This window comes from Plectrocnemia conspersa, unplaced genomic scaffold (assembly GCF_051122295.1).
Source record: "Plectrocnemia conspersa isolate PC_06_02 unplaced genomic scaffold, ASM5112229v1 ptg000004l, whole genome shotgun sequence".
NCBI lineage: Eukaryota > Metazoa > Arthropoda > Insecta > Trichoptera > Polycentropodidae > Plectrocnemia > Plectrocnemia conspersa.
In genome coordinates this window covers 7,245,334-7,697,582 of record NW_028277168.1, presented here as the reverse complement: position 1 = coordinate 7,697,582, position 452,249 = coordinate 7,245,334, and the positions used below count along the sequence as shown (strand labels likewise).

Genomic DNA, 452,249 nt, shown 5'->3' with positions numbered 1-452,249 from the left:
TCTATGGAACTTAAAATTTAAATACTTTAAATAAGTGAGAGTATCAATAACTCAATAAACAGCAAAAGCAGATTCTGTTTTTGTTTATATAATTAAAAAAATATTAATTCGGAATTGTTTTAATTTTTTATGACACAAACTTTCTAAAGATAATTGTTTTAGTTAATTCTCTATTGACATACTACAAAATTTTTATTCAACAGTAAAAATGTGAAGCATTATGCTCATTTGAATTGTTTAAGCTTGTCCGACTTATATTTGTAGAGCATAAGTGGGGGTTGATTTAGTTGGCTACCCTGGAGCTACGCGGTACATTGCCAAAACTATCTAGTACGCGACGGTTGGACGTACTGATTGGATTTGTAATACATTTTTGTATAATGTAACATATGAATCTAAATAAATATTCTGAAATGGCTAACCTACATTTTATAACCTATCCGTCACCAAACATACACTAAACAATCCAGAATCTAGAACATCATCTAGCAAATGATAAATACATTGGCAAAAAAAAGTATGATATGGATTTTTTAAATTATTATTAACAGGGTGCGGCGGAGAAACGGGTGATTATAAAAATCGATATTTCCAGACATTGTTAGAATAGGTGGTAATTTGAAAACATATACTATGTTGTCAACAAGACTAACGCGTTTGTGCGGTTAAGTCGTATTATAAAAATTACGACTGTATCGTAACCACTCAATGGTTAAATCGCCGCCATTTCATCAACACCAACCGTTATAATTCAGTACCATCTGGTCTAAAATTAAAATTTACACCAATAAATTTTAATCTTCAGTATATTTATATTTGTTAAATAAAGCTAATAAATGAGGCATTGAGCTTTCATAATCATACATGTTTTATTTTATATTATACATGCAGTATAAATAGTAATAACTGTCTACAATATTTTTTTAAAGCTACAGTAACTGAACATTTTTGATGTCATTATTCTACATTAGGTTATAATATATATAAAAAGTCGTCGACAAATTTGCAAATATTTTTATCGTTTTTAAAAACATAAATTTCACTGCTTCTTATCTGGAAAATGTTTATTATGTAGCAAAAATAATTAATACACGTATCGTATATAAAGTTTTACTGTGTTTTAGAAAAGGAAAAGCTTCAAAGAATATATTTATCTAGTATGTAACAAAAACCATAAATATAAAACTCGTTAAAAAAAGTTTAATAAACTAAATTGTTTCACTTTATATATATATAGCTAAGCAAAATATGGACCAAAAGAGTCATTATTATATTGAGCTTGGGAAGCTAGTCTTAATCCAGGTTTGGGTAAATTCATCAGTGGTTAACTACAACTATAGTGAATAACAGCAAATTAAACAAGATATATTACGAATGACTTAAATCCCGGAAAGCTACTTTTAGTACTAGAAACAAGCTTGAATAATGCGTTAGATATAGCTACTTCAGAGTAATTTATAGAAGGATTAATTTTGGGTTACTGTTTGGTTAATGTAAGCTTTTACAAGCCATTGTATTTGCCATACTTTTTATGTGAAAAAGTATAAGAAATATTATATTTTATATAATTTTTAATATCCTTAAAAAAGTTTTTGTAATTAATAAAACGATTAAGGCTTATATCATTTAGCTTCATACTTTGACACCAATGATTAAATTCGAGAGGAAAATGAGGGATTCAAATACACAGAATAAGAGTTTGATACCGCGGTTGAAGATGTAAATACAGGCCTTTAAGTGTCAATAAAGCCTAAATCTCGTTCAAAATTCTCAAGAGCACTAATTATTAAATTAAAATTTTAGGTACTCATGACTCGCAAAATGGCCATCATTATTTTTTACAAATTTAGGAGAATAAAGTATTGTACAAAAGATTGTTTCTGAAGAGACATCACATTATTACTTAATAAACATTAAACTTATGTATTTATAAAATTATTTATAAAGTATAAGCATGTAGTATAATTTATATTCAAGCGAATGTAAATTATGCTACAATATATACCATAAAATATTAAAAAATATTAAGAAAGGCAGGTGATAGTAAAAAGTATATTATATAAAAAAACAAACAAATATTATTTTTTTATTATTAAGAGTTTCATTTTCTTTGTACAAAATATAGAATCCCTATATTTCTGATTTTTTTTTATAAAAAAATTAAAAGAAATATATGTTGCAATATTCAGAAAAATATTTATAATAGCATTTACATTCTTTAACATATGTTTAGTTATATTTACAGAATCAAATATTAAAGATAAAGATCTGTATGATTTTTATATATATTCTTGCTAAGCATATATTTTTAATTGAGCTTGAATTTTAAAATTACTTTATCATAGAAATATTTTTTAAGGCCTGTAATTTAATAATAATACTATAAGTGAATACATTGTATTATATATACATATGTGGTCATTCATAGGTGCAGCTTTATTGACTCACTAGTAATTACAATTTTTAATCATAATTAAAAGAGTGATGTTTTTTTGTGGTATAATTATTTTCAACATAGTATTGCCAATTAAATTATCTTTTAGAACATACAGAATGCAACTAAACAAAGGATATTATTTGGAGTAAAAAGCGGTCTAGAATCCTTTGAATATTGATACAATATATTCAAATTCATACGGATATTTAATTAACTGTTTTATATGATTTGTTTGAGTCAGTTAAGTCAAGTCGGTGGTTATCTCAAGTGCTGAAATGGACTCCAGCTCCTGGTTGGCTACTTGACTATGAATTGGTTCTAAACTGTTGATTGAAATGTCAAAACCCGAATTGCGAATCTCAAGATTACGTAATGATCAAAGGTCAAAAGCGAATGAATATATTGAGGTGGTGGGTGGGCTTTTATTTTGAATTCTCCGATTGAAAGGGACGCTTCTGAAATTTGATTCGGGTTCTCGGGATTTAAGTAAGATGTGTTTTAAATGCCTGTTATTGAAGTTTTGTATCTGCCGATCACTTTTAGGTTCTCACTTGTTTATTTATGCCCGTGGAATGCGATTAAAATTTATCCTATTGAATATTGCACATGAAAATAAAACGTATTTTTTTTGTAAAAATATTTTATCGAGTGCTGTTAAATTATTATCTTTACAATAAGGATACTGCGTTTCATAAGCACCACCTCGGGTACATCATTGAGAATTTATATGATTAATCAACCTGGTCATGTCGCACAGCACCCAGGTTAATTAGTATTCGAACCCTCACAACGACGCACGGTCATTACTGGTAGGCCGTGTCATCGTCGTCCCTTTCTTGCCTACAGCACGAGTTTAATTAAGGGCCGGTTGTCTTCCTCAGAGCAAGTTGGGGGAAGGATTAACAAAGGCAATGAGCCAGCCCTAATCTGCGCCGACGTCGTTTTCATTAGTAAACGCCTTTTCGCCTTTTGTTTCCGACGCCGTGTAATTTTGCACAACGAACACAATTACTTTGAAAGATTGTAGGCCGGCTGATATTTTTTTTGTTCTCCGATAGCCGACTGCCTATTAACTAAAAGCATATTCTTGTTGCCGGACAAAGGTTAGATAAATTTATTTGTATTCGATTGTGTGATTTCCTACGTTAGATGGGGTTTTAGCTGGACTGTTTGTGGGTTATGGGTAATAGCTTTATATGCCATTACTTTGTTTATTACCATTTGCTCAATTTTATTTTTATTATTATCAAATTACCGACCCAAAAAATAATTAAATGGGTACGTTGTCGAACTGAAAACATTTTTTAAAAGTAGTTAAGAGGTCCTTTACAAACGAGAGCCTGTGTTGTTCCCGCAAAACAAAGTAATAAAGAAAAAAATATCACATGAACAGTCGCAATATTTTTCGATTTTTATTCAATTATTAAATCTAAAAATGTTTTGTAAATAATAAATAACATTTGATATTAAAAATCAAAAAAGCAAAATTTACAAACTTGAATGCATATTAAATAATGGTCTACTAAAATTTTGAATAAAAATGATGAATGTGATCAGCAAAATTATATATTATGATAATTTTCGACACTAGATAACTCAATTCTATAGATAATCTAAATCTCAGTAAAGAGAAAGAATCTGCAGCATATCCAATGCATCAATTTAAAATTATCAGCAAAAATAACTTTTAAATTTGGCACTATCGTATTTATCTCATTATTAAATAAAGAGAAGAGCAGAAGACCCAGGCTATTCTTTACACAATCAGCCGTCATAGATTAAGAATTTTTCGTGATCGCTCAAATGATTAATAACACAAATAACCAAGGTTTAATCATATTTTTATTTATAACCCATGACAAACATTGTCAAATACTTTTTTAAAACATGTATATACGACATCTTCTTGTATTTACGCATCAAGAAATTTTGTAACCGTTTAGGTAAAAGATAGAAGGTTAGTAACAGCGAAACGTGCGACTAAGCCACATATTGTCGTTATTATTGTAATCCGAAACTCTGTATCAATAACGTCCCTTGAGGGTGCTTTAAGCTCGTTAGTGTCAAGAAATGTCGTCATTGTTTTGGTGAAAGACGTGAACAGGCATAGTAAAAAGCATGTCGATTAAAAATTGTAGTGATGAAAGACTAAACTATGAATAAATATTTCGAATTACTTAGCAGGGGATAAAAACACTGGTCTATGTTTATTGATGCATTATTTGTTACTCTTTCTATGAATAAAAATGGGTGATATTTGCGCATTTTTAAAGAGTAGAGAATTAAAAATACGCTTAAAAAGAGCAGTAAGACTGATTTTGCAAATCTTAAAAATAAAATGTAAAAGCAAAGTAAGCCCAATAAAACGTCCACTGCAACTTATATTCTCTACAATAATCTAAGGTGTAATCATCGAGGTGCAAAATGTTACCATGATTTTTTAACTAGCTGCGACATTACTATCTACTTCACTAAGCATAGATATGAATCAGTATATTGAACATATACATATTTGTGATTAATTTCGATAGATTTCTTCTACCCTCATTAACACTTATTAGCACCTTATTAGTATTGCATTTTTTGTTAACTAACCTATTGTGTTATTTTATGGAGTAACAGTTTTAAAGAAAAATTAAAAAAAATCGCACTTTAACCAGGCGCGTACGGTGAGATACATTCCCTTTCGCTCGCTCGCGTTTTAAGTGACGAGAGTGAGTGAGAGATAAAGGCGTGCGTTACATGTGTTCCACATGCCCACTAATTTGAACACTTGAAAGAGAATGTATCTCACCGTATGCGCCTGGTTTTATTATATAATAATGTGATTCTATGCGGAGCCATATGTTTAAAAGATTATGAATAAAAGGTGTTTATGTTATGGCAATTGATGATTGTTGCGTGGTTATTGTGCAATTGTTGGGTGTTCCTACATAATGATTTTTAGCTTTCTAGAGTTGAATTACCAAATATTTTTTAAATTTTTACTTGCGGTTCACTAGTTAAATTAAAAGTGGTCTACAAGTTCACTCTCGCAAACCTATGGCACTATTTATCATTATCAACATTAAGCATTATGTTTTTTCTATGTTCTGCATTCCTCAAGAAATGAGAATTTTTTTTTCACTTTTATCCTTTTTTTAGAGAATTCTCAAAAAAATAATAATATATAAAAATGATAAATATGTGATTATAATAATACAGTAGATATATTAATATTATTGATGACCGGTAAGAGAACAAACTTCAATAGCATGATGATTTGTTATAATGGAAATTTGAGGGATTGCTCTAATACGATTAATTACAAAGGAATTTCGGGTTTCTATATTTGTATTCGAATCGTATAGAAAATTGCTAATAACATCTGTCGGTATTTCAAAAATTTCATATTTGAAAGAGAATAAAAAACCTCTTTGGATTATTGAAGAAATTAAATATATGTTCGGTGACAAGTAAGTTATATAACGTAACTTTGTGGAAAGTCCATAAATATTTTTGTAATCTATCGATTCCCACGTAAAGCGATTTTTTCTTATCAGATTATAAATGTAGTGTACAATTTTATACCATACAAATACTTCCGAACTATATTAAAAGCTACTAAAAAGCATGCATATTTTTAAACATCTGGCATGGACCCTTCCTTTTTTATGCAGCGGTAAAAAAAATCAATGATTGTAAAATATTTAAAAATATTCGTAAAAATTTAATTTTTTAACAAAAAATGAGAGTGTCATATTTCTCGAAAAATTCTCGAGAAAAACAATAATCATGTATTGCTTTCATGCGCTTTTTTATTTTATTTTTATTTTTTATACATATATGATATTCTCTATGAGCTGAAGTAGCTCATATATATATTTTTTACCTAAAATGTACGACAAATTTTATTTATATCTTTATACCAAATATGTGAGATTTTTATACCTAAGATGTACGACATACCTCTATTTAAATTAATCATCACGATATTTATCCGTAAAAGTAGGAAAATTTAGAAAGACCTAATTTGTGATGATCGATCGGAATTATAATAATATAACAATCATTAATTCCGATCTTCCAGATAAGATAGAAATTGAAAATCACAAAGGTAAATATATGATTTGAACCCAGATCTTTGTTGTATTGGTCATCGATTATATCAGGTAATAATATTAATGTTTAGGGTATATAGAAATGCTACCGGAGTATTTTGGCATGATAACAAATAGTGATATTTAATACGAAAAATAGAGATAATTTAGACCATCTTGAAATTGTACGAAGCTGTGGGTATGTATTTATTTATTTCGTAAACAGCTTGACGCCAATGTGCCCAGCACATAAACAATAACTTATAACGACCATAAAATATATATATTATTATTAAATAAATATTACATATACATATATACAATAGTAAGAAAACGAAATAATATAACAAATTAAAAATCGATGTCAATAAGTGAATTTCAAGAGCTTCTAAGAAAAACTTGAAATGAAAATATACATATTTCTTCAGATACTAATATAAAATGAATTTTCTTTGTATCTGTTCTAATAATATGAAATATTTCATCGTACTGGGATTCCATGTTACTGATCCATATTCTAATATGCTAAGCAGCAATGTGTTGTATAAAGCTTGACTACATTGTTGAGATGCCTCACATTTCGTATCACAAGGCCCAGCATTTTCGATGTTTTATAAAAATATTGAAACGTGAGAAATACAATTTAAATCTTCATTAAATAGAGTGCAAAAGTCTTCTGACGAATATCTTATTCGGAGAGATTTCTTTATAGATCGTATTATTTAATATATTAGAAATAATAATATTCGGTGAAAATAAACAGATACATCCGTGCCATTAGATATATTTCCTTATTTTTTGTATTATATTTTTATATGAATCAAAGCAAAATACATTGAAAATACGATAGTAAACTTCGATCCAGTTTCCATAAGAAATCGCATTAGATTTCACGTTCAACTTGAACCTGCCCTTAGTCTACCCGGAATGCGATAAAACTTTTAAGCTCCGACGATTTCTTAACTAGCGCGAATAATATCATTTCGCATGTAGGGTTTTCAATTTCACACTTCTTAAATTTCAATTTTTTCCCTGTCAACGAACCAGCCCCTCGCGTACCTTGGCACAATAGCTCTAGCTATAATATAACCCCCTGGTTCCTAGCTATGTGTGTTCTATTTCGTTTTTTATCGCCGGTCTCCGAGTTGCTAACACGCCACCGCGCTCTTTATTGGCGAAGATAGGTAGAATTTACACTTTATCTCGACTGTAGATACACTTTGCCTCCGTTTTTATCGCTTAAGTTACAATATTCGGAGCAGGGAAGTGTTATTAATATTTAAAAAAATAAATATGGGGCGTATAAAAGACACAGTTGATATCTCATGAATTTTAATGGTGAAGTCTAATTTAAAAGAAGCAATCTATTTTAAAATTTAAAATTGTTATGGTGGCCAAATGGAGATATCTTTTGTTAAATTATTATATGATGTCACTACCTTCAAATTACTTGACCTAAAGATCAGTTCGTCAGGCGTGAAAACTCATTTTCAGAACGATAAGATACTTCTAGTAGAGTATCGCAAAAATTCAATCTATTATTCTTTAATGCCATAGAGATGATAATGAGTCATTTCTTTTTAACACTTTTAGAAATTGCTCATATTTGACAACCTTTCTGTGCTCGAGCAGCTCCAAATGTGGGCCACAGAAGACGTTAATTTTTTTCGTTCGCGTTTACTGTTCTTGCCTGTAAAGGCAATGACTTATTTTTTGAGCCGTTGTACACATAATATTTCTTTAAGAAAAATGTTAAATTTGCATTCATTAGTAAGACAAGCAAGCATAACTGTAGTATATATTAATGGTTCACCCTGTGTATTTATGTATAAGATGTCCGGTTTACCCTAGCTTGTGTGCAGATCATTTCCCCGGAAAGTTCTTTTTTATGCGTCAAAGTTTCAATATGTACGCGAATATGCAAATGGATAAAAATCTGCAATGTAAATCACTCGTTAGCCTTGAATATATTAAAGCAATGCATGAAAAATCCATATCTTGGATTTTAACGACCCGAGAAAGACGTAGAGCGAAAAATCGAGAACACTTGAGCAATCAGAACCATCGATATATGAATAAAGCTCGTTTGTTACGTATTAGTTAACAATGTTTGACTCATAAATTGTAAATTTGACATTGAAGTCTGCGCATCTTGTATTATACTACAAATGTTTAAGTTAACTGACAAAGCAAATTAATTTATAAAAAGCTTGCTATATATTTGATTTTGCAGATATAAGATTTGATTCGAGGCGATTTCGCTTGAATGAACCGAAAAATAAATGATCATATTTATTTTGTATACGCAAAGTTGTTTTGCTTACAAATTTAACATATGTATGTACAAGAAAAAAATATGCGTGTAATGCAAAATAACAAAAGTATTAGGTTGATTTATTTTATAAATATTTTTTTAAATAGTTTTTTTTTTATATATATGTTTATTACAAAGTTTAAAATACATGAAACTTCTTAACCATTTTATAGTTTACGAGAGAAAATTAAAAAGGCGTATAAGACTAATAGTAATTAAAAACATAAGTTGAATTAAAGAAAAAAAAACAAAAATACGGAGGAACATAAAAAAGCATTATTTAATTATTTTAATTATTAAGCTTAAGAATATTTGTAACTAATATTTGGAAGTCCTAGAGATACCAGAAAAATTAAATTATGCCTCTAAAACAATGTGTTTATTTTTAAATTTAGGTTTGATCTTGTCGTAGTCATCAGTTCTGGATATTAATGGGTTAATGATATGACTATGGTATGATTATGGAAATGCTATCGAATATGATGTTTTTTAAGCTAAGTAAAAAAAGTGTGTAATATATAATTTTTATCGCTCTATTTTGATTGAAAAACTCTATACTGTAAATAATTTTCCCTCTTATTAATGCGCTTTTTCTGTTAAATAAGCGTTTAAGGGCTGCAATGGCGGCAAGCTCTTTGATACTAAGTACTACTATATGTGTAGTTAATATTTTGCAATATGTTTTATTAATTTGATAATATTTCTACTAATATTCATTTTTGTATGTCTATTCAAACTGTCATTTATTCAGTTGACGACCAATGGTCATTACATTTTTAAATACTACAAAAGTATTGAATACATATACGAAGAAACCATAAAAAAATAAAAACCTACAGTGTAATCGATTTTTATGTAATATTTTTAATATCTTATGCTCCACAGGAATATTGCACACATCTGGTTTCTATATTGAGCTATATTATAAAAATATTATTCAAATAATTCACAGGAGTTAAAGTAAATGGCAACTTGGCAACAAATACAATAATAAATAGTGGAGTACGACGGTAAAAATACCGTTTGCCGACATGTCAAATATACAAAAAGTAAAGCGCTTTGCGAAACCATTTAAAAATTTACTGTCCTTTAATAAAAAAAATGCTTTAAAGCTAATGTGCTGCGTGTTGTTTTGTGAAGTAAATATTTCTATAAATAGTAGATGCTTAATAATCATAGAGTATAAACGGACAGTATAAACTAATACAAGTTATTCGAAAAATTTACTTGAATCTCGCATCTTTGAAAGATCTGCAATGACACAAAAAATATGTTATTAAGCAAGTTCTTAAAAATGAATGACATATAGAGAGAGTTATTTATTTAATTTAAAAAATATGTAACCAGAGCTAAAAGCCACAAAATTATTGTAATCTTGAAGTTTCTGTACTAAATATGTAAGTGATTTTGAATACATATGTATTTTTATGTAAATTTGGAAATTTTCAGGTAATTTTAAGTATTATTTAAAAAATATAATTTCAATCAATCGTAAGTTTTATTATATAATCAGATTTCTTAAAGGGTCGTTTATAGATAAAATGTTTATTTGAAAAAAAAAAAAATGGAATATACATATATTGTAAAAAACTTCAAAGATTTACATTTTTTGCGTCTTTTTTTGATGTCATATAATATTTAATTATCGAAATCAGAATCTAAACATCAAGTTTAGTGTTCATATTCACTGCGAATAAAAGTTTGATATATTTTAAATGGCATAGTTAGTGAAATTATATTTATATTAGTAAAAATATAACTTCAGTGTAACAGTTGCGATACGCTGTTCTAACCCAAACATAAACAAATTAACCAAACTAATGAAATTTCAAATATAATACTAATATTAGATTAGGTTTGCGTTTGCATAGCAAATGGACGTTTCAAAATTGTGTTTCATAAGCATTTTATAATTTAACTAGCATTTATACTAATATAAATATAATTCACTAGTAAAAATATAATTTCCCGAAATCACATTCGAATACATTTTGATCAATGAACATAAATTTTACTAGCGAAAAAATAATTTAAATATAAATTATTTTTTCGCTGGTAAAATTTATGTTGACTTATGAAAATTATGCGCTTACGGTGAGTTACACTCCCTTTCGCTCGCTCGCGTATTAAGTGACGAAGGTGAGTGAGAGCGTGCATTACATGCGTTCCGCACGCCCACTTCTTCTCACTCCCTCTCGTCACTCAACACGCGAGCGAGCGAAAGAAAACGTATCTCACCGTACGTGCCTGGTGAAAATGTATTCGGATGTGATTTTACTGTATATTTATTCTAATGAAACTATTTTGATCATTTTTACTATATAATTTTTCATACGTGAAGCGACACCTTTTTGAGCATATTTTCTAAATATGTTTTTACTGATACATGAACACACATATTATTCTATGAAATTTTTGATCGGATCACAATAACTTTTAGCTGTAATTGCTTAAATAAATTTCAAAAGCTTACGCTTTGTAGTATATTACTATTCCATGTTGATCTAATGTTTTTTTTCTGCACATTATTGCAAACTATCCATTTCCTATTTTCACTAACCAATCAATGCATAAAATACTCGTATTTTTATCTTGCGCTCAAAGGAACGCGTTGGAACATGATAAATTCAATTTGCAGCCGGAAATTGATGAGAAACCCAAACGGACCTTAAAACTAACACACGTGATGGTATATTGGCTCACATATTGAACGTGACATTTGTGGTGTATTAATATGGGTCATCATTAGTTTTTATCAGACATGAATTTTGATAAACATTTTAGTTGCATCTTAACCTTATACGTTAAAAATGTTTGTAATAATCGAGTTATTGAATTTTGGCAAAGTTCTCTTTTGGTCTAAATTAAATAAACAGAAAAAAATCATTTATATTCAATGGAATAGTTAAAGCTACATATGTTATTCTTTTTTTCCCTTTGTTTTTGTTAGCGTTATAGAAATACGTAAAAACTTATATATCAACATATTATAACTATAATAGCAGGATAAAATTTATCGAGCGGAAATTTTAATGGGTGTGTACATATGTACAATAATCTGAGGCTCAGCTTTGGTACGTAAAATATTAACATTTTTCGTTAGTTGTTTTTATTTTTTTATTAAAAGTAATCTCAAATACGCTATTTGATGTGCAAATACCCAGTTATATTTTTTTTCGTTTGAAGGATACATCGCTCCCAATTACCGAGGTTATATTTTTTAAAATCCGACCGCAGGATACGGCTGAATAATTGATCCGAGGGGTGGCCAAACTTTTTTCGTGATTTCGTTCGGGCATAACTCATGATTAATGCACATTTCGAAAACTCGCATATTTCACCCGTTTAACGCCGACTCGGAAACAAATAAGCGAAAAGGGGCGCTCAATGTTATGTGTAACTTTTTCGCTTATCGCCCTGGCCGAAATTAATGGCGGGCACTTTATGCCCATCGGCGTTCTGTCGTGATTTGGTCGTAATGGCGGCCGGCGTTTATGTACCGGAAGCGGCACTAAACGGGAAAAATCTTGTAACGGTATTACCAGAGCGATATCGAAGAAAATTGTTTTTTATCGGCCAGGCGATAAAAGTGCAGAGAATGTTGAGAAAGGCGCAAAACGACCCTCCTCAGGTGCTGTAAGAGAAATTGTATAATATAAGAAGATTTTTAGCTTAGAACCATTAAACTTATGAAACCGAATCAATTCTACGCAATTTTATTGATCATATTTGTGTAAAGTTATACATTAAAAGAAAAAGTTATAAATCACGGCAAAGTTTAAGTATTCTCTAGTTATTTTTAAGGGTAAGAGCTTTAAGATATATTTTTTATTATATTTTTTTTGTTTAAGGCTAATTGTATTTTTACAATGCTTAAATGCAAATGTAACTTTAATATTAATATACAAACTGTTCATAAAATATATAAGCACTTCTTCAAATGTATGTTATATTTAAGTGTAAATCCATGAAGGTGCAATATATATTTAGTAACATTTTGGGTAAAAATAATAATAATAATGTAAAGAGATAAATCGAGTCATTATAAACATATTTTAAGAAATTGTAATATAGTCAATAATATACAAACTTCTCTTACTTAATCCATTTATAAACTATAGGTGATCTTACATAATTGATAAATAGAAAGCGACTATCGAACAAAAGTGTTCTGCTAAACAAAAACGCGAGAAAAATCATCATTTTAGATCAACATACATTCCCCATGCAGATGTTTGAAAACCATCTAGTGCTAATTTCCGTAAGAAAAGCTATGTACGCCCTTACTACTTTTTTGTGTTAATGATCCTATACACACGCCTAGAAAACAATTGGCGTTGTTTTATGCTCTTTTGTCGATATTCAGGAAGCGACCACAATAGTTTTGTTTATAAAAGTTCACTCAGAAGACATACTATTGCTTCATTAAATGGGTTGTACATTAGAAAACGGTGTTTAACTGTATAAACTTGGGTCTAACTATGTCTTTTTCCCTTCATATAAGCCAGTGGCGTAGCTAAAAAAATTTATTCGCATGCAAAAGTTACTAAACGCCATACTATTTTTTGTTACAATAATGAAATTTTAAATTGATTTATTTTTATTAAATCATCCGTTGTAACATGGCAGGCATAAGCCCAATGTGTTACAACGGGTAAATCAGTAAGTCAATCAGACATAATGCATACATACGAGTAAATATTAACCACCAGACAGAAAGTCCGGGATTTAGTGACATTTATAATAATAATTATAAATTATTATTTGTAATATAATCTATAAAAAATAGATGTTACTACAGGTGAGGCCGGTTTTTAATAAAAGCATATTTTTTTAAATAAAAATTCGAGTGCTGCTGCCCAGGCTCGAACCCGCAACCTCAGATTTATTAGTCTGAGACGTTACTGACTACGCTATTCCGTCCTTGTTGTAAAACTTGACGCAAGACTGAATGGATTATCTTAAGTTATTAATATATACGTATTTGCCGATTCTCTTGGGTCCCCTCGATCACAAAGGCCCTCATGCCTTACCTGCCCCCGCGGCACTGATCTAAACTTCGTCCAATAAATTGTACAAAATACTGTGTGATTGAGAGAACTATTCGACTAAGATTTCGAAACATACAATCGATGCCTCGGAGATCAAAGACTAAAGAGACTTGTTACTTCTGAACATCAAACCTACAAAACTTTTTTACTCTACCGCAAAATGTGATCATCCTGTACCCTCAATCAACACTATCAGCTGATACCGATATATTTTTATATTTGTGCAATAAAACTATTTCGAACAGCTCTAGCTTGCTAAATAAGGCATACAACTCGGGATACAAAACCCGAAAAGACAATACACAGTTAAGGTGCTGTAAAATGAATCGAGACGTTTCAATCCCCATTATTATACCAATGTCATTAGTGACAGTTAGATAGACGAATAAATTATTTATGACAATTGAGCTATTATAGCTGACTACTCCGAAAGATAACTATAGTTTAAGTTGAATAATTTTGTACGATAGAGCAGCTGTGTAAGTTACCAATTAACATCAGAAAGGTTCGAATTTCATATGAACCTCATTGTGTCTGAAAGATGAGAATTAGTGATTAGCATAATTTGAATTTTGATCGATCCAAGAGATTCATATAATATTAATTAATTAAAATCAAACTAATATGTGTACATAAATATATAATAGTAGAAAAAATTCTAATAAATTAAATAAAAAATAAAATGTAAATATATAATAAAATCAAATATTTAATAAAAAAAAAATTAACTTGAAATATTATAGTCAAAACTGCTAAAGATTAAACGTATATTTTTTCATTGTGCGACAATAATTTGAGTTAATTAATTATAATGCTTATAATCGACAAAGAAAATCGTCGTTATTGATGCGCATGAAAAAAACTCCTTCGCAAGAACAGACAAAACTATTATTTATGGTCTATGAGACATTAGGGCTGACCACCCCTAAGAAGCACTGTCGCTACAATAACACAATCCAGCATGATCAATGGTAAAAGCTGATGACTAGCTGATGACTCTGGGTTCGAATTCTACCAGAACCGCAATATATTTTTTTCTTTTTATTCTGTCTGTAAATTTTCAATAAATTCACAGTTTAATTCATATATGGCATAATAATAATTTAGAGAAAAAGGATAAATAAAGGTCGTTAATATAAAAAATATGTATTACAGTGTATAGATGCAATTTTGGATATCTCCTTCGAGTTAATTAGTCAAAATAAACCCGAGTGCTATTCGTTGAAGATGCTAAAGAATACTTTGTACTTGAACTGATGGAGCAACATTAAAAAATAAAAGCTTTAAAATTTGACGAAAGCATTAAGTCGCAGAGATGCTATGAAAATTTTTGTCGAAATGTAAAATTTATATAACAATAGTTTTTTATCATAAAAAAATCGTTAAAATAAATGTTTTGTAGCGTCAATATTTAAAAAAAATTAAAAATGAAATATTTTCACCCCAAGTATTTTATGAAAATAATTTTATTTGAAGCATTTATTTTAATAAAAATAAAAATGTATGTTAAGGAAAATTTCTAATCCCTAGAGAATTAATGAATTATCATAGTCAAATTTTCGATTCCCGGAGCTCAGAAAGTACTGGAAATTTTTATCCCAAGTGGTTAGGATTATCTCGGATTTATATAAATGTTGTTAAATTTTTAATGTAAGTAAAATGCGAGGCCCTATTGAAACAGAATTAAAGATACAGTTAAAATAAATGTCCGATGTTATTTTTTCTAACAATAATGTTTATGCATATTTACAGATACGAGTTGTTAAATATATAACTTTTCAGAATTATTAATCCCATATATTAAACAATTTTACTCAAATGGTTGTTTATGGCCTATTCTTGTCCTAGAATGGTTTCATCTTCATGAAAACATACATGTCGGCCTCTTTGTTACCATTGAATATTCTCATATCATACGTCCAATAAATTACTTCAGCAATAATGCTCTTTTCGAAAAGCTAAGCTATCAATAAATACCAGTATATAATATGTATGTGACTTGAATGTGGTACTCGTATAAAGAAATTATTAATAAAAGCATATCCAAGCTTGATTTTCTTAAAATCTAATCAAGTAATATTTGACATGGAAAGGCAATCGAAGCTTTTACGTCTGGTATGGATGGACATAAATCAATAATAATATTTGAGGTATAGCTACGACTTAATGGCTTATTTTATAACGCAAGAAGAATCTGTTGTTCGAATCTAAGTAAGAATAATAACATAGCAACATCGTAAAACTTTTAACATTTTCTTATACGAGTAGAAACTTTGCAACTCGACGGGGCGTAGAAGACAAATTCGCCCTTGTAAGAAAGCCAAGGATCCAGTCCTTTGTCTAAGAGGAGATTAAGCAAGATTAAACGACATTTCAGTAAATGTTAAGGCGATATCGGCTTATGTGAGAATTGTTAAATGTACATATAATATTCACTCAGAGCTTCATTGTTAAAATTGTACCAATTCCAAATAATTATACCTGTTCGTCATCGATCATATCACACGCTTTAATGTGTAACGGAAATTCCAACAGTTTCCGTTAATAGAAAGGTTCGACCCAAAGACCTTTCCAAATGCGGATTATGTCTCAAACAGCTTGTTTAAAGTACGTGGAGCATAGAGAGGATATTCATTATTGTGTTGAAGCGAATGGTACCCTCATTAAAAGCTTATTTTAATCTCACCTTCAAGGACGAACGTGTCTTATAGTTGGCAATGAATCAAACTATTATATAAAAATTTCGGCTTTCAATGTTTTATTTTCACACAAAAAATAAAAATAAATGAAATGGGTGGCATCGTAATGTTATTAAATAAAGTAATGAAACTCGGCTTTAAGAAAAGCTTTCAATAAAATAAATCTTAATCTAGCTTTTCAATGGCTTATTTCAGCAAAAAAATGTTTTTATGGGATGTGGGATAAGTAAACATACGTATGATGTGGATTACTTTTCTATTTGCTACATACAAATATTATTAATTAAATAAGAAAAAAGCGTTATATTCATAAATAACAGAAAAAACGTTGTATTTCCAATCTATATAACATATTGCTCAATAATGAATTTAATAAGTCTTAAATATATTTTATAATACATTTCATATATTGTCATTCGTTCAATTAATTTCCTATAATACAATTTTATTTTACGCCTCTGTAGTGTCTAAACTATAAAAATAGATTGTTTCTAGTTTATCGCTTCGATTAAATCTGAAAATTTAATAACACAGCGACCCAGATACATAAGACGACGAAGCCAGTTCGTTTTTATTCACATACTATAGTGGATACCATATAAAAACGTTTACTCTGATGAAATATACGATATATGGATGCTCGGTAAAAAATAAAGTAGTTTCTCGATATTAAAAAAAAATATGGAAAAACCTATCGCTAGTTAGACGCCAGTCTAGAAGCGAAGCTTCGGTGCTAGTGTTTCTACGTTCGTACCAAATGACGCGAACGTAGAAATGATGAAAATTTAACGTGTTCATTCGATCGTGGTATATAAATTGGTGATCTAAATTCATTTGACCTGCTTTTGAGGGTGAATCAAGTAATAAATCAGCAAACATTGCCATTTAATGAACGAATGAAAATCCTTTTACATGTACTTTCGTAAGCATTTTTGTAAAATAAAAATGCTTATTTTGATTGAAAAATAATTAATACATATTTTATTAAATAAAATTATATAAATTAATTTAATAAAAAAATATTATTTTTATTTGCTTAGTAGTATTATAACGTGTTTTTATCTTTAAGGTTAAAATAATATTATGCAATCTATAATAGATGTGAGAGAAGTAGATTTATTCAAATCTGTAATCATTGCATGGAAATGGAATGAATGGTAGCTTTTGTGCTTATAAGTTGTTCATTGACTGCTCAACCGGGCATTCGTTCCTAGCAATATTCCCTTCAACGCATTTTATAATAAAGTAGCTACATCGATAGCATCTAAAATTAAAGGTTTTACTAAATCTAATCCCATTTGATAAGATACTTGGCACTTAGCAATTCTGTTCGAATTTATATATGATAGTTTAATCATATTAGATTCACTTATATTTAAATTATTCCTAATTGAAATACAATAGATTCATGTTGCTTAAAGAGATTAGTGTCTTTGTTTGCCAATCCAGGATGAAATACGAACATGTGTTTTTTTAAATACTGAAGGTTTCATCGACATTTTTAAGAAAATTCGACGATAATTGACGCATTTGGGAAGGAATGCTCCATCACGTATGATATTTGTAAATCCATATTTTATAAAAGCAGAATTATATATTAAAAGAAATGAAAAACAAATTTTAGTTAAGAAGAAAATAATCCACACAAATTATAATTACATAAAGTCAAACCAATCTCCTTTGGTTTCGTTCCAATAAGACTGCCACTTTTTAATAATGTAAAAGAAGAAGATGTATGTGCAGATGCATTAGAGCAGTTTTATTGGATTTCAAGAGAGCTTTCGAAACAATACACAAAAGAATAGTGTTTTAAATATAAGAAACTAGGGAATATCGGTAAAGGTGAAATACTTTTAAGGTGGTTTAATAATTATTTAAAAGAAAGAAAGCAAAAAGTTACAATAAATTATTCGTATTACAAAGAAAAAATAATATCTTATGGTGTACTAATTGAGACCATTGCTGTTTATATTAAAATTAATATAATAAAGATGTTGTATATAATTGTAATAATGAATTAAGTATAATAGAAATATGTAAGCTTAAAAAATAATGTACTTAAACTAAATGTATGTTTATTAATTATAAAAATATATAAGATAATATTATAAACATAATTACAGATAACTCTATTTTATAAATAACTGCTAATATAAAATATTTAGCAGTAATTGTAGATACAAAAATAAACTTTAAGGAACATTGTAACGACATATTAAAAAAAATAGGTATATTATCAAATTAAGTATAAACACAAAAAAATTACAACAGTATTATAAAACCCTAAATTAATTATTATGCAACAATATTAGATATGTTTTATAAATAAAATAAAATGATGTTGCAAAAATTACAAGTTAAATGTTCAAGAAATATTGAAGATAAATGTTATAGTATTTATATATAAGTTAGAAAATAATATATTACTTGAGTACTTTAATAAGTATTTAATAATAAATAAAGATTGATTTAATACTAGAGATAGAAACAAATTAGGGATAGTTAAGTATATGAAAATGAGTACGGCCAGGGGAATTATGTACGGAGGTGTGAATTTGTATAATATTATTTATAGCACCATCCGCAAAAATAAAAATGTAGCGGGTTTCCTAAATAGAATATTAAAACAACTTTGTGCATTAAAAAATAAATATTTTTATTTTCTGTTTATGTTTATATTATGTATTATATATAGGTTTAGTTCAAATTTGTTAAGAGTAAAAATGAGCCATATTAGCTAAATAAATTAATAAAATAAATAATAAGACATCCGTTAAATGAATAATTAAATACACAACTAATCAGACCATTCTAACTAATAATGGATCTTCGAAACAATGCTGCATACAAAAACATATATATGTAAATGTAATGCAGCTTTAATAACCAATTCCGAGGCACAGCTGCAACATTTTCCCCCAACCTCATTTCTGAAAATTGCGATAAGTAGCTGGGAGATTCCATAGCAACCGTTTTCACACGTGATTTTAAATAATTGGTGTTATTAAAATTGTTTTATATAATATCAAGAAACAGCAAAATATATTTAATTGTCTAGATCCGTTTCACATAATAAACAATAGCAATAAACAATGGTTTAAAATAACATGAATCGTAAATTTAACGACCTTATAAAAGCAGAATTATTAAACAAAAAAAAACAACTGACGATACATTATGGAAATAAATTTAAAAAATCGTCTATGAACAAATTGCAAAATAATGTAAGCATACGAGAAAATGATGAGGATCGGTCCATCACCTGAATACATTACAAGCGAACGTTTAACATTTTTCGGTACAGTTACGAATATGTTCACGCAACAGGTAAACGATCGAAACGTGCTTTGAATACGATAAATTCTTATTCCATAAGTGAAAAATAATATATTTATTTTTAATATAATCTAGCTTAAAAGACACTGTTTTTAATAACGCCTTCCAGTGTGTTAAGGGTGGCAGCAGAAACGCGAATTGCCGGAAAATTTACGACACTCTTCTAACAAAAGCCAGGCTCCGTGCACCTTTACGTAATGGGGCACACTGTGACGTCACACGAAAGGTACGACAGTAATAAAAGTGGCAGTAACACATTCGCATCATCGCTCGAGAGCGCCGAAAACTGCTCTAATATTTTATACCGTGTCGTAAATTAAAGATATGTACGATAAATTCCAGCTGTTGTGGGGCTTAAGAGATACTCTCCTTTTGAACGATACATCGCAGACGATGAGTACTTTCAGTCAGGCGCTAAATGGAACAAGCACTTTTTTGTGGCGTGTATGTAGTCATTTGCTTCGAGATACGAGCATTATTTGTCAAGGGTGCAAGAGACTGGTGAATAAAGAGCTAATTTCTGAACAAAGTTTAAATTATTTAACTTGATTACATCATTGTAAATATATTTAGATCCTATATATAAATGAAAAAATATTCTATAAATTATATCTAGCGATATAAATTCTATTATGAAGCATTCCCAAGAGTAAGAGATTTTCATGACATGAAAATTAATGAAAATTTTATCTTGATATTTAGATCTAGAATCCATGCCTTTTTCAAATCGTTTGCATTTTTATCCCCCGTTTTCATTGGCATTTGTGTTGACGCGCAAAATACCTTATCTATCGTTGTTTCGTTCTAGCGAGTCAAAAAATCAATTCGTTACTTTGTGCCATATTGAAAAAATATACAATGAATTATTTTATTAGGATCTTGTATGTACATATGTATATTGTAAGAGTAACTCATCGCATTATATTATATTTACATTCAAATTGATAATGGAATTCTAGTGAAGTATGTTTCTCTATGGTAAATTTGTTTGGAATTCCCGATACAGTTGCTACATACAAATATTTATTCCCACGAGTATGTGTACATATGAAGCATTTTGAATGCCAAATTGAAATCGTTTGATATTTTTTTCTCAGAAATAAATTGGGTAGTACGTATTATTGATATAAAATCAATTCCAATGATAAACGTACGTTTACTTTATGCTACTTGATAATAATAGGATTTTTATGTTATATGATTATTTATTAACTAAAAAAAATCTATATTTAGTACGTAAAATATAAAATATGGTAGTAATTAAAAAACAGGCATAATATAAGACAATGTAGTGTGTAAAAATAGTATGAATGTACCTAAGATACATCGACTATGTTCAGCCTTGCTAAAATGAAAGAGTGGAAATTCTGGAAAAAATCATGACAAGAATATACATATTAAAAAAGTAAAAACCGACCTCAAATAATGAATCTGAACTAAACTACCGTTGTTTGAGATGTATATATTGATGTATTTCAGATATAAGTTCCTTCAGCACAGAAATAAAAGGAGCGGAACATTGCCTTCAAAAGCATTTTCACAATAAACATTATTATTCAAAGGAACAGATTGTAGTTTTTTGACGCGACTCCGTTTGTCTTATTTTTTTGGCAAAATTTAGATCGAATACTTTGCTGCAAAAATTAGTAAAAAGAAAAGAATAGAACAATATGTGCTTTTTATTATTGACTAGCATTACCAACTATAAAATAATATTAAATATACATCAGCTGTAACTAATATATATAGTAAGAGAGCACAATTAGCTGATTGAAATTCATAGATTGTAAATATTGAAAAAATCTTTCTATTTAATGAAAAAATCCGTACCTTTAAAATGTTATTTTTTACCATAAATAACATTAAATAAAACTATCCAAGGTGCATATTATAATTAAAAATTATTTTGAAATTTATTATTTAAGCAAAATATAATATATTATATAAAATATTTTTTAGCAAAGCTCTCAACCAGATCTTACGAACAGAATATCAACATATAATATAAGATAAATATTTGTAGATTTTCATGTACATACAAATATATTTTTGCTCTTTTAAGTATTAAATTAGTAAGTCAACAAATATTAAAATTTTAATTGCTAATTATTATAAAATATGTAATTGTCATGTATTGATTTAGTGACTGTTATAGTGAAATAATAAAACATAATAAATATTATAAGCAATAGCAAGATTTATTTATTTTTCAGCATTATACCGAAAGCAATATCTATTTTTATCTAGCTCGTAAAATTGCGTTATTGCGATATCAAAAGAAAAATGCATTATTCATTGGTCTTTTGTACGTAGATATCGTTGGGTAATAACCTTTGAAAGGCATAGGCATATTTATATCATTCGTTCAGAGCATAATGCACGCGAGTGCAATTAATTTTGTAGCAATGCACAAACGCCGAGCAGTTATATTAATGGATTCCGGATCAGATTGAAATTCCAAAAGGGTAAACCTCTTTTCCGACTGGGTTAAGGTTATAATGGATTCTTTTTAAGACCGTGATTTTCCTTGTAAAATGTCTGTGTTCTTTCAGTTTAATATTCAACCTGCATTTATGCATAATATAAGCAATTTGATGCTCTATTTATTTTTAATTTGGCTGTGAATAATTTAAACGTACTGGAACGGGAAACTTTTTTGTTATAGTACGTATTTTTTCATAGTGCGGAGAAGTAACGATCGGGTCGGGAATTTCAATAGTTGCAATGCGGTAAAGAGGTAAACAAAACTATTTTTTGGCGAATGGGATTTGGCTTAAAAGTTTTGGCTGACGTGCTTTGTATTCTACTGAATAATGTATCGAACAAACCACAAATTGTTTGAGTTTGGATTCAAAAGAAAATACAATTAATATAAACTTTTAAATATACAGAATGGCTCGAAAATATTTTTTAATTTGCTTAGTGTGAACATTTAAAAGTTTATCAATATTCATTTCGTGCTTTTTTCATAGAGATTTAGAGCTTCGCTGTACGTCTTCTGTGTAAAGCGTTTTAGAATATAAGATGAGTTTTATGTATTATTAGAAGGACTATATCATCTTTACATCCTTATTTGCTGTTTAATTTTTAAAATACCTCCCTAATAAAAATATGTCAAAAAATATAAGCGATCGACGGAAGTCTAACGAGTCGAGTTAGTAAAAAAGGAAAAAGATGTTGACGATGTATTATTATTTTTTTCATCTAAAAGGAGTTGATAAAGTAGAAACTATCAATCCTTTACACTAGCGTATCAAAACTGGGGTTATAGGAAATCTCAAGGGGCCACCACACTGTCAAAATAAAATAAAGTAAAAAATTAGAAAACAATAAAAAATCAACATCCGATTGTAACTCATAAATACATTTATGTAAAATAATAGTGTTTTAGAAAAACATCTAAAACATTATTTATTTTTTTAATTGAGTTATAATAACAAATTATGGATTTGTGACTTTTTTCATCTAAAAGGCTAAAAATTTATGTAAAATCAGGTAACTTTTTAAAAAAATTTTATACGGCTCAAAACTCAATCACAGATTTTTAGCATCCTACGGTAATCTTAAGCTTTAAAGCACCATTCAAAGGTTCAGAAAAATTTTAATTTTCAATAAAAACTTAATTATAATTTTGTAATAATTCAGAAAATGAGGAAGTGCTAATAAATTGAGAAAATAAACACAAAATAGATATAAGCATTTTTTTTAAATTGTCTTTTGTAACCTAAAAAACGTGAACCCAATGCTTGCAAATAACAATTTGAGTCTGCTGCTGGGGCTCGAACATGTAACCAGTATGTTGCTAGTCTAAGACTTTACAGACTACGCTATTTTGAGCCTAAAAACTAATATAAGCTTAGATTTTTTTTATTATTTTTGATATTAAACTTGCTATAAAGTTGTGGTGAATCAGAAAATAAGAAGATTTCTGTAGTTAAAAAATTGTAAAAATGAACACATTTTTTTATTTTTCACATAAAACAGACTATATATCTTTAAAAAAATTGTTCACGTATTTTCAGATATATCAGATATATTCAGTGCTATTTCAGATACTTCATATATATCAGATATATAAGATATATTAAGATATATTCAGTGATAAATCAGAAAAAGAAAAGAATTCTAAAACTAAAAATTTGTATAAACCCAAGATTTTTTTTATTAAAAACAAGCTTTAAATTTATAAAAATTCGAATAAGTTAAATTTTTTAAGGTCTTGATAAGTATTTTAAGAGCAAAAAAATTAATAGATTATTCATAAAGTTAAAAATAATTCTAATTTTTCACAAATCCTTCAAAAATATATTTTTACTATTGTACGACTTTAGTGTTACATTTTTAAAAAAGCTACTATAAAAATCCAACAATGACAATTTACCTTATTTTGAAAATCTGGTCTGATGATGTATGATTCTTCAAAATTTAAGTTAAGAGCTTAACGTGACTTCCCATTACAAGCTCACAAAAAATGAAACTATCCATATATTTCCAATATCTTTCGGAGATCTTAGACTTATACTTAATACAAAACTGTATTTAAAATAGTTATTCAAAAGAAGGCTCTTTTCTCTTTCTAAAAGGTAAATATAATACTAAAAATATAAGTCATCTGTAAAATCAATTTAATAAAATAATGATTTTTTCATAAATTATTAAGACCAAAAGCATAAAGATGATTTTAGATTTGATAAGTAGAAAAGTAATATTTTTTATTTTAAATTTTAGTTTTGTATTTCAAATTTCAAATCATTGGCATCTAGTATTTTTTTATGCACGTAGAAAAAATACGTATGAAAGTAAAGGCGTTTAGTTTAAACTAGCGATATGACGCTAAAATTTTCCATCAGACGCAATTAATGCCTTTAAAATAGATGTTAAATATAAGTAATATATGGTAGATTAATTACAGCCAAAATTGAGTTAATAGATATATATTTCTACTAGTGAAAATATAGTTTAATTGATAGGCGCAAATATGCTGCTCTAAAATGTCTATTAAGCTCAATTTGATAGTTGCGAAACGTCCGTTTGCTGTTCAAACCCAATTCTAAAACTAATTATAGTTTTAGAACTTTCATTAGGTCAAATCCAAAATACAAACTAAACCAACTTATCAGGGCAAAATATGCAGAAGAATAAGTACAGACAGACATCTCATCTCATATAATGCTCCACAGTTTGTCTGCGTTTCGATATTACACTATGTTTTAAAAATATAATCTTTACCGATATTGCTATAGACTTTTAATATAATAGGGCTGATCAAAGTATATTCAAACCGAATTTTGGTCAATAGGAGAGCGCAAAAACAATTATCACAGCAGTGTGAACGCTCGTTACCGAGCGTTCACACTGCGACGGCGCCGACACGATTTTATTGCTTTTGACGTGAATTTTTATCTTCTGAGAAGGGATAATTGATTTTTGCGCTCTTCTATTGGGCAAAATTTGGTTTAGATGTGCCTTATTGGATTCTCAATCATAATATTATTATGAAAAGTTTTAATATAAACGATTGATAATCGAGCGTTTTTATTGCTTTTGACCTGGACTGGAAATTCACTAAATGGCAACACTGAGCATATAAAAAACACGAATAATATGTCTAATTAAAATATTTCGAGTAAAATATGATTTCAGAAAATATGTCGCAACGGTGACTAATTTGTATATTTATTTGTAGCATAGAAAGGGTTGACTCGTACTTATTATTATTTATTCTAGAAGTTATATTAAGATGTTAAAAATGATATAAAATGACATTTTTGTCATGTGGCTCGGATTCATTGTTTTGCTCTCACGATGTCCCCTTTTATTTATTTTCTTACAAATTTTTTAAGTCGGATGAAGAAAAGTTTTAACAAATATAAGAGAAAATTTCTAGACTTTCTTTGAAGTGAGTAAAAGTTCGCTTTTCTAATGTAATTGAAACTAATAGAGACTTCGTAGAAAAATATATGAATGTTTAATGCTATGAGTTAATTAAGTTATATAAAATAGTTAAAGTTGCGCATATATAAACGCACCTGGCTCAAGTACATTATAATGTAATTAATGATTGTGTAGCTAGTAGACATTATTTTCTTGAAGTTGCTAGTCATGCTGTAATTAGTCCGCCATATATTATTTATAATATAATTTATTATAGGCGCGTGTTATTCGCTTCTCATTTTAATCATATCCGTAAGTTTTTTGTATAATAATTAATAAACCACTACTAGAACTATCGAAAGCTCATCATGTTATTTGTGGGTATGTTTTACTAATGATACTGCTAATCATATTTATACATTTTCCGTATCATATATAACATTAGTTTATTAAATAATCATTGCTGCATACTTAATATTATAGAAAGTAAATATATTAATATAATATATGAAGGATATTTTTTCATATTAAATTTTTAAATATGGCAGTTTTAAAAATATATTCTAAAAAATATTATTTACAATTTTTATTAATGCATTATCGTACTATATCAAAAGTAAAAATAATTATATTTTTTTGTAGCACAAATGGTGCATAAGATATGAGCATCTAGACATTCGCTGTTTTTAGTGCTTTGTATAATTTATACGTAAAAAATTAATATCTTTTGCATTGCATAGCTTTCACCAGATTATTTTTTCATTACACCCGATTTCATTTGTAAACGAAAAATTAATTACCCCGCAATGAAAACATTTTGCTTTGCCTCAAATGGCAATTAACTAGTTGCAACGACCCGCATCATGATTAATATCCCAGAACACCCCGGGAGTGGATGCCGGCGTTGGTACAAAGTTGGTACAAAATTACATTCGAAACACTCTGTACTCGTTGTGCTTCTGTGTGAGAAATGTATGTGCTTATTCAGCACAAACGCCGTCAGTTGTCTGTTGGGGTTTAGCGGTGCCAGCAACGCTGAATCAATTAACTACTTTTTAACCGACAGTGGTTTGCAAACAATGGCAATGTAAAAAATATTTGTAAGATCGTTGAAAAGTCAAATGCAACTGATGGAAGTAAGTTAAAACAAATTTAGTAGCTTAATTGTATTATTTTGATAAGACTTAATGCAAATTATTACAATTTTATTTGATTACTGATTAGTTGGTTGATTTAAAATTTAGCTTAGAAGTCATGTAAAATAGTATGTATAATAAATAAAAAATATACCATTAGCAATCATATAAAGCAATAACCCTTTTTTATATGTTCTATTCATAGATTAAGTAGCATGTAACCAGTTAGAATATGATAAAAATATGCATGCGGTTCGTATAACAATTAATCATAATAGATACAAACAGTTGTACATTTTCAAAGAAAAATCTGAAAATAAATATTTAATTTTAATTTAAATAATTAATACAAGATTTTCAGAAATTTTAATTAAGAAATTAATTATAACACTTTTTTTAATTTTCCCTGCTCTACTCTCAATTATGTATATATACTGTATAACTAGTTAAGATTTCATAACAAACTAGCATATTTCTTAAACTGTTTCAAATTAAACCTTACGTTGAAAAAGTTCTTTCAATGGACTTTTAAGCTTGTGCTGTACAACTAAGGAGAGAGATACAAGATAAAAAAATCAGTTAATTCTGATGCTCAGCATAGAAATATTTATGTACTTTTGATGAAAAAATTTAATCGTTACTGACAATTTTTTTATAAATATTGCATGAGTGAGTATAATATGCATTACTTTTTTTTAGTAAATTATCATCACTAAATATCAAAAGTTATAAGAAATATTATGAGTTTGTAAATTAACTAAAGCCTTACAATTCAATACCCCTAAAGAAAGGTTACATTTAACTTTAACTTATACATTGAATTTTGAGCAATTTTTTAATGCCTTTATATTTTATTATTAATATAAAACCATTAGAACTCCTAATTATATCATAATAATAGTAAAATACCGGTATTTTCCTTGCATTGTAAATCGTTTTGTGAATGTTATTACTATAGTTAGAAATTCAGTATTGTGTTCTGACCTAATTTGATTATATAAACGATAATTTACATACATAAGCGAATAATTTCGTCTGAATTTCATGTCGTTTCACTTTTTTTATTTAATCTACAATATAATGTTCTATAGTGGTTGCATCTATGTACTGCTTTGAATTGTATAAAATACATTATGTAAAATATTACATGTCAATATTACAATATCTGTACAATAATATATATTTTTCATTATTAGTTTTAAAATGCAGTACACTCTCGATTATCTGGGCTAATAAAAGGGAAGAAAAGCACGGAAATTGAAAAATACTGATAATCTAAGGTATCAATTTTTATTTGGTTTTAAAATATGAATAATTTATTTACAAAATAGATTATTATTATTTTTATTTCATTAGAGAATCTGGGATTTTTGTTTGCTTTTAAGAACCTCTTAATAATTGTTGAATATATGTAAGTATGATTTTTTTAAGAGCTATTGTATCATTATATTCGAATTATCTTTGCTCGATGTAGTCCAGCAAAGTTTCAACAGAAATCAGTGCTGTCTTTTGATTAATGTAATTGTTAGTGTCTTTTTCACTTATATACAATAGAAACGATAAAAACATCACTCAAGCATTAAAAACCTAGATAATTCGAATCGCGATCAAACCACTCCTAGATGTTTTCCAAAACGATATTTATAGCATCAGATATTTTTTTTCTCAGCAAAAATTTGAGAAGAACATAATGTTTAATTTTTCAAGAAGAACAGAAGTTAAATTAAACTTGTCTATTAAAATTACGGCTTTCTGTAACACTTTAATTTTTAAAAATCTTTCACTTCATTTTTTCACTTCAAGATTTCTATATCCATCCATGCTACTTTTTGGTTATAATAATCAACAGTTATTATTTATATTTCCTTTCAGTCCTTTTTTATTTTTTTTTTAAATTATTTCAAGCATGGATAATCCGCATAAATAATTGAAAATACAAATCTAAAGTATCAAAAATAGCTATTTAAGAATAAAAAAAATTGTATAATTTTCATATATAACTACAGACTTCATTAAGTATTATGGCAATACTGTAAAAATTAGAATGAATTGGTAGAAATTATTTGTTAAAAATATTTGCGAGCAGAACGCAGACGCACGTGACGATCGGAGATTATGACAAATCAGGAATTTTTCAAGAAGGATTGATCTATGTTTTCATTTGTTCAAAATGTTCATTAGAGTGACCTCTAAATTATAAAAAATTGTGTAGGTGGTTGAGGTCTTGATAACTGCATTATTTAGAAAAGAAAGTTTATGCCCTGTATCATTCACGGAATTAATAGTTATCTGTGCACCAACGATTGCTTTACCTTGACATAAGCCATCATGATCGATGCGGCTGGGGCATGACTTAAGTTTAGGTATACGATTGGAAGGGTTTCAAGAGTATTGTCGAGTCTTGTACAGTAGTTAGGCGCCAGAACTATTCCCCAACAGACACTAAAACAATCGACTATGAAATTAATTATTTAACAACCGTATTTTTTCCCATAATGATACTGGACTTACTCCATGGATTATTAAATTAATCAAAATAATAAATAAAATTAGAAAGCAGTGGAAAAAATAAATTTCTCCAATTAAAAACTTTAAGGACTCGTGTACCAGTCTTAAAAGAACATTGTTTTGTGGCCATGAACTCATGCATGAGTCCTGCGTCATGTGTTTCCTTTTATTAAAATATTTTTTACGAAATATGTGAACCATAATTATTTATTTTATCCAAAAAATATTATTTTATGTTACACTCCTTGAACAGAAATAGATTTTAGGGTCAAAACTGTTTGACTAAATAAACATAAAATCAATGCAATCAAAAGAAATCGAAACATATGCGGTTGCTAGTACATCAATTAACAAAGTTTTTCAATCAGAATTTCTGTTTATTATTGCAAAATAAAACGTTAAATGAAATAACACAGTAATCAAAGAACTTACTTACTGCCGTCATTAAATTAAATATATGAAAAAAACATATTATTGAGCTCAAAAAATCTCTGAGTAATAAAATCATTAAGGAATCAACATATATATTTTTCCTTCCTAATATATTGTGTAAATTGAAAATGGTTGTTATAGTTACAAACCACTTATATGTAATTTAATAATATGTATGTATAAATGCTTCTATACATTTTTGTATAAACGCTTTATAAAAAATATCTATTAATAATATAATATAATTTGCACTCACCAAATTTTTCGGCGTCCATTTTCTGCGTACAACTGTCACGGACACATTTATTATCATCACTACACTTACACACCACACTATATCGCTATTTATATTTATTTTTATTATTTACACTATTCACATTTTTTGATACGTATAAAAACACTCGTCAATATGAAGAGGAATTTCACAACTGCTGCACATGTATGCTGTATCTATCCTTATTCCATGTGCAGAAAACACACGACATTTTCTTGGCTGATGATTTTTTAGCTTATCCGAAAGCCTTTCTAGTAGATGTGATAGAAACTGGCGAAATGTCTTCAGAATCTATAGATTTCACTGAATTGTGCATCTATCCCTTTAATTTTGATGTTACGATTAAAATTTTGATAGTCACGGAACGAATTAAACAACGCGCACTGAAAAAATAACAAACGATCACTTTTGTTTATTCCATTGTTTTTCGAAATATTAGGTATTCACTTAACATGTTTAAATTTAAAAACATATTAATGAAGCAAAACGTTGTTGCCCACTTTCGTAGCCGTTAGGGCCAAACTATTGACAATCTTGGCAATGTGACGCAGCGGTTGAGCGTGGCGCCGTCATTCTAAACAAGTATTAAAAATCATTATAAAAAATATTGTTCATATTCTGTAAAATGTTAAACACGTTATGGTTGCCTCGTACATATAAAATAAACGTTATATAAAAATTATAATATCAATCTGTCAGTGATTTTTGCCATTGCAGTTCATTGAGCAGTGCCTTATAGTTAGGAATTTGATAGTAAATTTGATAGTAAAAAATGATTTACAAAAGTATGTGGAACGGAAAAATGATTTTTTATTATATGCTGCTTTTTATAAGAATGGCAACTTTTTTCTGTCAACTGTATTCTAGAAGAAGAATCAAATCATTATCTTCGTTACAAAGAAGGCTATTACGGTAATGTCGTTTCATGACAGATAACCTCTTCATCCATGGGTTAAATTAAAAATGTAACATTAGATGGTAAAAATTTTGCAACCATAAGGCCATCGCCCGTTTTCAATATGCTTTCATTTGCAATCCCTTACTTTTCAAAAAATATCTCACTTCTGGAACCCATTTAGTTTTGAACCAATCTTCAAAGACCTTTTTCTGCTTCTTTCTGGTTGTGATAATCAACAGGAATATTCCATATTTCTGTTCTCTTAACCCTTAAATGCATAATGTTTCCAAATTTCAAAATAAAAATATTTTTTGTACTAAAATTATGCTGAAAATGACGGCAAAAATAATTAAAAAAGTTTCTGGATGGTTTATGCATTTATTTTTATAAATTATTTAAACAGAGAAATAAAATATAACCATTAAATTTGAGAAATAATGATATAGACACGTTAAACTCTTGTGGCTGCTTTACTGAACCAGAAGTAAAAATAAGTGTTTTTTGGCTTCTAACGGTCGCCTCGGTCGATTCGGCGTAGCTTCACTTGGCGTGCGTTCGGCTAAGCTCGTTGTTCCAAGTCGGAAGCGAAGTGATAGTTCCGTCTGTCAAGTTGTGGAGGATATGGATATATATATACCTTCAAGTAGGGCTTTTTTAATACAAAAAAGTGCTGGAACTCACTTGTCAAGCATTTTACTAAAAAAATTATATTAAATATCATTTAAATTAAATTTTAAGCAGCTTCTTCTATGCCACGAAGCGCATAAAAAATTAAACAAAATTTATATGATAGATTTATTTATTTCAAAATTTATTGATACGAGAATAATGCTCAAAATGCATTCAAATCGAATTTTGGTCAATAGGAGGGCGCAAAAAACAATTATCGCTTCTCAGAAGTAAAAAATTCACGTCAAAAGCAATAAAATCGTGTAGGCGTCGTCGCAGTGGGAACGCTCGGCTACGAGCGCCGACACGATTTTATTGCTTTTGACGTGAATTTTTTACTTCTGAGAAGTGATACTTGTTTTTTGCGCTCTTCTATTGGTCAAAATTCGGTTTAGTTCATTTGATTCTCACTCGTTGAAAATCATAATATTGTAAAAAAATCGTTAATTAAATTGTAGCTCCTTATCTTTCCATATTTTGCATCCATAGCTTCTTCTCATACCAATATTGCCATATTTTCTGTTTTTTTTTGACTTGCAGTTAAGAAGTAATTGGAATTTTCTTTCATTTTTAAACTTTTACACTAAAAAATAATAAACAAAAATAATGATGTCATATTTACGTAAAAATAAAAAAAATAAATATTACGCAGATTATCAATGTTTTTAAGCATTCAAAATACTGTAAAAAATTGCTGGAACACCGTTCCACCGCGTTACATGACAAAAATGCCCAGCCCTTAAGTGAAGGATGAAAGTTCAACATTTTATTATTTGATTCTTTGTCTTATGCCCCATTACAATTGATTTTTGTTAATGTTAAATACATATCATATGTTAATTTTAAAGCGGTACACTTAGCAACTTTGTTGCCATCTTTTTTAATGATAAATTTATAGATTCTGTGGTTGATACTATAATAGTTTGGTGAAGGAATTTGGGTATTTTTTGTTAAAGTATGGTCCAACGGTTTTTTATTATTTTATTTTTTTATTTCAAATCTGACCATCATTACATGCCAGGCTTTCCACTATTTCATGATGATAGTGTATTTGCTTTAATATGCTTTTTTTATTATTATGCCAATAATTTAAGAGACACCTCTATTATTAAAACATAAGACCACACCACATTTTTCACACATTGTTTGTGAAATTCCATTGCATTTCGGCATTTTGCATCTGTTCCTCTTGATCAATATGGTCTAGTATCTTAAACTGCATGTTTTGTTTATTTTATGCAACTATAACAAAAAATATAAATTAAAAATAAATAATCAATGATAGACAACATTTTTGAAGTATATAAATGTATTTTATATCCACTAGCACCAATGAAAACAAATGTTGAAATTCCCAAAAATGTGACACATCTGCACTTAACGATTTTTTTAAACGGCATTATTTGGAATAATTTGAAAACACAATGGCTCGGTGTTTGTTACACATATGTAACACTATGCAATCGAGTTCCTTTATTAAACGTAGACTGACTTATAAGCGCTTAAATAAATTGTTGCAGATTTGCAACACAATGACCTTGCTTTTTTCGCTTTTTCAATCATCTTTAGACAGAAAACATGAAAGCTTATTACGATAAAATAAACTCGGACCTCTAATGGACTACGTGGGGACGTATTGTCGTAAATTACCACCGCTGATGTTACGTGACGCATAGGTGTTAACTTTAATTAATTAAATAAAGAGCGATACTCACCTGCGCAAAGGTAGGCCATGTCTATTTTTAGCCGACGCCAGTCGTAATTAGGTCAGGAGTGCAATTGCTGTATGTGTAGTACATATGCATGTACACAACAATGGACTATTCCATGGGCGCAGATGATAAAACTATCGGTCGTAGAAATTAGTTTAGAAAATATTAAATTGTCGACCATTAAACATAAGCGTTTCATATGATGTCGGAACTACATATAATGTCGGAGATTTGCATAATAAAATCCATTAGGGATAGTGCTTTTTTGATAAAGGATGAAAGTTACAATGAAATTCTAAACGAGCTATACAAAAGATGCTATTCAACATTGTTTATACAACGCTTTCAAAATAAGAATTCTGTGAAGGAAAGGCTTTCATACTAATGGTTGAGGGAAAAATTGAGAAGCGCAGAATGAACGCTATTTTTCAACGTGATTTATTTTATTAAATATAAATGAAAAGCTTCAGTATTTGTAAATTATCCCGCTGTTAAAAATTTGCGTTTTTATAAAGTTAATTCTAGATTAAAAGCGAGACTCGCGTTACGTGAAAAGGGTGAAGTTGTAAAATGAAAATTCAACACGTACATTATAAAGATGTATTTGTTTTAATAACCAACAAACGTTTTAACAAAAGTCAAAATAATAAATGGTAACTTATCATAGCTATCACAATATTTACACTATAGCTATAGAAGTGATGAAATAATTATATAATAACTAATCAATTAACTATAAAATCATTATTGAATGGCAGTATTTAATGGTGTTTTATAACATTTAATATATAATAATTAATTGCTTATTAGTACAGTAGTGCGAGAAAATATTTACAAATAGGAATAAGAATAAAAATTATTTAATACTTGAGTAAATATTGTTAGTACTTATTAAATGTTTAAGGTACAGGCACAGAATAGAATATTATAAATTTGAAGAGGATAAGGTAGATTATCTATATTGAAGAAATGTGCATATGTTTTTAATCACAATTATGGAGCGTATAATTAAATATTTTATATATAAGATGACTATTGAGAATAAGAAGAGACTAAATATATATTTTAAAAGTGTAGTAAAATTCAACTATGTATATATTATACAAACTTGATCCTGCAGATAAAGATACTGTATACAGTGGTAATCAATATTTGGTCTCCTATTATTCTCAGCCAATCGCCATTTTTTTTATACATATTTTTATTATTTTAATAAACATAATTTGAGCAATCTAACGACAGGAGCTTCAAACGCCAATGATACTGCATATGAAACTATATAGCTTATCACGGTGATTCCCAAAAATACAGTCAACTGCAAAATAATTATAAAATAAATGCATATAATATTTATTTATTTATTATATAGTAAATACTCACCATCATTACGTTGTGAAGATGGAATGGACCATCTAGCATAAAAGCGACTATCATCATCAAAGTTGGATGTACTAAGTATGCGCAATATGTTAATCGGCTTAACGGTAAAATACCACGGTAGCTAAGCAGTTTGTTCAATAGTCTTCCCTGAGGAGATACGCAGAATATCACAATCCAGGCAATCGATAATCCCCAAGCTGTAAAGTTTTCATAATATAATATAATATAGAACAGATATGTCAAGCTCTTTGCCATTCGTCTTGCGTTCGACACGTCTGTTACAATATATTTTTTTTGTTAAATTTTACCGGTGTGTCCGATGCTGACATAAAAAGCTGTTGGCCATAGTTCCAAATAGCCATAGTCCATCATTCCGTAAATGAGAGAGCTCACCATGGCCATGGATATGATCCAAAATATCGTTGACATCCAGATAGACATATTGACGCGACCTTTTCTTTTGTGTATAAACCACCCGGTTATCATTCCTAGTCAATTATATAAAAGTTGTAATACACAGATTGATTCATTAAACATATTAGTTAAAGAAATAGTATACATCTTAATGTCTACACAGTTATTTTAATACTTTAAGAAATATTTAAAATAAATTTTATATAATTTAAATGGTATAAATAAGGTTGTACAAATAACAGATGTTGCAAAAACGAAAAAATCGGGTAGCAGATGTCGCATCATGAGATGTAAAGCCTTCACGTCAAATCCATTAAGCATTGTTCCATGGCAGTTAGCTTTTTACAAGCAGGCGTGTTTTTCCATTAAAAAAATGCGTATATAGCACGAAGTTGAACGTCAATAAACGTCAAACGTACATTTTGTTAGGAACTGAAAAATTCCTGTCTGCGAAAAATCAATACAATTACCCATTAGATATGGTCCTAATCTTGTCCACGGCTTATCGTATAGTTGATCGAACATCTCAAAAGGCTGCTGCACTTTCGCTCTATAATCATTAGCTATCGATATGTATCCGCTGATTAGCCAAGAGCTGCTCATCAAAACAAACACTGCTATAGCTGATACTTTAAAATGCCTGTAAGATAAAATAAAGTTTTAACGTTCGATCTTTACAAGTGCTTTCTCCCCTTTTAAAAGCGTTTCATGGATTAAAACAGGTGTTAATCCAATGGGACAGTATTAAGGGCGTAGGAAGCAGAGCAAAGATTAAACTCTTAACTAAGATTAAAATATTTTTCGCAAGTCTTTTTAACCGCATGATTTCGTGCGTTGTTTGCGGCAACGATAATTTTACCTTTTCACGTTTTTATTTTTGCAAAGTTAATTAAGTCTGTAAAATATGTTTTTTGAGCAATATATTTAATCTTTACGACTCTTTTTGAATAATAAGGCGCACTCTACAGGATGTGCTTAGAATTTCTGAAGAAAAGGTTTACTTATAAAATAAAAAATATTTTATAAGGAACAAATAATTAATCTAGATATTAAATTGAAAAAAGTTCAATTATAACTAACAGTTTTTTATTATTGATATTTATAAATATTATAATTAAGTTTGCTTAACAAATTATTATGAAAATATAACAAATAATGACTAAAGCATATTTTTTGAGGATTTAAGATTGTAAATATAATATTTAATATAGTATACATTATTTATCCAAATCAATGTATAGCTTTTTCAATATTTTTTTTAATAGATATAACAATAATAAAAAATCATGAAACAGTATATCTTCATCTAATGTTCATCTAAGTATTATATACATATGTATGTATACTAATAATGAAACAAATCAATAAATCCGTATGACTAAATTCTGGAATACAATTATAAAATATGTGATTATATAATACTTATTTTATTGATACATAGATGCTTTACATTTATGAATATATACATTGTGGTAAATGGACATAGCTAATATTGATTCTAGACGGCATATATGTATTATGATTAGGCCCTGATTGATTGTGTCAGTCCGTTAATTCGTATTTATTGCCACTACTGGCATATCTTATAAAATAATTTGATAGTATTCTAAATTGTTCCAAGAAGTAATAATTATGCGTATCTATATTTAGTTTTAATTTATGATCTATAAAAATAAAAAATATTTGCACTATTTGATTATTATAAAAATTAAGTAGTTTCTTGTTCGCGTTGTAACATAATATCGCAAAAAAGAGCAAATATCTCAAATTAAGACAATAAATTTTAAAATCCATGCAAATACACTATCATCATGAAATAGTGGGAAAGCCTGGCAAGTAATGATGGTCAGATCTGTAATAAAAAAATAAAATAAAAAAAACCGCTGGACCATACTTTAACAAAAAATATCCAGATTCCTTCACCAAACTAATATCAACCACAGAATCTATAAATTTATCATTGAAGAAGATGGCATCAAATTTGCTAAGTGTACCGCTTTAAAATTAACATATGATATGTATTTAACATTAACAAAAATCAATTGTAAGCATAAGGCAAAGAATCAAATAAACAAATGTTGGACTTTCCTCCTTCACTTAAGGGTAGGGTTTTTTATGTCATGTAACGCGGTGGAACGGCGTTCCGGCGCCTTTTTTTTACAGTATTTTGAATGCTTAAAAAACATTGAAAATCTGTGTAAAATTAATTTTTTTATTTTTACGTAAATGTGACATCATTATTTTTATTTTTTTATTATTTTTTAGTGTAAAAGTTTAAAAATAAAAGGAAATTCCGATTACTTTTTAACCGCAGGTCCCACTAAAAAAAGTTCAAAACAATAACAGAAACGACGACAAAAAATATGGAAATATTGGTATGATAAGAAGCTATGGATGCAAAATATGGAAAGATAAGGAGCTACAATTTAATTAACGATTTTTTTACAATATTATCATTTTCAACGAGTGAGAATCAAATGAACTAAGCCGAATTTTAACCAATAGAAGAGCGCAAAAAACAATTATCACTTCTCAGAAGTCAAAAATTTACGTCAAAAGCAATAAAATCGTGTCGTGATTTTATTGCTTTTGACGTGAATTTTTGACTTCTGAGAAGCGATAATTGTTTTTTGCGCCCTCCTTTTGACCAAAATTCGATTTGAATAAATTTAGAGCAATATTCTCATATCAATAAATTTTGAAATAAATAAATTTTGTTTAATTTTTTATGCGCTTCGTGGCATAGGGAAAGTTGCTTTAAATTTAATTTAAATGATATTTAATATAATTTTATTTAGTAAAATACTTGACAATGAGTGAGTTCCGGCACTTTTTTTGTTTTAAAAAAGCTCTGCTTGAGGGTATATATATATCCATATCATCCACAAACTTGACAGACGGAATTATCACTTCGCTTCCGACTTGGGACAACGAGCTTAGCCGAACGCACGCCAAGTGAAGCTAGGCCGAATCGACCGAGACGACTGTCAGAAGCCCAAAAACAGCTATTTTTACTTCTGGTTCAGTAAAGCAGCCACATTTAATTTTAATTTTTAATATTTCTCAAATTTAGTGGTTATATTATATTTCTCTGCTTAATTGATTTATAAAAATAAATACGTAAACCATCCAGATACCGTTTAACACTATATTTATATAAAGAATGTGCATGACATGACTTTAAAAGAATCTCGTAAGATTTATTGTAAATAAATTTACGTATTACATATTTTTTTCCTAGATTCATAAAGTAAAAAGGCGTTTTCATAGATAGAAAAAATATACGTAAATCTACAAAGTCAAATTATATTTACAATGCCTGCACTACACTCTCTGAAAGTTGTCCGAACCGAAGTTACAACTGAAGTCGGCAGAGACCTACGACTTTGAGTAAGCGATCACACTGCCGCAAATTTCATATGCCGTCCGAACGGCGGCTTTTGTCACGTACAGCTGGCATATTTGCGCGTGATCGAAAAATGTGCCAAATAATTGTAATTTTTAAATTGTCATATTATTAAAATTACGCTACTGATAATTATAAAAGCTTATGTGGGCACTCACCAATACAATATCAATGAAAACTTTTCGGTCGTAAATATTCAATTAACGCAAAATCTTTGTCGGCTTTTGCAAAGTGCCATAAGGCATAAAAATGATACTTCAGAATACGAACACCACATCTGTGACTATCCTAGAACTTGTCGCCGTTAATTCTAAATAAGAATTTTTCTATGGTGTGACATTTATATAAAACGATCTAAGAAAATACGTAAGGATATTGAAAAAGATTTTTTTTAACAAAATTAAGTACCACTAATTATTTTTTAATTATTTAATTTTATATGAAAAAAATATAATAACGATATCTGTTAGAAGAATATATTATCAAAAATATAATTAATCCCTTTGGTGCCCTAAAATATTCAAAGATGTCAGTAAGAGTCTGTTGAAGTCCCCGATAAGCATGTGGTATTATATATTGACCACGTGACCACGATGCAGCGCTTGACATGCGTGTTGACCATAGGACGCCTACGCGCATACTAAAATTGAACCAAGTTACTCGTTCTATCTCAGTTTGTAAAAAAACATATCATTATATCTTTCACTCTCGTCACTTAGCACGCGAGAGACTGAAAGAGGAAGTATCTCACCGCTCGCGCTCGAAAGAGCAACTCTGATTTCGGTCCGTTTGCCGACAATGTTCGGAAGCGCTCGAAGCTGGCCAAGTCGACACATTTACTCATTTTTAACAACTTCATCTTATATCATAATTATCATAGCTTACCTTTTATATATAAGCAGTAGAATAACTCCAACTACATAAAACTGAGTATCAGTCGCCAAGTACCACGTCCATGGCATGCACATTTCCACGTTCGGGAAGAAGTTATTGATGAAAAGAATGTTTCGCCACCAATTTTTGACACAGTTGACATGGTCGTACAAGGAGTGATCAAATACAGAATTATTCTCTGCCACTTTAGCCGCCAATCCGTTGAATCCAATGACGAACAAATAAGCCGGTGTGAGGCGGATCACTCTGTATAAGAGCATCATGATGAACTTGCTGCAGTTGTCTTTGATTTCGTTTTTGCAAGTTTGCCGAACGAATGTCGTGCCTGTATTTTGAACTTGACCTCCAGCGGGTTGTGGTTGTTGTTGTTGGCCGTTGAGATTGGTTGGTTGAGATTGAGGAGATGTCGGATTAGTGAAAGCATACTGATCCATTTGACTTTTAGACATTTTGTTTCCATTCGGTGTCGATTGCTCTATAGTAGTGCTCTTTTTTTTGTCCAGTGACTTTAAAAACATAAACGTCAACAAAAATCCACTGAAATAATAAAAAAGTTAAAAATATTTAAGAACCGCCGCAGTTAAGCGGTGAGCAAATGCGCACAATTTTAATTATATTTATGCGGAAAAACGTAATATTTTACAATTTTCACTAACATACCTTATGAAAAAGAAAGTATCAACAGAGTACGAAGCGTTTCCGACGGTCTGGTAAAAAAAATATTTTTCAGTTATAATTCTCAGCGTTTTATTGTCGGCAACAGCGAACAGTTGCATGTAAGTGTGCACCATTATGACCCATAGTAGAGATAAAAATCTGAAAGCGGATTAAAAATGTTATGAGATTTTTTTTTTAAATTATTACGAGTATAGTATCATATAAAAAAATGTATTAAAAACCTCAAACCGTGTAAGCATGTTATCGAGTCTTGTGTTGAATCTTCTACTTTCATAATTTTACTCGTGTTTGATAATGTTGAAAATGATAATAACATTTGTGAGAATATCCCTGAAAATAAATATATATTTAAAATACAAAGTTATGTTCCAGATCTATTAATTTTTAATGTATTATACAGTATTATGATATTTTCATTAACGTTTTAGTCAAATTATTATGAAATCATCCGAATAAATATTTTTTCTAATGGGCAAAATATAGTGAAATGATAAGCTGCTCTAAAGTGTCTATAAAACACAACACTAATCCAGCTTGACCTAATGAAAGTCTTAAACTAACTATAGTTTTTGAACTTGCGTCAGGTAAGTATATGTACTGATAGATAGAAGTAACCGCAAAGGTTTTTGACCTTCTTGTGAACTAGATAATCATAGAAAATTTGCTCGTAAGGTCATCGAAATGTAACTGTACACTGCCTTTCATTTTATTACCAATATAAGCGCAATTTTTAATCTGATTGATCAAAATTATTCCATATATAAAATATATGCATAAAATTATCATAACAAAATACAATACAATATGCAACAAAATAAATAAATTTTCAATGGGAAACACGAATCTGTAACTGTGGTAATGATTATTTAGCACATAACGAAGATAAAGAATTACTGGTTGAAAACTCGTTATTTTTAGGATTAAAGAAACACAAATGACATTGAAGAATATTAATTATATATTGACATATTGGTCCATCGCGGTAAAGATTTTCAGCATTTATAATACATCTCCAAATAGTGATCCAAATTCATTCTTGGAATTCATAAATAATATCTCAGAATGAAGTTCTGGAATTTTAATTAGAACAAATGTGAGGATTTTTATACTACAAAAAAATTAAAATAAGCAAATATATTTGGTTTACGACAATGTGTGAATAGAAAGTTAAAACAAATCCATGAATTACTGATCATTTTATTATATATATTTATATAGAAAAACATAATGTAATTACGGTGAAAAAATAAGATAATTAAAAAATATATATTACAAAATTAGGAATAGAATTACAAAAGTGTGACTAGAATGTAGGTAACATGGATGTTAATATGATATGGAACAATATTCATAAGAATATGGATAGTGATAATAAAGTAAATATAAATTTAAAGCAGAATATCGATTTAACCCAAAACTGTTTTTTATTGATGACGTTAAAAATGCTTTAAAGAGAAGAGACGAATTATATAAAATATTTCAAAGGTTAAAAGCAAAACGAGGAGAATATAAAATTTTAAGTGAAAAATAAAAAACATAGCAACAACGTAGAAATATGCAGTCAAATCATCAAGAACTAAAAAAAAGTCGATAGATGAAATAAAAAATGACCCAAATATATGTGGAAAGCAATAAAAAAAATGTATTCCTACTCAGAGAAACGATATATTAAATATATAAGATGGTAGAAAGAATAAATACATACAACATTAATTTAATAAATTAGTATATTGTAATAATGAATCATTTAATATAAGTCTTGGAAAATTTAAATCAGTATCTTTAGAAGAAATTCAAAATATAATTGCCAAATTAAAAATAAGGAACCTGTACTGATGCACTGGATGTAAACATAATTACAGAAACATGGGAAATATTAGAAAGGAAATTACATTATTTATTAAATAAAGCACTATCTGAAGAAGAAATACCCGATAAATTGCTAATATTATACCTATACCTAAAATAAAAATAGGTAACAAGGTTGAGGAAATGAGACCAATTAACATATTGCCTTATATGGAAAAAGTAATGGACGAAGAAGTAATCAAACAATTAAAGGATTTCATTTTTTCTCAAAACATGTAAAAAAAAAATATATAAAAAAAAGTTTTTTGCTTTAAAACAAGTTCTATATTGAGTCGATCGATTTTTATAAGATTTGAAATTTTCTTAAGACTGTTAATTCAATTGTTTTATTGATTATAACATTAATTTTTGTTATGAAATAAAACTTCCAAGAACCCTTATAATATTTGCTAAGAAAATAAAATATGTCATTTTTTTGCAAAATGGAAGCAAATTTAAAAACTTAAAATATCATTACTTCGTCGGATATAATCCTACAGAAACGTGTGTCTCATAAAAAACGTTCAGAAGCTAAATCTGCACTATTATAAAATATAAAAAAAATAGATTTTTGCTTTTAAACGAGTTTTATATTAAGTTGATAATACCCCATACAAACATTTATGAGACTTGCAATTTTCTTAAGGTTGGTAATTTCTTGAATTTTTGTTAGAAAATAAAACTCTCAATAACCCTTATATTATTTTCTAAAAAAGAAAATATGTCATAAAAATAGTTTTTTGCTTCAAAACAAGTTTTGTATTAAGTCGATCGGACCTCCATACAAACTTTTATGATTTGCGATTTTCTTAAGGCTGTTAATTGCTTTGTTTTATTGACTTGAATTTTTGTTATAAAATAGAACTCCTAATAATCCTTATAATATTTGCTAAAATATTTTAAGGATATATAGAATTTATAAAAAATTAAATATGTTCATTGAAACCACGAAATCTTTCTAATTTATATGTTAAATAAATATTAAAAAATTGAATTTATTTATGCAGCACCATGTATTAGCTAAAAATAAACACGACGACAAACATTTAAGAATTAAAATAAAAGCACAATGACGTATGTATACTGAAACGAGTGAAAGGCGTTTTCTTTTCATATATTCTTCACCAAACATCCACAATGAAAATAAAGTAAATACGATATATCGTAGGCGCACGAGTTTCCAGGGAACCCTTTTTCATATTACACGGATGCTGGAGGCATACACAATAAGTCCGCCATCAAATATTTATCTGTAATACTGCATACGGCGAAACAAATTACCTTTTTTCATCTCCTTATGATTTCCCACGTCGCTGTTGGACGGAGGATTATTGTTCAATAAATTGCCACCTATTGTTGATTCCCCATTTTGCGCCGTTGTGCCATTGGATTTAGTGGACGAAGTATTGGTTCCATTGCCGTTTTCGTAGATTGGTGCTCCATTTCCGTTGTTGGCGTTATTCCCACCGAGATTAGTGTAATTATTGTTTTGGTATTCGATCTCGACGTCTTCGTTTTTGGCCGTTTGCTTATTGTTCCGGCAGTATTTTAGATAGTATTCGTAGACGGAGGCGAAGAGCATCAGTAAGCCGACAAATATTCCCACACCTCTGAAACATCCAAAAGATTACAACCTAAAGATTGCGTAACTTTATATCAATAGCTAGAACAATTATTGATGGTATGCTAGGGCAATCTTAGATGGGTTAGAAAAGAAAGTTAATACAAATTAGTAAGGTAAAACATTGGTATAAAATTTACTGTTTAATTTTTATCAAACCACATGCGCCTGATTCGTATTTACGTTCTTAATTTATCGTGTTATTGGGGGGTCTACTGTATATAATATTGGACTGTATATAATATTATGCAAACTTATTATTTCTTTTAACTTATTTGTTTTTATTGATATATTTAATCGGATTTTCTGCAGCGATTTCAATTACGTTTTTCACTACTTTGACTCGTTTGAGTAGGGGTAATTCAATGTCTCCGAACGAGACAAATGGGATAGTGTCACACGAGACGTATCTGCTTCTCGGTGGGTCATGAACACCGCCAAGATTAAGGAGTGATTGATGGAGAGTATCGCGAATGGAAGCAAACCAACCGATATATAGGTGTTTGTGGTTGCCGAAGTATAATATTATACCCTGTTGAACTACCGCAAATCTACATTGCTAATGTGATCGTTTCCATCTTCGATGGGTACTTCCATAATACTGGATAAACTAGTTAAGATTTACATATAGGTGTATTTTTGACCGTTAACTCTCTTTAACTCTCAATAAATTCTAAAGACCCTAAAATATATATTTCTTCGAATATCGTATATTATATAGGAAGCATATTTTATATTTGATTTAGTACGTACCCGACAATGAAAAATTCTATGTCATTCCATAAATCGTAAGAGCCAGGCACAGTTCTAACGAACAAAACTTTGGCTTGAATTACGCCTTCGTCGCCATTAGTGATGTTGGCGCCGTGGTCATTCATCACTGTGTTTTTGTCTTCAATTTTTATCTCGTTCAAGTCGTTTCTTAAAATTGCTGAAATGTCTTCTCGAGAGCAAGCAGTTGGAAGGCACTCGCCCAAGTACATTATCCTATTCTGAAAAAATCTCGAAATAATATTATTGATGCATGAAAATGTACATACAAGGGGAGGTAGATAAGTTCGCAACATATAATTAAAATAAAATATGTTCTATGCTTACATATATTTCATCTCATCACATCTCTAAATTTGGTTTTTTAATTCCCATCGTGTCTGTTAGATCAGAACTAGTGATTATTATGTATTTATAATTTTAATCGACACAGATTAGGTTTTACTAGATTTTCCTAATCTCACGGTGGAATACCGTGATAAATAATTAAAATAAAACTGAGCTAGGTTGTGTATAGTGATATTTTAATTATAAATAATTATAAAATATATGTGACTGAGATACAGACTTTAGTTTTGCGTCTCACTACTTTCTTAGGGTGCACCGACTATTGATCCCCCAAAGTTTCTTCAAGTATTTATATTCGTAAATACCAGCAACCGTGAAGGTTATAAATATATTATGCTATATTTAAATATAGTGACAGTAAGTCTATAAAAATATTTCTCTTGTATAAAATTACGTATATATAATATTTACATATTAATAAATGTTTTTATATTAACAAACCGTTAAAGAAAATATAAATTTTGTAAATAAATACACATATTTTCATACAAAAGCTACACGTGTAAATAATTAATTTGTATCTATATGTAAGTAAACAAATAAATTTCACAAATTTATAAATAAATAAAAAAATAAACAACACAGCAAACGTTTCAATATATTGTAAAAATATATTATAATAAATAAAAAAAAATTAATCAATGTACAATTAAATAAGGAGCTAAATATATATGTGATAAATATTATACTAATTATAAGCAAATTAATTTAAAATAAATGACATATTAATGAACTGCCTGGCGATAAAACGTCAAAGACTAGAGGTTCTAAAACTACGGCTATATATATAAAAGCAGATCATATAAAATTACTATTAGTTTATATTGATTTGGGCAAGTTTTATAGTACAAAAAAGATAATTCATTCATATAATATTTGTGATGAAAATATATTTATATTTTAGGTAAATTATCTATTCATTACAAGGATTATGAAATTACTTTTAAAACTTTTATTTATATATATTTTTAAATAGTAAAATATAATCTCTAATGCGCATTCAAATAAAAGTTATTGCCAGGAAATATTATTATTAGCTATTAAGATTTAAATTTGTGAAGATTATAAAAAAATATTGTTACTTTCTAATATTTTTAGAAAATTTATCATTAACCAGAAAACCAGATTTTTTACTTTATAACAATTTAGTTGATAATTTTGAATATAAATTATAACTACAATATGTAGGATTAAATTAATTTATAATTTTAATAACGATAAGTAATATTTTTATGAAATAATTTGGATTTTATATGTCTATAGATACGTCTTTTTATATAATAATTTAATTTATTGGGGACCCGACAAAGCCGCGCCGGACAATCCTACGCCGACTAAGCCGCCCCGACATAGCCGCGCAAGACAATCCCGCGCAATACAAACTCGACATTGCCGCGACGATAAAGCCGCGCCGACATTACCGCGCAAATCAAAATTATAAAATTGAATAAAATGAAAGAAAATGATTTTTTTTAATTCTAATTATTTTGTTTTGTGGACAGCTCTATCACTAGTGATTCGCTTTTTGAACAGTAAGTCATAGATTGGATGATGCTGGACAGTTACAAAATATACCGAAATGAAAATAAATCAATACAATATGATTAAAAAAAGGTTAGGTTGTTTGGTTCTACAGTGAAAGTCGGCGCGAGCGGTAGCGAGACGCCTCCCTTTTCCTATATATATATATATTTGTAATTATTAATAAATAAAAACCATGTTATAAAATTAATTTTGTTTTGACTTTGCGCGGCTATGACGCGGGATTGTCCTACGCGGCTTTGTCGGGGTGCCAATATATTTTTATTTTACATTAATTTTCTAATAATTATCATTTTATTTACATATGTATATATTTTTTTTATCAATTAAACTTTGATTTAATTTAATTTTTATTTTTTATAATACATTTTTACAATTTTTTTTCAATACGAAATCTTGAAACGTTTACTTTGATGTTTATTTATTTATTTATAAATTTTCATTAACGGTTTGTAAATATGCATAAAACATTCCTAATTATTTATAATGTAATTTTGTCGAAAGCAATATTTAAAAAAAAATGCTCTCACCCTATTTAAATATAATATCATATATTTATAACCTTCATGATGCTGATATTTACAATAATAATAAATACTCGAAGAAACTTTGGGGGAGCAATTGTCAGGGGGATCAACTGACGGGGAATCAATCGTCACCGAACTTTTCTTTAATAGTTGTTGATTTTTTCATTGTAACTAGTGTTTCTCATGTATATTTCTCAATAAATGAAAAATTTATTTAAGTTCTCGAAATTTCTTGAGAAATGATGTATTTAAAATATTGCAGTATATATATGTAATTATAATATTTTATATGAAAAAAACATTTTCCAGATTTCATTTACAACAATTTGGTTCATAATTTAACAAAACATACACTAATTCAAAGAACGGTAAAACATTATTATAATAAGAATAAATTTAAAATTCTCATATAAAAAATAATTGTCATGATATTTAATCACATATTTATGACATTTCACACATTTATATAAAAACATAGACTCTTGTTTCATTTAGCCGGCGAACGAATTTTTGTCAAAGATTTAATAATATTGTCTTTTCTAAGGCATTCTTAATTTTTTTATTGACCGACAATGTCCGAGGACGCCAAAATGAAATGTTTGCTTATCGTCATTCCTATAATCGGTCATAAAACTTATATTATTAAACAACAACGTAAGTCAATATAAACTTAATCACATACCTGAATTTTTTAAACAAGTATCAAATACGTTAAGCCACAAGTATCGTACATATGTACAGTAATAATTTTTATATTTGGGTAACACATATTTTTTAAATGTCTTATTGAGACATTTCCGTCAGAAAATAAAAGAAAACACCACTTTTTTTAACATAAAGTTATGTAGCATCTTTGTATAGCAATTTTCCAACTTTATACTTTTTTATTTTATATTGCCAATAACAGGACTTCCATGGAATGATCAATTAAAAAAAACTGTTGCTGAAAAGTCATTGCCACAATTATTGAAAGATATATTCAATGACTCTTGAATGATGTGTTTGATTGCTGATTTTTAGATAATCACTCTGATAATTAATTTAAAATCATAACTATTAAACTTTTACGAGTTACACTTGAGTTGCAATGCGAACTTATCGACCTTCTTTCGTATATTTTAAACGAGAGATTCGGAATGCCACTTGCGTAGTTTGCGTATAATTTTTATTATGCTCCAAGTGTCGAAAAAGGTACGAAAAATCGCGATAAGGAAATGCAAGATTGAGGAAAAAAATCAGGAAATCTTTATTCAGGGTCACGAATGCGAAGATAGTTCGATTTGCATGATCCCAGTAGGGCGGATTTCCCGTTAAAGATTCGTCCCGAGCAATATAAATATACGGAATCGTGTCGAGGATTTTATTCGCCCTGGGCAAACTAGTACTACATATGTATTTAGGGTATCGCATCTATTTGCATTCAACGATGTGAAAAAATGCGAAATTTAAAATATGAAAGTCAAAAAATAAATTCATAATAAAATGCCGTTTATTCAACATACTATTTAGTCGCTACCCTAAAACAATTATTTTAAATCAGAAAGTTTTTGAATAACTATCTATTCATAGAATGTCTCATTTGTATGCTCAACTTGAAACCAGGATCTAAATAGTTGAGCCTAAAGTGTTCTAAACACAAAGGAAAATTTACGCTGATTTATGTTTCGGTATATCTAGATAGACAGATAGGTATTACATATTATTTATACGTCACCATCTCTCGATCTATTTTTTATTTATTATTTTATTAAGCACTGGTTCTTTGCGAATTTCCCATAATATATATTCACTCTCGACGTGATTTAACGTCCCATTAAGCGGGCTCATGTAAAACCTCGCGTTATTTATAATATAATAAAATTGCTTTTAAATATATGCGGTAGAACGATAGGAATTTATCAAAGACCCTTTGCTATTGCTACTATAGCAGTATAGTATCGACGTAGAAATTTCAAATTAAACCAGATCCGCGGGATTCAGATACTAAATCAAATAGATTAAAATCCAATTTTAACTTGGTCGCCTGTTAGCTTAACTCGATTTAATTTTGAAAGTAAGAAATGTAAACAGTATACTTGGGAAGTCCATAATTTTCGTCTTTTCATACAAGAATATATAATTATAAAAATTATTTTAATATTATATTAATTAGCATAATTAATTATAGAAGTGGTAAATTTCCGTCACGAGCGTAATATAAACCTAAAATTTTTCCTGTTAATTAAAAGTCCGGTCGCTACTAAATATTCAACAACTAATTGTCTAATGTACATAATTACTTAGCAGTTTTTAATTAAATAAGATGTCTCTAAATACACATTTCTTATATATTTTCCTCTTATAATCCTGCGATGAAGGCAACGAAAAACTACAACTATACACTATGTATAAATATGCTTTTTGGTGTACTATAAATCAGGTCTTCTTAAAAGTAGTAATATTATTGTGGGGGCCCTGAATATTAAACAAAGGTTCATATATGCAAATGAGACTAAAGATAGAAGTATTTCACAAAGAGTTTAAAAATGATAATCGATAAATGTTACAGAAACAAAATAAAAGTTTAACAAATTGTTCATCTGGTGCAAGGGATAATTGACCTCAACACGTGCTTACTGTTCTTAACAGGACTGAAAAAGTATTCTCACAAAAATATAGCTTTGAAATTAGTTTGATTTTATTTTCCCAGGATATTAGGATAATATAGGTTTTGACAACATAGTTACATCATATGACAAATGACTTTTTCCCCACTATGATTAAGTGGGTAGAAATAGTAATTTTCCATTAAATGATTAATATTTAAGAAGTGCACTTTTTTTACATTTTGATAATAAGTAGGAGCTAACAACCTTAAAAGTTGACATTAGCAGTACATAAAAAATAAATATAAAAATCATATAATCTATAGATAATCGTATTTATAATAATTTTTTATTAACTCAATTTTTTAACATGAATAAAAAATATTAAAATTGTTTTAATTTAAATTATTGCTATTTTATTAAATAAATATGGACCTACATTTTAATTTTTTGATTATTTTAGAATAAATTTTAAAATACGAAAAAAGCTTTATATAATACATGTATGTGTATGTACTATATTATTGACTTGCTAATTTTAATATTTGTTTCAAGTATGGTAAAAAATGTTTCTGTAAGCAAAAGATCTTTGACCATATAATGATGATGTGTGCAAAATTTTCGTATATTTGATCCTTGCGAACCCTAGGAGTAAATCTCCTCACAACGTTGCGTGTCAATCAGACGTCGGATTAGTGAACCGTCTTGAGAATTTCCCGACAGTGGGGCACAAAAGGCTTACAAGATTGGTATTAGATGCTTGACAATATTTGAATACCTCAAGCATTAGACGACGGTGTAGTATTACGTAATATTCATGAAAAGTTGCGGCTTTTTTATTATTAATTACATCAGACATCTTTCTAGTCGCTTCCCTTCGCACGTTTAATTGTTTCTCCTTTGTGTTTTAATTAATGTAGCGTGTTTATGAAAAAAATATAATTAAGCGTCACTATTGTCTTCTTATCTCGCGTTCTCATGTTTATTTATGTATACCAATATCAAATTTTTATTAGGTAAAGGTCTTAGGTTGTAATATGTTCACTATAGACACGAAGGAAACGAAAGGCGTCAAGAAGAGTGACAGTATTGAACCCATATTAGGATATGAAAGACGAAAGAAGGAATTTTGAAGGAAAGTGCCGCCGCACCACTAGAGCTTATGTTGTGTAATTTATGTTTACTTATAAAGTCTCGTGTCCCAAACACAAAGGAAACACGTTCTGGCTTTATATAAACAGTTGCGTTTATATAGGCCACGTCACCGTGTCGCCGACACTGCGATTTATATCAAAAGCACAAGTTGTGTAATGGTGTGAAAATTTGTTATGTAAGTAAGAGTGCGTGGTTAAGTGCAAAGGATTTGAATGGCTTATATGCTTGAGCGTTAAAATTTTTGAGTATTTTCAACGAGAAGTGCAGTGGTAGTCAAAGTGACGAAATACTGTTGCAAAATGCCAAAAGCGTTAAGCTGCCTATTCGGTTAAGCATATGTATTGAATGTAACGATTATCTAAAAACGGGTTTAATTGCAGTTGAACTGCTCGTGAGCTGAATAATGCTACAAATGTAGGCACCGTTAAAGATGTTCTTGAAATTCAAGATTGAAATCATTGAGTTTTGAGCTAGTCTGCTAAGAATGATAAATTTAATTACCATTCATTGTTTGTTAATTGTGAGTATCTATCATCTCTATCAGAGAGAAAACTTTGTATGTCTTCTAATAACTCTAAAAACCTCACAATGAACATTAGAGTGCAACAAAAGTTCCTTATCATTATATTTATTTCATAATCTAAATAGGCGCCTCGTCAGGAATTGTCTATAGAGCACCGCCTGTCGTAATCGAAAATTTTGTTTCTATAATAAGGTGGCAATTATACACAGATTTAGCTGCTGCAGTAATATTGTATTGATGATTTATGAAGTTTACATGGTTATAAGACAGACGACGCGTCCGAATGCGCGGAAGATTGCCAGTCGAGGGAACTGTCACGCCAGTGCTACTCAAGTGCCGGCCAGTTTTGGCCATAACAAATCTAAATCAGCCCCCATATTAAAAACTGTAAATATATTTGTTTCACTTTTCGGTTGTCTATCATATTTTTTATTAAAAATCTGACCATCATGACTTGACAGGTTTACCTAATGTGTCATAATGGTTATTATAAAAATAAAATTAAGCACTTAATTTGTTTATTTAAAAAAAACAGTTATGATGCACTCTTAAAATAGTTGAGCACCATCCGACATGAATTTTTCCAGCTCCTCATAACTCGCCGAAAACATCCTTGTGTTTGGCAAGTTTGTTAAACAGTTGGACGGCTCACACAAGAGCGCTGACGTACTGGTAACAACGGCCAAGAATAAGGGACGCGATCGCGACCCTCCGGGGGCACTTAAAGTCGCTGAGATACCGCCCCTTAACAAATGTAAAAGTTGCTGTATTGAGTTGACGTTACGCCAAGCTCCCGACGCTCCTAGCAAAAAGTCAATTGGATACAAACATTGATTTGATCGGTACTTTTTTTTGCAAAGATATTTTAAAAATTTGAATTTTTATTAAAAACAAGGAGTACTTCGCTTTACTCGGATTCCAGACAATTAAGCCATATACAGAACGCGAATCGCTAATGAATTATTGAAGTGTCACGCGCTCCGCATAACAAAACCGAGCATTCTTGACGCCTTACCACAAATTTTTTATTCCTGCTCGAACGTAACTATAATTTTTTATGCTTAAAACGGCTCCACCTGAACATACTTTCACAGGCAGTTATACTTGCAAGTAGCGTCAAATCTGAATGCAAGTAGCTTTCAATCTTGTAAGACCGAACAAAGATCACTTTTTTTTCACTTTTACTTATCACTCGATTCTATCAATTCTACTCCTTTATAAAAATTAGAGCAAATGAACATTTTTTTTAATAAGAAAAGATTCACATTTTAATAAAATAAATGGAAACGTGAATTGTTGGACAGCCCCAACGGTAAAATTAAAAGTATGTACGACTTGCGATGAATTTATTAAGAAGTTTATTGTTATCCTAGAGCTTATACAAGCACCCGAGCCAATAATATATTTGGGCAGATTAGGACTGGCTGAAAATGCACGTTTTATAAATATAATACAAAAGAATGCGATTCTGTTGCCGATACAAAATAAAGCGTTGTCCATAAGAGTGACGATAAAATCGGTGAAATGTGTTTTGCAGGTACACAAATTACAAGTGCCCAGTGACAGCGTTGCTAAATCAACAGATTTAAATATATTATCATCACAAAGCATTTTAAAATGAAAATTAAAAGGTAATATCATTCAAAATACTTCACTAAAACTTATTTTTTAATATTATTTGAGTCGATGAGAAATTTGAACCTAGATATTTCAGGTAATAGTCACTGATTTATACTAGTGATTTATATGGTATTTTGACGTGGGACACATGAGAGTTTAGTCAAATTCGAACTAAGCAAAACTACGTCGAGTATCAACTAAGAGATCTAAGAACACCAAGGAACCTTTTTATACTTCATGTCAAGTCCAAAATCCAAGAGTTCTATCTGATCTTCGAAGATGATTAGGAGACTACGTGACATATACAAGAATACCACGTACCTACATTAGGCATGTACGGTGTAGGGATTCTGTGTCGAGACAAACCGGGAATTTATTCCCGAGAATTCAAAGATTTTTTGCTGTCTCGAGTCCCGGGAATTTAAAAATTAATAACCCGGGACTCGAGACTTTCCGAAGTGCAATTTTACAAAAATATGTAAAGAGTGAATTTGATGTCGAGCTTAATTTATGTCTCGATATGAAGACAAGGTGGAATTCCTTATTACCCATGATCTCGAGATTTTGAAAGTTACGAAATTGCATTAGAAAATCATTAATTGATCTTGGCATCGGCCAAATTTGGAATGACTCGAACATTCACGTATTGGAAAATATTTGTGAAGTACTCACTCCTATTAAACTGGCAGTTAAAGCTCTAAGTCGCCGAGATGCCACTTTATTAACTTCCGAAATTATTGTTAATTTCCTTTAAAAAAAAATATTTGAAATCAACACAACTCTGTCGCACGAACCACCAAAATATTTCAACGACTAGAAATAAAAAATTCAACTTTAAAAAGGAGTTTCAGATATAAGATTCAACTATCAAGCGAACTCCGAATCTAGAGCTTTTATTCAAATCATTGCTTACAATTAAGCCAACATCTACAGAAAGCGAGAGAGTTTTTTCTACATCTGGAATATTTGCCACAAAAACCAGGAAGAGGCTATGTGATTCATCATTAAACGCCTTGGTGTTTTTAAAAACATATTTTTCTTTACAAAAGTAAAGGTTTTAACTTAATATTGATATAAATATTTCGATTAAAAAATTGTAATAAATTAAATTTAAATAAATATCGAATAAAGTGTTTTTAAATTGTTTCAATAAATTTTCACCTATCCTACCTATAACACAAATAATATTAGTTAATAATAATAAATTAAAAAAAGTTAATAATAATAAGTTAATTAAAGTTAATAATAACAAGTTCATTTTTTAACATAATTTTTTTTCATGATTATACGAAAAATAATCAAAGTCTCGAGTCCCGGGAATCGAAAAAACCCGAGACTTCAGAATCCCTAGTACGGTGAGATACATTATTAAATATAATTTCACGAACTGTTTCAGCAAAATCATAAATCCTAAAAATATAAATTATAAAATTATTTATTTTTTCGCTAGTAAAATTTATGTTGACTAATGAAAATCAGGCGCGTACGGTGAGACAAGAGAGATAAGGGCGTGTGTTACATGCGTTCCGCACGTCCACTGCTTCTCACTCACTCTTGTCACTTACCACATGAGCGAGCGAAAGGGAATGTATTACACCGTACGCGCCTGATCTACACTATTGTACAAATCGTACGTGATTTCAAAATTGTTACAAAAATCATAACAATTTATAAAATAATAACTTTATATAAAAAAAAATTACGTGCTACCGCAAGGCTTGCAGTCTTAAAAAAGGTATGTTAAAATATGATAAATTAAAAAATTACGTAATTTATGGAATCGATCATTTTCTATTTTTGTTTCAGAAAAATAAGACACATAACATTAACTTAATTTAATTTTTAGTTTGATCAAATAGATACCCGAAGTGTATCTGAAGCTAAATTTCAATTTAAAAAACAATTTGTAAAATAAAATTTCGTGCTTTTTAATTAAACTTATTTTCAGGTAAATCATCTAAAAAAATATTAATTGCACCTTTTTAAAATAGGTATATTGAATTTTTTTTACGGACTTACGTGGACTGAATATTAAACAAGCACAATTAATTTTGAAACACAGGTGTTAATTATTAACTAATTTTTAAACCTCAACTTGTAATATATAATAAAAGAAGCTTTCATGCATTTTTAACGCTACGTTAAAAATAAATGGTATATTGAAAAGCAACTTTTCTGCACTATCACGTTTCAATATTAAAATAAGTTTTTTGCCCACCCTTACTTTGTGCTATTTTGCTTCTTATATTATCCTAAAAGTTAACAATTAGCCTATTCATTAATATTACAGTAAAGTCTTATTCCAGTCACGTTTGAGCTAATTAACAATTAGAATCCTGCATAATCAAATTCTTAAATCAAATATGATAATATAACTTAATTAAACATCATCATTGTCGCATTTATTGCCGCAATTTAAGCTACACTATCATCTTTCCACACACGTACCATTGTTAATGGAGAGATGCTATGTACATATATTATTAGTATCAGAAGAAAACACCGTATCTTACGGAACAATTACGCATGAACTATTCGCATACCTTTGTGCGTGTATAATAATTGTTTTCTGCGTATTGTGTAATTGCGTATTTTACGCTCCTATAATCACAATAGAAGCGTCAAAAAGGCATTGTGCGGTTGTTCTAAATGTAATTGCCACGACCCCTCATGAATAGCAATTAGATTGTTGTTAAAATTAATAACATATTTGTGTTTGAAATTATAGAATTAAAGTAAAATTGGATTATGTGGAAAACCGAGCGAGCAGATAATTGGCAAGTGGTCCGTAGGATAAAGTGGCTTTATTAAAAAATTTCATTATTTTAATTGCATTAAAGCATAGTGTAGAACATGAGAGAGACAAGAAGCGAGCGTACCTCTGAAGTGAATTTTTCAATTTTCACTAATAACCTAGCGACGAAGAACGTGATGGGGTAGGGCGGTAAATTTTCCGTTTTTTCTTCTGCGTTGTATTCCAGCTGCATTTCCCAACACAGTTTTGCAGATCCGAGCCAGTAGTCGTTGCCAAAGAAGAATTCTCCGTTGTAGTGCCCCGATGCGTCAGACACTAAAATATTTTTTAATTATAATTATTAGTATTTAAATACATTGGTAGATTAGACAATATAAATAAATTCTTTCAAAGGTTTTAAAATATGTTTTTTAACAAGAAAATATGACATGTGATGACAGTGATTGTGACAGTTAATGAATTGTACCCATTTCTATCCAGGTCGACTAGTATTGTATTATTCTTAACGAACTACAGAAGCAAACAATGGTTATCACCACATACATACACTGAGATGTTTATCGATTGATAGTTTTACAACTTCAGATCTTCAGTATGAATTTGGGAAATTAAAAGTGAAATAAGTATGCTTAAAAAAATACAAGAACTGTTGTTTATTTTCAAATTTTCATCGAAAACAAATACTTTACCTGATGTATAGAAAATTACGAAAGTGACTCTAAAACATAAAAAAGGAATTAAAGCAACGATAAAGAATTATGTCTATGGTTTTGGTAAAAATATATTTGGTACAAATAAATTTATTTCAGCTGGTATGCTTAAAAAATACAGAGACTTACCGCACATTTGCTTTTGTTTATTTTCAACCCATTGTCGAAATAAATACCTCGATGTATTAAAAATTACGTGAGTGACTTCCATACATAAAAAATAAATTAAAGCAAGGATACAGAATTATGTTTATTAATCAATAACTTTTAATGTGGTTTTAGGAAATTGAAAACAAAAAACACAGAAAATAATCATATATTTTCTGTTGTTTGTTTTAAACATCGAGAGCTATTCTTTTTATCATAATTCATAATTGAGAAAAAGATGGTAGGGTTTACGATTGATTGATAAATATAAAAATATAGTTATTAATTTCTATAAATTTGATCAAAATATATACAGGAGTTATGATAAGTATATTGATCGTGGGCTTTAGAACTATTGATAGGGGCGTAAAACCAAATATTTTATTTCTTTCTTAATTATGAATAATGATAAAATGTATAGTTCTTGAACTGACTGTGTTAATGCAAATATAAATCGATTATTTACCGGATTCAGGCAATAAATCGTTTTATATTTATGGATATGCATTATTTATTTTATTAAATCTTCTATTGTAAGCTGACAGGCGTAAGCCCAATACGTTACAATGGGGGTAAATTTGTATCAACTGCGTAAGTAAATCAGATATAATCAAACTATGAACTTATTTAAACAAGTTTTTATGAAAAATAAATATGTATAATATATTAATGTTATGTAAGAATTTCATGAGAAATTATATTAGATTTGATTAGAAATTAGTGATATTGAGAATATATTCTACCAATACAATAAAATCAAGTCGTACACGAGACAGATAACACAACAAACATGATTTATAGGATTGCCATAAGCCCGCTATATATTGTTCAATTATTTATTTCTGAGCCTTCAATTTTCTTAACAGGAAAAAATAACAAGGTTGAAAAAACGATTCTATTTACAGCTCAAAAATATTATAATCTAGTTTGATTGTAATTAAACAATATGAAAATATCTTTCTTAGAATCTTATTGATTTACTATAAGTAATATTTTAAAAATAATATTAATTTTCTAATTCATATCGTTTATTATCTAGTTTTTTTTTTGACAAAAATGGCAAAATAATAAGGCAAAATGTACGACAAAAGTGTTTCATTGAAAAATACTAATGACTATTATTTTTTGCAATACATATAAACTTACCTTTTTAATGCATTTTATTTAATTTCTTTCATAATTTTAAAAAAACTGCAAGGTGCAGTATACAATATTAAAGATCCTGAAAAATCTTACGTCTTAACAACAATTATTTTGAAAAAAAACTTATTAATTAGTAAAGATAAGTTATGTGGAAGAAAATCCATTTACTGATGATGAGTTTATTGAAGTATGTTTTGAAAATGTAGCAGAAATAATCTGTCTTAAAAACAAACAAATACTTCTAAGTATTATTTCATTGCTTTGGTTGAAAGCACTGATGTTACAGATATTTTATAAAGATTAAGTTTTTATACACATTTGTGTGGAGAAAAAAGGGATCATTAGCAAGATTTAGCTTAACCATCACAGTTTCATATAGTCACTGATGTTTGGACAAACAAAATATTAAAAAAACTAGCTCTTTTATCATATGACTTTGAGATAATGTTTCATAATCTCAGTATATTTGCTATTCTATTCTTAGTTGACATCGACACATTGCCGGATACGGCCCGCGAAGCATTTTAGAAATTACAATAATGTATGTATAATTAAGAATTTTTGTGATCGTGTCCTGTCAAAATGTTGCTTACGTCATAAAACAGCGGCTACAAGAAAGTATTTACAAATTGAATGACTATTCAGAAAAGGTTGACTCACATTCTAGGTAGGTACTGCCGAAACAATACAATATTTTCGTCGCCAACCAGACAAACATGTTTTTTGTCACATCTGCACAGTTTCTTTCTTCGTTTATTGGTTGGTTCGTTAATTTTGTCAAGTTAACACGTATTATATTAAAATTTAGATCTATTTAGAAAAATAATTGCTTTTGTTTTATTTTTTTAAAATTAATAATAATAATAAAAGATTGAATTATTATAAATATTTAAAAAAATACACCTAAAATGAACAAGAGAAGAAAAGTCGGTCAGAAGAATCGTGTTTTTATCGAAGAATGGAGGAATGTTGATATCCGCAAGGATACCAACACCAGGCTTATCATGGAGTTTGTGAAGGAGCTCTCCACAAGATTTCACAAGACCCTGCCGACGATCTCGAACGATACGATCAGGAACCTGAGCAGCAGAGACGATCCGTACGGATACCCTCACCCGAGAGACATCCTCAAATACAATCCACCATAAAACAGCACAAATACCATCCATAATTTTTTTTCTCTTAAATTATTCATACACACTTAAGTAATTGACATGAAGGCTGAAAGGCCGGATTAATCCTACTTTTTAATTTTTCAGACACATACACCACCGATTGTGAACGACGCGCTACGCGCAGATCACAAATCATCATGGAAAACAAATACTTTTTTTTACTTAATTAAACAATAAAGGTATTTGTCTTATTTGACACGAAAGTATTGCAGTGTTAAAATAATAATATATTAAAAGACATTTCAATTCCAAACATAATGGATATAACTCAGAATTGACATCGGAAGCTGCAGATAAACTAAGCTACAATTTATTGTCACGACAAAATACATTTCCGCGGATGACTAAGGAACAAGAAGATGCCACAAAAGTGAGTTATTTAATTGTTCATATAATTACAAAGAATAATAAAACATGAAGGACCAGAACTATGAAGGACCAGACAATTGCAAATTATATATTTAACTGCCTAATCAAATATAAATTACCATGGAAAAAAATTCGTGAGTGTGACTACTGATGGAGCACCAAGTTTAACTGGCAAAAATCAGGAGTTCTGATGAAAATAAAGGACAAGATTAGCGAGCAATGCAGTGATAAGGTACTAATTACAATTAATTGTATTTTACATCAACAAGCGTTGTGCAAAAACGTACTACAGGTTGATCACGTCACACCTTGTATTGTTAAATTAGTTCATTTTAATCGATCAAGCGGTCTGAATCATAGACAATTCATTAGTTTTCTTCATGATCTTGGTTCCAAATATTCAGATGTCCTTTACCACCGAAAAATTCATTGGTTAAGTTTGAGAAAAGTTCTTTGACGGATATGGGAATTGAAAAATGATTTAATTATATTTTTAAAAATGAAACACATATCAGATTTTTCCAAATTTAAAAACCATAACTGGCTTTGTTATTTTGCCTTTGCTTTGGACATAATCACGCATTTAAATGTCCTTAACGAGTCTTTGCAGGGCAAAACTAAATATCCATATAATTTATTATTGAACGTAAAGGAATTCAGTATGTTTTGAGAAAATATTTTGTTTTAAATTTCATTCGCCTCGATAAATTTAGGAAATTTTAATATTCTTCAAAATTATTCTGGATTAAAAAATATTTTTTTATTAAAATATAATTTATCGCAAAATAAAAAAAACTGTAAATATAAAAAAATGGGATACTTCATGAGAATTACTTAATGTTTTTGGTTTAATGAAAAATTAATGTTAATATAATTTTTTCGTTAAATTATATTATGATTTTAACAATTGTATGTGTTGTTCTACTCATTAATATGTATATTGATCATTTTCTTCCACTATTTATGTTTTCCACAATATGAAAATCGTACGTTAAAAAAAGTACGTTATAAATTTATTTCTAGTCATTTTTTGGTTTAATGAAAAATTAAACTTATCGAAAAGTTTTCAGTTGCATTTTATTTTATTTGGAATTGTAATATTGAAGTATTTTAAAAAAAAATAATCTTGTTGTTTTATGTTATAGTATTTTGTATAATGTAATTTTTAATTCATCTTTATGTTTTATGTTACATGAGAAACGTATATATTGATAAATATCCGATGAATCTTTATTGTGCAATAAATACAAATTTTAGTTTAAAAATAACTTGACTAAAATAACTAGGCACTTTTAATGTGGCATGCGGCCAAATTTTTATCCTCAAATGTGGCCCAGTAGCCAAAATATTTGCCCACCCCTGATATAAGAAATAGTGTAGTCCGTAACGTCTCAGACTAGTAACTCTGAGGTTGCGGGTTCGAGCTCCGGCAGCGGCATTCGAATTTTTATTTATAAAAATGCGCTATTAATAAAAAAACCCTGCCCCAGCTGCAGTGACATATATTGATTATACAAATTGTATAACATACATTAATTTATAATTAATACTATAGATATCACAGATTCCCAGACGTTCAGTCTGGTGGTTAATATTTACTTTTAGGTATTCATTATGTCTGATTGACTCACTCAGTTTATACAGATTTTACCGTTGTAACACATTGGGCTTACGCCTGTTAGGTTTCAATTAAAGATTTGTTTTTTTCTAAATCAGATATGTAATTTTAAGAATTATTTATTTAAGTGTTTTATTAGACATATATAAATTCATACCTGTTTATAATTAATTTTATTCCTTATGAAGCATACAAAAGTCAAATTAAAACAAAAATTGTAGACGAGCATCTTTAAAATCACTTTTCATCGCTATATCTGTTATTAAACCGGATATTTATGCACTGATATAAAAAATGAGCTCAGTGCAGTGGCGTAGCCAGGATTTTGTCAGGGGGAGAGGTGTTTGTCAAAAAAAAGGCAAGATTATCTTTGTAATTTATATTTAATTAATATAAAATCATCAACTGCGCTCCGCCAAGGGGGGGGGGGCAGACCCCCGGACCCCCCTCCTTCGTTATGCCACTGGCTCAGTGTTCACAATAAAAATAATATGTTTTTTTGCATGAAAAATAAAGTTGTAAGCGAACCATTAGTAAAATGGCTTCTATTGTAGTAAAAAATAAATATTAAATTTTAAAGGCAATTTTTTGTCGGGAGATGCCACCCAGAAAATTCAAAAGTGTGAATACCTCTTCTTTAAATGGTTTTTATAGATATTATTTTATTGCTGTGCAGCATGGACCAGTAGACATGTAACTATATTATAGTAGTCAAAGGGCTAGAGAGTCGCGATTGCATTCCTAATTCTGAACTTTGCGTCTAGAACGCTAGCGCTCGAAAATGCTTCCTCATGAGTCACCCAGCTTTTTAACGAGCAAGGATATTTTTACATTTATGTGAATGGTGCATATCTCTTTTACATATGCATCTTTTTAAGTTAATGTTACAATGACTATGTTTACCAGTGAAGTTATATTTTCACTAGTAAAAACATAATTTTATTTACATATCCGGTTAAAATGTATCAAGCAATTAATATACAATTTCATTGCTCAGTATCATTAAAACTGTATTTGTTCACAAACTTATTTCAATATAATAAGATATTTACAGAATTGTGACATTACATCGTTCGGTAATATATTATTTAAAATAAATTAAATCATACTCTAAAGTAACATAAGCAAATAAAGTAATCGAAAATTCAAAAACTATAGTTAGTCTTAGAACTTTCATTAGGGAAAGTTGGGTTTAATTAATTTTCTTAGGTTAGATTTGGGTTTGAAAAGCAAATGGACGTTTCGCAACTGTCAAATTGAGTTTCATAGTCATTTAAGAGCAGCATATATTTCCACTAGCATGTTTTTAATAAGAATAATAATTATTATCATTTAATTTTTCAATATATAATCAATAATAAATGGATTTTATAACATATTTGCCACTTATATATACAATAAATAAGAATGCCTATATTGATTTTTTAATCTTAATTTCTCTCTTAAATAAACGTGTTTATCGGGTGTATACATTTCGGGTGGCCTTTATAAACAATACCACTGTGGTGCTTCTAATGACAAAAAAAAAACACAAAAAACGCTTATAGTATTGACGAGTATAAAATGTTATTTATTCATAAAAATGTTTAAAAATTTTTGTTTACGGTTAAGTTTGTCACTGTTTATGTCTTGCTCTTGGGTGTTTTATTATGACGATTTTTCTCAAAGGGTTGTTCATTATGCTTTCTTGCTTAACCCACGCTTTCTAATGATAATTATGTGGTATACTCTACAGATGCAAAGCCTCTTGTACTGTGTTTAATAGTTACAATTTGACTTAAGATTACTTTATAAAACATTCTCTAAAGATTTTTTATTTTATGGTAAATGCAAAGCTCTAGTTTTTCTTTAAATAAAAGTAAATATTTTGTACAGATTGTTTTAAGAACCTTATTTTTTGAATAATTAAATTATTTAATTAAATAAAAAAAAATCTCTAGAAGACATAATCGTATCAAAAATGCGATTTAATTCTTTAAAATGATTTCTGAAATATTTATTCGTATATTTTTTATTTATTATATAGCAAAATCCTATGATTATTGATTTTTATAATTATAATTTTTCTTTTGTAAAAAATCTTTGCTTATTCTCTAACATAGTAATTTATTCATATATTATAGTATATTTAATTTAATTTAATCAGAATTCATTCTAACATTTTTTTTAATATTCGATTCAGTATAATAAATAAATATAATTTATGAAACAGTATTCTTAGGAACTATACAAATGCTTGGAAATAATTTGTCTTCATAGGTTCCTATAAAGCTCAAAATCTTGCGATAAAATTTCTAATCAAGCCTTACATATTCCAATTAAGATTATTAGCTATATACGCACAATGCGTCATTCATTACTCATTCCTTCCTTCATAATTTAATTTAAAGTAATTTAGTGTCGCTGAGTTATCAACCCTGTCACTCGAATATATTATGTAAGTATTCAGCTGAATTTCAGCTTGCTACGTTCATATCAATAGGTGATTAGTACACCATTGTGAATTTGCATGTCTCAATTTTCTTAAGCCGCACCGTTCACCATCTTCCGGCAATTTATTCGCTTTTACGAAACCTTTAAAGCTTAAATTTCAAACAAGAAACATATATTGCTACGTGTATAATTTGCAATTTACAAGCTTATTTAATATAGCATAAATGCCAAATGGCGACTATTACTTATGGTTTCTTGCGCACGACGCGTCTATATTTACAATGCCTGTAATTAAATCCCTTCCTCTTAATTAAAGCATTAATTTTTCGAGACGCTTCAAAATTCTCCATAATGAAACGAGGAAAATCATATTCGAGAGCACCCTAATTAAATCTGCAAAATTAATAACCGAGTGACCCCAAGTTGCGAGTGGTTAAAAAATGAATTAATTAATGAATAAGAAAAAACTTCCATCCAGGACTAGTCACGATCTGAGAGCTTTCGTTTTCCCTTTCGCAATTCAACGATCGTTCTCTTCGGTATCCCAATATTTCAATAAGATAAGAAGGACCCTATTCATTGTGCTCGCAGGCCTGGAGGATGAGACCCTTTTTCGCGATCGGAAAAAGGAAAGCTCTACCCTTTTTGGATAATCTCGTAGCCCAGTGCTTTGAAAAAACTAATATTACGTATATTATTTAAAAGTGAATCGGATCAGATGATTTTTCACGTAGACCTATTGTATCTGTGCTAGCTTATAGATGGGTTTCAATTTTGATATCGATATTGATTTGTATATTACATTTAAATTGAAATTATTTAATTTCTGTTCATTTTAATAAAAATATGAATTTTAATTCGATTCGCACTTTTCAACCTCATTAAGTTTTCATTGTATAAAATATATTGTAAATTATTATACAATAATATACTTTAAACTTTACCAAAGTAAACGAATTCATTTTGTTTCGAGTGTTTTACTTATTTAAAAAGTTACATTTTCTTTAAGATAAATTATTTTAAAAGTTGTTATTTTAGAATAAGGACTTTAGTTACTTGACTTTTTAATTAAACAAAGTCAAAATTTACTTTTCTCCTTAATGGGGTTGAGATGGTTTATTTGATTATTTAAGAAACGAATTTGTTAGGGGTACAATATTCTTGAATATATTTTTATGTCATGAATATTTATTATATTCTGCTTTAGGTTTTATAAATATTTATACAATTCTATATCTCTATATACAATTCATATATATATTACTTCTCTTATCGTGTAAGATTTTCTGAAATTGCTGCAATTAAAGTAAGTATATAATTGAAGCAATTTACAATTAGAGAAAATCTCTTGAAGGAAATTCGCCTTATTTTAAATGGAGTAAATTTATTAAATTTTTAACTAAACGTTAATATTTAAATACTTTTCAGGACTCATGAATTATTATATATTACATATTAAAATTTAAGTAATTTAATATAAATTTCCATTTTTATTTATATCCAATTATATAAATTTAAAATTTATAAATACAAGGGTCTAAAATTATATTACGATAAATTAATTATAAACGCTGTTTAACAGATTTATACTTTTATTTATCACTCGATCTATAAAAAAATCTAAAATAATGTTTTAATTTATTTTGTATTGATTATATTGACAGATAGACAATAATATTTTTTTTAAGTAGCATATTTATAATAAATTATATATAAATATTATATAAATTCAATTTTATAGTCCTTTGAATAATTTTAAATAATCAATTTATTTAGAAAATAGATAATAAAGGATAAAAATGATACTATTTTTAACTGTCATCAGATAAATGATCATCCAATTCAACTCAGATTAAACTAATTTATATGTAAAACTATGTACTGATTTTTAATTAGCCATTAGTCAAAATTTAAGAAATGATACAACAATTCTTATTTATTGTTCGAGGATGTAATTAATTATTCTAAAATATTGATCTAGTTTATATTAGATTATATATGTTATTATACTTACTTTTAGCAGCCCATTGTCTGTCATCTCTCAAAGCCCTTAAATATTCTCCAACTTGCTTTGAACAGTCTGAAGACACGTTTGCGTATAAATCTTCTTTCCATCTATAGTGATTATTGATCTCTATTAACTTTTTATAGTTCGTAAGATTTTGAACTCCATTCAGCGACACTTTAATATCTTCCAGCACATTTACACTCGATTGACAGTCCACCAAGTTTATCGTCACCAAAAATATTAAAACACACGCGTACGACACCATTGTAACGTTCGACGGTTTGTTTATCATTTTACTACTATTTTAAGCACATATTACACCGTAGAACCTGTAAATTCGAACACGTTACATATACTTACTAATTCCAGGAAGTGTGAGATAATTAATAGAATCCGAAAATGTGGGCTTGAACAGTCACGTTAAAACTTTCACTTGGTATTTATTTCTTTCCGCATACTATTCGTGGTATATGCTATTTGTTTTTATACATCTTACTTTATTATCAACAAATTGAATGGCAACGTTAACTTTGTCAACAATGTCAATTTTGAAAGTGGTTCTAATACGATCTATAAAGTCAACGATCTTGGACGGTTGACAATTTATCACTAATTACGTAACTGCAAGGCCATTAATCGAACGAGTGATTCAAGGATTTTCAAAGGGTCCTAAAATCACTGGGTGCTACTGAACTTTTGAATTAAATAGTATATTGCTTCACATATCATATGCGCTCTATTGAGCTACATTTGCATTTTAAATGAAGTATATGTATTAATATTACACATGTAGTTGCGCATTTGCCTTTAATGCGGAATCGCTTCAAATCGACCATTAGCTGCTTATTTAATATTTATTAACGGTAATGTTCCTAACAGAATTAATACAATTTTAATTAGATTAAAAAGTTTTTATAATTATTATAATAAATACTTTATCATAATTTATGATACTAAAAACGTAACGGAATTATGTTTGGTATTGTATTATATATGAGCAAATAAAAATGACAGAAATGACGGTACTCCGTTGATATGAATCGTTAACGTTTATATAAAAAGGTTTTACACCTGGCGAAGAGTCTGAAGAGCCTAGTTTTTGGGTGCCACTCAGTGGCGTAGCTATGGTGGGGCGGAGGGGGCGGGCACTTGCTTGGGGGCGGCATATTCGCGATGGGATCGTCTAGTGTGGTTCTTAATACTGAATGCACTACAACATATATAAATCCACGAATAACAAGAGCTTAATAATAACCAATTTATTATTTTAAGAAATGCTGATTTTATGACCCTGCAAAAATTGTATGGGGGGGGGGCGGCAATTTTAAGAATCGCTCTGGGCGGCACATACCCTAGCTACGCCACTGGTGCCATTTAATTATTAATGTATTTTTCAAAGTATATTTAAATACCACATAAAAAATCATGGTCTGAATATTTAGCTTAATTAACATTATAAAAAGCAAGAATTTTTTTCAAAATGTAACTGCCGAAATTCCAGAAATTACTCATTTTTAATGTTAATATTAGAGATATGGACTTTCTTAATGTCTGAAATAAAATCTTGTATCTCATTAAAATTATTTCTAGTAATGTTGAAAAGTACAATAACAATGGTCAATGATTTATTATAATTTTTTAAGCATACTAGTAACACATTGCTGACAACAGCAACTAGATGAGTATTTTTTGCGGCAGGAATAACTAAAATGAATCTTCGTACTTATTTAAAGTTCAAGACATTTAATACTATAGTATTTAGAAAATTAAAATTATTAGTGTTGATAAATTATATTGTTACCATAAGTATGTATTTATTTTTTTAGCTATATTTTTCGGTTCTTTGTAACTTTGCGAATATATTCAAATATTCGAATATTTTATCGTTAACTATTCGATATACGAATATTTTAAAACTATAGTTAGAAAACTTCACTAATAACCTACACTCTTGCCTGTCACGATTTTTTATTCTTTCAGGGCATCATGACATATTAGAAAAACCTATCTAGTTATGATGAGCAGATTTGTAATAAATAAATATTTTTTTTCCCAGTTTTTCCAAGTCCTCTATATATATTTATTTTCTTATTATGATTTTAAAGATCTTGTGTATTAATATTGTAATTTATTTCCTTCACTTTGAGTGATAACTTACGTCTCACAAGCGCTGACTTCTTACATGAAGCTTTTATCTTCAGAAGTCTACTGCAGCTATGATAACAACTAATTTCGGCGAAGTCTTAAATTTTTACTTTTATTTAATAATTTGGCATTAATATTCAGAAAGGCTAGAATGCATTTATTTTTAAAATGAGCTCTCTTGCGTAAGAAGTTGTTTTTTTAAACTATATTCTGATTGCGATTCAGGTTTTTTCTGCTATAGGATCAATTAACAATTTAAATAGGGCACCACCTTGCCTTACCCTACAATTATTCTCAAATGACCATGGACTGAAATTTGCGTTGGATGTAAGTCGAGCCTTGTATTTTTTTTTGGGATTTACAGTTGTAACATACATACTTATATTTTCAGTTTGCTCATATATAATCAATGGCTTGTTTAAAAGCAATACATAAATGGTATAATTTTAAATCATATCCATGCTATTTTTACAGCAGAGTTGCATCATGTGTAAGCGGTCAGAATCTATTAAACACATATTCCATAATAGCTCTCAGATACTTTTTATTTATTTTTAATATCTTGTCCAAACATCTAATTTTTTATTATTAATATATCCTAATGCCTGCACTACACTCTCTGAAAGTTGGCCAAGGTTGGCCAAGGTCGACTTGGCCAGCTTCGAGCGCTTCCGAACATTGTCGGCAAACGGACCGGAGTCAAAGGAACCGAAATTGGAGCTGCTCTTTCGAGCGCGAGCGGTGAGATACTTCCCCTTTCGCTCTCTCGCGTGTTAAGTGACGACAGTGAGAGAGATAATGATATGGTTTTTCGCAAACTGAGATAGAACGATTAACTTGGTTCAATTTCAGTATGCGCATAGGTGTCCTATGGTTAACACGCATGTCGAGCGCTGTATTGTGGTCACGTGACCAATTTATAATATTACATGCTTATCGGGGACTTTGAATATTTTAGGGCACCAAAAGGGATTAATTATATTTTTGATAGTATGTTCTTCTAACATATATCGTTATTATATTTTTTTTCATATAAAATTAAATAATTAAAAAATAATTAGTGGTATTTGATTTTGTTATAAAAAATCGTTTCGAATATCCTTATGTATTTTCCTAGATCGGTTTATATAAATGTCACACCATAACGAATTCTTATTTAGAATCGATGGCGACAAATTCTAGGATAGTCACAGATGTAGTGTTTGTATTCTGAAGTATCATTTTTATGCCTTATGGCATTTTGCGAAAGCCGATAAAGATTTTCGTGAATTTAATATTTACGACCGAAAAGTTTTTACTGATATTGTATTGGTGAGTGCCCACACAAACTTTTATAATTATCAGTAGCGTAATTTTAATATTATGACAATTTAAAAATTGCGATTATTTGACACATTTTTCGATCGCGCGCAAATATGCCAGCTGTACGTGACAGAAGCCGCCGTCCGGACGGCATATGAAATTTGCTGTAGTGTGGTCGCTTACTCGAAGTCGTAGGTCTCGGCCGACTTCAGTTGTAACTTCGGTTTGGACAACTCCCAGAGAGTATAGTGCAGTTAGTTATTTTTATTGTTCAAAATTACTATTAGCAATTAGATAATAAATTGATAAAGTTTTCTCTAAAAATTATTTCCACTTCGTTAAAATATATTTATTTTCGACTAAAATGTTCTTTTAAACTATTTTAAGCATTTAAGGTGAAACATAGTTTCTCTTAAAATATTCTCATGTGCTTAGGTGCCTATTTGTTAATATTTGGCTCAAGCTAACAAAACTTTCATTAGGACGCACACTTAATGTAAAAAAAATATTATTGTAAAATGCTAATGATTATTAGTTCCACATTTATGCAAATTCCTATTTACCATACAGCATGGATAGTTGATATTAATTCTAGACATAGTAACATATTTACATGCCTACCACTCGTTAGTTATTCTGTTGGATTTGGCGACATGTGAGCATATGAAGCTTCCGTTCCTTTCATTACATATTCCGTTTACCCTGTTTTTTGCAATAATTAAAAATAAATTACTCCTCGAAAACACTGACAAGTATGTTAATTGCCAAAATTATGAATTTCAAATGAAAAGACAATTATATTTGCGTGCAAAACGCAGTGCGTCTACGCGTTTCGACAAATATTTTGTAATGTCACATTGACTTAAGAAAGTGAATTATTTCACGAGTTTATAACCAGTATAACGCAGTTGCAATATGCGGCTCGTAATAGAAATCGCAATCACGCAACGCAACCAATGCAATATTTTTTATGCAACTTTCATTGGTAAATTGCCCAATGCACTTCCGATTGTTATTTAAAGATGATGCGGTTCATCTGAGCGCATCACGTCATACGTGTATAATAAACAAATTGTAAAAACTGTAAATTAAGTTATCTTATTTTCTTTAGCAAATTAAATTAGATTGGCCGTCTAGATAAAAAATAAAGCTTAAAGAGGTCGAGTGTCAAAATGAATATTTTAAAAGCTTCAACGTGAATCAGATACCATAAATTTATTATTATAAAAAGCTTAAAATTTGCTGAAATAAGTTAAATTCGTATCAAGCTTTACATTTAAATACAATATCGTTTATATTAGGTTTACACAAATACTTTACTTAGGAAGCAGTCAACAAGCGATCGATTACTTTTCCGGAGAAATATTCGGTTAGATTAAAAATCCGTATTGATATGATTGTCAAATTATACATATAAAAAGAAAATTTAAGTTATTTTTAAAGTAGTATAAATGCATTTATTCATACATTGATAAATTTAAGGGTTTGCATTTGAATCAATCTAAAAATGAAACGTTTTTAAAACTATAAATTCGGTAAATTTTATAGTGAAATAATAATGATAAATTTTCAATTTCTTCAATTAATGATTTAATGGAGTCTCGAGAGTCCTTAGAATTCGTCGAGCCATTAATTAATCTTTAAATAAGTTCTTTTCCTATATTACACATTTTTGCTTTTGAAGAATAACTAGAGAAATCATTATTTTTTTTGGCTGATTTTGGATTGTTCAAATATTTAATTAATGACATCGATGTATGGTTTATTCGATTGTGTAATTTCTCTTTAATTGCCCGTTGAAATTTCGAGCTTAGCTCAGAATTGATATTTTCCCATTGTTTTACAAAAAAATTTAAAGACCCTTTGGCTGTCAATAATAATCATGAGACAACTGTCAATAACAGCTACTTTACAAAAAACAATATAAAAAATAGCCCTTAATCATTGTTCATTCTGTCAATTTCTATGCGTAATTTATTCTTATCAAAGCGGGTTTTTGGATCACCATAGCTAAAATATAACCGCCGGCCGGTTGGAGTAATAGAATATCTTAAAAAAGTGTTGGTCATTCAAATATTTTTTATCTTCCAGGAAAGTATGCTTTTTTTCAAACATCTGGCACAAACACCTTCAGAATGTTTTTTTATATATTTTATTATTTAAGCTTTGCTTTATTTTATAAGGCAAGTTCAAAATTTGTAAATATATTTTTGACATTCCTAGACTCCAATTAAAACCTTCCAAGAAGTATGTATATTAGGCATGAACCTGCCTTTTACTTATGCAGGGTTATAAAAAAGGCAGTTGTTGTAAAGCTTTTAAAAATATTCGTGCAAATTTAATTTAAATAAAAAAAATAATTATAAAATTTCTCTGAGAAATGTGATTTTTAACATTTTCGCATTATCAAAAAATAAAAATAATTTCTTCCTACCAGAGCGGGTACTTTGATCACCAATGCATAGATAAAACCGCCGGCCGGTTAGAGTAATAGAAAATCGCAAAAAAAATGTTGGTCATTCAAATATCTTCTGAGACTGTATGCATATTAGGCATGAAATCGCCTTTATTTATGCAGCGTTATAAAAGAGCAGTGGTTGTAAAGCTTTTAAAAATATTAATACAAATTTAATTGTATATAATAAAAAATGCTTTATAAAATTTTTAGAAAAATCAAATTAATTCTTGATTTGACATTTTTTTCGAGAAATAATTCTTGAGAAAAAAATTATGCGTAACGTCACAGTGGAATGTGAAGAAATAGGAGCACTACATATGGTCATATCTTGCAACTTCTTAATTAGCGCACACTATGACATTTTTAGGAGTTTGATAATTCAAAATCTATTCCTAGCTACGCGAAATTCTGGTCTAAGGATTAAATGTTCTATAAGAAATAAATAGAAAATACCTAATTTATGTATTATATTACATATGAAACAGTTTATTTTTTTCAAGTTGAATAGCATTTTAATTACATAATATTAAATATTGATAGTGTTAATTTAATTAAGCCTTGTAGACGATTTAAAGATAATAATTATTTATTTATCTACGTTTACTAATAATTAATAAGTATCTATAATATTACTATTAAATAGTATATGTATATTTATAATATTATGTTATACAGAATTATAATATTATAAATTTATCTCCTCGTTTAAATTAATTATATATTTTGCAATAAAGTGGTTTATGTTAAATACATTAAAAAGTCAAAGGCATATAAAATTACTTGAAAGCAACGTTGTAAAACTGTAATATTTAAACAATGAAACTTTATGAGTAAAACTTATTTATTCCCTTATTTGAGGCAGTTACTTTACGAATAAAAGTTTACAAGATGATATTTTTTTATACTTTCTTGATATAATTATATTGTACGAAGGGTCTGACCCAAATATATATGCGTGACCTCGATACAGCTTTGGTCTCAAATCTGGACGATTTATAAAGAGAAAAAACTGCAATAAAACGCATACTGGTGAGACCAGACTGTTCGGTGATGAGAGCGAAAGTTTACATCGAGGTCGTTGAGATAACTTCTCGAATATGCAATAATTGTATAACGACTTATTGCGAGCCTGTCTGTTTGACTAACATGTACTAAAGTACGAATATTCATTGAGCAATTTTTTTATTTATTTTCTATGAGAAATGCTTTTTTTATACGATATATAGTTAAATATCTAATTAGTTTAAATAATGGTTGCAATTAGTGATCCAGTTATTTATATAGAAATAGGCATTCAGATGATAAACTGCAGTTAACTCATACCATTTCCACTATATTTCTTATGTAACGCTAATCCAAGCGTGATCGGAATATTTCCCTAAACAGATTGAATGCTCGACTTGTTATATTGTACGATAAGTTGCATTATGTAATATAAAATAGTTTATACTTTATAATACTGAATTAAATTATACAATTCTTATTATTATATAATATACGAATGATAAGAACATATTTTATTGAAGTCAAACGCGATCGATACGAAACTCATAACGCAAACAATACACAAGAGTCCCGCAAGGAACGTAGACATTTTTTTTTATTAAATCAAGACTTTTATGGCTCCCCGGAGTATTTTAAATTCGGTACTTGGAGATGCTCAGATATAAGCCCTTGGCCATAGAGTTTCTAACAAGATTTTGTCGAGATATCCGATCCGTCGTTATTTAGACATTTTCGCAGCTGCTCAAAGCGCCACTTGGGACAAAAAGCTCACATAATGAGAGAATTGATCTTCACTGGAGATTTCATTAAAACAAAATCGCATATCAACATTAATATAAATGTATACAGAATATAAACGAAAGTCTTTTGATCAAATTCATTTTTGATATCTATAATTATTATTTTATATAACGATTAACTTTTAGTAAAAATGTTATACACAATTGAAAAACTATATCACAATTTAAAGTATTCACTTTGCTATGTTATAATATGTTCGTTGATTTTTTTTTAAACACGCACTTATTGCACTGAAACTTGGTATATCACTACAGCTGTGGTGTTATCACTACCAGGCAATGAACAGAACTGAGTATCGAGTAAAGCAGCCGGTTGAGGTGTTCATTGATGATGGGAAACGAACCCAGCATTGGCGTATGACAGGTTGCAAGACCACCTACCACTCGACGCATGCAACTGAATGCAATTGCATTGCGATCACGTAACCAATAGACTGACATTTTTGAGTGAAAACCGGTTAGCGATAACAATTGTAGAGTTTCCGAGGATAATGCATACTCAAAAACCATTCGTTAGAGAATGAAGTTCTGGTAATCTAATATTCTGCAAAAAGATTACTATATCTAGTTGATTTATTTATAATTTTTGAATGCATATCTTTATTTTATCAATATATTAAAATTGAATGGCTAAGACTTTTTATAATAAACATTCCATTATAAAGATCTAATCTGTGTAGATCGATCGGAAAGATAAATATATATTACTCAATAATTTTGATCTCACAGACACGATAGAAATTTAAATATCCTAGGGTTCTTACTTGCCTGAAACCTTAATTTTTCAGATCAATTGTGTTAAAGTTTATTAATACTTTTTAACTAAACTGTTCTGAGAATCGTTTTTAGTTTACATACTTGTGATATTTGTTGATGTGTTCTTTTTTTGTCTATTATGCTTTTATATCATTTACATCCCAAGAAAAAAAATGCATTTATTAAAAAAATTAAAATGACACACTGAATAAAATAAGTAAACAGCTGCGTAAATCCATTTCAAGGTTAGAATCATTTATATGCTTTGAAGTTTCTGTTCTGTATTCTGGCCAGTAAATTAAAAACGCATTTTTTTAGAATGGTTTGATGTTGGTTGAATTATTTATAAAATAATAATGCAAAATATTTACTACAAATTTGTAATCTGGAAGTCTTGGGCTTTGTAGTAAGCGCGTGAAGATCTTTGTTTAGTTTGAGGTATAACACTAATGGATAAACTTGAAATATATGCAACGTTTTTTGCACATTAGAATCGAAAATTATTGAAGAATATTTTTTGCATTTTCAAAGTAGATTAAAAAATAAAATGTTTCATGTGTTATTCGAACCCAGAACTAACTTGTTGCTATGTCTTCTATTGGTAATGAATATAAAAAAAACTTTCAGTTAAATTAAACTACTTTCATGTACAGTTTATTCTCCAGTGGATTAGACATTGAAGTAATTATAATACAGTACCTTATAATTCTGTCAAGTATATACAAATTTTGGATCATACTTTAAAGATGCATTCACAAGTTCCTATTTAATAGAACCACATTTTTTAACCCTTTGCTTGCCAAAATCTGATATATCTGCTTATGATATTTTGCTAAGAATAAAATTTAAATTTGTAATAAAATTTGCATATTTTATTAATTATTCCGGTTTAGTAAGCAACATGTAATTAAAAGTTATAACACAAAAACTTTATTCCTAATGATTTAATATTATTAGGCAGCAGCGTCGTACGTGTTAATAAAGTAATAAATTATTATCGGAACTCACTATATACTCTCAGAAAATTATGAAACTTTTCGATGTAAATTTTACTGAATCATAAAAATCTTAAAATTTTGGTTCTGAGAAACCCTTTTCATCCATCAGTCTCAGGAGATACTAATAGATTCAAGTCATATGTAGTTTAATTTGTCGCCGAGAAAGAACAGTTCACCAATTAATGGGCCTACCCCTCGGGTCTGACGCCGTGGCTTTGCCCTTGGCTTATCGGGCCTTCACATAAGCTGCCGTAGATATCCCAACATCAAGGATTTGCCTTTGGCTTAATATAAAAAAGCCTCCTTAGAGGGCCAGCTTGAAGACAGCGTCATTTTGTCGTCCAAGAACAGATGAGATCAGAGCGCGAAATTATTTTAAATGAATAAATTTTATATATCTAATACAATCTATCTTTAAAAAACAATTTCAATGTAAATTTTGCATTTAGCGAAAGCAATTCGATTCTGCAAATACTTGAAGTTGAATTTGAGGTAAATTTGCTAATCGATAATAGATTTGAAGTGTTTGTAACTATATTTATTATTTTGATTTGTACTTTGTACAAAGAACGCATTAGTATATTTGCACACATATTTATAAAAAGCAGTAATAATTTTAACTGCTAAAAATTAATGCAAATTAAATAACTGTTGATATTATTATTACTATTAACTTGAAAGTATTTTATATTATCATTATTATTGTTCTGAAAAATATTTGCAATAAAAAACCAATATATACAAGAGCTCAAGATCAGTCACATACACATACGCGAGTAAAAACAACTTTCAGCTTGTCCAACCATGCACTCTTGTTGCACTAGAAACAAGAAATGCTCAAGAAAGTTTCGCAGAAGATTGCTTAATGTCGATGTCTCATCACAAGTATCTTTATTTAATTCCCAACCACACCCAACTACACATTGTATCTATAGTTTCCGTCTAATCCAACTTTTTTCCTACATCGCCGTCATTGTCTCAAACCATAAAATGCACTTTTATTCGCAATTTTATGACCACGCTGCTGGGTGCATTGGTGAAAGTGCTGGAGATCTCACGTAACTGGATTCTGTTGAATAACACATCGTAATACATCGTGACACATAGGAAATGGCATTATGTATATTTTCGGATCAAAGAATACAATTTTTAATAAAATGCTATATCACAAAGGGTTTCAAAATGAACTATTACTCTCGTCTGCCCCAACGTTCGCTCAATGATGATGAGAGTGAAATTTTACTCTCGCAAAAAGTATTTCAAATATGCAAATAGGTTTTTGGAATGGAAACTAAATGCCACTTTATCTCCTCAACTAGAACTGGAAGTGTAATTTACAAAGTGTCTTTGTACAAGATGATAAATCTGTCGTCGTGTATATATTTATTCTTGAGTTCTTTGTTGTTGGATATATTTCGCATAAATTTATTTGTTGTATTAAATGTTTCCATTAGACACAATATGATAAGTAGTACTAATCTTGTCATTATTTTAAAAGTTAAAATTAAGTAAAAAATATATGTTTTATATAATATATTGGGTTAGCAAATGGTTCTCATAAATTTCTAGTGAAATAATGATGAAATTTGATTAAGCCATTATACAATACATAGATGCCAATCGTATTTAATTCAAGATAACTAATCACAATTTCTTGAAAGTAATTTCTCACTATATTGTTACACAATTATGTTTAAATTAAAAGCCAGTTGAATAAATTGGATCTTATAAAATTAACAATATATATAGCAACAATGTATTATAATATCAATATTATATTTTCCAAGTAAAACTTATTTTTTTTATCACATAATTCCATATTAAAAATTATACTTGCTTGAAATTTTATAGGTTTTTATGGTTTTGGATTAATTAAATATTTAGAAAACATTCTCATTCTTCTCGTTTATAATATGTGGCAAAAAATTAGGTATAAATAAATTAAAAAAATATTATAGGTCGATTATTGCATCTTTTCGGATTTAGGTTTAAGACAGTGAATCTGTCGTATATATATATCTATTTTATTGCATAAGTATTTATGTATATTGATATATTGATTGAGTGGCGTTGTCAAATGCGTATAGTTGAAATAAACTTGTAATATGTGTCTTAGTATTCATGTAAAAATACAAGGCTTATTTAAACCAATGAGGCCGTTTGGTCAAACTCCGCTTCTCTAATGTACGCCCTAATGAAGCGTATGTATTTCTCTATTTTATCATCCATAAACGAATCTATTGCGTTGACTTCACAGTGTCTTAACGAATACAATACATTGTTAAGTTGTGACAAATTTATGATTTTAGAAAATCGGGTCTTTAAATTCTTAAGTGTTATTATATGGCGATTTATCTTAAGGGTTTAATTAAATAACGTCTTTGTTTTGTGGCGGACTACACAAAGGCCCTCGTTTGTGGTGGATCTTATTCTTGAAACTCGCGTTAATTACTCTGACCAAAAGTGATTATTCATCAATAAGCATAAACTAGACAATAGTGGAATCGCACAAAGGCCCTCGTTACGACTATAAAAAATGGTTCCTACATAAATAACTCGCAAAGATTCTTCGGTGCATTTAATGAATATTTCTTTGTTAACAAGCGGTTACGGGAAGCAATCTATCTCCGGAAGGCAAATAGCACGGTAAGGCCACAACATTCCCGTTGCGCAATTCGACCTTGGAGATACCCATCAAACAAATGTCACTTTCTAAAGGCGTATACTTACTTTGTTGTTGTTCTATTGATCTCTGAACTATGGATTATATTTATATATGTGAATTAGATTAGGTACATACATTTTTATGTTTAGGTAGGCACATCTGCATCTTACCTGGAACAGTTCACAAAGTATAGAAGCTGATAGTAAACTAACTATTGATATCATCGTACATAGAAACGTATCAGTAGCAAAAAATATTATTTCTATGCTTGTCAATGATGTTTTTTATTAGTCTGTAGAAAATCGCGTTATTATGTTCATTCCCAATAAGGCCCAATTATTTTTTAATACTAATTACAAAATTTCCTCATTCCGTACATGACACGTGTGCACCATACGCTAATTAATTACTCCGCAATTATATCATCAATAAACTGAAATGCATACGCATGGCTTATCAAACGTGAATCGCGTGCGTTTCTTTTTTCTTTTTCATCAACCATTAAACATCTCCAAATGCGGCCCTTGCGCAACTGTTTATATGTTTTTGCGTTCGCGTCGCGAAATTAGCGAACCGAGTCGAAAATTTCGCAACTCGAGTTGTTAAAGAACCACGCAAACTACAATGGCTGGGTTTTGACGATGATAAAAAAGTGCGCAATTTGAGCCGATGCTTCGTGTTGCAATAGCAAACATCCTTATGCATATCATGTCTGTTATAACACAGATAGCTCTGCACTTCCTCACCATGTCCTCGGCAAATTTAGGTGTAAAAGTTGCACAGATCTAATGCTTTGTTGAGCAAGACTAAAGTAGTGACTTTGGTACTGATCTATGATGTGTGATAAAAAAATAACAATAATTTATATCTTTTTTGTCATGCCATTTTCTAAGTAAATAAATCTAAGAACGTGACAAAATACGTATAATTCTAGACATTAAAACACAATGTACGCGTGATTTATTTAACTTAACAATACAGTCGATTGCAGTCTGATTTCAATTGTGGTTTTACACTTTATCAGTATAATGGGAACATAGGCATGCTATTGCGCATACTAGCATATATTCCATTAATTATACCATATTTGCGTTAACACAGTCAGTTCGAGAGCTATCCATTTAATCTTTATTCATAATTGAGAAAGAGATGGCAAGTTTGGGTTTACGCCCCAACTATTAGCTCTAAAGCACTCAATACGTTCGATATACTCATCATTATATACTCGTCGAAATGAAAATCATTGAGAATTTAGAATGTCAAGTTATTAAGTACTCACATATCAATCGGCTTTTGTGAATTATTGTTAGTGTATCTGCAGAATCAACTGATTGAAAAATGGTAGACGCAGCGGTTGACCAAATATAATTGTTGCTAAGGAAAAAATATTGTTCGTTAAAAAATATAGCAATTGAGGATATTTAATTAGGTGGGCATTAGTCCCAGAATAGTTTGGAGTTAAAAAAAGTTTTTGCTCATTATGTGCCGCGATCAAATAGGGACATTTTTGTGTTAAAAACGCTATAACAAACTTTGATCAATTAGCTTTGGAAAATCTGTAATTGGAACTACTACTGCAGAGCCAAGATTTTTTTGTTGTGTAACGAACTGAAAGAAGCGATTAATGAATGGATTTACAGTACTTTGTAAAAGTTCTTCGAAGAAAGTCTAAAAAAGATTAATTGTCGTTATAAAAAGTACAAATCCTTAAATGGGATCGCGTTGCAAAAAATATATATATATATAAATAAAAAATATACAATTAAAGTTTTGAAAGCTTAAAAAATGCTTTATTTTATTGTCTATTTTTCTTCTCTATTGACTTATCAGATGTTTTAATCGGATTACATATCCATTACAATGGTTATATTTTAAATCAATATAAATATAGAAAATATTTTAAAGTGACTTTTAATATCATAATTTTTAGTGTCAAACTTTTTTTATTTATTCGAAATATTAAAATAAAATTGTATGTATGTTTACAAACTATTCTGTTTTGATAATATAGAACTGTAGTTGTGATATAAAAATGAACGTTGCTATTGCAACGCGTTTTGCATTGCAATCGGGACGAGCTGGATTTCGATCTGGGATGAGTGTGTACTTATTGTGGGGTATATTGGTTGCTTTATATAGTTTTATTTGTGTGCTCGCATTGGTCGAGTGAGTTGTATATATAAATGGTGGAGTTAACGACTTTATTTTTTTATATATTTTTTTAATTTTAATAACACTCATTCTTACTGTAAAGGTCTCGGATATTATCTTGAGTTTGTTAATTACTGCAAATAACAAACATTTTTAAACAACATATTGTACAATACAATTGTTAAAATTATCACGCTTTGATTTAATTTAGATTCGATTTGTTTAATTTATTAAATATGCATACATTTTAGTAGGTAGTATAAATGGGTCAATTTAAGTAAACCTGCATATTCATTTATCACTTGATTTGTGTGGATGCGGGTCTCTCACGGATGCCGTCTACTTTTTTCTTCGAATCGTTTGATCGTCTTTGGCTCTTCCGTTTCGAATCGGTTGATCAAAATGTCAAAATAGTCTTGATTCGTGACAGATTTGGCGAATCACATATGCGGATATTGGTGGGTCAATTGCACCAACCAACGAAATATGTTCTCGCCTAAAAGAAAAACTTTCGAATATTGGCAATGCAAGGGGTATTTAGCAATAAATTTTTTTGTAGTATATATGCATTATATATCGCGTATCCCTTACGTGAAAAAGGGTACTTTTTCTGGTGCTTACAAGTGTGAAATCTCTAATTATTACGCAATTTGTATAAAGTATTCCTTTCTATTGTCTGACAACCTTTTGTCTGACAAGGTAATTATTTCCTCCTCATAATCTTTTAAATAATTGTTCGAATGACCTTAGAGTTAACGATGCAGCTTGTTAGGCTAAATATATATATGTCCGATGTTAGGTTATATTTATTGTTCTGTATGGTGAAAAAGGTTGAACGATAATCAAAAATATTTGGGAGTTTCAGCTTAGGTTGCATTTGGAAATTATAAAAATGACAATGATTTGTCTTATAAAAATAATAGAAATCGGCAGAACATCCATAATTAAAGAATAGTTATTATTTACCACTACAGTTTATTAACCCTTTGGCGCCAACGCTATTTTTGTTAAATTAAAATAAAGAAAATGCTTAGTATCAAAGTATCAAGTTCTTAAATTATTTTACATCAAAAATGATCGTCGTTAGCGTATATTTGATGTTATCATAAACAACAATAAAGCGTTGTTTAACAGCCAAAGGGTTAAATTCTTCATAATATTCAAAACTCTACTAGAAAAAAATACTACTTATAACCTAGCTTAGAATAATCATTGTTTAACCTATCCTTTATAATTATCGGATCGTTTTTTGAAACCAGATTTAGCAAAGAGGATGATTTTGGAGGTGTAGTTAATCAATGTAATCTTTTATTTAAAATAGTAATTGACAACTAAAAAAATGCTAGAGAGAAATCGATTATAAATACTAAATTTAAATTCAGAAAACATCTATAAAATTATGAAACTAAATCTGCTGATGATTTACACATCCCTCAAGCATTTTCTGTAAAGTTTGGTACAATTTCTATAACATAGGTTGTCTTTAATGATTTACTAAAATCCACTATGAATAATTGCAAAGAAATAAGTCTATTTTAAATTAATTTATGCAACTATAATCAAATAAAATTAGGCCAATCAACAAAACATATATCCATTTTTCTTAATTGTTCTTTTAAAATTTAATAATCAATATCTTAAGTGCACTTATTTTTTTTCTAAATTAATACGTATACAGTAAAACCTTGATACAACGGTCTAATATGTTTAAGGGGGTGTCCGTTATATAAAATCAGGCTTTCCGAATGTGTTTTTTAAGTAAGGGAAAAAATAGTACAATTTAATGTCAGTGAAGTTTCCATAAATGTATTGAAAACATTATGTGATTTTAACAATGATAATGTAGATATAAAACTTTATTTCACAGAAAAATTTCCTATAAAATAAAAATAAATAGACAAACATTTTATTGAAAATAAATTATTTATATGTAAGTATAAAGTTAGAGATATGATATGTAATCATGTAACATTGTTTACAAATGGTGACATTTAGATTTAAAGGATGTTTTTTAGAATGTTAACATTTGACCGGATATTTTGCCGAGTTTTATCGAGGTCAGTTATATAGAGGTTTTACTGTATATGTATAATTTTTAATTGAGTTAATTCTTACTCATGCGGAATTACGTAAATAAATAAAAACGAAATCGAATTTATTAATGAATTCTATTTCTCTGCTTCTAAGGTATGGATATGTTTAATTAAAATAATAAAATAGCGGTATTCCCATTGAGTCAATAATAATAATAACCCCGAATAAGATAATGTATCATAAATACATTATGAATAATGAAAAATTTATAATATAATTCAGATAAAGAGACGAGCGATTTACACACGATCAGAATTTTATTTACGTGTTTTTTCTTCATCTTTACACGTATAATATTGAACGCGAAAAAACCGAATCCAGTATGCAGGGCATATCGGAAGTAAAAAAATTGAAACGCTTGCTTTGGGGATTCATCTGTCATATTTTTTGCTGATAAAATTGAATTACATCCACGAAAAACGCTATATATATGATATTTGGTCGTGGCGCGCTCCGCTGCATTCGATATAAAAGTGTACGTGGACACAATGAAAAAAAAAATCATCATGTCAATAGATATATATTTATATAAAATATATCGTACGCTTGGTAAAAAAATATGAATGAAATTTACTTTTAAATATAATTTGTTATTAAAAATTTATGATGATTTATATCGTGCATTAGTGGCGTAAAAAGTCCATTTTATTTGGTTATTATAAAAAGTTTAAAATGTGTGATATATTGAAGTAATCTTGATGGCTGTCAGTCTCGGTAAAGTAGAGTTTGTAGTTGACATTGACAAACGTTCCCGGGATTTGTGATTTTAATTTTAGAACGATTACTCTTAAACCTTAATAAATTTATATATGTAAATAAAAAATATGTTACATTTAGACAAATGTAAAATATTTTTGTAAATACATTTAATTTTCAGCGGCTAAATTGTTATCAAAAATAAGAGTTTTAATTACAATAGATTTTACTTAAACAATATGTAGCTTGAGCTCTGTTAATATTAAGAAAATTGATAATAAATATATTGTAAAAAATATAGGTATCAATAAAAAAGTTTAATATATAATTCTTTATTATTTTAAATCAGATAAAATAAAATTAGTATTAAAAAAAAATAGACACACTAGCAAAAGTATGCTTTAAGCCATAGATAAAAATTATGTTCCGTTTTTATCCATATATTGTAGTTCTCAAATATATTCTACTGGTTTAATAAAGGTCCATTCTAATAATTTATCTCCACAATTTATATTTGAGCCCAAGTGCTTATTTATTGTAGGGATTAAAAAAAATACAGACATTTTTTAATCAATCGACTATAATGTTTCGTCGATGAAGCGTATACCTTTTACTCCGAAATATATAAATATATAAACACCTATATATAAACATTTGTATCTCTAGATTTCAAACAGCTTCGCCACCTTTTGCTTTGTTTTGCACTCCATTTGCGCAGTACAAATTTATTTTCTTCTCAACAAAGATCGTCTTTCTATTTTAATCCAAAACATTCAAAGTTCTGTTTTGATTAGTTAATTTCATATGTTTTTTATTTATATCCGTTTTATTACATTCATTTATTTTTTTAAACTCTGAACTAATGATTAGTTATATAATAGACAGGCTGCAAAATTGATCTTGGTCATTACCTAATTGATGAATATACATGAGGCGGTTCAAACCAGCTGCACAAGGAAATACTAACTCGTCTTGACAAAAGGTATATTAATAGAGGAGAGAAATTAGTGCTAAACTACTGCGCAATAATTGCTATAATTTCACGAACCACTTGCAAAAACCAAAACATAGTACTATAAATGTTTTTGTTTAACCAACGATTTACAAATTATTTTTGATAAATATTCAGGGCCGCTGAGAGCAAACTTGGGCCCTAGAAAAACAATGATTCCGAGCTTAATGACAAAAATAGCATTTTATATATTTTTAACATCGTAATATAATTTCTTAAATAAATAGTAATAGGTACGAGTTATTAAAAGTTTACCGTTGCAATTATATTTTAATTAGGCATTAAAAAATATTAAAAATAACTACTCAAAATATTTACCTGATAATTAGTTGTGTTTTATTTGCTGTTCAGTTGCCATTTAGTGAATCAATAAAAACGCTTGATTATCAAGCGTTTATTTTAAGACTTTTTATTAATATTATGAGTGAGAACCGAATAAAATACATCTAAACCAAATTTTGCCCAATAGGAGAGCGCAAAACAATTATCTCTTCTCAGAAGTCAAACATTCACGTCAAAAGCAATAAAATCGTGCCATCGCCGTCGCAGTGAGAACGCTCGTTACCGAGCATTTACACTGCGACGGCGCCGACACGATTTTATTGCTTTTGACGTGAATTTTTGCCCTCTGAGAAGCGATAATTATTTTTGCACTCTCCTATTGAGCAAAATTTGGTTTGAATATACTTTGATCAGTCTTCTAATATTAGAAGTCTATTGTTATATCCGTAAAGATAGCTATCATATTTTTAAAAGATTGTGTAATATCGAAATGCAGACAAACTATGGGGCAATATGTGAGATGCGATGTCTGTATGTACTTATTCTTCCGCTTATTTTCCTCTGACACATGAGTTGATTTAGTGTGTATTTTGGACTTGACCTAATGAAAGTTCTAAAACTATAATTAGTTTTAAAACTTTCATTTGGTTAGGTTTGGGTTTGATAGCAAATAGACGTTTCGCCACTGTCAAATTGAGCATCATAGATATTTAAGTTCAGCATATTAGCACCTTTCAAATATTTTTTATATTTTCATTAATAGAAATATATATCTACTGGTGAAAATGTATTTGGACTTTACTAGTGAAAATAAAACTTTATCGAAAAATATACATTCACTGTAACATTTATACATCGAATATAAATAAATAATGACCAGTATGTAAATATATATTATATATTACTACATATGTAAAAGTTGAAATCATATAATTGTACTAGCACCTGCTAGATAATTTATATTTTCACTGGTAATATATATCTACTGGTGAAAATGTATTCCGATATGATTTTACTGAAATAACGTATTTCAAAAAAAAATTCTAGTTTTCTTTTAGAAATAATCACATGTAACTTAATGTATTATTTATTTATTTTTCTGCATTAATCGTGTGTTTAAATTGCTAATAATAAAATCTATAAAAACATTAAATATATATAATTCGGGAATTTGTCTCCTTCTCGGCAGGCTTGGTTATAACTGACAGGCAGCAAAATTGGTCTTGTCGATAACCTAATTGATAAATATGCTTCCAACCAGCTGCATAGGGAAATACCAACTCGTTTTGACAAAAGGTTTATTATTAGGAGAGAGAAATTACTGCTAAACTACTGCGCAATAATTGCTATGATTTTATGGACCACCTGTTTTGAAGCGTTAATCACTTGCAAAACCTAAAAAACAGTATACAAATTTTTACTTAACTTAAATTGCGAACGATTTACAAATATTTTTACTCAAAATGAGTGATAAACCCAATCTTCTTAACTTCTAATGATTCAACAAAAATTGCTACGCAATTATTAAATAACTTGCCTGACGACTTTTGATGTCAAAGCAAAGGTCTATTAATCTCAATGAAAGTGCTCTTAAGAGCCAAGGCAAAAAAAAGAATGTTAATCGCTACAGTTTTCATCTGCATATATTAACGGTATAATCCATATCATTTTTACACTCTAAAAGAGCTTCACACTTATTGTGTCAGATAATCCAAAGAAAATAACCAGAATTTTGGAGCAATATTTTGATTTTCACCACGATAACGCATTTGCTTTAACTTAAAAATAGCTGAATATAAAAACATTTTCAGGATATTTCGCAACTATAGAGCGTCGAATAAAATACATAATATGTTTATAAAATAATAAAAATAAATTTAAAAATATAGTTTGGTTCCCCCCCCCCCCCTCCCTAACTGCATGCCCTGTTTCAAAGTCACCTCACGCCACTGATTCCCATATTATCAATATGTAATAAAAATATTATTTTTTTCACTATTTTCAACGGAAGAATGTCATTTGAAAATGTCGTAATTTTGGCACATATAAATTAGATTTAAATAATATTTTTCATATAAATAAACTTGAAATCATAATATTTTTTTTGTTATCTGAGATGCACGACATTTTAATCGTTATGGTTTATATGAACATAACACGAAGCATAACCTTGAAATCGTTTGAACTTGTTTATGCATCTCGAAATATTTAAAAAAATTCAGTTGCTATATGACAATGGTCATTAATGGTCGTGTTACATTTTTGTCGAATAAGTGTTTTTATAATAATATCCCTTTCGATGTTTTTAATTATAAAGTGATAGTGTAATTTAGTGTATGTGTTAGAATTAAGCAGTGTATAATTCAAATTAGTGTTTATAATGGTGTTTAGTTGCATCGGCGCGGCGCGGCGCGGCGCTGGCGTCCTAACCGTCGCCGCGTCGCGTCGATGCGCCCCGCCCCCACTACCCTACCCGTCACGCCGAAGGACAAGGTAATGTCTTTGTAATTTTCTGTGTCTTTCGAATATAGTTAACCCTTTGTGCTCGTAAGTGATCGTATTCCAAGCGTTGCACTCTTACGTCGACAAAACTTGAAATGCATTTATTGGCTTTGTGTTCGGGCTAATTTTGCCAATTTATATTTATTAATGGTAAAAAAAGTTCTGGTAAACACATTTTAGTAATATAGACTTTTTAACTTATGCAAATAACTCAATAATCTTCAATTTACGAGTGTAAGTTTATTGTAAAATTTTTCATCGGGACATGGACGAACAGCGAGCTGTTAGGACTGAATAGCGCGATACTTGACAGTTATTGGTCTTAAACTGATTTTTTCCTTCAAAGGGTATCAACATTTTTAGCGGCAACTCAAATAATAATGTTAGTCTAGATCAGGTCTCGGCAACCTTTTTTGGCTGCGGGTAAAAATAATTAAAATGTGAATATTTTTGGTCCTAACAAGCATATATGCGGTCTAGTCGTAACACGTAATCTGGCACATGCACATGTATTTATAAAATCGAAATTCTATTTGATAGCTCAATCTACACATTTGATGTATTTTCAAGCTAGTAAATTACTAAATTATGTAAAACAGAATTAGTAATCTGTGTTTTAATTATTTATAAATACATATATTGATTTACTTATACAAATTATTCGATATAATAATGAAGTGACGATGCGTTTGATATTAACCGTGATATTATTACTGTGACAGTAATAGTAGTAGGAATGATATCTAACCACTTAAAACAATATGGATTATGCCAATATTTGATCTAATTATAATCCTAAATAATATGACAATTGGTAAATATTGTTAACCAAATATAATACCTCTGCACCAAGAGATCCATTTACTGTCTTTAATTTATAAAAATACTAATCAATTTACTAAGAGAGATTAGCATAATAGTTTATTATTATTATTTGTAAACTAATACAAATATTGTTTCTAAAACAAGTTTATATATGGTCCCCTTTTAAAATTGAAAATTCTACAATTTTTTAATATAATTTTTATTTTAATAATTTCAGGGATATCCAATTTGTTCAGAATTGTGATCGACTATATTTTTTTCTGATACGATCGACTCATATTTTATGATTGTTTTTAATTTGGCTTAATTTCTTTAGTAATGTATTGATTGTATATACATATATTAACATACTTGATGTTTACATATTATATAATACTACAACACAATATTCAAGCAGTCCATAAATATGTAGGTTTAGCTTGAAACTTCATAAGTTGAATTATACATCATATATTAATTAAATTTTCCCTGGGTAATAAATATAGAAAACTTTCAGTTAATTTATACTATATTCATCTTTTATGTACTTTATATTGATATTTATACAAGTTACTACTAGCATGTAATATAATGCTTAATATTTTCTAATGCATTTGTAATATAAAATTTATATTTAATCATCGATAAATCATTAGTTAATTGCTTTCTAGTTTGAAAAGTATATATTATTATTAAAAATAAGGTAAAACCTGCAAGCTAACTAAAAGTATACAAAATAATACATTTATTTATTATACATAAACTTTTTAAGGACGACACAATGAACACAAAATATTTTTTTTAAACTAAATGTTTTATTAAAATACTATACATAATACTAAACTATACAGTAATTAAAAGGTTTATTTGTAATAATTTGATTTATTATACAAACCATAGTTATCAATATAATATTATAATCATTTTTAGATTTTTCATGCGATATAAAACATGACGAATGGCGTGCTAAATTACGCAACTTATGTGAGCTTGATATCGATTTTTTAAGCTTTTAAAGGTCAACTGCCTCTCGTTTTACTATCAAAAAGTACGTGCTAACGAGCAACAGTGTCGTTTAAGAGCATTTCTTAGGCAAACTTTTTGCCTTAGATGAAAGTATTTGGTATAAATAGAGAAAAATTTGAAGGAATTATGAGTCGCGTTCACACAAAGTCGGATGGGGAGAAACGAGGAAACTTTTCCGAGCGGATAACTTTCTTTGTGAGAATCGTAGCTTTTCCTGTGAGAACGCTTTACATATATCCATAAATGTACACACATAGATACATTGTGCATATCTGTGAAGCAATTTTAGGAAATGCAGCGGCGCTTCCGGCATCAGGGGAAGGAAATGAAACTGAAAATGTTCCCGATATATCTGAATACATTTGTTTTTATTTTTTATGACAAAACTATGCATAAATATTTATAGATACTTATTTATTTTTGATTCAATAATACGTGATCGCATATAACATATTCAGAAAAATAACTGAAGCAAGTGTGAATTTATGTGACACAAATCAACGCAGATCGTATCGCATTTACTTTCAATCTTAGATAATTATTGAAATGTAATATCTTACGCAATGTCAATAGTTTTAGTTAAATAATCGAATATTTAACTATAACTAGAGTTTGTATACAAGTAGTGTATTTGCTAGAAATGCTTATATCAAGTTTCGACGTTGTAAACAAAACTAGTATACAAGCTAAACAATATATGATGCGGTCGTAAATTTTTCCGAGATTGTGAGCTGAGATCATGAAATTTTAGAACGTAATAAACAGTTTTATGAAATCGACATTGACCATAGTGTGACGCGCCTGATAAATCCGCAATAAAGTTAGTAGAAGTTATAACCTTATAACAACTAGCGATAAGGCGAAATAAATAAAAACTACTACTCTGTAAACTTGAAGTGGTTATTTGAATTCCTATTATAATTTAACATTAATAAGGAATGTTAAGGTTTTTTAAGAGCACTTGCCCCGAAACGTGTTTTGCTCTCCTTGGTTTATGTAACGTAATTTATCTTGTTTAATGGCCGATAATTTACAATTTCGGTATTCAACGTTGAAGAGGACATTTAAAATAACTATAGGTAGGCTGATGGATGGTAATAAATTAAGGGTATAGAATATAATTCGTTTACATGAATACATAAACCGCCCGGAAGCAATAAGAGAGATAATTCGCAAAATTGAGTTTTCATCTCCTTTTTAGACAATTTCAATTTAAAATTATACTATTTAATACATTGAAAATATTTAAAAAAAATAGCAAAATAATTTACAATTAAAAAAAAAAAACTGGTTTATTTCTGTATAAGAAAGGCTGTAAGTAACTTACTAGTCGAGAGAAATTTATACACATCTCCCATTTCATAAGACACTTTTAAGTAAAAAAAAACTTTTTATATTTTCTCATAATAAATTAGATAAATTGATGTTGCAAAAATTAAAAAATAGGGCAATGAGAGAGGTCTTAAATTAAAATTATAATTATAATATATTACCAGAGTATTTTAATAAGTATTTAATAAGAAATAAAGATGAACATAGATTTAATACTAGAAATAGATACAATTTAAGAAAAGTTACGAATAAGAAAACGAGTACGGCCAGAGAAATTATATACGGAGGTGTGTATATTAATATTCCTAGGATAATCCGCAAAAATAAAACTGTAGAGGGTTTCTTAAATGGAATAAAGAAACACTTTCGTGCATTAAGAAATATATTATAATAATAAGTTATCTTTATTTTCTGTTTATGTTTATATTATGTATTATATGTATGTTTAACATTATAAAATAAATAAATAAGCCGTAATATGCTGTTTAACGGTTAGACAATGGAAATCTGTAAGAGCAAGGTTAAAGCTACATAGAGGATGCTTGATGACTTTTCATTTAAATTAGTCAGCGTCTCTTTAGTGTCAAATAATGTATGAGGACGCGCGTAGCATGTAACGCTTTCATTCCCCTTAAAAAAATCTGTTTTTTTTGAAAATGTCTTGAATCGCCTTATTTTAAATAATTTAATTTCGAATTTACTGTCCAACTTTGTAGAAATTCAAACATAATACCAGTCAAGAGATCGCGGGATCTCAGACACATGCGCGTCTGAAGTCCCGCGAACGTCGCTCGTGGATCTAGCAGCCTTCAAAAAGTATGTCCGCCTTCTTACGATCCCCTCCAATGTACAAGGTTTTTTTCCGCACGAAGGTGTATATAACGTGGCACAAAATTGTACTAAACACACTCGACTTCACTATGCCTCAGCACTCGGACTACTACTTTGCTCCAAGGACTTTGAATATTAATACAAAAATTGAATATTATAGTAATATAATATGAATATTTTATATTAATGATAGTAAAAATATTTCAATATTAAATTTAGTTTAATACTAATACATTTTACAAATTAAAAGTTGGGAATATATATACATACAAGACACGAAGAGTCCCCGTCTTTTAATGAGCATTAGAACAAATCGTTTAAATTATATTTATAAAATATAAAATACATGTTAAAATATATAAATAAATAAGAAAAATAAAGGTGAAAAAAAAAATATAGATCAAATATAGTATAGGACAAACACATCCACCATAGATTCCATATATCTCATGAGATAAACCACAGAAAAAGCGTATAATAAAACTCCACAACTTATTTTTATTTAACAAATAGACATTAAATAATGTAACTAGCAGAAATATGCTATTATGTGTGAATATATTGTGAATTCTTATAAAATAAAAACTGATATAAAATGAATGATGAATCACATTAAAAAACTGAGAACAGAAAAAAGACATTCCTCCGTATCGAATTGACTCTACGTAATCTTGTGTGACCAAGAGGAGCAGCTCATCTGAAGTAATGCAATTTAAAATATATGTCTTCTGAGGTATAATTTAATAAAACTGATCTAAACCTAAATTCTCACACAAAAAATAAAAATTAAATCCTATTTTTATTATGAAAATCGGGATATAAAATATTTCAAATATTTTATAAATAGTAGAAACACTATAAAATTTAGAATGTAAATTTTACATCTGCTTGCGAAAAGCTGCTGAAAAATATGATGTCGCTAAATAATATTGATAGAAATTTAGATTACCAGTAAAAATCCTAATTTTGAGGTAAATAATTATGAGGAACATCTACTATTGAATCGATACTTGAAAGAAGATCTGTAAATGACCGGTCGATGAGAGATTAATCTTCTCGTCGACTGACCTCAAAAGTCAACCAAAACAGTCTATACCAAATGAATCACATCTGTGCTAACATTGTCAGCTGACATAAGCCTTTAAGTTACACCATCTTTGAACTGGGGAAATATTGATATTTTGACGGCAATGGACGATCCTGACCCAAACAATTAAGGATATAATCTTTCCTTGATGTTGACGTTTCAGCATCAGATCGCGAGAGAACTTTAGTTTTAATTTAAAAATAATACGTTTATTTAAATGATATTTTAAGGTTCATGTAACGGGCGTGTTAATGTCGTCATGGTGACATCCCTAGATGAAACACGAACATCAGATGGGTGGAAAACTTTAGAGAGAGACAGCGTTTGGTTTGAAAATAAACCACATAGTTCAAAGCGTCCGACGCCACAAAACTATTATTGAAAAAAAACTATTACAAAATTCAGTTACCACTTTTCCATCCTGTATTTTTAATATAACGGCTTAGAACATTTAGATTGATTGTTAAAAAATATTATTTTTTAAAAAAGTGAGCCGATTTCGATTTATCGAATGGTTAGCATAGATAACGTCAAGCTTGAATCGTATTATGTGTGCCGAACGATGATCGAGAACGGTTTTCCATTCACACTAGCTCTTTTCCATCCATTGTGACACAACGGATATGACAATGACGGATTTTCCATAAAATGGTCGTATCCGAATTCGTTACCATAATATCGGGTTCCCTTTCAATGGCAAAAAAACATTTTTTTTCACTGTGAATAAAATGTATACCATGTAAATACATATTTATATATATTTAAATCGATAACGATTTCGCGTCTCAAATATTTGTGCTAATTCCGCACATTTGCACTTATGCTCGAATAGTTATTTACCCCTTTGATTTCAACCATGTGAACATTTAAAGAGATTGAATTTGTCAAAGACATAGTTGCCATTTCACGTTGTGTATAATTTATGGACTGTGCTCATCGATGCAAAGGACTGCATAATCAATGTATTAAATTATTGTGATATACTCTCTGACATTTTGATTGATGGATGTTTCATAATAAATTAGTTAAAATTTATGGATTGTGCTTATAAATAAAGAGTATCGTTTTAATTATGAAGGTTCTATTTTTGTAAAATGTCAGTTGATAATTAAAATTTATTGTATAAATCAGAAAACTAAAAAAATATTGGAGAATGCCAAAGGCCCGACATGGGTTGTGGAGTCACATATAGTGTAGTATTCTAAAGTTTGCCTTTCCTAATCCAATAAACATTTCAACCTATATAACGTTTTTTATTCGGATACATTCGACTTTGAGGATATGTTGAAAGATATTCGACGAAAAGCTATAAAAATCCAACTTTGGGGAGTTGCAAATACATTTATGTGTATTATGCAGGTTCGTCTGGGAAATCTCGTTAATTTTATATTTCTCGTTGGCGTTTTCCCGACGGTTCGTTCAAATACTACTTTGGCATTATAATTCCCAGTGGAATTAGATATATCGTATCGGCGAATTCGAACTGCAGCACTTTTTAAATAATAAATAAAGCTCGAGGATTTCAGTAATCGATTTTCGTTACATATTAATGTATATGCTGGAAAAAATAATTTATATTTATTATATTTATAATATTTTTTTTATTTATTAAAAAGCAGAATTTATATGAATACCTACAAACTCTGATCATATATTATTTATTGGATATTTTTTTTATGTACGAATACATAAGATAATTTTAAAAGACGGCGCTAGATGCCACTAAATCACGCAATATTTTTTGTTCTTAAAAGTATTTATTTATAAATAATAAAAATATATATTGATATTTATATAAATATTAAATATTTATACAATACAATACATTTACAAGACGATTTTCTATATTATATAATTCTATTTACATTATTTTTTTATTTAAAGCATATACATACATATATTGAATCTAAATTTATTTTAAATTTTACGTTAGATTTAAAAAAAAATGAATATATATATATTTGTTCATATATAAATTAAGCTAAAAAAATAATAAATTTTACCATATAAAAAATAATATTATTTTAATACTTATTTTTTAACATATTTTTTTTTATTAATACGCTGATGTCTCTTGCGTGGATGCGGGTCTCTCACTGTTTGCTTTGAATGCCGTCTGTCTTTCTGAGTCCGTCTCTGATCGACTCGAATCGTTTGATACTCTTGAATCAAAACAACTCTTGCGTATCATATATGTGGATGTAGGTGGGTCAATTGCATCGCTTAATTATGCAAGTAAAGAAATATGTTCACATCTTGAAGTAAAACTTTCAAAGATCATTAATGCAATGGGTAATGCACATTAACAGTTTTGATGCATTGTTTATCGCGCTCCTTTACACACAAAAGGGTAGTTTTTCTGGTGATTACGAGTGGTTAACGGGACGGATGTGCTGTTCTGTTAAATATTTTCTTTTATTATGAGTTGGTTATTCCCTTTTCATTATATTTGAAATGCTTGTTTAAATGACGTCAGAGTTAACGGTATAGCTGGTCGAACCCTCCATAATATATTCCAAGAAAAATCCGAGCAAAATATTTACTATGCATGGAACTACAAATAAACCTAATAACGTTAATATAAAGTATGATCTTATATTATAAATTTATTAATTAATATAAATGTTTAGGCGAAAACAACAAATTTTACCGAAAGATTGTAGTAAAAATAAATGTAAACGTAAATTTTACACATAAACCATTGTAGCAAAAATAAATTTTCTACAGGGACATAGTTAATTTTTAAATTACAATTTTACAACAGCTATATATTTTTTAAAACTTGAGAATTTTATTTAAGTACATACTAATTTGTAATGTATGTATGCGTTTCACTATAAAACGGACCACTAGGGAACGCCATCAGGCTACGTGGAAACTTTACGGGTAGGTTTATGTTTGTATTTCTTAGAGGTAAGCTCGTATGTGTAACTAAGTATCACTTTGTGTAGATACGTTCTATTTAGTATGTTAGAAAAACAAAACGTTTTTTCTCTACTTATGAACTGTTTAATTTCGTCAGAAGAATAGAATACCATTTCTTCGGAGAATAACTGGAATGTGGCGCATGCAAAGTGTAGCCCATTCATATTGAATGAGGCAAGTCAGAAAAGAGATAATAATAGAAATGTAATTTGGAAACGCTGTGAAACTTTTGCAATCTCATATGGAAGAATTGTTATGGGTGTGCCTCTCTTCGAGTTATTTAAAAGCATCTCTGAGAATTACCCACTCAAATTTTATATACTCTTTTTCAAAAATACATATATTTTATATATAATACTATTCATTAAATCTGATACTATATTAAACATCGTAATTACGGCTCACATGTGTACATCAGTAAATCAAAACTATTTGCTAAATGGTCTGTTCATTAGTAATTCAATATCGGAAACATATAATTAATGCATGAGTGTATTACGAATGCATAACATGGTTTATGGGTATACAGGAGAAAAACGACATGTTTTATTTATTATAAAATAATTACAAGCTTTGATATTTTGGTGACACTAAATCACAAATTAAATGTCGCTGTATTTATTAATTTTAGAGTATACATTTGTATATATTGTAGTTATATAAATTAGTACACGTTTAAAAATAGGCTTTCTAAAATAAAAACCTCTTGTTTTGGTAGAGGTATTTAAAAATGTTATCATGATAAAGTCATAAAGTATAATATAATACTATTAGAATTAAATAAAATTCCATCAGCATTATTTGCATTGCCAATGTGCATCAAATAAATTTTAAAATATGTATTTATCACACATAACCTTTTATTTTAATATTAATATTATAAAATCACAAAATTAATTATAAACTGTTTTTTATATTTTATTAAATAAAACGAGGTTTATTCTTAAAAAGTAATAGAATAAAAAGGTTCTAATCCAAGTGCACCAGTAACTATGCACACATTTAAATATGTATTTTTTGAAGTATCAACGCACTAAAAAAATATACATACATACATGTGTGACTTTTTGCTCAAACATTATAATTATATTATAAATACATTTAATTTCTTGTAATGCACAAAGTTCACTAATAATAATATAGCAATAATTTAGTGTTTTTTTTAATGGCTCAATATTTACTTTAACAAAATAGTTTAGTTATCATGAGCTAAAGTTATGTGCCACACAACCCATAACAGTGAAGTTAGAAAATGTCGAATGTCAGTTAAACAAACTTGTTATTATTTAAACAAAAATGCGAGAAAGGTCAAAGAAAAAAAATGATTATAATATAAGATTTTGCATTAGCGAAATTTAACAAATGTATGAATAAGAATCGACAGTTGTTTTTAACTAAGTGTGTTTCACACCTGATGGTTGGTTAACATATCTAAAAAAATTCAAGAAAAATCTGTGTGAATCTGAGGTTGCCAATGGAGACACAACATAACAATAAAACATAACACAATCGGAAATCATTAGTTACACACAGATAAAAAATGTTTACAGAGCACATTATCCGGGGGCACAGATCTGGTGGTCCTTTTAAGTAAGACTTCACTCGGTGAATGCAGCTCTATGTGCCCCTCTCTGAAGAATGCATTAAATGCCCTGGCCATATGAATTCAAATGTTTGGCGTTAGGTCATCTGCGGCGGGTCTTTAATAAGGAACACAAGGATGAAATGGCGTAACGCTAAGAAAAAAGAATTGCGCTGCTCTCGTTGCTTTGATCGGCAATCCAAGAGCAAAAATTTGGTATCATTGCCACCTGGCTAAGGAAGGGGCTTCTCAGTAGCACTCAGAAACGTGTAACTAATTGAACTTTATTTTTTTAAACGCATTCTATATTATAAGTGGCTGAAGAACAGTTCAAAATTGATTTAAAAATTTTATTTGGCAAATAGTCACAAATCATTATATTTTCTGCGTAACACATGCGTGCTTATATGTGGCAGTAAAAATCAGGCATGCAACATAAAAGCAGAGCAGAAGCTTTAAATAGCCTTAATAAAATAAAATTGCAAGTATTATAAAAGTTTGTATGTAGGTCCGATAAACTTAATATAAAACTTGTTTTGAAGCAAAAAGCTATTTTATGACATATTTTTTTTTTAGCGAATATTATAAGGGTTAATTAGAGTTTTATTTTATAACATAAATTCAAGTCTTAATTTTTAAAGCAAAGGAATTAACAGCCATAAGAAATTTGCAAGTCTCATAAAAGTTTGTATGGAGGTTCGATCAACTTAATATAAAACTTAGCAAAAAACTATTTTTGTATATTTTATTTCGATGCAAATTTAGCTTCTGAACGTTTTTATAAAGCACACTTTTTAATGATATTTTAAGTTTTTAAATTTGCCATCATTTGCCAAAAAAAATGATGGCAAATTTAAAAGAAAATATTATAAGGGTTCTTAGGAGTTCTATTTTCCAACAAAAAATCGAATCTAAGTCCAAATTAGTTATTTGATACGAAAAATAGCTGGGTGCATTAATGACTAAACACACATCCAAATGTATTTTTTTTTATTAATATTGATGTAGTTTCTAAGCACTAGAAAAAATATTTACTACGTAATATTAAATATAAAAATATATCTATACTGTGTATTTTATATAACTATATTTTGCCAACATAGAAACCAACTAATAATAAGAAGAAATATAACAGTAATTTGTGTATGTATTAAAGTGATTATATAAGCTCAGTTTGGAAGCTCTGCTGTCATACATTGCAGATGCTGCTAGTTCGCAAAGCATTCCCAGAAACCCTCGAGCACAGGTCGGATTCATTACACATCTGCTCAGATAAACTGTATTCGGGCATTTCATTTTTCATCTACGTGTCAAGTTCTCAACCGAAACTAATAACTTCAGTGACCCAATTAATTCAAGAACGTTTTTCAAAGGCAACCAGTTTTCCCGCTTACGCACAAAGCCAATTTTCACAAAGAATATCAACCCCTTTGTGTAAATTAATTTTGCACAAGCGACCGGTATTTTATAACACACGTATATTAACAAAACGCAATTTTCACGTTCAAACTAAGATTACGCGTTTATTTTAGCGATCATGTACAACATTAAATTATCTACTGCTTCATAAATTATCTATATATCTCAAACAATTATATTAAATTTATTTATATTATATAAAATAGATTAATCTTAATGAAAACTGATATTATAATTATTGTATTTTTTAACAAAGTAATAAGCGTAGAGGTTTATATTTGGGCAGAATGATCCGGATGTATAGATTTTAACATTAAAGCTTGAACTTTATAATTCGACCTGAGTAAGAAACAATTGCTAAGGTGTTGATAAATTGGTTAACTAACGCGTAGGGGCGGTTTCAGGTGAAACGTCTTATTAGGTTGTTAACTGGCTTTTATTGCTTTCGCTAACGACCTCGGATATGGTCCGTTAAAATTTGTTTTATGGAAGAATATCCTTGAAAACGGGCGGTGCAAACTCCTTAAAGTTCGTAAAGCTCACCAGTGCAAAATATTATAATAAAATATATACAATTTTATCTATTTTTCATCGCGGGAAGCGCATGACATAGGCATATATAAATTTCCATGGGGAAATTATGCCTTTGTTTCAAATATTATGTATTTTTTCGATGAAAAACGAGCTTTCCATTTACATAAATGGAAAATCCATTGCTTTATACACCGGCGAGTAAAGGAAAGATACTAAGCTATATACAATTCAATCAATTGAAACACATATATATAATTTAATTCAATAACAAACATCGGTTCTTATTACATGGATATCAATTTACATACATTTTATTTATACATTTAATTATAAACATCTATTCAAACTGATTGCATTGATTTAAATTCATACTCACTAACATATAAGCCTGTGATGGAATGTAGGTTTTGTGTAATTATATTTATTAAGTTAATACCAAAGAGTATTATTTAACTGCAAAAAGAATTGCTTAGTAAAAATATTTAATTACTATAAGGCTTAAGAACAAAAGCTCTGCTTTCATAACGCATTTTAGGGGAAAACGTATAAAACTTATTTTTTAAAGCTGAACACGTTCTTAAGCTTTTAAAAAATATACACCCATTACTACATATTTCAAGCTTAACAAGAACGTAAATCTAGTAATAACTATTCTCTTAAGCATAATAAAAAATTGCGATTTTTTTCAAACGTGTGCTTTTTAATTATATAGTTTTAAGAATGGTTTTTCAATATATTTGCTTTGATAAAATATTAAATTTTGATCAATTTTTTCATTAATAAATATTATTGTCAATCTATATTTCATTTAATTATTATTTTTAGACTATAAATGTAAAAAAATCAGTGCTTTAAAAATTTTTTTCCGTTAGAATGACTTGCTTTTTTAGTAGCTAACATCAGCGTTTATTTTTACATTAGAATTGTGATCTCTTTTTTGTGGCACAAAAAATTATGATTGTGTTGTAGTGTTAAAAAAATAAATTGCACAACAATATTATTGTGATAAAAATAAGATAATTTATTTTAAATGTTAAATGAGATACATTAGTATTTAATTTAATTAATTAATTTAGTTTAAATATTATATTACATGCATAAGATTTTTTTTTCATAATTGTCTCAATATCAGTTTTAATAGCATTTATTTATGATTTTCGCAATTGTGCTTTAATAAATTATTACACAGTACATAAAATACATTCAAGGCAAATATTAAATATACTTTCTTGTATAAAATCCGATGAAAAATGTTAATAGATATAATAAAAGATTAAATTTTATTATTTATAAGCAAGATCCATTAAAAAGTTTCAATTCTATGTGTATAAAATAATACTTCAAAAATATTTATTAACTTGCAAAATATTTTTTTAGTAAAAATATTCAGCAACTGAGAAACTTAAAAATAAAAGCACTGTTCTTTTTACTCGGCTAATATTAATAAAAAAGATGAAACCATTTATGCATATTTTTAAGTTTCTAAAAATATAGTAATACATATCCGAAGCTTTTCAAACTCTTCTAATATGTATTCTTATGCTTCTCAAAAAAAGCATTTAAAAAATATTAACATTTAAGCTTTTTTTATTTCTTTTTTTCAATTATAATTTAGTACATTTTAATAACGTTTTCAAAAATAATTTTTCGAAAGAAAATTTTTTAAAACGACCTGGTACTCGTACTATTTTAATATATATTTCTAAGCTTAGAAATTCTTAGAAATAAGCTTAAAAAGCTTCCCAAAAAAAGCTTATAAAAATATTGACATTGAAAATTTTTCAAGAGAGGCGTTTTTTATTTATTTTTTTCAATTATAATTTAATTAGTCTTAATAACTTTTACAAAAATAATTTTTCCGTAAAGATTTTTTTTTAAAATGCCTGGTTTTTATGTTACAGAATTAAAAAATCGTTTATCAGCACATTTGCTTTGATGTAAATAAAATGATATTGAAAATATTAAAAAATAATTTTTATTATGGATGCTATTATAAACAATAGTTTATATACCAAATTATTATTTTTACTGTTGTATATATTTATAAAATCGACTTTTAGTATTGGCAGCTAAAACAAGAGTTTTTTTTATATATTTTCATTGTGCTATACGTTAAAAATAAAAAATAAACAATATTTATGCTACAAAAATAATATGTTTCGGATTAAATGTTTATTTAGCAAAAAATCTATTTATTCAAGAGTTATTAGATATTATCTATTTATTTTTTCATTTTCGTACTAATGCTTTAATAAAACACGCAATATTGATTTAGACTGTAAATTATTAAATACAGTTCAAGTCACGTTTTATGTTCAAGATTGTAATTACTTATTTTTATATCAGATTAGATTTGAATGTATAAAATTTGGTAGAAAAAATATTGGTCGCTATTTTTGTAATGTTTTATAGCTATCATATTTTTATGGTTAAGTCAAATATAAAATTTTTACAGCTACTTGTGTGTAACTATTTCGTTTATGTTACAAAATAATATATAGCTGATTTAAAATCTATCATCAGTTTTATTCCACCAAGATTATATCATTAATTCGGCTGTTTTGTGGTAATGTAACTGTTTTCGTCTAATAAAATCGATATTTCGAACCAAAATTATCTTAAATAAATAAAGGTGTATTTCGGTACACGAAATCCAAATGTGTGAGAAACTAAAATGTTAATGAGATGCATGAGATTAGATCTAATCCTACGATATATGTGTATAGTAGGTTTAGAAATTAAATTAAAATATTTAATAAGCCAATTTTAGGACCGTGAAATTTGTTAAGTATTAAAGCGCGTTATAATAAAGCTCAGGCTTACGTTTTGTTTATTAAAATAATAACATTTTGAAATTAATGAAAATACTTTATTGAAATTAAAGTAAATATAAAGATTACTGTAAGTTTTCATTTATTAATATTAAAATATTTAATTAATCATTTGCACTACAGCTAAATATATTAATAGCAATGACCTTTTGAATAAAAATAACTTTTTTTTTTATCTCTTGAACACGTAAATTTTACAGTTAACAAAAACGTTTGTTAGCGTAGGCCGTAAGGGAATAATTTTATTTATTTAACATTACCTCTATATATAGCGTTATTTTTTATTAATAATAATATTTATTTAAATAATTCTTGTTTCAGAAAAAAAGTGAAGGTAGAAAATTTTATTGTTTTTGTGTGAGATGTTTAATTTGTGTTAACGTAAATATTTTATAAGGGTGTTTACCGTGAAAATTTTATTTGTTTACTCGCGTAGAAGCGCTACGGTTCTACGGTACTACGCAAGCTAAGTTTAGTTTGTCAATAGAGCTCTAACGGAACGGATGTGTCCTTGCGAAACGCTTATCAAAATGTTTTTTTATTCGTAAAAAAGCTTTTGATTATCGGATACTTTACATCAAGGTCAGTGCTAAAAAAATATTTAAATTATTCATAACATATTATAAAAAAATACATAAAAAAATAATAATGTACTTTTACGTTAAAGTTTAATATTATAATATATGCAATGAAATGTCAAGCTTATTTTATATTTAAATTATCTGATTCTCTACTTTAGATCACACGCTAAAAAGCATTTCAACTTAACCCTCAATTTCCTAACCGCATATAATTGATTTTATGATATAGGTATTGTCGTTGACCTAGTTTTAATAATATTATATGTATAGAATATATTGACATGTCTAGGGCTTAGTAATGTATTGCTCTATAATCACATTCTTATGGTTTACCTATTCTTCAGCGTTCGATTTCGGGGAAAAGCAATAAATTTCAGAGCTTTTCAAAGTAGTATCATGTTCAAAAAGACAAACACGAACGCGGCTTTACGTGTAAACAGTTCTTCGGCGCTTAAGTTATTTACCCGGTCGAATATCCACGTCTGCTATCATCAAATCGAGTGCTGTTTCAATGGACGCCCTATATAATATAATATAACACCACAAGGTCAATAGAGCCGAAAGGGTAGCAAATATTATTAGGAAGTTCCGGTGATTTATTAGATATCCTCTCATATCCATTTCGTGCGTATAACAACGTCGATTTCTTAGTTAATATTTATGTTTTTGAGGGAAAATTAAAATAATATATGTATAATAAATTTAAATAATTCAAGAAAGTAAAGTTTGGCAATTGGATTCTTAGATTAAAATTTTGAGAAAGTTTTAATCTTGATAATTTTCTCATACTGATTTCTTATTTATATGCTAGAAAATATATCCTATGTATTTGTGTTTGATTTATGGCTATTAATAAAAACTTAGTGTTTAAAATATATTATAAGATTCGATTCCTAGTGTGTTATAAAATTATTTACTTGTAGCTTATGGCTATTCCCTAGTTGTAATACATTGTGAATTATAGTAGTGAATCTACAAAATAACTAATATAATATATACCCTAATCTGCTGAACCCTAAAAAGTATAGCCTAGAAACTATCATGAATCGACTTATAAAGATTGTGGTTGTGACGTTTTTTGTTGACCTGTAACCAGATTCACTTAAATGTGTATAAAAGCTAATTATAATAAAACTACATTATTGAAATCAGCACAATTTTATCGCTTGTGGTTTGCGATTATTTTTATTGTGCAGTAATATGAATATTAAATAAAAAAATATAAATTATATTACGCGAGGCAATAAAACCATATTTTTAACACCAAGAAATTCATACAATTAAATTAATTTTGTAGATGCTGGGGGACGCATATATGCGTCATTATATATTCGTAAAAAAATATGAAAAATAGCAAATTTAAAAATTTGTGAATGAATATAGGATTACGATTTTTTTTATTAAATAAAATATATTTTGTATTTTATGTTTCTTGTATTGCTGTCAAAAATATTTTTAATGATAGTGAACCTGATAATAAGAAATATTAAAAAAATAATTTATGAAATTTAATATATTATATATAAATATTATTTTTGATGGTTATCTAAATATTTCTTTCGAAAATAGTTATAACTTTTAAACTAGTGGAAATTAATATATAATATTAATTGATTTGGATTAATATTTTCATGGTATAAAATATTTTTTTATAAAAAAATTATGTGTTAAAAAAACATTATATTTATTAATAATATAAATTATGAAGAGACGCAATATGAATTTATCTTTGAATTGTATTTAATTCAATTTATATTAAATTGGAAGATATAACTATTTTAAAAATAATAATTAATATTTTAAAAAACTCAAAACTTTTAAAATATGCAATTTTTTTAAAACTATTTATATCCAAAGCTTAAGTAAAATTAAAAAATATTACTAATTGATTAATTAATTACATCGACAGTTTTTTAGGTTAAATGACAATGAAATTGTAATTATATCATAAAATAAAATTTTATAAAAAAAACTGTAAGCAAATTATTGATAAAACAAAACGAAAGTGAAAAGTGAATTATCTAAAAATCCTCGAGATAAAATACACAAATTATATCGGCACTATCAATTCCAGTAATTGATCTCAGCAAGAAAATCAAGGAAAACAAATTGTTAACCCTTTATTTTATGATATTTCTTCATGACTTTTTCATAATGTTGAATATTTGCAACATACTATTTTTTATTATTATATAGAGTAATATTTAACCTTTATTCTTTTTTTCCACGATAAAAAATCATGAATTGAAGTTTTATAACCATTTTTACCTGATTTAAACGGATAATTATATATTATCTTAAACGCAAAAAATCACGTTTTATGGCACAATTAACTTATCTGTTATTAAAGTATTATAACTCAATTTAAGTTCAGAAGTCTGATATGCAATTAGTCCGCTTTGAGTCGCATTGCGGACCCGCAAAGGATAATGCTTTTCATCCTTGTATTCAATTTTTAGAGGGACCATTAGCTTAAATGTGCCAAAAAATATATACATATATATATCAAACTACAGGTTATATTGAATAATATTTTTAATTGATATTGAATTTTTGTTTAGAACTTGGCCTCACCTCTAGTTTAGATGTGATTGATTTTATTTTGAAACTTCACTATATTTCTGTTTTGGTCATGACCTTATGATAGGAGGTTTGGCTATCACCCTAATCGATAATATAGTCTTGGTCTTGCGATTATACTTGATCATAAATAAATGGTTAAATAAAATCTTTAAATTAATAATAAGTAATTAAGTATGCCATATTTTTAATTTTTTTTGTCACTTAATGCCACTAAATGCTCTAAAATCTATCAATATACTGCTTATTGTCGTTTTAATATGTATGTATTACTAGTATGCTCATACCTTTGAATAATCCAAAATAACTGAAAGTTTTCCTAATACATAAAAAAATACGATAAATTAACAATGCAACATACAAGAACGATAAACTAGTCTTATATTTCATGACTAATGCCTGAAAGATCTGGGTTTGACTTATATCAATCTTAGTGTTTTTAATTCCAATCAACCATTGCACGTTAATATTTCTTAGTTTTTCCTATTCTGACGGAAGAATATAATATTGAAAAATTAAAATAAAATCAATTAATAACTGTAAATTAATAGTTCAGAATTAAAGAATTAATAATATAGTATTAGTAGATGTTTATTGTTTACCCCGTTATAACGCATTAGGTTTGTCATGTTACAATGAAAGACTGACAATAAATAAATATATTATTTATAAAATAAAAAAAATTAACAATAATATATAAATCAATAATTATTCTAAATATTTATTAACTGCTATATTAATATTGTATATTATATAATATGCATATATTAGTTAATAAATACATTGATCTTTAAAATCTCAAATAAAATATGTATTGTATAAAATATATATAAGCCTGTTAATTTGAAACCTGGTAGACCGAATTTTTCTAAGTTGTTATATTCGTAAAAATATTGACTTATATATTATACACCCGGTTTTTTTCACGATAGATTGGTTTCAGAAATGACGCGTAAAAATACATTACCCTTATATTATATTATAAATTTGATAGATTGATTCTCTAAATTAAAAAATTGTGTAAATATATATATTATATATATATATTCAAAGTACGTATAAAAACAACAAATGGAGTTTTCACAAAATTCAATTTTATTTTTAAATATTTATTTCACATTATTGACTAATGTATTTGCTTTAATATACTACTTAGTATTGGGAAAAGCTCTTTCTACTTTCGATCGTCTGGGCGATGCAATGATTCTGGGGTGGAAACAGACTATTTGATATCGCCTTCAAAATACCCAATTAACATATTTTAGTTCTCTGCTCGGGTACCTGCCACATATTTTATTGTATTATTTATATTGATTTTTAACAAATCTGATCGATGTGACTTGACATGTTTTCCCAATGCGTCACGATGATCAATATAAAAACAATAATAAGCAGTTTAAAAATATATTAAAAACACAGTTATGGCGCACACCTAAAATTGATGAGCACCGTCCCACATATTTTTATCGCTGAAAACATCCTTGTGAGTAGGATTCTCAAGCGCTGATGTTCTGGTCATAACCATGAAAATTGAAATATATTCCATCAAACAAAAAAAAGTTTTCCGCTTCACTCGGATTCTAGACAACGTAACCATTTTTGAGGACACTGCGAGCTAACGTATCGTACAGAACGCGAATCAATAATAAATTAATAAAGTTACGCACAATTCCAATAAAATTGTGAATAAAAATAAATAGTTGGTAAGTTATTTTTTATAATTTATATTAAAATATTTTAATACAAGTGACATATTAATATATTATATTTAAAATATTAGCCCATTATGCTTTAAATTTTTGATACTAAAGAAAACCTTTTATAATGTCATAAGAAATATTATTGCAAAGTTATACTTCATGCATATTATACTGTAGTTTAAATTAAATATAATTTTATTACACAGACGGCCCGAGGGTTTATCTATGTGTCAGTCTTGATTCGATATTAAGACCCTTCCGAAACAGTGGCAACGTTAACAATGAATTTTGGAATATTGAAATAGAGGGTTTAGCTTAATTATAACGTCTAGATAGCTTAATTTTAACGTCAGATAACAATTCGAGAAACCTCCTTTAACTGCTTTTTACGGTCTCGTTCGAGATGTTTGCCCGTTACGCAATGTATAGTTTGGATTTTTAACCAAAGCAATGCTTTGAAAACTTTGCACGAAACTTATTGCAACACAAGGATGTGTATTCTGAACGAACTATAGAAAGCTCTAGGTAATAGAGCGGGCATTCTTTAATTTGGTCCATTTCTTTCACTGGCATTGTTCGTTAGGCTTTCGGCACGTTTTTCACCAAAAATGAGAAGACTCACAACTCTTTGTTTCGTATCGGTGAGAATTTTGCTGTGTCGAGTAAACGAGACCTCAAAACGTGCCACTTGATCGATTGCCTCATTTTCATACAATCCATCTTGTGTTTTTTTTCTTCATATTTTCGACCTGTTTATAAAAGCTCAACACGAAATTCTTTCAATGTCAAGAAACACGCGGTATACGTTTTTTCTCTCAAAACGTTTAATAAAATCTATTTATATTGAGAAAAAAAAACACTCATGAATACCCCTCTGCTTTATCGAAATATTGAATAAAAATATATCAAGGAAAAAAATATTTATTACCATGAAAAATATATTTTATCTCATAAAATAACACGATAATAAAAAAATGACAAATATAATGGAAAATTGGATTAGTTATTTTAAAACCTTATAGTACCAATAATAAACAGTGATTTTTTAAATACTGCTAAAACACGGAAAAGCAAAATATCGCAGCAACTTTTTGTTTGCTCATTAATTTGTAAAATCGATATTTTGTCCAAGGATTTTTAATTTTTCCCTATTATTTAAAATATTTCAAGTACTGAAGTATTAATTTTATATAATTTTTTTTAATCTTGTATTTAATTAATTGATCAAATTGAGTAATATCAAAGAAGTAAAAACATACCTAGGACTGTTTTGTCGATGAAGTGAATACCTTCTATTTCGGAATATAAGAAACAGCTCCATATCATTTGGCTCTCTTGATTTTACACAGAAATTTTTCGCTATATTATTTTGCCACTTTGACGACGAAAAGAATGCACTATATCTGACTCGTATATTTTTTTATTATTTATCAGAGAGCGTCACGTTTCTTAAATCCAAAACAGTCTAGTTTTTATATCAATTGGCCCATTTTATGCGTGTTAGACATATTTTTCGGAAAACAATAATTTTTGGCAGTACAAGACTGCATATATGTACAAGTCATTCTGAATTTTAAATGTATTTCATTTTTCAAGAAATGAGAATTTTAGTAGAAAAAATATATGTAATATAAAATATGTGATTATAATAATACAGTATAATATTATAAATATCTTTAAATATGTAAAATATTTTAATTGTCTATTTTTAAACTATTTTTTTGTCAATATAAGCATATAAATTATGTTATTCATAGTAACTAAAATATAAAAAAAATTAAAGAATGATAAAAGAGTCTAGGAATATTTATTGCCCACAATTTACCATCAGCAATTAACCGCTAGCAATTTACCGCCGCTTCAATTAATAGCTTAGAAATGATTGCTAGCATATTTTACCGTCTAGGCCAGTGGTCGGCAAACTTATTAGCCAAAGAGCCAAATATGCACATTACAACGATTAAAAAAAATTGAGAGCCAGATCTATTTATTAATTTAGCAAACCTTTATTATAATTTTCTAAATCAACACAAAGACGTTCGAATTTAGAGCTCCATATTTCCTTGTTTTTTTAAATCTGGTGCGAATGCCCTTGGATATTTGTGCCAGAGCCGCACTTAAGGGGCCAAAGAGCCGCATGCGGCTCCGGAGCCGCACTTTGCCGACCTCTGGTCTAGGCTACTGGCTCATCCACACAGTGAATTAATACAGTTTCACTGATATTGATTAGTAGTGTTATAAAACAATTGTTTGGTACATTTTAGCTGGCTAGTTAATCAAGTTAAATGCATACTATCGATAATATAATTTCATTGTAAACAATAAACCTAATGAAAGTTCTAAAACCAATTATAGGTTTTGATTCGTTTATGTTAGGTTTCAGTTTAAACAGCAAATGGACGTTTCGCAACTGTCAAATTAAGTTTTATCGCCATTTTAGAACAACATATAATTTAAAACTCTTAAAATATTTTATGATTTGAAAATTTATTTACTTAGACATGTCACACCATTAATCAACCAATGAATAAACGGGTTTGCACTTAATTTTGTAAATATAACCTATATAATAAACCTTATTTTCAATTTAAAATAACCAATAAATTTATAAAAAAAATATGTGTGTTACCTGATCAATCATTTGTATGGTAAAAATTGTTTAGACGAGCAACTGCTAGCGATTTATTGCTGGCGGTAAATTGCGGAGGATAAATTTTACGGAACCCGGTAAAATATTTATCATTTATTAATACAAAGTAGTGAGTGTATTATCAACCATTATTATATATAAAATCAAATTCTTGATTGAAAAAGAACTCCCATATATTTTTGAAATCTGTCGATTCCCTCGTTAAGTGGTTTTATCTTATTTAATTGATTGAAAATTTAGTTTTTATAATATCAAAGCAAAGATACGATCAAACATAATGGTTGAGAATTTTTTGCCATTCAAATACCTCTATAAAAAGCTCCCAAGAAAGCATCTGGCACGGACTCCCTTATTGTTATGCAGTAATATAAAAAAATGCAGCGGTTGTAAAACATTTAAAAATTCAAACATTTTTTTTTAACAAAACAAGCTCTATGAAAAATCTGATAAAGCTTAAACAAAAAAATTAAATTCTTGCTTTTGCAGTTTCTCAAAATATACTCGAAAATAAACACTATAAATTCTTTTATAAGGCTACATTTAAGGGTTGTTTATATATATATATATAGCACATTTGAAGTCACTATATTTTAACAAAGGGTAGTTATTTTTACCCTTAACCTGGTTTATTTCACCTAATTGTTATATTGAAAAAATCAATTCATAGGCTATGGGTTATAACCAACAGACTAAAATTTGTTTTGTGGATAATCAAATTGAAAAATATATATTAATGTAGATTTTATTACTCAAACTAAAAGATAATCAAAAACAATATAGACAATATATTAAAAGTTCTGAGAAATCCAACCAAGGATTAAGGATATATATTAAATTCTTTACGATTCACAGTAATGCGTTTTTTTTTCACGCTACGGTGTATTCAAACCATTTCAGTGTTCTATATTGCCGCAATAATAAAATAGCATATAAATACAACATACGTATGTTGGAATTTTTTCGAGTTACCTAATTCTTCGCAATCGTCGAGTCAATGAATCACAGGGATCCATTCTGGGTCCTCTTTTTATTTTTAATAACGACTTACATGCGGCAATTATTATCTCGGAATATGACTTGAAAGTGTTTCAGAATATTTGCATAAATTCGGATTCACTTTAATTACACAAATACGCTATAAATTTCAGAAAGTCGGTCTACAATCGACTACCTTTCAGCATCGCTAAGTGTCACATTGTCACATTTTCCAAATCTCTTTGCCCGGCAGAATTTTCTTACGGTTTAAGCGAAGGTGTTTTAAGTAGAAATACTTTTATCGTGATCGCGGTCCTTATTCTTACCCGTTTCGGCCAAGACGTCAGCGCTTGAAAACGCTTATCTTGCACGAGCCATCCAGCTCTTAGCGAGCTTGGCAAACACAATAAGATTGTGCTCATCATCCTTAACTGTTTTTTTAATATATTTTTAAATTGTTTATTTTTGTTTGTATAATGGGCATCTGAATCTGTCATGATGATCAGCTTTATATTAAAAAATAATATCTATTCATATATGATATAGGTAAACAATATTATTTTCGTATGTTTGTAAATATAATATTTATATTTTAGTATGCTAAAAAATAGCATTGAAAAAATATTAATTTGTATGGTATACAAATCTCTCTGTTTACCTTTCAATTCGTTATTCATTGAAACCTCTGAATATTACACTGGCCCATATTCAAGCTTTCCGTTGAGTGAGGACGGTAAAAAATATATGGTAGAGGCATCTGACCAAAATAGCATCATATTATATTAACGACTACGCGGTTTTTGGGCTTGAATGAATCATAAATATCTTTATTTAGCTCGAGTTGGGCGTAATTTATCATTTTAAGATAAGCACTTACACCTTCCGTGAAACGGTAAATATCTATATATTATTAAGCGAAAATAATGTGTCTGGCTGAAAGCGTGAAGTTATACTTTATGTAAATGCTATTTTATGTTAGGTGGATGTAAGGAGATTATCCACGCAGCGAAAGATAATATACCTAGCAAAAGTTGCAAAGTGTTGTGGTTGGCAGAGCAGGCTTAAATAATTATTTGTGGCTTTGTTTCGGGGAACCATTTTACGGTTTCAATTGTCTTGTCTTGTCATGTAAAATTGTAAATATTTTCTGTCGTTTCAGAGACGCGTAAATACGAAGGGCATTGTGTTGTAACGATTTTTATGTGTAAATACACAAAAATGAAATTGAGAGCGGACAACAAAACCATTCTCTGCTGTGATGTAAATGCGAACATAGATTGAATACTTTGCATTTACATTACCTTTTGTATATACATTTACAAAAATAGGTTAATATAAAACGTATTTTTTGGAACATTAACATAAATAAAACCCTTCTCTTAGTTTGTATTTTCACCCTCAGTAAATTTCTTCCGTTTTTTACAGGTAGATTTGATAAGGGTTGAACTGATTTCGTGTTTCTGTTGGATGTTTTACAAAAAATATACATATAACTGAATTGTTTTATTAATCCAGTGATCCAAATGTATACTTTGTATTAAATTCAGAATAAGAAAAACATCACTGATCTTTAATTCAAAATATTTTTTTTGAGAGAGTATATATGAATAGAAATATTAATCATTGAAATAAAAAAAGAGTTTTAGAATAGGGTGTGGAATTGCTTAAAAAAACTATTGTACTTTACATAAATTCATAAAATAATTTGAGGTAATACATATATAATTTAATAATAATAATAATATCAGTCACAAAGAAATAAATAAATAGAATTTATTTAATTAAACTCAAATAATTTAATAAAATTCTAAATTTTTGTGAATCGGAAAGCAATTTGACATTAATTAGCCCAATGCGTTGCAACGAAGTAAACACAATCAATAACCACTAACTAGACTGAAATCAAAATCTGTAAATCAGTGATTTTATAAATTATTACAGCTTATACTATAACGAATTAGCTTAATTTAATTTTTTTATTATTCTTTACTATGATATATTCCTCCGTGAGATTAGAAAAGGGTAAGAGCACCAAATCTGTGGTGATCGATCGGAATTTTAATTATATAATATAATAATCACTTATTCCGAATATGAAAAAAATGTAAAACCCTGGGTGCAAATAGGATTTAAGCCTATGTATTTTAGGTATTAGCCACTGACTAATATTAGTTAAAATTGAAGATTGTAATATTATTTATGGCTGTTTGAATATATTTCTATACATTTTTAAGAATCGTATGTTCTTAGAATTAGTTATTGAATATTTTTTACTTTATTTATTAAAATATATTTAAAGTTTTAGAAACATTTTTTTGTAGCTCTCTCACTATATATCTATATCTCTATATCTCTCCCTTTCATCCTACTCTTCTGCTACATTTTTAAATACGCTATTAAGAGCAAGTTTATTGTTATATATTAAACCAATGCTCAAAAAAAAATTTTTAAGCTATAAATTTAACACCATCTATATACAGAACTAACAGCTTGTTTTGTGACGTCACGAGCATAAGGGCGAATAAGAGTATTTTTTTCAAATATTGATAAAGAATTGTGTTTTTTATACAATGTTTCTAACACATATTTTTAATTCCTGTTCCCTTTATTTAATTGTAAAATATGGTATTTTTAATAAAATAAAGTTAATTATTTACTAAATATTGTTGCAACAAAATCTAAAATGGTTTATGATTTTTTTCATATAAAGCTTATGTTTTTATTATATAATAATTAAAAACAGGTTTTCTTACTTCCTCTTAATTAAAAATCAATCTCACTTTATTTTTGGCTACCTTTTGGCTACTACAATAAAATTCAAAATTCTACTTAGTCATTTTATTCATTGGTCTAAACTACTTATAAATAAATTAAATATATAAAATAAAATTTCATAGTTTCCTAATTGATTTACCTTTTGAAGCATATGACCTCATCAATGATAGCGTTAGTATTTATTTGGTGTTATCATAAACAACGATATATCACATTAATGCAATCCCTTTTTCTAATGACGTAACGAAAAGCCATCTGGCCCTGTATAATAGTAGGTGCTTATATATATGTTAGAACGTAAAATATATTTTTTTAATAATAAAAAAACATAAGTTTTTAAATACGAAATATTTTAATACGCATTGAATTTTTTGGAACTAATAATTTCAATTAAGAAGCTTTGTTCTATATAGTAAAGGACTATATAAGTTTATGGTTAAAGTGCAAAAATTATTTTTTGAACATCCCTGCGAAATTTCAGGGTCTTAGAAAGCCAAGGGCGGAGCCCCGGTGGTGAATTTTTTACGAAGTTGTAATTTTTGTGGATGCATTAAAGGACTAGATATATTGTGTATCAAAAACAAAGAGGCTCTGGCTCTCCATTTGCCTTCTAGAAGCACTAGCCAAGTGCAACATTTAGAGATTTTGATGACTGATAATATAAGAACCGCATTTGTTGAACCGCTTTAAAGCATTTTGGCCAGCGTGTCGTGAACAATTAAAATATTTACTATTTTACGATATATTCAGTCAATAATATGCAATAAAATTATATTCAGTCTTTTAGCTTCACTTAATTTGCGTTTTTTAAATGTTTACATAATATATAAAATAAATTATTAAATAAAAAAAATAATAACGACAAAAATTACGCAACGTAATATTTTTTTGAAAACTCAATTGAGACTATGCACTTGTAAAGAGCTACACACCATTTCAAAGGGTGTCCCATTATTATGGCTAATGCTGTATTATTCAATAGATCAGTTTCTCAAACTTGTACTTATTTTTTTATAGAAAAATAAATATACAATAATATTTTAAACTAATTTAGTTTGCGTAATATATGTAAGACGGTACTAAAACTAAATTTCTTAAGTGATCTAATCTGATTATTTAGTGATATTTCTATATCACTAAATAATCGGATTATCAAATTAAAATAAATAAAAAGTAAAGAACGACATTACGTGTCTTTGAATCTATATATAATAACTCAAAGACATATATGTTTATAAAGATTCATTACCATTGATCCCAGTGACGCATTCATTGAGTAAAGCGTTCATAAAAGTAATACAATTTAGTCATAAAGCAAGAAAGTGAAATCTTAGCGATTTCCTCGCAAACTATGACTTTGATTATCCATATAGCAGTTAACGTACTTTTCCAATTTTCCGTTTATCTTATGACATTCTGTGACGAGGGTGAAACGTCCCGGGGGTTATGCGAAAATTACGTCAGATAAACTTTGAATGACGCCTAAGACGCTGTTATTTAATTACACACACACACGTGATTTAATAGCACACAAGAGAAGTTAAGTCTCATTATTTTTAGATGCTTCGTTTGGTATATGTGCTGCATTGAAAAATGGGGACTACATTGTTGCCCTCGAAGGGCAACAGCGCGACTTCTCCATCTGTGGCTCCCAAAATCATACCATCGTCTCATTCGAAGCGACCTACTGTCATAATTTATCAGAAAAGTAATTATAAAAGGTTTAATTTATATATATTACGTATATAGGATACAAGCGAGTTTTAAAAGCAATTTTTGTTTAGTCTCTCCGGAAACAGTCGTCGTGCCAATCGTCTCATCAATCATCGGCTTTCCTATCTTGGCTTTATTGGTTATATGCTGTCTTAGGAAACGAGCCAAATTGGCAAGGTAACATTTTGATCTAATATATATTATACTGTGTATGAATACAAATTAAAAGTAAGTCAATAAAGAAAGTATACAGTATAATATAATTTAAAATATATTATTTTATATAGTTATAATAGTCAAGGAAGCTTAATATTTTTAAACAATTTTTAGAGAGAGAGCAAGAAGACGACACGGTGGACCTGGAGCTATTGGTTTATCTTTGGTACAATTTGGTGCCGGAAGAGCTTCGAGATATCCTTCATTTGCTAGACCTGGTAGAGAAAGACCTTCCTTGGATTTGGACACTGTTTTGGAAGAAAGATCAGATGCTGAACAAACACAAGTAAGATTTTTAAATACTGTATTGTAAGTTATATGTTCATTGAAATTATTTATAGACGGAGATCATGACACCAGATAGAGAAGAGCGTATACAGATGGGAAGATTACTAAATCAACCAGCGAGATATTTTCTGGAGAGTGGAAGATAACGAGCGTGTAATTCTTCCAATTTAGATCGTTATTGGAATACAATAACGCATGTTTATTTGAGTATCATATTATTTCATAGCTAACACTTATTTCTAACAGAAATTTTATAGAATCCCACGAATTTTTCAATTTTTAATTTACAAATTGGAAGAATCTATAATATATTAATTAAATAAATTAATAATAAATCCATATCATTACGTATGTTATAAGATTGTTATTGATTGTATTAATACCTATTAATTTGTTGTATCCCTGATAGAATAAAAATAAATAATTGAAAGAAAACGAATTAATTATTTTTTTCAAATTGCGAAGATAATTAATTAGAACGTATTTTAATTATGAATATTCGTGTTCTTTCTTCCTTTGAGATTCAGATTAATAAGGTCGCAAAAAAGTTAATAAGTGGCCAGAGAAAGAAAGTTAAAGAGAGACTGAAATTTAGAATGGAGGGAATCAATAAAACTTGAAATGAATATTTATCGAATGGCAAAGTCCCAAAAGGCCGTATCTTAATTTTTGCTTTGCGAATTATTTATGTTTTTTTTTTTTGGAATTCTCTTATATCCGCCACATATGCGGAATGGGGTCAAGATATATTATTTGCTTACCCTAGAGAGGCATAAACGTTGCGGTGGAGTTCTATATGTATAATAATAATTTATAAATAAAATATATTAAATTGAATACTGCCTATAGTAACAGCTGAGATACACAAGGTAAGAAAATTGATGTAATAAATGGGAAAAGGACGTGAAAAACGTACAAAAGCCCGTGACACCGTAATAGGAAAATAACCGAAATAAACCATTATGATTTATGGAGTATTAGTAAGCTGCTTTTTGAACACCTGTCAGTTTACACGTACTATATATAAACATTTTAAAGGATGTACATATATAGTTGATTTCATAATTGAGTTAATTCAGGGTTTATATTTATAATGAAACGATGTTTTCAACCATTCAAATCTTTTCATTAATAAAACTTTTGCAGGCTTTTGTCAATAGAGGCGTTTGCCAAAAGATTGTCATTTATTCACAAGGAAGTATGAATGGATGTGTTTTGTCTGAAGTACGACATTCTGGCAAGCGTCTCGGGGTCCTTATATTTATAAAGATTTTAGACTGCATAAATTTTCATTACAGTTTGGATGAAAGCCAAAATCCTTTATCTTGCATTTTTCAACACATATAAAAATATACCAACTACATTTTTATGTACTATAAAAAATATATATTATTAATTATATTGATACGGGGAAATAAATTACTTACAAGTTTATAAAGCAAAAGCCGTTTTATACTAAAATCATATTCTAAGAACGAATTGTGTTGTTTTATAAACTTCATCGAGAATGTAAACTTTGGCGTGAATCATATTATAGCAAAACATACACAGGAACTTGGGTAATATTACATACATAATTTAACGGTCAAACCCTTTTATCTTTTTAATAAAATCTCACAAAGGATAATAAATTATAATATGAAAATAAAATATATTTATAATATTTTATTTGTAATATGTTTCTCGTACATAAAGATATACTTTATTAGTGTTATTATAAAGCATGTTTAAAATAACCTAATTAGTTACCTAAATGCTATAAATATAGTAATAATTTATAAAAAATGGGGCGTTACAATTTATCTTTACGGATCTTCTTGTATATTATAATAAATATTAAATTTTATATTTGAAATCATAGCGATCACTCATTAAAAATACGTTTCATGGAACTTCCTAACGTTTTTTAAAACTACTACGAGAAAAATAAAACATTTAAATATTTTGAAAAAATAATAGAAATTGTTGGCTTAACCATACGTTTCTAAGTGTTTCCAAAAATCCCTTTCCCTTCACTAAGCGCCGGAGATAGCAGTAGTTGTGAGTCGATCCAGAGAGTTGATCTTGGGTCGTCAAACGGAATAGAGAGGCCATCGCATTTTTAAAATCTTACTTAAATTTTTTTTTATTATTTTTAATCTTGCCTTATAGCATGGCTTTGTGAATCTGTACCAACTTGGTAAACTAATCAGACATTTATTTATTTAAAATAAATTAAGATCATCATGACCTAATAGCTTATTTCAATGCGTCACAATGATAAAAATACAATAAATAGTATTTTTACAATTTACAAAAAATAAAATATAAGTAAGATAAAAAAACGCATAGTAAGAAAGAAAAAATCATAAAATATTAAGATTAAATTCTCATTAAATGAATCAATGTACAATGCAAGCGTATCACCATCAAAAGAGGATGCGATTGTGACTCTCGAAACCAAAATATGAAATTCATCATAAACTGGAATATAAGAACATCTTATGAAGGTATCTCAAGAACCTTTTCTGAACTTTTTCGATTAGGTTATTCGATTATTCCAAATTAAAGATCCCGATACAAGAATGCTGCGAACTAAAGTGTCATAAAGGACATGAATAATGGATCGTGAAAAAGTAAATAAAAGCCGAGCGTCTTGGAAGATTTATTTCAGACGTCATTTACGTATAGAAAGAACTTTCACCTGCTCTCAAAAGTGATTCCGAGATCTTTAATAATAAGTTCGATATTTAAAATATTCCCAAAGGAGCTGATTTGCCATAAAAATATACGCGTTAGTCTGATAATGTGAAACGATCTCGAAATCTTGACAAAAATACATGTTTTATTTAATATTATGTCCGATTTAATATACATTTATCAGATTTATTTCTTCTTCATTATGATACATTTATTCAGTTTGACAACTGAATGGGACGCGCATAAATATATTTAACGCATACAAGACGAAGAAGGCACTTTTCTAAAATATTAAAATATTTTCTTTCACGTGGAAATGCGAAAGTGCCGTTTCACTGGAATATAATAAAAAAATCAGCTCGTGTTTTTTTATTTCGTTCTTACCATTAACTGCTGACGTCGAAAGCGTTCAGCCATTACGCGTGTGTAGTATTACACCGTGGCTCATATTCGTCCCTTTATGGATGTAACTACGTGCCGAGGATGTGAAAAGTGGATTCATTTGTCTTCGCTTTTCATTTCCAATATGTCGACAATGGCTCTCGCATTATCGCTCAAGATGGCGGCAAAGTGTTCATAAAAAGGTTTCGCTGAACATTTGACGAGCCAATTTTTGTGTAAGTAGACATATACATACACATACACACACACACACCTAAGCTGTATCCATTTTGTATCATCTTGCAATATGCATAGGATGGTTCAGAAGTTTGTAAATGTTTTATACTCAAAGCCTCCAATTTTGACACCATAAATAATTTCGTCTCAAGACTCAAATTAACTCCAGGTGATTCGGAAGGGACTGCTAGGTTAGACTAAAATTTTATGATCGAAATGGATAGGATGCTTTGGTGCCAAAGTCCAGACTTCAATAGTGTTTGACTGAGCTCTAAAAGATGGTCTATGCTGGATTGTAGGTTATGATATGAAGTGCCTGCACTGATGTAATATTAGGGCAAGGCGATTGAGGCAACCGCCTTGGACTCCCCGCGATTTTTTACTTATACAAATATTTTTTTAATTGTATTCTAAAAATAAAACGCTTCAAACGAAATTCTCGACAAAAAAATCGTAACGCTCATCAAAGCGCACCCCCGCTTGGATACAATAGCCTATTATATTCCTAATTCATTTATATTTCTCGGGGTCATGCAAAAGCAAGGTCACTTTACAAAAATATTTGTATATCGGTTCTTAACAGCACAGATGTTTATATAATGAATATTATTTCTTACGCCAGTTCCTTGGCTAGGGATATCAATTGGGGGAGGAAAGGCAGGTGGAGGCGTTTGCCCTTACATTTAATTTGGCCAGAAAATTGCAATATTATAAGAATTTAATGAAATAATGTGAATCTTAATGAAATCGAAATATTAAATCTGAAATGACGTCTCTGATATAAGTCAGAATTTTTAGAGTTGTCCCTCAAAGGAAATATAAAGAAAAAAGTCTTAAATCTATCCCGAAAATATTTTTTTAAATATGTCATTTCTGATACTAAACCAGAAATTCTTTCTTATTCCTTTAAAAAAACTCAAAAAAAAAACAGTTTAGAATCTATCCCGAAAATATTTTTTAAAATGTGTCATTTAAGTGAAATCATTTCTGAATATATTTTTAATAATAGATATATATTTTTATCTGTAAAAATATAATTTATCTGACAGGTGCTAGTAAAACGAGATGATTTCAACTTTTCCATAAGTAGTAATATATACATTAATGTATTTTACGTTATTTATTTACATGCGATGTATAAATGTTACAGTGAATGTGTATTTTTAGAAAAGTTATATTTTTACTAGTGAAGTCCAAAAACATTTTCATATATTACTAATAGCGAAAATATAATTTAACTGATAGGTGCTAATGAAATTATATGCTGCTCCAAAAACTCAATTTAACAGTTGTGAAACGTCTATTTGTTATTTATACCCAAACCTAACTTACACGAATTAAACAAACCCAACTTGACCTAATAAAACTTATAAAATTAATTATAGATTTAAAACGTTCATTAGGTCATGTCTAAAATACAAACTAAGCCAACTCATCTCCCAGGGGAAATAAGCGGAGAAGTACAGACAGATGTCAAACTTTGCATATTGCTGCACTTAGATTTTACACTATGCTTAAAAATATGAAAGCTATACTTACTGCGGATTTCAATAATAAATCAGTATTAACGAGGGAAAAAACAGTTAATACCGGTTTTAATTGGTAATAAAAAATAGCAAAAATATAATAAAAATTCAAGAGTCGGGTCAAATATGTAGTAATTATTGTCGTCTTTTTATTTCTTGGAGAAATATAATAAACTAGCAGGGAAATTTTGGACTTAAATTGCCAATATATATGACCAATTATCCGTCTCTGATAATTCATAATTCATGTTTCAAAGAATAAGAAATTTTAAACAATATTCCTTGCATTCAGGTACCTCTATAAATACTTTATACGCTGATTTTTTATTGTATTGTATATGAGTACTAATAAAAAGCAATAAAATGACTGTAAGAACTTTTCTATTCACTAATTTCCTCATTTTTATTAATTTACTATATTATCGGAAAAAATATTTTTGAAAATACGGCGGCAAATCTTTCTACTTTTAAAACACTAGGTTCTAAAAATCATTGTCTTTGATCAACCGCTTCTGTATGCCTTCTAAATTTTTATACTATTTTATTACTGTCAGAGCACAACTTTACACTGTTAGAGCACAACTTATGCCTATTGCCTTATTTTATACTGTCAGAGCACAACTTATGCCTATATTATTTATTAATTTAAGGTCAGTTACGATTATGATATAAGAAAAAAATATTCCGTACTATCGATATTTAATTTAATAATACCGGTAGTATTAGAGGTTGATATTTGTCCTAATACTAATCCTTAATAAGGTTATTGGTAAAAATATATTCAAACTGAATTTTGGTCAATAGAAGAGCGCAAAAACAATTATCACTTCTCAGAAGTTAAAAATTCACGTCAAAAGCAATAAAATCGTGTCGGCGCCGTCGCAGTTGGAACGCTCGGTAACGAGCGCCGATTTTATTAGTCCGGCACGATTTTATTGCTTTTAACGTGGATTTTTGACTTCTGAGAAGGAATTTTTGTTTTTTGCCTTTCCTATTGGTAAAAATTCAGTTTAGTCATGCATAACGCGTTTCCTTTGCGACGGCGACGGCACGATTTTTTTGCTTTTGACATGGATTCTAAACAGGTACGTTATTTTGAGGGAGAGGTGGGGGAATTTGTCTCTCCTTTTTAATTTATTTAAATAGATAATATAAAAAAAAACACTAACTTGTCAATTTTTGCCGCTCCCCCTCTCTGGAAAAAGCTGAAATGGCATTCCTCTTCTTGACTTATGGCATATACTTTGCTAACTATTATTTTTCTACATAGTTTTTTTTTTAAAAAACATACTATTAGTTTAATTTTTTCAGTTATTAAAATATTTCAAAATTCAATATTTTTTATTTTATAGTTACCGAATTGAAATGATTTTGTTTCTTTAGCGGTATTTACTTTGGCAATTAGACATAGAATGGAGTGAAAACAATTTTCTTACTTCGATCGTCGGTTTTTGCGTAACCAAGCTATCATCTTGAGTCACCATGAATTTTGAAATCGTCATCTTGTCAATTTTGCAACCATGAAATGTTAAAAAAATATTTAAAGTGAGAAATGTGATTAAAATAATTTTATTATTTTGGCGTAGAGTTTTGAGATATTTACAATTTTTTGATGTTTTTGCTGCAAATTGAGCAATGAAGAAAATATTATGTTTATGAATATTTATTTGAATAAATTCCAACGTAAAATATATACTGTTTTAAGAAATTCTACTACATTTTAAAATTTTTAAGCAATTTAAGGCACACATGATTGTAATATATAATAAAATAAAAAATAGTAATAAATTAAAGTATGTTATTTATTTAAAATGAAAAGCCACTTTTTATAGATTATTGTAATGAAAAAATACATTATTATATGTTAAATTTGTTTTATTAAATATACCTAAAAATCTTAATCACTAACACATATTATATACTATTTTAAAGTTTTTGAATATCTAATTTTTTAAGCTCGAGAGTGAACATTTAAATAAGAATGACAGTAGAAAGAACTTCTGAAAAAGTCTCAGATGAGTTCTCAGACGAAATGTCTAAAAGAAAAGTTATTTTTAAAAGGTTTTTTACAGTAGTGTTCCATTTTGAGCAAGAAACTAATTTTTTCTTAGACAGTAAAACTTTGTTGAAAAATATTTTTTCAACAAAATTATTATTTTTACATTTATTGATAATTTATTTGTTAAATATGTATACGTAAGCATAACAGCAAAAAGTTATAGTATGTTAAGCAATATATATTTTTTGATTCACTCTGTACACAGAGACACTGTTTCAGATTTAAATCAAGTTGGTGGCGTTCAAAATTGTGTTTTGTGAATAAATTTAGAGGATTGTCCGCGAACGTGCTTTTGCACGTATTTCAAAAATTATCTGTAATGTGTGATCCGTATCGATTGGATTATGTGGTAAATATAAGTGTAAAATATTAACAGCATTACATTGTGATAATTACAGATATATAGGAACTCCTCAATATTTTAATAAAAAAATTTTATAAATCATTAATGCACACAGTACCTTAAACAAATATTTAATGTATACTAATCGAAACGATTTCACAAGAATAATAAATTTGAGCGAATCCGAAATAAATATTAGATTTGGGCTAAAATATATTTTATTAACGATTTTTCGGTTTTCCTCGCTCAAAGAGAATTTCATTTCCAATTCGAAACTGCAAATCTGTATTACAAACCTAAAACTATATATTATTTATTTAATTTAATTTAATACTAAACTATAAATAAATATAAACATATAAAACATTTTTTGTATAAGATATTAAATATTTCAAGATTAAAGAATATACAAGGGTTAAAAAAATATATAAAATCACCTGGATTTTTATATAAGCCACGATGTTATTTATCTTATTAAAGCAGCCTTGCCTTTATTATTTTTATATTGAAATACCTTTTATTTATATTTGAATATTTCGTAATGAAATATTAAATTGCACAACGATAATATGTACATACCAAAACATGGAGCTAAAACGCGAAATTGTGTAATGTATTTAACACAACGAAGCATAAGCAAACTGAATCGATTATATAATTAATCAAACAATCACATGCTGTATAGCAAAAGCTTAACGTAAATTAGTTTGTTCTTTGTTATATAAAGTTTTCAATACAGTATCCATAATTTATTAGCAAAATGTTTTACATATGTACGTACTAATATTGTCTTAATTAATAAATTAAATAGTGTGAGTGCTACGTTGATTTTCCTCACATACTTTAAATAATACTTTTGCCTTTAATCTAAGACTTGCTTTGCTTTTTCATCTGTGAATGCAAAATATTCTTTTGTACGAATATTTTAATCCTCCTTTGAGAATCGGCGCTCCTCGCTCCTTGTAGTACGCTACCATCCACTGAACTTCTACGCACCAACGCGCTCCTCCTGACTTCCTAAAAGTACATAAATTATTATTAAGTGAGACTTTTAAAATTTAATTTTGTTGGATAAAGTATGTACATAACTCACTTCAATGGGAGTTTGGCGGGTGCTACCGTGAAAACTTGATCTTCTCGAAGTTACGGTTTCGGCGACTGAAGATTCTGGTGTTGTAGGCAAGGGATTCTGTAATAAGCACCATATTATCGTTATTATTGTAATTCGAAGCACTGTCTCAATAACTATAAGCTAGATTTATAGACATGTTGCATTTGCGTCAACTACTACAAATTAATTAGTAGTTTCGGGTTTCGAGATAGTTTAAAAAAGTTCATCATTACGTAGACTAGTGGCGAGAAATTTTATAAAACATTTTTTATGATGTAAAATACAATTTGTACGAGTATTTTAAAAGGTTTACAACCACTGCTTTTTTTTATAACGCTGCATAATTAAAGGCGGGTTCATGCATATTTTTTAGAATGTTTTAATTGGGGTCTGGGAATGATAAAAAATGTTAACAATTGTTTAACACTCGAACTTGCCTTATAAAATAAAGCAAAGCTTAAATAAAACACTCTGAAGGTGTCCGTGTCAGATGTTTAAAAAAGTGCATACTTTCACGGAAGATCGAAAGTATTTTAATGTCAAACATTTTTTGCGATTTTATACTACTCTAACCGGCCGCCGGTTTTATTTTTGCTTTGGTGATCTAATAATCCGTTTCAATCGAGCATGCATCTATAAATGTTCAATACAAAAAAAAATAACACACCTTACTACTATCATTTTGTATTTTATTTCTAGTGTGTGTGTGTGTTTAAATATTTTATATTTTAGTATTTTCCAGTGAAAATTTTATTACGTGGCAATTCTACATATATATTATTTTATTAATGAGCGTTCGAAAGCTCTCTCGACTATCTGCTATGAGTACCGTTTTATTAACGTATCGCAGCTTTTTAAAGTGAGATTTAATTTGTATTCAAAAGTAAATATAAAAAAATCATAAAAAATATATTCTGATGATATGCTGTTAATTATACTTTTCGTTTTGTATTACCAGTACAAACTTGTTTCATTAAAGAGATTATTTGCTCATGATGCACATTGGCAAGAGCTTTTATAAATTATATAAACGTCTATAACAATATAGCTTAGTATCAAAACTTGTATACAGAAAAGAGAAAAAAATCAAAAAGCTCGTCGGTGTCAATTTTAATATTTGTCACAGTATTAAAATCATATCTGAACAGAAAGGGATTGTCATGTACAAGTTGATTTTCAGTATATGGTGGAAGTATATTTAATGTAATGTTACGCGGTATTTAATAACGTAATTCCTGGCGCAGTTTCCGTTTTCCACATCCTATATATTGTGGAATGTAGAGCTTGGGGAAGTTTCAAGCCACCATACTAATAATTTGTCGATCTCTAGCGGCTTATTGTTTCTCAATTTATTTAATATCATTTTCACTTTCTTTGTGCTAAGAATGATTGCTTCCAGTTCTATATCACTTTGCGCGCTCATTGTCAAATCAACCTTCGAATTATGCATTCAAAGAAAAATAGTGTAACGCCCAAACTATTGAATGCAATAGTGCGAGTAAACGGCATTGCTCAACGCTTAGGATCGGGGCTCATGGAGAGTACTAGAGCAGCAGAATTCAACATATCCTAAAATTGGGCGAATGTTGCATATTTATTATTATACATATTAAGATTTATCAGCTGTTTCAATATGTATTTTGTAATATAATTTATTTTTTTACTAAATTGTGATATTTAATTGACGTTATTTAAATGTGCTTATGATAATACTGCAATAAATACTTTGATTACTAAATAATAAATAATAAACATCTTGAACACATTAAAGAGTAATTAATTTTTAATCTTAAGTTTAGCACTATAATATATAACTCCTGGTAATGTCAAAGTCAAAATATAAGCGTAAATTTTCTGGCTTATATCTTCAGAATCAAACTAAGCACAATTTTAAATATAATTTCACTATTTAGTGTCGTGAAATACAACAGGTCGCTGGTCCGAACGAAAAAACATTTTAAAACCATTTCTTATGACAGTGCTGTCATGTACATTTTAGAATATTACGAAATGTATCCTATCATAATACAAGAATGGTGTAAATATGACATGTTAAATCAAAATGAAAATAAAAGCATATATTAGATAAAAAAAATACAAACCTTCAAAGGTGGTATGTTAAAATTGAACGGCTCGAAATCTCCAGCTTCTGGGAGGCTCAACTGAGTTAGAGCCTCGGATTCGATTGACATGACAGACACGTAAGAGGGTCTTGCAGTTAAATGTTTGGCTAAATCGATGGGATCAGCTTCCACTGTAAAAAATAAGGTTAATATTAAAATAACCTTTTAGTGAAAATTTATCCTCTAACTTGTCTAAATATATACTAACTAAAGTTTGGAAAAAGGGACATATATGTACATTAACGCGACACACCCGAGACAGGACGGATATAATATAGGATACCCTAAAAGCCTGGGGTTATATGTACGTTTTTTTTAACCTATTGAAAAAGGGATTCTTATACATACATATCTAGGTATGATATTAAATATTCGGATATTAAAAATTGATGTATTACGTTTATTATTAAAAATGTGACTCGCGTGTATAGACTGAATATATGTATGTAACATTTTTAATATAAAATTTCGCAATAAGAGCTTAACACAAAATCGATATTGATTGTTATAAAAAGCTATATTTAATATTATAACGAGCTGCTTTTTAAATTTCATTATAAACATCCAATTAAAATTATATAGGTCATCAGACTTAAATTGAACCATTTATTTCATTAACGCAAATCAGAAAAGCGTGAAATTTTCATTACAGTTGAAGAGATTTTTATGATTAATAATTTAACATACATAATATATATTTTTGTGAATAAATACCATAAAACTACATAGCGGTCATCGTTTAATAAAATTAATCGAAAGTTGTTGTGTAAGAATTCGTTGTTGGAGTTGTTTGCATTGCTCAAAAGTTTCGCTAAAAGTTTATTTACTTTGACGTTTGACCTTTTAAAATTGAGCTTTAAAAATCCGTTTAATGTTTTCCTTTGTGAAAATTCTCGCATTCGAAAAGGAATTACATGTCATTCTACGACGATAATCATATTTGATTCAAATTCTGTACTTTTAATGTGATACTAATTGAATTAATGTAAAGTATATAAATTTTGTATCGATTCTGAAACTTTGCATTTAGTAATGGAAAATCCTCCGGAAAATTTTCCATCGAGATAATAGGAAAATTAGGGTAAAACTTTTCATTTTAATCTGTATTGCCCCAATTACATCTATATGCTATGAGTGTGTTTAACTTGTAATTAACCTAATTCATAACCAACTAATAAATAGACCTGGAAAATTTACGCGAAGTAAAAGGATTTTCAGATACATTTTTATCAATTATATAAATCCAAATGATAATATAAATGATATCATATTTTTTATTTGAAACAATTTAATTGAAAAAATACAAAAATGATAATCTTAATGAAATAATATATTTCCAAAATTAACTGTAGGTATAGTATTTATTCACATTATAAATCAAGGTGGTTTAGAATTTAAACTATTTTTTATAACCATCAATTTATTTAAGTTTTAGAACCCATGATTGATAGGTCCTATAAAGCTGAAAAAAGTTTAAAATTTAAATTAAAAACTATTTAATTGTATGTAGGACGCGAAGGTATTCAGAGCTACGAACGAAGCGGTAATAACGACAGAGCGGCAGTGGTGATCACGCTTGGCTTATTGTGTTGACTCTGCAATGTTGCGAGCCCAACACATTGATAATGACCATGTATTATTATGCTGACCATCTGTCAACATAACCTTGAGGTTAAAATACATATCATATAATGTAAATACTGATCAATGAACTGTAATAAATACTAACTAAAAAAATCTTATTATAAATTCTGGTCGTTTATATTCTGAACGATGCATTCCGACCACTTTTATAAATTCTGACATGTTTTAGTCATCTAATTATCTGGCAAAAAGGATGTAAGTTTGTAATAAAACTTTGGGGTCCAGCCGTTCCCCTATTCGAATAGCGTGTTTATATTCAACCTTTTGTCTACTAAAAGAGAAAAAATACGGAAGATCAATGAAACAAAACACACTGAGAGCCGTATTTGCTTCAATGTTATATTAGCAAAGAAAACAGCGCCAAAGAATAAGTTACCTTATACTACCTTTATTTAAAAGCTTTACGGCTGAGGAAAGAACTAAGTCAATAAATCGCATTCTAAGTTCAATATATTTTTATAAATCTAGATTGAAAATACACATTGAATCAATGACGAATAACAGAAGTCTTGCGTATATTTTGAAATAAAATTTCGGATCTGATTCAGAGTCAAACATTCATTGAGGGGTCAAATATGGCAATTTAGACGATCAGTTCTCTACGATTTGGATCACACGCCTTATTTCAACATTGAAATTGACGCAAATAAATCATACAAAAGTGTGGCGGCTGACATGTGTCAAACAAACAAAAAAGCAATAACATAATTCCAATGGATCCGGTGATGAGCTGGCAAGGTAAAATCGCAAACCCTCTGTCCGAAAAAACTTAACAAAATGGGCAGTCAATGTACGTTAAAAGCTAGATCTACTTTTGAATAAAAATATTTCAACAAATATATATAGTATTAGATTTGCATGGTTTTAAGACAATTAAAAATTAATCTTTAATAAATATTGCTTGTTAAACACGATAAATAAAAAAATATTATAATGTGTAAATATTTGCTATGATTTTATATACAGCTTGAGGATTACTTAAGACTTTGGCACTTGAATACTACAATAGTGCTGTCGTGTAAAGCCAATCATAAAGGTACGTTTTGAATACAAGTCGCGGAGACAGGCGAACAAAACTTCAGTATTGTATACCAGTTGTTGGAGCCAACACTTGCTTATTGAATATAATAACTATAGTTTTAAAGAGATTACTCAAATAATAAGAGGAGGATGAAACATTTTTAATTATTCTATTTGTAAAATAAGATCAATCAGTTCCATAATACAAATGAAATGTGAAAAAGAGCATTTCACTATGTAAATAATATATATTTTTGCTAGATATATATTATACAGATAAAATATATTTTTGGATTTTATATTACCGTATTTTTCTTTAAGTAATATATTCAAAAACCATGTATTACTATTAAGTATAGTTTTTCTAAAGTAAGTATTTTTAGAAATGTGGTGAAATATGATTACCAGATAATTAAAATCCATGCATTCTCAATAGCTATTAATGAAAGCACAATTGTTTAAAATATTTGGGACATGCCCACTAAAAGTATTGTAATAGCCAAGATGATTTGACCAACATAAGCGAAAAACTTCTGCTCTTACATCATGTACGTCGCTGGGGTAAAGCTTATTTTCTGTCAAATACGTATAAAAATGAAATATAAATAATCCATAACAATCTAAGTATTTCACTGGTCCTTCGATCCCCAATAAGATTACTCCTAATTTATTAGTGACTGTAATTTAAATTTGACATAGCCGAAGAATAATATTTATGTATGTCAGTATTTCTAGAGAAGATATATAATATTTAATTTAAAAAGTTGCTAGAAAATTTTATGGCCATAACTAAAAATATTTGCAAGCTATTGATATTGTAGACCCTGAACGACCGTTTATGAGGTGTAACTTTCAAGTGGGTAAACCAAAATCCATTTAGTAAATTGCTGTTGTTACTTATTCCGATCGCCTTAGCGACGCGGGAAGCAGCTAGCAGCCTAGTGGCACCGCGCCTGAACCGCAGCGCCGCGGTGCGGCGCCTGCTCGAATTTCTTAGAGCGGCACGAGCTATCAGCGCCTCCCAGCGGCCGCAACCGCAAGCTCGCACGCTGAGACGTGCCGGACCGCCGCCTCCGGGGTGGGTATCCATCGCAGCCGCTAGAGCTGCGCCGGCACCCTGAAATAAATATTAAACACAGTTTATGACATGCTGTTTCTAGGAAGTCGACTAAAAAAGAAGTGCTTTGGTGGGGGTAACGAATGGAAGTTGGGAGGATTTCTTAATGATATTTCGGCGTAAAAAAAAAGAATTCCTTTTATGTTGACGTGTCAACATAAAAGGAATACATTTATATCAGGAAAGTCTTACAGTACATAGCAGATTCAACTAAGTCTGTTATGTAACAGAGATATGACCGCGCTGCCGGGGCCTGCCGGCCTCTTTTTATAATAGGGATGGCTGGCGAAGTGAAAGCAAAAGCAGGTACTGCATACACGAAATTATTATTCAAATAGTTCACAGAATATGCTTTACTGGACATATTTGTTACGTATTAACAATAAATAAGTCTTGACAATTATATTTAAATAAAAAAATATACTTGAAAAATTTGCGCGAAATAAATGTTTTTTAAAAAAAAAATTTTTGATTGGAAAATAATGTAATGCATTTTTTTATGCTATTGACTAAAAATATGTTGTACTAGAGAATATAATAAAAATAAGTAATAATTAAAATAAGTTGACTGGTGTTTTTTTACATCAAATTTGATTTAACATATTTTTTTAAGTAAATTATTTTCTATTAATTAATGACACTGAACATAAACCTTCCTGTATTTCGGTTTTATTTACTGATACTATTAATTTAAGTAAGAATATGCTTTATATAATATCATTTTAAATTATTATGACTCTTTTCCTTTTCACAATCCCTTTACGATATCACGGGTAACGTTACTTATTTTTTTAATTTTTAATGTTAGTGTATGTAAATAATAAAAATATTCAATAAATCATATGCATCATCATCTATATTTTCACCACAGTTTTAAAAATTTGCATTTTTGGCAGTAAAATGCATTTTATATTATCTATAAAATTCTACAGCAAACTTTTATGTTCACTGGTCACAAAAAAGTATGATTGAAATAACAGCTAAATTGTTATTTTTTTAATAAATATATATATGTATTGCGGAGAAGCGAACAAATATATTCTACAACTCATGTTCTATGGATTGTTAGTATAAGACTTTTACGTAACCTCACAGAAATAATCTATTGGGGTTAAAACACATTACACGGTCTGGAAATCTGTTCCACAATAAAGCTATTGCTTCTCGAGATGTTTGCACGTGGCCCTTATCTTTGGAAAATATTATTTTTTTAGGTCCAAGTTATTCAATTGTGGTCACAAAAAATAGTAGTCAATTACGATATCGTTAGACATTGATAGTAAAACGTATTGCCAGCCTTATCTTTGCAAAGTACGGAATTGTTACGCCTTGTGCTGAAAAACTGACAAACGATAGCTTTCATTTATGGTTTTATATTGTTCAGAGAAGTAGTTTTTTTAATTCGATGTATTTTAAGTGTATATGGAATGCCATAAAAATATTTTTGATTTTTATATTTCAGTATTTATTTTTCTTCATTTTTATAAACAATATTTTTTCTTCATTTTTATAAACAATATTAGTCAGAAAAACGACGCAATAATTAGGTACATTTCTGTGAATAAAAATGTAAAAAAATTAATTAAATTTTTTTCATTATTTTAAAATATTTTTCTGCAAGAAATATTTTTGAATAGAGATACGATTTTTTAAATATTTTAATTGACTACATTTTAAAATATTATGACGGATCAGACTGACTACAATTTCGAAATCACCTTACCGGCCATTTAAATAAACAAAAAATCAACTATTCTTGAAAGTAAAGCCACACAGAATATTTACAAAACAATGGAAGAGAGATCTCGTAACCAAACAATTGCGTTAATAATCCCGAGTCGTTAATCACTCATAAGTGCCGCCGATAAAAACTACTTTTTATGTAAAAGGACACGCGCTAGATAATACAATACGACAATAAATTCTGCGCTTAAATCTAAATTTTGAAATCAATATTGCATACACGTGTTATTAAAGAATTACCACACAAAAAAAATTGTAGGGATGTAGAAAAAAATCTATAATTAGTTTTTAATTTTATCGTGTTGTTTTGATTTCTTTTCCTGTCTGATTAAATCGTTATTTTTTCTGGATATAGACGAAACTGTCTCACCAAAAGATACATTTAAAAAATAGTATTACTATTTCATTTTAGAAGAACAACAAACTGTATAAAAGATTCCTCACAAAACACGTTCAAAAATAAGTAATCTTTAGGATTTTGTTGATTTCGTAAAAACACGCGTGATGAAAAGAGTAGCTTTTGCTTCAAATATTCATTCATATTCGAGAAACATTTGCGGTAAGCTTTTAAGCTCCGCTCCGGACATACATATATTTACAAAATAAATTTACATAAATTTGAAAACCTAATAATGTTGTCGAGTCAGGATTGCTCAATTTGTCAGTTGTCTTTCTTTATTACTTCAAATACAACCAGTATTGATTTGGAAACGTTCAATAAATAGCAATTTTCTCGCAGTACTTAATACGTTAACAAGAAATGTAAAAACATAAAAAATATACTGTCGAGTTGTTGAGACATGAAAATTACTATATGTTATTCCATTTTCGGACACTTATATAATGAAATCTAGTTCGGATGGACAAATTTATCATTTTTTGATATTTACGTCTTTGATACTGTCAATAGATATTATTATAATGACGCACATCAATCAAATATATTTATTTATATTACATTTACTCGAGGGTATTCCGCTTCAAAAATTATGCTATCAAAATATATTTTAGGACGTTGTACCTTTTCCATTTAAATTGCCCGGAGCGTTGTTAATTAACACTAATTAAATATAATATTATCATTATGCTTAATGGTACTACTCACGAAGAAAATTTAAATTGAATTTGATATTAGTGGCTCTATACAATTCTAGATATTTGAGCCTTAATAAGATTTTAATGTACAAGTTTTGATCGATAAAAATATACATTGACGCATATAGTATAAATATATATAGTATTTCAATCACTTTTTGACATATTTGAAAGTTTTGATGTTTCATAATAAATCGTGGTATAGATTCTTACGTCAAGCACGTCAAACCATTTTATGCTAAATGTGTTACGTACAGGTGCTCTCGTAAATAAATAATATAATTCATGTATATTTTCAAAGCAATAAGGAATTATCAAATTACAAATATAAGAAAAATCTAATATATTTTATTATAAATAATTACTTAATGATATAATTATATTTTTAACGACATTACTGATCGGCAGTAGTTGATGCTGATGCATTATAATCGCTATAAATTTGAAAATGTATATAAATACATTGTTTATCAGAAAATCAGGTAATGATCTGGCCATTATAAATACAAGCAATAATAAATATTTTTTAAAAATAAAAAAATATATTTTTACCCCGCAGTTATTTACCGGATTTATTAAACATTTTACTTAGCTTTTTGAGATGTGAGGGATTTCGTATCGCGCCATTTTTGCTCGCATCTCGCTTGCCGATGTTTCGACTACCGATGATGGGATCATCATCTTGTGCGGAATTTTGACCTTATCTCAGCCGCCGCAGACTTTTAAGCTGCGTCGTTTTTGATTAGATCTTTTGTTTTATTATTAATTGTATTGTTTGTTACTAAGGAAGCAACAAATGCATTCATTTTCAAATTGATTTGTTTAAATAAATTTATATTTATATGAATTTTGTTAAAATTTAATTTATATTGCTTTAAAACCATTAAACAAGTACTTAAAATTGCTTTCGCGTTGAGTTCTTAATTTTGCCTAAAGTTTTAGTTGTATCAAAGTTTATATTATGAATTTCATTGAAAGTCTGGTTTGTCAAAGTATTGTATCGCGTTTCTATTATCTATCTTTCTTTCTAAAATCCTACGGTTTGTCTGACAAATGTAAATTTTGTCACAATCGCTACAACAAAGTTTGTATACTACTTCTGATTCGTTATTAATTTTGTCTTTTCCATTCAAAAAATGGTTCCAATTTTATTTTGAGATTTAAACATTGTCCTAACACCTGCTTTAGAAAATACTAGACCTATCTTTTATGAAATCTTTCGAACATGATAAATGTGAAATATCATTATTGTTTTTCTTTCCATCACAATAGTGAAGCAATTTAATTTAAATGCTTCTTTGGCATTTTTATGCTAACTATCCGAAAGCTTATCTGCTCTGTGAAATAGGGAAGCTGCGATTTAATCCTCAATTGAAAAAACAACGTGTCTGCAACATAGTGAGCCAATTAATTTTTGCAATGATGGACTAGGATTATTGTGACGAAAAGAAGAAACATTCCATTCGATTTAGTACCTGAAGATAATCGCCATTTATATTTACGCAAGGATAAAATCACGTAAATATAAAAAAAGTCTAATATATAACGTAAAAATAAAATATTAATTTGATCGAATAAAATTTGTAACAATACAACAAAACGATCGAATACTTTCAGTACGCTCCTATCCGTGGGGCAAATAGGAGATAAGATCGCAATTTAATTACCGTGTTTTTTGACATTAAAAGCCAAAATTATTAAAGAGCGTATCTAAAACTCTTATTTGTGCGATGTTAAAAAGAGTGTATCATAAATAAATAATTATCTTCTGATGATGCTAAAAGGCATTTTTGGCAAAATATAAAGAAATCTTCAATTTTATAATCTTTACCTAATCTCAACAGCCACAGTTTTAAACCAAGCATTAAATTTTCCAATTACTATCAGGCACAAATTAAATCAGGGACAAACTCACTACCAATAAAGCTACAGTTTTGGCCGACCAAGCAAGAACATCTGGATGCCAAACTCCATACCGTATATATAAGCATAAATAACACACATCATTCACTTCTAACAAGAACTTTCACAGGCTACTTCTGATATGGGATAAACGAGAGTTCATCTGAAGCTATACCAAGCAAAGCTGCGCAGAAGCATCGACCGAGGCTGAGAAGACCGAAGAAGCGGCCGCTGCCCTCTTCACGTCAACCAGACGATGCAGACACGGCTATAGAATATCACGTAATTATAATAATTACACAAACTGTACTTGATTTAAAATTTGTTGCACATTTAAAAGTCGTTTATTTACAACTCAATAATATTTTGGCACTTTTTTGGCAAATTGTACTGGATTTTCGGGAAACACCTTGCCAATATATAATAAATTTATTAACCATCAAGTTCTGAAGCTTATCTGGATTACGACTATTTAAAAAAAATTCTGGCAATATGTGACGACTGCATTTGATTCATCCGTCTTATTTAGTGAGAAGACTCGTTAAAAATGACTAAAGATGATAACGTTTTACTGGCATTTGTGATTTTAATTTAAAACACTATGACAGAGTTTATAAAAAAATGTTCTGCATTTTTTTATTTAGACAATGGTTCTATCATTAAATACGTTTTAATTTAATTGCATCAGAGAATGACTTTGATTAAGGTAAAATGTAGGTATTGTTACGTTTCAAATTACGCATTAAATTATGCAGTAAATATTATTGAAGGTATGGCGACCACACATATAGGCACATTTAAAAGGGCGATTGTCTCATTGTTAATGACCGTGATCAAAAACATGAGACAAACATCATGGCACAAGAGAGATTTATTTTGACCACACACAACACGGGTTGTTAAGAGAATCCCTTTTGTGACAAAACGGTATGGACACAATCAATCACCACAATGCAAACCCTTTCCGGAGAATTCAAAAGTCTGGAGTCAAGCGAAAAACTCGCTTTCGGAAATACACATCCGATTTCTCGAATTCTAAGATGCCACTGCAGCGATTGGCTAGGAGATCGATGTACAATCGCGATTGGCCAGCTAGCGTGCATCCCCCTAAAGGATATAAGCCCGGACTCCGACGAGGAGAGGGCAAACGGTCAAGAGACGATCGATGGCACCACAAAAGACGGCCCAGCAGAGCCAGCGAGCAGAGACGGCAGAGCCAGCGACGCAAACAACCAGAGAGCCAAGATCTACCAGTAGCCATCCGGAGGAACCAGCCACGCGCCCTCACCGACAGACCAGAAAATCACTCCTGGAACTCCCGCAGCCACAGAGCCCTGAGACATCATCACCTGCACACCTTTATCGCGAGAAATGCCACGACGTAATCGTCCATAGTCAAAATTGTAATTATAACTTATTAAACAATCTATTAGGATTCACCGAAGAGTCTCATAACATCGCGTATAGGTTGAAGACTTTTTCTTATAAGACAAAGCTCGTATTAGTTAATAAGTATTTGTCATATAGTATAGGTATATTTATCTAACTCAATTGAAAGAAAAATGCCATTTATCAACAGTTTTTTTATTGACTGCGTAATGGAGCAAACATATTAGAATCGAACATCAAAAACCAAAACCTTCATACTGTTTCTAATATACTAATACTTTATACTTAATATGAGAGAGATTTTAAATAATTTATTTCCAAGCGAGAAGTTTAAGTCACTATTGATTGTAACGACAGTAAAATATCGCATTCATATTTAAAGTAGATGTTCGCGTTTTAAAATGTTGTTAAAATCGTATTTTTTAACTATAGCCGTCATAAAGTTTTATGACGCACATCTTTTATGCGTTGTAAACATGTCAAACGATCAACCGTTACACATTTTGCATGCGTAATCGAGAAGCGCTGCGTAAAAACGATAGTAAAAGTTTATACAACGGGTCATAAGGTTTGCAATGGGCCAAGAAACTCACGGGTCCCAAATCGTTGACGCTGAGGTCCAACTCTCTGAGGGGCGACCTTCCGGCGGCTACGGCCGAAGCGATCAATTGTCCACAATCGGCTGCACCTTCGACCGGTTCTCTGGTGATTCCGCAAGCCGACAAGTTTAGGCTGTGGAGAAAGAAATTTCGTAACGCCCTAGTCCGGCCCTTGTCATAATAAGCAAAATAACACGGTACTTTTGTAACACGCTTCCTCTGAGCAGAGCCGCAGCTATGTGGGCCGCCCCCGTTGAACCCAAATGGCTGTTCATTCTCATGTCTAGAGTCAAAAGTCTGCTGGCTGGATGATTCAATGCATATGCTAGACCCTCGGCTCCTCTCTGTGCTGAAAATATACTAATATAGTAATACATACATGGGATAGACAATAAATAATATTTGTTATATGTCCTCATGAAAATTTATACACCTGTAATATTTTTTTTTATTTTTTTTTTGATTTTTCTTTTAAACAGTACCAAAAATAAATATTTTGCTTTTTATAAATCTATTAAAAGAATTAAGAATTTTTGTTTTATTTGATTTTTCATCAAAACAGAACCAAAAATCTTGAGCTTAAAAATTCATAAAAAAAGACTGGAAAATTTTTCGTTTTCAAAACAGGAACTCATCAGCCATTTATGGGGTTGAACTCATAAAGGTTGAAATTTTTTGGACTTATTAAATATTGGAACATAAAAGTAATTACCACTTTGTTTATTCTGTTATTCAGATAAAGTATACATATAATTTTCTAAGCAAATACCTATTTTATTGTTGATAAGCACCAAATCTTTCAATCCGGGATGTTTTATGATGAATTTAGAAAGCGCCAAAGCTCCATTGTCGGATACTTTGCAATGGCTGAAATCTAATATCCTGATTCCATGATTGTCAACCAGAGATTTCAGGATGACTTTCAACTTTGAGCAATCCATATCGCTACTTGTAATCCTAAAATAAAGGCATAACATAAAATCTATTAATAAAATTATACTATTAGTGATCCTACCTTAATATTTTCAACTGAGAACATTTCTCTAAGCCTCTAGCTAATCTTTTGACATCCACTGGAGTCATTTGGAACAGATCGTGTCTAAAAGTAACTCCCGAACTACGCAAAGCATACGTAAGGTGAATTTCGCTCAACATCGTCAAACTGCTCAAAATGCCATTCAATGGTATATGATCTAAAAATTATAATCGATAAATAATAAATATGTATTTATTATCAAAGTACACTAACCTCTATATATTATTTTAGTCTTGTTTTTAAAATATTGTTTAGCTGTCTTTCCAATATTATCTTTGTTGTCAATCCATTCGGGAGAGGTCTCCAAAGGTAGATCAGATGGTACCATGCTTTTTATTGATAAGTGTCTCACGTGTGGAGACCATAATTTTACTAATTGTGATATCTTATATTTGAATCATAATTTAAATATTATTTTTGTGTATTAAATATAAATATAAATATAATAATATAAATACCTTTTCAGGATCGTATAATCTAGGATGAGTTTCTTCCAACTCTTCGGTGCAATGAGCTTCCATGTACAACTGTATAATTGGTCTTTTTCCGTCAACAATTCTATTTGGCCATTTTTCTCTGAGGGTTTTAAAACATATTTTATATTCATTACATCATAACGTAGGAGATTTTATTGCATCTTTTTCAATTTACTTGAAAGCTCTTCTCCAAAATGCATCATCGGAAATATGCTCCGACAGGACGTTCAAAGGCAAATTAGTGTCAAGTATTTCGAGTAGGTAATTCCTGTCTTTAGCGAGTGGAAAATTGCTTATCGGATATTCTGAAAAAATATTTTTAATTTATATTATTATTAAAATATTATATTCGTGCATATTTTTAAGCTAATATATATATTAATTGCTCATAAAAAATATTGCACTCTCGGAAAATCGGTCGTGCAATGTTTTCTACTAAAAAAATGATTTTTTTATAAACTATCTAACGAAACCTAATGTCTAGTTAGTGAAGTATTAGCGGACTTCAGAATTAGTGCAATATTTTTATTTTCCATATTTAGCATTTAGTGTTTTTTTTGTGAAAAACATTTTCAGTCTATTTATAAAGTGGAAAGAGCTATACATAAAATTAGTAATAACAGTATTCTACATAAGTTATTTAAATATGGTGTAAAAAAGCTTGTTTCTAGTTAAGAAAAGTGCTTATCTCTAATTGAAAAATAAGTTTAAAAATGCACTGTAAAGAACCAATAAAAAATGAAATGTCTATTATTGATTTTAATTGGCACTAAATATAAAACCAATATTTTTCAATGCGATAATTTTGAATTAAAATTGCTACCTAATAGGAAATTAAAGGACCCTAAAATTGCTACCTTAAAAAAAACTAAAAACCTATTCATGTACCCAACTAAATAATACATATTGTGATTGATTGCTAAATCAATTATTTATTTATAATATATGTACATACTGAACAAAATATGCACGTGAAATAATATTATCTTTATTGTTTTATATTGCAGTTTTTCTTAAACGTAATATAATAATATAATAAAAAAATTATTGATTTTGATTTACCTATGGAAAATTTGAGTGTCACCTAAATGAAAAAAGTAAATTTAATTTTGCCAACTTTAACTTTTATTCTGATTTATAAATATAGTAATTAACTGTTGGGTTAAATATTGTAAATTTTAATAAACAATTACACTTTTTTTGCAACCAAAATGGAGCATAATCAATTTTCAATGTATGTAAATCTAAAAATCATACTTTTTAGCACTTTTGGTTTATATGTAATAAAATATTTTTTAATGCATTTTATGGACAGATTTATATTTTGAATATCTTAGGGTTAAGTTTTGTGAATCTATATAATTTTTAGGTATTATAGATAAAGTGAAATCTTTAGTCATGTAAGTCACTACATTTTTTTTCATTAGCGTATAAGTTTGGTAGCAAAAATTTAACGTTTTTTATTTTTTTTTAGTATGCAGTAATGTCGTTTTTGTAACAAAAATCCCGTCGCAAATATGCCGCCCCCAAGCGAGTGCCGCCCGGGGAAGCCCGCCCCCCTCGCTCCACCATAGCTACGCCACTGCTATTTATATGATCCGTTTATTTATTTAATAAATAAATCTCTAACATAAGGTTGAATTATAAATAAATTAAAGGTATCAACAATAGTGCCAATTTCAAAAGTGAATGTCATAATAAAAACCTGTACTACAAGACCCATTAATATACTGAATTTACTGGAAAAGATGTTTATGTACTTGTGGATAAGAAAAACATTCAAATTAAAGAACAATTAGGGTTTCAGCAGAGAAATTCTACGAAGACAGCTTTAATGAGCAATAAACAAACACATAGGAACGAAAAATTATTTTAATAGATAAGTATAATGTAATGATAAAAAATACTTTTAGTAAAAACCTAATTATCAAGAACTGCAAACTGATATTATTAATGTTATATATAAATACATAAAATATTTCCTTGATAACTCTTGTGAAATGTATTTATTTAGAGACGATAAATTAAAGCACGGTGTGAGTCCCATAAACATGAATAACATTGAAAGTGGTTAAAGGTTAATAAATCAAAGTTAATCGTGCGATAGTTATGATGATAAACTATAAATCAATACGTGATTTGAAACTATAAATGAAAGATTTAGTTAATAGATGCTTAGATGTAATATGTAATTTATGTTCAATATCACTATTGTTAAAAAAATATGATATAAAAACCATGCTAATATATTTAATAAAATACAGAATAATTAGGTTGGATTTTGACGAATTAAATATGGTTTATGCGTAACTAAAAGGGAAAATATAGTCGGATACATATTATACATACGATTAGAAAAAATATAAAAATGTAGAGATTATAGTACTTATCCCCAAAAAAGGTTAGAGTATAATAAACTTACATATGGTTCTAACTGATATTTTCAATCCAAGTTGAATCTCACGGCACTTACCCAACCAATTCTCGGTTATCTTTTTCACGCACAGCTTGGACAAACTGACCGGTCGGTGTTTGTCCCATTCAAAGTTTGAAGAACAAGGGCCAAAGTGCTCCTCGCACTTTGGGACGCTTTTGTAAGTTTCGAACGTGTTGGAATCGACGGTGTGAGGAATCTTCATCTCGCTTTTAAAACACTCCTTTCAACTAAATCAATGGGCGTCCCTCGAAAACACTGTCTCGTAACCAAGGATATGCCTTTCCAGTCTAGGGCTTATCGATCAAACATTTTGTGTTACCGTCACTACTTGTAACGAAAATGACATTTCATTAGCAACGTAACGTTAATATTATAGATTTATAATATGTTTGGCTTTCACTTAAATAATTATAAGCAAATATATAATCTTTGATTGAAATTCGAGGCAGCAAAACAATTTAAGGCAAATTGAATTTAGTTCGATTAAAATTAAAATGTTTATTGCTCACATAAAATAATCCAATGAATTAATGTAAATAATAACCTAATATCGTGTAACCGAGGTATACGTTTTGTGTTTTAAAAATGCAGAATTTACAGAAACTAAACATAGGGATCAATAGAAAACATTTTGAATATCACCGTTACATAAAAATATCGTAGGAGCATCACTGTGTGAGATTTCATTGAAATGAGCATAATAACAAAACTTCTATGGAATTAAAAGCACTATAAATCGATCCTTAAATTATTATATAATTCAACTCTGTTCCGTCGATTAAGTGTATACCTTCCATTCTGGAATATAAACAGCACCCCCAGATGATTTGACTCTCTGGAGTTGCCTGAAAACATGTTCACCGTATCTTTCTCCACCTTGACGATGAACGTAGTGTACCATAACTGATCCGTGTAAAAAAATTGTGAGCGTAAAATATATTTACACTGTAAATTTTTATACATGGTGTAAAGGCACCACTCGCCAATTTATTCCAATAAAAAATTTTACTTGTTATTTTTGGTCAGTTACGGTTATCCGAAAGAAGTTTATGAGAAAGATGTGCGTAGAAAATTGTAGCTGTTTGTTCAAAATGCGACATATTTTTATAATTGAGATTTGATTTTAATTATTATTTTAAAATATCACGCATATAATTCTCACTGCAACGGCGCCGACACGATTTTATTGCTTTTGACGTGAATTTTTGACTTCTGAGAAGGGATAATTGTTTTTTTGCGCTATCCTATTGGTCAAAATTTGGTTTAGTTATGCTTCATTCCATTATCACTTATTGTAATTTGTAATTTTGTTATAAAAAGTTTTAATATAAACGCTAGATAACCGAGCGTTTTTACTGCAACGGTGACGGCACGATTTTATTGATTTTGGCGTGAATTTTTGATTTCTGAAAGGTGATAATTGCGCCTTTCTATTGACCAAAATTTGATTTTAATTTTCTTGAATTGACATTGAATTTTCCTAGAAAAATGCATCTCATTTAATGAAATACAATGAATCTTAACGAAATGGAAATATTAAAAAATCGACTGCTAACTGGCCAACTTTTGCGCCATCCCCTTAGAAAAATCTAAAGTACCGTCCCTGATCTAGTATATAAAAGATACGTTATATTTTTTCAAACTCCTCAAATGTTTATTAAGATATTACATTCATAAGGTTGTATTAAAAAATAAGTCCACGTGTGTATCTATCGAAAAGATAAAAACATTAAATACAGTTTTATAATACACCAGCTTTACGTTTTTTTTTTTTGATAAAGTGGATACCTTCCATTCCGGAATATAAGAAGCACCCCCCTATAATATGTCTCTTTAGATTTATCATAGTTTAAGCCCCCTAATAACACGGTAAATTGGGAACGTGCTATTTGGGTGCGTGTAGTTGGGGGATTAGCAAACACGTATGTATGAATCATGAGTGCATGGTGAGATATCCTCCCTTTGGCTTGCTTACACATAAAGTAACGGACACCCAAATAGCACGTCTTCAATTTACCGTGTTATTGGGGATCTGCTGTACGTTTATTTTACGCACATTAAAGAGCGTCATTTTTTCGATCCTGCGTGTTCGACGCATTTAAATGGTTCATAACGGTTTTTTGTCTGGTATATGATTGCATACACCTCCTTTCCTAAGCCACATATAAGAGTTGTTAACACTTTTCTTCTCAATAGTAATACATAAACAGTTTTATGCTTATCTCGTTAGCACATTCATAAAGCTAGTATCAATAGAACTTATTTTTATTTTTAACCCGATTTATTGCACCTATTTTGATATTTATAAAAAGTATTTGAACTGATGATTGGTTTTAAGCAATAGACTATTAAATTTGTCTGTTCAATAACTAAATTGAGTAATACACAATTAATTAATTAGCTAGATAATCAAAAACAATATAGACATACCTTTAATTGAGTGATAAAAAGTTCCGAGAAATCCAACAAAGGATTACTGATTACTTAAATTCATGTGACATCGAAAAGATATGTATTTTTTGTGAATGTATTGCATTGGGGAAATCTTGTCAAGTCATGATGGTCAAATTTGTAATTAATAAATAAATAAATAATAAATTCTCATTTGCAACACAAATTATGTCATTTTATCGCAGTGATATTTCAGTTTATAAACGAGCTACTAATTTATTTTAGTGTATGTTAATTGCATACATAAACTGTCATTAATGCAAATCGATAATATATATACAGATAATATTAACTATTAACAAAGTTTCCTAATTGACAATTATCAATAAGCACTTATCTCTTAAATTTTTTTGAGGACATATTATACTGTATTACATGTATTTTTTCACATCTATCACAGATATTATTGCAATAGCAATAAATCACTTTAGATACTAAATATATGAATATAATAAATGAGGCATTAAATATTACACGTGTTTTATAATAAATTATTTCTCACATATGTCATACTTTATTATATATTTTGTAAACGTAAATACTACACCATAAAAAAATAATAATTATTTCTTGCAACATTCAAAACGATCGAAATTGTAGGGCTTTGATGTTATAATCGAGACGTCTGTAAAAACCTGTTGCTATATTTAACCTGACACTTGGTATTATTGCATTATATATTGTGAAACAGTTGCGAAAGAAACCTAATTTCGGAAATGTTGGTTAAATACATTTTTAAACTTTAGGGCCCTAATAATATGCGCACAGAATTAGAAAGTTAACTATATTTTTTTTTTGCTTTTAAGAAAACTGGACAAACTAATGTGATATCCGAAAGATTGCGTCAACTAACTTGCGAGTATCAGAAGGTAATAATTGCGCCATTTATCGTTTACATATCCAAAGTTTATTTGCTATGATCAGATATGTACTGTTAATTATTAAATTTGTCAAATCCAGACAACCCAAAAAATGTATTTATATCAAAGCAAACAACTATTGGTTGAAAGCCATTACTTTGTATAATAATAGTATTCCATGTTTATACAAATTAACGCATAAAAGCAAATCAAAAGTAAAACTATTTTAGAATATCATTTCATTATTTTTTATTACATAGATATAATACATGTGTATGACATCGTTTTTAGTAATTCGACTGTCACCGTTCCGTTAATAGACATGGCACATTTATACTTATGTACATATAATATAATACATGGAACTTTAAAGTGCACACAAAATTGTGGGGCTTTAATACGTCCAATGCATTTGAAAGGATTTTTTTTACAGATTCTAATCCCAGGATTTGTATTAATGTGTGAAAGCTTTTTCGCACTTTCTTGAAAAACATGAAAATATTCTAATGCCATAAAAGTCACTTGTATAAATATTTGTTTGCTTGTCCAACATTTATTACATTAAAGGATGTGCGTTGTTATTTTATGTTTTATATTTCTCTTCGTCGATGGGCCGAAAAAAGCGTTATCGACGAGCTTTCGCCCCTTGCGAATAATGTACATACCTATACTAAAATGGCTTTTTTCTAGGCTGGTGGACCGCATTCTCGCAAAAAGTAATCACCTGTGTTCAAAGCCTTTTTCTTTAATGGGATGAAACAGGGTTTATTCCAGAAATGTGTATATATAAATAGATTCAAATACAAACATGTATCTAATCTATCAATAGAAAATAGTGGGGTTTATTTAATGTAAATACGCTTAGTTCGAAAAGAATAAAGAGAAAAAAACAGGGCCAATCTTTATTTATTTTATATAAAAAAAAATAACTACCGTCTTCACCCGCGTTAAATAATAATTTAAATTATATTTTAGATTCTTAGCTCGTGTCATTAAACCTTGAAATTAGATTTAAGAAAAATATTTATGATCTCTAATGTCCAAGTTGGCTTAGGACGGAGAATATAGTGGGTTACTTCGGTCGAGTTCGGTTCTGCCCGCTCTGAAATCTCTCGGAAGTTGTCCGAGGTTACAGAGAACGGAAGGTAATTCAGCTTCGAGCGCTTCCAAACATTGTCGGCAAACGGACCGAAGTCAAAGGAACCGAAGTCGGAGCTGCTCTTTTGAGCGCGAGCGGTGAGATACTTCCCCTTTCGCTCTCTCGCGTGTTAAGTGACGACAATGAGAGAGATAATGATATGGTTTTTCGCAAACTGAGATAGAACGAGTAACTCGGTCCAATTTCAGTATGCATGTAGGCGTCCTATGGTCAGCACGCATGTCGAGCGCTGCATCGTGGTCGCGTGGTCAAGTTATAATACCACTTGCTTATCGAGGACTTCAACAGACTTTTACTGACATCTTTGAATATTTTGGGGCACCAAAAGAGATTAATTATATTTTTGATAGTAGATTCTTCTAACAGATATCTTTATTATATTTTTTTTTCATATAAAATTAAATAATTAAAAAATAAGTAGTGGTACTTGATTTTGTTAAAAAAAATCGTTTCGAATATCTTATGTATTTTCCTAGATCGTTTTATATAAATGTCACACCATAACGAATTCTTATTTAGAATCGATGGCGACAAATTCTAGGATAGTCACAGATGTGGTGTTCGTATTCTGAAGTATCATTTTTATGCCTTATGGCACTTTGCAAAAGCCGACAAAGATTTTGCGTAAATTGAATATTTACGACCGAAAAGTTTTCACTGATATTGTATTGGTGAATGCCCATACACATTTTTATAATTATTAGTAGCGTAATTTTAATAATATGACAATTTAAAAATTGCGATTATTTGGCACATTTTTGATCGCGCGCAAATATGTCAGCTGTACGTGACAGCAGCCGCCGCACATAAGGCCGAATCATCAATTTACGACGACAAAAATATAAAACATGATTTTATTTGATATTCTGATCAGAAGTGCTTATGAGGAGACTACTTAATAATTATCTTTCAAAAAAATAGTTAGTTGAGGTCAGGTGCTCATAGTTTTCTAATTTAAAAAAAAACAGTTTCATATTAAATTATATCTGTATTTTGATATAATGAGATAAGTACATAATTTACAATTTTGATTAAAATATTATTTTACATCCACATAATCATCTTTATCTTCATCATCAGACTCCTGATCACTATTACTCTCAACTTCATCACCACCACAGAAAGTAGGCAGTCTTAGCATGCTTAATACAACTTCATTGAATTGTGTTTTTTGTTTTTTAGGTTTTTTTCGTTCATTTGTCACAATAGGGTCCGATGCTACTAGCATCCAGTTAAATATGTCACTATTGGTGTTGATTCTTGAAGTTTTTCTGGAGTGATATTGTCTTAATTTTTTATAGTCTTTATGGCCTGACTCAATTGCATCTTCTGACAGTTGGCCTATTGGCAAGGGTAAAGATTTTATAATATCAGTTCCATGTATTAAGAGTTTGTGAACACTAGCACTCATTTTGTACCAACCATAAAGTGAAATGGCCATTTGTGCTGTTTCAAAGCAATATTTTTTAAATAGTTCTTCTTTGACGTAGTGCCCACAAGAAATGATGGAAAGTATGTTTGAGAATCTTTCTATTAGTTCTTTGTCGATTCCAGTTATTTTTGAAACAAGCAAAGGATTCTTGAAAAAGATTCGTGCTGTGTTACCGTCATTGCTATTGCCTCCACCTTGTTTTGGTTGATCAACAACGAGGCCCATTTCTTGATAAAATTCAGTCACTATTATACTTTTTCTATCCCTTACTTTTTCTTTTGCAAATTCCCCTCTTGCTTGCCACTGCTGTAATTCTAATTTATATGCAATATGCAGTAAATATTCATAACATCTAAGATGTGCATGTAGTACAGAAATGCCATATTTAAAGGTGTCTTCATCACAGACTCTGTTCTTTTGTATATCTAGATCATTTAGATCTTTAGGAGTAGCCTTACAAATATTGCACGCTTGCGAACTTGAAGTATCAGTTAATATGTTTACAGTTTTTCCATCAAGCATCGTACATATTGGAATATGTATGAATTTTATTGCCTTAGTTCTTAGTTTTAAGTCTTCATCAAGCCATTTCATGTGCTTGTTGTTAAAACGCTCGTACATGTAATTACAACCACGCCATTTCGTCAAAAGCTTTGTGATAAACATTTTGACTATAAGTTTTATTTTTTTTGTACAATTTTCAGAAAGTTCACTAACACCAAACTTATCCAAAATATACCGTAATAATTGTTCATTACACTTTAATGACGATAATTTGTAAAACTGTTCATTTTTTAACACTAAAAATAGTTCTTTTCTCTTAATCTTCACTTCCTTTAGAGCAGGATCGCCACGACTACCTGAAAATAATAAGCTCGATTTAACAAAGGGGGAAGGAGGGGGAATTGAATTTTACTTTTATATATTAACTATAAGATATTTCTTCGAACTAGTAAAAAAAAATTAGTGTACTTTTCGGAACTTTTTTTATAACTCTAGCTTAAGTTAACATTTCAATATTTTATTTAAACAAAAATTGTATTTCATAAAACATATATTATATCTATACTACGTATTACTGTTACGTTAGCAATAATTTAATATTAAAGTACATACCTGAAGCTTCAATATCCATGTTTAAAACCTTGTGATTTCAAATTTAGGAAAATAGGACGAGCGTAGTTACTCCGTCGACAATTCAGGCGCAACTGACCGATATTGGCCGTGCGGAAAATAACCTAACTTTGCAGGCACGTGCCAGCACGTGGGTGTTGCATTAACAAAAAAAAAATACGGAGCATTGCGGACTGGTTAATAAAGAACGTTTTAAAAATATTTGTAATTAATTTGAAGAGAATACTTTTTCGTATTTTTGGCGCCGTAATTTAGTTAATTGGCCTTATGTGCGCCGTGCGGACGTCATTCATAGCCGCCGTCCGGTCGGCATATGAAATTTGTGGCAGTGTGGGCACTACTTGGAAGTCGGCAACCTCGGCCGACTTCAGTTGAACTTCGGTTCGGACAACTTCCAGAGAGTGTAGTGCAGAATCTAGTTGAAAATGTAATTAAACAGATATTTCAGCGTCTGCAGGCCAATTGCATCACTTTATGGACACACACATATAAAATGTATTTATGGATTAAAATATAAACGGTGTATATGGATACTCCACAAAAATTAAACAAGTCGTTAATCAAGAGTAGAAGAATAATAGTCTAAAGCGCTGAGTAGAACGTATTGTCTGTCGCGCATCCTTTCCAAACAAAAAGTAGTTTTTTAACGCTACTTACGATGAGTTATTGTGTGTTTTATATAATGTTTTCAATTATTAACGCAATTGATTGGTCACGAGATCTCTCTTTTATTGTTAACCTTACTTTCGAGACGTGTGTTTCTCTTATTAGTTTGTTCAAAATGGTCGTTAGAATGACCTCTAAATAATAATAAATCATGTGGTGGTTTAAACTCCCACACTTCTGTAAATAAATAATTTGCCACTTGTTCCTAAATTACTGTAAATGTTTATGATATTTTAAACGATAAATTTATATTTGTGGCAGTTAATATGTATTTTTTAATGAAGCAATATTTTCACTAGTATAAATATAATTTAATTTTATGTAATTTCACTGGACAATACATATTTATTCACTGCGCGGAAAATACATTATATTTACGTTCGGAACATTTTGGATTATTAGGTGTTTAGACCCAAAAAACTTGACTTAATGATTAACTTAAGTTAGGTTTGGGTTTCAACAGCAAATGAACGTTTTGAAACTGTAAAATTGAGTTTCAACGGTAGTTTAGAGTAGCTTATAATTTCGCTAGTTGAAATGATATGATTTCACTGAAACGCTAGTGAAAATATAACTTTTCTGATAGCACACATTCACTGTAACGTATATTTATTACAAGTCAGTTTTTATTGAGTAATAAATGGGTCTAGTTCTACTAAATTTTATTTAATTTTAATATTTATTTCGTCAGTGGTATTCAAAATTGATTAAATGTGCAGTTGAACGCCTCTGATCCCTAACGATATTGTGAAAAGCACGGCTTCAAATGACCGTCTTGGATCAGAACTCTAGTTCATTCATCAAGTACCATTCATCAAGCTCACAGCGCTGCTGCGATAAAATCGACACGTAAACACAGTAAGCATTGTTATATCGACTTAACGTCGCACAGTAAATTCACAAACATAATAAATATTATTTTAGCACATCAAAATGCAGGTCAACGTTATAGACTATTATGTTGACAAAACAATATTAATCACTGGAGGCACTGGCTTTATCGGCAAAGTGTTGATTGAGAAACTATTGTATTCTTGCCCAAACTTAAAGTCGGTTCTCGTACTTATTAGAAAGAAGAGAAACAAAAACGCCGATGAGAGATTGCAAGAAATGCTCAATAAACCCGTCGGTGTTAATATTTAATGTTGCATTTTATATTAATAATTGATTTGGAACTGATCATAGGTATGTTTCTAGGTTTTCAGCCGACTGTGTAAAGAAAAACCGGAAGTTCTAAAAAAACTGGTGGCCATTAATGGCGATATACTTGAGGATAAATTGGGATTAGATGTTGATAACTATAAAAGGTTACAGGAGGAAGTGAACATCGTGTTTCACTGTGCCGCTACTCTTAAATTGGAATCTACATTGAAAGATGCAGTTGAGATGAATTTAACCGGAACTCAGAGGATAGTCGAAATAGCATTATTGATGAAGCAATTGGATGTATTCGTTCATCTATCGACAGCATTTTGCTATGCAGATAAGCCAGAACTAGATGATAATGTTAGTTCTTTATAAAGTTATTAAGATCAATTTTAATTTCTGTGTTGAAAATGTTGTATTTTCAGGTTCTTGACGATCAATTCAGCCCTCAAGACATCATGCGATTGGTCAGGTGGATGCCAGATGAGACTTTGGATTATGTGACAACCAAACTCTTGAGGTGTCATCCCAATACTTACACCTTCACAAAAAGATTAGCTGAAATTCTCATCAGAGATAATTATCCGTATTTACCTGCGGTTGTAGCTCGTCCGAGCATAGGTAAGAGTGATCAATTTTTATATTTGAAATCATCGAATGTCGAAACGGAACTTGTTTCGAAAACGATCGAACTTGAACCCTTTCACTTTCTAATGCAGCTGTTTCTATTGAGTGCATTTTCTCAAGCCGCATTTGATATAATGAAATGTAGAGATAAATTAAAGGAACTCACTAGTTTGGCTTGGTTTTTATTTAAATTAAAAGTATTATTAAAACATATTTAGAAACAATAACATTGCTAAGAAATTTCGTTCTATAAATTAAAATCTTACATATAATATCTTATATATAATTGTTCTAAACCGCCGTCGTCGCTTCCGGACGCGCATAACTTTCAATGAAACATTCTCCGTTCATTTTAATATAAATATAATAAAAAATGTAAGTAGAAAGTCATTATTTATTAGGCTGCGCAGCTTGAAATTTTAATATACATAATTAGAATTAATTTTTTTTGTATTAGAAAATGTTAGCTAGTGTAAGAAAACATTAAAAAAATAAAATTTGTCAAAAAAATTTTTTTTTACCAAATTCAGACAAACAAAAATGTGTTAAAAACAATTGTGTAAATTCCACAAAGCCATTAAAAATTACCTTAAAAGTTATTTTAAATATATAAATTCAGATAATTTTTTTTATTATACATTTTTGATATTTTTTTCTTTATCAAAAATAAACCAAAATTCTTTTAAAAATATTTTAATAAAATAAAATAGATTTTTCAGCTAATCTCTTAACCCTTGAAATGGAAATTTATATTTTATTTGCGAATGACATATTTTATATAAACATAGTGACAGCCCTGGCGCGGCTCAAGACATAAAAAAATGTTTTCGTTCTAATTGTCATATTTTTAATACTTCTTCATATATGTCTCTATATACCCAACTCGGGTTGTAATATTTTTTATAAGCGTAAATAATAGTTTCTTGCGAGAGAGCCAAAAATATTGCGCGGCATTAGCGTCGTTCCCGCATTTAGTGACAAAATGCTCGCTCGGCATTGAAACGGTTAAGTGGCGATTTAACTTGTGGGTTTATTTATAAAGCGTTTGACCAAATTATTTTTATTCTCAGATATATAAATACCTAAATTTAATCCAAATAAAAATATTTTTTTATTCACGTCAATTTGATATAGTACATACATATGTATATTGATTCTAGACACACATAATATTTTATTATTATAAAAATTAAATGATATGGGCAGTAATATTTATAATTTATAGTCAGTTAATAATTTAAAATGGTCAATGAGTTTTTGATAAAAGAGCATTGAAGTTCCGATTAATTATGTTAGTTTTTTTGCGAAGCCATTTCATGTATGACAACGTATAGTATGTCTTTTTGTTAAAATACAAACAGTTTAATTACATTTTTAGACGAAATCAAATAAATACTAATCTTATATGTATTATTATTGCGAATTGATAGTTGCAATTATTTATTATTTACAAATTTTCGCTAATTATGAAATATTTTGCTAATGACCAAGTTTATTTTAATTTGATTTCGCTGCGTATTTCGGACTATAGTTGCGCAATTTACGATTATTAATTTATATATAATAGATGCAATTTAATAAATGTTATTATTTCAATACAATGAACACCTACACAGCACATTAAACAACAGATAAAGCAACAAACGGATAGTTACAGAAAACATGTTTTTCATTAGGAAAGACCAAAGCATTAAGCAAATGTAGCATTATAGTTGCCATATCGAAATATATAGGTACAAAGGTTGACTAACAACGCTTTGTGTTAATATTTTTTCAATTTCGTTTCTGTTAATAATTTTACATAGAATATAAAATATAAATAGTTATTACAGATTGTTGAAATCATTCGATTTTTAATGTCAATACTAAATCAGTTTTGAAAACAGTAAAGATTTGAACTCTCTGTACCGAAAAATTTGATTTTTATGTCAAGTCGCGGAAACTGTTTGATACGTTGGAAAACTTCGAATTTCTAAAAATATTTAACTACTAGATTCAGAATCTATTCTCTTTCAGATTGATAACAAAAAACGAATTATTTGCAACGTTGACTAAAATCCTACTTTTATTATAAATTAATCCGCAATTCTGCGTTGAGATCGTAAAATATATGGCAAAGCAATTTTATGACAAAAGGTCCAGCGTCTAATCATTACGTTAAAATCTTATTTTTACACAGTTGAAAGGACATCAATGCTATCCCTATTTTTTATGATTCACAAATCAAGTTTTTATGTCCTGCCGAACTATATTCGTTGAACACCTACTTTATGTCCGACAATAAATCATTCCAAGATTTATATCGCAAGTTGGTGAAGACGTAAATATTTCAGATAATTCAGGTTCCTTTGTGTGTTGTTATGCGACCAGTCCTCGGATGCTGCACTTCTCGTACATTATTATCGAGTAATATAAAGTTTTTGTTCAACACAGTGATTCCGTCTTGCGCTGAACCAGTTCCCGGATGGGTTGATAGCTTAAATGGACCGATGGGTGTGATGCTGGCTGCTGGCAAAGGAGTTATTCGAACAATGCACTGTGATCCGGCTGCTAAAGCGGAGATTATTCCAGTAGATTACGTCGCCAATAGTTTGATAGTGTTAGCTCCTGGCATATCTGAGGAAGTTAAGAGGTTAGTTATTTATTTTTTTTGCATATATTTATCAACTTATCATTTTACAGTCCTTATTTATCAGCAAAATATGATCCAACAAATAAAAGTAATTAATACAATTATTATGTTAGAACTAGAGTCTCCAATTCGAGTAATCGAGTACTCGATACTCGAGTATTTTTGTCTATTTTTCAAGTACTTGATAATCGAGTATTTTGAAAATTACTCGATTAATACTCGAAATTAAAAAATTTTGAAATATTTCAGAAACAAAAATAACTTTAACTCGGTCCGGTAAAGGTTAACGTCTTGCTTTTATTTGGCGTTTATGCCCGAAGTCCCGAGTTAGAGCGGTTACTATCAGGTATAATTTTTTCATAGTTCCATAGTTGCATAGTTCCGGTCGTCGGCTATGTTAGTGGGTACGACGGAGAAATTTCTTTTGTGTTTTCTGTTCGACAGTTCCGACTTATCTAATTTATGGCAATGAACAATATGAAATAACAACAAAAAAATTTTAGGTTTTATGACTATGCAGTTGTAGCGTAAAGTGTTGTAAATTGTTTATACTGATCCCTCAGCTTAAAATATAAATCAAAACAATTGTGTGTTTTAAAGGCATTTAAAGTAAAGTCAGTTCTTTGCGAACCGTTTAGCTCTAGAGTGAAAGGGATTCACCCAAATACATCTTCGAAGGATATAGATTTAAATTCTTCGCATTAATCAGAAGGAGTAGAATATTGAATATTGTTAAGAAAAAAAATCTATTCAAGAAGAATTACAAAATGCTATTTTGTCAATAGTCGAAGGAAATAAGAGAAAAGCAGAGAAGGGAATGAAAGAAGAGAACATAAAAAGAGAGTTCAAAAAATTTAATATCTATAAAAAGCGAACAGATATAAATTAGAAGCCTTATCCAACGCGTTAATGACAATAAGACCAACATCAACAGCAACGGAAAAGGTTTTTTCCATAACGGGAATAATAAAACCAAAGGTTAGCAGTAATATTAAATTCGAGACACTTTTTGCATTATTGTTTTTAAAAAGTATGTTCGTGAAGTTAAAATAATTGTAAAAATTAACATACCAAGTATTTTATTTATTTATTTATATGTGCACGAATTTGAATAATAGCTATTTTGGTACATTTGGTAAATACTCGAAAGTACTCGAGTACTCGAGTATTTTAAAATTTTAATATTCGATACTCGAGTAGTTGATGGTTCGAGTAATTGGAGACTCTAGTTAGAACCCTTAAATCTGACGTACTCGTGTCGCATCTTGACTTAATGACGTTAACGTTTGTATATAGCATAATTTAAACAAAGAAAGTTCAAAGGCATGCGACAGACTTACATAACGAAATTAAGAGTTTATTTTTAGACTGCATAAATTATCTCAGTTACTTGCATATTAAATTATATACAAGGGGTTGTGTTGCAAGATTTCGTTTAGATTAGATACAATACAAAACCTAATTATATATACATATATAAAATAACATCATTTTCTTAGTCATTTCTTAATCCTTTAAAAGTATATATTTTTTAATTAATAAAACACAAGTCAATCTATGAAATTTGATTGACAATAATTACTTAATCATCAAGATACGATATGAATTTTAAAATAAAAAGAGCACATATGAGATTTGAGCCCAGGTATTTAAGGTATTCACTGGTCCATATTGTTTTGATTTTTTAGCGGTTTATATTTTAATTTTAAGAAGATAAAAAAATCGCCTGAAATTAATAATTCATAATTATTGTCTTTCCAAATATAAATAAAATAAAAGATTATTTCATAATATGTATAATCTATAACCATATTTATAAGTTTTAGAATAACGAAAACACTTGTAAAACATACATACTTTTTATTGATAGATCACCAAATATACCGGTATTCAATCTAACTTCTAACGATACGAAAGAGTTCACGTGGGGTAGAGTAATGAAATTGTCAAAGAGCACGGTCAGAAAATATCCATTCGATTATCCATTATGGTATCCGGACGGCGACATTTACAAAAGCAGAATAGTTCATAAAACTGCCGAGGTTCTATTCCATTGGCTTCCGGCGATATTCATCGACTTCTTGCTGCTTTTGTTCAGAAGGAAACGATTGTAAGCTATGTTTTATTATTTATAAAGTATTACTAGTTCTATAATATATATAAATATACGTTAAAATTTCAGCATGATTCGCCTGCAGTCTAAGATATCTTCAGGTCTGAATCTGTTGGAGTTTTTCACCACTAGGAAATGGATGTTTCATAATAAACGATACGTTAACCTCTATAATAATATGTCGGTCGAAGAAAAGGGTATATTTCAAATGGACATGTCGACAATTGATGATGAAAAGTATATGGAAACGTGTATCTTAGGAGGTAGGCAATATTGCATGAAAGAGCCACTATCTTCACTGCCCAGAGCTAGAATTGTCAATAAAATGTGAGTTTATTTATTATTTAAGAAGAAAATAAATGTATATTATAATTTATTATTATTTTTTCCAGAATGTATGTCATCGATCGTGGATTAAAATTTGTATTAATTATCTATTTAATTTGGACGTTATACGGAATTTTCACGCAAGACTCGTCAAAAATACAGAACATAAAAAATCTGAACTTTTCTGTAAGATCAGATTTATAAATATATGGTTATGTATACATAAATAATTTTAAAGTTGTATTTACAAAATAATACATATTTAATATAGTATTACAAATACTAAGTTGTATTCACATATACATATAAAAAATTCTGCTTCGGGTATTAATAAATAAATTATAACTTCTCATTTATTTTCATCTACCCTCATCATATTATATATGTAAATACTATTTCGTATTTTACAAATATTATTTCCTGTAAATATTATTTTTCTAATATAATAATAGTTTGTTGAATAATTTGGCTTAATGCAAATAATTTATTATTTGATGATAAAATGGAATGAAATTATAACAAAGTAATTTTAGTGTAGCGTTTCGTTCGTAAAATCAATGAAGCGTTCCGAATGATTTGCGAAACCTTTTTATCTATACTTCAAAAGCTTATGGTATGATTTCATATATATGTACCAACTTAGCTGTCGCCAATCTAAATTATTAGACCAAATACGTACACATTTTTATTATTTTCCGTGATGATCAGGAGCGAATCTAGGTTTTAAAACTGAGGCGAATGGCTAACTGTCACTTCTGAATGTTTACTTTTGCTATGGCAACCAACAGTTCTTTTCCTATCTTCTATCTATCCTTCGGGTCATTAAGCAATTTCAATTGGCATAGCAACGCGTAAAATAACAAATTTTGGTTGCTACGGCTATTAATATCAGCTATTAAGGCAAATATATGCCTCTTTCTACGGATATGTATGAGCTCATTGAATAGGGAGTGGAATTCTATTTAAATTCTAAAAAGATAATTAAATAAATATTTATATATGAACGTTTAATTCAAAATACCCGTAGTGAGGTAAGATTTTTTTATATTAGGACATGCTCGGTCCTTTTCTGGAATGTGGCATGTTGAAGATACCTATTTCAGACTTGTTTATATATGTAAATCAGTATTCATTGTACGCGCTTTATAAAGCTTTTAAATAACCATTAGGTATCAGGTGAAGTGATACTTTGACAGCCATTTTATTTTGCTATTCTTGTTTTTGTTAAAAAATTTGATCATTTTTTTAGCTCTCCCCCTCAAACAAAAAAATTCAAGATAGCTTTAAAATTAAAATTTCCAAATAAGTATTCTTATTTTTAGTGTCCTCCTTTGACATTTTCAAAATCTGGTCACCTTGAAATACCACAATTCAGAGACATTAAACAAAAACAAATATACGAAGAATTCACGTGATCGCTGAGAGGAAGGCTGAATTAGAACAAATAAAAATTTAACTGTCGAGAGATATATGTATTCGAGCGTAGAACGAGACCACGCTATGCCTTTTTATCAGGGCTGTGGAGTCGTTAAAAAAAACCACGACTCCGACTCCGACTCCGATTCCGATATTTACCAACAACACGACTCCACTCCGACTCCGACTCCGACTTCGCCTCCGACTCAAAAAAGTTTAATTTTATCAGGTATTTTTGGTGTTTTTCTACGCGTTTAATATTCATACGCTATACACATTCATTATTACACAATTAAAAATTAATAAATTTCATAATTTAAAAAAATGCTCGGAGTCACTCATTTTTCACGACTCCGACTCCGACTCCAACTCCGGCCAAAACACCACGACTCCACGACTCCAACTCCGACTCCGACTCCGACTCCACAGCCCTGCTTTTTATCATTGTTTATGCACGCACACAAACGCATTTCTACCTCAGACCCGATGACGTCAAGCACGCGCGGCTTCTCAAACGTTCGCAATAAAACACAAAATATTTTTTTTGCATTTTTTCTTTACAAATAATAATATTATATTAAAAAATAAATGAGAGAAAACATATCTATAAAAATAAGACTAATTACTTACAATAAAACATCTATAAACATATAACATACAAAAATAATAAATTTAAACAATTCTAAATGCCTAACAATTCAGGCATTTTATTACTTTATGCATTTGACACAAACAAAACACGATACACGCTTAATTTTATTACCAGAACAAAAGTTACACGTACGTCTTCGTCCAATATTACAAGTGCTACTGGGCGAATACGATGTAAGAAGATCTTCGGGGCAAAAGTCTTCACGAATAATTAATTTACTGACTTTTGCTGACTTATGCAAATAAACGTTCTTTTGTCGTTCAATTACAGTTGTTTTACTAAATCTACCCATAGAAGACGTATGAAATACTTTTGATAACATCCATCGTTGATTCGCCACTGAATTAATATCTTAAAGTCATTGGAAGCCATAGTATCAATGAGCTCCATAAATATACTGAATGGCCACCGCGTGTACGCAAGAATATTTACGAGTCATTTTGTCTCCTAGATAATAAAAAAAATGAATCACCGGTGGTCGTTTGTTTTTGCTGCCTTTACTATCTGTGTTTAAAAACTTTGGTACTGAGCAATAGAACCGTGTAATTTTTTTGAAACATAAGACGCCTAGCACATGTTATCAGCAAAACCAAACATACTACTATACAGTTCTTTCTCCAATTTAACAAAAATGGTTTATGCACATAGCCAGAATCATCTGAAGGCGAAGATAGAGAATATGAGCTCCAAACTTTAAGAATATTTTGTAATAACGGAGGAATATTCTGCGCTTCGACGTAAACAAATACTGAAGCATGATTGAAACACCGTCTTATGCGTGAGAGTCAGAGCGTGAGGCACCTTGCCTAGCTCTCTCGCTCTGTCACACATACTTGTGCATTTCGCTCGCACACGTACAAGCGAATCCGTGCGAGAGAAAAGGGGATATACTTACCCATCTCTCTCTCTTGCAGAATTCTCTGACAAAGCGGTATAGCATGGGCGCGTGAAATTTAAATAAATAAAACAATATTAATTTTATAAATAAATAAAATTAAAAAATACACGTTAAGCGAGGCAGAAATTTTAATTAATAGAATTTGAACAATAGTTTTTGGGGTATTATATAATAATGTGAATAACCGTATCTCCAGAGAGAGAAAAAAACAATAATGCTTAGTGCCAACCGATTAATCAAAGGGCAAAATAAAATAGCAGATAATGCGCGTTAAACGATGTTGTTACAAAATAAATTTTGGTGATATTATAATCATTTCTATATTATTTTATAACATTTTTTAGTTTTATACTATATATATTTATTTAGAGATTTTATGCATATTTTTGTTACTGGCAATACAACAACTGACAGTTGACGGCGGGGCGTGTTGCTCGTCGCTTTTGTACAATGGATAAGAGAAGCAATTCAGAGCTTCTCAGCTCTGAATTTAACGTATCTAAGAATGCTAGTTCAGTTTCATTAGATTCAGACTCTGTAAGGCTATTTTTTTAATAAGTTTATTCCCCACTATGATGACTAAATCTCTATATCATAAATTGTTTAATTTATATGAAATACTTAGATTTATGTTCACATTTAACCTTAAACTGTGTATAAAAATATATTAATTATACGAATGTAGCTTCATTAAATCTTTCAAGTATATACTTTACTTCCAGCCTCAATCGATCGGAGAATGTCCATTGCTGGACGGAGAGACAGTCGGAGGCGTAGCCAAAGATGTTACTTACTTATGTCCATATAGTGGGCCAGCTCATGGAATACTAACAGTAACAAATTATCAACTACATTTTAGACCGAGTAATATATCGGCTCATCACAGCGTTTTATCGGTTCCTTTGGGAGTGGTAATTCTTTTTTTTAAATTATATTTTTTATTTTCATATTTTCATTAATAATTATTTATATTTAAAGGTATTGAGGATTGAAAAAGTCGGAAGTGCTTCATCTAGAGGCGAAAATTCTTATGGAATAGAAGTATTTTGTAAGGTAAAACTATTGTAAATGTTACACAGACCTATATTTTCTTTCTTTTGTGATGTGGAAATATGACTTGATCTTGTGTACATTTGGAATGCTATATACATTTTACTACGCGGTAAACACTATTAGGTTCATCGGCTTACAATTATTTATATCAGCCACTCAAAAGTTTTGCGAATATTTAATATATTTTTAATTTCTTTCATCTTGGTTGTCTCAAATTTCAACCATCGTGGCGCATTGGGGTAACCTGTTAGGCCACGATAGTCTTAATTTAATCTAAAAAATAAAATCTTGAGTTAAACTCCTGGCTGCTTTCTGATGGGTGTCAAAGTCTTAATCTTAAATTCCCTAAATCCCCGATTAAATTGGAAGAAAAGTTCTTCTGGTAATTCATGCTTTCCTACAACCAGTAAAGCTGGTTGGGCCATAAATATAATTTATAATAAAATTCCATTTGTAAAAATATGTTTACTATCGGTTATTTTTAAAATCAGCAACCCAGGTATACTCAGGAATAGGTCAAACCATTTTTGCATCAAAAGTGTCATGTTTATTTAGTTAATAATAAATAATATGTGTAAATATTGTTTTAGGATATGCGAAATCTTCGTTTTGCTCACAAACCGGAGAACCATTCCAGAAGAGACGTTTTTGAATTATTAAAAACGTTATCTTTTCCGTTGTCGCATGGAAAGTTGTTGTTTGCATTTAGCTATCGTGAGGATGGTTTTGCTGAAAATGGATGGAATATTTTTGAGCCAATTGCAGAGTTGAAAAGAATGGTATGTATTACATAAAAAACTATTACTACTGTAGTACTTGTAAGGTTCTCACAAAAGACATACATATATCCAAATTTCTGATTTCGTTCATTATCTTGTCAATTGAATAGAATAGAATAGAAATCGATTCTTATATTGATTGATTTAAAATTAATTTGTTATAGTCTGATAAATAAAATTTTAATTATTGGAAAGTCTGCTACTAAATCTATAGCATATTGTTGTCATTTAAGCGTTGATTTAGCAATTCCCAGCATAACATTATATAAAAAAAATTATGTCGCTAGAATGTTCCATTGTCAGATTTTAATCTAGTCATTTCATAGAGGCGATAACTCAAAGATTAAGATGAATTTAAATTTAAATTTCGGTTTCATACCCAATTTTGTTATTTGTATAAATTATCATTGTAAATTTTTAGGGAGTCAACAACGATGTATGGAAAATAACAAGAATTAACGAGCGCTATGAAGTCTGCGATAGTTATCCAGCAGCTTGGGCCGTTCCGACGACAGCCTCCGATGAGCTGGTTCGTGCGGCTGCCGCTTTTAGAGCGCGTGGTCGCGTACCGGTACTTTCATGGCTACACCCTCGACATCAAGCAACTGTCACTAGATGCAGTCAGCCTTTAGTTGGGGTAAGTTAATTATCTGATCTATCAAAACCACATAAATATTTTCTTTACAATATTATTTTTATAGGTGAGTGGAAAGAGAAGTAAAGAAGATGAGAAATACATCCAGTTGATTATGGACGCTAACGCCCAATGTCATAAGTTATTTATAATGGACGCAAGACCGACTGCTAATGCCAAAGCGAATAAAGCTAGAGGTGGAGGGTTAGTATTTTGCTATCTTAATATATAAAAAAATATCTGTGTATGTAATTATTTTATATATATTTTAAGGTATGAATCTGAAGATGCTTATCAAAATGCTGAGCTCGTTTTCTTGGACATTCATAATATCCATGTGATGAGGGAAAGCTTACGCAAATTGAAAGAGCTGTGCTTCCCTTCAATCGATCAAAATAAGTATGAAGCTCTATTGTTTTATATATATATTGTAAAGCTTTCCGTTGTCTGCATTAGTCAAAGTAAAGCCAATTATTTGCCTTCTCGTTGATAATGTGTTAAGACTATTACGGGATGACGCAAATTAAATACGTGGAAACCTGCGGTATATTTTTATTATAGCACAACGTTAAGTTCACTGTAGCCTTCACCTTTTAAAATGAGCTTAGTGCTACAAATTTGTCTTTGTGTCAACAGCAACAGCCAATTATTAACATTTAATCTGCAGGTCTTAGAAGTTTTAGTTTTTGAATACTGCCTTAATGGTGGGTTCCAGAATATTCCGTGCGACAAAATTAAAACATTATTAGTGACATCTACAAAACTATTTTATAAAAAAAAATATGAATGTAACAAAAAATGCAGCGAAACCCAATATATCTGTGTATCCTGTGTTGTTCTCCTCCACAGAGGTATCTGTTTTAAGAAATATTCATTAGTGAACCATTAAAAACCATATTTATGTTCTCATAAGAGTTTTTCTCAACGAAGTTAATCCTTTTATTTTTTTTATAATTTGAAAATGTTTAATAATATTTTTATTGCTTTCAATTCTATGCTGGCAAAAAATAATTTTATTAAAATTGTTAAGGTCGAAATCGGACAATAAGATAAAGTCAGAGTCAGAGTCGGTAAAATTTTAAACGACTTCACAGCCCTGGTTTTCATGCAAAACTATCAAAATAATCTACCATTGAGTGCATGACTTTTAATTGTACTTATTTATTGTATCGATGCAGGCGATTACTAAGGTTCTTTGCCAGTAAATGTTGTCAATGAATCATACAATGTACCGTGACTCTTTTATCATTTTCTCATTGCCCTCTCTTGCTCTTATCTTCCTCCTTGTGGCCGACATTGTCTCTCAGAATCCCATAACACTGAGAATCTATGCTTGTAATAATAATTGGTGGACTATAATATTATGTTTGCATTCTAATTGATTTGATTTTGTTTTTTTTTAGTGTAAAAAGTCTAAGCAATCCTTGAAACTCAAAGCTCGAAGCTTTTGTATTACTCGGTTATAGTTTATTAATATTTTCTTTTCTTACAAATAGGTGGCTAAGCGGGATTGAAGCGACATGTTGGCTTAAACATATCAAATGTATAATGGCGGGAGCCGTTAGGATCGTCGACAAAGTGGAGAATCATAAAACGTCAGTTTTGGTCCACTGCTCGGATGGATGGGACCGTACAGCTCAATTGACTGCGCTGGCCATGTTACTTTTAGATCCATACTACAGAACGATTAAAGGATTTGAGATATTGATCGAGAAAGAATGGTTATCGTTTGGCCACAAATTTCAACAGGTCCGTTAACACCATAAATAAATTTAGTTGTGATTCATGGGTAATATTTACATAATTTTAGCGCACTGGTCATGGAGATGAAAAACACAGTGATGCCGATAGATCTCCAGTCTTCCTACAGTGGGTGGATTGCGTCTGGCAAGTTTCACAGCAATTCCCCACTGCCTTTCAATTCAACGAACGATTTTTGCTCACAATATTGGATAATTTATATTCGTGTCGCTTTGGAACATTCCTTTACAATTCCGAAAAGGAGAGGGGCAAAGCCGGTGATTAAGAAACTAATGAATTAAACCCATCGTAATCGATACGAATTCACTTATTATATATTCATTTTCAGAACTTAAAACAAAAACTGTCTCATTATGGTCGTTCACTAACAGTAGGCTCGAATTTTATATGAATCCTTTGTATTACGGAGCTGGTGCATGCGCTGGAGGTGGACCTCCACCGCAAGCCGTTTTAGTACCAGTCGCTTCACTTCGTATAATCCGTCCGTGGAGGGCTTTATACTGCAGATGGAATCCTGCCATGAGACAACAGGTATTTTGTGGTAATCTATGTGTTTATTTGAGTCAGAGACTAATATTTTATATTATTTTAGGATCCGATTTATCAGAGGACGCGTGAATTGCAAGCTTTACGAGCGCAGCTGGAAGCAAAGGCAGAAGAAGCTCAATCCGAATTCATGGGAAGACAGCAAAGAAATCCTATGACTACGCCGCCTCGTTTAGCGAGTCCTGTACATTCATAGCCATATGGTTAATTGATACCATCATATTTATTATTTTATAGAGAAAAGTACCAAAAGATATGGTTAGCTTTAATTATTATGTAAAAGTGATTCATTAATATTATAAGCCATCTCGATAAATTTTTGTTCATTGTCATTGTTAATGTGTTCTGCGAATTTGCTTTAATAATGACTTAACTCATTATTTAGTAATTTTTAAGATGAAAGAGTCGTATCGTATCAGATGTTTACATTTTTTATAGCAATAATTGTGAATCACTTTAATATCTATATTAAATATAAGATAGGATAATCGATTGAATTTTTCTTCTAAGACTTAATAGCTATACTTTTTTCTGATTGTTATACTTCATTCCATTCACTAATCATCAAAACTATTGTAGTTATTGATAAATGTTTATAAATTCACATTGAAAAATTTACTTTCATGTACAAAATATTAATATTTGTTATATCTAATTAAAAAGAGAAATTCTTTTCAAATAAAATTTTATTCGAAGTTAGGGATTGTTATTGTATATATTATATAAAAATTGATCTGGTGGTGTAAATCTGACATGTATGCGAGACATAAAAATAAACTACTTTTTGTAACTTGAATTGTTATGTATATGTGTTTTTATTATTAAATTAGTTGATTGCATTAAATAATTTTATATATAAGTAAACAAATAAATTTTCTTTTTATACATACTGGTGACGTTTATTATTTTCTTTAATTAACAACTATGACGCTATATTGTCTCATATCAATCGTACACAATTAAGAACTGACATAAAAATATTATCTTACTAATTTAAATTATGTTTTTTTTATATTGCTCAGATTCTGCTCATAACTGAAATTTGTTAACAGTGACATTTGACTTTGGTTTTTTATCATCAAGATGGAAGATCCAATTAAAGCGGCTATTACAATATTAAAGCCAAATAGTTACACGATATTTTAATCCAACAAAAAATATTTTTTTATTATTTGCAAAGTACGTTGACATATTTGAAATATTTATATCTACTTATTTACCCGTCTATCATAATGTTATTCTCCGACAGATCACTCATTATATGTGGGTTATATATATTAAAATATATTTATTTATCAACGTTCAATTTAAGTTATGTAGAAAATATTACTTAAATGCATATCAAAATATTTTCAATAACAAATCAATATTATTGCTCTTTTAAAGACGTCAAATAAAATATTATATTTATTTTTCTACCCAATTTTATGCAATCTTAAACTTCCATAACAACTTATTAGATGACCCTAGTGTTTCGCGTTTGTGTTTACAAAAACAAACTTCTTAGATAATATTTATCGTGTCAATTTTTTTGTGTCGAGAATCACGAGTCCAAAGACAGACGTTATTCACACATGAATATTCTTACGCTCAACATCTCCTCAAATATTTTATGTTAGAATAATAATTATACATTCAAGATGTTACGTGTTTTTAATATAAACAAGAGCTACTTGAAAAACATCAACGGATTGGTAACAAGAAGTCAATCGTCTTTACCGTCACAAGCTGATGTAGTGATCGTGGGTATGTATAAAGATATGATTTCATTTTGCGATTCAAAGTCTCGATCTTATTGCATATTGATTTATATTTTAGGAGGTGGTATTGCGGGATGCAGTACTTTGTATCAATTATCCAAGAGAGGATTGAAAGTCGTTATGTTAGAGAGAGCAAAAATAACTTCGGGAACAACATGGCACACGGCTGGTAAATTTTATTTAATATTTACATATATTATATTGTGTGTAAAACTAGCATTAAATACCAATGGTTTAGTTCGGTGAACATAACCAGGTTCGAATTTTATATGGACCCTAGTTTTTTCAATATATTTTCAATGCCTGGGACTCCTGAGAGATGACGCTATTTTGTGGTGGGGGGGGGGGCATTTGGCCAGTCTTCTAATGAAGTCGAAATATTAAAGATATGACCACTGAGTGGCCAACTTTTGCCCACCCCCCTCCTGAAATAATCTGAAATGACTTTCCTGCTGGAAGATTGGAATTAGCGATTATTATATCATTTTAATTCTGATCGATCAACACAAATTGGGTTTCCTAGATTTTCCTAATCTCACGGATACATCTTGTAATGCATAATTACAAATAAAATTGAGCAAGGTCAACCATATTGAAAAAAAAAATAGATGTCATTGATTTACAGACTGATTTCAGTCCAGTTTCTCATTACTTACTCAATAGTTGTTGATTGCGTTTACCCCATTATAACGCATTGGTCTAACGCCTGGCATACCGCAGCAGAAGATTTATAATAAAATAATTATATAAAACATATAAATTAATTTTTACTTTTTTTTTAAATTGGTAATATTTAATACTTAAAACACATTCTTATCTGTTTTTGTACTAGAAATTAAGTTTCCACGTGTTAAGTTCTTGCATTTATTATTATTAGTAATTTTTACTAATCTTTTTGTATTATATGCAAAACTGATTTTTCTGAATTATTTTTATCATGACAATGCAACACAAAATTTATCATGAAAAAAACCTGACGATTTCTTTTGTATTTAGATTGGCAAAGCATCTTGGTTTGTTAGTTGGAATTATGCAGGAAAAAAGGGTAAATCGCTAGAGATAATTTTGTGCTAATCGGAATCTCTACCCCAATTACATTATGTGCTCAATACCTTCACAACTAGCACAGTTCTGGTGGTTCCAAATTTCTCAGCAAAATAATATAGCTACCAAGCTAAAGTGTTAGTTTGTGACTTGAATTTAAGAACTCAACTAGACAACCTATAATCTCTTCAATTTACTATAATCTCATTTTACTAATTGTGAAACAAATAAAATGTAGTGATTTTCCCGAACGTATTCTATGTATTTGACACCAATCATATCCTTTGTTTAGGCTGTTTTTGCTTTTAAACCACTTAATGAATGTCTAATTATCGTGTGGTGGTAATAAATAGATAATTCTAATGCTTACATTACCTACTGAATTAACTCCTAACTGGATGATGTATTTTAAATAAATTAATATTTGATAGGTTTAGTATGGAGTCTCCGGCCCAATGACGTAGAGGTAGAACTATTAGCCACATCCAGAAAAGTATACGGTGGATTAGAAGAAGAAACGGGTCAACCTTCAGGATGGATAAACAACGGCGGACTCTTTATATCGCACACAAAAGTGCGAACTGATGAATACGAGCGCCTGTCCACATTAGGTAAAGCGTTCGGCATCGAAAGTGAAATGCTTGATTCCCAAGAAACATCCAGACGATTTCCTCTATTGGACAGCAACAACATTCACACGTCTCTTTTGAGTAAATCGGACGGCACTGTGGATCCAGCAATGGCTTGCGCTGCTCTAGTGAAGGCCGCTAAAGCAAATGGAGGCCAAGTAAAATATTTTTGAATCAGTTAATATATTTTTAATGCTATTATAAATTGCTTCTTATTGTTTAATATTATTATTTTAAGGCATTTGAGGAAATGCCAGTGCTTCAAATACAAAGCGGAGCTAATATTTTAGGGAATATGGAAGTAAAAGGTGTCGTCACCGGAAAAGGCATTATCAATACTAAATGTGTCATCAATTGTGCAGGTATTAATAATGATATTTGCTTCATAATCGTGCTATAAAATAAATAAAGAAAAATACTATATTGCATACCCTTAATTATTTTCAGTAGAGTAAGATCTTAATAATTTTAGACAATAAAAAAATATCTATGGCACTTTTGCAATAAATTAAATAGTTGACTCCAATTGAAATTTTCTAGATCATATAATCATTTTTAAGCAATGCTTATCTAAAATGTTTTTAATATGTAAAAAATAATAAAATACATACTGTCTACTTTTATAAAATACAAGTTTATTTTAATAATGATCATATTTTAGGAGCTTGGGGCGGAAAAGTAGCAAAGTACGGTGGACTCAAAGGTCTCCCTCTTTTACCAATGAAACACGCTTACGTCGTCTCTGAAAGCATTAAAGGTGTGAGAGGAATGCCGAATGTTCGAGATCATGACGATGCTTTTTATTTCAGAATACAAGGTGACTCCATATGTATGGGGGGATATGAAGGAAATCCTCATTTATTGGATAAGGTATTTCAAAAACAATTTTATAATTTCCAACATTTTTTTTATAATTTCAATAATTTTTTTAGGGGCTTCCTGATAATTTCGAATTTCAACTATACGAGTTAGATTGGTCAGTGTTCAGCTCGCATATTGAAGGAGCTAGTAAGCTATGTCCAGCTTTTGCTAAAGCTGGCATCAAGAGTACTGTCTGTGGCCCTGAATCTTTCACACCTGATCATAAACCGCTCATGGGAGAAGATACTGATTTGTTTGGTTAGTGTTTAGTTTAAAAATTAATTTATTAGCAGTACATGCTCAGAAAATATGTGCACATGAATGAGATCAGAGTAAAAATTTAGCGATTGTAAATGCTCAATTCTCCCAGACACAAGAAAGATGTTATAGCGATAAATATGAGGAGCTGGAACATTTTATGTGGGATCAGGAACGAAAAGTTGCCCAGTCAGTGGTCGTTTTTATAATATTTCCATTTCATTAGGATTCATAGTATTTCATTAAATCATATGCATTTTTTTGACCAAATTCAAGTTTTATAATCTATGTCAAAAGCAATAAAATCGTGCAAATATAAGGTTTAGAATTCCAGAAAAACAATAAAAGCATACCGTCTCCGTCGCAATGGAAGACTTTTTTTAATAATATTATGACTTACAATAAGTGAGAATCAAATGAAACATATCTAAACCAAATTTTGATTGCTTATATTTATGATAATTAAATTTATAATTAACTTAAATATATATACTAATTTAATTTTTTTGTAGGTTTATACCACAACTGTGGTTACAATTCAGCCGGTATGATGTTCTCCCCGGGTTGTGCTGAACAAATGGCCGATTGGGTAATGAAAGGCAGGTGTGTGACTTTAAAATAATTTACATAAGAATGGAAACTAATGTATGTGTTTATATATAAAGGCCGTCACTTCCGATGTTCACTTTTGACGTTCGGAGATTTACATCTGTACAAAAGTCTAGTGAAAGGTGGCTGCGAGAGCGTAGTCACGAGGCGTATGCTAGAAATTACGACCTAGTCTTTCCAAATGATGAACATTTAGGAGGAAGAAACTTACAATTGGCACCGTTGAACGATCAGCTAGTAAAAGCCGGAGCAATCATGCAAGCAAGAGCCGGATGGGAAAGGCCAGCATATTTCATCCAAAAGGATAAAGTAATTATATTATATTTTAGAACATTTTTCATTTTAATGAAATATTGTTTCATTTATTAAGATTCCTATTCCAAACTATGATTGGGGTGGTTATTACGGAAACGACAAAAATGAAGATAAACGATATGAACATATGTTGAGAGGAGATCATACGTTTGGATTTTCAAAACATCATAATTTGGTAAGTTTTTTTTGTAGCAATATGTCTAAGGCATATTTATATTGATTATTAAATTATATTATAGATAGGAGAAGAGGCGATGCATTGCAGGACAGATGCTGCGTTATTTGATATATCATATTACGGCAAGTTTTATCTAACAGGACCAGACGCTCAAAAAGCAGCTAATTTAATATTCACTGCTAATTTAGAACGAGACGAAAGCGAGTATGTGTAATTTAATAGATTTCTTAATGATTAAAGCAATGATTAATAATTATATCATTCATAGTAAATTGGTGTATACATGTGTATTGAACGAATCTGGTGGCGTAGAAGCAGATTTGACTGTTAGCATAATAGAAAATGGCACTGGAAAACTTCATGAGCCTATCTTCAAGGTATGTATTTCCTATTGAACATAAAAAATGTTTTCTCTTAGAAGCACAGTGGAAAAAATGAAAGGAGAAGAAGATTGTAATCTGTTATTGACCATGATAATGGTTACATTGAAACCATTATTAAATATTAAAAAGCTTAAAAAATGCCCATTTCAACGGTGATATAATGTTGAAAATTTGCATCAATAGAAAAACTTTTATTTTATACAGTCCACGTATATGACAATGTTTTTCAATGTTTATTAATATTTTTTTTAATTTTTGGACAAAGCTAATTATATTTGAAGACCTCAAGGCAAGAATATGTTAATTAAAATAAATGTTTTTATAATTCATAGCAAAAATACAATGTTTTTGATGGATATTAAATAATCATATAGAATTTAAATAACCCTACATTATATTTATATTTTTTATAAGGTTGCTTAACATAACCTCAAATATTCTTACATTGCCTAATTTTTTCAGATCCATGAAACAGTTTTCTCTCATAATTAGACGTGAATCTACAAACTAAATAAACAATAACTATGTGACTTAACACATTTTTGCCGTTAATTGTATATGGCTCTATATCAGGCCTCGGCAACCTTTTTTGACTGTGGGTCAAAATAATTAAAATATGACTATTAAAAAGACTATTCGGGTCGGTGAATATTTTTGGTCTTAACAACCATATATGTGGTCTAGTCGTGACATCGTAACACGTTAAAAAAATGATATTTGCAGAACTGAAATGGGTCACTTCAAATCATCGCATGGGTCACTTGGTGACCCGCGGGTCATAGGTTGCCAAGCCCTGCTCTATATAAAAGTTCCATTTTAGATTATTGTGAGTTAAAAGCATGCGAAATTCATTATAATATTATAGATACTATACTCATCCATAAAAATGCGTGATAACATGTTTTTGCCTTATTTTAATATTTTGTGTGTATACTTAAATTAATAATTGCTTATTATTAAATATTCTCCACTACGTTATACTTAATTTTGTATATTTTTTGTTAATTTTAAGGGTAGAGGATTCTATATAGTAACAAGTGGATTTTCAGCGACTCAAACTCTTAATCACATGAAAAAAGTAATTAACACTAGAGGTCTAAAAGCTAATCTAACAGACGTTACTACACAAATAGGAATTTTATCATTACAAGGACCAAACAGGTACATTTTAAAATATAAAATATATATTAACCAAGTCTGCTGGCAAGTATTATGCGCTCATAATTTCCGTGCTTTGTATTTGTGACACTCATCGACTGAAACGTAGTTTTTTTGTTATTGTAACTGTTTGCTATTAGATAAATATTTTGTACATTTTAAAATATTATTATTAGATACATAGAACATTTTTAATTAATATATGTCTTGGTTGAATGTTAGAAAATTTTAAGGGCATTTAAAGTGTAAATTTTCTACTTTTTTGTCAGCAAGGTCTTGGAGGAATAATCATTAGTTAAAGATCGTATTATTAGATAAAAAATAAAAAAACATCTTAGTGGCAATGGTTAATGAGTATTATTTTTTTTTCAGTCAAATAATTCTTCAGAAAGTAACTGATTCCGGACTGAGTAATGATGCATTCCCCGTTGCAACTCACAAATCTATATCGGTCGGAGGAGTCGGACCTTGCAGGGCCTTAAGAGTCGGTTGGACAGGAGAGTTAGGTTGGGAGCTACATGTTCCGACGGCCAATATGGCTCCTACATTTGAAGCCTTGGTTAAAGTCGGAGGTTGGAAGCACGCGGGATGGAGAGCCCTCACGTCACTCAGTGCAGAAAAAGGTTTTATAATTAATCAAATAATTAAAACAGCACTGAGATATTTTAGTTTATTTAATTTTGGATTTATCAGTAGTCAACATACGTAATTAACACGTTAACGATAATATAATATTTATTATTGTTCATTTATCTAAAGGTTATCATTTGTGGAACGGCGACGTTAGAATGGACGATAATCCAGTTGAAGCCGGTTTAGGTTTCACATGTAGAAAAAATGGAGAGTACATCGGTAAAGAACACGTCACTAGATGTAAAGCTGATGGTATATTGAAGAAATATGCTTACTTTACTTTAAATGATAAGGTATATATGATTTAATCAATTTGTGTATTAGCAGTAAAAATAATAATAATCATATTTTAGATGCCACTATTCGGATTAGAGACCGTTTACAGAAACGGTGAAGTTTGCGGCTTTTTAAGACGAGGTGATTTTGCATATTTTCTGGATAAACCGATCGGAATGGGTTATGTAAAACACCAAGAAAAAGACACTCCGGTGACAGCGAAGTATTTAAAAGAAGGCGAATACGAAATTGAAAGTTTGGGGAAGAAATATAAAGCAACGCTGCATTTGAAATCAATTTTTGATCCTAAAAACCAAAGAATTTTGGGAAATTATGAAGTTGAAAAACCGGAGCATCTCGATGAGCAAAAAGGTCAGAATGAAAGATCTGGAGGTTGCGAATAAATAAACAAATCGCTTGCTATCAAAATATAATTTATTTCGTCTTTAATAATAAACATATATAGATGTATAACAAAATTTACTATTTTAAGTCGAGTGGTGAAGTTGTATTCATCATATTACAATTATTTTAAAACATGTAGCATTTTTTGTAATTTTATTTTATTGTATTAAAAACTCATAAGAAAAGTAATTAGATTGTTTTGTGTTACAAAGCTAACGGATTAGCATGTATTGTGATAGAAGATATTTTTGTTTCAGTTAATGGTCTATAGTTCTTTGCGTTAACAGGTAACTTTTCTAATTCGTCCAGGGCATCAAATCCATCTATAACTCTGAAATCGATAAAAACATTATTAACACTTAACCGGCGGGTCGTTTTTTTTCCGCATGATCTGCGAAAATGGGCTGTTTCGAGAGAACTTTGCGCAACACAGATTTATAACAAAAATATACGATAACTTTTGAATTAAACGGAATTAAAAAACAAAAATTTATCAAATGTTCTGCATTGTATTGGTTCATATGTTAAAATTATTTTATTAACGATTTTCAATCTGTGGGTTGCATAAAATAATAATTAATATCATAAAATTTGCTTTATTCTACTTTATTATATCTCTAGTTTAAAAAAATAGATAATAATTAATTATGTAAATAAAATGAACTATGTGAATTATCATATGTAAATTATATTTCGGTCTTCCATGGGTTAAATTTGTTATGCCAAACTTTGTCACCCTTTAAAAATAATTTACGATCGTGTTTTATTACTTTAGCTTGTTGATGCAAAGAGTTCTTTGATTGTCCCTCACATGTGAAGTTGTGGCGACAATAAAAATATTTTTGCCTTGGAATAATTTTTTCTTGTAGTACAAACCTTCATTCATAGATGTCATCACAAGTTTTTGTGGGTAGAAACAACTGGACCCCATCGTTAAACGTCAGAAATCGTAAAAGGTAGTTATTACCAGTGGTCCCATCAGTTACCATCAGTGGACGAAATCGGTAAATACTACCCGACCCGCCGGTTAAGTTTTAATACAAAAACAAACACAACTATTTTTTATTACTACTTTGAAAAAAGGCTTTTGTGAAAAGTTTCATCAGAACTTTGTTGCTCATTTCCGTTGAAAACGAAATCCACTTCTTCCGAATTATCTAGTCTTTTAGTCATTTTAACTAGTTTGCCAATAACATCTTTAGTCAACCTCTTTAATTTGTATACTATTCCCAACCAACTGGGGAGTGAGATTATTTTAAATATTATGTTACTCGTCATGGATATTAAAATTTGACTTCAGGCATTACCATATTTTTAAAAGCTTTTTAAACGGCAAACTCTTTCCAGAACTGCGATAAAAATTTGACATTTCTGTCTATTGTAAGCTCTAACTTAAATGTGGTCAGTAGATGACACTTTTAAAACATACATATTACACCTTAATCTTTTGCATTCAGAGGAAGGAACATTAGTTTAATGTTTTCATTATATTCCCAAAGTGGATGTTGCATTATCAACTAACAATAAAATAAAATAATAAATAATAGGTTATTATATTTGCTACCGCTTAAAATATTTTCTCACCTTTTGCATACAATAATGACGAAACCAATCTTTAAAAAATTCTTTATTTATTTATGCTTTGATTAGGTTCCTGTCTAACAGGTAGCAATGTTTTATGTAGGAACCTATTTCTTGTTTATTCATTATACAAAAAAATGAAATCAGAAGACTAATATGTAATTAATTGGTCATTAACATTAGAATTATAAATGACGCATAAGTGAGTTAGTGGCTCCTAATGATAGTTTTACGAAAACAAACCCAGATTTCAATTATATTCTGTCGATATTCATAGTACATCAAAAGAATTGTAATGAAAAAAAATATTATACATACTTTCCAAATATTGTATATTTGAGATCTAAATGAGGTTGAGCTGCATATGAGAAGAAGAATTGACTTCCATTTGTGTTTGGTCCATTATTAGCCATCGATACAATTCCCCTTGCAGTGTGCTATAGAATAATAATTACATTTATGTTATATAATGCTGAATATTTATAAATAAAATTTTATATCAAAACTAACCTTTAATTCTTCTTTGAATTCATCTTGAAATTTTTTACCCCAAATTGACACACCGCCTTTACCAGTTCCAGTTGGATCGCCAGTCTGAACAATGAACCCCTGAACGGAAAAGTTTAATGTTATTATTGTTATTATAATTAAATAATAGTTGTAAGAAATAGTTAACCTTAATGTTTCTATGAAACAGACATCCGTTGTAATAGTCGCTGGCACAAAGAGCCATAAAGTTTTCGCACGCTCTTGGACATTCTTCACAAAATAGTTCAATCTTAATATCGCCTACGTCAGTGTGTATACTAACAGACATTGTGAAGATTTTAAGCGGTCCTTGATAACTGTCACACTGACATCGACGCTTAAACGAAATGTTGCCATTAACAAAAATATTTTTAGCAATAGTAGATTATTAAATCCTTCATGTTTTTTTTCTCTAGTATATGCCGAGGTCTCGCATGATATCATTAAACACTGGTGAGTGTATAATTATTCTTAGATGTTTAATCTGGAATCTCTCAATAATATTAATACCTGAGGTGCCGGCTGTTCCACACAATTGTATACTGCAAGTCCAGATTGGCTGCAGCATTACGCTGTATATAATTTGTTTTTTGTTGACAGCCGTGATCTGCAACCTATACATCTTTCTCATTTGTATACCAAATTTCTTCCTTTTACTAAATATGTTTGTGCCAGGTTAATCTTCGGTCCAAGTGCATGCTAAGATATTTCACATGTTCTGCCTGTGGCAATCTGTTCTTATTGAGATACACTGATGGACAGGTTTTTCTTTTCATGGTGAATGTTACATGTACCGACTTGGATTCATTTGCCTTTATCCTCCATTATACGAGCTACGATTGAATATTATTAAGACTTTTTGCAGCATACTAGGAGCGATGGTTGGGTCGTCATATGATGCTCATATCAGCAAAGGTGGCCACTATAGTATTTTTAGTCTTTGGGAGATCTGCAATGTACAGCAGATATAACACAGCCCCAAGCACGCTTCCCTAAGGTACCCCTGAATTTATAGGAAAAATTGACATTCTTTCTTCACCATGCTTTTCCAAAAAATACCTATTGTTGATATATGATTTCAGTATTATGAATAAATTATAAAGCAGGGTTATTTTTATTTATTTATTTTAAGCCTGTGAAGTGTTCAAAAATGCTGCAGAACAATATCGTTTTTATTCCAGATTCTTAGATATTTGGAAACAATTCTGTTCATATGTTCGACCGCTGAGTGATCCTCCCTGAAGCCAAATTGGTGATTGGGAATGAGGATTTTTTGCTTCAGTATTGGATTTAATCTTTGAAAAAATAGTTTTTTAAATACTTTTGATAAGTTCGGGAGCAGAATAATTGGTCTGTAGTTCTCTGGTTTGAGGGTATCCTTTCCTGGTTGTGGAATCATTATAATTTCTGCAATCTTCCATTTATCATGGTAATATGCTACTCTTAATATACAACTAAATATAAATGTAATTAATTTAATGCCTTTTTCTGACAAATCCTTGTAATTATGTCATATTTTGGTGCTTTTTTTTAGTTTAGATTCTTCATTATTGCTTTTTTTATTTCTTGAACCATAAACAATCTTATTTTTGAGCTAAGTTGGAAAAGTGTTTAGAGATATTCATGCACTTACATATTTTTGGTTTCAGTTTGGGAGCCCAGAGAGTGTGGTTTAAAAACAATTTACAGATGTTTAGCAAAAGTTAAGGATTTTTCTATATAGCTTCTTGCCTATTTGCTCTTACTATTTATAATTGGTGGGTGTTGTTTTTCTTGTCGCTTTCCAGAGCGAGTAGTCTGTTGTTTCCGTCACAGATGTTTTTTTTAGGTATCTTTCTATGGAAGAATATATTAATTTTTTAAAGTTATTTTGATTTATCATAGTTTTTTTTTGTCCCCTGAAACTCTTGCTGGCTAACAAACTTAGCAGTGGTATTTACATAGTATATTTTTAAATTATGATCAAAACCACGGCAGATTTCATATCATCAAAAACCATTATATCGCACATATTTAATATTGTTCCTCTAGTAACTGGTGTTGTTTCTTCTTTCGCGTGCGACTTTGGCCCTCGCAAAAAGGACATTTTATTGGGCGATCGAAGGACCAGCGAAACACTTTGTTTGCTATTTGAATAGTTTATTTCATCTCATAACGATAAGTTGTTTACAGTGGACTCGTGAGTCGTATTCTACATTTATTTATGAGATATTTACAAGGTCTATTTTTATATAGGGATAGATCTATAGTAGCTATTATATTTTCAAAAACGGTTTGTCCACATATATACTATACAGAGGCGGTTCATGGTTTTAAAATCAGGTGGTGCGCAAACCAATAAAATACCATACAAAATCAATTAATTCATTTTATTAATAAATATATAATACAAGTCTTGAAAATTACTTTTTCTTATTATTTATGCTGACCATATTTACTTATTACAAAAACGCCACATCGCGGGATGGTTTTACAAGTGATAAAGAATTCGGTATAGAAATGGATAAAAACGTTGTGAATATTTTTTGTGACGAAATATCAGTTAACTGAGGGGCCCATCTTGTGTTACCATGTTTTAATAATCCTACATAATTTTCTTCTACAATTTCGCAAAAATGTTCGAGCTCTTCAACATTCACTGTGCACATAAATAAATATTTGTAAATTTGTAAAACTGCCAATATCAGTCTTTTCCAAAGAAGTAAAATTGATAATTTATACATTACACCACAATTAGACAAAAAGTATCACATAACAATAGGAAATATTTTGATATATTTTTTTATAAATGCATCCAGAGATATCATAACACTTTTAGTTATGTTTAAATCCATTATGACTTGATGTAAAGAATTCCTCGCTTTGCGTGAAATAGAAAAATAAATAAAGTACTTCGCTCAAGGAATTTAAATTAATTTAAAAGATTTCATTTTCTAAACAATTTAGACCTTGAAGGTTAAAACTTTTAAATGTTATTGTAAAACAGAAACTACAAGAACAAGACAATCTGGGGATATTCACATAAAAGATAGGACGATTGACATAGTATCGGTACTGTTTCAATGAAAACGGGATGTATTTATATGCTAATAAATATCTTATTTATTACATAATTGTATTTGTATAACTATTATTCTCTTCTATTTTTCTTATTTACATATTTTCAATAACTTTTTTATTTAAATTTTAAATTCATTTATAATATATGGTTTATTTAATAATTATAAATTATGACCATCAAGATCTAACAGGTTTTCTACATATGTCGTAACTGTGCCAAAGAAACAACTACAGGAATGTAGTTTTCAATTAATGATTTATCACACATTTTATGAATTGGAGTGACTCTTGTGCGTCTCCATGAGTCTGGAAATGATGACGATTTAAGATATACTTAATAGGATCAGGGAATTTGACCTGACCTCCCTTGAGTATGAAAACAATTTATTTGTGAGTTTCGATCGCAATCAGGAATTGATGGGTGATCATTATATACACAAAAACGTATGCGATGTCGTTGTTATCATGAAATTTCCTAAGAAACTTGTATATTCCTCGTTAGATATGCACCAAATTTTTATTTTCTTAATTTTAAGAAAGACACAGGTTATTTAATAAATTATTAACTTCGTTCATCATTGAATTCTAGAATACAAAAATAAATATAATGTTGTTCTACGCCTAATATGATAAATATGAGCTTGCAAACAGATATGTAAAAATTACAACGATGGGTCTGTATAATCTAGCCCCGCAACTCCTCGATAATCCTATATGAATGTATTTTCACTCTATACATTTAAATGCGTAAAAAACTCAAAAGTCGATTAATTCAAGAGGCGTTTGTTTAATTTGACTTAAATATTCACATCGCATCGTATGTTTTGAAAGACCACGTTTAGTTTTAAATATTTTTTCACATTTGATGCATTCAAAATTATATACATTACTATGGGTTTCCATATGTTCTGTAAGGTTCAACTGAGATCTGAATGGTTTTCCACATTCTCCACAAACAAAATTATAAGAACCATAATGAAGTTTCATATGCTTAGTAAGTACATCTTTAGTTTTTAGTACTTTTCCACATTCATTGCATTTAAAATTATAAGCAAGCATATGATTATGTTTATGTTGTGTAAGCCCCGTTCTACTTTTTAACGTTTTACCACATAAGTCGCATTCACCAAAAAAATCATCATGAATAATAATATGACGTGAAAGCTGTTCTTTACTTTTAAAAGCTTTTCCACATTCGTTACATTGAAAATTGTATGAAACACTATGAGTATTCATATGTCGTGAAAGGTTATCTTTTGCTCTGAATGATTTTCCACATTCGGTACATACAAAATGTAAAAAATCTTTATGAACGTTCATATGCCTAGAAAGCGTAAATTTATTTTTTAGTATTTTCCCACATACCCTACATTTAAAATCATAAGACGTCTTATCAACAACCACATTTGGGGATAGATTATCTGTCGTAACATTCTTACAGTCTAAATTAGCTACCAGTATATCTTTAACATCGGGTGTTTCTGAAAAATAAATTAACCTGTTATACAAATATATTTAGCAGCATTTATATAGTTTTCTTACCTATTTCAAGTTCATCGTCTACTTCGTAAAGATAATATTCTTTATGGATGTCCTTTACTTTTTCATCCGGTTCATACTTGAAAATAAAATGAAGTATTAATTCTATATTGCTTTCAAATTTTATGAATGTCGTTATTTGCTGTACCTTGACTTTGGTGTCAACTGAATAAAATTTGCTATCATTGTTTTCAACGCCTGGTTCTAGAAACAAAATGTGCTAATTTCACCAAAGAGAAAACGTATATAATCATAGGTTTTAAAGAAGTCAAAATAGGTAAATAAGATTTTAAAATATATACTTTAAGCATTGGTACAATACCTGATTTTATAAAATGCGAAAATGACATTACTTTCTATCGACGTCAGAGTAGTCGATCAACTGTCAAAAATAACGTAAACAATAGTGCGAATTGCGGTATGATGCTTTACTATTATTCTTTACACACAAAGACACATCTCATGCGCATGCGTGAATATAAGGTCAATTTAAACGAATATTATGGCCAAATTGCGTTTAAAAATTCGTTCTTATTTATTTATACAACATTTACATTACAATTTCCGAATTTATAAAATAAAATAAGGTACTTGTTGAAGTTAAGAATGTTGACGCCACGCTCAGAAATCAATGTTTATGTACCCTACGCCGTGTTTGGCCCTAACCACAAAACCATAGGTTTCTAAGAGTGGTGCCGATATTCTTAACAAGATACTAAAATAGATTCACTTATGAGATAATGTTTATTTGGCTGTCCTACAAGGATTTTTCGTTCAATAAGTAAAATTTTATTGAACTTTGTTTATTTTATATCAATTTTATTTCAGTATGTTCTAGATTGGCAAATATTGTTATAATAATGAGTAATTTGTATACATTGCTCTCTTTTTATCTAAGCTCAACATTAATAACTTTAGGCGTTTTAAAAATCATAAATATTTTTCAAATAGACAAGTGTAAAAGTATAGAGAGAAAGCTTAACACTAAAATTTAAAAGTGTTAAAAATATAGACTATTTTATAATATTGTAGGTAAAGTCGAAGCGATCATTTACATCATTAAGAGCTTGTTAATAATATACATGTTTTAACAATAACGTCTATCATATACCAAACCTCATTGACCCATGACTTGTGAGTGGTCATTTAACTGTGACGTAATCGCAAGTCATGCTCAAAACGAATTATTTTTACCCCAATTTTTATAATACTCAGAAAATTTATAAGCTATGTATGTACTTAAAGTATGTGAGTTGGTAGTAACAAAAATACGAATAGGAAAGCTGATAATATTTATTGAATAAGAGTTTACAAACTACATTATAATACATAAAAGACGAATTGACAGATAGCAGCCTCAATGACGCTGTGAATCCATCAATTATACTAACCGTAGAAGTGATCTACAAATCACTGCACTTATTATATTTGGTTTTTACAATAATAAAAAGGGGAGAACCAAATAACTGATGGATTTGGAATGTAATCAACACAAAGGTGAGTCAAATGAAAACCTTAATGTTGTTATAAAAAACAACAGTTTATTGTCATGTAAAATTTCAGCGCTGTTACATATAGTCGCTGATAGGTGGCAGTACGAATCAGGCATGTAACACGAAGGCAAATCAGGGGTTTAAAACCACCACTGCATTTACAATGTGATCCTAAGTAAAGTAGTACTGTCTTTCGCTTTTATGTAGTGAAACCAATTAAAAAACATCAACTAATTGTTTGGTAATGCACGTCTGTTACTCCAAAAAAAGCTATTTTTTTCTACAGGATTCATGCTGTTTGTTAGCATCATGTAGATTACATATGTTTTTGTACCTTCTTCATTTAATTAATCACAATATGAAACACTAAAGGTTATAATTTGACTCACTCTCGTATGTTTATGATAAATATGTAAGAAGTATACATTTTTAAGCATTGCTTATTTAATATGAATTTTCACATGCAATGCAATATTTTTCCTAGTTTTGAATTTTTTTCCACAACTATCACATTTAAAATTATATAAATCAGTATGAAGTTTCATATGCTGCGAAAGACTATCTTTACTTTTGAAAGCTTTTTTACATTTGCTGCAGTTAAAATCATAGGTATCTTTATGGACATTCATATGCCTCGTAAGGCTTTTTTTATTGTTGAATGCTTTTTCACATTTCGTACATTGGAAATAATCCAAATCACTATGAGTATACATATGTTGTGAAAGATTACGTTTAGAAGTGAATGCTTTTCCGCATTTGACACAATTAAAATTATAAGATTTTCTATGAATACTCGCATGTTTTGTAAGTAGCTGTTTAGTTTTAAATAATTTTTCGCAAGTATCACATTTAAAATTGTTTGAATTATTGTGAATTTTCGTATGCTGTGAAAGACTATCTCTAGTTTTGAATACTTTACCACAACTGCTACATTCAAAATCATAAGACTCTCTATGGATATTCAAATGTGTGTTAAGTGTATGTTTAGTTTTGAATGCTTTTCCACATTTGCTACAATCAAAGTTATAGGAATCAGTGTGAGTATACATGTGTTCTGAAAGATTTCTTTTAGATCTAACTATTTTACCACACTTGTCACATTTAAAATTATCACTGTGAATTTTAAAATGCTGTGATAGCGAATATTTGCATTTAAATGCTTTTTCACATTTGTTACATGCAAAATTATATGAATCACTATGAGTGTACATATGTTTTGAAAGGTTACTTTTAGATCTAAATATTTTTTCGCAGTGGTCACATTTATAGTCATATGAATCATTATGAATTTTCATATGCATCGAAAGTAATTTTTTACTTTTAAATGCTTTTACACATTCGCTACATTTAAAGTCATAAGATTCTCTATGAGTGTCCATATGCACCGTAAGGATGCTTTTAGCTTTGAATACTTTTCCACATTTGCTACATTCAAAGATGCAAGATTTACTGGGATTATATATATGTTCTAAAATTTTTCTTTTAGATCTAAACATTTTTTTACAAATATCACATTTAAAATGAAATGAACAGCCATCAAATTCCAAATGCATTGAAAGCGAATATTTAGTTTTGAATGCTTTTCCACACCTGCTGCATTCAATATTATACAAATTACTATGAGAATACATATGCTGTAAAAGATTACCTTTAGTTCTGAATGTTTTTTTACAATTATCACATTTAAAATTGTAAGGATCGGTATGAGTATTTAATATATGCTGGGAAAGAGAGTGCCTACTTTCTAATACTTTTCCACATATGGTGCATTCAAAATTATAAAAAGATGTATCTATATCTTCGCCAATTTTCTCACAGGTGACAGCAGTAGCAAGAAGTACATCTTTAACATCATGCGTTTCTAAAAATATAAATTATTCACAGTACAAATACAATAAAAGTAATACAAATGTTTGTGTATATTTCAAACCTATTTCAAAATTGTCATCAATCTCGTCAATCATATATTTTTCAGTAGTCTCATTTATTATTTTATCATTTTCGTTCTTGAAAATAAAACAATATTTGTAAAATTCGGAGTTATTAAGTTAAATGATTACAATTAATTTGTTTACCTTCACTATAATATGTTGTGTGTCAAAAACATCGTCTATTTCAACGTCTGGTTCTATACAAAAATGGAACAGGTAATATAACATAACTAGTGATATAACCAAGAGTTCAAAAATAATAAAATTGAGTAATAAATACCGGATTTTATTATACATGTAAATGACATTGCGAAGCATTAACGTTAAACAGCTGTCAAAAAAACTGAAATCAATATTTTTTGGTCAAAAGAAAAAAAATGTTGAGCAGCAGCGAAACTAATAAATTATTCAATTCATTATTTTGTACCTTTTTACTATTTTAGTCTGAGTATTTATTATTAGTAAGTACCATAGGTTCTATCATTTATCCCTTCACACACACAACATTGCTACTAAATAATATATTAGTATGTATAAGTTGAGAATTGTATATAATATATACGATATTTTATATATGTAAAAAAATGTGATTGCCGCATTTGTTTTTGCCTTCAAGATGTGCTAATAATTATCTAAATATGTGTTGTCTAAATTAGCACATTGAGAAAAAGCACACAACGCTAATTAAATGTTTTCCTATTTTTCGAATACAATTATAATTGAAACACATTAATTTACTTGTTTAGGGGGCTTCCATAATTTATATCATAGCTTTTTTGGAGGGGTGGTCAGCGGAAATGTGACAGTGGGAAATAAACAGGTGTCTGGCTCAATGACATTGTGGGAGGCTATTTACATGTCTTTATTTTATTATCGGCAAAACTTGGCGGTACTCTGGTAACATTGACGTGACAGCGGCATATTCTTTTGATAGACTTCAACGGGTAGACAACGGCGGTTGTGCCTCGTCTACTTTAATATTTTAACATGTAAACCATATATCCCTCAAATAAATATAACTGCAACGGCTCAATCTATATCTAATTGCCACCCATCCGCCAAAACATTGTGTGACATTTAAATGGAGGAGAGGGAGTGGTTAAAATTAACGAAAAACCTGTGACATAATTAATGGAAGGCCGTCTTACAATAAATTATATTATTTTTATCTCAATCAGATTTTTTATTTGATTATTGTACCGTTAAAAATGCATTTATTATTATCTTTATGATTTATTTATGAATGAAATATATTAGAAAATTCTAATTCAAGCTATTATTTATATTTACTTATTTCTTATCGTTTATATTATTTTGTTATAAATATTTTATTGTTTTCAATTAGTGCTAAATTAAATGTTACGTAGTTAATTATATATTAAAACAATATAATTTTAATATTTTGTATCCATGTTTTTGTATTTAATTTAGAACGAGACCACGCTGTCTTTTTATTATTATTTATGCACGCACACAAACACATTTCTTACTCAGAAGCGATGACGTCAAGCTCGCGCGGCTTCTCTAACGTTCCCAATAAAACACGACATATTTTTTTACTACAAATTACTTTTAAATTAATACGCGATCAAGACGTAAAGATCCCGATGCCAGGCAAACAAATACTGACGTAATCAGCAGTATAATGTGGGCGCGTGAAAGTTAACAAAAAATAAAACAGGAGCTGAAATTATGTGTTGTATAAAAATATTCAAAATATTTTTATAGATTTACTTGTAAAAGCCATCTCAAGATAAATTTATATTTTAAAATTGTAGAATGTTTTAATAAAGTATAGTTTTTTTATATGTTTCTACATTAAAAGATGTATGCATTAAGACAATTTTTGATAATAAAGGAGCAATTTAAGCATAAGTAGTTGCCATTGTTTGCTTTGACGTCAGAATCGTGTTCGTGTTTCGTTCGCGAGCACCAGTTTACTACAAAGCGAACAGACGACAAAAACTGACATTTAAGCGGGCTCTGGCAGTCGGTCACTAGCGATTAATGGATCCATTGATGCGCTGAATATTTATATACGTTAAATTCAGATCTGAATTTTAATAATCAATTCGTGCATCCCAATATGTACTCTACATTTCCTTTAAGTGTTCAATAAACGTGATATAAGTAGACTTTCACTTACGCAATTTTTAAATATACTTTATTTTACATGCTTTATATTGGACGTATGATATGGTATACAAATAAAAAACCAATTTGAACATCAATCGTTTTTTACTAAGTATGTAATAATTTTTGATTACACATTGAAAACATTAATAAACAAACAGTAAAATATGTTTTAAAGTTCATTAATACTTGATGTTAAGATATATGAAACAAATGACACAAGAAACCAAATGTTGGCTAATGATTCAGCTAGATTTCTAGCTTGAACGTCTTTCGATGTTTGTGCAATTACGAAAAGTGTATCATAAAAATTATCAACTTGATACCTTAAGGCTTTTACACTTTGCATTTGTCATTTCCACCTTGTTTCACAAAGATCCTTTACAAAAAAGCCCTTCATATATTTTTGGAATACTGACCATCTTTTTTATGATGCTGAAAAGTTAATGTACATGCGTTGAAGTGTCCTAAAAAAGGTCATTGAATCAGGACAAGTTTTAGCCATATCCCCAAGAACTAAATTATAATGTAATTGTGGCAGGCATATTTAATAATTATATCATTTTTCCACAGGCCTCGCTAATGTCTAGGTTTCATCGTTTAGCAATATCGACAAACGATTTTTTTAAGTTCATCCTAAATATTCACAACATCTTATATGTCTAGAATAACAACGTTTAGTTTTAAATAATTTTCTACATTTGTTACATTAAAATTTATTTGAATCACTATGAGTATACATATGTTCTAAAAGGTTACTTTTAGTTCTAAATAGTTTTTTGCAATTATTGCATTGTAAATCATACGAATCACTATGAATTTTTAAATGCTTTGAAAGTGAACTTTTACTTTTTAATACTTTTCCACATTTCTCACATTCAAAATTGTATGTATAACTATGAATTTTAAAATGCAATGAAAGCGACAGTTGGCTTTTAAATGCTTTTCCACATTCGCTACACTCAAAATTATACGAAGTACTATGAGTATACATATGTACTGAAAGGTTACTTCTGGTTCTAAATAGTTTTTTGCAAATATCACATTCAAAATCGAATGAATTGCTATGAATTTTCAAATGCCTTGAAAGTGAACATTTACTTTTTAATGCCTTTCCACATTCGCTACAATCAAAGACGAAAGATTCTTTATGAACTTTCATATGCGTGTTAAGATTGCGTTTAGATTTAAATGCTTTTTCACATTTGCTACATTTATTATTATAAGAATCACTGTGAGCATACATATGTTCCGAAAGGTGTCTTTTAGATCTGAATGTTTTCTCACAATTATCACATTCAAACTTATATGAATAACTATGAGTTTTTAAATGATGTGCAAGCGACTGTTTACTTTTTAATGCTTTTCCACATTTGGTACATTCAAAATCGTTAGATTCTCTATGAACATCCATGTGCGCTACAAGCGTATATTTATTTTTGAATTTCTTACCACATTTGCTACATTCAAATTTATACGTATTACTATGATTGTACATATGTTGTAAAAGGTTAGATTTAGTTCTAAATTTTTTCTCACAATTATCGCATTCAAAACTATATGAATAACTATGAATCTTCAAATGCTGTTTAAGCGTTTGTTTCCTTTTGAATGCTCTTCCACATTTGCTACATTCAAATTTATACGTATTACTATGAGTATACATATGGCGTAAAAGATTACTTTTAGTTTTGAATGCTTTCTCACAATTATTACATTTAAAATTGTAAGAATCGTTATGAAGTGAATGTTTACTTTTTAATGCTTTTCTACATTTGATGTATTCAAAATTACAAGAAGCTTTATCTATATCTTCGCCAAATTTTTTACAGGTAGCAGTATTAGCAATAAGTACATCTTTAACATCATGCGTTTCTGAAAAGATAAATTATTCGTAATACAAATACAATAAAAGTAATTTAAATGTATATTGCATACCTATTTCAAGTTTGTCATCTATTTCGTCGATCTTATATTTTTCAGTGTTGTCGTTTATAATTTTATAATTTTCGTTCTTGAAAATAAAACATTTATAGAAATTGGGGTTATTAAGATTATTAATTACAATTAATTTGTACCTTGACTATAATATGTTTTGTGTCAACAGAATCAAACACATCGTCATTTTCAACGCCTGGTTCTATACAAAAATGGAATAGATAATATAACCCAACTAGTAGCATAACTAGGAATATAAATTAGGTTTAAAAATATTAAAATTGAGTTTAAATACCGGATTTTATTACACAACGAAATGACATTATGGCGCTTCAGCGTAGAACAGCTGTCAAAAACATCACAAATACTTTATTTTTTTGGTCGAAACAAATAACACATTGAGCAAGAGTAAACATATTAAAATGTGAAATTTATTATTTTACTAACATGTCTTAAATTTCAGCTGCTGTTTAACTTATGACCAGAGAAATGTGCACAAGGTGTTAATACAAGGGACACAATACACTCAAACATCTCAATTAAAGCACATCTTTGGGGCTGTATTGCATATGTTTTATATATACTGATGAATTCTGTTGTCCTCTCGAAATAGCACACCAAAAGCGGTTACCATTTCTATAAAAAGAATCACACTGTTATAAATTTATAATTTATTAATATATATTTAAATATGTAACAAATATTTTATGTTCAAATCTTATTTTTAATTTTCTCGTTGCGGTCCTATGACAAGAGGTACATAACATTTAAAAACAACGTTGTTTCAAAATAGTAAAATATTACTTTTAGTTTTAAGCTCCTGCTTAGCGTATTGGATTGTTATGGCCAAAAAGTAATAAGACCATTGTGTTTCTTTTGACAGCTGTTCGACGTTGGGGCGAAACACAATGTCGTTTCCGTTTATCATAAAAATTGGTAATACAAGTTAATTTAAAATAGTATATATATTTAGATATTTGCCATTATACCCCTTTCGTACGATTTTGAGACGATGAAATAGATCTTCAACAACCTAATTTTTTTAAAGGCATTTCTGTCGTTAGCCATCTCTAAGCTTATGTCATCGATAAAAATAGAATTCATTCCAGAAATGAGTTGCTTCTTCTAATTTACATATTGGTCAGCAAAGTATCTTACAGTTGTTTTTATGTAGGATTCTATTGAAATACTAGTCTCATGTTGCAACTTTAAATTTTTAATGTTTATTCGAAAATCATAATATTTATCTTTATCTATATATGTATTTAATATATATAACGGTTTTTGTAGATACGATAACTGCTGTGCTATAGTTTTTAACAGATTTATATAAAACTTTTTTAACAATTGATTTAATAAATATTAGTTACACAACAAAACGTTAATCGACATATTGCTAACGACTAAACGTTAATGCGACATAACGCCCTCTGACGAAATGTTAACATTTTAATATGTATATAAATTAATGTTATTTATTAATTAATAAATTATTATTGTATTCTATTGTAATACATAAATATATGGATTCTATAATCTTATAAAATAGTATATATACAAGGTAGGTGTATTGTTTAATTCTGAAACGAGTCTAAAATTCAGAACTTTATATTTAATAAGTGTTGTAATTCGCAAAAAGTTTGTAATGAAAATAAATAAAAGCTTAAAAATTTAAAATTTTTTGATTTCAAATAAGTTTTATTAGTTGAAAACTAAACAAAAATCTATAATATATAAATATAACATTAACATCAAAGACAAAAATTTATGTTATTTATTATTCTGTATATACAAAATTAATGAAATAATAACTTTTTAAATTATATTTGAAAATGCAATTTCTTAGAAATTAAATAACTGTTTTAAAACCGAAAATTATAAGTTATGCCTCTTAGATTTTTACCATCCCTATACATAAATTAAAATTTATATCAGTTTCGTGCGACATATTTAGAATTCATTATTTTTTGTGTATTGTATATAAAATAATAAATTAATATTAATTAAAATTTGTATTTTGTGAATTCTCATCTCAGAAATCGACAAATTTCTCGAAAAAATTATCATAGTCTTTTTTTAATAACAATTTAATTAGTATGAATATTTTTAGATGCATTTTTGTATACCGCTGCATAGGAAAAGTTGAAGTTTAAGAAAATAGCCATTTTTTTACTGTATCAATACTATCTCAAGTGCAGTCGTAAATTGCAAAATTCGCTGGTACCAAACATAAAAAAACAAGCATGTAAAAACCTTTGTTTATAGCATTGTAACATATTTTATATCAATAATCATATTTATCTAATTTTTACACATACACTGATTGTAAATCAATAATGATGCATTTTTTGCACTTATTTATTTTAAGACATTAAGCTCATGTATATTATGCTTACATATTTTTTTTTTTTTTTTGTAGAACCCGGAATTGAAAACATTGATGACACATTTTATTCTGTTAACACAGAAAAATATACAGTCAAGGTAAATTTAATAATTATATGTATCAATAAATCATAAATTTAAAATATTATTTTACTTTCTAGAAAGAACATGATATAATAAAGAATGACATTATGGAAGAATATGAAGATAACAATGTAGATGACAAGCTTGAAATAGGTAAAAATATACATACGTATGTATGTAGATACACTATCATTTTCATTATTTTATTGCAGCTAAATTTATAATGTGCCTAAATATTTCAGAAGTACACGATGTTAAAAATATAATTATTAGTACAAACAATTATAAGCAATGTTCTAATATTGATACGGAAACACAAGTAATAATCGAATTAATTTATGTTTTTAATCATTGTTCATGATATATTTAATATATGTAATCAAAATTAACTTTCATTATTTATTTTAGAATCGAGAAATACCTATAAATTATATTAAACATTGCAATATATACGAAGAGTACAAGTGTGCACATTGTCATAAAATATTTTTCCAAAAGAAGGCTATTATACGACATCTACATTTGACTTCAGATTTGTGCAACAGTAAATGGCAAAATAAATCAAACAAACGTGGCAGGATTGAAAGTGTATTTCAAAATAAACAAAAACATAGCTTTGCATGCTCTAAATGTGGAAAAGTATTAAAAACCCAAAATACCCTTAAACGTCATATGAACATTCATAATGAGTTTTATAGATTTGAATGTGTCAAATGCGGGAAGGTGTTTAAAAGTAAACTTAATTTGTCTCGGCATATGAAAATACATAGTGATTCTTATATTTTTGAATGCATAAGATGTGAAAAAGCATTCAAAACTAAAGAAAACCTTTCACGGCATATAAATGTTCATAGTGATTTTTATAATTTTGAATGCAACGAATGTGGCAAAACATTCAAAACTAGAAACGAAATTATGAAACATATGTATACTCATAGAAATTCTTATGATTTTAAATGTAACATATGTGAAAAAGTATTCAAAACCAATGATTCTCTTTCACATCACATGTATACTCACAGTCATTCTTATAATTTTGAATGTAGGAAATGTGGAAAAGTTCTTAAAACTAGAGCTACTCTCACGCGACATATGAGTATTCATATTGAGTCTTATAGTTTTGAATGTAACAAATGTGGAAAATCGTTTAAAAGCAAAATTAATCTTTCTCAGCACATGAATGTTCATATTGATTCTCATAAATTCGAATGTAACGAATGCGGAAAAATACTTAAAAGTAAGCGTAGCCTTGCACGCCATATGAGTACTCATAGTGATTTTTATAATTTTGAATGTACAAGATGTGGAAAAGCATTTAAAACCGAAGCAAACATTGCCAGACATATGAAATTTCACAGCAATGCTTATGATTTTAAATGTACAAAATGCAAAAAACCGTTCAAAACCAAAGGCGATCTTTCTCGGCATATGACTATTCATAACGAATCTTGTAATTTTAATTGTAACATATGCATAAAAGCATTTAAAACTAAAAGTTCTCTTTTATATCATTTAAATACTCATAGTGATTGTTATAATTTTGAATGCAGTGTATGTGGAAAAGCATTTAAAACCAAAGGTGATATTTCTCGTCATATAAATACTCATAGTGATTTTTATAAATTTAAATGTACCAATTGTATTAAAGTATTCAAAACTAAAGCTGTACTTTTACGCCACATGAGGATTCATCGAATTTAAAAAAAAGTAGTGATGTGGTTTCACTAAGAAAAGCTTATGTATTTGTTTCGAAAACTATCCATAATATTAATTGATACTATATAATCAATGTAGTTGCTATATAAACTACGATAAAATTGAGTCCAGAAAAACTCATTAACTAATAATTTATAAAATATATTTTATACTGTATATTCCTAATGCTAGGTGAGTATATTATTATTAATGTAGCATATGTTTTTAAAATTTTCCTAGATATTTTAATAAATGATAAAAATTTAAATTGTTTATTATATTTTAATTACAACGAATTTCAATGCTAATAAATTGGAATTTGACAAAAATATAAAATTTTAGTAGAAATTCACCTATCAACAAACTTTTTATTATGAGGATTTATTTTTATACGATTTTGTGTTTTATAATGAATATTTTTTTTATTTCAAAATAAAGTACGCCGATGAATAAGATGTCATAAAAAAGTCAGACTCGATAAAATTACATTATACGTAATTGCCTATGAAGCATTCGAATAATGGAACCTCCCATAAGTGCATTTAAGACGAAAAGGAGAGTAGGTTAATAGTAACGTCATATTCGATCAAATATACAACAGCCCACAAAAAAATTAAATATCAATGCATTTCACAGTAGCGACTGGCATAAAAAGCCACTAAGTAAAAAATTCTATAACAACCAGTAGATTATTCCTGTATTTTACAGGTAGAAAATACACCATTTTGAGCCGATAGAAAAATATTAAGTTTTTTTTTATAAATGGAATTTCGTGCAAATTTAATTAACGCCTCATTAGCTTAAATTTATTAAAGAAAAGCACGGATTAGTAGAAAAGCTTCTTCTCTCGTAATAACAAAGATTTAACGATTAAAACCTAAATTATATATATCAGTACTCAAAAATAAAAAAAATGAATTATTTCGAATGAATTTCAGAAATCAATTCCCAGTCGTCTTTCATAATTTTATAAATTTATTTGAAATTCGATTATTTTTAATTCCTAATATTATGTTTATAAATTTTTAATTGGATTTAAATACATATAGACTGCATTGTCACCAGAGTATTTTTTAATTTTTATTGTAGTGCGGAGGTTCATCTACCCCACAAAGTTTGGTAAAAATGTACATTTTTGGCGGACGGGTGGCAATAACACAGATTGGGCCGCTGCAGTATTATTTTATTGAAAGTTTACAATATATGTTACATGTTAAAACGATGTCAGTGATCGGCGGACTAGGCATCGCCGGTAGTCAAATTCCCGTCGCGGCCCGCTAAAGAATGGGCTGCACTCCATCGCCGTCACGTCAGTATTACTATAGTGCCGTCAAGTTTTGGCCATAATAAATAAATAAATAGGCCCCCGCAGTTTGATGCTTAGCAATTTGATTCGATGTAACATGGTTTAGGAACTGTGATGGTGACGGGTGGCAATCATACACAGATTTAACCGCTGCAGTAGTATTTTATTGATGGTATGTGTTGCTTACAATATTTACAAGTACGGGGCGTGCGTCCGAATCGCCTGAATATTGCCAGTCAAGAAAAATACAGTCACGCAAGTGTTACTTAAGTGCCATCCAGTTTTTTGCCATAACAAATCTAAATGTAAATCGGCCCCCATAATGGTATAGATATTTCATCAAAACATTTTCGAAAATAGCATTTGAATAAAATTTTCTGAATGACCTTTTTTATTTTTGCTTCCGTAGCAATTTTCTTTTGGCACCCCAATAAATGTGTTATATCTAAAAAAAATCGTAAAAATATAAATAATAACCAATTAAGGTTGTTTAAAATTTTTATTTTAAGCTAATTTTTAATATTTAATAGGCCCACTTTTAACTTTAATTACAGCTGCAACCCTTTTTGGCATATCATCTGCAATTTTTCTCGCAGCGCAATTTTGGATTTGCAACTGTGTTGAGCAACCTTTCCTTTTAATTTATCCCATTAATGCTTTATAGGATTTAGGTCTGGTGACTGTAGGCCGTTCTAAAAGCGTCAAACCCTTATTCGGATACCAACCCCTGTTTTTTAGCGAAGTATGGCACGGAGCGTTTTCTTGCTGGAATCGGATGGTAGCGTGGTATGTGCTTGGAACTATTTTCCAGTAGGAATCCATTAAAGTGGATTACAACATTAAATTATAAATCTCACTATTCATACTACCCTCGCAAATGTATTGGTTTTCTACTCCTGCTGCTATCATGTAACTCCAGACCATACTGCTTCCGCCATAATATTTGACTTTAGCTACTACCCAATCACCTAGATATTTTTCTTCGACGCACGTGTACTAGAACCACATTCGTTGAACCGTTTCAAAGCATTTTAGCCAGCGTATCATGACCAAGTAATGTGTTTACTAATTTCCGATATATTTGGGCAATAATATGCAATATGCGAATGTAATAAAATTATATTTGCTCTTTTAACTTCATTTAATTTACGTTTTATGTTACTTTTGAAATGTTTATAAAATATTTAAAAAAATTATAATGAAAAAAGTCGAAATCACGCAACTAAACTTAAGCAAGACTGAACAATTAGTCATGCAATCCTTTTTTAAAACTCAAGTGAGCAATTAAAAAGGACAAATTCCTTTATAAATTCATATATGTACATGTAAAACATCTTAATAATATTTATAAATTAAAAAACTTTTTAAAACTTATACTTTATGTATAAAGTTCAATTCTGCAATTATATTATTACTTTAATTTTAATATTAAATGAAGTATCTAAATATTATATATTATAAACAGAAAATAAACTATTAGTTTTTCCTTACTATAATACAAATAAAACTATTTACTACCCTTTGGTGTAGTAATACACAATAAAAATATCATTTCTCACTTTAATAATTATATTTTTAATAACGATTTGTATATATATTATATTTCATTTATTAAATATTTGCAGATTATATTAGCAAATTGCACAAACACCAGTATGTTTTGGCTTTGAAAAGCAAATGGACATTTTTCAACTGCCCCCCCCCCCTCACACACACCATGGTGTGAATGTTACGGGTAACTCCACTGGGAGTAAAACTAGTGGTTTTTGAGCGCTGCGCCGTGCTAATTACTAAATACCGAGTCTAAATTCAATGTTTGCTTTTAATGAGTAATTTCAATAATTTTGCTCTACATTACTACTAGTCTACTTTTTTAAAATCAAATTGTGGAAGTTCTTATATATATTTTTGGTCATTGTTAAACAAAAACAAGTGATATCATCATTTTAAAACACAGAATAATTTAAAATTCGACTAAACTTACAATATTCACGCTAATTTCCGAGAACCATTATCGTTAATTTCTCTTCGAGTTTTTTTTTAATTACCATTAGTAGAACGCACTTGCCAATGGTTTCGCTTACAACAATAAAAACTAGAGATTATTGTTGTGTCTCCTCTTTTATTGATCGTTCGAAAACAAGGGTTGATTTGCTGTGAACGATTTGTCTCATATGTGTGTTTTTACTACTTGCAAGCTCTTTTATGGTTGTGTTGATTATTAATATGCTTTTGAAAGTTTGTGGTTATTGTGCAACATTAGGTATCCTGCACGAGTTCTATATCCTTCGATATGGTTGCCTTTTGCACGACAGTTCTAGTTTACGTTGTTCATAGACGGAGGTTTACATTCACCATGTACGATAATGCTGTTGAAATCTTCAAGATTTTTATTTCATTGTTAAAAAATATTCGTCGATTCCGGGATTTCTAAGTTAATCATTGAGTACCCACTTTATAAAGTATTATTCAGAAATCAAACAGAAAAAACAGATTTCTTTCTCCTTATATAAAAACACATTTACATTATTTTAGGTATGATAATAATAAACATAAAAATAAGTAATATTTTAATAATATATTTTATAAAAACAAATATTGTGATAAGTACATTTAAATATAAATAATTAATTTAAAAAATTTACCTGAAATTTTAGATTATATCAGGTAATATGCGTTATGTTTGATATAATTTTTCTAATTAAAGTGGCATTTGCATATAAATAATAGTAGTTAATGATGATATTATTTAATATTTAATAAGAATATTACATATTTTAATGTTAAATTGTGTGAATATTCATATAGCGTAAAAGTATAGATTTAGTTTTAAATTATTTTATGCATTAACTGGATTTAAAATCACATGAGTCATTATGAACATTCATATGTCGAGAAACATCACTGTTGGTGTTGAAGGCTTTTCCACATACACCACATTTAAAATCATAGGAATCGCCGTGAAGTTTCATGTGTCGTGCAATGTTTGCTTCGGTTTTAAATCCTTTTCCACATTGGTTACATTCGAAACTACAAAAATTACTATGTGTATTCATATGACGTGAAAGGCTACGCTTACTTTTGAGAACATTTCCGCATTTGGTACATTCAAATTTATAAGAATCGTTATGAATATACTTATGGTGCGAAAGAGAATCGTTTGTTTTGAAAACTTTTCCACATATGTTACATTTGAAATCAAAAGTGTTTCTATGAGTATATACATGTTTTATTATCTCGTTTCTAGTTCTGAATGCTTTACCACATTCGCTGCATACAAAATCACGATGAATATTTGTATGTCGCGAAAGATTAAATTTACTTTTGAAAACTTTATCACATTTCCTACACTCAAAAATATTAGAATCTATATGAATTTTTGAATGCCGTGACAGATTAAACTTACTTTTGAATACCTTTTCACATATATTACATTCATATTTATTAAACTTACAATGAATTTTTATATGTTGGGAAAATATATTTTCAGTTTTAAATACTTTTCCACATTTAACACATATAAAATCACGAGAATCTATATGATTGTTTTCATTGGAACAGATATTTTGTTTGTCTACAAATATATTTTCGGTTGTTTCATATTTTTTTGAATCACTGTATAATTCACTTTGCTCTATACAATTGTACAAGTCAGAAGTCAAAAGTAAATGTTGTATAAGAGCCTTCTTTCGACTAAATAACTTATGACAATATGAACATTCATACTCTTCTTTTATTTTGCAATACTTTACATCATTTATAGGTATTTCTCTATTCTAAAAAAATATTTATATTAAATATATAATAAACTATCATTAAATATATTAATTTATTTGACTATTACTTGAGTTTCTGTATCAACATTGGAACATTGATTTGCTGAATAGTTTGTACTAATAATCATATTTTTAACATCATGTACTTCTGAAATATTTTAAATTTATTAATTAAGTTGTAATTCATATATAATAGATACATATATACATATGTATATTTTTTACCTATTTCGATCTTGTTGTCTACTATGTCAACTTTATTTTCTTCAGTAATATCGTTTTCATTCTTGAAGGTGAAATAATATTTTATTTATCCTGTTTTTAAACCTGAACATTAGTTATTTCATTTACCTTAATTATTTCCGTGTTGAAAGAATAAGATGCATCATCAATGTTTTCAATGCCTGGTTCTATAAAAAAGCTCATACTATAATAGCTAAGGAGTAAAATAGTGCTTTATTTAATTCTGAGCAATTCATTTTTTATTTCCACAGTTTTATATAAAATCTAGATACATTAGAAATAAAATAGTGTAATGGTAACTCAGGTGGACTCTTATTTAATAGTGAGATATTTAAATATAAGACAATATTTTCGACTAGAATTATGAATTTTACGTTATAAACAGTGGCAGCTCGAGGTTAAATAGTTGAGTGTGATATTATTTTATAAATGTACACTGTTGAGCGTTTCATTTTATTTGTATTATTAAATATGAATATGTATAAAATAATATAAATATAATTTTAACGCGTATAATGCTCGACATAATACATTTACAAATTAATAATATGGAAGCACTCCAAACTTTTTAACCATACTACTGGTTATAAATAATATATGTAAATTATTATTTGGTCCAAGAATTATGTCAATTTTAAAATTGTTTGATTGCATGGATTTTTACACCAGCAGTATCAAAAACATGATTGTTCTCGTTATTGATTATGGTACTTATACTCTGGACTTGAGATGGTGTTGAGGTTAATTTTAGGTAATTGAAGACATTTTAAATGGTTTCAAATAATTATGAATACTAAGTGTAATTATAACTATTTGTTTAAGCGATCCTTTAAAATATTACACATTAATATTACCGATTTTTATAAAATACGGATATGACATTTTTTCGCCTGACGCCAAATAGCTGTCAAAAATAAACACATGTGGTTTTTTGGTCGAAATAATACATAATGTTGAGCAGAAGTAAAATGTGAAAATGTAATATTATATTCCTTTATTTTTTTTTGTAGAAAAATTCGATTATTGGCTGTGTAGTAATATTTAAAAAAACAAATGGAAATATTTATTTACGCTTCGCGGTCAAAACTATTTTTTACTTTTATTTATTTATTGAATTTTGTTAATATGCAGTAGAGTAGCTATTGGAGGGGAGGGAGGGGGGAGGGCGAGCTATGCCACTGTTAATATGTATACGTGTAAGGTCTCATACTACTCTTCAATGTGTTGTAATAGAAATCACCGGATAAATCGATTGCTAGAAAGATCTATACATAATAAATAATCTATAAGCAACGCGCTGTTAATAAACACATTTTCAGCTAATAGATTCAGAAACATCAGCTGCTTTAAAAATAACAAAGCATTAATCTCATATACAGGAGTAGCGTGTCAGAACTATTGTTATCATTAATGACAGATAACAAATAATAACAAATATTATGTTCGAACAGGCCCGTGCAAAGTAAAAGTTAGCCCAGGGCGAAGCGTAAATCTGCCCCCTCCCCCCAGAAATATGTATGTACTGATAAATATTTATAAAAAAAAAATTCTGGTAGCACTATAAACGGTTTTGGTTTTTGGCCTACTTGGATACCAAGGTACTCGAGTTATCCTGGGAGTGGAATCAGCGTAGAGGGTTTCCGGTTGCCTGCTTCGTTGAATTTTTGTTGATAGAATTTGGGGGAAGGGAATATGTGTGTAAAGGAATAATAACATCTCTCTTATATAATTGTTAGTAGTTTATTAAAATAATTACTAAATAGTTTTTATTATCAGCGGTTATAATTATTGCAATTAGTGTTTCTTTTTAACGATCCGCATTTTTTATTAACACCGCATTATTATTAATTTTGATTTTGCTTCCTAAGGGATTCGAAGCACGGACTTACATGACGTTAAGCCAAGTATGTTGTCATTCTGCTATCATCTGCCCAATATAATCCTAACAGATGAAATTTAATGGTTAAGAAAAATAAAACACGGAGTCTGAAAAAATGTTTTGTGGGGGCCTATTTATATATTTATTTATTCATTCATTCTTGGCGGCACTCTGGTAACACTGACGTGATGGCGGAGGCGGGCAGCGCATTTTTTTGGTGGACCTTGACAGAAAGACAACGGCCGGTGGTGCATCGTCCACCGTTCACTCGCATATATTATCATGTAACATAATTTATAAACTATTTTAAATCTTTAACAAAAATACTACTGCACGGTTCAATCAGTGCATGCAAAATTAGCAGCAGAAATATCTGCGATCAGGTATAATAAATATTCCATTAGATCGACTGTTAAGTTTTTTAGTTTTTCCTTCTTGATTGTAATTTTGTATTTGTTTATTAAAAAGGGTAGAAAAAAAATATCAAGGAGTATGTTTTTTTATTATTAATTTACGTTCACTCATATCAGCAGTGTAATTATACAAGACATAGAAAATAGAGATGGACTTTATTACAGATTAAAATACGTAACTGATAATACTAATGTATCGTTTAAACATTGTATCTAATATAGTTTAAGATGGGAACGGTCCCGTGCGATCGTTATAAAGGTAGATTTACAAACTGGGTTTAAGTTGAACTTTAAGTTCACATACATTCATATATAGTAGGATTTTAACAAATTTCAAATAGACATCAGTGTAGAAAAGTCGAAAAGATTTATAATTAATGTAATTATAAATATTCAATACGTTTAACAATAATGGAGATTTATAAAGAAAACGTTTAAAATGAAATAACAGCATAACGCAAATTTTATTAATTAATTAAACAAGCTATTTAAGTAAAATATTAGTAAGGCAGGCGTCTTCTTTATTGTATTAGAAGCGTTCTTTTATTAATAGTGTAGAAAATTTCAGTTGTAAACTAATGAATGTGTTTCGTTTAATACTATATTTTATATCATAGAGTAATAATATTATGTATTATATTATAATAATAATTTCAATGGTAAATTATTTTATCCTTAAATATGTTTCTATTATGTTTTAACATTATTTGCAAAAGAAAAACTACACATAACTGATCGATATAATCAAGAATGTACCATTTAATAATAGATTAAATAAAAAAAGAAGTACTTCATCAATTACAATAATTTATATCTAATGAACATATCCATTTATTTTTGAAAGATACATAAAAGTGTGTATATATATATATATTAAAATGTTTATCAGTGTTCTATAAAAATGCTAATAAAATACACTGCTATTACAAGTGAAATAATAGTTAACTGAAAGGGTTTACTTTATTAATTTATATTATATAATATATTTATTATACGTGTACATTGTATACACTTTGCAAAGGTAAAACACTGAAATGGTCAGTGCCCGTCTTATTCTGTACATTAGAATTAAACGCTGCATTTTGAAAACGAACAAAATCTGTTCACAGGTTTCTATAAACCGATGAAAATATTAAAAACTTACGTTCTAATGAGATGAGGCTCGAAATGCGGAGTACAAACTAGTCTAAGCGATTAAATAGTATCTACTATTCCATGTCTATGCCGGTTTTACGTTGGTCGCAATTAAGGCCTTCACGTACAATTTAATCTTGTTACGGAATCACATGGGTAATGAAGAGCGATGCGAGATTGTCAGATACCCTTTTTATAATATCATATGAAGCGTGTTTCGTGGTAATGATTTTATGTTTATCTGCTAAATTTTGCTACGTGATTTCATCTGAGTTGTGATAATAGTAGATTTTTATTGAACTATGATTGAAAATTTTAGTACAAGTAAAAATCGGAATTATCTTCTATTTTATCACAACATAAGTCAGGGAAGCACGGCACAAAGGAATATGCTATATATAATCATTTTACATTACACGGAAATATGCATCATATTTTATAAAAAACACTACCAAGGTGCATAGAATGGACCAAAATATACTACTATGAGATTGTGACGTCACAATCCATACAATTATTTATATCAACTATGGATCAGTGTAACTCGACTCCAATAAAATTTAAAATTTCTTAACTAACATGGTTTATATTATAATAATATTACTCTTCGACAGTATTAAGTGCAAGACTTAGTTAAAAAACATGTGGCAATTATCAAATTTCATAGAAAAAGTTAATCGTTCAAAAAAATATATTTATAGACCGCAGTCGAATTATACACTGAATACATTTGGCACAAAAATGCAGAATAGATAATCTTAGTGAACCAAATTATATTTTTATAAGTTTATAAGATTTCAGAACATTGTGTAATTTTAAGATAAATTAATACAATTTTATAAAATATAATAAAGAAAAATAACATGATTGGAATATAGTGAAGTTTAAAATATTACAATATATGTAGGTATTCTATATATTTTTTTCAATAATACTTTTTAAGTAATTAATATTTATTATCATTATAATATACGACATGGTCCTTATAACTATAAAAAGATATGAAAACTATTTTGTAATTAATACATTATGTGTATATATATAATATAATATAAGAAAGGCAGTTGAAATAGAGAAATATATAGGTATGTTATGTACTATAGTTATATATTTTTAATTACGTTATCATATCATGGAAAAAAAAGTTAGACGACATTCAATATTCACATTAAAATCACAACAATTTAAAATTATATATTTATGTATAGTGCTCAAACAATATATGATTATTATTCATCAATATTAATTAGTATGCATTTTAAAATGAATTTATAAGCAGATTTAAACTTAACGATTTTTTTATTTATTACTATTATATAATCATTGGAATGTGATATGCCTTTTAGGCTAGAATTATTTTTGTTATTGATATAAGCAATAGTTTTTTCAGCACTTAAACAAATAGATATAATATATCAACAAATCTTAAATTACATAAACGTTATCTTAAACTCATTATATATGTAATAATAAATTGTCGATAAAACATTGAAGTGTTAGACAAAAAATAGAGATTGTATATCAACAGCTAAATAACAAATATTGGTCAAGTTTATAGATCAAACTAGTAATAAAAAATAAACGTAAAGATTATAGTTATTTTAGTGGGAGTGCATTAAAAAAATATAATGATCAAGATGGCAAGAGAAAGATTGATGATTTCCAAAATAAATGATATGTTGAATTTCTGAATAATAAATTTCATATCAAATTTGTTTCAAAGCTTAGTTTTTCTCTCATAAATATCACTAGTGAGTCTTGTACTGAGATAAAAATTTAAAAGTCTATAAAAAGAAATCATTTTAATATTTTAGAGATTAGATCACTTAGCATATATTGATCATTTATATAATATATACGTAAATTAGTTTTACATCTATGTATATAGTAAATTCACTTTATTAGCACAAAATAAATTTATATTTATTTTGAGTATTACAATTTTTAATATTATTATTTTTTAGTCATTATCATTCTTAATCATTTTTTAAATTTATATATTTATTATTTATTCATCTTCATTAATCTTTTTTTTATATTTCAATTCTTATTAGATTGAATGTTTTTATTTTGTATAAGTGTGTGTGTGTGTTTGTGTGTGTATGTGTTATCGTGTACGTGTTTAGTGTGTTGAAAAAAAAGTTAAATATATTTTAGCAAAATTTAAAGGAGTAAATAAGTGTTGAAACTGGCACATTGAAGAATTTGAATTTTTGATAATTTAAAACAGCACTTAATGAAAATGAATAAATATCCTTTGTTATCGCGAAGGATTGGAAGATTCAGTGGCACAAAATATTTACAAAACAATGTAAATATAAAAACAACAGATCTTAATAATATTCGTAAACGAATCTAACAGGGTTTACGATACACATAACGGTTAAGTAAACAGACTGAAATACAAATTATACGTGTTGAATGTATTCGGGATTGAGGAATGAGAATCCCATAAATTCAGTTTGGTCGAGATTCATCATGAACAGCTTGTCGGTCGGTGTTAAGTCGGTTTTTTCGCTGGTAAATTGCTTATCAAAGTTGCTAACGTCTTTGCGATGTTTCTGAAAAAAGTTTATAGTTCATTACAAAAATATCCTATTTTATATTCAATTTACATATAATATATTATAATTCGCAAAGTTGGTCTTTTTGTATTAATAAAAACAATAAGGAGTAGTGATACTATCGAGGTTTTAAATGGTAAACGTAATTTTTATTGATTGTGGGGAGCCGTTACAGTAAGTCCCCTGCTGTCGCTCTACCTCAGTGCTACTAACGTAGCTCCAGGGTGCGAACTGTATAGGCCCCTCACATTTTTTTTTTTACTAAATTTAAATAATGAAGAATCATATTTGTCATTCAAGGGATGAGGTCAGTTGCAGCATGTTAATTTTAGTGAACTGGCAAGATAATAAATAAATGGTATATATAAAATACTAACAATTCTAGGTTTGAACGGAGGTTGTACTTCTCGACTTTCGATGCGTTCCCAATCGATGCGACGGAAGAAAGCGTGACCGCGAACGTCTTCTTCACCACGTGATCCACATCCTAACCGCTTGACAGGATTTTTAGTTAATAACTGAAAAATAAACATTATTTTTAATAGGTTAATAGATACAATCCTGTAACAATGGTACAATTTTAAGTCAAATTTAATTTTTATTTAAATTCATCAATTCAATCTCAGGATCCTGAATGAGTTCTGATACCTATAATTTCCGGGATTAGTAAATATAATCACCGAGATTAGTAAATATAATTTTGGAGCAATCAAGTTGGGCGTTAAATATTCGAAACACATGCACTTGGCACGTGCAGGATCGCCGGATGCTTACAGGTAATAAATAATAATTTAATCAGGTAAAATGTAATTTTATTAATGTCAGAAATGCAAATACGTGATTTAAGGAATGGGGGGGCATTTGCCCCCCCCCCTTGAATTTGGCCAGAAAAATGCTAGCTAGATTTACGAAAATCGTATAAACTGACGGATTTCTGATTTGATTTGAATTAGACAGTAATTTTTTATGTTTTTTTTTACGACTTTTTATATTTGAACAATGCAAATATATTAACACTATTTTTATTTTCGGAAACTTAAAAAAACTATCACTGACAGGCGAACTTTTGCCCTCCCCCCCCTGAAAAAAGCTGAAATAACGTTCCTGATTCTAAATCAGAAATTATTGGGTTATTTCTTAAAGAAAATCTAAAAAAAACAGTCTCAAATCTATACCAAAAATATTTTTTAAAACATGTCATTTCAGGGAAATCATATCGAAATACATTTTCACCGGTAGGAATGTATTTATACCAGTAAAAATATAATTTATCTGGCAGGTGCTAGTAAAACTATATGACAATAATCAAATTTTCCGTATGTAATAATATACATTTACGTAATAATCATTATTTATTTACATGCAATGTATAAATGTTACAGTGAATGTGTATTTTTCAAGTGAAGTTATATTTTCACTAGTAAAGTCTAAATACATTTTCACGAGTAGTTATATATTTCTACTAGCAAAAAAATAGTTTGACTGAAAGGCGCTAATATGCTGTAATAAATGTCTGAATTATTTGACAGATGTATCAAAACGATCATTTGCTGTCAAACCCAAACCTAACCTAAATAAAGTTCTTAAACTAATTATAGTTTAAGAATTTGCATTAGGTTAAGTAAAACATACAAACTAAGCCAACTCATCTCTAAGGAATAAGCGGAATAAGTACAGACAGACGTAGCATCTCGCATATTGCTCCATAGTTTGTCTGCACTTGGATATTACACTATGTTTTAAAAATATGATAGCTATTCTTATCGATATTACTACGAATTTTTAATATAAGAGTGTTTGTCAAAATCTATTAAAATCGAATTTTGGTCAATAGAAGGGTGCAAAAACATTTATCACTTCTCAGAAGTAAAAAATTCACGTCAAAAGCAATAAAATAATGTCGTAAATATTAAAAAACGACCACTGACTCCCTGAAAAAGCTGAAATGACGTCATTGCAGAGACGTGAGTTATTTCATTATTAAAATTATTTTAGAGAACGAAATATATTAAATAGAAAAAAATGTTGGATTATGATATAGGTGCTACTTATCGAATAACTTTTGTTTATTAAATTAGGAATAAAAAATCATAACTAATATTTTAAAGAAATGATGCGGTATACTTACGCCCTTGCAAACTTCCTTAGCTTCTTTGCTCAACGTTTTCGGATAGCTGACGTTATGATCAGTTATAGCTGCAAACAACTCCTCTTCATCTTCTCCATCAAACGGCGGTTGTCCGACAAGCATTTCATATAATAACACACCATACGCCCACCAATCCACAGAGCGACCATACGGTTGATACAATATAATCTTTAAATAAACACAAAAAAAGCATATTAAAAAAAATATAATATACAATACAAATAAAAAAATTGAATTACTTCTGGAGCAATATAGTCAGGTGTGCCACAGAATGTCTTGGTAGTCTTATCCCCAGAAATACCTTCCTTACACATACCGAAATCGGCGATTTTAATATGACCATCTTGATCGAGAAGAACGTTATCTAGCTTCAGATCACGATACACAATGCCTCTCAAATGCAGATAGAATAAACCAATAGCGATTTCGCTAGCGTAGAATCTGTTCAAACACATCATTTTAATGAAAGTCGATATATTGATGTTCGAGTTTGAGTCTAGAAAATCTTACACTGCTACAGGTTCCTTGAATTTGCCACATTGTTGAATCTGGAACATCAAATCTCCGCCGTTGACATACTCCATAACGAAGTAAAGCCGATCCTAAAACGACCGTTTTAAACGATAATCAGTGAGATAACAATAAAATTTGAGATATATACAACACTAACAAAGTTACTACCATTGTTTGGAAACAAGAGTGTAACTGAACTAAAAACGGTGGTTTACTGGATAAGGCAAGAACACGTTTCTCCACCATGGTGCATTCAACATCGTCGTCTTGGATAATGATGTCTTTTTTTAAAATCTTTATGGCATACAACTCGTCAGTTCCTTTGCGCTCGGCTAACATCACCTAAAAGATAATCAAACAGAATCAATGAAGTAGAATTAACTGAAATATATCATGACTATAACCATAAGAGAGGGGCAGCCTATACAATGTTTTGATATTTGTGAGATAAGTTTAAACTCATGTTTGTTTAATTACAATGCTAAAAGTTTTTAGGACACAAGTGCTGTGTATGTGCATAGAAGGGTCGGAAGGGAGTATCTCGCCGATTGCATTATGGTTACAGGCAAACATAAAGTGGAAGTTTAAAGACTGAGAGCACATTACATTATTAGAGGTAGGAATCATGTTCATGTGCAAGAGTCACATGAATATTACTACCGAAAACACAATGTTGGAATAAATTTCAATGAAACTTTGATTCTAAATTTATCATATTTTTTCGTGAAAAGCCTTCGTATTATCGTTTTACGTTTTATAGTTGTAATTTATTTGTAACATTTAATTAAAATACTATACAATATGTTTATGTATGCTCATAACTACAAATTTCAGCAGATGATGTACTGACAGGACATATCTACTGGTAGATAGGAAAATATGTCGTTTTAGTACAGCAGACCCCCCAATAACACGGTAAATCGAAGACATGCTATTTGGGTGCCTGTCACTTGATGTATGAGCGAGCCAAATGGAAGATATCTCACCACACGCGCCTCATTTGTACGTACGAATTGAAAAAAATTGTATGAGTATTTTCTAGTCCCAACTATACGTCCCCAATTTACATGGTGTTATTAGGGGGTCTACTGTTATATCTCGCATATAAATGTATGTACGATAAAAAAAAATGAAAAAGTATTTTTGTTTTATTTTTTTGTTTCAATTTCGATTTTAGAAAATTTTTGCCATCTCTACCATTTTTCTTTAACTTATAGTTAATAATATTTTTAATGACAGTAATTTTGAAATAAGATGGCGGATCAGGCTTACTAAAGAACTTAATCAATATGTTTTTAGGGTAAATTTTACAGAATAATTTAAAAGAAATTCAATTAAAATACAGCAGTTAGTGTGATTCAAATTTGTTTGATGTTGCGTCATGTGAGAGATAGTATTTCTATCAAAATATACATAATACTGCACATATATGTATCTTAATTTATTATATTTATTAATAAAAGTTAATTAAAACGATTTTAGAGTATTAAAAAAGCAAGAACTTTAGATGGAAAACTAATGATACAAGTCTTTGTGGCAAAAATAAAAAATGTTGTACTATGTGAAAATTTTAATTCTTGTAACTCTCTATTTTTTTAACATTCTTTTAAAAATAGTCTATTTTGTGTTTAATATTTATATTCAAATTTAATTTTATATAAATATTTCCATTTGTTTGTTTAATTTTCGGTAGCATTAAATAAACATATTGCTTGTTTCATTTCAAAAATTTGAAATGGAAAATTGTGACCAGTTTTCAATGAAGGTTAATCATTTAGAAGCAATGTCGAAACTATTTAAATTAGAAGAGTTGAGAAATTCAAAACAAACCAGAATACATAATGAAGAATATTGCAAAGCTTGCCATAAAAAAATTACTGAAAAAAATATCAGCAAATTCGAAGAAAATCGCTTCTCTATGCCATCCAGAATAATAAATTCTAACCATACAATTATTATTAAATCGAGAAATCAGGAGCATAATCAAATAGAAGCATTAGACAACAGCAATAAAGATCTAGAAGAAAAGTCCAGCGAACATATGCAGAGAAATATTCGAGGAATCATTAAAAATTCTATATACGAGAACGACCGAAAAAATCAAGAAAACATTAAAACTAATGGATTAACAAAAATAAGTCCACTCATAGAAGACAGCTTGAAGTGTAGATCTTTTGAAGAAAATTTATATGTGAATTCCAAGAATGACGAAAACAACAATGCATACAATAATATGAGCATTCAAATTAAAGACATGAAACCATCAGATGTGATTAATACGACATTCAGAGTTTCCGATCGATTTAAACATGTTAAATCAAAGTATTTAGACGTGAAACCTAGACAGAAAGGAATATTCCGAGGATTTATTAGCGGCACTGCAACTGTTTCTAAAACTGGTTTGATGTCGTACACATCCTTGACATATAGAAATTGAGTTATGTTATGAACTTATTAATTTATATTTCAATAAATTTACTTATATTGGAAGTATTTTATTTTTTACTAATAGTAAAATATCAATTTATTGATCACAATCGTTGTGACAATGATTGCATTATATAATTTGCATGATGGACAAAAATAAAACCATTGACATAGTGTAAAGTAAGAGTTCAAACTGTCATGATGTACTTGATAATATTGGTGGTATAAGTCGGTGACTAATACCTGAAAGATCTGGATATGAATCCCATACAAATCTTAGTGCTTTTCAATTACTATCAAGTCTGGAGTTTGGAATTAGTAAATATAACATCATATAACTATAATTCTGATCATTACAGATTAAGTTTTCATAGATTTTCTTAATCTAACGGATAAATCATTAAAGTGATGAATGTTTTGAATCACTCAATACTACATACCTTTCCAAACGACCCTTTACCGAGCACCATCAAGAAGTTAAAATCAGAAGCTCGGATGATATCCTTATTTGCCATGTTGTGTGGCACATCTTTATCGGCACCGACATTCGAGCGTTTGCTAATAGATGTCTTTCGCATTTGCGTCTTGAGTTGAGCCAAATCAGCTCCTTCCTCCGGCACTGGCACATTATAGAAATCGCCTTCCTCTTGAGTAAGCAGTTTAAACCAACCGTCCGTTGGAGACTGAAAAAGCAAATAAAATTCCGATCAAAACAATTTAATTATAAGCTCATACATAACTACATACCTTAATGATTTCTGATATGCCGAAAGAAAGCGACCCCATGAAGTCATTGCGGGAGGTGCGATCCCAATCCCACACTTCAATCAGTAGACGTCTGTCTTTATCTTCAGGTTTTAGTTCGCTAAAAGATGATAGCATTTTAAAAACCTTTCTAGGTAAAAATATATAAAATTTATATAAGATGAGTAATTAATTAACAACATTTTTAGAGATGAAGTTGAGTGGCTTATAAAATCTTCGTAATTGATAAAGAAAATACAATAATAGCAATAAACACTTTATGAGACAAACCGTGGAAAAAAGCATATGGATATATATATATATATATATATATATATATATATATATATATATATATATATATATATATATATATATATATATATATATATATATATATATATATATATAAACATATTTATGTCTGAAGGTTATCGGAGAGTTTTAAGTTAAAATCTGGTGTTAGACAAAGAGATGGATTATCTAAAGGTTATAGCTTGTAGGGGTTGTATAGATTCTAAAACAAACTGAACGTGTGCTTATTCAGATGATATAGTCATCTTGATTCGCTCTAAACTGAGGAACGAAGTAGCAGTATTTGGCTTAGAAATGAATAAAATCAAATCTAAAGGTATTTGGGATGAAATATAAATTTAAAATACTAAGAAGAAAAAACATCTGTATAAGACACAAGGCTAGAAGATAGAACAGAATAGGAACTTGAAATGAAGTAGAATTATAAAAAAATGCACTTACAAAGTTAACGTTTCGGTCCACACAGGATTCAGAGAGCTTTTGATGGTTTTAGTTTTCTTCTTGACGTTGTCCGAGTCAGGTATGAGTTTCAGCTTGACGTACGGGTCCGATAGACCATTCGGATCCATCGGTATCAAGTTGCGGCCCTCTCGCACTGAAATCAACGTCAATAACAATTAAAACTGAGTATGAAGCAGCAAAGAAGGCTTTCGATGATGTTGTACCGTGCACGGTGAGTTTGTTTCCGACGCAAGTAATGGTCAAGTAAATCCTGCCTCGTCTCTCGGTGTGGTCGCATCCGCACAGATTTGGCACTGACTCTTCACATCTCTTATGCACGTTCATGTCACATGCTGAGCGTCATGGTTAGATCGGACCATTATCGGCAGACGACGATAGTAAAACGAAAGTAAATCACGATAGTTAATAGTTCATGATTGTGTTGATATTTTAGGTTTAAAAAATAGTGAATATATACAAAATGGCAGTTGAATTATGTACTTAAAGAGTTTAATGTACTGCAAAATGAGATAACTTGGGACAGTCATGAATATATATGTTTTATGATTTAATATACAGAATATTTTTTCAAATCTATTGTCAGTATCTTAAACTCTACTAAAATAATTAAACATATGATTTAGGGACTGAACTAATATATTTATAAAAACTTGATTTTCGTCATACAAAAAATAATTTTATTATTAATTTTTAATGAGTGAAATTTTTTAACGTCATTATTATGCTATTAAGAGCAATATGTGCTATGTAGAAGCATTATTAGACATATCCCATTTGCTTATTTTTTAACAATTAATATTTACCAGGCGTGTACGTTAAGATACATTCCCTTTTGCTCGCTCGCGTGTTAAGTGACGAGAGTGAGTAAGAGGAAGTGGGCGTGCGGAACGCATGTAACGCATGCCCTTATCTCTCACTTACTCTCGTCATTTAACAGGCGAGCGAGCGAAAGGGAATGTATCTTACCGTACGCGCCTAATTATTTATATAGAATGATATGATGTTTATCAAATTTTAAATTTTAGTTTAGGACATTTATTCATTTAATGATAATCCATGTTTAGGTCTGAGAATAAGAGTAAATTTACGGGACTTCAATCAAATTCATTAAAGTTATATCCGGTAATGTGATTAATTTATTTTTTTATAGGATATGTCTGTATTTAAATCACTTTTAAAAACAATTTGGTAAAAAGAAAATGTATTTTTTGTATTTTTTTTTGTATTTTTTTTTAAACTAAATTATTTTTATTATATTAGTATTATATTATAGATATCTACTTAGCTTTACCTTTTGTGTATTTTTTTTTGTATTGATACCATACATTGGTTCTCATATGTAAGAAAATTATATTTATTAAAATTAAATATAATAAGGTAAATTCATTCCTATTTATTATGACTTTTTTAATAATTTTTTTTAACATAAATCAAACCAAACTGTCTCAATCTGTTCTAATCAAAAAATTTACTAATGTACATAATTCGCCATTTTGTAAAAAACACGTTTTGCTTTAAATTAACACAAAATTAAACAATATATATAAAAATAATAAAAAAACAGTCAAAACTTTAATAAATTAATAAATAAATTACACATTCATACATCATACACTGGAAACTTTTTAAAGTATCAATAATTCATTCTAGTTGAATTTTTAACTGACTGCAAAAATAAATATATATACTGTTAAGCAAAACAAAAATATATTTACATGCGTTTCAATATAGATCAGAGTCGCTTTATGTATCATATAATTGAATAATTGAAATGAAACTAATCTGTGAGTTAAAAGCCACTGTGATCTATGAAGAAGCTTGGATACTTAATCTTATATATATATTAGGACGCAAGCTACTTTTTCACACAGAAGTTTGCTGGGGTGCTAGTGCAGTTTAAAGGTAGTTTAATATTTATTTTAGGAGTTATTAATATTATTTTATTGTATTTAATACGCAAGCATTTAAGGAGTTTAATTTAGTTTATATATATATATAACAAATACACAAAAGAAAAGAACGGTTTGGATTGTAAGGATTTCAAGTTAATCAGTTAAAATAAGAAAGGGTTATGGTTATGCAGATCAACAATGTCTATAGGATTACTATGCAATTAAGTATATCGACATACTGTTGATTTTATTGGCAATGCCACCCTAAAGTGTTTCTATAATATATACAGAGGACCTTCGTGCTTTTGTGTATACATATTTATATACACATATGTATATATATCCATATGTGAGATATGAGGTGTATCGTTGGAACTATGTCGTGCATTTGTCATCCTGTCGGATCCTAGAAAACGAATACAGGTACAATGCAGTGATCTAAAACATGACCGCCAGGAGCGTGCTCACTCTTCTTGTGTATGAAAAAATCTTTATCACTGGGTTTCGATTTATCGTTATCGGTGAATCCTTCACACATCGTGCAGCTAATTATGATCAACTAGATTTGTATATATTGACAATCAATGGGTAGTTCATTTTATATCAGCTCTGGTGATAACGCAACGTCCACACACAACAAGTTTATTTAAACAATTCTTACAGTAGCTATTCGCCGAATTAACACCACTTTAGTTTCTAAATAAAAACATTTTTATCGTTTTTTATAATATTTTAATTAATTATTTTTTGCTAGAATGTTATTAGTTTTCTTCAAGCATTGTTTGAGATATAAAAATAATTTTAGTAAAAGACATAACTCAATTTACTTGTGAAATTAATAGTTCTTCATAATAAAGTCTTGTTTTATTAGATTCTTTGATATTATTTAAAAAAATAGATAGTTCTTAAATATTTTTGCAAAGTAATAAAATATAAATATATGAAAATGCTATAAGTTATATTTAATTATCTTATTGATTTTTTTTAAATTATTTAATTTAATTATTTCACAGCTAAATTTTAGTCGCTAGATTATATATATGAAATTTTAAAGTAGAAGAAATTATTTATTTTGTATAAAAATAGTTGCTGAATATACACATTTTTTATTGTTGTTAATCTTTTAATGTAATTATATTTTTGATAAAACATTATAAATTTATTTTCAAGCATTGTTTTAAAAATTAAGAAAAAATATTAGTAAATGACATAAGTTTAATGACATTTTATATTGAAAATAAAAATAGACGTTCTTTCAATATTTTTACAGAATATTAAAATATCGTTTTTAATTAGATCTTTATGATTGTTTGTTATGAATTATGATATTCAGTACATATTTATTTAATTTATAACTAAGGTTTTGTTGCTAGATTGCAAATATAAATGATATTTTTTTGCATTTAAGATAGGTTCAACATAATATTGTTGTATTTAATCCATCACTGTATTTCCATTTTAATTTTATAGGTAATAATATAATATTATAGCTCAGTTTCAGGCACTAGATTAAAAATATATTTTTTTAAAATAGACTAAGCTATATTTTCTGCATAGAAAAACCTTTTAGTATCGTTGTATTATATATTATTTTTGTTAAAATAAATAGAGTTTTTAATAGTGAATTTTATTTTTACGTTTAAATGTAACGCCTAATTATTAACACTTATTATACAAATAATCTGTTATAATTTTTCTTTAGGAACAGTTAAAAAAAATAGTTAACGAAAAAATATGAATAGATGTCACATAACTATATGTCAGCAACAACAATAATTATAGCAGTAGATGAAACTGCATTATATTATCAAAAAATATTATACGATTTTAATACCCAAATTATTAGTTAAAAACTGAGTTAAAATGTAGAATTATTACAATACATATTATAATTTATTATAAGAATGGAATTCAGAATATGTTTTAGTATAAGTTTTAAAAATGTTGAAAAATTATTAACTTTGAGGATATGTAAAAAATAAAATTTACTATATTTATGAAAAATATGAGTTTATCTTATTTTTGTGGCAAAATATTGTTGTACAGTGCAATATACATATGTACATCACAATCACAAATTATGATGCTTAGAAACTTGCATCGAAATGTTTTTGCGGTAGGATCAATCAGGCGAGCCCCGAAAGGCTTGAGACAGAGACCGTTATGTACCGAATTGCATTCGTCATAATTGTAACAATGAAGTCTGCGAGCTTATGGGTCATATCTTGACTTTTTAGAATTAGCAAAGATACAAAATTACATTTCAGTTTTTTTATTTAAATCTGGTATAACATTTTATATTGTAACAAGCTATCATATAAAAGTGTGAGTGGTCTTAATTCGACGGTATTGGCTACGGTAATTTCTTCTGAAATTATTATAATGTGCGTGGACGAGCCCGGACTAGCACCCTTCGCTTCGCTTCGGCGATTCGATTATATTTTGCTTTCGAGCGGTCCTCCAGTCCATTTTGATTGTGTACCTGTACACTTGAGTCCCTGGTGTGCGAGGCCGTGCAGCATGGAGCCGCAGTGATCGCAGAAAGTCGGCGTCAGGTATGTCCAGGTCTCCCACTTGTGACGAGCCATCGTCGCCTGCATCCGGCCATAGGGAAAACACAAGCAAATTTCTCACAAACATGACTAACCATGACCAGGATTCGGTTGTGTCCTTTCTGAGTGTGATGTTTTATTCCTATTTTTGAGATTTCAAAAAATCTTCCAAGTCGGACGTTGTTCAATATTACAGAAAACTTTCAGTATCTTCAACTTACTTTTACAATCTACAAGGTGTCCAATAAAATATCAGCTATGTTTGAATCAGAATTGCTTGTATAGTACGTGGTCACTGAGCACTAGTGATTATTTTGCATTGAGAAAAATCTTGGTAATGATATGCAAGATTATATGAGTTGTATTTTGCATGGAGCCTGCAAAGCGGTTAACTGTACAAAGAGATTTCAACAACTGGTGGATAAACACCATCACAATTATTTTTAACGATTAAAAGCGTTTTATAAAAATCCAAAATCAATAATGATGTCAAGAAATAGAATACATCCACATCGTAGAATTATTGACTGGAAATATTTAAAAAAATTAAATGTAATTATGGGACACCTAGTATAATGTAATTTTATGCTGATTTACCCATTTTTTGCGTTTCTCCCTTCCAGACTGATTTGTTTGTTTTGAACTAAAAGCTCATTTTACTTTTTTTATTAAGATAACTAGAACTTTATATACATTTACTTTAAAAATAATCAAAAGTGATTGTATTATATTATTATTTGAAACAGTTATACTTAAAAGCGCTTTCTTTCTTCTAAACCTTACACACATAAATATCCATACACGTACAAGTTGAAGAATTAAACGGACTGAGCGCAATATTAAAACAAAGGCAAGGGGAAAAGCTCAGTTGCAGCGGCTCTAATGGTCGCTCAATTGCGGTTTTCTTCCGATTCCACTATAGACGTGGAGAGGGAGTCTTCGTTACACCCCTTTAACAATTCTCGTGACAATTTTACTATAATACCCCGACGAGAAAGAGGCGTTTAGTCCACTCGGCTAACACTGAAACGGGTTCTTACGGGATGGTTTTCGCTTTTCGAAGAGGCGGGGGAGTAAATGGGATAGAACGGCGAGTGATCGCAAAATAAAACGTTTAATTCGGTAGGTTTAAGTGGACAAACACTTTGATAAGATCTTATGTGATATTGAGTGGAAAATATAATATGTATATCAGAGGTTTTTATTTTTTTAAAAAACATTTAGTTATTTATTTATAAAATTTTTTTTTTTTTTTATATGAAATCGTTTTAAATATATAATAGGTATAATGCGCAGTTAAAAGTAGCCCTGAAATAAATTCTAATAATTTATTTTTATAAAAAAGTCATCACGTTTTAGGGTATAGTATTTTAAACATAGTTTAAACACTGACTATAATGAATTAGGTCATGTTTAGTTTATTTTAATAATCATTGCATATAAAATTGTAAAATTTAGAAAGTGTTAATGCAAAAGAGCAAGCCATATGCATTGGAAATAACAACTACTATCATAAGCAGGCGCGTACGGTGCGATGCATTCCCTTTCGCTCGCTCGCGTGTTAAGTGATGAGAGTGAGGGAGAAGAAGTGGGCGTGCGGACCGCATGTAACGCATGTCCTTATCTCTCATTCACCGTACGCGTCTGATCATAAGTAGTCTCCTGAAAATATTTATTTAGTGGGGTGAGGCATTAACCGATGTTTCTAGTTGTAGTCAGTGTGATTGAGTTATATTAACTGTGAAAAAAATACAGAAAACAACCACAACTGCAACTGGAAAATATTTATGAAATACTTTTTTGCAAAACATGATTTAGATACCAGTTATAGGTTAAGTGTGCTCTAATGGAGCATATGTTATGCTCAGTAATGAGCATGGCTGTGATGCATATATTGAAATATTTAAAGCTTTATTTTTATAACCTGGTTCTGATACATATAGAAAAAAAATCCAGGTTTTGTTTTGTTAATTTTCATCGGCACACATGAAATCAAAAATATTGGCTTAGAAGTATTTAATACCTTTATGAAGTGAGTATTTGTTTTGTGCTTACAAATAAAAGCTCTTAAATTGAAACGAAGACTTAGAATTCAGAGTTTTTCTGATTTCTTTGGAACATTGGGGTCATTGAAAAAATTAACAAAATTCTGTCTTAAAAGTCATTGGTTACGTTTGCTTTAATGAAGTAAATGTTATACTCGAAAATAAACTTGTTTTTGATGCTAAGATTCCAAGCCTCAAAAAAGCTCTTAGGTTGCAATGAAGACTTTAAATTATAATAAGTTTTTTTATGAATATGCCTAAGTAGATTTCGACGGAACTTTGGAATCACAAGAATTCACAAAAATGCTAACTTGAAACATTGGTTATTTCTGCTCTAATAAAGTAGCTATTATGATTAGAAATAAATCTGGTTTTGATGCATTCATGAAAAATAAGATTCTAGACTTTGTTTTGTTCATTTTCATCAGCAAATTTGACAGCAAAAATATTGTCTCAAAAGTTTTTAATATTTGTGTATATTTCCACAGATAAGCTCTTAGGTTGTAATGAAGATTTTGAATTATTAAAAGAGTTTTTCTGGAGATGCATGAATATGATTTCATTGAAACATTGGAATCATAATATTCCACCAAAATGATGAGTTTAAAGTCATTCGTTATGTGTGCTCCTATGCTAAAAAAAACTGTTTTTGATGCATTCATAAAAAATAAGATCACAGGCTTTTTGGAAGTAAAAACGTTGCTTTAAAAGTTAAGTGTTTATACACAGAAGCCCTTAGGTTTTAAAAAGAGGAATTTTTTTATAGAAATTAATATATTTGGCATCAAAAGTCATTTTAATGTTAGATTAATGACTCATAAAATGTCAATATTTTGCTCCTAAAGATCAAAAGAAATTCAAGAATTTGTCCAAGTTTTCATATTCAGTGTAAGATATGTTCCTAAGGTGAAAAATTACTCTTTCTTATTTATTTGCAAAGATATATTCACGTAAATCTGGATTATGACAAATACCAGAAAGATACGGTTTTGAAAAGCAGGAGTAAAGAAGGCATTCAATCTGTTCTCAAATGTGATATTATTTAAGGGCTGTGAGATTTCAGCAAGCATTCTCGGAATAAAACATGAAGCTAGGGAAAAAGTAGAATATGCCTTCATAAATAAACAAAACGAAGACATTGTAAAACTAGGAGAATAAAATAGGAACTAATAAATACAGTTGATCATATTGATATTTTTTAAATATTATTATTTATATAAAGCTACATATAACTGCATTATTTAACCATTGAAAATAGATAGAAAAGCTCTGATAATTTATTAAATACAAATATTATCACATATGAAAGGATAGCAATTAATTTCAATATCACATAAAAACTCTCGTGTTTTGCCAATGTAATTATTAAATGTTTTATATTATTTTTTATTATGTTATTTTATACACGTCTTTTTAGCGAGAAAATTACAAAACAGAACGAGAAAAATAACACACGTCACAAATAACAATCCAAAGAATGTCAAAGTTGCTCAAGCAACACACAAGTCAATGCGGAACAGAGGGATTTCAAAGGGTTTCAATTCGAACGTATATATAAATTTTATCTTAGCACACATACAAACACATATATAATAAATAAAACAACGAGACACAACTGGTCGACTTGATAAATAAATAATATGTATAGTAAGAGAATAATAAAGTATTACTAACATTAGCTACACAATAAATTAAAAAGCCTGCGAAGTATCAAGAAAACATTTTCGTTTACAGTTTGAAAGGGTTGGGGTAAAAGACAACTTTAAAAAAAACACCTGAAAATTTAGAACAACTGAAAAACGACATAACATTAAATATGAACGTATATAATTTTTAGAACCATAATATAACTAACAAGCATGTCGTTTTTTTATGTGAACATTGTGCTTTGTGTGAAATATTTTAAGATGCATTGTTCATGTTGCAGTGTATTGGTATTTATTTATATTTTTATATATGTAACAACTAAAAATCGATTATTATATCTTACATTACGATTTAATCAATTTTTAGTAGCATTATTATACATTATATATAATAATTTATGTACACCAAGAGTATAAATAAAACAAATCGTGCGTTCAATATGAAATGTGTCAGAGTAAGAATGCATGATAACATAGTATAAAATCAATGAAAAAACATGATGCGATGAAAAATCACGATAATGCAGTCAGAAAAGCAAAACCAAAAGCTGTTTATATCGTTGTGATATAATATATTTTTATTTCATATCAAATAATATATTATGTGACGTTATTTATATTATTACTATACTTTAATAAAAAATAATGGATAACGTCATATTATATATCATTATATTTTTTTATATAAATAATGCACATTTCTCCATACACCGTTGCACATCTCCATCCACCTTGTGGTATAAAAAATAACCAATAATCACATAAGAAATAAATATAATCAAACGATACACAAAAGCTCGTCAAAAAACCAACAAAAGCGTCCTGTCAAGCGTTTGGGGGAGTTAGTAGTATGCTCCTATACACTTAGTTACACATCTTTCGTACGCTAAGGTCAAATTCTGAAACAAAGTTGCTCAAATCACGAAGGTATGCGAGGGTCAAGTTTCCAAAATGACGAAAATGTCTATGTGTTGACTAAAATGTCTATTTGCACGTGTATTTTTATGTATGAGTAGTGCATATTTAATGACCGTTACGAATAACCATTTAGTAATATACCATAAAAAGTATTTCATATTGAAATATTGTATATAGGGCATTTTATATATAAGTATAAACTTTATTTAAAAAAAGTAAAGTTAAGATTATTTTAAGCAATTAAAAAGTAGTTCGGGCTACTTTCATATGCATAGATATACTTTTTTCTCTCAAAGTATTTTCATTTGAATTTGTATTTGTTATATCAATTTACTAATAAAGATTTAAATGGTAAGCTCAGAATAGTGTAAACCGTAAGGTCTAGATTGGTAACCCAGAGGGCGCAGGTTCAAGCCACGGCAGCATACCTAAATTTATATTTTATAAAAATGCGCAGAGTGACATTTCTTGATTATAAGTTTAAATTAATAATATATATATCTGGTCGTTAATACTTATTCGTAGGTATTGCGATTGACTCAGTTGTAACGCATTGGGCTTACGCCTATCAAATTACAACTGAAGAGTAAAATTGAATATTAATAATAAAAAAATAACAGGGTTCACTGTATTCCAATTATAATTACAACATATATTTTTAAAGCAGAAATTTCCAACTTTATGTGGAAAGCAGATTTTTTTAAACTGCTAATGAAGATTAATAAACAATTGATAACAATTTAAGTTTTAATAAAAAAAAATATTAAAAATATTTGAAAGATAAATAAATGTTCTGGGAAAGTACAATGTCTGAATAATACTGTCTGGGTTTTATTTTGGTTAAGACAAAGATAGTTGTTATTTGATTGTTTGCGCAATAGTTGAAACATGTCCGTATGTTTCAAGCGTTTCCGAATTAAATTTGCTCTGATTTCTGGACGTTGAACTGGACCGGTAGATGCGAAGAGAGAAGCGGCGGCTTCTGCAATCTTCGCTGGTATGAAGTTGGGTCGGCCTCTTCTCATTTATAATCCAAGTTAGGCTCTTGAATTTTATGTTCTAGTTTTGATACATGTAGAAATGTCTCAGACGTAATGCATTGTTGCTAGGGTTTCAGTATTTATATCCATGGCCCTTTCAATGATAGATTCTGTTGTCCACCACTTTTTCGGTGGGACCACTAATTACAAAAGAGTGAGTATTTGAATACGAATTACCGTTGGCCGCTAATCAAAATTCATTGATTCTCATTTCTCAAGGCGGCGAATATTTAGTCCTTTTTGATTTACGACGCGCACCTTAATCTGTTAAGAGGCTTCCCACGGTGTTTTATTTTAACGAAAAAGCCATTTTTCTGAAACGTTTAAAACTGAACTTTTTATATTAATATAATCCTTCAAATGTATAATAAATAAGGAGTGGTTCAGTTGATGAAACCGACTACACAATGAATACTAATTAGAACATGTTTTACTAACATTGCATTACTAAAATAAAGGATTTTTTTCAATTATTGATAAGATTTCTCATCAAAAACACAGTGACGTGCTTCTCAAGAAAGTGCAATAAATGAGGCGTAATCCCAAAATTCTTTAGCAAAATTCTAAGGTAACATATAATACAAATTGGAAACAGCTGCTACTATTTATTTTGTAATTTTCGGTCATTGGTATATCTCTTAGAATCTGATTATAAGGGTTTGGTTTCGTTGTAATGTATTTTTAGCATTATCAGATTTCTGTGGAAATATTTTGATATTTAGAAAAAGTTATAAGCATAATGGTTATTTTCGTAACGATTATTACGGTGAAATTGTTAAACGAGTGTGTTAAGTATATATATATATATATCTTCTCATCAATCTGAACTATGACCATCGGTAAACCTTCACAACCACCTATCCTCATTTCAGGATCGACTTTAGCGCACTTCGATGCGTTTGTTCCCTTGATGATGTCTTTACCTTGGCACTTGAGCCCCTGATGAATGAGACCATACAGCAGCGATCCGCAGTGGTCGCAAAACGTCGGCGACGAGTACGTGTGCACCTTGAAGTTGTGCCTAGTTCTTGTGTCCTGCGCGCCCACATGCCAAAACCAATTATCTCATTTAGATATTTAGAAACCAGATTCACAGGACACCCCGAAGAGCGCTGGCATGCCCGGGGAGGACTCTCGCCGCCGATTCTCAAAAGCATTGACCTTTTACACCCACGGCGTTGAGCTATCTATATCTAATAAATACAACATAGGTTTCGCGATAGTCGTGGGTTTAATCGGATATCCTGAGACATTTAGAAAAGGTCACGCTTGCGAATCAGGCGTGAGATCACCTCGATGTAGTGATTAATTGCTATGATTTTGCGGTCGATGTTTGTTTAGTATCCCCTGTGAATTTAAGAGTTTCAATGATGTTTGGAAATAAATTTGATTGTCCAATGTAAGTGCATAGCAACATCTTGAATATACACTGCAGTAAAAATTCATTAATAAAATAATATGATCATTTACGAGATACATTTCATTTTCAACCTTTCTCAAGTATTTAATTAATCATTTTATCATGATAGCTCAATTTTATTGTGTAATATTATTTATGGAATTTTGTAGTGCTGAGCAGAAAATTTACTTTTAATATTGTAAAATGCTTTGTGAAATATAATTAGAAGATTGAGATTTAATTAAGAATTTCGCTGGATTAAGTGCCATCAATTTTGACTAAGAAATATAACTTATCACAACATATTTTTTTTGCAAAAAGTTTCAGTAGTCCGCATACTTCCATAATTTTGTCGGTAAATTTTCCATTCAATAAATTTACGTCAGTGAACTTTCCGGATACAAATATATAGCTGATCTTTGCTGTGAATAATTAATTTTGAAAAGTATATGAGCAGAAATCTATACAAAGTCTTGATATATAGCTGAATTTTGTAGTGTAAAAATAATTGTAAGAAAATTGCTTGATTTATTACTGTAGTGCTACTTATAAGAGCAACTTTAAAGGTGAAAATCAAGGTCTGGACAAATCCAACATTAAGGAAAATACTGTGCAAATAGTAACAGTATATTTTTCACACAAATCTGTTTTGAGATCAGTCGGTATTTTTAAATACGATAATAAAATAATACATATATTAAAATTCAACTTCAATAACTAAAGAATTTTGATGGTTAAATCATTATTTTATTAATGAAGTTTTACGTTTATCTTTTATACTGCTACACATTTTTTTAATTTTAATAATCTCTGCGAAAGTTTTCGGTATTTATAATACGCATTATTTTAAAGACCAATTTCATTTAAAATATTTGATTACAAAAAGCACTTTTCTCATTCATAAATAAAACACATACCGATAACTTTTGCAAAGTCCCAATTGCGAAACAGTGAACTTCATGCTGCTTTCTCTTCGACACATAAATATATACGCAAAATTAAAAAAAATTGACACATGCCATTTTCCACCCGTCCTACATTTCCCTTTCTTTGGACGAGCGCCAGTTTTTTCCAAAGTCACCCATACACAAACATACTTCTATCGTCGTCACGGCGCTAAGCCATGTGAAACGTTAAGTCACGCTTAATCCTAAAGAGAATCCGACGTCCATTTAAGGATTACATCGACGACCTCAAAAGCTCCACCTCGGATGCGATAAGCAACTAATATCAAAATACGATTATGATCGATGAAGCGCGCGCATACGATCGTTCACACATCCGCAAACACACAGGTGATACATATGATTTGATTGTGATTTTCGAACGCATGATCAACAATTATAAATTAATCATCATTTTCTAAAAAAAACATTGCGATACTTTGATATATTACATTTAAGGAATGGCAAATATTCCATTAAAAAAAACTCACTGTGAAAATTTACTTTCATCTCGGGAAATCGCCGGAGGCGCAGAACAAAGACGTAGTGGTTAAATAAAATTACTGATACATATCGCCAGATTTATGATTGTACCTACTTGACCTTTCTCCGGGTGATATATCACTTGTGAGGGTACGGAGAAATAAAAGGCCATTCGAAAAGGGATATTTCCATCATATCGCATTACTATAAGGAATGTGATAAAGTTCGTACAATCTAGATTATTAAAAAAAATGGTACATTTTGACAGTGACACTTTTATATTATTATACAGAGTAAATTGCTTTAATATAAATTTAATTTTAATAACATTTTAATTATTATTTAAGAAATAGTAAAAATAAAAAAAATGTACACGATAAGATTTTGGTAATGCTACTAATAAGAGTGGTATTTTGGTTTTAAAAATTGTCTAAAATCAAGTGAGAGCGACACATGTATGACAGCCTCTCAACTAGCAGAAATCTACAATAGAATTATGATATAGTAAAACAACACTAGGATAATTTTTGTGCAGTATATTTCGCTTTAGGATTATGCCAGAAGTTTTTAGAAAACGTTTTCGATCAAAAGCAATGCACCTAGTGCCTAGAGGATATATCATAAAATGGATTAGAAATAAAATGTGTTTTAAGCTAAAAAAGTAAGATAGTGTTTCTGACTCTTTTTGAATAAAATATATAGACGTTATCTATTATTATTATTTTTTAGCTTAAGCTCTCAACGAAATTTTTGAACACAAAAAATCAAAAGCAGTGCAATGTATCTTTATATACAAATTAATTTATGCACCATCAAGATATATTATACCCTTTCTACTCTAATAGGATTTAGTTTTACCACAAATAGGAGCATTATCAAACGTTGTTGGCAATAGTATATTAAAAGTACGATGACACCAATTCCTGATGTTATGTTGCACTTCCGATCCACTTGGATGCATCGTGGATCATAAAGAGATGGATTGACCCAATTACGACCCCCGGTTGCTATTTTTAAGTACTGTTTGTACCATATACTTACTATATCCATAAATGTATATATAAATATTATTGTATAATAAAATATAATATACCAAAGCTTCGCATTGATTTAACGCAATTAAAACTAAATGGTTTTATGTATGATTGTTGTGTTTTTTTAATTTACTTCTATCATAAATAATATTATATATAATTTAAGATTCTTAAATGATGAAAAAACATGAAAAAGTGAACTTACGTCAGAATCAGCCCCCTTGTCTGCTCCTGGGCACGTGAAAGTTACGTACTCGTGACATCGTTTGTGTACTACGAAGCTGCATACTGAAAAAATATAAGCATTTTAGAAAATGTTAAAGACGATAAACGTGCAAAGTGAAAATGATATAAATATGAATTTTATATAATATAAAGATTTTGTCAATCTTAAAATTAATAACCAGATCGTTTCTATGATATGTCAATATAATTTTAAGTACAGTTTATTCTTTAAATTATTATTGGTAGGTTTTTTAAATGAAACGTAAAATGCTTGCAGTGTCATGTCAAACAATTCATGTACTTTGTATAAAACCAGATTTATGTATATATCAAATGGGGATATAAAGACACTTGGCAGAAGCTTATTTAATGAATTTGGTTTGCATAAAAGCAAATGATCATTACGCATAATCAAATCGGTACGAAGTCTGTGAATAATACATAAAAGACGTGGGTTCTAATTTAATATGTACTCTAGTATTATTTAATTGGGAGGTGAAAAGTATAGATTATTTATTTTGTTACATATATGACACATAAAACACTCTAACATTTTTTTACACTGCTGCAGTGGAAAAAAAACGACTAAATTAAAAAGAGGAACAATTTAGTGACTCAATTTTTTATTTGTATTTATTTTTATTATTTAAATAAAAATATAAAAAAATCCCGAAAAGTTCCGCTACTGAAGAGCATTTTTAGAAAGCTAAGCCGTCCCTTTGATATATGGATTAAACTTCGATTCCACGTATACCTCTCAATTATATTTGATAAGAACATAAATATTTATTCATACGAATGTGTGGGCAACGTCGGTAGATTTTTTTAAATTAAAAATATGGATTAACTTTTTTTATACTATTGTATAATATATTCATATAGGGTTTAATTTAGTTTTTAAAAAGAAAAGTTAAATCTTGCTACCAGTATAAATTTAATGAAATATCTTTTGCGAGTTATGCGCAACCGTTCTCATTACTTCCAAATATTTTTTGCCGAGAGAATACCTTCAAAACATTATCGTAGCGAAAACTTTTAACGGTTTTATGTCTCCGAGCTCGCAATTTGCATATTCGCCGCGATCACCGCTAAAAAGAAAAGTGGGAAATGAGGCGTTATCAATTCGCATTTCGGCATTCTGTCCAAAACTTTGCACTTTAAAGTGTTTAACGCAATTTCCACCTAAAACGCGTGCTACCGCAATGCAGATAACTTTTGTGATTTTAAAATGTTATAAGCTTATAAATTTAAACCCATTATTATCGAGAACCTATAAAGCAATATTTTCTATTATTAATGATAATGTAAAGTAACAGTTTTTATTTTAAGTCAATAAGTTCACACAGATTCCCAAATTTGCGCGTAAAGCTTTAAATATAGTAGCAAATAGAATATTAAATATTATTGGTTTTAAAGTTTGCTCAAAAATACCTATGTTTTCTAAGTAGTATAACGTTCAATATAGTAATTATTGAAGTAAAAAATATTTCAGATTTTGTAAAAACACGCGACATTTTAAAGGTTTACTATCTCTATTCTAGACATACGTAAAAACTAAGCTTTATTTTATTTTCAAGTTAGAAAAATATTTGTGACGATTCCCCCCGCGGTTGGATCGTTTTTTCTTATGCAAATAGCTACCGGCATGAGATGTTTTTTCTTTCTTTTTCCTTTTATCCTATGTCAACTATGGCAAGAATCAAATTATTCTGTTCTCCGATTTTTCTTCAAGTCTTTTGTGCGCTTCGCCCGACAAAAAGGAGTCCTTACATCATGCTTGTATGGGTATGTTTTTCTTCAAGTTTCTCAAGTAGTTTATATAATTATATATTTGTACAAAAATAAATTTTGCGAAGTATATAAATTACAGATCTTACACGATTATTTGTGTATAATTTAATGGGTGAAGGCTTTAATTACATTCCTCTGGGAAGGCTGATATCGGAAACCGGAACTTCAATACCTCCGGTGCTTGATATACAGCTATTTATGTTGACGATAACACCATTTATGGCTCGTTTTACTTAATCAACAAACGACTTTAATAAAAACCATTAATTTCCCTTATACACGTATAAAAAAGAAGTAACATATGTATGTACATATACCAATATATCTGTTTTTATATAAAATATTGGTCACTTAAATCATAATAGATTTCGGAATACTATTCCGATGGACATTAAAAATATATAAAAAAAACCCTTACTAAAAGAAAAATAAATATATACGTTTATAAAACACTTATATAATTATATAATATTTATCACCTTCAGCTCAGTCGCTTCCTTTATTATTGTACTTAGTCTTCAGTACCCTTAAAAGTCCAAAAATAATAATTTATATTTTAATAATTTAATTTAATGAATAAGACTTTTTGAATGACTTGATGATAAAAATAACAGTATTTTATTTCCTAAGTAACTAACGGATACTTCTATCGAAATATTACGGTTAAAAAAAATATGGTAATTCCTAACTAATTTACCTGAAATTGTAAAATTACTAAAATCTAAAAATTAAACCGCAGAAATTTATTTATTGACGATGATGAACTTGAAAGAGACGGTAGAGATGACATTCTGAGACAACGTACGAGTTGGACCAAAAATACCAGAAGGTTATCAGGAGCCTATCGACTTCTTTTAATTATTTTAAATGGATACATTGATTGAAAATATATGCAGGGAAATAAATAAATATGCCAGTAATAAAATTTCAGAAATGACTCTTTCGAGATATTTTAAATTTGAAAAAAATAGAAAGAGATAAAAATATTTAAATTAGTGATATACAATTTTCTGTAGTTTCATTTCGAAGGCATTAGTAAGAGGGATTTTTGCAACACTATGTGTTTACTAGTTGGTGGTTTATGAATAGTACTTATTTTGAAACTTTGCCCCTTTTTTTAGGAAATGTTTTTACTTAAATTACGCACTTACTTAAATTTTGCCAACGTTCGCTAAAATTTTTGTCTGTATAGAGAAGCTAATACAAATTCACATTATTTATATTATATTTTAAATCCCGTATAAACTAAATATATTTAAAGAATTTTTTTTTAGAATTTTATGACATATTTTTATACATATTTTGTTTTAAGTGTTTTACAATTTAAATCAATAAAATCAATTTCGTAGTTCATTCAAAGCGCGCCCAAGACAGGGATTTCTCTTAACTCTCAAATCTGCTTATATGTGACAGTTCTTCTGTCATCTGGCAAGCGCTCGCTGCGCACAATTAAATAAACAGTGTAATATTTTATAATCACAGCAGTTTTCTTACAAATAATCAAAACTATAAGTTATGAGAGTGCCAGTAAGTGTTATATGAATAATATATCACGGTTATTCTAACAAAATTACTATTGACTTTCTAGGATCAAATATTAAAAGGCAAACAGCGGTGATTTGGCAATTAAAGGTATACATACCAAAGTTAATTAAACATAATACAATGCTAGTAATAATGAAAAATCTCGTATTAGTGTAAACAAAAAGCTACATTTTACCCATTATATAGTATCGTTTACAGTTAATTTTCAGAAGCAATGATAGATCTAATAACATTTACGTATGGAAAAAAATTAAAATATGACATATTGCGACAATTTTGAAGAAGATGAAGAGATGCCAATCTATGTGTTTAATCTTCTACGGTAACTTCCGTCAATTTTATTCTTCGATTCTCGTTTAAATTTAATTTATGAATTATATTAGTAGTAATAATAAGTTCAATATTTAACTTTTGATCTAGGTCTTATTGTTTTTAATTATTTTTCAGAATCAATGATGAAACAATTTGATGACTTTTATGGCTACAACGTAAAATTGGTATATATAAACAAAGAGTAAATGTTCTCACGTTGAAGTCACTGTCAGCAAGTATTATCTTTTTATAAAGAACATACTGCATAATTTTTATGTAACTGAATCTTGAATTTGGCTATTCCTAAAGAGGAATGATGACCCAGAACAAAAATTGATTTAAATTTTGCCACATAGGAATTAAAAAAAAGCCACTCTTAAATATTTTGGTTAACAATTATTCCAGGTATACAATCACATATTTATAAGCATTGTAAAATGTCTATTAGATAACTACACATATGTATATTGCTAGTCGTCACTTTTTTTGCTGCAATTATAGTTTTAATTTATTTTGTTGTAACCAAGCTTCTTAAGCTAAATAACCGACTGCATCACAATCATTGTCACGCGATCGTCGTGAAAGATAGTATCCCTAAATATCAATAGATAAAAAATACGTTTTATTAGCATTTATACGGTTTGATCGACATTAACCTCAATCTTCATACGTACTAAGAATATATTACATGTTTATGTTTAACTAACGTATATGTGCATTAAATCGGAAGAAATGATAATGTTTATGTATTACAACAGAAAAAACTCACTTTTCGGCCTCGGAGCCCGTCGCCAGGAATTCAAAATTTTAAGATTTTATTACGAGGATTGTTTTATGATTGCTTATCTAATTTTATCAATGTTTTCTTCTCATCCGCAACACGTAATGTATATATTTAATTTTCATAGTTATAGCACACCTAATTAATCTGCAATCCGATTATTTATCCGAACAACGCACATAACGAATTATTGAAAATTATTGTCGCGTAGCAAAATTTTGTTTATAAATAATAATTATTTAAAACTGTTGTCATGTTACTGTCGGCCATCTTGTTTCATATTTGAATGCTTATTTTTCATTGGTCGACAACAATAGAATAAATTAGCGGAGGTTTGAAAATTATTGTGCCAACTCTATTTTTATTTTTATTAATTATAATTAAATATATTTCCTTTGTTTACGTGTATTATTATACACCGTTCATAAAAAAGCTATTCGATTTACAAAGTAGAAAATTTAGCATAGAAGCGGAAGCTGCTTAGAACAATTATATATAAGATTTTTTTAACCATCGTGACGCATTGGAATAATCTGTTAAATAAATAAATATACATTGCTATATTTATTAACTATATATTTTTATAGTGTGGTACCGCGTACAACAATCGGTTCGGATTAATAACAGATTTATGCTCTTATGAATTTGCACAATACACAAAAAGATTATTGACTGGAATAAAAATATAAATATTATCAACGAGCAATAGATACACATTATATTATTAGGATGTTTGACATCGATTCCTATTATATGATTTACGATTAATTTTACGTAGAAGATATTTTCTATAAAAAATAATTTAAAAATGTTTGTAAATGTCTCTTAAGCACCGTCAATAATTATAATCGTATTCATTAACATTGCACTACTTTGACAGTTACTTAGTAAATGCACCCAAGTTGGATTCAACTTAAAAATTTGCGAAGGTGAACCATGAGAGACAAGGAAACATATGTATTTATTAAAATTAGATATGTTCCCAATGTTGAGCGTTTTCCATTGAGCAGCGAGATTATTCTAAAATATCTCATAAATATTGAGATTGTATAATGTTTTAGAAAAAAATCGCTTGTTTTTAAACCATCATCTTTTTTTATAACAGAGAATACGTATGAAATATTTTTAACGTTTACGTATCGTAACGAGAAGCAAGCAACGCGAAGCTTCGCTAAATCAACATCGTAGAAAATAAACAGTTTAACAATGCTTAAATGCGTGTAGGCACACGTAAAATGCCCAATTTCGTACCAACAAGTACAAAGACCACATTTTAAAATACGCCCTCTCATTATGCGACCCCAGAGTAGAATTTCAACCAAAAACTCGTATGTGCCATGCTGAGTGTTGCACAGTAGTATAAAATCAAGATTTAAGTGGTAAATCTTTTTTAATTTAAAGATGCGCGTTTAATTATTAAAGTAGGGTGAAAATACTCAATGTAGATACACTTGTTTGTCTGAACAGAATGTAAGCAACACTAAGTCAGTCTGCAAGATGTTGTGGCGGAGTGACGGTAGAACAATAATGCTGATATTTTGTTTTTGTTTTTAGAGAATTTGACCGAAGATGCATCTAGAAACATTCTGTGTGGTGTGTACTTTACAATTTGTAAAGTTGATTAAAAACTTATAGGAAATGATGATTAAATTATTATTTTAACTTAATTTTTATATGCAATGTATATATGTATATAAAACTCCACGTCAGCAACTAGATAAACTTCTTTTTCACGACCATAAAAGGTTCGCTATCCCAAACTAAGGTATATTTTTTCTCCTACTACTCTATATTTTTTTCACTTGGAAGTCGGTTCAATTCCACTGTGCGACAGGCGTATGAGATGTTTCGGTTCGGTGAACCGCCAGTGTTCAGAGTGAGAAACGGCGTATATGTGCGTAACAAACCCGAAAGACGCCCCAAAGAAGACAATTTTTTCCTGAAAATTAACAATATAAATAAGAAGAGCTTTTCGACTTTTACGCTCGGGAAACGAACGACAAACATGTATCTTTAGATACGCGTCGGTGCTGTTTCAGAGACGGAAAGTATAAAATAAGCGGATTTAATGTACATAATATATAAGGATAAAAAAATATTACTTTGACATTTGAGTACAAACGTAGGTATATTTTTACAAACTTAATTTATAATTTAGAAATATACAGGCGCGCAATTTTTTTTAGAATAACATTGTAATATTTTTTCCTCTTATTAGAATGATTGGAAGAGTAAAATGTCATTTTGCTAAGCCCATAAGCTTTAAGAGTCAGTTGTCTTAAAAAATTCAGCTTTCACTGGGCATGCATATTGGCCAGCGGAAATAACTCTACACGCCGACCGATTAAAATCTAGTATGTAGCTGTGATTCCCCGTTTTGTTTGGTTACAGGTCTTTTAAAACCAGTGGTTTGTTATCCTGATTACGCAAGTGACACATTAATCTAATATTTTAATAAATGATGTAAGATAATAAATTTTGTAATATAATTTATTATTTATGGTATTTCATTTCCGATTTATTAATCATGTTATCTCATTTCCGTTTAAACAAGATCTTGCGTTAAATTTAAATATAAACAATTTTACACAATAACATGTTTCGTAAAAACATAAAAGCTTTCAGCCTGCTTATTCTTAATTTAGTAAAAATGTATAGTATATTCTTTATATGCTATATGACTAGTATTTTTTTAAGAGAAGTTCTTAAAAATATGGTTAATCGGGAATTATAATTTTTCGAGAAATTTGCAAATTTTCCAAAAAAACGAATATATTACAACCGCTAATATTTTTTACATCAATGCATAAGAAAAGATGTGTCCGTGCCAAATGTTTTAAAATATATGCTACTTTCTCGGAAGCTTTTAATAGAGTAGTAGAAATATTTAAATGGCACAAATTTGTTTATTCGTTTCTCTACTATTTACTTTAATTGCCTTATCTTTGCTTTGGTAATCAATTAAATATATTATTATTTATTATTCAGATAAGAAAAAACCTCATTGCGTGGAAATCATCAGAATGAAAAAATGTGTGGGGGCTTTCCACAGAGTTATGCCATTAAATTTGGCGTTTTTTCAATGAACCAAATATTTTTTTTTCTTTATCTTGTTCGAAATATGAAAAATATAAAGCAGCAACAGCTGTTATTGACAATTTTCTCTACGATACGGGTATAAATACGGAAGGCAATTTTTTTGTAATTCGACGCTCTGTAATCAATCGTATCGTGTATCGTTAATCTTTGATGGCAGTCCTGATATCCTTACTAAAACCCCCTAAAAACTACCCGCTCTTACGTAGATATTCAATGGCAACATTCTTAGAACCACTAATGACACTTTCTAAATTTATTGACATCTCTGCCCACTGCATAAAAAATAATTTAGCTTCATTGAGATTATTTTATCTGCACTGTCATTATTGATTTCGGTATAAAAATATGGAAAGAAAAATTAACCCGTTACTAAATAGAATCAATAATACGACTGTGATAAAGCACTGAAAGAATAGTGAGTTATCGTTATTTATAAAAAGTTATCAATTATTGAAAATGTAAGAAAAAAACGCAAAGACTAATGGGACAATATATAATAATACACAGTATTATGTTAATCGCATACTATATATTAGATATATGTGTATATATTTTATTTATAAAAAAATCTTAAGAAACTCTATGAGTGAAAATGTGAATTTTCATTCATCGAGAAATATCGAAAAACCAAAATGCCTATATAAAACCAAATACTTTTTTATTGATCTGCACTCATTGATAAGTCATTATTTAATAGATTAAAAAATGTTTTGAGCTGTAAAACCAAGTTTACGTATTTAAAAATTCTGCTTTATTTATTTATTATTTATTGTATGTTTACAAATGTGATAAGACAGAAACATCAGATCGTTATAAAAGTTAAATGAATTATTTCTATTGAAGAGCTTTCCAGGATTTTCCTCACAATGAAACACATAAAAATGAGATTTGTTGCGTTGAATATGACCCTTTGAAGTTCATTTTTTAAAACGCTTATCATCGCTGAAAATGCTTTCAAATTTATCATTTTCGCACACAGTTTCCTCGCGTAACGAATTCCACGGGTCGCGATCCTCATTACTCAGTGCGAATGTGACCTCACGGTCCTAAATAGCGTTTAACTTTTTATTTCCTGCACGATTACGCTCTTTAAATCCTTTCAAAGGAAAACGTATATAAAAGGGAAAAAAAGCGGGTTGTTTGCAAATTTTTTCTTCGATATCATCCATTCATCACGCGTTCAGCGTGTTGGCGTCCTTTGTATATCAAAATAAACATTTCATAACAATCACTGTGGCTTCAGAAAATTTTTTTTGCGAGCGGATATCCGTTTCTGTTTACTTGAAACTGTGCCAATTATCGATGCGAAATATTTATTGTGTTTGGTTGTCAATTGCGCTATTCGCGCTAGCTATGAAATTGTTTAGGCTGCTGATGACTCAGGGTTTATTTATTTTATTATTACCGTTGGTGTTTATGTGTGTTTGTCGTTATTTACTAACTGTGGTGTAGTGTTCGAACGTTAACACATCATTTGCAAGCTGAAAATGTTAAAAAAGTATTTCTTTGCATTTTGTACGTCATCACCCCATAATACAAATTGGCCAACGTTCGGGGAATGGAAATAGTGCTAAAGCTCGATGAAAAAGCTCTATATATTTATCTCCCTAAATTTACATATATTCTGTAATTAGAAAATAATCGGTTTTAAAAATCTCTTCTGTGTGATAATATACATATATAAAAAAGTGATTTAATAGGATCTAATAATAAAATATATTACCATAAACAATGTGTTGAAATTAATAAAAATATCATACCTGGATAGGTACAATAAGTTAGCACTGGGGTGACATTTTAACACGCCAGGAATATAATATAAACATATACACAGAAATATGCGAAATAATATGTAAAACGAAAAGGTCACATTGAGGTAATCTAGATTGAATATTTTGTGAAGCTTTCTTTTTTTGACAGATATGATCCCGAGACACGTATTACATGCAAATATATTGACAAGTATACATATTATTCTCATGAGATTTTAGATATAAATAAAATAATATAAATTATATTTTTATTGATTATATAACGAAACGTATATTTATTATACGTTCGCTTATAAATCAGAAAAGGTTTTACTATTAAAATTTAAATTGATCCCTTCAGTAGTAATATATTGCGCGTTAACCTTAACATTTATTAATAAGCAAACCTCGTAATTAAACTGATTTAACATGCAAACCCTTTTACGGTGCGCGAGCGTTCCCGGAAGCGTTCGCGAAAATCTGCGCATCCGGAAAATGGAAAAATTTTCACTCAGCGGAAATCCCACGACAGTGAAAGGACGCATGTCGTTAAAAGTGCATTAGACACGTGTACTATTTGTATACAGTATTTTTTCTACATCTCTTTCATAGCGAACACACTTTTGCAGTGTGGCGTTTTTCCCGCGGGAAAAACGAGACAGCACTTAATTCAGGTCAGGTACATACTGGAAAAGGTGTAATGACGATGCTGCAAAGAAAACTCGCATGGGGATAAATCACTATTGAATATAAAGAAAGAACGGCGTTGAGAGCAAATTTTAGTAGAGAAAGTAAAAAATATACATTTAAAATGGTATCAGATATAAAATAGGATCATTGAGTTCTTTCAATATTATTCAATCTTCATCACATATAATATTTATATATGTATATATGCTTGCGTTTCTTATAGTCGGCTATTACACCTTCTCATTTATGATTGCATAACGTTGTCCATTTAATGTTATTTTTATCAGCGACAACAAGAAAAAAAATATATTTAGTGATTTTTTACAGATTGCTTCACGCAAACTCAAAGGTAACATTATTTATTGTCCGTACAACCTAGTGGTAAAAATTTAAACTGTACGTGAATTTCATTGCGAATCTAAAAACAATTTATAAATAAAAACTTTGAATGTAATATAAAATAAGCGCGTACGTCGTTAGGTTGAAGTGCGATTAATATAATATATGATACCAAATTAAATATGTATCACAAAGGCATAGTAAATTTACGAAGTTTATATCTACCCGAAACTCTTTCCATAAGAGCTTTTTCTCATACATCACGAAACGTAATGGATTGACCTTGACACATTTTAACTCGCATAAAGTGAAAATTATTCACATTTTCATATATTCACATTATGTAAGAAAAGATGATGACAGAAATATAATATAACAGTATTTATAAAATTAAATTTGAAAAAGACTTTCAAGATACTTTTAGGTTAATGTATAAAGTATTTTTTATTTTATTTATGTACATATTTGAGCTTTAGAAAAACTCATCCATTATATTAAAATTTGTTTAAATAATGATATATTAAATTATATTTTTTTATTTTTTTACATTAAACTAAGACCATCGTGGCCTAACAGGTTACCCCAATGCGCCACGATAGTCGAAAACAAATTTTAAATTTACAAAACAAAAAAACGTATATATACATAAATAGAACAATACTTAAAAATAATAAACAACAAAAAATTATAAAATATCAAAATTAAATGATACAAACTGGATCAGCTAACATTAAACAGGGCAATATGTAATGCCAGTGTATTAAGGAGCCGGATGGCCACAGCTATCGGCGAGTCGGCAAGTGCGGACGTCCTAGCCCTAACGGATATCAACAAAGGACGCGATTGTGATTCTCGAAAATGTTCCGGAACCCAAAACTGGAATTCCTCGAGAATAGCTGGATTGTCGACAGCACCTTTAAGTAATTTGAAAAAATGCTTAGCGACATACAAGTTTCTGCGAGAGCGCAGCGAATCGTATACCAATGCTCCTAAAAAAAAGGCGCTGGGATATATGTACGGATAATAACCATATGTCCTGTTGTATCTAAAATACCTTTTTTGAATTTTTTTCACTAAAAGGGAATATTTGGCTATTCGGAGATTCCAAATTATAGATCCCGATTCAAGAATGCTACGAACTAAGGTGTCATAGAGGATGCAAATAACCGACGGATCGTCAAAGTGAAAGGCATTCCTCATAACAAAGCCGAGCATCTTGAAAGATTTATCACAGACGTCGTGTATGTGTAGAGAGAACCTCCATTTGCTCTCGAAAGTGATTCCGAGATCTTTAGTGGAAGTTTCTCTAGTCAAACTGTTACCTCCGAGATGGTAGAAATAAGCTGATAGCGAATGGGATCGAGAAAATGACATAGTATGGCACTTTCCGACACTAAAGGGCAGACGGTTAACGGGAGCCCATATTCTTAGAGTCTAAATCACTTTGTAGAGAGAAGGAGTCCACAACAGATCAAATGCATTTATATAATTTTAAATCATCTGAGTACAGAAGAAAACTTGAATTTGTAATTGCTGTATTTATGTCATTAATAAATAACACAAAAAGCAGAGGGCCCAGATTAGATCCTTGAGGAAACCCCGAAGGGGTAAAATATTCTTTCGACAATCGGCCACCAATAATATTTTTTTTAATAATAACTTATGACAAACTTTGTCAAAGGCTTTCTCAAAATCTGTATACACGACGTCTACTTGAATTCGCACATCGAGAGAAATTGTCACCGTTTTGGTGAACGACAGAAGTTAGTAACAGTGGAACGGGGAGGACGAAACCCGTGCTGTTGGTCTAACAAAACTTGCCGAAAGTGATTACAGAGATATTTATGAATAATTATTCCAAATAATTTAGCAGGAGCTGACAACACTGCGACTGGTCTATAATTCTTTATATGTAATTTGTCACCCTTTTTATGAAAAGGGGTGACTTTTGTGCATTTCCATAGATCAGGAAATGATGATGTCTTGAGAATCAGATCATAAATACATTTTAGAGGAGCAGCGAGACTGACTTCACAATCATTCAAAATAAAACCAGGAATTAAATCAGTGCCAGAAGAACGCCCTGTCTTTTATTTATTAAATCTGTATTTAAGATCTGAGTGCTCAGTTTTTTTGATGGTACTGAAGACCAAGAACATGAAGAAGGAAGCGACTGAGCAGAAGACGAAAAATATTCCTTGAAAACAGAACAAAAATATTGCGCAAAACCGTCAGCAATATTTTGTGAGCCGTCCAATGTTTTATCGTCGAGGTTCATCCCTTTCGACGTCAACTGAGTAGCGCGTTTAGTGTTAATGAATTTTCAGAACGCTTTGGGATCGTTAATTATTTGTTTTTGGCAACTTTTGTAATGATTACGACGACAGGAAATTATCAAACACTTAATGAACGAAATTCCTAGAGAGCAGATGGATGTCCCGATCTCTTCCATAACTTATGAAAAGCGTGCTTTCTTTTTAGCAATGAGATGATCTCATGAGAAAACCATTTAGGGCGCATTCGAAGTATAAATAGAGTAAACATTTTTTGGTTTTGTTTATAAAAGACCACCCGGAAACACAATTGAGTGTATAATATGAGTTGTTTTAAAGGTATTTAATTTTAATCAATAATAATCCATATTGGTTGTGTTTTAATTATGAAAAATTAGCTTATTTCGGTGATAATTTGTAATGAATGTCATTGTGTCCATTATTGATTTGAGTTGTTGTACTAATCTATTGTACAACTGCAATAATAGCGACTCATACAATGGCGTTTAATAACATCAATATATCCATAGTCTATTCAATTTTTTTCATCGCTCACATATAATGATATTTCAGCATTATGTGAATAGTCGAGTACTCACATGGGCTTTCAGCGAATTCCAGGCACACATGAATACGTCAAAATCGAATTCCGAGTAGGAGTTCGAAGCGTGGAGAGCGAGCACCGCGATTTAATAACGTTATACATGTGTTCATGTATACACAACATGTAAATCCAATATAGATAAAAAAATATACAAATAAAAAATAAAACGTTTGACAATATTCCGAGTGGGAAACGTGCATTGGGACAATCGTGAAACGATTCGGTCGGTGAATAATTGATGGTCAAATTGGACTTTTATAAATGACTTACCTTGGCACTGAAATCCTTGCTTTCCGAATCCCCTGCGAACATAAAGAAAAAAGGAAATGAGTAAGAGTGGCGATTATTTAGTCATTAAATTGGTATTATGCGAAAATATTACATAAATAATATTTATGTTAGCTCCGCATTATATATATTTGACAACAAAAAGCTTAAAAAATATGATAGATTGACGCATTTATAAGAAGCTTAAAAATACAACTTTTTTTTAACACTATTAACTTATGATACTTTTTGATATTTTTTAAATTATAAGGTAGCACATTTAAATTTTCTGTTAAAATAATCCTCTGATTATAAAGCGGTAACCTTTGGAATTATACAGTACGAGTCATTTATTATACATTATGTTAAATATATTATAAATTATATTACACATAATTATACATCGCAACAGTTAAGAAATTAGCAAGAGTTTTCTGTCTACAAAAAGTTACTAATTAAAATTATATTGTATTTAATAAAATCATATGATATATTATTATAAACAAATATTGTATTAATAAACAGGTTAACTACATAATCATTTTATAATCTACATTTTTTTATGTAATGTCTGTACTTAATTATATATGTAATTGATTTTGTTTTGATGTTTTTATGGTTATTAAATATGTTTAAAATTTGATGGCTGTGCTTAATTCCTACATATATGTTTTGGCGGATTAGTGCTATTTTTTGCACAGATTGAGCCGCTGCAGTATTATTTTAATGAAATTTATAAAATAATTACATATATACGAGTTAATGGTGGATGAAGCAACACCGCCGTTGTTTTCTCGTCGTGGTCCACCAAAATAATGCGCTGCCCTTCGCCACCATAAAGTCTGTATTAAAATTTAAATTGATTTCTGATTTATATTTATTGATTATTTGACATTTTTATTAACTGATAGCTGTGTTTTTGTACATAATTGTGATATTTGTACATACTTCTACACTTGAATAAATATATTTATTTAATGCTAAATATTTTCCTATTACACATCCTTTTAAATATTTATTAAGAAATTATATTACAATGTTATTATTGTAATGCAGAAAACAGCCGCTTCTCTCTTCACGTTAATAATTTTTTAGCATAGTTTAACCCGTTTCGGACACTTAACAGTAACTATATGAACTGTAAACTGTCTAACAAATATAAATAAATTAATCTTGTATTGAAATAATAAAATAATTACAATATATCCTTAAATATGTACATAACGAATTGCTTCATTAGCATATACGTATTTTATATATTAACATGCTAAATATATATTGTAGATGAAATAGGTCGTATACAATTGAACTAATAGAGCTTAAAGTACATTAAAATACTGCTCTCGCATTCTCAATGAAGATTGCGAGCGTTAAAACAGTATACAAATACATTTATTCATATCTTATCGATCTGTATGATTATTTATGCACTTTGAAGCCTTTGACAAGGACTTAATGGTCCATCCGTGGACGAAGTGTATGAAGATATTCAAATGTACATATGTATCACGTTTTATGGTAATGTTAAAACGCGCATATTTTAATACTAAAACTTCAAATTTTCTACGATATTCACAAATGTACACGGGTATGTATAAAATATTAAAATTTCACGTTCGCAATCGTATATGTGTAGAATAATATGAAAACAGCCCTACTGGGATATAATATCCGTTTCGAACCGAGGTAGGGGTCATTCTATTTCGTTAATAATGTCCAGAGGGTGACATCATCGCGCTTTTGTGATAGTTTCGATGGAAATTTGAAGCATAACATAAAAACATACGACATTTGTGCAATTAAATTAAGTTGCGGAGTCATTTACGTAGGTTAAAAACTTTCTGTACATAGGAGAATCAAAAGGAGACTCTAAAATTGTCATTTACTTTCACAGAATAGTTACTAATGGCTTGAATAGTCATACTGATGGTAGTAAAACACTGACGAGTCACACGAGGTTATGGTTGATATACTAAAGATGTGAGTAAAATAAGTACAATACGTAAAATACACCAGAAAATTTTATTAAGCGTTAGTGATCAATCAATAGGATGACTCTAATGCACTTATTTATAATAATAGATATGGGAAAAAAAAATATGTAGTTATAATTCTAAGCCTAAATTTACAGAAGTAAAAGTTGCATTAGAATAGTTTAAAAACGAAAAAGTATATGGAATAGACACATTCAAATATGATATTTTTTAATGTGACCTTTAAAGTTTTTTCAACAAACTTCTATAATTGAGCAAATACAGTAATGAGATCCTGAATGAGTTTTGGTGCCATTCTTAACCGAATAAATCACATGCAAATAATATGACCTTAATCTATTAAATATGGGATATGTAGAAAGATTTAGAGATTCGATGAAGATGTGGTGTTAAAAAGCTACATTTTTTATTTTAATTAAGGAGCATAGATACATATATGTAAACCGTGTAAAACACAATGTATCACAATATTTAATTATTAAATTAAAATCTATTGCTATCGATCACTATAATAGAGTTTGAAAGATCTTGTGTTGAGTATGCCAAATTTTGCAAAGACATGTTACTTTTCAAGCTTTGAGGGGTGTTCTTATGAAATAAAAGTGATAGGTACATTTTTAAGTTGCCGCCTAATATTATAATTGTATTATTAACGTTAATTTTAAAACGTTATCGAAGCAGTTTCTTATATAATATAAAAACTCAGTTAACGTAAATTAATAAATTATTGAGGTTCGATTAAATGAAAATTTGATCTGTCAATTGTTGAAAATCTCGACGGAGCAATAAAGAAATAATCAAACAGTTATAATTAAATTATAAAGTTCGTGGAACGCAAGTCTGAGATGTCACGTCGAACGAGAGCGTATTATCTAATATATTATCGCAAGAATGGATGTAAGATATTTTTACAATTAATTAAATTATATTTTTTGAGATATTTTGATGTAAAATACCGAGGCTTAATACTGCAAAATTAATAATGAATACAATTAAAACCTTCAAAGCATAAAAGCTGCTTTAGAATTTTATATGATACCGTCGAGCAGCTTTTGAGCTTTGGGTATAGGTTTGATAGGTTTTAATCCGTTTCATTAGTATTGTATTGAAAATAACATATTTCACACATATAATACATATAAATTGATAATAGAGTCTACATTTTAATTTAAATTATATGATGATTGTGATATTTTTGTGATATTATTTTATTTTAATTATCGCAATAATATTTATTTTCCCTCACATATTTTTATTTCTACTCATGTTAAGAGTAACATTGATTCAATTTGAGTTATAAATGTTTATGTAAATATTATAAAGTAAAAATAAGTTAATACAGCACAACCTTTTCAGTCCCTGAGAATTTGACCTTAGATAAGCGAATTCTTTTTTTGAAAAATTCATAAATTTGCATTTTTAAATTAATTATATTATATATGTGTTTTAAAAAGTTGAAACCTTTTTTGTTTTCTCTCAATGATGTTAGGTAATAAAAAGCAATAATATTTATAAAAATAAAAAATAAAAATCTATTTACTTGAAAAAATAAAATATAAATCAAGTGTAATTTAAAAAAACACCTTCAACATATTTTAATTATATCGTCTAGTACAGTCTATTTTTAGTTGGCAACAGAAAAAATAATATTACATTACTTTCTAATAAATAAGTTTTTTTTAAAAACAAACCTACATTTAGCGCATTTTTTTTCAAATTTGTTTTTTATTAAAATATAATTATTGCGACTTACTTATTGCTAATATTTAGCACCGATATTTAGTGAAACACAATTCGTGTACCATTTGGGTAAAAATATGTCTAAGTAGAGATAGAAATGAACAAATAATAGAAAGAATTTCTGCTTTTGTTTTTACTTCGCCAGCCATCCCTATCAAAAAGGGGCGTAATCATTTCTCTGTTACATAACATAATTACTGAGAATTGCTAGGTACCGTTAGATTTGCCTGAGATAAAGAAACTGTATTTATTTTATGTTGAAACGCGAGCATATACAAAAAGACAATATCGAACATGTTAAATTCAGTTTTAAAAATTTGCACGGAAATCTTGGCCGACATTTCCGCTTTCTTGGACTTTAAGAGATATTAATATTCTACTTTGATATCTTTCACCAATAAACTACTTAGGTTAATCCCTTACAATGAGCATCATTTTGTATGCAAGCAATATGAGAATTGCTCCAATACCGGTATTAATGGTATTACCGGTATTGCATATTAATATACGAGTAGTTGTATTATATATTTTTTCAAAATCGTATTTAAAAAGCTTTGCTGTTACGATAACAAAAAACGTATTTGTTTGATAATGAAGCTTACAAAAAAAGTTGTTCCATATGATTTTTTCATTTTTTCAACTATAACACAATAAAAGCACGGGTTTTGGGTGAGAAATCTTAACAGTGCCGTCAAGATTTCTCACTATAACCCATATATATATTTTGCAGTGTAGCGACCACACACAGATTTTTTTTTTCAAACCTTAAGCTCGCGTTAATGACTGTGACCAAAACGATCATTCATCAACAGTTAAGAGAAACAACACAATAGTGTAAAAGATGGGGACCACACAGATCTTGTTACAATTCCATAAAATAACATTCATATTCTCCTTTATTGAGAGAATTTTATTGTGGCGAAATGGTCACGGATATCATAAATCACTGCATCCGTGACATTTCCGAAAATGCAATCCGACCTTGATCGACCAAACGTCGCTTTTCAAAGGCGTAGACCTGCGACAGCCGTGACTGGCTGGATGATCGCTGATTAATTGCTATTGGTCGGCAAGCTTTGTAGTTCTGAATACATGAGCCCAGACTCGGATTAGGAGAGGCAGTCAAAGTCACAAAGTCATAAGTCTCCAGCAGATTCACCTCGCCTGGCAGACGCGCTCCCACCGACAGACAAGAGGATACGACTTGAGATACGAACGATTATCGGAATATACAAGAGGAACTGCCTCATGACACTCGCTGCAGACAGCTACAAGAACTCTGAGGATCGTCTACGGACATCATCCCTGCGCCAGCTTCACCACCGCTTGGCTCCATTAATCGTCCGTCGTAATAATATTGTAATAAGAAACTAGATTCCACATTGAGTCTCATTGGCCACGGTTCCTAGGGTTCCCAAACACTAAAGTAGAATACATAAATTACATAGAATACATAATATTTATCTAGACTTTCTGAAATTTAGTCAAAACATTTATTTGTAAAAAAAATATTTTATTAAAATTTGATATATTTCAAGCATATTATATATTTATTAGCTCGCTAGAAACTATATTTTTATTGGACATCAGTCAGCCATTTGTGCGGATTCCATATTTTGTACATACTTTGAGCAAATCAAATAATATTACGATCATATTGCTCGATCATGACGAATTTAAACATATACGTGTTTGTTTTTACAAATCCTAAAATATATTCTGGCAGTTCATAAATATTTGAGATTGGATTAACACTTATTTTGAATAGGCAATATAAAAGAAGCTCAATATCTCCAAATATAAAAGCAAAAATATATTATTGATGTATACAGACTCAAACATAAAACCAATTTAACGCGTAACTTACGACAAAAATTCGAAGCGATTGGCCGAATCGAATTCGCTCTCCCTCGACGCGTGAGTCGAATTTGATCATTGGATAAAAGCAAGCTCTCTATCTCACTTCCAGATATTATGGTCACCTCGCGAATTCATCTCCAGCGGCACGGAAGAAAACCATACATTACCCACAACTCGAAAGTACTATTTTTACACATTTAACGACCGAAAAATTTCACACGAGACCCGATAACGCCGGGTGATTGATATCCGGACTCGGGGCCCTCGCGTACGTGCCGTAATGCAAAAATAATTTGTCCTGAACGTTGAATGAAAATAATGTTTGCAAAAAAACGTGTTTGCAAACACCCTGCGCTCAAGCGGCCTTGTGTGATATTGGCTGTTATTATGTGAGTGGCAACTAAAAGGCCATTTTAGGCAATGGGGGCTTTGATCGTGAAGCTTCTTTATGGGTAAAATGATATAATGAACAATACGCGCATAAAGTATAATATACTACAAAATTATACGTTCAATTGTATTATTACAAATCTCATATTAAATTATAAAATAATAACATACGTTATATATATGCACGGCTTGTACTGCGTCATTCATCTTGCGACACAATCCCTTAATTATAATTTCATATGCAAGTAGCTACGATCATTTATGCCGTCCAAAAGTAAACTACGTTATGTAAGTCCGTTGAGTGCTTTAACCCTTTGCACGTACTTTGTTTAAAAAGCTATTTTTACAACCTTAAATAATTAAGGGGCCAGACAGCTTAAACGCGACATAGAGTAAACGTCAATCCTAAGAGTTCTAGCATACAACATGTACAAACTAAAATACAAATCAGAAAAAATATAAAGTTAGAACTAAGTCATCATGGCTGGACTAGGGTTGACGTGAAGAGGGAAGCGGCTGCTTTCTCGGTCAATGATTGGCATAACTCCGCTTGATGCATCGAGTCAGAAGTAATTGGTAAATGTTTGAGTGAATTCCATATAAAAGTAAATAATGTGCACTCTGTATGCGCTTAAGGGCTACTTTGCTCTGACTCATTTAGTCGTGTGCGTCAATTGCGATGATTTAGGGGCACAATAAAATTTTCTGATTTTCGTAGTATCTTATAAGAATCATATGATTTCGAGTTTGAATACGTGAAGATTTGGTAATACCGCACTTATTATTCCACAGATTTAATTCTGATTTTTCGAGAAATAAAAATTCTCGACTTCACTTTTCAAATTTCTCGAGAAATTTTGATGAATAAAAAAACATATGTAAATATATTGTGTTTCTATCATTAATTTTTCAGAATCAATAATTGCCATGAGGGTAAGATTAATAGCATTTTTATTTATTGCGCTCTTAGCACGCACATGAGACAGGTGTTTTTATCATGGTCAATGCGTATTTGCATTATATGTGGTGTATAAAATATTGATTAACTATTGCGCGGGTCGCGAGAATACGTATTCCCAGCAAATTTATTTGCTTAAAAAGGCCAGTGGAAAGCACGTGTCCTAATTTTAATTATAGTGAAATATAGCGGGTTTCGTCACCAGCACTATGCAATAGAGATCTACTTTATCGACCGTAAAATAATCATTATTTATCAGTGTTTTATGGTGAGCGATGCACGCAGCGGTCTTAAAACTCAGATTATTCAAGATATAGTCTTGTTCTTTTAACTTTATAAGCATTAAAACGATTGATTTATGTTCTTTGTATGTGGTTTTATTATAAATAATATAAATTAGTTTTTAATTAATCTATATCCAGTATTTTTTAATGAAAATATATCTTCCCACTGATCTAAGTAAAGCATATATTTTTTTAATGTTGGATGTTTCAATATGTTTATTTTATTTGTTAGATCACAAAATTGAAATATAAACAAACTCACAAGCAGCTTATGATTTTTTTTACTTCCTAAAGAAGAAAAGCTATCTGACGAAGAACGTGACGATGATACCGATAAAGAACTAATATTTTTTTGTAAATATAATTATATATATGTATATGAAATATTATGATTTTATATTTATATAATATATAATCTAGATTACAAAATAATGTAATCATAGAACGTTTCACTCAATTTATGAAAAGGTATAAAAATATATATATATTCACACGTAAGTATAAACACGCATATGAATATACATTTTAATACATGTAAAGTATGCCTTTTGTCTATTGTATTTATCTTTCGATCAGATTTATCGTGCCCAAGGCAACGTCAATTGTTAACTTAGAATTAGACCTTCAAACCCGAATCAAATTTATAATTGTAATACTCTCAAATGTTCAACTTAAATATGATATAATACGTTTATACACCAAATCATTGTTTAGCCAACGTTTAAGCTCAACCATATTTCACCAACAATAGTCAGTCTCATTTTCTTAAGATACGTCGTAAAATTCGCACAAATGCGCGGTAAATACGAAATAACATTAACGGCCAAGACCTCTGAAACCAGAAAGGGTCCCAACCTTGACCTTATAAGCCTTGAAACCATTTTTTTCTTAGTTCACCCGCTATAACAAAAGGCATCTGGAGCAAACCCTAGAGGGTTGGCAGAGTTCGTTTCTCGATTTAATTCCTCGCGGGGTGGTCAGAAAGCGATACGGAGTAATTACTGTAAAAATGTTACGCATCGATAAATTAGCATTCCGTTTGGATTTTCGGGTAACCGACAAGGTTAAGGGTGAATAATATTACTAAATCGAGTTACCGCATTTCTTTATTTCACTTCCGTGGACCATCTGCGCATAACAATTGCCTGTAACCTTCAAGTTTCAATTTATTGTTGGTGATAATGGTGGCGCTGAAACTATTGAATATAAATGCTATTGTGGAATTACATCTAGATATAATTTATAGGGCAAGTGGCGAGAGGTTACCAATAAATTAGGTTACGCACCGTTAATTCTAATGGAAATGTATAGATTTAACAATAGGAAAAGCGTTAATACAAATTCACTTAGCGAATAAGAAAATGTGTATATTTATTATTTTTATATACATATAATTTATATAAAATCAATGTTACAATTTTATATTTTATAAAAATCGTAACAAAATCCAAAATATTTTTAAAGTATTTTTCTAATACTAAATATAAACAAATTTACGTCAAGTTAATTCGGACGCGTGATAATAATATTGTTTTGTTAAAAAACATACAGTAAAAAATTGAACATAAATGTAGACAAATAAAAAAAATTATCATAATTTTTTGAGTGAGATTGCAAGTCTTAAATACTTGAATAATAACAAAAAAACTTGTTATCTGTGTTTTTATTTTTTACATAAAAAACACCAGTTTTGTTTTAGTGCGATGATGTCACTCTCAACCTTCACCAAAAATTATATTTTGCTGGACTTGTATCCATGTACCTATGTGTCATACTTTACACGTCGAGTCAAGCGTTTATTTTTATTTATAGTTTATTAAAGTGCTCATAAAAGCTACAATTAGTTTTTATGGACCACTTTTTACGATCATTGATATAAACATACATATATGTACATAAATAGATGTGATATTTGGAAACTATACATTGCATAGTATTTTCATACGCGGTATATTTCTAAACCTGAAAATATTATTTTAATTAGGTTCTATATGTTATTCAAGATTTAAGTTTTGCTAGGTACAATTTTAGTATATATTGTAAGATTTTTCAAGTTAAGTTAAGTAAAATATAATAATATTATCATAAACGAGAGACCGTTATCACGCACGCCTTTTATTTTCGTATGATTTTATATTAACTTAATGGAATAAGCATATTCAGATTGCCATTATAATATTTTATAAATAGACAGACGATAAAAGTAAACATAATATAATAAAAAAAGGCATATAAAAAATAATTTATGTAGATACTACACTAAAATATATTCAGACGGTATAGTAACGATCACTTTGTCAAAATTGTATCATAATTTATTTATGTGGAGATAATAATATATTTTATAGGAGTTGAACAATGGCAATATAGATTTGTACAGTGTATTTGTGAATATTTTATGTACCGCACATATTTGAAAAATTGACACTAAATAACAAAACATTTTATCTTATGCAAAGAGAGCTTTTACTGAGCTTTATATAACTCGTTAAATACTCATATGACCCAATCTCCTTATATGGAGCTAATCAGACTGTCCACACAAAACTAGGACTTTCATAATAGACCATATAATATAACAAATAATAAGTGCAAACAGGGTCGTGATTATTTAGCACTCGTGCAGACATTCCATTTCGCGTTATTTGCTCGGTGTGGGAGCAAAGAGAACGCGTAGAGAACATAATAGAGCCATTCACGGTCTCTTGATACGGAAGAGATTTTCATTTATTATTAAATGCGAACATGCTTCACGGTTAGACCTTGTTTTCTCTATTGAGATCTGAGGGAAAAAATTGCTCAGTTCGGGCGAGAATCGATCGAAAGGGTATCAATTAAGCGCTTTAATTTTCCCCGGGGAAAAGTACCGCTTTTCTTTTGCTCTTTATGTGTGTTCGCTGCCGCCAAACGACGTCTGCTTTTGATGTGAATTTTTATCAATTTAATTAAACCTTCTACGACTGCATTTTTTACAAAACAGAAAGTATTAACAATATAGAGACCCTGATTTAAATATTTTATATATGCAGAGTGAACCAATTTTTTCGCTAAAGATATTTTTAATTGAAATCATATATAAGGGACTGTAACTTGTCAATGTAAAAGAAACATTTAAAAATATAAGTGAATAGTATTTGAACAGAGTAAAAACTCACCAACGTATTGGCAAGTAATCTGCTAAAAAACAATATTATAACTAAGCGTGTTTAATTAACATAACCACTAACAAAATTACTACTAAAAGCTATAATAAGATATTACAATAAAATAGAGATAAGACTATAATTTAATTTAATTAAACATACCATAATTAAATGTTTATTTTTAAAGGAACCGTCTAATGAAATTCTTCCTACATGTTATTTTTTGTCTGAGTACATAGTTGCTAGGAGAAAATAGAAAAGTAAATATAGTTTTTAATGTAAGAATTGCATATTATGTAAATATATAGATAGAATTAAGTATCATAAGATAAGAATAATTGGAAAAATGGTAAAACAAATTATTTTCCTAATGCAAATAATTGTTTTTTGGAACATATGTATATAAAATGGATCAATATTAACATAAACAATTAAAAAAAATATTTAGCTAAGGAATTTTTCCTGAATTATTAAACTATATTTTAAACATTATAAAATTTTGTTTATATATAAATTATAAGCTCATTTTAGCGATAATTGAATTTATCTAACATCATCTTACAATCTTTGTAATTCACTGGAGAGAGAACTTCAAGAATACGTATTAGAATAACAAGATTAAGATTAAATAATGCTTTAATAATAAAGCTTTTTAATTCTATGACTCTTTCAATTATTGTAAAGTAAATGTAATTTCAAAGTAGTACCTAATTTGAATGTATTGATTTTTGTATTTATTTCTTTATACATATTTTAATTATTCCCTGAATTTATAATTGATTATTATTTCAGATTAGATGTGAACTGTAAATTAAGTATCTTAGTTGTTTTTAAAATAATTTGTCATTATTATCATTATATTAAATAGCTGATTTTATACAACTTTTATGCAGATTCTTAAGCTTTAAAAGTACTGCGTTTTTTTATCAGAATGAAAGCAATAACAATATTACGAAATAATACTATAATATATTAAATTTCTTACAACTTTTAAATGCGCCACTTATTATTCTTGAAGATGAATAGGCATAAAATGTTGATAAACATTTATAATTAAGCAAACCCAAATAAAATAAATAAATCTCAATAATTAGCTTCAAATCATATAATTTTTATCAATTAAAATTATACATATAAATATATTTTTTAGAGGTTCGTGAGTATTAATAATATTGGAATCTCGAGATTCACATAACTACAGTGAATTATCTGCTGCTACAGATAATTCATGACCATGGCTGGAGCATCGCAGCCGAAATATAGAACGAAAGTAAGTGAAAAACGCGAGATTTCAATCAAATCCCTTGGGTTCCTTTTATATTATAAAAAGAAAACAATATTAAATTTCTTATAGGATAACTTTTGAATGCGCCACTTATTATTCTGTAAGACGAAAAGGCATAAAATGTTAATGAACATTTATAATTAAACAATCCCTTTACTTCGCTAATTACAAAATCTTAATTATATAAATCTGTTGAACTAACTTAAAATATATATTTGATAAATAATAAACGTATGTTTTTATCATTTAAAAATCATTTAAATAATAATATATGTATATACGTATATATTTAGTAGTAATATTATTCTAAAAGATGTGATATTTGGTCACATATGAGGAGAGTCATAGCAACAAAGGCGAGCCAGGAAACTGCATTAACAAGAGAGACCATAAGCTGATTGTCCAGAGAGCGGTAAGAGAATACATTACCACTTATCCAAGCTGCTACACCAAAATTACAGCCAACAATAATACAACTCGACACGCCAGCAAAGACTTTTCGATCTAGATACCATTTCAATAGTATATAATAATCTAGAATTCCCTCTATATATGATAATTTATATATTTATATATAAATAAACTGTTCCAGCGTCTATTATGCTGCAAAGTCACACCTCTTCGGCCTCAAAATCCAAAAATTGCACTATGCATGACATAGCTCAATTTTATTTAAAAAAATCTTAATAACGATATTCATCCGTGAGATAAGAAAAATCTAATCTGTAATATAATTACAGATTAGATTTTTCTTTTATAATTAGTATAATTATATAATAAACATTTATTTCAATTTCAAAGACACCTTAACCCAAATTAAGATAAGTGCAGCTCTATTTAATTATTTTTCACTGTTTAAAAATAAGAGTTTTCGATGTGATTTAATTTAAAGCTCTTAAATCTTTGCCGTGAAAATGGAAGAGGAGTTATATTATATTGTATATATATGTATAATATATATGTACACTCGTTTATCATGGAAGATGAAACAATAGTGCTTTATATTAATCCTGAGAGTGAACGGGAAGCGATGGAGCAGCCTTATAGGGGTGAATCGCTCCTAAGTAGGGCTTTCAATACCGGTATACCGAATATCGTGATTATGGTATTAATTTAACCTATTTTCTGTGTAGTGCAGCAATATTAGGGAAATTTGTGTGTTAGAAAACGGATTGTACGAAAAAAAATATTTCTCGTGCTTAATAAAGCGCGTATTTTTCAACACCAAAAAATATGTAAAAAAATGTGAAAGTGATTCTTTGGTTTTACATTTTTTAAGATTATGTATCTGTTCTCTTATATATGCTAAATATTTTTGTTATTATTATTGAAAAATCTATGTCGGTATTAACCTGGTATTACAAAATAAATAAATGTATTTAGTGAACCTAGGAATAATTTCTGACACCCAATTTCAGATATCTTATTCTACCGGTAACTGTATCATACAAAAGACAGTTCTGTGTTCTTCTTGGCATTGTTAGATAGTTCATCGATCGATTAACGCCTACTAAAACGAATGACCTTCCAATAAATTAAAGACGAATTTCAGGGGCGGTTCTTTTTATGTACAAAAGATAAGGAACGAACCTCTCACTTTTATCTATACTTTCCAAATACTTTTTGTATATAAATTTATAATTCATAACTTTCTCAGTATAAAATAATAATTATTTATTAGTGTTGCCATAAAATAAAACGCTCCCATCAATTATTCATTAAATGCCGATTCTATTTATTTATATTTCGGCCTCGATTCAAAATAAGGAGGGGGTGGGAGTGGAAGACCGAAGGAAAAAAACTTTGAAATTGAAAAGCTGCTTGAAATATTCATCCAGCTTCGCGGAACCGAAAACACAAAGCCCGGCCCGCCCCATTAACCTTTACGGTTTCGATTGTGCGAAAGTAGTATTCGCACACTGGCTAAATTTGCCAGGGTTTCGAAATTACGTGACAAGCCACAATGTCGGCTTGCCACCGCCCGCGCCGACTACGTGTGCAACAGGCTAAATTTTTAGCAACCGGTCGTGCCGACACGGAAGCCGTTAATATCGTTAACACTCGGCCGTTATCAACTGTGAAATTTATATTGGATCGCTGCCGTAGCTACGAAACTGCTACTACTGTTTACTTTATCGGCAAAATCGTTTGTGTACAATAATTTTGAGTTTTGATAGTGTGCTTTTTGCTGCTGAGATTATCGTGATGTACGGCTCGATTCGGTCCAAAGTGTACACTAGACAGTTTTCAAAGGGAAATTGTGTATTATAATATTTAGTTAAGTTTTAGAAATCGAGTGGATTTAAACTTTGAAATTAATATACATAAAATATGTTACAAGATAATCGACTTCAAAGTATTTAACGTGTTTCGAAATTTCAATGAAGGGCCAACGAAACGTATGTGTAGTCAATAAGGTTTCTGAAGTCTCGTCTTTGTCAGCCTTAAGATTTGAGACGTGATAATTTTAAGACTCGAGAATTTTGCTTGCTCATCAATTTTCATAATAAATAGTTGTATATATAAAGTATTGTGTGTGCTAAAAAAGCCAACGTTTTTATTTACAAATTGAATAAAAAGTAGCATTTTTTAATAAATTTATTTATTTTTTAAGAAAATATACAGTGGCGTAGCTATGGGGAGGGGGCGGGCCGCCCCGGGCGGCACTTGCTTGGGGGCGGCATATTCGCGATGGAATCGTATAGTGTGGTTCTTAACCCTGAATAAACTAAAATTTATGTAAGTCTACGAATACCAAGAGCTTAACAATAATCAATTTATTATTTTAAGAAATGCTGATTTTATGACCCTGCAAAAAAATATATGGGGGGGGGGCAATTTTAAGGATTGCCGGGCGGCACATACTCAAGCTACGCCACTGAAAGTGTATAATATAATATAGCAACATAATCACTAATCGGTCCTTCCAATTACCAACTCAAATATAAAAATAATCATCTTGAATGTACTTTAAGATTTAGCAATCTGCTTTCATATATTGACAATCGATTGTTTCAGGGGTTCTTAACCATAAGAATAGTATTTTCAAGAAATGAAATGTACAATTTAAATCAGAAAGTCTTGAATCAAATTTGTTAAAAGTAAAATCTAGGTATTCCCAGGAATAAAAACCCGGAATGTCTCGACGCAGAATTTCTAGTAGTCACTCTAACTGTTTCCACCATGGGCGGGTTATTAATTGTTTGAGGGGTCCGCGGGCCAGCTCCAGCCCACTAATCCAGGAGTAAATTTTCAAACTCGTTACGAATTAAAAAGTTGCTATGTATGACCGTACGTGGTGCTCCTATTGCTTCACATTCAACTGCTACGTTTTTATTACCCATGAATATTCGTCTCGTCTTTGTCATAGCCAGAAGAAAAGAGAATTCGAATGTGGTGCTTTTAACCACTTAAACACCAGCGACTCATTTGTTGATTATTTTTGTTACAAATTTACAAGTTAAAAAATTATATTTTTTTAATTATTAAAGATTTTTATATTAGTTTTACTTATCAGTAAATCAAGTATTTATATTTATTTTTAGAAAGTGTTACTGATCCGTGAAGAGAAATAACAGGTGCTATATCAATAAAAAGTCGCTGACGTTTAAAGGGTTAAAGCAGAGTGGAGTTTATATTATTGTGTTACTGAATTAGATGACAAAGCAAAGTTTATTGTGCGATGACAATTTGTTTGTAATAAAAAAATACAATTTACGTCGTCATTCGAAAATAAATAAAATAATATGTAGCTGTCACTAAAGTAAATTCATGAGTAGCTCATTTGTAAGCTAATAAAAAAGCCATTTACTGACGGTCAATTAATAAGGTCGTGTATGATTGTTGCAGTTATAAAAATAATTGAATTAACACCATTAACACCATTGAGCACATTGTGAGTAACATCAACAGCCAATTTAACAGGAAAGAAAATGATTTCGTAATGTTTTAGCTTCACCCAGTAGTTCATAAACTTTTTGACTCTCAACGACATATTTAAAATCGTAACCAGTGCATTTAAGAAAAAGCAATTATTTTGTTTTATTAAATAGTAATAGTAAAGGACGATCGAAAAAAACTGTTTTTATATTAATTTATTTAATGACAATTAAAAATTATTTTTATATAATATAAGTCATGTAGGTGAACATAATTAATTAGAAGACAATGAAAATGCTTTTAAGTGAAGCACCGGAAAATCTGTTTTGCTCTTTGCCAACTCCCATGCTTATATCATCCTATATTTTAATACTTTCATTCGTACTTGATATAATATATACAAGAATGTTAATTAATTGCGTAATTATAAATTTAATTAATAATATTTAATATTATAAAATTATAATAATGCTCACAAAGATCTCGAGTGTTTTGAGTGATAACGCCACATTATGTATAAATATAAATTCTCACGGCTTATATGCAGAAGCCATGAAGCCGAAATAAATAAAAAAGCCTGTGCGAATAAATTATTATTGTACATATTTCAGGCAAACCTTGTCTACCAAATTATTTTAAATAAAATGAAAAACATATGTAAACGTGATAAAAGCACAAAAGAAGACAAGAAAGTGAGGGACGTGTAATAACACATTCAGGGCAAATTGTAATTAAACAATAACAATCCTATTCAGCGCACATGCGAGCCTATTATTATAATATGCGTAACATTTTCGACATGTCGAAAATGTTAATCCATTCTGTGAAACGAATCTCGCATGTGTATTGTGAAGCGGACCCCCGGTATATTTATCTTGATTAGTTTAGTGCGTAGTCTAGTATGAAAATTCAAAGTAATATCGCACAAAGTATTATAAATAAAATTATTATATATACATGTAAATTTAATATTTGCATGTATAGCGTGGGAAGCAATCTCTTCGGAAAATTTCTGTGGGCTTATCGTGTAATTTTTATTTTGCTACAAGTATTCAATTATCCAATAATCTCACGGCCAGACGCGTTTGCGCCGAATTGATTTTGTATTTTTAATTATCTATAGCAAGCAGAAGGAAAAGTCTTTTGATGAGATTCTCGGAAGAAGAAAATAAGAAAGTGTGAGCGCAACTAAAACAAAGGATACGAGACACTTTCCTCGACTCGAACTTAATTCGGATTAGACGTATTGTACAATTAGATTAACTGCGAGATAATTGCCAGCGTTGCTTATTAACTTTGGGCTATTATTTATATAAACCTGACTTTGTATATAGAATTTTATTCGTTTTATGATCCTAATTGAAGTACGTTTACTTTTATGTTAATTAATTAACGTACAATGAGTGTGTTTGAATAATTTAATGAAAGCATTATACATACAAAGCTAAATTAATTTGCTTCAATATAAAACGTTGCTCAGTATCAAAAGAGGAGATACTTAAGAATGTAAATTTATTTAAAATATAGCTTAATTTAAATTAGTCGCTTACTTGCGAAAGTGTCCGAGAAAACTTTAAGTAATATAATTTTATTTGTCACAGAAATTAGAAATTTTATTTTTTTGGGCTTTATAATCAATGAGTAGAATTAACTGAATAATATTCAATACACGTATCTATACAATAAAATAGTAAACGTCATAGAAATTATGCATTTATTTATTATATGCCTTTTTAAAACTAGTATTTAGTTCTCTATTAGATCACCGTCTATTTCCGTAAGGATTTAAATCTATTTTTTATAATGATTCAGTGAAGAATTTCCCAAATATTAATTAAATAATGTAACATATTTGCAACTATTATTTATTGATTCACTACATATTCAGATTTATCGATTTTATTATTTATTACATTTTATAGCTATTATAGTATTAATTAAAGTTAAGCAAAATATTGCGAAAAAGAATAAACTCAACACCACGATTTACGAAAAATTTCAAGAACTCTAACTAAAACAACTGGAAACTAATACTCAGCGCTAATGAGGTTTGTTAGGTAAGCTCATTGTTATCTAGCTTTACTCCTAAATACACAATATGTGGGTAACATTAACAGGTTTTTCACCCTGTCCAAGTTCTACGAGAAAATCTTAATTTATCTGATTTCCCGTTCTATATTTTAATTTAAAAGGATCCTTTTACACATATATTTATGAAATATATATAAAACATAACAAACAATTCGTTATCGTCATTTGTGGTTGCACATATTTACGTACACATATACAAAATAAACGCAGAATAAAAATAAACCATACGTTACAGTCGGCGACAAGATTGATACTTTCCAGCGCCTCTGTGATCCATCATCTACGCCATAGCTAAGCGACAGATCAATTTTCTTTGGAAAAAAAATCTCAGATTGTGATCTTAACTGAAGTTTCTAATTTTAATAATTTAATTATGGCAATGTTCGACTATGGTAATGTCAATAAACATTTCAAATAGGTTAGATGGAGCGTGTTTAAGGTATAAGAGGTAATTTTATCTATAACAAATCTCTGAGAAAGATCGGAACCGAAGAGATGCTTTGGTCTGCGGGGCTCCACTGCCAGGTTCTAATCACGGCAATTTGCGACGGAGTTCGGTAATTATCGCAGTACGGACAAAAGGGTGGGTGGCCGGTTAATTGGAGAGAATACCGCCCACACTGAAAAAGTATAACGGACGAAGAGTAAGTTCAACAGCGGGCGCTAAACGTTTTCTTTAACCCAGCAATTAACCGAGTCTTCGCGCCCTGAGAGTATCAGTTAGTAAGCGACGGTGTTCAAAATTTCAGGAGTCAACCTTAATATTATTTTTTACAATCAAATTAAAAAATTCAAGATTCAATTCACACTTAAAATAATTGTTTGGTTTGACATAGTTTTTCCCCATTTGATAAAGCTATTTACGACACACAATGCGCTCATTAAAATAAAGCGTATTATTTAGATTAAAAATGTGGCTTTAAGAAAAGAAAAATATGTCTTTAATGTAGAGAATTATAAGATGATACCTTTATAAACTACATTTAAAATCAATTATCTGACCAAAATATTTTGGCAGGTTGTATTAACCGTACTTCTGAAAACTATACAATGGAATTTGTCGTTTTTAATTGCTCACTTGAGTTTTAAAAAGGGTTAGTGACCGTTAGGTTCAGTTGCGTGATATGTAGTTATATTTTTTTTATTTAATAATTTATTTTGAATATTATATAAATATTTAAAAAAGGCAAAAAACGTGCGAATATAATTTGATTAAAATTAATAAACACATTAATTGCTCACCACACGCTGTTAAATATGCTTTGAAACGGTTTACCGAATGTAGTTCTTATAAATCAAAGTCAAGAACTAAAAGAAAAAGAAAGAACGAAAATCTTCAAAGATTACTGCTTCAAGCAGAGGGCCATCAATTTTTTCGCAGACGGTGAGAATAAAGCTCAACGAAGTGAGACTCAGCGGTTGTAAAGCCCGACACAAACCGTGGCTTTCAGAAATTAATAAAACTTTAAGCTTATGCCTGCACTACACTCTCTGGAAGTTGGCTAAGGTTGACCAAGGACGGAGAATATGGTGGGCTACTTCGGTCGAGTTCGGTTCTGCGCGCTCTAAAATCTTTCGGAAGTTGTCCGAGGTTACCGAGAACGGGAGGTAAAATGGGGGTAATTCAGTCGACTTGGCCAGCTTCGAGCGCTTCCGAACATTGTCGGTAAACGGACCAAAGTCAAAGAAACCGAAGTCGGAGCTGCTCTTTCGAGCGCGAGCGGTGAGATACTTCCCCTTTCGCTCTCTCGCGTGTTAAGTGACGAGAGTGAGAGAGATAATGATATGGTTTTTCGCAATCTGAGATAGAACGAGTAGCTCGGTTCAATTTCAGTATGCGCGTAGGCGTCCTATGGTTAACACGCACGTCGAGCGCTGCATCGTGGTCACATGGTCAAGTTATAATAACACATGTTTATCAGGGCCTTCAATAGACTCTTACTGACATTTTTGAATTATTATTTTTTATGTATTTTCCTAGATCGGTTTATATAAATGTCACACCATAACGAATTCTTATTTAGAATCGATGGCAAAAAATTCTAGACAGATGTGGTGTTCGTATTCTGAAGTATCATTTTTATGCCTTATGGCATTTTGCAAAAGCCGACAAAGATTTTGCGTAAATTGAATATTTACGATCGAAAAGTTTTCATTGATATTGTATTGGTGAGTGCCCACACAAACTTTTATAATAATCAGTAGCGTAATTTTAAGAATATGACAATTTAAAAATTGCGATTATTTGTCACATTTTTCGATCGCGCGCAAATATGCCAGTTGTAGATGACAGCAGCCGTCGTACGGACGTCATTCACCGCCGCCGTCCGGACGGCATATGAAATTTGTGGCAGTGTGGCTGCTACTTGTAAGTCGGCGACCTCGGCCTACTTCAGTTGAACTTCGGTTCGGACATCTTCCAGAGAGTGTAGTGCAAGCATTAGAGTGAGCCCGAAAACACTAAGATTGGGCGAAAGTCATTAGGTCCGACAAATCTAACTTTAAGGTAATTTTAAACTAAAATTAGTTGATATAAAAAAAATATTAAAAACTTAATTTATTCAAAAATTTGTGAAGCAATTATTTTTTGAAATAATCATACTTTTTTAAACATTTTTTAAATTTTTGCGACCCCTGGTATCAAAAGATCGGAGAAAAATATCTAGCTGATTGTGAAGCACCTTAAGTCAAATATATGGCGGAAGCGTTATTGTCTGAGGTTGCATGGCAGCAGCAGGGTTAGGAAAGGGTAGTATGAATAGTGACATTTAAATTTCAATGTTAAAATCCACATTAATAAATTCCTACTGAAAAATATTTCTGAGCAGACTATGTTACCATCCGATTCCAGCAAGAAAACGCTCCGCGCCATTCTTCGTAAGAAAGCAGGGGTTGGTTTGTGTCAAAGGGTTTAAAGCTTTTAGAATTGTGTACATAGTCACCGGAGTATATGGGTGAAATTCAAAGGAAAGATTGCCCAACACAAATCCAAAATTGAGTTGCAAGAAAAATTGTAGATGGATTGGAGCAAATTGTCTCCGTCCACTTGCAATTCATTAGTTAACAGTATGACAAAAAGGGTTGTATTAAAATAAAAAAACTCACTTTTCGGTCTCGGAGCCCATCGACGACACTCAAAATTTGCAGAATTCATTACAATGATTGTTTTATAATCGTTTACATTGTTTAATCGGTGTATACTTATAATCCTTACACACATTATATTAAACCGAACATCGCACATGCAAAATTATGAAAATTATTTTTATAAACAACTGTCACGTTGCTACCGGCCATCTTGTTTTATATTTAAATGCTATTTTTTCATTGGTCGACAGTCAGAGCCTCCAATCAAAAACAATTGAATTAATTACTCGGAATTCAATCGAGAAAATTCAATTTTTGTTTTTATTAATTATAATTAAATATATTTCCTTTGTTTAAGTGTATTATTATGGCCAAGTTCATACCGAGCGATTTGCATAGTAACAATTCAATTTCGAAGCGAGCGCGTCCGGAAGCAGATTAAAATAATTATATTATACATTAGTTGCATTTTTTTTAATCAAAATTAAGACAATAAGATTGCATTTTAGGTTTAGAAACTGTAAGACACAGCGTCATTTTTTCAAACAAGCCCCCGAGAGAAATCGTAAATATAAGAATATTGAAAAACCAGATGTAAGCAATGATCGCCACAGACTTTCGCAAACCATGAACACCTAAACCAAAACTTCTCAACAGTTTGTTATAAAGTATTATATTAATACAAAGCTATAAGTTTAAAGTATATGCAAATATGTTCTAAGTAGCCAAAGAGCTCAGCTATCTCAATCATTTAATAATATTATAATACAATAGATGCCACTTAAAACTTTTCCTCAACATCTGCATCTAAACGTATTTTACTAACACCCGATTGCATTTTAATCGAAAAAGTTTTAGACACAAGCTCTCAATTTACCGATACATACACAACACCCTTTCATATAATCAAATCCAAAGCGTTATTTTTATTACACGCCACTTTGCAACTTTGAAATGGCTCGAAAAACGACACCGTAAAAACGATAAGCTCGAATTCGAAAACTTTCAAATCGCTGGTTTACACAGCATAGCAAATCTTTCGACGCTCGCGAAGATTAAACTGCTTCACGAGAGTCTGCGAATTTTCTGCGATTTGTATAACGAACGGGATAAATCGAGATTTTATCTGTACCAAACGCTGTTCACTGGAACAATTTCACAGTTACAGATGGAGTCGAGATTAATCGAGGGAATATATAAATTCGTCCAATTTCAGCGAATGTAAAACGCAAGTAGACGTGTGTGTGGTTATAAATCACAACGAAATGGTTGAATATATCAAAGAGGCGTGAGCTAGCTGTAAATGAGAAAAGACGATGATGTAAGAAGAGGGATGAAAATTTGTCATTAATTCTGAAGCGTAGTCGGGGAAGTTTCTCATAAGTCGCATATTCATAGGGTCGCGAGGTTTAATTACGTGTTGTGTTATAGTAACACACATATGTATATACAGAGCGTTTTTTTAGCAAAAAAGTTTACTAAAAAAATATATATTGAATTAAATTTAAAGCAGCTTTTTCTATGCCACGAAGTGCATAAAAATTTAACAACATTTTTATGAGAGATCTATTTTTAAAGAATATCTAAACAAGTAATATTTTTTTGACTGGTGAAAGATTCTGAGTTTTGCAAATATTTAATTAATGACACAATGTCTGGTTTTTTCGATTATATAATTTCTCCTCAATTGCTCAATTGATATATTCCATTTGTTTTAACAGAAAATTTAAGGCCCCTTCGTCAATCAATAAAAATCGTTAGACAATTGTCAAATAACCCTAAGTCGATTCCCATGCGTAATTTATTCTTTTTCGAGCGGACTCTTAGATCACCAAAGCAAAAATAAAGCCGCCGGCCGGTTAAAGTAATAGAAAATTGCAAACATAATATAGTTTTTTTTTAAATATATTACAAATTCCGAGAAAGTATAAACTTTTTCAATTATCTGTCATAAACGCCTTCAGAAAGATGTCTTCCTTTATTATTTAGGCAAAAATAAGTATTAAAAATTTGTAAACAATTTTTCGTCATTCCCAGGTATAAAACCACCTTTATATATGCAGAGTTATAAAAAGGCAGTGGTTGTAAGCCTTTTAAAATATTCGTACAGATTTAATTTTATACAATAAAAATGCCATAAAAAAATTATCTAGAAATAAGAATTCTTGATTTGAGATTTTTCTCGAGAAAATTTTTTGATAAAAAGCACTAGTAATAAGTGTGAGATACGAAGACGACATTTGGGGAGGCTAGGTGGGAGCATTTGAATTTGGCCAGAAAAATGCATGTTATTGGATAAGATACTCTGAATCTTATTAAAATCTAAATTAAAAAAAACCGCTGAATGTGGTTGTTCTTTTCAATTTTTGGATTGCCCCTACTCTTACGTCAGAAAAAATTAAAAAAAAAAGTATACTGAAAATATTTTTAAAATATGTAATTTAAGTAAAAAAAATCACCGGTAGATATATACAGTAGTTTTACTAGTGAAAATATATTTTATTTGGGAAGTTATATTTTCAGTATGAGAGATTTTTTTTTGCATTGATACTATGACTTGATAATGTAAGATAAGTATTTGATTAACTATATTCGTCTTGACATAGGTTACGTCTTTTAAATAAGTTGGCAATTAATTTATGCATAATTTTTCCAATCTCACATGAGAAACTGTTTATTATAGGATCAAGTGCGTATTAGAAATTGACACGTTGATCTTAAACACACACTAAGTGTAAATAGAAAAAAACATCTTTATGTATCTTTACTTTCCGAACATCCTGTATTAATAAATTTATTTTTGTACATTGATAAGTATAATGCTAAACTTGAAAAAATAGCACAATGGAATATAAACATATTACAATACATGCCAACATACGAGTAATTTAAATTTGCGTGATGTGAATATTAAAGCTTTGTACTGTGGCACCATTGCATATACTACTTTCACGGAAATTCTTGTTAATTTTTGGCGTTACTAGTAGAGTAATATTGAAAGCTTTTGTCACTGTGCATCCAAAGACAGCCGTCTTTACAGATTCTAGATGCAGTGAGGAAGGAGGGAGAGGGGACAAAACCCTTTGTTAGACTGGGTATTGTATGATGGCACGAGTAGTTTCAAACGTGGACCAGTTATTAGAGAGACGAGAGAATATTGAAATGAATGTACAAACTAGGTTACAGAAATCTCATAATCGATTAAAAGTAATAAAGGCATTAAAATAAACATTTACTATCAACTAACAATTTTTGCAATATCAACGGTTTATTAATATATAATACTACTCAGCAAAAAGCATTCATAAAACAAGTTTTTATGTGAACCTAAAGGATTGTCCAATTTAAATAAACATACCGGGAAAAAGTATATAAAAAATCAGTAAAAATCTATACAAATGTTCATACATTAATTTATATTATTATTATTTTATGTATTTTCTTTTTTTTAATATGTTTTTTGTGTCGTAAATATTTTTTCTGAAACATTATGATGCTAGTAGAAAACATTTGAAGTCAACAGCGTTTCTACATAAGCTTTTGTTTTTTCGAATGACGTCACTTTAAGGGTTTTCTCGTAAGTGGGCTATTTTTTGTGTGGCATAATTTTAAGCAAGTATGCAGCTTATTATCAATGCTACATTATTTTGTCAAAGAAATTATATAAAATATATACATATGTATATATTTAAAAATGTTTAAAATCTATTTTATTCACACCATTACTTAGCTACTGACAAGCAAATATAACTAAATACGAAGTTGTAAATATAAATGATTTCCAGCACTTCATAAAATTACGTACTCATTAAATAAACAACGTGAAAAACAAATAAACACCAGAATTAGAATTAACGTAGAATTCATTACATTAAAAAGCACTGTAAATATTTTCAAATATAATGTAAATAAATAAAAAAAATACATAAACAACCCTTCTTCAAAGGTAAAGAAATAAGCATCGAGTGTTATCCATTACGTTTCTAATAGTACAAATATATAAAAAAACGCGATTTCCGCGAAAAATGCTAGGGGCGGCGATAATCGATTTTCGATAGAATCGCCAATGCCACAAATGCACAACCGAACTATTATTATTCTGATACATATATTATATTATACTGAATATATAATAGGTTACCTAGAGTGAAACGGGAATAAAGACAGAGCGCGTTCGAAATGAAACAATGTTCTCCAGAGTGCCAGTTTCAGTCGGTGGTCCATTGAAACTAAAGCACAATGGTCCAGTGGCTGAATTGAGATACTGATCGTCGGGTATAGTATGGATGATGGTATTGGATCAATACACGCGTATGTATATGATGTTTGAAAAAGTAATTCGCTAGCGGACGGCTTGAAAGGGAACACGAGACGAAGACGTAAGTGTTAAAAAACGTTGTTATTAAAAAAATAAATATATCGGTTTATATTTATAAAGAAACATTAACATAGAAAAATTCAAACGTATAATTAAGCATTCAGAGTAAATATATATATATATATATATATATTTTATAAATGCTTCTTAGATTTTATTTCATTGTGTAATACTCATTAATAGAATTCCGTGAACGTATGTATGTATTTAGGATAATCTGTGCAATGTTATATTAAATTCAAGGAATCCTTAGCTTATTTAATATCAACATTGAGAAACATAAACTGAAGCCACGCAAATTCTTATTCAACCTACAGTATTATAATACATATAACAGTAAGTCGATAATTTGACTTTACCTATACATATTTCTTTTTAATTTGGTTAAAATCATACGAGCAAAAATATCAGTCTAAAAAAAAGATTATTATATTTTATCAGAAACTGCGTTTTATTTAGTAGAGCCAAAAGTTTGACAAAATTAACAAAAAATGGTTATTATACTACTTTATGTATCATTACCAAGTACAATCTCATTAAATTTGTATTGTATAATGTTTTTTGTCATAGAGACATTGATGTAATCTTACATACGAGTCTAAATTTTCTGCCGAACTTATTTAAACTAAGTTTTACATTAAGGTAATTGAATTTAAGTTATATTGAATTTAAAGCAGCATATTTTTTTTATAAAATATTAATCTTTATTATTGCGTAAGGGCTTAGCAGTAACCATTAAAAAAATCTGTAAGCTACAATGTTTTCACTAAACAAAACGTTAGAAATCAAAAATTAAAGACATGCAAAGTTTCGAAAGATACACCTTCACAAAACCTCTTAAAACCATTTTATTCATAAGAAAGGAAACTTATCTAGAAAAAAACAAATAGCGTACGCTACTGCCGTTACCGGAAATAAGTCCTTGCGAGTCCAACCCTTATGGGTGGGCACACAGTTTGTGACTGCCGGGTAAGGGGGTCCCCCACTGGCGTCCGAGTACTGTCGACAATCTACTGCGAGCTTTAGAGTGGCATAGAGTCGCGATTGCGCCCCTTTTTCTTGCCTGTCGCGGCAGGACGCCAGCGCTTCAGAACGCTCCCTTTTCACGAGTTATCCAGCTTCTCAACAAGCTATTCAAGCACAAAAATGTTTCAGGCGATAACTATAAGGAACTGAAAATATATTTGGAATGGAGTAAATCTATTTTAAGTGTTTTTATTTAAATAAAAAAATATATAATTATTTATAAGAAATCGAGTCAAATCTGTAACCTCAGCGTTACTAGTCCAAAACGTTACGGCTGACCCTAACATTCTAGTAATGCGGTGAACTGGCGAGATAAGAGATAACTCAGAAATGAGTACTCCAAATCCTTGAATTCAGTTTTTAAAAATGTACCACAAAAAACAAGCTATAACCAGCAACGCCCCAAATAAATAACTTGTGTTCTTTGAATTTTCAGCGCTCACTGAAAGAGATCATAGTAGACAATAAAACGTAGTTCTGCAAAGTAATCACATAAAAAAGCTATATATCTGCAAAGTGACTTTATTAATGTCCCCAGAATCTGCAGAGCTGCGTCACGGATATTAGACCCCAGAGGGTCTGCAACAATCAGAAAGCCTGCGCTATTACGCATACGTCCACCAGAGAAGCGACGCTACTACAGTGTCGCCACAGAGCCTGCGCCGCTCGAATACTGCGATAAATAATAATATTATATTTTAATATCTTTTTAAAAAATATAAGCGCTACATTAAATTTAATGTTATTATTGACTTAAAATGTGTCTAAATCGGCACCATAATAACAGTTCTCGAAACTAGATTGCCATAACTTTCACATCTAATTTTGGAGAAATATATATGTTGTATAATATATATATATATATTATAAACATTTTTTATTTGCGTTTTCATTTCATTAAAATAGTTCTATTTTAATAAAGTTTAATAGTTAAAAACAATACAAGTAATTAGTATTCTAAAAAGATATTGATTTTTTACATAGCCTTTTTATACTAAAAAATATTTTTTAATATTGTTTAAATGTCAAGTGGCATTAAACTAGATACAGATAGTATTGATGGTTACTTTTAAGCAATTGATAATTTGAGATTTTAAACTATCCCAAAAAAAAACTAATAAATATTTAAAATCAGCGCTTAGTTAAAAAATATATTAAGTGACTTTTAATATAAATATATTATTAAATATATACAGTACTATTCTATATATTGAAATTTAACACACTTAAAAAACGTATTTGTATATATATATATATATATATATACAAAAAATATATTTAGATAATAGGTTTTCAAAATATTTCTGGTTCAATTTGCGCTCAGAGATACAATTTTGCTTCTTATTATTTTTCGGTATATTTCAGCTTCAGGAGAGTGAAATTAAAGGATCGTGCATGAAATCTCATTTATTATCATTACTCACAATATATTCTGGCTGTTGCTTTTGCTTGTTAATTAATTGAATAAAAGCGGATTGCGGAAGAGAAAAGCTAGCAAGTATCATTTAATCACATTGCTTGTTAAATATTTTCAATTTTCAAGATTATATTGTGCCGAAATTATATGATACTTAACAACCATTTTACGTGAATATATAAAACAATGAAGAAAGTCGGATCAAAATCATTCGAACCGATCTCGAGTTTTGAGGTAAAATTTGGACAGACAATTTAAATTTGCCTTTTCAGGGTTTCAGCAAATGGGTTGACAATATATTCAAGCGTTAACCACAATTTATGCGCGTTGTTCCGCCAACTGGATCACATAATAATTCTTTAGAATGTGATACAGGTTAATAGTCATTAAGCAGTTGTACCATAGTAGCTCGATAACTATTCAGCGCAGATAATTCATAGATAGTTGGTACGTATAAAACCATAATTTTCAGATCTATTTGTGTATACCATAAGTATTTCTAAACACGATTTTTCAGTACTATTAAGAATTTTCACCTAATTTCTGGTATAACTATTGTAAATCGTGGTTAAAACATTTTATTAGCTCTACAGCTGAAATATAAATGTGAGATCCGATCTAAAATTAAGCGGTCGAAACCAATCTAATTTATGTATTAAGTACAGTGTGTATTTTATGTACGTTTAAATAAAAAGTTACTCGTTTTATAATCCTAAAGGGTTTTGTCTAAAATTAGGGAGTTTATGATTTTACGCTGAAATAACAAAATATGCAAATTAGCTTTTCCCGAGTTTAAATGGTTAAAAGCTTATCTTAATACAATAATATATAATAACGTATATTGATGTACTTTTGTGCAATTATATTGCAATAATAAACGCGGTTAAATGGATTAAAATTATGTGTGCACTTGTAGGCGTTCACTTATGTTTATTACGTCACACGATATTGTAATACCATAAGTAACTAGAGTAGGCAGTATGATGTTCGAAATGGAAAGGTGAAAGTTCAACGAGCTCTTGTGTAGGTTAATAGGTTGACAGAATAAAAAATTCCCAATTTCGACGAATATATCTCAACTTTTGAACATTTAAGTCAATCGTGGTCTTATCACATTTAACTAGTTCCATAATTTGTAATTTTCACATCATGAGCAAAGTTAGAAACTTTTGACAGAATTTAACTTTAAGTATACAGTGTATTTTTGGTTATCTAGGCGCGAACTATCTGTGCTTGAAATAAATTTAAATTTTTTATCTAACTTAAAATTATAAAATGGAACGCATAAAATTAAACTTATGATGATCGTAAAAACACAAAAAAATTAAATCATTCAAGGGGACTGAAAGAAAACAATCTTCTGTTAATTATTGTACCCAAAAGAGAGCATGAATAGATAAAGATATTCGAAGATTGGTTTAAAACCGAACGGGTTATTGAAATGATTTTTTAAAATTAAAGGTTGCCACAGAAAGCATATTGAAAATTAATCACTGTCTAATGACTACAATTTTTTTTTGCAACAGGCTTGAAAAATAATTAAGACATGGCAACATAGTATAAACATATATTAAAAAGAGCTTTCATAACTACAAAAACTTAAATGTCTTAAGTCAGGCACCAAGAAATACAGAATGCCAAGTAGTAACCAGAGAGACAAAACTGGCATATAAATTAATGCAACAAAGATAACATGTTAAAAACTACAAACTATTGCGCAGGATGAATAAAATAATCCACAGGGAGAAAGAACAACAAAGCGAAAAACACACACTAAACGAGATTAAAAAGCTCAGAGAGAGAAGTAAAAGTATATTCTTTTACCGTAAAGTTAACAAACTTCCGAGAGAGTTTAAACAAATAAACTGCGAGGATAAAGAAGGACCAATCATAACTGGAACACCAATGATCTTAGATAGATGATTGGAGCATTTCAAAGACATTTTAGACAATCGAGGGAGAAGTTCAGAACAAGAAAATTACTACTCATATAAGTAAAATAAAACTTTTCCGAAGGAAGTAAACAAAATTCACCAACCGATAAATTTAGAGTGATACAATAAGGATCTAGAACGTTTCAATGTCAGCCGATTAATTATTTTTATCATCGCCTTATTTTTTTAATTCTGTGAATGTTTTGATTTTTTATTGTTTGAGAAAATTTCATGTATCGAATCGTTTCGCATAATCTAAGCTTCAAATTTCCTTCATAATAATGCAATGAAAAATATTATTTTTTTCTTCTTCATAATAAAACAGACATTAAAATAAACAGATATTTGAATAAAATAAATGAATTTTATAAATTTGTGAATACATTAGTTAAGTAATAATTTGTGAATACATTAGTTAAGTCACCCATCCAAGTTCTGAGCACGCCTAGTGCTGCTTAACTTCGGTCGTTCGCAACACTAATGAAACGCTAATGCGCAGTTCATATATTTTAATGCACACTACCAATAAAATGTCTCTCAATCTATACATTTATTTAATGCTCATTTGTTATTTTTGTAATGCACAAATAATTCGTTTTATGGAACAAAGTATTTATTTAAATGCACGTATCTCTTAAAATAATTCCTTGTTATATGTCACCCTATTATTATTAGATATTTAATTTCAAAATTGTGAAGGTTATAAGAAAATAATGTTATTTTTTTATTTTCTTAAAAAAACAATGACTACTTCAAAAACATGATTTTTTTATTTCAATAAAAATTTAGTTAACAATTGATATATTTTTATGCTGAAGATAGTTGTAACTTGTAGTTGGGTTTTAGATAGTTGGGTTTTATGTAATAGTATCACTTCTGATTTCATTTTTAACACAAAAATGTGTGTCTTACGTTCGTAAATATACGTAAAGATGAAAAATTGAGACGCAAAAACATAATGATAACCATCTCAAAGAAAAACAGCTTTTTCAGCATAATTTCAATTTATGATTTACAAGCATTAAAATTATAATATAATATATACATATATCTCATTCTTACAAATATACATTATGGTATAAGTTTGAATTAATAATTTAACATTTAAGAAACGAATAATATGTAATGTGGTTTTGCCGTATAGGTTTTACGTTCAAACTACGACCCAACTCTGATCCTCACTGGAGGACAGAGACAGATATGACCCACGAGACTTGTATATATTTATTATCGCGTTATTTATTTTGCCATCCTGTTACATGAATTTTTTTATTCAATTATTTTTATATTTATTATACATCACCGAAATGTTTCACTTCGCACGAGCCACTAAGCTGTCACGTCATGACACGACGTGTTTTTGGCACTTATTAAGTCGTAACCTAAGACGAACTAAAGTGTGATGTATAGACAGCGATTTTCACTGTCGCGAGCAAAGGGTTTAATTTTAGAACTTAAAAATCGTTCGAAAACCACATTCAAGCGACAGAAGTGACTGCTAATTCGCAGTAAATTTTCACACAATTGCTCAAATTAAATGCATTCATACGCCCCGTGTATTATGTAATACTTCATGCTTCTCAATTTGCAAATCCTTTGATCTTGATTAACACTGGGGATGTGAATGTATTTGTCAATTATGCATTTGCACAACAAGCATTAATTAATCTGGAAACCATCCGGAACGTTAGCAACAAGTGTATGTTTGGTATTATATAATTAATTAAGTTCGAAACTTAGATTGTCATTTAATATGTTATGCGATTGCTAAGTGATATATTTATTTGATAAAAAATAGGATTATTATATGCATTCGTTTTTATATATTTAAGTTTAAGACGCCTCAAAATAAGATTTTTTTAATAAAGACAATAACCGCTTAGTACCGAAATAAAGAATATTCACGGTCTCCCAAGGGGTTGGGCCTTAATCAATCAGGTTACAAGGTCAGCTTTTTGGGCTTTTAATCACGACACAGGGCTGCGGTTCCAGAAAAGCGCTATAACAGTTAATATTTTACGCTGAACGCCTCTGAAGGCCGCACATAATGTAATTTCATACACCTGAAACACTATTATTGGAATTGAAATATTTTCTAAATACATAAAACACGATATAGTTGAGGCGTAAACGAGGCGAAGAAGAGTAATATAATGATAATAAAAAAATGTTCGTGTTTCGCTCGCAGCACATATTGTATGTCAAACTTGTAATCCTTCTTGTGTTTTGTTATCCGAATGGTTATCCTAGCCATCCATACTACACTCGTAATAACACAAGTTAGTGTAGATATGTACATACATATGTGTGGGCCCTAAAGTTCTAAATTATCAGTCGGCGGCAGGCGTGTCATGAGGCCAAACGAATATTGACTGAAAGTCGAAAATGGTTCATCTTAACTTTTTGGCCGAATAATCCCAGTCAAATATTGAATTTTGTCTAGTTGTGGGGCTAACTACGAGTTCAAGTTCAATATTTGCTGACTGTTTGATATTAAAACCTTTGCCTTACAAGATAGGTATTCAAATAGTAATTAACAATGATCATTTCGAAGTTTAATCGTGGAAAATAAATAAATTAATCGAAAGCAGTTCGTAGACGAAAGGATATTAGATTTAGTATTACTTATTCATTGTTTAATGTACATAAACTTTCTTCGTATATTTGTTCTTATATAATAAGTATATTATCTTATATTGTAGAATAGAATATGAACTTTGAAGAATTTTAATATCATATAATATATATTAAACATTTTTTTAAATTAAGATACCTGTCTAGAAATCAATTTTATTACAAATCTATGAATATAAATTATAACATACAAATATTACGACTAGCTTTAAAGAGAAAAGTGGACTAGTTCTATTGTGAACTTGGCCAATCCTTTGGATGGCTTTTGTACTACATGGCGAACCAGTATTGATCGATATAAAGCCACGCTGAAGTTACATCATGGGGACGTTGAGGAATCCACACTCGCATCTCAGACGATGACGGATGTATGTACTTGTTAAATTTGAACCCCACGATTTTGTGTAAGTAATTATTTTCTTACATCTTTTTGATAATTATGTTTTGCCCAATAAATTTTTACTTGTATATTATTGATGTTTTACTGGCGATTTAACTAGCGAAAGAAAAAATATTTTTTTGACTATAACATAAAATAAAGGATAGTCATAATATATTGCATAGTATATTTTATTAAACAATTTAATGCAATATATAGTAACGCTATCTTACAACGCCCTAAAAAATATAATATGTATTTAATCTGTATTTTTTAATTTAAAAAAAAAAAAAAATTTAAAAACATAAAAATACATAATTAATAATAACTATATAAAAAACATGATTTTCAATTAAATTGTGGTGTTCGGCCTAGTTGCACAGTTAACGCTAAGGTTATTTAATTTAAGATAAAAATAAATAACAACTCGTTTGGACAAAAAAAAAATAACACAATTGCGTAACTAAAGAGACTACCATTAGAACGTCCATTAAGTGCTCGTATGATCCGAAAAACTATCCTTTTTGCATAGAGTTCAATAGACAATGCATCTGTCCAGAGTAAAAACCACCATTATGATATATCGCATTGTATTAATGACCTTCGGAATGTGTTCATCTTGCAAATTAAGACATGAACATATATTGTCGGTTGTATGTACAAGCAATGAAATTGTATAATTGATTTCTGCACTTTTTATGCGCAGGAGACGTTTCAAATCAATAGTATAACAGATCTGACACTTCGCGATTCGATACAATAGGGTCAGAGATGATCAAGCGCATCGAGAGCAGATGAGCACGATTTGAAACGGCAACATTGAAGACCTTAGTGGACCATCTTCTTCAGCGCTCAATCTAAAACATATTTTGGTATATTGTAAAATTCAACTAAATAAACTGTTATTTGCTTTTATTTAATTATTAGTTAAATATTGAGTTTTTATTAATTACCATAGCTTTCTTAAAAATATTTCAAAATAATATTCACATTATATTTATTGTAGAAAAAAATATTTTAAATACAAATAAATTTTATCTAGTGAAAGGAAGATAATTTGTAATGTCTTTCAAAACGCAATTTAGCATTTAAAAAACGGTTTGAACAAATTAAATAGAATAAAAATAAATTTTAGGAAGAACTCAAGACATATTATATGAAATAAATCAAATTGTACATTCTTGACAATACCACTTGAAAAAACGAACAATTAGTACAAATATTCAATGCAGTTCTACCGACAATGTACAGCCTTTATCCGTATCCGAGATAAAAAGGCGCTGAAAGGGAAACAAATTGAATACAACTCATTTTTACCCCTAATGATATACGAGCATGTTGCCATTCCCAAGTGCCCACTTCAAAAACGACTTTAGATTTAATAAATCACATATTTAGTAACGCAATATTTTCGATGGCCTCTCGAGCCTAGGGATTTATGTTATATTCCGCATTTATTCTCGCAATCGATTACCGGTGTCCTTTGAGGGCGATATTTATAGCGCATAAATCAAAATTTTACAATCCATCTACCCAGCGCGCCAGAAAGAGTGGAATTTGCGTGAAAATCGCAATTCGAAAAGGAGGTTGAATCGCGAAACGACGATGGCGACAAAAGGAGGCGAAAAATTGACAAAGATGGAAAAGCCGCACAAAAGAGCGGACAAATGAACGGGGAAAAGGAAAGGCAGCTGAGGACGAGTCGAGGGTGGGAAAAGAGCTAAGGGTGGCAGAGTAGATCAAAAGGGGTAACAGCTGGAGCAGTATGAAAATAAAAACGAGTTTTATGCCGCCGTAGGGAAAGCAACGACTAAAATTCCGCGAGAGAATAATTTGTAAACAAGACGCGGGCGAAATTACTGGACTTTAATTTTTACAATATTTAACGATATTAATATTATTTTCTCAAATTTAGTTAACAACGGCAGATATAGCTGGTAGAATGATGCGTATCTGTTCAATTGTAACATTAAGAAAAAGTCTGCAAGACGTCTAGATTTTTGATAACCTGTAGGTTAAATCCAATTTAAAAATATATCTTTAATCACTATGACAATTTAGCCATTGCCTATATATTACAAGAAAATAGCTTTAAATAAGCCGACCCAATGTTGGGTGATAAGTTAGTAATAATTGACAAAAATATGTATTTAACAGTGCATTTGATTCACGATACAATATCTATTTTTCGGAGGAAATTTTTTTTTGTGGTATTTATTTGGCAATAGTGCATAGTTACTCTTTAAATTTTTGGGTGTTCTGAAATGACGATTTCACATAATGCATTTTTTTAATAATAGCTTTCTAGAGGGCAATTATATTAAAACGCCTACAATCAAAAGCTACAAAGGTGTGCTTTAAAATATAATTGGTACCTAGTAGTTTCATTTAAAAATATCAGGTAGCCACAAAACGTTAAAAGAATAAAGGAAATTGTAACAAGGACTCATATTACCATACAATATTTAATGAAATAAATATTAAATTTATCATTGGTTATTTTCTGAATCATAGAAGTTTGTCTTAAATTCGTATTAAAAATACTTACTAAATTAAAAATTGTTTATTTTTGTTTATTTTAAGATCTATAAAAATAGAAAAATAAGTTTTATTAAAAAAATTGAATGTTTATTATTCCTAAAAAAAATATTATTGTTGAGTATTATTGTAGCAATAATCACGTACTGTGTAAAGGATAAAAAATACTCTTATAAAATCTTATAGAAAATATAAAAACACTCCGTGGGAGACCTCGCAATGTCAAAGCATAAAAAAAATGTAAAAAAGCCTTTTTCCGTGGAAAATGTCACAAAAACGAAAATCGCCTGACGCATTGTTAGAGCAAGGACTTTGGAACAATCGCCATGTGCTTATTTCGCATGAATAATGTGCTATTCGGGAACAAAACGAAGAAATCGCGCGTTAGGAAAATTTCGAAGCGTACGTCATACGAGATGGGGAAAAGCGTTTTTGCATACATTTTAAAAATGTTGGAGGGTGACTTTTTCGGCGTTTATAAAATAAAAGCCGGTGATTAATATGCGAATATATTGAGAAGCGCAATTCAAACACGAATGCTTTAGTGAATTAATATATTTGCAATTTAAATGTATCCGTTTGTGTGTAAAAGAGCGCATGATTGCGCTTTAAAAATATTTAAAGAATATTAAGCGTGCGATATGCTGTTTAAATCATTTCATAAGAGTGTAATTTTAATATTATTAATACAAAAAAAAAACAGCTCAAGAGCGTGTATAATTCCACGCTTGGACGTGTAAAAATTATAAAGGCATCCTTTTTGTGAATTCTTTATATAGAAATAGGCTTTAACGTAAAGTGTGTAAAATAACTAAGAATGTACTTAACAAGATATTTTCTTATTTCATATTAGTGTTTTTATAAATTTAATTGTATTTTCTAATTATATTTTGCAACCACAAAATTAATCGAGTTTAACTTGAATTTAATATTTTTTTCAATCATCTGCAAATAAATAAATTTTACATTTTTTTATTATATTTAAAATATAATTATTCTACATATAATACAAAAATATTTAACTTTAAATATATTTATGTGCCATGTGAAACATTTACATTAACTTCTTTGCTTGATTTTGAAGCCATTTTCGATTTATTTTCACCGGAAAAATATTTTTCAAGCCCCTTTAATGTACTAAGTAAAAATATTTTTTTTTACGAAAAATAAAATTCAGGTTTGCGATCAATTTAATATGCATTTTACGTTATGTTAACTAAATAGTCTTTAAACCAGTTTATTATTCTACGTTTTAATTAATTACTCTCTATGTATTGTTTAAAATGCACATCTGCCGAATCAATATTGAAAATTAACAATTTTTTTTTAAATATATACAGAGAATCTATTGACACTTCTACCACTCAATAACCTGATATTTATCAGATCTTTATGAAATAAGTCAATTTAGACGTTTATTTATGATTCAACTATATTTTAGTAATTTTATATTAATTTAACAAAATAGTAATTATTAGTAAAATATAAAAATACTACTCAGCAAAAAATAAATTGCCTATTGACATTTTCTTTAGAGAAAATTATATTTTATAAGTTAAAACTAATTTTATGCGTAGTTTCTTATACTGGGCATCAGGTAAATTTATTTCATCGACTTTTTAATCGCTTTTTTAGATAATAAATAATTACATTAATTATGTTACGAAATAAAATATATAAGCAAATAAAAGGCAATGTATTTTAAAAGCCTATGTAATGTAAATAATACATACTTTTGAACAATTTGATTGAGCAACAAAACGTTGTGTAAATAACTTTTGATATTTAATACATTATTAAATAGTAGCTGATTTTATCGATTGATATACAATACATTTAATAGATATAATACATTTGAAAATTAATACTAGGGATTTTACAAGGCTTCAGGTCTTTTTCTGTGAAATTCTGTTTTATTTATATATCTGAATATATAATCCTACATTTTTCAACGTTATACCCATTGAAAGCTATTCAATATTTTCCAACGAGAAACAAGCTTTGTCAGTGAAAAATAGTTGTATGACAGTAAAAAAAAATGTAAAATCGACTGAATATAATAAATAAATAAGCCTTGTAAAAAACTTACATATGTAATGTGGAGTTTTTATAAGGCTCTGTTTCAATGGTTTTTTAAAATCTACAAATAACAAAGGTTTGACAGCATGGAAAAAAAATGTTCATCAATTGCCACAAAATAAAAATCTTTTTTTCATGAGCTTCGAGACGTCTAGAAAAATTATATTTGTAATTATCGGTCTGTCGCCTAAAAATGCTTTGATAGAATAAAGTTTTTATTAAGGATAGATCGGAGGCAGAGCTTGACAATAACGCAATTAATTTAAAATTTGCATTCTATTACATTAGTCTGAGCTTCTTCGAAGGACCAGTTTCAATCATGTGACTATTCGATAAACACTAAACAGTAAAGCATATATTTCTTTTTTTTAATGTATTTTGTCACCATTTAAAAAGATTTATTAAAATAAGACAATCGTTCAGCAATATTGCACTGGATTATTATTCTTGTTATTGAACAATAGGTACTCGTTTTAATTCGCTTTGGTAGCGAAATCGAAGCAAATTTTAATCGTTGTCCGGTAGCTATTAAAATGATATACGATGTAATAAAAAAAATCGATTTCGCGTGCTATTCGTTATTAAGAATGAGCATCTTGCTTACAATGTTACCATTGTCTGTAATATCCATATCAACTGTCAGCCATTTCGGACGCGTAGTTTGCGTTTGACAAGCCAGTAAAGACAACGCGTTTAGTTTTGCTCGGTGATCATTTTATCTTGAAAGTCACGAACCTTTGGATTTTGCGTGCTATTTGTATTCGAATGAGCTTTTATTTTCTTACAATGATACTATTGTTTGTGATGCGCATATCAATCAGCCGTATCAAATGCGTAGTTTGCGTTTGACAAGCCAGTATTGACATTTTATTTTGCTCAGCGAATATTTTATCTTAACGATCACGCAGCTAATAATTTTGCTTAAAAATTAATTAAGAAGGCTTTTAGCTGATATGTATTAACTGTTTTTGAATAGTACAAACGTTTCCGAAAGGATCGCAAAGACGTCGAAGATGACAAGATAGATGGCCTAGCACGTCAAGCACAATTTAATCATTATTAGGTAAATTGCTGGAAAAGCTAATATCTCGTACGGTTTATGAACGACCATTTTCACTGACATGTTGGACATAAAACAATGAGTAGTAAAATTTATTAAAAAAAGAGAATCGTAAGGAAATTTTTGAATTTTTTTTTAATAAACTTGCAATGAATAGAGTATGGTTATTATCAACACAAATGTACAATCGTCTCAATGGTAGCACTTGAGGAATAAAAAAAGCACGCCAAGTTCAATAAAGTGTCAAGCTTCTTTGATTAAAACTGTATAGTAGTACACTCCAGAATCTAGAGGTAAGTATAAAGTCTAATGTTCCCCATATGATAAAAATCATGGCATCTATGAAAAATTATTGTTTAATAATAATAATATGAAGTGATAAATAGTTTTAAGATATACGAATATTAATTTGTTTTCTTAATTTATTTTTTAAGAGTGAATCCAATTCACCACTTTAAAAATTTATGTATATCCTATCATCATTTTATGATTAACGAATTATAAAAGAAACTGAAACTGCTTCAAAGAAAAATATAAATCAAACTTATTTTTTGTTAAGTTATTTATTAACTTGTTTCATTACAAATAACTTACCTAACCTAAGGTATTACTTTGATATAGATATTTTAATTCTAATTATTTATATGCGCTATTGAGTGATGTAGTTAATATGTTTATTTATAGAAGAAAAGTAATTAAAAACCTTTTTGCGAGTACTTTACTTTTATATTAATAATATTAATTTGATCTTATTAAATATTTATTTTTATATCAGTCTCTAAAAACATCAAGGAGAAACAACTTAAAACTAATTAACAATATTTATTTTTAAAAAGGGAAAAATCTGATTAACTCCGAGAATAACGGTAATTATTTTGCTAAACTTATCAAAATTGGCTATTTTGTTTCTGTCTCGACACAAAGTTACGCCGTTGCGTTTATTTATGTTAAATAGTGTTTTAAAAGATTCATCATTTTGCAATGCAATGGCTACATCAGTTATATTAATATTTCCACCGATTGAGCTATATAGGGTGGGAGAGCAATTTATTTTAAATCCGAAAATCTGTTATTTAAGTTTTTGGGATTCTAACCCTTTGGGGTGTGACTTCACAGCCAATAAAACGCAGGTGGAAACTAGTGAGAATTTTATTAAATTTTATTACGGGCGAGATTGTTATTCTCCGAGTGGTGGCGGAGAAGTTGGCAGAGGGATGATGTCAGAATAAGATCCTGAAAGAACAATGTTTCGTGACCATAGACGAGATAAAGATCTAATCGCCGATTAGCTGAAGACTATACCGTTTTTCCATCATATTGAGCCAGATTTGGAATAACTAAATATAGGGTTGTCTTTGTGAGTACTGTAACACTAGGCTATATATTACTATAACTCGCTTACATGTGTATGTACATAGATGCGAACAATTGCGTAGAGTAGCTACCCTTTACGTTACACGACGTAATGTCACTACAGCGTCTCGCTCGAATTAAGCTTGACATCGTCTTAAATTAAGTGTGTCGCGCACAAACTAATTACGTGTCTTAATTAAATATTCAAGGTGGCCAATAACGTTACTGGGATGAGCGGGGTAGTCGCGCACATGGTCGAGGTCCTTGCCGAGCTTTTCCGGCATGGCGCATGTGCGCCCGCCGCACATTATCTTTTCCTGGTAGAAAACTTGGTTGGGAAATCCGCCACACAAAGCTGTCTCCTCGACGGCGAAGTTTCGCCGAGGCGTACTTTTGTTTTCAATGTAAGGTGTATGTGTGTGTAGTAACCTTCGCTTCGACGCGAGTGGTTTGGGTACCGTTTGCTTGCGCTTCCGAAATTGAAAGCTCCGAACTTCTAGCGAGAAAGCTCTCTGAGAATTCGATCCGTGTTCGGAATGGACATTCGGTAATTTAGAATTCGGCGTGCGATTCATTGGAAGCGTAAATTAAAAATAATGATTCGAATTCCAGATGAGTTTCGTACTAATTAATTTGAATTTTATATATATATAAATGCTTTGTTCTATATATTGATTGATGAACTGAAATATGTCCCTAAGTCTGCGAACAACCATATTTGATAATGCTAAAAATATCGAAGACATCCAATAGAAGTCTTCAAAAGCTGCTGAAGTTCGTGTAATGCTTTCTATTAGGCATGTGATTTTTTATTACCTATCATTTAAAAAGAGCTACGATAAATACTACATTCCAATCCGTTTAGGGGACCTCTAATACGAACTTTGCTTAACAAAGGAAGTTTAGGCTGATTGGGAATTACTCAAACTTTCTCCTAATTTGCTTGATTTAATGTTTATCTAATTCAGATTATATTATTTATTTACTCATCCAGATAATGAGAAAGATAAACTTGAAAATTTTCTTAAGTTACAGAAACGATAATTCGTGAAGGAATAAACTTAACTCAATGATCAATATTACTACAAAAATGTTTTTTCAAGAAAGTAAAAAACCTATTTTTCATTGTTTAATTCGTCTAACCCTTAACGTATACTACAATAAAAAATAAATTATTTCTAAAATAAATATGAATCAATTAAAATATAACAGGAAAATTGCTAAAACTGTAAACATACCTCTTAATAAGTTTAATAAAATTAAACAAATATATTTCAATGTTTTATCATATAACTCAGTAACATTTATTTTATTAAAAAAATAAAAAAAGCTATCTATAACAATTTATAAATTGTCAATGAATTGTATATATTAATGTAAATATTTTTTGAGATTATTTAAAAAATATTATTAAATAATAATTATTAGTCAAATCAACTCAAACAGTTATTAACAATAAAATTATGCAGTGTAAAAATTATACATTTTCATCACATTTTTATTTTACTATACACAGCTACACAATCGTTTAAATATATAATATCTACAATTAAAAACAAAAAACTCGAGTGAATCAAAAATAATATTAAAAACCCAAAAAGTTTAGCGTCCAATATTCGCACATTTTCTAGCTGCAGTACCTCACGTTAGTAAGCGACCGACAGCTAGTTTAAAAAATATATAACTAAATATTTACAAAAAACTGCTGTGATTTTTTTGGCAACAAAAACATTAAAAAAAGTGGATAGTAACTTTAAAAATATTAAAAATAAAACAATATAGTATTGATTAAGTTATTGGCTTACACATACATATATTTATCTAGTTTTAAGTACCTAGATATATTAGTTTCAAAGATAAATATAAAAGTTGATATTATAAATTTAATATAATTATATTATAATAATATTATATAGTTGAGAGTTATTTTAGTATATTACTACAGCAAAAAATTTTTTTTAAGTGAGAATATATTAATATTGCTGAGGAATTTAAATATACTAAAACTGCAGTAGAAGGTTTTTATTATTCCGCATCTAACGGCTGTAATTTACATTTCGCCTTGCCCTCGCCATGACAATAAATCCACAATAATAGTTCTATGTGAGTTAAGAGATAAATCCATAATAGTGAACATTATCTACAGTAATAGTGAAATATTTAAAACACAATTTTATTAGAAAACCAGCACGATAAACTTGAAAACCGAATATATTTCTAAATATATAGATAGTAATGTAACAGATGTGGTAAATATCTTGTACAATGTAAATTTATGGTATTTTAATTTCACTGGTTTATCGGTAAAACCATTACAATATGATGGTGGTACTTATTTGTATTTAACTGTAAGTATACGCAAACATGCGTTGCTTTCTCTTTATGAAATTTAATGCTTTTCAAACTGTTCATAATAAATATTCAAAATACCTTTTATGGCGTTTATAATATGCTATCATACAAACAAACATGTATTTTATGTAATTTAACGTTAAGATTATAATAATTGACAATAAAACTGATTTGTCTCATTTGAATGAGTATATATATAAATTCATTACAAATTATGATTAAAACACGTAAATTTAATTAAATGTAAAATCTTATATCCATAGCTTGATATTAACAATTTCACTTAGTTAAAGTTTCTTGTATAAATATATTACACTAAGAGCTTGAAAATTCTTAATTGGAGAAAAAACCAATATTGGCGTTAATTAATATAACATTGATTTAATGGTTTGATATATATATATATTATTTATTTTATACACGTCGTAACTAATATTATTTGATAACATGTCAAGCAGTTGAAATTGGCTGTACGAAAATTGTAAATTCAATATTTGTACAACTAATGGATGACGTATCGTCTGGTTCGTTAAATGCTATGATCAAAAGCCTTCTCAAGCGACATTTAAAAAACTCAAATAATATACATATGCAAATATACGTACGAGACGAACGGAATGTGAATAAATAATATGTCAACAAAAATGCCGTTCGCATGATGTTGCCTTTAGTGTGTGTTTAAAATAGCCGGGTCTATTCGGCGAAAGAAAAAACTGTTGCTGAAACTTTTTTTGTTTGTCAACGAAGTTATGAACATACAAAACTCTCTTGTGCCAATATCTGATAACGGATAAAGCATTAAAATAAACATATCCTCACCTGTCGAATCTCTCTTTTAGTATTTTCAGTGTAGAAAATAAATTGTATCGTTTATTTGTATTTTTCAGCATATTGAATAACGGCACATGTGGAAATTGTATATAAAGCGAATCGTTTGAATTCCATTGTAGGTTTTCCACGACCTGGTTCCCAACCTGATACCGCCCACCTGTCAATGTTCACCTGGACGAATATAGACATTTTTGCAAAATCGGATTATGTCGTAACGGACACGCGAACATAATAAATTGAAACGATCGGCGCTCGGGGAGAGCTTTTTTTATGATCGAAAACGTAATCACAGAAAGTACGCGTAAAAAAAACAACAAAATTTAAATGTAATTTAGAAGTACCCTAAATAATATATCGTTTTTTTACAGAATTTTTTCAGATTTAAAAATCCTTAAAACTTTTTTCTTGTTAACTTTTTGGCGAAAAACAATGTTTTACATAAAAAAAATCGTTTGAAAGCTAATTTATGCTTATTATATGTGTTTTTTACACATTTTTAATGCTTGTATATGTAAATAAAATTATTCATATTACAATAATTAAAAAATCTGTATTTTTTTTTATTTAATTACAATAAATATCCTCCTAATTTGCTTATTAATTTAATGTATTGTTGTAATCAGTATATACAAATAGAGATAATGTTCATAAGTTCTAGTTTAAAAATTAAATACTTACAGTCTATTTACAAACTAATCACTAGATACAACCTCCCTTTACTCACTAATTAACAATACCTAAAAAAACTTTGGTTTCAAGGTAATAAAATAGCTATAAATAGTTCATCAAATTAAAACAAAATGGGTCAAAATAGTAGAGACACTATGATGATGAGCCTAAGACATGTGAATGTTTAAAAAATAATTATCAAACCTGTAAAAGACAATTGTTTGGATTAAAAAAACGTAAAAAAAATTAGCAAAACACCCAGATTTGCACAATAGCCACGCATCAATTACTAAAATATCTGTGAACCCTTTTCTTGAAAAGCTTAAAAAGTGGTCTAAGAAAAATACATTATATTATCATATATTGATCAAAATCTAAGTCAAGATTTCGAGATTGCAAGACAAGAAAAGCTTTTCAAAATATATAGCTTAACAATAAATTCTAGGAATTTGTAGCTCAGCAATAAATTTTAAAAGTCGTAGCCTAGCAGCATATTTTAGAAAAAGTTATTTTTTGATTAAAAAGAAATACAATATTTAACATAAAACAATAAATTTTGATCGGCTAAACGACAACAAAACTTGTTGAAAGTAATTGGAAACGTATTTATCAGGCGCGTAGGGTGAGATACTTTCCCTTTCGCTCGCTCGTTCCGCCCGCCCTTATCTCTCACTCACTCTCGACACTTAACACGCGAGCGAGCGAAAGGAAAAGTATGTCACCGTACGCGCCTGGTATCTTTGGATGTAATGTATTGTATATTTTAATTTTAGAAAATAAAACTAATAAAAAAAACATTATGCAATAAAATGCGATTTAAAATTGATTCCAGTCAAGCAAAAGCGAGTGTCCAATGCAAATATGTCTTAAACATACAAAATAATCTAAAGAGAAAATATTATTAAAATATCTGTTTTGGTATCGCATCTGTTAGAAAGTCAAGGAATAAGTGTGGGGAACAATCGAAATCGGTCGAGCATTTTTGGGTTTGATAGGTACATCTGCGCCTTATCTGAAATATATGCTAATTTCCTGTTTCTATATAAGTGTTAAGTAACATATACTGTTATAGTTTAGCATAATATATAAAGCATTATTAAAATGTTATGCTTTTAATTTAATCCTAATAAACAATATTTATAGAATATATTTAAAAATATTTTCCGGTATTGAAAGCCCTAGTTGTAATTTGAGGGTCTGGATTTTTGAAGTAGCGCATAAGATAAAACTTTGTAGGAGGTTGACCCAAGCGAACATATAATCGATTCCATCAATTCATTAATTATTAGATTTCAATGGGAAAGTCTCACATTAGACATGCATCATCCGAAATTTACACATAAAGAAAATTGAGTGTATATATTATATTATATGTACATAATTGGATTCGGTGCAATATTACTGTCGCATTTTTTTTTCACTTATCGTAAATTAATTCCGGCTTCGAATAATAAAATCTATTAGCTCGGTTCGCTTTTCGCCTCCGTTAAAAGGGATCTCAAAGGACCGTCAAAGGAACGGTGATTATCTCTCGCTCGATATCATCTCTGGCGTTGTCGTCGAGCCGAATGAAAACTTTTCGCTTCGCGCTTTAGACAAAATTGTCATGTCATTTTTTTTTCAATCTACAAAACTGAGATAATACTTTTTTTTATTTATTAAGACTGCGATGAAATGACGAACGTCAAAATTGGGACGTGGCAATTGTCAAAGGAATCGATATATTTTGTATAAACGATTTCATTTTATAAAAATATTATTTTAAAACTTACTTATAATATTCTCCTTAAGCTTAAGATCGATATTAAGAGAAGCATTTACCTGGAAACAAAGAGAATAAATCATTAGCATATATTTTAATTGCATAACTGACACAGAAAGAGTAGTGAGTTTAAAAAGAAAATTACTTTTATTCATTAAGAACAATAGCATAAAATTAAATACAATTTTGCTATGGATCACTGCAATAAGCTTGTCAAAATAAGTTGTCTACATACTTTAGTAAAAATAAATAGCTTTCAAAGCGAAGATTCCATAGCTAATAAATTATTATATTGTGTGTATTTACATTTTGACTAGCACGATAGACCAATTAGTCAGTGACTAATGCCTGATAGACCTGGGTTCGAATCGCATATAAAATCTAGTGTTTTTAAATTTCAATCGTGTTTGGAGAATTGAAATTAGTAATAATTATATAATTATAAGTCCAATTCGACTATTGTGGGAAAACGCTTGTCGCGTGGTATTATACACGCGTTGAGTAAGAGCATTTGTTATGATGACGTACGTGACGATCGGAGATTCATCACTAAATAGATAAAAACATTTGATATTTTTAAAAATACAAAAGGATGCTATCGAATTTACAACTACCGAAGAGCCGGTGGAATGTGCTATATGGGATGAAATACCCCCCCCCCTATTACATTGTTGTCGAATTTCCAGCTGTTCTAACTACGGTGGTTTCGCAAAGGCGTTCTAAAATATAACAAATTTAATTCCACCCCCAAATCGTCGCAATTAGTCTAGGAGTAAGAGCAGGTAGAGCCAAATATCTTATTATATCTTGATCACCGTATATAAGCGTGTACATGACGTACATTAGATACTTTTATCTGGAATACATTTCCGTTCAAATTATATTAAAAATATCCACCAGACACCCTAGAGAGTCATCTCTGAGACACTGAGCATCGACCAAGACCGAGAGAGCAGCTGCTTCCCGCTTCACGTCAACCCTGATTTATGTAGGTACGATGTCCGAAATCTATAAATCAATCCGATTTTATGAAACAACGAATTTTTCTGAATTTTTTTAGAATTCTACGAAACGCAGACAGCAGCTAATTGTACAGAGCTTAAAATAGTTGCTGATTAAATTATAATTTTTGATACAAATAACTTTGCTATATAAGTAAAAATAAACGTAACAACATATATGTGAATTCAATTTAATGGTATCATTTTTTATTTTATTTTGAATATTTTGTGTAAATCCACCAGAGTATATGTATCTGATTTTTTTGATGTGTCCATAACGAGATTCATATCTTATAGGGATTTTCTTAACGAGATTTATATCTCATAGATATTATAGTGAATAAAAAAATACATAAATATGGAAAATGACAGTGATTTTTGTATATTTGCTTTGTCAAAGAAGTCTTTAGAAAAAATATATTTATTACGAAATTCGAGTCGATTTTCTCATGAAACGATTTTGCAAATTAATATTTTAATGGTAAACATCGTCTAGGTACCGATATCAAATTTCGAAGCAAATATATACATATAAATTATATGCGAGTAAATGAAATTTGCGTGAAATTCAACAATGCCAATTATATTTCATAACGAATCAAATTATTATCTCAAGTTAGTTTTTATATATTATATATATATCAAAATCCACTGCTAATTTTCATTCACAATTATTTTTAATATAATATTTTTATAGTGTATTTAAGATCAAAATTCTGGGCGCACAAATATACAACATATGGCTTATTTTTAATAATACTAATAGTAAGTCCGATTTGTCTGAAGATTAATATTATCAATACGGTTTAGTTCGTTTTAGCAAGATCTGGAATTGGCGAGCGGAAAGATCGCATTCGTATGGCTATCGAAGGCTTTCACGTTAACGGTAATTGCGGATCCGTAACGTGCAGGTCACGTATCGAAGTTAGCCAAAAGCTTCACGTTTACGCACACGTACCGATGATAGAATGGGAGCTACAATTCGTAGTAGGTATAAGTAGATATATATTTCATTTTTCTATATATTTAGATAGTGTATTTATTAATAATAAAATAAATGATATTTAGATAAAACATTAGATTTAATTAATCATAGAAGAAAATTTTGGTTAAGTATTATAACACCTAATTAATTAAAACGTATACGTATATACATAAATACCTATTTAGTATATAGCTGTTACTAGGTAATTTTAAATTAATAAAATTAACACGATGCGTAAAGCGGAAAGGAGCTTTACCAGAAATTTAGTTGAATAATTTATTATACACGACACGGCTCAATTTGTATTTGTCTAGATTTGTGTAGTGCTGCTTTATGGTTAATTTAATTTCAACGAACTAAATAGACTTCAGACAGATTCAATTTATCTAAGAATGTCTGATGGTTCATTGACTAGCAATTAGATTCTGGGGTTGAGGATTTTAGGATGAATCTTTCATGTCGTAGTTTCTCAAGCTTTTCAATTTAGAACCTTTTGATATTTCAGATTGGAAGCTATAAATTCAATACGCATATGTGCATTTCTAGAAACTATTAATTACTTGAGAAGAAAGTTTTTTATTAAAAATATTAAATAGATCTATAAAAAATATGTTTCGATTGATTTATAAAATTAAAAGCTAGATATAAGTTAGTAACAAATATTTTATTATAAAATATATCTAAGGCAGAGAGAAGAAAAAACTTTTTTGTCAATAATATAAACTATCGCTCGGTGTTTTAAAATTACATTAATAATGAATTATAACATATTTGGTTTGTCTGAATTTTTCTTTCCAAGGTCGAAATATTTATTCGCAAAGCAAAAAATGAAAATGAAAGCTTGTTTCTATTATATAAAATAAATATTAAATGTAGGTAAAAAACAACTAACATTTATATTTTTATTAAATAATTGATATATTTTTTATTTGTAACATTATAATGAAGCAATGCTTTATAGATAATTGTATTATTTGAAAACTGTTTTTTTTTCTTAAAATATATACGTAAGATAAGAAATGCAACAAAAAAGGTCTTATTAGGTATTTATATTTACACTGAAATTATAAATGTAAATACACTACAAAAGCTGATATATAAACTGAACATATCCTCGACAGCAAACGCAATTTAATATGAATAATATGAATGGTATGTTTATTTCTTATTTTACTACTGACAATAGCAGTGAAGAAAGAGAGGTTTTGAAATAAAAACACATAAAACGCTATAGCTCAAAGAAAATTCAAACGGAGATGAATTTTCATAGAATGCTTTGATAGAATATACTTATACATTGCAAAACCTGTGTTGAGTTACTCAAAACTATATTAATTCTCAATATGTGTGATATAAGAATAGAATGACATTTTCAATTATATTTATAGTTCTAAGGAATTTAATTTAATTAAAAACACTTGAATAAAAACATACATACTATTTCTTATTATCTTTCAGTCATTAAATTTAGCTATTCATCTCAACGCTCATCTCACCTTAGTATATATACTTGCTACAATTTAAGATCTTTTCCATCGCTCTATTTTGTAACACTATGAAGCTATAAAATTGCGTATTCAACGATAAAAATAAAATTCTCGTACAATATACCATCTGAGAATATAGTTTCTCTACTTAACATATTTATTAATCTAGGGCACTTAAACGATTTAATTATATTAGAATAGGTTGTTCCTTTTTATTTTTTTGTGTTATTGTTATTAGTTTAACTTTGTAAGTACCAGAAGAAAAAAAAAAGAAAGCCAGGCCAAGGATTATCTTTTTTGATGACCATTTCATGATCGTAAAAAAAATACAACTTGTTGCACATCTGCATTTTTGATATTCAGACGTACGTGACGATCGGAGACTCGGACGAATTCGGTAAATTTATCTCTGAATTTTTTATGAACAGTAACGATTCAATGCCTTTGCAAATGCGTAATGTAGAGAAGTGTCATACAGGAATGTGTTATTTGTTTTACACTTTTTATTATTTTATATAATTCCGAAATCATATTTAAAGAAGCACAATGAAAAAATAAATTAAAGTCGGCTGTGAGACAATAATTAACATTTGTTGTTGAAACCGTTGTTGACCGTCAGATCTCTCAAGATGATAAAGTGTCTACAAACAAATATCGATAAATAAAACTTATGGTAAATATGCAAGCTCCTCGTGGGCCTGTGAAACTTAAAATTAGACTGAGACAGAACTGAGAGAGTGAATAATTGCAAATAAATTGGTAATTGAATAAACGATGAAATGGATGAAGGACCTTATCCAAATTGTTAGAAATCAGTTTTTTTTATTTTAAAGCTGGTCTCACAAACAAGCATTTATTTTTTCAGATCAAAAGTACTATGTCTAATCAGTGCTTCGAGAACTGAACTTAAAAAATAAGACACTCAAGAGATTGGAAGCGTTTTAGTTGTGGCTTTATAGGCGTATGTTAAAAGTTTTCATGATAGGATGCGATCGAGAATTTATTTTAACCAAAATACATTGGACACATGATTCGAGGTCCAAAATATTAGCTAAAAATAAAAAAAATGCGAAACATATGCATATGGACATGACACAGGAATAGGAAGAATAACTTTTACTTAACACTCCCAGCTTGGAACACATCTCGAGCATCAACCAAGACAGCAGCCGCTTCCCACTTTACGCAAGCCCTGGTCCGAAATCTATAGTTCAACCCGAACTTTTGCAACAACTGGATTCTACGAGACGCATATAAGACTTGTTGCAAATTTAATAATAATTAATAATATAAATAACTTTGACTTCTATATAATAATGGACTTTTGACTGCTAGGTTAGTACATTTACAATTAAGAATATTATATTTATTAAAGAAGTTACAGTTGTTGTTTGTACAAAAATGAAAATTATACCTTTAATTAATTTATTAACATTATATTATGTCAACTGCATTGATTATTTCACAAGGTGGTATTTTATTTACTTGACAAGCGTTTGTGAATTGCCATTAGACGTCACGCGCGATTTGCGCCGGTTAATCGCGAAGCATCTTGTACCCGACAAGAGCAAAGACTCGAATTTTGACGTGCGAACTATTTCTCTCTCTCATGAATATTCAAACCCCTTTCTAAAACGATGGTCTTGTATAATAAACCGCCGAATAAGGGCCTACTTCCCTCGGGACGTCGGGCTTTTCGGGCAAGAAAGGCCCACGGGGCACATCCGCCCCGACGGTCGTTGTTTACCAGACGAGAAGAAGAAGAAGACAAAACAGAAGACGGAGGAATAAGGGAATGGATCCTTTTGAAGAATTTAAATTACAGCAAACGTTATTATTGCCGTGTTCGCGATGTTATTTACATTCGACGAAAGCGAGACTGTTTGACATGGGAAAGGAGAGATTCCGAGTAGAAATATTCCTACATAAAAAAATATAGTAATAATAATTGTTAAAAGTTTGAGGCGATCTAAATGAATATTTTTCGGGGAAGGCACATCGCTTACAAGTTATGTGTAGATATAATTTTATTATATCTATAAAAAAAATAACATAATAATATTTTGTACACAAGTTTCAGCAATTCGTGAAATAAGGGCAGTCACATTGTTACACAAATCAATATGAACTAATACTCAGCTGCTCAAATTGCCAGTTAATTCCATACTTCATGCGTATTAGTGCGTGTTCTGAATGTGATACTGTATAGCAAGTAATATATCATGTGCGTAAATAAACAAAGTATTATTATAAATGACACTTAGTATAGCAGTCGTCTAATAATGATTCATTATCATATAACTCATTCTTTATAAAATAAAGTTTTGTTTTGATACTCTCATATTGACGTACCATAAAAAAATACGGCATTGCTAATGCTATACATTATTTGGTTATTTTATTTTAATACATATTATGTAAATATAATTAAAATAAACTAAGCAAAATAATGTTTTAACGAATAATCACCGAAATACCAATATTAAATTTAAACCACCCAACTGGGTAAAAAAACATGTCAAGAGTTATAAAAATCCGCAAACATACAACATACGTGTGTGCCTGTGATTCTAATAGCCATTTATGATCCCACCAACGTACGTAGTAAGGACACAGCAGGCCCACACGACCTTGTATATAGGGATTGTAATTTCGGTGATACCGATACCAATAATACCGGTATTGTGACAATAATTGACCTTTGGTATTACCGATATTAAAAAATTAAATATCGGTAGTACCAAAAATATTTTTTTTTGAAATCCGTACATCTTTGAATACGATATCTCCATCGCTTATTGTGGCGACCATGCACAGATGTCCACCTTTGAAAGGGTCTTATTTTCAAAACTTGCGTTAATTTACTGGTGACCAAAATGATCATCCATCAACAAGGAAACAAGACAATAGTGTAAAGAATGGACCACACAAAAGTACTCGTTACGACCAGAAAAAATAAAGCGCAAGTGTTCTTACTGTAAATATTTCCCGTCATTAGAAGAATATTTCTTTGTTGCGAAACGGTCACGGATATAATAAATCACCGACTCTACAAGATTTCCGTTGCAGTAAACGATCTTGGACAATGTCGCTTTCTAAAGGCGTATACTTATTTCGCTGTTGTTGATGATCGCTGCACGATTGTAATTTGTCAGCAAGCTTTTTTGCCATGGATACTTAAGCCTGGACTTTTATCAGGAGAAGGCAGAAACAATCAGGCACTCGCAGGACAACATACTGTCATGAACGCTCACATCCCGAGAGAGACTCCTCCATACGAGCACCACCGTAGCAGAGAGAGATTAACTTCCGCTGTACACTCGCTGCCACGTCCACCACTGCTCATCACGCCATTTATCGTCTATCGCAATTGTAATATAATCTAATAAAACTCTAACTTAATTTCACTATGCTTCTCACTAACAACGAAGTCATCACAGTCCTAGGGTTCTTAAAGCTTAAGCTATAACTACGAAAATTACATTACTTAAAAGCAAAAGCGGCAAATAAAATAATGCTCATGATAGGGGATTAATATAAGTAGTCTTATCGCGGTAGGATATCAAAGTAGAATAATTTTAGTTAAAGAGGGCCGAAATATCAGCCCACCATACCTATGCAAAAAATACTTTCGGCCGATATTTTGGTGCAAATTTTAAAAATTGAATTTAACATGTTCCGTATTTCTGTATTTTTGTTAATGCGCTATGTGACAACATTTTCTTTATCCCAGACAAATCTAACGGTACCTAGCAGTTTCTAGTAAATATGTTATGTAACAGAAAAATAACTGCGCCATTTTTAAGATAGGGATGGCTGACGAAGTGATAATAAATTAATAACAGGTATTCTTTCTAATATTTGTACATTTTTATCACCATTCAGACATATTTTTACCCAAATAGTCCACGGAATGTGCTTCATTAAACATTAGTATTAAATATTAGTAATAAGTAAGTCTTAATAATTATATTTTATTAAAAAACTAGATTCTAGAAAAAAATAGATTCTATAAAAGCGACTAATACCCGTACACCTTAATAAAAATAATACTTTGGTTTCGATATAAAAATAAACTGACTGACGACTGTTAGACTATGACAATTATTTTACTTATCAAAAAATTCAAATTATATTTTGACACTGGGTGGATTTTTATTACGAAATCAAAAGCTCTAAATAGGTATTATTTTTCCTTATTATATTTATTAAAAACATAAATTATATTACAAGAAATCCTAATCCATTATTTGCTATTTTAAAATTACTAAGTAAAATATGGTTAAGCCGTTAAATAAAAACGCAACCCTTGAAGGTTTATGTGGAGAAACATTAAAAAAGAATTTAAAAGCACACGAGAAAGCCGCAGAGGGAATCATGAGTTAAGTGACCATGACATAAGACGTGTTTCATAGCCACGTTCACCTCGAGAGCTTTTTTAAAAGCTCCACGCGCGGTCCACGGACTTTCAAGCTCTGAATGTTTGACTAACAGGATCAAATGGAAAGATTAATAATAGAAAAGAGCTCTTTACAAACATGAATGTACCTACTGTATGTATAATTCAAATAAATGTAAACATACATTATGTAACACATTTGGATGTAGACGGAGAGCAATGCCTACATTTATTTTAATATGATAATGGTTTATAAAATAGTGTTCTTTAAGCTTGTCAAAAACCTATTTTAGTATGTAAATATAAAATTGAGTCTACAACGCTTGTAACTTGAAGCGTCTCTTGTAATCGATTTGTAAGTTATTCATAGAATAAATTTAGCTTTGGTGTACAATATTTTTATGGATCAGTTACATGTCATAATTAAAAATAGTATTTATCAGCTAATATTGTATCTATATGTAAGTATCTATATATAGTGTATTCGTGATTAAAAAACTCAAGACTCAAGTAAAAATGTGAACAATTATATAAGCAGTAAAAATGTTATCTAAGGTTTTAATATGGGAAATGATCTATATGTTATGTACATTACTATATACTAATAAAATAGTTAATTTGAAAATATACCTACTATCAATCTTTTTATTATAAATCATATGAAAAATATTAATTACTGTTCAATAGCAAATAAATAAGATTCATATGACATTTATCGTATATAAATCGTAAGCTGCTAAAGACACATAAGCATTTATTAATTGATTACATACAATATACTTATAGATGTAGTATATTATTCCGCCCCAAACATATTTGCAGTAATATACCACGGTGTATAAATATATTTTTATTATAAAGTAATATAAATCCTAATGTGGCTATAAAAATATAGTAATATATTAGTAAAAAAATATGTCACGGTCTTATTTTATTATTTTTAGCGACCGTTTGACATTTTCTTTACTACCCAAAAGTGATAACGATGTTTTTCGGAACCACTTCAAAAATCATTAAAATAATTTTCTAATAAATATAGATTTATAAAGGTTCAGCTTCGGCATTTATTGCGTCTGCTTCAGCGAAACTGAGATCCTCATAAGATTTTAAGCATTATAAATAAATACAAATACTTTTTTGTAACCAGCGTCGAAACACTTGCTCTAGCATTCTGTCTAAGAGGAATGTTAAAGACAATGAACCAGTGATGTGTTATTTTTTCAGTCAAATTAACACTTATTCAATTAAAAAATAATTAACCGTTTCACAGACAATGCCATAAAAAAGTAGTTTATCCGAGCAGGTAATTTTAGTGTTGGTGTATTGATACAACTTGGAACATACTGCACTTATCAACCGTTTTACAACATAATATGAGATAAAAACAGAGATTTAAGTTTCGTTTCAAAGAACAGATGATTGATAAAAAACTCGAGGGAAAAAGAAACGTTGATATGTTCCAATTATTTTAATCATGTGGAAAATTACTTAGCTCTAATTTATATTTAATACTTTGAATTCGATCCTGAACTAATTGCGAGTAGAGCCAAGGAAAATCAACAGAGAAGACGTGAAAAATAGTTGCTTTCACTTCGATCATCAGATCTGGTCCAGCCAAGCAGTCACCTTGAGTCACCAAGAGTTCGAGACTTTTACGAGCATGTATATTATACGTTATCTAATATATTTAATTACAGTTTTTTTTTATGGGATTTTATGGATTATGAAATTATTTTTATAGGTTTAATATCAATACATTATTATGAGATTCTATAGAATTTTGATTGGCAAAAAAAATTGGCAAATCATACGACGCAAACTAGCAAATAATATTTTTTCAATATATTGTAGTAAACCTTTTGCATATAATAAAATTGTATAAAAATAATATATTGTAGTATGTTTCGAAAAGATCTTTCAATTAAACACATGAATAAAGTTGAATTTAAGGCTTGAAATTGCTGTAAGATTATATTATATTTAATAACGGTTACGTATAAATATTATATTTGTATACATTCTTCATACATGCTCAAAATGATTTGATAAAATAAGCATGGAGTGACATTATCCAGTCACTCAATAAAGTAAAATAAAATATCTTATTCGATATGATAAAATTTCAATTTAGGTCGACTAGACTGTATTGTTATCTTCACCTCATGAGAATGTCCTCCCGGGTACCCCTTATAAACAAAGCCATTGTGGCCATTTCTCTTTCTCTCAAAACAATATCAAAGAATATCATTTTGTCTTATAAATAGACAGCATTTAATTATGCTTTTTACGTATAAAATATTTTTTTATCAACTAAATATATTATACTTATATACATATGTATCTATCTACGGTTTAAAAGGTTCTATATTCATTATATCTATACGGTAGATAGCATGATGGAAATTCCTCGATATATCGAGCGTTGTAGCTTATATCTGTTTTACCTGTATCTTTTCCATTAAGCTTTCCTCGCCTGCCGCAAGCCCACTTTGTGTCCGCTCGCAAAATTTATTTATATCGCTTTCCTTTTTTTCATGCGCATTTCAGAGCTTTCGAGCTGCGACGCTGCGTACTGAAAGTTCTCGGAAAGTACACTTTTCCCGTCAGACTACAAAGTGTCTCGGTTTCGCAGCGTCGTTTTAATTGCCATCCTTGACGGTGATTAATGTGCTGTTTTTCTTTTCACCGACCCGTACAAATTGTTTTTTTTTTTTAATAATTAAATATATAATACAAACAGTTTTATTCCAATTTAACAAGCGCTTCTTATACGGCGTCTTCCCGGATAAATATATAATCCCGGTCGTGAATCTCTGGAAAAGTTAGTCGTGCTCAAGACAGACGCTAGTTTTATAAAGTTTCGAACGCGGTTAATAAAGTTGTATACCTGAGCTAGAATTTAATAACGAAGGTGTATATTACGAGGGATATGTTTATATAGATTTTTTGCAAAGGAACGAGTGATTTGCATAAAATATTATATTACATTTATACATTTACGTGTATCATATGTTACATAAGCTTTCTGAAATAATACGTCAAGTTTTTTTAGTCCTTGTTTTTACGTCATGTATTTCGCACACACACGTGACATATTTTTTCTTTTGCGACCATTGTTTTTTTTTTAATAAAATTTTTATACATGAACATGTCTTTTTTACGCAAACAGTCGTATATTTAATGTTATTTTATATGCGCTTTTATACAAATAATAAGGTTTATAACATTACTATTATGTTTTAAACTGTGCGGTATATACCATACGAAAATGTTTAATAAATGTAATTAATACGATTTGTGAGGCAATACTAAGCAGCAGAATTAAACTCGAAACTTGACTGCTTTTTGGTGACTGCGTAGCTCTTAACTAAAGAACTGCTTAATATAATACTAATCGTTTGGCAAAAACCTCTACTGTTTATAGGGCAATTTATTTTATATTTGAAAGAAGTAGGGTGGCCTAATTTTAAGTTGAGCTGCAGGCAAAAGCTGTAATTATTGCCAAGGATTATTACTTTTTAAAAATTGCTTTAAATTAATATCGTAAAAAAACTCATCAATATGTTTTGCTTAAATTAAAATATTTGGGTGGTTCAATATTTTGACTGAGGCTGTATATGTTTTAATAAATTCAAACAATGGTAATCTTACAAATACATTTCGAAGAAATCTTAATTAAGGACAGAATTGAAATGATTAAATTTCATCTTTAATAGATACAAAGAAACATAATCTCCACGCTGTATATTTATATGGTTTCTACTAATTTAAATACAAGAGCTTTAAATAATAGGAAAACGTATAAAAATAATAAAAAAAATATTATAGGCATATTTATAAAATAATATTAAAATCAAATTCTATATGTGTATATTTATTTAATTTCTAGTCTAAAATAAAACTATGGCATAAAAAAAGAGTTCCCGTGTCATTAAACTGAACCGAAATGACCATTAAAAACAGACTAGCACACCCCTAATTAGAAGTCTTAATAAGTCAATTAGTGAATAACACATTAGTTCAAACAACGAATTATTTTACCACCCTCAGTACCCTAACAACTAAAAAGAAAAACTGCAGTGTATTACTTTTACTTTATTTAATTATTAAATTATTTTGCTATGTAAATTTTTAGTCAATTAAGATTTTTGCTAGATAAATATATTTTTTTGATATTGTCTATTTTATCACATTAGGGCTCGTTTTTTTATAAACATTCATAAAAAAACATATATTTATATTTGTTAAATGTAGACTATGAATCATAGTCTACAGTGACCAAATATAAAATGTAAATAAAAAATATTTTATAGATGTTGATAAAAAAACGAGACCTACTGTGAATAATACTATTTTATAGCTTCTTTGTTATAATTAGTATTATATGTCACAGAAACGTAAGTGTTTTAAAATATAATATAATCCTAAAGGGCCAACCGAATACATGAGTCTTACTACAATTTTTATAGGTCTTATGATTGCAGTGCCAGATTATTTTATTTTTATATGCTTTAGTGATATATTCTGGTTTTCTATTTATACTGTTACTCTTTGAGGTTTTTTAATACGTATATTTCAATTACATAAATAATTTGTTATACTAATTATATTTACTAAGCATGTTACTGGTTTATTACCATGTTCATGTTTATAATTTGTTATTAGCTACAATTTGGTAAGAATTGTAAAATAAACGTTTGTGGTTATAATTTAAATATAAAAAAAACTAAAAAAATCTTCTACAAATAAAGCAAAATTAAATTGAAAATACAAAAAAAAAATCTAGTGATAATTTAATTTTATTTTAAATTAAAACTACAATAATTATCGTATCTTCAAAATCATATATAAAAAAATGACTTTGAACCTTAAGATTTTTTAACAGAGTTGCCAATATTTGATGTTATGAAAAAACGACATTTTGTAACAAAGATTAGGCTGGCTAACGAGCTCATAATATATATTTTTAGCAACTTTATGTAAATACGATTAAAACTCAGCTATTGTGTCTTTAAAAAAAAATATAAAAGGATTTTTTCTTCATATTTTTGAAACAAGATCGGCAATCAGTTTTTAAGGTCTATTTTGATTGAAATATTAATATCAATAAATTAAAAACTACAACGGTTATTGTGTGAATGGTTATATGATAGTTTAAAAAGAATTTTACAAAAAATAACATCTTTAATTTATTGTATATTCTATATGCTTTAATTTGAACATTTTGCCCAACTTTTATGTGTTTGCCTATTTTAGATTAATATTCTACACAAGTACGGCTAGTGCATTGAACTATGTATATATTCATTGGTGTCGAGTATTCTGTATTCTGGTCACTACTATTAATATTCAAAGCCACCCCTATATATGATATAAGTCATATTTATTACTAAGCAAGTTGAAAACTACTGGTCCAATTAATAGCAACCTAACAGATAATTTTATAATTAACAATTAAATTCCTAAATTGAAAATAGTAGCTGTTAAAAATTAAACACATACTATTATTACAAAATAATAATTTAATCGCTTAAAACTATTTTTGTTTTGAGCAACAAATATTACAGCATTTAAAGGTATTATTGTAATATTTTTATTAGGTAAATGAGAAAAACAATTAATATTATTATTCAAGGATTTTCAGCTTTTGCATAAAGCATGCACAGTTTTATTTAATATTTATTTACTACAGTGACCCGCCATATGGGGTGGGTCGGCTCAGCTGTAGGTTAGTGGAGCAAAGGGGACGGGCGTGGAGAGGTCCAGGAACGCGGGGGTAGGTTGGGGTAGGATTGGTGGGTAGTAGGGAAGGCAACATCCCGGGACTGGGTCGATACCCAGCCCCGACCCGACCGCCAGGGATCCCGGCTACCTCCCGCCTGACACACGTGAATACGTACGTTACCGTTCAAAACTTCACGTGACCCGAAAGGATCGGGAAACTCCTCTCTCGGATCGGTGTTTGGTTTAGTAGCACTAATTTGACTGTCATTAAAGTGGCCGACAAACACTTCGATTTGGGAATTGTGCAAAATTGCACGTCGTTATCGCCGTGCGTGGGAGCCGTTAATATGCCTGGGTAAATCTGTACGATGGATTAGCGCGAATTAATTAAATTTTCGATACTTTGTAGAATAATTTGTTCAAGTTGAAAGAAGCCTTAAGGTTGTGCATGGCTTCGTATTTAAAAAAAATGCCGACGAGATAAACCTTCTTAATGCTCTGATGGTTTTTGGGTACAAAAACGTGAGACGCGAATTTTATGAATGTAAATTTAAAGCGCAAGTACAAATTCCAAATGGAAAAATTTAATTTTATATACTAGTATTTTTGTTTTGTGCTTTTAATAAATAAAAAAATATTTAGTAAAAAATTTACAGACTCAGAACCTAATTAACTACTATGTAAGCTGACCATAATTCTCTAAGACAAAAACGAGACGGGGCTGGTGAACAAAGGAGGGGAGAGTACCTGCGATATCTAATTTACTTCCAACGAATGAAAGGGGAAATTATTTTATTAGTAATTCATCATAATTTAGCCTTTATTTCAAAGCCTTATACACGTAGTGTAGATACTTTTAACACTCGCTAAACTGTTTTTTATTATAAGTAATTATTTTTCTAAATGTTATGGTTGTAATTATTTACTTATTTTTAATAAAAAAACATAACAATATATCCTTCTTACACTAAACCATTAAAATTTCATTACAATAAATGCTTAAAAATTTGTTTCCTTTGCAGTCAATATCATATTCATACGCCAATCGCTTTAATACGAGTAATAACCATATCAGATGTTTCCAAACCTTCCAGATTTTTTAATGCATATTTAGACACTAGATCACGATAATCCAGTTTTGCTAGCTATTTTTAAATTAGCATACATAGAATGTCTGACTAAAATTTATTAGTTCACTTTAAGGTTTGTCTACAAAACAAAAAATATTCATAATTTTAAATTTCCTAAGCCATTTCAGGCATTGGCGAACGTGTGATACGTTTTGCCGAATATTTTTATAAAACAAACACGCTAGCAAACAGTCAAAAATAATTACATCATTTTCTTTAGTAATATATTATATTTTAAGATGCGTTTGTTCTATATTGTTAACAAAAATAAAAATAAATCCTAAAATAATTTCAATGTAGCTTTTAATTTATCCAATTAAAAATACGATTATATATACGCGTATACTTTAAAATGTTTTGTTTACAAAAACCTAATAATTTACTAAAATAAAATGACGGTATTTAAATGACTTAACAGTGAATTTATTGCCATACAGTTTAGAACAAAAATATATACATACCACCCAAATAGCACGTTTCCAATTTAACGTGTTATTGTGGAGTCTACTGTATATTTGTTTTTTAACAAAAAAAAGATAGTTTAAGCAACTATAATAATTCACTCGATTTATTTGGCTGCGTAGTGAGAAACTTTAAGATTATCATAAGATCAAAATTAGGATGTTTTTTTGCTTAAACTAAATACGACACGTTTTATATGACTATATAGCGATAATTGATAGTGCTATATTTTGCTATATTTTGATAGTGTCTATTGTAGGTGTATGTTACATAGTTTATAATATAAATTGTTATTTAGATTTTAAAAAATGTATATTTTATATTTTGGTTGAAAAATATGGATTTTTCTTTAAACCTGTATAGTAAAAAATAGGATATTTTTCTTAATTTAAACATTTTGATCATTAAAATAAATAATCGTCTGAAGGGAATATTTTTTTTGTTGGAAACACAAGAGGGCAGATATTTAATCAACGGTATCCATTAACAGTTTCATGACACTTGCATAAAAACTGTTAACAGGGCCAAGAGTTGGTGGCACTAAACATTACATAAAATGACAACGTTGGTAATTTCCACCAATTCAGTTACATAGTACAATGGGATATGTATAAGATAATAACAAGGCTCGTTCCAAATCACGACATTAATCAAATTGATATATAAAGCAAGAACACTGCTTTACTAAATCACTTTAGAGTTCAAAAAATATATTATATATAAAATCTTGTAATGAAAATTAGTAATATTTTTTAGTTTAGTTTACACACTACATAATAAATAAAATTAAAACTGTAATAATTGTATATATATATATTTATTTATTTATTTATTCAAATTATAACCATCGTGACCTGACAGGCAAACCCAATGCGTAACGATAGTCAAAAGTACAAATACATCATAATACATACAAATATAAACAAGACAAAACAACAGACACATCTCACCTCAACAGGTGTGCATTGTCCCATACGAACTGAACCAAAACTCCATATGTGCAAGAGAAAATGTCAATATTTCTATGGACAGAATTGAGCAGATGAATAGCCTTGGCCAGAGAAGAGTTGGCAAGTGCTCCAGTTCTAGACTTTACAGGCAAGAATAGTGTACGCGACCGAGAACTATAACCACCTTCAGGAGCCCACATTTGAAGCTCCTCGAGCACTGAAGGATTGTCTACGATGCCCTTGAGCAATTTCCAGAAGTGTTTAATTACATAAACACTTCTTCGAGTCGACAAAGAAACGTATCCCAGGGCTCCCAAAATAAAAGCACTGGGAAACAAGAACGGATAATACCCGTATTCCTTCAAGTATAAATATCGAAGAAATTTACGTTGTACTTTATCCAGCTTCAATTCATTACATTGATTCATTACGCCTGGGATCCAAATGATGAAGCTAGTTTCTAGTATGCTGCGGACTAGAGTATCATAAAGAGTGCGCAATACTAAAGTATTCCTGAAGTAACGCGCATTTCTCAAGATAAAACCGAGCATTTTTAAGGATTTGCTATGAGTCTCTGCAATGTGCTGGCTAAATTTCCAACGTTCTTCGAAAGTCACTCCTAAATCCTTAGTTGAAGAAAACCTTTCCAGAAAATATCCGCCTAGATGGTATGAATATTTTGCCGGCGTTAACGACCTTGAAAATGAAATTGTGCGACATTTCTTTACACTGAAAGGCAATTGGTTATAGCAAGCCCATTTCCATATAGAGTTGAGATCCTCCTGTAGGTCGAGGGAATCAGAAATCGAATGCATTTTCTTGTAAATTTTCAAGTCATCTGCATATAATAAAAAATCTGAATGCTCTATTGCTGTTTCTATGTCATTAATGAACAATAAAAACAACAATGGACCCAAATTGGATCCTTGAGGTACTCCAGTAGGGGTCTTATATCGTTCTGAAAAAGAGTTATTATACTTGACGAATTGATATCTATTGGTCAAATAATTTGAGAATAGATTTATGTGATCTTCAGAAAACCCGAAATTAGATAACTTTTTTACAAGTAAAGCATGGTTAACTTTATCAAATGCTTTTTCAAAATCTGTGTATATGACTTTTTTTAAATCTGTGTATATATATATTAATTTGCGAATAAAATTATTATTGAAACGATTTTTCCTGAAATTATAAAAAACACGTGTTGATGTTTATTGAAAAGGAAAATTTTCGTGTGGAACATTAGGTACGTATGAAATAAGTTTAATCCATTTATTTGCAAATATCAATTGTGTTTTATTGCATTAGCATGAATATATTGTAAATATTTAAGAAATTATTTAGAAGTTGACAAATTGCTTTTTTAGACGTTTTACGTAGCCGGCAGGTATACACAGACATATCAAAAGCACCCGTATATGCAAAAAAAACTTAAGCACGCTTCAACAAAACTTAATTAAGAACGGATTTGATATACGGGTGCGTAATATGAGTAGAGCACAAGCGACTTTTATCAGTTGCTTTCATCAGCTGTAGTAAGAATCTAACACCGTCAAATATATTAAAGTGAGCCAAATATATGTCCAGCATGATCGACTTGAAGTCTGCAAAGCGATCAACTTTAATAAGCAAGGCTTATAGAAGCCCATCATCAGTCAATTTTAGTATGATGATAATGATTGTCAAAGTAAAATAATTTTGCCCTTAAATAATTAAATATATATTTGTATATGGTACAATAAAAATTATCGAAGAACAATATAAAAGTCAACTTAAATAATAATATGGCATTAGAAGAGTACATATGCATTTAAATTATATATTTTTATTGTGTATGCATATAAATGGAATTCCTATGTATTCTATGGTTTTGCAAATAATCGCAAATCGATTATCGGAATAGCACTGTCTATTGTCGCACAAGGCCGATCGGCAGACATTTTATTGTGTTTTTTTTTAAATTACCATATACTTCAACAAAGCTAATACGTGCATATAATGCGCCATCTGCATTATAAAGACGTTTTATGTAACGTAGTAGCGATACGTAACAAGTGCTACATAAACCCAAAACGAATTAGAGTCGACGTTAGAAAACCGATAACATGACGCATTCAATTTGCTAAAATTGCTTTTGGGATTGGCAAGACTTTTAAAGTGTATTACTTCGCTATGCGGATACACGGCACTTATGTGTATTATAAGTTATATTCAATGGCGCAATACGTCACGGTGAACACAATGCACGACCGCCATTTTAATCGAAATGTGGCAAAGTTTTCTCATCAGACGAGATATAAAGTTATTCGAAATTGGGATCAAGAATCGAATTATAACAGCGAGTGTTTGTATTAGGTGTCTTAATGCAAACATACAAGGCGTATCGATAACGTAATGGAAAATAAATTGAAACAGAAAATATATATTATACGTGAGATGTGGATCAGAAGAGTCCATGTATATATTCTATTGAATTTTAAATTTATTTATAAAATTAAATTTAAAATGCAACAGAGGCGCGACGTCCCTGACGGAGTTGCCTCCACCTTCGAATACATACATACCTACATACAGCAATGAACGTAGCTATTTACGAAAGGTGTACTGGAGCAACAGCTGAAGCAGACACCCTTAATATGTACATGTGTATGTGTGCACGTCTATAAATGTAAAAGCTACGCCTCAGACGTAATATATAGTTCAGTTAAATAACGTGACAGATTTCGTTTCTATATTCAACTCTGAGTATTCAATTAAATTCTCATCGAATCGTAAAAACCAATATATAAATATAATTCATAATACAATAAAAAATATTAAACATACTGTATATGTACGTCCAGATGAATAACGAAGAGCAGTTACCGGTGTGCATTGTGCATTATTGCAAATTGCGAAACCGCTTGGTATGTAAATTGCGGCTTAATTGCACCGCTATGGAACGATCTTAAAATTGTGTTCTATCGTTATAAATATACACAGGATGATGTTCTGTATGAATACTACCCTTTAATGAAGCAACAATCCAATTGAATCAACGATCAATTTTCCTTAAAATAACTTTCCTTTTATCTAATTATTATTTAACACTATTTACGTTTTTACGTAATATTTATGTTAATGGTACACATTTTCAAAAATATTAACTAATAATGAGAGTACTGGACCGTATTTATAGTCTCTAGACGGCTGTTCCAATTAATTGTCGTAGTCACTGGTTGATTTAAATCTTGAGTTAAACTCCTGGATGTTCTCTTGTGACTACTTGGCTTTCAATCGAATCCAAACAATAAAGTTCGAGTGCTTCTCGTCTGCACAAAGCCCGAATCAAAATCTTGCCCTTGAAGCAAAGTATTAGACTTAATTCTCAAAATCTCCGGCATTATGAGGGAAAAAAGCTCTTTGGCTCATTCGGGTTTTTCTCTAAATAAAGCTCTAAATTCGCATGAGATGATGTTTTTTTATAAAAACGTTTCGCAACTGGCAAAAATTACTTAGTTCCAAAAAATACTACAGGAGCGCTACTATTTTATTGGCTTAATACATGCATTCTGTAGATTATTTGCCTAATTCACGAATAACGCAACGGGCTTGCACGTTTTATGAATTTTATCCCATTTTACGCAATAAGCAATTTCATCGATTCGGCGTAACATACATAAGTATAAAATTCACTCACTCACGATAATTTAATTTATTGCCAGTGGTTCTTAAGAATATATAATATATTACTTTTGATAAAAAAAAATTATCGAGTCGCTTATTGTCGGTTAGGTTAGCAATCTCTTGTTTTTTTTTAACATTTAGTACACTAGCCGTTGAATTTAAAATATTTTATTGTGGTTGATATAAATTTTTAAGCACGATAATTATTACCTATAAATGACGTTTTTTTGTACATAAAGACTAAAATTCTAGATCAGAGAATAAAATAATTTTATAAAGACTAGACAGTGCCTTATGAATTTATTTTTATAACTAACTTTTTTTTCAAAAGTTTTTAATGAAATGTAATGAAAATTATTTTTCTAATAAAAATCAGTGTAAGATGAGGCATGTTAATAAATTAAATCAAAAGCATAATAAATTAAATTTTCAGATGAAATCCTTCCAGGAAATTGGACCGGTGAAATATATGGCAAAATTAAAAGCCAATCGCTTTATTTTTTAGCGCCACCTCTAAATCCAACCCTTTGTGAAAGTTGATATAAAGTTGACTGTACGACAATTACAAAGGATAATTCAAACAATATGTTTTTAATGTTTTTTTTTAAACAAGTTTCGAAGCTTTTTAAAAAGTTTTTGTAATAATTGGCAGCCTTTGAAAGTCTGCGTGATTATTGTACAATTCTGGATTTTTATAAGCCAAATCATTTTCGTTTGCATATGTGAAAAAATTGTGAAAAAATCCATAAAGAAAAAGATAAGTGTATAAGTCACTGGCTATACCACTGAGTTAAATGATTGTAGTAATTATTACAAAATTAAAACAAGCTTTACAAATCAGATGTGTTTTACAAATATTTTATAGTTGTAAACTATGGAGAATTTAAATTCAGTGTCTATAGAAATTTATATAATAAATCATTGATTTATATAGTAAAGTTGTTTCTATAACGCCAGTGGTTTATATCTGAAATGTATTATCTTATACTTTGAACAAAATAAGATAAGTTCTGTAAAGTTAGTTACAGTGGTTAACATTTAAATAAATTAAATAAAAAATATGAATGACTTATTATAAAGTAGAAAACAAATTAATCAAATGGTTTTTAAATTAAATTATTGATAAAAGACGTAGGAAAAATATTTATATAGATGATAAATATAACATAAATAAAATGTCAATCCTCGTTATCAAAAAATAGTGTTTGATTTTTGTCGGTAGACAGTGTTAATCTTCCTGAGTGTTCCGATCTCATTTTCGGCGTCGGATCTCGGCAGCTAATTATGTTAACGAATTTCGAAAGGCTATTTATCTATTGTCTGAAATGTCTGCCAGGGGGATTTTCTGTGGTTCAAGGTAATATATCAAAATTTCCAAGGCTTTTGAATTAACACGGTGAGCGAGAAGCAGAATAAAAAACAATAAATCTTTTGCCTGATTTATCATCAGATTCGTAGGAGCTGAATACGAAAGTGACGAAGATTCGCATGAATAATTCGGCACTCGTGCGCCCTTGGATCGGAAAACCCTTAATCTTTATGGTAGGCAGTTTTACTTTGAGGTGCAAATTTTCGTAACGCGTCATTAAACTTAAATATCAATACATTTGGAGGGGGAAAACACACATAAAAGCGTTAACGTTCGAACTAAGCGTAACAGGTTTCACCAAAACTCTCAAAATTGTGTCTGGATTATCCAGATTGATGTTGCGGTTATTCCTAGAGTGTGCTTAACGATTAATTTGCTAGTAAGTCACTAATTTAGAGTAAACACAAGACGGTATTAATTAATTTGTTGAGCGTTAGAATTAATTATAAGGTATTTGAACGGCTTCAATTTTAAATGGCAAATCTGTCTTAAGAAAATATACTTAACAAACTCGAAGGAGCAGTTAAAAGTTATGTAATTTTATTATTCAGATCCTTAAGACCTACCTTTTTTATATTAACGTATAATAAACTTTGTTTTATATATTAAATTTATTTTTCTGCTATAAAATCAATATTATAATATATAGATCGAAACATAAAATAAAACATTCAATGGTTATTCATTAAGAATATTCTAAAAAACGTATAATTAACATTATATTATGTAATCATAGTAATACGGAATGTTATGTCATTAAGGAAATTCTGCAATGGAACAAGCTTGACAATGCGTCTAACACATCTTAAATGCTCGCGTAATAAATGGATTAAACTTAAGTCAAATACAGAAATACCAACCCTTTAGTTTAGATTCCATACTGTTCTAGTTTATCAATACAATACGCAACTATTTTTAATTACGTTTGAAAAAAGTTATGTTTTATACTACCTAATCGTTAAAATGTGTATGTGGATATTATTCATTGTTATAAAGTCAAATATAAAATACGTATTCATACAAAGTCAGGAAAAGTCAAAGTTTATAATAAAAATATATTATAGTATGTTTTTATTTTATTATTAATTTATAGACATACTTTACTGGTATATTTTATAGACGGTTCCCGCTTCACGTCTTCGGCATAAACTGGCAATGAAAACTAACGCCCGTAAAACGATGCCATCACAACGCTTCTATATGGTGCATGCGTATGTATAAAACATACTTGTACACGTAGACATTTTCGTAGAAGAAATACAGTTATAAATCTAGAGCGTCACAGTAATCCTCCTATGCACAAAAACCACATTTCAAAAGTTTGTGCGGTTTCTCCCATATAAAACGCGGATTTTCGGTCGTAAAACGCAGAATATTTCACAGCTTAATTTTTAAAATGGACACGAACCGGAAGAGCTTATTTTATTTTTCATAAGCTCGTTCCGTTTTATACATTTTTTCGTGTCTCGTAAATAAATTGTATATAAACATGGGGACAACTAAGGCTTGTCGGTAAAGTAAACTGCGTAAAACAATTTAAAAAAAAAACAATCCAAAAGAATATTATTTAATGGCAAATTTCATTAAGGACGAAAACTTTTGGAAAGAATCCCAGAGATTATTATATTACACATTGCAAAGAAATAGGACGGAAGAAGAATTTTAGACATGCCAGTGGTGACTTACACATTTTTCAAATGCCGACAATTTGTCATGGAGTTACGGACACTGGAGTGGATCCGTATAAAAGAAAATCTTTTGATCTTGAAATTCAGCCAAGTTAGTTATCTTCTAAAGAAAAAAACTTGTGGTTTTATATTGAATATACGTGGCGTATATAACTATATGTATTAATAAATAAAGGATAAAAATAGTATTTTTTTGGCACTCTTTTATTGAAACTATTTACCTTATAAATAATCGCATATAAAATCCAAGACATGAAGTAGCAATTATTAGAATATTAATTACGATCGATCATTTCATATTAAAGTTTTATTGCTTGCCTCAAGCTCACAAATTAATATCAGAAATTAATAAAAGGCAAGTTATATAACAATAATAAAAAAAATCAAACTTTTTAAAAGTTATTTAAAATTATTAACAAACTAGTTTAATATTTTCCTTATTTTTAGATTATAAAATTAATATTTTTGGTATATCTTGATTTAAATATTATATTGTATATTTTTATAAAATAAAACACGTGTCCTAATCGATTAGGGAATTCTGCTAACATACATATTTAATAAATGAGTAATATTTTCTTACCTAAATAAAACCTATTTTCCATGAAAAGCTAATATTTGCAAATATTTTTAAGTAGTCTTACTTTGGTTTTTACTGAGCTCAATATTAGTCATTAAAGAAAACTGATATATACATGTCATTGAATCATATTTTTTGAGACTAATCATCAATTTGTATTCATTATAAAAAAAAATAAAATAAGATTTAGATAAGTATTTAGAATATTAGACTTAAACCCATTTTTGTGTTACAAATATATTTATATTTTATTCATTGTTAAATTTATAAGCAAAAGGTTTAATTATATAATTTGAGCTGCTTATTGTTAAACGTCTTATAATTGCACTACTGCACCGGAAAATAAATAATGAAAGATTCTACTAAATAAAATAATCAAATTAATGCGGAATTGTAAATTTAGAGAGAATCACTCTTTCTTAATTTATTGAAGCTAACTTAAATTTTACTTTCTGGTACACCGAGTCTTAAATATGTATGATCAGGCCTTTTACAAAAAAGTTTGCTGACTATTGCTTTAGTAAATGCATTATATTAGACTTTTTGGTCCACATATCGGGTTAATGTCGTTAGCATTAACGGTTAAGCTTCGGAATGTTATGATTGATAATCACTAGATGACGATATTTGTGACTATATATTATAAAAAAAACTCTTCCCTAGGATAAATTACTCCCATAATTGTTGCATAAAAGGTTTTCGCCTATGTACATATTCTAAGTACGGTACCAAATTTTACATAGTACATACGCTGCTTGCGAAACAAAACTAAAGCTCTACCCGACCTCCTACTTGGGCTGTCGTCATAAAAATAGATATGATAAAACTTGGCGTAAAGTTATTGATAGACTTTCGGCATTAAAAAAATAACATGTCTGATTTTTCAAAGCATTAACAGAGACAGTATCTAAGAATATTGTCATGTTCATCTAAATAATATTTATGAATTCGACATTAAATCTGTATTATTGTAAAGTAAGAATTTAGGTAAAGTCAAATGTTACCTAAAAAATATAAATAGGATTTTTTTAACAATATGTGGGTGTTTTTAATATGATCAGATTCATCCATTCAAACAAAAACAATATATTAAACTCAGATTAACCGTATTTTCATCCAAATAGAAATGTTATCATTTGAAGCGCTCACCACATCGCCCGCTTACTGTTGTATGTGTGTGTATATATACAATAAATTAGCGTCTTTTGTTGATTAGGAACAAACAAAATCTTCCGTAATCTAATACGGGCGCTCTGTAGCAACAATTAGCGTATGCCCTGGATAAGAATGGCCCATTGTTTTCCTTCTCTTTTGTTACCTATATGAGCAGTGTACATACATACATACATACCTGCTACACAGGGGAAGGAGGTCGGATGCCTGACATAATGTCTGACACCTTGACTGGTAAAAATAATAATAATACACATACACATTCCACAGTTTCGTAGACGCGTGAAGAAATACTTTCAGCTATGTCGCCTGTACCTTAACCCTAAATTACAAGCGTGTGTCGCGGTTTTTATTTGATACAAAAAAACGTATGAAATATTACGTGCCTGCTGCGAGTGTATAAAATTGGATAAAGTATAACGTTTATGTGTAGGGGTTGAGCGCTTACGATTCAACAAGTTAATTTCGACGATTCGGTTCGAATTGAAATAACGGCTTTATCCGATATTACAGTGATTTATTTAATCAAAAAAATGGAAACGGTGATCAATATAAATTTAACTCTTACGTTCCACATACTGTTAATGTAACATACGTGATTCTAAATTATTTAGCACAAACGTAATAAATTGGGGCAGCCACCCAATAGTCGTATTGCAGCTTGTACAAGATCCGTTCAACAAGTCATTAAAACAAATGGATTTTAGGTACGATACACGTGCAAATAAATATATTTTAGCAGCCTTATTATTATTAAAATATAGAAATCAAGATTTCAGTTCCGCACCAAATCGTACAGGATTGATTTAGAAGTCAGGAAAGAGGAGGATTTTTGATCTTCTCTCATTTCCCTGATCGTATATAATCCGGAACACTGCCGTATGAAAATTAATAATTCCCTTCCAACCAGTAATAGCTTAATAATTTATCCCCGAAACCTCTATCATTGTCCAGCCAAACTGACACGAGTTAAAACTCGATCTTCGAAATAACGCAGCGTCACGATAAAGATTCACAAAGCACATGTTATCATAATATCTATTTATTGTAAAAATTTGTAGCTCGAATTTATTTATTTAGTGTGTGAGACTTGCGTTTTTGTTGTTCAAGTGGCAGTTACGATGATCTATAAATGTATGATGAACAGAGCAAATGGTTGGAAACCCCGACAATCAATTTATCGAAATATATTCACATGTATTAATCATATTAATAGTATCACACCCGTCTAAAAATATTCGTAGAATACATAAAAGTATAATAAATAGACAATTAAAATTTAATATATTAATAGCATAGTATATTATATTGTGATTTGATTTCACAGTAAAATCAGACTGCAATATATTGTAAAAAATACAAGGGTCACTTTTGTATTGTAATAAATTTAATATATTATGATGGCTTTAATTGATATATTTTTAATTAATCTCTAAAATTAAATCCTAATAAATTATTTAAGTGTATAGCACTTCTGCTATTGAATTATCTGATGTTATTAATCTAACTTTTATAAAAAATATTAATGCAACAATATCTCTAAATTAAATATTTTCAAAACGCTTCTGAATGAATCAAATTTAGCACCATCACACATTTCTTTTATATACATTTTAATACAGCATAAAAATAATCCATAAAATTATGTTTTAATGAAAACTACGTATTATTATAATATTTCTTTATATAACATAAAAAATGGAGCAAAATCAATATGACTTAAGAAATAAAACATTTGACAATAGACTAAGAGATTAAGTTGGCAAAATATATCAATAAAGACTTTAAAAATACTGCTTAGTCGTATTCTTAAATTTAATCCATATTTTTGTGGCACCCTAGACTACTCTATAAAATTAGAAGACTATTTTTACACAAAATTATTTAAAAACGTTACTGATTTTATTTTCAAAATTTTTTTAGTCGATTAAAAATTTGAATTCGTTAACAAATTTGTTGTAAAATCATTCATTTTCCAAAATTCAAAAAAAAACAAATTGCAAAGATATTATTAGCTTTTGTAAAAAACCTGAATTTTTGAAGAAAATCTTTTTTTACAAATTTGTTGTGAAATATTTCAGTTTTTAAAATTCAAAAAATATTTTTTTTAGGTTTTCCTAGATTGTAAATATTCTCCGTCATTAAAAGAAAATTTCATTGTTGCGAAACGGTTACGGATATAATAAATCACCGGATCCACAAGATTCCCGTTCAAGCAAATATCGCTTTCTAAAGGCATATTCATATTTCGCTATTCTAAAAAACGAGTACATATATTAGATGGATGATCGCTGCTTGATTGCGATTGGTCAGCAAGATTTGCAGCACTGGATACTGATTAGGAAAAGGTAGTCACAAGCAGACGCCCGCCGCCCACGGACAACATACTGTCATGGGCGCTTACATCCCGAGAAGGACTCCTCCATACGAACACTCCTCACGTAACAGAAAGGGATCAACTTCCGATGTACACTCGTTGCCACGCCACCTACTAGATCTTTGAGGACCTCCTACGGACATAATCCCTGCGCCAGATTCTCCACCACCGCTCGGAGAAAATATCTTGCCATTTATCGTCTGTCGCTATATAATCTAATAAAACTCACTGTCTACGGAGCCACCCCTTTGGTGCCCAAACATTTAACTAGCAATCTATAAAAAGCTACTTTAGCTACTCATGTTTTGAAAAACAGAAAAAAAAAATATGATCACCTTTAAAAAATGTCGCCAGATAATTAATTAGGATATGTTACTGTGCAGTATAATGTAAAAATATTAATATTTAGCAGTTGTTTTCAATGTTTTGAAAAATTAAAAAAATACTATGTTTACTTCACTAATTTTGCTAAACATTATAAAACCACTTAAAAACAAAAAAACTTTTATATATAATACTACATAAATACCACATTAACTTAAAATTAATTAAAATGGTTATATTTTATTATATATTACATATTAAGCGGTAAAGTGAATTGCCGGTGAAAGTCATTAGAATAATGACGATCCTATTCAACTCAGTAATTATATTAAACTACTTTTCAACCCAATGGAAGGTTGCCCATATTATAATTTTATTAAAACCAGCAAAATAACTAAACTATATTGCTCTTTAGAGTGATAAAAAATATATAATATAAAAAAGAAAAATTCAACAGGTAATAGAGAGGAGTATTTACTCGCTTACCAAATAATCAATATGACTTTAGAAATAAAACATTTGACAATAGAGCAAGAGCTTAGATTGGCAAAATATATCAATAAAAACTTTAAAAATAAAAAATAATGCTCAATTGTATTCTTATTTTTAACCCAGGCTTTTAACGCTAGACTATTCTATAAAATTAGGAGACTACTTTCACGCAACATCCGAAAATCACTCAAGATATTTTCAAATTATGATTATTGAACTTAACACAAACCTATACCAAAGATCATCGGGTTTGTCTTAACATATCACATTTACGCTAAACAAATATACTTGGACTCATGTATCCTTAAATAGGAAGCACATACTAAAGTGGAACTATCATATTTGGATTTAAAGGAAATATCTGGGACCTTTGCAGGTCCAAATTCAGAATGAAAATGATAGCATATAAGTCTTATGGAGCCAAGCTTTGGGGTGTGACCTTCATATCTAATATCAAAATTCTTGAGAGATTTCAGAATAAGTTTCTCAGGTTGATGAATATTAAACATTAAGTGATTGCAACTGTGTCAGTGTAAAAGAAACAATGAAAAAAAATATTTAAACATATTAAAAACGCACTGCAACAGTATGATAAAAGACACGTTTTAATTAAACTTATACTTAAACGTGTAAATATATTAAAACTAACAAATATATTTAATTAATATAAGCAATATTATGACCACTAACAAAGGTACTAGTAAAAAGATAATTTAATAAGAGTATTATTATATGTTAATAATTTAAAGAGAGCCTCTAGTGAAAGAGGGTAGAAAGAAGGAAATACATATGTATATATAATATAAGAATTACTTATTGTAGAAATAGATGCCAGCATTTGAATAAAAAAGAAATATTCTCCAATGAAATTAAATTTAATATAGTGGAAATACGATTACATCCCTTGGGCGAGTCAGAACCCTAAAAACGGGTTTGCATGTATTGAAGCATTGAATTAAAAACAAAGTTTATTTTGAGAAAATTATAAATGTAGTTATTATTTTTTGATAATATTTATTTTAATAAAAATATTTTTTAATTTATCATATAAATTCAACGTTGAAAAGGAGAATAAAGAAATATAACCCAGCACTCACGACAACTGCATAAATCGAACATTTTTATTTACATTCTCAGTCAGACCAGCAAAATTGTATTTTCGCGTCATTGCATCCCACAATTTTTCGGACGCAACGTTGAACAAGAAAGCGGATTATTTCCTCGAACGGTATTCAGGATATTCTTTATAAAGTACACTAAAACATACATAAAAAAATCCATACATATTGCAAACCACGACACAATTTTATTCTTATTAAAATAGGAACGGTTACACAAAGCCAACCAGGAGGTTATCGATAGCCCTTAATGGAAATTCAAACAATCAATTCTCTCGTTCCGAATTCCTTAATGAACATTCCAATTTGCAAGTCATGAGCTCGGCATCGACAATGACGCTGTCGCGTGTATAATGTATATCTACAGTTTGATTCAAAATTTACGCAACCATAGTTGAATATTAAATTTATTCAAAATTTACATACCCAGATGGTTACGATAAATCTCGTCAAGTTACAGTTTTGTCACAATACAAGGTAGCGCCAAATAAAATCTTCGTTTATATTTAATACAAGTCCCCTGTTGCATTACAAAGTAAATGAATTATTCTAAAAAAAATATTTTTTAATTGGATCTGAAAGTCTTTCATCACATCACTTTATTTAGAGATTTTTTATTTTTATTTTTTAGATTAAATTAAGACCATCGTGGCCTAACAGGTTACCCCAATGCGCCACGATGGTCGAAAACAAATTTTAAATTTATAAAACAAAAAAAAACGTATATATACATAAATAGAACAATACTTAAAAATAATAAACATAACAAAAAATTATAAAATATCAAAATTAAATGAGACAAACCGGATCAGCTCCTTGTAGCTAACATTAAACAGGTCAATATGTAATGCAAGCGTATTAAGGAGCCGTATGGCCACAGCCATAGGCGAGTCGGCAAGTGCGGATGTCCTAGCCCTAACTGCCATCAAAAGAGGTCTCGATCGTGATTCTCGAAAATGTTCCGGAACCCAAAACTGGAATTCCTCGAGAATAGCTGGATTGTCGACAGCACCTTTTAGTAGTTTGAAAAAATGCTTAGCGACATACAGCTTTCTGCGAGAATTCAGCGAATCATATCCCAACGCCCCTAAAAGAAAGGAGCTGGGATATAAGTACGGATAATAACCAAATGTCCTTTTGTAAAGGTATCTTAAATACCTTTTTTGAATTTTTTCCACTAAAAGGGAATATTTGGCTATTCGGGGATTCCAAATTATAGATCCCGATTCAAGAATGCTACGAACTAAGGTGTCATAGAGGATGCGAATAACTGACGGATCGTCAAAGTGAAAGGCATTCCTCATAACAAAGCCGAGCATCTTGGAAGATTTATCACAGACGTCGTGTATGTGTAGAGAGAACCTCCATTTGCTCTCGAAAGTGATTCCGAGATCTTTAATGGAAGTTTCTCTAGTCAAAATGTTACCACCGAGATGGTAGAAATAAGCTGATGGCGAACGGGATCGAGAAGAGTGATTGACAACATTATATTTTGCTAGCCTTTGTATTTGACAATCAATATAAATCATCCTGTTTTATATTCAATCTGTAATATAGTATCAAACGCGTATGTTTACCCAAATTATTATTACTGTCAAAATCAGCGGTTACGAATTGACATTTAGATAGGTAAACCGACGCGATGGTTCGGTTGCGTTTCGAATACGTGAATGTCGATAACGTTAATTGGACTTTGACAATAGCTCGAGCCGTTAAAAATTGTATATACCATCATAATATTTTGTGAATATATATATGTATAATACATACACATATATGGTCGCATCGTTGAAAATTCTCCAACAGTCTGTGTCAAAAATTTTAATTAAAATCGACGATAATGAAATCGCGTTACGTAGCGTAGTTTATACTATAGATTGGTAATTATAAAATCACATTTAACAACTAGGTAGGAAAAAAGTCAAATATATACAATTTTTATCTGTGCAAAAAGCATAAAAATTTTTTATATGATCTTTAACTTAAATTAAATATCATTTAATAAAAATAATATAAATTATAGTAAGTACATTTATGAAGTGAAAAGCAGAAGGAAAATTTAAATTTTTAATTAAATTTTCAAGTTTCTAGCTGAGTTCTTTATATAAAAATAATAAACGTATTTTATTTTATCATGACTTTAACAGCTTATCCAATTATTGAAATACTACAGGGAAATTATAAAATAAGTTGAGCGTTATGAAAATTTAATTTAAATACTTAATGACTTATCGAACATATTTTAAAATAAAAACCTTAATGTTTTACCAGCGGCTGTGTCAAATCAACGACGAAATAACCTAATCTGTATTATTCATATGTTAAAAACAAATCTGACTTAATCTAGTAGAATATTTATTAAATAAATGTTAGCAATGCCTTATTTTTTAATGATTGCAATGATGAGCAATACAGTAAATTCACGATCAAGATCTAGTTAATAACTTTAATGATTATTAATTTATTGTCATTTTCATTATATGATAATAGCATAGGGCGTCTAAGCGAGCTTTTTAGCATTAAATAAAGCTCGACGAAATGGCATAAACGCTTCTTGTACAAAATCAGACGTTTCAGCAAATCCTCCCGGACACAATCGCAATTCGGTCCAATTTGCAGCTGCGTCAATCGACGCGCAGCAAATTGAACCGAAATTAAACGAGTTTCTCGAGCGGTATTCTTTGAGTTTTTCCCCCTTTGACCCGTAAGCGCAAATTTCTTCAAATTGAAGAACCTGCGAACGGAAAGCGAATAAAATTACAAATTCAGTTACGTTTAGATAAATTCGCGATTGCGGGCGTGCGTTTGACAAGAAGAAAGAACCTAAAGTAAGATTTATTATTTTTAAGTAAACGAAAAATAAAACAAGGCTCGTAACTCAGAATTGATACAGTCGTCCAAAGTTTTCCGTTTACGTGGCCAGATTAAGAGAATAATCCTGGGGTCCCGGCCGTGGACCTTTCGAGCTCGAGATTTCCAAGATTGGAGAGGGGCGTTTTTACGTCTTTGAAATAAACCTGAGTTTATCTGGAAATTGAAAAAATGAGGAAAATTAAGTACTTCTTTAACGACAGACCTTTTTAAGCGATAATTTATTAAGTTGTTCATAGAGAAACATCTGCGCGAGGAATTAACTGTATAACCAGTAAATAAATATTTAAGACACTAATTAGCACAAAGATAACGAGAAGATCGATTGAATCTGACTGGTAGATTATGAAGACATAAAAAAATCGGTGGAAATAACACTTTTCATTAAGTTTAAACCATTTTTAATTTGTCAGTAAAATTAGTACAAAAAAATATACCGATTTTTTTGCCTTTATGTATTAAATGTTACAATTGTAACTATTATAAATGTATACATTTTTGTTTTTGTTAGTTATCTCACATTATATTTGTTATTTTATTAATTTAAGTAAAGACAAACGTAACCAGGCGCGTACGGTGAGATACATTCCCTTTCGCTCGCTCGCGTGTTAAGTGACGCATCAACTATGCATACTGGAATTTTCAATACCGGTATTACCAAGAGAGAAAAGAGCTGTGGCGACCACACACAGTTTTGAAAATCTCTTGTCTCAAAACTTGCGTTAATTTACTGTGACTAAGATAATCATCCATCAACAAAGAAAAACACAATAGTTTAAAGCCCTCGTTACGACCATGATTAACACGAGTTTGTTTTTACAGTAAATATTCTCCGTCATTAAGAGAATAATTTTTTGTTGCGAAACGGTCACAGAAATAATAAATCATCGGATCCCCAACATTCCTGTTGCAATGCAATACGACCTTGGATAATGCCCATCAAGCGAACGTCGCTTTTCAAAGACGTATACCTATAATGCCGTTCTAAGAAGCGGCTGCAGCGATTACCGAGCGTTCCCACTGCGACGGCGCCGACACAATTTTATTACTTTTGACGGGAATTTTTGCCTTCTGAGAAGTGATAATTGTTTTGCACTCTCCTATTGACCAAAATTTAGTTTGAAAATACTTTGATCAGCCCTTTTATATTAGAAGTCCATAGTAATATCGGTAAGGATAGTTATCATATTTTTAAAACATTGTGTAATATCGAAATGCAGACAAACTGTGGAGCAATATGCGAGATGCAATGTCTGTCTGTACTTATTCTTCCGATTATTTTCTCCTGGCCGCGAACCTCACCTAATAATGTAACTAAACCCTTATTTAATAATAATGAGGGGGACAACCAGACGACCATTTCAAACATTATGACACGAAAAATAGCAACTAGCCAAAAAAAGCATAATTATTAGAATATTTAATTGACTACGTGGTTAGCAAATTCGTTCCAGTGCGTTAACCACTCGTAAGCACCCGGAAAACTACCCTTTTGTAAGTTAAGGATGCGCGATAAACAATGCGTTTATCTTGCGTGAAAATCATTATTGTCAGATATTAACGATATTTGAAAGTTTAACCATGCAGTTTTACTTCAAGGTGTAAACATATTTCGTTGATGGGATCAAAAAGCGATGCAATTGGCCCACTAACATCCGCATCTGTGATTCGTTAAAGCTGTCTCAAATCAATAATATGAAATATGCGACACTTTATCACATTGACTGTTAGAGACGATTAGAGAGGGTCATAGACGAGCTTTGCAGACAAGACGGCACACAAACAGAGACAGAGGGTCAGAGTTTTCTTAATAAGATTAGACAAAGGTAAGTGTACTATTGAAATTATAATTATTAATATTTAATAAATCGATCTTTGACAATATAATACTGAACCCAAGATAATAAATTTATTAGCAATAGCTTCTACTACTGATGGAAATTACATCAAGGGACTTAAAAAAAAAATCTGATACACAGCGTGTTTTGCATGTCTACGTCAGAACACATACAAACAACCAACGTCTAGTGCACTATATTAAAATTGCTCCATTGCTTCACAAACAGACTTCAATTAGCCTCAAAGCTATACAACGCCTGAAATATTTTAATAGAGAGAAAATTTATAAATTATTTAAAAAATAGTATTTTTTAACATACTGTATAGGTGAAATAATAATTATGAACTTGACTCAACGTGCGTGTAGTTAATTAAAAATACAACAAGGAAGCACTCTGAATTTCGATAATCTTTCACCCCCTTTGGCGGTATTCGGTCGCGGGCACGTACCCTCGACAAACTTAGATACTTTATTATGCACAGGCTGTTCTGCAAAATGGGTTTCGCGAAGCCGCCTCTCCGGAGGGAATGCAAGTTCGAAGAAAATAATTATTATCGACTGAGAGCATATCCATTTGGAGTAAGCGTCGCTTTCTCTATATGTTTGTAATATTTATATGTTAATGTAATGTGTTTGTTTTTGCGAGAGCTAGTGTGTGCACCGGTAATGTGTAAGCTCTCAGCAATGAGCTTTCGACAATTACGCGGCCGTGCAGCTTTATTTAGAACGAGTGCGGCTTTTATTGTCGATAAAATGCTTTGGAACGAGAGCGGGGCCCAAAACGCGCGTATCTAAATACACAGCTTGTGTTTAGCATAATCATAGCAAATATAAACGAATAAAATCAAAATATTCATAAGAGAAGCGTAGGTTGTTTCACATACAATTTTCAAGAGCTCAAGTCTTAGGATTATGTGGGAGACAAGAATTGAGTTTTCAAAATATTTTGTCAAGAATATTACAACTCCTCTGTATAGTCAATAAATTGGAAAAAGCATTTGACGGTTTTTTTAGAACATATACAAAAAAATTATTCTTTATTGTTTGTTGTATTTTATATTTTATTTTTATCCCTGATTAATAAAATTTATTAAATAAATTTTATTAATTTTTTAAATAGATATATAGTTACAAATAATAAGCAATGTAAAAAAACGCGAATAACGGAGGGTTAAGTAATTAATATTTAAGAGGACGGACAATGCAAATATAATATACGATTTCTTACATGTTGCTACTAGACTAAGTTGAGAATAGAGCATGAATTTGGCCAAGGCCCAAATAAAGGATAAAAGGACATACATTTCATATGAGTTTTTTATTCATAAATTAAACATAAACTATAAATAATATTGTAAAAAGATAATTTTAACTTATAATTTATTAAAAGAAAATCACGTGTAACAAATTGGTTAGGTGTTATTTCTAATGTAATAAAATAAGCTGAATTTTCATTAAAAATAAAATAAAAAATCTCAATATAATTTAATAGCGTTTTATACGTATTTCATCACAATATATGTGTGTATCCATATTTTATTACTTTTTTTGCTACCTCAAAGCGAATCCTACGCAAAAAACGTTTCGTTTTATTAATTTTACTCCGCATATAATACTTCTGTACAACCTTTTACGCAGAACACAACAAAATATTACGAACAATATGTACACACAATCACATTGTTACATTGAAACGTCATATGCATGCGGTTTTTATTATTAAAAGCTTACTGTTTGCTTAACATTTTTTACAAGCATTCATATCTTTTGATCATAGCAATTCTATCAATCTGTTGTTTGCTTTGTTCAACACAATTTTTAATATTGAAATACTAAATCAAATAATGTTTTTTTTTTTTGTTTGATTAGAATACATTTCAGAGCTTTTAAATTAGTCAAAACACAGACCTATATGTAGACTTTAAGACACGGAAGAACCACTGGTTCCTTTCGCCTTAACAAGAGCTATATGTGCAATGAGAGAGCTTTATATGTGATGATATTTACAGAAATATTATTTAAGTCTAATGTAACTCAGTAGTGGGGATGTGGGAGGTCCAACCAGAAGTCATTCAGTCGACTATTTCAAATATTATGAAAAGGGAATAGCAACTCGTTTTGCCAAAAGGTCTAATAACAATAATATAATACTCTATTAACTATCATTTTGAGAGTAAATGACGCGCGATAGACAATGCGTATATCTGGCGTAAACACCCATATTGGTATCTACTCCTTGCAGTAACAACCTTCAAAAATTCTACCTCATAGTTATACTTATTCAATGCATGAATATAATTCGTTGGTTAAATAATCAAGCGATGCAATTGGCAAGCCAACATATGCATATGTGATACGGTAGAGCTGTCTCAAATCAAGAGTACAAAACAGTTTGTCGCATCGGCAGATGATCACACGACTCGAGAGAAGACGATTAAGCGATTCAAAACGAGACAATATGAGCTCAGGCATCCGAGGAAAACCGTGAGAGACCCTAGCGGCTCGTCCAGCATATATCCAGCATTTATAACGTCTATTTTGGAGCAAAGTCACACTTTTTCGGCCTTAAAAACCGAAAAAAAATATAGTTTACATTTTAAATAGATCAAATAATTCGTAAAATGTTTTATTTATTCTATCAGCGTTCTTAATCTTACGCTACGCACTCGTAATCTCGCGTGTTTGAGCTCAGTGATAAAGCACTTTAACCCAGTCAGCAAAGTAAAATTATTAGAAATTAGTCTTTTGTCCGATCCAAAATTACTGGCATTCACATTGGATTAGTTTTGTATAGTTAAGAGTTAAGTAACATTGCAAACAAAATTTTCCTCACAGTAAGAAAGATTTTATCGTAGTTCTTGTTCTTTTTTATACTGAAATAATCCTACGTTTTAATGTAAATTCAAGATTTACATTTAAGCCTTGTTAGCCTTTAACTATGCCTATGCAATTATAAAAGAAATAATATTTTTATTTTCCAGCGTAAATCTTCAGTATATTTAGAAAAGCAAATATTTGTAAATAATCCTTAAAGTGTACTCATGCTTAAGAGCAATAACTGTGGCAAAATTATAGAGATAGAATTAGGTATATATATATATATATATATATATATATACGTATTTTTGTATAGATAAAAACAGGGGTTATTTATGAGATATCATGTTCCGTGTATAAGTAAAAAATCTTCACATTATATATAATATCATGTAATAGATTATTATAAACAATAATGAACGTACAAATTAATTGTAAAGGGACTTCTGGCCTATCTTGTATAATACAACTAAAAACACAGAAAAAACTTCGCTCTAATATAAAAAATATTAGCTTTCTCACGTCACTCCAAATATTTATTTGTAAAGTGTACGTATTTCACGAACAATACGACATCATAATCCTCAACGGTCGCGTAAAACACGTTTTTAGAAAAAGTTTTCCGAGGTTCGGTTACTCGAAGAAAACACACCTGGGATTTCGGACACCTTTAATCCAAAGAGCGAATCAGGGTCATCTATTTTCCCGATGGTAAAGCACTCGGCGGGGTCCGGTGATCGAATGGTTTCAACCTTCGTTTCACTTCTGTTTATTGTCTGCTATATTTATCGCGGGTAGTGCGAGGGTTGGGCGCAGAGCGAAATCAATTTTCACCCCCCAAAAAAAAAACGAATTGGACTTTGGAAGTGAGAATGTTGAGCGCAAATTAAAATACGAAGTGAAAGAAAGGTCGACCGACAACTTTTATTTTTTCAATATATACTAAGTTTTTTGACAGTAATGCAAATAAAAAATATTTACTACAATATGCGAAAGACCTTTTACATTTTCTGTCGGAACCGAAACCAAATCAAATATTGTATAATAAAATCGTAAATATTCATATTTTATTAATATCAAGCAATACATAGCAACTAAAAAACGAACAATCAGTTTATTTTTAACCTAAATAAAAAGTTTTTATTTATTTATATACAAAAACTTTTATCATAGTACGGAAAGTATGTAGATAAAAATTGCTGTTAACTGTCATTCATATTCATTGAGTTAGACATTAAGTGTCTGTTTTCAACAAACTTGTATGTTTACAAACATCATAAAAACTGTTAAAATCATCATAATTTTTTATAGCTTATGTTTAGATTGGCCGAGCTTATTTTCTTTAGAAAAATGAAGTAAAATTAAGTTTAGTTGGTTTACATTTTACTATTTGTTATATTGAATCAAAATTTTTACACGTATCTACGCGGTGGAAAATTCAAAATGCGACAACACGACCATATAACGGAAATAGATTGAACAAACCCCTTTGGGCGATGCCAATCAGTGCCCATTAAGGGCGAAACCAGCTTATGATGTGGATTATCTACCCTTGTCTCGTTGGCATAAGAGGGGTTTTGGTGTTTTCACTCTAGCGATGAAAAAAGGTGACCGTACCGTACTAATTAAAATGTACTTTGTTTCGAAATCTGTAGTTCAGGTTATAGAATAAGCTGTTGATGCGTGTAATTTTATAAACAATATAATCTCATGTAACTGTTTGTTTCTTTAGCAACGACAACGCTTTTGTTTTTCTTATATTTTTTTTATATTTGAATAATAAAATAAAACATATAAGCTTAGAACAAACCACGTCTATTTAATTAAAACTAGACGAGCAGATGCTAGTTGTTGTATAATATGAAGCGTGTTGAATAATAAAAACGAGCACAACAAGGTGTCGTTTTTATTTTATTTCTTAATAATGTTTTTTATGCCTTAGTGAGTTAATTATCTCAAAACGTGCTTTTATTGAAACAGCCTTATATAGCGTGTTTAAATTAAAATTTAATAGATTACAAATTTGTATATATTTAAAATGTTTTTAATACACAAATTTAAAAGTAGTCGGAAAATACTATTTTGTTACGAAAACATGTATAATAAGCATGTATTATACAAAAGCTCTAAAATAACAGAAAATGCAAATATTAATTAATTTTGTATAAGGTAAACTACATATTTTCGCCATTAAGTAATATTGAAGTACACTGTGAGTGAAACTTTATAATCTAGGTTGTCAAAGTTCCGATTTCAAAGCAAAAGATACTCGAAAGTTTAGGTTTACACGTGGTTCACGAGGGAATATTAAACATCTTTTAAGTTTGAAATTATACAAAACTAATCAATTTTATTTTAATTAAGTGTAATAAAAATATTTATATTTTCAACTTATTCAGGAAATAAAATACAAGACATATTCTAAGAAGCAAAGATGCAGCTCGTAGAAATAGAAGCGAATTTTTTTAACTTGATCGGAAACTCTGCCGCTTTGCCAGGGTCCGCGTGACGTTACAAAAACATCAGACTGTGTGTTTAAAGGCAAAGTTAAAATTGTAATTGTGTAAATTAAAAATTATTTTATTTAATTTTTTTTAGACCATGTTGCAACTAATACTTAAAATAAAAAATGTTTTTGTTAATAAACTATATAAGATGTATAGTTTTTGGTATCATATTTTAAAACAATTTTGTCTAACAGGAACAACTTGAATTTAAAATTTTATTTATTTGCAACTTTGACTTAAATTAGTGTATACACTAAATATTGTTTGCCAGCACGCCAAACATACTTCTAGAATTAGGATTAAACCACGTATTACTAAAAATCTATCCCGAAAATATATTTTAAAATATGTCATTTCAGTATAAGCATATCAAAATACATTTTCATCAGTATATATATATATATATTTTTACCAGTGAAAATATAAATTATCTGGCAGGTGCCAGTAAAATTATATGATTTTACCTTTTCTATATGTATTTATAAATGTATGTATATTTATTTACATTTATTTTTGATAAAGTTATATTTTCAATAGTAAATTCCAAATACATTTTCACCAGTAGATATATATTTCTACTAGCGAAAATATAATTTAACTGATAGGCGCTAATATGCTGCTCTAGAATGTCTATGAAACTTAATTTGACAGTTGCGAAACGTCCATTTGCTGTTCAAACCCAAACCTAACCTAATGAAAGTTCTAAAACTAATTATAGTTTTAGAACTTTTAATAGGATAAACACAATCAACACCTACAAGTAAGCAGTTAAACATCAGAGTGAAATTAGCCTATAAATTATTTTAAATCTATTTTAATAAGTTTATACTATTAATACAGCTTACAATATATTACACTATATATTTTAAGTATGGCGAGATGGGAAAAATCTAATCTGTGATGATCGGTCAAAATTAAAATGAAATAATAATCATTAATTTCTATCTCCCAGAAACGATAAAAAAACATTAGTTTATATGCGATTTTAACCCAAGTTAGGTACTTTTAACAGAATATACCACTGGACTACCGTGTAATTATTATTAATCAGAATAAAGACGCCGCAAAAAAATGCTGAAATATTGATGGTTATGAAATTAAAAATAAGTCGAGCCTTTCTGAATTTGTATACTTGTTATGTTATATTATTATTCCATTTTTTTAATATCTGCGTAGACTTTCCGTGAAAAGAATTTCTTAATATCTGCGTAGACTTTCCGTGGTAGCAATTAAAAAAAACTTTAAAATATTTTTTCGAAAGCTTTTGAGGTGACTCAAAAAATACTATAAATATTATTTGTCATTTTTAAAATTAAGCTTTCACAAAACGATGGATAAGAACACTTGTGCGATTGACGTTCAATTAGTCTTCGCTAACATTCGTCTAGCAGTTTAAAATATGTCACATCATCAACTACTCGACAGTCACAATGGCAAAGAACAAAGACCAGAGCTATGCAAATAAATTGTTTTAATATGTGCTTAACGACTAATGAACTTTATGAATAATGTTAAGAAATGTCCTTTATGAAACGGTTTAAAAAATATTAGTCTTTTTGTTGGGTGTTGAACAGTCGTAAGACTTTTGACATTGAAATCAGAAAATTCCTTCTTAGACTCAACAAATGTATTAAGGTTGATGATAACTATGTTAAAAAATAAATAAAGGGGTGTTCTAAATGTTTTATAAGACGTTTATTTAAAAAATAATTAATTTGGGTCCACTGTTTGGGAAGTTAATCAAGCGCCATATTGACCTACAAGCGTCGCCGCCTAACGGAATAACTTCCAAATACAAACAGTTCGGTATTGACGTATCTTTGTTTATGGGACTGTTGCATAAATTGCGAATTCAATCAAGTAGTAATGAATTATATTCTGACAGCTGCAGAAAATTCATAAGTGTAATGGGACACATTACTCATATAACATTAAAAAATACACCGCACTAAGAATATGCTATAAGTAAAAGAGTTCCACAAAAGACATTCGGCAACCAGAGAAACCTTAAGCAGTGGTTCAGTTTAGCGATAAATTTTTTTTTATAATATAAGATGTTCTCTATTAGCTGAAGTAGCTCGTTTTAACCATTTTTTTTATGACTAATATTTACGATCTAGCTCTATTTTAATTAATCATCACGATATTCGTTCGTGAGATTAGAAAAATCTGAGTACACCTAATCTGTGATGATCGTTCGGCATTACAATTATAGTTCTCAAATATTCATAGTTTTCAACTATTCGAATATTAAATAAAACATGAATAAAGTATTTTTATATTTAAAGTACTCGAATATATTTGCAATTTTTTTCTTGGTTTTTACCGATATTAATTTATGTAACCAATTAGTGCAAAAAATTAATTAATTTTCCAAAAAAATAATATTTAATTAAAAAATAAATATTGCTTCGTATTAATTATTTTAAATAATCATTAATTACCTTGATCAACTTTAAGCTTTTTGAATTTTATAAAATATGCATAGCACAAAGCTGTGCGAATTACTGTGAGGGCGTCAAAAGGATGCTTAATTTATTATTTTACATACTTTATGATCAGGTACCTCATTTCAGTTTTTTTAGGGTGTGGGAAAACTCAGCCGATTTGTAAATTTATATATAAAATTACAACCTCATGTTAAAAATCGACATATTTATATTGCTCAGGTTCTATATCCTCAATGTTGCTACATTTAAAAAAAATGCAGAGCAGACGAAAATTGCTTTCAGTAAAATCATATATGTTTTAGTTCAATGTTTAGTTTTTGACAGATAATTCTATGATTTAATTCAAAGAAAATTCTTGTATTTTCAGTGTATGTTGTTTACATAAAATAATGAGACGCAGTGAATTTTATTTTAACTCAAATACGATTTTTTTGCGAAGTATCTCATTATTTTAACAAATGACACACATGTTCATAGCAAAATTTATGATAAGCAAATGTACCTTCAAAATGACGTCACTGTGTCTTAAAATGAATAAATAATAAAATTCATCGTGTACTTATACAGTAACGAAAATTAAGAAAATATGATGCGCGTGTTCCAATATCAGTAATTTATTTATTTATTTATTTATTTATTAAAATTATAACCATCGTGACCTGACAGGCAAACCCAATGCGTCACGATAGTCAAAAGTACAAATACATCATAATACATACAAATATAAACAAGACAAAACAACAGACACAAATCACCTCAACAGGTGTGCATTGTCCCATACGAACTGAACCAAAACTCCATATGTGAAAAAGAAAATGTCAATATTTCTATGGACAGAATTTTGCAGATAAATAGCCTTGGCCAGAGAAGAGTTTCCAAGTGCTCCAGTTCTAGACTTAACAGGCAAGAATAGTGGACGCGACCGAGAACTATAACCACCTTCGGGAGCCCACATTTGAAGCTGCTCGAGCACTGAAGGATTGTCTACGATGCCCTTGAGCAATTTCCAGAAGTGTTTAATTACATAAACACTTCTGCGAGTCGACAAAGAAACGTATCCCAGGGCTCCCAAAATAAAAGCACTGGGAAACAAGAACGGATAATACCCGTATTCCTTCAAGTATAAATATCGAAGAAATTTACGTTGTACTTTTTCCAGCTTCAATTCATTACATTGATTTATTACGCCTGGGATCCAAATGATGGAGCTAGTTTCTAGTATGCTGCGGACTAGAGTATCATAAAGAGTGCGCAATACTAAAGTATTCCTGAAGTAACGTGCATTTCTCAAGATAAAACCGAGAATTTTTAAGGATTTGCTATGAGTCTCTGCAATGTGCTGGCTAAATTTCCAACGTTATTCGAACGTCACTCCTAAGTCCTTAGTTGAAGAAAACCTTTCCAGAAAATATCCGCCTAGATGGTATGAATATTTTACCGGCGTTAATGACCTTGAAAATGAAATTGTGTGACATTTCTTTACACTGAAAGGCAATTGGTTATAGCAAGCCCATTTCCTTATATAGTTGAGATCCTCCTGTATGTCGAGGGAATCAGAAATCGAATGCATTTTCTTGTAAATTTTCAAGTCATCTGCATATAATAAAAAATCCGAATGCTCTATTGCTGTTTCTATGTCATTAATGAACAATAAAAACAACAATGGACCCAAATTGGATCCTTGAGGTACTCCAGTAGGGGTCTTATATCGTTCTGAAAAAGAGTTATTATACTTGACGAATTTATATCTATTGGTCAAGTAATTTGAGAATAGATTTATGAGATCTTCAGAAAACCCGAAATTAGATAACTTTTTTACAAGTAAAGCATGGTTAACTTTATCAAATGCTTTTTCAAAATCTGTGTATATGACGTCCACTTGTACACCAGAGTCCAATGATTTTGAAACATAGTTAGACAAAACCATTAGATTAGTGACAGTGGATCGAGATTTACGGAAACCATGTTGTTGGTCGAGAATCATACACCTGCAATGATTAAAAATGTATTTATGCAAAACGCGTAATGAAACATTTTAATCGAAATGACTAATTCTAATGGCTAAGTCATCAAGAATCTCGGCAAAACAACTGTTTTAATTCTACATCTGAACAAAACACATTTATTTCTCAATTAAATAAAGTTTATGTATTTAAACAAATACAAATAGCTTATAACTTCAAAAAATACGACTCACACCTGTTTTTGAGATTATCATTAGATGAGCTTTTCCAACATTTTATTTCTTTCAATGAATGAATTCTGCGAATTTGGTCATAGTAAACACGCCATTAACATTATATTGAAAAGTGTTTCTTGAAAGAATTTAAAAACATTTTTGTTGTTGAGAAGGAGCTTCTCATTGTCTCGCATTACGAAACAAAATAGAGGGGCATATAATAATAAAGAATGAACCATTCCTGTCGTAGGTCTTACCGAGAGTGCATATTCGCTAATGGCTGGCCAGACACGCGCGGATTTGTCCGTCACGGATGTCTGGCGGACATATCCGATCGTGTGTGGTGGGAAAAGACAGATTTGTTTGTCCGGTGTCTTTCCACTGTCCGTGCTCAAAACGAAAGACAAAAAATTAATAATATATGATAACAAAAAAACGTTAAATCCGTATTTTTAATAGGTAACAAAAATTACTTTGCCATTGTCTCATTGTTAATGACTGTGACTAAAAACGATTATTCATTAACAATGAGACAAATAACATAATGGCGCAAAAAATAAAAAGGATTTGAGGACTGCGCAACACGAGTCGTTAAGGGAAGTCCCTTTGTGACGAAAAGGTCATGGATATTATAAATCACTACATCCATGACCGTTTCCGAAAAATGCGAAAGACCTTGGACGAGCAAAATGACGCTTTCTAAAGGGGCATAGACGATTTTTCCGTTCTACGAAGCGACCGCAGCGATTGGCTGGAATATCACTGCACATATGCTATTGGCCAGCAAGCCTATAACCCCTAGACCTTGAGGGTATAAGCCTGGACTCCGATGAGGAGAAAACAGTCCGAAACAGCCAGAGAGGCAGACGATCAGAGACAGTGAGGAGACCACAAGCAGCTATCTGAAGAAACCAGCAGAAGCGTCCTCACAGACAGACCTGAAGATCACAACAGGAACTTCCGAACGACCAGCCGCATGAAGAATTACCTCCTGACATTCGCCACACGCAGCCACAGGAGCCCTGAGGATCATCCACGGGCTTTTGGATAAACGTTCATACACTAATAAAAAGTCTAACTAGATGCATACCAGTCTCATTGGCTGCGAGGGAAACCACCCCTAGGGCCTAACCTTCTAAAATTTCAAAACCCTAAAACATTTTTAGTTGAAAATTCATTAAAAGAATTATTTTAAATTGCTCAAACTAAACGATAGAGAAATACTGCAAATATAACAATATTTTTTACAACTTGATAATTCACGTATTAAAGTCATCGTGAAATTTAAAATATATGATTATCCTTTATTGACCTAACGCTCTAGAGAGATATTTTAATATTGTACTGAAATAAAAACATTCATAACAAAGTATTTTGTTATTCATGTTTTTATTTCAGTACAAGGTTTTTATAACCGAAGGATCCAAAACTTTCCCGAACTACGGATAAAAATCGCATCTATTGACGGAGCAGCATGATATTGGTAAAATAAATTTGTTTTTCAAAAAATGATTTTCATTTACAAAAACGAACTTTTTTCTGGTTACCCACTCCTATTTTAATCTGGTGAATTCCACAGGGGCCATTTCATTATATTTCCTTACATTGTGTATTTTCATAGCCATTGAGAAATAAATAATAATAAGACCACTCCATAGAAATTTTACGTCAATAATTAGATTATTTAAATAAAAAAGTTTATATAAGTAACCCCTAACAAATGTTTTTTCATATGAAATGTCTCGGTAAGTAAAAAAATATTAAAATACTAAATTTAATAAGTATTTCCTTGAATAACAAATTCATCAGATACGCGCCGGTAATACAAAGCCTTAATGAAGCAGAATATTTATAGGTACTATTTAATTACCATAATATCCCATATAGTATATCGCACAAAAAGGAATAATGTATCTAAATTAAGATCGTATTAAGTTCTCGCTAGACTCATATATATTAATATATTATTAATGACAAAATTTGTATACAGCGCGAAAACACGACATTAATACTAATACACGTGTACGCCAATTTCATGAATATTAATGTTGTAATTAAAAACAAATCATTATTATGTTTCATTATAAATTTAACTAACCTTTAATAATATAAATTTGACCAATCCTTGTATGTATGTAGATAGCAATGTGAAACTCACCTGAAACGATAAATAAATAAAATTTGATAAATATAATATAATCATTTAATATAAATATTTCTTTTAAACAAAAAGATAAGCAGCATTAATACATAAAACGATTTACGCAATACATAATTCATGAAAAAATGGCAAAATATTCAGTACTAATTTGAAGTCGGTTCAACGAAAAATCCAACATGGCCGGATTCTCATTTGAGAAGGCTTCATCTTAAAATAACACGCCGAAAAATTTCAGCTCGCTAGCTCATCCTATGAATAATAGATATGAATTTTACGAGCATCGCTGAAACTGTCTAATGTAAATTTCAGTAATTTTACAGATTCAGCGATTCTTGTGTGTGCGTTAATGATAAAAATATTAAAGAGAATATTGTGATTCTCGTTAATAAAAACTATAATATTTATTTAAATCAGACGTGTAAAAATTAAAGTTAAGTGATTTACACTAAATGTTGTATGTCAGAAATAAGCTAAGCTATGTATACTCTTACAAATTAACATAAACATATTACATTTCCAGAAAACATGTGTTAAATTATATAATTAGCATCTTGTCATAAAAGTATATTATGTTCACATTTTTCTTAGTTATTATGTTTAGGTTATCAACTTCCAAAAGTTAGATGACACCGATTCCCAAAATGATACCTAACAGTAACTTTATAATTAGCATAAAAAGCAAGAGACCTGTTTGCTAGAGCATTAAAAACTCTCATACGGTGAGCGCTGGCGTCATGAAATTTGCACAAATTATTATATCAGGACTTTCTAGGGCAACGAAATTATTTTTAGCTTGTGTAAATATGTATGATCAAACATATTTTTTAATTAGAAAGGCCGTTTACAAACAAACCCTTGGGAGAAATCACCACATTCGAAAAACCAAGAACCAAACGTAAACAATGGCCACCAGAGACTCAAACATCATAAATACTAATCACCGACGATCTTTCGCTCGGTTATCAGAAGATATTTTTACGTAGCATTATAATGTGAGAATTTAGTAATTTTTCTGTATGACAATATAACATAGCTTTATTTTAATTAAAACTAATTATATATAATATTTGCGTCACAACAGAAAAAATGTTTTGCTCAACAATTTTATTTTGCGGACTACTACTTTTTAATTGACCTGAATTATTCCGAATTCGACACCGCCATCCGACACTGACACCTGAATTACGTATATTAAAAATATCATGTTGGCGTCTAACTGGTTAATAAAATCAAACCCCTCGACACACTACTTAAAAAAAATTAAGTATTATATGTAAATAAAAAATACATACTATAGTGTTATTTAATAAAAAAAATGACCGTATACATACATAATGAAATATTACTTAAACGTAATAACCAAGCTTCTAAAATAAACTTGCTTATATATTCATATCGTCCGTTTTCATAGGAAAAAATACATAATAGTCTATTACTGACCCATATTATAATAGTTTAAACACCAATAAGATATATGAGGTGTTTCGTGAAAATGCCAGTTTGAATTAAAATCAGCTTAAACCATTTGTAGAACTTTCCTCTGAGATTATAGGGAAATCTTTCAGTGTCTAGCTTTCAATAAAATGTTACAACATCGAATTTATCAACGCTTAACGGTAAACGATTTGCCGATACTTATCTCCACAACAAATCTAGATAATGTAAAAATAATTATTCTAAATTAATGAAAATATGAGATTAATCGACTTGATGATTAATAATCAATTTACTTAAACAAAATCTTTTATTTGAGAATTTTTTATTACTTTTGTAAGTGTCACATATTGGTGGAAATTTAACTATATTCGCGATCAATATGGCTTTGACATTTGATCTATATTAAATAAATATAAATTATTACAAAAAACCAAATTCATTAGATTACATTGCTTATAATAATTTATAATAGTTGTACTACGATTTGAGAACCACTTGCAGGTGGGACCGCTTTGAGTAACGACATCCCGCAGAGATTAATTAGTTCGTGATGACTACTACAAAATCAAGAGACGGTAAGATATTATAGTTGCCGAGTACTACCGTGTCGTGGTTAATTAAATTTGGCTTCGGTTATATTCAGAAACGATTCACAAATATTTGATTAACGCGAACCGAAAAAAAACCAAAGCGATAACGCTACGATTCGATAACCGGGCGGGTGTAATTCAATTTCAACATTTTAACTGCAGCTACTGACCGTGCGGTTAACCGCAAAGTGATTGCGAACCACTAAATGGTTCAAATAATAAAAATCAGCGTTTTGTTGTACTTGTATAAACCATGAATATATTTCGTTACAATTTCATAATTAAAATTATGTTTAGTTTTAACTCGATACACGTTATAGTATATAATGATATATTGCGGGGAACTTTCCACTATTGTCTAACACTGTAAAGGATGGGACTACACAAATGCCCTCGTTACGACTAGAAAAAAGGGTTTCACATAAATAATACGCAAGTGTTCTACGATGCATTGGCAGAATATTTATTTGTTGTGAAACGGTCACGGGAAACAGTGTATCACCACAAAAAGCACCGTAAGGCTAAATATTTCCGTTGCACAATAAGCAAATGTCACTTTCTAAAGGCGTATACATATTTCGTTGCTCTAAGAAGCAAGTCCAACGATTGTCTGTATGATTGCTGCATTATTGTGATATTCGTCAGCAAGCTTTGCAATCCTAGATACTTGAGACTGATTTTTAATGAAAAGAAGACAGACACTCTAAGAATATATTAGTGAAAAATTAAAAATATAAACAATAAAAAAGTCACGATAAAAATATCAACACAAGGAAATTACTTTTAAATTACCATTATTAAAACATCCAGCGAATTAAAAAACTATATATGTAATTGAATTGTCAACTGTTTCATCGATATAACTGATTAATGTTGTAATGAATGGTTGCATTGTAAAAATAGTCTTAATGTACGAGCTAACTCATGGCAACTCAAAGGTGTCGGCTGGGCTAGAAAAAATCTAACGATTGAAGTGGAAAGCTTGCTTGGTTGATTTTACTCAATAATTCGATGATATTGACTTTAAGGTTTGGGCGCAAGGTTTGATCTCTAATTAAGTCAAAAGATAATTAGGGAGTATTTTTTCTAAAGCCGCGTCGCAAAAAATGAGAAATGATTTTTTAATCTGGACTCTTCCCCCACCTGTTGTGTTACAACATGATAAATCAGTACCAACAAGTCAATGAGACACAAACCACACCTACAAGTATAAAAACACTACAAGTCTGGGAATCGGTAACGTCTATATAATTAATTATTTAGCTATTTTTCGTGTTTATGAATTACACATTTTCTTAACATAAACGAGTCTGTTGCAGGGCCCCGAGCCTGTGACCTCTGATTTATCAGTCTAACGGCTTGCGTACTATGATATTACGGCTTATTTGTGCGGTAAAATATAATAGTTGTTTTTGTAGACTTTACAGTGGAATTACCGAAAAATAAATCTGTTTAATTAATTCAATTTTTTTCATTATTTTTGCAAAATTATCAAAATAAGAACGTATTTCTTTGTTTTTTTTTTAATTTGAGCCGTGACATAGATACAATAAATAACAATTTAAAATGTATGAATTGCACTGTTAATGAAATTTTAGCGTCATATCGCTATTATTTCTAGCAGTAACTACAAACGATGCGCGGGCGTAAGTTACTTTTCATGCCTATTTTGACGAATAAGTTTTTGTCACATTTCGTAAAATTTAATTGCGTTGGCACAACAAATTTATTTATATATTTTTATTTAGTCAATCTATTTGCTTCGTATGTTGTTGCCTGAACAGCGTACAATGCGTGTTATTAATATCATATACAAATCACTTATTCACAAAAAAAAAACTGTCTTAAAAAGGCAGCAGTGGCGTATTCGGTTCTTGTGTTTTCTGTTAACCATAAATTAAGTCTTCGCAATATATTTTTTATTGCTGCATATTAAATGTTTTTAATTGCTTGACCATTCAAGAATGTTCCATATCTTCATTTTTTCTTTTTTTGTACAAATCGTTTCTGAATTTACAAACATATATTAAAAAGAAAAAATAAATATACAGCCTTATTACAAATAAAAGGCCATATTCTTTTATCCATTTAAATTTGAACTCGTGACATAGACACAATAAATATCTATTTAACATTTATGAATTGCAGTGTCAATGAAATTTTAGCGTCATAACGCTATTATTTCTGGCAGTAACTACAAGCACTGTTGCTTTTATGCGTCTTCATGATATTTTTTTATAGCTGCATTTTAAATGTTTTCAATTGCTTGACCATTCAAGAGTGTTCCTTATCTTCATTTTTTCTTCATTTGTACAAATCGTTTCTGAATTCACAAACATATGTTAAAAAAATCTACAACCTTATTACATATATTTTTAGTAAACATTTTTGTTTATAAAGAAGTCATAATTATATATCTATTGTATCTACACTATTGTTGACAAAAATTTTAAAACATTCACAAAACAACACTTTTAATCAAGCTTCTTGCGTCATCTCACTTTTTTTGTAAGCCTTCTCTTTATAAACATGGATGATTAAACTAATGTTTCTGTATGTTTTACATATTTATGCATTAGTTTTTTGATATTGCAAAGTGTTGGTAAAAGTCATTCTATAAAATATGTGGTATTAAATACACAGATAAAGATTTCAATGGCATTGTTTGTAATCTACAAATTTTATTAGCGTATACATATGTATACTGTCTGATCCTGCTGCTTTTACATTTGTTGGTAGTTATTAAATTAATTGCTTCTGAATTATAGATGAGTTTTCAAAATGTGATGCTATTTTGTCATTAAACACTTCTGTGGGTTATATAGAAAATTAACTATATAAAAAATTTTACAATTATGCAAAAATTAAATTACCAACGGAAAAAATCCGAAACGCAATTGCAGACGATCGTAAATAGCTCGCCGACACAGTTTAATTAAATTGCGTATTAGAAATCACATACCACGGTTAGTTTATCGATTCAATTTTTTTTATAATATTCAACCATGATATTATACAAATAAAATTTAGCCCTACACCTATATAATTCATATAGCCATACAAGAGGATATTTATTTTTTTAATTCAGTGAAGAATTTTATTATTCTTGATTTTTTAAATTAAGCAAGTGCCGTTAATAATACGAATTAAAAATAACGATTAAACGTGAGTTCGGTAGTTCTGTATAAGTCGCAACAAATAACAATTTTACTGTAGCGAGAAATTGTTTGGTTAGTTTGTGGTTATGTCCTACGTTAAATAGTTCAGTTGAAACACGGGCACCAAATATTTGAATACCACACCGCTACAACCGCATTTTACTGTAAATGCTAACGTATCGATCGCATTTTCGCAGCTTGTATTCTACTGATTGATATTGCACGCTCTGCATATTTAAATGAAAATGTGTACATAGGTCCACATCTCTAATAATATAATATCTATATGATATCTAATTCAAATGAGATGTAACTCCGCCGTTTCAGTTAAGATCCGCGTTATGGTATAGTTCCCCGGATTAATTTAAAAAATGTGTAAATAAAAAAACACCGCAGACTTTTTTTACTTATTCCTATAACGATATTAATGCAAAACTGCCGTTATTATTGATTTAAAAATTGAATTGAAAAACAGTCAGTTACTGAAATATTAAGCTATCAAAAAAAAATAGGTACAATACTTGACTTTGATAAATAAAAGAGATGATTTTTTTAAATGGTTATAAGTCTTTCTGCGCTTTGTATTGGTAATATATTACTGCCAAAAAAATCATGAAAACAATAATGAAATGGTAGATTGTTAGATAGGTGAGCACTATTTTAAACGAATACAATACTAGATGTATATATTTTTGTAACAATCGTTCGACCTCGTTTTACAGTGTCAACTATGCGTATTTGCGCTACTGTAATATATAAAACGCGATAAAGAAAGCCAATGTGAATTCTAAAATAAATTCATAACAGCATTGTGCTCCCTTTGTTGTTGTAAAGCATTTTATCAAATGGAAAACACTAAGTATATACATACAATAAACAAACATAGTAACTAGAATAAACAAAGTTGAACCGCCGCGAATAACTATTTTATTTAAAGTAACGTTAACGGATATATCTGCTTATTAATAAATTTTACATCCGTTTAATATATGGCTGTTTAATGGTTAAAATTCAGCTTTATATTACATAACGCATTAATCGCGTGCTATAGCTCAATTCGGTTTAGTTGTGTTTGAAACGTCATATAATAATCAGTTAGCGCCTTAAAGTGTATGTAATTGTGTGTTAATTTTCTATAAGCTTACAAAAAAATATTTTTATTCAAATTCTACACACTTAGCGTATCGCTAAACTCACTACAAAGTATTACATTGAGAACTCAAGCGAACAATATATATCAAACTTTTTTATTTTAAAGGGATATTGTGCCAATGCAAAACTAAGAAAATAACTCGTCAAACTGAGATCAAAGAAGATCGAGGGCTGAATAGCGATAGAATTTATTATACAGGCGTGTTTGCAATACAAACTTTACTATTATGGTAGTAATACGTGATTAGCAATATCAATCAAATGTAGACGTATTGCTTTGTTAAATTATTCTACTGACATTCATCTATACATAAGGCATATGATAATTAATTTATGGAGGTAATATTTTTTAATAACGTTTTGCGTGAGTGCTAATGTGAAAATATTTGGTTTAATGTCGTTTTCGTGTAGTCAAATATTAATTTACTCATATCATGAGCTTCAAAGTTGAGTAATGGGAAGGGAAGTTTGACCCTCGTCTGAAGTAAAATTAAAAAAAATTGAGAAAGCGGTTCGGAAAATATGCTAATAAAAGAGAATATTGAACATACATACTCATATCAATTCATATGCTATATGAGTCGAAAAAGTTGATTATTAAATGTCAACACCCAACATAAACCACCTAGCTTGATTTTAATTCATCAGCACGATATTCATCTGTGAAATTAGGAAAATAATGGTAAACCTAATATGTGATGATTAACTAATTTTGATCTTCCCAACACGTTTGAAATAAAAAAAAACAGTAAGGTTCGCGAATTTCCAAAATACACGCGTTAGAGCGCCACAGTGACGTCACGATGACGTTTCACGCCGGCGCCGAAATCAGTTCCACAAATACTCACAGGCGTCGCTTCATACGCCGTTGCGATCGCGGGATCAGTTAGTCATAGATTGGATGATGCTGGACAATTACAAGATATACCGAAATGAGAGCAAATCAATACAATATCATTAAAAAAAGGTTAGGTTGTTTGGTTCTATAATAAAAGTCGGCGCGAGCGGCAGCGAGGCGCCTCCAAGACGACGCTAGAAAGAGACGAGTGAATGCTAAAAAGAGGCGCGAGATTTGACGTCGACATGGCGCCCTAATGCATGCATTATGGGAATGAAACTCAACGATTCCATGCTGGTATCTAAATTGTTAAGCTGTATAAATGTCAGCATAACAGGAAAATAATATAAACTGTGAGACTAAAATGTATTGCAATTAATCGTTAAAAGCGTAATCAAAAGTATTTTACGACTTATACAAGCGCACACGACGATCGGAAATTAGCACGAATTATGGTTTCTTACAAATGCACCACAAATAAAAGACAGTCGGTGTGACAGCGTTACTGAATTTTTAGCTGTTCAAAAAATAGCCATTGCGCTAAATATTTTTTATAAGAAAAGCAATAGACATTTTTTTTAAAATAGCGCATTTTTATAAATAAAATTCGAGTGCCGCTGCCGGGGCTCGAACCCGCAACCTCAGAGTTACTAATCTGAGACGTTACGAGATACGCTATTCGGTCCTATATAACACAAATGTAAGATTTTCATTGGGTCAGAAATAAAACTGTGATACCTTATAAGCTCAGATATTTCAATAACCTAACAACAGAAGAGAAGTACTCGTTAGAAGTAGTGCTCATTGATTTTATATTTATATAATATTTTATTTGATTGCAAAGGGAGCTTAACCGTAGATGCTACAACAGCCTATAAGTTAAAACTCGAGGACCGCTACTTGAACATATAATATGTACAGATGTATGTGACATCTAAAATCAATATCATACATATCATTCCACTTCCTCTACAGATGTCCAATGCGAAGCCTTCTGATTAGCCCAAACTTATGAATAACAAATTATAATATGAAATGACCAATTTTCCTGAATAAAATAATAAAAAAAATGTTTTATTAAAAAAATGTTTGTTTTGCGTGCTGAAAAGGTCATTCGAATGAAATATTATTATAACTCAACTAATTGGATAGCTTAGGGATATCCAAAAGGGGATTTTAAAATATTATTATTGCGCGACAAGTTAAGCTTTTATTGTTTTTATTAAAAATAAATAGTAATTCATAAATAATATATTATAATAAAAATCGTGACATAGAACGCATATAAAAATAAAAGATATGTTATATAAACTAAATATTTTATATAACATATTTTATTATCTATATTTATTATTAAAACTGTGTTATCGATTCTTTAGAATTTCACGAATATATTTAAATATTTGCATATTTCATCGTAAGTAATAACATATATTGGGAATTTCGAATCAAGTCTTATTAAAACCAGGCGCGTACCGTGAGATACTTCCTTTCGCTCGCTCACGTGTTAAATGACTAGAGTGGGCGAGAGATAAGGGCGTGCGTTGCATGCGTTTCGCACGCCTACTTTTTCTCGCTCACTCTCGTCATTTAACACGCGAACGAGCGAAAGGGAAAATATCTCCCCATACGCGCATGATTGACACGCATGCTCAAAATACATATTTTACAACAAAGTGAAAAATCTATATGTATTTAACATATTAATACTAACCAACATATTACATATGAATATTTTGAATTTAACTGGCTTATGCCTACTACCGGCAAAATACCGCTAAGCCATACGCGACAAAAAAACAAAAACCATCATAAAAATAACCAATTGGTATTTCGTCTCCCGCTGGACCAGTCTATGACGAAATTGCACTGCAAACTTTTTTTTAAATATTTATATATAATAAAACCTGCCTATTTTAGATATTTGCAACTTGTTCAACTTTATACACGAATATCAAAAAATAAAACTAATTTGTCAAAGCTTTTATTTGATAAAACTAAAATAGAAAATAATCGAGTTATTAACTTTTGAAATCATGGAGCCTCCATAAATTATTGATCGTTGGTTTTTATTTGTCTGCATTTTATAAAACTTTTAATGGGACAGGACTGCGTTTGACGCAGCGTTAAAAAGTTATTTTTTATGAAATTTGATTTTATAGTGAAACGTAATGTCCAATTCATTTTAGTACTATTGATATAAATATTGACTAGAATTTTCTTTAAGTATTATGACGTTCAGCACATTTCAGACACAACAATACATCAATATCAAACGAGAGGTAATAAACCAATGTCATAAAAGTGCACCAATATACTCTGGACACAAAAGGCTATATTTTTACAACACACTTCTGTGGTAAAAATAAAAAAATAAAAGACTTTAAATGCGCTTCAAGAAAACAAACAAAACCATTTCAAAGAACAATTTTTCTTCTCTGCATCTATAAGGATTCAAAACACACACACACACATACACAAACACGCCAACCAGACAGTCATTTTAGGCTAATATCAAAAGCAACAACCATAGCCAGAACCGCCGCTATGTCACGAAGCATCCGCAAGCTTTCAAACAGACACCCTGGTTTGTTTTTGCCGTCCGCAAATGTTTATTTTCCCCGCAGTACGGTAGCGAAACTCGCTTTTTACATACATAGGTGTTACACATAGCAGTACACCACGTACACGTAGTACCGACACGTAACAAGTAGTTGCGGTCTGCGGACAACGGACCACGGTGGAAAATTATTACGGGGACTCATTTCGTATTTATTTACACGATAGTAAAAAGTTATACTTTGCCAAGCTTATAAATTATTATTATTATTATTACGCGGCGTGAGGTACGTGTGCGAGCACGCAAAGCCAGTCTCTCTGAGACCCTTTTTTGTGCGTTAAAGGTATTCTAATGCCTGAGTTCGGTTGAGCGGTCGTGTGCTCAAGATGGATGGTGGGTTATCCCGACATCATTTTTTCTTGTAAAACTCGACCTATTACGCTACATCGTGGCGAATATAAATTTATCATTGTCGTCATTAAGTTGTGGTTGAGTCTGAAAATATACAAATGGAACAAGATATTTCGATAAATATTAAGGTATCGAGAAAGTCAATCAAGCTTGCGTGCTTATTGTAGAATAAATTAATGCCTAAAAGGAATTATAAATAAATAATATAGTAAGTAATGAATAAGCACTGTTTGTCCATGCTTGAAATAAGTTTAAATTAGGTAAAATACGAAACAGTACTCGAAACAGAACAGAATTGGTTATTGTTTAGATATCTGATTTTATAAAAATACCCACAACAATATTTATCAATGGTCACACCGATATATATATAATTTTATTTTATCTAAAAATATTAGGTTTAGTGCAGTTTTAGAATGCTTTAAAATTTAACGCATTCTAAAATTGCCCTTTATTTATTTTTACAGTTTAAATTATAGTAGAAAATAAATATTAAATATGTCTTATCTTGCAATTTTTACGTGTTCTTTGGTCGTGTATTTTTTACTTTGCCCACATTGCTCAAAACGTTTCTACGTACTTTTAGTTTAAAAGAAACTTTTTTTCTAAGTAAAGAAATTATTCTCTTTCATACTAAAATTGTTATTTTTTTTATTCAACGATTTTTCAAATCTTGTTATTATGGCAAACATGAAATTGTATAATATGCGACGTGAAAATATTTTTTTTATTTCTACGCACGTGCATACACCAAACCGCCAAGAAGAAATAGATAATAGACTTGCGATATGACGCTGAAATTTCCCTTTCAGCGCAATCAAGGCTTTTAAAGCGTGTATTTTAAAGCATGTATCTCACAATTTTAACGTATATATTTAAACAAGATACATCTGCAGTGCTAAAAAAATAATATAAATCTAACCTAGAAAAAAAATATAGATAAAAACAGTGCTAAAAAAATAATATAAATAAAAAAACTCTCCTAAATTAGCAATGATTAGTTAGAAAGGTGTAAAAAGAGAGTAATTGATCTCATGGACATGGACATGGAAGTAGACAATAGTTCAACCCTAACCATTTGAGGAATATCGCCGTACATGTACGACAGTCGATTTTTCACTGTTTTGGGGTACGCCAGATAGATATATGTTTACATACATAACCTAAGAAATAATAAATAATAAATATTATAATTATATATATTTTTTTTACTAGTGAAAATATTATTAAACTGATAAGCGATAGTGAAATTATATGCTGCTCTTAAATATCTATGTAACTCAATTTTTCAATTGAAAAATCAAAGTTCTAAAACTAGCTATATTAAACTTTCATTAGGTTAGGTTTGGAGTTAAACGGCAACCGTTACAGAGAATGTGTATTTTTAGTGAAGTTATATTTTCACTAGTATAAACATAATTTTGGCAATTTAAATTTAAATTAACTGAAATTAGCAATATATGTAAGACTAACAGGCGATGTGTGATAACAAACTATATATTTGTAACTTTTATTGGGCCAATGCAGTTTTGGTTAATTCGTTCCGATTTAGTTTCGCAACTGTTTTGGGTTTGGTTAATTCGTTTAGGTTAAGTTTGGGTTTGAGCAGCAACTGTTACGGTGAATATTTATTTTTTAGTTGAATTGTATATTCACTAGTATCAATATGATTTTATAAATTAGAGCAGTTAAAATGTATCAAACAATATTATTTTAGTGGGCAGTATTAATGAAACACGTACGTTTTTATAATATTTTGGCTTTAACAAGTGAGGGGTCGTTTATTTTTGTAACAAAATCAGTTGAAGACCACCGCTTTTTATACAAGTTTGGCGCCTATCAAATTACAGTTAAGAGCATTATATAATTTCACTAGTAACTTTCAGACAAATTATATTTTCACCAGTAAAAATATATATCTACCGTTGAAAATATATTCTAATACGATTTCACTGAAATGCTAGTGAAAATATATTTTCATTGATAATACACATTGACTGTAACATATATACTGAATTATTAATAATAAATTAATTCTTCCTATTATGTTCTATACAACATATATACACATTGACTGTAACATATAAATGTATACAAGATAAAAAAAGTAGATTATTAACAAGTAGTTAATTTCACTAGATTGAAGATTTAAAAATACAATATATTTTTATCATTCATGTTATCAAACCAAATGCCACTAAAAGCTTATAAAAATAGTAAACTGAATTGGGTATAATACTGCAGCAATTTCTATATAATACCTCAATTTATTAAAATGTTTTATTCATAAATAAATGCATACAAATGCAGACGTGACATTGCACACTATTTATTCGTAAGCAAGTTATATTTTATACATGGGTTACAGGATTTCCAACCTATCTGCGACTGCAGACCAGTAAAATGAATATTTCGACTTGGACACTTCCACGGTTCATGTCCGAACAATCTGTCGTGTTCTTTGTCGGAGGAGAAAGGTCACATTGACGCAGAGGAAAATTTATCGATACTAAGCTCCGTGACGACGACTTTACGATCGTCTGACGTTCGGCTGACAGTTTGTATTCTACCTGAATAATTACAAATCACGATTTATTTCCCCAAGAAGTGAACGCTGAATAATTTAGTATAAAATACATATTAAATCTAAATCGTAATAAATTAATTTAAAAGTTAAAATTTGAACGTAGACCATTATGTGCAAATTAAAAATTAAGTTTTTTTTTCTGGTATGTGTTTTATTGTAATTATATACTTATTACATATTTTTTATTTTTATGCCTTGCTAAATCGGGGTTCAGTTCCTAGCAATATTTGTACTAACAAGATCGTTTTATCAATTAAAATAAAGCATAACTGACTTAGACGCAATTATATATTATTGGAAAATGTATTAGAGCAATTGTATAATACTTGAAGCCTTGTATTTCCATACAAATATGACACATACAGAAGCAGTGAGATTATTCAATACGTATTGCGTGTATGTGAACTGTTTGTTTCACTAATTATTCAATCGGTTGTTCAGAAACATAACAATGGTATATTTGTTTTAAATTGAAATTTCAACCCTCAACGCATATCATGTTTTATTCATAAGCATTACACATCAACTTAAACCACAAATTAAATACACAATGGGCGCAGTACACGTTCGCCATTACTGCGAACTACGCTTTGTAAATTATTTCGCCGTAACTAAAAAAGAGAAACATATTCAATTGGTAAAACGGTGGGCGCAACAAATTGTGAAAATCGCAATGGTCACATTGATGTTTGCATAATGCACAATACACGATAATAGTAGTTGTGCTTTTAACGGCACGACAGAAATAAATGGACACTGTATATTGTTAGCATAAGATTAGATTGCCTTGTTTACGTAGAGAGCGCTAGTATTTTATTATTTCTACCACCTCGATAAAATATTTTTTTTTTAATTTTATCAACACAAAGTTCATTATATGTCAACATATCTAGATGCAATAGCAGTAGCTCTATGCAAAAGAGTGTTCTAATGTGCGTGCTCATTACAACTGTATCAACATATAATTAACAGTGACTTTCTGTTTGCGTCACTACTGAATATCGACATTTTATCTACATAGGCGCAATTTAATCAACAGTTTTCCTTAAGACACAAGTCACGCGCCTTCAATGATTGTTCTATACTAAAGTGCTGAAACATATTAAGTTAAGAGAAAAGAGTCTGAAGTAGCCAAAGCCATTTGATTGGTACTATTTTTTCTTCACCAAACAACATCTATAAATTGCTTTTCCGACGTTTCAATCAAAAGTTTTTCAAAGCTTAACGAACAAAGGTTAAACTTCGATTTGGATTAAAATTTAATAAAAGTTTAATGTTAAATGTATTACCAATGAATAGTGAAAATTATTGTATTTCAAATAAAAAATAATATTTTACAAGCATAAAACAACTGTTGTGTTTTTACATTTTCTAGCATTTTAAAATGCAGTTGTCATTGTTTTGTATGCCAAAACGATTTATTTCGAATAATATATGATTGCAAAATCTTATAAATATTTTACCTTCTCAAGTATAAACTACTACACATATTCACATACGAATGTAATACGATAAACAAGTACTTACATACCTTAGACAAATAAACAGAAACAATATTATTTGTATTTAATTTTCACAATAATGTGTACGTTAGTGTATTAACAGCGTGTTTTTGCAAAAACAATACGCGACTCTAGCATTGTATACATAATATATACAATCATTGGACTATATTTGCATTTTCAATTATTTGCAGTGTTATTTCCAGATGTATTTAATTCATCACATTAACCTTGAAACACATACCACGCGTGAAGATTACGTCTTTGATAGACACCTTAGTTTATTGTGCACATGAGTGAATAGATTATTTTCAGTCGTTTTTCATGTTCGTTAAATTTTGACTTTCACCCTAGAGCTTATATGGCGAGCGCGGTTCAACAAAAACAACGTTTATGTCGTACTTGTATACGTTTTATAGCAACTTTTACTCCGTCGGTTAATTGTATTTGCAGCGGTGCGTTATGGCTCGGAGTTTAACGTAAAATCTTTAACGGTTGCCAGCGCAAATATTTGCAATTTTGCCAATATACGTAGTATGCGTGAAAACTCGTTAATTGGAAATCGCTGCGACAAAGTTTTTAAGGGTAAAAGTATCAGTCAATATTAAAAATGTAGAGCATAAAAGAGCACGTTGTATTTTATAGCGTTAAAAAGTACGCTATGCAGATTTTTTGGTAAAACATAAAATCAATGGTGAGCATGATTCGAATACTTATGATTGTATAAACGATTGCCTACACCACCCCTAAGTAACTTTAAAAAGTAATAGATTAAATACACATGTAGCGACTCAATAGACACGGAACACATGCGTTTGAAGTTTCGCGAGCAGTGCCCACAGACCTTGCAGCTCCAACGTACGGAGTGGAGATACAGCTTACTCGCACTCGCACAACGCTAGTTTGTAACGTCCTCAAATATGACTGTATTATTTAAAATCTGAGTGAAGAGAATTACTCCATGCTGTTGGACAGAATTCAAAGAAACTTTCTACATTACGAGTCGTATCCGTACTTGTATCCTAGTGTATTTTTGCTAGGAGCGTTAAAATACAATTTATTGCATCCGCATTAAAACAACGCTGAGAATGTAAATAATTGTATTCCAGTGTTTCTTTAAAAAAGGCACGAGATACAAATACTGATAAAATCCGTACTCACATTTGTGAAATTTATAAAAAATTTACTTCAAATTTAGCAAAAAAAAGTGCTTATAATAATAATGAAGCCACATTCGAAGACGCTGCCAACTAGCGTATTGTACAGAACGCGACTTACCGGTAATTTTTTAAAGTGACACGCGCACCGCATAATTAATTATTTTTAACTTGACAGGCGTATGCCCAATGCGTTACAACGGTTAAATATGTAGCAACTGCGTAAGTCAATCGGACTTAATGAATATCTACAAGCAAGTATTAACCACCAGACTGAAAGTCCAGGAATTGGTGACATCTATATTATTAATTATAAATGATTACGTGTTGTACAATTTATAATCAATATATGTCACTGAAGCTAGGGCCGTTTTTTTAATAATGGCACATTTTTATAAATAAAAATTTGAGTGCCGCTGCCGGGGCTTGAACCCGCAACTTACAGACGTTACAGATTACGCTATTCCATCTTTATAATAAATAATAGTCATCTGTATGTAAGCAAAATATATAATTTATATAATTTATGCTAGCAGCTTTGACGAATAGTGAATGGTTTTATTTTGGCGAATTAGGTCGAATTAAAAATTAACGTTTTATTTGTAAAAATATATTATATTCGAACCATTAGTTATGTTTTCTATTTGGACAATTAAATGTTTATGCGTTACTATAGAATAACAATTTTAACAGTGATAATTACTCTAAGACCCTCAGAAAAAATAATATTTTTATTTTATGGTGTTTTATTATCGTATTTATAAAGCAGAATTGTTAGGTGCTTTGTTTCGTAAGCAATAAATATGGATTATCCATAATTATTTTGTTGTATTTTTTAAATTTATAATAAAAAACATAAAGATAACCATAGTCCAAGAAACTACTAGCCGAAATATCATCTCTAAACGAGCAGGTATAATTTTAACTATCGCCAAACTTATGCAATCATTAACACAATGCACTCGCTCCAATGAATAGATATTCTTTAAGGTATTTTATTTAAAAGCGAGGAATTATAAGGACGTTGATCTCCTGCCTTTTCCTTTGCCATAGTACTCGTATTTCAAGCTTTAAATTGGTACTGTATTTTAAACATTCATCAACAGAGTGGAAAAGAAACGTGTATTCAAAAATAACTTTCACTGAATCGACACTAACAAAGAAAAGCAGCCGCTTCTACATCAATGGTCCTCTCTGATTAAATTTCGACATCCATCTGGCATAGCAGAACTCTAATATGAGATTAATTATATTTCATAAGCCTTTGGGGATTTATTATAGAAATGACTTTTCACTACGTTTTAGATGAGAATTATTATGAAATAAAAAGTATATCTTATTTAGTCAGCCTTGTTATTATTAACGTCTCATATTTAAATAAAATACGCCAGAATAGATAAACCAGTGTATTTTTAAACTCAGCACTGACATAATATAAATAATATAAGATAGATATGTAGAAAAAAATTAATATATGTATATTCACTTAACTTAGTATTGATTTTAGTATACAATTAAGTTATGAAAACAATGAATTCATACCGAAATTTACATAAAATGTTTGAATCTTCAGCATATCTAGTTTCATATTTATGTAATTCTTTATTAAATTGAAATGTTGTATTTATAATTGAATTTTCCTCTCGCATGTTTCTGTTTAACGTACTAATTTATATTCAAGTTATATATGAATAGGTGGAATTTTCGAGCTGTAAATAAATGTTCTTTGTGTTATATAGTATGTGTATTATAAAGTAATTTTAATATTGTATATAGTGAGTCTCCTGCTGTAAGTTATTTCTAGTAACACATTTTGAATGCTTCAGTGTAAAATTTATACTTTTTTAATTTACAACATACATTTAGTAAATATTTTTCATTTCCAACACTATATTAAACAAAGGGTATTTTTAAATCCAAATAACGTATAAAATGAACCATTTCAGCGATATGAAATATTTTTGCGAATACCCATCCTAATAAACCTTCCAAAGTGGCACAAAGGGCGGGTGATATTTTCTATAAATAGAGAATTACGCAGCAGTCACCTCACACAGTGAGTGACCAATTTCATACGTTTACTGAAAATATTATTTATTAATAAATTAATAAATTCATAAATAATAATGATACTGAGAAAAACAGGTCTAAACTAATTTAGTTTATTGACTTGAGCATGCCACTCTTGTCTGGAAAGCGACGAAAACTTAATATTTTTCATTTCAAAAGCCCCCGTGCGAGAGCTGAAGTTATGAGATAGTAATTTTATATTCCGATGTTTTGTACAGTTTTAAAACAACTTTGTAAATTCTAAGATATTTCAGCATCTAACTACGTTAACACTGAAATAGCGAAATTGAGATAAATATTATTTAGAAAATATCAATTACGAATAGTGACATTCTAGTGATTTAAACTATTCATATCAATGCAGAATTAATCAAACGCGACCGTATTAATAACGCAATGACAATGGCATTGTGCGGTCATTTGAAACAACGATACGTCATTCCGAACAAACGATTTCTATTTTGGTAATTTTGTTAAATGTACATAAAATTCGCATCAATAAATTGCAATGAGCGTACCGAACATAAATGGAGCTTTCGTTAAACGCAAGCTTTAACCCTTTAGCGCGCAAAGGGCGAAAACGGTCGATATATCGACCGACGACATAACGGTCTATAATTCAATACCTATTCATAATAAAATCTTCCTTAGCATCACAATATGTCATCGAGGAAGCTCTTTCGTTGATATATCGACCATATGAAATTAAGTTGTTGCTATAGGCCAAAACACGATAAAATCAAAAATCAAAATAAAACATTACAAAACTCTAAAATAATTATTTTTTAACAATATTTCTTTATATGTGTATATGTAATATATTTCAAACAATAAATTATATTTGTGTGCCAATATTTGATCGTTCATTATATAATAAACATATTTTTAAAATATCACCCTAAGTGGTCAAAGGTCGATATATCAACCGACAAAATTTTCGAAATTTCCAAAAAAAACAATTCTTTTTTTTAATTTTTTTTTATTAAAATTACTTTTTATCTATAATAAAAGTTCTAAAAAGTAATTTTATAACCCTTAATTCCAAAATAATTAATTTGCGCGCTAAAGGGTTAAACATAAATAATATATGTAAAATTGCACATTTCTGTTAAAAAAAAAACTAGTATAATAAAACGCAAATTAGAATTTTATTATTTAGATCATTTTATCAATAAGCATACAACATGAATTATATCATATTATAATAATATGATGAATGTTATTTTTTATCGTTTTCAAAATTAATATTAAGTATGAGTATATATTCTGTGGAAAAAGAGAGCATCGCCAAACAGAATGTATTATTTCTTATAAAAAATCCACAAGGGACTAAAGCATAATTTGCAACCCCCAGGTGGTCGAAATCCTTCAGTTGCGAAACATAAATATAACGTAGAATATTTAGGACGTTTTTTGCCATGGTTTATGTGTTGATAAAAATTCAATTTAGACGTAATTTATTTTCTGTTGTTCCAGCTTACATTTGTGCATATTAAGCATTCGATACAAAAACTTTTTGTTGGATATTACATAGGCAGAAAAAAGGTTTTATTATATGTATAAATGAGTTCATAGAGAATTCCTATATCATTTAATTTAACCGGCCATTTAGAGCAGTGTTTTTTTAACCTTTTATGCCACTGAAAATATGATAAAATTTCGCGGAACACCATCGCAGAAATGAAGAATATTAAATATATTGTAAAAACATACTTAAAGCTACAATATTAAGTGTTTGTTGTGCTTAAAATCAGTTTCTGGTTTATATCAGCCTTTTTTAAAACAATGCTTAGCAATAAAAAAGCAAAAAAATTGAGACGGAAAGTTCACCGATTCTACAATTGATCGTTGATGATTTATTTATTAAAAATAATTATTTACACTTTTAACTAATATATTATATTGCAAATATATTTAATGTATTTCATTAACATATAAAAAATATATTTTTTACTCGAAGCATTTCTATAAATTATAAATAAAAATAATATATTCACATTTATATAATATATATAAACCATACTAACTTTAATTTATATAATTAATAATAACGATAAATAAGATGGTTATATATTAATATACATATATTACAAGCTATTTTTGAGATATATAGGATTTTATTTGTCTATAGATACGTTTTTTATATATTAAATAAATATGTATTTTATTTTTAATTAATTTGTTTATATGTATTTTTATATACACATACATACTTCGTTGTTTTTTCTATTTTACATTAATTTAATTTATTTTTTATTTATAATACAATAATATATCTTCACACAATATTTTTCTTTAAGATATTTTTAAGCATTTGCTCTGATGTTTATTTATTTATCAATTTGGGAAAATAATTATTTATCTACGTATAAATAAAAATGAATTATATTTACTATTATTTTTTAATTACATAAATTTAATATAATATTTTATTTTGCATATTAATGCAATGTATCATATATCATTATTATATAAGAAATATTTTTTTCAACTCTACGCATTCCCAAGTTCAAAAGAGCCGACGATGCACAGAAAATATATATTAATCCTTTTTTACGAGAGAACTTTATTAGTTTAAAAGAATTCGGCAGTTAAAAAAAATCGACAGAATTATGCATACCTACACAGTGTTGTTAATCTTAAGAGAAAATTCTTGGAATTGGTAAAAACTAAACCTTAAACCTTATAGATAAATTATTTCTATATAAACTTTATATAGAAATAATTTATCTATACGTAATTAAATAATTAATTTTCCCAAATTTATAAATAATTAAACAAAGGAGCAAACGCTTAAAGCTATTTTCAAGAAAAATAATTTGGAAAGATATATTTTAATATATTATAATAATGAAAAAATAAATTAAATCAAATTAAAATGGTACATATTAAATAATAACCAAAAATACGTATATATGTACATATATAAAAAATACAAAATATCTTCAATAGTTTATAATATATGTATATTACTATATAACGTTATTATTAATTATATAAATAAAAATATATTATAAAAATTAGTATCATTATTATTTATTATATAAATGTAAGTATACTATTTTTATTTATAATTTATAGGAATACGTTGAGCTAAAAAAATATTTACTATATAATAATGTAATACATTGCATTATGTTCAATAAAACATATTAAATTGAATTAAATTAATTAAAAAATAAAATTGTTAATAAGTATCAATTGTAGAATCGGTGAACTTTCTAATTTTCCATTCAACGAATTTATCAGTCAGTAAACTTTCCGGAAACCTAATTCTCAACTGCCAAACGAGATGAAATACCCTAGAAATTATTTATTTAAACCTAATTCTCACATGGGAAATAAACACCATTATCCTGTTATCATGGAACTTTATAAAGTGTTGGGACCATTACCAGTACGTCTTGCGACCGACGAGATGCAACTATAGTAAAGAGTGAAGGTATATTCGAAATTATATCAAATAAACTGACAACTTTAAAAAGTTAGAGTAGTTATTCAATTCTATAAAAAAACAAATTACAGATAGAAGAGAAATTGGATTGTAAACTCTATTATTATGTTATAGTGAAATCAAAAAAAGATTTCTTCTAATAGATCCACTATTTTTTCACTTGATTCGAAAAGTTAATTTTTTAAGTGAAATTATATTGTACAGAATATATCTGAATCTTTGTAAACAAACTGATTCCAACGATGTGACAAAGACGTTAATCAGAGCGTTACCAACGTAACCACAAGATAAAATATATATCTATATTTATATTTCAGGAAATTTCGTTACCAAAATTAGGTCATCACTGAGTAATCGATCAGTGGGCGTTTCGTGTTTTCTAAAAACATATTTCCTAAAGAGAAACAAACAAATTTATTTTTGTTATCAATAAATTACTTAATTAACGGATATTTTCTCTTGTTATATTTTTGTAACAATATTTACATTAAATAAACAAAGTTTAAAAAAAACAAACTTTTTTTGCTACTGTAAATGAATTTCATTTTTTTTGTAAACTTCGAAAACGGAGTTTAGCGGAGTTTTAGGAAATATTGTAATTCCAGAACCATTTTTTTTAAGTTTTTGCATTTTTTACATCGATTCTGAGCGAGAGTTTAGTCAATGGAAATTTAGTCGCAATGGATCGCTTCACAGGGGGAGCAATAGACGTTTTGCGTAAAACAATTTTACATAAATAAAGATTATTATGTGATCGTTCGGCGCTTGTTTCGCGCTTACTACCGATTACACCGTGTGAATCAATATCCGAGTGTTCATTTAATTAAATCGTGGCTTATAAAATTTGAGAAGACTGGTTCAAGGCTAAATAAAAAAACAGGCAACTAACGAGTACAAGAAGTTCCGAGCTTGTCGACTCACAAGCGTTCTACTGCTATAGTGATACCAATATCAACTTTGCGTCGAATTTTAAAACTGGATTTGAAACTACACTCATATAAGATATGATTTAAAAACCGATGATTAAGACTATACCGGTGGTAAAGAAATGTTTCCTAACAAACTGATATCGCGTAAAGCATTCCCGCAGCCTAGATTTGACGTCTCTTAATTGTTTTAAGCGGTTATCACAAAAATCGTGTTTACGTAAAAAAAAAACAGCCATAATAACCCAATAATAATTGTTCAAAGATAGTTTTTTTACGGACGGAATAGCGTAGTCCGTAACGTCTCAGACTAGGAACTCTGAGGTTGCGGGTTCGAGCCCCGGCAGCGGTACTCGAATTTTTATTTATAAAAGTTGCGCTCTAATAAAAAAAATCAGCCCTAACTGTAATGGCATCTATTGGTTATAAATTATGTTACATATAATACTTTATCATTAATAATATAAATGTCACCGATTCCCAGACTTTCAGTCTGGTGGTTAATATTTACTTGTAGGTATTCATTATATTTTATTGAATTACTCAGCATATACAAATTTACCCCGTTGTAACTCATTGGGCTTACGCCTGTCAGATTACAACGGAAGATTTAATAAAAAGTAGAGTTTAATAGATATTTAAGAGCAACATATAATTCGAGGAATGCCAGCGACGGAATAGTGGAGATTTAAACGACAATTGTGGCGTTTGAGTTAAATAACAAGATTTTATTGGATTTTTTAGCATAGTATTTTAAAATGTACGCCAAATATTTGCGTACCACTAAAACAACCGATTGAAAAACACTGCACTAGAACGCAGCTGTTTAAATAAAATAAATAATCGATTCTATTATATAATATATTAAAATATAACGAATAATATTTAGAGATTTTACTAGAGATGATAAGTGAGAATTTTTTTTTAAATATGTCTCTTTTATTATTTTAACTAACAGTGTGAATCTCATTCATAATATTAAAAAAAAATACACAGTGGCGCACATAAAAAAGACCCTACCTATTAAATGAAAATAATTATAAATATCCGTCAGAAAAATATATTCGAAATATTCGGAAACAACTTTTGGATAATCGCTTCAATAACATTCTTGTATGATTAACTGACTTGAAATTCCTTTATAAAACTTTTTCATGAACATAAGTTATTTATAAATCATAATATGAATAAATCTAGCTACAAAATTATTTATTATCTTATATAGTTAAGGACCGCCTGGACATTTTTAGTCGGCATATCAAATAAACAATGTACGCACTTACATAATTATGCGTCAAAAAAATTAGCCTACTAAAGAAAAAGACCGGATTTATGAAAGTAAATCGTGTACTGCTTTAAATATCTCGCTATCATTATTGATTGAAAATACGCTTATGTGCATTTTTAAACACGTGCAATAACAATGCAAATTTACATACATAAAAATATTTTTACAAAGGCATCCGACGCAATTATTATATATGATTAATTATTATCTGTTGACGGAAATATAGCACAATCAATAGAATCTGAAACGGCGCAATAACATTTTTTACTGTTTTTGTAAAATGACACGGCACTTTTCACTGATTTTTTAAATTTCATCAGCCATAATTGGCTCCTTAGGCGATACGAGAAGAGGGTAAGCGGGATATTGATATCCTATCAGAAAATCTGTGTAAAAGTCAGAACAGAAATTTTTAAATATTTTACTTTGACAGATGAACAGTTTCATAATTTGCCTAGCAAGCTGATATTAATTATCTGTGAATGCAATAAATGGGCTTTACCACACATTGTTTACCACAGATGTTTTTAATCGGTAAGTCAACTTTTTTTATCATTCCCTAATTAAATATAAACGCAATGAAATATTAGAAATGTCATGTATATACAGATTAACGCTATAAATATCTATAGCATCAAAAATGATGGGAGAGAATTAGAATGGATTCAGTTACGGCGGCTGCATTTTATATTTTTGTAATGTAATATATTTTTTATCATAGTTATAACTATACAAATTAATTATTCGTAAGCGATCTCCCAGCGGAGTCACCTATCGCCATCGCACACACCCACACTAACAATTAAATAATCTTCATTCACAAATAAAGAGCAACAATAGGCGAAGCATGAATCTCAATTAAGATACAGTAGATCGACATTTCCCTTTGTCACGTCCATCATCCCGACAATCCCACGAGATTGACGAACCAATCCTGCGCGTCGGAAATAAGCAAACGTATTTCCAAAAAACCCAAATTTATTTTATTATATTCGTAAAAGCCAAGGCTGTGAAACCTTCACAGCATCACCTGTCCGAAAATCGGGTTAATTAACATTATGGACCTTTTTTTGCTTGTTTGTTGTTTATTGCGTGACGAGTCAAGGATATCCTCGCTTCGCCTCGCTGAGTTCCACTACAAGTTACATAATTGTGATTTGGGGCATAATGAAAGAAGATTATGTCGAGAGAGACGAAAATAGCAATATAACATCTACGACGTATCGACGTAGTACTAATAACCGTGCATTAGCGAAATAAGTGGCACGTTATTGAGCAGCATTAAGTGTTATTAAACATAAAAGTAATATCACAATCTGTATATTAAATGTTGGGTTAAAGAACCTAAACAACCTAAAATTAGCACGTGCTTGTCCTGTCATACAAATTATAGTTCTTCCTGGCGTTCATAACATCAAAAATAATTAAAAGTAAATAGCAGCTTCGACGCTTGTCGCAAATTTTGAGTGAAATGTAAACATCCAAACAAATTTAGCACTGAACAAATATGTCTAAAAACAATTTCAAGAAACATAACAGTCTAAAAATATGTATAAAGCTGTTTCTATAGAGTTTATCTTACAAGTTTCAGCAAGATACTATGTGTAATATAATGACTTTACATAAAATATTCGATGATACTATATTGTTAATTATAGGTTCTCGTCGTGTTATCTTATACGATATTACCGTGTATAATTAAAGTTCTTACATTACTATATAAACATATATTTGAAACATGAGCTAAGGGGAACCTAAATAGGATTACAACAGTAGTAAGACGACTGGATGAGAAATTGAGTAAATGCGACAACGCTCGTACAAAGCCCGACATACACAAATGAAAAGTGAACGATGTAGTGTACAAAAGTGAAACGGATTGTTACATTACCAAGATTAAATGCAGTTTAATACTTTGAAAATATGGTATAGTAAAATTATTTATATAGTAGAAAAATGTAGGTACGCGTTTGTGTGGAAAATAAAGGTTGTCCGTGCGATTAACTCGGACGAAATCAAATCGCCCAGACGGAAGATAAAGGCGATTCTCTAAGCGGCCCCAAGATGGAGAAACAAAATAAAACCATATGTGAGATTTGCGTCTACTGGGACAAGACTCATGGTCATTGCACGCAAAGGTCAAATCGAGTGTAAGTAAAATGTTTTGATATACGCACATAAGTAAAATACTTTTATGTATAATATAATACATACAGAACCGCCGAGAGCGAACCCGAGCCATAGAAAAACAACGATTCCGGGCCTCGTGACAAAAATGGCATTTTATATATTTTTAACATCATAATATAATTTCTTAAATAAATATTAATAGGTACGAGTTAGCCTTTTATATGCTACAAATAAATATAAAAAATAGCCAACGTTGCGACATATATTCTGAAATAATATATTTAAAAATTAAAAGCATTAAAAATTATTAAAAATATCTACTCGTAATTAGTCGTGTTTTCTGCTGCTTAGTGTTGCCATATAGTGAATTTCCAGTCAAAGTCAAAAGCAATAAAATCGTGCTATCGCGGTGAAAACGCTCGATTATCAAGAGTTTATATTAAGACTTTTTATATCCATATTATAAGTGAGAATCGAATAAAGTACATCTAAACCGAATTTTGACCAATAGGAGAGCGAAAAAAACAATTATCCCTAATCAGAAGTCAAAAATCCACGTCAAAAGTAATAAACTTGTCCCGTCGCGATATATTAAATAATCGGATCCATAAGATTCCCGTTTCAATTCAATACGACCTTGGACAATGCCCATCAAACGAACGTCGCTGTCTAAAGGCGTATACCAATTTCGCCGTTTTAAGAAGCGATTTCATTGATTGGCTAAATGATTGCTGCATAACTGCGATTGGTCGGTAAACTTTAAAGCCTGGAGAAGGCAGACACTCAAAGAGACCAGAAGATTCACCCCGCCTGGCAGGCGCGCCCCTGCCGACAGACGCAAAAATACGACCTGAGACTTCCGAATACGACCATCGCAGCAAGAGGAAATGCCTCCAGATACTGTCGCTGCAGACACCTACAAGAGGACTCTCACGGACATCATCTCTGCGCCAGCTTCACCACCACTGCTCGGAGAAAACATCTTGCCATTTATCGTCTGTCGCAACAATTGTGAATATAAGGTAATAAAACTCTAAATAGATTCCACCCAGAGTCTCACTGGCTACGAAGTTGTCACACCCCTAGGATTCCCAAGCCTTAAAGATATATTACTGCTATGATTTTTTCTAAAATCGGGACCCTCAAATAGAACGAGGCCTGAATACATAGACACAGTTCCATACGCGTGTAAATAATATATGACTTATGTAGAACATTGCAGAAGTTCAAAGTTTTCATTTTTTTAAATTACAATATGCGAATTAACCAACTCAACCTTGATTTTTTTTCGTGAAAAAATATTTTTGTTAAATTATTTTATTAATATTAAATTTAAATATTCATCTATTTTTTTCGTTGATTTTTTTAAAATTCAAAAAAGAGGTATTAAAAATATGTTTGTAAATTGCAATAATATGGTGTATTTTTAAATAACATGGTGGACACTGTGATGTACAAAATGTTCCGGTGAAAATAAATCTTAAATGATAAATAAATTATTGTACATTTCAATGTGCACTGGGTCTGAGCGGGTTAATACGTTTTCGCTTAAACTAAACATTGCAAATATTAAAAATATGAGAATGTTGATTGTACATGCGATTTTTTTTAAAATAAATTTTACTTTTCGATCAACCCAACATTAAGTTTCAGTTTTATAGAAGCATAATTTATAAAAAATCAAATCACATCAACTATTTTGGGTCCACAAATATTTAAATGACAGTGAGATAAAAACTAAATAAGCAAATTTTTGCTTCAAAAAGCATTCACCAACGACAGCATCAACTGCCTCTCCTCAGAAAATTCACAAAACTCATTTTATTTATTAACATATCAATGGCGTTACTATCGATCGATAGACATCCCAGTGTATATATTTTTGAGTAGTTGTTATTTAATTTTGAATTAAGACATTCGCTATCTTCCCGTTACGAAGAGGAAATACCTTTATGTCAGCGGAAGTTATTCTTATTTAAGAGAACCTAGTCTGCAACGTGTTGCTGACATATATAGTCATTCAATTTTATACCTGTAACGAGCTGCAGCTAAGTATGTGTCAGATATATCGACAAGCTTTGCCAGTGAACGGTTATTTACCTCAGCTAAACAAATCCATGCAGACGATCAAATCTGCTCATGGAAAATATGGAGAACACTAATATTAGCGTATCAAAGAATAAAAAAGTTTCGGTCGCTCTAAAAATATTCAGAGATTCTACCTAATTAAAGGAATGCAGAAAAAATGCTTGTTATGCATATGAGCTATTCTAATAAACGCTTATATTTGCATTACAATGCAAGTTAAACTTGTTCAGCAGTTTTCTACATTTTCATTATTCTTTTGAAGTAAAAGTAATGTATAAAACGATCGTTTCGGGATACCGAATTTACCGCATAGTAATTTCGAACATTTTGCAACAGACAATTGTCCCACAAGTACATTATTTATTCGCTGGCATTTTCGCTAATGAATGCGTACGAAACGTATCCGTAGAATACATTATGCAATAGAATAAAATCGATTTCCCTCCGTATTCTGTGATTAAAGAAGCAATTTAGTTGAGGAACGGAGATACTCCTCCGGGGATTTCGTCGCTCAGTTAATAATGACTAAAGAGTTGCTCATATTTTAGCTCTCGTTTAATTTCGTGAATATTTTCGCCGCGTGGAATCACCGCAGGGGATGGGGGTTGGTTTAATCGTGAGATGTTTTCGCATCGTAGGTACGGACAAATCGCTATGCGAGGTCGGGGGTTAATGAGGATGTATATATACTCTCCGTGTGTTTTTAAAACTCCTATTTTTTCAGGAGAATTTATTTTATATTATTTTTTTCATATAAAGTGCACGTTTATCTCGATATGGAAAAATCTCTTTTGTATAAAAAAATGTCGATATTTTCCAAATGGGTGAACATCCGCTCAAACGGTCAACTAATTTTGTGGAACGAAATATGTTTTCACAATTTAAACAATCTCGTAAAACGATATTGCTTCGTACCAAGCAATTGTGTCTATTGTTGTGTAGCATTTTATTTGCGATATTTGTGAGTTTACGACCCTCAACTATTTTTTTATTACATAGCATTACATAGTTAAAATATTTGTGTAGGAGCACTAACATCTAAACCCTAATATTTTTTTTATATAATTTAATAAAATACATAATAATAATAATAATAATAATAATTTGAAACAGCATATTATTATATTATATGTTTATGTGCACAAAAATACGTTATCTTTGTTAATAAAATTGCTAGCCATTTGGATTTCCTGATTTTTTCAGTAATTGGTAATAGATACTTTTTTCAGTAATTGTTTATAGCATTTTAAGGTCGTATTTTTTAAACTCGACAAGATTTTGTTATTGTGTTGCTCAAACCTCTATATTGAATATTTTGGTACTGCGGTTAACTCTAGCAAATAAATATCACAAATTCACTAATATTTAAAAAGCATATTAATTGTAAACTCAACACGAAATTCGTGATTTTATATACTCTATCTATTAGATTTTATATATTATTTTTTTAATACAAACTAACCAATCCTACATTATTTTTTTCAGCGTCTCATAGATATCGCCGAAAACATTTTTGTACTTGGCAAGAGGAGTGATCTCGAGCGCTGACGTTCTAGTCGCGACGTTTACGAATATGGGACGCGATCGCGACTTTTTAGGACAATATAATGCCTGCATTACACTCTCTGGAAGTTTTCCAAACCGAAGTTACAGTTGAAATCAGCCGAGATTTACGACTTCGAGTAAGCGACCACACTGTCGCAAATTTCATATGCCGTCCGGACGACGGAGGTGAATGACATCCGGACGGCGGCTTCTGTCACGTACAGCCGGCACATTTGCGCGCGATCGAAAAAAGTGACAAATAAATTGGCATATTATTAACGCTACTGATAATTATAAAAGTTTGTGTGGGCACTCACCAATACAATATCAGTGAAAACCTTTCGGTCGTAAATATTCAAGTTGCGCAAAATCTTTGTCGGCTTTTGCAAAATGCCATAAGGCATAAAAATGATAATTCAGAATAAGAGCACCACATCTGTGACTATCCTAGAATTAGTCGCCATCGATTCTAAATGAGCATTCGTTATGGTGTGACATTTATATAAACCGATCTAAGAAAAAACATAAGGATATTCGAAACCACTAATTATTTTTTAATTATTTAATTTTATATGAAAAAAATATAATAACGATATCTGTTAGAAGAATATACTATCAAAAATATAATTAATCCCTTTTGGTGCCCTAAAATATTCAAAGATGTCAGTAAGAGTCTGTTGAAGTCCCAGATAAGCATGTGGTAGTATAACTTGACCACGTGACTACGATGCAGCGGTCGACGTGCGTGTTAACAATAGGACGCCTACGCGCATACTGAAATTAAACCGACGTACTTGTTCTATCTCAGTTTGCGAGAAACCATATCATTATCTCTCTCACTCTCGTCACTTAACACACGAGAGAGCGAAAGAGCAGCTATCTCACCGCTCGCGCTCGAAAGAGCAGCTACGACTTCGGTCCCTTTGACTCGGAAAATAATGCCGACAATGTTCGGAAGCGCTCGAAGTTGGCCAAGTCGACTGAATTACCTCTCGTTCTTGGTAACTTCCGAGAGATTTTAGAGCGGGCAGAACCAAACTCGACCGAAGTAGCCCCGAAGTAATCCACCATATACTCCGTCCTTGGCCAACCTTGGCCAACTTTCAGAGAGTGTAGTGCAGGCATAATACTCGCATTGGCGAATATTCGACACCGACTTATTATTATTATTTTTTAACGTAACCATTAACATGGTTACAACAAAAAAATACCATTATAAACTGTGAATGAAATATGCAGCCGTAAAATTATAAAATTGCACACTCTACGTTATTATTTTGGCGAAAAAATGTATGGGCATTGCTAAGTTACAATTTATTATTAAATGAGATAGAAATAGAGTTTTCAATATGTGAGCGATGATAAATTTAGTCATAAAAAAGCTGGCGATGAGTCAATTAAATTTGAGAATCTTTGATCAAAACCCATAGAGAATCTCTGGAGAATTTTCTAAAATCAATACAAAGTCACCTGAAATTCGTGTGACACAGAAGTGAAGCAGACAAAACCAATTTCTCAAAATGCTATTATTACCAAAATGTAACAAAAAACAAGGTTCATATGCTATTTAGGTAATATACCGTTTCGGAGCCAAGTATAATAAATAAAGGGTAGCTTAATTTTTGAACTGTATTACTAATAATATAAACATCAAACTGTACACAAGAAAATTATCAAAGGTAATATTATGAGTATTGTACTATTGAAAATAATGCAATATTTCGACAAAAAATGGTACATACTAGAAAAATTATATTATATTATTGTAGTACTACTTACACAAGCGAAAATAAATATTCTAAGCTTACATATTGTATTAATTAACTTATTGAAGTATGTATTGTATAATTTTAAAACTTTTTGTGAAGAGATAAATTATTTCTTATTTTTTTTAGTCCAGAAAATATATTGATAAAGTATCGCAATATGAACGTGAAATTTTGTGAGGCGTTCTATAATTTGCGCGAAATATCACCGGCATTCCCGAAAAATGTCACCTTAAATGTCAATGCGAGCTTCACTTCCCATATGTCGAAAGTGTGGGCTGACAGTCGAAGTACATATTTTGGCTGTATCTACAATACGCAAACACGTCGTGCGTTATTTTTTTTTTTTTTTTTTAATTATCGTTTATTACATAATTAAATAATACATTTTTATAAACATATATATTTACATTTCATTGGTTGCTGGTTAATTACCATTATCACAATTTACGATTGATTAGCTAAATTAAGAGGAATTACAAAAATAAGAATAATAAAAGAACATAAAATACGTTAAGTTTAGGTCAAAGTACATAAACACCTTTAACAAAAAAAAAAAAAAAAATTTAAATTATAAATATATATTTTTAATATAAAACTCGTAGACCTGGAGCTGTTAAATTAATAGATAAAATTTATGCGTCAGAGCAAGATGTGCTTTGGCATTTTGTGTTTATATTTAAATTTGAGTTTGTTTTTGTCGTAATCACCGATTCTTGAGATTAACGGGTTAGTATGATTTCGCGGTATTTTTTTATAATAATCATTAGTATGGTGGTGAACATGTTCTTTAATAGTTGGAATTAAATATTTATTATGAAGTTTTTTGAGGTTAGTATAAAAAGGTGTATTATAAATTATTTTTATAGCTTTATTTTGAACAACTTGTAGCTTAGAAAAGTTAGTATTACACGTATTACTCCACACTGGGCAGGCGTAAGTCATTGCCGGTCTGATTAATTGCTTGTATAATAGAATTTTATTTTTAGTATTTAGCGCACTTTTTCGATTAAAAATTGGTTTTAACGCCGCAATGGCTGCGAGCCCTTTAGATTTAAGTTCGGTTATATGTTTATTAAATTTAAGCTTGGAGTCCAGGTGAATTCCGAGGTACTTAACGCTCGCCTTCCATTCTATACATTTTCCCTGCTCGCTTATAATAGTCGGGGGCAAAGGTTGTCTTCGAGTTGTAAAAATTATAGCCTCCGTTTTGTCCTGATTTATTTTTATTTTCCACTTTTTGAAATAATTACTTAAGAGAGTTAAGGATTTTTGCAATTTTATTGAAATAGGCTTAAGACCGTAAGAGCTACTCATTATCGCCGTATCATCGGCATACATTGAAAGACAAGTATTTTTTAAAATAGGTATATCATTTGTGTACAAAATGAAAAGGAACGGTCCAAGTAAACTCCCCTGAGGAACACCAGCTGGGATATTACGCGGTATCGATTGTTCATTATTTACTGAAACAACATAACTTCGACGATCAAGGTAGGAGCGTAACAAGTGTAGCAGATAGTTAGGGGTTTTATATTTGTGGAGTTTGTAAATCAACCCATCATGCCACACAGTATCAAACGCTTTTTCCACATCTAACAATAAGAGTCCCGTTGATTTTTTCATGTTAAAATTAGCAGAGATGTGCTCTGTTAACCTATTGAGCTGATGAGTCGTAGAGTGGTTTTCGCGGAAGCCAAATTGTTCATTGATAATTTTATTCCCCAAAGATCCCTTTAAACGTGATAAAATTATTTTTTCAAATAGTTTACTGAATGACGGTAATAAGCTTATTGGACGATAATTAATTGCGATAGTGTTATCCTTTCCTGGCTTTCTAATTGGGTGGATCTTTGCGGTTTTCCAAATAGCGGGAAAGTACCCGAAAGATAAGCAGGCATTAAAAATATTTGTTAGATAATTGATGCTAATTCTTGGAAGTTGTTTTATCGTTACGTTATCTAATTTATCTATACCGGGACTTTTTCTATTCTTTAAATTTTTAATGATGTTATTAACTTCTGATAAACCAACTTTGTTCACTAAACTAATATCTACGCTAGATGAATTAATATTTCGTATCGCACGGGCGACTTTGTTGTCTATTTTTGAATCTAAGTAATTTACAGTAAGCGAATAAGATGTGGAGAAAGCGCTGGCTAAATTTTCTGCCTTATCCTTGTTCGTGCATGCGATGGTGTTTCCATTTTTTAATGGGGGTATTTCCGAATGTTTATATTTTAGTGATTTAGTTATTTTCCATAAAGAATTATCTGCCGGGTTTAGATTTTTTAGTTTACGCGTCCACGATTCGTTTTTTATTTGCTGAATTTTATCGCGAATATAACTAGTTACGCGGTTTATTACAGATTTAAGTCGCGGAGATTTATTATTTTGCCACTGTTTTCTTAGTTTATTTTTGATTTTTATTATTTCGATAAGTTGTGGAGTAAGTTGATTTTTATTATTATGATTTTTACGCGTCGGTATTGATGATATTTTGGCTTCTTCGATAACGGATGTTAAATAACTGATATCATCGTCAATTTGTTTAATGTTATGCGGAGTATAATTCTGTCGCTCATCTTGCAAACGAGACTCGACTATATCTTTAAACTTTTTCCAGTCAGCTTTTAAATAGTCAAAAAGCGTTTCAGAGACTACCTCCGCTGAACCCTCCAGCGAGAATAACACTGGAAGATGGTCAGAAGACAATGCCTGAACGCAATACATTTCTGACGTATTTAAGTTACCCTTAACCAAAGCAATATCCAGAATTGACGGCGTCATGTGATTGGAAGGGTAATGCGACGGTGAATTTGGAAAGTTAACAATCGTGTCAGAGTCGCTCAAGTAGTTAAAAAGTGACGCTCCAGATCGATTTGCCCCAGAACAGCCCCAATGCATATGACGGGCATTGAAGTCCCCAGTCAGAATGACCGAGTCTCCTAGAGAAAATATCGAATCTAGATCACTTCGGAGCAGTTCGTCACTAGGCGAATTATACCCCGCAGCAATTATTATTATTTTATTTTTATGAATAATTTGAATCGCGACGGTTTCTAGATTATTAGTGTTAGTGTTTATACGTGCGTGTTTTATCGATTTTTTAACAAATATCGCGACCCCTCCGCCTGGCCTTGAGGGTCGGTCCCTCCGAATGCAGGCAAAGTTAGGTAAATATACGTTAACATGTGGTTTTAGATAAGTTTCGGTGACTACGACAATATCAAGTTTGTACTCACTGATTAACAGCTCCAGCTCTCCGGTTTTATTACGGATCCCACGGGAATTCCACGTCATGAGTTGAATGTCTTCTTTAGAAGAGGTCATCGAGATACTCGACCATCATCAAAGCAATTTCAATTTTGCTAGCGCACTTTCCGGCCTTAGTTCGGATTTCCTGGAGGATAGTCAGCATCCTGCGAAGCTCATCAGTAGACATGACTTCGGATGAGGGCTTCTCAGACTGTCGCGCTTGGGGGCGTTGTTGCGTCTTAATTGGGGTGGCTTCCGGGACGATAGTCGGTTTTTTCACTGCTGGTTTCGTTGGCCGAAGGGCAGGAAACTGACTCTGTTCCAGAGCGAACGTTGGCTTGGGTGCGGTCAGTACGGCGGTATGTGGCTTTTGCTGCCTCTTCTTCATCTGCAGGAGATATTCTGTCCTGCGAGGACAGTCCTTGTAGTTGGCCGGGTGACTTCCGCTGCATCCAGTGCAGGTTGCTGGCGTCTCTCGGTCTTTTTTAGTGCATTCGGAAGTGGCGTGGTTTCCTGTGCATTTCACGCATCTGGGGTCTCGTTGGCAGTTCCTCGCAGCGTGGCCATACTGCTGGCATCTGAAACATTGAGTCGCGTGCGACTTATTACGCTTGTATTTTTCAAGCGTGGCCTTAGTGAAGCAAACGTACCGGATGCTTCTTATGGACGTCACTGTCGTCTCAGCGGAAAATTGCGTCAGGTAGAGCCGCGAGGAGGTCTCTGCCTTGGTGTTCATCGCCGTTACTTTGACGACGCTTAATCCTTGCCGCTCCAAATCAGCAGCGATTTCTTCAACGGGAACCTCAGGAAGCCCCCTCAAGACAGATTTAACTGTCTTGTCTTCGTCGGCAGTGAAGGTGTGAAAGGCACGGCGGCCCTTCAAACCATCCATCAGGGTCGCTCGTAGTTCAAGCGTCGCACACTGGATGGAAACATTACCTCTTCCGGTGTAGCGGAGGGTAAAATTACCTGATTTGGTCATCGACTTGATGAGGTCGATGGTCTGGAGATGTGTGCCAACCACCTCCATGATGACAGGTGGCACTCTTGCGTGTTTACTCCCGGCAACTTCGGGGAGTTTGTCATACCTGTTATGACTTGAAGTCGGCAACAGGTTGGCGTCAGTAGAGGGTCTTGCAGTTTTCTTTGGCATCTGCCATTCATGCTCTGCTGATGGCGATAGGTACGCTTTTAACGTACCCACCGCACGCTTGCGCGTAAGCGTCTTCTTCATCGCGCCGGCAATGTCTCTGGCGTCGTAGTTGTTGCAAATGGTCGCGGGTGGGGGGTCGGAGCTTTGAACGGCAGCGAGAGCAGGCGCGGATGCGTCCGTTCACCGCTGAGGTACAGAGCAGAGTGATCGTGCGTTATTAAAATTACAAGAAACATCCGTGGGCGGACTAAACTTTCACCTTTGCGCCACTACTAGAACTCATCCCGCGGCGCTTTGAGCACAGGCCATCATTCAATTATTCACGACGATATAACCCATCCCCAGAATATGCCACCCCTTCGAGTCTCTCGTCTGGATGTTTCTGCTGTAAATCAAACAATCATCCCTTGTAATTAATTATAACGGACGAAATAACAAGTGCGAACTGTCGCTACGTTGGTGGTTGATAATTTCGTGTCTTTTGCGATATTAATTAGGAGTTCACCAAAAATCATCAACAATAGGCCTCGAAGCGTATTATCTACGTAAAGTATATTACGTAAAATAACTTTAATATGTGTTTATTTACTTATTACAATATTTAAGTTATAAATAATGTAATTAATATTATACTTCAACAACTATAAACTGACAAATATTAAAATGTTTCCTATAATATAAAAATACAAAGGAGAGTAACTAATTCAAAAGAGTTACATTGCATTAGGGAATATCCGAGAAAAAATTCGGATCACAAAAATGTGATCCGAAATTTTACGGATTTGTACCGGATTCCGAGTGAAAGCATTGTTTTGTTCTGCTTATGTATGCTAGGCTTCGTTTTTCACTATAAAGTTGGTTGAAAACAAATATATAAAGAGATCTTCAGTAAACTAAAATAACTACATTCGAATGGGAGTGACAAAGCTTTCTTTATAATACTAATTTAAGTTAATAATATGTATACAAGTTTTTATTATGGTATAGATAGGTGTGGTCGTTTTCCGATTCCTTTTACATCAAATTTGTTTACAGGATATGTTGTAAAGAAATGTGTATAGGTGGAGGAATTTTATTTATATACATACTTAACAAGCAATGGATTCAACTTACTTTTAGTTTAAATAAACATTTAATTATTTAATAGGCATTATAAACCAGTAAATAATACCTTAAAAACATGAGTTCGAATCCCATATAAGCACAAGTGCTTTTAAACTGATATATGCTTTGTAAATATTTTCGTTATTATTTACTATTACTTTAATAAAAATAAATGTTTAGTTTTTCAATTTCGCAATGGCAAACATAAGCACGAGTCATCTGGTTTTACTGTAGTCCAGAAATTTATGATACTCTGTAACAACTTTCACACAAACAGCAGAGAATCCAATTACACCTAATAGTTTTAGAATAATAAATATGTATGACTTATCAGCTACAGATAAGCTATGTGAATCTGTTTTAAATATGCGTATTATTGAACAAGAAAAGTAGTGTTTAACAAATAGTCTCGAATGGTCATTGAGTGAGTTATCCTGATCAAGATTACAAGTCCATTGCGGAGTCTGTAGTGAAAGGATTATACATGGTATGGGTTTATATTGACAAATTCTACCCACTTCATTACAAATTCCCCCGGAGCAAAATTGCGTTATGAATGAGAATTTTCAATGCCATTTTTGTTCAAATATTAGCGACAATATATTAAGAGGTGGTCAGCCATAATGACTAGGTGGCCGTCAACGATCGTATTGTCTATCTGTTCGATTTAGTTTTTTTTTTACCGATTTGATAACGACAATCTGTTTTGGTTTAATCGTGCTAATGGATTAAAATGCCTTAATCCATTAGCACGATTATTTACTATTCTAGAATCATGAATGTGCTAAATATCTAGTTGTATTTTCAAAAGTGAGCATCTTGTTGGTATTTTATACTCTACCATATCAATTGGTTACAATTAAAATATTATTATTATATGGCTTGTAAGACTTCTTATACTAAAAACGGGACATTTTGGTGTCCCGAAAAAAAATTTGGGGATAAAGTATTGTCATTTCCAGTATATGTCACAAGGAAATGGTTTGGATTTAAACAGCAAATGGACGTTTTGAAACTGTAAAATTGAGTTTCACAAGACGTTTAAAAGCAGCATATAATTTCACTAGTAGAAATATAATATTTTTATAATATAACAAATAATAATATAGCAAAATTAAATTGTGAATATGTTACAGTGAATGTATATTACCAGTGAAGTTATATTTTGACTAGTGTTTCAGTGAAATCATAATACATTTTCACCGATGAAAATGTATAATGCTTTCACTGAAACGCTAGTCAATATATAACTTCACTGATAATACAAATTCATATATACACCATTTAATTTTGTTATTAAAATATATCGTTCAAGTTGTTAATAAATAATTTATATTTAAATTTGCTCAGTCCGTGGTTATGTTGATAATTATCTGCTTTTTTAAATAGCAACTCGTTCTTAACAGAGAAAGAAAATTTTTAAGTTTTTCGCTACGTGGTCCAACAAACAGCTCTAATGTATAATATTATAATAAATTAAAAACTTTTACGAAAAACTAATGTTACTTCTTAGTAACGTCTGAATATACATTATATTAAATTATACGCTTTCAAGAAAAACTCATGTTACTTCTTAGTAAAGACCTGATTATATATTTTATTAAATTAGAAGCTTTCAAGAAAAACTCTTGGAGCCAAATGAGCTAAGCAAATAAATTTATGAGAATATTTTTTCCAACGAAATTATTATCTTGTAAAAAGTTTATTATCAACTATGTAAAAATATTGTAAAATATAAAATGCGATTTCTGCTTTTATTACTAAGGTGAGATGTTTTGCTTTTGATATTTAGTTATTATATTCTCGAAATATTCTACATACATATACATATATGAATATCAGGCTAATCTAAATATATATTATTTAGTTGCAACATATATTTTTAAAAACCCATATTTCTTCATACATTAATTTAAGAAAAGCTATGAAAATCTCAATAAATTAATAGTGAATTATTTTAACTTAGCTATAAAATAATAATAAACGATTATTATTTGGTTCAACAAAATATTTAATACTTTTACTATATAAACAAAACTGGATAAAAACATGCAGACTAATAATTTATTTTTAATTAAAGTGGTGGAAAATATTGACGAATACTTTATGTTTACTTTTAATTTGTATGAAAACATTTTGAGAGCGTTTTCTGATTTTTAAAATTTATTTAAAATATCAGTATCAATTAAAAAATTGTGTAGTTAAAAATAACTTTTTATTCATGAGACATACGTACAGTATAAGGTACTAGTATCGCATTAATAAAAATTAACGAAAACGGTCGTGGTGTTTATTTTATTAAGACAAAGTTTGTTTGATTTGTTACGCAACTATTCTCTCCGATCTCCGTCCATAAACTCTATGCGTCATTGGACCAGTAAATGCGAAGAGAGAAGCGGCATCTATAGTAAGGTCAGCCTCCTTTATTTATAGTCTAAATTGGAGAGGTTCATGAATTTCGGATGCATTAAGCTTCGAAATAGATGTTTAGGAATAAATATCAATGAAATAAGTCTCTGAGAAAGACTTCAGATGAAGTATCTAAGGGAACGTGTAATATCTATGAAATATTTCGATGTCTGCCTACTAATTACAGAAGGGTGTCGAGTATTTTTAAATAAATTGTCGTTGGCCACTGAAGCAGATTATAAACGGCCGTTTTGAAGGCAATTCCAAATGCATGCGCTATCTCTTCTAAAGGCGACATAAATTTGAACTTTTCTGATATATGCTGTTAAAAGATTTCTTATGGTAGTGTTTTATTATAACCAAGAAATCAATTTTTTCTTAGACGGTTAAAACGCTTTAGCATGTACCGAATTGGGCTTATTTATGATTAAATATTATGATTTAATTCCTCTAATTCTAAATAGAATAGTGATTTAATTATTGAACCCGACAGTAGCAAACCCTAACACAACAAAAACAATAATACTACAAAGTCATAGTTATATTGGATTACATGTTCGTATTATTGTTATTGGAATATGTGGTATTAAAATAATAATAAAAATTGGAAAGTATATTGTTTCAAAATTAGCAATGCTCAAATTTTATTTATTTTATATAATACAATATCTAAACATCATAATATCTCTTTGTCGAAAAAAATAGAAATAACACGAATTAAAAGCAGACCGCTGCTTACATCTTTGCGAATTAATTTAAGTTTGCACGTATTAAAATCAACAGTCTAACCCACATCATGTCGAGCGATAAAACGCCTCCGAAGTGGAAAATTGTGGTTAGGCCGTAAAAGTTCACGGGTTAAACAAGTTGCTGAATAGAGAAAGAGGGGCGTGAAAAAGGTAAAGGTGTCATATCAGGTTTTATGGTGGGATTATGGTGTGTTCACGCAGAGAAAGTGCTGGTCCAAACGCAGCATCGCGTCAACAAGAGATTATCACAAACATAATGCACAGTAACGGTTAGAATTGATCAATATTCACTTTATTATATTTTTACAATATGGCTATTTTTTCCATTCTCAAGTATCAAAATATCATGTTTCCAGCAAATTTTAATTATAATTAATTCAAGAAATTTAATTTTAATTCTCAAGAATTTTGACCTAATAAACATTGAATATAAATTCCAATTAATGACTTTGAATCAGGTATAAATTGATTATCAAATGTATAAAAAATAATACTATAGATACAATAACTAAAATAGATATTATTTAAAATTCATTAAAAATATATTTTAGATGTTGCTTTAACGTTACGCATATTATTTATACAACAAATATAATTTAGTATAGCACATGTATATATAAAATATACATATTTAAAACTGTATACAAAATATATTACACACGTAGTATAAAATTATGGGATAGTCTGCAAAGGGAAAAACTTCATTCGGCACGTCTAAACCTTTCGTAATACACAAAACAGATAGTTTTTCTAAAATCTCCAAACACACTTATCCGGCACACATCCCGGTAATACCTTCAGCAACATCCGAACTACTACAGTCACAACTATATTGTATGCATATGGATTTCAGTTAAATTAAAACGAGACAGCTCGAGCAATTTCGTCGAGGAGCACTCAATTAGTGTGATTTTGGACGTTTGTGCCCACGCGTAATCAGTCCTCGCATTATGATCGTATGAATAGTTTGTGATTAATCCTTTAACTATAATGTAAATATAGAATTTATTTGAATAGAGCGGTGCTTAATTATGCTTTACTTTGTGGTTAATTAAATTGAGTAAATTGAGTGAACGACCACTGGGTATTAAAATCAGCATATGAAAATAAAATATTATATCTGAAATATATTATAAGCCATTTCTAAAACCAATTATAATATATTGAAAACTGGAGTGGTTAGTTGGGTATATACTCTGCCATTGTCTGTAAAAATAATTAATTATAATTTAATGAATACTCCCAAAGCAATTTCTGAATTTAATATTTAAAAAGCAAGCTTACAATTTGGTTGGTAATGAGTACAGTAATAATTTAAGAGGATTTGTTATATTTATAACAATGCTTATTAAATCCTGATTTAATATTATTAGTATTTGAAAATTACACTGTTTGATAATCAAAATAAGCGTAGGGAGTTTATTTAATTTAATCACTTAAATAGGTTTATTAACAATAGTTAGTTGAGATATCACGCTAATTATCACTCTGGTTTTAAATAATGAAGTAAATATTCTACATACGACACAAGGACTTGGCGTATATAATGGGTATATAAATCGTGCAGAACACCCGGTAGTGCATAATGACCACAAACTTTAAAAATCCATAAACGATTGCTACTTGACATATCAGACTCGCAAAATCTGACATTTCTATGTGGTAATTTATGTTTCTAAAAAAAATAGTAGCTAGCTTTTTCAGCGTATATCTAACTAAAAAATAGCACAACTCTTGGCACGAGAATAAGTAATCTATAATAATAATTATCTCTAAAACTCAAAGATTTAAGTGAGCGTCGCTACAATAATAAGTCGTGTTGGACTCTGCTGTTTTGATATGTGCTAAACGAGGAATTTAGCTTAAAACATATTTTTTTTACAAAATACCCTAAGTATTCTTACCGAAATAATTGATGCAATAAATTTATATTAAGTTATATTTACGTCATCTTGAAGCGCAAGTTGACTCTTTGTTATTTATAGTCATGGCATGACTGAACCAAATATGACGGTTAAAATGGAAAGGCTGCGGTGTTTCCCTAAAAACCTAAGCTTTTACTGAATCGTCTGTGTTGTGAATTTATTTCTGGATTTAAATGGTTACTTTTTTTTTGTTACGATAGCGTTTTTGTTATACATATATCATCGGAAAATTGAAAAAAAAATCAACCATCTCCGCCTTGACCATCTAAACATATCCTTTAAAAATCACGGGTGATTTGGACGGTTCTGGACTTCTGTTTTTATTTTATTAAAGTAAACTAGCACTACTTCGCCTAAATATTTGCCTAAAACTAACGGTAACGGTGTTTTGAATATTTCGCTATTTTATATCGGAACAATTTTTACCGTTTATTTGTGATTGTTTCTGTGAAACATTTGGTTGTCTCAAAAATACACTTAACTTTATTATTTAAGCCATACAAGGCCGCAATAAATAATTGCGCTAAAAATAAAAATTTAGCGTCATATCGCTAGTTTATATTCATTCAAAAATATATTAGCTTTCTATGAACGTGCGTAAAATAAAAAGCCTCGTCGCAATTTAATAATACGACAATTTAAGATAATCGCCACATTAATGTAATTATTAATTTACTGTAACAGTAGCGGTAAGTTCAGATAAGCTATGGGTGCGTCGCTATTATATTTCCTAAATGTAATTGAATGGCCTCATTAATATATACTATAATAATAACTATTTATAACTATAATACTAGTTTGCAATGAATAAAAAAATATTTTAGCTGTGTCACAACACTGACTCATAGTAACGCATAATCTAATAATTAAAAAAATGTACTTAAAATAAATATTGCGATAGCGCGAACTCGCAACCTTGCTTAGCGGTTGGGAGCGATTATGGCGAATATAGTTTAAAACCTATCCTAGTGAATATGTATATTATTCATGCGTATTTTCAGACCTGTAATTAACCTCAAATAACCGGTGACAGACATAACAATTTAATATTTTACACGTGTTTTATATACGTACAGCTTTCCCCAAGCTTAACATGTAGAAAGCTGGGTAAACCATTGCAGATATTAATCATTCGAGATAGATACACAGTGTTACATTGAAATAAGCTTCCAAGCATTTAAATAAGTGGAAAACAACACAAGGGAAAATGTCATTATTATAAAGAAAAATAAAACAGAAGTACAACCTTGATAATAAAAATCAATTAAACAGTACTAAATATATGTATAATATATAAATTTATATATCTTTTATCAAAGTTATTAATTTGTTTATTTTAGTTGAACAAAATATTTAATCAATAAAAATCAACATGCCTTTTAACAAAAACGGCACTGATGTGGAAAGCTTGAATACTTTAAAATAAACTTTCGAAAAAAACGATAGCTTTTTAAGCATAAATTGTGAAGCCTTTATTTAGCTATAAAAATGACCACTAACAGACTAAAATGATTAACTCTGTTTTAGAGAAGGGTTTTCAAAAAGTATCCTACCATGGACACTTAGGGTTATTTCTTAAGGTAGGTAGAACCACCCGATCCCAATTTTCGCGTTCTTAGATTTTTGTATCAGGCGAGCGGAGCCGAAATAAGTAAAATCGTTTATATCAGACTACTCTTCGCATGACATGCGATCGTCGTCGTTTTTTATATATTTCAAAAAAATAATATTAGATTGTACAACATCTATTTTTTTAACAGTCTGCTCGTTTAAGAAACAGTGTTTTTCACCTAGGCTTGATGAGCTTCATATGCTTCTGTTGCATTTTCATTGCCAGTTTTATGAATTAAAATCATTTAAGATTAAGTTTGTAATAATTTGAGTCATGTTGATGCTTAACCTCAAATGAGTGTGTATTGATTCGAAATGCATACAAATTTAAGTTAAAAACTCAAATAACTGTTGATATTTTAATCAGAAATTATTAATTAATAACACAAAACACACATATTGTCAATACAGGTAAAGCCAAAAATTAAATAATTGTTATTGTATTTTCATTTTGTGTTTGTAATGTTTGTTTCATTTCTAATCCAATCATAGACATGTAATATCAATAGTACTTGCCCCTCTTTGTGTTAAAAATCTTGCTTTTCAGTAATAATAAATGGGTAATTTCAGAATTATAGTTAAATTCTGTAATACAAAAAAAAACAGTAAAAGTTTGAGAAATATGTGTCGTGGAATAAAGTTTATGAAACGCTATTTTATATGATAATAATATAGGCGAATTTTAAGATCGGAATAATTGCATTTATACTGAGTTGTATTTTTTTCTTTAGCAATAAATCTTAGTTTTTGGTTAACTCTTGCTATAAACTTATAACAAGCCTTAGAAAAAATGATCATATTATATTCGAAAGGCAAAGCAAAAAAGTTCCCTATTGTGCGCTTCTGCAGTGTTTGACAGTTACATGGAATTGGTGGTGTTGCTTGTTAAATATATTGATTGATATGGAGCTGTCGATAAAATATAACGCCGTCATCTTAGAGAAACTAAGAAAACGGTTCTCATTTATTATACGATTACACAGACGAATTACGTAACTTGCAATACACACAACATACACACATATCCTATACTATTTTAGTATCATTCCAGCGGATACGAGCTGAATCGATTTCCAGTGGCGTCGCAATTGAAAGAGCCATAAAAATTATATTCCCCACATATATATTGCCAAAGTGGAGTGACCATCGGAATAAGCAATGATGGTGGTATGTATGCATATGTGCACGCTGAGGTTCCTATAAAGCGGGTCAATCCTGAGACAAACGGTCGGGAGGAACGCGGGGGTTGCGAAAGCGGGTGGAAAACGACAGCTCTTACACCCCCGCGGTGACAAAGTGATATTTTCTCACTTAATTCGCTTGTCGGCTTCCGGCTCTCACGGCCCATAAGTGGATTTGGTGCCGAGGGTCCGAATATGACGAAGCAACTCGGGGCTAAACGCCCAAGATGCTCGATGGAACCGAATTATTGTGCAAAAGCAGGCCCGGGGGTCTTTAAAGTTTAGGTGTAATATGTCAGTTTATTCAATTTGGTTGATTCGATAAAATAAAGGCGTCTAGGTTCGAATCTAAATAATATAATTACCCTAACTTTAAAGTATAATATTTGGTGGTATTTTATCAACTCTCGAATGTTAATACTAATCAATTTACAATAAAGAACACAAATAAAAATTGCGGTAAAGGAATCAAGTAATCAGTAATTTAACATAATACGTTAATTCAGAAACAAGAGCTGGATAAAATGAAGAGTATCGTGAAATAGAAGAAAAGCCTTTAGACCATCAGCATTATATGGGAACGCTCCCTAAGACAAAGATCCAGAAGTGATATGACATATTTAAAAATGGACGTTTATAAATGACTACAAAAACCTGCTGACACAACCATAATATAAAACATCGAAAAAGTAGAAAAATTAATTCAGTAAAATGTCAAACTAGAGATGAAACAAGTCTATTTTTACTAAGTTTAAACTTCATGTAAAGTAATTAAAACATATTTTCATATTTATTAAACAGAGTGCAAGCAAAAGTGAAAACACGACTATTCTCTAAACCAGGAAAAATATAAAATAATCTACCAATAAACTACAACAAAGTTAACATGTGAAACAAAATGTGGCGTATCAGATTGTAGTTGTGTGTATCTCGGTAAAACGTTAGACGCAAAGTTGCGTTGGAGCAATGACGTGAAAACTAAACGTCATTAAGGCTTAAGCAAATTATACTGGTGTCTTCTGAGAAGCCAAATTGTCAATATGTAATAAATCTATACATATGTATGGTATCCAGTTATGATAATGTGAGAGAAAAAACTTGTCTGTCGGAAAGATTGCCAAACTGCTATATTTAAATAGAAATATAATCGTCCTTGCAAAAACCACTGTTTAAACAACAATTCTATTATATTTACAATCATTAAAAAACAACACAAAAATATTTTGAAAAAATTAGATAATTAAAAAGGCATTCAAGCAGTGTTAAAAAACAATAAAATCAGATGATAGGAGTGCACGTGATTTACATAATCATATCAAAATGTAACATTTTATCAATCTGTTAAAAAGAGAAAGAAAGAAAAACATAAATTAAAAATAACAAAAAAGTGATGATTAAGCATAAGTTATTCTATTGTATTTTATATAACAACTGCAATAAATATAGTAAATTATATAATCAAAACGTTAATCTACGTTTAATGGACGTAACATTAAAATGTATTATGTATGAATTAAACAAACAACACAGTAAGTAGCTTAAAGAAGCATTAATTGCTTGTTTGCGTAAAGGAAAGAGGAACCCTCTGAACATACATCGGCTGATTGTATGCTAGCAATAAAAGCATTTAATTGTCATCATCATAAAGAGGAAAAAGTAAAAAAAAATGGCTTTGAACTATTTAATAAAAAGCTTCATCAGAAAGAATTCTATACATCAGCATAAAAACTAATTGATGACTTCATCGAGCTTATCTTCATAAACAAAAAGATTTAAGCTAGCTACGGTACCTCGCGATAGTGAGGGACCGACATCTACTTTAAATTAATTGTTCACTACTTTTTTATAATTTTGTTTCGTTATCAATTAAAAATCATTTTTAATATATTGACAAAATACTTGATATCGTCGGTTTTTACCGTTATTTGAAAGCAATATTGTCGAATTTCATGTAAAATTGGATCCTGTAATCTCAACATAATTAGAGCTAATATTTATTCCGACAAGCAAATAAAAATGTCGCGGAAAATAAGGAAAAAGTATTTTTTACAAGACAACGCACTAGGGAGCAGTTGCTTATGCCATGCGAGTTAAAAAAAATGATCACACATTTTAACCTCTAAATTTGGCCTTATCTGACAATTTTTTTTCAATATTTAAAAAGTATATAGATTAAAAAAATAGTAATGACGCTTATAAATATTTATATTACACAATGTTAATGTGGAATGTGTGTATCAAATAGTTTGATTTATCACCACTATGTATTCTCATGTAGAATGTTATCTCTCATACATATGCCGATATAATTGAATCTCATGATTGATTAAGCAATGTTAAATCCTAATTACTGTTATGTAAATACAGAAAGGGTAAATTCAATTTATTTATGACAACATGAGTCAAATCAAATATAAAATACAATAGAATGTTTTATTGAAATGAAAATAGAGATATTTGGATTATGTTCTATACAATCAAGACAAGTTAGTGTCAATTTGCTTGATGAGGACGGTGAAGTAAATGAGGTTGAATCCATTATCTTTATTGAACTGAACAACTACGACTAGAATCTTTCAAATAATGATATATATTTATTTAAATTTCCAATAATGAGATTCTATTATTTTTAAATCAATCGCATAATAATAAAGTACTACACGTTTATACTTTTAGATAACATTCAATAAGTTTTTTTTAAATATTTTTTTTAAATATAAAACAGAAAAAAATGTTTGGAATCATATATAAAACAACAAAACTCTTAAACGATGAATTTTGACGTCTTAAAATTTGCACAGTTTAATCTGCCTGCAACTATTTTTATTCCATCGTGAGCATTTAAATATTCGTTGTCAAAACTGTGAAACACAAGACCCCATAGTTTAAAAAAGTTATCTAACAATATCTAAATATTGAATGGCTAAATTTAAATATAATTATGTTGCATGTGCACTAATATGGGCATGGTAGAACGTATTGTCCGTCGCGCATCCTTTCCAAACAAAGAGTAGTTTTTAAATGTTACTTTCGGATAATTAACGTCTCGGTCCGAATGTGTTATTAGGTGTTCAATTTAATATTTTTAATTATTAAAGCAAATTTTGTAGGTGGTTGAAACCCACACACCTTGCTTAGCAAAATATATATAGTTTTAATTTATTTAGGTAATATACTAGAGCGGTGTGACTATATTTTTTCAGTGAACAAAATGTAGATTATTTAAAACTAAACATTATATATAATGGAATACTAAGCGAAGTTCAAAATGTGTTCAAAATGTTTTGAGCAGGGTTTTAAAGAGTACCTATGCAGAATTTTAATTATATCCCCCAAAGGGTGTAAAATAGACAGACGTGCTAATTATAAATAAATATGTAATAATAAAATATTTGCTTGATAAAAATATATTTAAAATTTATTTAATTTGATAGTTAGATGATTTTTAATAAAAACCAACTAACAAAAGTTCAATTTCGATTTCTCTATAACAAGGGTTGGCAGCCTTTTTAACCATATTTTACGTGGGTTAATGTAATTCTCAAAATTTAAAGTGATTTTGATTTCGGAAGCTAAAAACAATTGATGAGTCAGTTGTTATGACATTGTGGGTCACTTCTTTATGCGAAAGAGTGACAGGTTTCCGACAACCACTCTACAGCATAATACAGAAAAAGGGTATGTTTGAGTTCGGTTTACTCTGTATTAAATACATATGTGTATATATACTTTTTTCAAGTTCAACTTATTCCCAGGAGATGCATAAAAACACTATATAGTTTTAAATTACGCTTTTCTTTGTAGGTGATTTTTTATGCGCGTAGACACTATAAACTACTATTTTCTTTCATATATAAAATGTATAGGTGCTACGTTTTACAGAGTTAAAATATTTATGGAAATTGTCAGAGTTTCAGCGTCAAGGGAGTACAAGTGTGACGTTAAGTTTTTTCTTGTTAAAATATTAAATTTTAAAGCACTAAACGTGTTTTAAGTACAAATACATTTTTAAAGCTATGATTAATTATTCTAAAGGTTAAGTTATATTCTGATAAATTTACTTATATAATAATAATTGACCTTTAAGGGGAATATTAACTAACAATTTAATATTTTTAATTTAGCTTTTAATTCTTTATCTTTTTTAAATTTTAAATAATATATTTAGTAAAAAAATATATTTTCAAATTAATTATAATTACATTATCATAAAAACAATAAACAGCATTATTAAAAGACCCCCTGTATTTATACACAAAATAATAACACAATTTCAAGATGTTAATTCCAAATTTTCCCCCAATCTTTTTGTGTCGCTTATGCGTATGTAGATTTAATTAATGGTCCGTAAAAAATATTTGTCGAAATATTTGTATCTTTAGCGACGTTCGTTATACATAATAATAACATCGTTTATATTCATTAAATTTCTGTATATAAAGAATATTTAAGTATGATAAAAATGATATAATATAAATTGACTAGCGACAAAGTGGCTTATTTGCTATGTGTACCTATATTTTTTCATTGTTGTCTCTGAGTTGCGTTCGACTCGCATTAGCCTATTAACATTTCACCTGTCACATTATATTATTTCACCTGTCAACGCGGCGTGCACTTACACGTTCAATTTAACACTCAACGTTGATGTCCAGTGATATGAGTGATATGTTTTTTTTTTTAATTTGATTCGAAAATGTATAGGGAAATTATATTTTTTATGTGTAATAATAATAGGAAAATTTGCATATACTAATCAATTATAATTGTTTTTATACACATTTTATTTGTGTATGAATTTTAACCTAATAAAATATATATCAAAGAAACTTTATTGACCAACTCAAATTAAAAAATGACGCTAAAACAAATAATACGCAATTTAAAGGCTGACCACGTTAAACAAACACTGGCATTTGATTGGTAGTTTCAATTTACTTGAGTTGAAATGTGTAACTTTTATTAGGACAATTCAACAGTGAAAGTATCGCATTACTATTTTTTTTAAATCATGATGTCTACATGATTTTAAAATACTAATTCTATATATTCGCGTTTGCTATACATTAAAAATTATTAAATTTGTTGACATTCTAAAAATTTGACAATTCTTACTAAAGACAAAAAATAAGTCCTCCAAAGAATATCAGTTACATGAAAAAATGTCATTCTAACGACTATTTCGATCAAACGAAAACACATCAAAAAAGTCCACACACTACTTTTTACTCAATAGAAGAGAGATCTCATAACCAAACAATTGCGTTAACCATATGAGCGGTATCGCTAAATATGGTGGTCTATCTTTCACCCCAGCTAGTTACATAATTACATATATAACCGAAAAAGTAATAAATAAAAAACAATATTTTGATATAATTAAATTTTTGATTTGATTTGATGTAAATGATTTTCGTATAAAATAATAGCAATAAATTAAAGAGTACGAAATAAATTTACATTTTTAATATTTATTTAAAAAAAAATATTGAGAGCTTCTAAATTTATATAAAAAAATACCACAAAAGCTAGATAATATATAAAAATATGTAAGAATAAATTACTGAAATTTAATAATAGAAAAGTGTGAAAATAAATTATTAAAACATACTAATACAAAAAATATTCAAATAAAACAACGCAATAAATCGTTGGTAATCATTGATTTTTCTATAATTTACTATAAATATATAATAAAATAATTATGAAAAAATATATATAATTTACTCACTCTCAGGTGTATGCTAATAAATTAACAAATGTGTATAAATTAACTAACTACTCAAAAGGGAAACTAAAAAAAATATTACACATATCACTGCCGAAAAAAATACTCTTTGTTTGGAAAGGACGCGCGGTTACCGATGGTTACCGATTTGAACTGTTTCTATTTTGAAGCGTGAACACAATGAAAGGCATCTGCGATTCGATAGAATTATCTCGTACCAGCATTTTAAAAGATGTGACACTCGATCACCGAGGCAGAGAGAGACACAGTGAGACACGCTGCAGAGTCACTGCAGCAGAGACAAGATACTGCATGGACACGAGACATATCAGCGTATTTTTCATCGGCATTACGAAAAAATATCACGACAGATCACAGCTGATAATATGTATTTTTATATTAGTATTAGTAATTTAATATTAATATATATATATTTGTAGTTTTTTTCTTGGTTTTTACATATATTAATTTATTTAACTAATTAGTGCAAACAATAAATTAATTGTCTGTTCAATATTAATTAATTAAAAAACAATTATTGGTTTATAATAACCATTTCAATTAATCCATAATAAAACTACTTCCATAATAAAACTTTTTGAATTTTATAAAATATGCATAACACAATGTTGTGCGAATTACTGATGAGTAATGGCGTTAAAGGGAAAATGCTGAAATAATTATTACAAATTTTTTGACCAGGGACGTGATTTCAGCTTTTTAAATTCACCTGAATAAAGATTAGCTGCGATTGAATTTCTTGAGCTAAGTTTATGGAACATTTTAAATACATTGTTTTCTAAGATTATTGAGTATACAATAGCTAATAATGTTCGGAATGAATTTGATATACATAAATATCGAATTCGATTTGGCGATTGTTTTGTGCGGATTTGCGTATAGATTAAATTATAATAAATAAATAACCCGCGATCGATATAATGAACTCATTGAAATAAAATCTTTACGTATTGAAACAACAAATACTACCTCCACAAAAATTTGCGACGCAAACATGTTATTGAGTTATGCGTTAAACGATAATAAAGGGTGGGCCTTTACAACATTTTGTTTCGTTTATCGAAAGAATTCTTCGTATTTCGGTCATAGTAGATACCGCCAAAAAAACACACAAATATTTTTTTTTGTTGAGAAGAAGCGTTTAATTGTCTCGCCTTTCGAAACAAAATAAAAGCGTACAAAGCACCAAGAATTATGGAGCGGCACTAGTCACTCGGATATATTGAAAAAACGTGTTGCTCAAATATACAAATTGTTTTTTTTCAAATTTTTTTCGAGATAGTATAAATGAATATTTTACGGATATACGATCAATTATTCAAATATTCATATAATTTAATATCGGGCGAATAATTTCAATAATCGAATATTCGACTGAGAATACTATTCACACCCCCTTGGCCTCAAAACCCGAAAAAGATGCTTGAAAATATTTTTAGCTGCTCTTCGAGATAGATAAGATAAAATAAGATTGAAGTTGTTACTGTTTGTAATAAATTCATTTTAGAATCAAATTCCTTATCCTTTCCATTATAGACATAAAAATACTATTTTTAATTATTATTAATATTAATTAAATATATCTAGTCTTATTAAATAAGAAGCTTAAATAATAATTAAGATGAATATAAATAATATATTTTGAAACAATCGCTAGAAAACTAAATTTTATAATCCTGATAATAGACACACGCCAATGCGTGTCACGTATCGTCGCTGTTCGACGCCGTTTATTATTATTAATTAATATACTTATGTTAACGTAATATATACGTATGTATATGTTTGCCCTTGATTCTATAAATACAAAAGCATCGTCACAAAATTGATTGTTTACATTTTAAACCATACAACGAGACATTGGATCCGGACGCAGATCAATTTTGTCAACGTTCGGGGATCCATCAGCCTTTCGGAGCAGTAATACTTTGTCATTCTCAACGAAGAAATTAAATTTGAAGTAATAAGATTCAAAATTAATGAAGCCATATTGTCTAGCGAGAATTCTTAATGACATTAAATCCGAAAATGTAATGTATAACGTAACCGAAGTCGACCCGGCAGAGCTTCCAAGCTGAAGCTTCGTGCGTAATTAAATTATTTTTGCAATTATTATAAAACTGATTTAGTAATTATATTATTCAAACGAACGTCGCAAAAACCTGACAGATATCAATTTGGCAGTGCCGATTAAATTAAGCAATGGAAACGATGATACGTTTGCCCTGTGACAAAGTTTAACATTGATTGGTTCAGAAGCGAGTGAGAAAGGCGGAAATTTCATTAGGGATCGTCGAAGAAATTCTGATTCGTGTACTTATTTGTCTTCCGTAACAAATTTTCCGAAAGTAAACTTTGACGCTGGTTATTCACCGTTTCGATAAATAATACGAGTCGGGTTAAACGTAAACGTATTATAGTACCGATATAACAAACAAATACATACGGATTCACGGTAAATTCGTGGAAATAATACACGTTAATCTTTCGAGCGCCGGCCATTAATTGGGTTAAAAAGATGATATCGTTTAACACGCGTTTAAATATAATCGTGTAGAATTATATAATTTTATATATTAAGGTTGATTAAAATTACATAAATATTAAAAAAATATATATAAAAATCGTAAACGAACATATTTTTAAGCATCATTGCGATAATATTTGTATAGGTGTTTCGTTTGTAATAATTTGTAATTTTACAAAAAAATATATAATACAAACAGTAAACTTATAAAAACTCACGGTTTGCTTATGCATTCGAGCAATAGTAAATCAAGAATAATTACCTGAAATAAAAAAAAAACAAATTAGTATTATTAGTAACAATAAGTAATCACCACTTAGTATGTAATAGTTCCGAGTAACTAGCAATCAATTTTATCCTTATACTATTATATAATATCAATAAAGTTTATGCATGCAAGTAATGTTGTATTGTATTGTTATAATAATTTTTCTTTATAAGAAAAATACCCAGTGGGTTTAATAGATTTTTTAAAACATATTCTTAAAATCCGAAAAGATGACGAAAACAACGGCATATTATACATTGTTTAATATTTATATGGAATATGTGCTATATGTGTTAGGAGAGATAAAAATTAACCAAATATTGTAATCTATAATGTATCAACAGCGAATAAAAAGGGGTGTATTAACTTATTAAATATCGTAAGACTCCTGTATATCATAAAAATGATTTACAATTTGAGAACGATCACGCAATATAAACCAGGATGTTTAAAATCATTTGTCAGTCATCTAAGGTACGTTGACAATATAGAAAAGTTGCAAGTAAACTACACCAACAACATTTCTATACCATCATTATCGAAAATAAAAGCATTCGATTAACAGAGCTATCAAAATAGTGGATTTAACTATTGGCTCGAATTACATCATTAAAAAATACTTAATGCGAATGACTGTGCATTTTAGAGAAGTGTAATAATGTATATTCTATGCATTATAAAGCCAATACAACAGCGAAGATATATCGAGTTCGCTAAAAGCTAACGTCATATTCGGAAAAAATCGAACGCACATAAATAAAAACACCGATTGAAATATGCAGCCAAAAAAGCTATGCTTGAAAGGACAGGTAAAAAAATATCAAATATTGCCGGTGCACGCTAAAAAAAATTAAAAAAAAACAGTAGCGTAAATTTAGCGTAAATTGCGTCTTAATCGTAATAAGTTATATAATAATCAAAATATATAACTTAATTTTATGTTATTACCATTATTGCAAACAGCTGCTAGTAATTTTCCTTTTTATTTTAAAATCGTCTTTCATATGCCTGAGGCACTTTTTTCTACGCAGCTTAAACGTCACGAATTTTCGGTTATTTCTCTCCACGATTGAAAAAGTAATCAGGGTTTGTTTATAATTACACTATGTGATCAATGAACGGTTGTTGAAATATCTGCGAATATTGTTTGACATTTTTTATAGTGTATTTTTGTAGACATCTGTTTAGTTCTTATCAAATATAATATTTAGTATCAAGCAAAAAAACATCTTAATATACAGAAACCACCAAATTTTGTCTATTCAAAAAGTAATGTGTTACATAGAATTGATATATCTAACGCAAGGAAATAAAAAATACTTTTAAAAGCCGCGTTAGAATAGTTTACACAGTTGAAAATAGCTGCGCCCTAGATTCTCGCTTTGCTTTTCGAAGCTTTCATTGTTATTATCTCGGAACGCTTGACTTTGATATACGCTCACGCTGGCAGTTTTCATCATACATAATCAATTACATAAAAAACGACGTGTTGTTTTACAAAGAATAGCCATAAAAAAATCAATTAGCCCATAGATTAATTTACGAGTTATTCTTTAAATCCGAAACGGCGTTAAAAAGCCTGGTTCAACTCGTTGCGATCGTTAAATCGTAATGGATAACCGCCGACCGCCCGGCGTTTAACCGCCTGGTTAGTTTTAACCTAAAAAATCTCGTCACCGTGACCACCCCTGAATTAATTGCGTCGAGACGCCCGAGACCTCGTTGTAAAACTTTATCGGTTTTTCAAAATGAGCAATTTCTTCCGTTTCATTTAACGCACATCCTCGGCGTCGAACGAGCGTTTAATTAAAAAGGCGCCCATAAATCATTACGCCCCCGGTGTATTTTAGGGAGCCCGCCTAATTTCGCGTCTACCGTAATATGTTATTTCGAGAAGAAAACGGCGAGAGCAATTGAAAATGCGATCGCATTGTCCGATACGGAACATCGTCGGAAAAGATCGTATAAAACTCGGCGAAGCCGACGTTTCGACATTGATATGTAAATCATGTTCGTGATATAGGCAGGGCGACGCCGAAGAATCCGTAAGAAGATTATGTAAACGCTGATAAAAATCCTTGTGATGCATCTGACTGTATATTTTTATCAAGTATGTGAGACTTGATAAAAATATCAAAAACGAGTCAATTGTATTCGATACATTGCTTTTCAATTACACGTGTTATGTTTTTGTTATCATTCTTACACTTCCATCCCGCACAATATTTTTTTGGTTAGGCTATGTGCAATAATAATCAACAAGTCACTTCAGGATTAAGTTGAACTCTTGGAGATTTAATATGACTGCTTAACTGGACCAGATCAAAGCGAAATCAGCTGCTTTTCCGGACTTTGAATGTAAGTTCTGATAGAAGTAGTGTCCTCGCGTATCATCGACGAGAGAGGAGTAACTAATACTTCTAAAAGAACTTTCCTACTATTCCTCGATCCTTCAACAAATTCATGATTTGGAGATAAGCTTTAATCTTTGTTTTTATATAATAAAAAAATCGTACAAAAATTCTTAGCCTAATGGAGCAGACTGATTTCGTCCAGATTGTACATTTGTCGACAATGGCTACGCTCGTTACCTGCTAGCTCGTATACGATATCAGTCTAAGTGCACATTCTTTCGTTATTTGAGTTTACACTATCGATTTCATTATTGTTTTTGGCAAAAAGATAAAAAATGAAGAAGGAATTGGAAAGACCAAAAGGCGCTCTGATTTGAGAGACAAATTTGTTAGTTTTACGGGCTCTTTTAACAAGTCTATAAAAATAACTATAATTAGAAGTTGTCCCATCAAATCTACAAAATCATTATAAAATTAAATTTAATAAATTAGTCGTACATTAATAAAAGAGTACGTGTGTCATGTATTTAAAAAATGAAATAAAATAGCTCATTTCCTCGAAAAAATATACATACATATGTCATTATTTATATTAATAAAATTAGGCAATCTATCTGTTAGGGACAAACGATTGACAACCACTGTCGGCAAAATATTATTTGGGTAATAATCTAAAGGACATTCTTTCATAAAAAATCAACCATTTGTTTACTTTTTTTATCTAAATGTCTAAACTGTCTCTGTAACAAATTAACCAAAAAAATAATCTGAACCGAGATTCTCACACCAAAATGGAAATTAAATTCCATTATCAATAGGCTAAAGATGAATTCACCATATCATTTTGAATGTAAAATCTTCCACTTTCAAGGTTACTAACATAGTAGAACACCCACCGGTCCATGAGCAACCAGTAGCTTCAACATTCTGTAGGCTTCACGTAGTCAGTTGTGGGCCAATGAAGTGCTTTACCTCCGTTTTCGACGTAATCCGTCTATGCTGGAAGCGGAAGGGGTAAATAGGGAATAAACGGACTAAATCGCGCTCTGCTTAGTCGGCATTTCTTTCGAAATTTAAGTAAATAAGTGTTCAGATTTCTAGTACAATCCAGCACAGGGTCCTAACCACCTGCAGAATTAGGTCAGAAGATATTCAAACGACTATTTCAAATTAAATTTCACGGACTACCTAATAACCACATCCGTCCCGAAACATTATTAATGCAAGCACTGGAATAAAACCACCCTTTTGTGTGGAAACGATACGCGATAGGCAATGCGTTCTATTCCACGCAAAATATTATTTTTCTTTACTTTTTTGTTAACGATTGCCGAAAGTGTTCATCTGGAAATTTCACTTTGAGGCGTAAAACCGTTTTGTAGGTGCGTTCAAGAGGCGATGCAATTGGCAAGCCAACATCCTCATCTGCGATTTGCCAGAAACGAACCAGCAATATAAAATATGTGACACTTGGTCTTAGAGGGGCAGACGGTCAGACAGATAAAGACGCTCTAGAAACTCGACTAGATAAAACAGAGGCACAGCAGACAGATCACAGCTGACAATAATTTAACTCCACACTCCATCGAAGACTTTGACTTTCAAGACTTTTCAAGTTTTTCTATATAAAAGTAAGCTCTGAGCTTTTCCTGCAACTATTTTGTTTGCAAAGTTACACCCTTTAGATCTCAAAACCGAAAGTAACAAACAAATATAAACATGCAAAAGTTTGCACCATGCGAATCCAGTCGAGTTTCTAAATTCGATTAATTAATTGGACTACCACAGTATAAACAAACTGTCAATGATGGTAGCTTCAATGTGTGAATTTTAAGGAAATTTGGCAACCAAAACTAAATATTTATCACCACTGAATATGGAAAAAGTATACCACGTTCCACAAAACTACGAACAACTTTAAATTAACTCAAACAATAGAGTCATTGATTGAATGTAAATAGAGCTGAAAGATCTCGCGTCAAACGAAAGTGAAACAATATAATTAATAATTTATAATGAAATGTTAAATATTCAAAGCAATATACGACATAAATAAATATTAATAAGAGGCAGCAATGTTCCGAGCAAATAATGCTAGATATTATTGCGCAATCAGAATCCGAAAAGATTGATAGAAAAGGTTTATAAAGTCTAAAAGTTAGATTTCGATCAGCAGGTGTTCAGATTAGTTTTTCCCGGCCTATATGTCTAGAGCTGACTAAGCTCAGCATGACACTATTTATAATTTATACTAACAATATAATGTAAATAACCCACGTATAAATCAAACAAGGGTGGATTTATTCTGAGAATCTTAATAAGATATTTAAAATTCGTCTTTGGCCTCAAATGAGTTACAATATGACAAGTATTGATTTGAGAGATAAATTATTTTTCGCGGAATCAAAAATTCAACAAGAATATAATATGATTGTAACTGGCCATAAAACGCAGTCAAAACCAAATTTGAAAGCTAGGTAGTCGATAATTTAAAACAGAAGTTATTTTTATAATACATGTACTCTTATATTATATAGTTAAAGCATGTGTATCTATTATTTTAAAATAAAATATATGTTATTCTTATAAAAAATAAAATATTTATTATCAAAATCTAAAAATAAACATGAGCAATATATCCTCCAAAATTCAATCCTATATCTATAATCAATAGGACATGCACGACGCGTTCGTCTGATACAATCTTGATATAATCAAAGTGTTACCCAAAATAAATATAATATACACATATTTGCGTACATATCAAACATTTACTTATTCGTACACATACAATGGACGAATAATAACACTCACCCTCGACGATATATTATATTTACTGATAAATACTACTTGTAAATGTGTGTTAATCATATAGTGCTAAAAAATACTTGAGCTTGATGAATGTTATGAACGCAAATCTAATTAATTAAAACAATCAATAAATAAGTTAAGATATATGTATATAATATCTAAATCCTGGTAGAATGCGAAACAAGTATGAGTGCACACCGTTGCCAAAAAACGTTTAGATCGAACTACCTGTTCTAAAACCTGTTTATACTGGTATGAATATATGTATAGAGATGAGAAGGAGAACTCGAGAAGGTCACAAATGTCCACGAAAACTAGTATTCGAATCCCACGCATTCGCCTAATTGTGATTTAAAAAAAAAATATATATATATATAATTAACATCAAATCATTGTGTAATTGTTACAGGAAGTAATGCGAAACAATAAAAGCATGATAACTATGGTTTCGATTAATCACAAGGAAAAAATTGAGCGATTAAATAAGTTGTAAGTATTTCTTAGTATGCCAGGCAAGGTCACCGTTGATAGAAAGGGAAACTGCGGTTTGATAGTACGTATAAATATATATTTGGGTAAATTATAATACATACTATAACAAAATTATATATAAATATAATTATTCTTGCTCTTGTATAAAGCTAATAAGCACTTCATTAACATTACAACATGTATACTTATTAGTTTATCCCTCTTTTTGCTCTACTAAGGTAATAAAAAATATACATTTTTACGATTTATTATTTTATATCTACTTTTATCAATAACCAGTAATGTATTTTTATATTATTAGATTATTTTTTACGCAATACAGAGTCATGTTTTTGATAATTGAAATACTATTTCAATATTTAATAATGGAACCACCTTATGCGTTTTATAAATTCCAAACATGATAAGATTAAATTTCATGACGCCAGAGCTCACTCTACGTGTTTCTAAATGCAAACATATGCTTAGATTTTTATTTTATAATTTGCGTAATAATTATGTAATTTTAAAATAAAACACCACAAAAATGCTAATATCGCGTATAATATATCTATTGTTGCTATAAGAATATTATATTCCTTTTGATTCCTTTTGTAATATGATACATACCCCACATTAATTATTACGCTATAATTTAACTCAAATACATTTTTTTTAAGATAAAATTATTTCATTTATATGTACAGTTATGCTTGGATTATTTTTTTTTATACTCGATTTAAGAATCACAGTCAGTAGAGATTTCTTTTTGAAAATCATAAGTAAAAATAAAAGAAAATGGGAATATTTAACATTAAATTTATACGAATATTAAGAAAAATGGTTTGCAACCACAAAATATGGTGGTTTAAATCTGCTAATTTCACAGTTGTATTTAGAGTGGGTAGTGCATAAAGAGACAAAAATTTTCGATTAGCACCACTCCAGAAGTTTTATGACCAACTCTAGGAATAACAATAAGAAAACACAATCGATTACCTATAGTTGGTGCAATGTGAGCGATAATAAGTCATTGATTATGATTTAGCGTTATTTAGCCCGTTTTCTTGAAATAATGTTTTTTTTTTTAAATAACTATATCAATATAAAAAAATAGTTTTCTATATAACTATGTGATATAAATAACATGTAACTTACATATAACACAATTTTATCTTAAATTTAAATTTCACTAGTAAGAACGTTTTTTAGTTACACCGTAAGTTACTTTATAATTTAAAAAAAATACATGTTTTAAAGGATTAGTAATTTAGTACAATATAATAATAAAGCAATAATTGTAAAATTTAGTAAATTTAAATCAGTATCATTAGATGAAATTCATAACATAATATGTATATTTAAAAAAGGAACTAGTACTGATGAACTAGATATAAATATAATTAAAGAAACATGGGAAATAATAGGAACTAAATTAAATTATTTAATAAATAAAGCACTCTCCTTAGGAGAAATGCCTGAAAATTTAAAGATTGCTACTATTGTACCTATACCTAAAATAAAAAATAGTAAAAAAGTTGAAGAAATGAGACCAATCAACATGCTACCGTGTATAGAAAAAATAATAGAAGAAGTAGTAATCAAACAATTAAAGGAATTTATTACTTCTCAAAACATAATATGTGAACAACAATCGGGATTCAGAGAAAAGCATTCGACTGAAACTGCATTACAAGTAGTGATAAATGATTGGCTGTTGGCTAAGAATACAAACAAAATCATTGGAGCAGTTTTCTTGGATTTCAAGAGAGCCTTCGAAACAATAGACAGAAAAATAATGTTAAAGAAATTGGAGAGTATAGGTATAAGTGATATAGTTTTAAGATGGTTTAATAATTACTTATATAAAAGAAAACAAAAAGTTAAAATAAATAATGTATATTCTGAAGAGAAATTAGTGTCTTATGGAGTACCACAAGGGTCTAAATTAGGACCATTGTTATTTGTTTTGTATATTAATGATATAGTTAATAACGTGAAAAAATGTAAAATTCATCTATTTGCGGATGACACATTAATGTATTGCATAGGTGATAACATTAAAGAAATTGTAAATAATTTAAATAATGAATTAAGTATATTAGAAATATGGTTAAAGAATAATGTACTTAAATTAAATGAGAATAAAACTAAATGTATGTTTATTAATTATAAAAATGTGTTAGATAATAGTACCAAAATAGTAATAAATAACTCTAGTATAGAAATAGTGGATAATATAAAATATTTAGGAGTAATTGTTGATACAAAATTAAATTTTAAAGAACATTGTAATTACATATTAAAAAAAATTAGTAGAAAAATAGGTTTATTATCTAGATTAAGAAATATATTAAGTATAAATACAAAAAAAAATAATTTATAGTAGTATAATATTGCCCTATTTTAATTATTGTGCAACACTATTAAATATGTTAAATAAATTAGATAAACAAATGTTGCAAAAATTACAAAATAGGGCAATGAGAGTAATTTTAAATAAAAATAAATTAACTAATTGTAAAAGTATGATTGATAGATTAGAATGGTTGAATGTTCAAGAAATATTGAGTATGAATGTTTTAGTATTTATATATAAGTTAGAAAATAATATATTACCAAAATATTTTAATAAGTATTTAATAAGAAATAAAGATGTACATAAATATAATACTAGAAATAGAGAAAATTTAAAGATAATTAAGTATAAGAAAACGAGTACGGCTAGGGGAATTATGTACGGAGGTTTTGATTTATATAATAGTCTTCCAAGAGAAATCCGAAACAGCAAAAATATAACGGGTTTCATAAATGGAATAAAAAAACACCTTCGTACATATAGAAATAAATTATAATATTAAGACTTTATTATTGTATATTTTCATTTTTTCTTTCTGTTATGTATTTTTTATATATTTTTATATATGTTTACTAAATTTGTTAGATGTAAAGATTAGCTATTAAGCTAAATAAATTAATAAAATAAATAAATGTAAATATAAGAGCCAGTTTTTAATTACATTTATTAATTAGAAAGAAACATTAAATTGAAAATATCGACCACATAGGCCGGTTTCACACGTGCGGGATAGATTTGCCCGGCCCCGGGCTGGCGGTGTGTAGTGGGGGTGGTGTTGTATGGACAGCGTCGGGCCGGCGCCGGATGGATTCATCCGGCACGTCTGAAATGGTAGGTACTAGCCCATACAACACCATCCCCACTACACGGCGCCGGCCCGGTGCCGGGTGAATCCACCCGGCACGTGTGAAACCGGCCTTGGTCTGTTGCTTTAGACTAAGGCCGGTTTCACACGTGCCGGATGGATTCACCCGGCACCGGGCCGGCGCCGTTTACAAAGCTTTCACACGTGGCCGGTCTCTGGCCGGTTTCTGGCCGGTTTCTTCCCAACCCGACCTATACCCCGTCAACTGGTGCCAGTAATTTAGGATTAACGGCTTCACATAAGTCCTTCAACACATTTCGCGTTATTTTTTTATTTTTGTATGTATTCTACTAAGATAATTAAAAGAGATTACATTAATATAATTAAAATTTCGAGGTCTATTTCTTCCGCTACTGCCTAAACACGAGGAATATATTAAATAATTTTATTACAAGATACCACAATCACTGTCAACGGCCCGGTTCATGTTTGAGTTTTACCCCCACCACACTCAACTCGGTACCCGGCGCCGGACAGTTTAGTGAGCGCGGCCGGCGACAACCCGGCAGTCAGCATCGGGCCGGCGCCGGGTAGATTTGTCCGGCACGTCTGAAATGATAGGTACTAGCCCATACAAAACCATCCCCACTACACGGCGCCGGCCCGGTGCCGGGCAAATCCACCCGGCACGTGTGAAACCAGCCTCAAAGTTAAAGTAAGCACAATATGTGCTTTAAAAATATTAATAATTTTGAGACATTTGTTAGACTAAATATCGTGAGACAAAATATTATCACTAATTATTAAATTCATTTAAAAATTCAAATATTTGCATCCTCGGGAAATTATTATGTCATATCATTGTAAGTATTGTTTTAGATTTTAATTATTCTACATAGTATTTATTGTTTATAATTATTTTTAGAAGTCACAAGCGAGCAATAAGATGACTACGCAAAAATAGCACCAAACTTCCTTTGCTAAATAACCGACATCACAATCATTGCCACGCGATCGTCGTGAAAGATAGTATTCCAAATTATCAATAAATAAAAAAAATACGTTTTATTAGCATTTATATGGTTTGATCGATATTAACCTCAATATTCATACGTACATGGTAACGGTTAAAATGTACCTGGTTTATTTGAAATTCAAATAATAATATTTAGTCAAATCTGTGCATTACATCGAAAGCAATGATAATGTAATAATAAAAAAAGAAAAACTCACTTTTCGGCTTCGGACCCCGTTGACGAACTCAAAATTTGAAGATTTCAACACAAATATCGTATTCTTCTAATCTTCACAAACACACACACACACACACACAAACACACACGCGCGCGCACGTATATATATTTTTCGTAGTTATAACACACTTTAAATCCGAATATTTATATTCAGTGAAATCGAACAACGCACATAATAAAATAATGAAAATTATTGTCGCGTAGCAAAATTATTATAAAACCGTTGTCACGTTACTGTCAGCCATCTTGTTTTATATTTGAATGCTTATTTTTCATTGGTCGAAACAACAGAATTTATTACATGTTCGAAAATCAATCGAGCATTTTTTTAAATTTGAACTTGAAAGACTTACTATTATAACAGACATAATTACAAAAATTGTATTAATGTTTTACTGATATAGATTATTTACAGTGTTTTTTTTGTAATTATATGTTTTAAATAAAAGTAAATATAAAAATGTTTTACATAATATATTGACAATAATTTATTTTATATTATATAACGACAGTTTAAATGTACGAATTATAATATAAATAACTATATAGGACTTTTTTTCTCGAGTATATTTTCATATAATAGTGATTGTTTTACCAAAGGCTAATATTATAATACTTAGAATTAATCGTTTAACATATCGAATAAAACAGAGTTTTCAATTTCTCATTTTATGATAAAAAAATATATTTAGAATTTATTTTTACAAATACCAAATGGTGCTTCAAACAAAAATCAGTAAAATCAACAAACAATAAATTCAAACAGACGTATTATATCGCGGTAGTACGTATCATATTTTTTTATTATATTTTATATTTACATAATAGAGCAAAAAAATCGTGACGTATTATAATAAAAATCAAAATGTCTCAACAACGACATTTTAATATTTTCACGTACTTCAACAGGAGATTTTTCGTCCTTTTTATATTGGAACAGGATTGAATTTTCTCAAAGAAAAGCGTTTGAAAATCCAATACTTTATACCCAGCGTCCGACATATGTAAAATATTTTTTTTTATATTGCTTTATATCCTATTGTGCAAAGAAAATCATGAGATATAAATTTTTATCTTCGCCTACTTGTTTACGTTATTTCGTTAGAATGTCTCGATTTCGTCGATAAAAAAATATCATCTCTTTTGCTCCACATAAAAAAATTCGATACCCCTAGAATCCCTTTGTGCGATTTCTCGTTTCCGATAAGCGACCAAGTATGTAACAGATTTTCTCTCACCTGGCTCAACAAATAACCGATATTGAACAATATCGGATAACCGACGTTTCCGCCTTCATTACATTAACAGTAATTTTGTAATTAATTAGCTTCCCCTAGGCAATCGATACGCGTCTATTCAAATCAAGCGACAAACCGAGTTAACTTTAACTAGACAATGTGTCTGGTTGGTGTGTAAACGGTTCGGCTGAGCAAATTAACCGCAACAGAGCTGAACCGAAATTAAGCTAAATTAATTAAGATAATACAGATGGATATCAATATTGAGAGTATAAGTTATATAAATTAGAAAATCATAAACAATTCTGTATCCTTAATAACTCTTCATTTAAAATTATTAGAATAAAAAAACGTGCCTTTGTCTGGACGAGAAGGTCAAAAACGAGACTAGATGCATTTAACTAGGAATGATTTAAAGTGATTTTATAAACTTGTACTATATGGTACATATACATCACATAATATATTTATATTATATTTAAATACATGTTCTTTGAATAGATTTTGAAACAAATTCATAAAATAGTCTTATTATGAATAAAAATGATTTTATCTTTAATTTTAGCCACAACCGTTTGTCATACTATCAACTGATGATTTCTCCACTAGGGTATATCTATCATACAATAGATTTTTCCTCATGTAATAAATGCAATAAATGCTCTATAGGCCATTTTAAAATCATTAACTCCTTTAAAACCGAAGACTGTTATTTTTGTCTGAACAAAAAACATTTACATAATAAAAGAAAAATTAATGATATCTTCAAGGATGTTATTTATTTAAACTGAAACGCTACTTTTTGTAGATTATAAGTAAATAATATATAATTGTATATTTATTAATTTATTAATTTGTTGTATTTAATATATTTAATAATCTTGACCTCTAGCACATTATTTTGGGTTTCAGTTTTTTATATACTATTTTTGAAAAAATATAACTTTTTGATGTATAAAATTGCGAAATACTTCTGTTTTGATTCGTTTTAAAGATAAATTAGAATGAATTTTCATCTTTTCATCTCGAGTTCCGGGAACGTGACATAATGAAAATATGTCAACATTATAGAACAGTGGCTTACTTTATGGGTTACATAAAATATACGACAGCGACGATATGACATCATGAGTTGACGTCAAAATTGTCGGGAGCGTGTTGAGCACGGCAACACTAAAAAAACAACAGCGTTACCTGTCTCTAAACACTCTCGGCACTAATAAAAACAAACTGTAAATTTTCCAGCAAAATCGGTCCAGTAGTTTTTGAGTTTAAAGAGCACACACATACGAACATTGCCTTTTATTTATATAGATGAAAATATTAAATAAAAACGCACACATTTATAAAGCATCATGTACTACTTTTTATAAACTTTTTGGAGGGGGGGGCATACCCGATTCTTGCCATGGGTACCACGTTTTTTAGCACCGGCTCTGTCTAGATTTAAGCAAAAAAAAAACTCAGTTTGTATTATATAAAAATATCACCTAATATAGTAAAAAAGACAGCGACCATAAAATAATAAAAGCAATATGTTAACATATAATATTCCTTTTAAGTACATTACATTTCATTATGTTAGAAATATTATAATGGATAAAAATGCTTCAAATAAATAGATAAAATACTTATCTTTTAACCCGTATGTGGTAATTTTTCCGCACTCCTAATCGCTTTTTACGCTTTCAAAATAAACATGAAAAGGTTTTTTCCCACTACGCGGTTTCGCCAAAGGTAATGCAAATGGACGGGGTCGAAAAGCGAGCTCTTCCCGCGATCTAGATACGCGCAAAATCCGAGAGTAAGCATCTGCTTCGCTGGTATTTAGTGGGTAAAAGTCGATGGGTCGGGTAATCCCACGTAATGCCATACTATCCCATCAGCCGAGAGCACAAAGGGACGGAAGAGATTGGCAATTCCCGTTTCTACAGACCAAAAAACGCGATCAAACCATAATGGATACACTGCGAAGAAAATTTTATTTCACTCTGGACAGTTATTGCGTCAATCAAACCGCTTGTGAAATTGCTAAATAATAAAGTGTGCTATATTGAATTATTGATTTATAATCTGATGGTTCTTAATATAAACAAGCAATTAAAATACATATGTATTATATATTATCTATATCAAAAAAATGATATGCATAAATCATTAAGACTAGTCTTTTAAAACAAAACATTACCAGCTTATAAAATTAAAAGTCATGACATCCGAGAAGTCTTGACGAAAAAGTCGCATCGACTCGAAAGCTAAATAAACAAGGTCCTCTAAATAAAATATTAGAAACCTGCTCCGACTTAAGAGCTCAAAAGGGTAATAACTCGGCTGCTATAAAAAGTCTGGACATGTCCGGACAAATCCAGACGTTTGGTAAGCCTAAACGTGCCCCAAGAAAATATTATATATAAGCCCTAACAAAAAACAACTAATCAAAAGCTGGAGCTCGGTAACGTGGTCGGCCATTAACTATGTATTATCATAATAATTTGAATAATACATGTCTGAAATAAAATTTAATTAAAAAAATAATAGAAGAGTAATCAATGAGTTTATTGTGAATACACATTTATTTTATACAAAATTATAAAATGATAAAAAGTAACCATCGAACAAAGATACTATGCCAAACAAAAAACACGAAAATTTAAAGAACGACTAAACGTCGACACGCGTCAAGCAAGATTCATCGTCACGAGCACCATTAGCATCTTTTGTCAACATTCGGTAAGCGACCACAATGGTTACGCCTATAAAGAACTACACGGAAAACGTACCCTTTATATTAAAGGGATTATACATAAGCGGAGTCTTACAGTACGTATATTGTTCGAAATAAACTTTTTCTCATTCATCCAAGCTACATATTATATAAGCAAGATATAAACACATGCTTAAATTTACCCTCAGCTCGAATCCTACTCACACACTCGACCCAAGACATTAACTATATAATAAAACTTAATATTATATTACATAACTATTTTCCGTGTGTTATTCATATTTATGTAAAAATGGAGAATCGATACTGTTAGGAAAAAATACATAAATCTGACATTTTGATATTTTTATTATACAGAAATTTATCAACAAGTTTTTTGAGTAATACTGCACAAGGAAAGCACAACAAACTTTTACACAGTTTCGTCTCTCATTTTGCAATTTTTCAACTTTAAAATTTGCGCATAACTCTCGCTTGCTACATAGAAGCGTCGTATATTAAATTGTAAAAAAACGAGCGGTAATTTACCCTCGTCAAGCTAAAATACGTACTCGAGTTACATTTAATAACATAGCAAGCAAAGTCAAGAAATCAGCGTTAAATTTTAAGGTGATTATGACCTTTCAACGGGGTCGATTTCTTTGGAATGCTTCCAAAAGTATTATAGTTCTATTGATCATCAAGATTGATAGCATTATTGGCGAATTCTCGGATGGATAGCATCTGGAGAAGATCTCGGCGAACTATGTACTTTAAATATTTATCTTTCGATTGCAAATATTTCAGCAACTTCGACGACATTTCTCGAGTGGAAACGTAATGAATTGTTTAAAAATCGAATCGACATGCTTTCAACGGTTGTTTGCGTTTAATTACCTGCGACTGGAATGAGGGAAAACTCGCGGGACTACCGCAATTTTTCCAGTTCAGCGAGCTTTTAAAAAGCATGGGCGTTTAGTTTAAATATTTATAGCTTTTAAATTTGTGAGATAAATACAAAAGAAAAAATGAACGGTTAAAAAAACTTTGAAAGTCTATAAACATTTTTAAGCAAAAATTGGCATGAGGATGTAGACACACAGTTTATTGGTTATTCAATATTTAAAACAAACAAAGTGAGTCATTAGTAGTTATTTCAAGTTTGTGACAGATAATGAAAATTAACACTGCCTCACAATTCCATAAAAAAAACAGTGAATAAACAAGGAATTTAACATTTTATTGTTAACCTTTAATTAGATGTATATGATTGTAATTAAATGTCTACGACTATTTAAAAAAAATGACAAAAATTTAACGGTGATCCTCAAAGTTTTTTTATTTTATAAAATTCTAAAAGGCATTTGAATAAAGTTGATTAGCAATTCATTTTATTATTTGACTAAAACTTGTGTGTATACTTATATATTTAATATTTAAGATTATTTTAAAAATGTCACTCACCAGAAACAGTACATGGTAGACAAATAACAAATTGTTCATCTTTTACATCTAAATATAGTAGCTTATAACGGTAAATATATTGTGTGTATGAACACAAGTTTAACTATAAACACTAATTTTAATTATACACTGCCTAAATAATCCCGAGCTTTTATTATAATTATGTCAAAATGTTTTTTAAATATTGAGAGCCACTTAAAAAGTACGAATGAAAATTATTATTTAATAAAATCAAGACGAAATCACTAAAATTATGTCACAAATAATCCCTAGCGTATTTTTAAATATATATATATATATATATATATATATATATATATATATATATATATATATATATATATATATATATATATATATATATATATATATATATATATATATATATATATATATATATATATATATATATATATATATATATATATATATATATATATATATATATATATATATATATATATATTTATAGCAATGGTTAGATAATATTCAAAATCACTTTATAGTACACATAATTTAAAATATAGGAATGAAAGAATTATTTTAAAATTATGAATGAAAACAATAGCACTAGTTTAGTTTAAAATTAATTGAAATGGTTAAATATTTATTATAGTCACTTTATAATGAACAATAATTAAAAACATTGAAAGAGATATTATTATAAAAAATATAAACGAAAACACTTCCGAGAAAATATGCATATTTTTTAACATCTGGCACGAACACCTTCAGAAAGGTTTATTTTATTTGAGTGTCTTTTTTTTATTACTTAAGCAAAAATAAGGCGAGTTCTAGTGTTAAAATTTCAAAAAGTTAATTCGAATACAAATCTAAGATGATTATTAAAGAGTAACAATCTTCCCCTTAAACATACAGTGCTCCAATGGTACCCATTGTTTATCCAAAAATCTTTACCTCAGGCGGTTTTGTGCAGAAATTATTTCGTTTAAGTGTAGATATATGTCAGCATTAAAAGAATAAACACAGGTTTCATCTGCAGTAGGAATTGTTTCTAGAAAGCCAGCACTTTCTATGTACGTCGTTATTTTATCTGTTGTGGTGCTTATTTTACAGAAACCCAATGGAACTGTATAATTGTATTAATGATGCGTTAATCAATGATCCATGACACATCTTGAGAAGTAAGACTATCTTATTTAAGCCTTCAATTGCTGTAATGTTTTTGTGGAGACAACTCAGCGTTAAAAGCGCAATAAACAAACACGCTATAAGTATTTATAATGCCTAAAAGTGCATAAAAAATTCCGGGGGATTCACTGCTTTTATAAATGCGGAATGCGAGAAAAATAAGTGCATTAAATATTTTACAAAAATAAATAAATATAATTCCACCCACAAATTGTAGCTATCGATGCGTACATTGACAATGTAAATGTAAATAAGCTTTTTTCTGTAAACGCATACTTTCGACAGGAACTTAATTAAGAACTTCCAATAGTTATTCATGATTTGCGACATACGAGATTTCATATGAACTGGCACCAAATGGAGTTACGCCAAGCATCAACTGAGAAAGCGGCCGTTTCCTTTCTCACGCTAGCCATGGCGCAGTTTCGACATTGGATCTTCAGAGATGACTATATTTTGCATGCGGAAACAAGGCTACGAGAACATCACGTATTTAAAGTAACTACTCAAGCAGTTATTGCACAATAATTAAAATTTATAAGGCAAAAACATTACCTTACAGCCTATACAAAAATAAACACGTTGATACATAAACCAGAAAATCTTGATTGGGTGTGCTTGAACTGTTCAAGAATTCAAAACTCAATTAAAAGAAACTTATATTTAAGCTTTTTAAATAGTCTTCGACATAGAATGCATAATGAGCCCAAATCCAGCTGAATCGACACAGGCGATCTTTGAACTCCTAAGAAAACTACCACTTCCACTTCGATCGTCAGATCTAATCCAGACAAGCAGTCATCTTGAATCGCCTTGAATTTTATTCGATTGTTAAGATTACTTGAAGACTACTATGACGCAGCACGTATATAAATATAATATATATTTATTGCACAATTCGTACGGTTAGATTCCAATTGTCGTGACTAAAGAATAATTCAAAAAAAAAAATTAATCAAAATTAAAAGTAAACCAAATTTGTATGAAAAAATCGTAGTTATTTTAAACAGATGTTTTGACTATGTTTTACATTTAAATATTACCAAATATATGTATTAATAAATATAAATATAATATCGTTATAACTATCAATACATGCAGATACAGTTATATTAATTGTTTAAATTGTTTAATTAACCTTATTTATATTTTTAAACATTCCACATAGTGCTCAGAAAACAATTATAAATTTTCTGTTCAATATCCAAATACATATAATCAAAGCTGTCATAAACTATTACTATGATTAATTATTCTCAATCTCCATTGTTTTGAGTTCCAAAAGTACCGTCGAAAATGTTCAAAGCAATCCATCACAAAAATAGTATTTTAGAGATATATTGACATATTTTATTTAAATAACATATCAAAAGTTCCCTTACGTCATAACTATATGACATTTATTTAAAGCGCAAATATAGCTTAATTTATGAGCAATATTAAACACGGCATTGTCGTACCAAAATAGCAAAATCGTAGATAATGCCCCGCAGTGTTTGTACCCAAGCAACCTAATTAATTATTTATATAAAATAAATAATACATAACGCAAGGTCAAAAACCGCAACGCGAATTTAACAAGTATAGTGACCTCATAGCGGTGAATGTAGCATAACTTATACTTATTAGAACCGCCCTCATTATGTACGGAAGCCCTTTGAAGAGGCTTAAAACCGACTTAGGCCCCTTGTGCCACCTAGCAAAGGCTCACTTTAATCGAATTATATTGAGGCTCTATTCCATTGCCAACCATGACTATCGGGTGAGCCTCGAGTAAAATCTTACCATCTTACAGACCACTGAGAGTGTGTGTGTGTCTTCAACGCACGTGAATAATTGAACAGTATTAAATCCTATTTGGCTTTCTCCGTTTGTGCTCCTAAGTCGCGCAAAGAGAATATAAAATTTTCAATACATATTGAATACGCCAATAAGATCGGCTGCCTGCTGTATTATTAATAAATTAAATTTTAAACGTATACACATATTATAATATAAACTTTCAAATGGGACTAATTTAAAGCAAAAAGCACAACGTTCGTATTGTTTTCCGAGAGAAGCTCGTAAATACCCTCGGAAAAACGATTGGGGGCAGATGCGTTTAGGAAAAAGCTCCTCTTTTCAGCTAAACGCCAAAAAGAGGAGGGTATGAATTTATAAATTTGCAAATAAAACACACATGATATACGCAGCTCGTATTTAAAAGTGAAATGAAGGGAATAATTTACGCGAAGGCACACTCTCTAGTTCGTAGGGCCGCAAAAATAAATTCACCCCGACGATACTACCTTTATATTGTTCCCTGTGCTTTTAAAAGACACTTACATCCCTCACAAATATTAGCATATTCGCAGACGTATACAAACATAAAGTGTACTCGACAAAATATGCATATCCTCTCACATATACCAAGTCACGATAAAGCTATCTTTTTCATCAAGAAAAAGGATGGCAAGTTTTGTTTTACTCTTTTAGTCTTAACAACATATTTATGGCATAAATACGGCAGTTACAAATTAAAATTTTCTTTGTATGCAAATGATTGTTTAGCTGCATTTGATCTATTTCAGACCTTTTCTCTTTACATAGTGATTGAGATTCTCTATGAAAATAAGCTTCTGTCAATACCACACAGTATCAATTTCTCGATTTTGTTAGCCATACAATTATTCTTACGATCTCGGTGGGGACATTTCAGCTAGAAGAACTTCTACTAAAGATCTCAGAATTACTTTTGAGAGAAAGTGGCTTTGTTATGAAGAACGCGTTTCACTTTAACCATCCACATGAAACTGTGCTTATTCCTAAAATAAAATCTAGAAAAAGCACTCTCGAATCTATCCCGAAAATATTTTTAAAATATATCATTTCAGTAAAACCATATCAGAATACATTTTTATCAGTAAATATATATATTTACCAGTGAAAATATAAATTATCTGGCAGGTGCTAGTACAATTATATGATTTCAACTTCCCTATCAGTAATAATACATATATTTATATACTAATCATTATTTATTTACATCCAATGTGTAAATGTAACAGTGAATGTATATTTTTTGGTAAAGTTATATTTTCACTAGTTAAGTCCAAATATATTTTCACCAGTAGATATGTATTTCTACTTACGATAATATAATTTCACTGATATGCTGCTCTAAAATGTGCATGAAGCTCAATTTGACAGTTGCGAATCGTCCATTTGCTGTTCAAACCAAAATCTAACCTAATGAAATTTCTAAAACTAATTATAGTTTTAAAACTTTTATTAGATCAAATTCAAAATACAAACTAAGTCAACTCTCAGTGGAAAATAAGCTAAAGAATAAGTACAGATAGACATCGCATCTTACATATTGCTCCACAGTTAGTCTGCATTTCGATGTTACACTATGTTTTAAAAGTATGATAGCTATCCTTACCGATATTACAATTGACTTATAAGAGGGCTGATCAAAGTACTTTTAAACCGAATTTTGGTCAATAGGAGAGCGCGAAATCAATTATCACTTCTCAGAAGTCAAAAATTTACGTCAAAAGCAATAAAATCGCAGTGGGAACGCTCGGTAATGAGCGACTTCTGAGAAGTGGTAATTGTTTTTTGCGCTCTTCTATTGCCCAAAATTTGTTTTAGATGTACTTTATTCGATTCTTACTCGTATGAATTGGCTTAATTTGTATTTTGTACTTGACGTAATGAAATTTCTCAAACTATAATTATTTTTAAAACTTTCATTAGGTTAGGTTTGGGTTTGAACAGCAAATAGACGTTTCGCAACTGTTACAATAAGGTTATATTTTCAATAGTATGAATATAACTCGGTCAGATAAAATGTATGAAACAATTGATGTATAAGTTTACTGGTCATTAGCGGTATTTATTTACTGCGTGAATGGTAAAAATAGCACATATAGAAAAATCTTATTTTCAATTTTAAATGATAATGATATAAATTTTATGTATTGGCGATAAAATATGTAAGTAATCAGTAGGCTATTAATTGTTTGTGCGATCAATTGACGCGGCAATTAATTGCTGACAGTGAATTGGGAGCGATAAATTTTCCGGACCCTATTCTTGAGTAATTCCTATTTTGGGTTCCGAAACCCCCTCTTCTGATGCCCTTTAGAGCCAGGACGTCTATGGCTGTCGCCAATTGGCTTCTTAATACGCTGCATTGCACATTTATATATTTAATGTCAGCTGAGAAGAGCTGGTCCGGATTATATCATTTCATTTTAATATACATTTTTCTTACTATGTATTATTCTGTTGTGAATTATTTTTATATTTTATTTTACTATTTGTATTAAAATAATACAATGTATTACGTAGTTTTTTTTTAGTTACAATGGTCTTAATTTAATTAAAATAAAAAAACAGCAACAAAGTTATGATAGGATCTACAACGCCAAGACTGAACACTTGAAGATAAGGCGAGGGTCATTTGATTTAACAAACTCAACTTTGAGAAAAGTTATTTTATAAATTTATATTTAATGTGTTTTAATATTAAAATTCAGTGCTTTAAAATTACTTTTACAATGTATTGGAACTTGATGCTCTATATATATACGTCGAAAAGTTGAACAAACATTTCTCGCTAACAAACTATCAATTGCATAGTTGTAAATTCCTGAATGAAAGAAACAGAGGTATGAATCATATTCGAGTGCGAGTACTGTATGATGTTGGACTTCACTCGAAAGAATTTCTATCTATTGAACCACATAATTTGCTAGGTATACGTCGAAGATGTTGACGGTTTTAAATTATGTTTGACTGACACATTAATTATAAGGTAGATTTTCTGTCTATTTGTAAGTATTTTGTTCATAATATTGTAAAAAGGTCAGTTATAATTAAAGCCATATGAGCTACTACATATTAAAAATATAGTATACTTGTATGTATTATACATATTTACGATTCACATACGTCAAATTAATAAGATTAAAAAATGCTAGGAAAGTCTTTATTGATAATTATTACTTAAAATCTCTAAGAAACGATGGACATAAAAAACAGTTAAAAATAAACCCACGACTTTTAATTGATAAGCAATTACATAATTATACAATTTATCAATTATGTAGGTCACCATTTACCAATATATATTTAGCTAATAGAGTATGCCAAAATGACAAAACCATATGTTTAGCGAAAAGCTTTAACATATTTTGATACTACCTCTCCAATTATATTTACTCTATATACGTGATACGGCTTTCTGATACTTTTGCATGATTAAATTTCACCACGTCGCAAATTTCCAGCCGTAACTTTTCAGATGAGATCTGAGTTGCTGCGGGGGACATCTCGCTTTTGAATCGTTATCGAGTACTAAGAGGAGCTTTTCAAAGGGCGTAATAAACGTACAGTACGAGTGAATATTAAAAGCACGTCATGTCGTATTTACGCCAAACAATAGTATGACCAGTTTTCCAATTATCGGAGGGAAATATCTTTGAAAGCTGTCTGCGTGTCATTCAAATATATATGGAGTAAAAAATAAATAACACAACGAACTGATAATATTGTTTCAGGGGTGTAATAGTAGCATGTGCGGTTATTGGTTTTTAGTGTAAAATGAAAATGTATACGTAAACATTAATCAAAATTGTTTTTAGACAGCGTGTTATTTTCCAGTTGGTATTGATCCAAAAAGGTTGATTAGTGTCTGTCGTCGGCGAACGGTCATTTATTGGGCAAATCAAACAGAAGCACGATTTTTCATTTATGAATGTAATATTTTTGATAAATAACACATTCTTTGTTTATACTACATATATATAAATACACGTGATAATAAGTTTAGGCTGAAATAGCATTGATTACTTCAATTTTAGAATAACAAATTTAACAATATGCAGTATAATCTTTTTTATGAGTTTTGAAAATAAAATAATTATTAATATTTGCGCATGGAACTGGAGAGCCGTATCTTGACGTCAAAAGAGCCACATGCGGCTCGCGAGCCGCAGGTTGCCAACCCCTGGTTTAGGTGAAAGAGATACGGGGCTTTTTGCAATTCTTTTGTGGGATTAAATTTAATTGGTTTATTTTAGGACATTTAAGGAATAATTAGCATATAAAAAAGAGTTTAATTAATTATGACATAAAGAACAGATAGACGAAACCCAATATAGATATACTAAGATATACATATCAAAATTTTTCACTTCAGTGAGTATCACTATCAAAGCAATAAGTCAAAGAAATGATACGATTAACTTTTTTTAAGTTTATAATATTTTATTATAATACATAAGTTTGTATAGCAGCACTTTGACGTATATATAAGTGTACCGTATCATCTGCACAGTGAATAAATACAGTTTCATTGATAGTAAATATTTATAGTATGAAAATTTCAACTTTTCGAAACTTCAATTTACTATTCAAATTGTGGAAGATTCTATTCTTGAAACTCGTGTTAAAATCTGTGAGCAAAAATAATTATTCATCAATAAGGATAAGCTAGACAATACGACTAGAAAAAAATTAGGGTTTCCCATAAATAACCCGCAAAAATTCTCAGGTGCATTGTATGAATATTTCTTTGTTACGAAACGGTCACGCGAAACAATATATCAACGGAAGACAAAAATCACCGTAAGGCCACAACATTCCCGTTACACAATTCGACTTCGGAGATGTCCATCAAGCAAATGTCACTTTTTAAAGCCGCATTACGTTGTTTTAAGAAGCGAGAGCAACGATTAGCTGAATGATTGTAATTTATCAGCAAGCTTTGCAGCCCTGAATACATATGGTTGGCCTTCAATAAGGACCTAGCAGACACTCGTAGGAACATATTTGGCCCACCCGCGGACAACATACGGTCATGGACGCTCACATTTTGAGAGAAACTTCACCATACGTGCACCGCAGCAGAGAGGGATCAACCTCCGCTATACTGACGCTGCCACATCACTCTGAGGATCTTTCACGGACATCATCCCTGCGCCAGCTTCTCCGCCACTACTGGAGAAAAACATCCGGCCAACATAGTCCATCGTAATATGTAATATAACCCAATAAATTCTCACTAGTTTTCACCTAAACCGAATATAAACATTATTATTTGAGTGTTAGATCATAAAATGGACGTTTTATGCAAATGTCAAATTTCATAGATATTTTGATCAGCTATCAGTTAAATTATATTTTCGCTAGTTCAAATATATATCAATTAGTGAAAATGTATTCTAATATAATTTCACTGAAATAAATAGTGAAATTATATGTATACCATAAAAAATACAGCTTCATTGAAACATACACATTAACTTTAACATATATGTATATATATATATATATATATATATAACTTACATACCATCAAATGAATTTCATTTTATTATTATAGTAAAGAGTGATTATACAGACATAACAATTTGAATATGTACATATATGCTAATTATATTAAATTTACTTAGCAAATACATAGATTAGAAATGTTCATTGGCTTTTTTAATATTAAATTGTTTACATTTACATAATATGTAGCATGAAACATTTCACACACATATAAAAATAATCACCCCAGATTAATATCAATCTTTAGATAGTAAAATACGCTAGCACTCCTAAATAAAATTCATAAAATCTATAGTTTTTGATGGATAATAATATAAAATAAATTCCTAAGTAATGATAATAAAGATGGACGATAAGTAATTTTCTCCCCATCTCAATAGTAGGAAATTCTAGTGATATTTTGGAACAAAAATATTTAGACTGATAGTCGGTCGTATATAAAAACAACGTAAATGTTGGATATGATACACCCAGAAAATTAAGGGCGAATTCAACAAGTGCCATTTTTTTTTATTTTGCTCAGTGGTTCGTATGTTTTGTTATAAAAGTAACACAATATTATTCGATATTAGAATGTCATCATTTCAGCAAGATATTGCTCAGGTTACTGTTCTTCCTTAAATATAAAAATAATTTAACAAGGTACAAAATAAATTTAGATTTTGTAAATTTTTACTACAAGAGGAAGATATGATTCTTCTCTCAAAATTATTTATTTTTGTCTAGCTCTCTCCAAAGGAAACTGAGTATTGTGTTACAATTTTTAACATTATATTTCAGTAAGTTTCTCAACTGTAACCAATATAAAAAGTACAAAAAGACAAAGAAATGAGACTCACTATATCTCATATTAAACTTGACAGGGCTAAAATCTGCAAAAGCCAAAAAAAAGGTATCACATTAATATTGATTAAAGAAATTCGAGTTTTATAAGCGAGTTATAATATTTACAGATTTTTCATTATTTCACATGCTTTAATAAGTCGAGTGCTTAATGTTTAAATTATGTTACATTTAAAGTTTCTTAAAGATTTTTTCTGAAGAAGAACATATTATCCGCTATTTTTTAAACTTGTTTTAAAAAATTGGATAGTGTTTTTTCATACGCCATACTAAACTGATATTTAACTTTCAGATTATCACATTTTTAAATCAAAAGAAAATTTGCTTGAAATATAAAAAATCATATTAATTTGACATATCTGAATTGACTTTGATACATCGATATTTCCGCACTGATACCACTGCCATAGTAACGCAATTTCAGCAACAAAGTTGCTGAAATTTCGTACATTCAACAATTAAAAATGAACAATTTTATACATTATTAAGGCATTAAAAAAATACCTTGCTCTTCAGTTTACGGTTTTTTTATATATTTGTAAATACAGTTAAACCTCGATATAACAGAATAATGCGGGTGAGGGTTGTCCGTTAAAGCCAAAATCCGTTCTATAAAAGTACGTTTTCCGAATGTGTTTTTATAGTAAAAAATAAACAACACAATGCAATTTCAGTGAGTTTTTCATAAATTAATTTAAATTAATATATCATTTTGAACAATGATAAGGTAAGTATTAAACTTTATTTCACAGAAAAATTTTCTATCAAATTAAAATAAATAAACAAACGTTTATTTGAAAATACACTTTATTTGTATTTGTATACTATATTTGCGTTAACACAGTCAGTTTGAAAGCTATCTATTTCATTATTATTCATAAGGGTAGACTACTGTTTACAAATATATTTTTATGTTTTTTTTATGCCCTGTGTTTATTAAGTGACTTATTTGCGGGTTTTGTATCAACTCTGCTCACCTCAATACATAATATGAACTAAAAATGCTTTTAAGAATAGCACTTTTACAATACATTTTTAGTATGAAGTCGCTTATACGATTTTGGGCAAAGTACGAAGGATCGATATATCGTTTTATATTATAGTTTGTTCGAAAAAAAAGGAAAAAACAATGTATTACTTTTTAAAAACACGAAGCAACAATATAACTAGAGATTGTGACCCTAATATTCGATTTTTGATATCAAATTAAGTCAATGAATAAAAGTCACCTATGTATAATATATTTTCTAAGTTTGGAATTTTAAGCACATATAGACACCCACAGAGAAGACTAAAAACATCATTTGTCAAAATAATCTGAAAAAATATTTGGGTTATTTCTAAAAAATAACAAAAAAGTTAAACGTATTGTTTAAATCACTTAACCCTTAAACCAACATCAACAGCTATTAAGCGTCTGTTTTCAACAGTAGGAACAATCAAAACAAAGTTAAGAACCAATATAAAATACAAAGCATTCAATGCGTTGCTATTTTTCGTTTTCTGATAAATTTCAATGGATTATTGTATAGTGTGATTTATTTTATTTATTAAAAGTTAATTTTCTTACTTCAGAAACTATTCAAATATATTAAAATATTCGAATATTAGTAACAATTTCAGATGAGTCGTGGAATGCAATAGAAAAAAATGATCTCAGGATTTCAAATAAATAAAATAAAATCCTTAGAAGCTATATTATAGTATGCACAGTGTCTTATATCCTCTCTCCCATTTCCCGTCAATTGTCTGTCGGTCGCAGCAGACGTGACATCATCTTGAGAGCGTTCGGCAACGTCCGATTCGGTAGGCAATTAGCACAAGCCGGGCCATTTTGACGGACTGTACACATCCACACGTATCCAATGATGTGAAGTGTACACACAGACACGGTGGCGCATTCGCCTCGCTCGGACACAAATTGAACACGCCGCGAACGAGCAATAAATCGACGCTCAAACACTTCACGAAGCCTTGAACTTTTTTCACAGTTTCAATTGGCATAAAGGCCGACCCAGCCGCTGACGGTTTTCTCTATTTTTCCACCTAGTTATGCGGAAACTTCGCCACTACACAGCAAACACCTGGTACGTATTGTGACAACACGTTTCGTATTGCTAAAACGCGATCTCCAAATTGGTGACCCGACACAATTGAAGAAACAATCTGAGATGATTGCCTCACTATTGACATGTGGCGACTATCCTAAGTCGTCGCTTTGTATCATCAAAAAAATACAATATATGATCAGTCATACAAATCAACACCCTTTTTTTCTACTGCACTTGCATAAAAACAACCAGTGTGCCGCTAAAAAAGAATTTCTAGAATAATGGATTTGCGATATGGCGCTTAAATTTTCTTTCCAGCGCAATTAACGCTTTTATTGTGATTTAAATTCAATTTTTCTGAGATTTTGCAGAAACAGGCAAAAATTTTTACTCGAGAAAGTAGCTAAACCTACAAATCTCACTGTTTCGTGTTTTAAACATTATCTTATGCAACAAAATTTTAGCACCACTGAAACCATCCAAGAGTTTTCTACCAGTGGAGCTCACGCCAAATTGACACAGTTAACTAAGTCATAATCATTTTGATAAAAACATTTATGCACAATACACGCCATAACATTTTTTTTAATACCCACTATTTTAGAATTTATGCCATTTAGAAAAAAAAACAATGCATATTATTTTTAAATACGCAATACTGTGAAACTTTATATAATATATGATTGTGAATAAGAACACTTTTCTTGAATGTATGTACAATATATTAAAACTATTTTTTATTTCTTGATTAACAGCCAAGTCGCACATTTATTTTCACAAACAGCATTAATAATTTAATGAAATAAATGGATTTCGATTAAAACCAGACTAAATTAAATATAATTATAACAATATCACTAACATTATTAGCTCATTTAAATGAAAATCCTAGATATGTTATTCACAATTATTTTTTTATGAACTAACATATTTTCTACTGAGGTATTAATTTGTTTGACAACATCTGTTTGTGAACATAATTTGATCAATCAAAAAAATATATTTCTGATAATTCTGACTCATACAACTGCTTTCAAGTAAAATTTAATATGAAAATATATTTAACTTGCACCTTATCAAAACATATTAAGCTTTTATTTTATATGTTAAACGTGTTTTTTCTAGTGTTGGTTCATTCTATTTTAATAAATCGTTTTATCGCGCTCTATGAATATACATATTTCAATAGGCCAAAAGCATTTTTATAAAATAAACATTCTTAATTTAGATTTATCTCCATGTCATGTTTTCGTGGTGAGTTTTAAATTTTTCTTGACACACTAAAACCTAAACTTATATACTTTAGCCTAATTATGCCTTCCGTTTATATAGTATATCTTTCTTGAATTAAATACACAAATCTTTCACTGCGTTTATATGTAAGCAAATAATCTTACACCATAAACATACACAAGATAATTAGTTGTTATGATAGCGCGCGTGCCAAATGTCAACTAACGCTCAAACTCAACAACGCAGGTTGTTCGCATAATCAGTTCCAATTGACCGTGCTAATTATATCAAATACCTCTGAAACCAAGTTAATTGGATCTACATTGGCAGTCAATTATATCTACTACAGAAAATTAAAATAAATCAAGTATTTATAATATTTTAGTTACCGCACGTACTATACAAAGCGATCTTTCTTTCTTACTTACACAGCAGTTACGTTTGTGGAGAGTGTTGACTCACATCTCAAACAAGACATTGCTTCGAGTTTACTATTGGGAAATCTCGACAAAATGCAACTGCGGGTTTGGAGACGCAGAGACCTAGGAAATTAAATAAGTTTGCGCAACTTATTAATTATTCAGATAAAACGTAATGCATTTCTAGTAAATTAACTGAACAAATCTTAAGTTTGTTTCAAAAAATTCTGATGAAAATATAATATAACCGGAATTATTAATAAATTCCGATCGATCATATCAGATTAGATATTTTAGGATTTACATCGAGGTTGATGGATGAGGATTTATGGCTATTTGGTTACAATACTAATATGCTGAGCAATGACTGAATAACACCTAACACTTAGCAAACCAGTATCGATTACTTCCTAAGTAAAAGGCAACTGTGTAACAACTATAATATACGTATTACGTAATTATTATAATCGCAAAATTTACAATACAAAATATAAATCATGATAAGTTATTTTCATCTTCAGATATAAACAATTTGATAAAGTCAGTTTAATAGATAATAAATATTTATGGGGACCTAAAACGATTTACCACCACTGATCAAGGAAAAGTTATGATAAAAACTGTAACGTTCTACGAAAAAAAACATAACAAATAATATATTTTAACAGTAAAAAATAACTCAATTTGTAAATATTATTAAGTCTATAAGATCTCTCGTCAAACAAAACGTAACACCATAAATAATATTCAAATCAAAATACCGAATATACAATACAATTCTACATTATCAGTAAAAGGAAACATATTAATTAAATGCGTGGCAGATATAAAAATGACCCGAACAAAGAAACACTAGACATAATTGCGTAATCTGGGTCGTAAAATATAGATATAAAAGTACCGTCTCTACAACCCCAGAATTAGTAACTAACAGTTAAGAGTCAAGTTATAGGATATAACTAGTGAAGAGTTATATCTTCGCACTAGTTATGTCTACACACCTACGAAAGATATAAATCCACATTTACATCTTTCGACGACGCATAGCTATTAACCATTTTACGATGTATAGCTGTTATTAATGATACTAAAAATAACAATAAATAAATACAACTTTATATAAAACGTCTCATTTGGATCACCTATAGTAAAGTACTTCAAAAACAGATTTTAAATTTAATTTATTTAAGCCAGTCTGGGCGAAGCGGGAGAAGTATGTACCCCATAAATTTTTGCTATATATTTTTCAACATTTTTTTTTTTTTGTTAAATATATACAAGTTGAAGTAGCTTATTATAAGATGAAATGCAATACTTAATATGTATGACTTAATTATTCATCCGTTAGATTAGGAAAATCTAGGTAAACCTAATCTGTGATAATCAATTGGAATCACATTTTCCGATCTTCCAGACTGAAATTGAAAAACACTAAGGTCCATATGGGATTCGAACCCAGGTCTTTCAGGTCAATAGTCAGCGACTTAAACCATTCGTGCTGGTTAAATAATGTTTTGTTATACCCTATTTTATGATTATAACTATGTTATAATGTTATTCATGAACTGTTCGTGAAACTCGTACTTTGATGTATGTCAAAAAAAAAACATTTTATGTTTGTAATGTACAAGGAAACAAAAAGTAACGGCCAGAATAGGTTTTGCATTATAAGTTTCGATCTCAAAAATCTTTCAAAAAGACTAAAAAAATGTATTTTTTTGTTTTATCGATTTTTTTTCAAGACAAGCCATTAATCAATCATTAGTTTTTAACCCAAAAATCCATCAAAAAGGTTAAGAATTTGGGAACTTACGATTTTTTTAGGAACAGACCCTTAATTTAAGTTTTTGAGCTTAAAAATATATTAAAGTCTAAAAATTTATGCACTTGTAATATTTATTTGTTATTATTGAATTTTCTTCAAAACTAAATTTAAAGTTTTAAGCTCAAAAATCTATTAAAAATGCTGAAAATTGGTGGATTTGTATTTTTTTTATCGATTTCTTTTTATGACAAATCCTTGATTCAGGGTTTTGAACTCAAAAATCTATCAAAAAGACTAAAAAATTGTGAACTTATGAATTTTTTTCAGGTCAGGCCCTAAATTTATGTTTTTGAGCTTAAACATATATTAAAAAGCCGGAAAATTTGTGTACTTGTTATTTTGTTCAAATTGTTTTTTCTTCAAAACGAAATCTTAACATACGATCATGGACACCCACATCCTGAGGGGAAAATTGATCATACGAGCACCGCAGCAGAGAGGGAGCAACCTCCGCTATACTGTCGCTGCCACGCCAATCAGAACTTCTACGGACATCATCCCTGCGCCAGCTTCTCTACCAATGATTGGAGAAAAACATCTCGCCATGTAATATAACATTTATCATATGTAATATAATCTAATAAAATTCTCACTAGTTTCCACCTGCGTCTTACTGGATGCGAAGTCACACCCCAAAGGGTTAGAATCCCGAAAAATCTATTAAATGGGTAGAAAAGTTGTGTTTTTTTATCCGATTTTTCTTTAAAACAGGCCCTAAATTTAGAATTTTGAGCTAACACATCTATCAAAAAGGCTGAAAACTTGTGGACTTTTTTGTTTTTTTAAAACAGACCCTAAATTCAAGGTTTTTCAGGAAGGGTATATGAAGTTATACGCGTATGCCTTATGCTATTTGTAAAAATAGCGTATTCTCTTTGGGTAAATCAATATTTATCATCAGATAAAAAAAATACACGTGGCGACCACACAAATAGGTTCAGATTTAAAAGGACAATTGTCTCAATGTTGATTACAGTGACCAAAAACGTTCATTCATTAACAATGAGACAAATATCATGGAACAAGAGGGATTTCTTTTGACCACACAACACGAGTCGTTAAGAGAATCCCTTTTGTGACAAAACGGTACGGACGCAATCAATCACTATATCACAAAAACGAATTCGAAAGTCTGGACAAGCAAAAAACTCGCTTTCTAAAATACAACATTCGATTTTTCGAGTTCTACGAAGCGTCTGTAGCGATTGGCTAGGAGATCGATGCACAGTCGCGATTGGGCAACAAGCATGCAACCCCTAAAGGATATAAGCCCGGACTCCGATGAGGAGAGGAGATACGAGACGGCTGAGGCACCAGACAAGAGACGGCCCAGACAGCAGAGCCAGCAACGCAGACGACCAGAGAGCCAAGATCTACCAGCAGCAATCCGTAGGAACTAGCCACGCGCCCTCACCGACAGACCTGAAGATCACATCTGACACCCGCCGCACGCAGCCACAAGAACGCTAAGAATCATCTACCGGCATCACCACCTTCACCTTCATCGCGAGAAACGTCACGCCGAAATCGTCCATTTGTCACATGTAAATATCACTTAATAAAAAAGTCCATTTAGATTCGCACAAGAGTCTCATTGGCCGCGAGGTCAACCACCCCTAGGGCTACGCCCCTTAAATACATTTTGGTGAATAATATTGTAGTTGTCTCTTTTCAGTCAACATTCAGCATTTGACTGTAAATATGTATGTAAATATATGGTATACGATATTGTAACGAGGCATTGATGCAGACTATAAAATAACCCAATCCTTTTCAGAAAGATACAGAAAGCCATTAAGGATATATGTATATGGATATTAAAAATATGGCTACCTTTAATTACTTTATTTTGTGGACCTAAAAAATCTAAAATATAAAATAGAAGACCATAGCAAAAAATAGTATTTATAAAGGGGTCCAGCTATCCCCCTGTTGTGCATTTCTTTACATTACATTTTATCAACAACTAACATGGTAAAAAACAATAGGCTATAACAACACATTATTTTATGATTTTTGTTAAACACTCACAACAATGAAGAATTACGGTAACTTTTCAATCATAAAAGGTTCATAAAACTAACGTTTAGAACGCCAATAGACTCAATATCTTTATCGAATTATAGTAAGCCTTATATGAAAAGTCCTGAAAATATTAGTAAATTCAGGATTACCAGACCATAGTGAGACGTGAATTTGTAACTATAACTTCACTGGTAATATACATTCACTGTAACATATGTCTATACCATTGTAGAGGTTTAAATTATAAACAATGAAAAATATGCTCCTGTCCCAATTCAGATCTATTGCCGATTCGCGCCGATCGTCCACGCACAAAGACTCGAGCAAGAAAACGACAACACTCTCTTCGTTGATGGATCGCTGTTATATTTTAAATCTTTCAATAGACCATCGTCGCCTTTGTGCCTATCCATCTGAATAATGGGCACGATAAATCTTCTCTCGCGTCCGACGCGTCGGCAGATATCGTTCGAACAAAGTCGGGAAGACGACGCTTTCACCTGACAAATGTTTCGCGACTCGGTATCGCCAGATTTCCCAGTTGCACGAGAGACAACGAGGAAAAGTACAAACAAAGGGCGCATCGAACGGAACGGCATGATTTATGGGGGTCGGGCAGGGAATTGTACGACTTTTACAACTTGTATGCTGCTAGTCCGAAATCGAACTATGCCTGACCCAATTTTGGCATTTTATGACGCCGCACAAAGTGAGACTGACGATGATGGGAAAAAAATACGAATATTCTTATGAACGACAGTGCTCGGATATATTAAGGCAAAGGTCTTAAGAAAACTACCACATTTTAACTATTTCCCAAGAGAACTCATTACAATGCAATGAGTCACTGCCCTCGGAAGGAAAAATGAGGACAAAACAACGATAAAAATCTCCCGGCGTTGACAAGGTAAACTTTTAAGGCAAAATGTATTACAGCAATTAAAAAGAGCTTTTACTGTTGTATTGCGCGGTCTGCAATCGTTTATTACTATATTTTTTAAGGAGAGAAGGCGAGATTATTACATACTATTATTTCAAGATTTTATCACTCTGGCAGTCTGGCGTCTACTTAGAGTGTAACTTGGGAACACGGTTCCACTGGGAGTCGTAAAGATTCACATTTTATTTTTGCAAAAATATCGTATAAAAACAATACAGTAAATTATATGTTTATGGAATGAAAAAAGAAATAAGAAATTAAGAAAAATAATTTTACATCGTCAACATTCGCGGATATGATTTTTTTATTATGTTATAAACGTGTAAAAGAGAGGAATGACAGACCACTAACAAGTACTGAATTGCAATAAACGAGCGTACAATAACTAATTTAGTCGGATTGAAGATAAATATCGTTTTGGAAATTTTCGTGAATTTATGCCTACTTAAAAACAGAGGTCGGTAACGAATAGGTAAATTTTAATAATTTATTTTTATTTTATTAATTTATTTAGCTTAATAGCTAATTTATACATGAAACAAATTTTAACTAAACATATAAATATATATTAAATATAACATAAACAGAAAATAAAAAAAAGACTTAATATCATAATTTATTTCTTAATGCACAAAGGTGTATTTTTATTCCATTTTGGAAACCCATTATAGTTTTATAGTGTTTTAATAAGTATTTAAAAAAAGAATAAAGATGTACATAGATTTAATACTAGAAAAAAAGACAATTTAATAATGGTTACGTATAAGAAAACGAGTACGGCCAGGGGAATTATGTAATGTCGCGGATTTAAATAAATAAAGAAACACCTTCGTGCTTTAATAATTAAATTATAATACTAAGTCTTTTTTTATTTTCTGATTTTGTTTATATTGTATATTTAAAGTATGTTTAGTTATAATTAGTTTAATGTAAATAAATAAAATAATAATAAATAATACCCATGAGCTAAATGTAAATAATGACCGCCAGACTCAAAAACTGTACACAAAATTTTTATAACCGTTATTTCCACTAACAATATATTGTGCTATCGTCGAAACACTAGTCATTAATTTGCTCAACAAATAGTTTATTTTTATGGAGATCGGCAAATGACCATAATGGTTTTATTTATAGAGTAATACCCCAGAAACACTCATGCTTTATTAGAGATACGGAATTTGTCAATATGGTTTATTTAATCTAAATATGCCTTTTTCTCACCTGTCCAAGCTTCAGTCAAAGAAAACATATGTCCACTTAACAACAGAGATTGAGTGACACACTTTGATTCACAATCGCGCTTCGTAAGTCAGTAATATCGGCATTTTATTACCCCATTGTAATGCATTGGGTTCACTGGAAGTTGTCCGAACCGAAGTTACAACTGAAGTCGGCCGAGATCTACGACTTCGAGTAAGCGACCACACTGTCGCAAATTTCATATGCCGTCCGGACGGCGGCTTCTGTCACGTACAGCCGGCCGGAAAAAAAGTGCCAAATAATCGCAATTTTTAAATTGTCATATTATTAAAATCACGCTACTGATAATTATAAAAGTTTGTGTGTGCACTCACCAACACAATATCAATGAAAACTTTTCGGTCGTAAATATTCAATTTACGCAAAATCTTTGTCGGCTTTTACAAAATGCCATAAGGCATAAAAATCATACTTTAGAATACGAACACCACATCTGTAACTATTCTAGAATTTGTCGCCATCGATTCTAAATAAGAATTCGTTATAGTGTGACATTTATATAAACCGATCTAGGAAAATACATAAGGATATTCGAAACGATTTTTTTTAACAAAATAGAGTACCACTAATTATTTAATTTTATATGAAAAAAAATATAATAACGATTTCTGTTAGAAGAATATACTATCAAAAATATAATTAATCCCTTTTGGTGCCCTAAAATATTCAAAGATGTCGGTAATAGTCTGTTGAAGTCCCCGATAAGCATGTGGTATTATAAATTGACCACGTGACCACGATGCAGCGCTCGACATGCGTGTTAACCATAGGAAGCCTACGCGCATACTGAAATTGAACCGAGTTACTCGTTCTATCTCAGTTTACGAACCACCATATAATTATCATTCTCACTCTCGTCACTTAACACGTGAGAGAGCGAAAGTGGAAGTATCTCACCGCTCGCGCTCGAAAGAACAGCTCCGACTTCGGTCCCTTTGACTCAGAAAAAATGCCGACAATGTTCGGAAGCGCTCGAAGCTGGCCAAGTCGACTGAATTACCCCCACTTTACCTCACGTTCTCGGTAACCTCGGACAACTTCCGAGAGATTTTAGAGCGGGCAGAATCGAACTCGACCGAAGTAACCCACTATATTCTTCGTCCTTGGCCAACCTTGGCCAGCCTCCAGAGAGTGTAGTGCAGGCATCATGTTAAGAAATAAATTTGATAGCCAGCTACACAAAAATAATTGACCTGACTTTTTCGCATTCGACACCGCCACCTGATACTGACACCTGAATTACATCTGTATACATAATAAATTGCCCAATAATAATACATATAGACAGATCCACTTAGCGTCCCGCTGGCTGATTTAGTCACACCATTTAGCATTAAAACCCGAAATTTGTCAATCATAAATCAGTGCAAGGTGGTTAATATCGTTTTATGATAGCACTAGTTATCAAAATTTGAGTACTTTTCGTCGGAAGAGATCGGTTTATTCCGCATTGCATTGCGGTCTGACACCGCCAAATAAACTATTCGTGTAGCAATAAACTAGTACACATGTAAGAATTATAGATTTTATATATAATACTATGTATGTATACATTTTTATGCATAAATAATAATTATAAATAGATTTACAACACTAATGATTAAATATATTAGCAACAACGTTTACTATTGCTAATAATATTATATATTTACCAACTTGTTAGAATAATTTTGAGAAAATATTGTTGTTGACCTCGAAACGAGACCTAAGCAAACACTAATCAGAGAATCGTTTATATTAGTTGATCAGATTATAATAATGCGCGTCATAGGAGTTTATTTTATTATATAACGAATTCTATATTTTTAAAATGAAAATTATTTTAAAATAGTTTGAAGCAAATTGACTTATTTATTGTGAAACTACTACATTGAAATCTTCTAGTAAACTAACCGCTATGCAGTAAGTCGTCTGTAGTACCATTAAAAAGCGCATTTTTATACCTCAACAGTGCAACAATCGATATGGCATTATTATGCAATGCATACATTCCAGCATGCATTATATACACTGACGTATGCATTTCGAAAACGCGTTTAAACCACTTTGTAAGGTTTCGATGTCTTAATGGTTATGATTGTGCAAGTACCTCATATTTTTTGTATTGCTGTAGGTCGACAGGACTATGACACAATCTATAATTTATGATGCAGAATTGAATTGCATCGCGTTTTTAATAAATGTATAATTATAGTATCGTGACATGATAATTACATGTATTTACTCAGATAAATTCTAAAGATAATACACATTTATTGAGACGTCGTCAAATTAAGGTTCAAATATGACTAGGGATGGAGTTCAGCGTGCTTTATTAAACACCAGCTCTGAAAATCCCTGAATTTAAAATTATATCAAAATTGTTGAATAATACATGCTTGCGAATTTTGCGAAAAATCCAAAGATTCAGATATTGAATGACGATGTACTAAATATTGTCGTCTTTAATAAACAAGTAAGTTCAATTTCGACACGAGTTGCAGATATTTATTATCCGTTTCAAATAATAAAAAGCGTTCAAACAATCTTCCTTACATTCAGGTACTTCTAAAAATATTTTATACGCTGATCCTTTATTGTGTTATCTATGAGTAGCAATAAATACCTTTTTGCCTTATTTATTTTTTCACTTTCATTTATTTAATAGCCAATTTATTTTAATAAAATATATTCCTATAATACTTGTCAGTTACGATTATCCAAGAGCACATCATAATAAAATAGTGCGTAGGAAATTGTTTTTTGAATACTCAATTAGTTCAAAAAATTGATTAATAAGTACATTGATAACTACCTCACAATGCATTTGGAGAATCTGTACATTCTAACTCTTCAAGCAAATTCTTGAACTAGCGATGATTCTTTGAATTTATTCGAATGTTATTTATAATATGTTAAACCGTCTTGATAACATATTCATATTTGAAATATCTAGCTGCTAAAAGTTAACGGTGAATTATGCAATGAAGAGGTATAAACCGCGGAAATCTATAATCACTTTTTAAAAGGCCAATGAGACCTACATTTTTAAATAACATTGCAGGTGCTCCGTCAGTTGCTACACTTACAAGTTTGTTCAATATCGTGTCAGTGAACTCTTAATATTAGGGTTACCATAATTTAAAAATATCAGAGGGAACACTAAAAATAAAAATATCATTTTGAAAATTTTTGTTCGAGGAGTAAAAAAATACTGTGGAAGGCAAAAAAAGTCATTTAAAAAATTTTGTTCAAGTAGGATAAAGGAGAAAAGATTGTTGCAGGACCTAAAAAAAGGTCGTTTCGGAAATTTTTGTTGGTTTAGGGATGCTGTGGGAGCTAAAAAATATCACTTCGGACATTTCTGTTCTGGAGAAGAAAAAAATCAGGGAAAATGTGTAGTCACCTTATTTTTATCGACACCCTAAATCGATTCTTTGAGTGCTAATAAATCGAGTATTTATTATTTTTTAATTATTTCTGCAGAAACATAACGAGTGCTTGCTATATTTTACGAGCTCGCTACTGTAGAGCCGCATGCGGCTCGCTAGCCGCCTCTATGAACTAAATTTATAACCTAAAATGTGCTTAGCGGTTCACGTTATATTATATTAGTGGGCACCACTCTATTTATAGTTCAACTCTAAGGAGTCCTACATTATTTTCGAAGATAAACTGAATCGATAGAATAATTAAGCAGAAGTATACACGCGCATCTACAGCTATCTAGAATTCTGATGTGGCGACCACACACAATTTGAAAGGGTCATTGACTCAAAACTTGCGTTAATTTACTATTACTAAAATCTATCAACAAAGAAATAAGACAATAGCGTAAAGGACAATGCCCATCAAGCGAATACGCTATACTTAATTTGCCGTTCTAAGAAGCAACTGCAGCAACTGGCTGGATGATCGCTACTTAATTGCAATGCCTGGATACTTAAGCCTTGACTCCGATGAGGAGAAGGCAGTCACTAGCAGCCACTCGAAGAGACTCGGCTCGGAGAATATACTATCGCCACCACAACTCTGAGGATCGCTCACTGACATCATCCCTCCGCCAGCTTCTCTACCATTACTCAGATGAAACGTCTCACTGGCTACGAAGTCATCATCTCCTAGGGTTCCCAAACCTTAAACTAATATACAATCATTTTGATTCCTTTTATAGACAATCTGTCTTGGACGTTCTAAGTAATATCAGCAATATACAATAACAATGCTTATTGTCACGTTAATGCTCGAGAAACAAAGCATACTTGTATTAATAAAGATGCATGTAAAGACTCATACAAAATGATAATTTATGATCACTGAGCTATTATGGCTGATCACTCCAAAGTATAACTATTATTATCAATTTAAGCGCCAGTAAACCTGTACGTGATTAATTGCTGCTGAAAATCGAGCATATAAAAAATCAGACTTATCAGAATCGTTAAGAATGGTAAACATTTGAAATATATTCACGTCAGGTTTATTTGGTTATCAAGTTACACAAACTTTTACCATAACCAAAAATATGACGAAGTAGCCCTTTGGTCCTTAATATTATACTTTAATTTATATTATAATTTTATATTTACGACACAGTCTAGCAGTTTTAGTTTTTAACAAGCTCTCTTATCGTGCGCACATTTAAATTACCACAATCTTCTATACAGAGCACTAGAGAATATAAAGCACTTCGATACTCAGTAGCAATTTCGCTAGCCAAAGACAAAATGGCAGTCGCGATTTTTAACTTTTTTCTCTCCTCCGTTCATATTTGCGAAGGTTAAGTGCCGCAATAAGTCACGTCCGAATCGCGAAGCTTTTCTCGCATTTCGCGTGGTGAATCGCTGGAAATTTACGAGGCAGTAAAATAATGCCAAACGATCTCAGATCTCTACGTACAGCGAATTAAAGGTCAAAGTCATAATGATACGACTATGAAAAAGGAACGGGGGAAGAAACTTTTTGTATGATACTTTAACAGATATCTGACAATCACGAAACAGGTTTTTTCCTTGTATGTACATAATATTTACACACATATATATATTACATTGATTGAAAATTGATCATTACAACTAAGTAAACACAATCAATAACCACTAAGTAGTGATATTTATTTTATTAGTTATAAACTATTATTACAGCCTACCATCTAAATATGTCACTATGTATTATCAATTATATTTTAATTATTCATCAGAAATATTAGGGAAATCTTAAAAAAACTAATCTGTAATGATCGATGGAAATGATATTTATATAATAATCACTAAATCTGATCTACCAGATACGATATAAATTGAAAAGTACTTGAGTCTTTCAGGTATTAGTTAATCACCAACCGTGCTAATAAACATATATTTAACGCACCTCTTCATATTACTCAACGGGTATATGTATATACACAAAAATAAAAATAATAATATGTATATGGTACTGGAGTATACATAAAACTATCAAATATGAAACCTGTCTCCGAGTATATGAACAAAACGGTGGCAGTCGAATTACTGAAAACAAAAATATAGCCCGCCAGTCAAAAATTGGAACAGACCCGTTTTAACATATCCCGGATGCAATTCGTCACTATAATTCAAATAATGGCTTATTGAAGTGTTGTCGGATTTATGTGGTTATGTTCGGGCAATTCATCTAAAATTGAACAGCCTCGATATACGCTATATTTTGACACAAGAGGAAATATTTTAATTAAATCTATGCATTGACAAAGAGGGAAAACCCATCTTGCAAATGGGTGAATGTATGACTATTACCTGGTAACAGAGCGAAACCAGTTTTATTGACATTCGTGAATGAGTGCATAGCTTTTGTGCCGTATCGAGAATATATTTTTATCGCAAGCGAATGGATCCTTTTTAATATAATCGAAACTGTATTGTGCTTATCACGTTTCTGACGCAGTAGGATATACTTGAAAATATGATATTAGCTATTTTAGATGTAATCGAAGAATCACAACATATTCATCTAGTGTTAAGATTTAATTACACCGATTTAGATTTTTATCGTAAGTACTTCTAATGCCGATAATTATGATCGGTGGATAATAACAAATTGTGCAATAAGAAACCAACATATAATTACAGTAAAGAATTTGTATTTAAGTAAAATTATTGTTAATTTAACATTATTTAACGAGTCCAACAAGAGATGCATTATCTTATGTATCTAATGATTTCAACGCTACAAATTAACAAAGTATGTTATTAAATTTGGCATGAAAATCAAGATGAAAGAGTAAGGATGAAAATAAGTTTAAATGATTAGGCTTAAAATAAGAAAATAATGATGCCGTAATACTGCCATAATAAACATATATTCCGAATAAAACACAACAGAACTTTCAGTAGAACTTCTCTTAACTACCACTTCGTTCTCGTATTGGAATACGCGAGAGTTCAGCCTTAAAACTCGATAAAAAAAACAGACGCTTTTACTTCGATCGTTTCATTCGATCCAGTTAAGCAAAAGTTGAGCTCAATAAATTCGAGTTCTAATTTCATGATAACTTTTGTGTTTTTAACTTGGCAATTGAAAAGCCGAATGGCTATTGTGATGCATCCGTCTATTGTCACGTACGGTCTGTATCGAGGGCGCCTTGAAATGTATGCAGGCACTTTGAGCTTCAGCAGTTGGTATGACTAAAGCCTATTCACTAGGGTTCTCAATCGAATTATCGATTATTCGCCAGATTTTCAACTATATGAATTTTAAGGGACTCGGGGGAATCATATCCCAGAATACCCTATGTATAATATTTCTATTCCCTCATGTACGGGTATCAGAATAAAATGAGTTATAGAGCATGCTGACCGCGTGCTCTTATCTCTCACTCACTCTCGTCACTTAACACAAGAGCGATCGAAAGGGAAAGTATCTCACCGCCCGCGCCTGATACATATGTATGTATCTTTTCACAACAATAAATTAAGGTACTTGTTAGTTATGCGCAAATTTGTCCATTTGCTGTTCTAACCCAAACCTAACCTAAACGTATATAATAATGGTTAATTTGTTTAGGTTAGGTTTGGGTTTGAACAGTAATATTCAAAATACGACCACTTTAATTTATTATAAGATTATTATAGAAAAAATAGTGTTTTAGTTGCCCATATTTTCGCTAATATATTTTTTTATAAAAAAATTTTGACGTAAAAATAATTTATATACATACATAATTAATGATAAAAATAATTGCATAAAATTAATGAATAATTGAATGAATGCAATGTGTTATCGTTAGTAATAATTAATATGTTGAACTCTTTTTGTTGTACGTCAAAAAATAACAACAATAATCGCCATATAGTGAATGCTAATGAAGATAAAAACCATTAGCTAAGCGATAAATTAATTTTAACGCACATTTTTATTCATCATTTGACATTAATGTGTGTGTACACCGCGATATACATATAAGAAATGTCAATCTCGTTTGACGTTTGAGCTCAATAGTACAAATGGCGATTTCGAGCCGAATAAATTAGTGGCGGTGATGTTTCATTCAATTGTCTGAGGATAATGTTATAGAATAAAGAATCAGATTCGGCACTCACCAGATAAAATCCTTGCAGTGAGAGCAAAAGGTGGGCTGCTTGAAGAATCGCGGCATGAACTTGTGGCCTTTGACATTGTAGACGTTCTTCTTCTTGAGGGCGCCCTTACGGCCGCGCAATCGCATGCCCAGGGAAACGCCCGTGAAGCCCTCATCGGTCGCATCGTCTTCCGCCATGGCGCCGGCTGTCACGCTCACAGCGCCGCCGTACGATCGTCGACCGTCGACCACCGACCGTCGACTGACACGGCCGTCTGTTTACCTCAGCGGTTCGCCTGCAGCGCGCGCCGATCGCGAAGCTACAACGCAACTGATATTGGCCATATCCATTTGACGTTTAATATGCCCTTTTATATTTTATTTGCTCAAAATAACAATATTTTTATAAAGCTTTGTTATGGCCAAAACTTGTCGGTTCTTGAGTAGCACTGAAGTGACGGTTATTCTCTACACTGGCAATCTTCAATAAAACACTGCAGCGGCTCAATCTGTGTCTAATTGCCACCCGTCACCATCACCATCCCTAAAATTTCGTATCTCACACATAGTAAGAAAATGAGCTTTCAATTATAATTAAACATTAATTTTTATCACAACATATACAAAAAAATCAATAACAAATTATCTAATATTTTGAAATAGGTGGCTTCCATTTTATAAATTAAAATAATTTTATGTGTAACTTGACGTACGAAAAAGTATTTGACATAATGTGACACTTTGTGACATAGGGGATAGGGCTTGATTAAATTTAGATTAGAAAGACATCTTAGCACTCCTTATTTATATCAGAGCTTGTTACACGGGCAAATTATCTAGAAAAAAATCAAGGGATTAAATTACCCTTAAAAAGGATTACACAATAAAATAATTACACACTGCAGTAATTTCATATTCTCTAGAAAAATGTTTAGCTCTTTACCATAAATATATTCTATTAGTGTTGGAAAGTGATTTAAAAATATTATACAATATTATCAGTAATTTAAATATTTTAGTTTTTCTTATTCAATTTTCATATTTAATTTTTTTTATGTATAGCCATTATAAAAATAAGAACTTATTTTTCTGACCTAATGAAAAATACATACAATACGATATTATTACAATGTGAAATATATTACTTGTGTATTTTTTATCTTGTGTAATTCTTTTCAAATGTATTTTTTTCTGTATAATTATATCACGTGTATTTTTTTCTATATAACTTTATAAAGATACATAAAGAGAATATTCAGCACCCTGATCTCTAAAAAAAGATCATCTGGAAAATTTTGCAGACTAAGTAAAATGACCAGATTTTTTAACTATCAAAAAGTAACACTAAAAACGGTTCTCTCATTTTTTTGTTCATTTAGAATTCCTGCGAGAGCTAAAAAAATATCTCGCAGCATCCCTGAATTCCCAGATGACCCTTTTTTGCCAGTTGGACGGCGCTGCTTATGCAAACTTCCAATATTGTATTAAATATATTCAAATAGCACCCCCTTTCGAAATAATTAGCGCATCTTCTGGGCTAGTGCCCCGGGCGACCACCTGTGCAGCCCGCCCCTCAGCCCGGCACTACTTATATGGTTTCTGTAATTTTAAAGCACAATGCCACAATTATATAATATTTTTATTAACAACCCCACTCATTATTTATTTTATCAAGTTTGAATGAATTGCCAGGGTAAGAAAAAAATAATATATCAAGTGTTTAAAATAAATTAGCCTATCTGGCAGTATGTCAATGCTTCGTCTTGCATAATTTTCTGTGACGATCTTTTAGCCCTAGTAGAATAAAAATGCGACGTAGATGTATTATCACTTGAATTAACGATACAGTATATATTTTTTTCGTGAAGGAGTAAAATATTTCAAGTTTTTGCTTTTGTATCTTAATATGTTTTTCTTTTTTCATGACCGTTTGAAGAAAACACATTACTTAGATGAATTAAGACAATAATGATGTTTTGGATAACAATGTATCAAATTTATTACAAATAAATTATATTATTCCTTGTGTTGCAATTAAGATTTCCAACAGTTCCGGACTGACCGAAATTAGTCCGGAATTGAAATCGCCATCCAAGATCTCGGTTAAGTGGCAAATTGTAGCGAAATTTCCGAAAAAATATACGCAAAAGATCACCCTATACATTTTTGCACAAAAATTTCTAAAATGAACTTTTTTTAGCATAGTATTTTTAAAACATAGGGTAATATCCAAGTGCAGACAAACTATGGAACAATATGCGAGATGCCACGTCTGTGTGTACTTATTCTTCTGCTTATTTTCTCTTGAGAGACTTAGTTTTTTGGCGACGAGATGGGGACGGGTGGCAATTAGATACAGATTGAGCCGCTGCAGTAGTATTTTGTTGAATTTTTTTAAACTTAATGTTTATAAATATACGGGGCGCGAGTGCGCGACGATGCGCGAACGCACCGAAGGTTGTCAGTCGAAAGAAATCCGTTACGCCAGTGTTACCAGAGTGCCGCCAAGCTTTGGCCATACTAAACATATTTAAATATAAATAGGACCCACAGTTTGTATTTTGGGCTTGATCTAAATAAAGTTCTAAGATTAAACTTAGAGTTTGTACTTTCAATAGGTTAGAACAGCAAATAAATTAATGAATATCATTGACATCTTAGAGCAGCATATAATTACACTAGCGCCTATCAAATAAATTGTATAAAAATGTAAAATGCTAGTGAAAATATGAATTTATAAATTTATTTACTGTATCATTTATGCAGAAAATATAGAATTTTAAAGGAATATGTGCTTTAATAAAAAATTAATTTTGTAATGTTTTTAATTTTGTAATAATAAAAAAATAAAAATAAATAGTAAAAAATATATTTCAGTATTTATATAAATAACTTTTTTATTAAAATAAATTTTAGCTCTAAGAGCTTTATGGTCAAATCTCGGCGCGTTATGGCCGCAACCGACAACGCGTTTGAATGTGACTGTTGCGCTGGCTGTAGCGGCAGCCCGCCCGACTCGCCGGTGCTATTGGTCGGTTTCTACGCTTCGCTTCGCTAGTCCGCCGTTCACTCTGCACCCCATCTAGGGTAAGCTACAACCTCTACCACCTTCTCAATTCCTGCGAACGAATCCCGCCTAATTTTACACACAGTCTTGGCTTCCGTCCAAATAAATTTCATGGCATCTTTTGCTCTCTTGCGTTTAATCGGCAGTATTGCGTAGCAATGGAGTATAAAGCGTGTGAAAATTGGATAAAAGTCGTTATATTACGTCATTATGAATTTCCGTTAAATTTTGATATACTTTTCCTTGAGGCCACCATCAAGGTTATTTTTAACTACCTCATAATGAACACATGTGTTAACTGCTGGACACTTGAATAAACACGTGCGTTGCAATTCTATTTAATTTATTATTATATCTCACGATTGTAACTCATTTTTCAGGTAATATTGCCAGCGTCATGGCAGAAGTGGACGTGTCGCCGAATGCTCTGTCTCTACTTGCCGAGTTTGACGACTTAAATCGCTGCAATTCCATCTTAAACGACGGTAGAGCTGAAGAATGTAAGTGCATTTGATCAGACGAATATCTTTTGTTTTGTGTTTTTGTAGACTGATTATGTTTAGGTTGAAAATAACAGCATCTCAGTTTCATTTTAACTCTACGGACATAAAATTTCTTTCAATTGTAGTAAATAATATTGTAAAATGTAATAAAAAATCAGTCTACAAAATTATGTGACATCTTTAAACTTTAATATGATTATAACAACTTTACTTTTGACATCCATGATGCAGTAAGTGGTATTGATGATGTAATAAAATTATCACTGAAATCGATACTATACTTGATAAAATATTAATACAAGTGTTTCGTTAGATTTTATAAGGTTTTTGGAGATACAAACACAATGGCAGCAACAGTTGTCCAGCGCCGTCACGGAAACCTCGAGACTTCAAAAAGAATTGCAAGAATCCTTGAAAAAGAACTCCATATGGGAGAGTAAGCTGAGTCATGCTAGAAAGCTGCTCGATTCTGAACGAAAGCAAAGGATCAGAGCCGAAAGCGAGAAGAATTCATTGGTTAGATATACATAGATTTTATGTTGGAACACTATTCTACAACAAATATTATATAGTATCAATTTTTATAGGAAAAGCAGATGACTTTAGCACGGGATTTATTATTCAACGATAATAGATCAAAGCTAAACAATGATACTTTAGAAAAATTAGCTTTTCTTAACAATACATCAACGAGTCGCTCCACTCACGTTGGAATCGATCCAATCGTTCATGGCAGATTGAATACAATCACAGAATTAAATTCTACAGGTTAATTGAATTTAATGTACTCATTATAAACATGCTATATTATTATTAATGATTTAAAATATGATCAGGTAATTTATTATCAGATCAAAGTTTTTCTAGATCAGAAGATGATTTAGACGAGTCAATCGTTAATGGGAGGAGGTCTTGGAAGCGTCATCGACCTTCGGGCGGCCCGGTTCATATACCTCCGAGTGAGGAGCATTCATCGGCAAAAAAGAGATGTTCTTCGGAGAGGAGTAAAGTAAGTTTTTATTTTAATCACCTCCACATCTCTCAGGCTTTTCTTTTCTTAACTATTTTTTGCATGAAGGTGGAAACTAATGCAAGTAATGGAAATAGGGTTATTGCCACCACTACGGTTACAGTGGATCGTTGCATCGTCGACGGTTCAGGAAACGGGAGAATAACCGCCTCATCCGTTATTGAGGTATTCCATCTATATACTAATAATCACAGTACTGGTCGATCTTATTCTGGCCTCTACTGCGCTTGCACACATATGATTAAATTTATGACTTGAATTAAAAAAAAATATTGAATGTTTTGATGTTAAAATTATTTTATCAATGGCTTTCAATCAGTGGGTCGCATAAGATCAAAATTAAAAAATCATAAAATTTGTTTTATATCTAGTTTAAAAAAATATTTACAAAGAAACAATGTCAATGGCTTTAAGTATAAAATTGCTAACACCGTATTTGACAACTTTATAGGAGAAACAATAAATTAAATAAGGCAACTGGAAAATAGGAATATGAAACAATGTCTCAAGTTTATAGTTGAATGTTTGTAGTTTTTAGAAATACTTTTTTTTGAGTATGTGTATTTTGATTAATAAGATAGCATTGTTAAGTTATTTTCACCCAAATTTACACTTTAAACCATCGATATTTTGAAACTCAATATAAATAAAATAATGCTAGTTTTAAAGATTAATTTATGAAATGTATTGATTTTGTTTCCATGAAAAAATTATATTTTAATCTAATGTATTTAAATAAAATTTAAATTTTATTTATTTATATATGATTATATTTTCATTGAAAATAAACCTGTTCAATCTGCCTCGTACTGAAACCAGAAACCTTACAATTTCTGCAAGAGCCTGTTTTTTTGTGTTCATGGTTCACTGGCTGCCCATTCACATCTAACCTGATTAAATTTTATAACAATTTATATAGCAAAACAAAACAATTAGGTACAAGCGGCAGTGAGTGAGTGTTGATCAGAACAGTGAGTACCCCATGAATAACTACAACGAATCGACTTAAAAAAGTGTAATTTAAAATTGTATATAAATAAATTAAATGTATACACAAATGAATAAATTTGACCACTCATAACAGAAAAGGTACCGAAAAATTAACTTATTAATTATTTTATTAAAACCAAATTTTGCTACTGGTTTATTATTACAGTGCCACACTCAAATTTGACAGTTGCGAAACGTCCATTGCCGTTCAAACCTAAACCTAACATAAACAAATTAATTATTATACTGTTACCATATTCGTTTAGGTTAGGTTTAGTTTGAACAACAAGTTGACGTTTCACAACTGCCAAATTTGAGCGTGGCGCCGTGATAATAAAGTAATCTCAACAAAATCGATGCATTTCAATTACTAATCCTCAAAACTAACATTAAATTTGTATTGAGTTTCAAAATATTCAGTTTCTTTGCAAATATTTTTTTAAACTAGAAATAAAATGATTTTAATTTTGGCCTCATGTGACCTCACAGATTGAAAGTCACTGATAAAATAATTTTAACATGTGTAGCAATACAAGTCAAAACATTTGATAAATTTTTGTTTTTAACACTTAAAGTACCAGATTCCGATTAACACGCTTTTCGGGGACCAGATCGTACAGCCGGAAACGCTATCACGCTTTTATGACATTTTTAACATACTCTTACTGAGATCTTTGAATATTTTAAGACTAATAGTATATTATTCTAACAGATGTTATTATAATTTTTTCGATACAAAATTAAATAATTAAAAAATAATTAGTGGTTTGAGTTTTTGTAAAAAAATCTTTTCGAATATCGCATTAAGTGTTAATTCAAAGTATCATATTTTTTTCTTTTAAATCTGTGCTGCGCAGGGTTTTTGCGAAGCAGTTGTTTTCACACATCATGCAATAAATAAATGACCCATCAGTCAGTCGAGCGTTTAAACGACTTTGCGTTTGCTTCATTGCATATGTGCTCATATACGTGTGCTAGTGCAGTAATGGCCGATATAAAATCGACCAGTACTATAATCACTCATTGCAAAGCTTGCATTTAAAATTATTTTTAATACTTATGTAAACTTTATAATTTATTAATTTTTTTAGGGAGTTGTAAATAACGACGAAGAGAGGCAGGAAAGTCAAATGAGCAGTTGCACACAACCAACTCCCAAGTCCACCAAAGTTGAATACATTATGAAGACGCCATCTAAGATGGACACTAATAGCAACTATGCTAAGAATATCAAACACTTTGCTCATCCAGAGCAAGTTAGAGGTATATTTACCTAAATATTATACTTTTAATCGTTAATGATCATATTGCTTAATTTTAATAAAATAATATAATAGGTAAAGAAGCCGAAAGTTGGTCAGCAATGGTGAGTGGAGGAGCTTGTAGTCCACGAGGACCTGCCAGACTACGCCAGCATTCCTTTACAAACAAAACTGTAATACGACCAGAACCTTGCACTACTTGCGGAAATAGGTAATGATTTATTTATGTGCTTTACAGCTAATAGTAGGCGTAAACCAAAACTTGCCATCTCTTTTTAAATGATCAATAATGATGAAATGGATAGCTCTCAAACTGACTGTGTTAACGCAAATATAATGTAGAAATAAATATATTCTCTCTTTGAATATGCCAATAAGGATTGTTATCCTAATCGCATATACTTTCAATATCTTCATAATCTACCACATTCCATTACACAGTTTTAGTATATCTTAATCCCCCAGCAGCATAATAGGAATACCTACCTTGAGGATTACTTTGTGTTGTGATTCAGGGAATTTAAGGATTCAACTTGATAACTTTTTTTTATTTCTTTGTCCATTATGTTATACATCTAGTATAATTTCTTTATACATAGTCCATTAAATACATCATTAGCATTTTATTTTGTGTCTGACTATAATACACTTAATATTTACGTATGGACCTTCCAATAGCTTATTTATTATTTAGTAACAGCTTCATTAATCTATAAATGCCTATCAAACCCATTTTTTTTCTAAAAAAATTTGAACGAGTTCATAACTGACAACAGATAGCCTTTTACCTCAAACACTTGACTAATCGACAGCTGTGTTTACCAATTGTCCTGGATCTTCTCCCTTGTAACATTTTTTAATACATATATTGCTTACAGAATTCGATTTGCCAAGGCTGTGGTCAAATGTACCGATTGTCGTGCTGTGTGTCATATTGAATGTAAAGATAAGCTGCCGTTACCTTGTGTGCCTAGTCATGGAACTCCATCAGCCAGCGGACCCAATCAAATGGTTAATATTGCAATATTGGGCTTAGTTAAACTTCTGTCATAAATATTATACGATTAAATTCTATAGGGAACGATTGCCGATTACACTCCAAGCGTGTGCCCAATGGTGCCGGCTCTCATAATCCACTGTGTCAACGAAGTCGAAGCTCGAGGTCTCACAGAAGTTGGATTATATAGGGTTCCTGGTTCAGAAAAAGAAGTGAAATCTCTTAAAGTATAATTATTTTCATTGATTTATGTGATATTTTCATAGCCAACGTTTATTTAATTTCATTGTGTTTATAGGAACGATTCTTAAAAAATAAAGGAACACCACCATTAACCAACATTGACATTAATGTGATATGTGGGTGTATTAAAGACTTCCTCAGGTCTTTGCGTGAGCCTTTGGTCACTTACTCGCTGTGGTCCGGTAAGTTGATTACGTCGAGCTTTGTAGCTATTCAAATGAACACGGCTAAGTATAATATAAATTATTGATTTTTTTGTATAGATTTTGTGGCTGCAACTGAGATGTCTGACAAGAACGATAGCGAAGCTTCACTTTATCAGGCAATTAGTGAATTGCCTCAACCTAATCGTGATACCTTGGCGTTTATGATGCTGCATCTTCAAAGGTTTTTTGTTTGTTGCGTATTATAAATATGTTGTATTATGTGTTAATAAATAATATTTTTTTAGAGTTGCTGAATGCATTGAGTGTAAGATGCCAGCGGAGAATTTAGCTAAAGTATTTGGACCTACCATCATCGGCTATTCTGATAATGACCCAAATCCAAACGAAATGTATAATCAAACCAGACAACAAGTAGCTGTAAGTTTGTCAGTCCTATGTTCAATACCCATGCAGCTAACTGCATTCTATTATATCCTAATAAAGCATAATAGTACTATTTTGGGAGTTATTTTGTACCGTGATAATCAACTGGATAACCAGTAGCATAATCGTGCATTGAATAAAACTAATGTGCTAGAACTGGCATCTGTTAAAGAGAAATATATCTCAGCATCAAATGATTTTTAAATAGATCATATTTCAAAAATAGATTTTTTTATGTCAACTAACAGAAGGTATAAACATCACTCCATTAATAAATGCGGATGATACAGCTCTCAGGAACCTGTATTCATATCAACATATCAACAGAAGAGAATATTAAGAGTGATCAATTTGCGAATTTTAGTGAGACAGGCAAACTTTTAGAAATATGACATTAATGTGGATTTTGAAAAATTCCGTGTGACAAATTAAAATTTTTTTTTGAACTACGAAAATGCTTAATTAAAAAAATCTGAAAATAATAAATTTTTTATCAACGGATTGCTTGCCTGCACAAAAAAACACAGCAAAACTTGATACATTTTTACATCCTGTGCCGTCTACTTCACAGGTGTACCCATTTTGAAAAATACTGTTCATTAATGAACTATTAAAAATCATATTTAAATCCTTGTAAAACTAAAAGTGTTAAAAATTATTGGTTTTATAAAAATGTCCTTTATTTTTGTTGCAGGTGATGGAGCGCCTTTTAGAGATATCGTCGGATTATTGGGCTCGTTTCGCAGCCGTCACTAGCTCAGATGGGTCATGTGTTGTAGCGACCCCGCCTTTGCATCGCACTCCATCGTGGAGGCCCCGCATTAACACAATGCCACAACTGAGCTCACGGATGATGACGAGTGCTCCGGTTTCAAAAGACACCATCGTTTCGACCCCGAGTTTGACTTCTAGTTCAAAGTCTAGTGCTAGTAACGCAAAAGCGAGGGGATTCTTTTACACTCCCGTCAGTGGAAGGTAACACATTGAACTATTATTGTATATATATATATATATATATATATATATATATATATATATATATATATATATATATATATATATATATATATATATATATATATATATATATATATATATATATATATATATATATATATATATATATATATATATATATATATATATATATATATATATATATATATATATATATATATATATATATATATATATATATATATATATATATATATATATATATATATATATATATATATATATATATATATATATATATATATATATATATATATATATATATATATATATATATATATATATATATATATATATATATATATATATATATATATATATATATATATATATATATATATATATATATATATATATATATATATATATATATATATATATATATATATATATATATATATATATATATATATATATATATATATATATATATATATATATATATATATATATATATATATATATATATATATATATATATATATATATATATATATATATATATATATATATATATATATATATATATATATATATATATATATATATATATATATATATATATATATATATATATATATATATATATATATATATATATATATATATATATATATATATATATATATATATATATATATATATATATATATATATATATATATATATATATATATATATATATATATATATATATATATATATATATATATATATATATATATATATATATATATATATATATATATATATATATATATATATATATATATATATATATATATATATATATATATATATATATATATATATATATATATATATATATATATATATATATATATATATATATATATATATATATATATATATATATATATATATATATATATATATATATATATATATATATATATATATATATATATATATATATATATATATATATATATATATATATATATATATATATATATATATATATATATATATATATATATATATATATATATATATATATATATATATATATATATATATATATATATATATATATATATATATATATATATATATATATATATATATATATATATATATATATATATATCTATCGGGTATTTCTTCTCCGAGGGGTAGAGACGGGTTGAAGATGCTGTTCAGGACTGCTCTGTCCTTTTCGCTTAATTTTGGTAAAGCTGACATTGTCAATGAGCAAAAGATTGATACTGGTTTGATCAAACGTAAAACACTAACAGAGATAAATATATAATTTGCATAGCGGAACCTGTTTTATATAGAAATCAAGGTGATTGTGGAAATATTTGCTTCTGATTAATAAATATGTTTACGGTTTGACTAATGTACAATATAACACTCAAGAGCATTTCCGTTATTTTACATGAAAAATGTTGATATATTTTAATAAAGAACGACTTAACAACACTTAAAATATTGTTGCAACAATAAATTTAAAAAATGTGCATTCTAGTTTCAACCTTGACCCACCCTGGGCGAAGTGTTGGTACCCAAAGTTTTTTTGTCGTATCTTTTTAATTACTAATTTTATTAAATAAATATTTTGTGTAGTCCTGTATAAAAGGTTAAAAATATGTTTTATATATATATATATATATATATATATATATATATAAATATATATATATATATATATATATATATATATATATATATATATATATATATATATATATATATATATATATATATATATATATATATATATATATATATATATATATATATATATATATAATAATACTATTTAGTATTAAAATTCTTTTAATTTATAGTAATACTGCGACAAGGAATCGAAAATTTTACGGAACTCCCGATGGCATTTAAATATTTTTTGCTACTTAAATCGTTATTTTTTTATACGAACAATATGATTTGTAGTGATCTTAGTTTTGAAATGTATATATCTTTTATATTAACCAGTATTATTCATTTGTGTTAATCTATGTTTATATTAATTTTGCCAATATGAATTGCCTAAGTTGCTAGTATTGTGCATTTATTTTTTTAAATGGTAATGATATTTTTTTGTAATTTATTTTCAATTTTGGTTTTAAGTGCATGATGTTAAAGCATACAACATGTAATTTACTTTATTCATTCCGTGATTTTCCATGACTAAAAATAATATGATACAGAACTGCTTGTATATATATAATACATATATTATTAATTATTGCATAAGAACAAAGTGTACTTACAAAATCATTCCATATATAATAAAAATTATATGTTTATTAATCGAGTATTTTATTTACTTCTTTATCACTACAGCTGTTGCATCACTTGGCTCAGCATCTGATTGCATAGTGCAGCATATGGATTCATGTCAATTAGCTGTTGCTTAGCAAATGGACTGCCAAGCTTGGCGGCACGACTAAAATCCTCTTTAGCTTCCATTTCCTTACCTTCCTTTTTGTATATAATTCCTCTTTGACACAGAGCTTGCTTATAAGTTTTGCCTATTTTGTCACTCAGCTCGATCGCCTTATTCAAATCGACAAGTGCAGCTAAAATTTTATTCAGATATATATTAAAAAAATAATTAAGAATATTGATCTATAATCACCGTTGTTGTCTCCCAAAAGACGATATACTTGAGCTCTATTATTATAACTTGCAGCTCTTTCAAGAGACAATTTAATGATTTTCTCAAATATCTCCAAAGCTTCAAAATATTTTTTCTCTTCTGCGCATTTGACGGCTGATATTTCTAATTTGATCAGTTCTTCAGAATCACGTTCGTCGGAAGCCGTCTCATCTGAATATATTAATTCACTACGTAATCTCTCGATTGATAGTTTTAGCTAATATTTGATGACTTACTAAGTTCTTCTGCAAATTCATCGGGTATTTCTTCTCCGAGGGGTAGAGACGGGTTGAAGATGCTGTTCAGGACTGCTCTGTCCTTTTCGCTTAATTTTGGTAAAGCTGACATTGTCAATGAGCAAAAGATTGATACTGGTTTGATCAAACGTAAAACACTAACAGAGATAAATATATAATTTGCATAGCGGAACCTGTTTTATATAGAAATCAAGGTGATTGTGGAAATATTTGCTTCTGATTAATAAATATGTTTACGGTTTGACTAATGTACAATATAACACTCAAGAGCATTTCCGTTATTTTACATGAAAAATGTTGATATATTTTAATAAAGAACGACTTAACAACACTTAAAATATTGTTGCAACAATAAATTTAAAAAATGTGCATTCTAGTTTCAACCTTGACCCACCCTGGGCGAAGTGTTGGTACCCAAAGTTTTTTTGTCGTATCTTTTTAATTACTAATTTTATTAAATAAATATTTTGTGTAGTCCTGTATAAAAGGTTAAAAATATGTTTTATTAGCTTTTAGTCGATTTTAGCCACAGATAATTTAAACTTGTTTTTTGTGGTGAAATCTATCTTTCGGCAACAGATAAAAAGTCAAGGAATGTTGCTTAAAATAATAATCAAAATTAAATTATACGAATTGGACCAGCTCCTCGTAGCTAACATTGAACAGGTCAATGTGTAATGCCAGCATATTAAGGAGCCGGATGGCCACAGCCATAAGCGAGTCGGAAAGTGCGGACATCCTAGCCCCAACAGCATCAAAAGAGGATGCGATCGTTACTCGAAAACGTTCTGGAACTGGAAAACTGGAATTCCTCGAGAATGTCTGGATTGTCGATAGCACTCTTCAGTAGTTTGAAGAAATGCTTAGCGACATACAACTTTCTGCAAGAACTCAGCGAATTGTATTCCAACGCACCTAAGAGAAAGGCGCTGGGATATAAGAACGGATAATAACCAAATGTCGTTTTGTACAGGTATCTTAAAAATCTTTTTTGAATTTTTCCCACCAAAAGAGAATATTTGGTTATTCGGGGATTCTAAATTATAAATCAAGAATGCTACGAACTAAGGTGTCAAAGAGAACGCAAATAACTGACAGATCATCAAAGTGAAAGGTGTTCCTCATAACAAAGCTGAGGATCTTGGAAGATTTATCACAGACATTGTGTATGTGTAGAGAGAACCTCCACTTGCTCTCAAAAGTGATTCCGAGATCTTTAGTGAAAGAGTCAAAATGTTACCACCGAGATCGTAGGAATAAACTGATGGCGAACGGGATCGAGAAAATGACACAGTATGGCACTTTTTTTTTTTTTGGGCAGACGGTTAACGGAATCCTATCTCAGTAGAGTCTAAATCACTCTGTAGAGAGGAGTTTGCAACAGACCGAATACATTTATACAATTTTAAATCATCTGCGTACAGAAGAAAACTTGAATTTGTAACTGCCGTATTTATGTCATTAATAAATAACATAAAGAGCAGAGGGCCCAGGTTGGACCCTTGAAGAACCCTCGAAGGGGTGAAATATTCTTTTGACAATCGGCTGGCATAGGCTACAAACTGTCTATGATCGCTCAACTAACTCAAGAATAACCGAGTTAAATCATCCAAGCAACCGAGGTATGACAAATTTTTTAATAATAACCCATGACAAACCTTGTCGAAGGCCTTCTCAAAATCTGTATATACAATGTCTAATTGAATTCTTACATCGAGAGATTTTGTTACCGTTTTGGTGAAAGACAGAAGGTTAGTAACAGTGGAACAATGTTTTATCGTCGAAGTTCATCATGAACAAAATTCATCAAGAGCAGACGGATGTCCCGATCTCTTCCATAACTTATGGAAGGCGTGCTTTCTTTTTAGCAATGAAATGATCTCAAGAGAAAAGCATTTAGGATACGACACGTCAAGCACTCGAGAGCGCTTTCGAGTAAAGAGCCGATTGAATGCACAGTAGAGCACCTCATAGAAGACCATTAGGGAAGATTAATCATCAACGCACTCAATTATTCAATAAATAAAAATCTACACGATTTCCAAACGACCTTTCGAATACATTCTGATCTCACGCATTTCACCTCATTCGTAATTATGCTATTTTTATTTACATTTAACTTTATCATTAGCGCCGGGTAGGGATTCCAATCCCGGGATCCCAGGATCCCGAACGATTTTCAATATCCGATGAGTCCTGGGATTATTTTTTTTTTCCGGATTGATTGATTTATCAAGCAGTCGAATTATTATTGCCAAATTCATTATATTTCGTGTACAAACTTGCACGTGTCATCTGTGAATCTTTGAGGCTGTGAGTCTGAACGTGCTTTTTCAGCAGCAGGCTGCTTAGGAACCAAAATCAGATCAAGGCTAAATGATGAAACGCTTGATGCTTTGATGTTACTTCGTGAGTTTTATTCAAAATAATGTTTTCCATTAATTGGGTCTATGAATGTATTATACATATGTACATACATTGTCAAAAGTTCATTTTTTATCTTCTCAAATAAATATATAAGACCTTCCCTTTTTTATTTTTATTATATTATTGTCTATTTTAAGCCCAAAACTAAAATTATACGTACTTTATACATTGTACGTTATAAAAAACAGATGTAAAAATATATTGTATTATTCATTTTAAATTATTTTTATCGATAAAATAACATTAAAATTATCCCGGGACTGGTCCCGGGATCGACTAATTGCAATACCGAAATCCCGGGATCAATATTTTGGCCCGGGATTGGAATCCCTAGCGCCGGGTGATAATTATCTTCCGGCACCAATGTGAATTCGCTCTTAATCACATTTGTATAAATTATTTACATTTGTATAAATTAGATCTAATTTGTCGCCAAAATTATTATTGCCACAATTTATTTGATTTAAATTAAAAATATTACTTATTAAGCTTATGCCAATATTCGTAGATAAATTAAAATCGTTCAAGATGATACACTTTTTCCGCAAAACATATTCAGACTCCGCCTGAATCTTACGAAAAAAGCAGCAGTGACGTATTTTAATTGATTCGGCAGAAAATACAACACGCATATAACGACTGAAGCTCGTTTCGTCTCGACGAGGATCTAGAGATATTTTCTATCAGCATCGAGATGATTTAGCCTGCGCGCATCACGTACTGAGTCTGTGCGGATAGCCAAAAACACACCTCAGCCTCTGCTGCATCAATCTCTTCTGAACACAGTGTATCGATCGTCGAAGAGTTCAGCACAGAATCCATCAGCCATGTTTCCGTGAGAGCGATGACGTCATGTTCTTGGGCAGGCACAGATAGCGAACAGGAAGTTGTTGGTATATTTTTAATCAATTTATATAAACTTAAAAAATATGTATTGTACTATTTTGTCCCCAGTTTAGACCTCTTGTCATCATTCGACTACACGTCTCTTAAATGTTAATAAAATTAAATACAAAAATAAGTAAAAAAACACTTATATAATTCATCAGTATATAATTACGATATCATAGCATACATGACATACACAAATATGCACATATCCATACAAACTCCATACATAATAACGAACGCTTCAGTATTTTATATAAATATATAATTTATACAAAAATCTGACAGCATATAAATATATGCGTGTATGTGTTACATTTATAATATACTTAGAAAATTATCTGTACATGAGTATAACAAGATTTAACTATACAAAATATCACAGTCTTATTTAATGAATCGTTTTTCTTTCTCCTCTATTTATATAATTTTCGTTTTTCATTAAATATTTAGCGTTAAATTTTTTCAAGCAGTTAAAACGTCCATTAAATTCTTAGGCCAAGTCCAATGTTGTCGTTTTTTGGATGTCGACATCAGTCAAGTTGAATTTGGCCAAGACCGTTGAAATAACATTTAAAATTACGTGCGCAATTAAAACGAACATAACGTGATTAACCAAATACGTAAATCGCACAGCGCAAAACATTGCATATTAACAAGGAAAAAATACTCTTACACTTATCAATAAATTCATAATGTTAAGATGTATTTAGCAAGCTCTTGATCCATCCTCTGTCAATTATTTACAAAACACAAATTTAAAAATACATGGCAATCCATACCTAAGGACGGTGTTGTTTATAAAATAGTCGATAGACACAAACCTGTCGCTCTGTCGTTTTAAACACCTCATCATTGATAAAAAAAAGTGGATTTTTAAAATATATATATATATGGAGTCTTTTAAAATTGCTACTGTTGCAAATTCAACAAACTCTGTTAACGTGTTAAAAATATATATATATATAATATATATTATAAATAAACTTAACAAAGACAATCCTCTGTATAAAACTAACCAATTGTCATATAATTAAAATAAATAAAATTTGTTACAATTAAACGATGCAATCTAAAATGTTTTTATATATAGATAAACAATCGTTACACATTTATTTGTAATATTTATATAAAAGGATAGTCCTCGCTTTTTCCATCGAAAGCAATCGAAGCCAATTAATTACAAATCGAAAAACCTTAACAAGTATGTATCACCGTTTGAGCTGTTTAAATATTCTAAAAATATTTCTCTTTATAAATGTTAAAAGAAAAATAATAATACAGAAAGCTAGAAGTATTTATATAAAAATACATGTTTGTGTTAATAAGTACAAAAAATATTCAGATAATCGTTATTTAAAAAAAGTAGTATATTCATTTAAAGCAGCAGGTAATTCTCAAATTGTATTCAGGTAAATAATTTCAGTATCGTGTATCACTGATATGTTTTAGCTTATTCTCTGAAAAAATTATAGATTTATATTGGACTAAAACTCAAATTAATTTATGGTAATATAAAAAATGCACTATAAGTGAGCAATAGTGTAAATAAAATCATGTTTATATACAGTTCTCTTTGTAACGAGTAATTTTTACACCCAGTTTGCATGCTCAGTCATTCATATACATAGTCAAATTCCTCACTAATAGCGATAATAGTTTTCCGAGGCTGTATCATAAAACAATAAATAATAAAAATTACAATATACACATGAGATTAAAAATATGCATATACAGTATATATAATATTGTAAACCAATTTAAACGAATGTCTTTTTTTTAATAATTTGAATACGACAAAAATTATCCTAATTTCGAAACTTTAAAATATCTTACGATTAAATTACAGTTTAAATGTCACAAATTGGAGCAACTTATAACATGTTTCGGTAAAGGTAAAAAAAACACAAAACAAATTTCACAATCCGCTATCTCCTCAGTTGGAATCCTTTCGTGTTATCGGGGCCTTTGGGCGTGCGGAGTAAGCTCATGCCATTAGACGGCGGCGGCAGATTAAATACTCTATGCTGCATAATGATCGAGTTAACTGGTGTCAGCACAGACGGCGGTGGTAGCGAGCTGTGATCCATCGCATTTTTCTCTTTGCTTTTGATGGTTTGAAGGCGATTCGTATCGGTCTTGATTTGCAAACTTGGAATACTGAAATCGTATGAAAAATATACATCATTAAAATATTAGGGAATCGAGTTATTTACAAATAAACATAATCAAATTAATGTTTTAAATTTTAGAAGTTGACTAAAATATTTTTGTATATTTTACCGTGGATGTGTATTACTAGTGAAGTTATATATTCACCGGTGTTTCAGCGAAATCATATTTGAATACATTTTCACCCGTAAATATATTTCTATTAGCGAAAAAATAAATAATTGATAGGCGATAGTGAAATTTTAGTCCATGAAACTCCATTTAAGTTAGAAACGTTCATTTGCTGTTCAAACCCAAGCCTTATTATTCTAAAACTAATTATAGTTTTTGAACTTTTATAAGGTTAGATATGGGTTTGTTTTAATTAATTTTAAACAATGCAGTATTTTATCGAGCAATGAGACGTTGCAATTCTGTGAATCTCTGATCATGTGGAAATACATGTACCAAATCATCTGAACTGGGCCACGAAAATATCGCCACGCTTAAAGCATCAATTCACTAGCAGCGTAAATTTTAAACGAATTTCAGTCCACGAATTATTTCACCAACAAAAAATTGTTTTTAACGTTGAGGTAAGTAACTACTACTAAATCAAATATTTAATTAATACAAGTTTTGTAGTAATTGTTTTATTATAAAGCCCAAAAATAAAGTAAAAAATATTTGTGTGTCCAATGATCCAATGATATTTCCATACCCAGATTGATCTCCATAGGCAAACATTTCCATTTCTTTAAGTACAAGTTTGTATATTTTATTTCGTAGGCACATTTTTTGTGTAGGTGGTAACTGCTTTATTTGAGGTAGTATACTCATTAAAAATTTGCTCTTGTTGCAAATGTGGGTTTCTATTTCTAGATAGTTCCAACTCAAACTTCATCATTTGTAATTTTTTTTCTCAATTTCTAAATATTCAGTTCTTGTCGTAAGGAGTTTGACGTTTTCTAGCTGGTGTGGAATTGTTGGTTGATGTAGGCGGTGTTGATGAAGGCATCGGCTAATTGCTCTGGCTCTCAATAGTTTCATCTCGCTGAAGGATCGTTGTTTACGTCGAATTTTGAAAAGATGATAGAACGATGTTACTTTCTTGTTCAGGATTCGAATATGTGGTATTAGAATTTTGTTCTTCAGAATTTGACTGCTAAGTAATAGCGTCCGAGTCCAAGATTCCACTGTCATTGACGAACTCCTGAGTCGAACTATCTTCTTGGACTACCAGGTTGCTGCTACCATCCATGGGTATCATATCGTCTTTTATAAATGACAATAATTTAAAATATTTTTTATCATTTAACTTCGACATCAGTTATTGCAGCACCACCTGATCGTGGAATTGATATCTTTTTTATGTGTCATTCAGACTTTTCCATTTCTTCTTTACATCTGAAAATTGAAAATCTAATAGACTTTATTTTATTTTAAAATATCTACATATATGTATTTAATTTATTATCACTTGACAACGACAAAGCCAAAAGGAAGTTTATGTTTTCGTGTGCTCGTACATGGGTGCGTGTATGTATGTATGTTCACACCTACAGCCTAAATGCTTTAACCTAACAATTTTTTTTTATATTTTAATTTCTTTCCACTGAATTACCATTCAAGTTCTTAACCCTTTACGTGCGGAATTAAATTTCATAAAAAGTCACGAAATGAGTCAATTATCCAATAAAAAATGAAGTTGAAGTTTTAATTACGATTTTTTTATTTGTATATAGTTATTCCTTTATGCATCTATATTTACCTTCAAAATTAAAAAAAAAAATTAATATCTATTTTAAAAATTAAAAGTCTGCCTCCTTCTGCAAATTCCTTTCCCCTTTTTCTTGCATGATGAGGGCATGATACTGCACACTTGATAATTGTGTTAGTATTTTTTGTCCTCATACTTCGTCGGAAAATGCTAGCCTATCAATATTCGACTTTTCGTTGGGTCCTTTATCTTTCTTGCTCTTCTGGTAATTGTTTTTTTTTTATAAATTCTAAAATTGTAAACAGTGAAATTCGAGGCACACCAATACTCTTCGACTTCAAAATTAAACCGTATGCAAACTATATAATATATTATATATATTCAAACATATATTGCACATGTGGATTTCATTGGAATGACAGATTTTTGACTAAAAAAAATTGGGTCACTCCCTTAGATGATTATTAAATGAGGGTAGAAAGCCATTGGAACATAACATAAAACAAATATGTGTTAAATTTGAGACAAAGACCTGCTCTATAATATTCATGCGTTTTTTCTTGACTGTGAGATATATTCGCTTCTCACACTTATGAGACATGTGATGTGAAGCGGATAAATCCACTCCTCCCACATAAAGGGTTAAGGCATTCCTTCAAGTTAGGGAAAAGTACAATCTCAAAATGTATTTAGCAAACTTGTAAAGCTATATGGACAGCACTATTGAATGTTCATATGCCATAACCAGCAGAAGAACAATTATTTAACATATAAAACGATTTTATTTCAAGACTGCATCGGAGCCATAGACGGCAAACATTTTCGTATTAAAAAGCCCACAAAAAGTGGAAGTTAATATTACAATTATAAACATTTTTTCTCCACGGTGCTTCAAGACGTAGCTGATCCAGATTATAAAATTATCAGTATTGAGGTCAGAGACAAAGGAAGACAAAGCGACAGGGGAAACATATATTTTTTCAAAACTGAATAAGTTAATTACGACTGGTAGGTTTAATATGCCTCCACCGTATTCTCCTGGAATCGAATACAACATTACCATGTGTATTAGTTGATGATGAAACATATCCATTAAAAGTTTCTTAATGCGACGATTCTTAATGTTGAATAGAAATTTTAATTTAATAAACGATTATCGAAAGCGAGTCACTATAGAAAATGCCTATGGAATATTGACTAACAAATGGAGACTATTCCTTAAACCAATTGAAACAAACGTGACACAGGCTAAATTACTCATAAAAGAGGCATGTTTACTTCATATTACGAGATAGAGATGCTGATTTATGCACGGTGAATTCAATGAACTACAAATTTTAATACGCTTTAATGATCCAAAACGCAATACCGAGCTACTATGCGGGATCAATTTAAAATGTAATTTAATCAGTTTTGACTTCATCGTATGTTAATAATAAGTTTCAGTCAAGTGTATCCCAACAAGAAAAAAATTGTAAACAACATAACATCAATGACCTTCAACAAGTATTACTATTTTTTGTTTTCAATTCTTGTGTTGAGATGATTTGTTTACAGACACATTTTTTCTTTTTGGAACACACTTTATTTTATTATATTATGTATTTTTTGATTACTTCATTTTGATAATAATAATAATAAATAAAACTTACCTGGACAGTCCGGAAAAATAAGTTTCATTGTTTTTATGATATTTTTAAATTTATATTGCAGAAGTGAACTCATCCATAAAGTAGGACGATTTTGCATTGCAGTAATAAATGCTTCAGTATTCATCTTAAGCTGGACAGGATCGAATAAAAACAAACTATTTTATTTTAAATGCTGACGTGCGGAACGTTCGCTTTTAACAGAATGCATGAACTTTCTCGTACATTTATTTTTACCGCACATAGAAAACGTGTGTCGTACCATCCGACGCTCATAGCAAATTTCGCTGTGATTTGTGGCCTTGTAGATATTGACTCATTTGTAATTGTCGTTTGACGCTGACGCTTGCAGTGCAAAGCAAATTTGCTTGGAGCGATGCGGCTCGTAAATTAATTGTTTGAAATATCTCAACTGGCTGATTTAGTGAAATTATATTTATACTAGTGAAAATATTACTTCACTGGTAATACACATGTCAATGTGAAATAAAACAAAAAAGTTCAGAAGAAACAGTACCAACACAAAAAAGGAGGATTCAGCCAGAGTCAAATTTTATTATGCACGTTGTGGGATATTCGAGGTGTGTATTTCGAACGTTTATATCGGGGCCAAACTTTCACTTAAAATTTATCGAGCCAAGCTGGAATGATTAAGAGGGTCTCGCTCATAAACAGAAGTGTTATGTTACACCGTGATACTGACTGACCGTACACTGCAAAGGCAAAACAATATTTTTAATTTGGAATGGTACTTTCATATCCATAAAATAAAAGATGATATCAAAATCACTATGTTGATGAATTTTTACCATAATAGAATCGAAAAACTTGTTAAACGTTGATAATTCGTTGCAGAACAAGGGGGAGTAACATTTTGGATTATCCACTCTTGGTATGTTATTTTGTTAACCTATGCCAAAATCAGGAAGAAGCATAGCACACTGAGGAAGAACAAATACAAGAACCTACATTAGTAAACAATAATAAGTATGCAATGTGTAGAAGATTGTAACACAGCACAAATACTCAAAAAGTGACAAAAATAATTGTGAAAACTACAAGTGGATTACCCTACGTAATACAGCCCACAAATTATTCTCAGCAGTTCTGCACGGCAGTTTTCAAAAATATGGTAATACGATTTTAATAGGTGTATCAATACATAAATACAAACATATCCATCATAGACCAGACATGTCATGAAACAGACAATGAAAAAGTCACATGGAAATGATATAAACTCTTTGTCCGCGGATGACACTTACAGATGTCATCAAGAAAATCGCCAGTATGCATTTGGCACCTAAAGGTGTTATGAACCTTTGAGCCTTGTAATGGTTTTTTTGTATAATTTATTGAAATAATATTTAAATAACTTATGGCATAAATAGGTACTCCCCCACATATTAGTCAAGTGCAAAATAACGTTCAAAAATACTATGTTTTTTTTCTTACATTAACTTTCCCCTTCGGGGGTTCCTCAAGGGTCCAACCTCGGCCCTTAATATTTAACCATTTGAAACATTCATATTTAATTCTTTAAGCTTCATAAGCCGGTAAACCGGCTTGAAGAAATGGCGCATATTCGTCTGAAACCTAAACGACTAGTTTGCCGGCCTCAATATCATCATTATCCTACGGGCCTGTATTACGGCCTGTAAAGAAAACTGTACTGGTGTAAATTATGTTAGGTGTACCAATTATCATTTTGAATTGAGTTTAGATTTGAAAACTGTTATGACGTGTACCGTTCTAAGATTGAATTCTAGCAATAAATTTATTTTTATTGTTTTAATCTTTTATATGCAATAAATATTTTTGTAAGAAATAAATATTTTTATATCGTATTTCTAAATTGATATTTTTTTAATTGCATAAGGTGTGTGAGATTATAAAAAAATAAAAGATTCTTAGTTATCAAGAAAAAAAATTTCGAAATTAATTTTTTAGTCAAATATTCTAACTTTGTTGAAAATTACTTAGGAGCTAAGGATTTAAAGGATTAACCTTGTGCTAGAAACCGTTATCAAAAAATTAAAAGTATAGGAGCAAATAGATTATAATACATCCCAAACATGCACATAGGCTGACGACATCTGATTATGCCACATATCTTGGTCGAAAAGCAACTAGGTAAGGATTAAATGAAATACATCGAAAATATCAGCTCATGTAGTGGAAACAGCAAGTAACTTAATGGTGGAAAGAAATAAATATTAAGAAGTAAAAGACTTCCAGTACTTAAAAACTAATATAAACTTCCAAAATAAAATGGTAGTATAAATTAAGACGTATATTGGCCGGAAATTCCATGCATGCAAGAATTTACTAGGATCCCGAATAATAATCATTTGCAAGCATTAACGTTCACAAAAAAAACATGGAACGATTGCCTCAATGATGATTTGGACAAATTAAAGATAAAAAACTGGAAGACTATAGCGCAGTACCATGACCAGAGGAAGACTTTTAAGTGGTTGTAAAGCCCAAGAAGAAGACTCTTATAAAATGGTGGACGTCAACAGACATCCGTAAGATAGTAAGGGTTACATAATTTAATATTAAGACTCGACACATGATTTGCAATTAATACGATGCAACAATAAAAATGTATTACGTTATGAAAAAATATACGATTACATAAAAATTATTCACGTAAAAACCTTTTCATTTCAGCGACTTGTAATGTAAATATTTTGTAAATGGGAAAAAATCTTGCCACATTTAAATCATTAATACTGTATTACCTCGTAAATACAAAATGTTAATTATATTACATATTGTTAAATGGCATTGATAGAATTATGATTATATTATATTATATTCACAATTTCAAATTTATTGAATAAGCATTTCATTTCTTTAGGATCATGCTGTATTTTGTCTCTAAGTGGTTTAAATGAGTTGTGACATTGGAAATTTAGTAAAATTTCTCACTGGGTGACTAAATAAATTAGACTATTTCCTTTTAAATAAAAAAACGTTTTTAGTTAAAAAATAGGGTACTTTCCTGTTATTGGGTCGCAAATTTATTGTAAGAAAATATTTATTTATTTTTTAAGTCGATTCGTTGCAAATTTATTAACGGAATATTCACTTTTCTGATCTAGTGAGCGTTAGTCAGAACAGTGAACACCCCATGAATAACTCTGCAACGAATCTACATAAAAATTAAATTCATAAACAAGTGAATAAATATATTTTAGAATAAATTTGATCCCCAATAACAGAAAAGTAGTAAAAATATAATATTTTTCTGCGGGATGGTGACCTGCTAAAATGCCATAAAATCTTTAAATATTTAAAAAAAAAAATGTTGCTTTTTTCGTTGTGAAAATGATAGAAAAACACATTAAATTTTTAAGCAACCATTGACCTGTTAAAACTATTATTAACCCTTTCACTGCGGCTGAATTTCGAAATTTGCTACCACAAGTTATTTATATAAATTAAAGTGTTTTTCAACATTAAATTATACAATAATAAACATATTACAAGGCTCAAAGGTTCATGACACCTTTAGACATCTATAGGTATCATCCTCAATCAAAAGGTTGAATATTTGTGATGTTTTGGAGCTTGGTATGAAAAATGATACGCGACAAATCGAATCCTAGGTTAGACCCTGACACGAATGTAAAATTTTGGCAAGGATCCAGGCAGAAAAAAGGTAAGAGGTGAGCGGTTACATTTGCTGGGCGTCGTCGGGGCACTTGGCCTCGCCCATGATGCGGAGACGTGCGGCCTCGTAATCTTGCTGGCGCTGGAGAAGCGTGCGCATGGGCCGCTGGCGGTTGTCGCCCATGGCGCCGGCCCCCGAGGCTCCGGTGGGTCTCTTGAGGATGCGGACGGCGGGGCCCGACGCGGGGGCGCTCGCGGGCGCCGGAGCAGCCAGGACGGGCGAGGGGGCGCGAGCTGGCATGACGTTCCTGCTCGCCAGATACTCCGCAGCCTGCCGCTCCAGCTGGAAAAACAGCTTCGCTCAGTCTCGTTCTCGCGCCCGCTGTCGCTCGCTACTACCATTTACCAGCGCGTCGTCCATGTCCTCCCAGCTCTCGAACACGTCCGGCTCCTTCACCAGCGCCATCCTCACCGCATGGTCGGCGTGCGCGCGCAGACAATCGGCGCCCCCTTGCAGGAGTCTCCAGTCTTCGGAGGAATCCCCGAGCTCCGACTAACCTCCGCACGCGATTCTCTGCCCGCGCACGTCAAACGTCAGCCGCGACAATGTGCAGCGGCGCCTGCGGATTTCCGAACAGATCGCATTTCCCGCTCAATTCCAACTTATAATACCCAAATGGGACATGCTTATGCAATTTGGCCATAACGTGGCGCGTTTCCATTTAATTTGCAATTTTTAAATTTTTATTTTATTTTCAAATGGGGTAATATCGAACGAATTCAAAAACCACACTCGATAGCGAGTGATTTTCACTATGTAGCGAGAGTCTGGTATCTGTGCATTCGTCAAGGGCGTTTTAAATATTTTGAACACTTAAAGCATTTAACACAAAATAATAAAACAACGCAGCGACTATCTGAAAGGGGAGAGAAGTACAAGCGGCAGTTGACCCGGGCGTTACGATTAATATTTTACTCATATGGTAAAAAATATTATACTGTAGTATTATTTGATATATCTATTATGAGGAGAGGCCAAGACATTTATTCTGGGCTGCTAACAATAAAGTTACGTATCGCTCTCTGTAGCCATATACGGTGATGCCTTCACTTACGAGTTTAATTTGTTCTGTGACGGAGCTCGTAACTCAAATTACTCACATGTCAAATAAATTTTCACCATTGAAATCAATTAAAATGCAAGTAATACATTTTTGTGGGGAAAATTTTAATGGATTAATGGCAATTAAAATGGCGAATAGATACAGTAAGAAAATTCTAGTATCTCGAAAAACTCGTAAGTCATAGTTCCACTTTTTATTTTTATAAAAAACTGATTTTAATAATAATTTTAACATATATTATTAGAATATTCAACATAAGGGCAAATTAAAAATAACGCTAGCAAAATGCATCAATATAAAATATACACATGTATATGTATAACAGTAGTGGTTCATTCGTGGTGACGAGTTGGCAGTATCCAGATATAGTATTTTAAATTTTAACAAAGACGTTTTAGGAACGGTGATGATGGCGGGTGGCAATTAGACACAGATTGAGCCGCTGCAGTAATATATTTATTGACGGTTACAGTGTTTACATTACAAAATGGGACGGACGCGCGACGGCACGCGTCCGAACCCTTACAAGCTTGCCGGTAGAGAGAGCGAAAACCGTCACAACAATGCTACTTCATCGCCGACCAGTTTTGGCCATAACAAATCTAAATTCAGCTCCCATAACGTCATTTCAGATTTTTTCAGGAAAGTTGCCCAGTCAGTGATTGTTTTTTTTTAAATTTATATTTCATTAAAAATCATAGTATTTCAATAAATGATATCAGTGGCGGTAAAAGTTTGTAGTGGAGGAACTGCAGCAATAAAAGTTTAAAGATTGAACAAAATATTCATAATAAACTAAAATTTGTACTATATAAGATATTACACTAGAAAAAATAATTTACTAAGTTATATACATTAAAAATATTTAACACAGGAACCTCTATTTTATATAGGGAGAGCTGCAACCCCGCAGCCTTTATGGACTAATTGCCACTAAATTGACATGCATTTTTCTTTCTAAATTCAAGGAAGCGTCTCTGTTTAGAATCCATGTCGAATGCAATAAAATCGTGCTGTCATCATCGCAGTGGAAGCGCATAGTTATCTAGCGCGCATATAAAGTATTTTTTTAACAATATTACGATTAACAATAAATGAAAATAAAATAAAACATATCTAAATCGAATTTTGACCAATAGGAGAGCGCAAATAACAATTATTCCTCTCAGAAGTCAAAAATACACCTCAAAATCAATAAAATCGTGCCATCTATAAATATACAAATTGTACGTCTCATAATAATATCAGACATTTTTTTCTTTAGTGTTACTGCAGTGCGGAAGTAGCCACTACTTATATCAAAAGGCATATATGCCTATATATGAATCAATTACTGATAGCCTTATTGTATCATACTAAACTGGTAAAAATGCGCTATAGAGTAAATTGTGATTTCTAAAAACAATATATAATGTATATTTTTTATAAATTCTTAAAAAAACATTGTTTTTATCTTGCTCAATTTAGATAGCGTTAAAGCCAAATAATAAAGTGACAGCTAAAATATTTGATTTGATTACTTCTGTTTGAGGTCAAAGCGCTACAATTTAATAACATTTATTAATAATATATTTATAAGTATAGTGTAAAGTAGGTCAGTCCGTTCATGCGTATTTATGCCATATACGTGTGTTTGTAATAATATTTTTATTTCATAGAAAATTGCGCCATAAATAATATGTTTTCACAATCATAAATATAATACGCTAACGAGATCCATTAGATAATGGATATCGGGAATCAGTATAAAAGGCACGTTTTATACTTATTGTATTTTAGTGGTCAAAATGCATTTTGCGCGGCAGAAAAAATAAATATAGCTAACAGTGCCAATGTTATGAGTATAAGAAATGATTTCAAAGATTTAGAGACGGGCAACGCAGTGTGGATGACGATCCTCGTCCAGTTAAATTTGATAACGATGCTCTGAATAGTCCTTTGGACGCAGGGCCAGAGTTAACAGCAGATCAGATTGCGCATAGATCGAATTCATCACATGGAACTGTAATTCGTCACTTACGGAAGATAGGAAAAGTATATAAGCTCGGAAAAAGGGTACCGTTTGAAATAGAGCGACAGCAACTAACAAAATTCACCAAATCTGTTTTTAATCGCTGTAAACCAGAGACATATTTTGATGAATGAACATTGAATAATGAATCTCAATATCACAAAATAAAGATATTAAATTTCATTAGTGTTAAAATATATAATATGTATAAATGATAATATAACAAGATTTTACGAGTGTTATCTCTATTGGATGTGAGGGAGCGTTTTTTTACTGTATTTGTTAGTAGTTGAAAGTAATCTGTTTGTCCGTTACATTGTGTAAATAATAAAAAACAGTGTCAAAGCTAACATTGGGTGCCGTGTGACTGTCAAGGGTTAAAAATTATTTAAATACATTTTAATTTTCTTGGTACGCAATTTAGTTTTATAATAACCGATTTAATTATTACAGATATATAATATGTGGAATATATTCATCGAAAAAATCTGTTAACACTGCCTTGAAACGAATTTTTTTTACCTGAGTTTTGAGCCTCTGGGATTTCAGGTATCGATTTTTTTCAATTAATTTAGTAATACCTTTGGCTAAAGCACTTAATAATATGTTACAGTAAATATGCAGTTTAACGTGTGATTTTGTTATATGTAGTTCAAATGACGAAAAGCACAAATTTGTGCACACCGACACAATGCAAGGTTTCTGAAATGCACAAATTTAGACACACGGTATTCAATGTGTTTAAATAAAATGACAATAGTTTTAGTAAAATATTTATTTGTAAAATCATATAAATATTTTACCAATAATTTAACAAGATGATTATAAAAGTATATAATCTTGACATATATATGTATATATATCATAAAAAATGTCAACATGATGGAGCACCGGAAAAATGTTTTCTGACAAGCATGATCATCGTGCCGCTCTCTTGTAATATTTTTGCGCAGTAGTTTAAAATAAAAATAATAAGTAATCTCAAATGCGGAGAGATTAAATCTTCTTTACTATCTGAACGACGTCTTCGTCGTTTAGGATGTGTTCGATGCCGACTTTTTGAGGTTGATGTTTAACTGACGAGCCCCACACGAGAGCACTGAAAAAACGAGATTTTAAAATAACAGTTGAAGCGTTGAATACATTGAATATAAATTGAGAAATATACTATTTGAATTCTTTAATGATTGTCCGATGAAGCCTGTTGCAAAAATCTTCCACGGATGTCTTATCGTTGTGCAAAACAACGGGCGAATTGTAGTCGGGCAGCTGACCTTTGGGTTTTGTGTAAATTCGTACTAATCTTAGATATTCCCACATTTTTTCTAGCAAATCATCAAAGTTCCATCTGTGATGAGCGGAAATCGGGACGCAATGGGGAATTTTGTAGATGACGTCCAGCTCTTCGATTGAAATTTGATCTATAAAAATAAACAAAATGATTTTATTATATGCGAATACAAATTATTGTATGGAAGCAGACGATGTATATTTTGATTTATTAATTGTTTATATAAAAAAATATTATTTTAATTTTACATACCAATCTTATTCAGTAAATATATGCAAGGTACGTATATTCTATTTCCTTCAATCACATCAATAAGATCATCACTGGTGGCGTCGAAACGCAGTGTCACATCAGCATTGTGGATTTTATACTCAAACAAAATTGATTTTACCAATTCAAAGTCTAACTCAGATTGTGTACACTAAAAAAACAAATTCATATAAATATTACAATAATAATAATAAAATGTTGTCATCGAACTTACAGTCATATTTAAATTAATTCCTCCTTTATCTTTCTTCCGATATGCTATATTTGGTGGTTGTTTATTTAGCCGAAGTCCGAAGCCTTCCAATTCATGTTCTAGTAACTTTTTATGCTGCAGTGGTTTCAAGACGTCGAGAACTATAAAGATGAGACTGCACGTCCTAGCGACTGCTATGACCTGACGACCTCGACCTTTACCATCTTTGGCACCCTCAATGATACCAGGCAAATCCAACAGCTGTCAATACAATGTAAATCTGAATAAATCATTCAAATGATTACAATCAAAATAAAGGATAATATGTTTACTTGAATCTTTGCTCCTTTGTATTTGATACATCCAGGAACTGTAGTAAGCGTAGTGAACTCGTATGCTGCAACTTCGGAGTAAACACCCGCTAGAGTCGTTAGTAACGTCGATTTCCCCACAGAGGGAAAACCTACAAAACCAATTCGGGCGTCTCCAGTTTTTGCAACATCGAAACCTTGAATCGGAAAAATATTTATCGTATCGTTTGAAATGGATCAATATAATTTATTATTTTTACATGTAACATTACTAAATGCAATTTTATATATTAAGTTGCTGCATAAGTCATCGTTTTTGTTATTGGAACGAAATTATTATATTGTAGATGCAATTTACTTGAGTCAGCAGACAAAAATAAGTGTGATTACTGAGAACGAATAAAACTAATAACAAAATAGAGCAAGGTGAGGATTTTAATAAATAACATACATATAACCATGATAATAACTGCATTATCATATAACTTTCGATAACCAATTTTCAAATGATTTCCCATACCTTTTTTTGTGATAATTGCTGGACTTTTTGGAACAAAACTTATTATCGGTGTTTGTAGAATACAGTTTTGAGATAAGGCGTTAGGATAATAATCTGAACAACCGTACTTCTAGAGCAAACTCATATTGCCCTGTGTTTTTACACATACCAGTACATCCCTCAGGGCAAATGATCAATCACAGGCCAGAAATTTAGAAGCATGTGATGATTAAGTATTGATAATGTTATTGAATCCTAAAATTTAACAGATTAAGACTAAAAAATCAGCAATTTAAGAAAAGGTACTTTCCTGTTATTTGATAAATGGTATTTTTTAAGTAGACTTGTTGCAGTTATTCATGGGGTGTGCACTGTTCTGAGTAACATAAATATTATTTTAAATTTAGACAGGTGCATACGAATGGCAGCGAGTGAGCGTTGGTCAGAACATTGAAACCCCATGAATAACTCTCTGCAGCGAATCTACTTGAAAAATGTAATTTATAATTGTATTTAAATAAATATTTTTTTTAGAATAAATTTGGTCCCCGATAATAGAAAAGTACCAAAAACACTTATCATTGGGAAAATTTACAGTTTATGTTTTTGGTATTCACTGGTAAAAATTTCTACCTAAAGAAAAATGGCTGACTATCGTTACTCAAAAATGATTTCAAAATTGTTGTGCAATGTAGTTATATGTAATTTTTGATGTACAAAAATCATAAATTTAACCAGAATAACTAAACAAAGAACGGTAAGACAAGTTTAAATAAAAAGGGACACCATCTAAGCAGCAACTTGATATGTTAAATTGTTGTTTTTAATTAATATTACACAGTAAATAGCATCTTTTTCAAGGTTCACCTTCACCGGTCGCAGCGCCGCCCCCCTTCGGTGTGATAAGTTCCCTTCTAAGCTTAGCAAGCCTAGCCTTCAGCAGACCCAAGTGTTGAGCTGTGGCTTTATTTTTTTGAGTCCTTGCCATCTAGAAAGCATTTGAAATTAAACATTAGCACGTCATTTTATATAAATATTCGATGGATGGGCAAACTTCTTTTGAATTGCACAAAACATAACCTAAAAAGTCTCACCTCGGACTCGATGGAGGCGATCTTTTCCAAAATGGTACTCATTTTGAATCGTTTTTATTATAACGGTCTACTGTTATAATGGGTGTCGTGAGCCGATTTTCATCGGTAAATACGGTTGCTTTATCAGCAATTAGACAGCTTGAAAGAACACGAGGAACGACAGCGCGGCCACATCTCAACCGGCGACGTCGGTAAGACAGAGAACTGTGAAAGCGACGTCACTTAAATTATGGCTAAAAAATTTATTTATTTTGGGCAGTAATTTATTTTTGTTATTGCTAAAAATATTGTAATTTAAAAAATACCTCTACAGATATTTTAATTTTTTTAAAAACAAACAATATGTAGGGTAATACCGAACACGATTAAAATTTTGTTAATTTATGTGTTAAAATTGTAATTATTCTCAAATATATTTAAAATTAACACTTAAATAATACTTCAGAATTTAACACTTAACATTTGCTTACATGTGATGTCTATCGAATGTACATGTCATCTTATTATGCGAATTTATCTATTATATAAAAAGGTAGAAATAATACATATTTAATGTATTATTAAAAAATATTGAAGATCGAAAAATATACATTGCAAAAAGCAATATTTTGACAAAGAAACGAGCAGCGAAATTTTATTTGAGATACATATTAGTGAATATAAAGCTCCTGGCAGATGAATATAAATTGTTTTGTCTTGGTGAACAACGTATCAAGATCAGTTCCTCGAAAACACTCGTTTGAGGCAAATGTACATATTATATATAGCAAGGCTGTCCAAACTTCATACCAGTAAGAGCCATATACAATAATTTCATAGACTAGAGAACCGCAATAATATTTTTTTGAGGGAAGCAAAAACAATGATTTTAAAATTTGTTTATTATTAATTATATTTACATAAATAAATTTTGTATAGATGCATACTACTTTTAACAACAATCGAACAAATAAGAAAATGTATTGTAGGGTACTATTTATTTATTTACTTAGCGACACTCTGGTAACACTGGTGTGACGCCGGTGGAGGGCAGCACATTCTTTGGCGGACCAAGACGGGAGTTTGACGACCGGCGGTGCCTCATCCGCTGATCAATTACATCGTTTTAACATGTAATATAAATTGTAAACTTTTTATAAAATACAACTGCAGCGGCTTAATCTGTGTGTAATTGCCACCAGCCACCATTTATTCGCCAAAGTATTATTTCTTATTTTATAAATTGAATAGTCAATTAATTACTGAATTTGTGGGTTTGGACTTGTTTTGGCAAACATTTAAAGTATGACTTGTAGTTTATTAGGACTGTACGCAGCATATCCGTAAAGTGCAGACTCGTAAGTAGTGCACGGTGCTTTAATTTGCTACATTTCATGGATGAGTACAAGGATTTACAGGAATAGATTGTACTAAAAATCGAAATAAGTCAGCAAGCAGCTTT

At 29.9% G+C, this 452,249-nt stretch overlaps 17 protein-coding genes and 6 long non-coding RNA genes across 30 annotated transcripts; 8 read left to right on the top strand and 15 right to left on the bottom strand.

Annotated features, from left to right (window-relative positions):
* Positions 1 to 34,005: 34,005 nt before the first annotated feature.
* Positions 34,006 to 40,046, bottom strand: LOC148235789 (nose resistant to fluoxetine protein 6-like). The gene is made up of 5 exons (XM_088184414.1): positions 39,505 to 40,046; positions 35,684 to 35,853; positions 35,108 to 35,287; positions 34,800 to 34,996; positions 34,006 to 34,734 (listed from the first exon to the last, which is right to left on the bottom strand). The coding sequence occupies exons 1-5, from the start codon at positions 40,029 to 40,031 to the stop codon at positions 34,624 to 34,626; spliced, it is 1,185 nt and encodes a 394-aa protein (XP_088040540.1). The 5' UTR covers positions 40,032 to 40,046; the 3' UTR covers positions 34,006 to 34,623.
* A 60,754-nt stretch (positions 40,047 to 100,800) lies between these two features.
* Positions 100,801 to 114,239, top strand: LOC148235788 (uncharacterized). The gene is made up of 5 exons (XM_088184570.1): positions 100,801 to 100,908; positions 113,148 to 113,295; positions 113,372 to 113,477; positions 113,631 to 113,802; positions 113,858 to 114,239. The coding sequence occupies exons 2-5, from the start codon at positions 113,181 to 113,183 to the stop codon at positions 113,948 to 113,950; spliced, it is 486 nt and encodes a 161-aa protein (XP_088040696.1). The 5' UTR covers positions 100,801 to 100,908; positions 113,148 to 113,180; the 3' UTR covers positions 113,951 to 114,239.
* Positions 114,240 to 121,561: 7,322 nt separating this feature from the next.
* Positions 121,562 to 138,923, bottom strand: LOC148235787 (uncharacterized). Its single transcript, XM_088184820.1, has 12 exons — positions 138,734 to 138,923; positions 136,460 to 136,565; positions 136,267 to 136,384; positions 136,022 to 136,193; positions 135,788 to 135,965; positions 135,542 to 135,729; positions 134,974 to 135,121; positions 134,767 to 134,905; positions 127,825 to 128,044; positions 124,243 to 124,394; positions 122,123 to 122,218; positions 121,562 to 122,046 (listed from the first exon to the last, which is right to left on the bottom strand). Exons 1-12 carry the CDS (start codon positions 138,921 to 138,923, stop codon positions 121,897 to 121,899), a joined length of 1,857 nt encoding a protein of 618 aa, XP_088040946.1. The 3' UTR covers positions 121,562 to 121,896.
* An 8,433-nt stretch (positions 138,924 to 147,356) lies between these two features.
* Positions 147,357 to 153,587, top strand: LOC148235786 (putative fatty acyl-CoA reductase CG5065). Its single transcript, XM_088184819.1, has 7 exons — positions 147,357 to 147,548; positions 147,621 to 147,929; positions 147,995 to 148,190; positions 150,630 to 150,828; positions 152,699 to 152,938; positions 153,011 to 153,268; positions 153,334 to 153,587. The coding sequence occupies exons 1-7, from the start codon at positions 147,357 to 147,359 to the stop codon at positions 153,470 to 153,472; spliced, it is 1,533 nt and encodes a 510-aa protein (XP_088040945.1). The 3' UTR covers positions 153,473 to 153,587.
* A 3,038-nt stretch (positions 153,588 to 156,625) lies between these two features.
* Positions 156,626 to 161,809, top strand: mtm (phosphatidylinositol-3-phosphate phosphatase). 2 transcript variants are annotated; one of them, XM_088184068.1, is made up of 11 exons: positions 156,626 to 156,771; positions 156,957 to 157,145; positions 157,213 to 157,287; positions 157,878 to 158,066; positions 158,488 to 158,703; positions 158,768 to 158,904; positions 158,974 to 159,099; positions 160,197 to 160,449; positions 160,511 to 160,718; positions 160,790 to 160,992; positions 161,054 to 161,809. In XM_088184068.1, exons 1-11 carry the CDS (start codon positions 156,685 to 156,687, stop codon positions 161,201 to 161,203), a joined length of 1,833 nt encoding a protein of 610 aa, XP_088040194.1. In that variant the 5' UTR covers positions 156,626 to 156,684; the 3' UTR covers positions 161,204 to 161,809. The 2 variants fall into 2 exon arrangements, with proteins under 2 accessions (XP_088040194.1, XP_088040193.1); XM_088184067.1 differs by having other exon boundaries at positions 156,939 to 157,145.
* Positions 161,810 to 162,332: 523 nt separating this feature from the next.
* On the top strand, positions 162,333 to 169,705 carry Sardh (Sarcosine dehydrogenase). The gene is made up of 15 exons (XM_088184074.1): positions 162,333 to 162,753; positions 162,826 to 162,936; positions 164,243 to 164,598; positions 164,679 to 164,802; positions 165,102 to 165,310; positions 165,373 to 165,559; positions 166,072 to 166,162; positions 166,225 to 166,477; positions 166,539 to 166,658; positions 166,723 to 166,865; positions 166,930 to 167,038; positions 168,057 to 168,205; positions 168,575 to 168,825; positions 168,962 to 169,128; positions 169,189 to 169,705. The coding sequence occupies exons 1-15, from the start codon at positions 162,648 to 162,650 to the stop codon at positions 169,513 to 169,515; spliced, it is 2,703 nt and encodes a 900-aa protein (XP_088040200.1). The 5' UTR covers positions 162,333 to 162,647; the 3' UTR covers positions 169,516 to 169,705.
* LOC148235783 (peptidyl-prolyl cis-trans isomerase-like 3) lies at positions 169,529 to 171,972 on the bottom strand. Its single transcript, XM_088184075.1, has 4 exons — positions 171,774 to 171,972; positions 171,608 to 171,706; positions 171,416 to 171,534; positions 169,529 to 169,847 (listed from the first exon to the last, which is right to left on the bottom strand). The coding sequence occupies exons 1-4, from the start codon at positions 171,912 to 171,914 to the stop codon at positions 169,721 to 169,723; spliced, it is 486 nt and encodes a 161-aa protein (XP_088040201.1). The 5' UTR covers positions 171,915 to 171,972; the 3' UTR covers positions 169,529 to 169,720.
* Positions 171,973 to 174,785: 2,813 nt separating this feature from the next.
* LOC148235782 (uncharacterized) lies at positions 174,786 to 176,705 on the bottom strand. Its single transcript, XR_015809299.1, has 4 exons — positions 176,547 to 176,705; positions 176,373 to 176,428; positions 176,228 to 176,303; positions 174,786 to 176,183 (listed from the first exon to the last, which is right to left on the bottom strand). It is a non-coding gene; the product is annotated as an uncharacterized LOC148235782 (long non-coding RNA).
* Positions 176,706 to 177,501: 796 nt separating this feature from the next.
* Positions 177,502 to 180,058, bottom strand: LOC148235781 (uncharacterized). Of its 2 annotated transcripts, XM_088184728.1 has the most exons (4): positions 179,929 to 179,992; positions 179,793 to 179,845; positions 179,648 to 179,723; positions 177,502 to 179,578 (listed from the first exon to the last, which is right to left on the bottom strand). In XM_088184728.1, the coding sequence occupies exons 1-4, from the start codon at positions 179,954 to 179,956 to the stop codon at positions 178,158 to 178,160; spliced, it is 1,578 nt and encodes a 525-aa protein (XP_088040854.1). In that variant the 5' UTR covers positions 179,957 to 179,992; the 3' UTR covers positions 177,502 to 178,157. The 2 variants fall into 2 exon arrangements, with proteins under 2 accessions (XP_088040854.1, XP_088040853.1); XM_088184727.1 differs by having other exon boundaries at positions 179,793 to 180,058.
* Positions 180,059 to 181,867: 1,809 nt separating this feature from the next.
* On the bottom strand, positions 181,868 to 184,076 carry LOC148235780 (uncharacterized). The gene is made up of 4 exons (XM_088184729.1): positions 184,015 to 184,076; positions 183,860 to 183,921; positions 183,720 to 183,795; positions 181,868 to 183,656 (listed from the first exon to the last, which is right to left on the bottom strand). The coding sequence occupies exons 1-4, from the start codon at positions 184,040 to 184,042 to the stop codon at positions 182,491 to 182,493; spliced, it is 1,332 nt and encodes a 443-aa protein (XP_088040855.1). The 5' UTR covers positions 184,043 to 184,076; the 3' UTR covers positions 181,868 to 182,490.
* A 477-nt stretch (positions 184,077 to 184,553) lies between these two features.
* Positions 184,554 to 188,151, top strand: LOC148235779 (uncharacterized). Of its 2 annotated transcripts, none has more exons than XM_088184721.1 (5): positions 184,554 to 184,655; positions 186,139 to 186,203; positions 186,266 to 186,341; positions 186,431 to 186,507; positions 186,597 to 188,151. In XM_088184721.1, exons 1-5 carry the CDS (start codon positions 184,628 to 184,630, stop codon positions 187,887 to 187,889), a joined length of 1,539 nt encoding a protein of 512 aa, XP_088040847.1. In that variant the 5' UTR covers positions 184,554 to 184,627; the 3' UTR covers positions 187,890 to 188,151. The 2 variants fall into 2 exon arrangements, with proteins under 2 accessions (XP_088040847.1, XP_088040848.1); XM_088184722.1 differs by lacking the exon at positions 184,554 to 184,655 and adding an exon at positions 185,848 to 185,964.
* A 3,599-nt stretch (positions 188,152 to 191,750) lies between these two features.
* Positions 191,751 to 194,159, bottom strand: LOC148235778 (uncharacterized). The gene is made up of 5 exons (XM_088184723.1): positions 194,063 to 194,159; positions 193,317 to 193,375; positions 193,191 to 193,251; positions 193,034 to 193,113; positions 191,751 to 192,965 (listed from the first exon to the last, which is right to left on the bottom strand). The coding sequence occupies exons 1-5, from the start codon at positions 194,088 to 194,090 to the stop codon at positions 192,036 to 192,038; spliced, it is 1,158 nt and encodes a 385-aa protein (XP_088040849.1). The 5' UTR covers positions 194,091 to 194,159; the 3' UTR covers positions 191,751 to 192,035.
* A 4,537-nt stretch (positions 194,160 to 198,696) lies between these two features.
* Positions 198,697 to 419,238, bottom strand: Pkc53E (Protein C kinase 53E). 3 transcript variants are annotated; one of them, XM_088184718.1, is made up of 14 exons: positions 418,997 to 419,238; positions 233,442 to 233,473; positions 219,967 to 220,049; positions 216,825 to 216,936; positions 206,012 to 206,140; positions 205,788 to 205,941; positions 205,035 to 205,152; positions 204,728 to 204,970; positions 202,029 to 202,202; positions 201,858 to 201,949; positions 201,587 to 201,788; positions 201,327 to 201,515; positions 199,576 to 199,716; positions 198,697 to 199,195 (listed from the first exon to the last, which is right to left on the bottom strand). In XM_088184718.1, the coding sequence occupies exons 1-14, from the start codon at positions 419,170 to 419,172 to the stop codon at positions 199,043 to 199,045; spliced, it is 1,998 nt and encodes a 665-aa protein (XP_088040844.1). In that variant the 5' UTR covers positions 419,173 to 419,238; the 3' UTR covers positions 198,697 to 199,042. The 3 variants fall into 3 exon arrangements, with proteins under 3 accessions (XP_088040844.1, XP_088040845.1, XP_088040846.1); XM_088184719.1 differs by lacking the exon at positions 216,825 to 216,936 and adding an exon at positions 210,183 to 210,294; XM_088184720.1 differs by lacking the exons at positions 216,825 to 216,936; positions 219,967 to 220,049; positions 233,442 to 233,473; positions 418,997 to 419,238 and adding an exon at positions 207,100 to 208,478 and having other exon boundaries at positions 206,012 to 206,637.
* LOC148235777 (uncharacterized) lies at positions 356,970 to 359,579 on the bottom strand. Its single transcript, XM_088184724.1, has 2 exons — positions 358,879 to 359,579; positions 356,970 to 358,806 (listed from the first exon to the last, which is right to left on the bottom strand). The coding sequence occupies exons 1-2, from the start codon at positions 359,460 to 359,462 to the stop codon at positions 358,290 to 358,292; spliced, it is 1,101 nt and encodes a 366-aa protein (XP_088040850.1). The 5' UTR covers positions 359,463 to 359,579; the 3' UTR covers positions 356,970 to 358,289.
* LOC148235776 (uncharacterized) lies at positions 365,163 to 369,043 on the top strand. Its single transcript, XR_015809377.1, has 2 exons — positions 365,163 to 367,347; positions 367,479 to 369,043. It is a non-coding gene; the product is annotated as an uncharacterized LOC148235776 (long non-coding RNA).
* Positions 367,623 to 372,029, bottom strand: LOC148235775 (uncharacterized). Its single transcript, XR_015809375.1, has 2 exons — positions 369,956 to 372,029; positions 367,623 to 369,770 (listed from the first exon to the last, which is right to left on the bottom strand). It is a non-coding gene; the product is annotated as an uncharacterized LOC148235775 (long non-coding RNA).
* LOC148235774 (uncharacterized) lies at positions 401,553 to 408,264 on the bottom strand. Its single transcript, XR_015809374.1, has 2 exons — positions 404,289 to 408,264; positions 401,553 to 404,152 (listed from the first exon to the last, which is right to left on the bottom strand). It is a non-coding gene; the product is annotated as an uncharacterized LOC148235774 (long non-coding RNA).
* Positions 407,101 to 409,531, top strand: LOC148235773 (uncharacterized). Its single transcript, XR_015809376.1, has 2 exons — positions 407,101 to 408,869; positions 409,000 to 409,531. It is a non-coding gene; the product is annotated as an uncharacterized LOC148235773 (long non-coding RNA).
* Positions 419,239 to 421,916: 2,678 nt separating the features above from the next.
* On the top strand, positions 421,917 to 430,950 carry tum (Rac GTPase activating protein tumbleweed). Of its 3 annotated transcripts, none has more exons than XM_088184715.1 (15): positions 421,917 to 422,061; positions 422,422 to 422,541; positions 422,858 to 423,060; positions 423,132 to 423,312; positions 423,381 to 423,553; positions 423,623 to 423,739; positions 425,656 to 425,827; positions 425,902 to 426,037; positions 426,705 to 426,837; positions 426,904 to 427,050; positions 427,122 to 427,248; positions 427,330 to 427,453; positions 427,518 to 427,650; positions 428,351 to 428,631; positions 430,488 to 430,950. In XM_088184715.1, exons 2-15 carry the CDS (start codon positions 422,439 to 422,441, stop codon positions 430,537 to 430,539), a joined length of 2,082 nt encoding a protein of 693 aa, XP_088040841.1. In that variant the 5' UTR covers positions 421,917 to 422,061; positions 422,422 to 422,438; the 3' UTR covers positions 430,540 to 430,950. The 3 variants fall into 3 exon arrangements, with proteins under 3 accessions (XP_088040841.1, XP_088040843.1, XP_088040842.1); XM_088184716.1 differs by lacking the exon at positions 421,917 to 422,061 and adding an exon at positions 422,163 to 422,301; XM_088184717.1 differs by lacking the exon at positions 423,623 to 423,739 and having other exon boundaries at positions 421,925 to 422,061.
* Positions 430,857 to 431,699, bottom strand: LOC148235770 (tetratricopeptide repeat protein 36 homolog). Its single transcript, XM_088184725.1, has 3 exons — positions 431,539 to 431,699; positions 431,282 to 431,473; positions 430,857 to 431,222 (listed from the first exon to the last, which is right to left on the bottom strand). Exons 1-3 carry the CDS (start codon positions 431,648 to 431,650, stop codon positions 430,981 to 430,983), a joined length of 546 nt encoding a protein of 181 aa, XP_088040851.1. The 5' UTR covers positions 431,651 to 431,699; the 3' UTR covers positions 430,857 to 430,980.
* A 4,223-nt stretch (positions 431,700 to 435,922) lies between these two features.
* Positions 435,923 to 444,622, bottom strand: LOC148235768 (uncharacterized). Its single transcript, XM_088184565.1, has 3 exons — positions 444,422 to 444,622; positions 444,084 to 444,358; positions 435,923 to 437,034 (listed from the first exon to the last, which is right to left on the bottom strand). Exons 1-3 carry the CDS (start codon positions 444,479 to 444,481, stop codon positions 436,803 to 436,805), a joined length of 567 nt encoding a protein of 188 aa, XP_088040691.1. The 5' UTR covers positions 444,482 to 444,622; the 3' UTR covers positions 435,923 to 436,802.
* Positions 437,962 to 441,335, bottom strand: LOC148235769 (uncharacterized). The gene is made up of 2 exons (XR_015809355.1): positions 441,204 to 441,335; positions 437,962 to 441,107 (listed from the first exon to the last, which is right to left on the bottom strand). It is a non-coding gene; the product is annotated as an uncharacterized LOC148235769 (long non-coding RNA).
* Positions 444,623 to 447,910: 3,288 nt separating the features above from the next.
* On the bottom strand, positions 447,911 to 451,012 carry 128up (GTP-binding protein 128up). Its single transcript, XM_088184571.1, has 7 exons — positions 450,809 to 451,012; positions 450,582 to 450,702; positions 449,237 to 449,412; positions 448,926 to 449,165; positions 448,694 to 448,862; positions 448,319 to 448,571; positions 447,911 to 448,249 (listed from the first exon to the last, which is right to left on the bottom strand). The coding sequence occupies exons 1-7, from the start codon at positions 450,848 to 450,850 to the stop codon at positions 448,147 to 448,149; spliced, it is 1,104 nt and encodes a 367-aa protein (XP_088040697.1). The 5' UTR covers positions 450,851 to 451,012; the 3' UTR covers positions 447,911 to 448,146.
* Positions 451,013 to 452,249: the final 1,237 nt, after the last annotated feature.

What these genes read in the sequence shown, in the direction of transcription:
- LOC148235770 (XM_088184725.1), bottom strand. Translation starts at nt 431,650, where the DNA reads ATGTCAGCTTTACCAAAATTAAGCGAAAAGGACAGAGCAGTCCTGAAC. An exon ending in TGAATTTGCAGAAGAACTTA is followed by an intron (nt 431,474 to 431,538) that starts GTAAGTCATCAA and finishes TAATATATTCAG; the next exon opens with ATGAGACGGCTTCCGACGAA. An exon ending in TCTTTTGGGAGACAACAACG is followed by an intron (nt 431,223 to 431,281) that starts GTGATTATAGAT and finishes ATAAAATTTTAG; the next exon opens with CTGCACTTGTCGATTTGAAT.
- LOC148235789 (XM_088184414.1), bottom strand. Translation starts at nt 40,031, where the DNA reads ATGTTTTTAAAGTCACTGGACAAAAAAAAGAGCACTACTATAGAGCAA. An exon ending in ATTAGGACCATATCTAATGG is followed by an intron (nt 35,288 to 35,683) that starts GTAATTGTATTG and finishes ATAATTGACTAG; the next exon opens with GAATGATAACCGGGTGGTTT. An exon ending in ATCTTCACAACGTAATGATG is followed by an intron (nt 34,735 to 34,799) that starts GTGAGTATTTAC and finishes ATTATTTTGCAG; the next exon opens with TTGACTGTATTTTTGGGAAT.
- tum (XM_088184715.1), top strand. Translation starts at nt 422,439, where the DNA reads ATGGCAGAAGTGGACGTGTCGCCGAATGCTCTGTCTCTACTTGCCGAG. An exon ending in GTTCTTCGGAGAGGAGTAAA is followed by an intron (nt 423,554 to 423,622) that starts GTAAGTTTTTAT and finishes TTTTGCATGAAG; the next exon opens with GTGGAAACTAATGCAAGTAA. An exon ending in AAGAAGTGAAATCTCTTAAA is followed by an intron (nt 427,051 to 427,121) that starts GTATAATTATTT and finishes TTGTGTTTATAG; the next exon opens with GAACGATTCTTAAAAAATAA.
- mtm (XM_088184067.1), top strand. Translation starts at nt 156,685, where the DNA reads ATGGATAAGAGAAGCAATTCAGAGCTTCTCAGCTCTGAATTTAACGTA. An exon ending in GAATAGAAGTATTTTGTAAG is followed by an intron (nt 157,288 to 157,877) that starts GTAAAACTATTG and finishes ATATTGTTTTAG; the next exon opens with GATATGCGAAATCTTCGTTT. An exon ending in AAAGGAGAGGGGCAAAGCCG is followed by an intron (nt 160,719 to 160,789) that starts GTGATTAAGAAA and finishes ATTCATTTTCAG; the next exon opens with AACTTAAAACAAAAACTGTC.
- 128up (XM_088184571.1), bottom strand. Translation starts at nt 450,850, where the DNA reads ATGAGTACCATTTTGGAAAAGATCGCCTCCATCGAGTCCGAG. An exon ending in CGGCGCTGCGACCGGTGAAG is followed by an intron (nt 449,413 to 450,581) that starts GTGAACCTTGAA and finishes TTCCGATTCAAG; the next exon opens with GTTTCGATGTTGCAAAAACT. An exon ending in ATCATTAAAGAATTCAAATA is followed by an intron (nt 448,250 to 448,318) that starts GTATATTTCTCA and finishes TCGTTTTTTCAG; the next exon opens with TGCTCTCGTGTGGGGCTCGT.
- Pkc53E (XM_088184718.1), bottom strand. Translation starts at nt 419,172, where the DNA reads ATGGCGGAAGACGATGCGACCGATGAGGGCTTCACGGGCGTTTCCCTG. An exon ending in CACTGCAAGGATTTTATCTG is followed by an intron (nt 233,474 to 418,996) that starts GTGAGTGCCGAA and finishes TTATGTTCGCAG; the next exon opens with GGGATTCGGAAAGCAAGGAT. An exon ending in ACAAGGGGGCTGATTCTGAC is followed by an intron (nt 216,937 to 219,966) that starts GTAAGTTCACTT and finishes GTGGGCGCGCAG; the next exon opens with GACACAAGAACTAGGCACAA.
- LOC148235768 (XM_088184565.1), bottom strand. Translation starts at nt 444,481, where the DNA reads ATGGCGCTGGTGAAGGAGCCGGACGTGTTCGAGAGCTGGGAGGACATG. An exon ending in AGGACATGGACGACGCGCTG is followed by an intron (nt 444,359 to 444,421) that starts GTAAATGGTAGT and finishes CTGTTTTTCCAG; the next exon opens with CTGGAGCGGCAGGCTGCGGA. An exon ending in CCCGACGACGCCCAGCAAAT is followed by an intron (nt 437,035 to 444,083) that starts GTAACCGCTCAC and finishes ATACGATTTCAG; the next exon opens with TATTCCAAGTTTGCAAATCA.
- LOC148235786 (XM_088184819.1), top strand. Translation starts at nt 147,357, where the DNA reads ATGCAGGTCAACGTTATAGACTATTATGTTGACAAAACAATATTAATC. An exon ending in AAGAAATGCTCAATAAACCC is followed by an intron (nt 147,549 to 147,620) that starts GTCGGTGTTAAT and finishes GTATGTTTCTAG; the next exon opens with GTTTTCAGCCGACTGTGTAA. An exon ending in TTGTTCAGAAGGAAACGATT is followed by an intron (nt 152,939 to 153,010) that starts GTAAGCTATGTT and finishes TTAAAATTTCAG; the next exon opens with CATGATTCGCCTGCAGTCTA.
- LOC148235781 (XM_088184727.1), bottom strand. Translation starts at nt 179,966, where the DNA reads ATGCTTCGCAATGTCATTTACATGTATAATAAAATCCGGTATTTATTA. An exon ending in CACAACATATTATAGTGAAG is followed by an intron (nt 179,724 to 179,792) that starts GTAAACAAATTA and finishes TTTATTTTCAAG; the next exon opens with AACGAAAATGATAAAATAAT. An exon ending in TGATGACAATTTTGAAATAG is followed by an intron (nt 179,579 to 179,647) that starts GTTTGAAATATA and finishes TTATATTTTTAG; the next exon opens with AAACGCATGATGTTAAAGAT.
- LOC148235787 (XM_088184820.1), bottom strand. Translation starts at nt 138,923, where the DNA reads ATGAAGATTCCTCACACCGTCGATTCCAACACGTTCGAAACTTACAAA. An exon ending in GTGCCGTGAGATTCAACTTG is followed by an intron (nt 136,566 to 138,733) that starts GATTGAAAATAT and finishes GCAATTTTCCAC; the next exon opens with TCGCTAAAGACAGGAATTAC. An exon ending in GATTATACGATCCTGAAAAG is followed by an intron (nt 136,194 to 136,266) that starts GTATTTATATTA and finishes TTCAAATATAAG; the next exon opens with ATATCACAATTAGTAAAATT.
- Sardh (XM_088184074.1), top strand. Translation starts at nt 162,648, where the DNA reads ATGTTACGTGTTTTTAATATAAACAAGAGCTACTTGAAAAACATCAAC. An exon ending in ATCCTCATTTATTGGATAAG is followed by an intron (nt 165,311 to 165,372) that starts GTATTTCAAAAA and finishes TAATTTTTTTAG; the next exon opens with GGGCTTCCTGATAATTTCGA. An exon ending in TTCATGAGCCTATCTTCAAG is followed by an intron (nt 167,039 to 168,056) that starts GTATGTATTTCC and finishes GTTAATTTTAAG; the next exon opens with GGTAGAGGATTCTATATAGT.
- LOC148235778 (XM_088184723.1), bottom strand. Translation starts at nt 194,090, where the DNA reads ATGTCATATCCGTATTTTATAAAAATCG. An exon ending in AGACAACAAGATCGAAATAG is followed by an intron (nt 193,114 to 193,190) that starts GTAAAAAATATA and finishes AAAATATTTCAG; the next exon opens with AAGTACATGATGTTAAAAAT. An exon ending in ATGTTGATACAGAAACTCAA is followed by an intron (nt 192,966 to 193,033) that starts GTAATAGTCAAA and finishes ATATTTTTTTAG; the next exon opens with AATAGAGAAATACCTATAAA.
- LOC148235777 (XM_088184724.1), bottom strand. Translation starts at nt 359,462, where the DNA reads ATGAAGAAGACGCTTACGCGCAAGCGTGCGGTGGGTACGTTAAAAGCG. An exon ending in ACGTCCATAAGAAGCATCCG is followed by an intron (nt 358,807 to 358,878) that starts GTACGTTTGCTT and finishes TCAATGTTTCAG; the next exon opens with ATGCCAGCAGTATGGCCACG.
- LOC148235788 (XM_088184570.1), top strand. Translation starts at nt 113,181, where the DNA reads ATGGGGACTACATTGTTGCCCTCGAAGGGCAACAGCGCGACTTCTCCA. An exon ending in AAACGAGCCAAATTGGCAAG is followed by an intron (nt 113,478 to 113,630) that starts GTAACATTTTGA and finishes AACAATTTTTAG; the next exon opens with AGAGAGAGCAAGAAGACGAC. An exon ending in CAGATGCTGAACAAACACAA is followed by an intron (nt 113,803 to 113,857) that starts GTAAGATTTTTA and finishes AATTATTTATAG; the next exon opens with ACGGAGATCATGACACCAGA.
- LOC148235780 (XM_088184729.1), bottom strand. Translation starts at nt 184,042, where the DNA reads ATGTCATTTCGTTGTGTAATAAAATCCG. An exon ending in TCGTTGTGTAATAAAATCCG is followed by an intron (nt 183,922 to 184,014) that starts GTATTTAAACTC and finishes ATTTTTGTATAG; the next exon opens with AACCAGGCGTTGAAAATGAC. An exon ending in AGATGACAAACTTGAAATAG is followed by an intron (nt 183,657 to 183,719) that starts GTATGCAATATA and finishes TTATCTTTTCAG; the next exon opens with AAACGCATGATGTTAAAGAT.
- LOC148235779 (XM_088184721.1), top strand. Translation starts at nt 184,628, where the DNA reads ATGTCGTTTCCGTTTATCATAAAAATTG. An exon ending in TCCGTTTATCATAAAAATTG is followed by an intron (nt 184,656 to 186,138) that starts GTAATACAAGTT and finishes TTTTTTTTGTAG; the next exon opens with AACCCGGAATTGAAAACATT. An exon ending in ATATTGATACGGAAACACAA is followed by an intron (nt 186,508 to 186,596) that starts GTAATAATCGAA and finishes TATTTATTTTAG; the next exon opens with AATCGAGAAATACCTATAAA.
- LOC148235783 (XM_088184075.1), bottom strand. Translation starts at nt 171,914, where the DNA reads ATGTCTGTTAGTATACACACTGACGTAGGCGATATTAAGATTGAACTA. An exon ending in TGTTTCATAGAAACATTAAG is followed by an intron (nt 171,707 to 171,773) that starts GTTAACTATTTC and finishes TTTTCCGTTCAG; the next exon opens with GGGTTCATTGTTCAGACTGG. An exon ending in AAATATACAATATTTGGAAA is followed by an intron (nt 169,848 to 171,415) that starts GTATGTATAATA and finishes TATCGATTTCAG; the next exon opens with AGTTATAGATGGATTTGATG.